This window comes from Anabrus simplex, chromosome 2 (assembly GCF_040414725.1).
Source record: "Anabrus simplex isolate iqAnaSimp1 chromosome 2, ASM4041472v1, whole genome shotgun sequence".
Taxonomy (NCBI): domain Eukaryota; kingdom Metazoa; phylum Arthropoda; class Insecta; order Orthoptera; family Tettigoniidae; genus Anabrus; species Anabrus simplex.
In genome coordinates this window covers 813,778,035-814,305,928 of record NC_090266.1, presented here as the reverse complement: position 1 = coordinate 814,305,928, position 527,894 = coordinate 813,778,035, and the positions used below count along the sequence as shown (strand labels likewise).

At 40.2% G+C, this 527,894-nt stretch overlaps 1 protein-coding gene across 1 annotated transcript; it reads right to left on the bottom strand.

Annotated features, from left to right (window-relative positions):
• Positions 1-52,829: 52,829 nt before the first annotated feature.
• LOC136863695 (uncharacterized) lies at positions 52,830-467,885 on the bottom strand. The gene is made up of 24 exons (XM_068226041.1): positions 467,757-467,885; positions 452,738-452,905; positions 441,907-442,126; positions 390,122-390,241; positions 329,479-329,683; positions 309,726-309,866; positions 303,538-303,812; positions 283,415-283,774; positions 281,485-281,617; positions 258,963-259,123; positions 255,951-256,064; positions 235,481-235,594; positions 230,081-230,194; positions 227,877-228,014; positions 225,253-225,363; positions 221,313-221,722; positions 207,788-207,925; positions 207,385-207,705; positions 189,906-190,185; positions 179,823-180,042; positions 140,871-141,139; positions 76,859-77,106; positions 57,240-58,070; positions 52,830-57,140 (listed from the first exon to the last, which is right to left on the bottom strand). Exons 1-24 carry the CDS (start codon positions 467,883-467,885, stop codon positions 56,508-56,510), a joined length of 5,853 nt encoding a protein of 1,950 aa, XP_068082142.1. The 3' UTR covers positions 52,830-56,507.
• Between the last annotated feature and the right edge of the window lie 60,009 nt (positions 467,886-527,894).

The following is a 527,894-nucleotide window of genomic DNA, read 5'->3' as shown; positions in this document are numbered from 1 at the left end:
TTAGAGGAGAGATCCTCACTTGGACTATGTACAAGTAGGGTAGCATCCTGCTTCAGGAATTTACCGAGCTCAGAACATTTTAAGCAAGCCTCGGACCTATGGGAGTAACGGAGTCCCACTCCCATTTGACAGGCAAGGGACTCCTTGGAAACAACTTGGCGAACGAAATGGAATTCGATGGGGAGCTATCAATATTAATGGGGCGTATGGAAGAAAGAAGGTAGAACTGGCTGAGTCAGCAAAGAGGATGCATCTGGATGTGCTAGGAGTAAGTGATATTCGGGTAAGGGGAGATAATGAGGAAGAGATAGGAGATTATAAAGTGTACTTGACGGGTGTTAGAAAGGGAAGGGCAGAGTCTGGGGTAGGGCTCTTTATCAGTAATACCATTGCACGCAACATAGTTTCTGTTAGGCATGTAAATGAACGAATGATGTGGGTAGATTTGTCAGTTGGAGGAATTAGGACAAGAATTGTGTCCGTGTATTCACCATGTGAGGGTGCAGATGAGGATGAAGTTGACAAGTTTTATGAAGCATCGAGTGACATCGTGGTCAAGGTCAACAGCAAGGATAGAATAGTGCTAATGGGCGATTTCAATGCGAGAGTTGGGAATAGAACTGAAGGATACGAAAGGGTGATTGGTAAATGTGGGGAAGCTAATGGGAATGGGGAAGCGTTTGCTGGACTTCTGTGCTAGTATGGGTTTAGCTGTTACGAATACATTCTTCAAGCATAAGGCTATTCACCGCTACACATGGGAGGCTAGGGGTACCAGATCCATAATAGACTATATCTTAACAGACATTGAATTTAGGAAATCTGTTAGGAATGTACGAGTTTTTCGCGGATTTTTCGATGATACAGACCACTATCTGATCTGTAGTGAACTAAGTATCTCTAGGGCTAGGGTATAGAAAGTGAAATCTGTCTGCAAACGAATATGGGTAGAAAATCTCCAGGACGAGGAAATTAGACAGAAGTACATGGATATGATTAGTGAGAAGTTTCGAGCAGTAGACAGTAAGGAGGTTCAGGATATGATATAAGACATGTTTGCAAAATTAATAACTGGTTTGATAGAAGGCAGTTTGGGTTTAAGAAAGGTTATTCCACTGAAGCTCAACTTGTAGGATTTCAACAAGATATAGCAGATATCCTGGATTCAGGAGGTCAATTGGACTGTATTGTGATTGACCTATCTAAGGCATGGGAGACTACTGGCAAAAAATGAGTGCAATTGGACTTGACAAAAGAATGACTGAATGGGTGGCTCTGTTTCTAGAAAATAGAACTCAGAGAATTAGAGTAGGCGAAGCTTTATCTGTCCCTGTAATAATGAAGAGTGGAATTCCTCAAGACAGTTATAAAACAGCTCCAATATTCTATAATTTCTCAGTTCTTCAGACAAAAATATCAAGTTCACAGTAAGTTTACAGTAAGATACAAAAGTTGAAAACTACAAAAGCGGCTGGAATTGATAAGGTTTCGGGGGATATGCTAAAGACAATGGGTTGGGATATAGTACCATATCTGAAGTACTCATTTGATTATTGTTTGCATGAAGGAGCTATACCAAATGAATCAAGAGTTGTTATAGTAGCCCCTGTGTGTAAAGGAAAGGGTGATAGACATAAAGCTGAAAATTATAGGCCAGTCAGAATGACATGCATTGCATGTTAGCTTTGGGAAAGCATATATATATGTTTTCTTATATATATATCAATTATATGTGTAAAGAAGTGGAATCAGAGATAAGGCTTTTTGTAGATGATGCTATTCTGTACAAAGTAATAAATATGTTACAAGATTGTGAGCAGCTGCAAAATAACCTTGATAATGTTATGAGATGGACAGTAGGCAATGGTATGATGATAAACGGGGTTAAAAGTCAGGTTGTGTGTTTCATAAATAGGAAAAGTCCTCTCAATTTTAATTACTGTGTTGATGGGGTAAATGTTCCCTTTGGGGATCATTGTAAATACCTAGATCTTAATATAAGGAAAGATCTTCATTGGGGTAATCATATAAATATGATTGTAAATAAAGGGTATACATCTCTGCACATGGTTATGAGGGTATTTTGGGGTCGTAGTAAGGATGTAAAGGAGAGGGCATATAAGTTTCTGGTAAGACCTCAAGTAGAGTAAGGTTCCAGTGTATGGGACCCTCACCAGGATTACTTGACTCAAGAACTGGAAAAAGTCCAAAGAAAAGCAGCTCGATTTGCTCTGGGTTATTTCCGACAAAAGAGTAGTGTTACAAATATGTTGCAAAGTTTGGGCTGGGGAGACTTGAGAGAAAGGAGACAAGCTGCTCGACTAAGTGGTATGTACAGAGACTTATAACATTAAAAATCTTCCACCTTTTTGATACTTATATTTGCATTTTAGCAAATTAATTTATTACATACAGTAGGCTTACATGTGTTGTTCTTTTTTAGAACATTTTCAGCTGTTACATAGCTTAGGTGAATCACTAAATTTTTTTATCTTTTTAAGTACATTATAATCAAGTACCTTGTTCTTCTTAAATACTATTTAAATATAAATTGAATTAAAATGAAATTAAAAACAATGTGGTGGTTAAATGGGTTAGTGAAATTAGACAGAATGGATATACTTATAGTTAGCCTATTTTAAAAAACTATTTGAATAGTTGTTGTTAAAAAGTTTTCAGCACTGTTTCACTAAAATATTTTACTTGTCTTCCAGTAAAAAGTTTTTGATAAAATGTATAACTCTTTGACACTGTTCTAAATATTGTTGAGTGTTCACTTCTTTCATTCCCTCCAAGGTGGCTGCTATTTGTTTTTGAACTTGCTTAATATATCTTAAATTAGGTTAATTGCGGAACCTTGAAGCTGATTGCCGTTTCCTAATAATAAAGGAGTTTCCCCATATTCTGAAATGAAATAAAAATAACTTAAATGGGGAATTTGCTTTTTGATGCAAAATATGTCTGTACAAGAAACTTAGTATATAAAAATGGTTTCATATCTTGCTGTTGTCAAAATCCATTCCTAGTGTGACCTTGGAGGAGCTACGTTTGAAGCAGCCTTCCGTCTTGTGTAATAATGATGTCTGTGTTCTAATGCTTGCTCCACCTTTGGGGGAGGCAAGGCTGTGTAGAGGTGAGGAGGCGTGTCGCTTACAGTCACGGTTTTGGCTTTAGAAGGGGTGGGGGAGTGGATGTACAAGATGGCGGAAGCTCGTTCATTTTCTTCCTTTCTTTGTCTGTGTTGTTTATTTTGCCTACTGTTTCAAGATTTGATAATATCCATTCGAATAAAGGGTTCCTGTTGTCAATTATATCATTCAGGTTATTGTCCTGATTACCTTTTTGTTCCAAATGAAAAATGAAAACTTACAACCTGTTTTCCAGTCATTGACGGGGGCAGGGATGTAAGGAAAAAAAAATGAAATGTATGGCTTTTAATGCCGGGATATCCCAGGTCGGGTTCGGCTCGCCAGGTGCAGGTCTTTCTATTTGACTCCCGTAGGCGACCTGCGCGTCGTGATGAGGATGAAATGTTGATGAAGACAACACATAAACCCAGCCCCCGTGCCAGTGGAATTAACCAATTAAGGTTAAAATCCCCGACCCGGCCGGGAATCGAACCCGGGACCCTCTGAACCGAAGGCCAGTACGCTGACCGTTCAGCCAACGAGTCGGACAGGAATGTAATGAATGAATCAGATATAGGCTGTTAGTAACATGAGGTCGCTACTCCCAGAGTGATTTATTAATGACTGATAGATGCTATCAAATGAGAATGGAGAGTGTTGCTGGAATGAAAGATGACGGTGAAAACCGGAGTACCCGGAGAAAAACCTGTCCCGCCTCCGCTTTGTCCAGCACAAATCTCACATGGAGAGACCGGGATTTGAACCACAGTATCCAGCGGTGAGAGGCTGACGCGCTGCCGTCTGAGCCACGGAGGCTTTTTTGTTCCAAATAAGTATATGAATTTTCTAATTTTCTCCTTTGTTTATTTTGCATAATATTGTCAAATCCTGCTCTATAGTTGTGAAATGATGTCCGGTTGTAGTCATATGCTGGCCCATCGCGGAAATTTTTTTGTCTTTCAGCATTGACATGTTCTAAGTATCTTACCGTAAAACTGCGGCCTGTTTGCCTAACATAAGTTTTTCCACATTGATGACATTTCAATTTGTAAACTCCTGATTCTGAATGTTTGTTTTTCCTAGGGAAATTAACACTATTGTAATTAACGAATTTTTGCTTTGTATTATTACTGGTTGAATACGCGATCTTATAGTTATGTTTTCTGAACAAATTCGTTACTGTACAGGGTTATTCTAAATGATTGTCGGGGTTTTGTGAAATTTTTTGAAAACGTGGAAAACGTACCATTTTTAATGTTGCAGTAATGGTTAGACAAACTCTCAAAGGTTTGTTTAGCATCAACTGTAGTACATAAGTTACCACCAGATGGCAGTATTAGCAGTGTTTAACAAAATGGCGGTTAGCGATAAGGAGAAAGTTTTTGTACTCTTGAATTTCATCAACACCGATCCGTTACCAGAATCCAGCGCCATTTTCGGACAAAATACGGGAAGGAGCCTCCTTCCGACAACTCTATTCGCAGATGGTACGCACATTTTGTGGATACAGGTTGTTTGTGCAAAGGGAAAAGCAGTGGACATCCGGCTGTGTCAGAAGCGGATGTGAATCGGATTAGGGACATCTATCTCCGTAGTCCTAAGAAATCAACTACGAGATGTAGCAGGGAACTGCAAGTTCCTCACACCACAGTATGGCGTGTGTAACCAAGGTGCCTAAAGGTAAAGCCATATCGCCTATAATTGCGTCAAGCTCTAACAGCAAAAAGCCCTATGTTTCAACTTTTGCATGGCATTGCAGGAACGGATTGAAGAAGATGATGGTTTTCTTGACAGAATAGTTTTCAGTGACGAAGCTACTTTTCATGTAAGTGGAAAGGTAAACAAACGAAACGTTCGCATTTGGGGTGCAACGAACCCCCATAGTTATGTGGAACATGTGCGAGACTCTCCTAAGGTGAATCTGTTCTGTGCCGTTTCAAGCACGAAGAAGGTCTATGGCCCGTTCTTCAATGAACAGACAATAACAGGGCTGACTTACCTGTACATGCTCATAGAATGGCTGTTACCCCAGCTGAGTGACGACAGGGATGATTACGTGCTGCAACAGGATGGTGCACCACCTCATTTCCACAGGGAGGTTAGAGCATTTTTAAACCAAGAACTTCTACAACAATGGATGGGACGCGGAACGAAAGGTGATCTAATGCTCTTACCCTTTCCACCACGTTCACCGGATCTTACACCATGCGATTTCTTCCTGTGGTGATATGTTAAAGATCAGGTATTTGTTTCTCCTCTACCGGTAGATATTTAGGAAGTGAAGCAGCGCATCCAAGCCGCCTTCGAATGCATCACCGCTGCCATGTTGACCCGTGTGTGGGAAGAGATGTACTATCGAGTAGATGTGTGCAGAGTGACACAAGGCGCACATATCGACCATTTGTAATGTATGTCAAAATAACTTTATGAGGTACAGTACACAATAAAACAAGATTCATATTTCTACGTCAATTGCACTGTGAGTTATGAATTTTTGTAACCCCGACAATCATTTAGAATAACCCTGTATATAAATAGGATTGTTGAACGTAAACCTGGCGTATTTATCTTTCTCCTTTATTTTGGGTGTTAGGTTAGCGTGAAACTTCTGTTTGAATTTTCTGATTATTTTCTTTACCATATTTAGTCCGAAACCATTGTATTGATCTTGTTTACGGATAAAGAGCAGTTCTTTTTCTCGTTCCGTGTGGGAGAGGGGTATATTAAATGCTCTATATACGTAACTGTAGTAAGCCGATCTTTTTTGTGATTCCTATGCATTGAGTAATTCTTTATTGTGATAGGAGTAAAAGTGGGTTTTCTGTGTATCTTGAAAACGAATTCTTCCTTATCCCGTCTTATATTTATGTCTAAACAATTGATGGAACCTTATTTTTCTTCTCCTACTGTAAACTTTACTCTAGAATCTAATGAATTAAATTTATTGAGCATATTATCACTGTTGTGCACTCTATGATCTATTACTACGAAAGTGTCGTCTACAAAGCGTATCCATAAATTGAGACCCCCTGTTTGTTATATTATTTTGGTATGTTCGAGATAATCTAGATAAATATTGGCTGAAATGCTAGAAGCGGGAGCTCCCATAGGGAGGCCTTCCTGTCTGTATATCATCTTATTGAACGTGAAATAATTGTGTTTCGTAACGAATTTGTGTATATTAATGAAATCTTCTATTTCTGGTAGGCTGAGTTGCTTATGTTCTTATGTTCTTCCTCACCCTCCAGACATAGTCGGTTTAGCTGCGTAGTCAGGGGGTCGACCCGGAACTCACTGATGATATAAATGTCTATGAACTCAATGTAGAGAATGTCCCAGCATGGAAATTTTTCCGAATTAGAAACGAGTCCGCGCTGAACTTCCTGGTTTGCGTCTTCCTCCATACCACAGCAGACTTGAATAGCTTGTTTAATACAGGAGTCTCAATTTTTAAACAACATTATCGAGTGGAGCCATCCAAGGACCCTACCCTAACTCATAAGTTGTGAACGCTGTCTTACAGTCAACACAGCACCGGTCAATGATGAGCCCAGTGACCGGTCTGTGGGCACTGCATTCAACCTCAACCTACCAACCAGTGTTCCAACACCCAGGCTCCAACTTCCTGTACAACCTGCGGTAAGCTTCATCCCACCTACTCACGCCTATGTAAATCTAGCCCTCTGTGCTGAAAACAGTCCCGAACTTGTTGCTTCCATCAGTACCACTGATCCCCAGCCCTCCGCCCTTCTTCCGGTTTGTTTCTCCCGACCATATACGATATTGTCCGCGTCTTTACCCTATCTCTCCTCAATATCATTCCTTACCTCCAATCCTTCCCTCCTTCAAGCTGCATCCAACCTAGCCTCAAACCTCCATTTTTACACAGTGCACTCTGGTTTGAACTGCCATTTTCAATTCTTCCGTCTCGAAACCCGTGTCTGATGGCCAATAAAACCCAAAGTAGGAAATCCTCCCCTCCCATCTCCATTGTCTTCCTCAACATTCAGTCCTTTAAGAGGCCCGATGATCTAGCTGTTAGGCCCTTTTAGGCAACAAACATCAACACAACAATCCTTTAAGAAGAAAGATCTTCACCTCCAAGCCTATCTTCACCAAAACCCTGCCCATGCAGGTATTACTTAATGAAACCATGTTCCATCACTCCCAGTCCGCTCTCTTACCTCGCTGTATCCTCCTCAGAGCGGACCAACCAGATGGGATCACTTGTGGGGGTGCAGATATCGCCGTCCACCCCTCTGTCCCAGCAACGTATCCATCTCCACCCTTATCACTATTCTTGCCCCGAATCCCTTATGGCAACCATTTATTTCAGACCCAGAATCCTTCATCTAGCCACAATATACAATCACAGCCACAGCCCTCTTCCGACAGATTTTCTCACCCATCTCCACCGACACTTCATCATCCTCGCAGATCTGTACCTACATGTTTGACAGCCACCGAAATTAATGACATTGACACCTTCCTACACAGCGTAGATTCATCATTTATTCCCCACAAATGCCCACCATGTCCTTCCTCACAACCACCTCTGACGCCGGGATCACTCATAATTCCCTTATAAACCTCTTACAATTCTCTTTCCTCCCTAGTACTGGCAGTGACCACCTCCCTATCCTACTCCAAATCCCAACACATGGCCTCTGCACCAACCCCCCTCCCCCACACATCATCATTAATTTCCCAAAGCCAACTGATCCGGATTCGGTGCCCATATTCGCCGATCCCTCAACCTACCACCCTCCTTTTCCACTAACTCCCAATTCGTAGAAACCGTACAACAGTTCACCCATACTACAACAAACTCAGCCTCTGACGTCCATATTCCCACCTCCCTTCACACACTCCATCAAATGTGACTCGCACCTAAATTCCGCCATTTACAGAAACTATCTCAATACTACATATCCGATTTCTCCAGAAGCAGTCGAGTGCGAGCAATGAAGGGAGGTGGACGTACAGAGCAGAAGTGAGAGAGATGGGGGATCTCCTTAGCGCAATATAGAGCAGTTATTGGAGGATGGCAGAGATGCAGGAGTATGAAATAGGTAGGAAGAACGATGACCAAAGGATTTCTGGAGAAGTGGATGGTTGTGGCATCGGTGGCAGTTATGGTGGCAATTTCACTAATTATTGGTGGCGTGGAATTAAACCCAGGCCCCGGTCCTGGTGGAAACATCGGTTGAATGAAATTGAGACTATTAAAGATATTTTGGAGGAGGCTTGTCCACTAAAAGTAAAAGAGCTAATAAAGGAGCTAATGAAGGAGCAGTCGACGGAAATTAAGGATGTGAGGAGGTCACTGGAGGAGAAAATGGAGAAGTTGAGACTGAAGGTGGAAGATAATGCCGAGGAAGTACTGGTTTTAAGAAGAAAGGTGAAATATTTGGAAGAGGAGCTGGAGAAGGTGAAGAGAGATGAGGCAATAAGCTACCAGGAACGCACGAGGAAAAATATCTTCATCTACAGTATACAGGGGGGAGTGAAGGAAAATAAAGTGGATACAGTGTACAAGGTGGTGGATGTGATACAGAACAAAATGAAAATTAATTTTAGTGAAGTGGATATATGTAGATGACATGGGAGTAGGAACAGTGAAAGGGCATAGGCCAATTAAAGTGTAGTTATTATCCACCTTGATGGCGGATATTGTCGTTAGAAATGCTGGAAACCTGCAGGCTGAGAAAGTGTGGGTGAGACAAGACATGGGGAGTGACGGAAGGAGAATCATTGGAATTTTATATAACCACCTTATGAGAACTAGGAACCAAGGGCTGAGAGCTTTCAATAGGAGACAGCACTTGGTGGCAGGGAATGGACGTTGGTTTAGATCGTGTTCTGTGAACAAGTTGCAGGAAATGCATATTATTCATAAACAGCAAGGGTGTTTGGTGTCAAACCAAGATGAAGAAGTTGCAGGAAGGTTGAATTGCGATGATCAAGCAGGCAGCAGCAGCGTAAGCGAGTCCAAGGTACGTGAAGGCGTTAGCGGAAGGAGCAGAGATCACGAGGCCCAGGTGGAATGGGGAAATGATGATGAAAAGAACGGAGTCGGCGGTGAGGAGTACCGTGAAAGAAGAGAGGTGAAACGAGGTGAAAAAAGAAGTGAACTTCAGAGGAGGGGAAGATCCTTGAGTTTGAAAGACCCGTGGGGGAAGAATAAGAGAGGTCAAGATGAGAAAGTAAATAGTGTTCAAAAATGAGTATGTATGATAATTTGGACGCGGGAAGAGAATGTGCGATATTAACAAGAAGTAGGACATGTAACGTGTGCGAAGGGGATAAGAACAAGGAAGGAAGAGGGTCGGTAGGGGATGGAAATGCATAACTAGAATGGAAAATAAGTTTTGTAAATATAGAAGGTTTGTTAGGCAGGATGGGGAACGAGGAAGTGATTAAGTTAGTAGAGAGGTTTGATATTGTAGCCTTGTTACGTGAAGAAGAGGTGTTTACACGGGGAGGGTTTGTGGTTAAGAATAAAACACACAGAAAGGAGAAGGTAATGGAGAGGAACCCAGGAGGTATTGTGGTCTTGATAAAAGAAGAGATTTGTGAGTGAACGGGGAACGTCGAAAATGAGATAGAGGAGACGATCTGGATAAGATTTAATATAGGAAACGGGGGGAGAAGAGAAGAACGTATGCTTGGCCTTTAAGTACAATCATCCTAGAAATTCGCCCTACGCGAATTAATATTTTTTTAGAGGATCTTTTATTGGAGATAAACGTGATTGGGGAGAATTACGAAGAGGATGGACTGATTTTTTTTGTGGGGATTCGAATGCAAGTGTAGGGACTCAAGCACTGCCTATAGTAAAGATGGAAGTGGGGAGATGAAGGGACCGATATGTAGTGAAGATAAACAGTGCAATATTTACGGTTTAAAATTGCTTGAATTATGTGGGGCAGGTAATATATATATATATAGGTGAGTAATATATATATCTTAAACGGTTGGTGGAATGGAGATAGGGAAGGGATAATTACATAATATTACACAACATGGGGAAGTGTGATAGATGTGGTAGTCAGCACGTTCGATATGCTTGATAGAATTAAGACTCTTGTGGTAGGTGATTGGATTAAGTCTCATCATAGTCTGGTATACATCAGATTAAGAAGTGATGACGGGGAGGTAAAGAGAAGTGATAGTAATAGAGGCTCAGGTAAGAGTTTGATGTATCCTAAATATATACTGTATATGGTCGGATGAAGTAAAAATGGGGCTAAATAAGTTGCTAGAAAGTGACATGCAGTTGGTTAAAATAGGATAAGAAGTGGCGTTAAGGGAAGGTAACGTCGATAGGGCAGTTGAGTTAATCGAGTACCCGATAAAAATGGTAGCTAGGATTGCAAGGGTTAGTAATAATAAAAGGGAATGGGGAGGAGGTTTGTATAATGATGAATGCAAGGAACTGAGGGTAGTAATTATGAAAGCGCTTAAATGAGTTCAGAAAATATGGAGGGAGCGAAAGAAGAAAGCAGTTTTTGAATTAAGGAAATAATATAAGGCAAAAATTGTTGAGAGAAAGAAATCATGGCAGAGAGAGCAGATGGAGGCGATAAATAGAGAATGCGAAGTGAATCAACGCGATAAAGTTTAAGCAAGAGTGAATAAAATTAACAATGCGGAGGGGGTTTGTAAAACTATGATAGACTGCGAAGATTGGGTAGATTACTTTCGTAAATTATTAGCTGGAGGAGACAGATGGAGAGAAACAAGAGAAAAATTGGTCACACAGAGGGTATTAGTGGTGGAGATCTATCAGCTGGATAAAGAGATAACAGGAGATTAGATATGTAAATGGCAGGTAAAATGAAGAACAGGTCAGCAGGAGGTAGAATTGGGATAAATAACGTATTCTGGAAATAAATGGTGAAAAATAGATGTGGTAGGGTATACTAAAGTTATTTAATAAAGTATTTGAGAATGGAAGGTTTCCAGGAGAATGGCAAAAAGGAATTCTATGCCCAATATGTAAGGAGAACGGAGATAGAAATCTTCCGAGCAACTATAGAGGAATAACTCTGCTTGATTCGTTGAGTAAGATTTATACAGGCATTTTGGCTAATAGATAGAGAGATTGGGTTGAGGAACTTGGGATATTGTCGATTATCAGGGTAGAAGGATGACTAACAATATAATGTTGGTTGGGATGATTCTTGAGGAATATTTGAGGAAAGAAAGAGAGAAAGTCTTCATAGCAGCTATTGATTTTGAAAAATCGTTTGATACAGTGAGTCGAAGTGCTATGGTTAAAAAATTACGAATGGTACAGGAAAAATGATACGTGCGATAGAGGCTATATATGGGTCTGTTTACTGTTGTATATGGGTCGAGAAAGGAGTGGTAAATGAGCTGATTGAATGTGACATGGATTTGAAGAAGGGTTGCAAATAATCCCCTATTTTATTTTTAATATTTATAAATGATATTTTGCTGGGGCATGGAAGGGGTGAATGGGCCTGTCCTGTCCTAGGAGAGCTAGAGATTCCAGGTCTGATTTTTTTCAGACGATGTTATATTATTGATGTTATCAGGGGGAGGTTTGCAAGAAAGGCTAAATGCTGTCTCGGAATATGCTAATAACTGGGCGTTGAAAATAAATTTTAACAAGACTAAGGTGTTGGTAGGCCGGAAAAATAGAACGAGAAAGAGCAAAAGGAAGTGGATAGTGCGAGGCGAGATAATGGAAGAGGTGGATACGTTGGAATATCTGGGGGTCTTTAATAATAAAAGGGGGTTGGGAGGATCAGATCAAAAGGGTAAATGGAAGGGAGTAGCAGCTATGTCAGTTATACAAATCTCGGAAAGCAAATTCCCGGGAATAAGAAACACAAAGGATGGTTTATAAAACGGTGGTCCTAAGCAGAGTTCTTTATGGTGCTGAGATGTGGGGGGTTGAAAAAGATCGAGATAAGCTAAATCAGATAGCCAGTAAATTCAGACAAACGGTGATGAGTGTTCCGCTTTGCACTGCCAGTTCTGGGGCGTTAGTAATTTCCGGTGAGCATATGGAAGTAGAAATTGTGAAGATGGTACTGAGATATTGGTGGCGTTTAAGGAGAGGGGAAGGTGGCTTACTGTTGCAAGCAGCTTTCCAATATCAGATTGCAAGTAGGTATAATGAATGCTGGGCTAATAAAGTAAAAAGGATTGTGGAAGGTCTGGGATTACGGTACTTGTGGGATGAAGACTGGAGTACAAGATGTAAAGGCTTATGGAAGATTATTACAAGGAGGGTTAAGGACATACAACTGCAAACTTGGAGAAAGGAATGTAGGAAAAGACACACTATACATATTTAATAGAATTAGTTTTTGCCATTTGCTTTACGTCGCACCGACACAGATATGTCTTATGGCGACGATGGAATAGGAAAGGCCTAGGAAGTGGAAGGAAGTGGCCGTGGCCTTAATGAAGGTACAGTCCCGGCATTTGCCTGGTGTGAAAATGGGAAACCACTGAAAACCATCTTCAGGGCTGCCGACAGTGGGGCTCGAACCCACTATCTCCCGATTACTGGATACTGGCCGCACTTAAGCGACTGCAGCTATCGAGCTCGGTTTTAATAGAATTAATTTAGTTAGTAAGATAAGAATTAGTAGTATAGACAGATCGGCGAGAAGTGGTTTCTTATGGTGGTTGATGGGTTTGTATAAGAATAAGGGATGGATGAGAAATACAGATACAATGGTATGTATTTTATGTGGTGAAGTGTGGGCCTATTACCATCTGATATTTGAGTGTAACAAAACTAAAAGATTAAGAGAAGTTATTGAGTGAGAACAGATAAACAAGACAGACTGGTAATGGGCAAAAAATTAATTGGTGGCTTGTGAAAGAATGGACATGTGCGGGCAGTGTGTGTAAATATTGAAGTGCTGTGAGGATATTGATTATTAAGAAATTAAGCGTATACAATATTTTAGGAGGGAATGGTTTAACAGGGGTCACGAATGATGTTCTTTATGCCTGATTATTATTGTTAGGTTAGGTAACGGTTATCACTTGGTAGCTTGTGATGATATCTGAATATATAAAATAATTTCTCCAGAACCTGTGGAACTTACTTTCTCCGCTTCCATCGCCAAATCAGCCGTACATTTACCAACTACCTCCATGCCCACCATCGCCGATCTTGATCTGACACCTGCACTTCCCTAATCGCTCAACATGCGTCCCCTTCCAAATTCTGGCGTAAGCTCTCTTCCTTTCTCCGCATACACTGCACCGCACCCCTCGAATAAACACCAAGGGAAAACTGGAGATTTTCTCCTCTCCCTTTCACAAACTCTTTTCCCCAACAATCCAGCATTCCCTAACCGACCCCTCCTTTTATCAAAACCTTCTATCTTCGCACTAACTACCGCCATCCTCAAATCGCTCCCTCACACACCATGCCCTAAACACCCCGATAAAAATAATCGAAATCACAGATACCTTATCAAAAATCTGACACACCGCACCAGGCCCTGATCCTATTTACTGCCGACACATCCGCTAAGCCCCACCTGAACTCCTCTCACGACTTGTCACCTTATATACATTCATCCTCACCTCCAGTTCTTATCCCCCAGTTGGAAAAGATCCAACATGCTCTTCTTCCCAAAACCTAGAAAAAATCTCATACCGCTCATTTGTCTTATAACCATCCTCGCCAAAATCCTAGATAAGATGCTAACTCGCCGTATTCACCATAACCTTAAGTCCCTCCACCTCATACCAACCTCCCAATGGTTTTCGTCTCGAACTTTCCACTTCACACCAGTTCCTCCGCCTCATTCAGTTTATAGCTGATAATTTAATCTTAGCCCGCCCCAGCCTTCGCCTTACATTTATTTTCTTGAAGCATTCGATCCGTTTGGCAACTAGCCCTAATTTATAAGCTTTATCGCTTCACCCTCCTTCACTACCTCATCCTATTCCATGCCTTCACAACAGATCCACCTGCATATCCATGAAAGGCCAGCTTTCTCAACCCTTCCCGGTGTCTCTTGGAGTTCTTTAAGTCTCACCGCTCTTTCCATAGCTCTTCATTCTCTTTGTTGCCAATATCCCCCAACCACCTTCCCCACTACAGCTCCTCCAATTCGCCGACGATACAGCAGTCCTAGCCCTTTCTGTCACTCCAAGCCATGAACTGAATCCTTCAGCCCTACCAGAACTCCTTTACCTTACGGTGTATATGCTGGCATCTGCATATAAACACCTCCAAAACCCAATTTATCTTACTCCGACCCCGACATCCGAAATCCTGAACACCTCCGACTCAAAATCCATAAGAACCCACTTCGTCCCCTGTCTACTTTGCAATACCTAGGCATCACCGTCGAACAACACATGACCTTTCGTCCTCACTATCTTAATGTCAAATCCAAAGTCGCTTGCAAATTCCATTTGCATCGCCGACTGTCCAGCACGACCTGGATCTCGAAACCAAACTCCTCCTTCTTACCTATAAAACCTTTATCAGACCCGCCGTCACGTATGGTCACGCTGCTTGGGCAGCCGTCGCCCATTTTCATCCCATACTCTACCGCCCTATTCTATCTATGGCACGCCGCCTGGTTCGCATTGCTCTCCATCTCCCACATCTCTATTATACCAAAGACCTCTATGGAACATCCCTCTCCCTAAAGTAGACACTACCGGGCGAGTTGGCCGTGCGCGTAGAGGCGCGCGGCTGTGAGCTTGCGTCCGGGAGATAGTAGGTTCGAATCCCACTATCGACAGCCCTGAAGATGGTTTTCCGTGGTTTCCCATTTTCACACCAGGCGAATGCTGGGGCTGTACCTTAATTAAGGCCACGGCCGCTTCCTTCCAACTCCTAGGCCTTTCCTATCCCATCGTCGCCATAAGACCTATCTGTGTCGGTGCGACGTAAAGCCCCTAGCAAAGAAAAAAAGTAGACACTCACGTCTCCCTCCGCTTCCAAAGATTTCTAGATAAAGGCTTGACCTCCAACAACCCCCATGGCACCCGCAGTTTGGCTATTACCTTTTAAGGACCATTCATATCTTATCCACGCTCCACTATTCTCCACTATTACCACATCCTCACCGAACCCACACACCGGCCACCCCCGTACAGATGACTGTGTCTGGGTACCCTACACACACTCTCCACCTACCATCAACAGCCTAGTCCATATCATAGGTAACTATTACATTTCGATATTCAGGTCTCTCAGACACTACATCAACCACCTCACCACTGACCATAAAATATCACTCACCGTTAGCAAACACTAGCAAGCATTAGAACCGTCATTCTATTCCAGCCATTGAGATCGATCCAACTTATTGCTAAAACATGGCATCTTGTACATCATTATATAGATCTATGATTGTGTTATATACCGTGTGATTCAGCCGCCCCTTCCAATATAGTTTTATGCAACCCGCATTATGGATTCCGTCCTGAAAACATCTGCCCGGCCGGTATGCTCAGACAACACAACCGGATATTTTGGTATTTACCGCCTCGCCATGAGGGGACACCGTAATATTATACTCCTATTAAACACTGGAAGACATGCGTATGCCCTCTAGATCATATGAACCGGACTTCTTCTTCTCCTTCTTAATCTGTTTACACTCCAGGGTCGGTCTTTCCCTCGTTCTCAGCTTCTGACTCTGGGTCGGGGATACAACTGAAGACGATGACCAGTACCTCGCCCAGGCGTCCTCACCTGCTATGCTGAACAGGGGCCTTGTGGGGGGATGGGAAGATTGGAAGGGATAGACAAGGAAGTGGGAAGGAAGAGGCCGTGGCCTAAAGTTAGGTACCATCCGGGCATTTGCCTGGAGAAGTGGGAAACCACGGAAAACCACTTCGAGGATGGCTGAGGTGGGAATTGAACCCACCTCTACTCAATTGACCTCCCGAGGCTGAGTGGACCCCGTTCCAGCCCTCGTACCACTTTTCAAATTTCGTGGCAGAGCCGGGAATCAAACCCGGGCCTCCGGTGGTGGCAGCTAATCACGCTAACCAGTACACCACAGAGGCGGACATGAACCTGACACGCCAGCGAAACACTAAATTGATATTGTGACCGCAGTAAACCTAATACATACTATAAACTGCACAGGCTGTCGTCCGGAACCGTAGCGTAATTGGTAAAGGTGCAGCGGAGAGGGCTAATGTGAGGTGGGAGGTTCGAGTCCGGGGCGAAGATTACATATTTTTGAAATATTTGTTTAATACGTACCGCACGTAATATACGTTCAGGACCCACTTTCATGCAAATTGTGTGTCAATGTGTTTGTAGCCCTAAGAAGGGCCGATTAGTTAGCAGGCCGGACACACACGAACCGAAAATAACAGGAACACAACTGCTCTGACAATGTTTTATTTCAGCAAATGCTCGATGTGATGGCCGTTTTGGTTTATGCACATTCGGGCCCGGTGTCCAATAGATCGTCCTGCGCTCTAAAGCATTCCATGGTAATTGCTCGGCAGATATCCGTGATGAGTTGCCGCAACTGGTCGGAGTTTTCCGGCACTTGAGTGTAAACGACGTTCTTCAAATGCCCCCACGAAAAGAAGTCAAACGGTGCTAAATCCGGTGATCCGGCGGGCCAAGAACAGGGCTCGCTCGTCCTGTCCATTTCCCTAGCAGTTCCTCGTTCAGATGTTTACGAATGGGTAAAGTCGAATGTAGCGGAACTGCGTTCTGTTGCAACCACATCATCAAACGATCGTGCCAGGCCACATCCTCCATCAGGAGTGGGAGTTCCTGACGGAGATAGTGCAGGTAGCCGTGGCCCGTCCAATGACCCTCAAATAAATAATGTCCAATCAGGCGATTCCCCAAGATTCCACACCACACATTCACTCCCCGTCGTACGCCTGTCGCACCCAGTGATGATTATCCGGTCTCCAATAGTGCATATTGTGGAAGCGCGATTCATCCGAGAACTATATGTGCGATACGTATGCTACATCATTTTCCAGCCTGCTTAAGATCCACCGAAAAAATTCCATTCGAGCTTCGAAATCCCGCGCATGGATCTCTTGGTGCAGCTCAAGATAGTATGGGTGAAATGTACGTTCATGCAGTGTTCGCCAGACGGACGGCTGGCAGCTTTCACCTGTTATGCATTCGCCTTTGTACTGATGTATGGTTTATTACGAGCTGCCTCCAGAACGGCCTCTTCTGTTTCGCGCGATATAATGGAACTATCGCGGACTGGTGGCTGCTTGGAAGTGACACCTGTTGTCCTTAGGCGTCTTTCAACACGGCGGAATGTCGTAGCAGCCGGATGTCACCTGTCGGGATGCTGTTCCTTGTACAGACGTAGTGTCTCGCACGCATTTCCTCTTGCTCCCCCATATATGAGGAGCATATCAACGTAATACGCTGTGGAAAACTTGCCGGCGAATGACAGCAGAGATTACTTTCAAGCCCTAACCAGCGGAGTATGTGCAGGGCATAATATGACCAGCAGAATCGTCCTATACTGTTTGAATGTGGCAAACGTGAGGCTGTGTTTACGTATTCAAACATCATATCGATGCAGAAATATTTGAACGATGCAGGATTCCAACCGCCAATGGCACATTCCGTCGATTGCTAGGCTAACGCTTAACCACATCAGCTACGCTACCCTGCTTGCAACATGCTGGTAGTATGACGAGGGTAGATTACATACTCCACCCGGTTCGGTGTTTAAGACATTACTTACTGCACTGTTACCTACTTTTATGGATTAATTCACCTCTTCGTTACACTCGTCACGAGGCACGACATATTCAGTTAGTTTTATGGTCACAGGACGTCGCTACATGATTTCAAGGCGTGATGTTTTGCGAGCGGACATTATAACCTGTCGGTAGGGTTTAGAATCGTGTGCAAAAAGTGTTCACTAGGCATTAGTGCCGTAGAGTACGCCTGCAGGGGAATAGCCACCTTATAACCACGTCGTACTTTCGTTGGGTTGCATAAAAGTACATTGGAAAGGGCGGCCGAATCACATGGTATAATTATTATAGATCAAAGTTTTATTTCAGTACTACTTTCTTTACTCAGCCATTACATTCTTAGCACGTTGTGGATTTAATTTCAGTTAGTATACGTTTCAACAATCTTTACATATATTGAACATTACGTAGCAGAAAGCTGCCTAGGTCTATTCATTTAGTTACTCTAACAATCCGGAAAAAATAGCTAAGCTACTATTGGTTATGTTGTCAAGAAACAAGCCATGTTTTGAATAAGTTTGTTCCACGATATGTGGGAAGGCTACTCATCCTTCTGTTCTAATGTCAGTGTCAGGATAAAAAAGAAGAAAGAAAATACCAAAGCTCTTTGTACACACAATAATCTTGCTAAATTCACCACTCACTACTCTCAATTTAATATAAATGGCCGGAAACAGAAATTATCTATATTGTGCAACTCTAACCTTAAGCGAGATCCATTAGATATATTAATTCAAAGGAAGAAGATGCACGTTTTACTTCCGTTTTTGTTATCAAGCTGTCAACAAGCACGTTCATTTCTTGCGTGTATTTATATATTGTAAACAACAAGTACTCATTTTAATCCAAAGTAAACTGATATAATAAAGCCATTGGAAAAAATAAGAGTAAATAAAAAAACCACCCACACATCCCTTCTCCTTCTCCTTATTTCTTCACATTCTTTACGCTAAGCTTAGTCATTCACTTCTACCTCAACTTGCCCACATCTCTTGGCCAGAGAGAGGGCGTAACCCTCTGGGTGGCCTGACCCTTCCCTTTAGAGTGGGGAATGAATACATTGATAGATAAATAGTGGGGGCAAAACACATCCTTCGCTGCCCAAAATTTTTCTACGCTGTTAACTTACGGCATTCCCTATTAAGAAAGCGAGCTGATTAGGTGGACTGAAGAAAGTCCGTGGGGTTTCACCTCTGGACGAGCCCATCGCTTACTACTTCCACATTTCTGTCCGACTCCATGGCTAAATGATTAGCGTGCTGGCCTATGGTCACAGGAGTCGCGGGCTCGATTCCCGGTTTTTTAACCACAATTGGTTAATTCTGCTGGCACACGGCTGGGTGTATGTGTGGTCTTGATCATCATTTCATCCTCATCACGACGCGCAGGTCGCCTACGGACGTCAAATCCAAAGACCTGCATCTGGCGAGCCAAACATGTCCTCGGACACTCCCGGCACTAAAAGGACATACGCCATTTCATTTTATTTCCACATTTCTGGCGGCGAATCTGCAGTGAACTTCAGGAACATCATTAGTTACCAGGTTCTCCACCTGCAGTCGTCCACCACTCGGCTATAATGTGCAGTCACGCTGCTCCAAATTATCAAGCCGGATTAATTCCCACGACACCAGCTCCACCATTGGATAATTAATGAATTTGGCTCCACGATCTTATCCAGAACAAGAACAAGCTTCACGACGCCTGGACTCGCAACCGGTACATCCCCCAGGCACGTCATATGACCAGCCGCTACCCATGGATGTCAACACTCAGAATGACCTTCAACCTGCTACCCCCCTCCTCTGCCCCCACCTCCACTCCTTCCCAGATCTCCTTCTTCACTCTCTTCACTCTATACGGATTCAGACGACCAACTGGTCACTCCCGTTTCCTTCAAGGCACACATACTTTTTACTTATATCAATAAATAAATAAGTAAATAAATAAATAAATAAATAAATAAATAAATAAATAAATAAATAAATAAATAAATAAATAAATAAATAAATAAATAAATAAATAAATCAATCCTAATCTACATTTAGGACAGTCGCCCAGGTGGCAGATTCCCTATCTGTTGTTTACCTAGACTTTTCTTAAATGATTTCAAAGAATTTGGATATTTATTGAACATCTCCCCTTATAACTTATTCCAATCCCAAACTCCCCGTCCTATAAACGAATATTTGCAACAGTTTGTCCTCTTGAATTCCGACATTATCTCCATATTGTGATCTTTCTTACTTTTAAAGACACACTCAAACTTATTGGTCTACTAATATCATTCCACGCCGTCTCTCCGTTAACAGCTCGGAACTTAGCACTTAGTCGAGCAGCTCGTCTTCTTTCTCCCAAGTCTTCCAAGCCCAAATTTTGCAACATTTTTGTTACCCTACTCTTTTTTCAATACTCACCCAGAAAAAGATCGGGCTGCATTTCTTTGGATTTTTTCCAGGTTTTGAATCAAGTAATCCTGGCGAGGGTCCCAAACACGGGAACCATACTCTATTTGGGGTCTTACCAGAGACTTATATGCCCTCTCCTTTACATCCTTACTACAACCCCTAAACACCCTCATAACCGGGCGAGTTGGCCGTGCGGTTAGAGTCGCGCAGCTGTGAGTTTGCATCCGTGAGATAGTGGGTTCAAATTCCACTGTCGGCAGCCCTGAAGATGGCAGTAGTTATTTTTCACGGGTTCTGGAACCGCCTCCTCCTCCGACTCTCGGGAGAGGCCTCCTCCTCATTGACCTCTAGCAAGGTTATTGACTATGCTAGGCTAAGACTGCATGCTTAACCTCACATCCGCCAACTTGGAGGGGCTTAACCTTACTTTTTACGCGTAAGAGAGCAAGCCTAACCTCATGGAGGCGCCTAAACTCAGTTTTACGATGAGATGCCCTTCCTGACGCCTAAGAGAGCGAGCTTAACCTGACAGACGCTACCCGGAGGGGCTTAACCTTACCTTTTACGCGCAAGAGAGCATACCTAACCACACAGCCGCTATCTTGGAGGGGCCTAACCTCAGTTTTACGGCCAGATGATCTTCCAGACGCTATTTGAATAGTAGGGCAATGGTGATTCTCGCGACGCTATCTCAAGTAATAGGGCAATGGAGATTAGCATAAGAGAGCACACCTAACCACATGGAAGAGCCTAACCTCAGTTTTACGGCCAGATGCCCTTCCCGACGCCAATTGCACAGGATGGCGGATATACACAGCTCCTTATGAGACGGCTTAAGGTCGCTTGCGCAAGATGGCCGCTGCTCTAAGGAGACGGCCAAGGGCGCTTGCACAAGATGGCAGCTATATAATTGCACAAGATGGCTGCTATACATAAGCTCTTATGAGACTGCTTAAGGGCGCTTGCTCAAGATGGCTGCTGCTCTTCTGAGACGGCCAAGGGCGATTGCGCAAGATGGCGACCATCTAAATCTACGAGATGGCAGCTATACATAGGCTCTTATGAGACGGCTCAAGGGCGCTTGAGCAAGATGGTGGCTATCCAACTGCACAAGATGGCTGCTATACATAGTTTAATATGAGACTGCCAAGGGCGCTTGCGCAAGATGCCGACTATGGGTGATTGCACAAGATGGCGGCTATACATGGGCTCTTATGGAGAAAGATGTCGGGTATGAGCGATTGCGCAAGATGGCTGTTATACATATGCTCTTATAGAGAAAGATGCCGGCCATGGGCGATTGCACAAGATGGTAGGTCTACATGGGCCCTTATGGAAAAAGATGGCGACCAAGGCCGCGTGCGCAAGATGGCGGCTGTAGAGTAAGTCGGGGAGAAATGGCGCACATTTTGTAATGATCGTGCAGCAAGTCTTCGCCAACATTTCGCTTAGCTTATATCTCTTCTCACTGCATTTTGAAGGAAATGGTCTTAATGTAAGTAGATTACAGAGAGGGATCGTTTATTTGAAAGTGTGTCACCTGCGCCATCTCTCCCGTAGTGTCCGGGTGAGATGGTGTTATGTACTTCATATGCTAATGAGCGAAGAAATTAAGAAGTAAACTATGATTGCAGGTTTAGTACATTTATTTACCTTATTTAGATTCACTTGTCTACTATTCTTTGGTCATTAATGAATCAATTAATTATTTAAACTTCTCAAAGTTTATCCCTCAGTCCTTTTAGGATATGTTTTTCCTTTCTCTCGTCCACAATCATTACACAAGTTCTTATACACTGAACAGAATTCATGCAGCCACTTGTTGCAGACGGTGCTCTTAATCCAATCGTCCTTTTTTTTGTGTCAAATAATAGTTCTCCCAGCACTCCACACACTTGTTGCAATCATCAGATATTGCATTATTTTGCCCATCTTGAATCATTTTGGCTGCTTGATTGGATTGAGGTTTTTCTTCATTCCTACTCTTTCCCGTTGTGGCAGTGGTTGCAATTTTTCTTTGCACTTTGTTCCTTTGGTTCACTGAGATTTCTCTTTTGTTGGAGATATTACGCTTTAAAGTTGCATTAAAGGCATGTACTACAAGCTTCGATCAGGCTGTAGCCGCTTCATCTTCTCCACAATTAGTATAATTTGACACAGAATTAAACAAAATACATATAGGCAATATAATATATTTTATATTTTATTACCATACTGATCGGAGAATGGAAACACATTTTACACCTAAATGGAAATTCAAAGAATGTCGCGCCATCTCTCCCGGAAATATAGCGCGCCATCTCACCCGACATTTGGGGAGAGATGGCGCACCCCTGCCCCAGAGACTGCGTTGGCACAACATAGCGTATATCACACCAGCATAGTCGTTGACTAACCTAGTCACCTGCCTGTGCCAATGCAAAGTTAATTTAGCTTGAACAACCCAGTCAGTGGTCTTTTATATCATGCCGTAGAAAAACTTTGAAGGTAGAGAATATGTACTTGCCAGAAATATCCATGATTTCAGGGGAAATCACTCGCACCATGTGACATCCAACAGATAGCTTTTGTTCTCACGTACACGCTGTACACACGGGAAGCAGTGGTCGAGCGATCTAGCGGGCGATTGTCGCGCTGGCCTACCCTGCGCCATCTCACCCGGTGCGCCATCTCTCCCGGAATCACAATACACAAGCACATATGGAGAAAGTTAAATTAGAGGCTACTGCGCAAGATGGCTGCTGCTTTATGAGGCGGCTTAAGGGCGTTTGTGCAAGATGGTGGTTATACATAGGCACTTATGAGACGGCCAAAGGCGCTTGCGCAAGGTGCCGGCTATGGGTGATTGCAAAAGATGGCGACTATACATGGGCTCTTATGGAGAAAGACGATGGCCATGGATGCTTGCGCAAGATGCAGGCTATACATGGGCTGTTATAGAGAAAGATGACGGCTACGAGCGATTGCGCAAGATGGCGGCTATACATAGGCTCTTATGGAGAAAGATGCCGGCCATGGGCGATTGCACAAGATGGCGACTATACATGGGCTCTTATGGAGAAAGATGATGGCCATGGATGCTTGCGCAAGATGGCGGCTATACACAGGCTTAGATGGAGAAAGATAGCTAAGAGGCTACTGTGCAAAGTGGCGGCTATACACAGGCTCTTATGAGGCTAACTCCTAGAACGTGGTTCTGCGGTTACTGTGCAAGATGGCGGCTGCTATTCGGAGACGGCTTAAGGGCGCTACTGCAAGATCGCGGCTATACACAGGCTCTTATGGAGAAAGCTAGCCCAGGGCGCTACTGCGCAAGATGGCAGCTATACATATGTTCTTGTGGCCTCTTCCTCCTCCGAAGGAACACTGTCGCCCTCCTCCTCAACTTTAGGGCAAAAGGGCAACTCTTCCTGGCAAATGGCAAAAGGGCTCCTTGGCAAAAGGGCACCTCCTCCTAGCAAAAGGCCAAAAGGGCACCTCCTTATAGCAATAGGGCAAATAGGCAAAAAGATCACCTACTCATCTGTAGGGCAAAATGGTAAAAGGGCACCTCCTCCTAGAAAAAGGGCAAAAGGGTAAAAATGCACCTTCTTTTAGCGAAAGGGCAAATGGGCAAAAAGAACACTTCCTCCTTATCTGTAGGGCAAAAGGGCTACTCTTCCTGGCAAAAGGGTAAAAGGGCACCTCCTCCTAGCAAAAGTGCAAAAGGCCAACTCCTCTTAGCAAAAGGGAAAATGGGCAGAACACTTCCTCCTTATCTGTACGGCAAAAGGGCTACACTTCCTGACAAAGGGGCTCCTCCTCCTAGCAAAAGGGAAAAGGGCTCTTCCTTATCTGTATGGCAAAAGAGCTCTTCCTCGTGGCAAAAAGGCAAATGGGCAGAAAAGCACACTTCCTCGCAGAAGGGCTCCTCCTCCTGGCAAAATGGCAAAAGGACTCCTCCTTACAGTTACTGCAGTTAGCTCTATCCCTCCTTTTACAGACAGATGCTTTTCTGAATTGAATGTCACATTACAACACATATACTTACGTTATGTAGCGATGTCCTCGTCGCATAAGTTTTTCGATTGAGGAGAAAGCGGTGGGAGGAGGAGGCGGTAAGGAGAAGGTAATACATTTTTCAGCATGAAAAAATATTGTAGGATAAGAAAATGCTGTATCCGTTAAGACAAAACAGGTTCAATCTAGTTACAGAATGCAATTGTAAAAATATATGTATGTCTTTATCCGACAAGACAAAACATGTTGACTATTAAAGAGAAAACTTTTGTCGCTACTGTGCTATATGTTTCTATTCGTCAAGACAAGTTACAATTAGCACACATTAGAATTGATTGTAGAACAAGACGAAACATGTTGGCTATCAGTGCTCAGAACAGAAAATCTTATAACGCAAAACATTATAAGATTAATCTCTCTGTTGATACATTCGCACTCTTATGCAATCAGCGCACACACATAGAATTGCAAATGTTGTATATCTCCATCCGACATACTTCTTAATCACTGCAGATAAAATGATTTTACTACTTTGCAGGGGATACCTTTGTCCTAAGGAGATAAATTTTGTGGTATTCGAACACGTGCAACAGAAAAAATCTGTATAGATTTCGAACTCTGATTTCGTTACAATAGAAAAAAAACATTGATTCAAACCATGTTCTCTTATCGCAAACACGGAAAGTGAAATTGAACAGAACACTAGGGCTATAAGAAATACACTGCTTGCATTTAAGTCCCTAGCAGTCGAACAAGTTATCGCATAAACAAGTAACGTGAAATATTAGTTTGGAAACATATTGTTTCAATTTGTTATCATGGGTTGTAAGCATGTAGCTCATGCGGAAAATGCAATTAAACAGAACGCTAGCGTTATAAGAAAATACACTGCTTACATTTAAGTCCCTAGCAGTCGAGCAAATTATCGGATAAACATGTAACTAGAAATTTCAGTTCGGAAACTCATTATTTCAATCTGTTGGCATGGGTTACAAGCATGTAGCGTGTGCAGGAGAGGGCTACTATGCAAGATGATTGCAAAATACTGAACCGAAAAATAATCGTGCTACACACTAGATAGGGAATGGAACGCAGGGGTTACGTCTTATCAGAAGGGCAAAATGATGAAAGGACTCTTCCTCCTCCTCCCCCTCCTGACCGCGTCCTCTTCCTAGGGATAAAGGGCTAATGGGCTAAAGGGCTCCCCCTCTTCTTATCGCGCCCTCCTCCTAGGGATAAGTAGCTAAAGGGCTAATGGGCTAAAGGGCTGAAGGGCAAAAGTGCTCCTCCTCTACCTTACAGCGATCTCCTCCTCCCAGGAGGAGTTAGCTGAAATTGGTACATTTTTGACAGTTGCAACACTCTCATCGATTGTTATCTGCAAGAACGCTTGTACTTTGTTAGATGTAGCAAATTAATCTCTATTTGTAAATGGTTTATCTCTTCTAACTTCTTACTCGCGACGATGTGTAACTTCTATTGTTAATGAATAATGACTGTTTACAATGTATCGTACAGTAATGTAATCTATTCGTGTTTATATCTGTGGTTATTCACTAAACAACTGCATTGAATGATCTACGAGACTTATGGTTTTTTATAGTCCTTCTACTGTGAGTAGTTACAACCTACACTGCCTAACACTTGTATTATTCTCACTAACATTACGCGGAGAACTGATAACTGATAACTGTCTCGTCCTAGAAACGAAAAGGTTACCGTGCTAATGATCACGAGTTAAACCTTTGTGTTCAGAACCGAAGAAATTCATGCCACACATAACAGGGAATGGAACCTACGGGTCACGACTTATTAGAATTATCTAATAAGAATAAAATCCCCGACCTATTAGTGGTGCACTGAGTTGCGTTTTTCTAACATAAATCAGTATCTGCTTGATAGTTTTTCAGTGTTTGGAACACTGACCTTTTTCAAGATGGCAGCAATGAGGTTAGCGATGTTCTATTGTTGGATTTTAAATTCCGCGCCACGACGTGCATATGAGGTTTAGCGCCGTGAAGATTGCAGCAGTGAGGTTAGTGATCCTTTATTGTCCGTAAAAGTGAGGTTAGGGTTCGTCTGGATGACAGCTGTCAAAAAAGCACGTGGCTTTGTTTAGAAACAAGAGCACCTGGTCGTGACGTCACGGTCACGTGGCATACTGCGTCAGCACGCGAAGTTCAAAATCCACGCCCACGTGGTTAGATCTTGTCAAGAGCCTGTCGATTTTAAATTCCGCGCTCTACACCATTAAGAGGAGCACTAAGAATAGTCATGATTAAAAATCTTGTGAACAAATCAGCAGTAAGAATAGGGATGTTTAGAAATCTCGCGGGCATAGCAGTAGTAAGAATAGCTATGTTTAAAAGCGTGTACACATCACCTATCGATTGTGTATGAATCGACTATCGTACTAAACTTCTTCCGCTGGAGTGTACAACGATCGCATGTGTGTGTGGTACTATCTTAGCATGACCTATATGCACTATCTTAACGACGTAGGCGCGAAATTGAAAATCGACGTGCTTTTTGACGAGTTCTAAGCACGTGGTAATGGATTTTGAACTTTGCGTGCTGACTTATCACACCACGTGACCCTGACGTCACGACCACGTGCTCTTGTTTGTAAACAAAGCCACGTGCTTTTATGACAGCTGTCAGCTTGACGAACCCCAACCTCACTTTAGAAGACAATAGAGCATCGCGAACCTCACTGCTGCCATCTTCACTACGCTAAACCTCATATGCACGTCGTGGCGCGGAATTTAAAATCCAACAACAGAACATCGCTAACCTCACTGCTGCCATCTTGAAAAGGTCAGTGTTCCAAACCCTAAAAACTACCAAGCAGATACTAATTTCTGTTAGAAAAACGCAACTCAGTGCACCACTAATAGGTCGGGGATTTTATTCTTACTAGGTAATTCTAATAAGACGTGACCCGTAGGTTCCATTCCCTGTTATATGTGGCATGAATTTCTTCGGTTCTGAACACAAAGTTTTAACTCATGATCATTAGCACGGTAACCTTTTCGTTTTTAGGACGAGGCTGTTATCAGTTTTTACGCGTAGTTGTAGTAAGAATAATAAAAATGTTAAGCAGTTTAGGTTGTAACTACTCATAGTAGAAGGACTATAACAAAACCATAAGTCTGGTAGATTATTCAATGTAGTTGTTTAGTGAAGAATAACCGCAGATATACACAATACGAATATATCGCATTACTGTAAGATACATTGTAAACAGTCATTGTTCATGAACAATAGATGGTACACATCCTCGCGAGTATGAAGTTAGAAGAGATAAACCATTTACCAATAGAGATTTATTTGCTACATCTAACAAAGTAGAAGCGTTCTTGCAGATAACAATCGATGAGTGTGTTGCTGCTGTCAAAAATGTACCAACTTCAGCTAACTCCTTCTGGGAGGAGAAGATCGCGGTAAGGTAGAGGAGGAGGAGCCCTTTTGCCATACAGCCCTTTAGCCCATTAGCCCTTCAGCTACTTAGCCTTAGGATGATTAGGAATAGGAGGGAGCGGTAAGAAGAGGAGGAGCCCTTTAGCCCATTAGTCCTTTTGCTCTTTAGCCAATTAGCCCTTTTGCCCATTAGCCCATTAGCCCTTTAGCCCATTAGCCCTTTAGTCCATTACCCATTTATCCCTAGGAGGAGGACGCGTTCAGGAGGAGGAGGAGGAGGAGGAGGATGAAGAGCCTATCATCCTTCCGCCCTTCTGATAAGGCGTGACCCCTGGGTTCCATTCCCTATCGTGTGTGTAGCACGATTATTTTTCGGTTAAGCATTTTGCTATCATCTTGCATAGTAGCCCTCTCCTGCATAAGCTACATGCTTGTAACCCATGCCAACAGATTGAAATAATGTGTTTCCGAACTGAAATTTCAAGTTACATGTTTATCCGATAATTTGTTCGACTGCTAGGGACTTAAAATATAAGCAGTGTATTTCCTTATAGCACTAGCGTTCTGTTTAATTTCATTTTCCGCATGAGCTACATGCTTATAACCCATGCCAACAGATTGAAACAATATGTTTCCGAATCGATATTTCATGTTACATGTTTATGCGATAACTTGTTCGACTGCTAGGGACTTAAATGTAAGCAGTGTATTTCCTATAACACCAGCGTTCTGTTTAATTTCACTTTCCGTGTTTGCGATAAGAGAACAAGGTTTGAATCTATGTTTTTCTATTGTAACTATATCAGATTCCGATATCTATACAGATTTTTCTGTTGCAAGTGTTCGAATCTCGCAACATTTATCTCCTTAGGACAAAGGTATCCCTTGCAAAGTAGTAAAATAATTTTATCTGCAGTGATTAAGAAGAAGTATGTCGGATGGAGATATACAACATTTGCAATTCTATGTGTGCGCGCTGATTGCATAAGAGTGCGATTGTATCAATAGAGAGATTAATCTTATAATGTTTTGCGTTATAAGATTTTCTGTTCTGAACACTGATAGCCAACATATTTCGTCTTGTTCTACAATCAATTCTAGTGTGTGCTAATTGTAACTTGTCTTGACGAATAGAAACATATAGCACAGTAGCGATGAAAGTTTTCTGTTTAATGGTCAACATGTTTTGTCTTGTCGGATAAAGACATACAGCATGTCAATTCTATATTTTTACAATTGCATTCTGTAACTACATTGAACCTGTTTTGTCTTAACGGATACAGCATTTTCTTATCCTACAATATTTTAGCATGCTGAAAAAAGTATTACCTTCTCCTTACCGCCTCCTCCTCCTACCGCTTTCTCTCAATCGAAAAACTTATGCGACGAGGACATCGCTACATAACGTAAGTTATTTGTTTGTAATGTAACGTTCAATACAGGAAGGCATCTGTGTGTAAGAGGAGGGATAGAGCTAACTTCAGTAACTGTAAGGAGGAGTCCTTTTGCCCTTTTTCCAGGAGGAGGAGCTCTTTCGCGAGGAAGTGTGCTTTTAGCCCATTTGCCCTTTCTTTTTGCCCATTTGCCCTATTGCTGTAAGGAGGTGCCCTTTTGCCCTTTTGCTAGGAGGAGGTGCCCTTTTGCCAAGGAGCCCTTTTGCCATTTGCCAGGAGGAGTTGCCCTTTTGCCCTACAGATGAGGAGGAGGTGTTCTTTTTGCCCGTTTGCCGTTTCGCTAGGGTGAAGTGCCCCGTTACCCTTTTGCTATAGGGATGAGGAGGAGGGGGAGGGCGGCAGTGTCCCTTCGGAGGAGGAAGAGGCCACAAGAACATATGTATAGCTGCCATCTTGCGCAGTAGCCCCCTTGGCTAGATTTCTCCATAAGAGTCTGTATATAGCCGCCATCTTTAGCAAGCGCCCTTAAGCCGTCTCCGAAGAGCAGCCGCCATCTTGCACAGTAACCTCAGATCCACGTTCTATGAGTTAGCTTCAAAAGAGCCTGTGTATAGCCGCCATCTTGCGCAGTAGCCTCTAAGCTAGCTGGCTCCATATAAGCTTGTGTATATCCGCCATCTTGCGCAAGCGCCCTAGTCATCTTTTTGCATGAGGGCCCATGTATAGCTGCCATTTTGTGCAATCGCCCATGGCCAGCATCTTTCTCCATAAGAGCATCTGTATAGAAGGCATCTTGCGCAATCGCTCATAGCCGTCATCTTTCTCCATAGGAGCCCATGTATAGCCGCCATCTTGTGGAATCACCCACAGCTGGCATCCAGCTCAAGCGCCCTTTGCCGTCTCATATGATCCTATGTATAGCAGCCATCTTGTGCAATTAGATAGCCGTCATCTTGCGCAAACGCCCTTAAGCCATACCATAAGAGCCTACGCATAGCCGCCATCTTGTAGAATTAGATAGCCGCCATCTTGCACAAGCGCCCTTGGCCGTTTCATAAGAGCAGCAGTCATCTTACGGAAGCGCCCTTAAACCGTCTCGTAAGAGCCTATGTATAGCAGCCATCTTGTGCAATTAGGTAGCCGCGCCCTTGGCCGTCTCCTAAGTGCAGCAGCCATCTTGCGTAAGCGCCCTTAAGCCGTCTTATAAGGAGTTGTGTGTGGGCGCCATCTTGTGTAATTGGCGTCGGGAAGGGCATCTGGCCGTGAAACTGAGGTTAGGCCCCTGCAAGATAGCGGCTCTTATGTTAGGTATGCTCTCTTGTGCGTAAAAAGGTAAGGTTAAGCCCCTCCGAGAGCCTCTGTGAGGTTAAGCTCGCTCTCTTAGGCGGCAGGAAGGGCATCTCGTCATAAAACTGAGGTTAGGCCCCTTCATGGGGTTATGCCTGCTTTCGTACGCGTAAAAAGTAAGGATTAGCCCCTCCAAGATGGCGGATTCGAGGTTAAGCATGCAGTTTTAGCTAGCATAGTCAGTAACCTTGCTAGAGTTCAATGTGGAGGAGGCCTCTCCCGAGAGCCGGAGAAGGAGGCGGTTCCAGAACCCGTGAAAATAGCTCCTAATGGCTTTCCGTGGTTTAATTTTTTCACACCAGGCTAATGCTGTGTCTGTACCTTAATTAAGGCCACGGCCGCTTACTTCCCTATCCCATCCTGGGCATAATACCTATCTGTGTCGAGGCGACGTAAAGCAAATAGCAAAAAACCCCCTCATAACTATTTGCAGAGATCCGTACTCTTTATTTACAATCCCATTTATGCGATTACCCCAATGACGATCTTTTCTTATGTTAACACCTAGGTATTTACAGTTAAACAAAACCAACCAACGAAAGATTGCCACTTCTCCCATTTGCATCTCTCCGACTACTTTATGAGCTTAGAGAGGACTTTTCCACTGATCCTCCCTCTCTTTCCTCTAACTCCGCCTCTTTTTTCACTCAGTATTTTTATTTTAGGAATGAATAGAGATTCGATCCAGATAAGTGCAAGCCCTGACAATTCTATGAATAAAAATCCTAAACATACCAACACCTAGCCGCTTGAGCTACCACGGCAGGCAAAGATTGGTATTTCCCGCCCCTGTCCTAACTTTAAATCATTCTACATCACATGTTCTACTGTGCTTGGATTCAACATGCGGCGCGGAGAGAACATCGACGATATCCGCAAAACTACTGCCTGAATCATCATCCAGGTCAATGGGGACGCTACAGCCAATCTGTTCGCCACTAAAGTTGGCTCTCAACTCCTAGAATTAAGCTCCTCCTTCAACCCACCCCCTCTCAGCCAAATCATTAAAGCTCTGCCTTCCCTTCCAAGCTGCAAACTCCTCAGTTGTGTAATACGAAGTGTAGACCCGTCTATTACTTATCTCTCCGAACTTAAAACGCAGAAGGAACCCCTGCAAAAAAGCGTACCATGTTAAGAATTCAACAGGTCCCACCTACATGGTTCGGATTCTTCTGCCGGCACCCGAAGACGTGGACCGAGTGTTTTCCATCTACAGACACCATCACAAAGTGGAGCCATTTCAAGCCCCGCCGCCGCAATCCATCAGCTGTGAGCGATGTCTCAGATATAACAATCACCCACCATTAAGTGCACCGCGGAAACTCCGGTCTGTGGGCATTGCAGTCAACATCATTTTACGTCCTGATGCCCCAACACCCACCAGTGCCACCTGTATCACACCTGTGGAGGTAATCATCCAGTATACTTACGCCGATGCAATTGCCACAATTCATCTCCCCAAAACGGACCCGTGCTCATTGCCCCTATTCGAATCGTAGACATGCGCACATCACCCAACCATTAACTCTTTCGTTCGCCCACAGTTGACGATTTCATCCGTTTCTTAACCATTTCCTAAGTCAGTATCCATCCATACAACAGATAATCTGTTCTTAACCAATTACAAGCTGTGGCAAACCAAACCTTTAATCTTCATTTCTCAACAACCCACTCAGAACTAAATTCACAATACAGTTTCACCCTTCTCGAAACCCTAGTCTAAACTCACTCACAGTCCTCTCAGTCCATCAAATAAGCTTCATCTTTCACTAACATATAGAAACATAAATATAACAATTCAGCTTATTGTAATGGTGATATTTATACACATACAATATTCGTAGTACGCAAGGCTGGCTGATGTTCAGCTGCTGTGCAATAGCCCGTGTACTCGTGTGTCGGTTATTGCGAGCTGTCCTGAGCAACCTCCTAATTTTCACCAGACGTTACGGTCTTCTCTCGGACAGGTGGTACGGTATCGTCTGAAGTACCCGTGTTTACAAACGTCTTTCAACATTGGGCGCAGTCGGATGTCAGCTGTCCGAATACCTCTTCTGATACAGATGTAGTGGCTGCAAAAGTACTTTCTTGCTTTCCTGTGGATAGGGAGCATGTCAACCTATTCGTCCGTGACATATGTGGTGACTGACTGAAACGATGTACTCGTAATTCCGAGAGTACAATATAGTAGTGCAGTTTGCGTAGTGCATAAAAACAATAATAGCGACGTTTTACTGGTTACATTGGTGCACGCTAGCCTGTATTTAAGCACTGGTCACTTGGTACGACATCTTAACGGCATGGTCGACTTACGCACGATAAATGATTGAAAGGAGGTCTTTTTTTCGAACGGTCTGCAGTGACATGGCAGTAACGATGATAGTGTTCAGATTGATTGCAGGTTGTGCTTACAGAACATTAGTACTATACTAGATACTAGCAGAGAAATATCGAACTCACGACGATCTCACGTGTTTGATGGGCTACAGAATACAATGTTGGCAAGGGCAGCTGATTCAGCTGGTGCAGTATAATATCTACTACCCTGAATTGCCACTAAATTATTATATTATTGTGAGTTCTTAAGTCGAAGTAATTAGCTTACCTTCTCATTTCAGTACACATAAAATCCTAGTCGGCTAAATACTCCAAGCAGACGTTAATATTGTGGGTCATATGTTTTTTAAAGACCTTCCTGAGAACTTCATACAACCACTGTTTCCGTGAAAGTACCCTGCGTAAGAAACTGGGGGGTGTAAATGTGGTTGGTATGATTGTGGCATTGAAACGCGGCAGTAGTCAGACATTGGTGTTTTTATGGTTTCCTTGGGTAATTATTTAAGAAAGAAATATAATTTTACATCAGATATTTATCTGTTAATGTAAATACATGTTTTTTATGATATTTGAAAGCACACCTTTCAGTTTCGACTCAGCTAATTTATAACTGTTGAGTTCTTCAATATGGCAAACTTTAAAAATAGTTTATAAATGTATTTATTCAATATTTGTTTCAGCAAAACACTTGATGTCGATATAGAGCCGTGTTTGTTTACACACATGATTATGATCGTTGTTTTAAGCGACCTAATATCAAGGCCATGGGCATATAATGTACAATTATTGTTCCTTGCTCATCAGTATTTGGAATTAGGTGATAGCAAAAGGCGTTACTGTGAAGAAAGTTTGTCTCGTAGACAGTGCCGTTTCAAGAACTTTTTATGGTGTGCCCGTATGTTTAAACACTCTTCTTCAGGTATATGCCATAGTTCCTACACGTGCACAGATATTGCAGAGAGAAATGAAAATTAGTGAAACTCTTATGGATCAGAGGGGAAAACATTTCAGTCATTCTTACCATATCATGGATTAAACTATTGGTATAATTCAATGTACGGAGTCATTACCAAAGCAGGAAAGTCATTGTAGCAGAACATAGAGTAACTGTAGTTACTTTCCAGCGGACTTAATTGCAGTTTGTAGAAAATGTACGGCATGTTCGATGGTAAGAACCAGAAAGTTTGGATCTCTTTTCACCAATATAGAGAAGTTTTCGGTCGAGGTTCAATCCAAGATTCGAGCTGCCACGCTCAGACACTTCTCACACATGTGGCAGATATTTCGTTCGAGTTTATAATGCCGAATATCCAGAAGAAATGAGGAAAAATCGAGGTTAGAAGAGTTATTCATCATGGGAAGGCAGAAGGCTCGACCGTGCACTTAAGAAAGATATATATATTGAACCCATGACCTTTGTGCCTTACGAACATTATGCATAATGTAACAATTAAACTAAAAGTTGGATTCTTGATAGCATGGATTTGACACGTGACGAGGGGGTGGTTACCTTCGGTCCCACGCTCTGGGGTACGTGACGTCAACCACACGTGTCGACGGCGGAAGAATCTCAAGTCATTTTTATGAACTATTTCAAAGCGCGTGTACATGGCGTGACCACGCCAAGTCAAAAAAATATAGTGCCTATCAAAGGGGGTCAATCATCTCACAAATCGAACCCGTAAAAATTTTAAATGTCCGTGAACACTACCGCCAGAAATGTAGCAAGCATGTAGTCACTTTCAAAACTCTTGAAATTGCAGTTTAGGTAAGTCAGAAAATTTATAGAAATTTTCTTGGCGGCAAAGGGAGAGATCCGAAGAGAGGGGGTAACTGCTATAAATATGAAGGGACGCCATGACGAAGTCTCCTTTTCCGGCATTTGTGATACAAAGCGGACGAAAAATTGTTGAGCTGCTCTGCGAAATCAAACCAACGAAAGTAGACTGAGTTCAACTGCAGATTTTAGCCATTGCGGCTAAGTCTTGACTCCGTGAGGAGATAGTTTTCTTGAGTGAAATAATTGTACCAGATAGGACGGTCAAAGTACTGAAATATTCTAATGTGATTATGTAATTCGTGTGTGGGAATAATTATAGTCCATCGTGTGCGTTCAGCAAACAAGTGAAGGGTATTTTCTTTTTTTTAATGCTTTATTCCAGGAAACCTGAAGAAACACAATGATATGTACAGCCATGAATGTAAAAATGGCTAAATAAAATGCCAGGGTCACAGGTGAGCCCTATGACGAATACTGGCGTGACGACATGAGGTAGGTGACTTTCCATCTTACTACCTCTTATATCTTGTCTCGTGGTTTCTAAAAGTGTATTTGAATGGGGATATACGACGCAGTGGTCACCCCTTCTAAGTTTTGTAAATGTGAGAGTACGACTAAAAGAGTCATTTGTTTTATTTTCCACTTGGATAAAAGTTTGAAGTCTTGCGAGTGCCGTATAATGTTGTAAAAAGTTATTGAATAGGGTTCCGAAGTGATATCACGTCCAATGTAGATCGTCATCCGTGTGAGTGTACTGCCTATATTTTGTAATGTCAAATTAAGATGTTCATTCGACATAAAATTCTTCTGTCTGCTATTTGACGTTAATAATAATAATAATCCATGGTCACTCATTTTCAATCGAGTGGAAGCGCGCTGTCGGGTGAGAACCTAGGGTGATGAATTTTGTCACGGAGAGAAACGTTTTTTTTAAATGCCCATTTTAAACTGTGTCTGACTGACAATAAAAGATCCAGTAGAATGTTTCAGTCATTTCTCGTAAAAATCAAGTTATTAAATACGATATCATTTATGCGAAGTTTTTCATGATTAATGCATTGTGCGATATTAGACGTCGGGATTTCTAGTGAGGATTTTATTCCAGTTCTTTGTCAAGGATAATTGTGGAGCTGGGAAACAGAGGTTAGTTTTGTGAATCAGGTTGGACCTGTCATTGAAGCCGGGACACGGAAGCCCGAGGAATGTGTTATATGAGTTGAGATGAGATGTGCGAATCAGGTTAGAGTCCTGTCATTGAAGCCGGGACATGATAGCCCGAGGAATATTTTATAATGTTGAGAATGGAAAGAAATTCATAGAAATCCATAGCGGTATAAATTGGCGACGCGTATAATTAGTGTGGGCATCTTGAAGCATAATCTGTGCATTTTGTTGGTTAGAATATCGTATTTGTTTAATTATGTCGGCAGAGTTTAAAAGGTGAGCATTTTGAGAAGCCAGTCAACTGGAACAAACAGGTGTTTCATGTAACTGCCAAGCGAGCTGGGGGTGAGAGGCCTCGGCTGAGCGGGGATGTAACGGGACAGGCGCGGAATTGAGATTGTGCTGTATTTCTCGGCCAGGGAAACGTTAAAATGCTGGATTTAGTTGAAATTCATAGCCGGTAATGATCTAAGTATTGAGAAATACTGTATTTGGGGACGTAATGAACATTTGAAATCACGAACTTTGAGTATAAGGAACAGAGTAACCCAATTTCAGGGTTGTCCAAAATATAGAGCGATGGTCGTGATAATCGGTTTGTCTGTGAGGGGTGTGCAAAATTCATATTGGAAATGACGAGATATGACATCGTAATTATATGGCGAGTTGTTTGGTTTGTGCGTAGATTATTAGGATATCCAAGTGTTAATAACGGTTAGGACTAGATTAGATTTTTAAGCGTGATATCACGAGACAAGATATATAACTGGACGTGAATTATGTAACAATTCGTTTCCAGCCAGATAAACATCGCAATATTGAATTTACATCACAGCTGCGTAGGAATTTGTGAAGAAACCAGAGTCCGCGGAGATAAAATTTACTGATCTTTAACATTTCGTTAAATCATTTAAATTTATTTAATTAGTAAATTCAGTGAAACCGCATTTGAAATAACTTTAATCAAGCGAATAACTTGGAGATGCATTCTGGAAATTTTAGTTTGTTTTCTGGGGAATATTAACATGTAAAGTAACGATTAAGGGGCCATATCCGAAGGAAATGGATTTTACTGCCACAAGGTTGGTGAGCATTGCTACTGTTGTAATTATTGAACTTTGATTGATTGTGCAGTGAATGTGCTGGGGATAGTAAAGTGGAACTTTGGTCATCAACCGATGTAACTTAATTGTGTTTAGCCTTCAGCCTAGAAACTTGGATGGTCAAGGGGTCATCAACCTCAGTGACTTAGATTAGGGCCATATGCCATTGTAGCATCATTTCCTTGCGGTCATCATCCACAATGACTTTAAAGTAACTTAGAAGTGTAGATGTCGGTCCATGACATAGACGCAGGTCACATCGATTCAATTAAGGGTCCATGCCGTAGAACCACTGTGTGGCACACACCGATTGGACTGCCTTAATTACACTCAGAGTCCAGCGTTCGTGTTACGAGGGCTGGACCATAACGAATCACTATGATGGTACATGTGGTCTCACATGGAAGCCGAATTTAAGGATTTCCAGACTTTCCTTTCTTAAATGATTAATAATTGAGACAATGGTTTCTAGTATGAATGCCCGTCAGGCAGTTACGTTAAAGTCTCACACCAGTGTTCTGACGTTTATGTAAAAGTGATTGTGGTGTCCAGTGGACACAATGGACTTCTCTGATACTGTTGACATACCATGATGCTTCAGAATTTTCCTGAATAAATAGGAATCTTTTAAATAGACCTTTCATTCCAGTAGATAGATTAGAATTACTGAACCATACCTTTACCTCAGCAAGTGACGAAGAACCCGAAACGACCCAAGAGACAGATCTCATGAACTTTGCTGATAGGTAAGAAAGGTAGGTATCCCTCAATATGGACCAAAGGGTTTAGTAAATATAGCAAGAAAAGTAGTTTTGTATACTGACATGGAACAAGTCTGGTTTTTCCCATGTTAGCTCCCTATAATGTCTTTTATCAGTGACAGTAATCCACGTACCGGTACAATTACTGTGTTAGTGAAGTTGTCTCTGATAATGTAATAATGTAAAACACGACGAGGGGCTTCTGGCTTGGCTTCTTGCTTGTTTACCTACACCATACGAAGATTCAAGACTTTATCGGACAAGGTCTCTAATAGTTTGGTCTAATAGGTGTGTCACACAGGACATCAACCATATAATACTTACGTTTCTGAGACATCTCGGTCACTGGGATTATTTTTCTTCTTTATAACATACATTATCAGTAAAGAGCAGAGTTTCGTACCATACGATAGGCATTGCATACCGAAAAAAAAGGAGATTTCAAGTTACTGTACCGTTTCAGTGGGCTAAAATAATAGTGGCTGCTAGACCAAGCAATCCATTTCATGTTACTTATTTTCAGTCGATAAGAGTTCATATGCAGGTTGTCTGAACCCACTTTCATTAGGTACAGTTTATTTGTGTCCTCATAGTATGGACTGCGATCACATTTAATGACTAAGAGCTTCTCGTCCTCTGAATTATATACTGTTTTATTTCCAGAGACTACAAGGATTACATGAGAAGGTGATCTTTCAAGATGAAAGGTAGAAATAAAAGAGTCCAAATGTTAAACATATAAACTACTTTATTTCACCCTTTACTACTGCTCGCTCATGTTGTACATTCAAGCACTGACAGACATTTCATACAGAACTAGCTACAAGGACCGGCACGCACTTTCACATATATAAAAACTATGGACATGAAATGGAAGTCACAATATATACAACTGATCTCCATCAACTGTAGAAGCCTTAACAAAATCCCTGTTAGAGATAAACCGAATAGGCATTAAAATAATAAACGAACAGTCAGTTTGACTAACATGACATCATATATATAGTTAAACACTTTTAAATCTTTCCTCTATTCATCATTAAATGAAGGAGTGTTGAAGACAAGAGGAGAAGGGTTTTTCAAGCAATGTACAGAGAGCAACAGGAACATTCTCTTTTATATGAACAGAGGAGAATCACATTACACTGAATAATTACGTAACACTTACGACTTCCAATAAATTTACAGATAATTTACCATTCGAAATGATTTCATCGCTTACACCCCAACAGCTTTACCTTTGTGTTATGCTTCCGTTGTACCTCAACATTTCAGACAATAATCAGTTTATTAAATTTTTTATTTAATTTATTGAAAACCACCTATTCAATATTTTAAAGTCTCTAAGACTATGGTATAATCATTATATTAGGGTTGTAATGGTACATGTTTCACCTGTCATCGCAGGCATCATCAGCCATAAATTCTATACTCTAAGTCAGAGCTTTAAAATGGATATTATATTAAGACTATTCATAAAACTAATTGTTTACAATAATTTACATTGATGTATAAGATCATTATGTTCTATTTGGATTGAATTGGTTAATCCTGTTTAAATATCTAATGGGATATTATACTTGTGTTCCCATCTAATGGATATAATATAAAATTATATTAACACTCATAATGTTGATACTGGGTTGCCAATTGAAGTCAAAAGGAAATCAAAATATTTACACAGATTTTTAAGTATAAACAAGAAATCAATACGTTCAGCTTAAAATGATTTGTGGATTAGTTAAAATATTCCATAGATTAAAATATTTTCTTTATTGAAGCGAGAGTCTTTATTAGTGTAATATTCGAAGTGAAGATGCTTGTTAGATGGCAAGATAGCTAGTAGAGGATATTTTATCAAGTCTCATTCATATAACAGATTATAACAGATAATTCCATCGTAAATATGCAGTAAAGAGAAGATGGAATAATCTGTTATATGAATGAGACTTGATCAAACATCCTCTACTAGCTATCTTGCTATCTAACCAGCATCTTCACTTCGAATATTATTAATAAAGACCCTCGTTTCAATAAAGAAAAGATTTTAATCTATAGAAGACTTTTACTAATCCACAAATCATTTTACACGAACGTATTGATTTCTTGTATATAATGAAAAATCTATGTAAATATTTTGATTTCGTTTTGACTTCAATTGCCAACCCAGTATCAACATTATGAGTGTTAATGTTATTTTATATTATCTCCATTAGATGGGAACACAAATATAATATCCCATTAGACCTTTAAAACAGGACTAACCAATTCAATCCAAATAGACCCTAATGTTCTTATACATCAATGTAAATTATTGTAAACAATTAGTTTTTAAGAATAGTCTTAATATAATATTCACTTCAAAGCTCTGACTTAGAGTATAGAATGTACGGCTGATGATGCCTGCGATGACAGGTGAAACATCTACCATTACAACCCTAATAGAATGATTATATCATAGACTTAAAGACTTTAAAATATTGAATAGGTGGTTTTAAATAAATTAAGTAAAAATAATTATATATATTGAATTTCAATAGGTCAATAATTAGATTAATCACTTGTAATAATTAGTTTACCATTGTTTGCACTTTAATTTGTTGTTGAGAAGTCTTTTGTATCTACACCCCATAGTGCCTCTATGTTATTAGAAATATCAACGGAATATATTTTCTAAACTTCATTTCCCCCACATAAAACAACAGTTTTTTTAACGTTATACATTAATATCGTGTGCTGAATTCCTTGTTGAACATATTGACTTTAGTTTTTACAATTGAGTTATTAGAGGGACATTTATAATAGACTACATAGGCACTTTTAATTATTCTTTCCCGCAATACCGATGCGAAAAGTTAATTTATTTTGTAACTATATAAAAGGCGAATAAATTCTTCAATCTCTGTATTTTGGTCAGGCTAGGTTCAAGATCATAAACGCTGGGCACAGTTTAACAAAATGACCGTACTCAAATAGCATCATTTTATTTCAAATCAAAGTAGACTGAAATAATTGTTAGAGTGTTCATAGTATTCTAAGATACCTTGAGTCTGAGCGCTGGGATGAGGATATAAACGTATATGAAAATAATTACAATATTTTTCTCGAACACTATTCTTTTTTGGGAAGAGTTTATAAGTAAAAGGCCTAAATGAAACCGTTTATCGACCAGAATTAAAATGAAAAATGGATCAACGTCAAGTAAGGCGAGAAGGAGATTTGTGCAAATGAGACTTGAACTAGTAGATGGTGCTGAACTAAATGTGCTGGCTGAGGTTTCATAGCGTAATCTGATAAGACTGTGTGTCTCCCTAGCATACATGAATGCGTTCGTGTAGTGTGTTACAGTTTATCCACAGTTTTAAGTGTCTGTCTAACATATTCAGCTCCAGTTGATCAAGACACTAATATAATAGTAATAGAAAAACTACGAAGGAGAAGTCTTAAGAGATATACAGCGGTCGTCAATGCAGACACTATGAAGTATAAGAATAGGACAATATGCTGGTTGTGCGTCAGCGGGAATCGAGAGTTATTGCGGAACACTGAAAATTCAGGCAAATTTTGTGTTGAATGTACCAACAAGGTGCAGGGAATGTAGACGCATCATATAACGTGTGAACACGGAAAATTCAGGCAAATTCGGTGTTGAATGTAACAACAAGATGCAGGAAATGTAGACGCATCATATCACATGTAGACAGAGTTGCAAGCCACTATGTTATCCATGTTCAAGGTGGTAAGTTCAGAAGTTCAGTCCAACATGTGACTAACTAATTTTTTTGATAGTGGCTTTACGTCGCACCGACACAGATAGATCTTATGGCGACGATGGGATAGGAAAGGCCCAGGAGTTGGAAGGAAGCGGCCGTGGCCTTAATTAATGTTCATGCAGTCGCTAAGTGTGGCCAGTATCCAGTAATCGGGAGATAGTGGGTTCGAACCCCACTGTCGGCAGCCCTGAAAATGGTTTTCCGTGGTTTCCCATTTTCACACCAGGCAAATGCTGGGGCTGTACCTTAATTAAGGCCACGGCCGCTTCCTTGCCACTCCTAGGCCTTTCCCATCCAATCGTTGCCATAAGACCTATCTGTGTCGGTGCGACGTAAAGCAAATAGCAAAAAAAAAAAAAAAATAATGTTCAGCCACAGCATTTGTCTGGTGTGAAAATGGGAAACCACAGAAAACCATCTTCAGAGCTGCCGACAGTGGGATTCGAATCCGCTATCTCCCGGATGCAAGCTCACAACCGCGCGCCCCTAACCTCACGACCAACTCGCCCGGTAACTAACTAATTAGAAAGGAAAATAGGATGATACTTCCTTTAACTGCTGAAAGATAACAAAGGTTAAACACACAATAACATTCCTTTAGTGGGTCTCCTAAATGCTGCATGAAATAGCTCGTCTTCTACACACGTTAAATTTTGATATAGGGTGAAACTATTTCAAAAAATACGTATTTGTTGTGTTTCCTGACAAAATATGTTGACTTACCTGAAATAAGTGGGGCGGAATCCTGATCTAGTGGAACAAGAATTTGAAGGAGGTATTATAAATACCCTGCAGAAATACTGTCACCAGTAGTGACAAGGGATGCTAATTTCAGTTTTGTCAAATATGATGGTAAATCATTCAACAAATACGATCATGCTTACAATGTGTGACGCAAGATAAGAATGCGTGTTACTCTATCCAATCACCGATTACAAACGAGGAAGGCAGTTTTTTAACATTTAGAGACTTTCTATAATATGAGAAATGTTATAATCATTAGACTTAACCTAATCAGACTAGAAATGTTGATCAACTGTAAGTTGAAACATTGTATAAAGAAAATTATTGAAGGATGAAAGCCACAACTGAAGTATACGTGAATTTATATGGCAATGTATCACCGAAATAAAAAACAGTGGTTTTCAGTCTATCGAGATACGATTTCAGTACAGAAGAGAAGGGGTATATGAGAAAAAGTCCTACTTATAACTGGAAGAATGAATTATTAACACAATGTATGGCATCAAGAGCAAAATAAATGTGAATCGCTGACTACAACAAATATTCGGTAGCTTCCGAACAGCTGTGTACTTAGCAAAATGTAATACACGTTCTGTAGGCAATGCAGAGGTGTAAGGATGGCCTACTTGATAAAAATGAAAAATGTACAATCGTTATACTTCTCTTACACTCCACCCGGACTTAGGACTGGCAGAATCAAGCGTTAAGGCGGGTGAAACGTATATTTTTTATTATAAGAATTGCGAGGGTTAATCACGGCGCGCAGGTCGCCTACGGGAGTCAAATCTAAAGACCTTCACCTGGCAAGCCGAACATGTCCTCGGACATTCCCGGTACTAAAAGCCACACGCCATTTCATTTACAGAAAAAAATCTTCTTTTTCAAGCTGCTTTACGTCGCACCGACACAGATATGAAATAACGATGAAGACGGCACATACACCCAGCCCCAGCGAAATTAACCAAGGATGGTTAAATTTCTGACCTTGCCGGGAATCTAACCCGGGACCCTTGTGACCAAAGGCCAGCACGCTAACCATTTAGCCATGGAGCAGGTTGTAATAGTGATGGTGCTGATTTTATCTGCAGAGCCAGTCCCGATTTTCAGCAAGGTCTCGTTTGCATAAATATTCCTTCTCGTGAATTAATACGATACCGTAGCAAAGTGAAGAATGTGGGGGAATTACAAATTTGTAATAAAGTGGTGCTTTGCAAAATTTGAGCTCGAATACTTGTTGTTTGTTGTCAAGATGGAATCATTTTATTTTACCCCCATGGCACTACAGCCCCTGAAGGGCCTTGGTCTACCAAGGGACCGCTGCTCAGCCCGAAGTTCTGCAGATTGCGAGGTGCCGTGTGTTCACACTGCGAAGAAACCTCTCGGCCGTTTTCCTTGGCTTTCGAGACCGGGGCCGCTATCTCACCGTCAGGTAGCTCCTCAGTTCTAATCACGTAGGCTGTGTGGATCTCGAGGCAGCCCTCAGGTCCAGGTAAAAATCCCTGACCTGGCCGGGAATCGAACCCGGGGCCTCCGGGTAAGAGGCTGGCACGCTACCCCTACACCACGGGGCCGGCTTAATCATTTTATTAATCCGAAATTTTATTTATTAAACCTCGCAATTCTTAAAAGTAAAACTATACGATTGACACGCCATAACGTTTGATTCTACCTGTCCTAAGTCTGGCTTGAGTATGAGAGAAGTATGACGACTGCACATGTTTCATTATTTCGCTAGTAGGTCATCCTTACACCTTTGCATTGCCTACAGAACAGGGATTACATTTTACTAAGCACACAAGGGTTCGGAAGCTACCGAATGCTTGTACACTTCATCAATGAAATAAACTGAGAAACAATGCCTCCCGACTTAAATTCTCAGCTCTGTGACCGATTCACAGCGCGACATATACATATGCAGATTAGTCGAAAGACCATTTTGTAGTGTAGTAGATCCAAAGTTCCCTTAATCATTTTTGGTGGCAATTTAGAACTGGCTGGACTAGAAGATAAATACGTAGATGAATGGAATGGAGAATCCTATGTCACAAGAAACAGAATATCAGAACTGGAATCGGGCAAGCCGTATTGGAAATATGTGCAATCCATTCCATATTATGTATGCGTGTGAAGGAATGTGGCAGTGGTTGTAATAGTGATGGTGGTGGTTTTATCCTCAGAGCCAGTCCCGATTTTCAGCGAAGTCCCATTTGCATAAATGTTCCTTCTCGTGAATTAATACGATAGCATAGCAAAGTGAAGAATGTGGAGGAAATTTTTACAAATTTGTAATAAAGTGGTGCGTTGCAAAATTTTGAGCCCGAATACTTGTATGGATAGTTGTTTTATAAAAATACTGCCGCTCTGTTTATGATGTTATGTTCCCATGCAGGAGAGAGATATTAATTATGCTGATAACTACTGCCGCTGAGAACCAGGTTGTTGCAAAACAATGTCATTCTTCAGTCTGCCCCCTAAACTATAATGCGTAACAGTTATATTATATTGAAAAGTTTAAGCACAAAGAGGAGTTACACGGTTTTCTCCCAACTTGAACATCACATTTGTTGTACTTTTTTAAGAGTGTAAAATTAATTTTAAACAGTCATATCGATGTACAACACTTCATTAAAAACACCTATCTTAAACAAGTTACACCTCTTCTTCATAAAAATAAACTATCTATTAACTTTACAACTAATACTCATAACATTCATTACCTACTAATGTGGATCATAGTTTACAAAACAGGGTGAAAAGAAACAGCATTCCATACCGAGCCGTGCAGTGGGCCTATGTAACTTATATTGGAATATCAAGTGTGATGCATTCGACCTACCCTTAAGATAGGTATATCTCAATGTATTAATGACACCCATAATCCTAAGGTCGGATGGAAATTTTAATTCGGAAACCTTTATATATTCTTGTATTTGAACAAATCTTCAATATTTCGCAGAGAAGACTGTGTTCTCTCGACAGGGATTTAGTATAAACATGTTCTGTGTTTGCTGTTTCTAGCAAGAAAACAGGGAGTACATGACTCGGGTATCTGCTCACGATAGGGGAAACGAAACCAGATGTTCACGGCAAAAATGTTAAGATACAATATTTTAGACAAAGAAACGATCTTGTGCCAGAGAGATTCTGATGTTGCCTCCTCTCACAGTCGATCTCCACCAATAGAAATATTCCGGTATTCGTTTGTTATGTCGTTTACTGGAAAGACATTGATTTATTTTTGACACGTGTCCAGAGGTATCAGATACTGCAAGTCCTTGTGAACTGTCTCTAATTTAATGAATTTTCAGGCTACTAAGGATTACTACTGGCAAAACTGCCGTTGGGAACAAGAAAGATCACGTGGCATGGTTGCTCGGTCAATGGGATGTTTCTACGCTAAAAATGTATAACCTACTGACGCCTAACGTTTAATAAATATTAACTGAGTGCATCCGAAGAATATAATTTATCTTAGTGAATTTCCGGACATTCGTGGAATATAAACCATGTGAAGAACTGTGAACTCAGGATTAGTTTATATTAAAATCGCGGAGTGATGTATTCTTGGATATTAAAATGACGCATTCTGGGTGGCGTGGTAAAGAATATCAGATGTTGGATGCGTGGCTTTGGATTTTTAATAAAACACGTGTGAGTGTCACTTCGAAGACCACTCTCCACCGTTCGGGTCGTGTCAGTTTATACCTCTGTGGCATCCAGAGACAAAGCAAGCAATAGGTATGAAATTAAACAGTGCTAAGTAATTCATTTAACCAACGTGTGAGCTCTTAGAACAATTTGTATTATACTGGAGTTCGAAGCAATAGCTGTGCTGGTTGACTCATATTATAACAATGTGACGAGACGTAAATGATTGAATGATTGAGGTGAGCTGTGTACAACCAGTATTTAACAAAGGTAGCCACATAAGGGAATTAGGGAGATGATCGACTAATTGATCCGTTTAGAACTTTGCGGAGAACGCGTGAAATAAAAAGCCCTGTAATAAGTGTCCGTAACTATCCAGCGGAGGAAGGAATGTACTTTCGCAAACATTAGTAGGAGCCGCAAACAGCTGAGGGCTGTAAAGGAACCTTGTGAGCCATTAAAAAGGAATCTGTATCAAGTAGTCGCGGGATCTCATTCGCTTCAGGTAGACTGTGAAAGACAGCTGTTATACTTCGCACTCATACACGTAATTTTTGGCGAAAGTAGCGTTATGGTGAAATAATTAATTGTGGTGTGCTCATCAACGTATAATTTGAGAATTAATAATATTGTTTCAATGTTATGTTATAATTATAAGTGTGTTGTGCAATAATGAGGAAGAATATGTGTATACTGATGTTCAGTGTCTTTAACTCTGTTGGATTAGCAGGCTGTTGTTATGAATTAAAACACTATCATCTATGGGTATTGAAGCAGTTACTGGAGGCGATGATTCATCTCCCTAGGTAAGTGGAAAAAATTTGAAGTGCCTACCATGTAAATTTTATTCTTTGTAATTATGGCCCACATCAGTAGTCAATTATACAAAAGTATTTTATGTGTGGAGGGTTACAGGGTTTCCGCAAAAATGGAGGTCCTTAGGCGTCATATTTTCATTCTGATTTATTTTGACGAGTTTATGATGGAACAGATCTGATCAACTAAAATTATGATCATTATTAATTAATTCGTTAATTCATTCCGAGTGTACAGTTTAAGGATCGAATTGGTTGTTTAGTATACGATTTTAAACCACGATATTGGTAGAACATCGCTGAGTTATATTTTCGGCATAGTAAAAATAATAAATGTTTTACATGCCAAAATCATACGGTAATAATAAGAGCTCCGTCGACTTAAAGAAAGTTAACAAGTTGCAGTAACAATTTGGTTTCACTCATTAAACTGCAATTAATTAAATGGGATCCAAGTTTTGAACAAATAATATGAAAGATCGTAATAGTTGACATAATATTTTCAGATGAGAGATGTGAATTTTGAGGAAATGATATAATGGATGAAATATTCCAAGCATAGAAAATTGAACTGTGATAAATAGTGAAAAGTACGCCCCGAAATTATAGAAGTTTCTGACGAAAGGTCTATAGTTGATGACTTCAAACCTGAGCATATCCCGCCGTTGGAGCGTTGGATAAATTGGTGATAGTATTTCTAATGAATTCCTGCGTAAGGCGGAGAATTAAGAGGGAAGTATGGATATTTGCGCTTCCCCATGAGAGAGGAAGTTGAGAGATTACATATCTCCCATAAGCGGTGTAGTAAAGATGACAAACATGGATATGACGTTGTAAAGAAACCCGTATTACAGAAAGAAGTCCGGCTCCATGGCTAAATGGTTAACGTGCTGGCCTTTGGTCACAAGAGTCCCGGGTTAGATTCCCGGCAGTGTCGGGAATTTTAACCATCATTGGTTAATTTCGCTGGGGCAGGGTGTATGTGTCGTCTTCATCATTATTTCTTCCTCGTCACGGCGCGCAGGTCGCCTACGGGAGTCAAATCAAGAGATCTGCATCTGGCAGCCGAACATGTGCTCGGACACTCCAGGCACTAAAAGCCACACGCCATTTCATTTACAGAAATATCTTTTTTAAATTCACAAGGTGCTTTACGTCGCAGTGAAACAGATAGGTTTTCTGGCCACGATGGGATAGGAGTGCTAAGGAAGCGGCCATGGCCTTAATTAAGGTGTCCCATTTTCACACCAGGCAAATGCTGGGGCTGTACCTTAATTAAGGCCACGGCCGCTTCCTTCCCACTCCTAGCCCTTTCCTGTCCCATCGTCGCCGTAAGACCTATCTGTGTCGGTGCGACGTAAAACAACTAGCAAAAAAAATTAAGGTGTCATACGTTGTTTTACCTGCGCAAACTAATTGTATCATAAAGTAGACATGTTTCTAGTTCAGGTATTAAATTGTTTTTCGTTACATCTGCTAATATGCAATTAACTTATATGCTCATTTTTCAACGTCAATGGAAACATATTCTGATGTTTTGAGCTTCAGATGCTACGAAAAAGGAGCGTCTTACTGCATGTTTAAGAAGAGTACAGTAATATACTACCTATATGCACTATAATATTGCCCACTGTATTTACATGTTGTAGTTTCAGGCATTGAATGAGACAAGCAACAAAATCCATTCTAGAAGTTATGAAGAGTTGTTAGCACACGGTAGTTAAGAGACTAGCATAATCGACTGTCAAGTTCCTCGGTGTATAATTAACTTTTCGGAATTTTAACTTTAGAGGTCAATCAATACCCTCTATTGCCAAGTTAATCTATATCATAGTAATATTGAAAACAAGATACTGTAGAAACGAATCGTTAGATTCATTTATTAAAATAATAGCAGCCTCTCAGACCTTATAGAATACTATTGAGAAGAAAAGTGGATTAAAAATCAAATTTTGGCCATCCAAGAAGTTGTTTTCCCTAGTTTCCAACATCAGGTTCTGGTGAATATCTGGATGGTACATAAACATCCAGCCAAGATGCTTCCTTCCGTTATGACAGACGACTGCACGTTATTCCCCTTAATGCAGTAATAATAATAATAATAATAATAATAATAATAATAATAATAATAATAATAATAATAATAATAATAATAATAATAATAATCAGCAGCAGCATCGCTGTCTTCCCGATTCTAAACACAGTTAAAAATATACAAAGGGTAGACAGCACAGCCACGTAGATTATCAGTCAAACTCAAAACCCTCTGCGAACGACTACGATGTTCCAAGCAGTTCACGTGAAGCAAAAAGAACAACAGCAGGTCTTTGCTGAAGCCTGTCACTGCTTGTCTCTTTTTACAGTCGAGTAAGGATTTATATTCATGAGGACAGAACGGTGTCCTTTGTTTTTGGCTATGTGGTCTATTCAATAATATATTACGGTATTTCCCGTTTCATAGCGTATTCGTATGAAAAGTTGCCTTGGTTGCTACATGTAAGGTGGTCAGAAAATGTTTTACAGGGCCCGCCAGTACTTTTGTAAAACAACGAAATAACCTTTTTTACATCTCCAAAATGAGTAGCTAGCCCCTATTTCCTCAATGAATATGCTGTATAATGTTATGATGTAGTGATTGTATTAGAACATAAAGTGAAGTGGTTTGGTTTTCTACACACATATAATTCATTACAAGTGATTTTATGGTAGGTGTTATTGTCGTCGGGATATCTTCGGCCAACAGGCCTGTGTAATATGCAAACGCAATCTATGATGGTCAGTGTTGTTATGATGTCCGTTTAGTGCAGGTAACTGTATCTATTTGGGCTTAGGGGTTGATGGAATGGAAATTGTAGTGGGGTACCATATCATCACTTTCTTGGAGTGAGCATTGGCAAAATGTGGGGAAAACTGCACTCAGTGCAGCTGCCAAACATATGCATGGTTAGGAAAAGAACTACTAGTACTCAACTTGGGCTTCCTATTTCTACCACTAAGCATGTCCTGTATTATTCACTTGTGACTACGCCAGCTCTTATTATTACTTTAACAGTGCTTTCATTATGAACGGAAGGATATCTATCCCTCGTAGTTCGCATATCTATCCTTTGTAGTTCGCATATCTCCATTATCTTAAGAAGATATTAAATTTGACACGGGAAAGGTGTCCTTTACTAACCGATGTGGCCATAATTTTAAGTGAGGTACGGCGATCCAGTTTGATTTTTATATACATCCCTTTCTATTGTTCTGCGGAGGTTCGGACCTGCCTTCGGGCAGAATACAACCTTACCTTACCTCTGCTGTTCTTTTCACCCTATGGTGCAGTATGACTATCAACGTTTAGCTATATATTTTCTTTATAATAAATTCTAACGTATATGTTTTAACGAATTTTAGTATTATATGTTTTATTACCGTAATGTATGATGATGAACCTTCTTAATTAGATATTTGCATAATAATAATAATAATAATAATAATAATAATAATAATAATAATAATAATAATAATAATAATAATAATAATAATAATAATAATAATAATAATAATAATAATAATAATAATAATAATAGTACAACTGTTGTGAAAGCATTTAGGTTTAAAATATTACGCCGACTGAGCAGTTGTGCAAGCTTACTCATTCAGTCTTTTTTATCTTATGATATCTATGTGTTATTGTTCTTTCTTCGATTTTGTTTATCATGGTGCAAATATACAGTGTGGTAGGAAACGAAGTGAATCGGGTAAATACTCGTTAGAAGGTTGGTCATACTGATAAATAATCTGAAACAAATAATTCGATATCTCGCGCCGTATTCATTTTATGAGTTGGTCAAGTTAGCCAATCAGATCGCTCAGCGTGCGAATTCAAATGGGCTCTGCGAGGCAGTGTTGCTAAATTTGCAAGTGGCTTAGACCGGCTTGATAGCCATACCAAGATATCAGCATCAAACACAACACACCGTGGATTTCCGCCGGTGTCAACGTAGAGTACTTGCTATGGTGCGATCCTGTCAGCTTGGAGGTCCGTGTTCACATCACTCCCTTGGTGAAATTATTTTTCTTCGATGGGCGCTCTAAAGCCGATCTTAGGGCACCTGAATATTTAGCAACTCCGCCTCGCAAACCCCATTTGAATTCCCTCGCGGAGCGATCTGGTTAGCTAACTTCAGGAACTGATAAAATGACAATGCTGCGAGATATCGAATTACTTTTTTCAAATTATTTATCAGTATGACCAACAATCTAACGCTCACACACATGGTTCACGTTGTTTCCAACAATCCTGTGTACAGGTTTCACAGGTAATTGTTTTAAAAGATTATACTTTGATATTTCGAAATCCTAACTTAGTTGGATCCAAATCTTGTCCTTGATGACCGTTTATGTATGTCATGAAGGGACATAAAAGTGAACTAAATTGAACTTCATTAGAATTCACGTCTGGAATTTTCAGTCTCAATTTATATACCTTTTTCAGATGCATACAGCTCAGTATGTTGGGCTGCCTGAGGGGATAGGTGTTAGGGAGAAAGTGGATTTTTATTCCAAATTCCCGATGTGTCGGTAAACTCTCTACTGTACCTGTGCAGCGCGACGGTCTGCTCTTAGTAAACACGAATGTTGCGGGTTCATATTGGAAGCAAAAATTAGTCTTTCTACGACTCACTAGATGGAAGTTGAAGCATTGGGCATGGGATGAGGGGTTATTTGTTGATGTTATGACTTCGCTCCCAGTGGAGCATTAGTAAATGATCCGGTTGAATATTGTTTGTTACTGACTGTAGCAGAGACGTTATGGTAACGATGAATTGATGGATACACGACTAGTGGATGAGGAAGTCAAACAAATGGATTTCTATTTGTGGGGCTACATGTATGACATGACTTAGAAAACGTTACCTGATAACAGGGATGATTATGTGGGAAGGATTTGGACGGCATGGTAAAGTGTCACACACTTGATGCTAACGAGCGTGTAAAAAAGCGTTATGAGATATACGGTGTTTTGCGTAAAACTAGAGGATGGGTAATTTGAACACATTTTGTCAATAAAATGGTACTCTGCAGTAACGAAATTGCTACAGTGCACTGCGTCTTCTAGTAAGGGCTAGAGTACATTTGTAACTCTCATTAACGTGTTTCAGTGTCATCCTTGGCTTTGACAATATGAAAATGGCTGAGGTATCAGCGTTGCTAGTAACACCATTCCTTATACGACTAGTCCGGGTTATGAATGGTGTGAAAAGGTCACTCATAGGGTCAGGCTTGGCAGACTGATGAATTAAATCAATGTCTGGCTCGATGAGGAAAGTAACGAGAAACTACCTCACTAATCGTTTCTGTCGTACGCCTCTTCGGTGATGCCTAGGGCATCTATGACAGCTGATGGCAGAGCTGATCAGGATTCAACCAGCCTACGGGCTGAATACTCAACATATATTATCCGAGGCTTTCACCTTTAGAGTAGATCGTCCCGCAGGACAGGTAAAGCGGAGAGGTTGCCGGAACATCGGAATTTTGGACTGAAAATCTACTTGCTCCGAAGCTCCTGTTACTTCAGGCCACTGAACTTCCTGAGCTTTATGCAGCTGAAGAACGTGCAACATACATATATACATACATACATACATACATACATACATACATACATACATACATACATGCATACATGCATACATACATACATACATACATACATACATACATACTGAATGATTAACTTTATCTCCCTAAAGCTTTCATCTAAACATTACCACTCCCTTTTAAGATGAATACATTCCGTTTATATGTTTGAATTAGATTAAAATGTGATAAATTTCATTAAGAATAATGCGATAGAAAGGTAAAATAGAACACGTGGGCTGGAAATCTTCGATGAAATCGAAGCAGAGTGCTGTCAAAAAAGTCTCATACTCTTTTCCGTAAAACATAAAGAAGTGCTACCAGTTGCTATTCTTTCATAACAGTCATACTGTACGATACTTATTAGTTTTCTTGGAAGAGTTAACATCTGCGGACATGAAATAATAGTAGATTGATATGGGGTATCTTCGGTGAAAATGTTAACATTGTTCAATACATAAACATTGCACGACTTTTAAAATAAATTATTTGTACACAGTTCTGATATGGGTATGATTTCATAAAGTACTTGATAGACACATAAATAAAAAAAGCATAACTCTTTTCACAAATTGCACATTTCACATTGATACAACTATTTGAACATATTATGTATTTTGTCAACTAAACAGTAACATACATATATGCAATTTTCATTTACAATTTATAATATTCTCCATTAGCATATATTTGAGTCACTTATTTTCCGCTTTCTATCTGAACTTTCCAAAAGTATTAGATACAGATGGTGACCGAGTGGGAGTACAGTATATCGCAGCATGAGTAACAGTGTTATTCTAGGAATATTTTGGAATCCATTTGATACTGACATACTGTTCTTTTCCAAGGCTCCAGTTTAGTAAACTGATATAACTTAAGTTAACCGACCACCTATGTTCTTTTCGTGACCATAATCACTTTTCACGAAGGCAGAATCTGCAGAAAATACAGGTTACAGTGACTTCTGAAATTTGGATAAATACTGTAAATCTCAACGACGATTCATCATAATCTTCACGATTTAATTACTTTTAAATTTATATAAAAGGATACGTATTGAAAATTTAATAAACAGGGATATACAAATATCAAAGCATATTGAGAGACATTTCCTATTATAACGTTTGTGACCCGTGGAAACCTTTATTCACATTGAAAAGATTACTAATAAAATATAAACGATAAAAGTTTCCAGTTGTCAATAATAATGTAATTAGTATATAAGTTGAATTACAGAATGTATGTCTTATAATGTTATATGTCATTTGGTAACTTATTGTAACTTAATATTTGAGAATGTCAATTGTCAATAAAAATGTAATTAGTATATAAGGTGAATTACAGAATGTATGTCTTATAATGTTATATGCCATTCGGTAACTTATTGTTACTTAATATTTGAGATGTGCATGAAACTCTGCTTTCGTTACGTGACATATCTGTCTGTTCCTTTTTACAGTTCTCACATTGGATCTTATTTTGACAGTTTCTCACAGCTACTTAAGGATAGCTTATTCTGTATACTGTAGGACGAACGTATAATAATAAATACAACAATAATAATGATAATAATAACCACCATCATCAACTATGTGCAATCAGTTGTCCACTAATGGTGGGACAACGAGCACACAGGAATAACATTTTCCGCTGAACACCTCAACAATGTCATACCTCTTGATTTTATATTAAACCGCCAAAATATAGCTGACTTTTGACTGAGATGTGTTACTCCGTCCATATAATTCATCTGAAGTTTCCCTTCAGGTTTTTTATTACTTGCAGAATGTTCTTAATAACAAATGCTTGATTTAAATGGAAAATTGCAGAATCAGGATGGAAAAGTTTACGCAAGAGAATTGAATCGTGGAATCTTTGACTTCTAAAGCGAATGACAATACAATCGTTGTTAATAATCAAATTTGATTGCAAATGACTAATTGTTTTGAACAACGCTGTGGGTAACAATTTTATGTCAGTTGACATTATTCATGTCTGCCCTGTAGTTTTCAGACAGTTTTCTGACATCTGTTTGGTGGAAGTGCACGTACACAAATGAGACCGAAAGAATTTATGTTTCAGTTCATTAATTGAAACTTATTATTGAGCGAGCTATTAAGAATACGTAGCTCGTCATAAACTATCAATACCCAGAATAAAATTAAACTAACACACTTTTATAGTTCGATGAAAATCCAGAAGTTATTCTAAGGTAATTAAGTGAATGTGTAAATATTTTAATTTACTTCATGAGTAAAAGGAATTGTATTCGTATAAAGAAGTAATGAATGTGAAGTGATATGCATGTGTAAAGTTGTTCTGTGTCACACTGTAGTGTTTGTAATATATTTGTTGACAAATGCTACCTCCTTCGAAAGATACTTTGGATTGAAATTTTCTTTCAGAAACTTATTTTCAAACGAAATGGAAAGGAATGTGTGGTTAGATTCTGAGAAAATTCTCTTAATTTTCAATTTAATTTTAAGCCTTAATTAGACCATGTGTTAAAACGAGATTTGACTTTTATGTCTCATTTTGAAATTAAAATCTCACTTCTCACATCTGTATCACGACATCAATAAATTAAGTAAAACAAATAAGACAGGATGTTATAGTATGCAGCCAGTTTTCAGTACAAATTCCAGAGAATACATTGCCTATATTGAATGTACAATGTTTGGTCACCGTCATTCACGCAGCATAATAATTAAAGTTCATATCATCATCATAAATGATCTTAAGTCTCCTCGAAGGTCATTAAGTAGTTGCACAATATTCAGTGAAGGTCATCAATTTGGCATGATACAGAATCCATGTTAACTATTCAGATAAATAATTGCTCATTTACATTAAAATTCTTATCCTAAAAGATTTTATAGGTTCATCATCTAAAAAATACCGAGGTTTCAAAAATAGAACACAATATAATATTTTGATTTACAGTATGTGCCTACCACATTTTACCATAAATATGTATTCAGTACTAAGATATACATACAAAACATGGTTATAAAAAGCTCTTTACATTTAATATTAGATAATGGACACTTGTTTAATAATGTATTGATACATTTTGATTCCATGTTTATGCTGAACACCCAGATATTTTTCATCTATGGGAGGTATGTACAATATGTAGTACCATACAAAGTTAAAATATAATGCTGTGAAACGTTTGGTAATGTTTAAATTTGCACCTCTGTGATATAGACATAAATCCAAGCTGTGACACATTGAACATGAGAGAAATTTGATTAGTTATATCAATATTTCAAGGAGTATTTCTTACGTTTTTAAACAATGAATACTTTTGGGATATTTAGTGCTGCTCTTCCACACGAGTAATGAACAGAGCCATGTATGTCATTTAATTATTACGCAGACTTATATTAAAAAATCTGGAGATAGAATAAAGAGCTCATCATACCTGGCAACAAAAATAGAATAATGTATTAGTTACTTGTCTTGACATAAATCTCTTCAAGCAATTTCTTTCCTTCTTTAGTTAAGAGTTCCTTTAATTTATACATATTAAACATCGTGTTGCTCTTAGTAACTGATTACAAATCAATGTCTTACTTTCTCTGCTTTAAAAATCAGTACGAAATGCCTATTTGCTGCCAAGTGAAGTATAGGAATTAGTCATACGTGGTATAGAGAAGGCAACGACTCCCTCCCGCTAACACAGTCCTCATTAAAAGTTAGAACTGAAGTACAAAATATCGTTTTATTATAAAAAAGGGCATTATATATTGGTCATTGTATTAAAAATATCAAGTTCACATGTGCTTTTAATTACAGCCCAGAATTTCTGACTAGAGAGCTGGCATTATTTCGCTATTCAGTTAAAACTTTTCGCTCGGTTATTTACGAAATGGGTTTTCTCCTCACTAAAGTACCTAGAATACTGTCCGAGAGACTTACGCGAATTCATTATTCATTTATAATTTGTGCGATATAAAATGCACGGAAGTTTTAATAATTCATTGGGTTTGTACGATGCAACAGTTTTTTCATATCTTGTTAACGGTTGTTAAGAATTCAACATCCGAAAATGTGGCTGGCATATCATTTCTCTGGAATATTTTCTGCACTTTGGCAGGATCTCATAGAGGGATAATTTATCGTCACATAAAACCACAAGAAAAGTGTTTGCAATTATCTCCAGTTTACACATTTAAATATTCTGCTTTTCCAATTTTCATAGAACGTGTTATATGATTAGCACGTTCTCTTTGATACAGAACGTTTGGCACCCTAGACTAATATTTTTTGGGAGGGCAAGCCCAAACAACTGGTCCCCCAATTCCATGGTTTCTTTTTATACCTTACACAATAGGCTTCATGACTGTTTGAGGTTTGGAACTTCGATATTTATCCCAGACATTTTCGTCATATTGTGGTGAATCACCTGTTTCTATCGAGCAAGAATCATCACCCTGAGACCCACTACTTTCATTCGAACTTTCGATATTGTCTTCGGATGATGTACTTTTACTACTACTAGAAATAGGAAGGTCCTCATTTTGATCAATTTCATAGACCTTAGCTTTTGCTGCTTGGGTGTTTGGGAGATCATTTATGTTTGGTGAGCGCTGTGTTAACTGTTCCATACACTGGATATCAATCTTAGCCAAAGGATTACCCAACATTTCCTCCAAATTTATCCGAACGGAGGGATTGTTTGTGTATATCTTTTTGCCATTTATGACAACGAATGTATGAGATAATAGAGGCACATCTTTAGATTCAATCTCTTCTTTCTCCTTAATATTATTCCTGCTTTCAGAACCAGTTACTTTCTCTTCAGCAGTGGGAGAATGACCAGTTAACGAAGAATTCATATTCCCGAACGAGGCCTCGAATGTTGGAATTTGGCGGGCTTTCTGCCTCGGACTTTCAGGTGATTGTTCAGCAGTACAAGCACCAGACATATATCCCTGGTCAGAATGAGAAACAATCTTTGAGTTTGATTGATTAGGTTCAGTGTCAGAGCTATTCTTTGCCGAAAATTTAACTTGAGGCTCAGAAAAATTATTACCCTGACCAAATTGCATTACATATTTCTTTGTGGTTAATGTTTTATTTTGTTGTGCCATGCTGTTCTGTGGTGTTCTTAGAAATTGCCAAGATGTGTCTTCTCCTTCTTTTGGGCTTAAAGATTCTTGACTATCCGACCGGTGAGCGTGAACGGGTTTTGTTGACTGCAAATTATCCTTAGCACTATTTACTCTCTTAAAATCTTGCATTTCATTCGAAAAACTATCATTTTTTTCACGCATGCTTTGTGTTCGTAAAATTACCGGTCGCTGGATCACTGTTTTCTCGAGATCTAGTTTCAAACTTGTGGATATTGGCATGGGGTCAGGTAGAAGTTGTCCAGTACAAACTTGAGACAATGCTTCATTGTTCCGTAGAGAGTTCTTTTCTTTGTTACTGCTTCGTCTTCTCGAAGGACCAAACATGCTTCGGAAACTCCATTCGGTGTGTGTATGAGTTCTTGGTTTCTGCTGACTGTCATGAGAACGAAATCGATTCCATATTGATGTATTGGTACTACCATGAGAACTACTGTTGGCATCCAAGCTGACTTTTCTATTGCACTGAGAGTGTGTACTTGATGTTACTGTATGCCTGGACTGAGAATTATTGATAGATGATGAAGGTAAGGTACCACGATGCTTCTTAAGTGTCCCAGTTCTAAATAAGGTCATCCATGCAGTGCGAGCTTCTGGATACTGAACACATCGTACAAGAAATATGATAAACCCTTGCAATGAGTTCGAAATGCAAAATAAATATTGGAATACTACTTTAGCTTCACGGATTGCAAGGGCACCAAATACCCAGGTGACTCCTAGTAACGTCATGACGGTGAATGCTCCTCGCACCTGGAAAGAAGAACAGAAATAATATGAACAATTATGATATTTCCCCCAATCAAATTTATTTTGTCGAACCATGCACATTAAATGAACACCCGTTTTAAGAAGGGGATAATTCCACTTTTTCCGTAACGTATTTTTTTCAGTTGGATTACAAAGTAAAAACAATCCTCATATCTTGTACAAGAATGGAATGCCTCCTGCATTGTTTCTCGCCTCAGTGAGTTTCAGAATCTCATCTCCGTGTAAAACCCGATGCAATGTTAGAGGGTAAAATGAAGCTTGCATCGCCGTATGTTCCGAAAAGTGACATGTGATACTTTGAATCCTTGAACTAGGCTTCATGTAATGGATACAATTACGAGAATAATGAAAATGTTACTATATGTCGTTTTTCCTTATAACCTAAGCAGATTTCCCCATAATATTTTAGTAAATGTTATTGTTTGGGTTATCAGTCAAGAGAATGGTTTGATGCAGTTCTCCATCACATCCTATCCTGTGCTAAACTTTTCACTTCTGTTTAACTACTACATCCTACATCTGCTCTGATATACATGTCATATTCATACCTTGATTTATCATTGCCGTTTTTACCGCCTACACTTCCCTTAAAAACTAACTGAACAAGTCCTGGCTGTCTTACGATGTATCTGAACTTCTGTCTCTTCTTATGGTAAAATTTTGCCAAATCGTTCTCCTTTCACCAATTTCATGCAGTATTTATTCATTCGTGATTCGATCTACCCATCTCACCTTCAGCATTCTTCTGTAACACCACATTTCATAAGCTTCTATTCTCTTTCTTTCCGAGCTAGTTATCGTCAATGTTTCACCTCCGTACAGTGCCACGCTCCAGACAATAGTCATCAAAAACTTCTTTCTAAGCCCTATATCAATGTTCGAAGTGAGAAATTTTCTTTTCTTAAGAAAGGTTTCCTTACTTGTGGTAGTCTGCATTTTATGTCCTCCTTCTGCCAACATTAGTTATTCACTATCCAAGTAACAATATTTATCTACTTCCTTAAGACTTAATTTCCTTACCTAATATATACTGCACCACTTGAACTCGCCCGACTGCATTCCATTACTTTTGTTTTGGACTTATTTATTTTCGTCTTTGTACTTATTCTCCAAGACTGTGTCCATACAATTCTGCAATTACTTCACATTTTCTGAAGAATCAGATAAAATAACATCATCGGCAAATCTCAGAGTTTTGATCTCCTCTCCTCGGATTGTGATTCCTTTTCAAAACTCCTTTTGGATTTCCTTTACTGCCCGTTCCATATAAACATTAAAATGGAGAAGGGATAAACTGCAGCCTTGGTTCGCTCCTTTCTAGATTGCTGCTTCTTTTTCATAGCCTTCGTTCTTTATTACTGCAGACTTATTTTTGTACAGATTGTGGACAATATTTCTGCCTTGGTAACTGATCTCCATCAACTTCATAATCTCAAAAGTCCAATGAACATTATCGAATGCCTTCTCTGGATCTACGAATGTCATGTACGCTGGCTTGTCTTTCTTAATTCGATCTTCTAAGATCAGACGCAAAGTCAGGATTGCTTCACATGTTCCTTCATTTCTTCTGAAGCCAAGATAATTTTCTCCCAACTCAGCTTCAACATTTTCTCAATTCTTCCGTAAATGCCAGGTATAAAACTTTTGCAAGCGTGAGATAATAAACTAATAGTGCAGTAGTTCGCACACTTGTCGGCACATGATTTTTTTGCTATTTGCTTTACGTCGCACCGACACAGATATGTTTTATGGCGACGATGGGGTAGGGAAGGCCTAGGAATTGGAAAGAAGCGGCCGTGGCCTTAATTAAGGTACAGCCCCGGCATTTGCCTGGTGTGAAAATGGGAAAGCACGGAAAACCATCTTCAGGGCTGCCGACAGTGGGGCTCGAACCCACTACTGGATACTGGCCGCACTTAAGCGACTGCAGCTATCGAGCTCGGTACATGATTTGTTTGGAACAGGTATAGCACTATTGTGTTTAAAATAGAACGGCACTCTTCTTGTATCAAGCATCTTACATAGTGAATTAAAAATAATATTGTACTAATTTAAAGTCAATTGGAGTAAAATGGGATAACCTCATATAGCATATTACATTTTTACTTCAGAGTCAGTGAATATATTTGTTATTGGTTTGGCTGCATAGTAAGAAACTTTATATTCCCAACCAACTTATATAAACACTAAAGCATTATATAATATCCAGAATTTTTAAAGTAAATTTTTTTCCACCTGAAAGATTTGAAATGTGTATTATCCCCTTCTTGTACCAAAGTTTTCCTTTATGGATACAACTGACATGCCACCACATTGCACTGTCTTAATTTCACCAGGATACTGCTGTAATTCAATATCAATGTTAATAAGCACTGTCATCAGCGGCAGTACAGATGAGTACTGACTAGGAGACGTAAAGTCATCGGGTATTCAAAAATAACAAAAAATCATCGTTTCCTGATAAAGAAATGAGCACATGGACCTTTATTTTAGGATTTAATTAAAACTTCATTCTTGCAATATTTAGTGCAGTGGTTCCCACACTGGGTTACAAGGGGGTGCGCAGAACAACTTGGAAGAAGAAAAGAAACTTGTATCGTGATGAATATAAATACATAAATTAATATACAAGGTTATTCGAAAAGAAAGAACAGCTTTCATATATGCGTTTCTACCAAACTGCAAAAGATCGAGGAAGGTTGAAATTTTTATGGTTCTTGACCTTTCATGTAAAAAAACCAAGAACCCAGAGCGGCGTGCGGGTGCAGCGAACTGCGCGGCAGAAAATTCGCACATGTTTCCGAGCACTTTATATTCATTCTTAGGCGCCATCGAAAGTGATATGGTCCCGGACTGTGCATCGAGTGGAACTCCTAGAGAGCTTTCAGAACATGCCAATAAAATTTTAATTAACAGTCTGTGTTGCTACTTTAGCGCCTAATTCTGGGGCATTTTATGCTTTTATACAGTAGTAGCCTAGCTAGGACTTGCATTCTGTGCTGAGAGCAACGTTTAGTATTTTATTTGCCCTTTTAGTTTGTGTAAAAATGTCTGCTAAAAGATGATTGTATAATGAAAACTAATGTTAGTATGGATTCGCGTTTGTTGAACGAGACGGCATCCAACTGCCACAATGTGTTGTGTATCACAACGTTCTCAGTAAAGGCGCTCTGCGACCCGCACGTCTGGAACGACATATAACAGCACACTACCTGTAGTGCTAAAGAACAAACCTAAAAAGTATTGTATTGGAAACAGAAACTCATTAAATAGTATGAAACTGGACGCTACTGGGGATTTCCAGCAGGTGAATGAAGAGGTTACAGAAGCATTGTTTTTAAGTTTTTCTCTTAATAGAAAAATACAAGAAACTCCATACTATTGGTGAGATGATAAACTAATCTTCCATTCTTCTAGCAATCTGAATTATCCTTGGAGAGGAAATCCAGAGAAAAATGGATAAAGGATATCTTTCAGATAACAATGTGAAACACAGGTTTGAAGAAATGGCTCTAAATGTGAAAGAACAGCTAGTTAAAAACTGGACGAAATTAAAACCTCATTTACGCCTTCCATTTCCCACGTAATATTGGTTAAAACCACACCACGCAAGCGAAAGATTGCAGCTGGAGGATTACACGTTGCTTAGATCCGACAGATTAAATAAGCCCTCCGGTGGAACCTCTGCGTTTGTTATGACCAGTCTTCGCTCTAAAATAACTTGCAGGTCTCCAAGTCCGTTCCAGCGGAAACTTGAACTCATGTTCTCGTATAACCGGGAGTGAAGAAAAATGTCTTCTGGATGTAATGTATAAACCAGCGAATGCGGAGATTTTATGCGACCTAGAGACTCAAATACAAAATTTAGTATCTGATTATTCAAATACAGTTATAACGGACGACTTCGACATAAAACTCATCGAACCTAACTCTCTTTAGACAACCCAACTTTTGACTTCTTTTAATTTTTGCAACTTAACTTTTCTTCCTCTCAATGGTACACATCACACAGAAACGTGGCCACTAATCAACCTGAATTAGTTCGTCACACGGTCAAATTAGTGTCCGGGGCATATCGCAGCATGATGCTATATTTATGGAATATTCTGTTGTAAGTCGCAAGTTCAAACCCAAACTAATTTCATATCGAGGTCTACGACCAATTGACAAGAATAAACTTTTACAAGACGCAGGCATTGTCATGGAAGGACATATTTAAACTTTAAGATATGTATGATAAAGTGACTCTTTTCAACCAACAAATAACTGAGTTGTACGATAGACATGCCCCTGAAAAGAAGGCTTGAGTATCGCGGAAGCCAGCTCCCTGGCTCTCAGATGAGATGGCTGAACGCGGCGCTGCTCATAGACGACTTAGACAAAACTGCACTCCTGACAATCTACATAACTGTAAGGGACTAAGAAACGCTACGGCCCAAAATATTAGAAACGCTAAATTGTGACACGCTCACAGTTTAATTCAAACAAACGTTTCAACAGCTGCGTTGTGGAAATCCATAAAGTGCTTTGGCATTAGCAAAGGATGAGAGGACGACGAAATAAATATACCCTTGGAAAAATTGGACAACTACTATGCATCACACTGCACAAAATTAAATGCAGCAGTTAATGAGGAAGCTCTAGACGGGAATTACGACGAACTGGCAGAAAAAAACTTCTACTTCCGACCTGCAACAACGCACTTGCAGGCTAGGTTTGCTATAAATCGTATAAAATCAACGGCGAAGGGAAATGACAGTATAGGAATATAAATGATAAAACTTATTCTGTACGTGATATTACCTGCACTAATTAACATATTTAACTCTTCCCTTGAGGGACAGTACATTTCCAGAAACATAGAAAGCAGGCATTATACGTCCTCTAAGAAAAGTAGCTTCTCCTTTAAACCATCTGACTACAGAGCCACTTGCATATATTTTGCTTTATACAAAACGCTATGGTTCATCGTTTATAAACAAATAATAGAGTACATGACGACTTACTCGACCCACTACAATCTAGTTTTCTTCACCGAGCTCGATAGCTGCAGTCGCTTAAGTGCGGCCAGTATCCAGTATTCGGGAGATAGTAGGTTCGAACCCCACTGTCGGCAGCCCTGAAGATGGTTTTCCGTGGTTTCCCATTTTCACAGCAGGCAAAGGAGTTTTCTTCAAGCACACAGTACACTAGCGGTAATACTGAAGGTCAAGGAAGACATTCGAGAAGCAATGGACAGTAAGGAAGTAATAGTTTTAATACTTGTAGACCTGAGTAAAGTTTCTGACTATTGACAATGTCATTTTGTTATCTAAATTGTATTCTCTCATTTCTCGAACAGTGCCCACTTTTGGTTGCATTCCTACCTGTATGGCCGTCGGTGGTTTGTTTCAGATGGGATAAACAAATCAACTTGTCGGTCCGTGAGGTATGGTGTGCCGTGTGCCCCAATGTTCGGTGTTAGGACCTCTTCTTGTTCTATTTACCTTATTGACCCAAAAATCTAACGCACCGCAAATACCACATTTACGCTGATGATTTACAAATTTTCCTCCACACATCTTCAGATCAAATATTTTCGGCCATAGAAAAAACAATCAGGATCTAATATCGTTTTCTTTCTGGTCTTTGAGATGTGGTTTTACGTTAAACCCAGCAAAAACGCAAGCAATCATCCCTAGATATCTCAAGTTATTTGCGAAGTTCAATCGACCTGATTTTGTATTTGTGATGTTATATGAGGAGTGGAAACCTTAAGAAAGTTTTGGAAAAAGCACATGGAACGTGGTCATGATCGTGTTTATTACAGATTATAAGGAATTACATTTTTCTGGCGTGGATTGTTCTTGGCAATCGATAATATTCAACTACTGTAATGCATGTGGACGAAATGCTGATTTATTTTTTAAAAAGTGGGAATAGCACCTTTTGAACAGACACTCCTCAATAATACCAACATGCCATTCATGCCATCAGTAAAAGTCCTAGGCTTTATGTTCGATGATAACATGATATGATCATCGCCCAGAAAACATTCTCCGCATTGCACATGCTGCGCGGGTACAAATAGTTTCTCTCATTTCGACTGCTGTGATGCGAATTATTCAGTTCTGCTTGGACCAGCGCGCGTGCAAGTCAGGGCAGCTAGAGAGTTCGTGAACTGAGTGTACGGTCTAACGAGTCTGTTATTACTTGTGTGTGACTACCTGATAAACGCTTGACAGTGGAGACAGATAGGGTTGTTCAAGATATCTATGTGGTTATAGTTAAAGATCATCATGATAGTGGAAAGGAAGAACACGATTGTGATCAACTTCACCGAAAGAGACACGCCCCGACCAGCCCCATACGAAGTGCATGACTGAATTTTTGACACCTTGAAGCTAGAAGAAAGTGACGTCGAGAGGATCCAGCTTAATGGAATATCGCGGCAAGTGTACATAGAATGCAAGAAACAGGAAACAACTGAAAAACTGCTACAGGATTATGCAGGTGAGCACTCCTTCTTACACAGTAATGGGTTCCGTAGCAAAGTGACTATTGATTCTGCGGGTCTTGGTACAAAGTTGGTGCGAACTTTTAATCTTCCGATGGAGGTACCACACAGAATAATTGTGGAACATATTAGTAAATATGGGACCATTTTTTCGATTCAGGATGAAACATGGAGCTCAGGTTTCCGGTACAAGGTTCATAATGGTGTACGAGCAATTCGATTAATGTTACAGCAACATATACCGTCTTACTTAGATATTGGTGGGCATAAAGCCCTGATCAGTTACGAAAATCAGCCTACTACGTGTTAGTCTTGTAATGCAGTGGGGCACTGGTGTCGTAAAACTTGCGCCGAGTAAAAGTTGCGCCGTGTTGAAATCAGTAAAATTTGCGCCGTGGTCATTAATCATTCTAGGATCTCATTAGCGAGAGGCCTTGTTTGTGAATTCCACAGGGAAGTTTCGTGTTTCAGAATGTGACAGTGTTCACTGCCTACTTACCCCTTATCAGGGTTTTCAAAATATTATTTCTCATTTCTTCATCTTTATATCAGCATCATGTTTGAAACAATTTCATTTGTCATTTATTAATCTTTTATACCCAGGGGAATGCGACAGGCCTCGCCAGGGCACTCAATTTCCTTTCCTTGGCAGTAGCCATGGTTCATTCTTGACCCCTATCACTTCATAAGAGGTGCATGTCAGGGGAAACGTAGGGTGAGACAGTTTTTTCTGTTTTCACCGGTCATGTTTTATTCGACAACTTCGCTATCATTTCATTTGCCATCCATTAATCTTTGTCCGGAAAAGCACGCCAGACGTCGAATTCGGCAGCATTTTGTTCCTTAAGTGGTATTTCATCCTTCATTCATTCTATTCCTGACACTGTCAGTTATCTACAAACAGGTTGTGGATATTCTTCATGAGACTGAAAAGCTGATTCCATGTTTCCACACTTGGTTTGTAAATAAAGTCAAACTACGTAGTTATAGGCCTACACATTTCACCCACTGATATAAATACAATGCAGCTCTTTTAAATGTGCAAGAAACCAACATTGATAGAGTGAATAACATTTTATATATATTAACTAGCAATTACCCGCAGCTTTGCTCCCGTGGATTTTGTAATTTGAACGAAGTAATCGTTCCTCGGCATTGTACTAAGACATTACCGCTATCTGAAAATTCATAAAGTAAAAAAACTAACCCAAAAATTGAGTTTCATTTACCCCAGAAATTCTTTGTAAACCATGTTTGTGGTATTACCTTTCGGGGCTAATACGACCGTACGACATACAACTGTACAGGCGAGAAACAGTCCTCTCTTAAGTCGAAAAAATAAATAAATACATGTTTCTTTATGTTTAAAGGAGATTCCAAATACCTATTCCCACATCTGTAACATCTTAATTTTTTGAGATATACGAAAGTATCCCCATAGAAATAATTCAACCCCTTGATCAGTCCTTCCCCCACTCTCACCCCCATCTAAGTGCATTTTTCGAAAATTAAATTCGTGTTTCTTTATTTTTAAAGGAGGTTCCAAATACCAATTTTTCACGTCTTTAACATCTTCAGTTTTTAAGACGTAAGTATCCTCATAAAAATAATTGAACTATTTTTCACTCCTTTTCACTCCCAGTTAAGTGGACTCTCCGAAATCAAAAAGGTGCATGTTCCTGTATTTTTAAGGACTCTCAAAATACCAAGTTTCTCGTCTCTAACATGTTAATTTTTTGACACATAATGTAAATATACCGGTACTCATTTAAAAATTTTACCCGCTTTTCCAATTCTTTTCAGCCCCTTAACTGAATTATCCGAAAACCAAAAAGTACGTGTTTCATTATTTTTAAGGAGATTCCAAATACCAGTTTTCACGTCTGTACGTCTGTAATACCTTCAGTTTTTAAGATAAATGTATACGCAGAAAAATAATTCAACTTCTTCTTCTTCTTCTTCTTCTTCACTTCTTTCCACCCCTCTCCGCCTTAAGTGGACTTCCCGAAAACAAAAAAAATCGTGCTTATTTTGAAAGGAAATTGAAGATACCAACTTTCACGTCTGTAACAGCTTCAGTTTTTAGGATAAAGCACCCTCATAAATTTATTCCAACTCCTTATTTACTAATTTTCAAATCCACACCCCTTACGTCGATTTTCCAAAAGAGCGCATGCGTGTTTCTTTATTTTTAAAGGAAATTCCAAATACTAATTTTCACGTCTCTAACATCTCAGTTTTTAGATATAAGAATCCTCATAAAAGTAATTCAACTCCTTTTTCAGCCCCCCTTCCTACACGTTGATTCCCCCCTCCGAAAAAGTGCGTGTTTATTTTTAAAGGAAATTCCAAATACCAATTTTCACGTATTTTGCATCTTTAGTTTTTGAGATATAAGTATCCTCATACAAATAATTGAACTGATTTTTCAATTCATTCACCCTCCTTAAGTGGATTTTACGAAGACACAAGAACACGTGTTTTTTACTTCGAAAGAAGATTCCAAACACAGTACAAATGTTCATGCCTCTAACATCTTCGGTTTTTGAGATATAAGTGATTCTCATAAAAATAATTCAACTCTTTTTTTTCACCCCAGCCCTTTAGGTTTATTCCCCCCATCCCTCCAAAAATGCGTGTTTCTTTATTTTTCAAGGAGATTCGAATTCTTCCCCCCACCCCGTCAAGGTTTTTTCCCGAAAACCAAAGAATACGTGTTTCCTTATTTTTAAAGGAGATTCCAAATACCAATGTTCAGGTCTGCAACATCTTACATTATTCAGATATACTGTAGATATGCTAATTTTAAAACTCCACTCCCTTTTTTCACTTCGTCTTAAGTGGATTTTCCGAAAAAAATTGTTTTTTTTACTTTTACAGGAAATTCCAAATACCAGTTTTCAAATCTGTAATATGTTACGTATCTGAAATAATTTGCAGATGTAGTCTTTTTAAGAATTCACCGTGTTTGTCACTCCTGTTCAATCCCTATTCGTCGGATTATCCCAAAACATAAAAATACGTGTTTCTTTATTTTCAAAGGAGATTCCAAATGCCAATTTTCACGCCTGAAACATCCTAACTTTTTAAGATATAAGTCTCCTCATAGAAGGTGACCAACTCCTTTTCCCCCTTTTTCCACCCGCCCCCTTAATGGGATTTTCTGAAAAAAAAATACGCGTTTCTTTATTTTCAAGGGAGATTCCAAATACCAATGTTTACGTCTGTAAACTTTCAAGTTTTTGAGATATAGATATCCTCATTTTAAAATTCTCCCCCTTTCCGCCCCCTCAGCGAAGGAATATCCAAAAATCCTCTCTTAGTGAGCACCTGCACCCTAATATAAATGTATCCTAAAAATTCCACATCTTTATGTCCAGAAGTTTTGGCTCGGCGATGATGAATCAGTCAGTCAGTACGTGTTATTTTATATAGGGAGATTTCAAAATCTCAGCTGTACAGATATTCACACCATTCGTTGAACCTGGAAATAAGTCCCTGCGGTGCAGCGCAGGTAGCAGTTGCTTAAGACAGCTGTCAAACCACTTCTACTCCCGGAGGGGAATCTTCACGGTGCAACTTTTACTCGGCGCAACTTTAACAGAACCGGGACACTTACGGGGTCAATGCCCACGACGTAAACAACCCGTCCAGCTAACCGAACAGCCTGCTCGTTCCATCTGGGCGACCTTGGCCAGTGGGAAACTGCCGACACAGCGCTTTCCGCTGCAAGCTATGCAGTTGAGTCCTGAAGAAAACTCACACAGTTCGTCCCTTCGTGACTTACATGAAGCCACACAGGCAACACAAAATGAACACCAGAACACTATGCCGGCCACTTCTGTGACGCACAGGGAGACAGAGTTATTAGGTCAACAGGTGGGGGATCAGATAACTGAGAACGACAATTCTAATATTAATAACCAACTACCGCAACCGGAAAGGCTACCTACGACTAAGTCGGATGCATTGCTGCCAGCACAGCTACCCCAAGAAATAAATCATAATCTGTTATAGCCTCCACTAAGTCAGGATATGAAAACGGAGGGCGGAAGTGTATTGACACCACCAATATCCCTCAAAGACGGTAACATGCAAAGTAGGGAAGAGCATAATAATATCACCAACAGTCGAAAACGAGAGTCCTCCGTCGGTAGAAGAAATGGAAATTACCGAAACAAAACTACCTCAAGTTAGCCACAGGGATCCTAGGTTAAAGCGGCCGGTAGATGACAATGGTAAAAAGAAAGGCACTAAAATTATCAAACATGTTCCAAATAAATAACTTCAGCACTCGCCTCCATCTCCAAACTCATCATTATGATTGGCGCTATGTTATTTTCCTTTACCATTCTACTTCTTCATTCTGTAGCATCACTTAATGTTAATTGCCTGAGAAGTCGCAGCAAACAGGTTCTATTACAAGAATTTATTAGAGATTATGACTTCGATATCCTTTTCCTGCAAGGAAGTTAATGTCTATACTTTGCCTTACCTTGGGAACAATTACCAATATATTGCCAATCCTGGGGAAGACTCGAGAGGTACTGCAATTATATACAGTTCTGGTTTAAACATTACAATTTGAGAAACACACCCTAGTGGAAGGATTACATCAATATTACCTGAAGGTAACACTCTGTACATAAACGTTTACCTGCACTCTGGAACACATCGTCGCCACGAGCGAGAGGAATTTCTGACCACACAACTACCGTTCTATTTGCGACATAACTGCAAAGACGTAATTTTCGGTGAGGATTTTAATTGTGTTTTACACGCAAAAGACCTGAGAGGAGAATTCAACCCTTCTCCAGCGCTTGAAAGGCTATGTCAGGCCTTAGAGCTTCGCGATGGATGGGAAAGTAAACATGGCAACATCGTACAATTTACATTTTTCCGAGGAGCATCTGCATCTAGAATTGGTAGATTTTACGTAAACAGAGATCTAGCACCCAATGTACATGACATCAGTGTTAAAATCCCTTCAGTGATCATCACGCTGTCCTACTGAATATTCGTAATACTAGAAGAATTCCTGTTATCGGGAAGGGATATTGGAAACTAAATAATGCGTTGCTAGATGACGAGCAAGTGAAAGAGAACTTTCAACAGATGTGGTCAGATATGCTCAGTCGTCTCACCAAACAGGGACCTTCAACTGTACACAAATGGCTGCATGAGGTTAAACCGGCGATTCAAACCTTCTTTAAGAAACCTGGAGCAGAAAAAGCAAGTAACAGACGGAAAACTCTACACTCTTACTACACTATACTAACTGACCTTCTGGTGCGTCAACAGGCAGGTTACAACGTAAACAGTCACATAGCCGCAGTTAAACGAAGAATAACAGTCATTCAGGAAAACATCCTACAGGGTTCCTTCGTTCGTTCATGTTCTCATTCACCCTTAGCAGAAGAAAAAGCACAGCTTTATCACGTAGCCAGTGAAAAAAGAAACGGGAAGAGCAAAATCATATCTACTCTTCTTACCGACGACAACAGACGACTTTTCTCTACTAAAGACTGTCTAAATGAAACTGAAAAATACTTTAGGGAAACGTTCCGGGACTGTGAGAATTCCCTACTAGATCACACGACCATTCTGACTTTCGTCGAACAACAACTCATTGATAATGACAAGCAGCAGTTCCTCCGTCCGATTGAAGAAAGTAAACTATTCGAGGCCCTACGAACGTCCAGTAACAGATCAGCTCCAGGCCCTGATGGTTTGACTTATTTTTTCTACAAACGTACTGGAACATCATGAAATCAACCCTTTTAACACTGATGCAAATATTGTTCGCTAATCTACAAGATTTCACAGGCGTTAATAAAGGAATTATAATCCTTTTACCCAAAGTCCCCACACCACGAACTGTATCAGATTTCCGCCGGACAACACTCCTCAACACCGATTACAAACTGTTCATGGAAATACTGGCGAAAAGAATACGACCCTACCTTACTAACATCATCAAAGTGGGGTAAACATGTGCTATTCCAGAAAGGAAAATAACCCACATCCTACAGGTAGTAAGAAATGCAGTGCTACACTTTGAAGCAGAACCAACTGAAATGGGCGAGATTCTAAACCTGGACTTCCGAAAAGCTATCGACAGAGTGCATCATTGGTACTTGTTAGCAGTGCTGAAACGCATGGGTCTCCCAACCGCAATATGCAATCTTATTCGCACCCTTTATAGTTCGGCGCATTCTCGAATACTTCTTAATGGACACTTTTCCAAACCAATTCCAAGTAAAACATCGGTTCGACAAGGATGTCCCCTATCCGTGCCGGTAAAAATCAGCCAGCGAGTTGAACTATGTATTATTTATGATTTATGGCGAGGATATATGTTTCGTGTAGCAAGATCGCAAGTGCGGAAATCAGTCGAGAAAGGAGGACTGGGTCTCATAGCAGTCGGTGAAAAATGCCAAGCGCTTCTAATGCGAGAGTTAATGATTGCCAAGACAGGAGTATGAGCTGCTCATCAGAATTATTTTTGGAATACAAGTCAGCAAAATCCAAAGTATTCAGTGCCGACACGATGTTTTAGAAGAGCGCTGCATGAGATAGATACGATACGAGTGACAGGACAAAACGTACCTCCTACAAGAGTAATATACAATCATCTAGTAGAGAAGAACGAAGCACAACCCCAGATCACGGAGAAGTACCCAAATAGGAAATGGAAAGAGATCTGGAGAAATTTCAAAGATCCTCATATAGCAACTGACTGGAAAGTTGCAGCATATACAGCTATAAACGAAATTATTCCAACAGAAGATAAAAAAGTCCGTGATAACTTCACCCAGTCCCCACTCTGTAAAAAAATGTCTGGAGGTGGACACACAGAAGCATAAACTTACGACCAGTGGAAGTGTCAAAGTTGTCTGGAAATGGTTTTGTTCTGTGCTAAGACAGATGACAGGATCAGCTAATCCTAATGCAGCTTACGGAGCAGCTTTAGAGCTAGAGTTCGGTACGAAGCACTTGAAATTTGCGCAAACTTCGCTGGCCATGGGGTATCCATATTAAGTCCAGAAAAACGAACAGTGCTCCTGAACACATTCATCCGTCTTCTAAAAGATGCCAAACAACAATTATTGGAATTTGTACCACCGACAGAGAAACATCAAGTTAAGGAACTCGAGAGTGTTTCATTATAACAGTCGAATGGTCGTGCAGTGAATAGTGCAGTGTTTTTCACGCAATGTGTTTTGTGCCAATGTTTTTTTGAAATGACAGTGTTCTAGAACAATCGGATACGAGAGGAAATGGGACAAATTGTTTGTTTTGTTTTTCAAGGACAGAAGGACGTGTGACAAGTGAACGTTATACTGTATTAAGAGATGGAGTGATTTACTTGTTGTGTTACTCTTGTATGTTACTACTGTATCTTGCCATTTGAGAGAAATAAAATTATAACTTAAAAAATAAATTATAGAGACGCTGGGCGCAAGTTATTGAGCAGATTGCAACGTGTTCAAATTGCATGTGTAAAATACGTCTGTAACCTCCGGTACTATGACCATGTAACTCCTTCATACAACCATGTATCTTGGCCCCGATTAGAAATCCGTCGCACTGTGCATACCCTATGCCATCTCCATAAATTCCTTCATTCTTCACATCCGTATTGCCTTACTTCATATTTCATATACCTAGCATCCTTTCAATGTCTTAACACTAGATCTACTAATAATTCAATAGTTGCTTTACGTATCCATAGAACTGCCATTTACGATAATGCATTCACAATACTTGCCTGCCTTGGGTGGAACCTTCTTTCTGAAATTATCACAAGGATAAATACTATTCGCACCTTCAAAGAGGTTCTCTTTGGGGACATTTTATGCACCAATAAGTATCCTACGTAAACGTAATTCTGATACAACCATTCTATTGTCCCCAATGTAATGTAAATACATTCCCTGAAATATCTATTTTTTTACAAATAGGACATTACGCGCAGTTTTAAGCAATTTCCTCTTTCAAGGCTGTTTTTATTATCCATATATTAATACTCAGTAATCATATTGGAGTTGGGACTCAGATGTACGATGGCCAGCGATCCATTCTTAATTCTTCCCCAGCATTGCACTCTTTATCGTCTCCTTACTTTTGCCAGGTAAAATAATGCAATACTTAATAACAGGGCGTGCCAATCTACTACTATGTTAGGTCTTACGTCTCACTAACTACTTTCAAGACGTCCAGAGATGCTGAGGTGGTGGAATCCTTTAACGTGCCGTTAAATCCATCAAGATGAGGCTGGCGTAATTGAGCACCTTGAAATACTACAGGACTGAGCCAGGACGGAACCTATCAACTTGGTATAAGAAGTCCAGTACTCCACCACACGAACCGCTCAGACCGGATGTCAAACCAATTTACTGCCGCAGTATTCCTTAAACCTTCTTCTAGCAGCCATTTATGTTTTAACGTTCGTATGGAAACGATCCTTGAGGTGACGACTGTCATCCTGTGTAATTTAAGTCTATGCGGATTTCATCCAGTGGTGCAGTTGAGCAAGGTTTGTCGCCGGTACCGAAGACCGGGCAAGGAGTCTTGCTCAATGTTCAAGAGGGGACAGGTCTGATAATCGTACGAGGCATGTGATTCGAAAGCACGTGCGGTATGTAGGTGGGCATGTGAACAGCATGTTTTAGTGTTGCTGCACGGATGGGGGCGGAACGGATGAGACGACTTTCTGGTTGTATCGTTCACTGTTCATGTTTCGAATAACATAGTCGAACGCACACTAGGCGATAAGAATACAAAGACTATAACTTGAGACGTTGATCCTATGTATTACTGTTGTCTACACTGTCGCTCACTTGGTCAACACTGCACATGCAAACGACCATCTTCATGTCATTCTCGGTCCCCTTTCTTGATTCATTCGAGGTGGTATGCAGGTGATGAGATGGAATGGAAGTCACCATATCACATTCATGGTCGTAGCCCAGCTTCAAGCAAACAGTTGAGGACGTTTCTAGCTTACACTTTAGGTGCGTCACAACTTCTAATCTATACTACGCTAGAAGGTTTCGTATCTGCCTGTTGCATCTGATCGGAACGAGGGGCACGTGCGTGTACAATGCCATCATCATCGAAACATTGCTGACACTTCTAGTCCAGCGTAGTGCACAATTCTCCAGCATAATCTATTGGCTTTTCAGAGACTCCTTGTTAACTGCAGAAACAGTCGTATACGGCACCCTGGCATGCCGACAACATTCTGCTCAACCTCGGAGCACAATACGACAGGCTTCTTTCCCTGGTGGTGTGCACCTGCAGTTGGGACTCAGATATACGGTTGTGAGTGAACGATTCATGATTCCTCCACAGCACCGCACTCTTAATAATCTCATTAGCTGCCTTCTTTTAGTGACTTAAATAAGCACAGTAATTCTGTTATTATAAACCGTCCTTCAAACAGAAGGAGGCTTTATTGTAGTATACTTAGTTTCGGAACCATTATCTCAGGAATTTTAATGCAGAATACTATGACCTTTATTTGTGTTCCAATTCATATTAGGTAGAAGGGATGTTAAAATGTTAAAATAGCAGGGTATATATTCACAAAATACATTATAGTGGTGTGAATAGAAATTGTACCCCCAATCTTCTGTGGAAGGGAGAGCATACAGGCTCTTAATTAAATGAAGCGTCCTAGTACAAATAAGAATGAATTTTCCGGTATTGTTTATCTTCCGTTTTGTACACGATGTACTCATTTTCATCATACTTACATGTAGTCAATTACACTGTACTGCATAGGGTCAGGTAGGAATTAGCTGTAGACCCTATTTTGAAGCAGGGTTATGACAATTCAAACAATCTCTTCTGCAAAATATTTGTATTAATTAGTGAAAATCCGTTGCGCTCTCTGTGTTCACTTTGCTTGTTGCATGAACATGAGAATTCCAAATTTTCATCTAAATGTACTTGTACTGCTTAAGAGCACGAAATGAAAATACGTAATGTTAATGTCCTGTAACTTACAAAAGATATGGTTGAGACCATTGGTTTCATTTTATGCCCGATCAAATTCCCAGCGAGTGGCTTAACCTGGATGTCCCGCATTCCATTGATCACTGCCTTTGTTTACCTTCCCCCCCCCCCTTCCTCTCCTGCGCTCCCACTGCCGATAAATTTGCTCACACTCACACAAGGACGAACGTGTTGTGGACTTAGTGTCAACTTAGCCAGCGTACAGATATGATCTAAAGCAAACACGGAGCTACTGAAAGTGAGTTTTATGTCTGTTTTTCTATATTTTCACCTACATGGTTTTCCTTTCCCTACATTTTGCTTCTCTCGTTTTAATATTCATCTTAGTAATTTTTCGTTTTCCTTCTAGATTTCATATCGCGCAACATGACCTGACGGCAGTTGATTTCCACTCAGTGGTCTGGCTAGATGCATTTGCTGACGGTACCTAGTGTCTACAGTGTACTATGCTTTCTGGTATAGGCTAGAGCAATTTGGTTACATTCATTGATCTGTCTCAGTCTTATTTTTGGCTTTGACAAAATGAAAGTGACTGAGGTATGAACAATGCTAGTAATGCCATTCCTTATGCAGCCAGTCCCTGCTATGAATGGTGTGAAAATGTTGCTCATAGGGTTCGTTGGTGCATGCATTTCAGTGGGCTTGGCAGACTGATATGTAATAGTAACCTCTGGCTCGGTGAGGAAGGTAACGGCAAACTACCTCACTCCTCATTTCCCTAGTACGCCTTTTCAGTAATGCCTAGGCCATCTATGACTGCCGATGGCGGAGCTGTTGAAGATCCAACCAGCCTTCGGGCTGAAGACGAAACATACATACGGTCTGGTTGGCATTAAATGAATTTAATCTACATTCGTAAATTCGTAATATTTTAGAAGTTTTGATATGAAGTGGAACAACAATTTTAATGAATCTACTGTCAATATTTTTACGTGAAACTTATTTTAAGGAACTGAAGAAACTTTCAATTGCATCATCGTCATTTATTACACTGTACTGCATAGGGTCAGGTAGGAATTAGCTGTAGACCCTAATTCCTTTATCACACTACATCAAGCGAATTTTTCATCTGATGATGTTTCAACATGCACGTATTTTAATTTATCAATATATCATATGAATGTTAATTTTATTTATATTATGTGACTTTTAATATATTAATTTTAAGTTACTTCTAGACAGCTGAATGTGGTCTAATGCGGCCTAAACATGTCCCGTTGTTCTAATATGATGATTTTAAAACTTGGAATTGTAAATAAACTTATCGGTATTGACCAGGTGGAACCGATATACTATTATCAGAAAGGAAAGTGAAATTATAAAATAGTTGTACATTTTCTATCCCATTAAGGAAACGGTGAAGATGTTAAAGATGACCATTTCTACGAGATAGTTCCACTCTATCTATCTCATATACTGCTACGTTAAGCGAACGATTTCGTTACGAATGCTGAGTACCATATTATCTTCTTATGGGTAATTATTTTTTGCTAAGTTGCTAATTCTCTATATTAGTTTCTTGTATTTCAAATATTATTTTTAAATGTTTGCCTTGTTTGCTTAACCATTTCACTGCATTTCGGAATGAGCTATGTCCATTACTTAATAAATTTTTTCTTTGCTCCATGAGATCGTACATTTCCGGCAGAGCGTTTTTGAAAGTTGAATGTAACTAACAAAACTGAAGTAGGAAACATATTAGATGGAAGTGCTTCCATGTAAATCATATGAATGTAAGTTCTTTTTATGTATGTAACTTTTAATATATTCATTTTAAGTAGATAATTTGCATCCTGTGCTTTATTGTTCCCTGTAGATTCTTACTTCTTTCCATGATTGCGGATCAACTTGAACGCTTATCTTTTTCTGAACATTTGCAAAGTGAAAGTAGTGGTCTGTTATATATACGCTCCATGAAAATGTTTTCGCAGTGTTGGCGTATAGCTGAGATATGTTCTGAGTTATAACCAGATTGAAAAAAAATTGGGAATATAGTTGTAGAAAATTATGACTTTTTTCCAGATCAGTAAAATGTTGATAGTTTACCAAACCTTAGAATATTTCTAATCAAGTAATTGAGATATTTATACAACAGTTGTTTTAAATATGAGCTAGGTATCTAGATTCATGTAATGTATTTTGCCAAATGAAACGATTAATGTCATGAGATTTTCCTGTGAAAGTGGCATAATAAAGTTTTATATAAATTGTCAATGCTATAAATATTCAAATGCGTTGTTGAAATTCTTACCTGCGCTAGTGTAATACCAGCACCTCCATGAGATCGTACATTCCCGGCAGAGCGTTTTTGAAACAACACTCGAGCGACCAGTACAAATACTATACAGTTTATAAATAACATTGTACAACATGGGGCTAGGTAGCTGATGTAGTAGGTGTAAGTGTTGGTTGGAGACAGGAGGCAGTAGTCTGAGTCCACTGACTGATAAGCTTCAATGTTAGAAGCTACCGTTGCAGCAACAATCGCCAGAGGAATACCTGAAACATTACGTTACATCATATATGTACTGTACAATTCAGAAAAAAAACGTGTTTGATAAAGAAAGGCATGGAAGTAATAGCTCAAGTGGCAATCAATTCGACATTAGTCCACACTGTATAACGCTCAGTTTAGAACACAATATGGCAACTGCAATATAGAACACATCCTCCCCAGTCAAGATCGAAAATATCCATTAAATAGAACAGTTTAATGCATAAGGTTGAAAACAAAATATTTCCGCACTCAATAACAACCAAACTGTAGTATTACCTAGGAATGAGAAGTTGTCAATATCATTTCTGAACTGAAAATGTTAGCTACTCCAAGAAACACACGTGATCCCCTGGCCAGAGCACAACACGGCATGTGTTCCTTCAGCTCAGGATATTACGAATATGCGGATCCTCTAATATGTTTCTTACCAACGAGTAAATATTGTAGATCAAAGCTTCAGGTTTTTTAATTACATTTATCAAACTATAGAGCTTGTCGAAAAAATCGCTAGAGGAATACCTAGAATAACGAAACAACAGCATTGTATCATTTTGCATATGGAATTGAATGTCAAAACAGAGTATGCTATATATATATATATATATATCTATCTATATATATAAAATAACTTGTCCTGACTGACTGACTGACTGACTGACTGATTCATCATCGCCGAGCCAAAACTACTGGACATAAAGAAATGAAATTTTGGGGATATATTCATATTAAGATGTAGGTGCTCGCTAAGAGAGGATTTTTGGATATTCCGTTGCTAAGGGGGTGAAAAGGGGGGTGAAATTTTAAAATGAGTGTAGCCATATCTCAAAACTTTAAAAGTTTACAGATGTAAAAATTGGTATTTAGAATCTTCTTTAAAATTAAAGAAACACGTATTTTTTTGTTTTCAGAAAATCCCAATAGGAGGGGTGAAAAAGGGTGAAAATGGGGGAAAATGGGTTGAATACCTTTAATCAGGATACCGGTACTTATATCTCAGAAACTGAAGATATTACAGACCTGAAAATTGGTACTTTTGATCTCTTTTAAAAATAAAGAAACACGTATTTTTTTGTTTTTGGAAAATCCAGTTAATGGGAGGGTGAAAATGGGGGTGATTTTTAAAATGAGTGATTCTATATCTCCAAACTTTTAAAGTTTGGAGATGTAAAAATTGGTATTTAGAATCTTCATTAAAAATAAAGAAACACGTATTTTTTTGTTTTCGGAAAATCGCAATAGGAGGAGTGAAAAGGGGTGAAAAATGGGTTGAATGCCTTTAATGAGGCTACTTATATCTCAGAAACTGAAGATATTACAGACCTGAAAATTGGTGTTTGGGATCTCCTTTAAAAATAAAGAAACACGTATTTTTTTAGTTTTTGGAAAATCCAATTAATGGCGATTAAACAGGAGTGACAAATTGGGGTGAATTTTTTGAAGGAATATATCTACAGAATATCTTGGAAACGTAAAATGTTACAGATGTAAAAAGTGGGTGTTTGGAATCTCCTGTAAATGTAAAGAAACATAGGTGATTTGTTTTAGGAAACTCCGCTTAAGGGGAACTCAAAAAGGGTGAAATTTTAAAATGAGAATTTTTACAGTATATCTAAAAAAACTTAACATGTTACAGAAGTGAAAAATGGTATTTTTATCTCTATTAAACATAAAGAAACGTGTATTTTTAGTTTTCGGAAATACCACTCGGGTGGAAGGGGGGTGGGGGTGAAAGTGACTGAAAATGGTGTTGAATTCTTTTAATTAGGCTACTGAAATCTCAAACATGAAGATGTTACAGACGTGAAATTTGATATTTGCAATCTGCTTTAAAAGTAAAGAAACAAGTATTCTCTGAAAATCCCTTGAAGGCGTGGGGGGGGGGGGAGGTGAAAGAATTGAAAAATTAATTGACTTAATTCTATGAGAATACATACATCTAATAAATATAAAGTTGTTACAGACGTGAAAATTCGTATTTTGATCTCCTTTAAAAACAAAGAAAAACGCATTTGGTGGGGAAACCATCTTGGAGGGCGGGAGTGTAAAGGAGTTGAATTCCTTTCATGAGGACACATAAATCAAAAACTCTGAAGAAGTTAGAGTCGTGATAATTGGTATTTAGAAGATCCTTTACTATTAAAGAAACAAGTATTTTTGAGGGGAAAATTCACTTCGGGGGGGGGGGGGGAGTATTGTGAAATGAAGTGAAAAAAGTAAATTATTTTTATGTGATACTTATATTTCAAAGCTGAAGGTAATAGACGTGAACATTGGTGTTTGGAATCTCCTTTAAACATAAAGAAACAAGCATTATTTTAATATTTTTAGGGGGGGTGGCGGTAAATAAACTTAACGGCGTTGGGGTGTAGAAGGAGGTGTATCCAATTGATATTACTGTTATTAATGTACTTATAAGTATCCTCCGTTGCTCAGGCGGCAGCGCGCCGGCCTCTCACAGCTGGGTGCCGTGGTTCAAATCCCGGTCACTCCATGTGACATTCGTGCTGGACAAAACGGAGGCGGGACAGGTTTTTCTCCGGATACTCCGGTTTTCCCTGTCATCAGCCATTCCAGCAACACATAATAATAATAATAATAATAATAATAATAATAATAATAATAATAATAATAATAATAAAATTCCGGACCGTCGTCAAATGTGCGGACCGCGCTGGTAACGGCTCCTGGACAAATGACTAAGAATGCAGCCCGGCCGCGGGTTCAGTGCCGCCAAGGCACCCAATATGACACCACGCTGGATCTCCTGAAGGATTTTATCCATATTAAAAATGATTATAGGAAAAGATGGCAAAGATTTACGGACCCAACTGACCGGGAGGAATATCTGAGCCTAGCCCGGGAAGTACGAAATCGATTGCTGGAAAGGAAGATTGAAAAATGGGAGGAAACGTGCCGTGAAATAATAGAAAACCAGTAAGATCGGGAATTTTGGTGGATTCTCGCAGAAAACGAGTCAGTTCGCGAATTTCGGGGGATTATATATCTAAAACAATAAGCATTCAATTATAAATTTCAGTATAATACCGTAGCGAAGCACGGGTATCTTGCTAGTATATATATAAAATAACTTGTCCTGACTGACTGACTGACTGACTGACTGACTCATCATCACCGAGCCGAAACTACTGGACATAAAGAAATGAAATTTTGGGGATATATTCATATTAAGATGTAAGTGCTCGCTAAGAGAGAATTTTTGGATATTCTGTCGCTAAGGGGGTGAAAAGGGGGATAAAATTTTAAAATAAGTGTATCTATATCTCAAAATTTTAAAAGTTTGCAGATGTAAAAATTGGTATTTAGAATCTTCTTTAAAAATAAGGAAACACGTATTTTTTGGTTTTCAGAAAATCCCAATAGGAGAGGTCAAAAAGAGTGAAAAAGTGGTTGAATGCCTTTAATCAGGATACCGATACTTATATCTCAGAAGCTGAAGATATTACAGACCTGAAAATTGGTACTTTTGATCTCTTTTAAAAATAAAGAAACACGTAATTTTTTGTAAAATCCAATTAATGGGTGGGTGAAAAGCGGGGTGAATTTGTAAAATGAGTGCACCTATATCTCAAAACTTTTAAAGTTTACAGATGTAAAAATAGGTATTTAGAACCTTCATTAAATAAAGAAACACGTATTTTTTTGCTTTCGGAAAATCCCAATAGGTGGGCTGAAAAGGGGTGAAAAATGGGTTGAATGCCTTTAATGAGGATACTTATATCTCAGAAACTGAAGATATTACAGACCTGAAAATTGGTGTTTGGGATCTTCCTTAAAAATAAACACGTATTTTTGTTTTTGGAAAATCCAATTAATTGGGGGGGGGGGGGTGAAAAGGGGTGAATTTCTAAAATGTGTGTAACTTATATCTCAAAATTTTTAAAGTTTATAGATGTAAAAATTGGTATTTAAAATCTCGTTTAAAAATAAAGAAACATGTATTTTTTGTTTTCGGAAAATCCCAATAGGAAGGGTGGAAAAGGATGAAGAATGGGTTGAATGCCTTTAATGAGGATACTTATATCTCAGAAACTCAGGACATTACGGACCTGAAAATTGGTATTTGGGATCTCCTTTAAAAATAAAGAAACATGTATTTTTTGTTTTTGGAAAATCCAATTAAAGAGGGTGTTCAAAAGGGGGGGGGGTGAATTTTTAAAATAGTGTGTGTATATATCTCAAAACTTTTAAAGTGTACAGATGTAAAAATTGGTATTTAGAAACCCCTTTAAAAAGAAACACATATTCTTTTGTTTTCGGAAAATCCCAATAAGAGGGGTGAAAAAGGTGAAAAAAGGGTGGAATGCCTTAAATGAGGATACTTATATCTCAGAAACAGAAGATATTACAGAACTGAAAATTGGTATTTGGGATCTCCTTTGAAAATAAAAAAACACATATTTTTTGTTTTTGGAAAATCTAATTAATGGGTGTTAAACAGGAGTGACAATTTGGGGTGAATTATTAGAAAGACTATATCTACAGTATATCTCAGGAACGTAAAATGTTACAGACGTAAAAATTGGTATTTGGAATCTCCTGTAAAAGTAAAGAAACATAAGTGATTTGTTTTTGGAAACTCCACTTAAGGGGAACTAAAAAGGGGGTGAAATTTTAAAATGTGCATTTCTACAGTATATCTCAAAAACTTAACACGTTACCGAAGTGAAAAATTGTATTTTTATCTCTATTGAGGAAACATGTACTTTTGTTTCCTGAAAAAACAATTGGGTGGAGGGGTAAAGTGACTGAAAATGGGGTTGAATTCTTTTAATTAGGATACTGATATCTCAAAAGCTGAAGATGTTACAGACGTGACATTTGGTATTTGGAATTTCCTTTAAATATAAAGGAATGTGTCCTTTTTGTTTTCTGAAATCCACCTAAAGGGAGGAGGGAAATTGAAAAATTAATTTAAATATTTGTATGGGGATACTATTATCTCAAAAACGAAAGATTTTGCAGACGTGTGAAAATTGGTATTTGGAATCTGCTTTAAAATTAAACAAACACGTATTCTCAGAAAATCGAATGAAGGGGTGGAGGTTAAAAATTGAAAAATTAATTGAATTAATTTTATGAGGATACTTACATCTAATAAAAACTGAAGTTGTTACAGACGTAAAAATTGATATTTGGATCTCCTTTAAAAGCAAAAAAAGCGCTCTTGGGCGAAATCATTTTGGGGGCGGGGGTGAAAAAAGTTGTATTCCTTTCATGTTGACACATATCTCAAAAATGAAGATGTTAGAGTAGTGATAATTGGTATTTAGAAGATCTTTACTATTAAAGGGACAATTATTTTAACGGGAGATTCACTTAATGGGGAGAGGAGTGTGAAAGGAAATGAAAAAAGTGAATTCTTCTTATGGGGATACTTATATCTCAGAAGTGAAGGTAACAGACGTGAACATTGGTATTTGGAATCTCCTTTAAAAATAAGGAAACGCCTTCTTTTTTTTGGGGGGGGGGTAAATCATAATGTACTTATTCTGAACATAAACTGATCATTTTTAATCTTTCGTGGGTTCGTTTTCAAGAACCATATATTCCTTTGGGATACATAAAGTTAGATAACAGTAGATTCTCCTGGCATATAAATAAAAATTTAAACACATTTGAAATGAACGATATGAATGATATTGACCGTGCAATTGTGCACCTCTATAATAAGGTCAATAATTCGCAGATGTATATCATTCGTGTCGCCAGAAATCTCGCGCACTTGCTTACGCGCGACGATGGTGCTTGTCACATTGTCAGCAATGACAATGATAAAGGATGTACTTTACCGCCAAGTAGCCAAGTAGCGGTCTTGCATCTTGCTGTGGGTTCCAGACCATCAATAATAATAATAATAATAATAATAATAATAATAATAATAATAATAATAATAATAATAATAATAATAATAATAACGATGTTCTGGACCGTCTTCAAAATATGCGGACCGCGCTGGAAACGTGTCCTGGCCGGGTAATAATTATGATTGCAGTCCGGCTGCGGGTTCAGTACCGCCAAGGCACCCAAAACGACACCACGCCGGATCTCCTCAAGGATTTGATCCATATTAAAATGCTTATAGGAAAAGATGGCAAAGATTTAGGGACCCAACTGGCCGGGTGGAATACCTGGACCTAGCCCGGAAGTATGAAATCGATTGCTGGAAAGAAAGATTGAAAAATGGGAGGAACTTTGCCAGTAATCTCTCAGAAAACGAGTCACATCACGAACTTTGGCGGATTCTCTCAGAAAACGAGTTAGATCGCGAATTTCGGCGGATTATATGTATGTAAAACATTAAGCATTCAATTATAAATTTCATTATAGTACCGTAGCGAAGCACGGGTATCTTGCTAGTACTGTATATAATAAGAGGTTGGTTTATACATTTCTCAGAATGAAAAACGAATGGTATTTCTGTATCGGTCGCGTCCACGGTAAGAAGGAAATGCAATTTTCAACTTTCCGTATTCTCTGTTTGTCTGTCTGTCTGTCTATCTATCTGTCTGTCTGTCTGTCTGTCTGTCTGTCTGTATGTATGTATGTATGTATGTATGTATGTATGTATGTATGTATGTATGTATGTATGTATGTATGTATGCGCTTCAGGAGAGAATGGATCAACAGAATTTAATAAAAAACGGTATGCAGAATTGGGGAAGAAGCTACTACAGTCTAGGCTATAAATTATTTTATTCGTGCTGGATGACAGATAGTTTAGGGAAACACCCAAAATTTAATCCTCAAATATCTATGCTATTATTGGTCCTATCGATTAACACAATATAACAAGAGTTATAGAGCATACAATTTACGATCACTTAGGTCTTATACACTTTTACCGTACCAGCTACGATAACAGATACATTCACGAATTTATACTTTTGTTGCTTTGTCCATGTCAACGCCCAGCATCGTAACATGGAAATATTGTTCAATTATGTTAACTGGCGGTGGTGGTGTTATTGCTTTGATTGTCTTAAAATTAAAAACCGCGTGCTCACCAGCCCATGTCGGCAAGGATTGTCGAAATGTGAAAAAGTCTCGAAGGAACGTCATGAATGGAGGAAGAAGGACTCCCTTTACATTGGATGTCCTAATATTACAGTCAGAATAAAACTAGGTGCGAAGGTCTACAATATCGAAAGTCCATACAATTGATCAACAATAACAGTACATTGACTATTTTTGCCATTGATGCTTTCACGGCCCGTACTTATAGACATGATACTGTATAGGCTTTTGGGATTATGGCGTGTCAAGAAAATAAGGTGAAATTCTTTACGTTTCGCAGAGAAGAAGATCTCGACTGTCCACGAGAAAGGCTTCTTAAACAATGACTTTTTACATTTAGACGTTATAATAGAAGTGAAAGTGGTACGTTCATTCGCCACTAGATGGCTCCCTGGACGTGGCACAGCGCCAGCGTTCGAAGCGGAAGCTGACCGAACCATCCGAATCAGTCTATTTCGTCTCAGTGTTTTTCAAATTCGTACATTTCAGGCTTGTGTCAATGTCATACACCTGTCATTGTCATATGTTACGTACACATGTTATGTGAATCTCTTAGACTGATTCTGATAGTTCGGTCAATCTCCGCTCCGAGCGCTAGCTCTTTGCCACGTCCGGAGAGCCATCTGGTGCCGAATGAACGTATCATTTCCACTTCTATTATAGCATCTAAATTTCAAATGCCATTGTTTAAGAAGCCTTTCTCGTGGACAGTCGAGATTTTCTTCTGATGGTGCAACGCACAGTTCTCTGCGAAACGTAAGGAATTTCACCTTATTTTCTTGACACTGCATAAGCCCGAAAGCCTATACAGTATCATGTCTACATTGACTATTGTTTATTGAAATCTGCTTTGTCTCCTCGGCTGCCACTGTTCTCCGATAGATGGTATTACTATTGCGTGCCAAGTAGAACAGCTGACAGAGAGAGGCAGCTCACATGTGTGCCCCAGAATATGGAGAACAATATGAGGGTGGAGAAAAATATATTCATGCACATGATAAGTAATAGTCCCGTCAACGACGGGTACTTCAGCTGGTTTAGATATGTGGGGCAAAGTTCCGACACCTCAGCGTTTCTGAAAACAGTAAAAGTAGTTGGCTGGACGTAAAACCAATAATATTACTATTAACAAGCAAGCTTGGAGATTTTACGTGACTGTCGATATCGTAATCAGGACCAACGGGACCTCCAGATTACGTTGAAGCAGACTCTCACAGACGTAACTTTCCGTTTTAAAAAGCAAACATACCCACATTGGCTGAGATCCGAAGTGAGAAGCCAGTGGCGATATCACTTGGCTATCACGCCTCTTTCCAACAACAGACAATAAAAAGGGACTGGAGAGGAAGAAGCTGTGTTCTTGTTGCACTGGATGTAGACAAGCCTCGCGATGCGACAGAGAGTTTGTATGCATGCTTTCAACTCACTTGTCCAAATTTTGGAGAAGAATATTTTTAATCCTACAAGAAATATACGTCTTCAATGATGAGGGCCTTCATGCAGTGAGTTCTAACGAATTATGCTGTCTTTTCTCGGTGAAATGAATTACCTACTTGGAACGCTTTCTACCGTTCTGGGAACGATCGTCTTCAGCAGTGACCCTCACGATAGGACGACTTAACTTGCGGTGTCCGTTACCAACAACTCACTTTTATATAGTGTGTACAACAGTGTGTCGGCCCCACGGTGTAGGGGTAGTGTGCCTGCCTCTTACCCGGGGGCCCCGGGATGGATTCCCGATCAGGTCAGAGATTTTACCTGCATCTGTTAGCTGGTTCGAGATCCACTCAGCCTACGTGATTACAATTGGGGAGCTATCTGACGGTGAGGTGGCGGTCCTGGTCTCGAAAGCAAAGAATAACGGCCGAGAGGATCCGTTTTGCTGACCACACGACACCTCGTAATCTGCAGGCCTTCGGGATGAAAAGCGGTCGCTTGGTAGATCATGGCTCATCGGGGCTGTTGCACCATGCGGTTTGGTTTGTTTCGGTTTGGTTTGTACAACAGGTGCTGTTCGTAACAATCAGTGCCTGTATTTCAGTACTCCTCTCCTTTAATTGATGTTCACGTTCAGAATTGACATATACCGGGCGAGTTGGCCGTGCGCGTAGAGGCGCGCGGCTGTGAGCTTGCATCCGGGAGATAGTAGGTTCGAATCCCACTATCGGCAGCCCTGAAGATGGTTTTCCGTGGTTTCCCATTTTCATACCAGGCAGATGCTGGGGCTGTACCTTAACAAAGGCCACGGCCGCTTCCTTCCAACTCCTAGGCCTTTCCTATCCCATCGTCGCCATAAGACCTGTCTGTGTCGGTGCGACGTAAAGCCCCTAGCAAAAAAAAAAAAAAAGAATTGACATAAGCACTAAATTGCTAAACAGAAATGTTGCCCATTCCATGAATTGTAAGTGTAATTAAGTTAGTTGATAGGTAGTTTTAAAGGATCCAACGGTGAGTAACAAATGTAATACAGTTTAATTTGGTGTCATTCTCTTGAGTTGAAGTGACTTAAACTAAGGTTAATGCCAATTAATTGGGTTATACATTTGATATAAAGTAAAAGACGTATATGATAATAGTGTCTATTGCAAAAATATTGTATTATATTTGAAAAGCATATTACCAATTAGAAGTGTAGGTACGCTTCAATTGGAACACATAATACGACCGACCGACCATAACAAACTCCAAATAATTGAATTCGATATAATTGGCCGGTTTCTCGGCGGAATGGTCAGCGGGGTGCTTTTCAGTCCAGAAATTCCCAGTTGGGCTGGGGATTTTGGCCGCGCCTAGTTAATTCCTTTGGTACGTCTGTCTTGACCGTCATGTACACGTGATACAACACACTACCAACGAAACACTGAACACATCCTTCCACAAATGGGTGGCGTCAGAATGAACATTCGGCCGTAAACTGAGCTGAATCCACATGTGATGCCGACGCCAAGTAATCGAAGATAAATAAATAAATAAATAAATAAATAAATAAATAAATAAATAAATAAATAAATAAATAAATAAATAAATAAATAAATAAATAAATAAAGGAATAGAAATTAAAGTCGACTTAATTCGTTGTAGAAGCTATATACGCTTTATAAATTTACAGAAATTCTGGTATGGCCCATCTCATAATGAACGATTAGAAGGTAAGGTTATAAGTTATATGAATATCATACAATTTTATGTATTTTCTGATTTAACTTATCACTTCTAATGTTACTTGTTTGACAGAATAGAGGGTTTTAACGTCGCACCGACTCAGTTAGGTCCTTTGGTGACGATGGGATAGAAATGAGCTGACTGGAAAGGGAGTGGCCTTAATTAAGTTTCAGCCCCAGCATTTGTAACTCGCTCGGTAGAACTGAGTTTATTTAATAACAATATTTGGTATTTAAACCCGGAGTGTCTGTAGATAACATGAACGTTAACTACTGAAACGTTATTCTGGAGTTGTTGTTTGTTAAAGAATGTATGGTGGAAAGATTTTAGCTCATCCGATTACCTTAATATATTCCAAGTTTAATCTCAATTAGATCATGAGGACAGCGGATTAGTATTTTACGGAGTTTTAATACTTACATACTAGCCAATGTTTAAGTAAATAAAATTGAAGCTAAGTACTAGGATTCCATTTGAGACTAGACGTAAGATTCGGTTATGAGTAAAAGAGAGGATATATTATGTTATATTTTTCCTAAAATTCGAGAAGCTATGTCTGTCGGGTTTTTACGTATACAATCCCTCCGTCCGCTCGATCATTAACATTGTTCTGTAGAAGCACATAATAAATACACCAGTGTTCATATTTAATCGGTTAGGCCAAAAGTAGAGGATTCGCTTCATACACAAATATTCTTTAGAAGTAATTCTCACTAGATGATTTCGAATTTTCAGATTAATTTTAATTCCGTAAAGCTTTTTCCTGTTATTACGTAACTGACTGTAAAGTTCGTAAAAGTTAGCCCTACGAAAGTTATAACTCTCAACTCTTTGAGGTTTAACTGTTGCTTTCATTATTTGAGCTACTTTTGAATAATTCTACTTCTTATATACTTTTTAACTCTTTTTCACTTCTTAAGGCACAGCACAACGAAGCCATATATGATAGGCAAGGAGCGTAGTCGTATGTAAATTTTACGAACGGCCTCGAGGTTGCTTTCAACCATCATCGCAGAATCGTCTGTAAAGCGCAGCTGAGTTATTATTCATTCTGGCTTATTAATTCCTTCAGTTACCTTTAGGTTATTACTTACATTTACGAAGGCAGCCTGTACGCGTTAAAGAAGTTTGGGGACACTAAGCTTCATTACGGTACTCCTGGTCTAGTATGTCCTTCCGTACAAAATGAATACTCTGCTTCATCCTCACAAGTCCATGTTACTCATCGGTTTGCGTACTCGACACTTGCTTCTTTAACATGGTAATGAGTTTCTCCGATTCAGTCTTACTGAATGCCTTCTCCAGATCTTCGGTATAAGAGAGATACATGCACCTAGATTATTTGCCTCATTCTGTTTTCTACAATCATTCTTAATACTAAGTTTCTTTAATCCCCCTCTGCCCTCCTCTAACCAAAAATGTTCTTCCGTTGGCATCACCCCCGGTTTTCTTTCCTTCCCTTCAGGTATGGCGAAATTTATACTTGTTAACAAATGATGTGTGGCACTTATTACATTTTCATGATTGTTGGTACCCCGATGTTAAATACGGGACTTTGAGTTTTAAAAGGAATTCGTTTCAAAACTACCACATGCATCGGGCAGGATTTAAACCGCGGCCACCTTAGAGAGAAGCCAGTGACTGTGCCACTTGGCAATCACGCTCCTAACTTCCCGTATTAACAGTACTCATATTAGAGTGATCCGATAAATCTATACGAATCTGCTGAAGCTTCTTAACTGGTTGAAAGAAGGTGATGAACATGCTTCGTACAAAGGCGACGGGCTAATAAGTTATTCCGCAGGACGTCTGGTAAAGAGACAACTTAGTTTTAATGCCAAACAACATTTAAAATTTATTTTTATTGCTTGTGTAATATGACACAATAGGCCGTTTTACAGGAAAGTTTTGTAATATCGTCACTAGTAAACATGTTCCTTATGAGTAGTTTTTACACACAAGTCAATAGATATACCACAATGCACGTTTCTGTTTTCGGACGGGGTTTAATTTTGCTTTCATCTACCCTATAAGCCAACGGCCGTAGCCGTGTTGAAACACCGGATCCCGTGAGAACTCCGAAGTTAAGTAACATTGGGCGTGGTCAGGAGTTGGATGGGTTGCCACGCGCTGTTGATGGGGGGTAAGGGAATGGAGGAGCGGAAAGGAACTGGCCACCCTACCGCACGTAAACTCCGGCTCAGGAATACCTCTGCGGAGGTTCGGACCTGCCTTCGGGCAGAATAACCCTTACCTACCTACCCTATAATAAGTTGTGGAGAAGTCAGTTTCTAGTCATCAACGTGATAAAACCTCTGCGTATATTATATTTCCTTCGTAAGGAAGGGAGAGGGCACAGTCTATTATCTACGTAACGCAGTCCATGGAATATCATAGAACTTCGACTCTTGTGAAGGTTTCAGTAGACCGGATCTTACAGTATCTACAGCTTCCTACCTTCTTTTTATATCTCGCTCTGGCACTGCATTGTCCTGTCTCTCATTTTACACGTCTATACTATTAAACAGAAAATTAAATTTATTAATTCAAAATGTATTTGTTAAGTTTTAGAATTGTGCAGTGCAATTCCGTCTGGTCAGATAATATGTCTGTATATGACTATGGAAGAGGAGCAGGGATATAGGAATACTAAAACATTTTATGCCGGGCTGAGTGGCTCAGACGGTTAAGGCGCTGGCCTTCTAGCCCCAACTTGGCAGGTTCGATCCTGGCTCAGTCCGGTGGTATTTGAAGGTGCTCAAATACGACAGCCCCGTGTCGGTAGATTTACTGGCACGTAAAAGAACTCCTGCGGAACTAAATTCCGGCACCTCGGCGTCTCCGAAGACCGTAAAAGTAGTTAGTGGGACGTAAAGCAAATAGCATTATTAAAACATTTTATAAAATACATTCTAAACTGCATATAAAGTATAAGCATATTTATAGGCTCAGAGCAAATTGGGATGAGTCTTGTAAATCTGCCATGTTATTAGCCAAATGACAAATTGACACTTTTCCAAATACTTTATGAGCTAGTTAATAGTTGGTAGCATTAATCTAACAAACAAAAACACACTCGCAGCTCTTAGAGGTCATGCTTTCAATAACGCCTTCTTTATTTTGTAGTATAAGCACAGTAGTGGCATAATAAATTATGTTCCCCACGCTCTAGAGAGAAGATGGCCTCGTCAGACTTAGTTTTCAACATGGGCTTTGATATATTCCTTTATAAAAATATGTACCGGGTGAGTTGGCCGTGCTGTTAGGAGCGCGGCTGTGAGCTTGCATCCGGTGGATAGTGGGTTCAAACCCCACTGTTGGCAGCCCTGAATATGTTTTTCCGTGGTTTCCCATTTTCACACCAGGAAAATGCTGGACTGTACCTTAATTAAAGCCACGGCCGCTTCCTTCCCATTCCTATGCCTTTCCTATCCCATCGTCGCCATAAGACCTATCTGTGTCAGTGCGACGTAAAACAAATAGTTTATAAAATACTCAAAACAGGCAGAGACTGCTAACACACAACTCAACACGTAAAATAAATACAGCGATGATATTGCAGCCCTCTACGATTTCAGTCATCAAGTAGGGAGGTCGGCAGATTTGAAACAGTCTTTCTTGCCGTTTTACAAGTCTGGCCGAATTACAAGACTTGACTCTATTGTACCCGCACGAGACGGACTGTGTATCATGATTAGAGACATATTTGAGTAGTAGGGCAAAGTATGTTCTAAAACAATGGTTGCTGAGTCAGCATTTTCCCACGAGGTCATTGACCCCTAGTTGAGTAGTAACGATCCTGCAACGAGGTCATTGATCCCTAGTTGAGTAGCAAAGCTTTGCAGGTTCTAAACCATTGAACGTGGAACTATGCGTTCGAGAGCAAGCCTAACCTTACATATTCCATTGGAGGGGCCTAATTGGTCAGGGAATAGTCCAGGGTGCTTTTTAACCACCCTAGGTGAGGTTATAACGCCATACGCATACGTACGAGGGCAATGCAAACCTCACTGGTCAACTTGGACTGCTTTTGACGGGCGACTTTGGAGGAGCTGAATCGCACGGGCCCCACTTGGAGGAGCCGAGTTGGTGAGGTCACGGACCCTTACGTACGAGGGCAATGCTAACCTCACGGACTCCTTTCGAGGAGCAGAATCGATCGGGCGCCCATGGAGGAGCCACAATTGGTTAGGTGACCTGCAGATGAGGTAAAGGAGGCATTATGACGTGTTAACCTAACCCTGCGCGCAAACGCTAACCTAACCTCACACACAGGCTCCCCTTGGAGGAGTCAAAACGGTAGTTGAGGTTATGACATGTTAACCTATACTCGCTACCAGTAACAGTAACCTAACCCCAGACGGGTTCCCCTTGGAGGAGCCGAACTAGTGAGCAGCTGTAGCTGTGGTTAACACGTGTGTTAGCCTAACCTTGTCCACGAACGGTAACCGAAACTCGCACAGGCTCTTTGTCGTCTCCCCCTTGGAGAAGTTACAGAGCTGTGACGTAATAAGTGCGGGCGATTTAAAAATGCATGCTTATCTTTACATAACCGAACGCGCATGCCTTCTCCTGAAAAAGCTGTGACGTCACAGCGTGACAAATGACTATCAGATCCCACTGCACACATATCAGTGCGCTCTCGTGGCGACTTTGTGGGATACCGGGCGATTTATAAATGCATGCTTATCTTTACACAACCGAACGCGCAAGCCTTCTCCTGACAAAGCTGTGACGTCACAGCGTCTGTGATTTGAAATGCGGACTGCTGGCTAAGGGTGCATAATGTTATGACCTAACGTGTGTCCATTCCTTGTCCCGTTTCCCTACGGTTTGGATTTGTAGAGAGACGAGTCTGTTAAGATGGATTCTTATAGAGATGTGACGTCACAGCGTGGGTGATTTGAAATGCAGATTGCTTGCTATGGGTGCATGGCATTATAACCTAACTTGTGTCCATTCCATGTCCCGTTTCTCCACGGTGTTGTGTTTGTGGTGAGATGAATCTGTTAAGATGGATTTTTTATAACCGCATGCCCTTCCTGACGTCAATCTCATCATGGAAGATAATAAGATGAAATGAATGACATGATATATGATAGTAGGAAGGGAGAGGTTAAAACCCGGTAGTGGCACATAGCCTTCTCCTGTCGAATAGCATCGAGAGGTCTGCTCAATGCTTTACCTCTCCACCCGACGGATAAATAACTATCAACAGTGTTATATGCTCCCCACACCATACGAGCACTTCGGAGAGGATTGTACTTGAATCAAGGCTTTTATGAGCATACAATTTAGTAATTAAATATTGTATACCACCACCTAACTTACTATGCCAGGCTGAATGGCTCAGACGGTTGAGAAACTGGCCTTCCGTCGCAAACTTTTCAGGTTCGCCTCACCTCATACACGACAATGTAGAGAAACTGGACAAGGTTTGGTCCTGTCAAGATTGATTTTTTATAACCGATGCTCTTCCTGACGTCAACCTCATCAGGGAAGATCACAATATGAAATAAATGACATGATACATGATAGTAGAAAGGGAGATGACAAAACCCGGTAGTGGCTCATAGGTTTCTCTTGTCGAACAGCATCGAAATATCTGCTCAATGCTTTACGTCTCCATCCGACGGACAAATAACTATCGACACTCCTCCTCTTCCTCCTCCTCTTCACCCTCCTCCTTCTAAAACGCATTTCTACTTAGTTGTGTACCTGTGCCAGAGTTGACTCCGTTTCAGGCCTTGTACCACTTTTCAAATTTCATAACAGGGCAGCGAATCAAACACATTACACATACTTTATATGTAGTTCTATAATAGCGGGACTGAGCATGTGCCATACTAAGGTAACACTGTTTTAGCATGCAACGATTACGTCGACATGGTTATGCATGTTTAGACTTGTCCGTTATCAAGGTCACTCTCTAGTAATCTCAAGCCTTTATATATGCTATAATTGAGAATATTTTCTTTAGTCTCTAAGATACTGTGATAGAGAGTAGAGCGCTTTATTCCATCATGACAAGAACATTAGTAGTTGATGTACAAGGCTTTAAAGTGAACGGCAACAAATTTGTGTTCAAAGAGGTGGCTGTGTTGGATTTTACTGTATTGTGGGCGCCAAAACTCGTCAGTTTAGTATTTAGCCCACCTTTCCCTTACTGTCTGCAAACTAATGAAAACAAAAACAGACACAATGGATAGAAAAAAGTAGTTCTGCAGTGGGAAGAAAAAGCAATACCTTATCGCTTTCTAGCTATGATCATGAACGCTTATTTGTCAAGAGCTGATCTTGTTTTTAAAGGGTTGTGAAAAGAGGGAATGGTTGCGTGAGTATCTACCGTCAACATGGGAAATTATCGACATGCATGAATTAGGATGTCTATCATTTAAAACTCTTCGCAAGGAGAATAGCGGAGAAACAATTAAACTGTCTTCACGCCATGTGCGCATGCTCTTTGGTTGTGTCGCAGTGCATGCCGGGAGGTGACCAACATATGTAAATTATAGTGTCGAAATGACAACAGTGTGAAAGAAACATTTTTATAGACATCATGTCAGTTCAATCTGATAATAAGTGTAACGCAGTTGAAAAGGCAATCGTAAAGTTTTATGCTTCCAAAAAGAAATTAAACACTTTTACTGAAGAAGACCTGAATACATTACGAAAGCCATTTTTGGTGAATATATCTGCGAATACAGTAAAGATGATCTGGGATAAAGTGCCTCGTGAGTGGACTCAAGATCATAATTTTTCAGAGCTTCAAAGTTAGTTTAGCTAAGAGACCTTCAGTGAGACTGTGCCGTATATGTCAACTCATTAACCTGTATCACGGACCTAAAACTAACGAGTTGTCTTCGCTTATAAACACCTATCATGGCTACGAAAAGAGTAAGCAAGCTCTTGCACAGAAAGGTGAAGAAACGTGCTGGGAGGAAGGCAAGGAGGCATGCTGGGCATGGACTCATCAATAAGGTGATTGATCTTCTTCCTTTTAAATTCATCTTCCTAGTTACCAGTACTGTTTCCCTGAAACTCGACTTGACGTCCGCTTGGCACGTGGTCATCCTGGTATTAAAATGTTAGATGCTGCCTACAAGGAGCATGACATTGCTCGTCGTCAAACAAACCTGAACTAAGACGTGTAACAGATGAAAATCTGCTTCGTAAAGCTATGCAGCGTGATACGTCATCTAATGCTACAGTTGCCGAGAAGATAGCGGCACTTGTCATTGCCGGTGAAATAAAAGGCAAAGTGTTAATGGGTGGTGGCATTAAAAGGCGAAGAGAGTAGAAATAATCTATGTAAGAAAGGACAGAACAGATTTACTTGAAGAAAGAAGAATGTATATATATTAAAATAAATACGACTCATGAAACATAATGCAGGTGTTGTTTGATTTTTTAATATTAATCCTACCCTACGCCATGTCCTAAATTAACTGGTAGTAATAATGTTGACTTGCAAGTTTGAACTTGTCTTATGCAGTAGAAGAAAGGAGAGGTAAAGGTTCCAGAATTTAAAAAATCAAGTTGTAGAGTACATCCTATTTATTAATCCGTGAACTGAAAATGTTATTAAAACCAAGCCTATTCACATACAGTTTATTTCCACGACGACGGATAACATATTCGATTAAATAGTGATGAAGATATTTTGTTTTCTGCAGTTCTTCGCCATAGAATTCTCCTTCAATAGGCTGTCCTGAAGGATCGCGAAGTAAATACGTAACTGGATCAGTAAGCTTAACACTCCTGATTTGAAACGTTTCTTTGCTCCAGTTAGGTGTGTATCCTTTTGCAAAGATAGACTTGTATTTGCTGATGTGAAGGGAATCACCTTTTTAAAGCGATGGTAGCGCGGATCAGCCGTTTTGATGAATAGCGTGTAAGCATGGTGTATTCTTAGTATCAAGACGTGGCTTTGTGCCGATAGTGCTATCAGGTGTTTCGTTGTAGGTAGACACGAGTCTAGGTAGCAGTTCAATCCAACGATAAGAACCTTGAGCTGTAAATTCTCGCCACATCATTGTCTTGAGTGTCCGATTAAACGTTCTACAACACTTGTCTTGAGATTGCTGTACGTAGAGTGGTGATGAATGTCAAGTAACTTGAGGTAAGAAGAAAAATCCTTGTTGTAAAACTCTTTACGTTGATTATTTTGAAGTAGCTTTGGGCAGCGATTTTGATTGTTCATCAATGTGTTTAAATGCGTCTTTGAATTCAGCTGCTGTCTTAGAACGCACAGGTTATGCAAAAGCAAACTTAGAGTACAGATCGATGACAGTAAGTAGATACTTATACCCCTTATTGCTAGAGGCATATGGAATCATTTCTACTAAGTCTGCTTGCCAGAGATCACCTTTTACTCGTGTTATAACGCGTCTGCGATAGTAGGTGCGACGAGCTGATTTATTTAACTTCTGTGCGATCTTATCTTTACGGGTGAGGTCTTATCTTGACGAGCCATTACTGAACAATATCCGCATGACATAATTCTGTCTCTATTTCTAGAACTTCTGATTCGTGACCCTTGTGACCAGCATCTTGCAAAGCCCTTAGAATTTAAAATCGTTCTACGAGTAAGTTATGGTCATTCAAGTATCTTACATCTACATACGGCAATAAAGGCTTGTAGATAACATTAAGACCACGTGCAGTCGGTTGATGTGACGGAAACAGCTTAGAAATAAACTCTCGATACTTGCAACTCTTATTTGCATTTACAACATCTCTCCTCTTGTAATTACGTCGTGTTGCGTCAGTGGCAAAAAATATTGCTTTATATTTTTTAAAATCATTTTGTGAAATTATATCCTTGCAGGGTATTCATGAGAAAAGAAGTTCTAAAGGAACTTTGGTAGGTTTAGGGGGAACACCTTTTACGATGAGACTGTTGCCAATAAACTTAACATTTACATTACCTATCCAGAAACAGTCGTCTTCAAAGCGAATATCGGAGGTTGTGTCAGTTTGTCCTGTAAAGTGTTGTTCTATGTAAAGAGCAAAGAGAGATCCATAGGTATTTTGAATAAAAGTCTTAAACAGATTACGATACTCTGATATTGTGTTCATAGCCTCAGACAAAGAAGGCAGATCTTGTGTTGATGTAGTAGATCTTCCAGCAATAACATCTGTAGTTAAAAACTTAACTCGCTTAGATTGTGAAGTAGAGTTAAGTTGTTCTTCCTTATCCTCTTCTTCATACCTATCCTGCTTCTCCTCTTCCTCATCCTGCTTCTCTTTTCCTTGCTCTTCAGCCTTTTCTTGTTCTTGATATTTTCTCAAAAGTACAGAGCAATATTTTGTAAACGTGACGAATTATTCATGTAACAAAATGAGGAGGATTTCTTTCTGCGCTGTTTGCTGGACTAGCAGCTTTACGATCTTTGCTGGGTGGTGCTAGTGCTATAGCAAGAATTGTTAACGCTATAGAAGAAACGAAGCAACAGTTGAAAGAGCGTGAACGTCACAACAAGACAATGGATGCAATTGCACTACGAGGCAAAGGAGTACACATGAAGCTTGCGCCATACAAGAAAGGATTTGGCATCTAAATATCACCAAAAATTTCTACTTAATGCACTGCCACAACGAGCTCTAACCCACGAAGTTTTTACGTTTGCTAAACAACTAGGAATTCATTAGTTTCGCGGTGTGTTTATGCGCAAAGAACTACCAGCATGCCCACGTGAACGTGAGAGTACTGTAATTAACTTAGACAACAGTCGCGGACCTGGAAATCTTTACGTTGCCTACGTAAAACGTAAATATAAAGTATGGTGTTTTGATAGCTATGGAGACTTAATTCCTCCATTTGAGCACATACCTTATTTCGGAAGCGGTGCAGACATTGCGTACAATAAAAACCGTGTGAAGGAATTCAATACACGCATGTGCGGGCGATTATGTCTTATGTTGTTATATCAAACCCAGACAGTAGACAAAGAGCGTCAGTGTGCACGTGATGACCAAGGGTGTAAGAAATTTAGCTGTACGCAGAGAAGGACCTGAAACATCCGTCTACTTTAATCCACCGATCTAACTAGGTCATCAGCCACATATTCTTGGACTTGTCTCGTTTGCAAGCTACAATAAAATCTATAATGTGCGTGATCGCGTAAACAAGTTCTATTACGATGAGTATGTGCTAACGAAAGCGTCAGGCAGTTATTCTGTAGACGGTATTCATGACTACATTGAAGGTACGTTAATTGAACCGTTTAGTGATGAGAATTTTAGTAATAATAATTACAAGTTCTCAATTACTGTGAGCAACATCACAGATATATGTGTTATTGAATCTTCATTCAAGATTGACTTCAAATCTAACCTGATTTGATTGGACCATTGCTTGGATTTTCACCAAGGGAGCTCATACCGAACGTACGTTATGAGTCTGACTAACCTATAACACTCATCGATGAGCATCACGTAAACATCACTTCTAGTATTATTACAGACTTGTACAGTAATCAACAACCTTCACACGTCGTGCACGACTTTATTATTGCAGAGGAAAGTGGTTATTCGTGAGAAACAGACAGTAGTTCTTTATCATCCTGAATCTGTAAAACAAATTAGTAACATCACTCTTAGGCTTGTGAATAAACATAATCAGCCTACTAATTTAGATCGGCACACGTACGTATCTTACAAACTTCATCTTAAACCAGTATAAAATTGTATAAAACACGGTGGGCATTCAGGAGACATACTACGTGTTTGCGAAGACTCAACTAGTAAACAGATGACCATAAGCAGATTCTCCTAGATTTAGGTTATACGCTACTACAACAATATGTAAGAAATGCTAGACGTTATGAGCTAGTAGAAACTCCTGAATGTGTAGTACGAAGTGAGCTTCATTCTTATCAGTCTTTTACGTTTGGACTCAATAACAATGATGAAATTCGCTTTATCATTAATCAGCAAGCTGTATACACCCTACCACACGAAAACTACCTCTATATTGAAAGACGTCTAGATAAGGCAGATGGAAGTGGACCAAGCACATCTCAACTAAACAACCATGGTCTAGCTTTTCTCTTTTCTGAAGCGCGTTATGAAGTAAATAATGTGGAAACAGATAGATCGAAGTATGTTGGTATTACAAGTGCAATGAAACTCTACCCTTCTTATACTGTAGTGATGAAGAAAGTAATATTTTACGGATGGCAGGATGGTGCCCGAAAGCTAATAACAACTGGATGATTAATCGGGACGGTACTTCTTCTGGTATGTTACCATTAAAACATAATCTCGGCTTTGCTGATGATTTTAGACGTATTATAATCAATGCAAACAAGAGCTAATTCTGATCGATGATTGAAGTGATTAAAATTCACTTAAAACAGCAGAATCACCAGTAGACACGAAAATTACTCTTCATCATATATTGTGGTAGATTACACATGTAACATTATATGATCGAGAAGAGCTTCGATTGCTCAAGATTGTAGAAAATGACGCATACAATTTCGGACATGGGAGCTGCATGAGTATCCTGTGTTACCACGTACAAACAAGAACAGCTGGGCTGTTAAATCGTCACGCTTTACTGAAAAGCCTTTGTATATTATTTGTGGATTTCAAAACCATCGTAAATTCAACCATGAAAATATATCTCACAGTTTGTTCACTGTAAATTGAGAAATATTAGACAATATCTCTACGAAAACATGGACATTGATTTTGAGGAAAATAAATTTGTGTTGCTCTATGACGTGTTTAGTAAATTCCAATTATCGTATTATCAGAAAGAAGATCGTCCGCTAATTTCGCCTGAAGAATTTAGAAATACGCACCGATTGTAGTTATAGACTTGTTTTATCAGTAAAAATCTATAAAGGTATCTCCTGTTGATATTCGTTTAGAATTTGAAACATCTGAAAATATTCCTGCTTACACAACAGTCTATTGTCTTATTATTCATGCAAGTGATGTCATTTACCATCCATAAACGAATATTATTACAAGACTATACATAATGATAGCCCTTCATCATGATCACTAGCGTGTGCTTCTACACCGTATACTATGGAACGGAAAGAAAGGCAATCATCTTGATAACAAAGAAAACTGTGAGTGCACATTCTGTTCGCCTACCAGTGAAACTAAAATGCAACATCTTATTTACCTCACTCAGGTGTTGTTGTTTGAGTTATCAGCCCATAGATTGGTTCGATGCAGCTTTCCATGTCACTCTATCCCGTGCTAATCTTCTCATTTCAATGTAGCTATTGCATCCTACACCTGCTCTAATCTGCTTGACATATTCACACCTTGGTCTTCCACTACTGCTGTTACCACCTACACTTCCTTCCAAAACTAACTTAGGGCCGATGACCTTAGATGTTAGGCCCCTTTAAACAACAAGCATCTGGGTGTCGCAAGGTGGTCCTATCATTCTATCTCTTCTCGTCAAATTTAGCCAAATCGAACTTCTCTCACCAATTCGATTCAGTATTTCTTCATTCGTGATTTGATCTATCCATCTCACCTTCAGCATTCTTCTGTAACACCACATTTCAAAAGCTTCTATTCTCTTTCTTTCTGAGCGACTTATCGCCCACGTTTCACTTCCATACAAAACCACACTCCAAATGAAAGTCTTCAGAAACATATTTCTAATTTCTATATCAATGTTTGAAGTGAGCAAATTTATTTTCTTAATAATGCCCTTCCTTGCTTGTACTAGTCTGCATTTTATGTCCTCCTTACTTCTGCCACTACCCAAGTAACAATATTCATCTATTTCCTTTAAGACTTCATTTCCAAATCTAATATTTCCAGCACCACCTGCCTTGTTTCGACTACACTCCATTATTTTTGTTTTGGACGTATATATTTTCTTCTTGTACTCCTTACCCAAGACTTCGTCCGTACCATTCAGCAACTTCTCGAAATCTTATGCAGTCTCAGATAAAATAACAATATCATCGGCAAATCTCAAGGTTTTGATTTCCTCTCCTTGGATTGTGATTCTCTTTCCAAATTCTTCTTTGATTTCATTTAGTGCCTGCTCTACGTAAATATTGAAAAGGAGGGGGTACAAACTGCAACCTTGCCTCACTCGTTTCTGGATTGCTGCTACTTTTTCAAAGCCCTCGATTCTTATCACTTTAGACTGATTTTTATACAGATTGTAGATAGTTGTTCGTCCTCGGTATCTGATCCCAATCACCTTCAAAATCTTAAATAGCTTGGTCCAATTAACATTATTGAATGCCAGTTCTAGGTCTACGAATGCCATGTACGTGGGCTTGTCCTTCTTAATTCAATCGTCTAAGATCGGACGTAAAGTCAGGATTGCTTCACGTGTTCCTACGAGTATATTTCTTCTGAAGCCAAATTGATCTTCTCCCAACTCGGCTTCAACATGTCTTTCCATTCTTCTCTAAATAATACGTGTTAGGATTTTGTAGGCATGAAATACTAAACTAATGGCGTGGTAATTTTCACACTTGTCAGCACCGGCTTTCTTGGGAATAAGGATAACAACATTCTGCCGAAAATCGGATGGCACTTCTCCTGTCTCGTATATCTTACACACTAAATGGAATAACCTTGCCATGGTGGTTTCTAAGGCAGTCAGTAATCCAGAGTGAATATCATCAAATCACGGCGTCTTGTTCTTATCTAGGTCTCTCACAGCTCTGTAAAACTCTGATCTCAAAATTGGGTCTCCCATTTCATCAGCATCAACAGCCTCTTCTTGTTCCAGAACCAAATCATCTACATCATTACATTGATACAACTGTTGGACATGTTCTTGCCATCTTTCTGCTTTGTCTTCTTTCCGTAGAAGTGGCTTTCATTCTGAGCTCTTAATATTCATACACCTAGATTTCCTTTCTGCAAAGATTTCCTCGATTTCCTTGTATGCAGCATTTACCTTTCCTAGGACCATACAATCTTCGACATACTTGCACTTCTCCTTCAGCCATTCTTCCTTAGCTACCTTGCACTTTCCATCCACTTCATTCTTTAATCATCTGTATTCTTTTCTGTACTCTTCAATTCTAGAATTATTGTATTTTCGCCGTTCATCAATCAGGTCTAGTATCTCCTGTGTTATCCACTGATTCTTAGTTGATCTTTTCTTCCTTCATATAATTTCTTCAGCAGCCCTACTGGCTTCATTTTTCATGACTATCCACTATTCCTCTATTGTGTTTCTTTCAGCCTTTTCATTTAGTCCTTGTGCAACACGTTCCTTGAAAGTATTCCTCACACTCTTTTCGTTTAACCTATCTAGATCCCATATTCTTACAATCCTTCCTTTCTTCAATTTCTTCAACTTCAGATGGCATTTCATGACTAACAAATTGTGGTCAGAGTCCACGTCTGCTCCTGGGAATGTTTTGCAATCCAACACCTGGTTTCTGAATCTCTGCCCCATCATAATGGAGCATATTTGATACCATCCAGTGTCTCCAGGTCTCGTCCACGTATACAGCCATCGTTTGTGTTGTTTATACCATGTATTGGCAAGGACTAAATTATGATCAGTGCAGAATTCAACCAGCCGATTTCCTCTTTCGTTCCTTTGTCCCAATCCCAATTCTCCTACTATATTACTTTCTCTTCCTTGTCCTACCACTGCATTCCAGTCTCCCATCACAATTATATTCTCGTCACCTTTTATATATTGTATAAAATCTTCTATCTCTTTATATATTCTTTCGATTTCCTCATCATCCGCTGAACTAGTAGGCATATAGACCTGCACTATTGTGGTGGATATTGGTTTGGTGTCTATCTTGACGACAATAATTCTTTTACTATGCTGGTCGTAGTAGGTAATCCGCTGTCCTCATTTCTTACTAATTATTAAACTGTTTTCCATGTTTGATTTTGTGTTGATAATTCTATAGTCACCTGACCAAAAATCCTCTTCTTCCTGCCAACATACTTCACTTATACCAACCACATCTAACTTTAGTCTATCCATCTCCCTTTTCAGATTCTCTAACCTACCACAACGATTCAAACTTCTAACATTCCACGCTTCGACTCGCAGAATGCCAGTACCCATCTTCGACCCCTCTCGTGTAGTTCCCAACCGGAGACTCGAATCGGGGACTAGTTTACCTACGTAATATTTTACCCGGGAGGAAGTGATCATTAGTACATAATTCATAAAAAGAGAACTGCATGTCCTTGGGAGTTAGGTGCGGTTGTATTTTCCCGTTGCTTTCAGCCATCTAACAGTATCAACACAGATAAGCCATGTTGAGTATTATTACAAGGCCATATCAGTCAATCATGTAGACTGCCGCCCTGGCAGTTTCCGAAAGGCTACCCTCCTTTCGATGAACCATTCCTTAGACTGTTCTCTCAACAGATACACATCCGATATGGTTGCACCAGCTGCTCGGCTTTCTGCTTCAATTGGACGCGCAATCCTCTGACCACGGCAAGGTCACATGGTTCGCAGGGGAGACTCACTCAAGTAAGTGAGGCTATTAAGATGTTCTATAAACATAGAAACTTATATCAGATGCCGAAAAATCTGATTCAATGTTTACCACCAGGATTTTTATTTACGTGCGCTGCTCCTTTCGTAGATGATTTTTGGGACATCCTGCCTCTCCACAGTAGGATGTCAATCGATGTAGCTTCATGCAGACGCTGTCCACGACATTACAAGCATCGAAGTGAATACCACATCGAATGCTATTGGGATGGACCTAATCCTAAGGTTGTAAACTGTACACAGGGTATGGATGAACCTTTCCCCTTCTTTACAGTACCTGATAATGATTCAGAAAGGAACTAAACACATAGATGGCATCAAGGTAAGAACTGCATCATCTTCTTCGTTAAGCATAACATGCATAGTATAATATATTTGAAAACTTAATTTCATAAACAATAAATATTTTGTGTTATTTGAATGTTGCAGGGTGCATTACAATTTTGAAAGCATGCTACCTCTTCACAGTAAGATGATAAGGACTACAGCAAATTTGTGGGCAGCATAACAAAGGCTGAAGTATAACCGGCAGTAGTTTGTTTAATTTTGTATATAATTACACAATAAATATTTCATTAACATTAAAATGTCATTCTTATTGCATTCCCTTTGCCTACTCATACCTATCAAATATTTTGCTCAACTAAGTAGAGCTGCGTTTTAGGAGGAGGACGAGGAGGAAGAAGATGTGAAGGAGTGTTGATAGTTACTTGTCCGTCGGATGGAGACGTAAAGACTTGAGCAGACCTCTCGATGCTATTCGACAAGGGTCGGCTATGTGCCACTACCGAGTTTTACCCTCTCCCTTCCTACTATCATGTATCATGTCATTTATTTCATATTATTATGTTCCCTGATGAGGTTCATGTCAGGAAGGGCATCCGGTTAAAAAAATCAATCTTGACAGGTCCAAACCTCGTCCAATTTCTCTACAGTGTTGTGTATGAGGTGAGGCGAACCTGAAAAGTTTGCGACGGAAGGCCAGCGTCTCAACCGTCTGAGCCATTCAGCCTGGCAGCGTAAATTATGTGATGGTATACAATTTCTAATTACTAGATTGTGTGCTCAACAAAGCCTTGATTAAATTCCAATCCTCTCCGCAGTGCTCATACTGAGTGGGGGCATAACAAGCTGTTTGTGAGTTATTTCTCCGTCGGGTAGAGAGGTAAAGCATTGAGCAGACCTCTCCGTGCTATTCAACAAGAGAAGGCTATGTAGCACTACCGGGTTTTACCCTCTCCCTTCCTACTATCATATATCATGTCATTAATTTTATCTTATTATCTTCTCTGATGTGGTTGATGTCAGGAAGGGCATGCGGTTATAAAACAAATCCATCTTAAGAGATTCATCTCACCACAAACCCAACACGGAAGGGAAACGGGACAAGGAATGGACACACGTTAGGTTATATCGTCATGCACCCTTAGCCAGCAGTCCGCATTTAAAATCACCCACGCTGTGACGCCACAGGTCTGTCGGGAGAAGGCCTGCGCGTTCGGTTGTGTAAAGATAAGCATGCATTTTTAAATCGCGCGCGCTTATTTAGTCACAGCTCTGTCACTACTCCAAGTGTGAGACGACCCAGGGCCTGTGCGAGGTTAGGTTAACGTTCGTGGCCAGGTTAGGTTAACACACGTGTTAACCGCACCTACAAGCGACCTCACTAGATCGGCTCCTTCAAGAGGAACCCGTCTGAGGTTAGGTTAGCGTTCCTCCTAGGAAGGATACCGTCTTAACCTAAAATACCGATTGAACTCCTTCATGGTGAGCCTGTGTGTGAGGTTATATTAGCGTACGTGAGCAAGGTTAGGTAACCTCATCTGCAGGTCACCTAACCGATTTGTTGCTCCTCCTTGGGCGCCCGATCGATTCGGCTCCTCCAAAGAGGTCCGTGGAGTTATTATTGCACTCGTACGTAAGGGGTCCATGACCTTTCCGATTCGGCTCCTTCAAGGGGAGCCTGTCTGATTCGGCTCATCCAACTCTCTCGTGAGGTTAGCATTGCGCTCGTACGTAAGGGATTTTTGACCTTTACGACTCGGCTCCTCCAAGGGGGTCCGTCCGTTTCGGCTCCTCCAAAGTGGCCCGTGAGTTTAGCATTGCCCTCGTACGTATGCGTAGTCTAAAACCACGCCAGACTATTCCCTGACCAATTAGGACCCTCCAATGGAATCTGTGAAGTTAGGCTTGCTCTTACACGCAAGGTTCCGCTTTCAATGTTTTAGAGACTGCATTGCCTTACTACTCAACTATGGGTCAATGAGCTCGTTCCAGGATCGGCATAGCCTTATTACTCAGCTAGGGGCTAATGACCTCGTGGGAAAATGGTAACTCAACACCCATTGTTTTAAAACATACGTTGCTCTACTACTTATTTGATATCATATATTATCATACGTTTCTGGGGATGCGAGCTGCTCACTTGGTAAATATTCACCACACCTGTAAGACACGAGCAGAACCCTGTAGCAAGACTGATTACCAATAAGCAATAGAGTAATGGACATTTCCATTGCTAAAAGCCTTGTTGGTTAAGCTACGTAGATGACCATATGAGAGGAAAAGGTCGGTGCACTAATTGCCAAGTGGAAGGGGGAGACGAAATTTCTGCTTCATGCGAGTAGGCACGTACACCAGATATTCGTGGAAATTGGGAAACCAAAACGTTTCAGCCTGAGGCCGAATAGTTGCAAGGGTTGGCTACTGCTTGGAAGAAGGAATATTTAAAATCCCGCCTAACCTCCGAAACCAATCACAAAATATCAATTACAGTGTTAGGGAAACACAGAAATGCCAGCCTTGATCCTGGAAATACCTGATCCGGCTAACTTTCCCATTGTTAATAAATACATTATTCTGATCACGGAACTTTCACTGTGAAAATTTTAGAAAGTCATCACATAAAATATTGCGAATAAATTGAATATTCTAAGGTGTCAATTTCCCAGAATCAATCCAAGCTAGCCTGGTTGGTTAGAAGCATTGGCGCCGATGATGAAGCCATAAGGCTCGCGTATTCGGGAGAAAAGAAAATTAACCATAGTTTTGATTCAACGATCAATTTGTATTTGTAACCAGGGAGTTAAGATTACCATCCCGTTCAGTGGTGCAAATTTAAAGATTCAGTTCGGCCTACAAATGCCAGTTCAAGAAACTATCGCTCTCGCTCACAAATGACCTCAAATGAACCAGGAAAGGATGCCCGAACATAACCACACTTCTTGACAGTCAGCCGTGAGGTGAACGTATGCCCGTCAGCAAATAGTTATCCGCGCCGCACTTAAATAAATAAATAATTCTGATCACGGAACTTCCACTGTGAAAATTTTAGGTCATCACCATAAAATATTGCAAATAAATTGAATATTCTAAGGTGTCAATTTCCAAGAATCAATCCAAGCTAGCCTGGTTGGTTAGAAGCAACGCTACTCATCCCGAGAATTTGTTACAGTATTATTTGGAGTGACTTTGAACAATGTACGGTAGTGTGGAAGTTTGTAATATCATCACACAGGGAGTAATTAAAATCAAGCATACATTATTGGCATAAGCCAGAAGCACTCGTTATAAAGACAGAATTGTTCAGCCTGTATTCGGGTATAAATGGGCAGTAATAAGTATGCGCAGGGACGTTCCTAGCATTTTTTTTGGGAAGAGAATGGTTGCGATCCCAGTGATGGCGGTCTAGACATCGTACTTAGAAAACCCCTGAACTATTCACACATAAATCAGCCTGGAAACCTACCCAAGAAATGCTATCGTTAACCAGAGGGGACACGACGGAGGGATCTTGGCCTAACCATTCTGATGCCAGGTCATCGTTAGAGGAACCGCTGGTCAGCGCAATGGACACGAATTCCGGCAGAAACACTAACACATTGTCGGGAGTGACGTGTTCGACTTGTAGAGTGCGTGTCGCTCCGTATATGCGATAATTCGACGCATATTATTGCTAGTTCTTTGTGTGCGAAGGGACGAAGAGTACTCATTGAATAAGTTTTGTGCTTTAGGCACCAGAATATCAGAAAATCTTTTAAAATACCGGTATGTAATTAGTTGTGTAAGGTGTACGGCAAATGTGGTTCTTGGATTAATTCATCACTCTGTTATGGATATCAGCACCATGTGTTCTAAATAATGACATACAATTTATGGTTAAATTGTGATCTCGGACCATGAGGTAATAATCAGTATTCATCATCTTTAAAGTATATGGAAATATAAAATCACACCATGAGGTCAATCGTGGAAAATTAACTTAGGAAAACAAGCCAAGAGTTAAGGGGTCAGTTGGATAACGCAGACGATAAGGATGTGGATCGTACTGTGTCACTGAGAGAATATATTCAGTCTTGAACATATGAATAGTAATTGAGGAAATTATGTTTGGTGTCAAGAGGGAAGAAGGGTTCACGCACCACGAATATTTATAAAGAATCTACGGCGAGATTAATCAATCGACGAGATAAATAAAGAAAATAATATAAATAAGCGTCCGGGTGACTGAAAGATGAAATTCGCGGCCCGTGGGATGCACGCAAATGAAGACTGAATCGCGGATGGTCCATGGATCGCACCCCATGATAAGCTGCATGTATGGTTATTCAAAGTGCTATGATCCGAAGGCTGAAACCGGCTAAAAGTCCGATGAGTGACAACATGGTGGAATCTTAACCAGGATAGATTAAACAGATACAAATAATAATAATAATAATAATAATAATAATAATAATAATAATAATAATAATAATAATAATAATAATAATAAAATTCCAATGACCGTGAAATAATAATCACATGAGGATACTTTCTAAATGGTCGTAAGCTATGCAGGCTATTAAGAACAATACCGATATTTGACTACTCTAAAATAATAATAATAATAATAATAATAATAATAATAATAATAATAATAATAATAATAATAATAATAATAATGGTTGCAACAACGAGGACTGTATTAGGTGGTAGGCACCTTCGAAGGATTTCCTGTGTGGAAACTAACTGTCTAAATAATAAAATAAGGCTCATTCAGGCGAGCTGGTTCTGGCATGGTCGTACATCAGAATGATCGTACATCAGAAAGATTTTGCAATAGTATATCGTGATCCAGTTTATCAAAGGATTTTTAAAAATCAGTGTAAATCACATCTTTTTGATTCGTATTGAAACATACTGTTCATGATGAGAAAGGCGATATTAACGCAATTATTTATGTTGCACAGTAGGGCACAATGATTATTGGCGCGGAAGCTTAGCTGCAGTCCGCTAGAACGGGCGTGGCAGCGTGTGTGTGAGACAGCTGAAGTGTCAGAGTAGGACAGGAATATGTGGATTTTGTTTGGGGAACTACCATGCCACCTTAACGAAACTTGAAGCGGCAAGGAACAGGCTTGTCAATTCGCAGGATTTGCGTGATATCTACTCTCCCTGAAGACTCCTAGATAAGATAAAAGGAAAATAGTTATCCTCACAATTTTAGGAACATTATGCTGTGTCTAATGCCATTAAAAGTAACGAATTCTATAATTGAGCATTAGCGCGCACACCGTGGGAAATAGTCAAGTAGCTACATACCAATCTCAAGAGTGTTTCTTGGTAAGTCCCCTAGCGTGGCTTGGCTTGATGCTCCCTATAAGAACTGGGTGATCTGGAGGGAGGTATCTCATTCTGCAGCAAGATTTACTTCTGTGCGTGTCGTGAGTATGTCCGTCTGTTTCAGTAATTGATCAACAAACTTTGCTTAGGATAAAGACTTAGCTTAACTTTGTACAGTTACGTTGTTTATTCAGCGGATAAGTGATCTATAAACTTATTAGTAACAGTTCAATCGAACGATTACATTCAGATACTTTACAGTGCGGATGCGAGTGCATAATTATCCGACCAGAGACAATGCCGTACCCATAGACTCCATCGTAGATGCGGTACAGGCAACAGTGTAAATATAGAACAATATGCGGTATAGCCGGATGTGCAGACAAAAGTAGTTGATATTGATACCACTAAATTAACGTGTGCGAATAGTTGAGCAATATGTAATAACAATTTTTTTCGACAGATTAGGCTATTGGTTTCAGCTCACCGTTAAAGTTAGCCTACACACACATTCGTGTGCGGTTAAGCAGTCGACAGAGAACAATGAAGTTTAGCATTGCAAATCGCCAGTAACTGATTTATGCCTGTGAAATTGAGTAGAAGTGCCGGTAGTGCTCTGCTGTCAAATAATTGGGCATTTAATTGTAGTGAAGACCTGCATCGAGTTCAAGAGCTGTTAAGCACGAGACCTTCTGACCTTAACCTCAAGAAGACGACATCACGATGGAGCCATCCATGGAGACGGGACCAAGAGGATCAACCCAGGACGAGAGCTTCAACATGATGGGCTAAAATGGAGTAACCATGTCCAGCAGGAGGAAGTGGAGGGGTCATCAGCAATGAACTAAGTGAACAGGTGTTTTGGCATGTGTCAGGGGTTGGAATGATTTCGCAGATAACTGTTTGTTTAATTATGTAGGTAAGAGTTTAGCTAAGCCCTTCTGGAAAGCTCGTAATATAGTTAAGATGCTAGTTAAGCCCTTCTGGCAGCTGTGTAATATAGTAAAGATGTTAAATAAGCCCCTCAGGTGAAATGATAATATAATCAAGAGATTGAGTAAGCCCTTATGGCGACCAGTTAACATCCACAGGACTATTGCATGTGGGAATTGTATAGTTAGTTATGATTTACGGGAAATGTGGGAGCTAGGTGTAACATAGGATTGTCTCTAGGGAAATATTCCAGTTTATTCTTTGTGCATGTTAACGTAATCAGTTGTAACGTAAAGGTCCTCGAAAGGGAAAGTTCTGCTACTTTTGATGACGTATGGGAAGGCAGTAAAATGTTAGTTAAATTTATGTCGGGATTTGCACGATTTTGCATGCATGATTTTCAGTGATTTGGGCTATGCTGTATGTAAGCTATTGCAACGTCGGAGCAGAAAGGTTATCTAAATTTCCGACAGAGATTTTCACCACTATGCACTCGACGTGAACTCAAGGATGAGATGTTGCACCGTGTGAAAGACGCGCCATGGCGTTTATGATTAATTAGTATATGAGAGTACTTTTATTTAATGAAGTAGACCCGAGATGAGGTCAGGCGCTTGAGCCTTTGTATTTATGGAAGAGAATGATCCCTTGTTGTGTCAGGGAATGGCTTTGCGGGCCCACGCATACCTGCTCTTGTAGGATAGGAAGATTTAGAGTCCTTGTCTTGTCGAGACAGCATTAGCTGAGTTGAAACTAGGTCGAGTCCCTCACTCCACTCCTCCAGTCAATGACATAGCCAACACCCAGGCAGGGGAGACCTTTCGTTTTAAAAGTCTGGATGTGAAACATTTCTTTTCCCTTTTTATGTGCTTTTATTACAGGTGACAGATTTGGATGTCTGCTTGTGGGTATCATTGTATGTGCTTATTTGTGCTGTTCGTGTGTGTCATATTGTTCTATGTTCGTCGTTTAGAAAGTGATGTAATACGGAAGTTACTAGGGGTCCAGTATTCATACTCCTCTGCGGTCGTGTGGGGCGCGCCCACAGTGATCTCTGTGCATTTGGTGGGAGTAATTAAGTCCTGTGTTTGTATACATCTGTATATACATCCGGTATGTAAGGGGACTTTGTAGTGTTAATTATAGATCTGCGAAGCGTTACTAGTCCTAACACTACAACTCATTTATTTTATGTCACGGTGTTGTACACCGAGGGCCTGTTCATATTTAGCTTGGATTTCAAAGTGTAGAGCAACATCCCGAAGACTCAATGTGTTGTTTATTTAATTGCCACCTCTTGGCATTTACCGCACTTGCTTTTAGTGTATTGTATTATGTAAATACTGGGATTATAATATTTTTCTTACCTTGTGCTTTCATTTATTAAATTGGTTTACCACAGGTTGTTCCTCTTTTACGTAAATACAACGCAAATTCCTGACCATTTAGATCTTTAAAATCCTTTTGGTTATTTATTTTGGCCACCGAACCGAATACGTGTTCTCCGGCTGCTGGGCGGTGCATTCTGGACAGGAATAACAGGTAAGTTATCGAACCCTCCGTACTCACTTGACTTACCCGTTCACTTATGCCCTTATAGGGTATAGTATTATCCATTCCATCAAACACATCTTCAGTAGAGCTGATGACCTTAGATGTTAGGCCTCTTTAAAAAACAAACATCATCATCTTCAGTAAAATTTGCAGGGTTAGTAACTGTGGACGTACTCGGGAAAAGAACCATGCTGGAAGGGAATAATAAAACTGTACCATGAGCAAGGCCTCTCCATAAGCTTAAATTGCCACCTGATCTCTATCTGATATCTATTCTGACTGACTGGCACAGGGACTTCATAAAATATAAGTACGAACGTGTGTATACCTTCGTTTCCCTGCTTCATATTTCTATTTTGATCGAATTTATCTATTTTTCTTAATTCGTCTGCTTCTCTTAGGCCTTTTAAAAGTAATTTTCCTTTGTACTTAGTAGAATGACTTGGCCGCTGCGTCATCGGGCCTCATGCCCTGTTAGTTTAAATTTGGAGTGCTTACGTATTTCATCCTCCATTATTCACTTTGTGTTTATCGGCCTTTTCAGTGCTACCTTTCTCTTTTTCATGGCCGTGCTTTGTGGTTTTCGGCCTCTGTTCACTTCTGGATATTTCGATCCTTTTTCGATTGCGGCTCCCCCGTAAGATACGGGTAGCGAAGATATTATCTTATTAATTTTGAAAGCAATTTGCTTTTCCTGCTTCAAGAGTCTGTGGTGTTAGACGTTTGACATTAATGTAGTCTACTGACCCAATAAAGGGCGTTTGTATATGTAACTGCAAACTGTACTCCAGGGTTCGAGACCCGTCCGATGTAAATATGTTCTAAAAGTTACAACTTCTTTCTCAAATCTGTATCAACTGTATTTTTCCCAGGTATGTACAGGGTAGTCTATCTTTACAAAATGTAAATTTATGATACCTACGGGTGGAAAGTCTTTGACTGACTATTTCGAGATGGCAGTTCTCCTCCCTAATATTATGAATTTTCTGAGCCTACAAGCTCATCTATTGTAAATTTTCTGAGCTTACGAGCTCCTCTGTTGTAAATTTCCGAACTTCTAAGGTCTTTTGGTAAAAGGTTCCTCCTGTTATACTCTTCTTGTTGTTGTTGTTATTCAATAATAAGAAAAGAAAGTAAAACAATTCAGTAGGTAGAGTTCACAAATTGTAAACTCTGGTTTATGCTTTGTACAGCCATTCATCCCTCACATTTCCTTTCCTCTCTGGACCACGGAAATATCCGTAACAGTAACATTTTACATGAACAAAAATTTGGCAATAAATTATTTGTTCAGGTACCTTCGGTGGAACACACAGTATTGATACAGGTCTATTACTTTCTAGCTTTGATATACTTCCATAAATCCGAAAATATTGAGTATTTGTAATTAAATTATATTTTACAAAAATGTTTCATCAGTATTTCCGAACATCCATACGTACACATGTCCATTTGACTTACTCGATCTAATACGTTTAATTGTCTACCGATACTCATACTCGCTAATACTACCAATATATTGGCAAGGCGTGATATACAGTACTTTCAATTTATCTGACTCAGTAATAACGTAAGAAGATGCTTGGTCTGAGAGAACCCGTTTCAAAAACTCAGCAAACTTGTCTGAAATCTCCTTACTTATTAAAGAAGTTCTATTAAATGTCATTTAATTTGGAGGCATGTTGCTCTTAATTCTGCATTTAATGAAATTCCAAAAAACTTCAGGATTACTTTTAATATTTTTCTTAGATTCGGTAATGTAAGCTCTATATGCATATCTGATCAGAGATTTAGATTTTCTTCCGATGGATTTGTATGTCTTAAAATGATGCTCTGAAAATTTAGATAGCTTTCTGTGATATTCATTTAGCTTTAATGAAGAAATAATTTATTTGTTATATCAAAATTGATAAGTTCTTGCTTATAAAACCTTTTCTTAGGTACAGTATCTTCCATCACCGAATTAACTGTTCTGTAGAAGTAATTAAGTGACTCATTTGGCTCCCTGAGTTTGTCTAATTCCTTCCAAGATTTCCCTCGTAGTTTAACATAAAGTTCATAAAAATTGGACTTATGAAAATTGTAAGTTTCAACTACTTGAGGTTTAATGGAAGGAATGGTTCGTTTAATAGACAATTCAATTGACGGAGCAGAATGGTAAGAGTCTTCAGGTACAAAAGGAAGAGATTCTCTGGTTACATTTGTGATACCGGCCATATTTCTGCTCGGAATTAACATATTCTATTTTATGCAATTGTAAAAACATTAAAATCAGTTTTTAACTAGGCCCCCCCCCCCTTAGCAACAGATCAAAATTTGCATCGTTTATTAACGGAAGATTAAAATCACCTAAAATCAATGAGTTTCCGTAACAACAATTTGTCCATATTATCCAATATAACGTCCGACTCGTTGGCTGAATTGTCAGCGTACTGACCTTCGGTTCAGAGGGTCCCGGGTTCGATTCCCGGCCGGGTCGGGGATTTTACCCTTCATTGGTTAATTCCAATGGTCCGGGGGCTGGGTGTTTGTGCTGTCCCCAACATCCCTGCAACTCACATACCACACACAACACTATCCTCCACCACAACAACACGCAGTTGCCTACACATGGCAGTTGCCGCCCACCCTCATCGGAGGGTCTGCCTTACAAGGGCTGCACTCGGCTAGAAATAGCCACACGAAAAAAAAATCCAATATAACATAACATAACATAACATAACATAACATAACATAACATAACATAACATAACATTATCATTATAGATTGTTATGCCTTTCAGCGTTCAGTCTGCAAGCCTCTGAGAATTTACTAAACGTCGCCACAATCCTCGATTTGCAACTAGTGTTGTGGCCTCATTTAGTTCATTACCTCTCATCTTTAAATCGTTAGAAACCGAGTCTAACCATCGTCGTCTTGGTCTCCCTCTACTTCTCTTACCCTCCATAGCAGAGTCCATTATTCTCCTAGGTAACCTATCCTCCTCCATTCGCCTCACATGACACCACCACCGAAGCCGGTTTATACGTACAGCTTCATCCATCGAGTTCATTCCTAAATTAGCCTTTATCTCCTCATTCCGAGTACCCTCCTGCCATTGTTCCCACCTATTTGTACCAGCAATCATTCTCGCTACTTTCATGTCTGTTACTTCTAACTTATGAATAAGATATCCTGAGTCCACCCAGCTTTCGCTCCCGTAAAGTAAAGTTGGTCTGAAAACAGACCGATGTAAAGATAGTTTCGTCTGGGAGCTGACTTCCTTCTTACAGAATACTGCTCATCGCAACTGGGAGCTCACTGCATTAGCTTTACTACACCTTGATTCAATCTCACTTACTATATTACCATCCTGGGAGAACACACAACCTAAATACGTGAAATTATCGACCTGTTCTAGCTTTGTATCACCAATCTGACATTCAATTCTGTTGAATTTCTTACCTACTGACATCAATTTAGTCTTCGAAAGGCTAATTTTCATACCATATTCATTGCTCCTATTTTCAAGTTCCAAGATATTAGACTGCAGGCTTTCGGCACAATCTGTCATTAAGACCAAGTCGTCAGCATAGGCCAAACTGCTTGTCCGCACAGTACAGGATGGTGCGTGGATTGTTGATTTATTGTGTAGATACCACTGCGTGTGGTATAGTAATTTTTACATGCTCAGTGTAGTGAAGGACTTTAGGAACTTCTACCTGAATCACTTTAGCAAATAGGTTACCATGTACATGGTACTGAATAATCTAGATAGTTTACTTCAGGGTTGTACTAGTTATAAGGGGCCGTATTTTAATAGGTACTTAAATATCAGCCAAGGAGAAAATAAGTGGTCTTATCAGTGCTTGAGAGTAAAGAGCTTTCAAAAGCTATAGCATTAAATCTCCTAGTTCTAGCAAACCGTCACACAGTTCATATTATCCAATCGATATCACAAAACGAGTAGAATAAATATACTGTGTTACTATGCCACCCATAGTGTAATATTGAAAAAGTTTCCTGTTAATGTTTTGTGGTCGCCTCTTGCCTTTTGCGTCGTAGGCTACGTCTCGTTCGGAGCCAGTAGCAGAGTTCGGTAACTGCGATCAATTGATCTGTTATGACTTTTGTTGTGATGAATTTGTCCTGAGACGTATTGGGCGTAATGAATTGGTGGTATACCTAAAAGTGTGGCTGTAACACAATGCGGAATCAATAGAGCCGTAGGCTAATAATAAATTTTAGCAGAATATTTAGCTTACACAATGATATATGAACATATCAAAATAAATAAATGCAGAATGGAAGGAACTGAATGCAGTGGAAGAGTCAGGTGATGTAGATTCGATTAATTAAGTCTCAAAGGAAGTAGATGAATATCGTAACTTGGGAAGGACTTGGAACAACTAGGATGGACATGTAATGTAGACAAACTCAGCTAGAAAGGTTGCAAGAAATGAAATTTTCTCACATTAAACATAGTTATTCACAGTAGAAATATGATTTTGAAGACTTTTATATGGAGTGTGACATTGTGTGGAAGAGAAGCACAATAACAGCTCATAAAGAAGAAGAGAACTGTTTAAAATGTGGTGCTGCCGAATAATGCAAGGTGAGATTGGTAGATTGTATATCAAATGAAGGGATACTAAAGAGAATTGGAGAGAAGAGAATGATTTGGGGGGCGTTATTATCTTAGTGGCTTAGCTGCTCGCTTCCCACACGGAAGGCTGAGGTTGGAATCCCGGTCGATACTGGGTTGAGATTTTTGTCTCATAAAAAGTGAAATGGCGTATGACTTTTAGTGCCGGGAGTGTCCAAGGACAAGTTCGGCTCGCCAGATGCAGGTCTTTTGATTTGACTGTGGGCGACCTGCGCGTCGTGATGATGATGAAATGATGATGAAGACGACACACACACCCAGCCCGCGAAATTAACCAATCATGGTTAAAATTCCCGACCCTGCCGGGAATTGAACCCTGGACCCCCGTGACCAAAGGCCAGAACGCTAACCACTTAGCCATGGAGCTGAACATTGGTATTATACTACAATTATCTTTAGTTCAACTTGGAACGGGGCTTGAACTGATACGCTAATGGTCGCTTGCAATGATCGATTTTTAAAACAAAACAGTCAGACGTAGTCTGATGTTCTTCTCAGCTTTGCACCGATATATTATGCAACCTTCTCATAATCTGTGATATTTGTGACAACAAAATGATGCTTCCATCACCAAGGCGGTTGTGGTTCCAATCCCGGCCAATGCATGTGGAATTTTTGAAGTGAAAACAAACGTCCCTGTACCCCAATGGCTATGATCACGATATCAACAGTCACATAACACTGAAAGCTTGCTTCCTTACTTTTTCTTCTTTATCTGTTTACCTTCCAGGGTCGGTTTTTCCTTCGGACTCAGCGAGGGATCCCACCTCTACCGCCTCAAGGGCAGTGTCCTGGAGCTTCAGACTCTGGGTCGGGGGATACAACTGAGGAGGATGACCAGTACCTCTCCCATGAGGCCTCACCTGCTATGCTGAACTGGGGCCTTGCGGGGGATGGGAAGTTTGGAAGGGATACACAAGGAAAAGGGAAGGAAGCAGTCCTGACCTTAAATTGGGTACCATCTCGGCATATGCCTGGAGAAGAAGTGGAAACCACGGAAAACCACTTCCACGATGGCTGAGATGGGAACGGAACCTACCTCTACTCAGCTGACCTCCCGAGGCTGAGTGGACCCCGTTCCAGCCATCGTACCACTTTTCAAATTTCGTGGCATAGACGGGAATCGAGTAGCCTCCGTGGCTCAGACGGCAGCGCGTCGGCCTCTCACCGCTGAATACCGTGGTTCAAATCTCGGTGACACCATGTGGGATTTGTGCTGGACAAAGCGGAGGCGGGACAGGTTTTTCTCCGGGTTTTCCCTGTCATATTTCATTCCAATAACACTCCCCATTATCATTTCATCGCATTTATCACTCATTTATAAAAATCACCTTGGGAGTGGCGACTCCATTGTAATAACAGATGGTTAATTGAGGGCCTAGTGTCCATGTGTAGGATGCTGCGCCCTGGAAAGGGCTAAATCTTTGATTGTCATTGCCGTGAGGTCGCTGAGGACAGTACGGCGGCATCTAGTCTCTGTTGCTCGCTTAGCACCACCCGGGGGTCACGTGTAGGGCAATGTGAGGTTAAACCTACGGACGTGAGCAACTTCAACCCGCGTAGACATACCGAAGTCACATAGAAAAAAACAGCCGCCAAACTTAAGACTCGGAATAACCTGCTGAGCAAGTTAGCTGGAACTTCATGGGGAGCTGACGCCAATACTTTGCGAACTACCGCCTTGGCCATGGTGTATTCTACAGCTGAGTATTGTGCCAGAATATGGTTAAATAGCTCTCACTGCAATCTAATTGATATCCAACTTCGCCAGGCTATGCGTATTGTATCCGGCACGATGTACTCAACTTCAGTGCAATGGTTACCTGTCCTTTGCAACATCTCTCCCCCTCATATAAGGAGACAACAAGCACTTAATAGCTTATGGTGCAGAATAGTGAAGAATGAGGCCCTTCCTATACACCAGGATATAAAGCAGCACACTACAACTAGGTTGAAATCAAGAAAACCAGCGTGGAAGACAGCTTTGGACCTCTCATGTCTTCGGTTCAATCCCAGGAATGCCTGGAGAGAAGAGTGGAGGATGTCATCACCCAGTGGCTTATGTGATATCTCCGACCCCAGCATGAAACTGGCTGGCTTTAGTCTGCCGCGTGCTGTTAGGTCAACCCTGAACAGGATCCGATGTTGTGTCGGTAGGACTAGCGCAGCCTTACATCTGTGGGGATGGGTAGATTCTCCCTGCTGTGACTGTGGTGCTCAAGTGCAGTCTATCAAGCACATAGTTCAAGAGTGCCCCCTACGTGCATTTCCTGGCTCTGTGGAGGAATTTTTTGAAGTAACACCAGAAGTGATTACATGGATAAAAATGTTGGACATTAAAATATAAAAGTGAAGTCCTGATGCTGTCACCAACTTGTATATTTGTATATTTTGTATTATATTTGTATATTTTGATTGTCATGTACTCATCACACGCTAATAATAATAATAATAATAATAATAATAATAATTGTAATAACAGCCTATATATGTTTCATTCATTACATCCCTGACCCGGTCAATGACTGGAAAACAGGTTGTAGGTTTTCATTTTCAACCGGGAATCGAACCTGGGCCTCCGGGGGTGGCAGCTAATCACACTAACCACTACACCACAGAGGCGGACTTGATTGCTTACTAACTGTGAGATTTATTCCTTTCTGAACTGAGAAACTTATCCTTACGCTTAGGATATTAACTCGAAATAATTTCCACAACAGTATGGAAACATTTTTCATGGAATGATTAATTTTTCAGTACACCAGGAGATACTGATGATACGGCTATGTATCAGTGATTTATACTAAAATTAGAATCTTATATGTATATGCACCTCGTAGGAGCGGAAGACCAAATCGTTTTAAATCGTGAGATGTTGCGCAGCGCAATGTCTTTTGATCACAGCACGGTGGATATGGCATGGATTCCTTCCATTAATTGCGCAGAATTATATTAGGTTTCTGGAATTAGTCATTAAGTAATCCGGTGTTGATACTGATTGCTGTTGACAAAGCTTCACTTGATGTAAACAGAGTATTAGGAAATAGAACCTTGCTGAAAACTTCCTGGCCAGCTGGCCGCACGTGGATCAATGGAGCTCCGGCGTTAGCGCTAAAAGCATTACACGGTAGCTTTAAGGGAACTATGGATAGTAATTGGCTAACGCCTCGTTGGCCGACATTGTTTTCAAACCCGCAGCACCGTGAGCTCGCCCACTGCAGTATCCTCGGATACCTTTATTTGTTCAACCGCAATGGTAATGAATGAACAACACTGTTGAAAATAGCTGTCGTAACACAGTCATATTTGAGTGTTACGGATTAACAACGGCTGTCCGTAATTTAAACGGAACACAGACGCTGATGTCTCAAATGGCTAATAATCTTGTTTTATGTGTTAAAGGGAAAGCAAAACAACACAGGTTACGACAGACAAGCACAAACTGCCGATAATATTGCCCTCAAAGTCTGAATGATGAGACAACACTAACAGCAATATTAATATGAAAATTCCGAACCCACCTACGGACATAATATGTCAGACATTTTAAGACTTATTCCAGTTGTAATAATAACATTTACCGGGCGAGTTGGCCGTGCGCGTAGAGGCGCGCGGCTGTGAGCTTGCATCCGGGAGATAGTAGGTTCGAATCCCACTATCGGCAGCCCTGAAAATGGTTTTCCGTGGTTTCCCATTTTCACACCAGGCAAATGCTGGGGCTGTACCTTAATTAAGGCCACGGCCGCTTCCTTCCAACTCCTAGGCCTTTCCTATCCCATCGTCGCCATAAGACCTATCTGTGTCGGTGCGACGTAAAGCCCATAGCAAAAAAAAATAATAACATTTAATTACTAATAGCAAAAAACGGAAGAAAATTATTATATGGTCAATGAACGTTGGTATTAAATGACGAAGATAGTGAAAAATCGCCATCGTAAATTAAATGTATATTCCGTAGGACGTTGCTGAGATCTATGAATCTGAGACGTGGATGAGGAGGGGCTTAAATTTCATTATCTTTGGATCCACGTTCAAAAATGGGAAGTGGAGTATGCCATACAACTAGTGCCTCTTGTACCCGCCGTTAGATAAAACATCACTTCCCATACTAACCCAATTCGTAAAATAAGGATAGTCGTATTGGCAAAATGAACAGGCCAATGAACAATCCGTGGTAATAAAAAGTCGCAGTGGGATACACCTTTCATCAACGTCAGTAACAAATCCTTAACTTGATTGAGTGGAGAGTATGATTACCTTTAACAAGAAATTCAGCTGAACTGTGAACAGGTGATGGCAAATTTCTAGTATCACTCATCAAATTAGCATCTTTTTTTACAATTTTGCCTTACGTCGCACCGACACAGACAGCAGATTTGTCTTATGGCGGCGATGGGAAAGAAAAGGGCTAGGAGTGGGAAGGAAGCGGTCATAGCCCTGATTAAGGTACAGCTCCAGCATTTGCCTGGGGTGAAAATGGGAAAGCACGGAAAATCATATTCAGGTCTACCGAGAGTGGGATTCGAACCCACCATCTTCCGAATGCAAACCCACAGCCACAGGATCCTAGCCACCCGGCCAACTAGCTCGGTTCATAAAACTTGAATGGTCCAGAGGAGATGGCATATTGTTGGAATAGAAGACAATAATTACGCCAAGAATTGTATTTTCCAGGAGCATCATGAGTAGGAGAAAGGGTAAGCCCAAGCTAAGAAGGTTGGATGATAGATTTGAAGATAATCGGAGTGGGTGGGAACGGAAAGCGTTGATCAAGGAATAATGGTTAAGAGGAGGACAAGGTTTGAAACGGGCTATAAAGCCAGAGAAGTAGAAGAATATTTAGGATGAAGATTTACAATAGAAGCAATGAGTTATCTTGTGTGAACTTTTCACAATATATTTTGTTAACACAAAGCATAGCAGGAAAATGCCGGAAATTGTGTGCGTCTTCCCACGAGATTAACACTGATCTAAGGTATAGGAAGGGTCTTTCATCCTCGGAAGGTAAGCGATAATTTGGGCTTTTCAGATGGTCTATACATGCAGTGACAAAGTTAAATACCGTTAGTTGGTTAGAAATAAAGCAAATATACCCCACCCCCCAAATTAAACCATGGCACAACAGCCCCGAAGCGACCGTTGCTCAGCCCGAAGGCCTGCTGATTTTGAGGTGTCGTGTGGTCGGCACGGCGAATCCTCTCAGCCGTTATTATTGCCTTTTTAGACCGGGGCCGCAATCTCAATGTCATATAGCTCCTCAGTTGCAATCACGAAGGCTGAATGGACCTTGAACTAGCCCTCAGATCACGGTAAAAATCCCTTGCATAGCCGGTAGTCGAACTCAGGGCCTTCAGATAAGAGGCATGTGCGCTACCCCTACACCGTGGGGTCGGCAAACAGCAAATATGTACCATTATATTAGCATTTGTGTAAGAAACTATCACGAAACAGAAACAAAAGACCCAAAATCAACACGAAAAAATAAAATACTGTAGCTCCAAAATAAACGCATGAAAGAGGAATAAAGAGCTAGCGATCTGGCCCGACTTCGCACGGGAGCAATTTTGAATTTATGGTCATAGGTTTTATACGATTTCCTTACAGATGACATTAGTTGTTTTCCTCCTGAAGTATGTGCAACGTTTTCCAAGACCGTTTGGCCGCCCGTCTGTTAGCTCACCCGTTGTTTCCATTTACAAAACAGTATACATTACTGTCTGAGCCTCTCACTATTGCTAGCTCTAATTTACACTTTATGAGATTTGAGCTCAAGATGCTATGATTAAAAGGTGGCCGCTAATCGCGTGAACCATGCAAGGTTCCTGTTTTCAGTATTCTGTACGTATCAAATTAATGTGTACAGGACGTGCAGTGATCTCCACGTTTCCAAGCCGCACTTGAGTACTACTTCTGACGAAGTCTCCTGTTGTTGTTGTTGATTTATTAATCAGCCTGATAAACTGAGTCTCTGTGGTGTCGAGTTCAAATCAATCACTACTGATCTGCATTTAGGGCAGTCGCCCAGGTGGCGGATTCCCTATCTGTTTTCCTAGCCTTTTCTTAAATGATTGCAAAGAAATGGGAAATTTATTGAACACCCCCTTGGTAAGTTATTCCAATCCCTAACTCCCCTTCCTATAAACGAATATTTGCCCCAATTTGTCCTCTTGAATTCCAACTTTATCTTCATGTTGTGATCTTTCCTACTTTCAAAGACACCACTCAAACTGTGTCTTAATTACCACACTGTGTCGTAATTACTGGAAAAGGGACTGAGAAGAATGTTTCCGTGACCTGTATCTGACATACTGTCTTGTAATTGAGAAAAAAGTTGCCATGATCTATATCATGTTTCCTATCCGTGACCTATATCTCAGAAACAGTTCTGGAACTGAGGTGAAAACTGCCATAACCTGGCTTATATCTCTGATACTGTCCCGAAATTGAGAATAAATCTGTTATGACGTTGTATTAGATACTGTCGCGAAATTGAGATGAAATCTTCCATGTCTTAGATGTTCATGTCTTCCATGTCTTCCATGTCTTAGATACTCTCTCGGAATTCAGAATAAATCTGCCATAACATGTATCTTCGGAACTGTCCCGGAATTGAGAAGAAATCTGCCATGATCTGTATCTTAGATCCTGTCTCGGAATTAAGAAGAAAACTGCCTTTACCTATATCTCAGATATTGTTCTGGAATTAAGCAGTAACCTGCCATGACTTATAACTCAGATACTGTCATGGAATTGAACAGAGAGCTGCCATGACTTATATCTCAAATACTGTCCTGGAAGTGAGCAGAAAGCTGCCATGACTTATATCTCAGATACTGTCCTGGAATTGAGCTCCCATGACTTATATCTCAGATACTGTCCTGTGATTGAGCAGAAAGCTGCCGTGCATATCTCAAATACTGTCCTGAAATTGAACAGAAAGTGGCTATGACATATCCCAGGTACTGTCCTGGAATTGAGCAGAAAGCTGCCATGACTTATAACTCAGATACTGTTCTGGAATTGAACAGAAAACTGCCATGACTTATATCTCAGATACTGTCCTGGAAGTGAGCAGAAAGCTGCCATGACTTATATCTCAGATACTGTCCTAGAATTGAGCTCCCATGACTTATATCTCAGACACTGTCCTGGGATTGAGCAGAAAGCTGCCGTGCATATCTCAAATATTGTCCTCGAATTGAACAGAAAGCGGCTATGACATATCTTAGGTACTGTCGTGGAAATGACATATCTTAGGTACTGTCGTGGAGCTGAGCAGAAAGCTGCTATGACTTATATCTCAGATACTGTCCTGGAATTGGGGAGAAAGTTACCATGACCTATATCTCAGATAGTGTCCTGGAATTGAGCACAAAGCTGCCATGACTTATATTTCAGATACTGTCCTGGAATTGAGCAGAAAAGTGCCATGATTTATCTCTCAGAAACTGTCCTGGAATTGAGCAGAAAAGTGCCATGACTTATATCTCAGATACTGTCCTGGAATTGAGCAGAAAAGTGCCATGACTTATATCTCAGATACTGTCCTGGAATTGAGCAGAAAAGTGCCATGACTTGTATCTCAGATACTGTCCTGAAATCATAAAGTCTGTCCCGGAATTGAGGTGAAAGATGCCATGGCCTACAACGTGAACACACTCCCAGATTGGGATGAAAGCTGTATGACCTATGTAATAGAGTCTGTCCAGGAATTCCCATGGAGTCAAAGTAGGAAGATCACGGAAAACACTTCTAGAATGATGAAAAGTGAGATTCATGCCTACTTATTTTTTCAGTTGCCTCATGTGTCTGAGCATGCAATTTCAAAGCCTTACACCAGGAATTAATTCATCCTCGATAGAGCTGAGAATGGTACACAGGCTGGGGAAGTAGCCTATATTTCACTGCAACAGCTTTGATGAGTAATCAATCGCATGGGAAAAATTGTGGTGCATCCTCTTCCAACTTTATCTCCATTACACATTGAAACTTATACACTACAGTTTTTGATAACTTATCACCTACAGGGTGGTGCACGAAATGTCATACATCGGAAATGTTTTATAAAATGTATAAACCTGGGCTCACAACCATGTCCTTTCGTGAACAGAAACCTTATTTCATGCGTGATCCGACAGGCAGCACCACATCTCGCGCATGCGTACCGGCTGCCAGTTATACAGCATGGCGGACAAAGGGAGATTGACACGCGTACAGAAGGTGAAGATAGTGTTGTTTAATGCTGAAGGAAGAGCGTAGCTCGGACCCAGGAAGGTTTTCGTGTTCATTTCCGTACTCGGTGGGCTCTTTGCCGGCAGACGGTATACAAACTGGCCAGGCAATTTGAAACAGAAGGCAACATACTAGAGAGAAAACGGCCCCGCCTCAAGCCGGTCCGCTCACCGGAGAATGTTGCTGCTGTGAGTGCGGCTGTGGCTCGGAGCCCCTCCAAATCCACCAGAACTGCATGTGTTCAGCTGGGCATCTCTCGTCGGTCAATTCAGAGAATACTGCAGTCCGACCTTGACGTGTTTCCATACAAAATGACAAATGTTCTGGACTTCCTGAATGAACATTTCGAGCCCCGTGTGATGTCCCATCGATATCCCGAGCGTTTTCAGAGCGGCTCAACCTGGCCACCGCATAGCCCCGATCTCAATCCCCGCGACTTCTTCCCGTGGGGATATTTGAAGAAGACAATCTACCGCCATAAACCAGAAAATGTACAGCAATTGCAAGCGGCCATTGTGACTTTCTTCCGAGGGTTGAGAGAGGACTTGTGTCGTAGAGTGATCGCGAACATGCAGGTTCGTCTCGAAGCTGTTGTAACACCGAGAAGGTGGACATATTGAACATGTCCTACACACAGACTCACCATGCACATGGCAGTGAATGTTGTAACGCCATTTTGTATTCTGTATGTTGTATATTACAGTTTCTATAAACAATTTCCAGTGTATGACATTTCGTACGCCACCCTGTACGTTCAACATGTCATGAGGCTTATTCATGGCCATATCATATCATATCATATCATATCATATCATATCATATCATATCATATCATATCATATCATATCATATCATATCATATCATATCATATCATATCATATCATATCATATCATATCATATCATATCATATCATATCATATCATATCATATCATATCATATCATATCATATCATATCATATCATATCATATCATATCATATCATATCATATCATATCATATCATATCATATCATGTCCGACTCGTTGTCTGAATGGTCAGAGTACTGGCCTTCGGTTCAGAGGGTCCCGGGTTCTATTCCCGGCCGGGTCGGGGATTTAAACCTTAATTGGTTAATTCCAGTGGCCCGGGGGCTGGGTGTTTGTGCTGTCCCCAACATCCCTGCAACTCACACACCACACATAACACTATCCTCCACCACAAGAACACGCAGTTACCTACAAATTGCAGATGCCGCCCACCCTCATCCGAGGGTCTGCCTTACAAGGGCTACACTCGGCTAGAAATAGCCACACGAAATTATTATCATATCATATCATATCATATCATATCATATCATAATCATATCATATCATATCATATCATATCATATCATATCATATCATATCATATCATATCATATCATATCATATCATATCATATCATATCATATCATAATCATATCATATCATATCATATCATATCATATCATATCATATCATATCATATCATATCATATCATATCACATCATATCTACGAGCTACCAAATATAGAATACGAGTACATATAAAGACAGGAATCCTCGTGCAGATTAGTCCAAACGCGGCTGAATATTGTAGAAGGGCGAGCAAATGCATTCAGTAACGTTTAAATACTGGAAGTAAAATACTTTATGCACCCATGGCAGTTCAAGTGCCATAGACATGAACGTCGTTAAGTAATCCGTGGTCTAGACATCTTTCACACTGAGCACATCGAATGAAGGCAAGCTGAACACAGTCATCTTTGAAACATTCTTCTTCCAAACCACTCTCGAAACTGTACTCGGAAGGTGTCTGAAATGATCCTGGATGTTCATCGGTGTAACCACATTTGAAGAAAGCAAATCGGATCATTTGCTTGAATCTATTTGCCAAAAATTGGAAGTTCACAAACGATTGAATGCGAGGAAATTGTTCTCTTTGACATATTTTAACTGTGAAAAATAACACTACCATATCTGTGATGAACCGTGCCATACTTTTCAATAGCCGGAAAAGAAAACATCCCATGGTTGTACCAATCCAGTACAGTGTGCACGGATCAGCTTCTTGTGAAATTCAACATCTTCTGGAACTGTTTCATTGTATAGAGCATCATCTTCATTTACTGTCCAAGAATCAACCAAAAGAAGATTCCGTCCTCTGCCGTGCAAACCCGGCCATAACACCCGTTCGAGAAACACTTTCAAATCCCGTTTTCACACTTTTGGTGATTTTCTAGCATCTGCTCTCACATTGGGTAATTGAAGTGTCATGCTTGCTGGAAATTTTCTTCTGGGTTCCGAACATGCATGTCTGGAAGAAGGGTGCCATCCATTACAAGAACAGGCATTATTTTATATGAATGGGTGTTTTGCCGCAACTGAACCCACGGTACCACAAATCGTCTGTCTTTCCTTAACGGCAATAGTTCTCCCAGAACGTAACTATTTACAAAATATTGACTGATCTGCATTAATTATCTGCTCGGGTGTAAAATTATGCTCTTCAGTGACCGAGCTTGATAGCTGCAGTCGCTTAAGTGCGGCCAGTATCCAATATTCGGGAGATCGTGGGTTCGAACCCCACTGTCGGCAGCCCTGAAGATGATTTTCCGTGGTTTCCCATTTTCACACCAGGCAAATGCTGATGCTGTACCTTAATTAAGGCCACGGCCGCTTCCTTCCCACTCCTAGCCCCTTCCTGCCCCATCGTCGCCATAAGACCTATCTGTGTCGGTGCGACGTAAAGCAAATAACAAAAAAAAAAAATACTCTTCAGTGAAACGCCTTACTTCCGCAACAAATTAAATTTCTCATCTATATCAGCGGCATCACCAACAAATTTGCTGCCAACTTTATGCGTGATCTTGCGAGAAACAATCTTGTCTTTCTCTTGAACAGCTGCAGCCATGATTTGAAAGTTTTGAATGTTAAGGTGTTGTTTGGATCAAATTGTGCTTTAAAAATATCGCCCAGATTCCTAGCGTTCTGTCGTGTATAATTCCATGTTGTTTTTGCATTGCAATGAACCGATCACGTATCTCGTTATTTATTCTTTCTTGTAACACCTTCCTATTCCTTCCATTTCTTTGTTCCATTACGTCAGCGAATATGACTGTAGGGGACATGTCTGGAGCTACTTCCGGAGGGAACCATTGTGGAGGATTATTTCCTCTTGGCTGCCTCGTCCACATTTTGTAAGCATCAGCCAAGAAACCTTCAGGAAATTTCGTTGTATTCTTCTTTGGTGGTGATTGATAATACGAGGAACCACTGCTCTCATCACTGCCAAATAAAGCTGGACCGCTTTATAAAGTCGTCTCATTTTCTAGCTGTATCCCATGATCATTCCCAAAATCACTTTCAATATCGTCTTCATAGGTGACTTCTTCATTTACCGTAAGAGTTCTATACTCTTTAACAAGAACATCTTAATCAAGCAGCTGTTTTCTAACCTGTTCGAAAACTATGCGATGTGCCATAGTTGGCTTTACCTCCGAAATACCGAAGAAATCCACTAACAACTTAACGGCAACAGCTGGTGTCATTTTGTAACAGCCTATGCATACAACACATCACATTCACCATTAACACGTAACTAGCAAACCGGTTTCGCGTCTACTCCTTTCTTTGCGCTCCATACCCCTCTCCCTCTCCTTCCTCTTCCAGCGGTCCATAGCACGTCAAATTGCACCAAATGTTGTTTCTGATATTCTGACACATAAATAAACTGGTCTCGTTCAAAGGTCAGCGACAACAGTTGGGTACCTTTCCTTGTTATTCTATGAGTAAAATCGGTTTGTTATCTTGTCTTATTGTGGCGTCACTACTGATGTTTACATTAATATTAGGATGAAGGAAGTTACCCGTAGATCTGAAATATATTACTAGCGCAACATTTACGTGGACTGAGCATGATAAAACGCATGCAGGGCAGTCATCGACAGTAGATGTGCGTCGGGTGAAGCAACTCAATTCATGGTCACTAACTTGCACAGCACAACCATGGAGAAAGATAACCGCTTAAGAAATCAATGTGAAACAATTTTAACTGCGTAAGGATGGTTGTTCAAAGACAATTTCTTTAAAACTACTCGCCATTCTCCACACACGTGCCTCACTTAGGCCTAATAGATAGACAGGAAGGTCCGTGGCAAATATAAGTAACTTAATTGAGCTGATTTTGAATTGCTGAACATCTTCATTAGACATACCAGAGTGTGTGAATGAAACCAAAACTCTTGTTTTTCATGTAGAAAGAAAGTATCGTTCTTATTTGAATTCTTTGCCGAGAGTTCTTCTAAAGATCAAGTGATGCTTGAGAAGTAATTCCAGAGTTAGGATATGGTAGCTCTGAATTTGGTCTTGATATCAAATTTGAGGTGTAGACTTCAGCAATCATACGTATTTACCAACGGTGGGTATTTTTTCAACAATCTTACGACGAAGATGGGATAGGAAAAGGCTAGGAGTGGGAAGGAAGCGACCGTGGTTTTAATTAAGGTACAGCCCCGGCATTTGCCTGGGGTAAAATGGGAAATCACGGAATACCATCTTCAGATAAACAGCGTTAACACGAGAGAAAGATAAAAAAGAAGAAAACCACCAATCAAAGGAGGAAAGTAAGACGGTTCTAAACCTTCTGATAAGATGAAAAATGTTCGCTGTAGGAGGGAGACTGGCTCTATATTGAAATTTAACGCTTTGTAAAGGATGTCTCTTCAACTATTGATAGTTCTGTGTAGACGCAAGAGGTTTTTGCTGAAGGCAGATGTGTAACTTGTTAGTAGTTCTATTAACATGAAGCTCTCATATTTGAGCACTCTTAAATATCAATAGAGCGTGCAAGAATTCGATTTCACAACGTTGAGCACTGAAGGAAGATCAATTAATCAACTGCGCTACGCAACCGGTCGCTCTACAGTGGGCGGGGTAGGTGCCAAACCGATGAGCAGCGATGTCTATGGAAAGAGAATGGGGATTCTGAATAATAGAATTGAGTTTATTACTGCTCTAAATGCCATAGAGGGCCGATGACCACAGCTGTTAGGCCCCTTTAAACAGCAAGCATCATCATCATCAAATGCCATAGAGGATGAAGATCCCCTTAATATAGCGGATTCAGGAGAGAGGATATTATTCGTATTCTATACATTTATTAAGTTAATACCAATTTCATGAAAATTTTAACACACAATATACCTAGAATAGCCTTGTATTATAGTAGAATCAAACTAAAATTACTGTATATAAGGGCATATGTGCTTGAAATTAAAACATTACGACTTTTACGTTTTTGGTACATCATTGCAAATAGAATCAGCTGTACATACATACATACATACATACATACATACATACATACATACATACATACATACATTATCATTATAGACTGTTATGCCTTTCAGCGTTCAGTCTGCAAGCCTCTGTGAATTTACTAAACGTCGCCATAATCCTCTACTTGCGACTAGTGCTGTGGCCTCATTTAGTTCTGTACCTCTTATGTCTAAATCGTTAGAAAATGAGTCTAACCATCGTCGTCTTGGTCTCCCTCTACTTATCTTACCCTACATAACAGAGTCCATTATTCTCCTAGGTAACTTACCCTCCTCCATTCGCCTCACATGACCCCGCCACCGAAGCCGGTTTATGCGTACAGATTCATCCATCGAGTTCATTCATAAATTAGCCTTTATCTCCTCATTCCGAGTACCCTCCTGCCATTGTTCCCACCTGTTTGTACCAGCAATCATTCTCGCTACTTTCATGTCTGTTACTTCTAACTTATGAATAAAATACCCTGATTCCACCCAGCTTTCGCTCCCGTAAAGCAAAGTTGGTCTGAAAACAGACCGATGTAAAGATAGTTTCATCTGGGAGCTGACTTCCTTCTTACAGAATACTTTTGATCGCAACTGCGAGCTCACTGCATTAGCTTTACTACACCTTGATTCAATCTCACTTACTATATTACCGTCCTGGGAGAACACACAACCTACATACTTGAAATTTTAGACCTGTTCTAGCTTTTTATCACCAATTTGATATTTAATTCGGTTGAATTTCTTACCTACTGACATCAATTTAGTCTTCGAAAGGCTAATTTTTTATACCATACTCATTGCTCCTATTTTCAAGTTCCAAGATATTAGACTGCAGGCTTTCGGCACAATCTGCCAATAAGACCAAGTCGTCAGCATAGGCCAGACTGCTTACTAAATTTCCACCTAACTGAATCCCTCCCTGCCATTTTATACCTTTCAGCAGATGATTCATGTGAACTACGAACAGCAAAGGTGAAAGATTACAGCCTTGTCTGACAACTGTAAGCACCCTGCACTAAGAACTCATTCTGCCATCAATTCTCACTGAAGCCCAATTGTCAACATAAATGCCGTTGATTAATTTTAATAATCTACATTTAGTTCCATAGTCCTCCAGTATGGCGAACACCTTTTCCCTCGGTACCCTGTCATAGGCTTTCTGTAGATCTACGAAACGTAAACACAACTCCCTATTCCTATCGTAGCATTTTCAATTACCTGGCGCATACTGAAAATCTGATCCTGACAGCCTCTCTGTGGTCTGAAACCACACTGGTTTTCATCCAACTTCCTCTCAACTACAGATCGCACCCTCCCTTCCAAGATGCCAGTGAATACTTTGCCTGGTATACTAATCAATGAAATACCTCGATAGTTTTTGCAATCCTCCCTGTTCCATTGCTTATAGATAGGTGCAATTACCGCTTTTGTCCAATCCGAAGGTACCTTACCAATACTTCATGTTAATCTTACTACTCTATGAAGCCATTTCATCCCTGCCTTCCCACTATACTTCACCATTTCAGGTCTAATTTCATCCATTCCTGCTGCTTTATGACAATGGATTTTATTTACCATCCTTTCCACTTCCTCAAGCGTAATTTCACCATCATCATTTTCCTCCTCCCCATGAGCTTGGCTATTCGCAATACCACCAGGAAGATTTCCTTTTACATTGAGAAGATGTTCAAAATATTCCCTCCACCTCTCCAGTGATTCGCTGGGATATATTATGAGTTCACCTGAATTACTCAAAACACTGTTCACTTCCTTTTTCCCTCCCTTCCTATGATTCTTTATTACTGTCCGGAAAGGTTTCCCTGCTGCTTGACCTAGCCTTTCCAGGTTATTACCAAATTCTTCCCACGACTTCTTTTTGGATTCAACAGCTATTTTTTTCTCTCTACTTCCCTGTCTGCCTCAGCCCTTGTTTGGGACCATTTCTGATAAGCCTTCTTTTTACGTTTACAAGCTGCTCTCACTTCGTCATTCCACCAAGATGTTCGCCTTTTCCCATCTTTACAAACAGTTGTTCCTAGGCATTCCCTTGTTGTTTCTACTACAGCATCCCTGTATGCCACCCATTCTCTTTCTATATCCTGAACCTGCTTACTGTTTACTGTTCGAAACTTCTCACTAATCATATCCATGTACTTCTGTCTAATTTCCTCGTCCTGGAGATTTTCTACCCTTATTCGTTTGCAGACAGATTTCACTTTCTCTACTCTAGGTCTAGATATACTTAGTTCACTACAGATCAGATAGTGGTCTGTATCATCGAAAAATCCACGGAAAATATCATTCAAATTTTTGGTTGTACACAAGTTTGTGTTCTGTTAACAGCACTTGTCCATTGTAATCTCCGTGTGCTCCTCCATGAAGAAGAATGTTACGGACTTTTCTACAAGAGAACGGTTTTTAGTATCATTGATCTGGAACAGAAGGAATTCCTCCCCCGCGAATCATGTGACCTTGATCCGGTGAGGAGGCCTGCGCGTCCCAAAGAAGCGGATAGCCAAGCTACAGGTGCAACCATATTGGACTAGTATCTGTCGAGAGACCAGACTAACGAATGTTTCATCGAAAGGGGGGTAGCAGCCTTTCGAATGTTGCAAGGGTGGCAGTCTAGATGATTTACTGATATGGCCGTGTAATAATACTCAATATGACTTAGCTGTGGTGATACTGCTACACGGCTGAAAGCATCGGGAATCTACAGGCGTAAGTGAATCACGAGGACAGGCATATCTTTCTCTATGAATGATGTACTGATGCTGGCTTCTTCCTGGGTAAAATATTCCGGAGGTAAAATAGTCACCCATACGGATCTCTGCTTGCGGACTACACGCGAAGGAAGATGGATAGACAAAAGCTAGATATAGTTGGTATAAGTGAAGTTCTTTGGCAGGAAGAGCATCAGTTTCGGTCAGGCGGCTACAGACTTATCAACACAAAATCAAACAGGGGAAATACAGGAGTTGTTTTAATAACGAATAACAAAATAGGGCAGCGAGTAAGCTACTATGACCAGCGTAGTGAAAGGATTATTGTTATCATGATAGATACCATGCCAATGGCCACCACAGCAGTTCAGTGGATGATGAAGTCGAAAGTATATATGAAGAGGTAGAGGATTTAATATAATACGTAAAATGTGACGAGGAGTATCTAATTGTGATGGGAGACTGGAATGCAGTGGTAGGCCAAGGAAGATTAGGTAATATAATACGAATTGGCTGCTTGAGCACTGCACCGATCATATAGTCCTTGTTAATACTTGGTTCAAACTTTTGGAGAAAGGAACATTTGGTGTATGAATATTAAGAGCTCAGATGAAAAATCACTGCTGGGGAAAGAAGACAAGGCAGAAAGATGGCAGGAACATATCCAATATTTGTATCAAGGTAAAGACGTAGAAGATATGGTTCTGGAACAAGAAGAGGCTGTTGATGCTTATGAATTGGGGGACCGCATTTTGAGATCAGAATTTGACAGAGTATTGAACGAAGCATCTGGAATTGATGACATACCTTCAGAATTACTGACTGCGTTAGGGGAAACCAGCATGCCGAGGTTATTCCCTTTAGTGTGTAAGATGCATGGTACAGCAAAAGTGCCATCTGATTTTTAGCAGAATGTTGTTTTACCTATTTCCAAGAAAGCCTGTGCCTGAAAAGTGTGAAAACTACCGCACCGTTAGTTTAGTATCTCAGCCTGTATATTTACAGAAGAATGGAAAGACAAATTGAAAGTGAGTTGGGAGAATATCAATTTGGCTTCCGAAGAAATGTAGGAACACGTGAAGCTACTCTGACTTTACGTCTGATCTTAGAGAATCGAATTAAGAAGAACAAGCCCACGTACATGGCAATGGTAGATATAGAAATGACATTTGATAATGTTGATTGGTTCAAGCTATTTCATATTCCAAAGGTGATCGGGATCAGATAGCGAGAAAGAAGGATTATCTGCAATCTGTATAAAATCAGCCTGCAGTGATAAGAACTGACTCAGCAATCCAGAAAGGAGTGAGGTAAGGCTGCAGTTTGTCCCCACCCCTTTCAATGTTTATATAGAACAGGCGGTAAAAGAAATCAAAGAGGATGGTGCAAAGGGAATCACAATCTGAGGAGAGGAAATTAAAACCCTGAGATTTTACGAAGATATTATTATTTTATATGAGACTGCAGAAGATCTGTAGATATTGCTGAATAGTATGGACAGAGTCTTGGGGAAGGAGTACAAGATGAAAATAAAAACGTCCAAAACATTTAATGGATTGTAGTCGAACGAAGTCAAGCGATGCAGGAAATAGTAAATTAAAAAATGAAGTCTTAAAGTAAGTAGATGAATATTGTTAGTTGGGTACTAAAATAACTAATGATGGCAGAAGTAAGGAGGACATAAAATGTAGACTAGCAAACGCAAGGGAGGCCTTTCTTAAAAGAAATTTACTCACTTCGAGCACTGATATAGGAGACAGCAATATGTTTTTGAAGACTTTCATCTCGCGTGTGGCGTTGTATGGAAATGAAACATGGACGATAAATGGCTCAGAAAGAAAGAGAACAGAGGCTTTTGGAATGTGGTGTTAGAGAAGAATGTTGAAGGTGAGATGGAGTGATCGAATCACAAATGAAGAGACGGTGAATTGAATCGCTGAAAGGAGATCGACTTGGTTAAATTTGACGAGAAGAAGAGATGATGATGTCGTATGGCTTTGAGTGCCGGGATATCCCAGGACGGGTTCGGCTCGCCAGGTGCAGGTCTTTCTATTTGACTCCCGTAGGCGGCCTGCGCGTCGTAATGAGGATGAAAATGATGATGACAACACATACACCCAGCCCCCGTGCCATTGGAATCAACCAATTAAGGGTAAAATCCCCGACCCGGCCGGGAATCGAACCCGGGACCCTCTGAACCGAATTCCAGTACGCTGACCGTTCAGCCAACGAGTCGGACAGAAGAAGAGATAGAATGATAGTACCCACGTTATGACACCCAAGACTTGTTCAGTTGTTTTTTTGAGGGAAGTATAGGCGGTAGGAACGGTAACGGTAGACCAAGGTATGAATATGACAACCAGATTAGAGCAGATGTAGATACCGTATTTATGTAGAAATTAAAAGATTAGCACAGAATGGGTGACATGGAGAGCTGTATCGAACCAGTCTATAGACCAATGGCTTGAATACAGAGGACGAAACTCCTTAACGTTGTCCGTTGCTCCGTGGCTAAATGGTTAGCGTGCTGTCCTTTTGTCACAGGGGTCCCGGGTTTGATTCCCGGGAGGGTCGGGAATTTTAAGCATAATTGATTAACTTCGCTGGCACGGGGGCTGGGTGTATGTGTCGTCTTCATCAGCATTTCATCCTCATCACGACGTGCAGGTGGCCTACGGGAGTCAAATCAAAAGACTTGCATCTGACGAGCGGAACTTGTCCTCAGACACTCCCGGTACTAAAAACCATACGCCATTTCATTTTTTCTTGAACGTTATCTTATTCCATACCTACCACGAGGAGGTTGTTGTATGTGGTGAAACAGTGGACGGGGATTTATAGTGTGTTCTTTCTAAACCTGGTACAGTAAATGTGTTGCGAACAGATTAGGAAAGGTATAGGATTGTGAAGGGTGCGGATTTGACCCGAATTAGGGTTCAGCCCTGGCATTTCCCTAATGTAAAACCATGCTAAACCATGTTCAAGGCTGCCTGCAGTGCGACTTGAACCCGCCATCTCGTATTATTTTTCAAGAAGGAATAAAATGATTGCAGCAACTATCGAAGTATTTCTTTGATCAGTATACCTGGCAGGTTGTCACAGGCATTCGAAGGGAGAGTGGATGGTCAATAGTGAGGAGTAAGTTGGATGAAAACAGTGCGGTTTCAGAAAACAGAGGGACCGTCCGGGTCTGTCCCCGTGGGCATAATTCGGGGGTGGCAAGGGGTGGCATTTGTCAGCCCACTATTTTGAAGAAAATTGCAGATTTAGAAATACATATTTTACACGTAGGCTATGTTTTTCGTTACTCTGTTTAATTTAGCTCAATGGAACAAAATGATCGTTGCAAAATTGTATAGGTTTCCTATATAATATTGACAGAAATAATTTATAATATCGTTCTATTTTACCTATCCCGCATCATTATCATTAAATTGTTACTAATAATTTCCGAAAAATTGCTGACGTGTTGGCGTCGAACACCATGGACTGGCTGTGGCTCTATACGTCTGTCTCGATTATCAGAAGTTCAGATGTTCTCCTGTAGTTATATTTATTAGCTATTCTGTTTTTCTGAATTTTTCAATATTTTTAATAGCTAAATTGTAAACATTTTATATTAAGTTCGAAATAAATAATTGTGCATTTATTTTCAATTTTAATAATAATAATAATAATAATAATAATAATAATAATCATAATAATAATAATTGTCGATCACTATATGTCAAGATATGTCTTCGTTGTACACTTTCCTCTGCAAAATCGTATGATGAACATTCTAATTTCAGTCCATCACACAGTAAGGCAAAAATTTTGCTGTCAACATGCATTGCAAATGTCAGTCAGTCGTACATGAAGTAAGTAAATTCGTGTCCTCGTCCGATAGGTAGGCAGTCAGTCATAAAACGAGGTTAGTCTGTCACACAGAACGTTTCGATCATAACTCTACTACTAACTGTGCTTCAGAAAGTGTTTCACTTTTAAACCGAAAATTAATACTTCCTTTTCACACAATATTTTGGAAAACATTAGTAGAAATGAAATTTCAGAAAATCTGAACTCTTTTCAATCCCACCCCCAATAGAGTTGAGCACCATGTACTTTTTAACCACATACCAGCACTCCTCTCACTCTAAAATTTCTGGCAGTACCGGGAATCGAATTTGGACTCCAAGGATGAGAGCCAATGGCGCTAAACTTTACACTACGGAAGTGGACATACATGGAATTACTCTATATTCTTGTATTATCCATTTGACGCTTCGGGGTTGTGAGTGCACTCCCGAGACATCACTCTCGCTCCTAGATGATAGGCAATCCTTCTGGGGTGTTGTGCCCTGTTTCGTGAGTGACCAGCGCTGGTGGGGATAAAAGTGGAAAACATGACGTAGTGTTACGCCACTTTTCTTGATGACAGTTTTGTTTACAATAAATTCTTATAATAAGGCATGTTCTTATTGCCAATAGTCTGTAGCTTACAGGGTGTATGCCGATGTTAACTAGTTTCAATACCAAGAATAAGGTGCGTATTTCATTTGACCTTTGATTGATTCTAAGTCACAATATGCCGATATACCAGGTGGCTCCCGGACGCGGTACTTTCTACTTATAAATGTCCCGCATGCATAAGTGATGTGTGGGGTGTCTACCACCTACTTTTAACAGGGGAACGACTGCCAGCGGGCAGGTTACGTCAGAATATAAAGAGGAGTCACACTCGCAGCATGTTACTCAGCGTTCCCGGTCGAATGCACCCCTTGCATTAGTAAACATCGTTTTCGACCGCATACTTCTAGGCTGGTGTATGGTACAGCCGCACTATATTTACTGTCTGCTTATCGACAATAGCTAGTGTGTTCAGCAGCGATGAATACACATACATTACTTTAAACTGGACTGCCAGGTCGGAATGCAACCGAAGCTCCAAACAGACATATGCCGTCTACACAAGTATTTCACCGAACAGTACCGTGTTTGTTTCATACAAGCAACTCTTTTATCGCGTGGAATATCTACAAGTGTATAAATTAACACGTTATTAAATTTCCTTTTCTGCATCTTTGGCGTGTTACCAAACAGTTGCGGCGATTAGGGGGTGGGGCGAGAAGGGAACGTCGCCACCGCCCCTCGCCACTTTGTGGAGTAAACATTACATATTCACTTTAGCCACCTGGAACTAGGAAATTTTTTTCTTGCTAATTGCTTTACGTCGCACCGACACAGATAGGGCTTATGGCGACGATGGGATAGGAAGAGCCTAGGAGTTGGAAGGAAGCGGCCGTGCTCTTAATTAAGGTACAGCACCAGCATTTGCGCGGTGTGATAATGGGAAACCACGGAAAACCATCTTCAGGGCTGCCCACAGTGGGATTCGAACCCACCATCTCCCGGATGCAAGCTCACAGCCAATTAGTTTTAAAAGAAACGTTATCTGTACAAGCCTTTGTGTCTTATCTGCTAATTCTTTCCTTTATTTTCTTTAATTTTATTAACATAATGTTTGGCGGAAATAAGCACCAAATGCCGTTCGTCGCGGCTAACCGATTTGTATAGCGCTACGGCAAGTAGTGGAGACTTTGCATATTCTGTGGGGAAGGGTAGTAGGCGTATAATGTTTTTGCCAAGGTCGTGGACACTGAGTTATAATTCACCCGTATGACGCACGCATTCGTCAGTCTGGCAGCCTCTTCAGTGTCTGTTAGTTCCTCAGTGTGTACTAAAATACTGAATAACTTTTAATTGCATGATCATGCCGTACTTCTATTTAATTGTACCGGCTGAGCTAGCCGTGGAGTTAGGGCCGCGCAGCTGCGAGCTCGCACCCGTGTGATAGTGGTTTCGAATCCCACTGCCGGCAGCCCTGAAGACGGTTTTCTGTGGTTTCCCATTTTCACACCAGGCAAATGCTGGGGCTGCACCTTAATTAAGGCCACGGCCGCTTCCATCTCATTACTAGACCATTCCCGTCCCATCGTCGCCATAAGACCTATCTGTGTCGGTGCGGCGTAAAGCAAAATAGTAGAATATATTTTTACAATTGGTTTTACGTCGCAACGACACAGATAGGAATTATGGCTACGATGAGACAGGGAAGGGCTACGAGTGGAAAGGAAACGGCCATGGCCTTAAATAAGGTACAGCCCCAGCATTTGCCTGGTGTGAAAATGGGGAACCACGGAAAACCGTCTTCAGGGCTGCCGGCAGTGGGATTTGAAACCACTATCACACGGGTGCGAGCTCGCAGCTGCGCGGCCCTAACTTCACGGCTAGCTCAGCCGGTACAATTAAATACAAGTACGGCATGATCATGCAATTAAAAGTTATTCAGTATTTTAGTACACACTGAGGAACTAACAGACACTGAAGAGACTGCCAGACTGACGAATGCGTGCGTCATACGGGTGAATTATAACTCAGTGTCCACGACCTTGGCAAAAACATTATACCCCTACTACCCTTCCCCACAGCACATGCAAAGTCTCCACTACTTGCCGTAGCGCTATACAAATCGGTTAGCCGCGACGAACGGCATTTGGTGCTTATTTCCGCCAAACATTATGTTAATAAAATTAAAGAAAATAAAGGAAAGAATTAGCAGATAAGACACAAAGGCTTGTACAGATAACGTTTCTTTTAAAACTAATTGGCTGTGAGCTTGCATCCGGGAGATGGTGGGTTCGAATCCCACTGTGGGCAGCCCTGAAGATGGTTTTCCGTGGTTTCCCATTATCACACCGCGCAAATGCTGGTGCTGTACCTTAATTAAGAGCACGGCCGCTTCCTTCCAACTCCTAGGCTCTTCCTATCCCATCGTCGCCATAAGCCCTATCTGTGTCGGTGCGACGTAAAGCAATTAGCAAGAAAAAAATTTCCTAGTTCCAGGTGGCTAAAGTGAATATGTAATGTTTACTCCACAAAGTGGCGAGGGGCGGTGGCGACGTTCCCTTCTCGCCCCACCCCCTAATCGCCGCAACTGTTTGGTAACACGCCAAAGATGCAGAAAAGGAAATTTAATAACGTGTTAATTTATACACTTGTAGATATTCCACGCGATAAAAGAGTTGCTTGTATGAAACAAACACGGTACTGTTCGGTGAAATACTTGTGTAGACGGCATATGTCTGTTTGGAGCTTCGGTTGCATTCCGACCTGGCAGTCCAGTTTAAAGTAATGTATGTGTATTCATCGCTGCTGAACACACTAGCCATTGTCGATAAGCAGACAGTAAATACAGTGCGGCTGTACCATACACCAGCCTAGAAGTATGCGGTCGAAAACGATGTTTACTAATGCAAGGGGTGCATTCGACCGGGAACGCTGAGTAACATGCTGTGAGTGTGACTCCTCTTTATATTCTGACGTAACCTGCCCGCTGGCAGTCGTTTCCCTGTTAAAATTAGGTGGTAGACACCCCACACATCACTTATGCATGCGGGACATTTATAAGTAAAAAGTACGGCGTCCGGGAGCCACCTGGTATATATTCTCTTTACATACTGACATTCTTTTACTTCGAAACCAAGAAACAAGAACGTGAATCATAGCGAAGGAGTGAGAAAGAAATGTACTTATTTGCAACATCATAGCTGTATACATTTTTCTTCTTCAAATGGATTGTTGATGAATTTTACAGAATTTTAAAAACGAAGATTGATGATTAGCTACTCCCTTCCTATTCTGAAGATTGAAAAGTCGAATCCCGGCAGAGATGGTTAACAGTTAAGAATCGTCAAATGCGCGGGATCTATGTCAGGAGATTTACCAGCATTCTTAACAACTCTTTTCCAAGCCAAGTTTAGCACTTCACTGTCTATCAAAATAGTACCAGAAAAGAATGATAACGACCAACAGGGATTGAAAGAGATTTGAAAACATGCAATGCAATAATAATAATAATAATAATAATAATAATAATAATAATAATAATAATAATAATAATAATAATAATATATTTTACCAGATTCAAACCCATTATTGGGTCATGGGCAGGAAGACTTATCCAGCGTGGACCATAAACAAGTTGGTCAATGAAGAAGATATATCAGAAATGGAAAGGGAGAGTTAGGAAACATGGAGTATTTCTGACTCCTTCAAACACACAGCTCACATATACCAACGGATACAAGAGTGTTGATGTCCAGAGGGCCATTTCTAAGGTATTCTGATTTACATCATCAATCGAATTGATATGTTTGTACTTAGAGGAGTGGAAACACTGAGAGATGAAAAATTTTTATGGTGTTTTTAGAAGCACATCCAGAAGGAATTATTTGGGGCTAGGCTCTGTTTAGGTGGTTCTAAATCTCAACTAGACTGTTATGAAGACATTCTATGAAAGTGCGTGTAGAAAATAGTGCAGTAAACCGCACACAGGAAAGCGGTTAAAAGTTCCTACGACCTGAGAAAGACCTGAGACTGATCCACGTATAGCCCATACTGCTCCCCAGTCCTATTGAAGTGCGCGTTTTAGCAGCTTTTATTTGCAGATTTTATAAGAGGCAACAAACTGAATGGCAGTTATCCTTTCTAATTTAGATTATTTCCAAATGATATGCCAGGATGCTAACTAGTCTATGGGAGAGCAGAATGAATAATATCAGTATATACATGGAGTTCGCATTTACTAACACCACAGATGAAAACAGAAATGTTTATTAACAGCTATTCTCATTGCGGTGACAATTTTAAATAGAGTTAAAACAACATATATGGTAATATTTGACTGTAGGTGTCAAGTGAATCGAATGATATTTGTTTGTAAAATATTAATATCTTCAGCGAATCTTGTCAAATATTATATGGGTTTCCTTACTCTTTCTGTGATCTTTAATGAAGAAATATTTATATTTTTAAGGATGATTCTAATGGTAAATTTATTTAAGGTATATTAGCTTAGTAAGTTCACTTATATTAACTTAATAGTAAAAAGTTTCCTAGGTTACACAATTTTCATTTTTGAATTCCAGAACTTTTGTTTTACTCATTCTTTTGAAAACCTCGCTTTGTGCTGTTAGTTTCTTATAATTAAAGGAAAGATTAAATAATATTTGTAGTGCCTTACCCCAGGCGAAGAGCATCCGCTTCAACATGAAATTAGTTTCAGCTGTAGCGAATACGGTTATTAGTAGATGGTACATGTTGGCTGCTTCCACTAACATCCAGGTAAATGAAGTGATGACGAAGTAGTGCGTCAAGATAGCCACTACTACGCACAAATTGACCAGGTACACGAAGTTCTTTACTGATACCAGAAGAAATGACACGTTCATCAAGAGAAGTGACACACACAGGTTCAGAAGTATTTTGCCTGACAGGTCTCTATTAAGGCATCTGTAGAAAGACCAATAACACAAGGCATTATGCTTTCCAGCAAAATAGATATGTTTGCTACTCAGGGTTATTTGCGAAGAGGTGAGGCAGGAAATACAGTACTACTGTTAGCAAGCAATTTCAAACACTATCCAAAACATCAAACATATCACTAAACTCTTTAATGGTATCAAGAGTTAAATATACCTCATTATAGAGAACACATTATGATGCACTTTTGTTTTACAGGGCAAGTGATTTGTAACATTTGTTATACCCACTATTTCCGGTTGTACTGAACACATATCAAGTAACATCATCGATATTATCGACGTGTTTTTATTATTTGTTTCCATTACTCCCTCTGTGGTTCAGATGGTACGTGCTGGCATCCCAGTATTAGCAAAATGTCGACTTAGGCTGAAGAAGTTAAGGAAACCAAGAAGGAAGAAATGGAATCTAGAAAAGTTAAATGATCCATTAACACAAGCAGCATTCGAAGAAAAGACAGACACGATCATGTACAACAACAAAACAGATTGGGATGCTGTCAAAGCTTCATTTACAATGGCAGCAGATGAAGTGCTAGGAAAAAAGAAGCTTGAACCCAGGAAGAACTGAATGACCTGAAGAAATACTAAATCTCATTCCGGAAAGAAATAAAGAACACCGAAAAAATACTTCAGAAGGAATGATAAACTATTAGAAACTGAAAAACTTAGTTACACAGAAGTGCCGAGAGGCGAAAGAAAGATGGATGGATGACATTTGTAAAAGCATAGAACATGATATGAAAATCGGAAATGCTGCTAGAGCATACAATCAAGTATAAAGAACGCAGTTCAAGGCTAAAATGAAATCCAGTGTTATAAAATATAAGGAAGGAAATCTGTTAATAGAAGATGAGGAGGTAATGAAGACATGGAAAGAGTATTTGGAGGATCTATATAATGGAGAAGAAATTGACAATGTAGATGAGTACATCATAAAACAAGAGCAGGTTTCACAAGATGAACTAGGTCCTCCCATAATGAGAAGTGAATTCGAAACAGTACTGCAACAGCTGAAAAATAAAAAGGCTCCTGGACCAGACAAACTGCCTGCTGAACTGTGGAAAAATTCTAGAAAAAAGCTGAAGGATGAACTCTTCAAAATCACCCAGTACTGCTATGAAAATGGAGATATGCCAGAGGATTTTGTAGAAAGCAAAGCAATACTTCTGCACAAAAAAGGAGATTCAACAGAATGCTCCAATTACAGAATACTAAGCCTTGTTTCACATGCAGCAAAAATATTCACATGCATATTAAAAAACAGGATCAAAATGAAAAAATGAGCAGAATCTAGATGATGATCACTTTGGGTCCAGGAAAGTAGTAGGAACGAGAGAAGCTATTATAGCACTTAAAACCATCTTGGAGAGAAGACTAGAGCTTAACAGAAATACATATATAGCTTTTGTAGACCTGGAAAAAGCTTTTGACAATGATCAGTGGAAAATACTGTTCAAAATGATGAAGGATATTCATTCGGACTGGAAAGACAGAAAAGCAATACTAAAACTCTACCTCAATCAAAGAATAAACATCGAAAGTAATGAAAAAGTATGCAAGGTGAGGATCGGGAAAGGAGTAAGGCAGGGGTGTTCCTTATCGCCATTTCTATTTAATTTGTACATTGAAGAGGCCATGAAAATGTTTAAATCAGACACCTGGCATTAAAATAAATGGAACAACTGTACACTGTATTAGATTTTCCGACGATATTGCACTTCTGGCTGACAATGAGAAAAACATGCAGATCATGCTCAACAAATTAACATCCATCTTAAAAGATTTCCAACTTAACATTAATGTAATAAAACTAATGTTATGGTTGTAAGCAAATCTAAAATGAAGCCAGAGGCACATCCTCAGAATTGGAAATATTTTAATAAAACAGGTTCACAAGTTCTGCTACTTAAGATCAGTTATTACCGATGACAACACATGCACTGTGGAAATAAAAAGAAGAATTTCCCTGTGTAAGAAAGCCTTTGAGGAGAAGAAGCAGCTCTTAATTAATAAATCTTTAGATAATGAACAAAAGAAATTGTTTATCAAAACATTCATTTGGAGTGTGCTGCTATATGGCTGTGAAGGACGGACTCTCTTGAAGGAGGAAGTGAAACGACTAGAGGCAGTGGAAATGTGGCTATGGAGGAAGATGACAAGAACTAGCTGGATTGAGAAGAAAACTAATGAAGCAATGCTTAGAGAAATAAACACCCAGAGAAATTTAATAACAGCGATAAAAAGGAGAAAAGCGTCAGTTTTTGGTCACATTTTCCGGCATAATGATTTCATAAAGAACTTGTTCGAAGGCAAGGTGATGGGAAAGAAAGGCAGAGGGAAACCACCGAAGAAGATCATTGAAGAGGTAGTTGAGATGATGGGATGCCAAGGTTATGAAGAGATGAAGAGGATCGCAGAGAGAAGAGATCAATGGTTGCAGCGACTAGGCAAAGCCTTTAGATAATGATGATGATGACGATGATCTTTTTAGAGTATTTTTGACTGAAATGATCTGGCAGAAATACCAGAAATTCTCCTGCCTTTCCTTGTAATTTAACATTTATGCGTTTTCCAAATTTAGTTTGAATGTCCTTAAATTCTTTTATAGGATATATATCACCGACTTTTAAGTCTTTCAGTTTACTTGTTGGTATGTTTGACATTGACCTACTTCTTAAATCCTTTTCAAAGGTGTCATTTATTAGAGAATTAATAACCATAGGAAACCTATCAAAATTTATAACTCTTTTATCATATTGAAATGAAAAGTTTTTTAGCACTTTTATTAATTAAATTTTTTGTTCTTGTACATCTCGTGGTTTGATTATATTATAACTGTATTTTATTATTCTGATAGTGTTCTATCATATTAATCATTGCTTTTCCATTTAATTTCTGTATGTTTTTATAATTCAAAGTAAATCCTTTTATTTTTGTTACGTGATGGCCATCGTTTGTTTCAAAATAATAACTTTTGGGACCTGTTGATGCCCATTCCTTAATCTATTTACCACCTAATTTGTCAGTCTATTCTCCAAACATACAGTCTGTTTTAATATTGTTTGTACCATTATCTTTATATACTATTGAGTCGGTGTCGAAATACACTGACTGACAGAGCAAATGCAACACCAAGAAGGAGTGGTTCGAAAGGGATGAAAGTTGGGGAAAAAACAGAGACGGCACGGACGAATAATTCATGTTTATTTCAAACCGATATGCAGGTTACACAATGCGCACGGCATCGACTCAGTAGGATGTAGGACCACCGCGAGCGGCGATGCACGCAGAAACACGTCGAGGTACAGAGTCAATAAGAGTGCGGATGGTGTCCTGAGGGATGGTTCTCCATTCTCTGTCAACCATTTGCCACAGTTGGTCGTCCGTACGAGGCTGGGGCGGAGTTTGCAAACGGCGTCCAATGAGATCCCACACGTGTTCGATTGGTGAGAGATCCGGAGAGTACGCTGGCCACGGAAGCATCTGTACACCTCGTAGAGCCTGTTGGGAGATACGAGCAGTGTGTGGGCGGGCATTATCCTGCTGAAACAGAGCATTGGGCAGCCCCTGAAGGTACGGGAGTGCCACCGGCCGCAGCACATGCTGCACGTAGCGGTGGGCATTTAACGTGCCTTGAATACGCACTAGAGGTGACGAGGAATCATACGCAATAGCGCCCCAAACCATGATGCCGCGTTGTCTAGCGGTCGGGCGCTCCACAGTTACTGCCGGATTTGACCTTTCTCCACGCCGACGCCACACTCGTCTGCGGTGACTATCACTGACAGAACAGAAGCGTGACTCATCGGAGAACACGACGTTCCGCCATTCCCTCATCCAAGTCGCTCTAGCCCGGCACCATGCCAGGCGTGCACGTCTATGCTGTGGAGTCAATGGTAGTCTTCTGAGCGGACGCCGGGAGTGCAGGCCTCCTTCAACCAATCGACGGGAAATTGTTCTGGTCGATATTGGAACAGCCAGGGTGTCTTGCACATGCTGAAGAATGGCGGTTGACGTGGCGTGCGGGGCTGCCACCGCTTGGCGGCGGATGCGCCGATCTTCGCGTGCTGACGTCACTCGGGCTGCGCCTGGACCCCTCGCACGTGCCACATGTCCCTGCGCCAACCATCTTCGCCACAGGCGCTGCACCGTGGACACATCCCTATGGGTATCGGCTGCGATTTGACGAAGCGACCAACCTGCCCTTCTCAGCCCGATCACCATACCCCTCGTAAAGTCGTCTGTCTGCTGGAAATGCCTCCGTTGACGGCGGCCTGGCATTCTTAGCTATACACGTGTCCTGTGGCACACGACAACACGTTCTACAATGACTGTCGGCTGAGAAATCACGGTACGAAGTGGGCCATTCGCCAACGCCGTGTCCCATTTATCGTTCGCTACGTGCGCAGCACAGCGGCGCATTTCACATCATGATTATACCTCAGTGACGTCAGTCTACCCTGCAATTGGCATAAAGTTCTGACCTTCCTACTTGGTGTTGCATTTGCTCTGTCAGTCAGTGTATATTACATTTTCACCTAACTTATCTAGGATATCGTATAATCTTACTCTCGCATTAGATGTAGTAAAAGCTGCTGTGAAGACGTTTGTATTCATATTATTTTCAATGTAATAATCATTAAAGTTATACGTTATTTGAACAATTTCTGCGTTGATAAAGTTTATATTTATGTTACTTAAGCTATAATCTAACAATATGTCGGACTCGTTGGCTGAATGGTCAGCGTACTGGCCTTCGGTTCAGAAGGTCCCGGGTTCGATTCCCGGCCGGGTCGGGGACTTTAACCTTCATTGGTTAATTCCAATGGCTCGGGGCCGGGGTATTTGTGCTGTCCCCAACATCACTGCAATTCTCACACGACACATAACACTGTCCTCTACTACAGTAACACGCAGTTACCTATACATGGCAGATGCCGCCCACCCTCATCGGAGGGCTGCACTCGGCTAGAAATAGCCACACAAAATTATTGTTATATCTAACAATATTTTATAAAACCGTTGTAAATTTGTTACATATTCAGTTTTACTCATGTGTTGTTTTTGCCAAATTTACTGCATAAACTGTTTAAACATATTTTTTCTTTATCCAATAGAATACCTAATTTTCTTCGACTCTTTTTATGTATTCATCTTTGCTTTTTAAATCGTGTTTCCAAGGACTAGTTTCTAATTTTATTTTCATAAAATCTCTTATATAATCTTTTTAATAATTCATTACTCTGTTCTTCAAAATGCCAAAGCTCAAAATAATAACTCTTGGGACCTGTTGATGCCCATTCCAGCTTTATTACCTTCATTAGTCGTCTATGTACCTACAAAACTTCTTTCCTTTTCAGAGTGTCGGCATTATTCTTGTATTTGTTCCTCTGAACATTTTAAACACAAAGGGAATAATACACTGACTGACAGAGCAAATGCAATACCAAGAAGGAGTGGTCAGAACTTTATGCCAATTGCAGGGTAGACTGACGTCACTGAGGTATGCTCATGATATGAAATGCGCCGCTGTGCTGCGCACGTAGCGAACGATAAATGGGACATGGCCCACTTCGTACCGTGATTTCTCAGCCGACAGTCATTGTAGAACGTGTTGTCGTGTGCCACAGGACACGTGTATAGCTAAGAATGCCAGGCCGCCGTCAACGGAGGCATTTCCAGCAGACAGACGACTTTACGAGGGGTATGGTGATCGGGCTGAGAAGGGCAGGTTGGTCGCTTCGTCAAATCGCAGCCGATACCCATAGGGATGTGTCCACGGTGCAGCGCCTGTGGCGAAGATGGTTGGCGCAGGGACATGTGGCACGTGCGAGGGGTCCAGGCGCAGCCCGAGTGACGTCAGCACGCGAGGATCGGCGCATCCGCCGCCAAGCGGTGGCAGCCCCGCACGCCACGTCAACCGCCATTCTTCAGCATGTGCAAGACACCCTGGCTGTTCCAATATCGACCAGAACAATTTCCCGTCGATTGGTTGAAGGAGGCCTGCACTCCCGGCGTCCGCTCAGAAGACTACCATTGACTCCACAGCATAGACGTGCACGCCTGGCATGGTGCCGGGCTAGAGCGACATGGATGAGGGAATGGCGGAACGTCGTGTTCTCCGATGAGTCACGCTTCTGTTCTGTCAGTGATAGTCACCGCAGACGAGTGTGGCGTCGGCGTGGAGAAAGGTCAAATCCGGCAGTAATTGTGGAGCGCCCTACCGCTAGACAACGCGGCATCATGGTTTGGGGCGCTATTGCGTATGATTTCACGTCACTTCTAGTGCGTATTCAAGGCACGTTAAATGCCCACCGCTACGTGCAGCATGTGCTGCGGCCAGTGGCACTCCCGTACCTTCAGGGGCTGCCCAATGCTCTGTTTCAGCAGGATAACGCCCGCCCACACACTGCTCGCATCTCCCAACAGGCTCTACGAGGTGTACAGATGCTTCCGTGGCCAGCGTACTCTCCGGATCTCTCACCAATCGAACACGTGTGGGATCTCATTGGACATCGTTTGCAAACTCTGCCCCAGCCTCGTACGGACGACCAACTGTGGCAAATGGTTGACAGAGAATGGAGAACCATCCCTCAGGACACCATCCGCACTCTTATTGACTCTGTACCTCGACGTGTTTCTGCGTGCATCGCCGCTCGCGGTGGTCCTACATCCTACTGAGTCGATGCCGTGCGCATTGTGTAACCTGCATATCGGTTTGAAATAAACATCAGTTATTCGTCCGTGCCGCCTCTGTTTTTCCCCAACTTTCATCCCTTTCGAACCACTCCTTCTTGGTGTTGCATTTGCTCTGTCAGTCAGTGTAATTTTTGGTTCTTTTATATCTTCATTTTTACGGGTAATACAGGATGATGTAATTTTCTAGGAGCTGTAATTTTATACTTTATAAGACCGTACCATGATGTTTTATATTGTTTTAGTTTATAATTTTTTTAGGTTGACCAATAGGATAATAATAATAATAATAAAATCGGGCAGTAGGATCTAAACTACAAACATCAATGTAGAGTTGATTTAGCTCTGAGGTTTGTTGCAGTTGTTATTCAACCAAAAAACGCTTCTCTAGGATTTAATGGTTCTATTATTTCTGCTAACTATTTTTGCTTTTTTATTTTTCTTTATTCTTCTGATTTTATCCAATCACATTCCCATATTTCTGTCAAATTATAACCTGTTTCCTTTATTTTCTTACTTCTCTCCAGTGTTTTGGATATAAATCCTCCATGCTATTTTTATTTTTATTTTTATTGTTTATAGATTCTGATTTAAAGCATTTCTTAATAATTAATAATGTTATTTGCTTTACGTCCCACTAACTACTTTTACGGTCTTCGGAGACGCCGAGGTGCCGGAATTTAGTCCCGCAGGAGTTCTTTTACGTGCCAGTAAATCTACCGACACGAGGCTGTCGTATTTGAGCACCTTCAAATACCACCGGACTGAGCAAAGCATTTCTTACAACCATGCCAGAAACATCCGTGACGTTGGCAAACAGTACTTGTTTTTTCATCGAATCCATCGACTTTTTCTCCACAAATCCTTACTTTACCACCATTTAAAGCATGTTGAACATTAGGATTGTTAAAATGGTTCAAGCACGATATAGATTCTCTGCTGTACTTTTCTTTCTGTTTTTTGTCTAATACAGAAATCCTTACTTTACCACCATTTAAAGCATGTTGAACATTAGGATTGTTAAAATGGTTCAACCACGATATAGATTCTCTGCTGTACTTTTCTTTCTGTTTTTTGTCTAATACCGAAATACTCTAGTGTTTTCTCTTAAGTATTTAGATCTGTATATAGCCATAGAAACACCAGCGATAGTTAAATAACAGGAAGGATCTACAGTATATTTGCAATGTCGAGAAATGGTTTTCACTATTCTAAACAACCTCTTCTTAGTATATCTACGTCAAAATTACAGTATTCGTTAATTTCTTTCTTCATATTAAAAATATAATTTTCGTTTCTTCTTTCTTCATGCCATTTCAAGAAAGCTTATCTTTTACTTTCATCGTATTGGCACAATGGTAATACGGAGATGGAATAGGACCGATATAATTTTCATTAGCTTTTGTTAAATAAGTGAGGAAAATATCCTTTTTTCCACTCTTTTAATCCAAATGTTTTCGGAAAAGAGCTTAGAGATCTTTGTACGAAATTACTGCTGTCAATAATTTTTAAACATATAGGCTCGATCTCAAGCAAAATCAGTTTTGTTTTGGTATAGATGATGGTTAATAGTGTTTTCACTACAATATTTCAAAGTAAATTTGGAATCGTAACCTTTTGCATAATGAGCTATTTATGTGTAATCTATATTTTCTCTTGATATTAACCACGTACAGAAAACCTCGTTATTTGTAAATCGATATACGTCACCTTGAAAATTATGGACGATTATGAGGTTCAGTACGTGGATTCCAGATTCTTGCTGAGCTTCGTTTTGCTGAGGTTTCCTGAGGTTATGCATCTTTACAGCATTTAAACTCCTTTCTTTTTATAATTTTATAACATTCACAACATTCAAAGTAATAATAAGGACCAAGTTTTACATCTACCTCACAACCGTCTTTATTGCAAATTGGACAACTTCTAATAGTTATTCCTTCATTATTTGCAGTAAATATTCTTTCATTTATACCACCTTTCTGTTCTCGAGTTTGCATATAACATTTATGAGTTTTGATTTCCACAACCACTTTACAACTGAAACACAACTCATACCCACAGAGATGTTTGTCACTTCTCTTACGAATTTTATTACATGATTTACATTTTTAAACATTCTAGAAAACGTGTTGATGTTTGTCTAAACATTGTTTATTATAACAATAACTATTACATTTATTACAGTATATCATATTCTCATCCGTTTGATGTTCTTCATCAGCGCACATTGTACAAACTTTGTTCGAACTTAGAAATATTTCAGCGATTCACAAGTGATAGTCTTATTTCGTCGAGTCTGAGACTTAAACTTTGTAACACTGTGTGTGGACTTGTAAATTTTCCGTGATACACGAGTGATAGCAAATTTAATGTGCCATAGATTTTCAAGTGATTTATTTGAACGAATGTTTCAAACTTATATTTCTTTTCAAGTGCTTATAACTCAAGGTTGATGTAACAATTCGAACAGTGATGGATTGTGAACGATATTCGCATTGCCAAATAACTGAAATAATTTCGAGGAATTTTTCCAAACGTAGAATTTCTCAGACTGTGACTAGTGATTGATTAATGGAGTAATCACAATTTGTGACTGTGTCACCAGACTTATAGAAATCATGTGATTTTCCAATATCTTGCAAACATTCGTAGTAGACATTGGACTGTAAATTAATTTCAATTTATGAACTACGTATTTGAACTGTGTGTTAATGATAGACTGTGAAACACTTATTTGAACTGTGCGTTCATAGTAGTGCGTTCTGTGTTAATGAGAGGGGTGTGGAATGCGTATTTGAATCGTGCGTTCGTTGTAGACATTGAACTGTGTGTTAATGGCAGACCTTGAATTTCTCATTGGAACTGTTTATTCCTGGTAGACATTGAACTCTGTTTAAGATATGCATTTATAATTAATGAACCGTGATATTAGACTGTGTATTCACGACAAGAAGTGAACTGTACATTTGAATTGTGTGTTTACAGTAGACAGTGTATTTTCGTATAATCAAACCACGGACTGTGAAGGAATAGAATCCGTTTTATTTAATTTCAAGTTTACGTTAATGAACCAAATCGGTTTATGAATCAAAAACTTTTCTTTTCAAGTGTTTAAGTTCCACAGAAACTTAACAAATATTTCGTGTGTGATAATTTCAAACTGTTCAAGTGTTACATTTCTTTAAAAGTAAATTTTATTGACATTGAACGACACTAAATTTCGAGTGATTCTTTAGTTCAACATTCAAATCTATTAATTTATATTCAAGAAAATCTTTCCGTGTCTCAGGTGCAGATGTGTACAGTCAGATGTCATTCCCCGTGCAACCAAATCTCAACGCCCACATTACTACGTTATCTCGATCTTCTAGACGTCGTATGGATATTCGAGAACTTCTAGAATGTCCATCGTGGGAGGAATCATGGTTCAATGGTGTAGAGAGGAGACTGGTGGCAGTACGAGGAGAGCAGCCGGATTTTGAGTGCATCGCCATCACGGATGAGGAAAGAACATTTACCTGTATTTCTGCTGTATGAAAGTGATATAACTTTGAACTTCGTTAAAAATTCAGAACTTTAACAAACTAAAGAATCATTTCAAGAAACCCTCTCTTCCTCTGTAAGCACTTCAATCAGAAACAGTACACGCCCCGCGTATAGTTTCATGCTCGTCAAAGTACTGTATTTACTGTTACAGTATTATGATTATACAGAAAAAAGTGACACAAAAATATATAGAGAATTAAGCGTGAGTCAGTGACTCACGCTTAAAAATTTGCAGGATTATAAAGAGTTCGTTTCTAATAAATGGAAGGAATTGTGGATCTAATTAATAACAAGATTTCATGCAACAGAAAACACGTATGTATAATTTAGGATAAGAAAAATAAACCTTGGTTTCAAGGAACCGATATAGCTAGAATTTTACAATATAAAAACTCAAGTGATATGATAACATAGTAAAAATGACACAAAAGTATATATAGAGAATTAGGCGTCGGTCAGCGACCGACCCCCTATAATATACAACCGAACGCTATTTTTAATAATTAATCACCTATTGATAATCTTAAATTTACAGACTGAATTGATGGTAGAATGAGTTCTTGGTTCGGGGTACTTACAGGGGTTAGACAAGGCCGTAACCTTTCACCTTTGCTGTTCGTAGTTTACATTAATCATCTCATGAAAGGTATAAAATGGCAGGGAGGGATTCAGTTAGGTGGAAATGTAGTAAGCAGCCTGGCCTATGCTGACGACTTGGTCTTAATGGCAGATTGTGCCGAAAGCCTGCAGTCTAATATCTTGGAACTTGAAAATAGGTGCTATGAGTATGGAATGAAAATTAGCCTCTCGAAGTTTAAATTGATGTCAGTAGGTAAGAAATTCAAAAGCACTGAATGTCAGATTGGTGATACAAAGCTAGAACAGGTCGATAATTTCAAGTATTTAGGTTGTGTGTTCTCCCAGGACGGTGATATAGTAAGTGAGATTGAATCAAGGTGTAGTATAGCTAATGTAGTGATCAACAGTATTCTGTAAGAAGGCAGTCGGCTTCCAGACGAAACTATCTTTACATCGGTCTGTTTTCAGACCAACTTTGCTTTACGGGAGCGAAAGCTGGGTGGACTCAGGATATCTTATGCATAAGTTAGAAGTAGCAGACATGAAAGTAGCGAGAATTATTGCTGGTACAAACAGGGGGGAACAATGGCAGATGGATACTGGGAATGAGGAGATAAAGGCTAATTTAGGAATGAACTCACTGGATGAAGCTGTACGCATAAACCGGCTTTGGTGGTGGGGTCAAGTGAGGCGAATGGAGGAGGACAGGTTACCTAGGAGAATAATGGACTCTGTTATGGAGGGTAAGAGAAGTAGAGGTAGATCAAGACTACGATGGTTAGACTCAGTTTCTAACGATTTATAGATAACAGGTACAGAACTAAATGAGGCCACAGCACTAGTTGCAAGTCGAGGATTGTGGCGACGTTTAGTAAATTCACAGAGGCTTGCAGACTGAACGCTGAAAGGCATAACAGTCTATAATGATAATTATAATGTATGTATGTATGTATGTATGTATGTATGTATGTAATAAGATTCGTTTGTAAAACCTCTTTTATTTAGAATAATTTTGTACACCAATTTGCAGTACATCCTCGTTTAAATATTTTTTCCTTTTACTAATTCAAACTTTATCACTAATTTTATATGTTGGCTTATTCTTCAAAGCTGTCTGTTCATTAAACTATTTTCTAACATTTGTTTCTTATTAGTTTTATTAACTTCTTTTTGTTTCATTTTTATTGTACTATGTTTCATATCAGTATACGTCTATTATTTTAGACAAAATATCAACCCATTTATCAACCTTGAATATCAAACTGTTTCCACATGTTTTCCTTTTAAAGTTCTATTAAATTTTTCAACAACAGAAGCTTTGATTTCTGAACAGGTTGAATAATGATTAATGATTAATATTATATTCCTTCATTCATTCAGAAAACCCTTTATTAAAAATTCTTTACCATTATCAGTTTACATATTTTTTGGAATGCTGTCTTTAAAAATAGTTCTGAAAGCTTTAACAATATTATTACCAATTTTATCTTCAACATGAATAGTCCAAGAATATTAAAAACATCTATAAATGTCAATAAATATTTATATCCTTTATTAATTTTGATGTACCTTTAAAATTTCCAGAATCTATTTCTACTAAATCGGTTTGCCAATGATCACCGATAGCATGTTATAACCATTTGTCTTTGAAAAGTTTTACTCATACAGTAGGTTGATGGAGTTCATTTGTTATTTCTTCTGGCCCCACAATTTTTTAAAAAATCTTGCCTTTTTCTCCCACATTCTGAACATATACCTTCAATTCTAGTTCGTCCATTTTTAGAACCAATTCTATGAGGATGAGATGTTTCAGTATTTTTTTTGCATTTCAAACACCAAATTATTTATTATGATCCATTAAGAGACAAATATAATATAATTATTTAAACAGTACCTTCATCAGGATCAGGTTCCTTCACTATAGGATAAAGCATTATTTATCCAAACATTATTTTCACTTTGGCAGGTAAGATCTTAAGACTATCACCAATTTTAAAGATTATTTTGTTGTAAGTACAGTATTAATATTAACTGGCTTGCTTAAATTTAAATGAGTGTTAGGTTCCGATATTGGATTATCTAGGAGATATACAGGGCAGAATTAATTAATATCGTTTCCAGTATATATGCCTGGTGCAGTATATATAATTTGGCCTCCAGTGTGTGTATCTGGCACAGTATATATAATATTATAAGCTAAAACAAATATTTTTCTTATATATACTTCTTACAAAACATATGACTTATTTCAGTATTTTAAGCAGTTTCAAAATTCTTTTTATTTCATTTTTATCAAACACTTTCATGTTTGTTCTATTTACATTTTGTGTTAGATTATGAATCTTCTTTGTTATGGGGGTAGTTTCTGATTTTGTAGGATAGTCTAACATATTTTTCAATTTCTTCTTTTGTATAATATTTTTAACTCATCTTTTAAACTGGTGACTTTCTCTATTGCTTTATTAAATTGTTTGAAATTAACCACATCACCATCCTCAACAGCATCACCAGTATCTGTTAATATCTTTTTTCCTAAATACAAAATAGTCAACAGTATACCATATTTTACTTTTGAATTCATCATCAATATTATCTTTAGATATCAAATCTTGAATTTTATCATCTACATCTTTATTTTTATAAAAATTCTTTATTAAATTTAATACTCCAAAGAAATATCTATTACATTTAGATGACAAATCGTTAACTTTATTAACTATATCCTTCTTTTTATTAACATTTTTATTAGTATTATTTATTATTTCTAATATTTTTTGGATTCTTTATCAAAATTTTCTTTTGTTAACTTAATTTTATCATCTATATCTCGTGTTATAATATTATCACCTTCTTTAGTTTTATTTCCGAATATATCCATTTATTTCATTTAAAATTTAATTGAGACTTACGGATGGTGAATTACTACCTCTATCTGAAAACAGTCTTAGAATCAAAACACAAAATGGCCACATTTATATTCATAAAATGATTTTTTGTGGATTATAAAACAAATTATTTGAACCTAGATAATTAACTAATTATTTAGGTATATTACCTCCAAATGAATCAAAAACAAAATTTTCATTATTTATTTTAAAATAAGAAGTCCAGTGAGTACCTACGTGATCAGATGTATATAAATTGACAATTTCTGATGCATTTGTATGATGATTTTGAGGTAATTCATCAAAAATAAAACATTTATAAAATATTTTATTTTGAATTCTTTAACTAATTATTCTAAATCGAAAATACTCAGTGGTTTATTATATATTTTAATTATTTTTTCAATTTTTTTATAAGTTTGTTTTCTGACGCCACTACTTTCCTTGTCCATCTCCAAATTATGTTTTTTTCAGCTATTTCAGCATCTTCTTTTGCTTTTTATGAACTGCACTTGTCGTTGCTGCTGCACCACCAATTTATGAGCCATTAGCACCTAATGCTGCCAGTAATATCGGTAAAAATCCTCCTTCATGTTTTGTCAATACAGACCTTCTTTTTGGTTTTTAGATATTTATACATGTTTGGTACAATTAGAATAGCTAATGTTAATAATAAACTTCCGCATTTTAAATTTTTGTTGATTTCTGATTCTTTTATATATTAATTAAGTAGTTATCTAAAAAGGTATTAGTTTTCAATTCTTCATTTGATGATTTAAATTTAATTGCTTTGTGTTTTGCATTCCTTTTTGGGGATACATTATAATCAATACTAAATCTTTTCATTTATTAAAGGAAAAATATTAAATATATTATTAAAGACACCAACCATTTTCATTTGTTTCAATACCCATCCCTAATTTTCTTCTTCAAAACCTAATTCCAGTGACAGCTGTTGCTGCTAATCTTTCCTTAAAATCTACATCTTTACTAAATATTCTTTCTTTTGCAGCTTGCTGTAATTGTTCATCATCTTCATGTCTATGTTCTAAATCTTTGTGATCTCTATAAGCAGAATCATGTTGTTTACAAGCTTCATGTAATGGATTTGAACCTTTAACACCTTCTGCTAATTGTTTATCTGATGGATTACCAGGACCAAGAAATTTAAAACCAGGTAGTGTTGAATCAATATTATTTTCACCTATTTTATTAATCATCCAATATATTTTTTGCATTCCCATAATTTTATGATTTCCAGAATATATGAGGAATGATATTTAAAAATCGAATTAGTTATGGAATTTCTTTAGGATTGTTAATACAATAATTAAATTTACTCGTAAGCATAATTGTTATTCCGACGTTTTCGTTGTGATGAGCCTTATTTCCAGCATTTCCTTCACCGCGAATAACCATTAATCTACCTATTAAATCCTTTAACATCATTCAGCCAAACATATTCAATTGGTGTTTCCGAATATTTTTTAACAAAACCAAATTGAGATTTAGGAGGTGTGGATAGAGATGCAGATCTTTGTATTCTATTTGGTTTAACATAATGCCATATATTACTAATCAACATATTATACTACTTTTAGGTTTTGGATTATTTGGATCATCACCTCTATGAATTGCATTGGTAATTTTAAAAATGGTTTCATAAATAGTTTTGTCTTCATCAGTATAATCATTATCGTTAGGTAAATCTTTTGATATTAACAGTAAAATTAAGCCTTCTGTAGCTCTAAAATGAATAGCTTTGATTATAAAGTCATCATTATGAAATTCAACTTTTGAATCACCTCTAAAGTAATTATTGAATTTCTCATCATACCTTAATCCAAAGTTAGGATCATTCATTTTAGGTAAATATTTTGAAATTACTAGTCCTAAGTGCGTTGTAGTTATTTCTTTTGAAGTTCTGATTTAATTTTTTTTCTGATTTTTCTTGCTGATTTTTAAGCTTCTTTTTTTCTCGTGACTAACATCAAATTCATGTATAATGACATAATCTTCAGAACTAGAAGGAAAATAGTCTTTATACTCATTTTTATAAGGAATTAATTGTTTTTTAACCTGTGTATTTTCTCCTACAGCTTTAATAACATTTTCACCAATATTATCCAACTTATATCCTAAAACACTAACAGCATCTATAGCAGGTTGATTTTTTAATATTTATCATGTTCTGTTATAGGCTGCGTCTTCCATTTTAAAATTATTCTTTCATTTCTACAAATTTCTTCCTATATTATTTCGCATTCTTAACAACCTTAGCATCATAATGAGCAAACATTATTTATTAACAAAAAATTATGTTGACGTTTATGTTTATTTTAACTTTTTTATATTTGTACAAATTTTTAAATTTTATTTCCTTATCGGGCATCATTAGTTTTGCGTTTCATATCAATAGTAATAAATCAAATTCTTCATGCCAACATTTGCTACAGATAGCCTTAAAACCTTCAAACTTCATATCTGCACCCACTAATTCTTAATAAATATGATTTAAATTCGTATCATCCTGTCTGAATATGTTTGAGAAGTTTAAGATATCTCTAACCAACTGTTTTGGTATTTTCAGATATGTTTGAGCTAAATAAAAACAATCAGTACCTTTATATCTTCCTCGAGTAAAATGTTCATGAACCATATCGTGGTTTTCTAACATAAAATCCTCGAAACTTACAACTGAATTTTCTTCACATTCATCTAAATGGACTATACTTTCCTCATCACCAATAAAATGAACAATTGATTTTCCTAATTTTTCCTAATTTTTTTACATTCCTTCATAAACTGCTGATACTTTGGTTGATCTAAATTTTGGAATAAATATAAAGTTTATTTATTTTGCTCCAGTTTCACCACCCATGATTTGAAATATAATTATCAATCACTAAAGTTGTTTTTCCGCAGCCACTAGGGCCAATGATTCCACAACAAATGGAATTTGGTGAAAAATCTCCATGTCTATGCTTTATTTTTTCTCAGGAATTATTACTGTTGGATCCCAATCTACTTTTTAATTTTTACTCAAATAAATGAGTAGAATTTCTTGAATTAATTGGTACATTATCTCTTTTAAGAAAATGATTAAATGTTCCATTGCGAGATGAATTTTAAAAATTTGGATAAATAGGATTTAATTCAACTTTCTTAACTTCAAATATCACAGCAAAAATAATAAACTACACCATGACAAAGTGTCGGGTACGATAACTGAAATACTTATTCTATCAGGACAATATAATGTTAAAAATTACAAAAAGCTATTCAAAGTCAAGAACCTAAGATAAGTATTGAACAAAATAAAATTCAAAACAGAGTGGAAATAATTAGTGATTATAAAATATATTTTGATAAAGAAAAAGTATTGGCTCAATTGTGGGTTTTAATAACGAAATTATAGAACCAAAAACCAAAACACTTGCTCACAACTTACCAAAAATTATTCCTTTCGAAATGATTAAAATCCATTTTAGCTATGCTGATGGAATGCTTATAAAAGATTCTGAGCATTTTCACTGTGAAACAAACATCATTGCTTCTTTTAAACCTGATTTAATATTTGGTACCCCAATAATTTATGAACCAAAATATCTAGTATTTTATTCAGTTTTCGATATAATTCAAAACTTAAAAATAAATATAACCAATGAACATGATAAATTAATAGATTTTAATGGTTCAGAAGTAACAGTAATTTTAGAGATGAAATAAGAATATTCTAAAACATTTGAAAATTTGTAAATGATTTTTTGTAATAAATTGATAAAGTAGAAGGTTGTCATTTGCAGTCATTTCCTATCAATGAAAGAACTAAAAAGAATTAAGATGTACCTAGCAAGGATATAGAAATAGGTATTAAAGATGGAGATGGTTGGATTTTTAACAATGCCTATTTGTAACTTACTATCAATGCAACTCATGCTGATTGAACTGATTATACTAATTATGAAGGAAAATCAAATGTGAAAGTTATTTTAATTTTCCCACTCAATTATGGCAAACAGTAACTATAAAAAGCGACGATATACTATCTGTCGAATCGATCATCCAAATATTTCCTCAACAGCTCTTAATCATCTAACCTCCACTCAAAAGCTTAATATAATGTATGAAGGCAATTTTATTAATAATAGTAAACTGCAGAAAAATCAAATGGGGTCTTATATTCCTTAAGACTCTTAGGTGGATTTTTAAAGATGATAAAGAACAAATGTAGGAAAGAGATTTAACTGTTATTTTTACTTGGAGAGAAAATGCAAAAGATGCTTTTTATAGAAGGTTCACTAAAATGCTGTAGGAGCTGATATCGCTGGATCTCGACCTGACGAAGGAAAAGTTACTGTAAATTCGATGGAAATAAGAATACCAGTTGTTAAATACGAAGCAGCTTATGAGTAAGAAAAAAGGCAGCAATCTTAAAAGAACCAAAAATACCTATATCATTCTATGACCTACAAACTAAAGAAATTTCTGGTATTAGTGGAAAAAGAACTTCGAAATAGACATTACAAATTACTGCAATTCAATTCAATTTTGATGTGCCGTATTTTATTTTTGTTGTGTTTCAAACTAGTAGAAAATATAACCAAGATCTAGATTCTTCTAAGCTTGACCACGTTCAACTTCAAAATATTTTCGAGAAAAATGGAAGAAACGAGACATTTCCAGAAAAAATGTGGAACATATATCCTCAAAATACTTATCTCAAGACCCATAATGAATTTTTAGAATTTAAGTGTGTTACTGCTTTAAATCGGTTTCTTCTTTTAATCCTCAAGAGTTCATTAACGTTTTATCCCATATATGTTATCAATATGATTAGACGACGAAATGTGGTAACCACTCAGAAAAATACTATGAAACTTTGTGCGATATTTAATGCTAATATTCCCGATAACACTGTTGCTTATATAATTATGGGGTGTGAAAATTATTTAACCTATGATATTAAACAAGGAATAGTAACTGAAAATTTTTAATAACAAGTTAATAAATGGTTAAAATAATTTCTTGAGTTTATATTTTAAATAATTTGTCTAGATATCAGAATAATAATTTAATATGATATAATAATTGTATTGTTTAATATGATTCGCTTATTTATATACAGTTCGACAAAGTTCGTTTTATTAAAATCGGTCCATGAATGGTTGAGTTATAGACATTAAAATTTTCACTTGCTTTAGATTCGCACCGATGTTCTGCGGATATTAGAATATACATGAGTGATAATAAATAATCATTTCTGGGGTGACAGTTCGCGAGCCACGAACTTCCTCGTTTGTAATCAGCTAACATGCAAGCGGAGCATGTATGTGTTTGACCGGGAAAATAAGAAATAACAACGAGCATAAGGAGAAAACGGCAAAATCCGATTCTACAGAGAAACCTCTTGGGTATTTTCGAAGCCAGCGCTAGTTTTCTATTGCTCTTCGGACCCAAAGGTTTTTATACTTCACATTCATGGACTTACAAAATTTTATATCTACGCCAGAGGTTGTCACACATTCACACTTTATTCTTTTCTTTTCTCGAAGTGGCCACTTCTCCGAAGTTATTTCGCCAAGGTAGGTTTGCAAGCTTCTTCGGTAATTTAGACCTATCTACTAACGATCTACAGGACCCAATGGAGAAATTGACCTCTTTCATCTAACTCCACATCTTTTCCCACTTATTTTTTTATTGAGGGAATGAATAGAGATTCGAACCAGAGAAGCGTGGGCCCTGATATTTCTAACAATAAGAATCCTAAACATGCCAACACCTAGCCGCTTGAGCTACCACGGCAGGTTAAGATTGGCGTTTAATTTGAGGGTGTGTATACTTAGTTAATGTTGAATAAAATTCAAAACTTTCTGGGATAAGGTAGATTTGAGCCCCGAATGTGGGGCGTACTAATTTGGTATTATAACCACTCGGCTATCAGTGACATACCGCAAACTGAGCCTAATAGGTGATATGAATTGAGATAACTATGGAATACTAATAGTTCCGATATAATCCAATAGATGGCTTACTTCTTATAGTTTCTACTTAACGTAACAGATGGCGTATTTCTGTTTATTAGTATTTCCATCAGATGCCAGTAGCTATCGGGTTGCCGGCAGGTTGTTATCTGTTATCTGCGAGTCATTTCCTGCTTCAAAATAGCTCCTACTCCTTGGTTAAATGGAAAGTGGAGGATGCATACAAGCTAATTCAATGCCTTTTAATTGAATTTAAACCCGTTTGGAAATAAAAATATATTATAATTATAAAAAACATTAGCGATAGCAATAGTGATAGCAACTAATCTTCATTTTAAATAGATTTATGAGATTTTTGTTGTAAATTGGTACGTTTGGCGTATTTTCCATTTTTCTATGAAATTCACATTTGGAAGTTTTACCTGAAATGGATAATGTTTGGCGGAAAACAGGCAATTTTTGGGAGGCTGCTGGGTGTGGAATTTCGGAAAATGGAGAATATCCTGAACGTACCCACTTACTACTCTTATTTATTTCTTTTGGAAGGGCTGAAATATTGGCAGCCGTGGAGGACATTCTCCTTCTAAAGCTTTCAGATGATGATCGAGATCTTCAACCTGAATTCCGCGAGGACGAGGACGGAGACGAGGATGGCGATCACCGACACGTAGCCTTGGTGGAGGAAGAAGAGGACAGTGATTCGGATAAGTCAGTAGATTCGGGTTCAAGTGAACCTGACAGCGGCGGAGAGAAATTCAGGTTTTATACTAGAAATGAAATTTATGCGTTTATAAAATTCTTTGATTTTTATATCATTGACAGTATCGTTTGATGAACTAATATTTTTATTGACAAATTGCTCGCCACCACCGAATTTGTGTGTGTGTGAGAGAGAGAGACTGCAGTGATAAAACGAGAATAGAATTAATGGCTCTTTATTGAGCTTTATTCCTGATCGGAGTGAAAAAGAAAGATGCATTTACGCTGAAGCACTATGGAGAGTAGACGGCACTGGTATGCCTATCCTAATTGCTGCATTCAGTCTCAAACCGTTTCTTTTTTGATGCGAGCAATTCTATTTGAAAATGTGCACATTCGTCAAGAACAACAACAATGTGATAAGTTGGCAGCTATTAGGGAATAGCATCTAAATTTCCTAAACGATTGTCAATTGAATTATTCGCATAGTGATTTCTCCACAGTAGACGAAATGTTCGTAGGATTTCGAGGGCGCTGGGGTTTCGTGCAGTATATGCCAAACAAACCGGCCAAATATGACATAAAATATACGCCCTGTGTGACAGCAGATGATATTAGTACCTGATTCTCTATGGCGTTAGTACAAATACACCGTTTATATAATGCTCGCGAATATGGTAGAAATCATTAGCGGCAGTGTTATTTCTATTACTTAAACTATAATGAACGTGTAAGACGATCACAGCTGCGAATAACATTTTATTACGTTTGGACAGGAAGTGTCTATACAACTAACACCACGGCTCGCGTAGCTAAGGTGGCAAAATCACACATCACTATTATTGTAACAGCCAAGCTGACTGATAGTAGGTTGTTTTCATAGGCTGGTACACGTTTTTTCGATTAACGCCGTTTGCAGTGACTGTAAAATGGCCACATGTCATTGTGTTCCTAAGAGAGAATTTTTTATTTGGTACTGAAAATGACCGTTTTTATCCGATGTTACGTAGCCAGGTTGGACTATGACATGAAGGTCCGCAGGTAGGAAGTAGGGTTCTCTACATATTCAGTGTAACAAGTGTTTGAAATGTTGACCACCTTAGTTTCTGCAGATTTTAGCAAAGTCGTTCTAAAGACATTGTTGCACATTGTAACATGTCAAGTGTAACAGCTTGGAATGTCTCGGTGATCAGTTGCCGAAGGCGACCAGTATCTTCAGGCTTCTGTGCATACACTACCTGCTTTATGTGACCCCACAGGAAGAAGTCAAATGGCGTTAGATCGGGTGATCTGGCGGGCCATTGAACGGGCCCACCCCTTCATAACCATTTATTTAGTTCTAAAGCATGAAGATGGTTCCGTACGGCCACTGATCGGTGGGTGGAGCTCCATCCTGTTGAAACCGCACTCGTAATCACTCGCGCAGTGGCACGTTCTCCAGCAACCGTGGGAGTTCATTTTGAAGAAAATGACGGTAGCGTCCTCCCGTTAGATGTCCGTCGAAGAAATATGTTCCGATGAGATAGTCACCCAAGATTCCACACCATATATTTACTCCCCACTGCACTTGAAACGGGCCCTGTCTTACCTAATGGGGATTCTGCGCGCTCGAGTAGTGAATATTGTGCCTATTCACAACGCCATTGTTATGAAATTGTGATTCGTCTGAAGACAGGACTGTTGACGAAAAGGCTGTGTTATTGGTCACCCTGTGAAATGCCCATTGACAAAATGTTACTCTAGCTGCTGGTGTAACTGCAGATGGTATGGGTGAAGTTTATTGTAATGCAGAATACGCATGACTGATGACCGGGTGATGTTGGTATGTTGTGCAAGTATCCGTGTACTAATATGCGTGTTGTTATGGACAACGTCTAAAGCAGCCTCTTTATTTGGACCGGAAGTAATAGGAGAAACCCTAACGGAAGTTACCCTTCGAAACGTCCCGTTTGACACAATCTTCGTTCAAGGTTTCGGAACGCTTTGTAGTCTATAGCCTTCTCTCAGAAAAACGCTCGTGATAGAAACGTTGCGACTGGACTGCGTTTTGCCTAGTTTGCCCATAAATGAGCAACATATCAACGTACTCGTCACTGGAATACATCGTGAGTGAATGAGTACGTGTTCTGATGTGACATGGTAAGTGTGCATAATCGTTGTGTGTCCTTTAAAAAGGGGCACGCTCCGTCCGTCAAAAATAAAAAAAGCATAAGGTCGGAATCGAACCACTCCATTACCGGTATTCAGACATCTTGTGTCACCGGTCCTGAACCGACTCAGCCACAAATGCAAAACGTACAAGACGCTCGCTAAAGTATTATAACATAAGTATAGTCGTTCGACATCCAAAGTTAATATCCATGTCAAAGTCTTCATTAATGCTTTACAGTGTTCATTTAATATTTTTCCATTACGAAGCACGTAGCATACACATTAATTCGACCGTACTTTCTCCCTAAATTAGCAACAACTCAACGTACTCTTCATAGGAATACATCGTGAAGATGTGATCTGCCCTCGTAGGTTTGGATCATTATCTGTGTGGGTTGGACTCGGGAGGATGTGGATTCAAATCGCATGCTGGTCGTCTTGAAAGGGGTTTTCCTCGCTTTCCCACTTTCACTACCAGGCAAATGCCGGGACGGTACCTTAGTAAAAGACCAAGGCCAATTTCCTTTCCAATCCTTTCCCCACCCATCTTTAAGGGAAAGACGCCAAATCAAAGCGCATTTCTTAAATCCAATATGAAGAATAATATTGATCATTATTGTATCCCTGCTAAAACGGAGCACTTCTGTCGTTCATTAAATTTGCCTTATTCTGGATTCGAACTGCTATGCTCCCGATATTTACACACCTCGTGCTCCAGCACTTAACAGATTCGGCCACGAATTCAACATACACGACGCCTGCTAGAGATTTAGTATTTAAGTATGGCCGCTCCACCTCGAAAGATAATATCCATGACAAAGTCTTCAGTGATGTTTTAAAGTGTTCATTTAACTTCTTATCATTACAGAACACATGGCACAACCTAATCATTCGATCATATTACGGGTACCTGTTTTATTTCAAGGCGAAATAAGTCAAATGTTTGCAGAATGGCCCTTAGTATTTGACGCGGAATTGTGCATAATAGTTTTTCCTTTGCTAGGTCCATAGATCAATTTACAGTGAAGACACACAGGTAGCGCAGAGCCTTAGCGACCATAAAGAGACATTTCAAATTACTTGGTGTTCATAAAACTAAATGATAAGGATCTTATCTTATTTGCGTTATTGGGGTTGCCTATCTCTGAAAAAATGATGGGCTGGTGAACCACCCGCTATATACCTTCGGCATTATTTAGCTAGGCACTAGCCTTTACAAAATTATGTCGCCTAGCAGACGGAGTATAGAATTTCATCTGTTCCAAAAAAAATAAGCCACAGCTACTAGAATAAAGTTATCCTCAATATTAAGTTACATCATATCAGAATGGTTCGAACCCTGAGCCACGATTTACAGTTCAAATGTCCCAAAGGGCCTATAATTTTTATCAGATAAACGAATATGCAAAAAATTACTTTACATCAAGCACCTGTAGTTTCATTCAGTAGAATAGAGTGAAGACACACAGGTAGCGGAGAGCCCTAGCGACCATAAGGAGACATTTCAAATTACTTGGTGTTCATAAAATGAATTATACGGATCTTGAGGTCATGTGCTTTATTTGCGTTTCCTATCCCCGAAAAAATAAGGGGTTGGTGAACCACCCGCTATATACCTGCTCTTAAATTGCTTGAACAGCTTTCAAACTCACTACACTTATTTCGCTGGGGAGCCACACCAGGAAAGTGGATTGAAAGATCCAGATATACAGGAGCAGAAGCCCAAACTACACAGGCAAGGGAGACGAAAGCAAAGGTTGAATGAAAAGGCCGAAAACAGAAGGGAAATGGATGCTGAATCTACTCAAGCACTCCTAATACAAGACTTATGAAAACACCTAAGAGGGCGTAAAGCCCGATGACACAGAGGATAAGACCATACTACTTGGTGATTAAGGAAGAAAAGTTCAAGCCCAATACAGTGAAGATAAACCTATAAATAGTAAACTTAGTCACAAGAAAACTAAGTGAATAAGGGAAAGGAGGGTACACACTCGTGTGTCATATCATTTCAGGTAAGTCCCCAAGATGGGTGATTAAATTAAGTCCGTGCAATTTCTAGAAAACCTATATTTTACGTCCTAACACATTAATGTTAGGAAACGCAGATTGACTTAACAGTTACATATTAATTTGTTTTTGCTAGTGACTTTACGTCGCCTCGACACGGATAGGTCTTATGGTGACGATGAGATAGAGTTGGAAGGAAGCGGCCGTGGCTTTAAGTAAGGTACAGCCCCAGAATTTGCCTGGTGTGAAAATGGGAAACCATGGAAAACCATCTTCAGGCCTGCCGACTGTGGGATTCGAACCCACTATCTCCCGGATGCAACCTCACAGCTGCGCGCTCCTAACCGCATGGCTAACTCGCCCGGTGTTACATTTTAAAGAGGAACGCTGGAATCTTCCCTTTGCCACACATAGTTAAAGTTCACATAGTTAGATTAAGTTCTGCTTTACTTATGTTGCCATCTCTTTACACCAGAGCCAGACCCAACCTCATCTGGCCTCCGGAAGGAGACCTCCGTACCCCTCTTAAGTCGCGATGAAGATTGACCCCTTGGGCACAAAACTCAAGGCTATATGTAGAGGTCAGGCTGACTCTTCTAGGACAATGTTGTCACGTACTGCCTGATTGGTGAAGCCTTACGTCATTAGGCAGAAATCTGATTGGTAGATCAGAATGAGGCTGAATCCACTCAAGCTTTCCTTGGACAAGACTTATGATAACACCTAAAAGGGCGTAAAGCCAGATGACACAGAAGATAAGCCCATACTACTTGGTGATTAAAGACAAGTTCACGTCCGACCGCGGGAATCATCCCTTTACCACACATAGTTAAAGTTCCCATAGTTAGATGAAGTTCTAGTTTAACTTGCGTTGCCATATCTTTACACCAGGGCCAGCCCAAATCACATCTGACCTCCGTAGCCCTCTCTTAAGACCCGATGAAGATTGACACCTAGGCACAAAATTCACAGCTATATGTAGGGGTCAGGTTGATTGTTCTAGAACAATGATGTCACATACTGTCTGATTGCTTGCAACTTCAGAATAAGTCAAAAACAACTGAATGGTGATCAGGTTATCAAACCTTAAAATATGAACATTGTCAGTCAAGTTAATTACACATTGGTACACTAGGTGGCACTTAGAATCACCAGTAGGGACATCTAGTTAAGTTACACTGAAGTTCTTGGATATGGTAGGGTTTGTTAGGTATCTGTTAGATTTCTCTGTTTTCACTCGTTACTGTGGGAGTTCAAATTCAAACTCAGTTCAACGATTTTCACAATTATTATTATCGTTGTTACTGTACCGATTAATGGACGATGAGGGACCGTCTAAAACTCATCAGTTTTTTGTTATGCCGTCATTGCTCACACATATCGAGACGATAAATTGGGTCCTCATGCAGCAGGTCCAGAGTTCATACCCAGGAACCATAATGTACCTCCATATACTTCAAAAAAGGTTTGACATGTTTATGCGGAATTCTTTCTCTTCTGTCAGAAGAAACATTGCTTGTCTGATGTATACGATACTGTTACGTACTGAAGCGACCCTCAGGCTTGTCGCAGCCCATTCGGTATTACCTGAAATAGGATGAGTAAGCCAGCTCGGGGAACTTCCCAGCCCGCCCGAGGACAATCCACGGCCCTTCCTCTATTGTTCTCTTTATCTGAATGTTCTAGTGGCCCAACATCGAGGTATAAGTACAAGTCCCCTGCGAGAATGCTCTGGTTGCGGTTTCGGAGAATCCAGTGAGTAGGTGGATGGAGACGACGGACGGAAGACATGTACTACCTGAGAGTACTGTGTGCTTGTGTATTTCTGTGGACTAAGGATCGTCGTGAGTCAGCGAGGAAATCCGGTATCGTGATGAGCGTATACATGGACCTGTGTTCATGTTCGCTGTTGTGAGTATCGTCCTGCGGTTGAATACTGTTGAGCTGTTCAGTTTTGCGCTCCATGTGACTGTGTGAATTACTGGACTGTCTGTGGAGTCGAACCAACAAACAGTCGTCATGTGTCGAGTGGTCCGTAGCCCTATGTTCAGTTCCAGCGGTCAGCACACAGCTGCTGTAGGAGGTGACTGGACTTGGGGAAATTAAAGTAAAGATTAAGCGTCCCTAGGTAGAGCAACAAGCTGGACCGCGTGCTGCGCCATAAGGAAGAGTAATTTGTAAATAAACAGTAATTAGTAAGTTTGGCCATTCATAGCTTATTATAATTGTGTGGGTATACTGTATATGTGTGTGTACATTTACTGGGTCATCCTGAAATAAATTGGAGTAATGAAACAGACGGAGTTTTACTTTGTAACAGAGTGGTGTCAGAAGTTAGAACCGACCCCATGTGTGGTACATCATTGTACTCAGCGTGAATCGGATACTACAGGTTTCTACCGTCATGGGGAACATTCCAGAACGTCGGTATATAGTGAATGCACACTCATATAAATAATATTTTTCAGCTTGTGTTAATTACTGCATGCGAGTTGAGACCAGAGGCCACTCGGAAATGGAGGCTCAGTTAAATGCGCTTTTCGATATTATGATGAAGATGAATGAGAAGATGGGGGAAAATCAAAAGAAGATGGAGGAGAATATGGAAGCAATATCAAAAGAAGGTGGAGGAGAAGATGGAAGAAAAACGAAAGGAGGTGAAAGACGGGTAAAAGAAGACATTAGAAGGCCAGAAAAAACGATGGAGAAGATGGAAGAAGGCCAGAAGGAGGTAGAAAACGTGCAGGGGCAGATCGAGCAGTGACAACACGGGATAATAAGATTTCCTCTAATAGCTGGTTAAGCAGACCTTCGTAGATGGATTACGCTACCCAGGAACCCAATAGGCCCTTCGCCTCGCCCGCCACAAACCCTAGGAGACGCTATTAGCCACGCGTTTGATTTCGAGACCATATAAGGCAGAATTGTGAAGACCGCCGAAGACGAGAGCCTCCATATGACATCACGACGGCCGAGAAATACACCAGTCAGGGAAACGACTATTAGCCAGTCTTAGGGGGCGAAGGCTGACGCAGGAAATTCGTCAAGCCCCAGCAGCCCACGCTCGCGTAACGAGACTCCGATCAGATAGTAGCAGCCTAATGGTAGACGGAGTCGTCGACGGGATAGCGTGGAGCATGCTGCTTGACACTGGAGCAACGAAGACCATCGAGAAGCCAACAATTGCGAAGCGGTGGAGAATTCGACCCCTGCCAGTGAACTTCAGTCTGGCTACTGCCAAAGGAGAGACAACGCATGTCCACGGCGAGACAGTGATGGAATTCTCCGTAGGGCGCGGACAGTGAAGCACCGCGTTCATTCTCGTTGTGAACATCGTGTACAAGGTAATCATTGGACTCGACTTTCTGGACGAACGTAAAATCATCCTGGATATGAGCGCCAACACGCTTCGTTAGGGGAATAATGAAATTGCTATGCGATCAGCGGGGGAAGGCACTATTCTACGTCAGGTTAATCTGCGATAGGTCCTGACCATCCCAGCAAGGACCAAGGTGGATGCGGCTCTGGACGTGGATGGAGCTGTGGATGGAGCCATTGTGGAGCCGGAATATCAGAACGAAACACAAGGATTACTGATCGCCAAACCTTGATCAGCACCTCTCATCAGCCTTACATTCGACTGTCCTACTTGAATGTCTATAAAATCGCCATCCACCAAGGCACAACACTTCGAGATTGTGAGCTTGTTGTACGGATTGCTCGCTGCGAAGCCATCGAGCCGGTTCGGTCAAACACAGGAGCGAGAGCAGGACGGAACTTACCAGAGGCCTTGAGGAAGGTGCATGAAAAATCCACCGACAACCTACAACGCGGGCAACAGGAGAAGCTGGAGGACCTACTGCTGGAGTATAAAGACGTCTTCTCCCTGGACAGAAACGATTTGACGTTATTTTAGAAACAATATATATCATTCTCAACCTGACTATTCGAGGAGCCGTATAGTTAAATTACGTGTCTATATGGCACGGCTAATCTTAAATGCTAAGGCGCATGGAACATTTGTCTACGTTTTCTCCTGCTCATTTCATATGAGACTAATGTGGCATATCGTTATCGAGTTATTCTGTGTTGTCTGTATGTGTTGCGTATGTGACGGCAAAGCGAACTCTGACGACATCTATCCGTGAACTTGTAAAACTAGTCTTGTGTACGGACTCTTATTTCCAGAGCGCACAACGATCGCAAGACATTACCGTTCTCACGCGGGCTACTTAGGAAAGAGACTGTCCGGTGTTGGAACTGGTCGCGTGTGGACGTTTGAAGCCATGTCTCCACTTTACTCTGCTAGAATGAAAGATTACCCGACTGGCGTCGGATAAGATTTAGTATAACATACCGTTTAGGGATTAAATGATTTTATTTCTGAAAATTTAAATGTAATCTTAGTATGTACGATTTTAAAACTTTGGTTAAACGTTTCCTTGTGGCTGTTTACAAGTGCTTGGGTCGATACCGGTAATATAAGTAGCTAATTTAAAAACAATTCTTTTGGTAATGTAATATTACTTTTCGTCGTTTATTTTATTTTGAGTGGTAATTGCGGTGAGATTTCTGGGTCGGTATTCTCTTTCCTGTTCGCCGTTAGAATGACATGTTTGTACCATTTAAATGATATGCCTATTGTTGACCGGTAACTGTGAATGTTTTTTGGCTTCTCAAAATTTATTTTTCCCCTCTGATATATTTTTTCTGCTCGTTTGGTGTGTGCTTGCTTGTATTATTTCCTTGGTGCATGTGTTATTGATATTTAAATTTATTGCGACTTATTGCTTGGTTGTTGGTGCTAGTTTTCTTTTTGTCATTCAGATTTTGGATTAATTGATATTAATTTGCAGGTTTCGACCCCATAATGACCGTGTGTTGACGTATGCCCTGCATAATCACCATTTGTCATCCTTAATATTCTCTTCTTCTTCTTAGATAATATACTATTTATTATTATTATTATTATTAGTAATTAATTTTAGCCAAGTAACGTTTATGTCTCCCTTTTATATTAATAGCTTTCATTTAATTAAAACTTCATATTGAGTACCAGCTTTCTGTTCCTGTACATTAAGAAGTAAATTCTGGGGCGTACAAAATTTTAATTTTTTTTTTTTCAAGTTTGTAATTTTAAAATGTAATATTCTCAAGAAATTGTTCATTTAACATGTATTATTTTGTGGAGTTTTAGGCAATTCCTCGGTGGAGGGTTTTCTAACGTTTGCTTTCCTTATCTTTACTTCACATTGTTGTTCTTATCTATGGGATTCTTCTTTGGTTCTTGCGTGGCATCGCTAGTGATATATTCATTGTTTTGGTCTTGACGGGAGATCGCGTTTGACTCTCCGTGTGTGTTGACACCTTGGGTTTCTGGACCTGCCTTGTTCTCTAGCTTATTGACTATGGAATTTAAATTTTTGATTTTTTATCCGTTGGATTTTATTTGGAATTTGAAGTTAATTTATTTGTGTCGAAATTTTTCTAATTTTGGGCTGGCTATTGTGTTGGATACTTTTCATCGGGATATATTTATGTTTTATTTCACGTGATCAATTATGGATATGCGTCTCTGTCCATGTTTTAGGTGTATGATTCCTCCACTAGCGATTGTCCTAAGCCACTCACGGTTACTCAGTCTAACCATTCGTCCCACAGTTTATGATTTAATGTTACAAAAAGAAGGACTTGTACCGGTAAAAATTTAAGTTTGTTTATTAAACTGAATATATTTATTTTAAACCTGCTATATTTATTTTAATTTCATCGTTTTATTAATTTAGTTGGCAAAGATTTTATTATATTATTACAGATCTGTTTACTTATATTTACTTTTTTTTACCTTACAAAGCAATTGAAAACTTTCAAACTTCCTTTCATTTACCAAAATACTAATTCATTAGGGGCTACCTGACTGAGACGATAAAGGCGTGCTGAGTTCGCCCGGAAGGACGTGGGTTCGAATCCCCGTCATGAAGTCGTAACATTTAAGAAACGGGATTTCAACTTCCGGAGGTGCATATGGCTCTTGGGTTCACTCAGCCTACACCAAAAATGAGTACCAGGTTCATTCCTGGGGATAAAGGCGGCCGGGCGTAGAGATAACCACTCTACCCCATCACGTGCCGAGGTTAACAATGGTGGAAGCCTTTACCTTCAACTCCTCCAAGGGTCTTCATGGCCTGTACGGAGGTGACTTTGCTTTGCTATTCATTCATTAAGATTTATCTGTATGTTATTTATTCCATAAAGTTTAATTGTAGTTTTTTAAGAAAACTGGCGTTATTTTTTGAAGCTTGGCTCAGTAGTTCCTTAAGATCTCAGACCTTCTTTTATGTGGGGTGGGTTTTCAGCGCAGTTTCTTGCTTCCACTTGTTTCCTGGTAAGTTTATTTATCTGAGTCGCTGTATATTATTATTGTTTGGTCCTTCCATCCTTGTTGTGTACGTTATCCTATGGCGTTTGTTGAATATGACGTCATTCTTTGTCATCTCAGGGTGGCGTTGCAACGATTTCGGCCGAACGAAAACTCGTACAACATCGGATTGATGTGGGTGGCAGCGCGCCGATCAAGGCTTCGTTTCGACGAGTTCCGCTCGCGAAGAAACACGAAGTAGATCGGATTATTGAAGAAATGAAAGGCCGAAAAGTAATTGAACACTCGGAAAGTACTTGGAGCTCCACGGTAGTATTGGCAAAGGAGAAAGTCAGCTCAACTCGATTCTGTGTCAACTACAGAAGAATAAATGACGTCAAGATGGAAGACAATTGCGCGCTACCCCGGATTGATGCCACTCTGGATACGATATCAGGGTCGAAATGTTTCTCCACGATGGATCTGAAGTAGAGATTCATCCTGAAGACCGAGAGAAGACTGCATTTTCAGTTGGACATAGTCTCTGGCAGTTCAAGGTAATGACATTCGGGTTGTGCAAGCCCCGGCAACGTCTGATTGTCTGATGGAGACTGTACTGAGAGGGCTGCACTAGAAGATGTACCTGATTTACCTGGATGGCGTCATCGTTCTTGGAAGCATATTCGACAAGCAGCTGAAGGATTTGAGGGAGATTCTGCGAAAATTGAGACCAACCCAGCTGAAGGTGAGCCCTAAGAAATGCCAGCTCTTCAGGAAAGAAGTACCAAAATCCTCTCGAAGGAAGGAGTCCGAAGGGATCCTGAGAAAACCATGACGGTGAGGGAGTGGCCAGTACCTAAGGACAAGTCTCAGCTTCAAAACTTCCTGGGCCTCTGCACCTACTAACGTCGATTCGTGAGGTGATTTGCGAACATTGCCAAGCCGTTGCATCTTCTTACTGAGAATGGCCAACGGTTCACGTGTACAGAGGAATGCCAAAAAGGTTTTAACCAACTGAAGCACGTACTATGCACAGCACCGGTATAGGTACATCCCAGAGCTGGGGTGAGATTTTTCTTGACACGGACGTCAGCGAATTTTGTATTGGGGGTGTCCTGTTATCAAGTCGTGGTTAGCGAAGTGCGGGTAGTGGCATATTTCAGTAAGGCTCTCTCCAAACCGGAAACAAATTACAGGTTTACTGACCATTGCGAGGACCATCCAGCATTTCCATAAGTTCCACCATGGCCAAGGATTCCTCATCAGAACTGACCATGCATGACTCCGGTGGCTTCAAAATTTCAAGAACGCGGAAGGACACCTCGCACGATGGCTGGAGAGACTGCAGCAGTACAACTATGTGATCGAACACCGCAAGGGTCACCTAAATTCCAAGGTCGACGCTCTGTCTCGAAGGCCATGTCCCGAAAACTGCAAATTCTGCACCAAGAAGGAAAGTGAAGATGGCATTCCCTGCCAAATGTCATTGTAAAGTTCGAGGAATGCTGAAGTCGCGAAGCCTAGATTAATGCGCTGAGGGTTGACGAGGACATCGGACTTCTGGATGAGAGGAACATCGCCTGCGTACTGAGGCCTGGATGGATAGACGTCAGTGACCTCAGCTCCAAAACTAAGTAGTACTGCTCGCAATGGGACTCGCTGGTGACCAGGGATGGATTGTTAAATCGTGTATGGGAAAGCAGCGACGGGGAGTATCTCCGGAAGCAGGCGGTTTTCCCACGCAGTACGGTAGCGGAAGTCCTGAAATAAGCTCATGGTGGAACTTCTGATGGGCACCTCGGAATCAAGAACATCTTGGAAAAGGTCCGAGAGAGGTTCTACTGGGTAGGGTGCTCATCGGAGCAGGAACACTTCTGCAGTATATGCAACGAATGTGCTGCCAGCAAGGGACGAAGCCGGAGGCTTAAAGGCCGAATGAAGGCTCACAACGTGGGTGCGCCCCTTGAGAGAGTGGCAATTGATGTGGCTGGACCATTCCCTGCTAGTGACGCGGGAAATCGGTATATACTCGTCATCCCTGACTATTTTTTTTGCTAATTGCTTTACGTCGCACCGACACAGATAGGTCTTATGGCGACGATGGGACAGGGAAGGACTAGGAGTTGGAAGGAAGCGGCCGTGGCCTTAATTAAGGTACAGCCCCAGCATTTGCCTGGTGTGAAAATGGGAAACCACGGAAAACCATTTTCAGGGCTGCCGACAGTGGGGTTCGAACCTACTATCTCCCGAATACTGGACACTGGCCGCACTTAAGCGACTGCAGCTATCGAGCTCGGTGCTGACTATTTCATGAAGTGGTTGGAGGCGTATGCCCTTCCGAACCAGGAGGCAACTACGGTGGTGGAAACCCTCGTGAACGAGTTCGCCAGTAGATACGGCGTACCATTGGATCTGCATTCAGACATGGGATGGAACTTCGAGTCACCGGTCTTCGAAAATCTGTGCTGTTTGTCGGAAGACCAGGACCACGCCTCTACATCCTCAATCGGACGGAATTTTGGTACGATTCAATAGGACCATTGAGAATCACCTGAGTATAGTCTTCAGTGAACATCAGAGAGACTGGGATCGTCCTTCCCCTGTTCCTCTTAGCGTACCGGTCTACAGTGCACGAGGCCACTGGATGCACACCAGCAAGGACGTTGTTTGGGAGTGAACTGCGCCTCCCGGTGGATTTAGTGTTCGACCGACCTGACGATCATCCTGTTCCTACCGACCAGTACTGCCTTGATCAAACGAGTAAACTAGAGGATATACGCCCCGGTGTTCGGAAGAAATTGAGAAAAGGGACAATGTTATCGGATATCAGGAACAAGACCTGGTATGGCTGTATAACCAATAAGGAATAGAGGTTTGTCCCCCAAACTCCAGTCAGAATGGGAAGGCCCTCACTGTGTTGTCAAGAGAAAAATGACGTCATCTATCACATACAATGGATATCGAGAAGCAGGTTGAAGGTGGTACATCTGGACCGATTGGCGCTTTACAGGGGAGCAGCTGAAGATGGTAACTGATCGGGACGATCAACTCTCGAACGGGGGCGATGTTACATGCTCAAGCTACCGTCAGTCGTGTTGCAGCCCCTTCGGAATGACCTGAAAGGGGATGAATAAACCAGCTCGGGGAACTTCCCATCCCACCCGAGGACATGCCACGGCCCTTCCTCCATTGTTCCCTTTATCTAGTTTCACCATGCGATTTCCGGAAGATACGACAGGAAAGTTCGATCTCCAGCCAAACCCTGAATGGCCCAACATCGAGGTATACATACAAGTCCCCTGCGAGAGTGCTCTGGTTGCGGTTTCGGAAAATCCGGTGAGTAGGTGGATGGAGACGACGGAACGGAAGACGTGTACTACCTGAGAGTACTGTGTGCTTGTGTACTTCTGTGGATCGCCGTGAATCAGCGAGGAAATCCAGTATCGTGATGCGAGGATAAATTGACCTGTGTTTATGTTCGCTGTTGTGAGTATCGTCCTGCAGCTGAATACTGTTGAGCTGTTCAGTTGTTTGCTCCATGTTACTGTGTGAATTACTGAACTGTCTGTGGAGTCGAACCAACGAACAATTGTCATGGGTCAAGTGGTCCGTAGCCCTGTGTTCAGATCCAGTCGTCTGCACACAGCTGCTGTAGGAGGTGACTGGACTTGGCGAAGTGAAATTAAAGATTAAGCGTCCCCAGGTAGAGCAACGGGCTGGACCGCCTGCTGCGCCATAAGGAAGAGCAATTTGCAAGTAGACAGTAATTAGTGTGGCCATTAATAGCTGATTATAATTTTGTGTTTATATGTGTGTATGTATGTGTGCATTTATTGGGTCATCTTGGAATAAATTTGTTTAATGAAACTGATGGAGTTTTACTTTGTAACAATACGTTAATCCATGGTGGATATATAACTAGAAAAGTTGCAGTCAAATTTTTGCAACAAGCTTTCCGTTTTCAAGCTCTGGTACTACATACGGCCCGCTCAAATATCGTACTTACTCGCCTATAACTCTCCTTTAACTGTTCCCCGCCTGATTTTCAAGTTCAAAAGTAGGGGACGATATAATATTTGAAAATTGTACATAATACAGGGTTGGTTGTCGTAGGTTAGAAGCAGAAGGAGGAAAATCTTACGTCAATATACAACATAGTTATTTAAATATGTACTTTATTTGCGCAAAAATTGATAAGACCTTTAGACAGTTTTGTATGGGCCCTCTCCTTCATTACACAGAGGACTGGTCACACCAGTAAACACAGCACTCACGTCACAACCGCATAGCACCGCGCGGAGTTCAAGTTTGCGCAGCGTTGCATTGTCGAATTCCGGCGACAAAGCGGTGAAATTCGATCCCACTGTCGGTAGAAGCCGATAGAAGCCGCTGGAACAGTGATGTCCTCTTCCGCAAACTTAGTCCATTCCGGAGGATAAAGCGTTCTGACCAACATCTACTTGCTTTAAACTCTTTCCGCGCAATACCAAGACTTTGTACAATTCCACTCGATTTAAACATATCATTTTATGATTTACAGCGTTGCTTCCTTAACCCACTCCAGATGTTTTATGTCCTGATCTTCATATTTGCCTATGTTCACGCTGCGGAAGGAAGGGGGTACGACGACTCATTGCATCACCTCAGTTCATCCTGCAGACAATGAATGTATATGTCTCCTGGAGTTCTTCATTATTTAAAGCAAAAGAGGTATGATGGCGCCACACGTTACGCCATACGCTTTGCTAATTACGACGGGTAGCTGCCCTATGACGTAGAGCCTTACCCTAAATAACATCGTCGAGATTGTCGACAAACAGATGATCAGCTCATATTCACCCGAAATACTATAGCTTGTGAATTACAGTTCAAGGCAGCAAGTACTGAATGTATACCATCATCGAATTTGATAAGAATATATTCTCTGTTCCCGCCTACACAGCTTATCTACAATGCAGTAAATATGAAACATCTGCTTTTGTGTACACATGGTGTTCTTTGACTCAGTAGTTCATTTTTATATTTATAAGCACTTTGTATCACCTGTGTACTCTTCGTTCTACACGTTCTGGGAGTTTGTAATCGGAATTTGGAAACACTTTGTAGGCTATGTGGAGGAAATTTTTAAACAATCAAAATACACGTGGAAAGAAGGAACAAACTACAACTTATGGAAGATCATTTGAAGGGTACAGTGCATCCCCATACAATGATGGTGAACATTTCCTGGAATCCACTAGAATCTTAAGTTGAGGATTTTCTTCCACATGACGGCGTACGAATATGAGCAGTAACAATGTGTAAATCATTTAGTTTTGACTAACTTACAACAATCCCTTTTCTTTATCAACGACTTTGTATTCATAGGCAAATTAACGTTTCACGAAGAATTCGTTTTAGACTCAACGCACATGGTCAGTGAATCTCTTAATAAACAAATATTACTGTAAATTGTAACCTTATTACTTAATACGTAATTACCAACTACGGAGCTGCGGGTATTCAGCTGGTGAAAAATAAATTGTAACCTTATTACTTAATACGTAATTACCAACTACGGAGCTGCGGGTATTCAGCTGGTGAAAAATATTTTTTGATTCCGCAAGTGCTGAATACGCCAGAAACGATGAAACTACAGTATATGGTAAAGAAGGCTCTCAACACGGCCCAGCGTTCACCGTAATTCTTTCAGTGACACACAGGTAAACGATTTTCTGCTTATGAGATACGCTTTGACTCCATCAAATTATACGAAATTATCGAACTCCGAAGAATTACGTACTGAACTCAATAAATGAAAAACCATTCGAAATTGGAGTGTTTCATGGAGGTAGTCCCTAGCGCACTGACATTACAAATTGATGTTTCCGAGTTCGAATCCGACATTGATATATTTTTATTTATTTGTAAACAATATATGTTTTTTGAGTGAAGTAATGAGGTCGAAGTGTTATTCGTGCTCTGCACCTGCATTTATTAAATGTTTTCGTTGCCGTGAAATGCTTTCTTTTTAATGCATAAATGAAAAATACCACCCAAATTAGAGAATTAAATAAGTAAAATTCAGGAGATTCATTATCAGACGAACAAATGTGACAAATATTTTAAGTAATGTAACAAATATTTTAACATTTATTAATACTTTAAACAGAAAAACAACAACAAATAATACGGTATTTTTGTAATTTTTCTTTCTTTCATTCTTAATTCGTTTACCCTCCAGGGTTGGTTTTTCCCTCGGACTCAGCGAGGGATCCCACCTCTACCGCCTCAAGGGCAGTGTCCTGGAGCCTGAGACATTGGGTTGGGGGAATAAAACTCGGGAGGAGGACCAGTGTACCTCGCCTAGGTGGCCTCACCTGCTTTGGGGGTTGGGGAGCGGTGAGAGCAGGATGGGAATTTCGAAAGGGATAGACAAGGAAGAGGGAAGGAAGTGGCCGTGGATTTATGTTACGTACCATACCAGCATTTGTCTGGAGGGAAACCACGGAAAACTATTTCGAGGATGTCTGTGGTGAGAACCTAATTCCCTCTACTCAGTTGAACTCCCGAGGCTGAGTGGACCCCGTTCGAGCCCTCGTATCACTTTTCAAATTTCGTGGTAGAGCCGAGAATCGAACTCAGGCCTCCGGGGGTTGGTGGGCAATCACACTAACGACTACGCCACAGAGGCGGACTTAATGTAATCTTTCTTTCTTTCTTAATCTGTTTTTCGTCCAGGGTTGCTTTTTCCCTCGCAATCATTTCTTAGTCATAAAGCAATATAGGCCTATCCAGTCCTCATTTTGTGCGATGTCGCTGGGATTCCAACTTGGACACTGCCATGATTCACACACCAAAATCGATCTTTAAATGAACACATTTATTTCTGCAGTGAACTCTCTCGGATGTGCCTCAAGGGCAGTGTCCTCGAGCGTGAGACTTTGAGTCGTGGGAATACAACTGGAGAGGAAGGCCAGTAGCTAGCCCAGGTAGCCTCACCTGCTATGATGAACAAAGGCGTTATGGGCGGATGGAAAGATCGGAAGGGATAGACAAGGAAGAGGGAAGGAAGCGGCCGTGGTGAGAGGGCGGGAACGGGGTCAACTCAGCCTCGGGAGGTCAACTGAGTATGGAGGGGAGGGGGTTCGATTCCCCCCTCAGCCATCCTCGAAGGGTTTTTCCGTGGTTTCCTACGTCTCCTCCAGTTAAATGCTGTGATGGTACCTAACTAAGGCCGAGGCCGCTTCCTTCCTTCTTCCTTGTCTATCCCTTCCGATCTTCCCATCCCCCACAAGGCCCCTGTTCACCATAGCAGGTGAGGCCACCTGGGCGAGGTATTGGTCCTCCTACCCAGTTTCATCCCTTGACCAAACGTCTTACGCTCGAGGACACTGCCCATGAGGCGGTAGAGTTGTGACCCCTCGCTGAGTCTGACGGAAAAACCAACCCTGGACGGTAAACGTATTAAGTGGAATTTTCGAATGAAAATTTACGTTGTGTCAGGAAGGAAATCCAACCCCGAATGCACGGAAAAATCCACATCCGACTGAGTTCACTGCAGAAAGAACTGTGTTCATTTAAAGATCGATTTTGGTGTGTAAACCATGGCAGTGTCCAAGTTTGAATCCCAGCGACATCGCACAAAATGAGGACTGAATAGGCCTATATAGTTTTATGACTAAGACATTTTACGTTAAATACTAAGGTTAAATGAATTTTGAGTATGTACATTAATTAGCAATATTTTAGAAAATACATTACCTGAACAATGAATATGTCATTATGGTGAACAAAAGGCCAACGACACTCAAGGCAGAGCCAATGTAGCTGATAATGCTCATAATCTGCTTGTCGCTCTCAGAAATTGAAGCTCCGAAGTCGGGGTCGAGGAGAACAGAGAAGGCTGTCATATGCGTGGATTCGCAGTGGATGAAGAATTCCGTCTGGTTGGTTGTCAGCCCGTCGTTAAGCCACTGCATAGCTAAATGAACAGAAATAAGCACTTTAAGATCGTATATAATATGCCCTATTACAGTACCTAAATCTATCTGAAGTCATAGGCTACAACATTAACTCCAATAACAAGGTTAACTGCCTCAATTTCATAGTAAAAAGGGTGTTCAGAAGCACCTCCCATACAATACCCACTTCCTATGGCACGGATAATACTTTTATATATCAACAACAAGCCAAAACAACGTTACAACCACACGGGTTATCAGTCAGAATTCAGCTTACGAGGATTTTGACCAAGATATTCTGTACACGAAACAGCAGTAATTGTAATGAGTGAGGTAATTTAAATCTCTCAGAGATGGAAAGAAGGCTACATGATGTGTATTACTGCTCTAGAGATACTACAACTACCACCACTACTACTACTGCTGCTTCTGCAGCATTTCTCGAAAAGGAACGCTACGTGCCTCTCGTTCAATTTCATGGTAATGTGTCTTCTGATCACAAGATTACCAGCCACTCAGACCTTAAGGTCGTGCTACTGGTGATCACAAGATTAACAGCCACTCAGAACTGTAGGTCTTGTGACTGGTGATCACAAGATTAACAGCGACTCATAACTGTAGGTCCTGTGACTGATGATGTAAAGATTAACAGCCACTCAGAACTTCATGTCTTGTTACAGATGATCACAAGATTAACAGCCACTTAGCACTGTACAGCCCACGACTGGTGATCAAACGATTAACAGCCCCTCAGAACTGCAGATACCACGATTGGTGATCACAGGATTAACAGCCTCTATGAACTGTAGTCCCTATAGTTTATAATTATAGGGCTCGTGGGTTGTGAACACATTATTACTAGCCACTCGAACCTGTAGATGATGTGGCTAATGATCACAGGATTAACAGAAGCAGAAGAATGAAGAAACATTCTAAATCTGAAGGTTTACTTTCATATAAGACTGTTAAGTTTCTTTAAATGTGTCTGCAGTGCTAGAAAATGAAGCCAGTACTTACCGACTCTACACTCTAAATGCGATCAACAGAACAGGGAGAAAAGTATTCACGGAGGTCAAGGGAACTCTCTGGAATAAAGTATTACGATAGTTGTGATTTAGTATCGTAGCTCACACGAACGTTGGAGTGAGGTGCTGTAGAGTTTAGAACTCCTAGTTTAGTATTTCGATAAAATAGTCGTTATTGTGAGCTTCTTTTACCAAAATTTTGCACTGACATTTCATGAAATACTACAAATTTACACTTCCTAACTCAAAAAATGATCAGCTTAAAATAAGCAAGGCCCCAAGTACAAACATAAACGAAATGCTATTTTTGCTTTACGTCGCACCGACACAGATAGGTCTTATGGCGACGATGGGATAGGAAAGGGCTAGGAATGGGAAGGTGTGAAAATGGAAAACCACGGAAAACCATCTTCAGCGCTGCCGACAGTGGAATTCGAACCCACTATCTCCCGGATGCAATAAACGAAATGGAGGAGCACTTTATCAATTGGACTTCTTGGCCAGTATACACTGCACTTTGCCAACAAAATTGGTTGGGCACTGTCATGCTTTTAGAATGAGTGTAAATGGTACCATTCGCTACGAATGGCCTTAAAAAATACTTGTTACTTTCCTAACGTAATAGAACTACACATGTTTACTGGACAGATGTGCATTAAAACGTAAGACAATATTTCATTATGGAGGACCATAGGACGGGACGAGGTATACAAACCTTGATAGTGATTTTTGGGTTCAAATTTTGTGTCAAGAAAGTACGCTATGTCATGTCCTAGAGCACAGATAACAATCATATATCTGTATAATTACATGCACACATTTACTAGGAAAACATGAAAATAAAAATATCTCAAACGTTAATGCAATTTATGCCAGGGGCTTTACGTCGCACCGACACAGATAGGTCTTATGGCGACGATGGGATAGGAAAGGCCTAGGAGTTGGAAGGAAGCGGCCGTGGCCTTAATTAAGGTACAGTCCCAGCATTTGCCTGGCGTGAAAATGGGAAACCACGGAAAACCATCTTCAGGGCTGCCGATAGTGGGATTCGAACCTACTATCTCCCGGATGCAAGCTCACAGCCGCGCGCCTCTACGCGCACGGCCAACTCGCCCGGTGTGCAATTTATGACACTAATGACCAACACTTCGTCGCACCTAAATGAAGTCAAATAAAAAATAAGCAATAATGTGTCATGTGTTCAGTAATGTGGGCGTTATGTTGGAAACGAACTGTGAACTGTTACTAATTTCCACTGTTTAATACAGTTTCCATTAAGGAGAATCATTTCTCCTTTAGTAGTTAGCAATCTTAATTTTCTAACTAGGCGGAACTGTGTAGACGGTCTGCACTGCTGAACAGTGTCTTGAAAAGGTGTGCCAGTCCATCTGATGAGCCCAATGGCAAGTTTCGGGTGAAAACCCACACACACACCAGAGATGTTCTTGTTGCTATGATTTTTGGATGTGTGGCGCAGTTAATGTTGCCCAATAATATTTTACGACTTGAGAAGATATCTAGATAGATAGATAATGCCTTTATTAGTGGCGAAGTTTCGGCTCAAGACACTCTCATATACTTAGCCAACTTAAAATGACAGATTAAGATTACAAATACAAATAACACAAATAATACTAAAAGCAACAACACTAGTAGTAATGTTAATAATAAAAGAATATTCAATATTAAAATGTTCATTTGAATGACGTAACTACAACAATTATCCAGCAAGACAGCGAGATCCACTCAGCAAGTGCTCACGGCAAGCCACTTTAAACTTACGATGAGACAGGAAGAGAATTCCATGACCTGGACTTATAGATGATGAACCCCCCTCCCTCCCACGGCACTTAACGCCCTTGAAAGGGCTTTGACCTGCCCAGCGACCGCTGTTCAGCCCGAAGGCCTGCAGGTTACGAGGAGCCGTGTGGTCAGCACGACGCATCCTCTCGGCCGTTATTCTGGGCTTTCGAGACCGGGGCCGCCATCTCACCGTCAGATAGCTCCTCAATTCTAATCACGTAGGCTGAGTGGACCTCGAAGCAGCCCTCAGGTCGAGAGAAAAATCCCTGATCAGGCCGGGAATCGAACCCGGGGCCTCCGGGCGAGAGGCAGGCACGCTACCCCTACACCGCGGGGCCGGCTGGAGATTATGAAGGAGCGGTTGTAAACAGTAGCATAGTTTACAGGTATGGCAGGAGAGGAGCCAGATCTTGTATTGTGGTCATGACACGACGAGAGGTACGAAAAAGGTAATGCATGATATTTGGGAGTATTAGTGGAAAGTATTTTGTGTGAAGTTCAAGGCGCTGCACAGAGCGCCATTTTCCCGATCTAGCTGGACAAAAATCATTTTTCGACTTCAGGCCGAAATGTGTACTGACTTATGTTTTTGACTCTACAAGGAATGTTTATATGCATGGCTTTCAAGTCCTCGTCAGCTATTTGTCATGTATGACTAAATGGCATAAACAAACCCCAACTGCTTCGCTCGCTCGCTGCCGTTCTTCAGTTGCTGTGAAGTTGGCTATGTTAACAGACCTATAAGTGGTACTAAATGAGTTATCTTTGTATGTGAAAGGCATAAAAATAATTCATACAAGTTATGTAGTTTTCATGAGGTGGAAATCAATGTTGTCAACTGGGACTGCCATAAAGATTACATTGTAAGATGTTAACGTAAAGCTGTTCTTTTCGTAACGCTAATTTCAAATATAGTAAAATAGGTTTACTACATTTAACCCTATTAAAACCAAATACACCTAGCGAGTTGGCCGTGCTGTTGGGGGTGCGCAGCTGTGAGCTTGCATGCGGGGGGGGGGGGGGGTAATGGGTTCGAACCCCACTGTCGGCAACACTGAAGATGGTTTTCCGTGTTTTCACATTTTCAAACCAGGCAAATGCTGGGGACGTACCTCAATTAAGGCCACGTCTTTTTCCTTCCGCTCCTAGCCCTATCCTATCCCATCATTGCTACAAAACCTGTCTGTGCCAATGCGACGTGAAGCCAATTGCAATAAAAGGAACTTACGACTATAAGCGTAAATTTCTAAACTTTTAAAATATGCATTCATTTTGTACTTTGTTTGCGCTAATAAGAGAAATCAATTTATTTCAATGGTGACCCATAGGCTATCCAGGATGCATCTCTTTCATGTATGATACCGGAGCAGCGCAAAATCAAGGAAAGATGAAATTTTCAGATCTATAGTGCAATATTTAAGAATACAAGATATATCAAGTGTCTGGAGCAGAAACGTAAAGATCATTTAGGGTATTTTCGAGGAGAATTCTCTTGCGATGGACAAAATATCTCAAGTACAATGGCAGATTCTCAGACAGAAATTCTGAACGGCTGGATAGACATTTAATTTCGCTGGAAGAAATACGTAACATTGAGGCTACAGTTTCGAGGGGAGTTGTACCTGAGCCATGTATTGGTTGAAGGTGACTTCCTAGGAAATTATTTAGTGATTACAGTACTAAAAGTGAAAGAAGGTAGGTGCAAAACACCACTGCGGTTGAAATTGATTTACTGCACTGTAATTGTTTCTGTCGACGGATAACACAACTTGTTTTGAGTTTTGTATTTTGTGTTAAGGTGGATAAATATTTGGAGTTTGTAATGTTGCCCTGAAACGTAACAAGTTTATAGTGGTATACAGACAGCCTGGCATCGAGGAAAAATGCCAGTGCCTCTTCATCGCTATGCTAGACATTATTTGATACAGAACACCCTCAATTCTTTAATTTCTTATTTTCAGTTCCCTCAACTTGTTAATTTTTTTTGGTTCCCTATGGATAAACTGGTAAAGGTCTTAAAAATTCCTGCGGCTCGTAAATTAGTAGATACAGCAAAAGAAATATTCATCTGCACTGGTGTTCTGTAGCAATGGTTACACATACCTTCTTTTCCTTTTAACACTGTTGTAACTAAACAACTTCCTATGAGATCGTCCCCTTCTACCCATACCTGGCCCAGGTATAATTATCCTTGAAACTGGAGCCTCAGAGTTGTGTATTTCTTTCGGTGAAATTAAATTTCCACCCATCCATTCAGAATTCCTTTCCAAGAATTTGTCATTGTGCCTGTGACATTTTGTCCATCGCAGGAGAACTTTCCCCGAAAACACCCCAACAGTTTTGTTTTAGTTTCTGCTCCAAATCACCTGATATACCTTGCATTCTTAAATATTGTACTATATATTTGAAAATTTCATTTTTCCTTGACTCCCCGCTGCTCCGGTACAATACTTGAAAGAGGTACATCCTGGTTAACTTGTGATGCGCCACTGATATAAATGTATTTCTGTCATTAGTACAAATAAGCGCAAAAAATGAATTCATATTTCAAAAGTCTGGAAAATCACGGATACAATCATATATTGTTTTAAGGTAGAATTTTGTTACTTCTTTATAACTCTATTTCAAGTTAGCGCTACGAAAATAATAACCTTATATTCACATCTGCAGTAACAATGTAATCTTCTTTACCGAGATCAAACCATCGTCGAAAACATTCAATTTCACCTCATGCAAAAGCAAATTCCTATATTATTTATTTACATGCCTTCTACATACAAGGATCACTCATATAGTATCGCAAGTCTGTTAATAAGGATAACTTCACTGCGACTGAAGAATGACAGGAAGCGAGCGAAGCAGTTGGGGTTTGTTTATGCTATATAGTCACCAAAAAGAGCTGGCGAAGACTTAAAAGTTATGCCTCCAACATTATTTGTACAGTCAAAAACGTAAGTCAGTACACATGTCTGTCCAAGTCAAGAAGTTGAAAAATGACTTTTGTGCAGCTAGATCAGGAATATTGCCCACTGTGCGCTGGTATACTCGAAGCCGCGTCAGCTCCTTACAATAAGGTGTTATATGAGCCTTATATCGCAGAATGAAGATATATCTTACGCAGCTGTTCAGAATCCGCTCCAGTTTCTTGTTACTCTCGTAGGTTATTTTAGTCAACACAATGTTACAATATACCGAGCAAGTGGCCGCGCGGTTTGGGCACGTCACTGTCAGCTTGCAGTCGGAAGACAGTAGGTTCGAATCCCACTGTCGGCAGCTCTGAAGATGGTATTCCGTGGTTTCCCATTTTCACACGAGGAAAATGTTGTGGCCGTACTTTCCCGTTTCGTTTCCGCTCGTAGCCCTTTCCTATCCTATCGTCTCCATAATACTTATGTGTGTCGGTGTGACGTAAATAAAAATTTAAAAAAGAGTGATATATATGTTGTATCAAAGAGTGAATTAGTTGTACATTACAGAACTATTTCAATGGGTATAAGCATTAATGTACACTGACTGACAGAGCAAATGCAACACCAAGAAGGAGTGGTCAGAACTTTATGCCAATTGCAGGGTAGACTGACGTCACTGAGGTATGCTCATGATGTGAAATGCGCCGCTGTGCTGCGCACGTAGCGAACGATAAATGGGACACGGCGTTGGCGAATGGCCCACTTCGTACCGTGATTTCTCAGCCGACAGTCATCGTAGAACGTGTTGTCGTGTGCCACAGGACACGTGTATAGCTAAGAATGCCAGGCCGCCGTCAACGGAGGCATTTCCAGCAGACAGACGACTTTACGAGGGGTATGGTGATCGGGCTGAGAAGGGCAGTTTGGTCGCAGCCGATACCCATAGGGATGTGTCCACGGTGCAGCGCCTGTGGCGAAGATGGTTGGTGCAGGGACATGTGGCACGTGCGAGGGGTCCAGGCGCAGCCCGAGTGACGTCAGCACGCGAGGATCAGCGCATCCGCCGCCAAGCGGTGGCAGCCCCGCACGCCACGTCAACCGCCATTCTTCAGCATGTGCAAGACACCCTGGCTGTTCCAATATCGACCAGAACAATTTCCCGTCGATTGGTTGAAGGAGGCCTGCACTCCCGGCGTCCGCTCAGAAGACTACCATTGACTCCACAGCATAGACGTGCACGCCTGGCATGGTGCCGGGCTAGAGCGACTTGGATGAGGGAATGGCGGAACGTCGTGTTCTCCGATGAGTCACGCTTCTGTTCTGTCAGTGATAGTCACCGCAGACGAGTGTGGCATCGGCGTGGAGAAAGGTCAAATCCGGCAGTAACTGTGGAGCGCTCTACCGCTAGACAACGCGGCATCATGGTTTGGGGCGCTATTGCGTATGATTCCACGTCACCTCTAGTGCGTATTGAAGGCACGTTAAATGCCCACCGCTACGTGCAGCATGTGCTGCGGCCGGTGGCACTCCCGTACCTTCAGGGGCTGCCCAATGCTCTGTTTCAGCAGGATAATGCCCGCCCACACACTGCTCGCATCTCCCAACAGGCTCTACGAGGTGTACAGATGCTTCCGTGGCCAGCGTACTCTCCGGATCTCTCACCAATCGAACACGTGTGGGATCTCATTGGACGCCGTTTGCAAACTCTGCCCCAGCCTCGTACGGACGACCAACTGTGGCAAATGGTTGACAGAGAATGGAGAACCATCCCTCAGGACACCATCCGCACGCTTATTGACTCTGTACCTCGACGTGTTTCTGCGTGCATAGCCGCTCGCGGTGGTCCTACATCCTACTGAGTCGATGCCGTGCGCATCGTGTAACCTGCATATCGGTTTGAAATAAACATCAATTATTCGTCCGTGCCGTCTCTGTTTTTTCCCCAACTTTCATCCCTTTCGAACCACTCCTCCTTGGTGTGTCATTGTCACTGTCAGTCAGTGTACTTTATTACAAATGATAATCGCCTGTTGCGTCAAATTTATGGTCTCAGTCGTAATAATTCGTAATAATTGTTTAAAATATTATTGGGCGGAAGCTCCTTTTCTTGACAGAATATAGGTTTGTACCGGTACCGCTTGAGTTTTATTCGTGTTTATTAATAAGCTGTTTTTATTTGCATGGCCAATTATATTAATTGCAGTATCATTATCAGTATCATTATCACTCGGTTTTGAATGATAGTATATCTGTACACCTTCGCGTACACTTTGCAGAGTTTTCAGAATTTTTATAAACTACGATCTTTCGATATGTCATTAATTTGGATGATAAACAACAGTGGTCAGAGGACCGACTCCTGAGGGACACTGAGGGTATTACTTTGCATTCCTGACTTTACATTTCCCACTGTGACACTGCAAACGAATTTCAAGATAAGAGAAAAAAAATCGAAGCAACACATTATTAAAATTTAGTTCTCGAAGTTTCTGCAGTAGTACGGTAACTAAGGATTGTCTGTGTCGAAGGCACTACTGAGATCTAATAATGCCAATACAGTCACGTTCCGTTGGTCCATTGCACGTCTGATATCATCCTTCAGTCGTAGTAAATCTGTCGCAGTGCTGTGCCGTTTTCTGAAACCGGATTGAAAGGGGTTGAGAAGATATTTGTTTGTGATCTTGACGTTCAAGCGCCTTGGATAAGGATGGTAGACTGGATTGTCGACAATAATATGAAAGAGAATCTAAGTTAGAGCTCTTCGGGACGGGTTTAATTAGTGCATGTTTCCAAACATCTGGGAGTACACCATTTGTCAGACAGTAGTTAAATATATGAGTTAGTATTGGCAGAACAACTCTCAAGATATCCTTAATGAGCGATATAGGAATGTCATCATTGCCTGTGGCATTAGGTGTATTAGAGTATATCGCACGTTAAATTTCATTCGAGCTGATATTTCCAAAAGAGAATTCTTCATGCACAGAATGCTGTTGAAACAAGGGTGGTGAATTTTCTTTTGCAAGTTACGTCGCACTGACACAGATAGGTCTTATGGCGACGATGGGACAGGAAGGGGCTAGGAGTGGTGGGAAGGAAGCGGCCGTGGCCTTAATTAAGGTACAGCCCCAGCATTTGCCTGGTGTGAAAATGGGAAACCACGGAAAACCATCTTCAGGGCTGCCGACAGTGGGGTTCGAACCCACTATCTTCCGAATACTGGACACTGGCCGCACTTAAGTGACTGCAGCTATCGAGCTCGGTAGGTGAATTTTAAGGGAAGGGGGCAGGGGCTATTCTTGGCCGTGTGAAATGATCATTTAAATCCTCTAGCGATATTGCTTTATGCACGTTTCTCTACGGCTTTACCTATAGTCTACCTATCCTACAAAATTTGCTGCATTTTTACTGGGACTGTTATTTTTCATCAGTTCCTGAAAGTATGTGTATCTAGAATTCCTAATTAACTGCTTATTTCTGTTTCTCAGAATCCTGTACCACCCGAAATCATTCGTGTCAACGCCTATCCGTAATGTCTGTACAGTTTGTCACGACTGGCCGTAGAAGATCTTGCATCGGCCGTTAGCCACGCAGAAGAATGTCGGGTGATTCTTACCTGCTTCCTTGAGGTGTGCTTGTCAAATATTTCCAGTGCCAGTGAATTGAACTAGTTTACTTTAGTGTTTATGTCCTGAACATTATGTACACTATCCCAGGGAAAGTTGTTTGCGTCGTGGCATAGATTTTTCCGGTCCATATGTCTTAAGTCTCTTATTGTAATGTAGCCTGGTTTGTATTTAGGTATTTGTGAAGAATAACTCAGGTATTTGTTGTTTGTTGTTTAAAGAGGCCTAAGATCTAAGGTACTGTGGTGTGTTGTGTGTACATGAGGGGAAGTGTATTAAAAAAATTCAGTCCTGGAGTTACAGGAGATAACCATATTGAGTTAAAATCCTTGGCCAAGCCGGGAATCGAACCAGGGGCCCTGTATAACAAAAGCCAGTACGCTGACCAGTTAGCCAAGGAGCCGGACACCATAATACCCAGAGTATACAGAGATAATAAAAAATATCACAAAGCGCTGATATGAATGAAGCAATCACAAATATATTCTATGTGGTCGTTAGAAAACATGGAAGTACTTACTTTTAGGTTCCCAGTAGCCACAGAACTGTTTCTGCTTGCCGTAGACATTGGGCACTCTGTATACCAGCGGCACTGTCAAGTTCTCGATGGTTAGATTGGAGATGGAGGCTGAAATTACTCTGTAGTTCATGTCGTTTGGACTCCTCTTAACCGTGTCATTGGTTGTTAGCGGTAGGAAGAACTTGCTGTTGGTGTAGGACACAAACTGAACTCGGATGCTGTGAGAACTTCTGTCTTGTAACAGTGCTTCAGAAGGTATATTTATTGAAATGTCCTTTATCTGAAAGAATACATCGTGAACTGAATGCATTTGAAGATCTATGAAAAGCAGCACTGAATATATCTTGATACAGTAAGTTATTTTAAATTAATGTTGGGAAACAAAGAATTTCTGCATGTGTAACGTAAGCACTATCACACATGAAATAGGTACGGTCAGATTTTTCTCCTGGAGCGAGTGAGAAACAACACAGAAAAATGTCGAGACTGCCAGCAAGAGAGTTCATTTCTCAGATCTTCAAACTGAGCAACTTCGTATTTCTACCTTCTTCACATCGTTATTCCCGTGGAAATAATTTAACTGCTCGGTTGTAAAGATGTACCGCGACATACATACATACATACATACATACATACATACATACATACATACATACATACATACATACATACAGTACCAGAAAGAGATAGCTCGTACTAACTTGTTATTTGAAAAGAGCATGAATTAAAGTTCTGAAGGCCCTTCCTAGGGAAAAGTAGCTAGGGTTTGGTACAGGAGGATAGATTCTATCTACAATCAGTGAAGATGTACTTTGAACTCTTGGTTTATTCAAAATTTTGCCAAGATTGAAATTCATATCACCTTGGTACAGTGAACCGCCATTTCCCGGATCGCCTTCCACAATGGTTCTCCAGGTAACTCGTACTCCAGTATCCTCTCGTTACCATGGGGTTGTACTCATACTCCAGGATACTCTCGCTACCATGGAATTGGATTCGTGCTCCCAAGTCCGCTCGCCACCATGGAATCGAACCCGTACCTCGTACCTGAAGGTCTCAAATTTCTCGGAGGTCTACGGCGATCTTGATGCGGGGTAATTACTCGTGGTTTAGATTCATATGAGTGCCCACAGTCGTACAGCCCCCCGACACGTTCACAATCACTTGTCACAAAATTTAGGAAAGTAATACCTTTATAAGCAGACAACACATTGTTTGGAATATGCCAATAAACTTCACTTGACACTTGCAGATAGAAACTAATGAATTCCACTTCAAAATGTTAAAGTTGAAAATGCGGATAGCATTCATTTAAGAAACGAAAATGTTGCCAAAAATGAAATAATTATGGAACACAATTTATGGTTATTTACCACTGAAAAACGATGAAACTAAACACAGTTCACTTGCTTTATATACACTGTCTGTGGTTACTTTTCCACAACGTAACAATAATACTCTCGCACTTGACACACAAAACAGAGCTATTAAAGAGTTTATCTGTACTATCTGCGCACTTTTTAGCGATAGATTTGTGTACTGGTTTGAGGAGTAAGGAGGGAGCACTTCCGGTTCCGTTAGTACCGCCAACTGAATGGAAGTGAAATCTGAATTGAATCGATAATATGATCGATCGACATGAATTTTCTAAACCTTTGTTATTTTAAGCCAGCAACTGTGTCACAAACACATTATATAACATTTCTCTACGCGAATCTTATTCCTAGAGTGAATTCTATAGTTTGGCTTTGCAGTGTAAATAACAACAGTACTAGTACGTAAAGTGTACGCCAGACGTCGCACAGCGATGCATAAGCGATTCATAATTTTTGTTTCAAAGATTGCCAGTACGAATCTCGAAGATTGCCGAGGTCGACCGCTTCAGCACTAGGGTGTAAATCTATCGCTAAAAAGTGCGCAGATGGTACGTCATTGCTAATAGCAATGAAATAAATAATGACTAGTCATTCACTCTTAGCACAGCGAGTCTCATAAAATAACAGAGTCACTGAGGAGTATTTACAATTATGTGCAGAAATAAGTTCGAATCCAGTTAATATTAACACCGTAATGGATTATCAGTTTAAGTCACTCGTATTTAATAGTACGGTTGGCACAGTCCATCGTACTCAAAGTTTATTACTAGTTATGTAGCACTTAAGTGTTGAATGGCAAGAAATAAGCAAACACTTGTGTTATAACGATGAGATATCTCAAACACTTTCAAATATCACAGTTACTGAAATATTAAATAATATTCTAACATTTGCAAAGCAACGAAATAAGTTAAACACTTCACTTGGTTTTTGATCGAAGAAACATTAAGTTCCACAGTTCGAGAATTACACTAAATTCAATTGTTGGCGTGAGAGTTTACAAGCCGCGTTTTACAATTACCACGTCGTCACTTGACTTTACTTTCCGATGTACGGAACAACACAGGGTCTAACCAAGCAGAGCCTTGGCCGAAGAATGTCTGTCTATCGCTGAGTAGCCCCACCTTTTTTACTGTCAAGGCCTAAACGTAATATGATAACGTGATTATTTCAAAGTGCATGTATTCAAACATCCCTCGATGTATTTCCTTGAGATTTGACAACAGAGATTTTCTTGTGATTGGCTACAGAGTAGCGCATCTCCCAAGACGATACGACCATTATTAAAAAAAGTTTCGTAAATTTCTGAATCGAAAATTCTCGAATGCATGACTCATGGATTCCAGATGCATCCAGTTCTCGCCACGAGGTAGGCGGGCTAGTCTGCTTTGTTCCTGCCTCTACGTCACGCACAGCTGTTCGCTCGCTCGCTGCCTCGTCCTGGCAGATGTAAACACAGCGAGCTTGGATTTCTCGGCTCGCGTGATTATTACTCGACATTGCTCTTAATAAATACGGCATGTACCGTGTGTTCCTTTTTTACAATTGGTTTTACGTCGCACCGACGCAGATAGGTCTTATGACGACGATCCATGCGTTCCTGGTACAATACATACACACATACCAGGAACTGAACACATTATCTAAGTTCGCTCGAAGGAGTGCGCCGCATTCTTATCTTTTTGAACATTACAACTTTCTCCAAGTGTTAATGTCCTTCCTAGAGCAGTTAGCAATTAATACCTTTTCAATGCCCATTTGTCTAAATTCTTGTGTGAGAGAGAAAGCATGATTTTGTTCTCCTTCGATATATACGATTATTCCTATATGTCATTTTCCGTGTACGAGATACGACCAATGAGAACTTTTACTGTCCGCGGTTTTATGCTAGACAGGAAATACTTTTGAGGAAAACAAGGCGATTTTGGCATATTTAGAGCCATAATTTTTGTGCATTTGTTGATAGTTATAATTTTGTTTTTTTCTTTTACTTCCATGTACTTTATTAAACTTCATTAACCTTTTGTTTCTACAATTTAACTATTTAAATAAATATGAGTCAGAACAATTCGAGTTTTGTTATTGACATATCTCTTCGTATCCTGACGTTTATAGGACGAAGTGACTGGAAGAACCGAAAAAACACTCTGAGATATACCAGAGTCAGTAAGTATTTGCGCCTCCATTTACGTCGCGCCAAGTAAACATGTTGAGTCAAAGGGTACAATGCAGACATAAGTACCTGTCATTATAAGGAACCAAACATGGCTGATGGTATCATGATTTATATAGGTAACACAAACAGGAAAGGAGTAATATTGCACAGCGATTAGTTGTATCATGACAATAGCCCGCAATTTGCCAAGGTATTACTCAACTGCTGGTTTAAATTTAAGAGATTTTGACAACGTATTTATTTAAGAGCCGCCTCTGTGGTGTAGTGGTTAGCGTGATTAGCTGCCACCCCCGGAGGTCCGGGTTCGATTCCCGGCTCTGCCACGAAATTTGAAAAGTGGTACGAGGGCTGGAACGGGGTCCACTCAGCCTCGGGAGGTCAACTGAGTAGAGGTGGGTTCGATTCCCACCTCAGCCATCCTCGAAGTGGTTTTCCATGGTTTCCCACTTCTCCTCCAGGCGAATGCCGGGATGGTACCTAACTTAAGGCCACGGCCGCTTCCTTCCCTCTTCCTTGCCTATCCCTTCCAATCTTCCCATCCCTCCACAAGGCCCCTGTTCAGCATAGCAGGTGAGGCCGCCTGGGCGAGGTACTGGTCATACTCCCCAGTTGTATCCCCCGACCAAGAGTCTGAAGCTCCAGGACACTGCCCTTGAGGCGGTAGAGGTGGGATCCCTCGCTAAGTCCGAGGGAAAAACCGAACCTGGAGGGTAAACAGATGATGATGATGATGATGATTTATTTAAGAAATGAATAAAGGAATTACATGTCTCATATTTAAATATATGAATTTTAAGGGCTTACAAATCTAATCAGTATTATCTAGGATGATAAACGTCGTGCATAAATGTTGAAAATGACTCCTATTATACATATCGTGACCGGAAGTAAAAGTTAACGACATGTGTGACATACCAAGAAGAATGCCAATTGCATTTCCGAAAATAAGAAATTTAAATTTATAAAAAACTTTACTTTCGAAAGTTGGAGTTTAAATTATGAAAGGACTTTGGAGAAACAGTATTCATTATTCAATGATCAGTAACACTTGTTTTTAACCGTGTAAAGGTGTACATTGTTGTTTAGGCGCCAGGAGCCCATGTAAAAGGACCACATGCCAGCTTTATTTTCCTTACTAGTACTATTAATAATAGTACTATAATTGCTGATACTCAGTTGTTTATTGGCTTTCAGTCTCTTCAGTTTGCGAGATTGTATGGGAGGATCCTATTGGCGTGGTGCCGCTACTATCATGGAGTTATTTGAACGAGCTTTAATTGTGTACAGCGCCAGTGAAGCGTGTGACGAATACTACTTTCTTCTGTTGTGGAATAGTGATTCCAGTTGTGTGAAATCCGTTAAATGAAATCTGAGTATTACGTGAACGCATATGACCATGGTCGATCGAGCGACATAAAAGTGAGTGTAAATTGATTGTGATGTGTATTATGTGTCCGTGCCAGAATTGACGTTGGGTGGACGTGATTCCTATCATAACAGAAAGCATTAATGACACCATCCATGAATCCACTGGCCAAACTCCATCAGTGTTTCATTTTAACATTTTTCCAAAGAGACCATGGCATGAGGTGCTGAAATGTCTGCAAGATCTCAAGCTGTCGATCGAGCTGTGTATCCAGGAAACAGCGAAACATTTGATGGCTCAAACAGAGTGGAGATTACGGCTTCTCCATAATAAGAGGTACCATCGACCGCTCCGTGTAGGGGAACCTGTTCTTGTGAAGCGACCAACAGTCCCCGATTCGCCTAACAAGTTCTACCACAAATTTGCTGAATTGTATATTGGCCCTAATCGAGTAATACAAAATCTGGATAATAATGCATACAAGGTGCAAAGTATGGATGGCACAACCGAAACCATCTACAATGTAGGAAATTTGAAGTTGTACCATACGTCCGGAGGCAGTTTGGGTGATGAGGATAATGCAGGAGAACTAGGGGAAACGGATGAAGAAAAGGCTGAAGAAGACGGAGAAGAAGATCGTCACCAAATGAGGAAGATGAAGAAGTAAATTATTTGGGCCAATTGTTTTCAGCTGAAGTGTGGGGGATGTAGATGTCCAGAATGCCAGTACCTGAAGAACTGGGGAGAGGCACTGAAACAGATGGCATATTATTTGGAAAGAGAGAACCAGGAACTTCGCCAGAGAGCCAGGAGTTTGAAAGAGTCGTAACAAGTTATAATCAGCTGAGCATTTGGTGACGAAATGTGTCCAGTGTCTGTACCCATTTCTTTTCGGGGAGAAGGGAATATGCACCCGACAGGGGCATGATCCAAGGACCTCTGGTCAAGACTGGCCATCCAAATTTCAGACGTAACGCTATTATGAGGAGAGAAATTGTTGCGAACGACGAAACAATATATCGGCCGCACATAACAAAGTTCAGTTCCGTGGGGGCACAAATACAATTTTAAAACAAGTCAGATCAGATGGAGGACCAGACTGCCCCAAACGAGCAGACACAAACACATCACTCACAAGGTGATTCAAACATTTATTACACATGAATAAAACACTGCATATTTACACATTATGTACAACAAATTCGGAGGTACACCAAAATACGTGTACTGCTGCCGGTCGCCATGTTCAGTGTCTGTGTATAAAACAAAAACGCAGCAGCACATTGCCAACTGTGACAAAATGATATGCAGCAGGCGAGTACCAACACAGAGGCCGCAACATACTCCCCCCTTTGACGGATCTCAACACTCAAAATCAAAGTCAAGTGTTCATGCTCATCAAGAGAAATGAATAAAAAAGAGAAAACTCAGATACAACATATACAAATATACAACTATACAACATCCTTGGGCAATGGACACAATTTCACTATGGCACGGCGCAAAAGACCAGTTTTAGTCTTTACACTGACCACACGAGTAATATTGCCACAACCAGGATGGAGCTCCTGGATTATACCAGTCTTCCAAACCAGAGGAGGAAGGTTATCCTCCCTTACAAGCACTAAATCTCCCACAGTTGGAGTCCACTTCCCTACGGACGACCATTTACGTCTTTGTTGAAGTGATTGTATGTATTCCTTTGACTACCTCTGCCAAAAATCGTGATACAGCTGTTGCACCAAATTCCATTTAGTTAGACAGGAGCGGGAGCTGTTGGATATGTCTGGAGATGGGATAGAGGTCAATCGTCTCCCTCCTAGAAAATGTCCAGGTGTCAAATAGCATTGATCATTGGGGTCGTCAGTCATTGAGCAGAAAGGTCTCGAGTTCAACACAGACTCAATTTGATACAAGCTCTTCAAAATTAAGAATGCATTTTCCTAGGGTCCGCTTTAAAAGTGATTTTGTGGACTTTATTCCAGCTTCCCAAAGCCCACCGAAATGAGGACTGGAGGGTGGAATAAACTTCCAATTCACATTCAAATTAGATGAATATTCTTCTATTTCAGTAGAGCTATCCTTAATAAATCTTAATAACTCATTGTTGGCTCCAACAAAATTTGTGCCATTATCACTCAAGATGAGATTTGGAAATCCTCTACGCGCCATGAATCTTCTAAATGCGGCGAGGAAGTCCCGAGTCGTTAGACTCTTCACCGTTTCAAGATGTATTGCCTTAGTGATAAGACAAACAAAGAGAGCAATGTACGCTTTAAACTTTACCTTACTCCTCGGGTTATCACCTTTTATGATGACTGGGCCACCATAATCAAGAGAAAACATTTGTAAGGGTAAAACACCTCGAGACAAGTGGTCAGCTGGATTGCTGTGGGTAGGTACGTGTCTCCAATCCGAGACTGAAGTGAGGGATTGAATTTCAGCAACTCTATTAGCACAAAGGTTTTCCAACAATTGGCGGGTTTCTGTAACCAACACAGAACTATCGTGCTGTCAGTCCAGCAGTATGTGGAGAAAGGAATGTGCAATTTCAGCGATTCAGTGACCTTACTCATAAGGCGAGAAAGCAATAGAGCAGCACAAAGCTCTAAACAGGCAATAGATTGCTGTTTTAATGGAGCAACTCTCGATTTAGAAGTCAACAGGATCACTGATACCTCATCATTGTCAGATACTGTCCTAACATACACACAAGCACCATAGGCAGCTTCTGAAGCGTCAGAAAAGCCATGGATTTCAATAACCTTGTTCTTAGCGAAAGGTATTACATTTCTTTGCACTCCGAGTTCGTTGAGCAAGGGGAGCTCACTGTAGATAGCATTCCAGATTTCAATAATTTCAGATGAAGGTTCTAACACATCATCGCAATCAATTTTCAACTGCCAAAGAGACTGCAGGATAAGCTTACACTTAACTACGGCACATCCAAACAATCCAAGGGGATCAAATATGGAAGCAATGATAGTGAGAGTGCTCCTCTTAGTGACTTCCTTAGGTGCTTTCTTCAAATTTATTTGAAACTGAAACTCATCACATTTAGGATACCACACGATAACTAATGTTTTAATAGCTTCATCCTTAGTGAGGTGACAAGGTGACAACATTTCTCTATCCTCTACAGGGACATTGGCAAGAGCTTCTGGACAATTTGACGTCCACTTTCTAAGATGAAAATGTGCACTATCAAGCACAGAAGAAATTTCTGATTGAAGCTCCTTAACTTCTTCAACTGAACTAGTACCTGTCAGCAGGTCGTCAACATAAAAACAAGAGCGAATGATCTCTGAGGAAGTGGGGTGAGATTTCTTGTGTTCATCAGCAAGTTGAACTAGACATCTCGCAGCAAGAAAAGGGGCGGAACTTGTACCGTATGTGAGAGTAGTAAGACGGTAGTCCTTGATTTCTTCATCGGTAGATTCACGCCAGACAATTTTCTGAAGGTTTCTGTGGTCAGGATGAATTAGCACACATCTATATACCTTAGCAATGTCAGCCGTAAGAGCAACAAAATAGGTTCTGAACCTTAAGACAATGGACAGCAAGTCGGGCCGACTGCAGAACATCTTAAGGCCCAAGCCGAGCGACGACTGCAAGGAACGAGAAACAAATGTTTCCATCGCCCCTGAAGAATCGGGAAACTTGTTCTTGTGTAGAGTTCTACTAGGTCAGATCCTCTTGCTCGTTTCTACCATAAGTTTGCGGAGTTGTATATTGGCCCATATCAAACTGTTCATGTGTATGAGAACAATTCATACAAAATGAGGAGCATGGATGTTACAGTGGGGAAGACATTTAATGCAGCGAACTTGAAGGTGTATTACCAAACAGCGCAAATCGGAATTGAAGAGATGCACAACGGTGAAGCATTGGAAGAAGAGGAAGAAGATGAGTGAAACATGGGGGATGAAGACACGGAAGACGAGGTTATTTTTCCAGGAAATAAATAGAATGAAGAAGAAGTCGAACGTGAGACTTCGCCCAAACCTAAGGACAAAGACTGTACGAAATGCAGTGGCAACCAGAGAAAATTCATGGCATTGTTGGACATACAATATCAAGGAAGGTAGGAGCAAGAAGAACTCCTGGAAATAAACAAGAAACTTATTCAAGGGAAAGGGCGCTCGAAGGAGGAAACGGGCGTAATATCGAATGGCAACATTTTGGCTACTCAAATCTTAGAGAAACCATTTCTTTTTCATCGGAGTACGGGAGGAATTTGCCGTATCACCAGATCACGGTCTAAATAGAATCATTTTATATAATCAGAATGTTCGAATATAGCACAGTGTTCTCCCAAGGACATTCTTAATGGCGCAGCGCCCTGTGTTTTTACAGACCGCCCGGCTAACATAACCAAGATATGTGCTAGTTACATAATATTAATAAATATTTTAGTCGTTGGGTGCTCCAATTTAAAACTAGAATACAAAAAACGGTTTAATTAAATGGTAAATCTTCATTATTATCAGGATAATTGCATCAGTTGAATCGGAGTTTAAATGTTTAGCTTGATTATCACGTAGTGTCGTGAGCGAGCAGGTCTGGAATCACATCCGAGCACTCGATCCCTCACGACGTCACAACCCTGCATGGCATTTCACAGCAACCGAGTGGGAAGCCCCAGTTTTACATTATTATGAACGAGCAGTAGGGAACTAAAAGTTCGTGATTATAACACTAAAATAATTCACTTTTGCAGTGAATATTTACCTGTCTGGTATTGTTAACGCCCTCTTTGGATTAGTGATAGGATGTTGGCCTCGAGATCCCAAGATAGCAGGTTCAAACACGCCAGAGGTGTTCAGATTTTTGAGTGGCGGAGCAAATTCCATTCGACACACCATGTTGTACGATGTCAGCATGTAAACTATCTCTGGTAACAAAATTTGGTGTTTACCTCACCAAATTTATTAAATGTCATTTATAGACGTTCAAGAGAGACTCGGTTTACCCTGCCATCTAGTAGGCTTAGAGTAAAATAGAACGTTGAAATTGACGAGCCAGGTGGCGTCAAATGAAAATGCTTGCACACGCTAGGTGTGGCCATACGATGATGATAATTATGATAGTTATTATTATTATTATTATTATTATTATTATTATTATTATTATTATTATTATTATTATTATTATTATTATTATATCGGGAGTACACACCCTCCGTCCCGTTCACCTGCGCGTCTTATAGGAGGCCATCTCTGCTGTGAATCCTAAACTATGCACCACTAGATACTTGGACCTTGAACCTTTAGATATCGAGCTCGATAGCTGCAGTCGCTTAAGTGCGGCTAGTATCCAGTAATCGGGAGATAGTGGGTTCAAGCCCCATTGTCGGCAGCCCTGAAGATGGTTTTCCGTGGTTTCCCATTTTCACACCAGGCAAATGCCGGGGCTGTACCTTAATTAAGGCCACGGACGCTTCCTTCCAATTCCTAGGCCTTTCCTCTCCCATCGTCGCCATAAGACATATCTGTGTCAGTGTGACGTAAAGCAAATTGCAAGAAGAAGAACCTTTAGATGCCTCTACTATCGGCCTATGTGCCCCCTCTGGCGGGATTATGGACGATTACCTTTTAAGTGAACTTTCAATTGTCAATGTTTGTAAGCCGTAAGTGTTTGTACATTATTGCTTTTATGTGCTAAGGTTATCAGCAATTCTGCGACTTCCTTCTTCCTTAGTTACTAACCAATCAGAATTTTGTTGTATATTTTTTTAGCCAATTAAAATTGCGGGTGTGTACAAGCATTCTGCCTAGCTCAAGAGAGAAAAGGAACTTCTCCTCTAAGATACTATAAAAGCTGAGCCATAGTCGGAAGGCCCAACAACTCAATGTAATGGCAGAAATCTCTTAACATGTGATAGATCCAGGCAGAGAACTTGAGGGGAAGGTTTTAAGCTGTTTTTCTTAATGTAAAGTTCTAAAACAACTGTTCAGATGTAAATTTTCGGCAAGTCCGAGAACTTTGTTTAAATCCCTGCGGGAAAACAGTTAATTTACGGAAACAAAGAGTGTTCACCCTCTGTTAATTCCCATTCAACTTGGCATGGAGGTGACTACGATTTTCTAAACCTCTTAATTCTTCACACTACAGTACTTTGGTACTTAATATTTCGCATCTAGTCACCCCTCTGTAGTATAGGCTTAGCCTCTCCAAACTTCGGGCCATAAGCCCATTTGGGATTTTAAGTGTCTTTCAAATTGGAGTGCAAGTGTTTTGCCTCCTAGCCTTTTGTTCAAGTCCGATCACCTTAAACCTTTCATTTTGTACATTAAGGCGTTCTACCCCATAGCAAAATGGTTAGCGTACTGACCTTTGGTCACACGGGTCCCGGTTTCAGTTCCCGGCAGTGTCGGGAAATTTAACCATAATTGGTTAATTTCGCTGACATGGGGGCTGGGTGTATGTGTCGTCTTCATTATCGCTTCATCCTCATCCCGACACGCAGGTCGCCTATGGGAATCAATTTAAAAGACCTGTATCTGGTGAGCCGAACTTGTCCTCGGACACTCCCGGTACTAAAAGTCATACACCATTTCTATTGTACATTAAGGCAATTTCAAATGGGCACGCATTTCCCCTGTTTACATTGTCATTATTTATAGACGAGTGTGTAGCAGACTTGAGCAGAAATGACAGTAAATTCATAAGGTGTTATTTCGTTAGAAACTGGTGCCTCTGAGGGGTGGACTGTGATAACTTTTGGAGCGCAGTCTCGTAGAATGCAAAAGAGTGGAGCCAACATGCTCTCGTAAAAGTGTACCTGTTTTGAGCTAGATTCCTCAACCCCTGCAAGTTATTGTTATTTTCTCTATTGTACATGATTTTTAACTTTAATTCATTGTTATTGTGGGAGGTAACGAGCTCATTGTCAACTGTTACTTGTTGTTGGTCATTCAGAGTACCTATCAAATTTTAAACTAAAAAAGGAAAGAAATGCAATTTCAAAATTTTGTGCTTTAACTTATACTCTGATCATTTCACTGTCCACCCATTCACCCCAGCACCTTCTGTAAACCGTGGAAACCCCGGAACAATATTATTATTATTATTATTATTATTATTATTATTATTATTATTATTATTATTATTATTATTGCCCTGGGGGGAATAAATTGAAATTTTCTGGCATTCACTTTTTTACTTAGTATTCTCCACCTGGCTTCTCATTCCTGCCACCTGCGTGACGAACATTTCTGGGGAGAACACTCTAAGCACCATACAGAGCCAGAACTCCGGGCTTTAGAAGGAAGTGACCCCGTAGCGCAAGCTCCAATACTTGCAAATACTTGTAGAGAGCCCAAACGGGAAGGAAACCTTATTTCAAATTTACTCGTGAAGACCTCGTAGACTGCGTTACCACGCCAGGGTGAGTAAGGGAAAGGAGATCGCGAGACAGTGACAGGGAGGTTTGAATTTGTCACGTGAAGCGAGTGGTGACAAGTATACGTAGCCAAATATGAACACTTCAGGCCTGGCAGCAAGCTATTAGAGCAAGTTATTTCCATACGAGTCACAGTTCCATCATTGGTTGAACACCAAAATATAGTGATTTAATATATGGAGAACTATTTGCACCATTGCGGTGACAAGCAAGCAACTTAATGGTTTCCTCTTTCAAATTCATACGGCCGTCGACAGCACGCGGCCGGTACACAAAGATAGGCTTGTAGGAAGAGCAGGGATGCACCGACCCTAAGGGACACGGGCTTTTACTATAAAGGGGAACCAGCCGTGGAAGCTTGAAGGTAGTGACTGAAGGACCGGCACGGCGTAGGTGTCGCTCGTATCGAACCTCGAGACTCTGTGCATATATGATAGTGCCTTATACAAAGCAATTACAAAGTTTTACATTGGAAATAGACTAGCTCGCCCGAGCGTGTACTGTGCGTAAATGATATGTGAACTAGATCAAGTTCGTCATTTTATTGCGGTTCATGGAAAGTTAGCTGCCTAATAGACTTGTTGTGACCGGGTTTTCATATCCTTAAGAGGCTTTACTCCTGATCAAACACATATCTAGTAGGAGATTTATCTTAACAATCTCGCCTAGGCTGAGACATTGTGCGCCTATACATACAAATCAGTGAAGAAGAGTATTTGATTGCAGCATCCAGTTTCCAGGACTTGCAGTGAACAAGAAAGAACAAGACGGCAACAAAGATGGCGTTCCTAGTAGTAGAGTGCCAGGCTTCCAGATTCAACGTCCGCAGCTGTATGACGTGCTAACTCCACAATGTAGACGCGGATGGTATGCTGAGGCAATGGCGGAGGATATCAGATTAGTTAAACTGCAATTTAAGCATGATTTATAGTTGGAGACTCGACTCAAGGCATTTTTCAATAATGTATATTTAAGTATATAAGTTTCGATGATGATGATGCTTGTTGTTTAAAGGGGCCTCACATCGATGTCATCGGCCCCTATATACGTTTCAATGCCTTAAGCATGTTTATTTCAAGTGCAGATTATTTAATTTAAGTTGGGGCAAACGGTACGCGCCAGGCATGTTTTTTATTAGTTTTGCTTAAGATGGTATGAGGATAGTGATAGTTTAAGAGTTATTCGTGTTTTATATGTAGTTTTCTTAAGCGCCATTTTGGACGCTCAGGTTGTGTTGATGTCATTGTCTTCAGACAGATTTGGAGTTTTGAACGGGAAACACGGTATCGAATACCAGATAGTTAATACTGTCAGGATGTTCATGATTTGCATGGAGCCTCTTTTTTCGCCTTGGAGCGAGACCAGTGAGATATTTCCACCGTTGTAAACGAGCGAGAATATTTTAGAATCATATGCAAGAGACTGACCCGTAGCCGAGTGAGATTAGAACCCAGAGAGGGTGGGTACGAGGCCAGAAAGATTCCGGATATATGTGTATATTACCACCATGAGATATTTGTGGAATTAGCGGTGAGAAGGCTGAGATAATAGGCCAAGAGCGAGCCAATACTCCAACCTGTATATTCTAGATGCGAGGCGCGAGGAACGCTAATGAGTGTAGCTCATCCTCCAGAGAGAGGCGAGATATGTGTGAAGTACGGATTAATGTGAGCCCTGATGTGGCGTATTATGTGACGCAATTAATGGAATACAAATCGGGCTTATTTGTGCCGCATTCTTTGTTAGTGTGATGGTAGTTGAATCTCGTTCCGCAAGACATATAGAATAAGGTCTAGTAAGGAACGCAGGTACTTGGAGACTTTCTATGCCGGTCGCACGAGCCGTTGCGAGTGAATAGGCATGTACACATAATCCCGTTATCTCGGACCGAGCTAAAGGGGGTCTGTTCGCATTTAAAGTTATTTTCGCTGGTTACTTTCTCCCCAGCTCAGCTGATTTTTCCTATTCTAACCGGCAAATACCTGCAACGTGCGCGGAATACAGCTGGTGATATCCAGAGCCATGGAGGTTTTGTGTTCGAGACCAGGATCTCAGACGACGACATCAATTGTATTTATTTGTTTTTCGTTTTCAGGATGTGTCTTATTGCACCTTGTATACTTGTTTTGTATATTTATTGTCCTTTGTTGTTGTGTGCAGCTTTATATAAAAATGGGTTAAACTGCGAGCAGGATTTTTGGTTGTGAGCTTCAACCCTCTTCATCTTATCCGGGCGGATCCCCTGATATTAAATTCTGTGTTCTTTTGGCGGTATATGTGTCAGTCCCAAGTCATTGTTTTATAATTTGTTTACAGACTAGAGCGGATTTGTTTAACGAGGTCGAGATGTGCGAGTCTATAATTATATGTAAAGCGCAGAGACGGTCCAGTTCGAGGCATCGTGCCACCCGTAGATTTAACTAATGTGTACACTCCGTAAAAACAATGATACCACCGTATTTATACATACATGTTTATAATATGGGTTCGAGACCCGTGTTCAGCACGAACTGAGTCCCTCCACGATTCTTTATTTTCAGTGTTCTCTCTTGAATCTTGACCCCACATTCTTAAATCATTACATCTACAATCTAGTAGAGTAGTATCCTTGGTACTTTCTCTTTATGGATGTGTATCACATCTGAGTCCAACCGTTCACTCAGTTTAATCCGAGTTCATTCCTAACAAGACTTACGGTATATCCCTTTATCAGGAGTTTTTCCTAAATGCCTCAATCAGCAGTTGTTCTAAATATCTTCATATTTATTACATCCATCATTTCCAAATCAAGAGGAATGATTTTGATTCTCTCGAATGATTCGGTGTACCAAGCGAACACAGAAGACCAATAGAAAGGGCATGGAGCGTAAAGTAAAGCTAGCCAGTGAGTGACAGTTAAACCAAGATGGCGACAGCCACTGATGAGTCGCCCTACTAGCGAGCGCTTCCTGTCTTCAAAGAGTGAGAGATCTGAAGCCAATGACAAACCCTGCCAACAATTCCAGTTGAGTATATTGCAGAGTATTCAATTATATCTTTCAAAAACACTCAGTGATGCCTTACACAACCCAAAGTCGGAAATCACCTAAAGAAAACAGTAAATTTTATGGGACAGTAATTAGTAACATAATGTCAGCCACATTTGACCATTTATGCATATATTGTCATGTTTTCTGATGACTTGGATACATTTTGTTATTTTATCTTACGCTGCATTCTGTAGGGAAGATTTTTCTCTGTTTGCGCCCTGAAATGTATATTTTGTTAGAACAGTTAAAATAATTTAACTGACGTATGTTACACAATGCAAATATTTTACATACGGCAATAAAGAATATATTAGAGTTCTTTTAGAAATTTTCTATTCTATACTATTGTAATCTTCTGTGAAAATTGTAACTAGCAGTGTAGTGATTGACTGCGCAAAAAGAAGCGAAGCAGCGCGGAACGTCAAGCAACCTAAGTTAAACTCCATTGTCTAAAATTTTCGATAAAAATGGAATTAATGAAAAGGTATCTAATTACTATTATCATCAACTTTATCTAATCATCTATACATACAAGTATTACTCCAGAGATTTTCAACAGTTTAGATGATTTTCTTTCACTGAACATTTTTATTAATGAACTCAACCATGTAAGAAACTATGCTAGAGGCTAACTTCTTAATTAAATAGTTACTGATACTATGGCAGTCGCAGCTACTGCTTTTTTAAAATTTACTGGTGATAGTTAATATTCCTGACTTAATAGTAGGATGAAAAAAAGGGAATCACGCGGTCCATTCCGTAATTGCAAGACTTTCCACGTTGGTTTTTAACCAAAAAAATGTGATCAACACTTGTAAAGTAATCGTTAAACATCATACAGATAACTTCCAGAATTCTGATAATTTTACTGTGTGTCCTTAGGTTTGTTTCATTACTACAACGACGGTTGTCAGTGGTGAACATTTAGTTAACTATTTTACAAAGGTATTCTTTAATGGATTAACGAGATAATTCTGTAGTTATCTTTTATCCATTTAGTAACATTTTTACAAATAAGTTTATACTCATATATTTTTTCTTATGAATATTAGCCACATGCAATTTTTGTCAGAGTTCTTGACTTTTGATTTTAGCAAAAATTTTATTCTTTTATTTAACTACGTTCAAAAATCTATGCGTCATACATGGGAAACTCGATCTATCACAATCTATGTTGCCTTGTCGATTAACAATCTCAGTACAACATTCTACCACAAAGTTAGTCAATCAAACAATCAATCATTCATGCTACTTTAATAATGCGTTGGAAAAGCTTATCGCCTTGCATTTATTCAGCCAAATATTATATACAGTTTCAATGTTTCAGGATTTTTCTCCTTTACGAATTTTTAAAATCTTTTACTTCCAAACTACTGCCCAGGATTCGCAAGCATACAGTACGATGATATTCACAAAACATTTAATTAATTTTTTCTTAATTTCAAGGCTGATGATTTTTGTGGTGAGTAAGGCTTTATTTTTATGGAAGGTTACTTTTCCTGATGGATCTTACTTACAGTTTCTTATGTGCTCTTTCCATATTTTTCTATTGGACTTCCCAAATACGTAAATTCTTCTCTCACTTCAGTCAATTCGACGTTTGTTCATGAAGTTAGCTGTCTACTACACACCAAGATTTTATTTTTTAATTAATTTTTTTATTGTAATCCTCTCCCGTGATATCATCCATATTTTGAAACGAATTTGTGACGTCGTACTCATTTTCCCTAAAATAACTATATAATTTAATACTGGAAGTTGTTTACGTTCTTCTCAAGATCTTGGATCTATTTTGTGTAGGAGCCATAACTATCAGTGCTTCCCAGTTAGAATGTAAATAATAACTTGCGCTATTACGCCTGTCAGCACTTGATTAAGTTACAAATTAATGATCAAACTCAAGCATAGTAAATACAGTGTTTGTTTAGATAGAATTAAACAGAAAATAAATGTGATTGCTTAACTAATTGCCAAGGAACTAAAGGAGCTAAAAGGAAGGAGACACGACAAATTAACGAAGACTAACATTACTAAAACATGATGAAGTGATTTTAACTTAACCGTGCCAGACATCCTAACCGTATCTTCCGTCATTGAGAAAACTATTAAGTGAAGAAATATACTCACCATATTAGATTTCTCAGTTTCACCACTTTCCTCGTTTTCTGGCAATTCGTTGCTGTGGTTCGCCTTCGTTGGATGAAGTGGTACAAATGATATTCCATTGCTAGCATTTACTTCTTCAGAACCAACTGCAATGACTTCTAGGGCAATATTCTCCGATTTCATAGACATATTACCGTAAGTTCCAAGTTCAACATTGTACGTGTAATAATTCACTAAACTGATCAAGTTTTGCGATGTCTCTCCCTCAGGATCCGCCTCCTCAATGACGCTGTCGTTAACATCCATCATATTGCTGATGACAGATATCATACTCTGAGCTATCTGGAAGACCAAATTTAAGCATTATCACAAATCAAGGACTTAAACTCACTGCCCAGTGGAACAATGTCTCTGTAATTCTTACCTTTTGGTCATTCAGAGCATACGACTTGATGCTATTCAGTGCTATGGATGCATTTATGAAGATTTCACTGTCGATCTGTGACGGGTTTTTTGTCAGCTGTTCAAGATGATGACTCAACCTCTCAGCAAGGGTATGACCCTAGAAAAGAGATTCGAAAAGAATTACTAAACGTGTAATGAATTTTGTTCAGTATAGCCAAGGAATTTCTACACTTCTTATTCCCTTTCGTTCGGATGTTTACTGTGGAGAATAAACCAATTACAACTTCTTTCTCTGCAGTTTTAATATATTAAACAAAAGTATAAATCCCTTTATTTTGAGGGTAATTTTTACATAAAGTTAGAGTCATTTTAAATAATTGTAAACTACCAGTACAGAATGAGGACACTGAGAAATCGCGGTGTATTTCTTGATATAGTCGGGCTCGAACCTTTAACATGAGAAGTGTCTTCAAATACACGGGGCTTGACAATAGCTCTACTGCCCGGTTGTTAGACACTGTAAGCCAGCCATCAGAATGAAACGTTTGTGTTAAGATAAAAATAACGCGTTTCCAGGTATATGGAAGTGTAAATTACACTTCTGCTCTAAGTATGTGTAATTTTATTGTTTAAAAATAATGTATCGCCACCGCAGTGGCCTTCAGTTAATAGGGACCCAGGTTCGATTCCTGACCGGATCGGGTATTTTAATCTTAAATGGTTGATTCCCTTTGCTTGGGGACTGGGCGTTTGTGCAGTTTCCAACATCCCTACAACTCATATAGCACACAAAACACTATCCTCTTCCAAAATAACATGCTTTTTCCCCATGCACGGCAGATGCGGACTGCCTTCGCGGGAGGACCTGCCTTTTAAGGGCTGCACCAGACTAGCATTAGTTGGCCGTGCGGGTAGCTGTGAGCTTGCATTCGGTAGATAGTGAGTTCGAACCCCACTGTCTACAGCCTGAAGAAGATTTTCCGTGGTTTCCCATTTTCACACCGGGTAAATGCCGGGGCTGTACCTTAATTAATTTCATGACCGCTTTTTCTCACTTCGAGCTCTTTCCTATCCCATCGTTGCCATGAGGACTATCTGTGTCAGTACAACGAAAAGCAAATTGAAAAATAAAAGACTGTTATTATTATTATTATTATTATTATTATTATTATTATTAATATTGTTATTATTATTATTTAGTATTGATTCTTATTCTTCAACAGTTTTCCACGCTCTGATGGGGTTGCGGATGCGAACTATGTCGCATATGTTAACTTAACCCTGTTTTACACCTGGATACTCTTTCTGACGCCAACCATATATGGAGGGTTATATTAACTATTGCGCTTTTGTGTGGTGTGTTGTGTGTGTATATGAAGAGATGTGTATTGAGATAAACAAAAATGCATACTTCCCGAGCCAAAAGAAATAACTAAATGCAGCTAAAATCCCTGATACGGCCGGTAATAAAATCCGAGACCCTTTGAATCGAACGACGCTAAGCTGACCATTCAGTCAAGAAGCGAACAACAACAATAACAACAACAATAATAGTAATAATAATTGTACCGGGCGGTACACCTCTACGCGACGCAAGTTCAAATCTTGCGCCAATTGAAACTCCTCTACTGGAGAAACCCGGAACTTTACCACCGAACTAACTCTACTAGTTATCAGAAGAGGTCACTGGGTGTTTTTTATTTGCTTTTGTTTTTCATGGATCAAGAAGTGTGGACATTCTCTAACAGATGTCTCTACCAAAAACTATGGTAATACACTCTGGTGTAATGGAATGTACTCTCCTGAAGAAATTTAGTATTCATATGTTTTGTTTTTGCTATATTTTGTTCTGTTATCTTTGGGTTGGCAACATTAATCCTTTCTATCCGCCTGTTTTGAATTTAGCCAATCCCAAATTTCTTTAATTTATTTCCAACCAATCATGTATATCTTCTTCGACATCGATATGTTGCTCTAAGCTATCCAATAAAAGCGAGAGGGTGTGTCTACTCATTCCTGAAAGGTCTAGAATTTTCCACGAGGGTATAAAACTGCTGTTTTTCCTTGTCTCGGGGCCACTAGTATAACATCTATGTAACTAAGTGTGTGGATATGTAGCAGGGCGCGGGAAGCGCTTCTTTCTTCAAGCAGCAGCTCTTCAACAAGGTAATGGCCGTTGAACATCTTCATTTCTTGCTAGCTCAGCAGTTTAACTCTCGGGGAGGGTTCGAAACCTTTAGTATGTAACCTACCTTTTAAAATGTAAATTCCTTTTCAGTCTATGTAAAATCTACAAATCTCTTTTACTGTAAAGCGGGGATAAAGAGTACTTTACCCTCTCGAACTCCCCTTCATTTTGAAATTGAGGTGACTACGTTTTTATAACCGTTTCTTCTCTTCCTTAATATATTAAAGTTTTCTCACACGGGTCACCTCCTTAGCTTGGGATTAGCCCCTGTGTTTCGGCCTCGCGCCACATAGGTTTTAAAATAAATAGCTTTAGTGTAGGAGTGCAAGTAATCGCATCCATTCAAGTTTGTATTTTGGGTCATTTATATAACTCGTTTTGTTTTCCTTTCTGAGAAGGCCCAGTAGATTGGGTACGAGGTACCCCTGTACCATTACATATGTGCCTTGAGGGCAGTTATGAGTGAAGTTTGTTGTGGCCTTTGATAAGCTTGTAAAATTGAGAGCGGGTCTGCTCTTTCCTAAACTCGATCTCTGCGTGCCTCTAGGAGGCTTAGCATTGTAATTAGAGGCAAGTGCTCCTTGGCATGATGGGGTTTTCTGCCCCTTCGCTCAATTTTGTACCTTGGTAAAATTGGTCTAATAGCTCAAGGATTGTAATTGTGGGGCTCGAAGCCCAGATCTTGCAATTATCCCCTAACACTTGTAATGTCTTTGTATCTGTTTTTGGCTTGTTGTTGACTTGTTAAGTTTTCAAATTCTATGTCACCATTGTTAAGTTTTGAAAATATAACCTTTGTTGAAATTTTAATTCATCTTTCGAACTTGTAGTTAGACCCATTCCAGCCCGCACCTTCTTTCACCTCTGCCTTCCACGGATAACTCCGTAACAATAATAATAATAATAATAATAATAATAATAATAATAATAATAATAATAATAATAATAATAATAATAATAATAATAATAATAAAAATCGGTAATGGTTTCCTTAAACAACATTATAGCACTTTATTAGATATAGGTCATTGTTAGATCGACATAATTTCAACGGGATACAGTGCGTATTGATCAGTTATATGGAGAGTTATGCCAGGTTTACGTGGATAAATAGCGATTTATTTTCTGCCACTGGGTCATACGATAGTTTTTAGCGACTGGATATTTAGTTTCAATCAAAGGTACCGTGTGACACGTACTTCTTCTCTGACTGATATTGCCTCGGTCAGTTCAGAGAGCAACCCTGAGTCAAAACTTAACCAAGTTGTCATCATCGGAAAAGAAACTAGCGACCTATCGTATGTATGACTGGCAACAAGGTTGGAAAAAAATTCCATAGATCACATCTTTCAGTCATTTCACTGTGAAAAATAATGTGCCCGGGGATATCACCTGTCAACAAAATCGTATGCTCCAACTGTAACTGTGAAGACTTGCGAGGCAGATAATCTTCCCCAAAACCTACCCAAGAAGTTGGAAGTAAAAGGCATGACTGCAGAAATGACGAAATATCTGTTCGACAACATTTGAGAGTACTGCACAGCAGAAACTTGGGATTCGTTGTGCCAACGGCCAACAGTCAAATAATTGTTAGAGGATAATGTAATGCATTTATCGAATTTAATGAATTGTAATAAACGAATGCTCTCTCCCCAGTTCATGTGATCCTCAAGTAGGGGATGGCAGTATCCTATTCTATTCTACTTTTTGGAATATTTTATAAGTTGATGACAATATTAGTTAAAGAGATAGTCCCTTCAGTTTGAAACTTGTTGCTATTTCTTTGAAGTATTTTGAGCCTGTCGAGGATGTGCTCAAATTACTATTGAAGAATATTGAACTAATCGTTGATTAGCATTATTGTGAGCAAACAGCAATATTCGAACCATATAGTGAACAATTGTGATCTTTCCCATACATAAGAATATTGCCAACTTTCGTTCTAACACGGAAATATACTTCGAGCGTACAAGCCGTGAACAACAATCACACGCGATGCTCTGGTGATTTGGAAGCAATTTTTTTTGCTATTTGCTTTACGTCGCACCGACACAGATATGTCTTACGGCGACGATGGGATAGGAAAGGCCTAGGAAGTGGAAGGAAGCGGCCGTGGCCTTAATTAAGGTACAGCCCCGGTGTGAAAATGGTAAACCAAGGAAAACCATCTTCAGGGCTGCCGACAGTGGGGTTCGAACCCACTATCTCCCGATTACTGGATACTGGCCGCACTTAAGCGACTGCAGCTATCGAGCTCGGTAGGAAGCAAATCGAGAATATGCGAACACTCCTTATGTTCATCATGGTGCAACCCAGGGAACTGATGAGTGTAAAGAAATACCAACGTTCTGAAGGACCATACAAAATTTGGTTCGAAGTGACCCTGTAAAAAATTCCTGAGGGCAGGGGAGTTAGATATACATATTCATATACATAATGTTTTACACTACAGTAGTTAGTTTAGAGGAAGATAAGAACTATAACTCCTGTGTATCTATGTATGGTGATGCTTAATTTGTTTTCGATTCATTGTCAAATGCTCTTCAACTCTAAGTCTCAAGAATCGCCTGTTTTTGTGAGCACACCTGGCTACTTCCCGGTTTCACGACATACACGAGATGGGTAAAATTGAGGAGGCTGACGCATGGGCTAATCAGCAAGTTGGCGGTCGCGCGCAACTACCTAGTGCTAGGACTCCCGAGGCAAGATGACTGCTGTACATTGGATATATGAGACTAACTTTAAGGAGCTAGGCTACGGGCTAATGGCGATACATTGGCCTTATAGGCCTAACTCTGGAGAACTAACTTAGTGGCTCACAACAGGTAACTTGCCAACTATTAATCTTATTGGATTGATTTTCGGGAAATGAGGCAAGAGCTGCTGGCTAAGATAGATGCTATACTGTATTCAGATAGACCTAACGAGAGAGCTACCTCAGGGGTCCACAACTTGTAATTTGTGACCTATTAGTTTTATCAGCCTAACTTTCGGGAAAGAGGCAAGGGCTGCTAGACAAAATAGCTGCTATACTCTAATCGTATAGAACTAACTTGAGAGCTACCTCAGGGGCTGACAACTTGTAACTTATGACCTATTATTTTTATCAGCCTAACTTTCGGTGAACTGACGCAGGGGCTACTAGGCAAGATGGCTGTTACAGGTTGGTATTATGGAGCTAAATCTGCGGGAGATGAACTAGGGCTCTTTGAGGCAAGATGGTTGCCACACATTAGTTCTATAACACTAATGGTGACAGTTCGGCTGGTACATCCTCCTAACGGGCTGCCTTTCTGTACACCAGCCTGTTACGATTAACGCTCCTTATTTCGTAAACAGTGCATCCTAAAGCAAAACGGACAATTCTTGTGCCCTGCAAGTACACAAAACGCTACCAGCTACTTCCTAGCTGGAGCCTATGGCAAAAGAAAAATGTTAAAAGTTAAAAATGAAAAAGAGAAAGGATGAAATTAAAAAACCGTGTCAGTTCTGCCATAAAAATACGTAGGATACATTTAAGCCCCTGGCAGCGAAACAAATTTTCGGATAAACATGAAAATTGATCATTTGAATCGGAGACATACCACTTGAAACTGTTTATATAAGTTCTATGCTTGTAGCTCATGCAGAAAAGAAAGAAATGTGTGTCAGTTCTGCCATAACAAACAGAAACGATACATTTCGGTCCCTAGCAACGAAACAAATTATCAGACAAACATGAGAGTTGATAAATTGGATCCGAAACGTACCACTTGTATCTGTTCGCATAAGTTCTAATCTCGTAGCTCTTGCAGAAGAGGAAGGAAAGCAATGTTAGTTCTGCCAGTTCCTCAACCAATAGTTCTAGAAAACTGATTTTGACTTAAAATTGATCAAACATTATTCTATTACAGGTGATAAATAACAACTCAACCCGGACTGTTTCTTTTCTAAGTTTCAGGCTGACTTCTAACGTTAAAAATGTCTCGAATGATGCTTTAAATTACTTGTAAACTAAAAAATAGGTTGGGGGTGAAACGTGCCTTAAATTAAAAATTCAATTTCTCTTCAACTGACGGTTCCAGGAAACTGATAATTAGCTTAAAATTTATCAAAAAATATCTTCTAACCTGTTTCTTTAAAAAATTTGGGGTAAAATGACTTCTAACGCTAAAAAAGATTTGGCCGAGCCGAGTTGCTCAGACTAAATAGCACTAAATTGCAGTAAAGTATTAAAGAAAGCTAAAGTCAGGAATACACAAGAACTTCGTTTATCAGGCCCTCATTAATCCGGATCTCCGGTTTATCCTGATCGAATATAATAAAAAATATATTTTTTCTTGCACAGTACTTTTTTACGGTGTCAGCTCTTCGGGAATATCTTTTCCGCCAAGGATATTTAAGGACAGGAATTGGAAGTAATTCGGCCACGGTCTATCAAAGGTACTGTCCCGGCGTTCGTCTGGAATTGAGAATGGGAAACCATGGAAAACCATTACCAGGACGGCCGAGGTGGAATTCAAACCCACGCTCTTCTGAATGAAACGCATTATTAATTCACTAATGGTGAATTCGAAAATGAAACCGGCGCTTCATCAGAAGAAACAATGACTCATGGAGAGGCAACAATGCAGCTGGACAAACTGATGGCCTTTTTAGAATCCTTAACTGAAACCACACCGGCAGAACTGTTGTTAGTAAAACGTCTTCGTGATCGTGCTGCCCACAAACGCTATACAAATGTAAAACAGAAAAAAACTCATATATTAATTTAGTGCATAAAACCGAGTCGCAAATGTACGAAAAGAGTTCTGATATTTTTTATACAATTGAAAAAAGGTATTACTGTACAACTTAACTTAATAGATTCTGTAACATTTACTGTATTTATTTTGTTAGTTTTTCCGGATTATCCGCATTTTCGATAATCCGGATCAGTTCTGGTCCCACTTAATCCGGATAAACGAGGTTCTTGTGTACTTAATTTCCGATTTTAACTTTAGAGTTTATAGATTGGAGCTCTAGAGATTTAAAATAGCCAACATTATTTTACATCACTTAGAGATTAAAACATTTTGGTCAGAATTGAAGGAAGTTCGCGCTACTTGCCTAATGAAAGAGGTTAATTTTGACCTGATATTCTAACAACATTTCCGAAACATGTAACTAAGAAATTATACTTACCTGTAGCACAGTTCAAAAATACTTGGATAACTGTTGCATTGCTCTTATGGAACTAGAGAGGTAGCGCAAGGACTAATACGTATACATAGCTATCTCAGGGACCCACAAATTGCAACTTTAGGACCTATTTGTCTAATCGGAATAAAACTAGGGAGCTGACGCAGGGGAATTGCGTTTACATTTCTCTAGTGTTTAGGGTACTTCTCCTCCATTGTCCGGACTTGTGATCGGTTTTTCAGCTAGAGGCAAAGTTAACTCGCTAAGGAGGGAGATGTTACGAAACAGTTTCTAACAATGTAGCTACTTGATCCACTGTATGAAACAGCGTGTCCAACCTCTAGGCTGATAACTTTACAGACTGATGACTGGAGATTAATAATGGCGTTTGACCTCCGGAGAGACTCTTGTGCAGATTATTCGACTTCCTGCTCATGAACAATCTGCACGTCTGTGAGAGTGGAGCTTTAACTAGGAAGAAATCTAATGTTGAAGATGGTACAGAAATCAAGTCCCAGATTCTGAGGAAGTATACAATGAAGGTTGAAATCTTTGACCCGGACTCCCGCATGCAAACAGCTATGTACTGATAGAGCATCAGGCTTGAGACGTCGATTCAACGCTAAGTTCCATGTCGTATCCTTCTTCCTCAAACTCAACTTCTACCACCTCCACATCTATCACCCTCCACCTCCTTCTCCTCCTCAGCTACTGCTTCCTCCTCCGCTTCCTCCTGCTCAGCCTTTACCTCCACCTCCTCAGCTTCTGCCTCCTCCACCTCCTCTTTTTCCCAGCATTTTTCTTTTCATTGCACAGGCTGTTTCTTGGAAGTTTAAAACCCACAGCTTCACAGTATTGCGGGTAATCACACAATCACTCAATCACTACTGATCTGCATTTAGGGCAGTCGCCCAGGTGGCAGATTCCCTATCTGTTGTTTGACCTGACCTTTTCTTAAATGATCGCAAAGAAATTGGAAAATTATTAAACATTTCCTTTGGTAAGTTATTCCAATCCATAACTCCCCTTCCTATAAACGAATATTTGCCCCAATTTGTCCTCTTGAATTCCAACTTTATCTTCATACTGTGATCTTTCATACTTTTAAAGACACCACTCAAAATTATTCGTCTACTGATGTACTCCCACGCCATCTCTCCACTGACAGCTCGGAACATACCACTTAATCGAGCAGCTCGTCTCCTTTCTCCCAAGTCTTCCCAGCCCAAACTTTGCAACATTTTTGCAACGCTACTCTTTTGTCGGAAATCACCCAGAAAAAATCGAGCTGCTTTTCTCTGGATTTTTTTTCCAGTTCTTGAATCAAGTAATTCTGGTGAGGGTCCCATACACTGGAACCATACTCTAGATGGGGTCTTACCAGAGACTTATATGCCCTCTCCTTTACATCCTTGCTACAACCCCTAAATACCCTCATAACCATGTGACCGGGCGAGTTGGCCGTGCGCGTAGAGGCGCGCGGCTGTGAGCTTGCATCCGGGAGATAGTAGGTTCGAATCCCACTATCGGCAGCCCTGAAAATGGTTTTCCGTGGTTTCCCATTTTCACACCAGGCAAATGATGGGGCTGTACCTTAATTAAGGCCACGGCCGCTTCCTTCTAACTCCTAGGCCTTTCCTATCCCATCGTCGCCATAAGACCTATCTGTGTCGGTGCGACGTAAAACCCCTAGCATAACCATGTGCAGAGATCTGTACCTTTTATTAACAATAATATTTATGTGATTACCCCAATGAAGGTATTTTCTTATATTAACACCTAGGTACTTACAATGATTCCCAAAACGAACTTTCACTCCATCAAAACAGTAATTAAAACTGAGAGGACTTTTCCTATTTGTGAAACTCACAACCTGACTTTTAGCCCCGTTTATCATCATACCATTGCCCACCGTCCATCTCACAACACTATTGAGGTCACCCTGCAGCCGCTCACAATCTTGTAACTTATTTATTACTCTGTACATAATAACATCATCTGCAAACAGCCTTGTCTCTGATTCCACTTCTTTACACATATCATTGATATATATATATATATATATATAAGAAAACATAAAGGTCCAATAATACTGCCTTGAGGAATGCCCCTCTTAATTATTACAGGGTCAGATAAAGCTTCGCCTACTCTAATTCTCTGAATTCTATTTTCTAGAAATATAGCCACCCATTCAATCACTCCTTTTTCTAGTCCAATAGCATTCATTTTTGCCAGTAGTCTTCCATGATCTACCCTATCAAATGCCTTAGATAGGTCAATCGCAATACAGTCCATTTGGCCTCCTGAATCCAGGATATCTGCTATATCTTGCTGAAATCCTACAAGCTGAGCTTCAGTGGAATAACCTTTCCTAAACCCAAACTGCCTTCTGTCAAACCAGTTATTAATTTCACAAACCCTTCTAATATAAGCAGAAAGAATGCTTTCCCGAAGCTTACATGCAATGCATGCCAAATTGACTGGCCTGTAATTTTCAGCTTTATGTCTATCACCCTTTCCTTTATATACAGGGGCTACTATAGCAACTCTCCATTCATTTGGTATAGCTCCTTCAACCAAACAATAATCAAATAAGTATTTCAGATATGGTACTATATATAATTTTAATACCTTCCTTTCTTTCACATTAATTTTTAACTACGACGAAAACAGATTCGTGATCACTAATACCATCTATCACTTCGGTTTCTCTATAGAGCTCATCTGGTTTATCAGTATATCCCCAGAACTCTTATCAATTCCAGCTGCTTTTCTAGTTTTCAACTTTTGTATCTTACTGTAAATGTCATTGTAATCACAGGTAAATTTTAATACTTCTTTAGTATTACTCACCTCCCCTATCTGGAAATTATCCTCGTAACCAACAATCTTTACATACTACTGACTAAATACTTCTGCCTTTTGAAGATCCTCGCATACACACCCCCCTTGTTCATTAATGATTCCTGGAAAGTCCTTTGAACCTGTTTCTGCCCTAAAGTACCTATACATACCATGCAATTTTCCACTAAAAAAAGGTATGACCACCAATTATGCTTGTCATCATGTTATCCTTAGCTGACTTCTTTGCTAGATTCAATTTCCTAGTAAGTTCCTTCAATTTCACCTTACTTCAATAACCATTTCTAACTCTATTTCGTTCCAACCTGCACCTCCTTCTTAGTCTCTTTACTTCTCTGTTAAAGTATAGTGGATCTTTACCATTCCTTACGTTCGACTCGTTGGCTGAATGGTCAGCGTACTGGCCTTCGGTTCAGAGAGTCCCGGGTTCGATTCACGGCCGGGTCGGGGATTTTAACCTACATTGGTTAATTCCAATGGCTCGGGGGCTGGGTGTCTGTGCCGTCCCCAACATCCCTGCAACTCACACACCACACATAACACTATCCTCCACCACAACAACACGCAGTTACCTACACACGGCAGATGCCGCCCACCCTCATCGGAAGGTCTGCCTTACAAGGGCTGCACTCGGCTAGAAATAGCCACACGAAATTCATTCAACCATTCCTTACCACCTTTAAAGGTACAAACCTATTTTCACATTCCTCAACAATTGCTTTAAACCCATCCCAGAGTCTATTTACATTTTTATTTACCATTTTCCAGCGATCATAGTTACTTTTTTAAACTCCCTCATGCCTGTTTTATAAGCCATATGGTACTGCCTAATAGTCCTAATTTTAATACCTTCCTTTCTTTCACATTAATTTTTAACTACGACAAAAACAGATTCATGATCACTAATACCATCTATTATTTCGGTTTCTCTATAGAGCTCATCTGGTTTATCAGCTGCACATCCAAACTATTCTTCCCTCTAGTTGGTTCCATCACTTTCTGAATCAGGTGCCCTTCCCATATTAACTTATTTGCCATTTGTTGATCATGCTTCCTGTCGTTCGCATTACCTTTCGAATTGACATTTGGTAAATTGAGATCACCCGCTACAATCACGTTCCTTTCCTTATCGTTTCCGACGTAGCTGATTATCTTATCAAATAATTTTGAATCAGCGTCAGCGCTACCCTTTCCCGGTCTGTATACTCCAAGGACATCAAGTTGCCTATTATCTTTAGAGATGAACCTTACACCCAGAAATTCATGTTTTTCATCCTTAACTTTTTCGTAGCATACAAATTCGTCTTTCACCAGAATGAATACTCCCCCTCCTACCATCCCTATCCTATCTCTACGATACACACTGCAGTTCCGTGAGAATATTTCTGCATCCATTATATCATTTCTCAGCCATGATTCAGCTCCTATTACAATATCTGGTAAGTACATATCTATTAAATTACTTAATTCGATTTCTTTGTTTACAATGCTTCTACAATTGAGCACTAACATTTTTATGTCATCCCTACTTGATTTCCAGTTCTCTGTTCGCTTAACACCGCTCCCTAGGCCACCCTGTTTCCCTGAATGTACCTGCCTCTAACGCTTCTAAACAAGTTTCCTAACTTATATGTACCACTGCGGTTTAAGTGAAGGCCATCTGAGCGCAGATCCCTGTCTCCTACCCACCCATTAGGATCTAGAAATCTCACTCCCAGTTTCCCACATACCCTCTCCATAGTCTCATCCCCAATCACCTTCCAGTCAGTATCCCTCCTACACAGTATTCTACTGATAACAATCTCCGCTTCCTTAAACTATATCCGTGCTGCATTTAGCAGATTCCACACATCCCCAACTATGTTGGTACTTATACCTGCTTGCCTTACGCTGTTAGTACCAACGTGAAACACTACCACCTTCTCCTTTCCCTCTTCCTTCTCTTCTACTTTCCTCAACATCTGCCTCAACCTGATTCCTGGATAACACTCTACCCTGGTTCCCTTTCCTCCACACACTTTCCCCACATGTCTAACGATGGAATTCCCCATGACCAGCGCCTCAACCCTACCCACCTCATTTGAACCCCGCCCCTCCTGGTCAGCCCTGTCTTCTCTCACTGCTGCAGAAGCTACTTCCTCCCCCCCCTTTCTCCCTCCCATGACCCTGTTTCACCATTCTTTTCCTTTCCACTACACTACATTTCCCTTTCCTACCTTTTCCCTTCCTCTTACTTCCACACATATCAGCAACAGTTCCCTGTTCCTCATCTTCCCTCGGTTGTTCTACCTGCAGTGACTCGTACCGATTTCTCACAGACACCTGTCCTGAATTCTGATCCTGAACAGAGCCCTTAGCCTGCAATCTCCTTCCCCTTAAAACATTAGACCACCTGTCTTCTACAATTCCCCCATTTCCTTCCCATCCCTCCTTTACACCTACTGTATCCCGTACATTATTCGAGGGGGCCTACTTTTCTTCCTGTCCTCTGAGAGAATCCTAATTATCTCCCTCAAACTCTCCAACTCCTTCCTCAAACTCCTTAATGCCTGGCCACACCCACAGCTTCTACACTTGCACTGCGTAGCCATTCTTACGGAATAATGGGAAGAACTTAACACTGTAATTGAATTTCTGAAGTCCCCAAAACTATTCGTCGAGTCAGAACAAAGTTGATTTTTTCTGAATGTAAGTCCCCTCAACAAAGACGTAGGGCTTTGGACCAGCTAAGTCATTGTCAAAGAACGGTTTTGAGCCTGGAGATATGTGCGTTCAAGATCAGTATTCCAAGCCCAACGGGTTATCTTACAGCGTCTTTGCAAAATCGTCTGACATTTCAGCCGGACTCGGTATGTGATGGAATATTAGTTAATCGCCAAGAAATATTCTGTACGGTAATGGCATGGGGCAAGCACAATGTCAGAACACGTTCAGATATTTCAACGTATGTTTGCCTTTGGACACATAAAGCGTAAAATATCCCGCAAAAATCTATACATTTTTGTTAGTGTTCAACGTCGCACTAACACATCGAAGGTTTTTGGTGGATGAGAAAGTTCTAGAATCGGGAAAGCAGACGCCGAGGCCTTGATTAGGGTGTGAAAATGGGAAACCACGGGAAACCATCTTCAAGGATTCCGATGGTGGGATTCGAACCTCCCATCTTCGGAATGCATGACCACAACTACGTGACCCTAACCGCCACAATATTCTTGAAGGAAATAATATAGTTATTTTTAAATATTGATTAATGTTCAAATTTTCCAACAGCTATATTTATATTTATTAATTTTACAACATTACAAGAACAGAGTAATCGACTGTGAATACATACCTCATCACGACAGACATCATCCAACATCGTGCTCCATTTGATGCTACCATCAGCCATTTGCATACAGGCACGTACAGCATATGCCATACCGTTGTCGTCTACTTGTCTAGTTCTCATCAAAGGAATGAGTTGATCACCGCTAGTTCTGTGTTCTACGTCAGTCATCTCTGCAAGTAATTTAGTGGAGTGGCCTTTACGTTTATCTGGGAATCGCGTTCCCCAGAATGGTGTTAACAAATTGGAGACTGGTTCTGGCGGTAACAGGGATTTCTGACGAATTCCACGTGCCCTTGATGTGTAGTTTTCTTGTCCACCGAATGGACATACGACTCTGGCAATGACTCCATGTTCCACGGGTACCCATTCGTAGGTGCCTCTGTTGGTCTTCACTATGTCATGTGGGCACTGCACTGCAGACAAAGAAAGAAAATAAATGACAAACAGTGAACGTGACAAAATTTGTAATCTGATCGGACCGTAATTTTACAGATTGTATCTAACAGTCTTGAGAGGTAACTCGTATGGTGTACATTACAAAGTAACAACAGGAAAACTACAAAACAAGAGGATGGTTATTTAGTTACTGCAACCTTTCCTACTGCATTATAAATAACGCTGAAAAAAGGAAATTCTTCAATCTTAGGCTATGATGCCCTTAGCTCGTAATTAAAGTAGCGTAGCTGAAGACTCTTGTTCTTTTCCGACCCGGACACTATTAGAACATTCGAGAGCTAGGGAGTGTTTCATTTTCACGCCCTTCGTGGCCCTTCCCTTTCTTTGGCCGATATTCTCCTTTTACAAAATGTCGGATTCCTTCCATTTATCTCTCTGATTAGTGTTATATAGAGGAAGGTTGCCTATTTGTACTTCCTGTTAAAACAATAACCACCACCACCACCACCACGACATTTCTTGTACTTAATTTGTTTACAATTTTCCTTCCGTCACACCGACACAGATAGGTCTTGCGGCGACGATGGGATAGGAAATGGCTAGAAGTTGGAAGGAAGTGATGCTTGTTGTTTAAAGGCGCCTAATATCTAAGTAATCGGCCTGGGAAACAAGTAACCGGGACCTTAATTAAGCTACAGCCCCAGCATTTGCCTGGTGTAAAAATGGCAAACCAAGGTAAACCATCCTCAGGACTGCCGACAGTGGAGTTCGAACACACTATCTCCCAAATTACAAGGTGATAGCCACGTGACCCAAAGCACGCAGCCACTTGCTCGGTGCATTCCTTGTATAATTACCTTTTGGCATTGCTGAAACTTCAAATATCGCTCTCTTGACATTTAACTGGCTATGGCTGAAAAATGGTTGAGGGAAATAGAGACCTTCACTTCGCTTGAGGTTTGTTGATCGTGAACGAAATGCCAAACGAATTTAAAATTGATGTCTCTTGAATGAAAATGGAGGTGTTTTAACGGAAGTTGTTAAGTCAATTCGATGAATTATAGCTCTCTACCCAGCTTTGTATCCATTTATTATTTCGAAATCTAAACAATTTTCGTACATAGTTCTTACAATTACGCACTAATTTGGTTACGTTTATGAGTCGTTCGGAAACGTTCCTTTTTTTAAGGAGCATAACTATGGCTCTAATTTTTAACATACGAATAAGTGTAGACAAACCATTAATTTCAAGGAATTATGTAGGAAACTGAAGTAGCTAGCTTTCATCTTCAGTATTAATCCGTTGACGCTAGTGAATGGTTTTAAACTACCGGGTATAAGTCCAATGACCTTCAAATTAATTATGAATGGCAATTTTCGAGAAAATGATGACATATTTCCCAGAAGTAAACGTTTGGCTATACATTTCAATCACGATATCATCCTGTAGTAACATTCTGGCTGGCAGTTCAATCATTTGTGGCTGGTAGTTCTATATTTCAGCCCTCACTCTCTACAGAGGGTTAGTCGCCATTACCGATTTCTTGCAAAAAATCTAGGAATTCCATTTTTTTGTGGTTTTGCCCGCAAATATTTATGTCAGCGATCTGTTTTGAAGAAGGGTCGGAGAGGAGCGTATTTAATACAATTATAAACAAATAATTGTTTGGCGATAAGCATGTGGCAAAACATGCAAAACTTTAATGAAACCGTCCGCGAGAATGTCGTTGCCTGTGTATATTTCAGAAGACGATTCACACACATTAATGAGTGACTATTTTGCCATTGGGGCTTTATATCATATTGAGCCGAGTTAATCGAATATTGTCATCAGCTTTGAAATTTAATTTTGAATGAAATGTGCACTGTCCAAGAAAGACGTCTGACTGACCCCCTTCCACATCCCCTATCGTGCTTCTTGCCCAGCGCTCTTACGGATCAGGCGGCCTTGGAAGTACTGGCGAGCGTTTTAACGAATCAGAATGCTGCATTATTCTTTATTTAAAAATGTATGGCTAGAAATGTTTATGCTCTTAAAGACGTTGTGCAAATCTACAGCTTTCGTCAGAGTGCTTTGCGATGTCAATCGGTTCAGCCGTTCTCTCAAAATCGCGATTACAAACATCAGCCCAGTGTTGTAAATGAATCAGTTACTTTTAGAAACCCTTAAGTCTCTCATTTCGTCATTATCATGTTATGAGAGAAAATGAAAGCTGCAACATAAGTGCTTCATTCTGTGTAGAAAACCGGTAATTTGATTAATCAAATAGATCCGGGAACACTCGGAACTTTTGGTACGGTTTTGAAACTTTGAAAATCACTGATTTGGGAGGTTTTCAACGTAACTATTGTTGGCTACAACTGCTGGATACCTCCACTGTTCAAGAAGTCTGTCCTGTCCATTTCATCCCATGGAAAGGGAGTGCTTCGATAAAAAAAAAATGTCAGGTGTCACAGTGAAACTATTTTTTGTATTTCAGGGACCACTTCGGTACAGTTCACTACCCAGTACGTTGAAAGTCTTATCAGGTAAAACCTCAGGCTTCTCAATAGTATTCTTAGTGGCAATGTGATGCCAGAAAAGAGAGCTTTCAAACAGAATCTTCCAATTAATATGCAGAAAATGGACGATTTTGAAAAATCAGAAGGATACGTACCGAATGAAGGGGAAATTCAAATATTCTGTAAAACCATGTATGACAGGGATATCACTAACAGGGAGATTGGTTAAAAATTTTGTTCAGTTCAAAACCATGTATACGGTGTGCACTTTCATAAAACGTAATTTTCTTACATTTCTAGCGATTTTTTATTAACTGACATGGACATTATTTTCTAGATGAATATTGTAATTCAACATATTATTGTAAGAAACATGTGCCATGTTATGATAAATTTTTCATTAGATTTTGAAATTCCGTAAGTCATGAACATTCAAACAAATCTTACAATAACTGGAATATTTATACAACAAAATTACATACCTCCATGACATGCTGAATCAAGGTTTAAATTTCAGAATCAATAAAAGCACATTAGTCATCTCTACGTAATTAATTATTCAGTTTTCTTATTATCCCACACATGTATAATTCTTGACATATGGGGTTATAAAAATAACCGATTCAAATATATACATAGTAATTTACGTGCCAATAATTACTTTTACAGTTTTCGGAGACGCCGAAGTGCTGGAAATTTGTCCAGCAGGAGTTCTTTTACGTTTCGATGAATCTACCGACACAGGGCTGGTTTATTTGAGCACGTTCAAATACCACCGGACAGAGCTAGTATCGAACCTGCCAACATGGGCTCAGAAAGCCAGTACCTTAACCGTCTGAGCCACTCATTCCAGCTCTCACAACTTCCTCTATTTATAGTATTAGCATAGATATGGAGAATCTAAGCTGTAGATCTGTAATAATCTTAATTGTATACTGTAGTTCTTTGGCAGTTAGTCATTGAATATGTGTAGTATACTGCATCATAACCAAAATACTATATATTCTCAAGTAACACATAATACACACGGTAAGGGGGAACTTACCTTTATGTTCACAGAGCTTTCCGCGATACCCTTCAGAGCAGTTACAGTAGAAATGGTCAATGAAATCGTAGCATGGGGCACCATTTTGACAAGGACTAGACTCACAAAGATCTGAAATTAAAAGAAAAAACATAATCCCTCTCACATTCACAGTCCTACACTTGGAACAAAATTGAACGAATATTTTAGTAGCCACAAACATTTCAATGAATATCCCAAAGTCTGTTTATTTCACTTGAGCAGAGGATGGCATTTTCAGGTTGCTAAGTACAAAATCATACTCAGTTTGATTACGGATGTTGATTTCAGAGGCGTAACAGGCTACTTGTCCCAGAAATATTCTTGATGATTTTGATTCATTTTCAATGTTAGGAACTCACGTATTACATCTAAGTGGACTTCAGCTATCGTGGACATATTCGTGTTTAAAATACAGTAATACATGATACGCTCATCTGCCTCCATAATACGACTCACTAACGGCTAGAGAATTGAATACTTCGACATAATTTATCTATTTCTCCATTAGGATATGGGAAGTAATATCGCATTTAAACACTATTTTATTTACGTTTAAATTACAGTCATGTAATCAAGAAAATTAAAGTGACCTATCCAAAATTAAATGCTCTGTTACTTTATCAAGTCTAAGAGACAAGATAGTTAAAAATATACATGTCTGTGCTGTTTCATTACTGTAGTATTAAAGACACAAATCCTTTGTTTACTCCTCTGCTCCTTAACTTATAGACCAAAGTGTTCGAAAGTTAATTACTTGCGGATAAGTCATTAAAATATACTTCCAAGATGAGATTTCCACTCACAAGTATATATCATTTAAAATATTTTGAGATTTACGGAGATGCAGACTTCCATTTAACATTCCATCACCACTTTCACAAACATGTTCCTTATCAATAAGGGAAACTCACTGCCCTTTACTTAACTCATTCCGACATACGAATATACAATATATCCGAGATAGTGAAACATTTCCAGCTTACTAACTGCTTTTTTGCAAACCATATTCAATATTGCCCTACAAAGGGCACTAGGAAAGTTTTACAATACGCAAAACCGGTTGGCTGGACACCCCTGTTATGATGAGGGATAAAAAGAGGGGTGGAAACCGGTCTAGAAGACAGCAAGGCGCGACTTTCACACCAGTTGTTAACAAGCAGTAGGATTGAAAGCAAGTTAAGATGTCAGTGTGGTCTAAAGGTGAATATCGCGCAATTATCCGCTACAATTTTGCTCGTGGATTTACTGTTGACCAGTGCCTGGAGGAAATGTATCCTGTGCTGGGGAAAGACTGTCCACATGGGACAACAATTTTTCGCCGGTACAAAGAGTTCCAGAGGGGAAATTTTGGGGTTGAAGACGATCCTCGTTCTGGGCGACCGTCTGAATCAGTGACAGAGGAAAACGTTGAAGCTGTGAGGAAAATGTTGCAGCAAGAGAGGCGGTCGACATATCGGCACGTAGAAGAGACCCTGCACATCCCTTCACCAGCTATTCATTCAATTCTACACGACCATCTCCATGTTAGAAAGGTTTGTTCCCTCTGGGTGCCCCATTCACTTTCGGAGGAACAAGGGGCACATCGAGTGAAATGGTGGCGAAAAATGCTAAAACAGTTTGAAAATGGGACTTCGCGTAACGTCAATAGCATCGTTACAGATGACGAAACTTGGATTTATTATTACGATGTCCCAACAAAATCGCAGAACGAGGTGTGGCTGTTTGAAGATGAGTGTACTCCTGTGACTGTGCGAAAGTCACGGTCAGTGAAGAAAAGGATGATTGCAGTATTCTTCACTAAACGGGGCATCCTGACTCGGGTTGTGCTAGAAACACAAAGAACAGTAACTGCGAAGTAGTACAGTGAGACTTGTCTGCCTCAGGTCATCCAGGCACTCAAGCAGCTCCGTCCAAGGTCACGGCTCAACACTTGGCTCTTGCATCACGACAATGTTCCAGCACATCGTGCTAATGTAACAATGAATGTTCTTGCCAGATCGGGGTTGACTGTGCTTGATCACCCTCCATAGAGTCCTGATCTTGCCCCATGTGACTTCGCACTCTTCCCAAAAGTGCAGATGAAGCTGAAAGTGCGGCGTTTTGCATCCGGCGAGGAGCTTCTGGCAGCATGGCATCAAGAGTGTGAAAATGTAACCGAAGAAAAATGGCAGAGTTGGTTCAGTGACTGGTCTCGACGCATGGAGAAGTGTATTGAGTGTGGTGCAAATTATTTTGAAAAAGTCTAAAGCGTTCGCTCACATTGCAAAACTTTTCTAGTGCCCTTTGTACAATTCCAGTTGAATGTTGTAATCACTTCAATTTTAGAAGAGGTGCAGAACCGAATCTAAGGAATAATTACCGCAATACACACCTTATTAATGTTCGTAGATGTTCTCGCAAAGAAAGTATAAACTGTACTGTATTCCGTAATACAGATTCGGAATACTGTATGTTCACCTATTTTGACGTGTTCTTGACGTATCTATTCATTCATGTTTACACAATAGTACTGAACAAAATAAAAATAGCCGAATCAACTCACACAAAATATCCGCATTCTTGATTATTAACTTACGAAACAAAACATTACTACAGTAACTCACCTATGTCAAATTCGCATGTCTTTCCATAATATCCCGTAGGACAAATGCACACGAAGTCATTGAACGCATCTCGGCAGCTTCCTCCGTTAACACAGGGTCGATACATACATTCGTCTATCTCCTCTTCACAGTAATCTCCTGAAAATAGAAAGAGCAATATATTGGTTCAGTAAAGTGACTGAAATAAGTGAGAAATTTTACTTCAATTAAGAGTAAGTTTTGTTCCTGGAGAAGCAAGTGCAATGCGATTGTTTCTAATGTGTTCAAACTAAGGAAGTTACACCTTCACTTTCATCTGATTTTATTACGCTAAAATAAGTTTATTAGCCCATTCTTTAAATATGGGTTACAGGATGTGGTACTTTTGAAGAAATGAGGTGTGAAGTTTAGCAGATAAAGGTGATTTATTATTAAGAAGGTAGGTGGATAGACCGTGCCGTATTAAAGTGTTTGGAACATAATTTTAACAACAAATTTTATTCGAAATTCAAATTGGCATTGCAACTAGCAAATACACTGTAGGTCGTGAACATTGTAACACAGTTAAATTAGGGCTTGAGGCTTTGTGGACATTTTAGTGTGCCAGAAAGAGTATTAATGTTCTCTCAGTCACGATTAGCAAGCATTTCGATCAAATGTTTCACGTGATTACTGGTAATTGAAATACATACATCTACTGACCAGGATTTGCTTTCCGGCAATACCACATATTCAAGATTGCATTTGCATTGGAGCCCGGAACGGGATGCTCTCAATATCAGCTGACATGGCTGAGTGGAGAAGTGGCTTAAAATCCCTCTCTCGGCCATCCTAGAGGTTTTTTCCCCGCTTCTGTTTCAGCGGTGAATACATAAATGGTACGTGACACACTGACCGCCGCGGTAAATTATAAGTAAACACCCACTAGTTACCAGAAATTAAATCCACAGGATCGGTGATAAAAACGTCCCTAGTCCTTCACATGAAGCAAGAAGAACAGTAACTATACTATTCACTTATCAATTGTCCGGCTCCATGGCTAAATGGTCAGCGTGCTGGCCTTTTGGTTCAAGAGGTCCCGGGTTCGATTCTTGGTCAGCTCGGACATTTTAACTCTCATTAGTTAATTCCTATGACGCAGTAGCTGGGGTTTGAGGTGTCTTCAGCATTAGATTACATCTTAGATAGGGTCCCATCCTAACAGGGGCGCAGGTCGCCTATACGCTGTCAGATGGAAAGATCTGCACCAGGCCTTACCGGTGGCCACACGCCATTATTGTTATTATTTATCAATTACTGAGTAAGTTTTTAGGGACACAAACTTACGTTTTCCGATGCCAGCTGGATCATGGTGTTTGTTAACATTCTATAGTATTTAATGGCCCCTGACAACTGCGTGTAGTTCTGTCACAAAGAATGTTAAATTTAAGCTGTTTAATACTGATGTGGGTAAATATTCATCTTAAGCTGAGGTTGGAACCACGGAAAATTTCTTTGTAGGAAGCTGTTACTGGGAACTGATACTACTGTACCTGTCTTCCAAGTCCAGGGATGCTTGTTTATTGACTAGTGATCATTACGTTGTATATTCAGCTTGGTAATTATTATTCAACTGAAATGTATTAGTTTCACTTAAGTTTTGCGAGATCTAAACCGTTATTGTGTATTGGTGGTCATTTTCTTCCGCATTAGGTTTTAAGGGAATCATTTATGTCAGTCTATCAGCGTTTAAATCTTCGGAAGTTTCCCCTCTACAGGAGCAGTGTGTTTATTTCTTCTACTGAAAACTGACGCCTATAAACTGAATTAATGTTCTGAAATCGTTATTTCCTTCTCAACAAGTAAAGAAGACCTGAATCATCCCTCTCCTTAAGCAAGAAATTCGTACGTAAGACACTATACAGCATTTCGTAAAAACAAAATTGATTTAACAATTGTTCACTTATGATAGTAGGCCCTATATAAACTGCATTTTACGGAGTGAATTGAATTCGCGGTTCGGGTCACGTAACTGTGAGCTTGCATTCTGGAGATAGTAGGTTCGATCCTTAGTGTCGGCAGCCCTGAAGACGAATTTTGGTGGTTTTTCATTTTTACTCCTTAATTAACACAAAGTCGCTTCCTTCCCAGTCCTAGCCCTGTCCTGTGCCTTCGTCACCATAAGACCTGTCTGAGTCGGTACGATGTACAGCAAATAGAAAAATAATCACATTTTGACAACCTACCTTCAAAACCTGCTTCACAATCGCAGGTAAAATCATTTAATCCATCCACGCACGTACCATTATTTTCACATGGGCTTGACATGCATTCATCAACGTTGAATTCGCATTCTGAACCTAGAAGCAGAAAGTATCACATGAGATTCAGTACGAAATGAAAGACCAGTACAAAGTGAACGATTTGGGTTTAAAATAGCTAGATTAATATAAACACATTTTTCTTCAAGATATTAAAGGAAAAACATGTTTTATCCTAAATTATTTTCATTACTCTAGATAGGATATTAATAAACCTGTCAATATATAAATTATTGTACTTTATGACAATAATAATAATAATAATAATAATAATAATAATAATAATAATAATAATAATAATAATAATAATAATAATAGCTGCAGTCGCTTAAGTGCGGCCAGTATCCAGTATTCGGGAGATAGTAGGTTCGAAGCCCACTGTCGGCAGCCCTGAAAATGTTTTTCCGTGGTTTCCCATTTTCACACCAGGCAAATGCTGGGGCTGTACCTTAATTAAGGCCACGGCCGCTTCCTTCCCACTCCTAGCCCTTCCCTGTCCCATAGTCGCCATAAGACCTATCTGTGTCGGTGCGACGTAAAGCAACTAGCAAAAAAAAAAAAATAATAACAACAACAACAATAATCTTTGCCGTTTTCCTATTAAGGTAGATTGTGAGACGAGTCTAAAAAACAACACCAGGGAACAGAACTAGATAAGTGAGATCTGGACCGTGTGTCGCGATGCGTCCCTTTCGTATCTCAGTGACGAGCGAACGGACTCGAGTGAGTCTAGAATCCACGATCTCCGAGAAAGGATATTGGGAGTATCAGTCTAAAGCTTAAATGAATGTATAACAGTGGCTTCGAATGTTTGAGTGATAATTTAATTTAGTGAAAATTCGAAGTATTCAAAGCATAAGTTTTCATACCAGTTTAACACAAAGCAAGTTGGTGGAAAGCAACCCAGTGCATGTGTAATCTTATGAAATAGCTTACAATACGGCGTCAGTGTAAATACAGAAACGTAATAGGAGCCCTGACGGTATTTCGAGAAGCCATTGGAAAGAAATATTACGTAGACCAACGTAGCGATTTTGACGTATTAGAAAATATTTTGTTCTAGGATGTTCTATGGCACTTCCCAGCACTTAGTGGGGGGGGGGGGGGACACGTGAGCCAATCAGACTTGGACACAACAGATCTCTGGGAGAATAGAAGGGTGATGTTCTAGAAACGTCGAACTGGGAATATAGGCGGAGGTCTCGAGAGACCTGGGAGAATCTCTCCAACTACCGTGCAAGTAGTGTGTGTGTGGCTGTGAGACATAGCGAGGAGAAGCAGTGCAGAATCTGTGAGAGACGCGTGTGCCAGTGAGCCGCGGAGCAAGTCGTATGTGGCCGGGCGCCACTGAAGAGAATCGTTCCAGATATTGGAAAGGAGAAGTGTGGCAGTAAACCATTGTGGAGAGAATCAGTGAAAGACGTAGATGATAGGTAGCAGGTTGCCTCAGAAAGACTTAGAGCCGCAACGACTAAGTTATTTATCGTAGTTGTGAGCCTAGAGACTGGAGACGATTACTGATCCAATTGTTAGGAAGGCCTGAGTAATGTAGTGTGCCTTTCCTCTCGATAACTTAACCTTGCAACCAGTACTTTAGGGAGATTGGTCAAGCTGACTGACGACGGAGTTTGAAGGTGCCGAGTTCGAGTTGTGGATTTCCACATCACCTTCAACTAACCATCGTGACGCTCAAGGCGACTACAGCGTCTCGGAGAGAGAGACATCAAGAGAGAAGTCGGAAGCAGGAGAAGAAAGAGCGTTCAAACGCGAGCTAAGTATTCACCAAGTTTCCCAAAGCTTAGCATTACTTAACTGAAGAGTGTAGGGAGAAGGCGGGCAGACTACGACTTGAAAGAGTCAACCTCAAGACAAGAATTGTACATAATTGTAATAAGATCAAGTCTTTTGTAGAATTTGTGTGTTTGTATTATATGTTAAATTTTAAAATAATGGAGGTGAAGGGAGTTGTGTGTATTGGAAAGTTAGCCTTGTCATTGCCTACAGTAAGCTCTCGAAAAATTCCGAACCCTATTCCTCGGCCTGTCCAGTCCTTAGGATCACGACATAATAATAATAATAATAATAATAATAATAATAATAATAATAATAATAATAATACTAACAATCCTTTTTTCTTATTATTTTTACGTCCCACTAACTACTTTTACGGTTTTCGGAGACGCTGATGTGCCGAAATGTTTCCAGCACGATTTTTTGTTACTTGTCAGTACATGTACCGACACGAGACTGACGTATTTGAGCACCTTCAAATAACACCAGAATGAGCCGGGATCAAACCCCCAACTTGAGCCCAGATGGCCAGCGTTTTACCGCATGTTCTACACAGTCCGGCATCATCATCATCATCATCATCATCATCATCATCATCATCATCATCATCATCGTAAGAAACTTCTTTGTGTTTAAATCATATTTTACACTAACAAATTACTTAGACTTGTCGATATCTATACTTCTCTCTTTAATGAAAGATGCCTGTTACAGTACGCGGTTTTCGCTTGTACTTTTTTCTCCTTTGAACAAAAATTCAAGTTTATGGTTCTGTTATTCTCTACAAGGAATGGGTTTAATATTTGACGGAGTGAGTAAACAACTTGTGGAATGAATCTTGACTTGTTCGGCTTTTCAGGACTTAGCCCCTACTAGATGTTGAGACTGAACCATCTCGGTTACTTGAAGACAAAATGTGTCTACAATCAAATCTGACTTCACGTGACCTCCAGATGTTTCCCTGATATTTGATAAATGTATTTATCATCAATAATATAGAACTAATTACACATGATTTTAGATTAATTCAGTTTTAAACTTCCTTAAACTTGTACGAAACAATAATTTAAATACAGCATAACAGACATGCGATTCTAGTTCGAATTACCTTATCTGTTAAAGTGAGTGCTTACCTGAGGAATGCTTGCGGTTGTACAAAACAGTGTTTGCAATAACCAGGGGTTATGGATTTCTGTCTTTTTTTTTTGGTTTGAGGCACTTACCCAGCTCCATGAATGACAGCAGTCTGCTATAAAGCTCTATCGACACAATGCATGTACTTGGAAACTTGCTGGTGTACTATTCCAGTGCCTTTGAAAGCGCCGATAATATGCTCACTGGTCGGTAGTCGGTTACGTCTTCAGGTGGTGATTTTTTGGCTTGCGGGACGACAACGGCAGCTTGCCATAAGGAGGGTTACGCGCCAGTCATTAATGAATGATTAAAAATGCGAGTCATAGTAGTTAAAGTTATGTCAGTCATGTTCTTGATTATTTCTATTTCTATGCTGCCTATCCCTTTGGACTTTGATATTATTCTAAATATGGCTTCTTTAACCTTCGAGGGTGCCATATGAGAAAAGTAGAATTTTTCTCTCTCAGGTGCAGGGGAGTTTTAATTGCTATGTAGTGTTGTATGTTTCTTCTCTCTATCAGTTTGACTCCCAGGAGTGGTAAAATACGTACTGAGTGAGTCCGGGGGTACAGTACATCAATAGGATGGTACTCTCTTTGTTTACATATTCAAATGTTTCTTAGTTCTTTCCACACCATAGCAGGTCTAGTATTTTGTTTTAACAGAGTATATGGATGTCTGATTCTAGCGTTGAGTAAGCGTACTGTTTGCAAAGTTTTATTTCGCAGCAGTTTAAATGCGTCAAATTTTCTTGTGTCGGTTTTTGCGTAAACTTCGGCATCTCGTCTTGACATTAGCTCCGTTAGCTCCAGGTTCAGCCACGGTGCTGGAACTCGTGTTGCCCGTACTGTTTTCAGCAGGGCATATCGGTCAGATATTCGTTAAATTTGTTTACTTTAATGTCGATGTCGTCAACTGTCAGTAAGTGGTGCCATGGAATATCTAGTGTGCCTTCAGTAAACATACTGTAGTCAATTTTCGAGAGATCTCTGAATGTGGAAGTTCTTGGTTTAGTCTTTCGGGTCTTTAGGGATTAAAACATGTATATTTAGTCATGAGCTGAAATTTCTGGTACAGATGTCTGTCTTTGTTGTAGTATTTTGACCGCACGCTTCACAATCATCAAGTCGATTATGTGATTATGTGATTATGTTCTCCTTCTCTTATGCCTATTTTTCTCACATCCTAGTGAGGTCGCGGCTATGAAGTGTATCATGCACGTAGACTTGCCCTGTTTTGCGGCCGGATGCCCTTTCTGACGCCAACCCTATATGAAGGGATATATTGCGTGTTTCAGTGGTGGTTGGTAGTATGTTGAGTTAGGTGCATATGAAGAGATGTGTATTAAGAAAAATACAAACACCCAATCTTCGAGCCAGAAGAATTAACGAGACGCAACTAAAATCCCCGATTCGGCAGGGAAACGAACTCTGATCCTCTGAATCGAAAGCCGCTACGTTGATGATATAAACTCCAGGAGGTCACACTTAGTTCTGTCTCCCATGACTTTAAAACATTTCAAGTATAATGTACGTAGGTGACACTGAATTCAACATAGAACTTGCTCGGGAGTACTTCAAGACGTACAGTACTGAACTTGGTAGAGTCTCTAATTTCTTTGAATCTCGTCTTTATACCGGTCAAGGGTTACTTGGAACTTACTTTGTATTAGTCGAATGTGCGATCATTTTATGTGCATGTTTTCCTCTAGTGACTTTAAATGTAGTTTCGATTAATCGTTTCCTGCAGAATCTTGTATTCTTTCTCAAATTTGTTGGACTCCGTATAGTCTCTCTACTGGGAAGATACTTCGAATTTTTGGCTGGACTTTTCCATTTAACTTCTCTACAAACTTATGTCATACCAGATAGCGAATTTGTGGGACTCTGAAATTAAGGATAGTCCAAGTTGATTTTAATTAAAACATTGAGAATAAGGTAGAAGTTCCGAACAGTGTTTCTCACAGAAATACACCGGCCAATTAGATTACATAAAGGACAGCAGGATACTTTTTAAAGCATAAGACGCCTTGGAAAAGCCGCGTTATTACACACGAGTACTAAAATCAGCCTCGCTATTTTGAATCTCCTTCTGCGAGTGATCACGTGGTCTGGGGTGAAGAAGTTTGTGGATAACATCTTGCTTGATGTTTTAAGGGGCCTAACGTCGAAGGTCATCGGCCCTGGAGAATATCGTATTAGACTTCTCAAAGTATACTCAACACACCATACGATGGTACGAATGACAATTTAATTCCTTGTAAAACAGCAGTGTCGTATTAGCCTCAATATTCACGTGCGTCTTTCACCAGGCAGCACATCATTCGTAGAGAAAGAAAAGTTTAAGTCAGATGTTAGCAAGTATGTGAGAGAAAAGATAGATAACTATACAGTATATTACCTGTGTATCCTGATATACACTGACAAGTGTATGCGCCCAACACATTGTGGCATGTTGCTCCGTTTTGGCATGGATTTGAAGTACATTCATCGATGTCCATTTCACACATTTGACCTGAAACAGTAGGAGCCGTAAAATGATTAACAAGGAACCCTGTCTTGTAAGCTACCAGGCTATTGATGTCGTATAGCTTTGCAAGCATTGATTTTTCTCATTTAAAAAAAAAAGTTAATTCATGGAAATAAAAATTTTCTGTACTACTTCTAATTCATCCATGCTATACCATGGCCAGCCCACATGAGCCATCAAAGCTTCAGGAATTTATCAATTTGAGCAACTCTGGACAGTTGGTAGAACTGACAATTTTTTGGTGCCAGCTACCCCTGTCATCTAGATTTTAAGCAATATATTGTGCTGAAAGAAAACATATTTTTATTAACATCCAGATCTCTGCTTTTAATATTGATGCTTGTATTATTAAGTTTTTATACTCTACTACTTTAGTGCATCGGAACAGAAGTTTCGATTTCATGTACTTCATGGCATTTGTAATCGAGCTAGCGAAGCGAGAGGTAGTATTGTTATGAGCGTGTTGAGTGAGAAGAATAAGTATTGGTGTCCAACAGTATCGCCTGGCCATAGGCCGATGACACGGTCCAGTGAAGTGTGTATGTTCGGCAAGCGAGAAAGTGCTCCTACAACAAACCGGACTGCAGGCAACTCTGATGGTAGCAGCAGCAGTTGCAGTTCTTCTGGTAATGGGAGGTGTAGAAGAGAATGGTGGACCAGCTGGAGCAGTGAGTTGGGAAGGTATGGAAAATATTAAGGAAATAGTCAGAGAAGCCGGTCAGGTTGAACAAATGAGGGAGCTAGATTCCTGAGCAAAAAATGAGATGAGAGAAATCAAAGACTCTAAAATAAGAGCTAAGAATTATAACAGAAGAGGTGGTGGGGAATTCTGGTGAAGTGGAAGTACTGAAGGCTAAAATGGAGGAGCTGGAAGGAGAATTAGAACAAGTCAAGTGGAAACAGAAAATGATCATGCAAGAATTTAAGGGAAAACATATATTTTCATCTACGGTATAGTGGAGAGTGAAAAGGAACATTGTAATGATATAATGAGCAAGATGTTGGACATTACAAATGACCATATAAAGGTAAATTATAAAGAAGAGGTCACCGATGAAGCATACAGAATTCGGAGAGTTCAAAGGGTAAAGAACGATTAAAGTTTATTTGATCTCGGCTCTAAAGGCAAACAAAGTCCTCCTAAACACTAGGCACTTAAAAGGAGAAAGGATCTGGGTGAGAAAATATATGGATAAAGAGACCATCACGGAAAAGAGATTCTTGCGATTTTATTGAGTAAAATCTAGGAATTACGTACTCAATGCATACATAAGAGGTAAATGCCTTACATTAGGTAATCGAAAGTGGTCGCGAACTTGGACTATCCCACAGCTAAAAGAAATGGATAAGCACTAGAGTTCATCGCCGTTGGATGTGCGGATGCAGCCAGATGAACAAGGAATGTGCAAGTCAGCGACTAGCGTGCATGCTGCCAAAATAGAATCTGATGCCAATAGCGACATTCATACTGCATGTCAGACGCACGGAAGAGGGCAGACAGATGAACAGGCATAGGAGGGGGACGTACAACCAGCTGACCGGCGAGTAGAGCCGACTCCAAGGCATAGTGGGTCGCCGGAGGACAGAAGTATGATATTGGACGTTAGAGGTAAATCCTTGAGTTTAATGGACTTCTGGGCTAAGAAGGGCGCAGGACAGAAAAACAATGTAGACCAGAGGTGCTCACGCTGGGCATTCCGTCCCGCGGGCGCCCTGCACTGTAAGTGGGCGGGCTGGCAGGCGATGAGCGTATGCTATTCAACTACAGTGACGTTCTCGTTACGTCACAGACCGTGAAGTTTGGGAAAAGTTCTCCCAGTCACTCTCGATCAGTGATGCAATACCCGAGTTTGCAGTCGAGGTAGAAGATAATGAAAGACAGAGGACAGAAATCCACATCATTTTCAATTTACGTTGTAAGCAAGAAGTTATTTATGTTCATGGCAGTTTATGTATTTTGACCGGATACAATAAAGAGTTAGACCTACAACCTCAAATGTTTTTACAATGTACGTAATGGATTTCAATTTTCACTATTACATTTTAAGAAGTGCTTTAGGAACAGTTCTAACATAATACGGAGTTAAGGTGGATAACCTGTGGTTTGTGGTTGTTTGGGTTTAAATTATTTGATGAAGTCACCAACAATCCAATAATGTTTACCGGGAATAAAATCAGTGAGGTTATTTATTTGCAGGCATACTGTACATCTATCTGGTAGATACATTTACACTGTTATTACACTTTAATCTTGGATACTAAATATCGATGTCCTGACTAGTGATCAAACTCCCTCTCCCCATTTAAATTTAAAATACTATTTTCAGAAATTCAGTGAACAGGGAAAGTCACACAACGCTACAACACTGTGCAAAGTCATTGTTGCATTAAATAATTGTATTACTGTTTGCTTAATGAATAACAGGAATTTTACTTTTTAAATTGGATATACTGTCATTTCCATCTAGGGAATTGTAAATCACAGCTTTGTGAGCTTATGCCCTGTACCTTTGTAGATTATAACACAAAAATTATAACGTGCCAGTTTTCTATGAATGAATAAATAAAAGAAAATAAAACTGACTAAGGGTATTTTAGGCCATAAGACCTATCTGTGTCGGTGCGACGTATTTTAGAATTGGTGAAAACGAGAGTGACTTGAAGTAAGACAAGTAACTTAACAGAGGGTAAAAGTAAGAAATAACTAGAATGGAATATTAGTTCGGTTAATATAGAGGCTTTGTTGAATAAGGGAGGGAATGGACAGGTAAAATTATTAATTGCAGAAATGCACTTTCTTTGTGCATATTAAGTACATATTGAAGGTTTTAAAACGTATAGCAAGACAAGGAGTAAGGACGCTCGTTTGGGTAGATATCCTGGAGTATTCTAAGTAATGAGAGGGAAGAAATGAAAGAGAAAATTGGAATAATAGATACAGATATAGATGAAATACAGTACTTTGTGTCAAAACAAGGATGAAACAAGAGGAGGAAGTTAACCTGTGTTTCGGTTTTGTCTACAATCCTCCCGAGGAATGGACATTTGCAAACAAAGATTTTTGCCACTTAGTTTGCATTAGAAATAAAGAATGTACATGAGGGCGTAGGTACTATGATTATGGGGCACTTCAATGCGAAGACTGCAGAACAAAAACCAGTATATAGTAAGAAGGCAGAGGAGATAAAAAATAAAAAAAGGAATTAATCGAATAATAATTGCGGCGGAAAACTATTAGAAACATATAGCACAGTAGAACTCTATGTTTTAAATGGGTGGTGGCCAGGAGATGAAGAGGGTAATTTAGTAATATGTTCAAGGAGGCCTAGCCACCATTAAGTGGATAAATGTTAAAGGATGGGGAGAATCTCAGCAATTACCCGTATTTATAAATCTGAGGAAGAATAGCGGTGTGTCTTATCAACTGAATTGTAGAGAGAGATATGTGCCAGGTTTGTATGGAAAGAAGACCTTATCACTGAGTTCAAGGAATATTTTGAAGGGAGATCTTTGAAAATTATTAAGACAGGAATAAGGCTCGTGATTTTATATAACCAACGCAATAAAGCTAATAGAAAACGCAGTATTGATAGCAGGACATAAGATGCGTGTAAAGAGGAGAAGAATACTGAGAAATAGTGGGTGGTACAATGATGAATGCAGAATAAAAGACCGAATTATTGAAAGCGCTAGAAATATTTCGATCAGTAGGAGGGCATGAATGAAGAATTGCAGTCTATAGCGAAATAGAAGCACGCAAACATTTATTGTTAATTTTTTTTTTTTTTTTTGCTAGGGGCTTTACGTCGCACCGACACAGATAGGTCTTATGGCGACGATGGGATAGGAAAGGCCTAGGAGTTGGAAGGAAGCGGCCGTGGCCTTAATTAAGGTACAGCCCCAGCATTTGCCTGGTGTGAAAATGGGAAACCACGGAAAACCATTTTCAGGGCTGCCGATAGTGGGATTCGAACCTACTATCTCCCGGATGCAAGCTCACAGCCACGCGCCTCTACGCGCACGGCCTTTATTGTTAAGAACAAAATATTTGTGGCAGAAGAAACAAACTGATAACATAACTTAAATAGAGATGCTAAGAATAAATCAAACTGTAGAGATTGAAAAAATGTAGCGCAGGTAAATACAAGCCATGGAGAAGGGACCGAATATTTAAAAAAAAATTGTTAAGCGGCGAGGATCGTCGGAAACTGGACGAGAAGTTGAGGGGTCTCGTGACGACTGGGGTACACCCTGCATAATTTAGATCAATCAATCAATCAATCAATCAATCAATCAATCAATCAATCAATCAATCAATCAATCAATCAATCAATCAATCAATCAATCAATCAATCAATCAATCAATCAATCAATCAATCAATCAATCAATCAATCAATCAATCAATCAATCAATCAATCAATCAATCAATCAATCAATCAATCAATCAATCAATCAATCAATCAATCAATCAATCAATCAATCAATCAATCAATCAATCAATCAATCAATCAATCAATCAATCAATCAATCAATCAATCAATCAATCAATCAATCAATCAATCAATCAATCAATCAATCAATCAATCAATCAATCAATCAATCAATCAATCAATCAATCAATCAATCGCCACTGATCTGCGTTTAGGGCCGTCGCCCAGGTGGCAGATTCCCTATCTGTTGTTGACTTAGTCCTTTCTTAAATACTTGCAAGGAATTTGGAAATTTATTGAACATCTCCCTTAGTAAATTTTTCCAAGCCCCAACTACTCTTCCTATAAACGAATTATTTGCCCCAATTTGTCCTCTTGAATTCCAACTTTATTTTGTCATTGTAATCTTTTCTACTTTTAAAAACGACACTCAAACAGATTCGTCTACTAATGTCATTCCACGCCATCTCTCCTCTGACAGCTTGGAACATACCATTTACACGAGCAGTTCGTCCCCCTTTTCCCAAGTCTTCCCAGCCCAATCTCAGCAACATTTGCGTAACTCAAATCTTTTGTGGGAAATCACATAGAATAAATCGAAATCTTTTAATTTTCAGTTGATGAAGTAAAATAATTATTAGAGAAAGGACGGAAGGGCAAATCAGGATCAATTTCAGATACCAACAATGAATTCTGGAAGGAAGTAGGCAAGAATAGCTTTTTACTAGAAATTACATACATACATACATACATACATACATACATACATACATACATACATACATACATACATGATGTAAGCGTTCAATACCACGCTAATAGACATGTCATGATGCCCATCAGTACATATGTACCGTTTTGCCGCGTCATTTCTCGACATATTATTTTGGTTGTAACAAGCATTTTATGCCCGGTCCGGGATATGAGCGGCCCTGCACTAGTTCGAAGGGGGAAGCTCTAATTGCGCGTACGGGGAGAGAGAGCTCTCAATACAGCGAGTTCTTGGAATTACGCTCCCTATCGTGCAAGCGAGAAGGAAGAAGGATGTCGCGCTCAACGACTGCCTACGTCAGGAGGCGGAGTTAAGTTTACAGGGTTCTAACTTTAGAACTGGATATTCTCACCGATTTCCGTGCATATTCTTGGATATCAACTCACAAATTTCACGCGTCAAGTAATAATAATAAAATTCGTCACAAGGTTAGGGAATGTACAAGTAATTACTCAATGAATACAATATTTGATAATGTAAGAAAGTTAATTACTTAACGAGCGTATTATTAATGACGCACATTAGGCATATGTGCGTGATCGAAACCATCTGTTCCTAGTACATATCTTGAGAGAGACACGGGAGTCCCCACCTACCACCTCTTCGCGCTCTAAAACACAAGACGAATCTTGAGAGATTACCAGAAAACCTGCGATGTGATTTAAACGAAAGTAGATCAGTAAGTACAGGACGTCAGGATCTACAAAACGAATATTTATATGACTCTTTGAGACAATTATCAGCGGAGCAATCCTTCCCTCGGAGAAGGGGGGGGGGGAGGAGAGTCTACACACTCCAAAGCTGAAAGTTGGCAGAAGCCGATGTTCTCAGAGAGGGGTGAGATCCAGGCCCTAATGTGGGTCCCAATAAAGTCTTTCAACCGCCCGTGAAAACCACATAAGAAAGTCTCCCAGTTTTCACAGTGTACTGAATACTCACGTGCCAATAATTTGTTACCATCAGTGCTGTATGTTTTCATGATCCGATAGGTGAAGAAATACTCTAATTTTGATATTTAAGTAAGAGCGTAGTAGGGATTTTCTGATAGCACCTCGAAGTCAAGCTAGCGTGGTTCGATACCCGATTGGTATCCGGGGTTCAGGAGCCAGCGGGCCAGCCTCTCACCGCTGGGTTCCGTGGCTAAAATCCCGGTCACTCCATGTTAGATTTGTGCTGGACAAAGCGGAGGCGGGACAGGTTTTTCTGCGGGTACTCCAGTTTTCCCTGTCATCTTTCATACCAGCAACACTATCCAATATCATTTCATCTGTCAGTCATTAATCGTTGCCTGAGACGGGTGCGACAGGCTTCGGCAGCCGGCACAATTCCTATCCTCGCCACTATATGGGGGCTTCATTACTTACATTCCTGACCCGGTCAAATGACTGGAAACAGGCTGTGGATTTTCATTTTTCAGTAATAATAATAATAATAATAATAATAATAATAATAATAATAATAATAATAATAATACAGTCGACTCTCGATAATTTGAAACTCAAGGGACCAGAGGAAAGGTTCAATTTACCGTGAGTTCAAATTAATAGGAGTTCAATTAACCAAGAGGGAGGGAGGGAAAACTTCAAATAAACAAAGGTTTCACTTATACTTACTTATTTCTTTCACAGCATTTCCACAATTATGAAATGTTCATAGAGAAATGTTCATTTGAATGTTCATACAGAAATGTTCATTTTGAAAAAAGTCCGTAATTTTCTTTTGAGTGAGCGACGTCCATCTATCATTGTCCAATGAATTTTCGATAGTGGTGAGAGCTGAGAAGAAATCGTCACTTGTGTCCGTTCTGAGGACGTAGGAGCCTAGGTAGTAGTAAGAGATGTTCTTGCCTCGCTCGATGTGACTGGAATTGGCGGTTCTTCTTATTCTTATTCTTATTCTTCTTATTCTTCTTCGATTTCTTCCTCGTACTCATCCAGAGAGGCTAAATCCAACAGTTCATCATCGGTTAGGGCACCGTGGACACCGATGTCATCGCCAATTTCAACGTAATCCTCAAACGTTAACTCTCCACAGTTAGGTAGAAGTCACCATCCTGAGTCAAAATTCGTAAATTTTGGCGGCTTTGATGACTGTTCCAAGTTTTCGGTTTGCTTAAGCCCACACCTCTTGAAGCAGTTATAAATGGTGGTAGGGTTGACATTTTTCCAGACCTTATCAATCATGATTATAGCGGTCAAAACGGTTATGTTCGCCTTCTCACCTTTTTCGATGCTATCCAGCACAAGAGAAACAATTTCTCTGCGGCAGAGAGTTTTAAATTTTCAATAATGCCTTGGTCTAATGGTTGCAATCTTGAGGTCGTGTTGGGTGGAAAAGAAATCAATTTTACGTGGTCTAATGGTGGAGGGTTATTATGCACGGTGCAGTGGTCCAAAAACAGTATAATTTTGCGTTTTCCCTTTTTCATGTCACTGTTAACCGAGGTCAGCCGTTCATTAAACAACTCTGTCGTCATCCATACTTCTTTGTTTGACCGATAAGCTGTGGGCAGCGATTTTATTCCTTTGAAGCAGCGTGGTTTCACAGATTATTGAGTGGTTTCAACTTTTGAGATCCGTCCGTGTTACATGCTAGAAGGACAGTTAGTTATTCTTTCCTTGCTCAGTTTTCCTCCATGACACTTCTTGTCTTTGAACGTCAGGGTGCGATTAGGAAGACATTTATAAAATAAGCCCGGCTTCGTCTGTGTTGAATATGTTCCTTGGGTCATAGCCATTCAAAAGTTCATTTAGTTCGTCAATCCATTCGGTACAAATGGAATTATCCACGCTGGCGCTCTCTCCGCAGATATATTTAAATGTGATGGCGTGTCGGTTTTTGAAATTTGAAAGCCACTCCTCTCTTGCTGCAAATCCTTTAATCCCGAGAGACTGCACAAAAGGCTTGGCTTTTTCCTTCAACATGATACCGCCAGGGGAACGTTTTGTCCTCTGCACTGACGAATCCATTTAAGCAAGCACTCTTCAAGACGGGGAAATTCACCCTGACGTGACCTTTTTCCACTCTCACTTAAGGCACTTTCGGTGACGCGATCTTTATTTTTCAAAATCATCGACAATGTCGATGGTAAAATACCGAACTGTTTGTCGACATGTTTTTTAATTGTCCATCCTCCACAGCTTGAGGCACACGCTTTTCTTCACTTATGGAAAGATACTTGTTCTTTCTTGAACTCATTTTGATACTTGAAAATTACACAAATCGAACGTTAACGTACTGTAACATATTTTAACGTTTGAAAGAAGACTCAAGACTGCGAACTCACTCATACATCTCATTATTGATGTAAACAAGCGACAGGTCTGTGCACGATAACAATGCATACTGTCATAATCGATTTCAAATTATAGAGAGTTGGGAAGCCCGACTTCAAATTATAGAATGTCGGCGAGCAAGATGCCATTCCTACAACTTCAAATTACCGAGGGCACCAAATAACATTGATTTCTTCAATTTATCGAGTATTTTTAAGGGACAACGAAAAAACTTCAAACTATCGAGAGATTCAGATTAACGAGTGTCAAATTATCGAGAGTCGACTGCAATAATAATAATAATAATAATAATAATAATAATAATAATAATAATAATAATAATAATAATAATAATAATAATAATAATAATAATAATAATAATAATAATAATAATAATAATAATAATAATAATAACTGCCTCTGTTGAATAGTCGTTAGTGTGATTAGCTTCAACCCCTGGAGGTCCGGATTCGATTCTCTGCTCTGCCACGAAATTTGAAAAGTTGTATGAGGGTGGAACTAGGTCCACTCAGCCTCCGGAGTTCAACTGAGTAGAGGGGGTTCGATTCCCTCCTCTGCCATCCTTGAAGACGTTTTGCTTGGTTTCCCACTTCTCCTCCAGGTAAATGCCGGGACGGTACCTAACTTAAGGCCTCGGCCGCTTCCTTCCCTCTTCCTTGTCTATCCCTTCCAATCTCCTCATCCCCCAGAAGGACCCTGTTCAGGCTGCCTGGGAGAGGTACTGGTCCTCCTCCACAGTTTCATCCCCCGACCCAAAGTCTCACGCTCCAGGACACTGCCCTCGAGGCGGTAGAGGTGGAATCCCTCGCTGAGTCCGAGGGAAAAAACAACCGTGGGAGGTAAATGGATTAAGAAATAAATAATTAAATATATAATAATAATAATAATAATAATAATAATAATAATAATAATAATAATAATAATAATAATAATAATAATAATAATAATAATAATAATAATAATAATAATAATAATAATAATAATAATGTGTTTAACGTCCATTCGAAAACTATTGGTCCTGAGCACTCCTAGTCGTCCACCTAATGTGCTGAAATTCGATCCTGCGCCTTTGAGTATAGGTGAGTACCTAACAACTACACTAAGCAGCTGATCAAACAATATATAAAATACGTTTAATATCTCCGTTTTCACCCTTAATTAAGCAAGCTTGTAGTTTAATGAGAATATTGATATTGAGATCATAGCCAGAGGACGCCCAGTTTCACGGGGAATATGAACGAGAGGGACATTATACTTTCATATAAGAAATGCAAGAGGCACTGACTGGAATGCAAACCACGGTCATCTTGGCGAGAATCAAGTATTGAAGTCACGTTTTCACGTTCCCAGTAAACATTGGAGCAAAACATAATTCCTTGAATATACTCGCGGGGAGTGAAAAGAGATAGGTACTTGAATGGTCCTTTTAATGCAAGAGCGAGTGTGATGCCGATTATACCAATGAATACTTTATTGGAATGATAACTACATTACAACGGCGGCTCATGCCTGTTGGCCTGGTGTGCTCCTTTCTACAGTGCGCACTGAGGACCAAGTAGTGCTTTGTTAACGCTAATGCGCAGGCTAACAACACACCTGACAAGCAATACATCACGCTCCTTTGAAATTTAGTGGATTAGCCAACATGTCATTAGATGTTGCCTTCAATGTATGACGGTGTTGTTGGCTTACTACAGCCTTAAAAGGAATACCCACCAAAATGACACATTCAAGTAAGCAGCCGCATAAAACATCACTGGCAGTTCAGAGAATATACAGATATGATTTTCCGTGAACTGTCCTGGACCACCTGTTTCAAGTTATTTTAGCCATTTAAATTTGGTAATTTACAGCACTAGGGCGAGCTCTAAAGGGATGCTCACAAGATTTGTTATTTTGATAGTGCTGGTTAATTGTCGTTTTCGGTTATAAGGTTCAAATTGAAGGACGGGATTCACTGCATGGGCTTTGTAATAGGGAGAATGGAATTACCCCATGTCCGCCTCCTTGGCTGAATGATCAGTGTAGTGGTCTTCGTTTGTAGGAACCCGGGTCCGATTCCGGCCAGATCAAGTATTTAAATCTTAAATGGTTAATTCCCTGAATTTCGGGGCTGGATGCTTATGCCGTAACAAACACCCTGGAAAGTCATACATCACACTACAGCATTCTCCGAAACAAAAATATGCAGTTTCCCATACAGGGCAGAAGCCGCCCACGTCGGAGAGTCTACCGAGCAAGGGTTAAACCAGACTACCAACAGCGACACGGGAATGGTATTTCCTTTAGAGGAGTTCATCATGTAAACAACGTACAAAATGTACTCCTTCATCTTTTCGCTCCAACTACTTCCCCAACCAAGTTGCTCTATGAACTGTCAAAACTCGCATTCGCTCTCGCTTACCTCTGCCAGCGAAAGGCATAGTTTGAGAAATAGTCTATTATTTAGATAAGATATACGAACACCACCACGAAAATTACACGTTAATAACTTTCTCATCGCTCGTTAAAGGATTCCCTTTGCAATGTTTAACACATTCCACGTGTTCAGTCATGACGCTTTATTAACCGGTCCACCTTCCCGGTTCAGGAACTCAAAAATAAGAAGGTGACATGCGCATGCTGTTCGCTTATTTTATGATTAAGTAAAATTTATTGATTTATTTTGTTGGCTCATTTTGCAGAAGTTCTACGTTAAGCACAATTCTTCAATAATACAGATGGGAACTAGTAGTTTTTTGATAATGCGACAGCGAACTGCTTTGCGAACTTCGTGCCGTTATGTACTCGATGTATATTCGCGCTTACTTCCTTGTTTACTTCAGAACATATTCTGAAAGGGAAATCTGTATATAAGTATTACAATTCATTGAATATCTATCTACATTACTCTTCTATTTAAATAATATATATCGTCGCCATAAGACCTATCTGTGTCGGTGCGACGTAAAGCCCTTAGCAAAAAAATATATAGACATATATCAACAATCTACGCTAGTATATTGAATATATTCCTCCAAAAATATGGTTTCTTAATCATTATCCTTCATATTCATTTTTCACATTTTTACTTTACGCCTATTATTTACTTGATGAAAGTTAAATAATTTGTGTTTAATTAAAGAGAGTAGAGTATGTTGATTCTATACATAAAATTCCCTACCATTCAAAAATTTAATGCAAATATCCACAAGAGTATTTGGATTATGATGGAAATAATGTGTAAAAATTAATGTTACAGAAAATGAGCAACAGAGGAAGGATAGAGTGGGACGTAGAAAGTGACATTTACAGACGTATCTTTTGAAGGTATGGAAATAAATATTTCTTTTTACCCGATTAATGGAACAAGTGCATTCCACAAAGAATTGAATTGAAAACGGTGTTTTTATTTATTTGCTCCCCTTTAATGTCACCACCACAGCAACGTTCCGATGGCAAAATGGGAATTTAGAGCTTGGGATTGGGAGTGGTGAGTACCACTACTGCTGCTACCACTGCTACTACTACCACTACTACTACTGCTGCTGCTGCTATAGAAAGGCTCATGCCACACCCCATCACTATTATGAGGATGATGATGCTTGTTGTTTAAAGGGGCCTAACATCTAAGGTCATCGGCCCCAGTATCACTATTGTACGACATTGAACGATTACTTTATTAGAAACACCTGGGGCCTGACAGTTCCTGACCAATCACGTGATACCACGAGCGGCTCACGGATAACGTTCTGATATCTCCTCTGCACGCTAGACGGTAATATTTGACAGTGATGGGTGAAGGTAGTACTTTGATCGCGGGCAGTTAATTGGGACTCGAAGGTGTGGTGCGAGTATATCGACAGTAGTCACTGGTGTTCGTTGCTCGCGTTCCACGATATGGAGGACGTACCAAGAGTGGAAGAATAGTGGGCAGACATGGAGCAGATGATCAAACTGGGGCCGGCCATTAGTGACTGATCAGCGAGGTGAGCGCCGAGTGTCTCGACTGATATCACAGCAGCGACTCTCCACAAAGGAACGTTTCACCCATCAGTACAACAGCACTCGGGTATGTCAGGTTTCCGCAGTGACCAAGCGACGTACCTTGCGTCGACTCTGGTTCGGGTGCTGTAGACCAGCAAGTGTACCCCGGTTGACCCCATGTCATCGCTAGATGATATGGACGATTTGCCATTAATTATTATCACTGCTTAAAACACTTCAGTACCTATATCTTGATACTGATGATAATGATGCTTGTTGTTTTAAGGGGCCTAACATCGAAGGTCATCGGCCCGCCCTACATCTTAAGATCGTCTGCATAGTGCACTTTGTTTATGTGTTCACTTTTTAAGTTCAAGAATCGAATCCCTTTGCAATGGTTTGCTATTTCTAAGATTACTTAAATGTGGGGGACTCGTGTCGATAGATTTATTGATTTAAAGAACCATGTCTCAGGCTAAAATACTTCACTTCTTGTGAAGATGCGTTCAATACGCCCACGATATCCGCTGCCTGTTATAAGAGTTGACTAAAAGGGGACCTAGCGGCTCTCAACTCGAGAGCGTGGTTTGGTGATAACATGTTTCATAGCTAAACCTGACATTCCTTCCATATAGTTGTAACCAGCTCTTCGATTTCGTCTTTCCTGCCAAACATCCCTTGTTCAACTTTTATTCTCTTTCAGTCCTCGCGGTGTTAGATCTGTGAGGCCAAGGTTGTCCTTCATTTAGACGTCTTTCGTAACCCTTCTCTATCCTGCCGATTCCTCAATTCTTCGGAGATTCGGAAGTCGTCAATATTTTCCCTATTGTTAGAATTAAGCTTGGACGGTTGTCTAGTTAAATTCAACCCTAAAATAATCATTTTCATCAGCCCCCCCCAACCACCACCTAACGTCACAGGAAAATCGACGCCAATTCAAAGGAAATTAAGCACTTCATAAATCAGGAAAGCTTGTAGATGTAGTGAGGACATGTAAACTCCAGTTTTACGTGGAATTCGAACCTCAAGGATGTGAATTTTCATTTAAGAAATCTCACATATATTGACCAGGATTCGAATCGCAGCCATTTTATTGAGAAGCCAGTGCCTAATGGCACTCGACTTTCAAACATCTTAAACACATATTTTTGTTCTTACATGTGAAGCTTCCACGGTTTGTTGAATTATTTGGTTCTTCTTCCGGGTTAAACCGTGTTGTTGTTTTGTGTCATCTGCAGACAGAATTTACTTTCTCTACCCTAGACCTAGAGATACTTAGTTCCCTACAGATAAGATAGTGGTCTGTGTCATAAACAAGTCCCGAGAATACCCGCAATTTCCTGACAGATTCCCTGAATTCAAAGTCGGTTAGGGTATAGTATATTATGGATCTAGTGCCCCTACCCTCCCACGTGAGCGGCGAAAAGCTTTGTGCTTGAAATATGTATTCGTAACTGCTAATCCCATGCTAGCATGTGAACCGTTTCACCTGTTCACGGTCCAGTAATCGCCATGCTTATTAATGACATAATGATTCTTCATCATATAAGTAATGGCATGGTAATTTTTCATAATTTATTTAGCCTCCATATTTTAAATACAGCGCCAACTGGAGCCCGAACTCCGTGTTTTAGGAGGTGTCATCCACCAGAGCCAGTACAGGACCCTGGGAGTATTCAAGTATACCCCGGCCCCAAGAGAACGTTTAGTTCAAATTTATTGTGGGAGTGAAATAGAAAAAAGTTGAATCTGTCACGTGGAACTGAGTATGCCAACTCCACGCAGACAACTACGAGCACTCCAGGTTGGGCAGGTCGTCATTTGTGATAGATAATTCTGCGTAAGCGTCAATCATAGGAGACATTGGAACACATTAGGTGTCTGCTTAATTTATGGGAAGGTTGTCATATCATTACGGCAAGATCCAGACAGATTTGACTTTTATGTGTTCAATTTCAAATGACCGTTGAAGAACAACTGCCGCCTCACAAAGAGCAACTACAGATGGTTCTGGGATTCACCGACCGTAACGGACAATACCTACCGCTATAAAGCAAAGGCGACCGGTGAGCTCACTCTCATTCATTCGTAATGTTTTCTTGAGTGCCGTTGTCCATCCGTGATTGACAGTGCGCCATGCAACGCTTGCTTTTAACTGTAAGACTGCATACCTTTGTCTAACTGGTAGAACTATGTTAACTTCAAAGTGATACCGAAAGTAACTAACTCATACGAATTTTGAATGTGATTATAAACAGTATATTCAGATGTTTCAGACGTAAATAGATCATCCGAGATCAGACTGTGTATTTGAATAATATGGACATAATCGTGTACGAGGATAATTTGAGTGAGGGTCACGCTAATATGTGTGCCTTGTGAACTTGTCTGTGACTGGTTTTTCAACCGTAATAGGCGCTGCTTTTAACAATCTAAATTGAGAGTAGTGATGTTTGCCCATTGGTCTCGCCTAAGTCAGAGTACAGCGCGTGATCATTACAAGGCAAATAACAAGAAGAGTATTCTGTCTGCAGGAACCAGTTCCAGAAAACAATTAGCTCAAGCAAGAAGCAGATGATTACGCAGATAGCAGTCCAGGGGATCGATTGCCGGTGTTCTAGGATCAACGTCCAAGCCAATATGAAGGCTTAAGCCAAGAACATGTTGAAACTGGGAGCTGGAGGCGATGACGGTTGAAAATCAGATGATTTAATCTATATTTTTAAGCTTGATATACAATAGAGACATGCGATTTCCTGTTCTTTTCATTTAATTAATCTAGTACATATTTTCATTTAGTTATATGCCTTAAGCATGGTGATGTTTTAATTTTATTTAAAGTAATTCGACTTGGGACTGACGACACGCGTGTGTTTTATATTTAGATTGATCAGAAAGTTTGTGGAAATTGTAGTTTAATGATTATGTGTTTGATTTATCTTAGTTTCGGAAACACCTTTTTTTAGTGCAAGTTATGATGCCATTGTCTTTATATAATTACGAGGTAAAGTCACTTCTATTGTTAGTGCGGGAATTTGGGACAGGTATTCAGTAGTTAAGGCTACGTTGTGCACGAAGCATGCTATTTTCAGCTTGGAGACAATCATGCAATTATATAAAAAATTCCAGCTTTGTGAACTAGGTTCTTTTAAATTAATAAAGCAACGGACAGAGCCGTAGTCGTGATGAGATGATAATTTAAACGGGTCAAAACATGAGGCCGGATTGCCCCTATAAATTCAATTATGATCGCTGATATAGATGTGATTTAGTCGCGAGACGACTGTATTGAGCGGCTGAGAATAAGCCGAGATATGAACCTGCGTTACTCTAGATATGATAAGCCATTATGCCTATGTATGGATTTGTGTAATATACGGCTTGCTATTTCGCTCTTGGATGGCGATGTTATTTACGCAGATATTGAATTGCAAGGGATGCTAATTTGCGTTTCGTTTTCCTGCCTGTTGTGCGGTTGAAACTTATTTGTGCGAGCCACTGGGGGAAATGTATTGGTCAAGAGCAGGTACTCGAAGTGTCGAAGTGTTGGCGAACAGAAGGATCCCTGGGGTGCGTACGGAATTTCCCCTTCTTATAGTAAGCTAGATTTGGTCGGGCTGTCTGCAGTGAAAGTTTATGTCCGTTGCTAATTCATTGCATTCTCCGCTCAGCTGTAACATTCGCCATGGACGACCCAGGACTCACCCATTTTCGGGGCGGACACAAGTGGTGATATCTTGTGAGTGCATACAGGACATCATGATGTGATATCAAGGGTATTTACATGCTTTTATTTTACAGAGGGTGTTCTCAGTGTGTTATATTTGTTGGTGTATATTATTGTCTTGTTTATTTGGTTGTCTTACTTTTGCATATATGTATATGACTTCGTTTAAGTGTGTCACAGCACGCGCAGCATTATGGCCGCAGAGATAGTAGAATCAGTGCATTTTGGGGGATAGTATGTCAGTTCCAAGACTGTATGTGTTTTTTATTATGTATGTGTTAACGACCAGTTCGGGATTAATTTGTAAATATTGGGCGAGAGGCGAGTTGTTTTATTGTGTATCAATGCAATGTATAGATAACTCATGGATGTATGCCACTCACAGATAGCTCATCTGATTAAGTTCGCGAGAATGCGTATTCACCTTCGTTACTCACCACTTACGACTTTGTTTGGACAGGTTTCATGACCTTCATGACGACTCTCTCCTGTGAATTCGAGTTTTGTATTTGGCTTTGTAAATGTGTAAACTTGTTTTATAGTTTTGTTTTGTTATCGTATTTACTCATGAGTTTTATAAGGTAAATTTTGTTCCAACCCTTATTTCAGTAACTTATAATTTACTAAAATATGTAGTCTTGCAACTGTCCTATTTCGTTTTAAGTTCTTTTTCGATAGATTTTTAATCCTCTTTTATTCGGACGATGCACGCAGCTTCTCAGCTGAGCTAGGCCAAAGGCATAAGGACAGGGTAAGGTACACATGGAAGGTCAGTAAACGCTTTCCATTCCTATTAGCTTCCGTATATTCCCCACGTATTCCCATCAGTTTTTCGTATTCTTGAATTATATTTCCAACTCTCGCATTCAAATCGCCCATTAGCACTCTCGCATCCTATTGCTAACCCTCACTACGATGTCACCCAGTGCTTCATAAAAATTGTCAACATGGTGAACAGACTGATCCGTCCTAATTCCTCCAGCAGCTAAATCTGCCCACAGCATTCGCCCATTTACGCGCTTAACAGAAACTACGTTGCGTGCAATATTATTCCTGATGAACAGTCCTATCACACACTCTGTCCTTCCCTTTTTAACACCTGTTAAGAATACTTTATAAACTCCTATCCCTTACTCGTTACCTCATCTTACCCGAATATCATTACCTCCTTACACATCCAGACGCATCCTCTTTGCTGACTGAGCCAAATCTACTTTCTCTATTTCATATGCACCATTAATATTGATAGCTCCCCATCCTTTTTCGTTTCGTTCGCCAAGTTCTTTCCAAGGAGTCCCTTGCTTGTCAAATTGAAGTGGGACTCCGTTACTCCCATAGGTCAGAGGCTTGCTTAAAACGTTCCGAGCGTGCTCAGTGAATATTCTGTGAAGCAGGATGCTATCCTGCTTACACATAGTCCCAGAGCGAATTTTCCTATAAACGGGTTGGGGCCCACGGTGGGTTGTATATTCCTAGCTGTTGCAGCACAAGGACGGCCATGACTCGGACTATGTCCGAGATGCTCAGTCCCATTCCATAGCATCTGGTATCCCGACTCTCACGGCCACTTAGCCGTTGCCCAGGGTCCAAGAATTAGGACGTGGCTACAGTAATTATCATAATAAATTTGTTAAGTTACTCCTGTATTGTCGTTAACAACTTCTATTACTTCTTGGGAACACTTCTTTTCACAGAGCTTCGTGTTTCTACGTCCCTAATAGGGAGAATACAATTCCATGTAGGTAGGAGCAGGTATGTGTCTTGGGTGACGATTACTGATCAGAGGAAAAGCAGTGAAGGTGTTTTGTGTGTAATGGGAAGAAAACATTGAAATGTCCATTCTGCTTCAGTCTACCTGAAATGCCCTAATTCGAATTCTATTTTTTTTGATGAACATGCGTGAATCAGAGTTACAAAAATTAGTGTATATATTACTATGCTACATAAGCTATACCGTTCTTGACAGTTCCTGAAATTTTACAGTTCTGGACTTGACCGTTTTTTGGAATGAAACCTTCAATTATAGTAAATTCTTAATAACAAATTGCGGACTGAGTTACAACACAAAGACTGACTGACTACTGTCGTGCAGCCATCAGCCAGTACAGGCTGTCCTCAACTGTGGGCGAAGACCAAAAAATACCTTCTTAATAGCTGTATATTCATAAAAAGCCCAGGCAACTAGAAAGCAAATGTTTAATAACATTCTCGTGAATCTCGACGACTGGACTAGCTACCAAACCATAAATACCGAGGGAGTTGGTAGCGCGGGTCGAGCCGTGTAGCTGTTAGGTCGCATTCAGAAGATGGTAGTCTTAACCACACTAAGATGGTTTTGGTGAATTCTCATTCTAATATCAGGCAATAAAGCAAAGGCCAGTATGCCAATAATCCTCAGAAAATTGATTTTGGAAAAACAAGAATGAATGTTAAATATCGCTTGTAATCGTAATAACAAGAATCAGAATTGTCATATTTCTCTGCCTCAATATTTTCTTCTTCACCTGGATCTTGAAAAGTGGATGCCAGGTTCGCCGGTAACACGCATAGAACTGGTGATGTGCCGCGGAGTCAAGGTACTATATAAGCTTTAGCAAGTCTCTTTTCTTATCAGGGTCCAGGAGGTTTCTAGTGGAGTTTTGGCAGGTCAAGTTTGTCAATGTCACTTCAGTAGGTCTTGTTTCTCACAGTATGTCTTTGCCACGCACGATAGAATAACTACTTCAAGTTCACGTATCGATCGTCTTTTACTGAGCATCGTCCGTACTTGTAGTTTCAAGGGAAGTTTAGGGTTTTCTGAAACAAAGGCTTCACAGAATTCGCAATGTCCAAGAAATAAATGTGAGTCACTATGTTTTGATCAAATGGGAAGAATGGTTCCTTGTTTTCTGGTTGTTAGTGAAGCAGTACACGGTTTGTCTTATTTTTGTAGGAACATCCAACTTTCACTGCAATATCGAAAAAGTATCTGTTATTTCCGTGAGTTGAAAGTTTTAATGCTTTTTATTTGAAATCTCCTTGTGCCTTAAGTACTTACTTAATTTCATTAATATAACCGCATTGCATGTTTAACAAATAAAACTTGGTAGCCACTGGGAAGCCGTTGTAGAGCCTTTATTGAATTTATACAACAAAATACGATGTCATCTGTGTTTTATTACAAATTTGTTGTTAAGTACTGTACATTTTTGTTTACTGTGTGCAAACGTATACTGTATCTTGAAATGCTTCAAATTAGTTTGTTTGAATTAATTAATTAATTAATTAATTAAAGAGCAGTTACGATAATTCGTAACTATTAACAGTCCTTATTTTGTGAATAAATGATTTCTGATCATTAATTTAGTTCTTCATTCTGTTTGATTTCTTGTCCTGTATGAACTCTCCTCTATAGACATTTGTTGACAGGCTTTAGAAATACTATATCTATCTACCTATCTAGGTGCTGTCGTTCAGAAGTTATGTGAAAAACAAATAGGCCATGATTTTCTATACTTCGATCTAGATAAAAGAAAAGTGGAAAACGCTCGGACGTTTCCAAAAAAACTGTCAAGGGCATTTCATTCTTACTCATTCAAAGTACCATATGTCATTTATAAATACAACTTGTTTTTGTCGCACCGACACAAATAGGTCTTATGGTGACGATGGGATAGGAAAGACGTTCGACTGGGAAGGAAGTGGCCGTGGCCTTAATTATGGTACAGCTCCAGCATTTGCCTGGTCTGAAAATGGGAAACCCTGGAAAAATACCTTCAGGGCTGCCGACAGTGGGATTCTAAGTACCAGATGTCAGAAACAATCCAACACAATATGGAAATATCACTACAGTTAGTTTTCTGTTATTTTACGTTTTGTTGTTAAAAAGGTCACTTTTTTGTTTGCCTACAAAATTGTAATTTCTTCTAGATGAAGTAACCATCATCATAGAAATATGTAGCTTGCACCAAAACAACACACATTTCCCAGAGTTAATTAATTGCTAGAAATATTGTTATGTCCCGTAAAATTATAGGGACAGGGTTGCATATCTTTAAATCACAGGATGTCCCTTAATTTTCTGGCAACACTGTATTTATCAATCTGTCTATGATCCCCATTCATGCAGTAATTTTACTACAGATTAAAATCACAAGATTATGCTTGTACCTGTGATTCCTGAGGGACACCAGCATGTGTAGTTTCCTAGACCATCTATGCAAGTTCCACCATTTTGGCAAGGTGTAGAAGAACATTCATCGAAATTTGTCTCACAGTTGTTACCTGAAAGAAAGAACACTTGTAATTCAATCAGGACATAAAGAACACAGTCGAGGAACTATTTAAGATGAATAATATTTACCGTTGAACTTGAAGCAAAATATCTATGGAGATACACTTCTAACTCGTATTAAGGAAATGAAGCGGTCCTTGAAAAATTATATAAGAGTGGTTTACATATAAAACCGTCAACTAAAACATCATTGTCACTTAGATTGCATATGCATTATCATGTAATATAAGATAATAATAACAATAATGCACTCCTGTAAGGACTGTTGCTGTTTTCGGTGGCACCGGGGAGCTGACGTGTCGTCCAGCAGAACGCTGCCGGTAAATCTACCGACACCATCTGTTGCTATTCCTTGATGGATGCAGTATATTTTCACCTGTCTCTTAGCATTGGCCAGAGCAAATTGTAGCCTCTATTGGAGTTTCAGTCTCATTCATGACTATGAGAAGATGGACGTTGCTGAAAAATGGGCAGTGCTGAGTAATGAGATTAAGAGCACAACTAGTGCGCCTGAGTGTTATAGAAGGTGGTAATCGTAGGGTCAATCATGTTGCAATAACACCTTCTGGCGTAGTGCGGAAAGCAATGGCAAACTATCTCACTCCTCATCTGGCCCAGTTCGTTCCATTTTTGTGCCACTATCGGTTTTTGCGTTTTCCATACAACCACGTAAGTTTCAAGTATGCTCTTTCAGGATCTGATCAACCTCCGGGTTGACATAATAGAAGTCTACCGACACGAGAGTGACCACCAGAGTAAGCCTGGATCGGAACCACCAACCTAGGCTGCACTGTGCTGTCTGAGCTACCAGCTTGGCTCCCCTATTGTGTCTGGGGTGATATGGGACATTTCAGTGATTGATCAACGATACCCGAAAATGACTGGTAGGTTAACAAGTAGGTCGTAACTCAACTTTGAGTCTTTGCAGGCGTTAACGTTCCTTTAATACGAATGTTTCTTGCACAGAAATTGCCCATTGTACGAGACGCAGTTTTACTGCCATGGAAAGGACGTTCAGAGATTGGTACATAAAAGGACACACCAGCATTTTTGACGCAGTACCTGAAGACTGAAACGAGTCGCGGAAGCTGAAACAGCTTGTCGGTATTTGTCAACGTTCGGGGCTGCCATTCCATCTGCTTCTTCTGAGATTTCTATTGACGTACCATGTCAAGTTTCAATAATATATCAAATAGCGTGCGTGAAGTGGCGATTGACACAATATTTCCTCTTGGACTAATCTAGTTTCATTTAAATATATAAGAGAGAGAGTTCATCAATGAGTGACAACACGAAAAATGTGTTGTCACTTGAAGCTTGACATGAACGCCTAATAGTAAGACCTCAGTTGTTGTCGGATATGAAAGAGTTCATCCCGTATTATTCAAGTGCGTACAACCATTACTAATCAACATTATATTAATGTCATTCCAACACATTGAATGTAAACATTCTTTAACGTGCTAGCTTTAGACCATGGCTGTTTATCTAACTCTTTCATCCTTGCTTCCTTCAATAATGAGAAATTCTCTTCCCTTCTGTTATCAGGGCACCTTGGACATCTGTGAACACATAATCTAGTTTGTCGTAAGGTGACGAGACGGACACAAACACTCACGACTTAAGAGTAGTTGTATTCAGGCTGTAAGCAGCAACTCCACTGTTGTAACTTATGAGTCCCTTGCTGGAAGGAGTCTCTTTGCTGGAAGAGGAGCGAGTCTGTCAGACAGACTGACGCTTCTTTGTGCAAGACATCACTCTTTGAAGAGCTTCTTCAGTGACCAAACAAGCAGAAATTCTAAGGCGTCATGTACCGATTACAGGATCAGAATTTGCTCAGAAGTGGGATTACACTATGAGAAACGTGGGGCTTAGAATTACAATATTCAGAGCGAGTTGGGCGTGTGGTTGGGGTCGCGCAGCTGTGAGCTTATATTCGTAAGATAGTAGGTTCGAACCCCACTCCCTGCAGCCCTGAAGATGGTTTTCCGTGTTTTCCCAAATTCACACCAGGCAAATGCTGGGGATGTACCTTAATTAATGTCACGGCCGCTTATTTCACACTCCTAGCCCTTTCCTATCCCATCGTCGCCATAAAACGTATCTGTGTCGGTGCGACGTAAAGCAAATTATAAAGAGAAATATAAAATTTTCGTGTAACAACACCTGGCCTAAGTATTGCTGTCTTTTGGTCTATACGTCAGTCGTTGTAGAGTACAATAGTGCGTCGCATTGTTTTTGGTAGCATTTTGCTGGAGGAATTCGAAGAGAACTGATTCTCTTTCATCGATGAAAACCTTCTGTCCCATAGTGCAACTTTGTTTGTCTTCCACCACATGTAATGCTTATGCTATTTCTCGTTCGAAAAATTTATATACAGCTTCCTCTTCTGTCACTGTTGTGAAGAAAGAAGGCTTGTCACAGTAAATGCGCAACAAATACTGAAGTGAAATGCCTGTGTGAAGACTTTTGATAACGACCTTGGCACACACTTTCCTGTAACCTAACCTCTCAATTATTACTTTGTTCACATGGTACCGAACCTGACAAGGATCTCCCGTTCCCGGAACGTATTGTAACTCCATGGCATTCCTCCATGTGCCCGGTTGTTATAACAATGTGTGACTGCCCGCATTCCATTGTTCTACGTTGTTCATGAACACGTCCGCATCGCGTGTGGGCAGTTTTTCTCCTCACACACACTGGTCTCACATTTGCGATAAATATATTCAGGTATATTTTCTTATGGAGATCACAACACATTATTTTTTTCTGTATGAAAAATTCTGTAGTCAAAATATCATTTTCACGTTACACGAAATCTACAAAACAACTGAATGGACGACGTCAACATCACAAAATTCATGCATGTAAAATGACAACGTTACCTGTGTATCCAAAGGTACATTCACATTTGTAGGATGTGTTGCTTATATTTGAACACTTAGAGCCATGTTGACAGGGTGACTGGGAGCATGGGTTGAAGTTTTCGCAGTCTCTCCCGTAGTAACCTGGCAGGCACTCGCACTCGTAAACGTTACTTCCATTGCTGTAAAGGAACACATCAACGAACTTAGGCGACCACAGTTCCGTGATACAGTACCAAACAACAGTAGACAAGTACAGTACAACAGATTGACATGGCAGAAAATGTTACGCTCTCATTCTTCACACCATGGGCACACTACTTCTGTTTGCTGTTGCATTTTATGGTCATGGACTTGAACCACAAGACTAAGATTTAAAGAGCCTATTCATAAATTTCAGGTTCTTTATAGTACAGTGAAATAATAATAATAATAATAATAATAATAATAATAATAATAATAATAATAATAATAATAATAATAATAATAATAATAATAATAATAGTACCTTATTTTAGACTGTTATGATCTTCAGCGTTCAGTCTGTAAGCCTCTGTGAATTAAATACGGAACTCCACAACGTGTTTCGCTCTTAACGTGACTAACTAACACGCTGCATTCAAACAAAGTCATAGCCCAATTTGCAGGATTCTATCAAGGTATAAGTGATATTTTAGATTCAGGAGGTCAAATGGGCTGTATCGTTATTAACCTATCCAAGGCTTTCGATAGGTACATTATGGGAGACTATCGACGAAAGTGAGGGCTAATTGACTAGACAAACGAATGATTGAATGGAAGGCTACATTTCTAGAAAATAGTATTCAAAAATTTAGTGTAGGATAAGTTTTATCTGATCATGTAGTGAGTAAGAGGGAGTTCTTCAAGGAAGTATTGTACCGGTTACGACCTGTAAATGCATATTTTCTGAGAGTTAATTGTATTTAATCATCACGCGTATTACTCCGTGCAAGCCTGGTTTGTTTACATTCAGCGGGACGAGCGAGCGAACTGAGGACAGCTGTATGTGTGACGTAGCTGCAGGGGCTAGTTAGATCACCCGCCTGTCATGCCACGTGCAGCTGACCTGAACTCGTATGTTCTAGATTCAAGCGTCACATCTTCCCGAACATTCGACGGAGAAAAAATTTAAAACTCCTATAATAATTATGGTAGCGACTTGAGCAACACGTCATTTTAAAGGGAATCACATAAACGTCGCAATGCTTGAATTTCAAGAAAATCCATCGAGGGATTCAGGAGATAACCAGCTTCACGGCATATGTGACGTAGATGTTCCCAAACCGAATATAAGGAGGGCTCAATATAGCCTGATATCTCAGTCAGTCAGTCACAGTCGAGTAGTCAGCGTGGCTCTACTCGCTGCCATAATCGTCGGAGGCTATCTTCGTGTGGTTATAGTCTCACTGAGGAACTCTGAATTTCCTCGAAGTCTTTATTTACGAGTGTTGAGGAACTCTGAATTCTACTAAGTCTTTATAAATGGGACTTGTAATACTTACGAGTGTTGAGGAACGAATTCTTCTGAGTCTTTATAACTGGGACTTGTAATATTTACGAGTGTTGAGGAACGAATTCTTCTAAGTCTTTATAAATGGGACTTGTAATATTTACCAGTGATGGACTCTAAATTTTCTCCAGTGACTTTTCAAAGACTTGTAATATTTACCAGTGATGGACTCTAAAATTTCACCAGTGATTTTTCAAAGACTTGTGATATTTACCAGTGATGAACTCTAACACTATTCAAAATTTTCATGAGCATAGACTTGTGATTTTCACCAGTGATTTTTCAAAGACTTGTACTATTTACCAGTGATGAACTTCAAATTTTCGCTAGTAATTATTCAAAGACTTGTAATATTTACCAGTGATGGACTCTAAATTTTCACCAGTGATTTTTCAAAGACTTGTAATATTTATCAGTGTTGGACTCTAACTTTTCGCCAGTGATTATTCAAAGACTTGTAATATTCACGAGTGATGAACTCTAAATTTATTCGAAGTTTCCATGAGCATATACTTGTGATTTTTGCCATTGTTGAACTATAACATTATTGAAAGTCTTCATGAACATAGACTTGTCATTTCCATGAGTGTTAAAGAGTGAATTCTTGAAAGTCTTTATGAACACAGACTAGTGATTTTACTAGTGGTGTGAAAACTAATTATTCAAGGTTTTCATGAACTTTGACTTATAAATTCTGCGAGTGACGAAGAACACATTTTCGGAGTTTTGTGGGCATTGATTCTATCAACCTCACTGTACTTGGGTAATGTGATTACCTGCAACATCGCCAGGAACCATCGGAGGTCATCCCGAGCATCGGGAATTTGAGGCGTATTCCATGCAACCAACCTGGATGGTCCGTCCGCATCTTGACGGAGTACTTGGGCATCTTGTGGAACGTGTTCCAGCCGGTGCGGCCTGGTGAGCCGGAGACCCGGCCCATTTAAAGGACAATGTGGAAGACAACCCCTATCTACCATGAGGTAATGTGCAATTTAATATTCATTACACGAATAGACTCTTATCAAATCAGATTCAAACTTTTCTTGTAGATAGGATCCTGACTCCTGTACCAAGCCCTAGCTAATATTCATCCAGTTTAGCCCTGAGAACTATTCCATGCTTACGTTGAAAATAAATCTTAAAGTCGGGCTCTTTTACTGGTACAGTATTATTGGACTTTTAAGTTTCCTTATGCACATACATGATATGAGCAAAGAACTGAAATCATAGATAAGGTTCTTTGCGGATGATTTTTTCTATACGTGGTGATAATAATTTCGTGTGGCTATTTCTAGCCGAGTGCAGCCCTTGTAAAGCAGACCTCCGATGAGGGTGGGCGGCATCTTCCATGTGTACGTAACTGCGTGTTATTGTGGAGGAGGATAGTGTTGTGTGTGGTGTGTGAGATGCAGAGATGTTGGGAACAGCACAAACACCGAGCCCCCGGGCCAATGGAATTAACCAATGAAGGTTAAAATCTCCGACCCGGCCGGGAATCGAATCCGGGATCTTCTGAACCGTAGGCCAGTACGCTGACCATTCAGCTAATGAGTCGGACATACGTAGTAATAAATAACCTACAGGATTTTGAGTTACTGCACAAAGACCTCGACAATCTTGTGAGAAGGACAGCAGACAATGTTATGATAGAAAACTGTGTGGAAAGTCAGGCTTTCACCTTCACCAAGAAGAGAAGTCCTGTCAGTTTTAATTACTGTGTTCATGGGGTGAATGTACTGTACCTGAGGATCACTGTAAGTACCCAGGTGGGGTGTTTAGGGGTTGTAGTAAGGATGTAAAGGAAAGGGCGTATATGTTGCTGGCATGACCCAATTATAGTATGGTTCCAATGTATGGGACCTTTACCGAAATTGCCTGATTCGAGGACTGGAAAAGATCCAGAAGAAACCAGCACGATTTGTTCTGAGTGATTTCCAACAAAAGAGTAGTGTTACGAAAATGTTGCAAATTGTGGTCTTGGAAGACCTGGGAGTGAGGAAACAAGCTAATCGACTAAGCGTTGTGTTTCGACCTGTCTATGGAGGGGTAGCGTGGAATAACATTAGTAGACGGATAAGCTTGAATGGTGTTTTTAAAAGTGGGAAGGATCCTAATAAATGAAGATAAATTTGGAATTCAAGAGGAAAAATTGGGGTAAATACTCGTCTATAGGAATTAGGGATTGAAATAATTTGTCAACGGAGATGTTCAATAAATTTCCAAGTTTTTTGAAATAATTTAAGAAAAGATCACGTACACAATTGATAGGGAATTTGCCAACTGGGCGACAACCCTAAATGCAGATCTGTGGTGACTGAGTGATTGATGAATCGACTAGTTTTGTTTAACTGTTCGTTATACTTTTAGCTTAGTTATAGGCTATAATTATAAATCATTTAGTTCATTATTTATTTTGGTGCTGTACATCATGCATGGACATTTAACGTTTCACGAACCAGAACAGATTCTTGACCTTCGCTCAAATTACAAGAGATTGCTCTGTGGGAGTTCAGTGTTCTTTCGTCCATCGCTCTTTCGTATCGTGCACCTACACCAGAATTGTCATTAAGAGCAAAGTCTTGTAATTTATTATTTCTTTGTGGTTACTGTAGTCACGTCCTAGTTCGTTAACCATGGGCAACGGCTGAGTGGCCTAGTAAGTGGTCCTGAGAGTCGGGATACCAGTTGCTATGGAATGGGAGTGGGCATCTCGGACATATTCTGAGTCGTGGCCCTCTTTGTGCTCAAGCGGCTAGGACTATACAATTCACCGGTGGTCCATAACCCGTTAGAGGAGAGATCCTCACTTGGACTATGTGCAAGTAGGGCAGCATCCTGCTTCATGAATTAACCGAGCTCAGAACACTTTAAGCAAGCCTCGGACCTATGGGAGTAATGGAGTCCCACTCCCATTTGACAGGCGAGGGACTCCTTGAAAACAACTTGGCGAACGAAATGGAATTCGATGGGGAGCTATCAATATTAATGGGGCTTATGGAAGAAAGAAGGTAGAACTGGCTGAGTCAGCAAAGAGGATGCATCTGGATGTGCTAGGAGTAAGTGATATTCGGGTAAGGGGAGATAATGAGGAAGAGATAGGAGATTATAAAGTGTACTTGACGGGTGTTAGAAAGGGAAGGGCAGAGTCTGGGGTAGGGCTCTTTATCAGGAATACCATTGCACGCAACATAGTTTCTGTTAGGTACGTAAATGAGCGAATGATGTGGGTAGATTTGTCAGTGGGAGGAATTAGGACAAGAATTGTGACCGTGTATTCACCATGTGAGGGTGCAGATGAGGATGAAGTTGACAAGTTTTATGAAGCATTGAGTGACATCGAGGTCAGGGTGAACAGCAAGGATAGAATAGTGCTAATGGGCGATTTCAATGCGAGAGTTGGGAATAGAACTCAAGGATACGAAAAGGTGATTGGTAAATGTGGGGAAGATATGGAAGCTAATGGGAATGGGAAGCGTTTGCTGGACTTCTGTGCTAGTATGGGTTTAGCTGTTACGAATACATTCTTCAAGCATAAGGCTATTCACCGCTACACATGGGAGGCTAGGGGTACCAGATCCATAATAGACTATATCTTAACGGACTTTGAATTCAGGAAATCTGTTAGGAATGTACGAGTTTTTCGCGGATTTTTCGATGATACAGACCACTACCTGATCTGTAGTGAACTAAGTATCTCTAGGCCTAGGGTAGAGAAAGTGAAATCTGTCTGCAAACGAATAAGAGTAGAAAATCTCCAGGACGAGGAAATTAGACAGAAGTACATGGATATGATTAGTGAGAAGTTTCGAACAGTAGACAGTAAGCAGGTTCAGGATATAGAAAGTGAATGGGTGGCATACAGGGATGCTGTAGTAGAAACAGCAAGGGAATGCCTAGGAACAACTGTGTGTAAAGATGGAAAAAGTCGAACATCTTGGTGGAATGATGGAGTGAGAGCAGCCTGTAAACGTAAAAAGAAGGCTTATCAGAAATGGCTCCAAACAAGGGCCGAGGCAGACAGGGATTTGTACGTAGATGAAAGAAACAGAGCGAAACAAATAGTTGTTGAATCCAAAAAGAAGTCATGGGAAGATTTTGGTAATAACCTGGAAAGGCTAGGTCAAGCAGCAGGGAAACCTTTCTGGACAGTAATAAAGAATCTTATGAAGGGACGGAAAAAGGAAATGAACAGTGTTTTGAGTAATTCAGGTGAACTCATAATAGATCCTAGGGAGTCACTGGAGAGGTGGAGGGAATATTTTGAACATCTTCTCAATGTAAAAGGAAATCATCCTGGTGGTGTTGCAAACAGTCAAGCTCATGGGGAGGAGGAAAATGATGTTGGTGAAATTATGCTTGAGAAAGTGGAAAGGATAGGAAATAAACTCCATTGTCATAAGGCAGCGGGAATAGATGAAATTAGACCTGAAATGGTTAAGTATAGTGGTAAGGCAGGGATGAAATGGCTTCATAGAGTAGTAAAATTAGCGTGGAGTGTTGGTAAGGTACCTTCAGATTGGACAAAAGCAGTAATTGCACCTATCTATAAGCAAGGGAACAGGAAGGATTGCAACAACTATCGAGGTATCTCATTGATTAGTATACCAGGCAAAGTATTCACTGGCATCTTGGAAGGGAGGGTGCGATCAGTCGTTGAGAGGAAGTTGGATGAAAACCAGTGTGGCTTCAGACCACAGAGAGGCTGTCAGGATCAGATTTTCAGTATGCGCCAGGTAATTGAAAAATGCTACGAGAGGAATAGGAAGTTGTGTTTATGTTTCGTAGATCTAGAGAAAGCATATGACAGGGTACCGAGGGAAAAGATGTTCGCCATACTGGGGGACTATGGAATTAAAGGTAGATTATTAAAATCAATCAAAGGCATTTATGTTGACAATTGGGCTTCAGTGAGAATTGATGGTAGAATGAGTTCTTGGTTCAGGGTACTTACAGGAGTTAGACAAGGTTGTAATCTTTCACCTTTGCTGTTCGTAGTTTACATGGATCATCTGCTGAAAGGTATAAAATGGCAGGGAGGGATTCAGTTAGGTGGAAATGTAGTAAGCAGTTTGGCCTATGCTGACGACTTGGTCTTAATGACAGACTGTGCCGAAAGCCTGCAATCTAATATCTTGGAACTTGAAAATAGGTGCAATGAGTATGGTATGAAAATTAGCCTCTCGAAGACTAAATTGATGTCAGTAGGTAAGAAATTAAACAGAATTGAATGTCAGATTCTTGATACGAAGCTAGAACAGGTCGATAATTTCAAGTATTTAGGTTGTGTGTTCTCCCAGGATGGTAATATAGTAAGTGAGATTGAATCAAGGTGTAGTAAAGCTAATGCAGTGAGCTCGCAGTTGCGATCAGCAGTATTCTGTAAGAAGGAAGTCAGCTCCCAGACGAAACTATCTTTACATCGGTCTGTTTTCAGACCAACTTTGCTTTACGGGAGCGAAAGCTGGGTGGACTCAGGATATCTTATTCATAAGTTAGAATTAACAGACATGAAAGTAGCAAGAATGATTGTTGGTATGAACAGGTGGGAACAATGGCAGGAGGGTACTCGGAATGAGGGGATAAAGGCTAATTTAGGAATGAACTCGATGGATGAAGCTGTACGTATAAACCGGCTTCGGTGGTGGTGTCATGTGAGGCGAATGGAGGAGGATAGGTTACCTAGGAGAATAATGGACTCTGCTATGGAGGGTAAGAGAAGTAGAGGGAGACCAAGACGACGATGGTTAGACTCGGTTTCTAACGATTTAAAGATAAGAGGTATAGAACTAAATGAAGCCACAACACTAGTTGCAAATCGAGGATTGTGGCGACGTTTAGTGAATTCTCAGAGGGTTGCAGACTGAACGCTGAAAGGCATAACAGTCTATAATGATAATGTATGTATGTATGTATGTATTATATTCTAGAGTAAATGAGACCTTTATCAGTATTTGCGTAAGACCAATTTCAGTATAGACAATACACAACACTTTCGGATTTAGCCTTGTTAAAATGGGAGACAATTCGCAAGTGGCGCTCTTAGTGGCGTGACCTGAAAATTCGCGCTAAATTCAAATATCAACGGAAAGTCATATTCGGAAATGGATAAATAAATTACGTCTACAATGAAAGGGTTATTAAGATATTAACTTCAATGTTGCTAAAGCAATTCTGGATAAATTAAAGAAGAATTTTTAACAGGCTGTTAATTAAAGACTAAAATTAAACACATAATCAGGATGTGAAATGCTATGCTGTGAAAGGGCTTGATGTTTCATTTGTGTATTACCGTTTTTGCTTTAGCATTCCTGCCTGAACGTTTCAGGTTAGATTTGTCAGAAGTTTAGGAAGTACTATAAAAAATCTTTGTCACTGGAAGAGTATATATGCAAACACAATATTTACTTACATTTTCTTACCACAAGTGAAACGGAAGAAAGACTGCGAATCCTTCTGAACTTCATAGTTATTGCACCCAAAGACAGCACTTATCTTTCCCGTCATATTGAAAGGAGATATAAAGGAATGACACACGCTACTATTTACTTACTGCAAACGCATAAATAACACCAAAATACTTCTCAAACAAACTTCTCTCTTATGAGAGAATCAGTAACTCCATGTTACTCCGCTGTCCCTCGATATCTCGCAGACTGTTATGTATTATCTCTACTGTACGAGTATTTGCTAAGAGTATTCATCAACTCATTGTTCGTTTGTGCCTCCATCTACCAGTTAGTCCCAAACTACGTGGTGTTTTACTCACTTTGTGAGTATTTTAACTGGTGTTTCGGGGTTTGCCCATATATGACTTGCAGAATCTTTTAAATATCAGGATACTTAAAACTAAAATTACTGCACAGAGGGTTTTTACAGATTTACTCATAATTGTAACATACACTAGCGCCGAACGGAGTAGGCTTTGGCTTAACAACGGCTAGTTTTCTCTAGCCTTGCAGATGTACGTTCGAGAGGCGAAGGGGCTGGTCCTCATCGTCGGTTGTCCTGAGAACGGTTTCCCGTGATTTCCCATTCTCCTGCACTAAGACGAATGCCGGGACAGTTCGTCATATAGGCCTCGGATGCACCCACCTTACCTTATCTTCCCTGCAAATCATATCACAAATTAAAATCTCCTTAGCCTGAGAACGGCGTTACCGTCTAGGATGCCTGCTGTACCCTGTTCGGGTACAGAATGAAAGTTCTTACCCCCACCCCCACCCCGACACACACACACACACACACACACACACACACACACACACACACACACACACACGCACACACACACGCGCGCGCGCGCGCGCGCAACAACAACAACACACACTAATTACCGAACAGGTCGCTATACTGAAACTCCGCATTCGAGAGGCGAGCGGGTTCATCTTCCACCGTCGGCTGTCCTAAGATTGGTTTTCCGCGGTTTCCCATGCTTACTCCAGGCAAATGCTGGGACAGTTCCTATTTATAGCCCACGGCCGATCCCTTCTCACTGCACCGCAAATCTTCTGGACTGATAGGGGGCGTCACACTCCAAGAGACCTGCCGCACTCCTTCAGGGTGCGAAATGAAAGCTGAAAATATAAACAACCTCGGGTTATTACACAGCACTCCAGCACATCAAACTCCTGCCCCGAATAGGCCACTAGCAATACAGTCATGTTCTAGAACAGTTCACTTCCCACCTCGTCATACGCCACCTAATCAAAACCGTCTTGATTCACTACAGTATTCGCTGACGCACAAGGCTCGCGACCGTCTCGTGACACACTTGCGACTGATGCAACACTGACTCATTCAAGACTGGCTCCACGTTCCCACTGTGCGCTCTTTATTAAGGCCCGCGGAAGATTCTCGTTGTTTTCATTTCCAGATCATTTTCGTCCGCTCCTTCATTGTTAGTCAGTCTCTGGCTTCCTCTGGATCTGGATGATCCCTTATCCCTTCACCGGCGCTAGTGCGTCACTCGCTGCTGGCCCGTCCACACGCCCTACTTTCGTCTTTGTCACAAAACAAGACCAATGGTTCGGATGATCTCAGTTCAATCTTCCTAAAGTATACAACAGTAGCTCCTTCCTGTCCTATTAGAGTGCTACTCAAACGTTGCTTCTCAGTCGCCTTCTTTCTGAGCTCCTTGAAAATTGCAAATATCACACCAGTAATTAAACGTGGAAGGAGTTCGGATATCACATCGACCGGTCTTTACCAATTATTTTCGAAAGAATTCTTCACCAGCGTTTGCTTTCTTTTACCACTCAATACATATCCATCCTCAGGAAGTTCATGGCAATCCTCATCCATCATGCTACGTCTCCCACACACGTGGGATCTCAGCTTGATGTACGCTATATGGATGTCGCGAAGGTCTCCGATACCGTGAATCACACGTTTTTCTCACGTTAATATTCTGAACGTTTCAACGTGTGTTGGGGACTCCCAGCTCTCATTCAGAGCTTCTGAATTATACAATACGGCGCGTGGCTCTTGGTGAATACAGTTCTTCTCCCACCACCATTTTTTCTGGTGCTGCGCAGGGCAGTATACCAGGCCCCCTTCTTTTTGCCCTATTTATCCATTATTTTACCGATATTGTTTCCCAGAATTCATGCGAAACATTTCTCCTTGCAGATGATCATAAAATCTTGAAACAGATCGATTCTCTCACAGATACAATCTACATGCAAAATGTACTCGATTCACTGTCACAATGGTGCGTTACATCATCCCTCATCCCTCCAAGTTTTCCACCATTTCGTTCACACTTCGTAAACACTCATATTTCACGAATATAGCCTACTGAACCTATCGATTTCAATTGTTGATGATCAGGAGGACTTGGGAGTGTATTTTGATAGTAAGTTGTTGTTAGTTTTCCACATAAACAGGATCACATTATGTGGTATGCCACTCCTTGCTTTACAGGTTTTCTGGCAACACGGTTATAAATGTCCTCAAGACATTCGACGTTTCTCGTGTTTTACTGGTTGTTGAATACGCCTCTCCAGTCTAGTAAAATTCTTCTTCTTCTCCTTTTTTTTCTTCCGAAATCGGCCACCTTGACCGTGCACAATGTTTCTTCTCTGACTGTCGCAACTTGTACAATATTCTAGTACTTGGAAAATTAAATCTCAGAACGCCTGCAGCTCGGGGGAAAGCAGCTGCTCTAAAGCTACTATACAAAGCAGTTAATGATTTCTTGGGGTCACCTGAATTAGTTTCAGTTTTCACCCTCTACGTACTTAACCGCAGTACCAGAATGAAGATCCTCTTCCACATTCCCTACCCTAATAAAAATCTCTGATCGTATATAATAACTTATCTCTCAATAGGAAGTTGAAGTTATATATTTTAATAATATACCCTTTCTTCCGCCATAATATTTCCTATATAACGTATCTTCATTTTTCGTTACGGTTCTCTTCCCTGATATTTTATTCTCTGTCTCTTCTGTTGTATTTAAGTAAATTTTCCTTCCTTTATTTCATTGTTTATCCCCTTCGGCCCTGGTGTACTAAAACAGTACATCATATTTTATATTTATTATCTCTGCATGAAAGATACTGATATGCCTGAGCCCTGGTGTTCTGAATATAGTATCATTTCCTCTTCACATGCCGAGTTAGTCATCAGCTGCCATCTAGCGCTTATCCTGAAAACTCCATTTGAAAACAAGATGGCAGAAAACCGATGCTGTTCCTGGTAAGCTTACATTATTTATTTTACTTCTCAGCAAATGTACATTTTAGTGACATTCTTGTTGTGTATAACTTAACTACAGATAACTTGTAATATAAGTGGTGCAATAACTATTTCAGAAAAGCACTGTAGATACATCTATATGCGCAACAAACTTGATGTACTAAAAGTAGTACAACAGGTCTCCAGCGTTATAGTTAGTGTATGTGTACTCATTTTGTATTCATTTTGTATAGGACTGTATTTGAAGTTAATGTATATATATATATCGATATTTAGCCTGATATTTGTTAAGTTAAATATCTATACATCATTTTACACGGTTATATCAAAGGAAAATAATGGAAGGCATGTTTTGTTTCCAAGTGGAAGCCACCAAAGGGATTATTGCTCTACCATCATTTCCCAAGTATTATGGGAACTAGTGCCTACACTTTCATATTCCTTATTGTGCCTTCTTTTGTGTAGGCTGTTCGGGAGATCCCTTCCTGATAAGAATACGCCGTTATCGGAAGGTGAACTGGAAGACCTACTAGAGCGAATGCAGAATGGTGAGATATCTGACCTGGATTGTATCTCTGACGGAGAAGAAGAAGATGAAGAAAGACAGTTTGAATCGACAAGATCTGTCATTAGTGAAGGTGTTGGGGATGATGGTAATACTGTTCATGGAACTACCCCTGATCCAATAGAAAATGCTAGGAGTGACAGTGACAGTTCTGATGACGAATTTTCACAACCGAGTAAACAGACGAAGCGTGTACCTGTTTCTGAGAAGTGGAAAGTAAAGGAATTCGAAAACCCAGAAGATAATACGTGGCGTGGAACACCATTCCGAGATGATGGGAAGATGTACGTACACCGTATGATCCTAGAAGATCTATATGAAACCATAGCTATCCACACCAACAACTACTATATTAGAAACACGGGCAGCAGCAACTTTTCCACTGACCCTACAGAGATTCGCAAGCACATTGTGATAGGTGTTCTGAATTTACCCAGGCTGAGATTGTTTTGGAACCCATTGACACGTACTCCTTTGATTGTTGTACTCGCTTCGGTGGTACGTATGATCTGATGTCGCGCAACCGTTTTGAAAACTTACGGAACAATTTACATTCAGGTACTGACAAACCAGACAGTAGTAATGACAGACTATAAAAGGTTAGACAAATCATTGCCAGTGTAAGATCAAGATGCCATAATCTCTATCTTGAAGAGAATATATATATTGATGAGCAAATTATTCCTTTCAGAGGATCTTTGAATATCAAGCAGTACATAAAAGTTAAACCATATCCTTGAGGGGGGGGGGTGTGTGTGTGAAAGCTTACCTTCTGTGTGGTGAGAGTGGATTGGTTTATGATTACATTGTATACCAAGCAAAGTAACACCTCTTAAACCTGAACTGACTGAAGAGTTTGGTATAACTGGAGCAGGAGTGGCACAGTTGTGTGAACGAATACCACCTAATGAAAACTATAAAGTGTACGCCGATAATTACTTTACTTCCATCTAAATTATCAGAAATCTTATGGGAAATGGTATCCTTTACTCCTGAACAATTCGAAAAAATTGAATGAAAAATGTCCAGTTGCTCCAAAAATTATTGAAGGTGGTATCATACATGAAACTGTAAGTGGCGATGACAGAATAGTCATTACTCAGTGGAATGACAACAAGACAATTATGGCATCGGGTTTAGTGGGAAAGGGGTAGCCAGACAGTGTTCAATGACGGTGCAAAACTGAGAAGGTATAAAAACAAGAGATCCGATCTCAAGTGATAAGATGCTACAACTTCTCAATGGGTGGTGTAGATAAAACTGACTTCTTGGTTCAACTCTACAAGATCTTCATTCGGTCACGCAAATGGACTTTAAGAATTATATTCCATTTTATACATCTTGCAATCACTAACATTTGGCTAGAATGTAAGCGAGATGAAGAGGTGAAATTTGTCTCCAAAAGGGAACAGAAGGATCTGGTAGAATTTTCCTTTGATATCGCCGAAGCATTAGCTAAAGCTGATGTTCCTGCTTTGGATCCCAAGACGGGAAGACCGAGCAGTGAGTCCCCTGTCATTGTTTCTTACAGTAAGGAACTGAAGGAGGAGGTAAGACCGGTGGATGACATTAGATATGACAATGTGAGTCACTGGCCAAAAACAGCCGACAATAAAGGAAGATGCAAGAAACAATGTGTACTAAACGGTGAAAAACAAAGTGTAAAAAATGTGATGTTCACTTATGTTTGACAAAACATAGCAACTGTTTCAAGGCTTTCCACAATCGTTAGTTACCTAACCGATTAATAAAACTAGTTTGCAAGGTAATTAAATTTACAACAAAGAGTTTCTTCTGTATAAACTGTGAGAAAAAGAACAGGAGATAAAAGGGAAATTGTGTTTACGTATGTGAATGTATACTATGTTTGAAACCTGATGTACTATTTATAGTACATCCTCTAATTGTAAAACTATGCGTGTAAATTAATTTCTTTTGTATTTCCCTGATTAAATAAAAGCTTTTAGATAGACAGTACCAAGTTTTAATTTCTTTTGTGTGAAAAATAATAAATTAGGACCGAAAGTGTTATGTAAGTATATAAAAGGTAGTGTTGTAGTTGCATTAATCTTGTGCAGTTTATTTTGTTCATATTGGTATAATTTGTGAAATGTATGCAATTTTCCATTTTAGAATAATTGTTTTAAGTATTTTACGTATGTTTAAGTCGGGTCTTCGAAGTTCGGTGCTATGTAATTTCTGGTTCTAAATAAATAAAATAAATAAATAAATTGCCGCCACTCCGCTGGGATTGTTGCCTTTCGCCAGCATTGTACAGTGCGTTGCAAAACCGTCTTCTCAGTGAGATGGGTACACTAATACACTCAGCTACACTCATTTGCGTTGGCAACGGATCTCGCTGAACTCAGCATCTTATATATAGCATTCGGAATTGCGATGTGCTAAATTTAATTTAATTATATTAAATTCAGTGGAATTAATTTCGACTGCCCCAGAAGATGCTGGAAACATCCTCACTGCTGAAGGCAGACTTAGACTCTTTTGCACTTTTTTCGAACACTTTAGGTAGGGTTTCCATTTTATGTAATTGGTGATTTCTTCTGTAATTTCATCAATTGTTTTGGTGTTATTCTTATATCTCTAGGATATTTGCGGCACCCAAGAGGAAATAATCAGGGGACGCAAAGTCTGGGGAGAGAGGTGCTGAATGAACAGAGACATTTGTCTCTCGTGCTAATTTCAGCATTGATTTAGTAAGGCTCCTCAACTTTGCAAACGAAATTTAGTCCAGTTCTGTCTCGGTTAAAATTTTAGGCCTACTGCTTCTCGGAGCATCGTGTACAGATTCGGCTTCACGAAATGTACTAATTAATTATCTCAGTTGATCACAATTACGACATGCCGAATTTGGTAAACATCACGAAATTTAAGTTTTACGCTTTCACGGAAGACATACTCCACTAAAACGCTCATTTCAATCGTTGACATATTGACTTCAGAAGCACACGTTTCACGCAAACTGGAATGCTTATCAGTTCAAGGATAGCGCCTGCTCGAGGTGTAAGTTGCCCCGTTGTTGCTAATAGTAATATAAGCACATCCATCGCGCCTCTGAGTTCACTGCGGAGAGAGTTTTGCCAAGCACTGTAGCTTCAACCGACCCCTCGCGCTCTCGGCCTTCACTGTCACAGTATTACCACGTCTTATAGCTGCAGTAAGCTATAATATTCATTGACTGTTCGTTCAGCATGTACATATTTGTTTTAATAGTTCACTACTATGTCTTATACAATATCATCTGAATTATCAAATATTTAGATACGTCAATCAATCAATCAATCAATCAATCAATCAATCAATCAATCAATCAATCAATCAATCAATCAATCAATCAATCAATCAATCAATCAATCAATCAATCAATCAATCAATCAATCAATCAATCAATCAATCAATCAATCAATCAATCAATCAATCAATCAATCAATCAATCAATCAATCAATCAATCAATCAATCAATCAATCAATCAATCAATCAATCAATCAATCAATCAATCAATCAATCAATCAATCAATCAATCAATCAATCAATCAATCAATCAATCAATCAATCAATCAATCAATCAATCAATCAATCAATCAATCAATCAATCAATCAATCAATCAATCAATCAATCAATCAATCAATCAATCAATCAATCAATCAATCAATCAATCAATCAATCAATCAATCAATCAATCAATCAATCAATCAATCAATCAATCAATCAATCAATCAATCAATCAATCAATAAATCAATCAATCAATCAATCAATCAATCAATCAATCAATCAATCAATCCAGGAGATCCCTACCTACATGTTCTGAAAAGAATAAACGTTTCACCAGGTGAATGAACTTGATAAAGAAAAGTGTATGGTTAACTATTCTTTAGAGGATTACCATTTTTATTTCGCTGCTGCTAACGCGTACTGTCTGTCACGGATATCAGCAGGCACATCAACTGAGTGCAGTACAACCACGTTATTATCTTTTGAATGGATTTCAGAGCTCTGGTAAATACATACTGTAACTTCATGGAGCTCTGGCTGAGCTAATCACACATCACTCAGTCTGATAGACAAGTGTAACATCTCACTTGACGTATGTGACATGTAGTATATGATCATAATAATGCATGACTTGGTCACAAATTATAGCAACAGGCACAGACCAAAACTAAGTCAGAAACATACGTTCTCACAGCTACATATTTCTTGATACTAATGATATATGTCCATGGAAGAAACGTGTACAAGGCTAAAAACTGACACTATTCCATCTCCGATTACTGACAGAACACTTTTAACTTCCCCTCAGGAACGAATAACAGTTAACGGGTAATTATGCAGTTCCGAAAATTTCACAATTGTCAATGGAAGGTGTATATTATTCAAATATTTGCAATTTTTTTGATATATAATTAGCTATTGCTCCCTTGGTCAAATTTTCTCTTCTGAGGTTTCGCATACAGTATAGTGCTTGTAAAAATGACTTAATTAAGGTCATCTGGACGATATGATAACAAAGTAGTAGCGATGAATGAAGCTCATGAGAAGTATTTCTTAGGGATTTCTAAGGATACAACAGTTGGTTGAACGGTGAGGTAATTATTCATACTATTCAAGCGTCGTAAGTAGTATACTTTTGGACAGTTCTGCGGACCTCCACCTCCGGCCCCTGGGAGAGGCCTGATCCGGTGGGTGACCTTACAGCGTGGTGGGGGTGGTTAGCTAAGAGCGCGCTCTTAACCTTACATGACCTTACGCTGGCTACGGGTCCAGGCTTAACCTTAGAGATCTCGGGTTCGACCGCAATCCTAAAGGCGTTAACCGTACAGATCCTAGTTCGAAACCTAAGAGTGCAAGCTTAACCTACGAGACTCACGCTAACTTCCGTTACTTACTCTAACGCTCTTTCCCAAAGCTTGATCTTTCATCAGCATATCGCACATAAGCTATTTGCATCTCGGAGTCGGAGACAGCATGCTTTTCTTTTTTTATAGAGAGCGAGTTAGCTACATACATTTTGAATACTATTGGCCGTGAACTTGTACACAAGAGACAGCAATTGCGAATCCCCACTCTGAGGATAGTTTACGTGGTGTCTCATTTACACATCGAGTCGACATATCTATGTCGCTCTAGCGTGAAAACTACATTCTGTTCAAAATTCCGGGTTCGATTCCCAGTCGGGATGGGGATTTTTTAATTTCTCTCAACTCAAACGTTAGATGCTAAGTGATATAAACATTACAGCAGGCAATTACAAATCTCCAGGGTTCAAATCTACAGCTCAGAGCTGAATGCGGAAACAATGAAACTTGTATTCCCTGTCTCGGCAAATAATTTACTTCCATGTCTAGTCGACTTGCTCGCATCATCAATTTATTTTTTGCTGAGATGTGCATGCTAGGCTAAATGCAAAAACAATGAACTTGGTATATCATGTCTCAGCAAATACTTCCAAGTCTAATCAACTTCCTCGTGCAGTCAAATTTTTTGCTGAGATGCACATACTGTCATGACCTCACTTTAAACTAAGTTAGTTGTACTCTCACTCCGTATTCAGCTAACGTACTTTGAACTAACAGTTCACACTTAGTCTTCAGTGAAAGAAAAGCTCGCCACCGATTATAGGTCGGGTTGAGGAATTTTTCTTCTTATACACTTAAGCTTTTTAGTTCTGAGTCCAAGTGAGCTGCAAGTTCAAAAACCCGAGCCAGCGATTTTTATTCTTTGTTCAGAGTTAGATGTTTGAATTTTCGGAGTTAGATATTTGAATAGCACTTCAATTTTGAGTCTAAGCGAGCTCCATGTTCGAATCCTAGTCCGAGGTGGGGATTGTTAATTTCCCACAGCTCAAACGTTAGGTGTTTTGAATTAATCAATAGCACTTCAACTTTGTGTCCTAGTGAGCGCTAGGTTCTAATCCCAATTCGGGCGGTAATTTTTTATTTCTTGTAGCGCTAAAGCCAGGCGATTCAATGAAACGCTCAAGCTTTTATCGTACAGTCATATTTGTTTACTGCTAGTAGAGGAACCATGGGATCGATTCCTAGTCGGATCGGCGATTTTAAAATTTATTGTAGCTGGAACGTTGGGTGTTTTGAATTTAACGCACCCTTTCAATGCGCAGTCATTTACTTAGCATGTTACTCAGCAGTCCACAGGGAAGAGCCCTGGCTTCCATTCCCTGTCATGTCTAGCCCAAACTTTTTTCGGCTCTGAACGAAAATGTTTAATCTCTAAGTGACGTCAACAATTTTGTGAGCAATAATAAGTCTCTAAAGTTCAAATCTATAAGCACGAAATGTTACAATAAAAAATTCAGTGTTCCTAACACCAAAAACCAATAGCGCGTTACGCATCAGCTCACACGACAGCATCTTTGACTCTACAGCCACTCAGCTTCAAGACCTTGAAGTAGCTTTCTAAAGTCATGTCCCTATGAATAAAGCACATTCATTAAGCCTTACACAATCTCCCTAGTCCCGTACCATAATCGCGTTGTAAGTTCCGCTTTGAGCCGTAGACCATAGCTCATTGTCTTTAGCCCTTTTGCCTTTCTAACTATTTACCCGTTAGCCATTTAACCCTTTTGACATTTTGCCCTTTAGCGCTTCAGCCTTTTAGCCCTTTTGCTCTTTTGCCATTTAGCCCTTTTACCATTTAGCACTTTTGCCCTTGTGCGCTTTAGACCTTTGCCCTTTAGCCATTTAGCATTTTTGCACTTTTTGCGGTCGCTCAGCTCCAAGACATGAAGTCGCCTTTCAGCGTTACGCCCCTATGAATAAAGCATATGTATTAAGTCTTATACCATCTTCCTAGTCCCGTGTGTAGCCGCCATCTTGTTCTGAGTTCAGCTTGCAACGTTACGGCCCCTATGAATAAAGCACATGTATTAAGCCTTACACTATATCCCTAGTTCAATGCGTATCCGCCATCTTGTTCCGAGTTCAGCTTCCAGCGTTACAACCCCCTATGAATAAAGCACGTGTATTAAGCCATACGCCATCTCTCTAGTACCATGTGTAGCCGCCATCTTGTTCCAAGTTCTGAGTCCGGGGAGATTAAGTTCGGTTAATTTGTGGTCAGCGGAAGTTTAAGCCTGCACTTTTAACCAGGGTGCGGAGAAAGGCAACCGTTTAGGTTTACGCCTTGTCATCGTAAGGTTAAACCTGCACTTTTATGCGGTTAGGCTGGGTACAGTAACTTAAATTCTGTTAACTTAAGCTTACACTCTTTTGCGGTTAGCCTGAGAGGTTAGGTTCAGCTTCGAGCCCCAATGATGCTTCCTAAATGTTACGCCTCCTATGAATAATGTGCAAGTATTAAGGCTTAAACCATCCCCCTAGTCCCATGTGCAGCCGCTATCTTGTTCCTAGTTCAGCTCTGAGCGCCGAAGTCAACTTCCGATTTTACGCCCCTATGAATAAAGCATACGTATTGAGACTTCTAGCCACCACCTTGTTCCAAGTGCAGCTCCAAGCTCCCTTAAGCCTCTTTTCCATGTTACGCCCCTAGGAATAAAGCATACGTTTTAAGCCTTATAGCCGCCATATTGTCCCACGTTCAGCTCCAAGTCCCGGGAGGTTAAGCTAGGTTAGCGCGTGGTCAGTGGAAAATTAAGCCTGCACTTTTAGCCCGGGTGTAGGGAATGGCATTTCAGCTGGATCGGGGAATTTATTCTTCATTGGGTAATTCTAATAATACGCGAACTCCTACGGCACTAAGTTCCGGCTCCAGATTTTTTCTTATTGGGTACGAATGTTGAGCATTCAGTACGAAGGTAGGCTGGATCTTCTAAATTATTATTATTAGAGTGTGTGATTGTGCACGATAAGTCATGAACTCTAGCTGGACTAAATTTCGGCAGCAGATTATTTTTCTTATTGTATGCATTTTGAGTATTTGGTACGAAGGTGGGTTGGATCCTCTAAATTAATATTAGGGTGCGTTATTGTGCGTGATAAGTCATGAACTTTTGCGGGACTGAATTCCGGCACCAGCTTATTTTTTCTTATTGTGCTTGTATATTGAGTAATCACTACGAAGGTGAGTTGGATCCTCTAAATTATTATTAGGGTGCGTGATTGTGCATGATAAGTCACCAACTTGTGGAAACAATGAACTTTGTAATCCGTGTCTCAACAAATAAGTTACTTCCAAGTCTAGTCAACTTGCTCGTGCAGTCATTTTTTTGCTGACATGTGCATACTAAGCTAAATGCAAAAACAATGAACTTGGTATTTCATGTCTCAGCAAATACTTTCTAGTCTAATCAACTTGCTCGTGCAGTCAATTTTTTGTTGATATTCGAATGTCAAAGATGCATCACAATATTACACCCCTATGAATAAAAAACCTTACACCATCTCCCTAGTCCCATTAATACAATGTGTGAAGCCGCCATATTGTTCCAAGTTTAGCTACAAAAGCCCCTAGAACATCTATCGTCTTGTCTAGTTAGGTTAAGCCTGGGATCGAATCTCTAGGCAGAGTGTAAGGAAGGGCAACCGGTTAGGTTAACGCTTGGTTAGCGTAAGGTTTAACCTACACTTTAACTAGGGATGGAAGGGCAACCAGTTATATTAACGCCTGGTCAGCGTAAGGTTAAGCCTACAGTTTTTCTCAGGGTGTGAGTTAGGTTAGGTTAAGCGTTGTCAGCTTAACGTAAGACGTGCACTTTTAGCCAGGGTGCAGCTAAGGGCAACCGGTTAGGTTAACGCCGGTTCAGCGTCAGAATACGCCTACACTCTAAGCCATTAACATAATGTAAGGTTAAGCCTACACTCTTATGCGGTTAGCCTCGGTATCGAACTTAGTTCTGTAAGGTTAACACCCTTAGTCCTGGGGTCGAACCCGGGATCAGCGAGGTTAAGTCTAGACACGTCATGCCTGTTAGGTTAAGTTTGCCCTCTTAGCTATAATCGCGTTGGCAGTTGTGCCCAGCTTGCACTTTTTGGCATCGAACTTGGGTCTGTAAAGTTAACGCTCTTAAGCCTTGGGTGGAACCCGAGGTCTGTAAAGTTAAGCCTGAACACGCAGCCAGCGTAAGATCATGTGAAATTAGAAGCGCGCTCTTAGCTAGCAGCCTGCACCACGCCGTATCGTCATCCACCGGATCAGGCCTCTCTCAGGGGTCGGAGGTGGAGGTGGTCGCTGAACCATCCAAAAGGGAGCATTATGATACTCGTAAATTGACATTATTTTCCTATAATAAACGAACATCAGTCAATATTCTTTAAAACACTGGAATTCATCATTACCAATGATAAAAAGGATCTCAGTGAATTAAGTAAAAACCCACACACAAACCATTTCATCTTTGGGAAGACATGTTCTTTTCACCATTGGACACACACACACACATCTATCATTTGAGCAAGATATTTCGGTGAACCTGGATTTTCATGAAGCCCGTCTGTACTAGTGTCAGTCCTCCCCCTCTTAATCACCATCCCCTGACGACTCACTTGAAGAATGTTGGGGATGTACTTACCTTAAGGTTCGTGCTAGAAAAACATTTTCTGGTCATTGTTGGAAGCTCTGTATGGACTATATTTGCGAGCCCCTGTCATTACATTCATTCTGTACCTCAATTGCATACCTCGCAGAAATGTTTCTGGCGGAAATGTCAATTGACTAACTCGGCACTTGTCTTTATCTCACAAGTACTTACAAGTAGTTTAACGTACTTTACTTGTTCTCTTTAGTTTCCTGGTATCTTCACTTCTTCCTTCCTCTGATTACCTATACATTCTATTATTATATTTTTATATTCGCGTGTAACGAGTGTATTACTACTGTACAGTGTAATAACCTTCTCAAAGTAATAACAATTTTAAAAAGCGTTTTTCGACTGAACTGTGCAGGTTATTAAGTGAAAAACAAAATATGGTCCAAATGCTACTTATTAAGCACTTAGATCTACAGACTTACCCAAGTGGTAACATAAACAACAAAAAACAATGTGAGTTAAACTCATCCAAAGCCGAATTTAGAAATGAAAACATCCTAGGATTTTAGGAAGGAGCGTGAATTACTGACACGGTATTGAACCATGGTTATTCTTCATTAATTGCTACACCAGTTTCTACAAAGAAATAAGATACGTTCCCCATCTAACAGGTGCTAAATAGCAACAATGATGTCAGTTCATGTTGAAGCGCGCAATTCATTGGGAACATCTGGGGAAGAACAGTTTAGAAAAGGAACTAACTGCCATTGATTTACACGTCAGGTTGAGGGTGCGCATTACAAAAATAATTAAAACTGTTCAAAATTGAACTAGAGCTGGTTTATAACATACACGTGACTCACAAAATCTTGATGCTAGGAAGCTCCTTGTTCTCAGACGAGTTGCACTCAATAAAGGTCACATTGTGATTTATATTACACAATACATTTATACTGGTAATATTTAATAAAGTTGTAATGTCCTGTGTAATGTCTTCTAGAATGTATTTACTTCTGTAATAAACATGAACATGGAATTGAGCGAACGCAGACCTGTTGGTATGACAGGTTCGATTACCTCATTTCAAAAGTATTACCTAAGATTATGTAATTCACTGCTTTACTCCGACGAGTACACACAAACACATCCTTTATTAAAATTTTTATATTAACCAAACGAACACTAAATATATTTTATGTTTCGAAAACAATACTCGTGGTTCTATTTATATTATTAATAACCTTAAAGTTTAAATGATAGAATATTACTACACTGGAATTACCTTCTACAGACAGCGTCATTTTGACACGGTACTTCACTACTCAAACAAGGATTGTAGAGACTACAGTCATCTCCATAGTATCCAGGTAGGCACGTACAAACGTAATTGGAATTATCATTGCTGTTACAGGTTCCTGAAAAAACGTCGTAAACATATATTACAAAATGTTCACCTAATCAGAATCTAAAGGAAACTAGAAGAGACTGATGTTGATTTTAACAACAAAGTAAATAAAATGAGTACGCTTTTATATGTGTTTCAATTCATAACTAAGGTACATTAAATGGATAAATAAATATAAGACTTCAAAACGTGCATATATTTTAAAGTACAGTACAGTGTTCATGACAGCCTTTTCTAGCATGAAAACGATTATATACGTAATCAATGAGGCTGGAATGCAAGATTCATTTATGGTTCTGAGCTTATTGTAAAGTATTTGGGCACTACACAGGATACCCATACATGGATATTAAGGTGTAGAAAAGTAACACATCCATGAAAGTGAGATTCTTTTAGTGTCAAACGTAAATGAATCTTGGGACCTAAGAATGACAAGGAAAAAGCGTTATAGAAAAATTATGTTTCAGCAAGGATTTTTTGATAGAAAGGGAGAGAAGTGAAACAGTTATGAACTAGAGGTTTTTGTCATCGATAAAAATAGGTTAAAAACATGAGTTAGTGTAAACACTATTTCTGTAGGTTGAATAGTCTATGAGAAGAACACCGAAAACTGTTAAAAAATAGTTCAGAATTACCAGAGATTCAAACCTAAATCAATGAGTGTGAGTAGTAATATTAATACTACTACTAATAATAATAATCTTAATAAATTATTTATTTTTACTCCAAATTTAAATCACAGCTAAGGCTATACTGTATATAATAGTGAATAGGTTACAGTATTGTGAGTAACTACAAAAAGACCTCGACAATGTTGGAAGATTGACAGTAGTAATTGGGATAAAAAGACATTTGGTAAGTTACACCAAGAGGAACAGTCCCCTCAGTTTTTATTACTGTGTTGATAGGGTGATAGTACCTCATGGGGATCACAGTAAGTACCAAGGTGTTAATATAAAAACGTTATCTTCATAGGCGTGATCACATTAGCGAGGTTGTGAAGGAAGGATACACATGTCTTTACATGGTTATGAGAGTAATTAAAGTTTGTAGTAGGGATATAAAGGAGAGGGCGCTTAAGTCTCTGGTAAGACACCAATTAGTGCATGGTTCCATTGTGTAGGACCCACACCAGGACTACTTGGTACGAGAACTGGAAAAGATCCAAAGGAAAGCAGCACGATTTGTTCGTAGTGATTTCCGACAAAAGAGTAATGTTTCGAAAATGTTGCAAATTTTTGGCTGGGAAGACGAGCTGCTGGGCTAAGCAGTATGTTCTGTGCTGTCAGTGGAGAGGTGGCGTGGAATGATATTAGTAGATAAATAAGCTTATGTGGACTTTTAAAAGCGGGGAAGATCAAACTATGAAGACAAATCTAGAACTGAAGAGGAAATAATTTAGCAAATGTTAGCTTATAGGACGAGGAATAAGGTATTGGAATGATTTATCAAAGTAAATGCTCGATATATTTCCAAGGTTCTTTGAAAACATTTAAGAAATGTCTAGGGAAACAACGGACAGGGAATCTGCCACCTACGAGACATTCCTAAATGCAGATCATTGATTATTTATTATTATTAAAGTACAGAAAATAAATAAATAAATAAATAAATAAATAAATAAATAAATAAATAAATAAATAAATAAATAAATAAATAAATAAATAAATAAATATACCATAACACAATTATGCGGGAATTAAACTTTTCCACATTTTAACAGTACGAACGTTAAAATATCAGTAATGGTGAACATCCTCTTGCGAAGAGGACATGAAATTAAGTTCCACTTAAGTGCAATACTTACGGTTTACATTTGTGTCTGCAGTCACCGGTTTGCTTCTCTTCCCGATCTCTATACGGTTCCATGCAGATACTTGAATATTGATACTACTCCGTGGCTGCAAGTCAGTCAGTGAGGTGCAGAATTTATCTTGTCTTCTCCCTATAGCCATTGAACTTACATTTCTAGATGTTAGTCTGTGTCTTGATAATATTGTATTTCTGGATATTACTTCACTGAATAATCTATTAGTCTTGTTAGAGGAAGAATCCAGTGTTGAGTTCAGGTATACAACATAACCATCAGGGTGGCCACTCTTAGGAGGCCTCCAACAAATCATTGCCCATTTGTTACCAGTCTGAATTACTTCAAGATCTTCCGGGGCTGGAAGGAAATGAATCAGAGTATACATTTACATGCCACAATCAAAAGAATAAGAGTTAGAGGATAAAAGTTTAAAGCTAAACATCAAAAAGCAGCTCATGCAAATAGACGAAACGGGAGGGGAAGGGCGATGCGGTGGATCTGGGTAAGCGTTGTAGTAGGGAGCGTTATTTATAACGAGATCAGTAAGAGGTTGTAAATAAGGTACAGTATTAGTCTCTCCCTGAGGCAATTTTCATAATTTGTGAAGCCAATGTAATTGTGATAACCCCCTGTTTTTTTTGGCCAGATTGAAATTCTGTACAAAACCGCCAGCATGAATTATAATAATTCAGTTTTCTTTCGAACCAGGTTTTAATAGGCCCTGCAGTGAATTGTCTTGTCATCCGTATGGTGTCTTGCGAGAAATGTTATGTAAGTCTCGACAATATAGACAATTGGACAAGACCCATACCCGTTCACCTATTCGTGTGGCCCTGATACTGCTTTATTCCTGGAGTGTTTTTAATTTATTATTTACCTTCTTCCATATAAATCCTAGACAGCGAATACATTTTTATAGTATTAATACTTCCTTTGAAATTTATTGATCTATAATTTTGAATGAATTTAAAGTGGGTATTCTTTTATCTGTAATGTAGAAGTTAATCACCACCCGACGAACGACTTGCTCATTAAATGGTTTGAAATGGCTTTCGAAGATCTTCTGGGTATTTCCTAGTGAGGTTTTGAAAATGACGAGGATTCACCTGCCTTGACAGTTTTGAGTTCATTCTTAATTCGCCGGACGGAAGTAAAGGATACACCAGTTGCTTCGGCCAATGTTTCAGTGTGGATTTGAGTTAGAATGGAGCAGTAAGCACAGCTTATTTCTTCAGAAATTGGTAGGCATTAATAACCACTTCACGGGATTGAGTATGAAGAAATTTTTCTTGCAACTTGATTTGGGCTGGTGGCATCTTCAACTTCGAATGAGACCGTCCGCTGCTGGCGACCGACTGAGTGGGGAATAAAGACCTGCATGTCAGGCCGTCTGCGCATCTTGTTTACAGTGTTCTCCTCTGTTTGCATGAGTCGTGTATATCTGAGATTGGCTTAACTAATGAGTAATTTGGGACTATGAGCCTCAGTGGTGACAACGAACTGTCTGATAGATATTAGATTTGGAAGTGTGTCTCATGATATTGCATCTCTACATACATTTTCTTCTTCTTCTACTACCACTTTCCCTAACCAGTGGGGTCGTGGGTGCTAACTGTGTCGCACATGTGGATTTGGCTATGACTTGACGCCAACCCTATGTGGAGGGATATAATCACTATTGCGTGTTTCTGTGGCGGTTGGTAGTGTGGTGTATTTTGTGAATATGAAGAGTAGAATGTTGGGAGAGACACATATCCCAGTCCCCAAGCCAGAAGAATTAATCGGATGCGATTAAAATCACGGACCCACTTGGGGATCGAACTCAGGACCCCTCGAGCCGAAAGCCTCAACGCTGACAATTCAGCTAAGGAGTCGGGCGTTGCATGTCTACATGAATTAGGAGGAGGGTAGCGTTACAAGGTCACTCCTACTTTCGGCGTTTATCAACGATCTGCCGAACGAAATTCGGAGTGAAAGTCTTCTGTTTGTGGACGACTGAATAAAATACAGAAATATACAGAATGCTAGCGAAAATAGGTTATTACAAGCCGATCTAAATATAGTCCACAAGTTGGCACTCAGTAACAAACTGAAAATTAATTTTTGAATACGCAGGCTCACAAAAATGGGAAAGAAACATAGGCAAGGGGACTTTTCATATTGTCTTGGATCGGACGCTCTTGTAGACAGTGACTCATGCAAGTACCTAGGAATGGGACACCACCGTAGAAAGTGTAATTTATAAAGAGTACAAGTCCTTACACTTCGTGAAGAGGGTGCTAAAGGGCAGTGGTTTCGAGGCGAAGGAGCAGGGCTGTATATCACTCATTAGGCCAGTCTTAGAATATGGAGCACCCGTATGTGATCCATAACAAACAGGACTCATTAAGGAACTTGAGATGGTACAGCGAAAGGCTGCAGGATTCATGCTTCACCATTTCAACCCTAGAAGTAGTGTGGCAAGTATGCAGTGGCGACGCGTGATGTTTTGAAAAGACGTGTTACCACACTCATTCTGGGAGTACATTATCGCTCGCACCGCATTTTCATCATATCGGCAACAGCGTTGATGTGTGCTTGAGACACCTCACGGCGTCTATTTAAAACTCTGAAACTATCTAAATTGTCCACACCGTCTTTATTCCAAGCATTATTTTCTGAGGAAAATAGAATACATGGCAAACAGTATAGTTTATTCTTTTTCGCACAACCACATAACCAGTCCAGATTTAAGTACCACGAGTCATGAAAGTATCGTACTGTTCTTTTACATTCCTTGACTAAATTTTTAAGAGAAGGCGTGGTTCTACTTTTTTCAATTATGTTTTTCTTTTCTTCAAAATTTCTTAATGGAAATGGCGTGTTCATTAAGCTTTCTATTATACGAGGACATTCTGGTCCCGCCAACTCACTTATTTTCGAGGTGGAAGTGACAGCACTCATTTTAATGTTTAATACGTTGTGTAGTCCTATAGGCTATCCTTACCTAACGTAAATTAAATATAAATTCCACTTGAACAAGAAAAGTCACATCGTATTATAGTAGAACATAATAATACAATAATGTAACAATGCACTGTTGAGCGCGGCAGACAGAAAGGACGGAACAGCTCAGCTTCTACGTTATGAGTTTTTGTTTCCACATTCCACTGTGGTAACACGACCGGAGAACGTTGCAGGATACATCTCAGTGTCGAGGGGAGAGGGGCTTTGCTTGGCGCAGGCGCAGTAATACTCGCCTAGCTGTTGGAAGAGCTCCAAAGCGTAACGACTGCATGGAGTGGTAACAGCCTCTCGCTCAGCTTTGACGGTGGCAATCTGATGCAATAGAGATCTCGCGACACGTCCAAGCGAAGAAAAACAAATTAAATATTAATATTAAAGAATATTCGATTTGTATATTTTCAAACTGAGACCAGTGGTAACAGTGGATACTAGCACGCTTCGCCACTGGAAGTATTATAGAAAAACTTGGGTGGGAGATGGTGAAGACTAGAAGGAAAGGAACACGGTTATGAGCCATGTATAATACCTACACGAATAAGCAGGCTTGAGGAGAGTTAAACAGTCGACTAGAAATGCCCTGTTACTTGAGTAGGACAGATCATCCGGATAAAGTAAAAGGCAGAACCCAGAAAACTATCTATTGTAAATATTCGTTTGTAAATCGGGGAATTGATGATTGGAATTCATTGCTTGGAGCTGTCTTAGAGCCTTTTACCAAAAACTGCTTCAAGAATAGACTCAGCTTTCTGTAAATTGTGTGTACATTTCTATGTGATGGTGCCTTATTTTAATGGAACGGTCAACCCACTGTAAATTGTAGTATTATGGCACCGAACTCGATAGCTGCAGTCGCTTAAGTGCGGCCAGTATCCAGTATTCGGGAGATAGTGCGTTCAAATCCCACTGTCGGCAGCCCTGAAGATGGTTTTCCGTGACTTCCCATTTTCACACCAGGAAAATGCTGGGGCTGCACCTTAATTAAGGCCACGACTGCTTCCTTCCCACTCCTAGCCCTTTTATGTCCAATCGTCTCCATAAGACCCATCTGTGTTGGTGCGATGTAAAGCAACTTGTAAAAGAAGTATTACGGCATCTAAATATTAGTTAAGGCGTGTGCGTATTTTTATATGAGCATGCTGTACTTACAATGCAAAAATAATAGTAATTGGATCGCTCAATCTGCTGTAAGTCATAAAAGTTTGAAATACTTATTTTACGTGTCAATTTGCATATGACTGTGTTGTAAGGTTAAGCTAGTAGTAGGTTCAACCTATAATATTTTAAGCCGTGATGTTAAGAACTGGAAATAATTAAGTTGTGCGTGAATTTGTATATGATAATACTTGGAAGTCAAGAATAACGGCCGAGAGGACTCATCGTGCTGACCACACGACACCTCGTAATCTGCAGGCCTTCGGGCTGAGCAGTGGTCGCTTGGAAGGCCAAGGCCCTTAAGGGCTGTAGTGCCATGGGGTTAGGTTAGGTTACTTAATGCTGGATTTAGAATGTTAAACTACCCGTAGTATACCTTGTAATACAGTATATTCTTTCCATGAAATTGCTTGTTGTACTCTTGTTGTTGTTGGGTGATTATGTTTCAACTTTAATTCATTATCACACTACTGTTAGTGATCATTGCCACCGTGATATTTCCAAATGTTGTTAATAATAACAATCTTCTTCCTCTTTTATCTTCGGCGATCGTCCCTCTTGCTGGCGGGGTCCGCTACATGGATTCGTTGCCTCAATTTATTTCTTGTTTTGTCGTTCTTTTGGTCTCCTACCGACGACTTCTAACACGTAACCCGTCTCCACAATAGCGGCGGCGTCAGCCCTTATTACATGTCCAAACCATCGTAGACGAATGTCGTGCATTTTTTCATGAATCGGTGCAACGCCATATCTCTCCCTGATGGATTCATTGAAGTTGCGATCCAGTTTAATGACTCCAACTATCCGTATCAGCATCTTAGTCTCCATGAAACCCAGTCGACGCTCTGTCGCAGACATAATCGGGCAACATCCGCAACCATACAGTGCAACAGGTCGGATGACAGTACGGCAAATTTTTGATTTGAGATTATCTTTCACCCTGCTGTCGCAAGTGACGCTGGGTTTGGTTCTCCATTTTATGCAGTGTGCAGATATCCTTGCATTGACCTCTTCGACATGTTGGCCATCATCAGTTATCGTGGAACCAAAATACTTGAATCTTGTCACTCCCGGCAGATCCTCACCGTCTACCTGAATTACATGTCAGTTTGCGTATGACTGTCCTTGTGGATCTGACGACATATACTGTCTTCATTTTGTTTAGATGCAGGCCCTATTGTGCCGGCCGATCGCTCCATTATTGGGCTTGGCATTGCAGATCAACCTGGTTGAGCCCTTAATTCTACATTGCTGAAAGAACCGCCGTACGGCAATGTAGGACCGACTGCGAGAGGAAAATAAATCCGCATCCATCTTTGTAAAGTAGCTAGCCTGATGTCTGTGGCTTGTTACCAACAACAGGAGCGAGATTGGAACATTTCGGAAGACCGCGGGAAATTAATAATACAGTTCTGGTTAATAACCCCTATTGTGCGAGATTTTGGCACTGTCAGTAGCGAGGAAGTAATTAATGAAGAATTTTGTAATCCTTTGATGAAGATCACTTCACAGAGAAAAATATATTTAATTATGCCCATAAAGAAGTTTGCCTGTATATCGGCAGGAATTGACACGTGTCGAGGCCATCCAATCAAAATACGCGGAAATATCATCCACGGAATTCATTAATTACGTCCGTGGAAGAAGCAGGAGAAATCACCGAATAACACCATTGTGATCGGGAAAATAGGTGAAATCTCTGGCGTAAGTCTCAGATAAATCGGTCAATGTTTAACGGTTGGAATGATTGCGCAATAATACATAACGCGTTGTACTGCGACCCTAGAGTCCGTATAAATACCCATTCTCAAAACGAGAGACTCACTCACTTTTCATCAGTCCGAGAGGAAGAACCAGCGACGCTTGACACCAAGAGGACTTACCGAAATTAACGTGTTAAAAGCTAGACCTGGAAATCTCGAAACTCAGTTGGCTTGAGAGATAGGAAATTTGTAAGGATTTAATGAGAAATAGAGACGACTCTGATTTTAAAACATTTTAGTTACGACAATTCATTCTGGTAGGTGGAAATATAGTGGCTATATGTAGGATTTATGAAATTCTGCGAAGAAGACAATGAAGTCCTAGATAGCTCTTTGAAATTATTATTAATACGGTTATTCTGACAATCAGTAAGGGAAAACAGTTGGTTTCTTGTGAGAGATAGCATCATTGTCACACGTCATTCACGTTTGGTGAACACCTCGGAAAAAGGAGGTAGGAGCTTTCCACGATTTTCTCAGTTGTCTGGCCGATAACAGAGCGGTATAATCCATTTTGTGTTATGTGCATAATTAAACCTGTCATTCTATTAGTTCAAAAATTAATTTGTGTTGCGTCAAGACCAGGGCAGAGTCACTGTAATTGTTAAGGTAGTATTTAAGTGAAGAATGCCACCTATCATTATGAGGGTCTAAGTCGGAGGTTGCTGGCTTGTTAAATGCAACCAAAATGTCACCACATCAATCAGCACAATTACAGGTCTGTCTAATTTCAATATTGTGTCTTTGTAGTTTGTAAATGCTTGCCCCTTTAAATTAGTTGGTAAATCATGACACTGTGTTATATATGTGGCGTGTGTGGAAGTAAGTGTTTATCAAAGGCGTGATGTGTCATGTCGGTATTTCAGGAAACACTGCAGGTGCTATTGTCTCTTATTCTTCTCACGAGGCGTTAAACTGCGTTAAATCTCTTAAAATGTGAAGTTAAATATTACAAGAAAAATCATTTAAATATGTTCGTGTCGGTAAAAGTTATAATGATATAAAGTAAAGATAATAATTATACTTGTAAAACAGTCTAATAATAACAATGATAATATTCGCGTTAGGAGTAAATTGAGATCTTAGTAAAAATAATGCGTTTAGCAGTTGTGTGAGCGATGCTCACAGTTTTATATCCAAATCCAGTGAAGTAAGAACATTTTGGCAAGTTGAAATTTAATTTTGTGGCACCGTGTATTGGAGAGATAGAATCACAGCATGCTACTTTGCTTCTGAGGTCTGGAAAAATCTTGAGAAGCTACTTTGAGATCATTATGAAGTTGTTTGGTTGTGGGATAGCTTGTACTTAACATTTGATCAAGCAAGAAGAAATGGATCGTAATTAGAAAGGAAATATTTATGGGAATAGTTAGGAAGAAAGTATGAGGCAGAGTAAGACCTGCATTTTATGAGTGGGAAGAAAAGGCCCTGTTGTTTGATGGAGAGGACTTTTTGTGACAGGGTATATATGCTGTTGAGTGTTATTTCCGAGACAGGCTGTATAAGAGGAGTGACATCCTGTAGCGATCCAGACCGACTGAAAAGTGTGAGTGTCATCAAATCCATGTGTGTGCGTTGTAACGCATATTTTAAGTACAAGTGAAGTCTCCCACGATTATTATTTTACGTGCGACTGTAGATAACGTCGGTTAAATCAAGTTGATGACGATTTGATACCAGCGAATTGGATTTTGTTATAGCCGACCTCACGAACAAAATACATTCTCGCACACGGTAGAGATAATATTTGCTTATTGGAAATTTAATTTTATTCTGCATCTTTACGAGGCAAAAACTCGCGAATTAGAAACATTGCGGGTGAGAGAATGAATTTATCAGATTGAGAGTTTACCCTGCGTTTGTTGATGAGAGGTTACTTCACTGGATAGTTCACAAAGATATATGTTTGGACTGTTGACATTGCAGGTTATTTGGAGCCTCACACTCTAAGCTATGTTGCGAATATCTTGGTAGTTGTCAATATTGTTTTCAGTAATTTCACGTTATATTATACGAGATTTGAGTTTACTTTCATTTAGCGAACTTCACTGCATGTGTTTAAATTTAAAAAAAAATGAAAGAATTAACTATTCAAACCCGTTATTTAATTTCGATTTCACACTTTATTGTAGGAAATGGACATGCTAATATTATTCCAGATTCGAGTTCATTTCTGTAACGGATTGTACTTCATGTGCTTGAATTTCAATGAGAATTATACTGAAATATGCGGACATTGTTTCAGATTTTCGATTTCGCCCGACAGTATAAGTGATGTGTAGATCCCATTGCGTTGGCTCAACGATAGGTTCGGGGTACTGCATGCACATTATTATTGTTAGTGGTGTGTAGACACTATAGCGTTGGCACAACGATAGGATCAGGACGCCATTTGTACATAGAAAAGTCATATGTTAGGCATTTTTATGAATCGACTGGAACAATGATAGTGTCTGCAGTAGTGAATGCAGGTTCGGAATATATCAGCAGGTACTACATATACCACGTTTCGGCATAACCTTTACTAGCTAGAAAGTGCTCCCATAATAGCGTTGCATCAGTAGTGGCCTAAATGTAAGGGTATTCCCACGTGGAAAACTCGCTAATGGACACTTGTCTCTACTATTTACGGCGTGCGTTCAAGTTCGATGAACTTTCGTTTCTACCTGACTGTTTTTCTTTCACTTCGAGATATATTTTTCGCGTGTACTGTATGTTACGATAGTGCAGTGTGTTGACACTCAGTTGAATTTTGTATTGAGGAATTTACATTACAAATGTGGTTTCGATTCGTCAGCTGTTATAATATTTTTATTTTTCTTTTACGTTATTTGCATTACTTAGGTGAGACGTTGGTCTACCGATCACTTGTAGTTTAGTTTAAGGGGACAAGTGTAGGTAGACAGATTTGTAATTGTAGTTGTATTTATGTAGAATTGGAAAGAGTTCATGTTGTTGTTTTATATTGTGGACTTTACTTTAACTAATTTAATGACGTAACTGTTTCAAAACCTGAAAGTTGGTTTAATAAGAAGACTTTTCGAGTGTTTTATCACTTTTATTTAACTTCGGTGTTTGGAGTTTAGAAGAAACGCATAGTGAATTAATGTTTCCCTGCGTTTCGCAATTTTGTTCCTCCAGAACGATGTAACGTAAGATCCCCTCGGATCAAGTGTTGTTGGTTCATTCTGAACATCTGTTTGGGATGATGCTTGGTTCAAGCATCAGCATCCATATAACTTAAGGGTGTCAAGAGATGACAACACATAGTGGAAATTTATTTCAGATTGTGATAATTACTGTTTACCCGTAATTAACACCATGTTTTCAAATAATATTTCGTAACCTATCCAGAGCAACTGATAGTTAATTTGGTTCGATTAAGGACCCATTCTGGGGACGTTCTTGTATCCGAGAGGATAGTCGACTGGTGGATAACCTTAATTAAATGTAAATCTGAAATTCTACTTGTTGAAGGTCAGATTTTCCACGGATCATGTGGGTTAACTCTCAGTCATCGTTAGGGTCAATGTCGCTTGGTTTTCAGGTTATCTGTTCCTTTTATGGTTTTTCTGTCCAAAAATTTTACGTTATATTTTTACACTTTAGAAGACACTAATGTAAATAATTTCAGAATACCTTCACCATTCGCATTATGCAATGTGAGTGCATTTTAACATCTTGTGACAAATTTAATTGTTTTTCTTGGGTTATTCAATAAATATGATTATCGTGATTTTGTTGAACACATTTTTAGTAAGCACACATTTGCGCCTCATTTGAAGTAGTTATGCTCTCCTATGAACCCTGTCGATCGGTCAATGATGTGACTGAAAAGAATCCGACCGACGATGGAACGGTAAGTTCCAAGGTTCAGGGTCTCAGAGGCCGACATAACATCGTCTGCGTAGAGAACCACCATAGCAGAGAACGGTGCAGTTCTGCTGTTACAGTGTCCATCACCATAATGAAGAAGAGCGGTGACAGCACTGAACCTGATGATGATGATGATGCTTGCTGTTTAAAGGGGCCTGACATCTAAGGTCATCGGCCCCAGCATTGAAACTTGGTGAACACCGACGGTGATGGGAAAGTCACTGGATGCCCCTGCGGTGGCCTTGACATAGCTCCGTGGATCTACATAAAGCAGCTGATCCCAGATGACAAGGTATTCTGGTATACCATGCTCTCGCAGTACTAGCCATATTAGTTTATGCGGTACTCGATCAAAGGCCTTCTCAAGGTCCAGGCAAGCTAGATGGACCAGTTTATTCTTCTCAAGATGCTTTTCAACCAAGAACCGAACTGCATGGATTGCATCGTTTGTGCCACAGTTCATAAAGAATCCAGCTTGGTTACTGGAAAGCTCAACGATCTCAGGTATCCTTTTATCAAGAACCCGTTCGAATACCTTCATCGCGTGACAAAAAAGTCGGATCGGTCGGTAATCAGCACTTTCAGCTGGGCTACCCTTCTTTTTGAAGATAGGTACGGTGATGCTCCGTTGCCAACCGCTCGGTGTTCGATCCTCTTTAAGGATCTGCTTGAAAAGTTGTGCTAACCATTCTGCCTTATCCCACTGTTCAGATTACCAGGGTTCTGCTGGAAGATCGTCTGGCCCAGTAGCATTCCCCGGCTTCATTTCTTTTAAAGCAGCCTTGACCTCTTCGATATCGATGTCTCTGACAGGTCTTTATACAGCAGCATTGACAGGGATTGGTGGATGGCGAGATTCCTCAGTTGAGATATCCACGAAGTTAATAATAATAATAATAATAATAATAATAATAATAATAATAATAATAATAATAATAATAATAATAATAATAATAGGCTAATAATAATAATAATAATAAATCTGTAATTTAATCTTCTTCGGTGGTGGTCTCATGTAAGGCGAATGGAGGAGAATTGCTTATAAAATTCATTACTTTCGTTGTTAAAATGTAATTTTCAAAACTTGGATTGAAATCTGTGCTTTATTTACGGAATTTCATGGGCACCATTCAATGTCTCTATACCCCTTAGACCCGTTTCCTGATACGGGGTCGGCGAAGAGGTAAGATTTAATTATATGGCATTTTTAAAGGTCGGATATTCTTTTTGACACACATGGCCATCATTCCCTAGTTCTCTGAAGTAGGATGATTCATTACCGACATAAAAATTCATAAAACATATATTGCTATTTGATTATACTCATGTGTAAGGATATCGCAACAATAACACACCGTCTGTTTTAGCAGACAATATTTTGAAGCATCTAAATGAAAACTGTAACAAGACTATACAACACTATCTGTGTTGGACACGTCTATTCTGTTAATCTATGTGTGGAAAAGATGGTCATTCTACAGTGCTGAATGAAAGTCTTGGATATACAGGTTTAGTGCATGTTTTATATTGTTATGTGTATGTACGTACATTACATATTACAAAGGGTACATGTAGGGCAGATAGCCTTAGATGTTAGGCCTCTTTAAACAGCAAGCAAACAACAAAGGGTATATACAAATAAAAATAACATGCAGTCATCTATGCATAAGCAACAGAAAAGCAACAAAAAACACGAGGTTTGTAATGTGGGATTTTGAACATAAAATTATTATTCATTGTATGTAATATCAGTACCGAACATTAGCCATCCTGGGCCCTGAGTCATTCTTTAACACGATTAGGCATACTCGAACCTCTTTCGGGCATCTATTGCTGATTTTTTAATGAATTTTATAAGGTAAACACGAAATGTGTCACCAGAGATCTTTTACATGCAGATATCGTAAGACAAGGAGTGTCGAATGGACCTTTTTCGCCCTTCGAAAATCCCACTGCCTCTGCTGAGTTTGAACCCGTTGTCATGGAAACCGTAAAACGACCCTCTACCACTGATTCGCAGAGGCAGCTAGTATTTCACTGTAGATACTTGGGGTCACCTGTAATATTAGATAGTTTAATGAAAACCGTTTTGTGAGGAACGTGCTTGGAGTCCTATATAATTATTTTAATATACAAGGTGGCCTGTAAGTCCGTTGGCAAATTTTCAAATAGAACTTTTATTTCAGAGGTGTAGCAAGGACACAGATAGCTATAGCATAGTTCTCATGATGTAGAAATTTATGAATTAGCCTTCATCCTTTTCTTTGATATCATCGAAGCACTGAAGCACAAATTATATAAGAAATTTCAGGGACTGTAGGTGTTCAAATTTATATTGAATGCGTTCCTTCAATTGTTCCAAGTCACGAATCTTCACACAGTACACTACAGTACACCGTAGACCAAGAATTCCATCAGGGTAAGGCCAGGAGAACGTGAGGCCATTCAACATGACCCCATATGCCAATCCATTTATAGAACGTTGCATTCAAAATGTATCTCCCAATGAGTACATTGTGGGGAGTTACCGTATTCATTTTTCTCGAATTGGCCTCAGGTGTTCCAAAAGTGGACAGTTTTCTAGTTTCATCGACACTTTGTGAAGCATTTGTCAGTAACTTTCAGAATTCACTGCGGCATGAAAAAAGGTGAGGTCTGATGAACCCACCGGCAAAGATCCCTGCCCAAACAATAACGCTTGGAGCCCTGAACACTGTCTGTTTCACCACATATGGATTCACAGTACCCCAGTAAATACAGTTGTGCCTATTCACTGTACCATTCAGCTTAAAATATCCTCCTCACTCCAAAGAAAGGTTTTGTGAAAATGTGGTTCGGATTCTCGTCGTATTGCGTATTATTCGCAGAACTCTGTGCGCCTATCTCGATCATCTTCATTTAGGTCTAAGAGTAAAGTGGGCTTTTATTCTTTCAACTTCAATGCTTCCTGCATTCCTTGCGGGCTTGTTCGGGGTATTCCATACTCACTGGACGCTTTCTGTGTTGATTTATTTGTTGACTGCACGATACATTAAGCAACGATATATACGTTGTCTTCTGTTGTAACATTTTGGCCTACCTGTTCGGAGAAATTCCGCTACCGTTCCAGAATGTTCGAAATTCTTACTCAGTTTACGAATGCATCCTCTAGATGGAGTTGCGATATTTGAAAAACTTTCCTCAAACAACACAACAACATCACTGTAATTATAGTCTTGTTTCCACCGCGTAGCAGTACAAAAACATGCTGTTTAGTAATGGTTTGTATACAGGTTCATCGGACAGAAACGGTGTTCATATTTCTGAAATTGAAGTATTCGAGACAATGTATTTTCGTAAATGCTGTTTTTAATGAAATTACAATCAAATTTCAGACAATTCAGAGCTTGATGACATTATCTACTTTTAGTCTGAGTATACAATAAGCAAGCGCTAACAACAGCATACACATCAACATCAACCTAACCTCTTAACCTGTCCATCGCTGTAGCGTAATCGTCAGCACTATTATATCCCATCCTCGGGGGCCCGGGTTCGATTCTAGGAACTGCCAGAAGTTTAAGAATGGCAGGAGGGCAGGTATGTGTTGAAATGGTACATGCAGCTCGCCTCCATTAGGGGTATGACTGAAAAGTGCTGCGCCACGTCGGGACGAGGACACGAATTTACTTACCTCATAACCTCAATTATCAACTGCTCTAGTCAAATTAAGTAACTACTATGCTAGACAACAGAGCGTCTATATACTGTCAGTGCACCGACTAGCTTATGGCTCTCCGTATTAAAATAAGTTTCCCCATGTGGGTTGAAACTTTCACTTCAATTTCACCCATTGAGATCCTTGCAATGTCAGTTGGGAAGCACTGTTGCAACTACTTGATAATGTTGTTTTGCAGAGTCTCCTTTCTTGGTTAGCTTATTTAATTTATTTTTTCTTCGAATCGTTCAATTCAGGGACATCAGTAAACTCCCTGTTAGCCCCTTTCAAGGGAACGACAGTAATATTAATCATCATTAGTAAATACTATGTCAGGTTGTGTTATTAATAAGCCACATAAGTGTTGCAAACTGTAAACCCTTGAGACTTTTCAGGGGATGCAACCCTGAAAGGTGTAGTATATTACGCCTGCAGGTAGTCCACTCTGTGTTTTTCAGGAATCGATAGCCGGTAATAGAAAATATTGGTTTTCAGCTAGGTTTACGCTCTTTATCCAGACAATGGAATATCTTCTTAATTTCTTTCCCTCCATTTACGTGCCTGGGTGAATGGTCATCAAAGGAAAGCAAGTTCCTCATTTTACCAAAGTAAAATGTATTTTTGCTGATGGTTGATAAGCATGAAGTTTCCTTCTGTGTATCATCTAGTTGAGCCATAATCACCGTTATCATTACAATGACCTCCACCACGGTGATGGTGATGGTGGTTGTGAATATTTTAATCATACCACGTGTATGCATAAGTCTTTTTCCGGTTTGACTAAGAGATGACATCAGCGAACAGTACGCAGCGTATGAATTTGACATATACGTCAGTTTGTTCGTCTGACATTAACATACGAACACACGTAAGTTGAGTCCGCCAAACACTAGCGTCTGTGTTGTATCGTTCAGTGATCACTTCGACGATTGTATCTGAAAAAGAATATTTGGAGTACGCATTGCTTTTCTTATTTAATCAAAAGAAAGAGGCTGTGGAAAGTCATCGTTTGTTGGTAGAGACATGTGGTGAACCCCGCTCCATCGATTAGAACATGTGAGACAAGGTTCCGACAATTTAAACGTGGTGATTTCAATGTGAAAGTCATTGCGCGTTCTGGTAGACCACAAAACTGCGGAGACGAGCAATTGCAGGTGTTACTGTATGATGACACAACTCTAACACAACAGTAATTGGCACAAAGATTCGAAGTGTCACAAGAAACAGTCAGCAGACGTTTACGAGCAACGGGGAAGATCAGTACAATCGATAAATGGGTTCCACACAATTTGAATGAACGGCAAATGAAGCCGACGAAACCGTTAATGCACAACGCTATCTCCAACAGATGATTAATGTAAATCACGCATTGATAGAAAGACGACCGGAATGGGCCAGAAGACGTGGAATTTTTTTTTACACGACAATGTGCTGTCTCATACAGCAAAACCACTGGAAGACTCCTCGAAATCGCTTGGATGGGGCATCCTTCCGCACGCGCCGTGCTCGCCCGACCTGGCGCCATCTGACTATCACCTCTTACCATCAATGGGGCAGGCGCTCGCAAAGGAGCACTTCAGTAATGGCGAAGAAGTTGGAAAATGGCTCGATGAATGGTTTGCCGCAAAAGACAAGCAGTATTTCTGGCATGGTATTCATAACTTACCTGAAAGATGGGTGAAGTGCGTGGAAGACGATGGTCAAGATTTTGAGTGAACAAGAAAAATGAATTTCCCTTGAAAATTACGTGTTTTCTTTAGCACAAAAACTGGCACAAACTTATGCATACACATGGTAGTCACGTTCATTTCTTCGTTGTAAGGAGTTCTTCATCCAATGAATCCAGGAATATGAAAATAATTATCGTCATTCTGGAACATGTCAGTATTTTAGCATTTTGAGAAATTTAGTTTTACCATAATGAATTGTTCTTGATTTAACACAAGACATCTGATGGCGATTACGGACACTGCTATGGTGTATTAGTACTTCATCGAATAAATAATTAAGGTGATATCACTGTCCATTGAATTTGTAATTTTCATAGAGATGTTTCTTTTGATTTTTTTCATGTGTACATTATTTGTATCTCTGTTTGATCAGATTTTGCATGTTTATTACGTAACTATTATTCACGATGAATTGTTACTGACCCATTTTAGAAATAATATCCAGTAAAAGCATATTTCAAATGCGTAAAAATAAACACAGTATTTTTGTCCGAAAACATTTATAGGCATCATCTTCATAAATGCCTGTTGTTACTGTTATTTTATCCATTGCGCATCATTAAAATCAAATTTAAGATAATTCAGGACTTGGTGATATCATCTATTTTTATTTTGGAAACTTTTTAATAGTATTTAGTTGAACAGAAAAGTGAGGAGATGTTGATTTCGAATTGGTTTCTGGACTTAGCTTATTGATACCTTTGTGTTGTCCTTCAATAATAGCAGATTGCTTTTTGTGTTGTTCACATTCATTCTGCGAGTGTTTCGTCTTCAGTTCTGTTGAAAACGTTCTGATCATGGCTTGTGAAGCGAAGTACTCGTGTTTTAGTGGGTTTTTCTGTTGTTTCCTTAGCTAGTTTGACCACCATTACCATTGGTCCACTAAGTAATGTTTTTAATGAAGATGATACTTCGTGATTACAACTTAAATAAAATACATGAACCCGTTTTAATTTTGTACATGTGAGTTTCTGCCATTCGGCTACATTCACAATTATCAAGTTTTGATGTGCCATACTCGTTAAATCTATATTCTTATAACGAATATATAAATAAATTATCCTTTCACAGAGGTAACGTTTTAAATTGCATTAGAACTCCAGTCCTGAGGTACAGCCCATACCATCAAGCGAAGAATATAATTGAAAGAAGGCACGGTTCACCACCAATATTGTAAACGATCTTGGAACGAATATTCTGCAGTAAAATGGGCTGAATATGATACAAGACGACGAAGAATTTCATCAGAGGGCTTTGGCACTAATATTTGGCTTCTGATATCGGGGCTCCACTTTCAAAGAATGCCAACAAAAATCGTCTACAGTAAAATGACCGCAGCATCATTTTACTACGGAGAATCTTCTAGAAGTCACTGAAAATTCACCTCATTTATATCTCAGTAAAGTACGCTTAATTTGATAACGCGAGGAAATTAAAAATGTCCTCAGGACTAAATGAGGGTAACTCACTTCACTATCTGATTTCACACCTAGAAATCTGAGTAACTATATTGAGAAACAGGTAACGACGAAATGTATCCTAGTACAGTAGACTAATTTAAAATATATTTGTATTCCGTAGAAACCAGTTGCTCTGCCAAGACGAAGAAATATAAAACTGTAAACACGCCACAAAAAATTGCGGTGAACTGATGTAGAAAAATGTTTTGTACTAGGGGTTTTAGTACTATATTTGGACAAATTTAGATATATTCGTAGGCATTCAGCATTTTATCACGCTTTGAAATATGATAAATTCAATATTCATTGATGATAAGATACTCCAAACAGAAGATACATACCCAGAAGTATATGTGAATGTTCTTAAAATGCCACATGTGAAAAAAACGAGTACTTCAAACAATACTCCAGGGTTGTTTGAATTTATTCTGCAGAATGTAAACGTGATTAATGGTTTGAAGATTGCACCCGAAAGTAATAGTGAATCAAAGGTTGACATATTGAGGAAACGCTCTCCAGGAATGTTATGAAGGAAGCTCCACAACAATCTTATAAGTTCTGGAAGGGTTCGTATGTGAGACCGGGTCTTGGAGGTCACTTCCAGCGGTAAATGTTTGAGCAACATATTTACTGCCAAAGAATCAACAAGGAGCAAAACTTCCGTTAAATTCCTCTCTGCCAGACTACTCCAGAAAGCGTTGGTATGAAACTGCCAAATCTCTCCAACGCACGACAATTGCCTCAGTGATTGCGAAAGCAGTCAACGATTTTTCGTACTCCCGGCAATATGTTTTTGCAACCAAAACGTATATTGGTGACAAGTGATCTGCGTCATAACGACCTAGATGTAGTAGAAATTGGTCCAGCAAATTCTTAAATGTATTTAGGAATTTTGTGCCTAACACATGATGAGGTTGCATATTCTATATTGATCAGCGTTGGATTTTTGAAATTACGTAGAGACGACGTACAATAGTTGCCAAGAATTGTTTAGATCTTGGCCTAGACGAAGTCCACCTCGGCGCTTTAGTCACTTAGTTCCTGCCGGTTTTATCCATGATCATCCCTTCACCATATAGTAACGTTCCTTGAATTATTGGACCATAGATAACGAAGTTTTAAGCTTGAGTTTCTTCCGACGTTCCACTTCTTCATTGAAGCAGAGAACACATTCTCGTAATGTTCCCTTCTGTATCCAGGTAGCAGATTTTTCTTGGTCGTTGAACTAAACGCAGAATTCCAGGTATTGCGTCAGGTAATAACATTTTAATCCTTGTATGATTGATGCTACGACTGCCATGAATGGCAGGTTTCGAAGTCCTACGCCTTTTGCTTTATACAACATTAGAATACCTAATCAATTTCCTCCTTATCGGCTAAATGCCTCAATTTACTGGTTATTGGACCTGAAACATTCAGTGAAGGTCGTTGAAAGAGAACTAAACTCGAACTATGTGAGTGGAGGTGCTTGGTTTCGATTCAGGTATCGCAGATACATCAGTCTCCTATCCGAAGTTGTCATCTGACTCACTGAATATTATAGTGCCAAGACAAACACGGAATTGAGTCTTGCCAAGGACATAATCTGCGAGGGGTTCGTCTTCAGTTCTGTTGAAAACGTCCCAATCATCCACACCTAGGATATTACCAAAAGAAAGAGGGTGATTATATTTAAGTATTCAAGAATATTAGTAACAATATGAACAATGCTTTGGTTTAATATATAGGATAATTGGCATCTACCATAGTTATGATCACTCCAGTTAACATCAATCCATTTAGTGCACGAATTAATGTGATATGTAAGTTCTTATGTTTTGTTTCTGCCCACTTTCTCTTCCAGTCACGTCCCTCAGCCCTATTCTTATTGACTGGTACAGGGCAACTCAGATTTTGTTAATGAGATAGTCATACCAGGTAAGAGAATTGGAGATCGGTGCTGACCTTAACTGTGGAATGACATTTTGAACTTTTCCCCTGTAGCTAATTCACTGCGTTGAAATACCACTTGCCCAATCTCAGTTATAGAGAAACTCCACCATCTCCATCACTCCACTTAAAATTAAGTAAACATTCTAAGGTGTGGATTGCCCCAGGAGTATACTTCTGAATGAGAAAGTGTTGTTGAACTTTTGATATGGGTCATATGATGCTTCTTAATGAACGAAAGGCTAGGATGTTAGAAATTAGGAAAAACATCATCATTCAAGTTCGAGAGACAAATATAAATTGAATACTTTGTTAAGGAGACTCTGTAGTTAAACAGAAGGATTTGAGATCAGGAAATCCTTGAATAAAATAACTATCGAGGGAAATAACATATTTTACTTCGCAAATTAAGGAGGAAAGTTAAATCTCAAGCTATTGGAAAGAAGGTAATGTATAAATTTGTGTTATTTATAGAGCCTAGCTTGCCGCAGGTAGTAAATTAATGCGATAGTGTATGGGTACTTAAATGTGAATAATATGTGCGTGATGGTTAAATCGATTAAGCAGAGCTCTGTTGGGATTGCAATATTTTAGACGAATACACGCGAAATACCAACATATCGTTTTTCCTTTTAAGACTTAACTCATGTATTAACATTTCCTTGATTTTGCAGCATGCTGTCGAGACCTTAGTCACAGATTCTCTTATTAAATACGGTATTATACAGTACACGTGCTGCACTGCATTTGTACTGAGATCGCCAAAATGAATACCAGGACCCCTATTTACAGCTATATCAAGGTTTTCTACAATGTTACCAGTTCGTCATCTCGTTTAACAACTCCACATTTCAAACCTTATCTGTTTGACTGTTGTCCCTTACTGTCATATTACGTTTATATGAATTCACCAGCATTTTTTCGTTGATCATAATTATCTTATACTTTGTAGAGTACGATTGGAATTTGAATAAAAATTTATAGATATTGAGGTTCTTGAAAGATCAGATTTAACGCACCTCTTTATTCATATTGTATATCACGTCATTTCTTTGCGATTGGTTGCATCGGTCTGGATAATACTACCATTGATAAAATCATAGTATATTGGGGTCACGATTTTCAGTTGCCAAACGATTTTGAAAAACATTTCCGTCAGTAACTGGAAGGGAAGTTCCTATTTTTAATATCTGGTGACATAAATTTGAAGACCTGGCCGTTTCTATTTCTCTTTTCGATAGCAGTTTAACGTCGCATTATGATCTACAGGGTGTCAGAGACTGCAGGCTGGGAAAGGGATAGGGATAGGAGGTAGTAGGCTGCACCTTAAGTGAATTATACGCTCCAGCCTTACGTTTCTTTTTATAGAAACTGCTCAAGGAGCGAACAGGTTTGTGGAACACTTAGTGGAATGGAAACAAGCATTTTTAAAATGCACGTTTGTATTTGTGAATGTGTTAGTTCAGGAATAATAACAAATACAATATATAACCTAACAATTTCTGACCTGAGACAATCTTCACATTTATGAGAAGTTTCGCTGTACTGAAACGTCGTGGTGAGCCCCCATCAAAAGCAATCATAGTGGCAGATACTGTCAAAATGTTTGTTATCAATTTTCGCTGTAAATACACCTCTCCGGTGTACTGATTAACAGCAATGAAATCGTTCTGTTTTTGTATACTGTAGTAGACCTCAGCATTGTATGGTTGGGGGTCATTATCAGTTGCTCGAAGAGTGATGAATGGTTTTCCAACAGGTGTCATCGTATCCACTTCAATCCTGCAAGAAATTCATCATCAATATAGAATTGAAATTTAGACAAAATAAGTCTATACATTGAGCCTAGCCTGCAGCAATTTGAGGAATGGATGTTATTTTCAGGGCTCATAAATTTTTCTGTTTTTCAGAACGCCATATGATAAACTAATTATATTTCTGTGACTCTTGATTTGTAATAGCTCTGTTTAAAATAAACTGTTTCAGAAACTAGCAAGTCAATTTAGAACGCAAATGGATTTGGAGATCGCTTTAATTGTATAGCATATTTTAAGATATTTTCAGTCGGAACCAGATTTCTTACCTCGTTTCAAAATACTTCTCTACACAGAAGGAACTGAAAAATGTACAAATGTGGAAACAGTTTACGTTACGTTTAAGTTGACGCCCTTTCTGAAAATAGTTGAGAAATGCTTTAGAACCGGAAAGCATGTAACATTTCATGACATATATTGCTATTTTTATTAGTGATTACTGAAGCAGGTAATATTTGTGAGCAGTAGCATTTAATGAACCACTTAGCAATACTACAAAGGGATTAAAATTTTATGTATATCAAAATGAGATAAAACACTTCGAACCTCAAACAAATATGTTTTAGGAGTTAGCTCACATCATCTGTGTTATCCCCACTTACAATGAAACATGATTTAATCCTTTAATTATAAAAATAAAAATTATAGTAATGATCGTACTGATACGAGCATGTTACTAAGCAAATAAGCTTCTCTTTGATCGTTTTATGTATTTAAGCCTTTTAATAAATGCCACAGTTTCCAACTCTACAATGCGTGTACCATCCAGGCTGGAAATAATACACCTGCTTGATAGTAGAAGCACTTCAGTTCACGGAATTCCTATTTATTGATTCAGGAACATTCAGACAGAAGGGTATGAAGTGGACAAATAAGATGTTACTTTGGGCTTACTAGACTAGAGAAGGAGCATGGTAATATGTATTATATTACCTTTATAGAAAGTGTGCAACGAATTTAACAGGAAAAATGTTAAACTCCAGTAATAATAATTATGAACATTTATGCCCATGAAAATTCCATTCCCCAAAGCTGTCAATGTGTTACTAAATTTTATTTCACAAGCTTAATGTTTGAGAAAATTCCATCTCAGGGACTAAACTTAATAATAAAAGTGACTATGATTTAAGGTGGCAGACATAAGGGAGAAGAGACGATTACACAAATGCCTTTCCATTCGTCATATGATAAATTTCCCACCTTAAAATATTTAAAGAAAAATATTCTGAATCATTCCACACGTTTGTACTCGACAAGCCTATACTCGCATTCGAGTCATACATAATTTGCTATATTCTCCAAATCCATTTTGAAACTGATAATTAGTATGCGTATACTTCGAAAGCGCAGAATTATGGTTTAGAGGGTGATGTTCTCAGACGTCGCTATTTCATTGTTTTACTTCATATTACCTTTGAAGTGGATGGGAAATTTCACTGTACTTTGTTGCAAAAGCTCTCAAATCCTCCACCTGAAGAAGAGATCCATAACATACTGTACATTGATATTTTATTGACATATCTCAGTATTTTCTGGCAAATACCAAAAAATAATTTCGAAAACGATATTTACAACGTGGCATGAGAGTAATGTTGCACCATGTCAGCTCAGAAATAAATGATCTCGGCAGTCTTAAAACATCTAGAAATCTAGCACAGAACATCATTTTCATTTTCAATCAACTTTCTGTCGGATAATTCAGGATATATTGTTCTTATTATAATATTCCTCTTCACTCCGTGGAGCAATAGAGAAACAGACATTCACAATCGTTACTCCAACAATCTCTTCACTGGTGTTTTTACGATAGGCTGTGGAAATCTTTCCTGTTAGAACTGATACGTATACGTACGTCTTGATACCTTTTGAACCATCTTATTCTCTTTTCATATCCAAAAATACATTTTGAAGTACGAAAAGGGTGAGAGGAATACGAGTACGTACGTATAACGTATGGACTTCTCGGTTTACACATTTTTAAGGATATTAGTTGCCTCTCCCTATTGTAGCTACTGTTCTTGAACATGTACCGTATATCGATTGTAGGTGCAACAGGCTGTCGAAAGTAGAACACGATGATGCGATTGATCCTTGCTGAGGTTGGCTCCTTCTCGTCACGATCATCTTTTATTCTTCAAACATGTTTAGCTTTGTTTAGCTTTGAACACTTGGACATTCATCGCGTCTGACATGTTGATGTCGTCAACATAACAAGAAGTATATGTCGTTTCACATTTACGTCTTGTGTGGAAAGTATGTCGAGTGTAAACGTGCAGCACTGACGTTGCCAATAAATCCTTAATTAAAACTGAAGTACCCTCTATAGCCTTCATATTGCGCCAAAATTCAGTTCAGTACCATTAATTTATTCTTATCAGGACTAGAACAATTATTATTAATACATTCAAGGAGCGCCTTAAAAGAGGCTTGCATGGCTCAGAGTTCACGAGCGATAAGAGGAGTGCCGTATTGAAGACACATCAATAAATACTCAAACGAGTCTTTTACACATCGCAGCTGGACTGTTAGTCTGATATAACATGGCGTTTGAGAAGGTCATTATTATCTTCCACCTCCGTGGAATGAGCATTCTCCCTCTGGGAGGGGGAGGAGGAGGAACAAACCACGTATTTGTCATCAGTCCTTTTATTAGAAGATGAAGGAATTTGCTTGAATTGGGCAGTCGAGTATATACTGGTTGCGCACTGTAAGTTCACTCAAGCTTACATAGAAAAAGTATTTCAATACAATCTGACGTGAATTCCAACTCTGTAATATCGCAATTAGACAAAGAAACCACATTAAAATATTATAACGGAATCGCTTTGACGTGAAAAATGTTATGTTAAATTTTGGAAATCCTCTGAAAATTCAAAAGAACCTTTTACTCAAACGATGGACAAAATTTTAAACTTCAATATAATAAGAGAAATGATAATGTAATGTAACATATTTGGGCACTTTGTAGGAGAGTTATCCTTAGATATAGGTTACATACTGATGTATGAAATATATATTTAAATTACTGGGCTCCTTTCATCTCATTATTTTGAAAATCAAAATGCTACTCTTTTTTCTAGGTTTTTATACAACCAATACAAGATTATAGTAGCAATAAATTATTGTTACGATTCCTTTTCACTTCGCTCAACACAGAATAAACAGAACATTTTAAACGAATTAATACAATAACCATATGTTATTATATCTAAAATTAAGTGTTTTTTCACTTCACTGAACACAGAAAAATAATAATGAATAAAGATAGAGGAAGGTACCGAGTTACTTGGTTCCATTCTTCCCATTCCTCTTCACATCATGTTTATTTACTGTATGAACTCGCACTGATGAGACTTGTATCTGTCGTACAATGAAGCTTCAGACACATTAACAGAGATAACATGGTCAATGTTGACTTAGCCCCACGACAGACGACCTTACCTTACCCCTCCAGTGCTCTCGCGAGTCCATAAGTCAGCTCTTTCGTTCGTACACGAGCGCTGCTGTAAAATAATTTATGCTTATCCACCAAGAATGATTTGTGTAATCAATACTGCCATACTTTCAAAGATCATGGCTCTGACTCTCTTCGATGAATTTTCATGAGAAGTTCGAACGATATATTTCCTTTCATGTAAGAAGTGATTCGATATACAACAACTGTTTTCTTCGCCACATTTTTTCTAACATTTCACCGTTCACCATCAAAGTGATTATTTTGTTGCGATGATGTATTCTTCCTTGCGGTGATGAATGTTTGTTCATTTAACTCCAATTTGTATTAATAAAAGGGCCTTAATCATTTGAAAACATTTAATACCTGACGTTCTAGTTGAATTCAACTATCGTACAGAAAAATATTTCGTTCTGAGTCAGCAGTCACTCTTTATATTAGATCGGGGTTTAAAACAGCTGTATTGTTGAAGAATGGAGAAAACAGAATACGTTAGACATAAATATGCTTTCCTTACATTTTTCGACACTCGGCGCTGTAGTTTTCATTCCAGGATCTATGCTCACGCCCTCTAAAGCAGAAAGTTCTCGTAATTATGTGAGTAAGACTTTCCCACTCCCTCCTTTTTAATTGTTCTAGGATGTACGTCACATCCAGTCCTTGCTATTTAATTATACCTGTCCCTTGTGACGAGTATGCTCTTAGTACGATTACAGACTTGATGGAAACTGAAGTGTTAGCTTGGTTAATTTTCATTATTTTCTTTATTATCTTGAGTTCAGTTATAGTGCCAATGTAAGTCTACCTCACTATTTCAAATAAAATTTGTGCCTCACAATTTATAATTCCATTCAGTGTTGTTACCAATGTGATAAACTAAAGCTCGTTCCATATTGGCAAAGTAGCGAAATCCCTGGATATAATTTAGTTTGCTTTAGCATGCTAATTAAAAGAGTACTTCGAAGAAATATAAAAATTTGCACTAAAAGTTTATTAAAAGTGAAATGAAGATAATTCCTGTCCTTCAATGTTAAATTTGTGTGTTATAACATTTATTTGAGCACCAGGACGAGTACGTAAAGAGCCAAAATGGATCACTCTAGCTGTGAAAAAGGACATTCTTATCTTCTCGAAGCATTCTTTTATTTTCCTGGATGTCAATTAGCTTCTTTTGAAATGTTATGTCATACTTACGCTGAAGTATTTTGATAATTTAATGCGTCAGTTTAACTACTGGCTGAGAAAAGGAAAGAGGCCTGAAATATTTTTCACGCGTTGGGATTAATAACCCATTCCAGAGGGCAATGGTCTAGGTTCTTTCACAGTAAACACGTGAATCCAATTGAGCAAAAATGTACATCCAGACATTTGTGTAAGAACTGGTGACTGCGGACTGAGTTTTATAAGCTTTGAAATGGGTCCCATGCAACCAAAGCAATCCAATAATCTTATTTTATTGGTCGTAAACTTGCACGACTAAATCACCAATCGTGACGTAGGTGTCTGATTCTTCTTGGATATTTCGATAGCAGTCGACAGCAATTCTTCCATCTACAATAGAAAGTCTTCTTGAATATCTTTTGAAGCGATGAGCGATCGTTGGTTACGAAGAACGTAATCGAGGCACTTTCTACTGGCTGAAGAAATAAGATGTATTACCATTATGTGTAGAGGAGTAGCTGCAGCATGAAAAATATGTGTCTCCTTTTGCGAGATTACTGAGCTATGTTTTGAAACTGATAGTTTCTGCTCTGATTAGAGATTTATAGTTTGCTACGCAGAAGTGAACCCATAACATAAGGTAGACTTTTCCGTAATTAAATATACTCCTAAATCAAATTCAATAATGCAAGTACTGTAGAACTAGGGGCAGTGATTGCTAAAGTTGCGCAAAACATTGTGAAAACATAACGGTCTTCATATATCCGGAGAAATTAATTATATATATTTGATTTTCTTGGGATGCAGTTTTGTTTGTAATAAAATATATTTACACCGGTGCTTAGAGAAAAGAAACAGATTTGACACGAAGTCAGAATTCTCTAGCATTCTGGACACAGGTTTAGTTTCGTTGGATTTGCGAGTTTCAGTATTTATCTTGTTTAAATGTATGCAAAGCCTGAAGTCATAGATTTTGTAAATTTACTAAAGTATGTGATATTGCATTTCAAGATAACGACATTTCATGGTTCATTACGTCTCAGTCACATGCTGTAATATAAAGGTCTAGATATTTCATAAATGCGAACTATAAGTGGATGTTTCGAATAGTCAGCTATGTAATGTTTTCATTATAAATCGGAGTGTAAAATATAATTGAACTTAGACATACCCAGTAATATAGCCACCATTCCACATATACTAATAAATTAATAATCTACAGAAAGTTATCTGGTAGGTCAATAGCACTAGCCACTATGTACTTGCCTGTATTCGGAAAATTCGAATACTGGTCGGAAGCGATTGTAGTCCGTGACAGTAATCGTGAGTCTCTTTAGTTCACTGCTGTGGTCATTGCTTGCTACCACGAGGAACTCGTACTTGAAACCTGAAGGTCGGTCTATGTACCTGAAATATAAAGCAAATAATTATGATAAAGAGAATTAAGGTAATGTACGACTGGTATTTCCAAAACAACAAATTAATTAATTAATCGATTTATTCACTAAACACTGAATGGAAAATAAGGACGAAAATGTGCCAAGTATTTCAATCTTTGACAAGATAATTATGAGTTGAACGTAAGAAAGATTTTTACTTTCCACTGACTATTTTAAGGTTTTCGGAGACGCCGAAGTGCATACATTTTGTCCCACAGGGGTCTCTTTAGTTGCCAGTATATCTACAGACTCGAGGCGAATATGTTCGAGCACCTTCAAATACCATCGGACTGAAACGAACCGAACCTGCCAAGTTGGGCTCAAAACGACAGCGCTCTACGTTAATAGCTTTAGCCCGGCTGTAAGAAGGAGCAAACGGGTGTATGTAACGGGCAGTAAAGCGGTTCTGTCTGACATCTGCAAAACAACATGTGTTCGTATTGTTCTCTAGTAACTGCTTGAATAGAAATGAGTCCATGCTCAGAACTGCGGTTAATAAGGGCCAATACTGTGTATATATAACTGTGACGGGATATATTCTCGTTAAATATAAATTCATATAGTTATGAACTAAGTGAATATTAGTCGGGTGGTTTGGTTGGTTGCTGATTCTCGTACCGGGAATCGCACACCTTGCATTATTATCAGGCTTTAGTCTTAGTACTATACAAATAGACGACTGTTAACAAACATAAAGCATGCACCAATTTAATGGAAAGTTCAATAATACTAGGCACCGGCCCTGCAGTGTAGGGTTAGCGTGCCTGCCTCTTACCCGGAGGCCTGGTTTCGATTCCCGGCCAGATCAGGAATTTTTACCTGGATCTGAGGGCTGGTTCGAGGTCCACTCAGCTTACATGATTAAAATTGAGGAGCTATCTGGCGTTGAGATAGGGGGCCCGGTCTAGAGAACCAACAAAAACGGGTCGAGAGGATTTGTCGTGCTGACCATATTATATCTTATAATCTTCAGGCCTTCGGGCTGAGCAGGGGTCGCTTGGTAGTCCGTCGCTCTTCGGAGCTCTTGCGCCATGGAGTTTTGTTTGCTTGAGTATTCCTAGCAAGATAAGCTTAACTCGTACTAGCATCTAGAATTGATGTCAATAATTTACCATTACACTGTAGTTCACCGTTGTCCGCCTACATGGCTAAATGGTTAGCGTGTTGGCCTTTGGTCACAGGGGACCCGGGTTCGATTCCCGGCAGGGTAGGGTATTTTAATCTAATTGGTTAATTCCGCTTGCACAGGGGCTGGGTGTATGTGTCGTCTTCATCATCATTTCATCCTCATCACGACGCGCAGGTCGCCTACGGGAGTCAATTCAAAATACCTGCATCTGGCAAGCCGAACTTGTCCTCGGACACTCCCGGCACTAAAAGCCATACGCCATTTCCATTTCGTTTCACCGTTCAACTGAATGAGTGATGTGTATCGATTCCAAAGTAGAAATTTCCAACTGGAATATATTGCCTTTTAAGGAAATCTTAAAATGTACTGTTTCATTTGAAGGATAATCAATGCAATGTCAATACGGTGCTGGTCCTTAAAATTACAAAACCTGGAAGAACACATCCGATCGACAGATCAGGTACAGAATGTGTACGCAGATTATGGGAGCAAATTGTGCAGAGTATTAAGTCCCCGAGAATAAGTATAAGTAGGGCGGACAGAGAACCGCTGTTATGTATAGTACTGTATTGTATATCTGTTTAATCACTGATAGTGTGCACAGACGATTTGAGTACGTCATATCGAAGTATCTTGGCAGCCATATAAGCAGCTTTCTCACGAGAGAATTGTGGCAACAAGGGATTGTGGATCATCCTTCAGAGCCTATGGTGCTCATGTTAGATAGAATACTGTTACAGTAATTCGAATATGGAATCTTCGGTTCGAGAAAGAACGAGATCACCGACGTCTCACGATAAGAAGGATACGAACGTCCACATCACCGAACAAGAGAACATGTGATATCTTGTGCGCATGACTACTACGGATCGAACAGCCTCATCGCATGAATTCGGGTATTTAGCACAACTATTAGTAACCGTTCGCACAGTTCAACATTTTCTAAAAAATCTGGTTTTTGTTTAGCCTCCATTGTTTTAGACTTCATTGTCAGCAATGGTGCTTGGAGAGTCATGTGTGAAATGAAGATTAGCACGACATAATATCTCCTGAAAAATCCTTCTTTCTGCAGCATCATAGTGGACGTATATGTGCCGCGCACGGTATCGGAGTGCGAGACCGAGAGCAATTATATTGTGCATCGCTATATGGATTACATAATGATAGCAGCAAGCAAGATGGCGGCAACTGTAACGCACGCGTGGGAGTGCTCTGCCTGTATCTCGCAGAAACCGCATAACAGGTAGCATATTTAAATTTAAAGTGTGTGCTAAGTGAACTTGTACAACTGTGGTTCGAGTTTGGACACAAATATCAACAGATATGTCCGTCCAGAAGGTGAATAAGCGTATTAATGCTTTGAAGCAACGATGAAGGACTTTGAGGCGCGCCTTCAGTTGTTAACCAGCTCTCTCAACCACAGAGAAGAGTCCCTAGACTCGCTGAGTTAGGATTTTCCGAGAATTCCGAGGCACCATCTCCTCCGAACTTGCCGTGCTGAGAGAAGAGCTGTGCAAGTTAGCACGGTAGCTCGACGATCAAGAAGAGCTCATTTATGAACCAGAGCAGTACAACCGTAGAAATTGCCTCCTGATCGATGGAGTCTCCCAGGAACCGCGGGAGGATATTTATGAGAAAGTCAGGGAGACTTTCCGAACCAAGTTGAACGTGGACTCTACAATGGAGAGCTTCGAACTGTGCCACAGGATTAGGTGACCTCGGCGCTCAGTAGCTGAAGTGGTAACTACAGGCAGGCGCCCTATAATAGTTACATTTACCCACTACCACGAACGTGACCGCATGAGGAAGGCGAAGTGGCTCCCGAACGGCCCAAAGATACACATTATCGAGTCCATCACCAAAATATATAAGTCTATATTAAACTTGGCGAGGGATCACTGCGGGCCGTCCCGCGTCCGGACCCAAGACTGATGCATCGTGATCCACCTTCCTAATGGGACAAACAGATCCATCACCACTGTCGCATGAAAAATCTGTGGGATAACAGTGACAATTGATATGAAACAATACAGCTCGATATTGTATTTTTTTGTTATTCACAAGTGTTTCTCTAAGTGTATTATGTGTATGTCTGTGTGTTTGTGTGTGTTAGTGTTTGTTGTGATGGGTTCTAGACTTTGGAATTCCTTGCCTGTCAGAAGCTAAAAAAGAGACTTAAAAGACGTTTTTATCTTATTGGAGGAGAAATTGTTTGAACAATATTTTAGTTAACAAAAAGTTATTAATCACTTTTTCAGCCTTCTCCCCCCCTCCAAACCCCTCTACTACCCGCATCCTCCACCAATAGGCAAACATTTTAAGTTTCCCATGAGAACTTATCAAGGCCAATACGAGAAGGTATATGGTGCATACCTTCAATTTACTTACACCTAAGCTTATGTGAATGTAGTTGATGATGACTACGAAGCAGTCGAAACATGTACTATTAATAATTTTATAAAATTGCCAAATGCAAATAGAGGTATCGATTAGGCGGCTGAATATTTCTTTGATTCTTAGATTGACGTATCGATACGGACACGAAGTGGATAGTTTTTAATGTAAATCTTGGAGTGACAATGAACGGAGCTTTAAATTGGTCTGAATATATTAAAAGTGAGTAGTATAATTGGACAGTTCTGCCGCCGCCACCGCCACCGGTCTCCCAGAGGCCACTTCCACCACCACCACAGCCAGAGGCCTCCCAGATGCCTCCTCCACCACCACCAAAGCCAGAGGCCTCCCAGAGGCCTCCTCCACCACCCGCGGAAAATTTGAATTTGTAAACAAAGCCACGTGCTTTTTGACAGCTGTCATCGACAACAACGCATCGCTAACCTCAGTACTGCCATCTTGACGGGCCTAAACCTCAGTGGTACCAACTTAACCTAACTAGCGCGAGGTAAAAAAAGCCACGTGTTTTTTGACAGCCACGTGCTTTTTGACAGACAACAACGCATCGCTATCCTCAGTACTGCCATCTTGACGGGCCTAAACCTCAGTAGTACCAACTTAACCTAACTAGCGCGTGGTAAACAAAGCCACGTGCTTTTTGACAGCCACGTGCTTTTTTGACAGCTGTCATCCGCCATCTTTAAACCACAGAGCACTGTGCTGCCCTCTTTATCGCAGTAGCTGCAAATTCGTCACCTGTCATCCGCAATGCTGCCATCTTGGCGGGCCTAAACCTTAGTGCTACAAACTTAATCTCACTAGCGCGAGATAATCAAATCCACGTGCTTTTTTGACAGCTGTCATCCGCCATCTTTAATCCATAGAGCACAGTGCTGCCCTCTTTAGCTACTTACCTTTGAAATGTGGTGGCGGATAATTTGAAAAATGCTTTTTGACAGCAGCCATCTTTGAGCACAGTGCTACCCTCTTTGTGGTGGCGGGAAATTCCACGTGCTCTTGTTTGGAAACAAACTCACGTGCTTTTTTCTGACAGCTGTCATCCGCCATCTTGCATCACAAACCTCAGTGCTGCACTCTTTAGCTAGATGCCTTTGAAATGTGGTGGCGGCAATTTGAAAAATTCTATGTGCTCTTGTTTGGAAACAAAGCCACGTGCTTTTTGACTGCTGTCATCCACCATCTTTAATCAATAGAGCACTGTGCTGCTATCATGCGGGCAATTTCGTCAGCTGTCATCGGCCATCTTTAATCCACAGAGCACCGTGCTGCCCTCTTTATGACATGTAGTAGCGGGCAATTTGAAAAGTTCTGTTAGCTATCATCCGCCATCTTTAATCAAGAGAGCACCGTGCTGCCATCTTTAGCTAGATACCTTTGAAATGTGGTGGCGGCAATTTGAAAAATTCTATGTGCTCTTGTTTAGTAAACAAAGCCACGTGCTTTTTTGACAGCTGTCATCCACCATCTTTAATCAATAGAGCACTGTGCTGCTATCATGCGGACAATTTCGTCAGCTGTCATCCGCCATCTTTAATCTACAGTGCACCGTGCTGCCCTCTTTATGACATGTAGTAGTGGGCAATTTGAAAAGTTCTGTTAGCTGTCATCCGCCATCTTTAATCAAGAGAGCACCGTGCTGCCATCTTTAGCTAGATACCTTTGAAATGTGGTGGCGGCGAATTGAAAAATTCCACGTGCTCTTGTTTAGTAAACAAACTCACGCGCTTTTTTGTCAGCTGACATCCGCCATCTTACATCGCAAACCTCAGTGCTACACTCTTTAGGTACATACCTTTGAAATATGGTGGCGGATAATTTAAAAAGAAAAATTCTACAGCAGCCATCTCTCGGTGCTAATTGCACAAGATGGTGGCTATACATGACTCTTTAAAGGTGCTTATGCAAGATGGCCGCTATACATAGGTTCTTATGAGACGCCCTTGGGATGCTTGCGCAAGATGGCGGTTATACATGGCTCCTTATGAGATGCCCTAGGGATGCTTGCGCAAGATGGCGGTTGCTCTTATGAGGCGGCTTAAGGGTCCTTGCACAAGATGGCTAGAGACGCCCTAAGGATGCTTGCGCAAGATGGCGGACGCAAGATGGCGGCTATACACGACTCCTTATGAGACGCCTTAAGGGTGCTTGCGCAAGATGGCTGCTGCTCTTATGAAGAAAGCTAGCTTAGAGGCTAACGCGTCGTGCTAGTTCGATTCATTAAATTTGGGGCTTAAATGCAAAATGTTAAATATCTCGAAAGCGGTGCATCGTAGAGCAAAACGGACAAAAAATTTTCTGCCCAGTACCTCGGTTCGCAGTACGAGGGACAAGAAAAACATAGTCTAATGATGAGATCAACGGTTCGGTTCCTAATTAGGCCCTTTGGCATTCGATCTGTTTTAGCTTGTATTGAAGCAAGTCTTCGTAACATGATCAGGTTTAGCTATGGTAGAGAGTATAACGTGCCGTGCAGGTTCGATTCATTAAATTTAGGGCTTAAATGCAAAATGTTAAATATCTCGAAAACGGTGCATCGTAGAGCAAAACCTGATACCTAGGTTTGCAGTATCAGGAACATGATAGCATAAGAAAAACATAGTCTAATGATGAGATCGACGGTTCGACCCCTACTTAGGCCCTTTGGCATTTGCAGCTATCTAATTCTACAAGATGGCGGCTATACATAGCTTCTTATGTGACAGCTTAAGAGCGCTTGCACAAGATGGCTGCTGCTCTTATGAGACGCCCTAGGGGTGCTTGCGCAAGGTAGCAGCGACAAGACGGTGACTATACACAGCTCCTCATGATACGGCCTAGAGGTGCTCACACAAGATGGTGGCTGCTCTGATGAAGAAAGCTAGCTTTGCATCGTGCAGGTATCTTTACAGCACTAAACCTCATACCTTTGAAATGTGGTGGCGGGTAATTTGAAAAATTCTACGTGCTTTTTCATAACAGCAGCTATCTTTAAACAATAGCAGCTATACATAAGCTGTTAAGGCCTCCTCTTATGTCAAGGCATAGCTCTATCGAACAAGTTTAAACCTGCATCGGGATAGCTAGAGTAAGCACGTGCTGCAGTGATGACGTCATTATGCATGTTTAGATTTGCAAATCACTAAAGAAACATAACAAGACTAGAATCGAACACTGCACTCTATGCCGTTAAGTTTATCATGTGATCGGAACATTGATTGAAGTGTTTAGAACGCTAAATAAGTAGAACCGAACACTGTACTCGATACAACATGTGTTTAGAACATGTCAGGGGATACCTTTGTTCTAAGAAGATTAGGTTACTGCACATTCCTTGTAGGGCTAATAGGCTAAAGGGCTAATGGGCAAAAGGGCAAAAGGGCTAAAGGGCTAATGGGCTAAAGGGCTAATGGGCTAAAGCGCTAAAGGTCTAGGGTGCCTCTCCTCTCTTTATCCGGGCTTGAGACCGGCTCTACAACTAGAGGCGGAGTTAACACCCTAAGGAAGGAAGAATGTTGGGAAATAATCTATACGAATATAGCTACTCGATCGACTATATACTACAGATGGATGACTTAGGTGAGGGTAAGCGCTTACTGAATAATACCTACACGACGTAATTCATGCTCTATTTCAAAAATATCTTCTTTGTACTGTGTGTAACCAGCATCATGATAGGCTCTTAGCAGTTGTAAACGTTTTACGAGTACGTTGGGGTCTTTACCGTACCTTATACTGTATCTACACAGTGTAACAGAGGCTTGTTGTGTACTTGGAGTCTATATGCAGACAGTTGATGTGTAGGGACTTGTTTTGATGTAATACGTGCTTCAGCAGTAGCGTTTCTAGGTACAAACTTAACTTGTTTCGATAGCGATGAAGCGTTGAAATTTCCTCCTTCTTTACCTTGCATCTCTTCTTGAGATGTTTGCACTGCGACAGAACGTGTAGTAGGCTTAGGAAATGAAGTAAAATCATCAAGCTGTAATGGCAATGAATTTTCTTCTTCTTCTTCTACTTTCCCTTTACTACTGTTTTGATCAACATCATTATCCTTATTATCATAATCATGATCTTGCCTCTCTTTATCTTGAAGTTTGTGCTTAGTAACAGAACTCGCAGCAGGTCTAGACAACAAGGGAGAATTATAAAATCTCTCGCAGAGGTGTACTTTTTAAACATAAATCAGTGTTCCCTTGAATATGGTTGAGCTCTTTGTATTTTGTTCCCGATGAAGCTACATTACACGCGGCTTCATGACGTTGAGCGTTGTATGCGTTCTTGAACTCTCTTCTACAATGTTTGCATTGAAAAATTGTCCTACATGATATCTCATGACGTCTCCTGTGATAACTTCGGGAAAATGCTTTTCCACACTCTTCGCAAATATACCTAGAAGTGGGTTTTTCCATGACGGACTTTTATCTTCTACTAACAGATTCTTCTTTAAATCTACTTGACATTTGTTACTCTCTACTTCGATGATGCGAACAGCTTAGCGATTAACAGTAAACTAACACAAAAGCGTATAACCAAGGTAGCAACTGTAAGGTTTAAGCCCATCAAGATGGCAAGAGTGAGGTTAGCGACGTTCTGTTGTTGGATTTTAAATTCCGCGCTATAACATGCATAAGGTGGTAGCCTTGAGGTTTACCGCCGTAAAGATGGCAGCAGTGAGGTTAGCGACGCTCTATTGTCCTTCAATGTGAGGTTAGGGTCCGTCAAGAAGACAGCTGTCAAAAAAAGCACGTGGGTTGGTTTACTAAACAAGAGCACGTGGCAGTGACGTCACGGTCACGCAATCAATCCTCAGCTCTACGTCTTTAAGTTTAGCATTAGGATTCGCTATGTTTAGAAATCTTGGGAACAGAGCAGCAGTATGAATTGCCATGTTTCAAAGCGTGTACACATTACCTATCGATTTTGCATGCATCGACTCTCGTACTAAACTTCTTCCGCTAGATTGTGCTGCTATCTTAGCATAACCTATACGCATGACCTTAAAGTACAAAGAATAGTCATGTTTCAAAGCGTGTACATATCACCTATCGATTTTACATGCATCGACCCTCGTACTAAACTTCTTCCGCTAGATCGTGCTGCTATCTTAGCATAACCTATACGCATGACCTTAAAGTACAAAGAATAGTCATGTTTCAAAGCGTGTACACATCACCTATCGATTTTACATGCATCGACCCTCGTACTAAACTTCTTCCGCTAGGTCGTGCTGCTATCTTAGCATAACCTATACGCATGACCTTAAAGTACAAAGAATAGCAATGTTTCAAAGCGTGTACACATTACCTATCAATTTTGCATGCATCGACTCTCGTACTAAACATTTTCCGCTAGATTGTACTGCTATCTTAGCATAATTTTATACACATGAACTTACAGTACAAAGAATATCCATGTTTCGAAGCGTGTACACATTACCTATCGATTTCACATGCATCAAATATCGCACTAAACTTCATCCGCTAGATTCTGCTGCTATCTTAGCATAACTTATACGCATGAACTTAAAGTACAAAGAATAGCCATGTTTCAAAGCGTGTACACATTACTTATTGATTTTGCATGCATCGAATCTCGTACTAAACTTCTTCCGCTAGATTGTGCTGCTATCTTAGCATAACCTATACCCATAAATTTAAAGTGCAAAGAATAGCCATGTTTCAAAGCGCGTACACATCACCTATCGATTTCGAATGCATCAACTCTCGTACTAAAACTTCTTCCGCTAGATTATGCTGCTATCTTAGCATAACCTATGTGCATGAACTTAAAATGCAAAGAATAACCATGTTTCAAAGCGTGTACACATCACCCTGAACTTCTTCCGCTAGATTGCACTGCTATGTTAGCATAACCTATACGCCCGAACTTAAAGCATAACAAATAACGATGTTTAACAGCGTGTACACATCACCTATTGATTTTGCATGCATCGACTATTTTTTACCGCCAGAGTGTACAACGATCGCATATGTGTATTGCTAACGTATGTGCATAAAGCTAAAGCACAAAGGATAGCTATATTACAAAGCGCGTACACATCACCTATCGGTTTTTCATACATCGACTATCGTACTAAACTTCTGCCGCTGGAGTGTACAACGTTCGCAATTCTGTGCTGCTACCTATGTGTGTGAATTTAAAGAATAAAGAATAGCGTGTACACATCACGTATTGATGATGCATGCGTCGACTATCGTACTAGGCTTCTTCCGCTAGAGCATGTAGCAATCGCTTTTGTGTATCCCAAACCCATGTGCACGAACATAAAGCACAAGGAAGAGCTATGTTCCAAAGCGTGTACACATCACCTATCGATGATGTATGCATCGACTATCGTACTAAACTTCTTCCACAACAGCGTGCGATCATCACTTGTGTGTGCTGCAATCTTAACATAACCTATGTGCATGAAGTTAAAGCACAAAGAATACCCAAGTTCAAAGCGTGTACTCATCACCTATCGATTTTGCATGCATCGACTTTCGTATTAAACTTCTTCCACTAGAGTGTGCGACAACCTTATAAGTATGCTGCTAACTTAGTATAACTTATACACATGAACTTAAAGCATAACGAATACTGATGTATAAAAATCTTGTGAACATAGCAGCAGCAGTAAGAATAGCAATGTTTTAAAAGCGTGTACGCATTGCCTATCGATTATACATGCATCAACTAGAGTACAAAACTTCTCCCGCTAGAGTGTGCTGCTATCTTAGCATAACCTATGTGCACGGATTTAAAGCACGAAGAATAGTTAAGTTTCAAAGTGTGTACACAACACCTATCGATTTTGCATGCACCAACTATCGTACTAAACACTTCCTGCTAGAATGTACAAGGTTCACATGTGTTTGCGCTGCTATTTTAGCATGACCTATGCGAATGAACTTAAAACGTAAAGAATAGCGATCTTTGAAAATCTTGCGAACATAGTAGCAGTAAGAATAGCAAGGTTTAAAAGCGTGTACATATCACCTTCTGATAATGCATACATCAACTATCGTACTAAACAACTTCTACGCGAGCGTGCGACCATCGCTTGTACATTTGCTGCTATATTAACATAACCTATGTGCACGAACTCAAAGCATAAAGAATAACTATGTGAAAAAAATCTTGTGAACATAGCAGAGTGTTAACTACGTAGGTGTAGACATTGAACTTTGCATTCTGAAGCAGCATACTACGTGACCGTGGCGTCACTGCCACGTGCTCTTGTTTAGTAAACCAAGCCACGTGCTTTTTTTTGACAGCTGTCTTCTTGACGGACCCTAACCTCACATTGAAGGACAATAGAGCGTCGCTAACCTCACTGCTGCCATCTTTACGGCGGTAAACCTCAAGGCTACCACCTTATGCATGTTATAGCGCGGAATTTAAAATCCAACAACAGAACGTCGCTAACCTCACTCTTGCCATCTTGATGGGCTTAAACCTTACTGTTGCTACCTTGGTTATACGCTTTTGTGTTAGTTTACTGTTAATCGCTAAGCTGTTCGCATCATCGAAGTAGAGAGTAACAAATGTCAAGTAGATTTAAAGAAGAATCTGTTAGTAGAAGATAAAAGTCCGTCATAGAAAAACCCACTTCTAGGTATATTTGCGAAGAGTGTGGAAAAGCATTTTCCCGAAGCTATCACAGGAGACGTCATGGGATATCATGTAGGACAATTTTTCAATGCAAACATTGTAGAAGAGAGTTCAAGAACGCATACAACGCTCAACGTCATGAAGCCGCGTGTAATGTAGCTTCATCGGGAACAAAATACAAAGAGCTCAACCATATTCAAGGGAACACTGATTTATGTTTAAAAAGTACACCTCTGCGAGAGATTTTATAATTCTCCCTTGTTGTCTAGACCTGCTGCGAGTTCTGTTACTAAGCACAAACTTCAAGATAAAGAGAGGCAAGATCATGATTATGATAATAAGGATAATGATGTTGATCAAAACAGTAGTAAAGGGAAAGTAGAAGAAGAAGAAGAAAATTCATTGCCATTACAGCTTGATGATTTTACTTCATTTCCTAAGCCTACTACACGTTCTGTCGCAGTGCAAACATCTCAAGAAGAGATGCAAGGTAAAGAAGGAGGAAATTTCAACGCTTCATCGCTATCGAAACAAGTTAAGTTTGTACCTAGAAACGCTACTGCTGAAGCACGTATTACATCAAAACAAGTCCCTACACATCAACTGTCTGCATATAGACTCCAAGTACACAACAAGCCTCTGTTACCCTGTGTAGATACAGTATAAGGTACGGTAAAGACCCCAACGTACTCGTAAAACGTTTACAACTGCTAAGAGCCTATCATGATGCTGGTTACACACAGTACAAAGAAGATATTTTTGAAATAGAGCATGAATTACGTCGTGTAGGTATTATTAAGTAAGCGCTTACCCTCACCTAAGTCATCCATCTGTAGTATATAGTCGATCGAGTAGATATATTCGTATAGATTATTTCCCAACATTCTTCCTTCCTTAGGGTGTTAACTCCGCCTCTAGTTGTAGAGCCGGTCTCAAGCCCGGATAAAGAGAGGAGAGGCATCCTAGACCTTTAGCCCTTTAGCCCATTAGCCCTTTAGCCCTTCAGCCCTTTTGCCCTTTTGCCCATTAGCCCTTTAGCCTATTAGCCCTACAAGGAATGTGCAGTAACCTAATCTTCTTAGAACAAAGGTATCCCCTGACATGTTCTAAACACATGTTGTATCGAGTACAGTGTTCGGTTCTACTTATTTAGCGTTCTAAACACTTCAATCAATGTTTCGATCACATGATAAACTTAACGGCATAGAGTGCAGTGTTCGATTCTAGTCTTGTTATGTTTCTTTAGTGATTTGCAAATCTAAACATGCATAATGACGTCATCACTGCAGCACGTGCTTACTCTAGCTATCCCGATGCAGGTTTAAACTTGTTCGATAGAGCTATGCCTTGACATAAGAGGAGGCCTTAACAGCTTATGTATAGCTGCTATTGTTTAAAGATAGCTGCTGTTAAGGAAAAGCACGTAGAATTTTTCAAATTACCCGCCACCACATTTCAAAGGTATGAGGTTTAATGCTGTAAAGATACCTGCACGATGCAAAGCTAGCTTTCTTCATCAGAGCAGCCACCATCTTGTGTGAGCACCTCTAGGCCGTATCATAAGGAGCTGTGTATAGTCACCGTCTTGTCGCTGCTACCTTGCGCAAGCACCCCTAGGGCGTCTCATAAGAGCAGCAGCCATCTTGTGCAAGCGCTCTTAAGCTGTCACATAAGAAGCTATGTATAGCCGCCATCTTGTAGAATTAGATAGCTGCAAATGCCAAAGGGCCTAAGTAGGGATCGAACCGTCGATCTCATCATTAGACTATGTTTTTCTTATGCTATCATGTTCCTGATACTGCAAACCTAGGTATCAGGTTTTGCTCTACGATGCACCGTTTTCGAGATATTTAACATTTTGCATTTAAGCCCTAAATTTAATGAATGGAACCTGCACGGCACGTTATACTCTCTACCATAGCTAAACCTGATCATATTACGAAGACTTGCTTCAATACAAGCTAAAACAGATCGAATGCCAAAGGGCCTAAGTAGGAACCGAACCGTTGATCTCATCATTAGACTATGTTTTTCTTGTTCCTCGTACTGCGAACCGAGGTACTGGGCAGAAACATTTTTGTCCGTTTTGCTCTACGATGCACCGCTTTCGAGATATTTAACATTTTGCACTTAAGCCCCAAATTTAATGAATCGAACTAGCACGACGCGTTAGCCTCTAAGCTAGCTTTCTTCATAAGAGCAGCAGCCATCTCGCGCAAGCACCCTTAAGGCGTCTCATAAGGAGTCGTGTATAGCCGCCATCTTGCGTCCGCCATCTTGCGCAAGCATCCTTAGGGGTCTCTAGCCATCTTGTGCAAGGACCCTTAAGCCGCCTCATAAGAGCAACCGCCATCTTGCGCAAGCATCCCTAGGGCATCTCATAAGGAGCCATGTATAACCGCCATCTTGCGCAAGCATCCCAAGGGAGTCTCATAAGAACCTATGTATAGCGGCCATCTTGCATAAGCACCTTTAAAGAGTCATGTATAGCCACCATCTTGTGCAATTAGCACCGAGAGATGGCTGCTGTAGAATTTTTCTTTTTAAATTATCCGCCACCATATTTCAAAGGTATGTACCTAAAGAGTGTAGCACTGATGTTTGCGATGTAAGATGGCGGATGTCAGTTGACAAAAAAGCGCGTGAGTTTGTTTACTAAACAAGAGCACGTGGAATTTTTCAATTCGCCGCCACCACATTTCAAAGGTATCTAGCTAAAGATGGCAGCACGGTGCTCTCTTGATTAAAGATGGCGGATGACAGCTAACAGAACTTTTCAAATTGCCCGCTACTACATGTCATAAAGAGGGCAGCACGGTGCACTGTAGATTAAAGATGGCGGATGACAGCTGACGAAATTGTCCGCATAATAGCAGCACCGTGCTCTATTGATTAAAGATGGTGGATGACAGCTGTCAAAAAAGCACGTGGCTTTGTTTACTAAACAAGAGCACATAGAATTTTTCAAATTGCCGCCACCACATTTCAAAGGTATCTAGCTAAAGATGGCAGCACGGTGCTCTCTTGATTAAAGATGGCGGATGATAGCTAACAGAACTTTTCAAATTGCCCGCTACTACATGTCATAAAGAGGGCAGCACGGTGCTCTGTGGATTAAAGATGGCCGATGACAGCTGACGAAATTGCCCGCATGATAGCAGCACAGTGCTCTATTGATTAAAGATGGTGGATGACAGCTGTCAAAAAGCACGTGGCTTTGTTTCCAAACAAGAGCACATAGAATTTTTCAAATTGCCGCCACCACATTTCAAAGGCATCTAGCTAAAGAGTGCAGCACTGAGGTTTGTGATGCAAGATGGCGGATGACAGCTGTCAGAAAAAAGCACGTGAGTTTGTTTCCAAACAAGAGCACGTGGAATTTCCCGCCACCACAAAGAGGGTAGCACTGTGCTCAAAGATGGCTGCTGTCAAAAAGCATTTTTCAAATTATCCGCCACCACATTTCAAAGGTAAGTAGCTAAAGAGGGCAGCAATGTGCTCTATGGATTAAAGATGGCGGATGACAGCTGTCAAAAAAGCACGTGGATTTGTTTATCTCGCGCTAGTGAGGTTAAGTTGGTAGCACTAAGGTTTAGGCCTGCCAAGATGGCAGCACTGCGGATGACAGGTGACGAATTGCAGCTACTGCGATAAAGAGGGCAGCACAGTGCTCTGTGGTTTAAAGATGGCGGATGACAGCTGTCAAAAAGCACGTGGCTGTCAAAAAGCACGTGGCTTTGTTTACCACGCGCTAGTTAGGTTAAGTTGGTACTACTGAGGTTTAGGCCCGTCAAGATGGCAGTACTGAGGTTAGCGATGCGTTGTTGTCTGTCAAAAAGCAGGTGGCTGTCAAAAAGCACGTGGCTTTGTTTATCTCGCGCTAGTTAGGTTAAGTTGGCACTACTGAGGTTTAGGCCCGTCAAGATGGCAGTACTGAGGTTAGCGATGCGTTGTTGTCGATGACAGCTGTCAAAACGCACGTGGCTTTGTTTACAAATTCAAATTTCCCGCGGGTTGTGGAGGAGGCCTCTGGGAGGCCTCTGGCTGTGGTGGTGGTGGAGGAGGCATCTGGGAGGCCTCTGGCTGTGGTGGTGGTGGAGGTGGCCTCTGGGAGCCCGGTGGCGGTGGCGTCGGCTGAACTGTCCTATTATACTACTAAAGTGCTTGTAAAAATATATTCGATACTTCATTCTGTTAAAAGCAACAACAATATTTTGCCTTGTAATGCGAGATTCGTCCGCCTCTGTGGTGTAGTGGTTAGCATGATTAGCTGCCACCCCCCGGAAGCCCGGGTTCGATTCCCGGCTCTGCCACAAAAATTTGAAAAGTGGTACGAGGGCTGGAACGGGGTTCACTCAACCCCGGTAGGTCAAATGCGTAGAGGTGGGTTCGATTCCCACCTCACCCATCCTGGAAGTGGTTTTTCGTGATTTCCCACTTCTCCTCCAGGCAAATGCCGGGATTGTACCTCACTAAATGCCACGGACGCTTCCTTCCCTCTTCCTTGCCCATCCCTTCCAATCTTCCCGACCCCCCCCCCAAAGGCCCCTGTTCAGCATAGCAGGTGAGGCAGCCAGGGCGATGTACTGGTCATCCTCCCCAGTTTCATACCCGACCAAATGTCTCACACTCCGGGACATTGCCCTTGAGGCGGTAGAGGTGGGATCCCTCGCTCAATCCGAGGGAAAAGTCAAGCCTGGAGGGTACTCAGATTAAGAAAGAAACAAAGAAAGAAGAATGTGAGTTTCAAACTCATACAAAGACTAGTGTTCCCCATCCTTGAATACTTTTTTTTTCTAGTTGCTTTACGTCGCACCGACACAGATAGGTCTTATGGCGACGATGGGACAGGAGAGGGCTAGGAGTGGAAAGGAAGCGTCCGTGGCCTTAATTAAGGTACAGCCCCAGCATTTGCCTGGTGTGAAAATGGGAAGCCACGGAAAACCACTTCCAGGATGGCTGAGGTGGAAATCGAACCACCTCTAATCAGTTGACCTCCCGATGATGAATGGACCCTGTTCCAGCCCTCGAACCACTTTTCAAATTTCGTGACAGAGCCTGGAATCGAACCCGGGCGCCGAGTGTGGCAGATAAACATACTAACCACTACACCACAGAAGAGCTTCTCCTTTCTAATTTAAATATGTCATTTCTGCGGTTCTTCGTGTGCTAAACCATCCCAGAAAACAAAGGAGCTTGCATTGTTTTAAAAGCACGTTGTACGAATGGGCATGTTTTTCCTTGCGCATCTACAGGTGATAAGTCTTGTGTTGAAGGCTATATCTCTGTTGCATCGGGTATGTATTTGCGCGGGTTGAATCTCAACTTAATGAGAGGTTTTCATGTGTCTTGAAGTGGTAACTTTTCCCGAGTTATACTTTTGTAAAGTTGTGCAATTGTTCCTTTACCCAACGGTATACCGTTCTATGCTTGCTGAGAGACAATTAAATGATGAGGCTACTCTGAAAGAAGATAATTTGTCTATGCCAGGTGATAGTTGGAACTAAATAGTTGGAACATTACCCATATAGTTATTTTTGTTGGATCGGCATACAGGAAAACAAATTTCAAAAGCATAATTCATGAATTTGACATTTGGCACGTAGCGAAAGATTTCCTTAAGAAAATCAATAACAGCAGTGGTGAATGTCCTGCAAGATGGAAACGTTCATTGTGAGGGAGATAGTAAAGTAAACGAGAAAGCGATTTTGATTCTTCAACATATATGCAATGTCCACTCCCGGGAAAAGGTGAAAACTTCATCCTTTGTGACCATGCTACAATGAGTAGTGCAAAAATAAAAAGTACCGGCATGGATTAAAAGTAATTCTCAGAAATATAGTATACTGTCAGATATAATACAGAACATAAGCGTCTTGAGTGAACTGTAACATGTTAATCATATTCATCAAACAAGCAGCCTTGAATCTTACCACTATGAAAGAATTACATACGAAGGGCGTACTATATTGGTTTGCACTTAATTTTTTTCCTACATGAATGGGGTACATTACGCATCAGTTGTTACGTCCACCTTCTCAACATAATCTCCTTGTAACTCTATGCACATTTGCCATCGATGTGTCAGTATCTCCAGACCTTCTTGACAGCTGTGTCCAGTTCTGCAAAATCCGCAAAATGGCGACCACGCAGAGGTTTCGTCATGTTACCGAACAGGTGATAATCACTTGATGCCAAGTCGGGATAGTATGATGGGTGTGGCAGCACCGTGAATGCGTGAATCTGTGAATCCGTGAATCATGCTTATGGAGCAATGTTTCATCACCAGTCACAAGCCTAGCCATGAAATCGGCTGGATCTTAGTCATGGCGTTGCAAAAGTTCCCTGCACATGTCCACACGTCTCTGTTTTTCGTCTGCAGATAAGAGTCTAGGCATCCACGTGGATGACACCTTCACTAACTGTAAGTTGCCGTGCACAATCCGCTGCAGGGTGTTTTGGGTAATTCTTGTGGCTGTCTCCATTTCCGTAAATGTGATGCATTTGTTTCCTTGGATGGCCCGTTCGACCCATAGAATGTTAGATGGTGTTGACACTGTCACATTCCTTCCAGAACTGGTTCCCTTGTCCATCGATGTGCACCCTGTTTTCCGACCTTCCGCCCAGTCGTAAACTGTTTTCTGTGACGGCGCATGATCTCCACAGACTGCCACCAAGCGGTGATGAATTTCTGCTGTGGTCACGCGTTCTTTCCATAGGAACCATGTGGTATAGCTCTGTCCCTGATGGTTGCTTTCCATGTTGTCTGCTCCTACGCTGACAGAATGAAATGGCTATGACGAGTGCATTTGTTGGGCCCTTTGCGTGTGCTACTACCAAAGGGTCGAACAAGACACTAGTTACACATTACCACTTTCAAAAGTGAAATGTGAACCGTTTTTTAAAAATTGATACTTGTTCGTTGCGTCGACCCCTGTGGATCATTTGCCACTACTTGCACCATATGATATGAACCTGCGGGTAATTGGAATTGCGGAAGTGTAGAGTGGTGAATGTGAAGAAAGGGACAGTAAGGACGACACAAACAGCCCGTCCCCAGGCCAGGGATATTAATCATTTACAATTAAAAACCCCTGAATCGGCCGGGAATCGAACACGGGGCCGCTGGGTGACAGGCGGAGGCGTTGCCCACTACACGCGGGGCCGAACTATGTGAACCATACGATGGTGTACAAAAGGTAAAGTGTAAAACGAAATAGTACGCCCCTCGTATGTTCCTCTTTTCAATGACTGCCCATTAGGTCAATAAAAGCTGTACTCGAGCACAACCCCCATTGTGACAACAGAGAAGTTGTAGGCTGTAGTGTAGAATTTTCAAAGGCGTCTAACGAATGGATTTACGAACAGAAGTACACGAGAAAGTCTATGTTCTGGCGGCACTCATTGCTTCATAATATTATATCCGACATATATCAAAAATAAATCCACGTCATTTATGATTCCAGAAATAACAGACATAAGTGACTTTCCAAGAAATACAGGGTTCTGAAAAATCCCAGTACAAGTGAATTTAAAAGAGAACACTAACCTCGAGTAGGACTTACAGTGGAGTAACAGGTAGGTGGTTGCTTAGTGGAAGAAAACAGGATAAATTTAAAGAATTATGGCTATTGTTAAGGAGGGTTTCTCTATAATATTAATGACTTTTTAAATTTTAAGATATGCAAATTAAACGTAAAAGCAAAGAGTGATCAAATGCCATCTTATGTTGACCTTGCAGTGTTCGAATGATGGCATCGTGTTCGCTTACACAGCTGCGCTGCCGAGTTCTTGTTCGGGCAACGTGACGTCATGCAGAGTGAGAGACCATGCGAAGAAAGGTTTATTAAGTCCGATCTATCTGTATATCTAGCATATCTACCTACCTATCTATCTATCTATTGTAAATAGTTCCAGTTTTTTCTAGTCTTCTTCTAATTTTCTGCTCTACTAATTACAATGTTTATTAGATATTGTTGTATGTTTAGTTCAGTTCTCCTTTAAGGAAAGTTTGTTTTGAATTGGAAAAAGGAATCATGCTGAATATGACGGAGAAGCACTTATTATTTGCTTAGTGATATGGAAATGACCAAATATGCATTTCCGGAGCAATTTAATTAATTACATTTAATTTATTTCTTTACATTAAAAAATCCGTAGCCTATATTTAAAGAATATGTCGTCTTTACCAAAATGATGAATATCCTGCCCTAGTAATTATCAGTCACCAAGGACCAAATGAATGTTCCTAATTTGGACTAGCTGAGACTAGTATACAGTTTACATTTTTTGGCTCATATCATGACCTGTAGCATCAAAGACGAGTGGCGAAGCTACGCATCTAACAAGATGACCATGAATATGGACAATTATGGTAATATACACCGAGGTTCTTCACTTACTCTTATTTATACAGACGAGATCGTGGAATATTCCCCCTCACCTGCTAGTGGTGATGTTACCAGCTTCAGGGTCAATTTGAAAATAATCGCTGTCCCCGTCTCGAGCTCCTGCGCCCAGCAGACGATACCCCAGTCGTGTTGTCGGGTGCAGTACATCCACCGCCTGGACCTGAGTCACTTGCACTCCGGAAGGAGCAGCTACGTAGATTCTGGCTTCATGGAGTGGTTCTAAGAACTCAATATGTCCTGAAAGGAGATAAAACAAACTTTAACAATAATTTTATCTAATATTTTCAATTACGTCACTCAAAACAACTGCACTTTTTATACAGAGTGGGAAAAATAAAACTGGCCCGGAAAATGTTTATAATAGGACTGACGCGGGATTGACTCTTGTTAATGAACATCTCAGAAGATGCAGGAAATGGCCTCATATTAAGAAAATAAGAACTGAGGTTCCAGAAGTCCTGAGTCCACTTCACTCAGAAACCATCGGTAAAACTCACCACGCGAGGATTCGTCTGGACGCTTTGACGTACGCACAGCAGTAAATTTTTAAGGATACAGATGCATGTCCTTTCTGAAAAAGTTTAAACACGACGATCTCCCCAATTGCAAAGGTAAACGGCGTTCATATTTTGTCGGACTTCGTTCCAGACTATCCTTCACTCGAGCAATGTTTCATGGTGTTGGAACCCTTTTCTGACAGTTACGGTTTTTATTCCCTACAGAGTTCGTTTCACCCGTTTTGCCACTAGTTTTTGCATTGCAGACTTTGCTGGAGATTTTGCCAAAACACTTCCAGTCCCATACTCTTACGCAAACAGTTCCGTACAGGTTTCGCACGAATCGTGCTACCACATAACATTCGACGAAAAACATGCGCTGTTTTATTCTTAGCACCATTTATGTGTTGCATTCAACTGGTTACTAAACACGCCTGCTGCACTCACTCACTTACACGTAATGACACAGTGACGTACTCGGTAGATGCGGGAGATGCGCACGTGCATACATGTGACAGCAATATACTGGTGTGACGTGCTGGGTCACCTTAATTTTAATATAAATAGATACTCGCTCATTTCCCTCTCCATTAACAATGCCCCTTGGGCGCCAACCTTCAAATTTATGACTTAAAGACGAAAGTTGCTAATTGATAGTAATAAGTAACGAGACTTTAGATACTCCCAGAGGTGGGGTGACAGGACACCATTAAGTACACACTCACTAGGAAACTAAGGATCATTAATAAGAGTTTATGAAAGTACCAATTAAAATAACTATTTATTAGGATGATAAACGTGACGGCAGATTTACGAAAACTGAACTTAACGGAAACAAAATAGAAATGGAATGAAATACAATTTAATAAAATGAAAGGTTACGCGGAGACTTGCAGTAATTTAAGCCATTAGCTCACCATTTTTAGATTCTGGTATCTGGAGATGTTCGATGTAGGAGATGTTCTTTTTTTGCTAGGGGCTTTACGTCGCACCGACACAGATAGGTCTTATGGCGACGATGGGATAGGAAAGACCTAGGAGTTGGAAGGAAGCGGCCGTGGCCTTTTGCCTGGTGTGAAAATGGGAAACCACGGAAAACCATCTTCAGGGCTGCCGATAGTGGGATTCGAACCTACTATCTCCCGGATGCAAGTTCACAGCCGCGCGCCTCTACGCGCACGGCCAACTCGCCCGGTAGGAGATGTTGTTTGATCATCCTCTCGTACTGCCGTTGTGATCTCCCGTAGTAAGTACCAGTCCTATTTACGATTCTTGCATTGCCCACTTATTGGATAACGACTTTCCTGACCTTAATAATTCCTAAAATACTCATTACATCATCATCATCATCATCTGCTTACCCTCCAGGTTCGGTTTTTCCCTCGGACTTAGCGAGGGATCCCACCTCTACCGCCTCAAGGGCAGTGTCCTGGAGCTTCAGACTCTTGGTCGGGGATACAACTGGGGAGTATGACCAGTACCTCGCCCAGGCGGCCTCACCTGCTATGCTGAACAGGGGCCTTGTGGAGGGATGGGAAGATTGGAAGGGATAGGCAAGGAAGAGGGAAGGAAGCGGCCGTGGCCTTAAGTTAGGTACCATCCCGGCATTCGCCTGGAGGAGAAGTGGGAAACCACGGAAAACCACTTCCAGGATGGCTGAGGTGGGAATCGAACCCACCTCTACTCAGTTGACCTCCCGAGGCTGAGTGGACCCCGTTCCAGCCCTCGTACCACTTTTCAAATTTCGTGGCAGAGCCGGGAATCGAACCCGGGCCTCCGGGGGTGGCAGCTAATCACGCTAACCACTACACCACAGAGGCGGACATTACATAATGTGGTAATTTCAATATCAAAACCACCTTGGGTTGTATTCATGGAGAGAATACACTTGTATTCTTCCGTATTTCAGAAAGGTAGCGTACCTATTTTTTTTGCTAGTTGCTTTGCGTCGCACCGACACAGATAGGTCTTATGGCGACGATGGGACAGGAAAGGGCTAGGAGTGAGAAGGAAGCGGCCGTGGCCTTAATTAAGGTACAGCCCCAGCATTTGCCTGGTGTGAAAATGGGAAACCACGGAAAACCATTTTCAGGGCTGCCGACAGTGGGGTTCGAACCTACTATCTCCCGAATACTGGATACTGGCCCCACTTAAACGACTGCAGCTATCGAGGTCGGTGGTAGCGTAACTAAAGATATAACAAAATTCTCTCCTTTTCCAGACAAGTAAAAAAACCGGTCTCTCGCTAACTTTATCTCTCGTCATTGAGATAGCCAGTTACAGTATCAATGAGAGTAAAATTTAGTGGTGCTCTACTGAGATGCGAAGTGTAATTGTAAACTAAATGGAGAACCTCCTCTTGTTATCTGCCCTGTCATCTCTCGTATAAAAAGAACAATGACAAGACCTTCTTCCTCTATCATCATGACCATTAGATGATAAGACGTTCAGACGCTGAGATGTTAAGATGTTCTCATATCAAGACGTTAAGATATTATGACTTTCCGACGATAAGACCTGAAGCTATTCAGCTATGAAGACTTTCAAGAGCTCTTGTCGTTGATGTATATAGGTTACAAAATCTCCCTCCATCTACCATATCGCATGGTTGTCCGGTTCCATGGCTAAATGGATAGCGTGCTGGCCTTTGGTCCCAGGAGTCCCGGGTTCGATTCCCGGCGAGGTCAGAAATTTTAAACATAATTGGTTAATTTCGCTGACACGGGGGCTGGGTGTATGTGTCGTTTTCATCATCATTTCATCCTCATCACGACGCGCAGGTTGCCTATGGGAGTCTAATCAAAAGACCTGCATCTGGCGAGCCGAACATGTCCTCGGACATTCCCGGCACTAAAAGCCATACGTCATTTCATCACATGGTCCAGTAAGATCTGCTAGTTGCTTTTACGTCGCACCGACACAGATAGTTCTTATGGCGACGATGGGACAGGAAAGGGCTAGGAGTGGGAAGGAAGCGGCCGTGGCCTTAATTAAGGTACATCCCCAGCATTTGCCTGGTGTGAAAATGGGAAACCACGGAAAACCATTTTCAGGGCTGCCGACAGTGGGGTTCGAACCTACTATCTCCCGATTACTGGATACTGGCCGCACTTAAGCGACTGCAGCTATCGAGCTCGGTCCAGTAATATCTGATGTTCTATCCCTTCTTCTTTCCATCGCTGTATATCATCATCTTGTTTCATAACATTTATTCACATAGGTTGAAAATTCGCGCGCCTCGTAAGCGTCCTGTAGCGAAGTTCGAAAAGTAAGAGTTAACAATTTCTAACTGTCTCTTCAGAATGTGGAGGTGCAGGGTAATTCTGCAATTTCGATTATCTCCTTTTTCTGGTGAAAGACTAAAATTAACATGGCGTGTCCGGTCGCTTGACCTATGGCTACTCTAAATTCACTGCAAAACTATTAATACGGGTGACTTAACTCGTTCATTTCTCGTTATTGCCGTGATACAAAGAAATGAGATGGTAATGTGAAATAGATGTCTAAAAACCCAATATATAAGCATAATAATTTAGAATAGGTAAGGTAAGGGTTATTCTGCCCGAAGGCAGGTCCGAACTTCCGCAGAGGTGTCCTGAGCCGGAGTTTACTTGCGGTAGGGTGGCCAGTTCCTTTCCGCTCCTCCATTCCGCTCCCACCAACAGCGTGTGGCAACCCATCCAACACCTGACCACGCCCAATGTTGCTTAACTTCGGAGATCTCACCGGATCCGGTATTTTACCACGGCTACGGCCGTTGGCAATTTAGAATGGCGTACCATAAATTAAATATGTACATCTAACAAATTAATAGTAATGTTTGATAATTTTATATACATTCTGTGAAGTTCGAAACATCACATTCGCCCCCCTGAGCTTGAAACAAGTGACACTTCAGTTGACGGCTCACACCTACCCTCTGCCACTTACATTTCTCTTATGCCTACACTTGTGTGTATAGAAATTCTAAATTCCCTCATTGTACAACATTATACACATGAACAAAATATGTTACAACTGTGCTTCTTGGTCTCCTCTACGACTGAGTGTTTGTCATCTTGCTGATTCCACACACAACTTCATTACAATAGTTAGTATATAACACTTTAAAACCTCCTAAAATATACACAATATTTTACTTCGCGAGCTTTTGGTATCTCACTCTCCCAAACGTTCATCATATCTTGCTGATTTCATGAATCTGGCGTTTGAAACACTTGACAATTCAATTTACACCGGCACAAAAATAACACAAACATTATATATCACTTAATCATCCTGCGGTTTCAGTCTTTCAAGTGTTTCTCAGTTCTAGCTGTATAACCACACCTTCACACTCGCTAACACATTCACGTGGTTTTAGCCTACGGTTAAATTATTGCAAGTCTTTAGGATGACTTCATATTGTCTACGGGGAATCTGCAAATCTTAATCTCCAATATTAATCATCCTTGTTAAAGCAAATCAAATTCTAGGTAACAATATAAGTGGCATTGCATAAAGAAAACAAACGTAACCTTAGTTAATGATCTCGTAACTACTGTATACCTCACACACCCACATCGTCTTGACAACAAAAAGAATCTCGGAAAATCAACCCTACAGAGAGAGCGGTCCGAACTCTCCGGGACAGGTACGTCCTATTGACATCACATACATACGGAAAATCCAGACTTCTAATGCTGTACGACCCGAGCAGAATGCTCTCACCGTCAGCTAATTTATACGCACAAGGTCCTACTTTCCTATGTATGCGGTAAGGTCCTTGACATAAAAGGAAATACTTATTCGTGACTTTTTCTTCACTGTTGAACAGCATGCGAACCCTTAAAAGAACAAGGTCATATTCCTCAAATTCAGCCAGTACCTTACGTTTTAGCTGCTTCTTTCGAAGGTTGCCAGATTTTACTAGATTTTTTTCCAATCTTATATAAAATTCAGCATCACGCTCTGGTTCCTCGTTGATCCCCAATACTCTCCACCAATTCATTCTGTGGCTTCCTACCAAAATGAACTTGCAATAATGTTAATCTAGTGTTCTCGTGCTGTACAACATAGATCCATGTCTCACTAAGGGGTACATGTGCTACCCAAACGGAATGCTTCTGATGCACTAGTGACCTGAACATACGCGAAACTTCCTTCATCACCCGTTCACACATGTTACTCTGAGGATTTCTGGTTGATGAATGAGCATGAGTAACACCTAATTCACTTATTGCACCTTTCCATTGCTTCGATGCAAATTGAGGTCCACTCTCCGATAATATTTTCTGAGGAGTACCTAATTCAGGGACATACTTCTCCCGGATTATACGACTATAGGATTTTCCTCATAGGGTATAATCTAACCAATTTGGAAAAAAGCGTCTATCAAAACAGAAATATACAGTAACCCGTGAAATGAAATGGCGTATGGCTCTTAGTGTCGGGAGTGTCCGGGAAGGTCGGCTCGCCAGGTGCAGGTCTTCTGATTTGACTCCCGTAGGCGACCTTAGCGTCTTGATGAGGATGGAATGATAATGAAGACTACACATACACCCAGCTCCCGTGCCAGCGAATTTAACCAATGATGGTTAAAATTCCCGACCCTGCCGGGAATCGAACCCAGGGCCCCTGTGACCAAAGGCCAGCACGCCAACCATTCAGCCATGAAGCCGGACACTGCAACCGGTATTGCCCTTTAGCTATAGGTCCGATGAGGTCCATACACACCAAGTCACCAGTTTTTTTTTTTTTGGGTTGCAATTACTGCCTGACGAGATCCCTCTATTCGGAATTTTGCTTCGTATCTTGTCCCAGAAAAATTCTGTTGGATCTCATAGAGAACTTTATCAGCACCATAATGCTCTAATCCCATGTGGATGAACCAAATTAACTCCACTGGTAGCGATTTGGGCACATACATAGCCAACTTATGTTCGCTATATTTTCTGGCTAAAAACCCGTCTAACAATTTCTAAACGTGTCTACCGCAAATCACAGGAAACTGCTCACCTCCCTAAAGTACAGACAAACGTTCCCTACATTGTTCGTCTATAGACTGTTCCACTAACAAGTTGCGTAATCTGTTTAGAGCAGTTTTATTGTCCTTACTAACGTAGCACAAATTAAAATGCCTTCCTGTGATTTCAGGAGACTTCCTTCATCATACAGTTTCTGATCTCTAGATAACACATCAGCAAGGACATTGTCATTTTCTATTATGTGCACCACAGAAAAATCGTATTCCCGTAAGGCCAATATAAACCTACTAACCCTATTGAATGATAGCTTACATGCATGCATAAATGAAAGTGCATGATGATCAGTCCCAATCTTAAATTTTACGCCTAAGACGTACATCCTAAATTTACTTAAAGAATACACAATAGCTAGGAATTAAAGCTCCGTAATAGAACACCGTTTCTCCGGTGCACTTAAACCTATTGACCCTAATAATACAATTATTCCTAAGTCTCCATTGTTATCCTGTTGACATAATACTCCAGCCAGACCATAGCGAGATGCGTCTGTGAATAACACATAATTCTTATTTGCCACGGGGTACTTGACAACAACCCCTTGCGTGAGACCTTTCAAACAATGAAAGCTTTTTGATGACATTCTGTCCATCTCCACTTACTGCCGGCTTTTAACAGATCTCTAAACGGCTCAAGTTAGTTCACAAATCTTAGTACAGTACAGAGTGTCTGAAAAAATTGCATACCCCAATATCATCATCATCATCATCTGTTTACCCTCCAGGTTCGGCCTTTCCCTCGGACTCAGCGAGGGATCCCACCTCTACCGCCTCAAGGGCAGTGTCCTGGAGCTTCAGACTCCTGGTCGGGGGATACAACTGGGGAGAATGACCAGTACCTCGCCCAGGCGGCCTCACCTGCTATGCTGAACAGAGGCCTAGTGGAGGGATGGGAAGATTGGAAGGGATAGGCAAGGAAGAGGGAAGGAAGCGGCCGTGGCCTTAAGTTAGGTACCATCCCGGCAGTCGCCTGGAGGAGAAGTGGGAAACCACGGAAAACCACTTCCAGGATAGCTGAGGTGGGAATCGAACCCACCTCTACTCAGTTGACCTCCCAAGGCTGAGTGGACCCCGTTCCAGCCCTCGTACCACTTTTCAAATTTTCGTGGCAGAGCCGGGAATCGAACCCGGACCTCCGGGGGTGGCAGCTAATCACGCTAACCACTACACCACAGAGGCGGCTTATACCCCAATATACGACCTTAATTTCTTGATATTTCTTGGTGTACTGGTATTCAATATCTTCTCAATCATTGTACTCTCAGGCGTAACCCCTATCGCAGATACACGGTGTCCCAAAAATACCACCCCTGTGTGCCATAAACACACTTGTCTAGCTTCAAAGTGAAACCAGCACGCTCTAACAAAATTAAAACTTCTCTAAGTGATTCAAGTACTCCTTCAAGGTCCTATAAAATATGGCCAGATCACCAATATAAACCGTAGCGAAATCCCCTGTATCATTGCCTAATGCTGTATTTAATGCTCTAATTAAAGCAGCTGAACTCGTTGTATACTAATCGGCACCGCGACTTGCTTGTAGATTTGTTTCGACCTTTTACCAACAGCTGTAACAATGAATGCTGATTTAACAGGCATCTCTTCCATCTTAATATCCTGTTTAAATAAAGAATCATACCATTCTGAGCTAATACATAATTTCTGTCTTCCTGTATCAATTAACATATTAAAATACGCCCCCTCCCCATAATTGTAAATTAACGACAGGGTTAACGACTTCATCCCCCGAATGTAAATGATTATGATCCGGTTCTTACATAAAATATTCCTTAACATCTAGGTCATCTGGCAATAGTTTCATAACACAGTTTCTAACTACTTGCGGATAAGGCTGGAATTCTGACACGTCATTACAGCCTGCATTTAGTTTAAAGGTTCTGCTCGTACCTATACTTGGCTCATTAGTATCTTGTCCTCTATTTCGTTGGATATTTCCTATTCTATGTCAGGTGCTCCAACCCTACTGTTACTCCGTGGTTGAAACTGATTACGACTCTCGTAGTTTTGCTGTATCCTATTGTCCCTCTGTTCACTGTGGGGAACAAAATTCTGTGGGTTTCCTTATCTATGCCTAATGTTTCCTAATCTGTCAAAACTGCCTAATAACTGGCCTATTTCATGGATAGTTTGAATTCTTTGCATGCACGCTGCTTCGCGTACCCTGTCCGCAAATTATCGGAACAGTAATTTTACCTCATTTGAATCATTAGTAATACCTTCTAAATTCCGGTAAATCATAACATGTGCTAAAAAGTACTCAGTCACAGAGACCCCTTCATATGTTTGAACTTCCCAAATACTACCCTTTCGCTTTCACGGCTTTGAATGTGTTCATTCCAATATTTGTCTATGAACTTCGTCTTAAATTCCTTCAGACTTTTCATGTTGTTTTATATACTCAAAACCAGGAACGCGCCTATCCCGCAAAAGCATGATCAACAAAGTCGATCACCTCTCCCCTAACCATGATTTCCTCCTCAATAAGTTTCTCAAACCGTTTTCCTACTATATTAAGTAATTCTAGCGGATTTGTTTGTTTCCCATTGAACCTCGGTAATTCCATTTCCTTATTGTAAATCCCTCCATGATTTTTCCTCTCATTGTTACCTTGTCTTTCCGTCACTTCTCGCCTTATGCATGTTTCTGCTATCGCTATGCGGTTATCTACATTTTTCTCTCTCCTTTCAGTTTCATACACTAAAGTATTCTGTTTTTCTTTCAACGTCGTAATTCCCACTGTATTGCCTTCTACAATCGCGAATTTTTCTCTTTGTTCCCTAGTGTTATCTTCTAACATACACTTAACCGTATCGATATACCTGTTCCTTAAATTCCCTTATTTCCTCCTTTTGGGTTTCGGCTTTATTATTAATACTTGCCACCTGTTCCTTTAATTTATCTCTGATGTTGCTTTCTTTTTTCGTTAATTCCAAAAACCAACTGATCTGCTCTACAACTTACTTTTCTACACCTTGTTTGTTTAGCTTAGTTTTCAGCTTGTGTTGTTCTCTCTGCTTGTTAAATCTTTCATTTTGTTTAAATAATTCATTTAACTGTTTGCTGTGTTTGTCAATCATTTGATTAGCTTCGACCTTGTGTTCATTAAATTCCCTACTTAATTCACATTTAGTTTGTTCAATTATTTTTTATTTCAGATTTACTATCCTGTTTATTCCTTAACATTAACCGCATCATTTCTAGTAACTGATTATTATTACTTTCATTGTTAGGGATAACCTCCGCCTTCCGCCTTCCACCCTCCCCCCTCCCCCAATCGTACCATCGTCTGAAGCTATACTAACTTCGTCATTCCTACTGTTATTTCCTTCGCTATGTTCGCTCCTATTATCTGCTTCGTCCTCTATACAATTATTTACCCCTTCCTTAGAATTACTTAAAGCACTACCCTTTAGCACGTGTCCACAACGCAGTGTCATGTCCTTCTCCTCTTGCTCAGCCATGCTACCTCCAACAACAAACACACAAAAAATGCATTGTGGATACACAACAGTTACCCCCCAAACACTCATTCTATCTTCCTTAAAGCCGTACTCCACAAGTACTTAATGGTTTTCATGCTGCAAGCTTGCGGTGCCAATATAAGACGTGCTGGTTCACCTTAAATTTAATATAAATTCTCGCCCATTTGCCTCTCCATAAACAATATCCCTTGGTCACCAGCCTTCAAACTTTTGGCTTGAAGACGATAGTTAATAGTATTTTGATTCATTTGTGGAGTTACGGGCTAACCAATGTTGTAATGTACGCGTTGTAAATATTAGTATTATGTCTATCACCCTAGATAGACCTGTATATTCGGTAGTGTGGTAATGTTTAATTTAAAATAGTAGGAACTATTAGCGATAGGCGACGATGTGATTTTCATGACTAGGTAATTAATTGGAGTACATGGGACGTACTTATCAGATGCGTCAGTACCACGACGCCCGACTCGTTGGCTGAATGGTCAGCGTACTGGCCTTCGGTTCAGAGGGTCCCGGGTTCGATTCCCGGCCGGGTCGGGGATTTTAACCTTCATTGGTTAATTCCAATGGTCCGCGGACTGGGTGTTTGTCCTGTCCCCAACATTCCTGCAACTCACACACCACACATAACACTATCCCCCACCACAATAACACGCAGTTACCAACACATGGCAGATGCCGCCCATCCTCATCGGAGGGTCTAACTTACAAGGGCTGCACTCGCCTAGAAATAGCCACACGAAATTATTATTATAGTACCACAATTATGTAAAAATTATTCACAAGGGATGCCACCGTCTTCATGTAATGTACGTTGTTGTCACCATATAGTGGATATCCAAATTATATCAGTATTAAGTTAAAGGGACAGGTCCCTACTTATTTGTAGTAAATTGTAATATATGCGGTGTTGAGTGATTTTGGCTTGGGAATGCCAGAATGATTTTCAGGAGTGAATAACGAACTGACAAAGGCATTAAATGGCATTTCCCATGCGGTAAGTGTAAGTGTATTATATCTTAAAAATGGTCACGCAAATCATTATGTGGCACCTCTCGTGTGTATAAAGCTTTTTTAACCAATGTTTTCTCTCAGTAATTAAAACTGTGTTGTGAATTCGGTAAAAATCCATTCTTATTATTTATTAGATTAGGGTATTCCTCTCACGATAGTGCCCCACTTTCAAGATATTGATATCGCATGCCCATTTTATTTTATCGAACAGAACCATGACCTGTATGCTCTCGAGTGTAGCCGTTGTGATGAATGAAAGTAGGGAGGATGGGACTTCGATACCGGGGCTTCATTTTCCGAAGTTCTTCATCCATGAGATTTCCATCCGTGACATGTTTGTGAGGCATGATTTTATACTTAGTACTCTGTCGATGCCCGGGACAGGTACAATATGTGGTACATTTTTAGATAGCTCTTGTTTCAGTCTCCTAGAAGATGCCTGAAACTCGGAAGAGAGTTTCAAATTCCCAGGTACTACCGAGTTCTATACCTCAGTTCTTCTGGTTTAAAAATTACACCTCACCCATATAACTGATTAGATTCATTGTCATTTTCATTATCGTACAGTGTTGTAAGTGAAACTGATCTCATCGTCCATATTTGTAGTTCCCAATCAAAGGATAATACTCTTACTGGACCTATACAGTGTTTGGTAGCTCTTGTTCGAAGCACCTTCAGTACATCTCGTGACTAGCTAAATGTCACATGGGTAACCGGAAATTAAAATGGTACATCAGGAGGTGGGACTCATCAGAAAAGTGACCTGTTGCTTTTAATCTGTGCAGAGTTCCGACATTGGCTTGCTCATTATTGATAGAGGGTGGTGTGTTAAGGTGTGATAGTTCTCTCGGACTTCCATTGGACGAACTAGATCAAATGGATTCTCTTTACTGTTTTGATTCGTTTTTGTTCAGAACCCCCTTGTGGGAAACTCGTACTTTTTCTCTTATCAGTCCCCTTTTGACATGAATATCACACGTTACTACGAGTTTCCCAAGAATATCCTCCGATTTAGGCGTTAGGTCATAACGATTTTGTAAGTCTCAATTCAATTAGATATTGACCGACAGAAAAAATCAAGGACGCCCATCGTGTTATATTATGAACGACGGTGCAATTGGACTGGCGGAAACATTTTTTCCAGAAAATGAGGTTACTTTGTGACTTCCGGTAGCGCGATTCAGTTTGACGAACTAGCCCTATTTGCTATGTCAGAGCATAAGCCGCTGCTGTCGGAGGGAGGGGATGTGGGGTGTATGATGGAGACAGAGAAAATGCTCCGCGCGAATGTACAAGTTTCCTCGTTCGACTCGCACAGGATTGTACTTGTCTCTTACAGGCAATATCCACAGTTCGTTTATTAAACAGCCGTAACTGCACACACAGTACAAAACACAATGTAATTATGACACACTTGTCAGTTAAGGAATGCAGCAGATGGTTTCTCTTCTCATCTGTTGGTCGCAGTGATGTTCTTTATTATTTAACATGCTCGAAGGTGCGACGCTACCACCCCATGATTGTGTGTTCCTTCACACACAACATTGTAAATGGAATGAAATACTGAACGAATGAAGCAATACGCCCAATAATTTGATTACAGTAGATGTTTAATACCCCCCCCCCCCGTCCTACTGCGATGCACAGTTCACAATGGTGTAGTAGTGACCTTCGGACTCTGTTCAGTATGTGTGGTGTGTCGAGAAAGGCCTGGAGAGCTACCTGTATTCTTGGTACAGTTTCATATTATCTTTCTACGGGATTCGCGTAGTAGTCTCTTCGTTCAGAACACACTGTATACTGTCTCCTGGGGCTGGGAAGCGACTTTGTGAAACGATACAGAAACTTGTGCCTTAGCACCGAGTAATACTTCTGTCTCCCACTTCTCACATTCCACTTCCCTTCCCTTCCCTTCCTTTCCCTTCCCTTCCCTTCCCTTCCCTTCCCTTCCCTTCCCTTCCCTTCCCTTCCCAGCAAGAGGTAGCGACTGCTGCTCTGGCATAGCAAATACGGCACGTTCTTCAATTTGAATCGCGTGCTCGGAATTAACACAGTAACCTCATTTTATGGAATAGAAACATTTTCTCCGCTAATCCGATTGCACCGTCGTTCTTTATATAACACGAAGAGCATCCCTGTTCTTTTTGTCGGTATAGTTCTGATATACCCTGTATTTTCAATGTTCTAGATGTTCGATCAGGTGTAAAGGACGCCAACATAACAGCTAATGAAATACTAGTCAACTTGCAGGCATACCATTAACAGTGAGTTTGTGAACACCTGGAGATAAGTTTGGCCGCTGGATCTCTGACTATGCTACGGCGTTTTGCATTTACGAGCTATAAATTTATTGCACTGTGTGCATATACTGTATATATATATATATAAAATAACTTGTCCTGACTGACTGACTGACTGACTGATTCATCATCGCCGAGCCAAAACTACTGAACATAAATAAATGAAATTTTGGGCATAGATTCATATTAAGATGTAGGTGCTCGGTAAGAGAGGATTTTTGGATATTCCTTTGCTAGGGGGTGAAACGGGGGTTGAAATTTTAAAATGAGTGTATCTATATCTCAAAACTTTGAAAGTTTACAGATGTAAAAATTGGTATTTAGAATCTCCTTTAAAAATAAGGAAACATGTATTGTTTTGTTTTCAGAAAATCCCAATAGGAGGGGTGAAAAACGGTGAAAAAGCGGTTGAATGCCCTTAATCAGAATACCGGTACTTATATCTCAGAAACTGAAGATATTACAGACTTGAAAATTGGTACTTTTGATCTCTTTTAAAAATAAAGAAACACGCTTTTTTTTGTTTTTGGAAAATCCAATTAATGGGAGGGTGAAAAGGGGGGCGAATTTTTAAAAACAGTGCATCTATATCTCAAAACTTTTAAAGATTACAGATGTAAAAATAGGTATTTAGAATCTTCATTAAAAATAAAGAAACACGAATTTTTTGTTTTCGGAAAATCCCAATAGGAGGGGTGAAAAGGGGTGAAAAATGGATTGAATGCCTTTAATGAGGATACTTATATCTCAGAAACTAAAGATATTACAGACCTGAAAATTGGTACTTTTGATCTCTTTTAAAAATAAAGAAACACATATTTTTTGTTTTTGGAAAATCCAATTAATGGGGGTGAAAAGGGGGTGAATTTAGAAAATGAGTGCATTTATATCTCATAAGTTTTAAAGTTTACAGATGTAAAAATTGGTATTTAAAATCTTCATTAAAGATAAAGAAACACGTATTCTTTTGTTTTCGGAAAATCCCAATAGGAGGGGTGAAAAGGGGTGAAAAATGGGTTGAATGCTTTTAATGAGGATACTTATATCTCAGAAACTGACGATATTACAGACCTGAAAACTGGTGTTTGGAATCTCCTTTAAAAATAAAAAAGCACGTTTTTTTTGTTTTTGGAAAATCCAATTGATGGGGGATGAGAAGAGGGTGAATTTTTAAAATGAGTATATCTATATCTCAAAACTTTTAAAGTTTATAGATGTAAAAATTGGTATTTAGAATCTCCTTGAAAATAAAGAAACGCTTATTTTTTGTTTTCGGATAATTCCAATAGGAAGGGTGGAAAAGGGTGAAAATGGGTTGAATGACTTTAATGAGGCTACTTATATTTCAGAACCTGAAAATTGGTGTTTGGGATCTCCCCTAAAAATAAAGAAACACGTATTTTTTGTTTTTGGAAAATCCAATTAATGGGGGGTGAAAAATGGATGAAATTTTAAAATGAGTGTATCTATATTTCAAAACTTTGAATGTTTATAGATGTAAAAATGTGTATTTAGAATCTCCTTTAAAAATAAAGGAGCACGTATTTTTTTGTTTTCAGAAAATCCCAATGGGAGGGGTGGAAAAGGGGGAAAAAGGGGTTGAATGCCTTTAATGAGGCTTCTTACATTTCAGAAGCTGAACATAATACAGACCTGAAAATTGGTATTTGGGATCTACTTTAAAAATAAAGAAGCAGGTATTTTTTCGTTTTTGGAAAATCCAAATAATGGGGGTTGAAAAGGGGGGTGAATTTTTAAAATGAGTGTGTCTACATCTTAAAACTTTAAAAATTTAAACATGTAAAAATTGGTATTTAGAATCTCCTTTAAAAATAAAGGAACACGTATTTTTTTGTTTTCTGTAAATCCCAATAGGAGGGGTGTAAAAGGGTTGAATCCCTTTATGAGGATACATATATCTCAGAAACTGAAGATATTACAGAACTGAAAAAACTTTAAAAATAAACACGTATTTTTTGTTTTCGGAAAATCCAATTAATGGCGGTTAAACTGGAGTGACAAATTGGGGTGAATTTTTTGAAAGACTATATCTACAGAATATCTGAGAAAGGTAAAATGTTACAGACGTAAAAAGTGGGTATTTGTAATTTCCTGTAAATGTAAAGAAACATAGATGATTTGTTTTTGGAAACTACCCTTAAGGGGAAATAAAAAGGGGTGAAATTTTAAAATGAGAATTTCTACAGTATATATCAAAACTTAACATGTTACAGAAGTGAAAATGGTATTTTTATCTCTATTAAAAACAAAGAAACGTGTATTTTTAGTTTTCGGAAATACCATTTGGGTGGAAGGGCGGGGGTGAGTAAAAGTGACTGAAAATGGTGTCGATTTATTTTAATTAGGCTACTGATATCTCAAAAATGAAGATGTTACAGACGTGAAATTTGATATTTGGAATCTGCTTTAAAAGTAAAGAAACACGTATTTTCGGAAAATCCGATGAAGTGGAGGGGTGTTTGTGAAAGAATTGAAAAATTAATTGACATAATTGTATGAGAATACATACATCTAATAAAAACTAAAGTTGTTGCAGACGTGAAAATTGGTATTTGGCTCTCCTTTAAAAACAAAGAAAAACGCGTTTTGAAGGGGAAACCATCTTGGGCGGCGGGAGTGAAAATGAGTTGAATTCCTTTCATGAGGACACACAAATCAAAAACTGAAGAAGTTAAGAGTCGTGGTGATTGGTATTTAGAAGATAATTTACTATTAAAGAAACAAGTATTTTTTGCCGGTAAATTCACCTGCGGGTGGGGTGGGGGTTGAAAGGAAGTGAAAAAGGTGAATTAGGTTTATTGGAATACTTATATCTCAAAACTGAAGGTAATAGTCGTGAACATTGGTGTTTGGAATCTCCTTTAAACATAAAGAAACACGCCTTCTTTTAATTTTTCTTTGGAGGGGGGGGGGGGGTGGGCGGTAAATAAACTTAACGGCGGTGGTGTGTGAAAGGAGGTGAGACCAATTGATTTTACTGTTCATAATGTACTTACAAGGAGCCTCCGTTGCTCACTCGGCACCGCGCCGGCCTCTCACAGCTGGGTTCCGTGATTCAAATCCCGATCACTCCATGTGATATTCGTGCTGGACAAATCGGAGGCGGGACAGGTTTTCTCCGGATACTCCGGTTTTCCCTGTCATCATTCATTCCAGCAACACTGTCCAATATTTAATTTCATTTGTCATTTATCGCTCATTGCCCCAGAGGAGTGCTTCGGCAGTCGGCACAATTCCTATTGTCGCCGCTAGATGGGGCTCTATTCATTCCATTCCTGACCCTGTCGAATGACTGGAAACAGGCTGTAGATTTTCGATGTACTTATTCTGATCATAAACCGATCATTTTTAATCTTTCCTGGGTTCGATTTTAACAGCCATCTTTTCCTTCGGAGAACATTCTTAGAGTACAGTAGACTCTCCTGGCATATAAATAAAAATTTTAACACACTTGAAATAAACGATAGGAATGAGATTTACCGTCAAATTATTCACCTTTATAATAAGGTCAATAATGCACGGACGTATGTCATTCGTATCGCCAGAAATCCCGCACACTTGCCTACGCGCGACAATGGTACTGGTCACATTGTCAACAATGACAATGGTAGCAAATGTAATTTACCGCCAATTAGCGGTCTTGCATCTTGCTGTGGGGTCCAGAACATCTAATAATAATAATAATAATAATAATAATAATAATAATAATAATAATAATAATAATAATAATAATAATAATAATAATAATAATAATAATAATCATAATGTTCTGGACCGTCGTCAAATTGTGCGGACCGCGCTGGAAACGGGTCCTGGCCTGGTAATGACTACGAATACAGTCAAGCCGCGGGTTCAGTATCGCCAAGGCACCCAAGACGACACCACGCCGGATCTCCTTCAGGATTTGATCCATACTAAAAATGCTTATAGGAAAAGATGGTAAATATTTAGGGACCGCGAGGAATACCTGGACCTACCTCGGGAAGTACGAAATAGATTGCTGGAAAGAAAGATTGAAAAATGTGAGGAACTTTGCCGTAATCTCTCAGAAAACGAGTCAGATCGCGAATTTTGGCGGATTCTCTCAGGAAACCAGTCAGGTCGCGAATTTCGGAGGATTATATAATAAAACGTTAAGCATTTAATTATAAATTTCAGTATAATACCGTGGCGAAGCACGGGTATCTTGCTAGTATATATATATATGTGTGTGTGATATTCTCGTTTATACATAAAGGTTTCATTTATTGGCTACTCACCAGAATGCCTCAGCTTTGATTCTCAACCTACAAAGAAGGCGAAGACCTCACAGTTTTTTCTACATGGCAAGGACATGACACTAATGATCAATACTTCTTCTAAAGAAAGATGATGGCGGCCGTCACACGAACTTCTTCATAAACTGGAGCTTCCACAATTTATTCATATCTCCCGATGTACCCTGTTCTTCTCTTGATCGCTGTTTGCTGTTTGTTTCCAAAGCAGAATGTCATCCTTGCAGCAGACACGGATCAAGATATCTGTCCGGTTTAAAATTGGTGAGAGGAGGTCCAACTACGTTTATAAACATGAGTGCAGAGGTTTTTTGGTATTCATAAAGATGACCTGGATGGTGTCAGTATCAGCTTCCTGGGCGAAAATACTCTTTTGCATTCACTGTAAATACAGCAATGGTAGTCAATGTGTCTGAGAGTGGAAGCAGTCCATCTGGCTGTTTATATTCTTCATGATCCCCACGCAAACCAAGAAAAACCGCTCTTTCATTCACTCGAAGCTTTTGTGCCAGCTTTCTAATATTTCTTCTCCAAAGGTGACTTGTTTTTCTGTCTTTATTGGCCAGTAATGAGAGTCTGAAACTTCAGCATAATCAAGCAAATCAGCATCTTCCCCCTCCAGGAGTCTTCTTTCTAAGGATTATTTTAGGCTCTAATAAAAGGTGCATGGATAAACTGAATATTTGGGCTTCTTGTTTGTTTTGTATTGAAGTTTATGAACATCATGTTCATTTCGCATTGGAGAAGGACGCTATAATATGGGCCAGCATGAGCAATTCTTTCTTAATTCTTATCATGCGCCTGAACATCTTGTCAGTTTTGTACAAGTTTATATTTCTTTCCTGGAATTCTAAACTTAAATCACTGAGCTCTTGAAGAGCATCACACATTCGTCTCACATCCAAAATAAAATGACAAGATGTAACTTTTTTCAACAAGCCTTGATAAAGGCACAGCTCTGAACCCTGATAAAGGCACAGCTCTGTCTTGTTCCTTGCAGCATCCTTCTGTGCTTATTGGAAATAAAACAAACGGTGATGGGTAATGTTGCCACACTGCACGGAGAGTACGGAAGCTTGATGCTAACATCTGGTACTCAAGAATCTCTCCATTTTCAGGAACTGTAAATCTAAAGTTATTGCACACTCCTACAGTCGCCTTGATTTTTTAAAAGTATGGTATATTACATATTGTTTGTCCATAAAACTCTTAAATCTGTTCACCGTAGCCATATTCTACTAATTGTATCATTAAAGGATCATTCCAAGCGATGGTTGGCACAGTGCCGCACAATAAAATTTGGGTATCAGACTTGTAGTAAGTTTCTGAAATCACTACGCGCACTAAACATAACTGCAGCTCCATCACAATTTACTGACAGAAGTCGAAACTTTAAATAGTCTTCTGACATTTTAAGGATTTCAAGTGGACTCAATAACGAACAGAAAATCCCTTTTCAGTTACATCATTAAGTTCAAACAAATCAAGGGAAACTTTTTCTTTGCTACCTGTTTATCGTCACACTAACACATCGAAGGTTTCCGGCGACGGAAGGAAGGGAAAGAGCATGATTTGGGAAGGTAGGGGTCTTGGTATTCATTTAAGTACAGTCCCATTATTTGCCTGGTGTGATAATTGGAAACCATGGAGACTACCTTCAGGGCTGCCGACGGTGGAATTCGAACCCACTATCTCCCGAATGCAAGCTCACAGCTACATGACGCTAACAGCACAGCCAACTAGCTCAGTACCACCATTGGTAAATATAGGATTTCATGGGCGTATGGAATGTTTAGTCAGCTGTTCAATGTTAAATGGGCTAATTGTTGAAGTTAAACTGTCAGCAGCACAATGCTAGCAGCGGTAGTTGGAACAGAACGGAAGATGTTGCATACCTGCAAGACGCTTGGGAGAATTTGGAACAACCATATAAATATAGTAACTGGGAACAGATGATAGTTTAATAAATGAGTATTGATACTAAATAATACAAACTGTGATCCATAAGATGATCTTCCATTATATAATATTTAAGCAAGCATAGCATTTCCACACAGGCCATGAAGGTCCATGGAGGTGTAGAAGGAAAAGTTTCCCAGTATTAGTAACCTCCACAGCAAGTGGGGTAGGTCCACGCTTGAACGTCATTGCACCCAGGAATTAGCCGAGCACTCATTTCTGTAGAAGGCTAAGTGAACCCCGGGGCAAAGTGCTTCTCCAGAATTGAAGACCATTACATAGTGTTAGCGAATATGAACATATACGAAATAATTCATTACGATTATTAACTTGCTGAATGTTGGCAGCAAGGATATTATCGTAGTCGAAAAGATACATATTCATATGTCTGTAAAGTAGTCCATTCTGATTATCAAATTCAAACTAAGCAAAACAACGTATAGGAGTAGGCACAGAGCTCTAATTCAAGAACGATACAGATAAGATTATATACATTTTGTTATCTAGTATTTACGGTCTTCAATACTGACTCCTGGAAAACAGGATGATGATACGAATCTTCTTTTAGGCAGTGTTATCAAACTGATTCTACGCACGTCTGAACTTGCCACATTTTTATTATTGAAGTCTCTTCCCCAATATCTGACAAGTAGCCTAATGCGCAAATACAATTCCGTAAGGATTATAAATTAAACCAGTGGTGGGATCATTAGTACGGCCAATTGCAGATAATAAAATATAATGTGTGGCCTCCGGGGGGCCTTGATGCATGTCTTTCGAGTTGAGGCCTTATAGGCGACCTGCGATTCTGCGAGGATGGGGCTCTATCTATGATAAATTCTAATGCTGGAGACTGCACACACACCCCCTTCCGAGCCATCAGAATTAACCTATGAAGGTTAAAGTCCGCGCCCGGGGTGAAAATCTAACCCTGAACCCCTTGGACGAAAAGTCAGCACGTTAACGACTTAGCTACGGAGCCGGACACTGCAGATTCAAGAAATTTTTCATTTCATTGCAAGTAGACTTAAAATTCATGTAAAGATTGGAAAGACTGAATATAAATGCCGAGTTTTTGAGATCGTGAATTTCATTTTCGTCGTACTAATTTTACTAAATTTCCACACTTCAACAAAGTTTAAATATTTGATTTTGTTTTGTTAAATTTCATCGGTTAAGTATCATTAGATTTCATGAAAATTTTCATGAATTTTTTAAAGTGTTGTTTCTTTTTCAAGTATGTTACTGCTATTATATGCTTTTCTCTATCAGATAATTTATAAATTTATTACTCAAAATTAGTTTCGGCAGACTTAAGAACCTAAGAGTTAAAATTAATCATAAACTATATCATACAATTTCCATGATTGACAATAATGATGACTCGTATAAACAGATTTTTAATAAACTTCCTCAGTATAGTTTGGTCAGTTGGTAAAATTTCAGTTAACTAGTTCCAGTGCAATAGTTCATTCATCAACAACATCCTCTAAGATGGCTGCTTTATCTTCGACAAAAAATTGTGTTATGGAAAATATTATAATGGACTTGCAGCACGTCTACATTAAGCTCGTGTCACTCGTCAACCGTGAATTCAAAACTACATAATGTAAACTCTGCTCACATGCAAGCACTCCAACAACTGGGGTAGTTTCGATTAAAGTGTCTCTGAGGGAAGTAAAGTTGTTACGTAAGACACACCCAGTTACAGTTACTAGCTACTAAAAGTCTGCTGGGCTTCGGGTGAGTCCCGCGGGCTCAAGATCGACCAAGCTGCGACAAGTCAGATGGTGTCTTTTAAGTTTTGGTAGTGATTTAAATTCGCATTCGCTCGTTGGAGGATTTCGGCGACCCAAAAAAGGGAGAGGATTGGGGATGGAGAGGTAGCGGCCGTGGGGTTAACTAAGGTACTACCCCAGCATGAGTCTGGTGTGAACATGGAAAAGCACGAAAAACCATCTTCCGGGCTGCCGACAGTGTGATTCGAACCCACCATTTCCGTATGTGTACATATCAACCCATTTCTTTTACAACTGGCTTTACGTCGCACCTACACACATAGGTCTTATGGCGACGATGGGACAGAAAAGGGCTAGGAGTGGTAAGGAAGCGGCCGTGGCCTTAATTAACGTACAGCCCCAACATTTTCCTGGTGTGAAAATAGGAAACCGTGGGAAGACCATGTTTATGGCTGCCTACAGTGGGGATCGAACTCACTATCTCACGAATGCAAGCTCACAGCTGCGCGCCCCTAGCAGCACGGCCAACTCGCTCGGTATATCAACCTATGTTCAAAGCCCACGTACTGTTACTAAAGTGATTGCTATGATTGTACCTGCAATTTGATAAGCGAATGTTGTGATTGTATCTTTAATATGCTGAAAGTTTATTTCGAGTGATAATATTCGTATAGTCTCAGATAACGTGTGCAGTTCACTAAGGGAATGCTTCGATTCTCACTATTTATAATCATATAGACCCAGCTAGGGTGTGCAATGAGATAAAAGTTCTTTTTTTCCAATAATCACATGGCATCAGCTAACATGTGCGGTAATCACCTGATAAAATGCTAAGGCTGTATCTTAAACCAGTGACTCTCATTTTCATGTTAAGTAAATGCACGAGTTGTTGCAACAGTTCTTAATGCAGTTTCTCAATTTTCACATGAAGCAAATGCTGGATATGTACACGTTACGCTTAACCCTACTGCGAAAGGATGAGCCCAGAAGGTATTGCATGCTGTTTGCCTTTGCTATCTACGAATCTCCTTAATGATAAGGTCGGAGATGCGCTTAACTTCACCTCAAAGAGATGAGGCCGGAGACCTGGGGTGTGCTTAACTTCAACTTAAAGAGGTGAGGCCGAAGACCTGGTGCTCTCAGCTGAGTCTGCTACATAATACTATATTTTTATATAGTTGTACAGGAAAATATTGTTCGCAAGCAAATGCAGTTAGTTTCTTGCATCTCAACAGGTATTTACTATCGAACAGATCAAACAGTCTTTGATCACTTTTCCTAACACTGTATCAGTCTCTTCACTCAATCATTTCTTCTTTTATCAGCCGCTCTCAATTCGAGAGCATGGTCTGATGCCCACAGTCCCCTAGCTGAGTCTGAATCTTTACGTTGATCTTTACTGTCTGACCTCTGTTGATTAACTCTTGTTTCCTTCTGTCTTTAACCTTGTGATCTAACATGTCAACTTTGCGACTATTATTATTCTTCTGACCAGTAGAGATGTCTTTCTTTCAAAGCGAATGCCCATACTTTTTAACTACCGATCAAAGGTTCTTTAGCTGTGTTCAATAATAAACACGGTTCATCAACCTCAAGCCATGAATTATGGCAAAATCTATGTAGTTTACCATGTTTTTTTTCTCACGGAATCACGAGATATCGTAGAAACTATGTCAAAAAGAAACTAGTGTGACTACAATCTCAGATTTTTCTAAAATCTTCGTTATGTTAAGTGTACTATACCTTAGATGATTAGGAACGTGCCATGTAATTTACAGTGTTCTACGTTTCATATACTCTCAATATATCGTAGTATTTTTTGTAAATAAGAAACTTTTGTAATTATATTTTCAGATTAATAAAATCTTTGTTATGTCAAGCGTATTATACCTTAGATTATCAAATGATAATGGATAGATGAGCAAAGCTATGTTGTTTTATTTTTCTGTTACAATAACCCTCTCTTTTAATCGCTACTCCTAATACATCTATCAAGCGCAGATAATTTTCTGCCTCTTTCACACTGTGATGATAAGCTGATGAATATGTTTTAATCGTGTCACAAGTAAGTATTGATTCACGCATACGTCCTACATGATTCAAAATAGTTGCAAGTATATTAGGTAAGTATACAATTCATGAATATCGCAGTGACTGCTTTTCCCATTCTACCTATTTGGATAGAGACGAGAAGCACACACAGTAACTTCTCGTTAGGTATTGGTTTCGACTTGTCTATACAGTAAGCAGCGATCTTGGTCGACCTAGCTCTATAACCATGCATGAGAGTTCAGATATCGAAATCAGCCAGTAGTTATGCAAATAAATTTCACTCACTACTCGTTAGGTATAGGGTTCGATTCTTACACAAGGTTCCGACTCCTCCTCTTCCTCCTTCTAATGTGTTACGAACGCCACAGATCGATCCCTCTGTGCTGTAAAAAGTACTGTAGTGCGCCCGTTCACTCCTGAGCCCCAGACTAGCATTTATCTCAGGGTTGTTCGGGTGCATCATGGCGCCCAACTGAAGGGGACTTACCCAAGCAGCCATCATGAGGTTGCCCAATTGTGCGGATTTATTTGAATGCGTAGGGGCAGTATCAAATAATACGCGTGTTATGGCACACTCTCGTGTGTCCTTGTCTAATGGAAGGCAGATCTTGGCGATCAATGTCGTGTGAGTTTAGTTCAAATTCGGGGCTTGATCTTAGATGTGGTGGTATCATTTAGTATATTTGATGATTCCATCATCGTTACACTTCAAACTGTAAGGCTCGTTATTTTCTCTTTATCATTTTAGATGATTTTAAGACCCTCATTAACATATTTTAGATTATCATTATTTCCGAATGGGGCTAAGACACTTGGGTCACTGTTAGCCTCTTCTAGACTAGCAACGATACCAAACTTACAAAGGGCATACAATTTTAGTAGTTTCCCTTCATAACGATAGTATTTGTTATTTGTGATTTCATTAGGCTCCACATTAAAGCGTCTTTATTGTGGCGAAGTTAGGGCTCCCGGCCCTTTCTTACACTTAACCACTTCATGTATATACAATGTATATTTTACATAAAATTTAAACATATGAAATCTTTACAACCTAAAGTATAACTAAAGCAACTTAAGTATCACTAACTAAACTAAGGTGAGTAAAGTATAACTAAATTATATACAGGAACACATTGCAATAAACAACCATATTCACTCTCATTCATGCATCCCATTCACACTCAAGAAAGACTGGAAGTGCTTAAAAGATGACGCTGGCAAAGGATTTTAAATTTTGTCTTAGATTTAGCTTCCCTGATGTCATTGGGGAGTTCATTCCACCAGCTCGTGGCGGTGATAGTGAACGATCTATTGTAGGTTGCGGTTCGATGCACAGGAATTTCTAGCGTACAGCCTGACCGGGTATTGAACAGGTGCAGGGAACTAAGGTAGCGAAATCTGGTGGATAGGTAACGAGGAGTGTTTTCAGAAAGCACTTGATACACCAAAGTAGTTGCGTGGAGTCTACGTCTGTCATTCAGTCGTAACCAAGATAATTGTGTATAGAATGGGGATACATGGGCGTATGGTTGTATGTCGAATGCATACCTGATGCATGCATTTTGGGCACGTTGCAGTCTCATGCTTTGCTCGTTATTGATATCAATAAAAACTGTATCACAGTATTCGAGAATTGGAAACAAGAGTGATTGAATGAGCTTTATTTTCAAGGACCGAGGAAATATATTTTTAAACCGCTTCAGAGGATGCAGGCTTTGATATACCTTTTGGCACACTTTCATCACATGTTGCGACCAGTTCAATGTTTCGCTTATAGCCACACCAAGATTCATAACTGTTTCACAAAATGGAATAATGGTATTGTTTAGTGCTACAGGAGGAATTTCGTATTGTTTTAAGACGTGTAAGTTTTTTGAAGTACCAATGATTATTGCTTGCGTTTTAAGAGGATTAATTTTGAGATTGTTACTCAATGCAAAATTACTTATGAGACTTAAATCAGCATTAACTTTTTCTACAGCACTCTGAATTTTATCAGTTCTTGAGTGGTAGTAGATCTGCAGATCATCAGCATAAAGATGATACTTGCAATGTGTAATCGATTTGGCAACATCGTGTAAGTAAATTGCAAACAGCAATGGTCCAAGTACAGACCCTTGGGGGACACCGAGGGGTTTGTTAAGCCACTCAGATCTGCTATTATTTACTTTGACACACTGACGGCGATTTTTGAGGTACGAACTGAAAAAGTTTATTGCCGTCTTGCTGAAATTTAATGAATCCAATTTTGAAAGTAGCAGTTGAGGAACAACAGTATCAAAAGCACTAGAAAAATCAAGTAGAACCAGTACAGTCACTTGTCGAGTGTCCATTGCCTGTCGGATATCATCAGTTACTTTCAGTAGGGCAGTCGTTGTGCTGTGTCCTTTCTTGAAACCAGATTGGTAAGGGTCAAGCAGTGAGAAGTTAGTCAAGTAAGTGAGGACTTGTTCGTGTACCAAGCGTTCTAGTACTTTGGAAAGGGGTGGGAGAATGGATATAGGGCGATAATCTGATGGTAAACTAGGAGAATTCTTCTTAGGAATAGGAATGACGATACCGTGCTTCCACACAGTTGGGAATACTCCCTGTACAAGGCAATGATTAAATATATGCGTCAGAATAGGTAATATGGCACCAATAATATTTTTTATGAAAGATAATGGTATGTCGTCATTACCGGGAGCATCAGACTTGAGGGAGTAAATTACACGCTTCACATCGTTCGACCCAACTTTTTTGAAAGTGAATTTTACTTGATTTACTCGGGAATGAGCATTTATGGCGTTAATATCATCATTAGTTAGGTCATCAACTGGTTGATTATTATTATTATTATTATTATCATTATTAGGATAGTTAGCATCATAGTCATTATTGTCAGTAATATCATTATTAGTGTATGCTGCTTTCGTAAAATGAGAATTTAGATCATCAAGTGGTATACTGGGTGTCTGCATGGTCAGGCTGCGACCTATACCCATCTGAAGCAAATGTTTCCATATTAGTGCTGAATTTCGTCTGTTTGTTATCTCTTGAATATATTTATACTTGCTGTTACGAATTAATTTCTTAACTTGATTTCGGAGAATACGGTAATTTTCGAAATCACTAGTGCTTTCAGTTCGCCTAAATCGCCTATACCAAGCATCACGATTTGCCATGACCGACTTAATTTCATTTGTTAGCCAAGGAGACGAAGGGTGAGAAACTCGAATTTGCTTCTTCGGAGCGTGTTTGTCATACAGTCCTAATATTAAAGAGTTCAGTCTGTCAACCTTATCATCAATGTCATTAGTCAGTAGAATGTCATTCCACGGCAATTGATATGCTTCATTTCGTATTATCTCAGTATTAAAATGCTTGAAGTCTCTTCGCATTATGTACCTGGTTTTGTACTTTGGTGCCTTGAGAGAGTAACATAAGTATATGAGATCGTGGGTCGAAATACCTGGTACAGCAAGCTGTCCATGTTTTACCACTTTCTGCGGATTGTTTGTTATAATAAGGTCAATCAGTGTGTGAGACGTGTGGTTTATTCTGTGAACATGGTTAGTCGCGTCTAGTGTCAGTATATTGTAATCCATGCCATGGAATAAGTTTTGTAAGTATGTTGATTCGTTACTTGTAACTAGGAGATTAATATTGAAGTCACCAAGAATGATTATGTTTTCGTACAGCGGAGTTAACTTCGATAATGCCACTTCTAGGTCAGATATATGTTGTATGTCCGGCGCCTTGTATACCACTCCGATCAGTAGTTTTTGATTATTAACCAAGAGTTCAACAAACATGAATTCAGGTCGAAATGGAGTCTTAGGATCTGAGGTCATAATTATTTTACTTTTTAAGTCGCTACGGCAATATATAGCGCAACCGCCCCCTACACGATTTAAACGATCTAGGCGATGTAACGTCATGTTATTCAGCTTTACGAGATCAGATTTGAGTGACTGCTGTAACCATGTCTCTGTTACACAAATACAATGCAAGTTACTGTTACTAAATAGAGCCTGTATTTCGTCAAAGTGACAAAGAAGCGATTGTGCATTGATATGACAACACTGAAAATATTGTTGGTGGGGAGCTAACATTTCCTTAAGAATGTCTCCTGCCACAGCTGGTGAAGGGGAAGGTAAGGGTGAAGGCGGACGACAATGAAGAGGGATAGTGTCAATGACATCACGGACATGCTGTTCGGTATAAATAATTGACTCATTTACGTTAGCCATTGTCAACAGAAAAATTCAAACTACTCACCCTAGTTGTTTCATAAGCACCTCCAGAAATATTTACACAATCACTCTCACACACACTATCACATTCACATACACAAACATTATACGCTATTATATCACTCATTGTTTTTCCTAGTCAATCTCGTCGCTCACATAAGGCTTATTAATTGTGCCATGCTGCTAACAAACATTTTCTGTCCATTGTCTTTCAAAACAACAATGCGGCCGTCCTGTGTCCACACCCGTCGGAGTCCGAAGTGATCACGTGCCCTGTTTAGAATAGTTTTTCTGATACCTGTCAGGGATTCAGTCAGTAGAAGGCCAGTTCCTTTTAACACCCGCTTGGCCCTCCAAACTCTGTCCCGGTCATGGTAACGCACGAACTTTATAATTATAGGGCGCTTACCCGTAGCAACAACCTGAGCTGTGGTTCGTTTTAGCACTCCTAAACGATGGCAACGATCTATATCAGACATAGTTATATCTACATTTAACTTGCCCTTCATCGTGTTGATAACTTTATCATAAACGTTCTCTGCCGGCTCCTCTGGAATACCATGCAGCACTAAGCAGTTCCGCCGGCTGTACTGTTCAGCTTCATCAAGCAGCTCGGCCTGTTGTTCGAGGCGCTGTTCAGTAAATTCCAGTTTTTTTGTTATGTCTTTCAACTCACTAGACACCTTTTCTTGGAACTGGGAGAACTCAGCCTTTAGCCGCTGCAGCTCATCCGCGCGGCGAACCATCCATTGGCTAATTATAGGCAGAATTTAGTAGGAATTGGTAAACACTTTACTGAGCATCAAATTCGATTAAGTTACTACGAAGAGAAATGGAACTGTGTAATTTAATTATTTTTCAGGCTGGGAGACTTTGAATTCCTTTTGTTGTTGTTGTAGTAGTTGTTGCCTTCTTCTGTAGTGATTTGTGAATTTTACATGAGATTTTCAGGCGTAACGTGAATCTGAGGTCAGTAAACATGCAAGGTTTACTTTCGTTGCTGTTTAGCTCGCTGAATGGAGCGAGTGTTTTGTTTGTTTTAAATTATGTAAAATGGTAATTCCTGTAAGAAGTGAACAGCTGTATGATAGGTCCTAGATCGACCATTAAAAAAATCTTCGTGCTATAGGATGAGTGGCTCATTAGTGCCCTGTTCACGTTATTAGTGATGATGTCAAAGAAGATGGGGAACAATCCCAGCATGGATATGTAGAAGGTACTGGAGAGAAGAGGTCTCCCGCTTTGGAGGACTTAATGCGTGCTTAACTTTTAGTAGCGTTCAAATGAATGAGAAGTTCGACAGAACGCAGGCTGCGTATGATAGTAGTAAAGATGAGAACGAGAAGCTGGACCATTTTCGCATTTAACTGGGACAAAGGGTAGACAGGGTACAGATTGCTTGCGATGTAATGATAAACGTGAGTTAAAGCAGAGGCTAGACCAAGTAAAGGAAGCATGCCATAGAACCAATTGTAAACCGAGTACGTCTTCAACTCTTTGGATAGGAGCCCCCGACATTCTTCACAGCAAACTACTTGCAACTCAATAAAATCAGCTTTAAATATATTTACTTCCCATTTCCAGTTCAGACATCTGACATGCTGCTGTCGGTAACAACATTTCTGAATATAACGCCTAGCATCGTTGCCGCAAACATAGCTTTTCATGCCATCAATAGCATGTATTATATTTTCTTCATCCCATAAGTCTATAACTTACAGCCAAGTCAAAAATGCATCCTTGTCTAGAGTAACAAAATTACAACAGCAGTCAAAGACCGTTCGGCTCTCTTGGGCATTACCGCATCCATTCGAAGTCTATGATGTAATAGGAGTCAAAAATGCTGCAGCACAATAAACAAAATGTAGTTTTACAGGTAGAATATAACCGTGTAACAAAAACATTTTCATCAACAGGTTATACACAACATTGCATGGGAAATACTTAACGTTATGACTTTCAGCAAGTCCGAGTACACTGCGAAGAGTTTCACAGCTACCGGGGACACAAGCGCAACAGGATTCTAGATGGTTTTAAATTCCATTAAACGATATTCTTGTACAATTATTTAAACGTGAGCTTACACTCCACACAGCCTAAGTACAAAGTGATCTATTAGTCATAGCGTGTAAATTACAGATATAGTTATTTTTACATCATTCGTATTATAAATAAATGAACAAACAATGCAGTCAATTTATACTGAAGGCAAATTTTATATCTGTGATGACCACCGACTTTCATTTACTAACAGGTACAAAAAAAAGAAAGAAACCCATGGCGCGGGCCATGGCCTCTAAAGCAACCATTACTCAGTCCGAAGCCCTGAAGATTACAAGGTGTCATGTGGTCAGCACGATACTACTGGGCACAAACTGATCATATCACTCAGAAGCCCACTGTTACGAATATTTTCTTTTTGGCCTTTACGTTTTACTCAGGAGTTATATTATTTCCAGTTGATGAGTTCGGTTATCTGGCGCTGTTCTCCACTTCAAGGAGTAAAGTGATGAGAATACAGTGGAAGAGCTGGTCCTGTCCGCTCGTACAAGGATTCCACAGATACAAGGAAAAGAGAACGAAAGAGAGACGGGAGAAGAATTTGTGCTGGTCGTGCCAGAGGCGATCGAACATCTTACATTTTCTAGTAACTAAGTGGAGTGGTGGAAAGTCTACACAATTAGTTCTTACCAAACTTCCTAAAGCTTGCTTGAGGGAGGGACGTCTAATACCCGTTCCGTGAGCAGAGTACAACACGGACCACTGACAGTTCAAATACCCTCATAGAAATGTCTTAAAACGCCATCTATAACTACTGAACATTCTCTCATACAATTTCTCTAGAAGACCGCCTATGGAACGCAGTTCGTTGAGGCATTCAACTTGTCAGAAAATGGAGGAAACCAGGGTGAAAAACAAAACTACGTTATGTTATTAGAGTAATGTGGGAAGAGAAATCTAACGAAGCTGAAGACAGAGAATATACATAAAACTAGTACTTAGTGGTAAGGATATATAAGAAGAGGTGTCTCCATAACTTACTTATTTCTAGGGAATGTATGAAAAGTGTCAGTTTTTATAATCAAAATTACCTCCAGGAAAGATTTATAGGATAAATAAGCATATGTATATTATTTTTAAGTATACTTTTGTAACATTTTCTCACAAAGTTGGAATATCTTCAGTATTTTATATTATAAATTGAAGGAATGAATACTCGCCCGGCCAGTTTCTTGTGATAGTTGATTACTCATTCATTTGCCTTATCTGCTAATTATTGCAGTGTCAAATCCCAGCGCAGTCAGCTAAAATAACCGAACCAGTACATCTAGTGCCACGTTAGAGAACTTCTTCTTAGGCAAAAGGGCAGAACTCAAGTGTCTCTTAAAAATCATTCTGATGTGTAAATTCCTTAGTATGATCTACGCTGAGAGTCCAGAGCTGCTCAACACATGAGTTGATAGCAATGGTTAGGCCCTTCAGAAATGGATTTCTCGCGTCTCACATCTATAGAGACACTTGATATTTCTAGTCCTGCCACTTTCTAATGTTGACATTTGTACACTCACTGATCAGTTTAGAAATGTACGTAGCTCAACCTCTCAAACTGGAGAACACTCTGGGGAACACACATGATATTCTACATCATTACACCTCCAAGTAGAACTTAAAAATAATGATTATGTGTATAAGGTCGCTTAATATTATATTGAGATTTGATGGTGTAAGTCAAATGAGCAGTTGATGACCTCGAGAATTCACTGGGCGCAAACATGACGGTACTAGAGATAACGATAATAGAGATTTGACAATTGGGTAAGGATGTGTTCCAAGTAGCATGAAGGGTATTAAAAGATAACAAAGCCGCCACACCAGAAGAACTTACTAACAACTCCCATAGAAAATGGAGAATAATTTTTAAGACAGTTTTGGAACAAGCGAGGATACACATTCATATTAGGATCAGGATACACTTGGTGTGAAATTAGAATACTACCAAACATATAGTCATACGGATGGGAAATACAACTGTGATGGAAACCATTATATCACTTTCAACTTCGTATAGGGTACCGTAGTCTATGGTTGCGAAAGTAATGCGGATGTACACTAGTAAGAGCAGAGGTTATGGCTTGCAAGCTAATTACGGTAATAACTAGAGTCTGACACTGGCTTTTAAAAAGATAAATGGTAGTAATACTTGAAGGAGGTAAAGTTCTAGCCTAACAAAGTTACATATTATTCCGCTAGATTTCGCGTACATGACAAGTTATTTTGGATGTAACAGAAAGGAATAAAGTAAGAACACCAATTTACTTCAATATTTCAAAACAGTTTTGAGAGAAAGGTAAGGTAATACCTTATTCCATGATCGACGATACAGATTCGAGATTACTGTTTAAATGTATTGAGGAAATAAAACCAAACTTACTGTAAGACAATACTCCGTTATTGACATATCTGACCGTCGAAGAGAAGCCGGAAATGATTTCGGAGACTCCTGACTCCTGATCAATTCATTCATAAACACAACAACATTTCAGTCAATCAGTTTTAATCACTTGGAGATAACATATTAAGAACTGCAGATCGTTTTGATGTTTTAGCAGCCGTGAAGGGATGTCCATAACAAATATTCCGGGCTGAGTTGCTCAGACGGTTGAGGCGCTGGCCTTCTGAACCCAACCTGGCAGATTCGGTCCTGGCTCTGTCCGGTGGTATTTGAAGGTGCTCAAATACATCAGCCTCGTGTCGGTAGATTTACTGGCACGTAAATGTACCCCTGCGGGACTAAATTTCGGCAACTCGCCGTCTCCGAAAATCGAAAATATAGTTAGTGGGCCGTAAAGCCAATAACATTATTATTTAATAAGAAATATGTTGTGCAATTAACAGAAGAAAGACACTGGACCATACGAAGAAAGCGAAGACTATCATAGGAAAGGAGGACACTGCATGCTATATGCTTCTCGGAGAGTACATATCATATAAACTGAAAGGGAAAATAATACTAGCGAAGAATACCTTTTATATCAATAAGAACTTTTTCACAATCAGTAATTTAAATGTAACACTTGAATGCATGGTGTGGCATGTCTTCTACAAGTTTGAAAATGATGTGGTGACTCTTCAGGGAATTTCGTGAACTCGTGCTTGCTTTGCATGAGCTCCATGATGTTAACATAATGCCTTCGACATTGATTGCTCAGTGTCTGTCTGGAATGTGGATTTATGATTATGTCTACAGATGAATGGGAACAGTTTATATCATGCAGCAGTAAGTTGAATTTTGGAATTCATTTTGATAAACAAAGGGCTATTTTTGAAGATTCATGCTTCACCTGATCACTGACCAAGCTAAATACCAACGAATTTGATTCAAGCTTCCTGAATGCAGTGGGTTCACATACGATTGTTTGCTCAACATCTGAACGGATTCTTCGTTTCAACTAAGAACTGCTGCACAGGTTTCTTCCACTAGACTAGAAGGATCACTGATCACTCTGGTATTTTTTGACCATGATGATAAAGTGATTTTAAGGTTGAGAAACACTGAGGAAATTTGAAACCAAGAAAGTAGGCTGAATCACCTGTTCTTGTACACATTTATGAGCGATTAAACACACACCATTTATGCAAATCATTTTCAGCGAAGAAGTGGAAAGAGAAGGGAAAGTACCCTTGTTTATTAAGATAGTAACATGTAGATTATAAAAGGAATGTTTTTCTATGAGGTAGCATGCGGAAACATCTGTTCGTTTCTTAAACTATATAACCTAAACCCATGGCACTACAGCCCTGAAGGGCCTTGGCCTGCCAAGCGATCGCTGCTCAGCCCGAAGGCCTGCAGATTACGAGGTGTCATGTGGTTAGCACGACCAATCCTCTCAGCCGTTATTCTTAGCTTTCCAGACCAGGGCCGCTATCTCACCGTCCGATAGCTCCTCAATTCTAAACACGTAGGCTGAGTGGACCTCGAACTAGCCCTCAGATCCAGGTAAAAATCCCTGACCTGGCCGGGAATCGAACCCGGGGCTTCCGGGTAAGAGGCAGGCAAGCTACCCCTACAACACAGGGCCGGCCGTTCTTTAAACTACCGACAAGGAATTTAAAAACAACATTTTCTCGTGTTATAAACCTTCCAGGGAATTTAGAAATAAGGTTTAAATATCAAAATAAAATAAAAACATGCTTTTAATTGTTAGGATGCATGCGGTACCTTGAAGAGCTATTCATTCAAAGAGACGCTGTTATTTGGAAGTAAAGGATGGACTCTAGAAATGTAAGACAAGAAACATGTTGATGATGTAGAATTGTAGTTCTGGAAAAATATGTTCCACGTTGAACAACTGGACGAAGGATTTATGAAGCGCTGGGTTAAAACTGTTAAATAGCAAATTCTTAACTGTCACATTAATGCAACAAATCCTTGAAAATTGCACGAAGAAATTATCTATGACAAGATCAGTTTGAAGATCTGAGTAAAAGTTGTGGAAAAATCTGAATAAGATGAACATTTTCACGTGTATTGATAAGAGGAATGACGACCCAGGTAAGGCTCCAATGCGAATCAATCGTGAGACATGGGTGCTACGTGCTGTACCATCCTATTTTAGTATAAGCTTGACGAATAGTGGTCAGGCAATTCTATCGAGCTACGTTTTGTTATTTAATTTTAGTGGGCGCGAATTACTTTCTAATATTGGAATTCCTCAATTTTCAAATGACGTGAAGATAGAATTTCTCTGGAGTCGGCATGGAAGAAATACGAGTAAAGTTGTACTTAGGATGACTGCAGAAGGGTTAAGAGTGTCAAAATATCCTCGGTTATGAAAGTAGACTAAAGCATTAGCAGCAGTGGGTGCTAGTGGAGGCCTTGTTGTGTAGGAGGATAATGCAGTAAATGGAGAAAGAATTGCATATTTCCCGAAAAAGTCCTGCTTCATGAAATCCTGTCACTGGTCTTGGAAGGTTCGAGTCAAAGAGTTTATTTTAATTAAAGCGCTGTATTGCGCCTTACCGTTTTACAGTAATTCCTCTCGAAAGTGCTCTTTTCATAAGTTAATTGGACTCATTTCCACGACAAAGACAAATAGCTCATGCGAAAGTTTTAGTAAGGAGTTCATTTCCACCAGTGCATACCTATTCCCTTTAATATGAAGTTTTGACTTTTTATTTGTATAGCATTCTCTAAGGATATAGAAGAGGCGAAGTTAAACACCGACTTTCAGCTTGCCATGTGCTAGCAAATGTACTGACAATTTAACTTCTTCCTTTCTTTTTACATGCTTCTCGTCTGTCTTTCCGCCACGTTCATAGCCTTATTGTCCCACCGGTGAGGCACAAGATAATGATGTAGAAGAATATATTCTAATTAGGAACACTGACAGTACATCCCATTATTCTGCTCTTCTTCTCTTTTAGTCTTCCTCCTTTCGTACTTCATGATCACAGTGAATAGATTCTATTGGTCAAAGAAAGGTTTTCCAGTCCAGAACTGTAGTTATTAAGGTTAAAATTCCAGCATTGAAAGCGGTATAAAGCTTTCAACAGAGTTCTATTTCACTAGTTGCTTACATCGCACCGATACATATAGGTCTTATGGCGACGATGGGATAGAAAAGGGCTAGGCGTAAGAAGAAAGCGGCCGTGACCTTAATTAAGGATCAGCCCCAGCATTTTCCAGGGGTGAACATGGTAAAATACGGAATACCAACTTCAGGGCTGCCGACAGTGGGGTTCGAACCCATTATCTACTGAATGCAAGATCACAGCTGCGTGCTCTTTGCAACATTGTATCTGAAACCTACAATTCCAACGCGATTTCACAGGGATCAGCTTCATTTCAGCCGGAGAAGCAAAGTAACTCCACAGAGGTCCTTGGAGGAATGGAAAGTAGAGGTTTCCACTATTTGTAACGTTGCTGCTTCCTTGGTTCCGTATCATAATATTTTCTTCCAGGGAGGAGTACGTCTTACGTGAAATAAAAAGCAGTAGGTTGAAATGTCTTCGGTACGTGGGGGAGATGCCAAGCAGGGCTGTGAAGAAAGTATTTGAAGGAAGGAAAACAAGGAGGATGGCGTTTGAGTGAAAAACCAAGGACCTATTTGCTGGTGATGTGGAAGGCGATGTAAGGAGGATGGAGTATTACAGCAACTAACAGAGAGGTTTAGCAGGGATTGTTCCATAGCTGAAAGCTCTTAGTGGGCTGTAATGCCAAGGAGTAAGTAGTGTATTCGTAACCTTGGCACTAATGAGAAAGAGTTCCATGTCGGGCTGCCTTCACCTTCAGGAATTAACCCAGAATTCATTTTTTGGTGTTAGTTCAATTAAATCCAAGGCCTGTGATTTTCGAGATGTTGAAGTCTCTTCCTAAAATTTTTGAATTATTGATGGGGAATAGAACTCATATCTTTGTGGGTGAACAGAGCACGCCTTTACCGGAGGCTTCTACTTATGTTGTGTTGTGTTGTGTTATGTGATAAACGTCAAGCTAATTCGGACAGTGATTTTCGGTGTTGACAGTAAAGGGAAAGGCTAGGAGTGGTGTGAAAGCGGAAAACCGCAGAAATCGCCTCCAGGGTTCTCGGTGGTGGGGTTGGAACTAGGGTTCCACTTTAAAAAATAAAAAAGGAAGATTTTTCATTGACATATTTTTAATAACTCATGCCTTCATAATTTTTTATTAAATATTATTTTCGATTGAAACTCACACACATTTATGTCTTAAACACTATTGCTTCGTAAAACTTCGGTATTTTGAAACTGATTTAACTTTATGTAGCAATATTCTATTATTCTTTAGTAGGTTAAAAACCTCTTTGCAGGTCATGCCAAAATTTATTCATCATCATCATCATCATCATCATCATCATCATCTGTTTACCCTCCAGGTTCGGTTTTTCCCTCGGACTTAGCGAGGGATCCCACCTCTACCGCCTCAAGGGCAGTGTCCTGGAGCTTCAGACTCCTGGTCGGGGGATACAACTGGGGAGTATGACCAGTACCTCGCCCAGGCGGCCTCACCTGCTATGCTGAACAGGGGCCTTGGGGAGGGATGGGAAGATTGGATGGGATAGGCAAGGAAGAGGGAAGGAAGCGGCCGTGGCCTTAAGTTAGGTACCATCCCGGCATTCGCCTGGAGGAGAAGTGGGAAACCACGGAAAACCACTTCCAGGTTGGCTGAGGTGGGAATCGAACCCACCTCTACTCACTTGACCTCCCGAGGCTGAGTGGACCCCGTTCCAGCCCTCGTACCACTTTTCAAATTTCGTGGCAGAGCCGGGAATCGAACCCGGGCCTCCGGGGGTGGCAGCTAATCACGCTAACCACTACACCACAGAGGCGGCTGCCAAAATTTATTACAGTTCAGAATTCTGATTTTATGAGTTCAGTTTAATACCTGAACATCAGTCCGCTTGACACTTTCAGGTGATTTCAGGTTATTAACAAAATCACTGACACTTTTAGATGATAATACATTTTCAATATTTCTACCTTCGTCTTGCCACAGGAAAGTTTTACAGTTGTTTCTGAAAGTGAGAATATACACATCAATTTATTGCCGCAATCCAAACTTGCATTACTGAGGAATAATAACCAAAATAATGACTAAAACGATGTGTATTTTTGTTATATTAAAAAGAAGAATTTTTGTGGGTTCTACTGTAAGCCAGCGCCAAATATTAAGAAAGGCAAGAAGTTCTGTAGTGGGAAATAAACACGTAAGGCTAAATTAACAGTAAAACGTACAACCTGGCAACCCTAGTTCGAACTCACAGCAATTACATGACGCATGCCTCTTACCCATCGCACTCAGTCTCTTGTAGTTTGATGAGGATGACCTACTGTCACTCACCTTAGAACATCATAACAATAGTAGTGTGCGATAGCAGAATGGTATCGTCACAAGGCGGTCATCATTCGCATTTTGGCCAATACATGTGGGATATTTGAAATTGAAGTCAAGTCTCTGTGGCTTGCATGCCATGCTAAACGGGAAGTAGCTATGATCACGTATAAACAGTTACGGTACGTAAAACTTCAAGCTTTATTGCTTTGACAGGACAATATCAGATCACAGAGTAAAATTTAGCATGTGGCACGAGATCACTGTGAGTGGACATTATCCAGTCCTTGAGTATAGGTCCGACAATTTGAAGTTCTATTGACACTTACAATTTTTCCTATAGTACCGCATAAGTTGTTTGTTCAAACGATGATACAATTTGTTGTTGGTTTATATAAAGGACTTGAGACATTGCGATCAAAAACTCCATGTACGTGATTTGTGTTGTAGGAGTGGTGTCTGCGCTAGGGCCTGTTCCAATATTCGCTTAGAGTTGAAACTAGAAACTACGTTATAATAATTTTTGTGTCTCAACAATAGTACTAAACTCAGGTGTCACCTTAATTATGTTACCTAAAGCTGAGTGCTGTCCTTCAAATCAAACTTTAATTCGAGTTCGAGACCGGGACTGAGTCCAGGCCAACCTAGGTTGAAGCCATTGCTGTAACAAACTGAACACGAGGGCAGACGTACATGTTACTTATGAAAATAGTTTTAATTAATCTTAGCAGATCTTAAATCACGATATTTGGTATTGATGTTTTAAACATCTTGAAACTGACAGAAGTCAGTTAGTGGTCTCGTTCTTCGACTTATTCAGCGTTACAAGCTTGTGTGTGTTTAGGCCTTTCTCACAATTGTACCCTACACTTCTCTCTTTCTTACTTTCTCCAATAATATTTGTATCTTCATTCTTTTAAGACGTTGTTCCACAATCCTCTAACCACTCTTTCCTTGGTTTCCTATCTTTCTTATTCCAATGATTCTTTCATACAGCTCTTTTTCTTTTTGCCATTATTCCTCTCTCCATCCAGTCCACACGTCTCAACCAAGATTTTATGAATTTTACAGTATCTTATCCTGTTATGATTAGTGTTGTGTGAGTGAAAAGCGTTACACATAGTTATCCAGTTTAACAACCAATAGGGATGCTAGTACCCTGGGTTATTAATTCATTGATCGACAGCTATACGGCTTGACTAAAGTAAACATTACTTAAGTTTGAATCACAACACTGATTAAATAATAATAATAATAATAATAATAATAATAATAATAATAATAATAATAATAATAATAATAATAATAATAATAATAATAATAATAATAATACCGAGCTCGATAGCTGCAGTCGTTTAAGTGCGGCCAGTATCCAGTAATCGGGAGATAGTGGGTTCGAACCCCACTGTCGGCAGCCCTGAAGATGGTTTTCCGTGGTTTCCCGTTTTCACACCAGGCAAATGCCGGGGCTGTACCTTAATTAAGGCCACGGCCGCTTCCTTCCTACTCTTAGCCCTTCCCTGTCCCATCGTCGCCATAAGACCTATCTGTGTCGGTGCGACGTAAAGCAACTAGCATAATAATAATAATAATAATAATAATAATAATAATAATAATAATAATAATAATTTTACGCCCCATTAACTACTTTTATATTTTTACGGAGACACCGAGGTGCCAGAATTTTGTTCGCAGGAGTTCTTTCACATGCCGATAAATCTACTGATATGACGCTGATGTATTAGGGCACCTTCAAACACCACCGCACGACCCCGAACCGAACCAGCAACTTGGACTCAGAAAGCCAGCACTCCAGTCTAAGCCACCCAGTCTGCCGCAAGCTTCATTGATTCTGAATATCTCGAAACTGATAGCAACAATGTGATGGAGGGAAGAATTATCTGACTCGTTAGAGCAGTGATAGTGTGTCCGAACCTTGATCCCTAGTTCGTGGGCTCGAGTCCGATTGAGGTAATTGATGTTTAAAGGACGGTGAAACACCTTCGCTCTCCATGTCGTTGTTGACATGCAAGATCACTAGTGGCGCACTCAGCATCACCCGACACAATTAAGAGTAAGTCAATACTATGGCTGAGTTATTTCAGCAGATTTGTGCTTCCGTTCCTAGATAGCAGCACAATCAAAATATCAAATTTGGCAGGCTGGCCACCAAGTCCAAGTTGGTATCACTTCAGAAGAACTACAACTTAGTAGAAGTCATAAATAATACGTGTAATAATAGCAAGCAAAGCAAAGTCATCTCCACTTCAGGGCATGAAGGCCCTTGGAGGGGTGAAAGGTAGAGGCTTCCACTATCCGTAACCTCGGCACTTAGTGGGGTAGGGTTGTTAGCTCAACGCCCGGCCGTCTTTGTCCCCATGAACTAACCTGGTACTCATTTTTGGCGTGGGCTAAGTGAACCTCAGGGCAATATGCACCTCTGGCTTCCTAACGGGGAATCGAACCCACGTCCTTCCGGGTGAACTGAGCAAGCCTTTACCGCCTCGACCAGGCAGCCCCAACGCGTAATAATAATAATAACAATAATAATAATGCATACACATACATACAAACCAATTATTTGGCACTCTTCAACAGTATATATCACGAGAGTTATCGACTTTATCTTAGATCATAAAATGACCGAGCTCGATAGCTGCAGTCGCTTAAGTGCGGCCAGTATCCAGTATTCGGGAGACAGTGGGTTCGAACCCCACTCTCGGCAGCCCTGAAAAGGGTTTTTCCGTGGTTTCCCATTTCACACCAGGCAAATGCTGGGGCTGTACCTTAATTAAGGCCACGGACGCTTCCTTGCCACTCCTAGCCCTCTCCTGTCCCATCGTCGCCATAAGACCTATCTGTGTTGTTGCGATGTAAAGCAACTAGCAAAAAAGGTCACAAATGGAAAACAACATGTTTGTCGCCACCTTCATTCTTTTTCCCACTGCATAGTTGTACTTGTTTTCATGTCCGGCTCCTTGGCTAAATGGCCAGTATAATTGCTTTGGATTCCCGGCCGGGCCACAGACTAACCTGAGTGCATGGTTAACATCTCTAGTTCGGGGACTGGGTGTTTGTGTTTACGTCAGACTGGTGATTGAACCGGTTGTGCTGCCATTCATTCACAGTATTCAAACGGGTATGCAACAGGATAATGCTCGTCCTCATACCACTCCTGTCACGCAACGTGTCGACCACTTGGCTTGGCTTACGAGATCACCGGACCTTTCGCCCATTGAGCTCGTATGGGACGTTACGGGACTTCAGATCTAGCGTTATCCAATACCAGCATTAACCATTGCTGATTTGACTGATCTTGTTCCACGGGTGTGGAACTCCATCTCACAAAATGGCAAACCGTACCTGTACGACATAAAGCATGCACGGTTGCATGCTTGTATTCAAACTGTGGTGAATACGTCGGTTGTTAATGTACCAACATGTCACAGGTGTTTACGCGTATACTTGAACCTATCACCTGGAAAATTTAATCAAATAAATATGTTATCTAGGCAATTGCTTATCCTAAATTGCATTCCTATCAACTACTATATTCTTGGTGTTGGGATTTAATTTTCCGCCAGTCTACTTAATAACAACTCAATAAGAACCATGTCTAGAAACTCAACTCACCATGCCAAAGTGAAACAAAATCAAAGCAATTGCTAATAAAGATGCAATGTTCTACTTTTGCTGCGTCAGTAAGCGGTCGTACGGTATCTGTGTACATAACAGAGATGCTTCAAGTTTGCCTGTGTGGTAGACAGTCTGACCGACAAAAGCCGAAACTGATATAAAATAATGGCTATCACTTGAAGAACAAGTCACTAGAAAACTGATTTTTCTGAGTAATAGTTTGCGAACGAAAGGTGCCCAGATATTTCATATAACATGAACTATTATTCATTTGACAATTGTGATGATGATCCCCAACATCAAACGCCGCGTAAATTAGTTTACGGATGCATGGCAATTATTTCTGCGTCATTAAAATTGTTATCATGGCCATTGGTTATTATATGATCCGCGAAGGCTCATTAATTCATTCGGTTTGTTAGATCTGACATGCCTGTTATGCTCTTTTAGGAGACTCGGCTGGTCTGTCCAATGTAAACTCTCCTGTATGAGATTGGAGAGGTCAATCTGGTCCACGAATAATAACTTATTTTGTCCTGTAAACTTCATACTGTTCGTCTCCCCTTTCGATATGCTTATTCCTCACTGTGATGATGAAATTTATAACTTGTACAGTATTGTAAAAATATAGACTCAACCATTAATAGTCAGAAATTAGTACTTGAATGGTTTGATAAACATAGCGGTTGCTTATAATAACTTTTGTTAGTAATAAAGGGAATGTTATTTAACCTTTATTCATAATGAAGTAGTGTAACATCTCAGATTTTTAGTCTATCGAAGCACGAAATACGAAATTTATAACGCTATAACATACTGGTATTGTAATGAATGTTTTAATAAGAGAATGCCATATTTCATTCTATAAAAACATCCTCAGATCTATCGAATATACGTATCTACAATACTGTTTATGTTCCGTGAACCTGTCAATTATTATGAATGGGTGATATTATGAATAAGGGTGACAAAGTATATGAATACTTCAAGTCTGTTATTGACGTTTTAATCGATTTGAAATGACGTTTTCAAAAACTTAACTTTTATAACTCTGGTATGTTGCCTCCAGTGTCTGTGTACGGACTGAGTTCAGGTCGTTGGCCGTGCTTGCTTCGCTGTTAGATTGTCAACATGAACCTGTTGGTAGGGAAGCTTAGGTAAACGCAGAGAGCGGACACTGTTCAGCTGAGAGACAGCGAGAGACATGGTGATAAGTGGTTATAGTATGTCTGTCTTTATGTGTGATAGAAACTGAATGTATGATAATGATTTCGGAATAAGTTAATGTGCAGTGATGAATTAAAGAGTTACTTATCTATATATATATAAAATAGCTTGTCCTGACTGACTGACTGATTCATCATCGCCGAGCCAAAACTACTGGATATAATGAAATGAAATTTTGGGGATACATTCATATGAAGATGTAGGTGCTCGCTAAGAGAGGATTTTTGGATATTCCGTTGCTAAGGGGGTGAAAAGGGGGGGGTGAAATTTTAAAATGAGTGCACCTATATCTCAAAACTTTAAAAGTTTACAAATGTAAAAATGGGTATTTAGAATCTTCTTTGAAAATAAGGAAACACGTATTTTTTTGTTTTCAGAAAATCCCAATAGGAGGGGTGAAAAAGGGTGAAAATGGGGGAAAACGTGTTGAATGCCTTTAATCAGGATACCGGTACTTATATCTCAGAAACTGAAGATATTACAGACCTGAAAATTGGTACTTTTGATCTCTTTTAAAAATAAAGAAACACGTATTTTTTTGTTTTTGGAAAATCTAATTAATGGGAGGGTGAAAAGGGGGTGAATTTTTAAAATTAATGAATCTATATCTCCAAACTTTTAAAGTTTGCAGATGTAAAAATTGGTATTTAGAATCTTCATTAAAAATAAAGAAACACGTATTTTTTTGTTTTCGGAAAATCGCAATAGGAGGTGTGAAAAGGGGTAAAAAAGGGGTTGAATGCCTTTAATGAGGCTACTTATATCTCAGAAACTGAAGATATTATAGACCTGAAAATTGGTGTTTGGGATCTCCTTTAAAAATAAAGAAACACGTATTTTTTTGTTTCTGGAAAACCCAATTAAGGGGGGTAAAAAGGGGTACTATTTTAAAATGAGTGTATCTATATCTCAAAACTTTTAAAGGTTATAGGTGTAAAAATAGGTATTTAGAATCTCCATTAAAGATAAAGGAACACGTATATTTTGTTTTCGGAAAATCCTAATAGGAAGGGTGGAAAAGGTTGAAAAAGGGGTCGAATGCATTTCATGAGTCTACTTATATTTCAGAACCTGAAGATATTACAGACCTGAAAATTGGTGTTTGGGATCTCCTTTAAAAATAAATAAACACGTATTTTTTGTTTGTGGAAAATACAATTAATGGGGGGGTGTAAAGGGGGTGATTTTTTAAAATGAGTGTATCTATATCTCAAAACTTTTTAAGTTTATAGATGTAAAAATTGGTATTTAGAATCTCCTTTAAAAATAAAGAAACATGTATTCTTTTGTTTTAGGAAAATCCCAATAGGAAGGGTGTAAAAGGGTGAATAATGGGTTGAATGCCTTTCATGAGGATACTTATATTTCAGAACCTGAAGATATTACAGACCTGAAAATTGGTATTTTGGATCTACTTTAAAAGTAAAGAAACAGGTATTTTTTCGTTTTTGGAAAATCCAAATATTGGGGGGTGAAATCGGGGGTGAATTTTTTAAAATGAGTGTGTCTACATCTTAAAACTTTAAAATTTACAGATGTAAAAATTGGTGGTTAGAATCTCCTCTAAAAACAAAGGAACACGTATTTTTTTTGTTTCCAGTAAGTCCTAATAGGAGGGGTGTAAAAGGGTGAAAAATGGGTTGAATGCCTTTAATGAGGATACACATATCTCAGAAACGAAAGATATTACAGAACTGATAATTCGCATATGTGATCTCCTTTAAAAATAAAGAAACACGTATTTTTTAGTTTTTGGAAAAGCCAATTAATGGCGGTTAAACAGGAGTGACAAATTGGGGTGAATTTTTTGAAAGACTATATCTACAGAATATCTTGGAATCGTAAAATGTTACAGACGTAAAAAGTGGGTGTAAATCTCCTGTAAATGTAAAGAAATATAGGTTATTTGTTTTTGGAAACTCTACTTAAGGGGAACCCAAAAGGGGTGAAATTTTAAAATGAGAATTTTTACGGATATCTAAAAAACTTAACATGTTACAGAAGTGAAAAATGGTATTTTTATCTCTATTAAACATAAAGAAAAGTGTATTTTTAGTTTTCGGAAATACCACTTGGGCGGAGGGCGGGGGGGGGGGGGGGGGTAAAAGTGACTGAAAATGGTGATGAATTCTTTTAATTAGGCTACTGATATCTCAAAAATGAAGATGTTACAGATGTGAAATTTGATATTTGCAATCTGCTTTAAAAGTAAAGAAACACGTATTCTCGGAAAATCCAATGAAGGGGGCGGGGTGAAAGAATTGAAACATTAGTTGACTTAATTGTATGAGAATACATACATCTAATACTAAAGTTGTTACAGACGTGAAAATTCGTATTTGGATCTCCTTTAAAAACAAAGAAAAAGGCGTTTTGGTGGGGAAACTATCTTGGAGGGCGGGAGTGTAAAGGAGTTGAATTCCTTTCATGAGGACACATAAATCAAAAACTGAAGAAGTTAGAGTCGTGATAATTGGTATTTAGAAAATCCTTTACTATTAAAGAAAGAAGTATTTTTTTTGCGGGAAAATTCATTTAGGGGGAGGAGAGATTATTGTGAAATGAAGTGAAAAAAAGTAAATTATTTTTATGTGGATACTTATATCTCAAAACTGAAGTTAATAGACGTGAACATTGGTGTTTGGAATCTCCCTTAAACATAAAGAAACAAGCATCCTTTTAATTCTTCTTCGGGGGTGGGGGGGGGGGCGCTGTAAATAAACTTAACGGCGGTGGGGTGTAGAAGGAGGTGAGACCAATTGATTTTACTGTTATTAATGTACTTATAAGGATCCTCCGTTGCTCAGGCGGCAGCGCGCCGGCCTCTCACAGCTGGGTTCCGTGGTTCAAATCCCGGTCACTCCATGTGGCATTCGTGCTGGACAAAACGGAGGCGGGACAGGTTTTTCTCCGGATACTCCGGTTTTCCCTGTCATCAGCCATTCCAGCAACACATAATAGTAATAATAATAATAATAATAATAATAATAATAATAATAATAATAATAATAATAATAATAATCCGGACCGTCGTCAAATTGCGGACCGCGATGGAAACGGCTCCTGGACGGGTAATGACTAAGAATGCAGTCCGGTCGCGGGTTCAGTGCCGCCAAGGCACCCAGTATGACAGCACGCCGGATCTCCTGAAGGATTATATCCGTATTAAAAATATCATAGGAAAAGATGGCAAAGATTTACGGACCCAACTGACCTGGAGGAATACCTGAGCCTAACTCGGGAAGTACGAAATCGATTGCTGGAAAGGAAGATTTAAAAATGGGAGGAAACGTGCCGTAAAATAATAGATCGGGAATTTTGGTGGATTCTCGCAGAGAACGAGTCAGATCGCGAATTTCGGCGGATTATATATCTAAAACAATAAGCATTCAATTATAAATTTCAGTATAATACCGTAGCGAAGCACGGGTATCTTGCTAGTATATCTATATGTTTAATAATAGCCTTACCGAGCTCGAGAGCTGCAGTCGCTTAAGTGCGGCCAGTATCCAGTAATCGGGAGATAGTGGGTTCGAGCCCCACTGTCGGCAGCACTGAAGATGGTTTTCCGTGGTTTCCCATTTTCACACCAGGCAAATGCCGGGGCTGTACCTTAATTAAGGCCACGGCCGCTTCCTTCCAATTCCTAGGCCTTCCCTACCCCATCGTCGCCATAAGACATATCTGTGTCGGTGCGACGTAAAGCAAATAGCAAAAAAAAAAAAAAAAAAAAAAAAAAAAAACTAAAAATAAAATAATAGCCTTAAACACGGTGCTGAGTGGCAGGCCGTTGCCTAAATTCAAGGACGGACAGTTACAATCTAATCCACATTCCAGGTGTACTTGGCATCAGAGTAAACTCTAGTGACGATTAGTTAAGAGCTAAAGATAAAAGAAGTGTGAAATGCTTTTTAAAGAAATTTGAATAAATTTAGTAGCGCCAAGAGGGGGAAATTTTCAGATGTGTATGATTATTCAAGTTAATTTGATCGGCTTCCTTTACTAAGCGAATTTCTATTGCCTCATTTATGTTTAATGATTTGCTTTTATTTTCGATGTGTAAAATGTTTGAAATCTCTGTGGATGTGATTGATATGGTGGGAGTTGTCGTCTACGTGTTCTCTTAAGGCGGGATGTCGATTGTATCTGACAGAATTATTGTGTTCTTTGTATCTGGTGTGAAAAATGCGCTTTGTCTGGTGGAGGTAGCCTATACGGCATTGCAGTCCGGTTTTTGGCATTTAAGTTAATATACTATTGATCTAGAGAAAATGTCAGGTTGCATTTGATAATGTGCCCTTGTATTGTATTGCTCGTTATGAGGGCTACTTTTAAACCTTGTTGAAAACGTTAGCTATCTTCTACATGTTTCTTTTTACTTTTACGCAATTGTGAGCTATGTATTTATTGTATTCGGGTGGGGATTTCCTTGCGTTTCGTCGTTGATTCCTTACTAATCGATCTGATATGTCAGGCGGGTGGTTGTTTTCCTTCACAATCTGATCTATTGTTCGTTTCATTGTTGATAACTGCTGTGCTCACTAGTATAGATATTGCTATGTGTGTTATTGTGTGAAGTTCTTCTAATTTGTGGGCGTTCAAGTGGTTGAATTCATTGACTGTTGTTTGTGAAGTTTGAGTATATTGTCTGTGTAATTGTATAAAAGGTTGTCGTTATTTCTACTGATAAAGATGTCTAAAACACATGAAATTTTGATAAAGAAGTATCAAATTCCGTAGTAGAAGGCTACAGAAATCTATTATAACATTTACTCAACTATTATATTCCTTGTTGGGTTCTCTGTGGGCAAAATATTCGTTAAAAACTTCCAGCAGTCATACAATCAACATGTGGCCCCTACGTTCACGAAATGAAAAGCTATCAAGCCAGTCAGAAAACACTGTCGTATATGACAACGGATCAAATACGAGTACTGCATATTGTCATTTTACAATACAATGTTAATTTATTTCATGGATCGTGATGTGGGTTACTGTAGTTGAGTCCTTGATCGTGTACAGTGGGCAACGGCTGTCACCTAGTAAGTGGTTCTGAGAGTTCGGATGCCAGCTGCATACAATAGGAGTGTGCATCTCGGTCATATTGTGAGTAATGGCACTCCTTGTGCTCAGGCGGCTAGGACTATACAGTCCAACGTGATCCCTAACCCGTCAAAGGAGACATTCTCACTGGGAATATGTGTAAGTAGGATAGCACACTGATTCACAGAATTTTTACCAAGCGCGCTCAGAACGCTTTAAGCGAGCCTCAGACCTATGGGGGTAACAAGAGTCCCACTTCCATGTAACAGGCGTGGGACTATTTGGAAACAACTTGGAAACAACTAGGCATACAAAATGGAACTCTGTGGGGAGCTGTAAATATTAATGGGCTTATTGATGAGAGAAATAAATAAATAAATAAATAAATAAATAAATAAATAAATAAATAAATAAATAAATAAATAAATAAATAAAGTAGGGCTGGCTGAGTCAGCAAAGAGGATGCATCTGAATGTGTTAGGAGTTAATGATATTCAGGCAAGGGAGGTATCAACGAAGAGATTGTAAAGTGTTCTAAACGGCTGTGGCAAAGTGTGGGTATGACAGTTCATCAGGAATACTATTGCAAGCAACATAGTTTCTGTTAGGCACGTAAATGAGCGAATGATGTGGGTAGATATCCTTGTTGGAGGAAATAGGATGACATTTGTCTCAGTGTATTTATCATGTCAGAATGCAGATGGGGATGAAGTTGAAAATTCATATAATATGAGAGACATTGTAGTCAGGGTCAAAAACGAGAATAAGATAGCTGTAATATGCGATTTCAATGCGAGAGTTTAAAGTTGAACTGAAGGTAATGGGTAAATGTAGGAATGTGGGTAAGATATGGAAGCTGACAGGAATGGAAAAGTTTCTGGTCTTCTGGGCTAATATGGGATTAGTAGTTATGAATACATGCTTAAAGAATAAGTCTATTCACCACTACACACACGAGGGTAGGGGCACCAGATCCATAATGTGCTAAATCATAACCTTCGTTGAATTCATGAAGTCTTTAGGAATGTGTGGGTATTCTGGGGATTTCTTGGTGATAGAGACCACTATCTGATTTGCATTGAACTAAGTATCTCTAGGCCTAGGATAGATAAAGTGAAATCGGTCTGCAGACGAATCTTCTTCTTCTTCTTCTTCTTCTTCTTCTTCTTATTCTACCGCTTTTCCCGCATCTCATGATCGCAACTGTGTAACACATGTTGTTTGGCCCTGTTTTACGACCGGATGCCCTTCCTGACGCCAAACGTATATGGAGAGATGTAATCATTATTACGCGTTTCTGTGTCTCTTGGTGGTTGGTAGTGTGCTGTCTGAATGTGAAGAGGAAAGTGTTGGTACAAACACAAACATCAGTCTCCGACCCAGAAGAATTAAACGGACGCGATGAAAACCCACGACCTGGCCCGGAATCGAACCCGGGACCCTCTGAACCGAAGGCCTCAACGCTGACAATTCAACCAATGAGCCGGACTGTCTGCAGACGAACAATGGTAGAAAATCTCCAGGACGGGGAAATTAGACAGAAGTTCATGGGTATGATTAGTGAAAAGTTCCAAAGGAGAAATACAGTGGGAAGGCAGGGATGAAATGGCTTCACGAAGTAATAAGATCAGCATGGAATGTTAGTAAGGTACCTTTTAACTCAACGAAAGCAGTAATTGCACCTATCTATAAGCAGGGGAACAAGAAGAATTGCAATAACTATCGTGATATTTCATTGATCAGTATACCAGGCAGGGTGTTCGCTGCCATTTTGGAAGGGTGGGTACGATCGTTTCTTGAGAGTAAGCTGGGTGAAAACCTGTGTGGGTTCATACCACAGAGGGGCTCTCAGGATCAGATTTTCAGTATGCACCTGGGGACAAAAATGCTACGAGAAGCGTAGACAGCTATATTTATGTTTCGTAGATCTAGAGAAGGCATATGGCAGAGTACCGATGATAAATATGTTAGCCGTACTGTAGGACTGTGTGATGATGGGTTGATTATAAAACATTAACAAAGGCATTTATGTTGACAATTGGGCTGTGGTGGGAATTGATGGTAATCTGGAACGTTTTTATTTTTCTCGTTCATAATTCACATGGATCAAAAATAGAAATGTACTATAAAGTGGTAGGGAGGGGTACAGTTAGGTGAAAATGTAGTACGCAGTTTGGCTTATACTGACGACTCGGTCTTAATAGTAGACTGTGCTGAAAGCCTGCAATCTTATATTTTAGAACTTGGAAAATAGGTGCAGTGAGTAAAGGACTAAAACCTAAAGTGATATCGGTTAGGGAGTAACCTAAGAGAAATAAATGCCTGGTTGGGAATACACAATTGGAGCAGGAAGATCATTTCAAGTATTTAGGTTGTGTATTATCCCAGGATGGTAGTATAGGAAGTGCGATTGGGTCAAGGTGCAGCAAAGCTAATGCAGTGAGCCCGCAGCTGCAATCAACAGTCAGCTACCGTACGAAACTATATATACACCGGGCTGTCATCAGCCCAACTTTGCTATACGGGAGTGAAAGCTTGGATAGACTCGGGATATCTTATTCATAAGTTAGAAGTAACGGACATGAAAGTAGCGAGAATGATCGCTGGTGCAAACGGGTAGGATCAATGGGGGTAATGTATTCGGAATAGGGAGGTAATGGCTAAATTATGAATGAAGTCGATTGATGAAGCTTTACACATAAATCGGTTTCGGTGGTGGGGTCATGTGAGACGAATGTAGGAGGATAGGTTACCTAAGAGAGTACTGGAGTTGACCAATGAGGGTAAGAGAGTTGATGGAGGTCAAGACGACGATGGCTAGACTAAGTTTCTAAGGTATAGAAATAAACGATGCTACAGAGCTTGTCACAAATAGAAGATTTTGGAAGCGTTTAGTAAATTCACACAGATTTGAAGACTGAACAATGAAAGTCACGGAAGTTGATAAGGAAGATGTATGTGTGTATGTATGTTTGCATCTACTTCGTATGTATGTGTTGTACAGGGATGCCTATGGCCTGGCACATCATCACATCATATTTGTAATTAATACTTTCTTAAAGAATTGCTAAGCTCCAACATTTGGAGACAGCGCGCCGAACGAATATTCTCGACTCAGCTGCTCGCTATAGGTGTGAGGGAGACAGCACGACGTCACAGGGCAAGGAACCGGCTGGGTGACGTAATCGCCACGTGCTGCAGACCCACCCGTCTGGAATGATCTGGAAACTTTTTAATATCTGCTTAACGACTTAAGCTACAAAAATATGAGGTTCACCAGCACGAAGCCAGCATTTAATAAGGAATGTATCAAACATTTGAAATAAATCCATCTGCTAGTTTCAGAGATATCGAGGTGGAAACAAAACCACATTTTCTCTCATTTCAAGCAGCGAGCCAGCCAGATGCAGGTATAAAAGGTCATGGCCTCGCCGAGTATAGCCAGTTGAAATATGCAACTCGACCATGTGAGATGGTGATACCGTCGTGTCGCGCTACGCGAAGAGTTCCGTCGGAGTAATGAAAGTCGTGCCGTACGGAAAGACTTAGAAAAATTCGGCGAATAAAAACGCGAGACTTATAGATTACAGCCGTGATATGGACTTGTACAATTTTTCAAGGTGCATTTAATTTGAACTCTGTACAATACGAGACTTATAATTTTCGGTCGTGTTGTGGACTTGTCGATTTTCAATGTGCATTTAATTCGAACTCTGTCATTCTCAGATACTGCATTACGGACATTGAAAAGACTGCGTGTGACGTTCTGAACTTTGTTATTATTGATGCATTTCCAAACTTAATGACCTTCCTAGTTGTGTTCTCATATTGAACTGTGAATGTGCATTATTTAGAGTGTTGTGATAGTCAGAAACTCTATAATTATTAGAGTCGAATGTGGACAATTATCACAGATTTAACGAGTGTTTTAACAGTGCTATTAGGCGATTGAGTGAACCTAAAGGACATTTTATGTCGTTTATAGGAAGTACGGACTTAATTAAAGTTAATTAACACTGAAAACTCACTTAAGACTGGTGTTTGTGATTTCTAGAGACTGTTAAACGCGTAGTGTGTGGACTGGATTAATACTCGATATTTCCGTGAACTGTGAACTTGACATTTCATTCCGAACTTAATACAACGAGTTCTACGTCATGAACTGTGTTCAGTGTAAATACCTTGCATTACATGAACTGTGCCGTTAAAAATTCTTGCTATTTAAGAAGTGGAAATACTTCGAACTGTGACAGGTGAACATTTCAGACTGTGCTATAAACCATTACTATTTTGAGTATTACGTTGAAGTGAGACAAGAACTGTGTCACAGAGTGCAAATTGTGAACTGTGATTTAAGGCTCACATAATTCTAAGTGCAATGATATTTGTTTCTGACTTGCAAATATCCAATTAATAGACAGTGGTACGTTATCACAATCATGCTTCGGTGTCAATTGAACTTTTTCGTGTATCAACTATATCATACGACACCGGGAATCTTGACTAACTGTTAAGCCTCATATTCACTCGAACATCAACTTCAACGTGGGACATATTACGACGTTGGAGGAGATACGTGGTACATCGAGGGATATTGAACGTGGTACGACGTTGGTGGACTTGGTTCGACCTCGTGCTGATAACATCGTTGGAGTTCCAGTCGCCGACCTGTGGAGCCGCATTTCATCAGTTCCAGTCTACAAAACTCAGGTGATATGAGTGCACTTAGCATTTTACTCTGGTAAAGCAAGTGAATAATTTAAAACTCTTGACTCATTGAACAGGCACTTTTTCAATAATAATTTTGTTGAGTGCTACGTTAAAGAATTGTAAGTGCCAAATTAAGGAAAGTTTATTTCGTGTAAATTTCAATTCAACAAGTTAAACAAACTGCAGAAATTAATTTAGACAGACTGTAGGTGTCCATTTATGAAAACAAGTGTTTTTGAAATCACATTCAATTGAATAATGAATTTAGAAAGATTATAGGGTTCATGAAACCAGTGTTTAATTTTCTCAAATCATATTCAATTTATGAATTTCCAGTCAATAATGTATTTAGAGAGACTTTAGCGTTTCATATGAGTGATTCATGAAACGTTTTATTTATGAATTTCAATTCAATATTTTAAAGAGACTTTAGGTATCAATCTAGATGGACTGTAGGTTTCTTATAAGTGTGATTATTGAGAACAAGTGCTGATTTTGAACATTTTATAGACCCATGCAAACACATTCGACGTACGAAATTTATGAAGGATAAATTTATGTTCACCTTTATTTGCATCAGAGAGTTTCTGAATTCCAATTTTGAGTTGATCATGTCAATGAAAGGATATATTTTCAAGATAATTTCAAGAGCTTAAACGCAAGATATGAAAGGGGTTATTTTTCATCAAGATTTTGAATAAATTCATCAGGAAAAGTAACATCTATTATTTCGCCTTGCGAAGTCTCTTCTCGGTACCGGAACCTAAGTACCGCACACTACCTGAGACCTTTCCCATGCTCAAGAGCCCAACAACTTTTATTGGTACAGTATTGATTTACGTATGTACGTATGTATTTCTTCCTTTCTTTGTTCGTTTCATTGTCGATTTCAATTATTTTCATAGTATCCGTTGGTATTAGTTTTTTCTAGCATGATGAAGCTCTGTATAAATCGGTTTCGGCGGTGGGGCCATGTGAGACGAATGTAGGAGGATAGGTTACGTAAGAGAGTACTGGAGTTGGCTATGGAGAGTAAGAGAGTTGATGAAGGGCGAGACGACGATGGCTAGACTTAAAATTAATTAGTAAATTAATTAGAATTAAAATTAACCTGCAGACCGGTCCGGCCCCGCAATGTAGGGGTAAATGCGTCCGCCTGTCACCCAGCGGCGCCGGGTTCGATTCCCGACCGGGTCAGGGATTTTTAATTGTAAATGATTAATATCCCTGGCCTGGGGACTGGGTATTTGTGTCATCCTTAACGTTTCTTTCCTAACATTCAACACTTTACACTTCCGCAATTTTCAAATATACGCAGGTTCATAAACATATGGTCCAAGTAGGGGCAAAAAGAGCTTTGTAGGTCGACGCCCCGAACAAATAGCATTTAAAAAAAACCTACAGACCGAATAATGTTTAAACCACCGGCGTATTATTAGATCCAAGTTTGTAATATCTGTGCTGTATATGATATAAGAAAATTGTCTTTTGTCAGTTAATTTATTACAAAGTATATGTTTTGAATATTGCTAAATTTAAAGTTCATAAGCTAAACTTTTTAGATATTAAAATGCTTTAATCACGATCTCTAGTGGTATTTCATTTACCCGTTCTTTGCAAATAACAAAAGCAAAATCATTTTCGTACAGGCTAGGAAAGTACAGGCTTCAGCTATCCATAACCTGAGCACTAAGTGATATTGAGTAGTTAGCTATATGTCCGACCGCCTTTACCTCTAGGTATTAATGCTACTCATTTGCTGACTGAACTTCAAAAGTGGAAATCTCATATTTAAATTCAAACAACGTCCCTTCGGGTGAATTAAACACGCTTTTACCGTATCGGCTTGACAGTCCCTTCTTTGTGAGTCATTCATCAATACTGCAAATTTGATACTTCCTGGGTAATCACCTTCCCTCCTCTCCTTTCAACTTTCGAACAATCGATTTTACTCGATTTCATTCTTATTTGGAATTTTGAGGATGTATTGTCTTCCTGGCACCGTGTTATGTCGCAAGCTTCGGGCTCAGTACGCAACATGAAATCTCTTAATAACTTGTTAAATCAAATTGCATGCATCTAAATTGGTCTTCTGCCTTTGCTGGCGAGATCTGCAATAGTGCTCACAGTGTACTTTGTCTTTTGATATGTGGTAGAAGAAATCTTTACTTTCATTGATCTCTTTCAGTCTCATCTTTGGCTTTGATGAAATGACAGTGACTGAGGAATGAATGATGCTAGTAATATCATTCTTTACGCAATCAGTCCTGTGATGAATGGTGTGAAATGTTATTCATAGGGCCGTTTGGTGCGTACACTTCAGTGAGATTGGCCGACTGATATGTAATAGGAAATTCTTGTCCAGTGAGAATACAGCGGGAATCTATATTACTCCTCATTTTCCTAGTATGCATCTTCAGTGACACCTAGATCATCTATGACAGCTGATGACGAAGCTGTTGACTATCAAAGCAGTCCTCGGCCTGAATACTCAACATATAATCTGGTCTGATTAAAGGACAAAAGTTGGGAAAATTGGACATCCGTTTTGTGTGATCATTACATTAGGTTATGCTCTGCACCCTCTCGTCCAGTGAGGAGAACTTTGTAATACGCATCATATTGCCAATATGATGATGTAGTTCATAACCACCTCTACCGCTCCATCGCACCTGTGCTGGCTTCGTTCCAATTTCCACACCCTTTCTCTGTTTTGTCGTCCGCTGTTTATGTAAGCACATATTTAGGTATAACAAGTATTTCCAGTCCAACTAACTAATGAAGTTCTCAACCGCAAACGGTGGCTTTCATGCATAGGCCTATCGGAGATTATAACGAAACAATCCTTGATTCAAAATAACTGTAAACTCCAGGTTCTAGATATCAAATAGTTATAACACAGAGACTAATAACCTAGTGGTCAAATCAAGCATATTCCGTTTTGGAATGAGATACGGAGGTCTGCTTCCTCAGCGAGAAAAATGCGGTCGTCCCATTTTATGAAGCCAGTAACTTCCACAGTTACCCTTTCATGTTGTTATTATTTTATTAGTATTGTAGCTTCATGTAAGTAATGTGGGTCATCCGGATCAATAGCTTCCCACACTTAATGCCAATATTCGACTACTGTGACGTAGTATACAGTAACCTGAATGCCTCACTTTCCATCAAGCTCCAAAAGGCACATAACGCATGCGTTCGATTTATTTCAGATATACCAAAGTTTAGCCATATTTCTCCCGCATTTGGTAGGCTTTCATGGCTACGCTTAAGAGAGCGACGAAATTTACACACTCTTTCCCTGTTACATCGTATACTGAACCTTAACACACCTGAATACCTTGCCACACAATTCCATTACCTAGCATCACCTTCTAGTATTCCTACCAGATCATCATCCACCGCAGTACTAAGCATTCCCATTCACCGCTCAACTGGCTACAGTAGATCATTTATAGTCGCCGCCAGCCGAATTTGGAATTCCCTACCTGCTGAAATTAGGAGCGTGTCAAACCACCTCCGCTTTAAGAAACTCTGTCAAACCTGGTTAATAAATAATAATGATTTCTTATAACATAGTAGGATTAGATCATAGTTAAGTTTTAGATTAATTAAAACATTTAATTGCTACCTTAAGATATTAAACTGTAGATAATTTAGTGTATATTTAACTCTTCATGTAGGTGTATGTATGGTCGGACAGAATAGCAGGCTTCATAGCCTGAGTCCCGCCATATAAAACAAGACAATAAATAAATAAATAAAATAAAATAAATAAACTCGTGTGAAGTCTATCTTAAAAAGCGACCTAGCTGAGGTGGTAAAGACGCGTTCAGTTCACCCGAAAGGCTGGCGTTTAGATTCCCCGTCAATAAGTCGGAAAATTTAGAAACGGGATTTTCACTTCTTTTTTTACAATTGGCTTTAAGTCGCACCAACACAGGTAGGTCTCATCGCGACGATGTGATAGGAAAGGGCTAGGAATGGGAAAGAATCGGCCGTGGCCCTATTTAAGATACAGCCAAAGAATTTCCCTGGTGTGAAAATGTGAATCGACGGAAAACCATTTTTAGGGCTGCCGACAGTGGGTTTCGAACCCACTATTTCCCGAATGCAAGCTCACAGCTGCGTGCCCATAACAGTATGGCCAACTCGCTCGTTTTCTTATTTCCACTTCTGAAGAGGAGCATGGCCCTGAGGTTCATTCACCCTACACCAAATATGAGCATGAGGGTAATTAATGGCGGCCGAGTATAGACCTAAGAGTAGTGGAAGTCTTTACCTTCCACTCCTCCAAGGTCCTCCATGATCTATGCGGAGATCATTTTGTTTTATTTCGAAGTGCATTTGATAACCAGTAGCATTGTCCGTATTGGTGTGTAGATTTGATATAATTATGGCTAGGATTAGAAAGCCTCCTCTATTGCCTATGTGTTATATATCATCCGGCATTCACTGGAGTCGAAGGGAGAAACCACAAATAAAATCACTTCTAGACAAGAATGTTCGCCACATATCTCCTCATTTGCACCGTCTGAATACCTCCAATTTGTCCTAAATACATAGCAGAGCAGGAAATCGAATTTGGTGCAAAAGTTAATAAAAGTAATACTTCAGGTTTGTCTCTTAGTCGCGTTTCGTGATACGGGGTCAGGGTTGACGTGGGATTAAATTATATAGTATGATTTTACGGCCGCATGCCCTTCCTGTCGCCAACGTCATTTGGCGAGCTAATGAAGATAAAGTTGGGTAAGGTGGTGGTTCTGACACTTATGTGCTATTATGTCGCTTCCCGTTTTCAGGTTCGGATCTTGGAAATGATGATCGGTATTTAAGAGTACTCAAGTGTCAGAAACTACTATCAGCCAACATTAACTTATGTGTCTTTAAACAATCTGGGCTCACTTCTAACTCCGGAGTATCCCAAGAGGATCAGGGGCCTTTAAGGGAGGTTAATCATACAATATTATCACCCAGCTCTTTGGCTAAATGGTTCGCGTAGTGGTCTTCGGTTCCAACGGCCGCGGGCTCGATTCCCAGCCGGGTAGAGTTCTTTTATTATTATTATTATTATTATTATTATTATTATTATTATTATTATTATTATTATTATTATTATTAGCAAATACGAAATACATCGCAACTGGAAAATATGCCGGTGGTAATGATCAATTATAGCAGTGTGATAATGAAGTAAAGTTAAAACATAATTACCCAACAACGACAACAACAACAACAGCTACAACGACAAGAGTAGAAGCAATTCCTTGGGAGGAAAGTATGACAAGAAAGAATACTAGTTTACTTTCTAAATCCAGCATCGTCATATACAATTCACACAAAAACTTAAGTATTTTAACTTTGTCTGGTCAATTCCTCTAACTCGGGGACTGGGTATTTGCGTTCATCTTAAAACACTTCTTCGCTTACATACAACACATCACACTACAAATAACCGGACAAACACGCAATAGTAAATACATCCCGCAAATGGTTGCAATCAGGAAAGACATTCAACCGTAAAACTGGGCTAAATCCATAAAAGATGTCGATATCTGGTAATTAGTAAATGGTCAGGAAGAACTAAGTTATTAATTAATTAATTAATTAATTAATTTATTTATTTATTTATTTATTTATTTATTTATTCAAAAAGCACAAGTTACAGCTACACTGAACGCATTTCACTTGTACTCACAACACACTAATTAATAAACGTAAACTTTAATAATAATAATAAACATAACAAATGAGAAACAAGACGAGGTGCACCGTCCAATAATAGCACCTGGCCAAATCGAAAACCGTGAGAATGTCCATTTTCATAGCCAAGTCGTCGTGGGTCAAGATAGCAGTATAACCACTACACATCAACTCATGCTTAAGATATTGTTTACACCTCTCTGGAACATACTTTTACTTGATGCTATATCAAGCTCTTATCCCCTATTTATAATGTTAAAGGGAGTTGGGAGGCCGAATAGAATAGAGCGTTGAAGTATTAAGTGCCGAGTGTGGGGAATGTGGAAGTTCTTTGACTGATGGAGCGGGAAGGAACGTGGAGAGAGAGAAGTGAGGCAAGATGTTCCGAATGATAACGTTCATTTAAGATATCCGTGGAGGAAACTCAGGTCAGCTGCCTGCCGCTTGATGTGCAGCGGTGACACATTTTTTGCCCTTAATACCTGCTGCGTAGACATATTTCTGAGCTTGGGGTTTCTGTTCCTTACAATTGCAGCAAAGAAGGATACTTCTCTGCCTAATTGGTTAATATCGGAGAGGGAGGCTACTGTACAAATCGGAGCGAAGTAGTTCCAGGGAGGTTGAATGATCGCGAGGAAGAAGTGGCGAAGAGCAATTGGATCAGAAATTTCTGTGAAACGGTAGAGAATACCTAGTAATTTTACAGCCTTGGCCGTATATATCTGTATGTGGTTCTTGAATGTAATTGAAGACATGGATGGAGGAAGGGTTTAAGTCAGGTTGTGTCGTTATTCGGTTTAGTGCATATATACGTTCCTTGGAGGCTGTTCTAGATACTACCTAAATGGCTTCTCGGTAGTGTCAATAGATGGCGTGCGAAGTGCTATATTGAGTTGCGCCGTTCTTCCAAATATTGCTCGTGCCTGACTTAAAATACACTTCAATGCTGACTTATGGCGAGCCAGCACTAATCACTCATTAGAAGCGAAATGGCTCACGCAGGAGTAGTCTCGGGAGGAGAAACATCTGATGACAGTGAATATATACCAAGTGAATCCTCAGATGATTCGGATACCAAATCCTTACTATCCGAATGGTCGGACGTTCTCAGCCCAGTGTCATTTGCAACACCACAAACAAAAGGATTTAAAGTTTTCAATTCAAAAGTATGTCATATGATGTTACTCTCCTGAAGGAACTGTATCAGGAAGCCAGACTTCTAATATTACGTTTCATGGCAAGTTTCAGTTATTGCAGGATATAAGGTCTGTAGATACTTTGGGTAGTATCCCAGTAGCTCATGTAGGTATTAAAGCCGGGAAATTAAAAGATGTTAAAGATTTAGTAAGCTTTGTATGTACAGATGCACGTGCATGGTTTGAAAATATTTTCTGGGAAGCTGATTCTGTGGGAGTAGGAAATTCTCGATATAGTGACTCCCCTAATGGCATGCTGTGACCTGTCAAATGTTCTAACGTGTAAGATTTGTCTACATGCTTCCAACAATGTAAATAACATTAACTTTCAATGAAAATGTTTCTTGAAAGTGGAAAAAGGGCGTAACTCCAAAATGAAAACTGACAACAAACCCAAAAATATAAGTATTTTTGATGTACATATTTTGAAATAATCAAGAATGTAGTTAAGTATAATATTCCGAAATTCTGTATTTATGAGAAAAGTGTTTGATATTATAATTCTTTAAACTCATCTCAAAAGTGTGTTTTTTGACTTCCATCCATGTCTTCAATTTCGTATCGAATATTACAGTACACCTAAGACACGCTGTTACGCAACTGCGGTGATGGGCTTGTCAAGCAGGTGATATGATGTCCGTAGGGGAGACTTACGTAGGGTTATGGTCATGTGGCTACATTTTTGTGGATTGTGGATAAGTTTCCAAGTACGGCACCAGTTCGAGAGGACATTAAGTGAGGCTACAGAAGAGCTGAATCTGCTAGATTCCTGATCTCCCTAAATATCAGGTAGGCGTCAACAAAGCGTAGGGTAGTTGCGGTTTCGTTGAGTTTGGGAGGTGTATCTTCCATAAAGAAGCAAAACAGCAAAGAGGAAAGGGTAATGCCTTGTGGGACACCGGAGATGCTGGTAAGCATGGGGATGACGTGCCTGACATTACCATTTTCTGCCAATTCATTCGGAGAGTTTATGGAGCAGCAATGTGTGGGCTACTGAATCTAAAGCGTTGGAAATGTCTACGTAACAGATATCCAGCTTTGATATGGCTGCGATGGCATGTGATGTAAAACTATGCAGAGTGGCCAGGAAACCATGCCGACTGGTTGATAAACAGGGCGAGGTGAATGGCGTGGGGACGCTGATGTGAATTTTTTCAAAGATAATGAATAGTGTGGGGAGAATAGAAATATCGAATATTATATTTTCTTACTTCACTGGAGTATGTTTATCAGTCCGCCTAGTGTCCATGATCGGGGTTGCCCATATTGGGGTTCGAGCCCACCATCCCACGAATTCAATCCAACAGCTACGTGACGCAAACAGCACAGCGAACTCGCTCGGTACTACTACTGCGCCTACTATAAGGTTTAACGTATTTTGTCAAAGCCTCTACCACCAAGTGAAGTTGGAGACGGCTGTGTCCGGATCATCCTCTGGACAAAGAAGTAATCCTATGATTACTTTGGCTTTCTGACATGGTTTGTTGGCCGGTTATAGAACAGACTGTTTGCACATCTAAGGGACTTAAAGATGCCTTTGCAGGTTATTGGGAGGTCGTTTGTAAATTAGCATTAGCCTCAAAAGTCGACATCTGCATGAATCAAACCCTGGTCCTTCTAGGACACTAGGTGGGTGTGCTGACATTTCATCAAGACGGTAATTAATTAATTAATTCTACATTTCTACTTACTCTCTTTGGTGGTAGATGCAGTCATCATTATTGTGGCATCTGGAACAACACTGGGCGTCGTTGCAGTAGTCAATGACATGTTGGCAAGGGCTGCTGTGATTGGAGAATCTGGCACGGGTTCTGCAAAGAAGAAAAAAACCATGAAACTTCAGGGTGTGTCTTGTACAAATTGACTAAGTAGACATAGACCGTTCGTTGGAAGCCATCAAATGAAGTGAAATGAAATTATTAAGGGGAAATTGTTAGAAGGGCTATAGTCGCTGTATGTGTGTGTGTGATCAGTGAAACAATAGGGCCGTGGTTAAATTCCTGCTAACGATCCACATGGCCTTAATGCAGGTATATTAAGCTATTTTATTTTGAACTGAAGTACTATCATGACACGTATAGTTTCATTCGATGTTTGTCATCATCACTAAGTATTGACGTACTTTTGAATCGATTAGTTATATTGCGTTTAAAACAGACTTTTAGAATTTAGACTTTTATTTCCTCTATCTTTCTGTATGTGACGCTTTCGTTTCAAAGCAGACAATCCCATCCCACTTCTGACACCTTCCTATCTATCAATCAATCAATCAATCAATCAATCAATCAATCAATCAATCAATCAATCAATCAATCAATCAATCAATCAATCAATCAATCAATCAATCAATCAATCAATCAATCAATCAATCAATCAATCAATCAATCAATCAATCAATCAATCAATCAATCAATCAATCAATCAATCAATCAATCAATCAATCAATCAATGATCTGCATTTAGAGCTGTCGCCCGGGAGGCAGAATCCCTGTCAATTGTTTACCTACCTCTTCCTTAAACATTTTCAAAGAACCTGGAAATTTGTTGAACATTTCCCTTGATAACTTATACCAATCCCTTACTCCTCGTCCTATAAATTAATATTTGCCCGAATTTGTCCTCTTGAATTTCAACTTCATCTTTGTATTATGATCTTTCTTACTTTTAAAACCGAGCTCGACAGCTGCAGTCGCTTAAGTGCGGCCAGTATCCAGTAATCGGGAGATATTGGGTTCGAACCCCACTGTCGTCAGCCCTGAAGATGGTTTTCCGTGGATTCCAATTTTCACACCAGGCAAATGCTGGGGATGTACCTTAATTAAGGTGACGGCCGCTTCCTTCCCATGCCTAGGCCTTTCCTATCCCATCGTCGCCATAAGACATCTGTGTCGGTGCGACGTAAATCAAATAGCTTACTTTTAAAAGATTCGATCAAGCTTATTCAATTACTGTCATTCCACACCATTTATCGACTGAGAGATCGAAACATACCACATAGACGAGCATCTCATCTCCTTACTCCCAAGTCTTTCCAGACCAAAGTTTGCAACATTTTAGTAGCAATACTTCTTTGTCGCAAATCATCCAGTAAAAATCAGCCTGTTTTCCTTTGGATCTTTTACAGTTCTCGTGTCACGCAGCCCTAGTGTGCGTCCCATACACTGGAACCATACTCTAATTGAGGTCTTGCGCGAGACCTGTACGCCCTCTCCGTTACATCTTTACTTCTTCTCGTTCTTAATCTGTTTACCCTCCGGGGTTGGTTTTTCCCTCGGACTCAGCGAGGGATCCCACCTCTACCACCTCAAGGGTAGTGTCCTGGAGCTTCAGACTTTGGGTCTGGGGGGTACAACTGGCCAGGCGGCCAGGCGGCCTCACCTGCTATGCTGAACATAGAGTTAGTATATAATACACTAGAGGTAGCATTGGCGCTGCAGTCGCGTGCGAAGTTGAACGAGCACGCTGTTTGGCAAAAGATGCATTGTTTGGCACTGTCACTACTGGAGCTTCCCGATAAATTGAAGTATATACTTCTTTGAAGGAAAATGTTAGTCTCCTGTGCAGCTTAGGGCTGCGTAGAGAGGTTCACAAAGGGCCATAGCATATCATTTCACAGGTATTTTCCTTGAAATATATTTCCGTACGTATACAATAATACTTTGTATGACACTCATTGTCATGTGAATTGGCTTACTTGGGCTGATTTCGCGACTGGTTTCCCTGTCGGCGTGAATGAGATTCTTTGGATCTTACCTTGAAGACTGAAATTAATGTTTTACGAAATATAAGGGATGACATTTTCCTTTCACTGAATGGCCATGTGCATGATACCGAGCGAGTGGCTGCAGGCTTTAGGTCACGTAGCTGTCAGTTTACATTCAGGACATGGGTTTGAACCCCACTGTCGGCAGCCCTGAAGATAGTTTCTAATTCTCACACCAGGCAAATGCTGGAGCTGTACCTTAATTAAGGCCACAGTCGTTTTCTTCCCACTCCTAGCCCTTTCCTGTCCTATAGTCATCGTAAGACCTATGTGTGTCGGTGCGACGTAAAGCAAATTGGTACAAAAAAGAAAATAAGGAAAGATGTGAATGATAGCCTAGAATTGTGGTCAGTTTTCCACATTTTGTGTGTATTTATAGTAGGCCTATTGAAAGCTATTGAATGTATTTTCAGTATATACAGTTTGTTGCTTTCCCTTCATACAATACTTGTAGCAGTCCCCATTCGTACCTTATCACATTTTACAATTTAGAGACTAGATGTGCCACACCGTGTGAACATCTGAGTCCTTTACTTTCGTCAGTATTATTATTCCTTTAAATGCCACATAGGACTATATACAAGTATAATGTATTATTGACTGAACGAGTTGGCGGTGTGGTTAGGGCCACGCAGCTGTAAGCATGCTTTAGGGAAGTGGTGGGTTCAAACCCCACTGTCGGCAGCCCCGAAGATGGTTTTCCCTGGTTTCCCATTTTCACACCAGGCAAATGCTGGGGCTGTACCTTAATTAAGCCCACGGGCGCTTCCTTCCCTTTCCTAACCCATCATCGCCGTAAGGCCTATCTGTGTCGGTGCGATGTAAATCAAATTGTAAAAAAAAAAACATTGTAAGTATTCTTCTCAATTCTCTTCAATCATATAATTTACCACTCTCCCTTTCCATTAACGGAAATCATTTTACAAGTTAAAATCTTAAAGCAAATCATACATTTCAGTAAAAGTTAAATAAAAACTCCATAATAGGCCGAAACCACAACCGAGTGTCATATTTTCAATTTTAATCACGTTTAGGAAACATCAACATTAATAATAATAATAATAATAATAATAATAATAATAATAATAATAATAATAATAATAATAATAATAATAATAATAATAATAATAATAATAATAATAATAATAATAATAATAATAATGGTGGTGATGGTGATGATAATAATAATAAAATGGCTTTACGTCCCACTACGTACTTGCACGGTTTTCGGAGACGCTGAGGTGTCAGAATTTTTTCCTAGGGGAGTTCCTTCATGTGCCGCTAAAACTATGTATTTACAAGAGGCCGACTTATTTGAGCACCTTCAAGTATCACCGGACTGAGCCGGGCTCGAACCTGACAACCTGGGCTCGGAAAGCTAGGGTCTAAACCGGCGATGATAATATTTTGTCTACCTAACCCCAACATCCCGCAACGATTTTAGGCCTAAAATCTCGCTCATCCGCTTCGTACGAGAGAGGGCATTTTCGGTCGTTGGGCAGAATTATACCAAATTTCTGGTCATTTACACAAAAAATAGCGAAATATACGAGCCCTCCTTCTAAACGTATGTTGTTACAAGTCTTAATATGATCAGTAAATTGATTTTTGTTAGTTAACTTGCACCTGAACACCGTCCTCTTTTATTACACATTTAATCCTGTATTCATGCTTTTTGGGCTTTCTTTTTTACTGGAGAAAAGCATCACGAATATTCTGTAGTATCTGAGAATATTTATATGTAAGAATTTAACCCTTACGTATATCCACACAATTTTAAAAGGCCCCGATTTACATTGATGAGTATAGCGGAATGAGCTTTTTGCCAAACAGCTGCGATTTCAACATGCTCCGCTCGCTACACTGTTTCTCTCGTAGACGGTGGCGCCAATGCTACCTCTAGTGAATCATTTACTAACTCTATGATGCTGAATAGGGGCCTTGTGGAGGGATGGGAAGATTGGATGGGACAGGCAAGGAAGAGGGAAAGAAGTGGTCGTGGACTTAAGTTGGGTACCATCCCGGCATTTGCCTGGAGGAGAATTGGGAAACCACGGAAAACCACTTCGAGGATGGCTGAACCCACCTCTACTTAGTTGACCTCCCGAGGCTGAGTGGACCCCGTTCCAGACCTCGCACCACTTTTAAAATTTCGTGGCAGAGCCGGGAATCGAACCCGGACCTCCGGGGGTAGCAGCTAATCACGCTAACCACTACACCATAGACGCGGACTACATCTTTACTACAGCTCCTAAATTCTCTGATAACGATGTGAAGAGATCTGTAACATTTACTAACAACCTCGTTAATACGACTAATCCAATGAAGATCATTCCTTATATTAACACCGAGGTACCTGCTCACCTGATGAGTAAAACTGAGCACTGTCCCTGCTTTGCAGAAGGTCATAGCCCTTAGGGGATTTGCAAGGTTATTTATTTCTTTATTTATTTACTTACAGTATTCCCCATTAGGTACTAACACCCCTATCAGTACAGTAATTAAAACTGAGAGGAATTTTCGTCTTGGTGAAACAACTTGACTTTTCATACGATTTACCACCATCCTGCACAATCCTGCAACTCATGAAACCTCTGTACTCTATAACATCATCCGCAAATAGCCTTATCTGTGATTCCAGTTCTTTACTCATATATATATAGTAAAACATAAAGTAACCCCCCCTCTGAATGTTTACAGATTCAGATAACGCTTCGTCCTACTCACATATACCGGGTGATTCTCTTGCGCCTACTAATTTTGTTTCTTGCAGCCCAACAAATGTGTGAAAACGTCGTAAGTTCGATATTTCTATACTGGCAACCTGTGTGATACTAATGCCCCGCATGCTAGTGATTATGGCCGCACCCGACAGTTGCTGAACTCGGTTCGAAAACATTACATCATTTACTTAATTTACATACGTCAGTCTGCATGTTACTATGTTAATACGCCGTGCCTAGTGACCGGGTGTAGCATAGCGTAAAACTAATGCTTTAAGAGAGGCTACATTGACGTCTAGAGCGGACGAAATAGTGAACTGACGGAGTAATGCACTCTGATCTGTTCTTAATACAATCGCACGCTCACTATTCCATTGTTGCGCATGTGGTTAGTTGCTAACCTGAAAATTAACGGGGCATGTCATTGATGATTCAAATCCTACATCTTTAAACGTTTTTCATCGAAATTATGTTTTAACACTTAGGCACAGACCAGTGTGTGCCACATTCAAACAGCAGAACGCCGCTGTTACTGATATTGTGCGCTGCACTGCTATACGGTTTGAATGAGTCACTTCATGAGCTAGGAAAAATGCGCGCAAGGCACTACGTCTGTACCAGGAAAGGTACCCAGACAGGCGAGATCCGATTTGAAAGACTTGCAGCAGTGTTGAAAGACGTTACGAATATCAGGCATGAGTCACCTCTCCGAGAGAAAAGGGAGAATGTGGAGGCAGTCCTGGACACAGATCGCAATAATACATACAAACGAACACGAACAATTGCACAACAGATAAACATCAGCCAGCCGTCCGTATGGACATGCATGCACATAAATATCACACCTACCATATACTGCTACACCAATAGCTGCACGGGCGAGATCTCAAAGCTCGAATGAATTTCTGTCAGTGGCTGTTACGAAATGTGGAAACTGATGTAGCGTTCCTGTCAAAAACATTGTTCTCGAATGAATTGTGATTCCACAATAATGGAACCGTCAACCACTAAAACATGCATTTTTTTTTGCTATTGGCTTTACGTCGCACCGACACAGATAGGTCTTATGGCGACAATGGGACAGGAAAGAGCTAGGAGTGGGAAGGAAACGGCCGTGGCCTTAATTAAGGTACAGCCCCAGCATTTGCCTGGTGTGAAAATGGGAAACCACGGAAAACCATTTTCAGTGCTGCCGACAGTGGGGTTCGAACCCACTATCTCCCGAATACTGGATACTGGCAGCACTTAAGCGACTGCAGCTATCGAGCTCGGTGCATGCATTATTAGAGTGGTGACAATTCTCACTGCGTGCGACAGGCAGCCTATCAAGTAAAATGGGGAGTGAAATTATGGTGTGGAATCTTGGGTAATCGCCTGACCGGATCCTATTTATTTGAGGGCCATTGGACGGGCAAACGCTATCAGCACTTTCTGCGTCAGGATCTCCCATTTCTGCCGGAGGATGTACCACTTCGAGATCCTTTATCGATGTGGTTTCAACAGGATGTAGCTCCACCACATTCGAAGTTATCCGTCCGTCGCCATCTGAATGGGACTCATCCAGCAACATGGATATGAAGAGGAGGATTTGATCCTTGGCCCGCCAGGTCACCGGATTGAACGCCATTGGACTTCTTCATGTGGGGGTATTTTAAACAAAATGTTTACACTGAGGCGCCAGAAAATCCCGAGTACCTTCTGCGACTCATCACCGAATCTTGCAGATCAATAACATCGGCCATGCTTCGGCGTGCTAGAAGATCTATTCAGCAGCGGGACCATACATGCATATATGCATAAACCAAGCAAGTCACATTGTCAGTATAGTTTGGTTCCCCTACTTCCTATTCTGTATTTATCTGGCCGTGATGTCAAATCGGTACTTCGCAGGGCCAAATACAATGATATTCACTGAAGATATGCATAAAAGAGGATATTTCATGTACCTTGAGGTAAAAATTACAAAAACAGAAATTAAAGTGTCCTCGGCCCAGATTAGAACCCCTCACACCGGGCGGGTTGGCCATGCAGTTAGGGGCGCGCGGCTGTGAGCTTGCATTCGGTAGTTAGTGGGTTCGAATCCCATTGTCGGCAGCCCTGGAGATGGTTTTCCGTGGTTTGCCATTTTCACACCAGGCAAATGCTGGAGCTTTACCTAAATTAAGGCCACGTCCGCTTCCCTCCAAATCCTAGGCCATTCCTATTCCATCGTCGCCATAAGACCTATCTGTGTTGGTGCGACGTAAAGCCACTAGAAAAAAGGAAAAAGGAACCTCTCACATCACAGGCAACACCTGCCTGCTGTCCTTGCCCTTAGCAACTATGCTATAGTCCTCTGCTACACAACATCTGCAGAATACACCTCACGTAATGTTTTCAACGCGGTCACGATTCACACTTTATGTTTCGCAGACGTCTAATTTTCATATACTGTAATTTAATGACCGCTCTCTTAATTGCCATCGTTTAATAATATTACAGCATAACGTATTCATATTACGGTTAGGCGGTAAAAACAAAGTTACCTGTTTGTTTTTGCCGTGCGTAGCAGAAGGGCAGATGTTTTCATGATATATATGAACCCGCCGGGAAGATTGGCTGCATTATACAAAATGAGTAGGTGCAAGAGATTCACGATCCGCCTCTGTGATGTAGGGGTTAGTGTGATTAGCTGCCATCTCTGGAGGCCCGGATTCGATTCCCGGCTCTGCCACGAAATTTGAAAAGTGGTACGAGGGCTGGAACGTGGTCCACTCATCCTCGGGTGGTCAACTGAGTAAAGGGGGATCCGATTCCCCTCTCACCCATCATCGAAGTGGTTTTTCGTGGTTTTCCAGTTCTCCTCCAGGCAAATGCCGGGATTGTACCTAACTTAAAGCCACGGCCGCATCCTTTCCTCTTCCTTGTCTATGCCTTCCAGTCTTCCCATGCCCCGACAAGGCCCCTGTTCAGCATAGCAGGTGAGGTCGCCTGGGCTTGGCACTGGCCATTCTTCCCAGTTGTATCCCCGACCCAAAGTTTCACGCCCCAGGACACTGCCCTTGAGGCGGTAGAGGTGGGATCCCTCGCTGAGTCCGAGCGGAAAACCAACCCTGGAGGGTAAGCAGATTAAGAAAGAAGAAAGAGAATCACTCTGTATAATCAGGACATGGCATAAAACCAGTAAGGAACCGATAACTTTCATTAACATCTGCCTGTAATCTTATTTGATGTTTACATCAGCCGCGCAGGAGCGCCCTCCCTGCGAAGCATTAACAGAAAGTAATATGGCATTACTGAGCGAAAACCTTACGTGATACGATATAATTGGAAAAGAAGTTTCGAATTCAGCGCACAAAAACGTGTAAAGATTTCATTGTTTTAAGTTTTGGCATTTTGTTTTTGTTGTACAGTGTAATCGTCACTTCTGCAATAGTTTCTATCCCAGAGATACACCCTTCACTGTTGCTAGAGGACTGCACAGGATATAATGAAATGGTTATTCAACACTCCTTACAGCCTCTATACACTCTGATATGGAGCCATGCAGATGATTATGTGTTGTACAAGCATGCACAGAAATGGTGCCCCGACATAGACCACGGTGGTCCTTCGGCAGAGAACTTCGTGTTCACCCTCACCGTTGAAGCTGAACTTACAATCTTCTGAACAAGGCCTTCAGGATAGATCGTCGGCGTTGGAATTAGGCGACCCTTGTGGTGTTCGATCACATAGTTTTACTGCCACAGTCTCTCCAGCCATCGTGAGAGCTGTCCTTCCGTGTTCAGAAGCTCATACGCGCAAGCCACTTAATGAAATAGCAGGAATATAGCCACTTCACGTGTCACTGGTATGCAATGGTCCAGCCACAATTGGGCCACTCTCTCTGAATTAAATTGGCTCCGCCTGACGTGAACTAGATGATGGTTCTAATTTTGTGACAACCTGGATGAGAAATTTTGCGATTGAGTCACTATATGTAGCGTTCCGGCTGTGGCATGAATCCAGTGACAAAAGAAAGAGAACAAACGTGAAAAGTTGAGGACGATTTGCCAACTGATCTTTGTTCTCCTCGAGAGTAAAATTTCCCAAATTCAAGGTTGCCATCGTTTTTTAAGTGTAAAAATTGATGACTTTAATGCACCAGTCAGAGTGCTGAAGTGGAATTTTCAGTTGTTTCACTACTTTCAAAACCCTATGGATAATCAGTCCCTATTTCAACGAATGAGAGTTGAACCGAATTTCTTTTTGAAGTTTATCTTCGTCGAAATTCAGTATTCCGACTCATTATTTCTCCTTTATTCGCTAAAATAATTGTGCTATAGCGGAATTAGCATGATAATTTATGCCGTAAGTGAAATTAAGACCTTTCATTGATTTTCATAAGTGAGCATCAGAAGGCATAGGCAGCCACCTGAGTGATGCATGGCCAGTCCTGATGAGGAATTCATGGCCGTACAGGTACTTACGGAAATGCTCGACTGTCTTCACAATAGTCAACGGCTCTTTCCGTGTGACGTAGTAATTTCTTTCCGGATTAGAAAGGACCTTACTGAAGTATGCCACTACCCTCCCTTCCATGTCCATTACCTGAGACAAGACGCCCCCGATACGAAATTCGCTGGCATCCGTGTCGAGTACAAATTTCGCCCCAGCACTGGGATATACCAATACCGGGGCTGTACACAGTTCGTGCTTCGGGTGGTCAAATGCTTCTTGGCATTGCTCCGTCCAGATGAACGGTTGGTCATTCTCCGTCAGGCGATGCAATGGTTTGGCAATGTTGGCAAATCCCCTGATAAATCGATGATAGTAAGTACAGAGGCCCAGGAAGGTTCGAAGTTGGGACTTGTCCTTAGGTACTGTCCACTCCCTAACTCATGGTTTTCTCTGGATCCGTTCGGATTCGTTCCTGAGAGACGATATGGCCGAGGTACTGTACTTCATTCGGACTATACTTCAGCTGGGCTGCACTCAATTTTCTAAAAATCTTCATCAAGTTCTTCAGGTGTTCATCGAAGGTGCTTCTCAGAACGATGACGTCATCCACTCAAATATTTTCGTATCAGTTTAAAAGATATGGAGGTAAAATTTTGTATGTGAGCTTGATATACTCCAAGGAATATAAACAAGTGACTTGCATTTCAAAAACAAAATGTTGTTGAATACTGTCCACAAAAATATTATTTTTTATTTACAGTAAAAAGGAAAAAAAACATAATTTGAAATTAATTAGATCATTTTACACTAAATCTAAAGTGACTAAGTGAAGATATTTAGTCTTAACTTTTATCTGGGATCATATATACCAATTTATATTGTTAATGTTCCAATTTATAAACTAATTTCCAAAATCATTGAACATGTGGAAAGACACCAACAGCGTAACCTGTTAACGATTGGATATTTTATGAATTTTGGGAGAGTAATAGTAATCATTTGAAGGAACTGTGTCTAGTAGCAGTATTTGTTACTACAGAACATTTTAGAAGATCAAAACAACATACAGAATCAACTAATAGTGTCACGAATGTAAGTGTAAAGAACAGATTGAAATATTCTATGGGTGGAGCATCAGGTTGAGGTAGGCCTACATGTTTCGGCCCTGGGATTTCATAAAAATATTGGGGATGGACAACATTACTTTCAGGGAATATGCATAAGTCCACGACTCATCTAATTCACTGTCACTGTCATTTTCTTTAGTACTGTCACTGTCATTTTCATTAGCACTGTCACTATAACTCTTTGGCATTGCACGAAATGGTGTAAGTCCATCAGCCAATGGCACGGCTCTATCATTCTCTGGTGCGCTATGTAAAGACCTAAAAACGTCATAATTATCACATTCCTTAAATTAGAGTCGCTTACATCTTCAAAGCAACCCAAAGTTCCTCAATTTCTTCTCCAGAATTAGGCTTACGTGACGACATGCCTTGTGATAAATGTACTATTTACAACTTTACTACGACCTAAATAGGTAAGTAACAATAACTACAGTAGAAATAATTATAAACTTAATATGTTACGATATATAAATCAAATGCGTCAATTGGAACGTAAAATTATTGAAAAAAATTAGAACACGCGGACATAAGCAAACAAGGAGCTTGCCATATTGGATCATAGACGTCAAGCTCTCACAGATCATACACACCCAATTGACGAGTAAAATAGCGAAAATGAAGCTATGTCAGTGCCAACTAATGACATAAGAAGGAATTACAAACATTCTACCTCCTTTCTACTTGATTTGTGGTGCAATCTAGCGCCTTACTGCATAACTACACCACTTATAAGAGGGTGCCGATTGAATCGGCATCCTAGCATTTTTCGTACAGAATGTAAGTGCCGATGCATCGGCATCTTGGCCCTGTAAGAGTTCACTATACACCGATGTTCTGGAATGCTCCCGATGATGGTGGAAACCTGCAGTATCTGGTCACCTGATTCGCGCTGATTACAATGGCGTCTATTCTCACATCAATTTGTTACGTATAATACACCATTTGTTTTGTAACACTAATTTATTTTAGGGTGACCCAATTAATGTACACACATATATACACACACAATTCCAATCAACCATGAATGGCCACCGTCACTAATTGCTGTCTATTTACAAGTCTCTCTTCCTTATGGTACAGCAGGCGGTCCGGCCCGTTGCTATTACCTGGGGACGGCTAATCCTTACTTTCACTTCCCCAAGTCCAGTCTCCTCATAGAGCAGCTGGGTGCAGACCGCTGAATTTGAACCTAGGGCTACGGGCTACACATCAGAAGATGACTGTTCCTTGGTTAGACTCCAGAGACAGTTCAGTAATTCACACAGTCACACGCATTGAACAACTGAACAACAAAACCTCGACAATATTCTAGAGCAGGTCGATAATCACAACAGCGAAATTTAACACAGGTCAATTTACCCCCAGACTCACGATAGCGGCTTCACTAGCTGACTCACAGCGATCGTCAGTCCACAGAAATACACAAACACACTGTACTATCAGGTAGTACATAATCCTCCGTTCCGTACGCCGTCTCCAGTCCAGCCACTCTCTGGACACTCCGATACCAACAACAACCTCGCTCGCAACGACCTTGTATTTATACATCGATTATGGGCTGGTGGAATATTTAGAGTTCGGCCAAAGCCGGAACATTCCCGTTGTACCTTCTAGAAATTGCATGGAGAAACTAGACGTTGGGAACAATAGAGGGTGGCCTGGGAGGTTTCCCAAGCCGGCTTAGTCACCCTTTCTATAATACTGATGGGGCTTCAACAGGCTGACGTTCACTTGAAAACTTAACAACAGTTTTCCTCGTTGCTCTCTTCTTATACAATGCATTGTAAACATAACGATCGAGTTAGTTGGCCGTGTAGTCAGTGGCGCGCATCTGTGAGCTTGCATTCGGGAGATAGTGGGTTCCAACCCCACTGTCTTCAGCCCTGAAATGGTTTTCCGTTTTTTCGCATTTTCACAGCAGGTAAATGCTGCGGCTGAACCTTAATTGAGGCCACGGCCGCTTCTTTCCCACTACTTTCCCATCGTCACCATAAGACCTATCTGTGTCGTCGCAACGTAAAGCCAATTTTAAAAATAAAACCACAACGTTCACTAACTAATTAAGAAATAAGGTGACAATAAAACTTCCTAGAGGGTTTTTATATTGAAGATAGACAGCAACAAAACAATAAGCGATTGTTATGAAAACTTTAGATAACCGTGACCACGCGCTCAAGAATTTTTCGACGTCACTCTGATGTCTCTCGTTAATTCAGAATCTCTTATTCTGTAACTCTCTCTTATAAAATTAGGATACGGACGATTATAGGAGTAATTCTAGGTGCAATAATGTCCATGAAAGGGAGCCTAGCTGATAATGGTAAGCACTTATATTATTTGACTGATATTAAGTGTCGAAAGAAGCGGGCACATTCAAAGGTAAGTGATGGAAACGCTTCACCGTACAGGAAACTGAGTTGAACATTGAGAAAGGTAACTAAACAAAGTTTAGGTGAGAAGCCCGACCAAATGCTGCTAGCTGCTGGTGAGAGTTTAACCCACTGCCCTCCTGACAGCTCTGACTTACCTCATGGCGGACGTTAAGCCGGCTACAATTTACGACATTCCTGGAACTCAAGCGCCTTTAATTTAAAACGCACCCTTGCGGACACTGGACTCTTGGCTCGTATTTCTCGCTGTCTAGTACTCTAGAAAAATGAAATGACCCTCTTGTGATAGCTTTAACATACAGCATATGAGGGGTTGGAAATACCCATGCTACATTGCCTACCTTATTTAAGAAGATTAATTAAGTTGGTATAGATTCCTGATAAATACCGGCTGGAAAGACCAGATTAAAAAATTGTACCATATTTAAACGGTTCATCACGGAGGAGAGATCTGAGATTCGAGATAAGATTGGGAAGCGTGTGATGCTGTGGACAGAGAACATGTGCGTCATAGGATCCAAGCCAGCGACCTCCAAAAGGCACTTTGGTGGCATGTCGCGCAATGTATTCAGTCTTACATTCCTAGTCAAGTCTAAAATAGAGACATTCCCCATTACAGAGACCTGAAGTGAGACCCACCGTACAGCACTCGCAAGCCCACGGACTTCGGCAGTCCAGCCTGTGCAGTGACGGCCTCTTCTGACGCGGCCGCCCAGTGGCCCACAGAACTGGTCTCATACAGCCCATCGCTGTCCACCGCACTCGCCGGGCTGAGTAGGCTAACCCTGACTACTTCCCCGCAATAACGGATGCGCCCAGTGCAATTAAATGTTCACTTCACATTTCTATTCGGATCGCTCGCTATACGAATGCCGTACACTAATGACAATTTTCAAAGTACGCTAATCGCAATTTCAAATGAAACGATAGAGATCTCTACTGCATTGCAGTAATAATAATAATAATAATAATAATAATAATAATAATAGAACACAAACAGAAACTTTAAGAGATGTATAGTATTTATTGAAGAACAACACAGGCTTTCGGCCTAAATACTGTACCCGTCTAAATGGTACCTCAGTTAATTTGAGAAAGCTGGGAATATTTATTACGGAGCATTGCTTACGAGTGCGCGTGTACCAGCTGTGACACAGTTGTGCGAGAGCGAGCCGGCCGAAACTAGGTCAACAGCTGATCGAGGGCGACCAGAGCGCAGTTACGTCATGACACCGGCAGACGACAAAGGGGAGGAGAAATGTTCTCATAAAATCCACTCGTAGCGGTCAAGGACGAGCTATGGCGCAGGTCGATTACCAGCCAATAGAAATTGAGGAAAGTGCTGGAAATATTAGGATTGTTCTGGAACTAAGTCGAAGGAAGTTCTTGGGTAAGAACGTCAGAACAGTTCAAGAGAAATTTTACGAGACGACGGCCAGAACAGTTTTTCAAGAGCACGTCGGACAGTTGTTTCTTACGAGAAGTCGAACCGTGTATTCTCTACGGGAAAGAAGAATATGTTCAGACGACGTGAATACTAGTGTAATCCTTGTAGGGCACGATCATTACATTACTTGAATGCCAGTGTAATTCATTGTTAGCTCAACGCAGTATCCAGCGAGCTTATTACAGTCGTGCATTCTCCCGGGTGGAAAATGTTAAACCGCAGACAGTCAGCGTGCTCATTAAAGCCGATTCTTGCCATAGAAGCTTTAGGAATGTTCCATTGGACATTATGAAAGGGAATCACGATCTCAAGTGGATAGGCGAGAGGAAATCTAACCTTTATTTAATCATCATAATAGTCAGCCCTATTATTTGTCAGCCTAAGGCGTATCGTAACTTAATGAATGTGTTCAGAAGACGAAGCTTATAGTAATAATGGACCTAAAGTACATCGTTGCGCCAAGTTAAGTGTTGTACATAACTTAGTGAGTTATAGCTAGTGTGGATCCCTGTGCTAATAGAATATTTTAGTTTCAGCTATCTCCGAGGAAACCAAGTTGTCGACATGCGGCGATCAAGAGGGAAATCGAGAGATTTTCTGGGACTTTGCTGGAGTAAAAAGAAGACGCTGAATATAGCTACAGTCATGAGGAACTAAATTCCAGAGTACACGCCAACGCGATGACTTTGTACATCCGTAAACCACCATAGATGAGGCAAGAGACGTTGTCGCCTGAAGCAGCATCCCGACGCCAAGGATTTTCACCGGAAATATGAGTACCCTTGTAAAATTTCTTCTCTTTTAGTAGATGACTAGATTGTATTCTTGCGTAGAGTAAAGTAGTTTCCTTAGTAATTTTGTATGTAATGGTGATGGGAGAGCATTCCTTACTTCGTTGATTTGTAATTTCAATATTGTTCTATCTTTGCATTTTCTCGGAATAATGATAATTTTATTTTTGGACGTGATGATGAATAATCCCAGTTGTTCTCGAGTTGACAAGAGTGAATGATTATGATCTTCGAAAGTGATTTAAGGGAGTAAGGTCTACTAACAATCATAATAATAATAATAATAATAATAATAATAATAAGAGTAAATTAAACTCATAAAAATAGTAAATGAAGATATGATTAAATGTAGGAGTAAACTATAATTAAATCGTAGTTTTAAAACCCTGTTAGTCATGTGTAGTGATTGATGGTAGAAGGGAAAGTGAACGACGAATGTTAGAAATATTCTTCGAGAGAACGATCTAGGAGCCATTATAGGATAATAGTAATAATAATAATGATCAAAATAGTAAAGGTCGGATAATGTAAAAGTTGTTGAGATTCAACTTGTATGGTCATTGTGATAATGGAGTTCGCCATTAATGGACGACATGGGACTACTAGGGTGCATGTCGGGCCTAAACGGTATTATGAGTCACAATGATTGTAATGAATGATTATGGCGATAATGATTTATGAGGATGTACGGATTTAGGGACTATAATAGGTCTATTTCTGGCTCAACCACTGATATGAATAATACACGACTTAATCGTTATTAGATGTTTTCGAGGCTCTTGAGCTCTTATCACTGACGATGGTGATGGTTATTCTTCGAGAGAGAAATTTGGCTTTCTGTATCATCATAACTACAGTCATGAGCGAGTTTTATTCTGGTCAGATGATTATAAGGATCTTCAATAAAACCCAAGAGGAAGACGAGATAAATGACTGGATAATAATAATAATAATAAATATTACAGATTCATTGTGTGATAAAAATGTACTTATAACCAGTTGGTAGAATTGGGTTATTTGGTGTCATTTACTTTTATCATTCCAAGGAAACTTATCTTGTATATTTTTTTTGTGACTGTGATGCATTGTTGTTGTTGTTGTTGATTCCGTGTAGGATCACATGATGCTCTATCCATCCATGAAATGCTAGGTAATTTAGAAAGGTTAAATAGAGTAAGGAAAGAATACAGTCAAGCGTAGTCTACGAGAGAGAGGGAGTTATGCCAAAGAAATTGTAAAAATATTTCCAAACGCTAAAGTGAAGAATTTGTAAAAATATTTCCCAACACTAAAATGAAATTGTAAAGGAATTTTATGATGACAAAATGAGTTAGAGGATTTTTCACAGGTAGAGTGAAATGAATGTTCAAGAAATTTTCTTGAACAAGTAAATGCTGAGTTAATAGTAATTGTTCTTCAAAATGTATGAAATTATTTTACCTGTAAATGACTAAACATGAGTTATAACGGGAAATGACAGCTTTGCTAATTTAGTGATTCATTCGATGTTACAGAGTAAAATCTTAGGTGGAGTTTCATTGGAGAAGCAATGGAATCTAACTCCAGAAGCATGCGAGGACTTACAGTCGTATTCATTTATTCACAAGCCATTAAAGATTGAGATATTCCTTTTATTGCAAAAATCACATTGTATTTAATAAAATTTTTTTTTCTTTCATGCATTTGTCCAGACTGAGTTTCCATTATGTTTTTAATAAACGTTGTTGTTATTTTGCCCTGATTTTCATTTATATTGTGTCACCTATCCAGTCACCAAGGGTCCTGAAAATATAAATTCTATGAAGTTGTCCCTTAATAGCATAATCGGCCCTGCGAACGGTCCACCCTTTTGGGACTCTCGCTCCGCCGACTGAGCGACCCCGGAGAAGGGGACATATTTCTGTGGCGCCCAACGTGGGGCCAACCCAAACCCTCATTGCTTAGGCATTGATCGTTTTGGTGAGTTATTTCCAGGGCATATTTTTGTTGTTGTTATATTTACGATCTTGTTGTTTCGGCGAACACTATTGTGGCGCAAAAGCAAGGAGATGGTAATTTTTATTCAGTTAAATGGTGACAATTAAATGGATAGAGATACCAAGGTTGGTAATGACATAATACAGCTGGACATTGCTTCGGTATAGGTCTATTTGTTACAGTACGGAGAGCATGCTTGTGGAGTTCATACTTTGTATTTTACAAATTCTTTGGCAATTTCCGGTGAAATTTAGGCAAATGGGGCAAAGATGTACAGGTTCATCGTTGTTGGCGAGCACAATGCTTATGAATTGTAATGGATTTGGATACTTTAGCTCGGATGATAGCGGAGATGAGAGCCAGCGCTGAGAAATTGGGAGCTGAGAATAAGGCTAGTATTGAAAGACTTGAACTTGCGCAATCTCAAATGTCGGCCGAGTGTAGGGCTAGTGCTGATTCTATGAAAGCCGAAACTAAAGCTAGTATTGAAAGACTTGAACGTAATCAATCAGAAATGAGAGCGGAAACTAAGGCTAGTGTTGATTCTATTAGGACTGAGTTTAAGGAGAGTCAAGCACAGATGTCACGTGAGTTCAAAGACAACCAGACTAGGTTAACCCAAGAAATTAAAGTGATGTCGCGTGATTTTAAAGATAGTCAGGCGAAGTTGAAACAAGAGATTGAACGAACAGTTACAAACTCGATAGCTAGCGTAGCGCAGGAGTTTACTGAGAGGCTAGGCACGCTCAAGAAATCAATTATGGATAATATGATCACACATAAGACTGAGGTGGAAAGGAAAATTTCTGAACTTAGCAACCAAATACAATCGCATAAAGAAAATACGACCGATGCGCAATTGAGGTGGACTAAACGATTTAAGGAAGTATGTGATAGTATAATTCAGGTCGACAAGGGGGTCAGACAGGAAATTCAGATGAGCAAAGAACTCATTACTGATGAAGTAGAAGGTCTGAAAACAGCTGTAAATGACAATAAGAAAGCTATCGGAGAAGTTGTATCCAAGGTGGAACACGAACTTCTTGCGTCCCGTGGGTTAGTAGGACAAATGGAGGATAAAATAAAGGGGATGTCAGACGAAATATCAAATATGACAACGGAACTACAAACGTTGCGATTGCATAGTGACAGCACACGAGTTGTGACTGCGTCCGTAATTGAAAGGCAATCACAAATGGAGCAACAGTTTAAAGCAGGATTCATTTGTTCGACTCCTAATGCAGCACAGGAGATAAAAACTTCCGGTCGAGCTAAGAATAATACCGCATCTTTAAATCAAATGGACGATAAAGGGAACAGGCCGCAGATTGTGAATATTATACGTCTACAGGACAATCAACCCCGAAAGTTCAACAATCAAAACGGACCTACACCTAAAACCTTTATTAAGGACCTACAAGAATATTTTAAAGATAATGACATTCCTCCTGAACGACAATTACGAGTGACGGAAAAATACCTAGATTCGTCAGCTCACACGTGGTTTATGGCATTCCGGTACAGTTTCGATGATTTCGAAGGATTTAAAGTCGCATTTTTCGACAAATTTTGGAACACAGATATTCAGCACAATTTAAGGACGGAATGGTATGCTCGTCGATATGCTTCGACGCTGCCTACGAAATTTTCCGAGTTCGCCGCAAATCAGATCCGGAAAATTCGAGAATTGGACGACCCACTTCCAGAGGAAGAATTATGCCGAGTCATCATTCGACAGTTACCGCCGGACGTACAAAGAATATTAATAGCATCGAACATCCGAACAGCTATGGAGCTGGAAAGAGTATTAAGACAGCTAGATATGACGTCTAGGGATCATACCCGTAATACTCGAGCCTTGAGTCAGGAAATCAATTCGACTTATGTTGAGAAAGAAAGGACGGTGGTTCCACAGAAAAATAAAGAGGTACAAACTAAAGAGAGGTCCGAACGGAGTGAAACAAGGGATGAGCAGAGATTACAGAGGGGCTTCCATGGATTTCGACCGTATTCGATGGGATCAAGAGGAAGAGATCGATATTTTGGCCGAACTTCTCGAGGAGTAAAATATGCCGCCGAGAAAAGAAGAAATTATCATCGGTTTTATCAACCAAGGGGGACAGTTGATGAAAACAAAGAACATGTCCGGGAACTCAAGGAGAAAACAGACGGAGGTGAAATATGGAGAAGAGCTATTTTGAATCAAAATACAGATCCCGACGTAACAGGCGCAGAATCCCTCGCATTTCAGGAAGAGAAAAAAAGACGGAAAGGAGAGGAGGAGACCGTCTGCCAACCCGGAAGGAGTCAAGGGGTGAAAAAAAAACGTCAATTTTTGAATGAAGAAATACCCGAAATATTGGCGAATGGTCAAGGGGACTGCTTTGAGATAATTCAGGTGGATTCATGGCTCACACGACCGCATGATTTATTGGAAGAAAGACGCCAGGGCAACAACCCGAATAAAGGTAAATTACCTGTCATTACAGCACGAGTGTTCGACAGGAAGGTATCCTGTTTAGTTGACACTGGAGCTACCATTAGCGTTATATCCAACAATTTTTTACAGGAACTGCAGGGAAAAGGAGATATACCATCAATTCCGGTATCCAATATGAAGATTAAGGGTATCATACCGGATAAATCCGTAGAATGCAAAGTGCAGGTTTTCCTCACACTTCAGATAGGAAATTCAGAATTTCCTCACATTTTTGTAGTAATGTCGCGGATCCAATACAATATGATTTTGGGAGTCGACTTCTTAGAGTACTATCAAGCTCAAATTAAATTCAAAACTAATCAAGTTTTATTAAGGAAAAACGATTTTTCAGAGATCGTATCCCTGGAAGATGGGGGAAAAATCTCATATCAAGAATTGGTCACCAACCAATTGTCGTCGCGGGACCATCTTTGGAATCAAGAACAGAATGAAAATCCTGGCCGAATTCAGCACAACATAGTGGATCCTGAAGAAGAAGTTTCCCTAAAAGAGATAGAGATGAAAGCTCAAGAGATTGAAGGGACGGCTGAACAAAAATTGATAGTTACATCAGTACTGTTAAAACATAAGGTAGTATTTTCGGACAAACCTGGGGTAATTCCAGACTTTAAATACACACTGTTAATCAACGATTGGTCTCCATATAAGAGGAAAGTATACCCTATCCCAGATAAATATTATGATAGAGTGGGAAAGGTGATTGAGAGGATGGAGAAAGATGGTATTATTGAGAAAGCCCGAACTCCGTATTTAAATGCTATTGTTATCGTTCCTAAGCCTGACGGTTCCCTCAGATTGTGTTTGGACGCACGGGCTGTCAACGAAAGGCTAATTCCGGAGAATGATAGGATGCCTAATGTGAAGGATATACTCCGAAGATTTTCCGGCATGAATTTGTTGTCAATCATGGACGTAACGTCTTCATATTATCACATCGTGCTGGAAGAAAAGTCTAGGCTGTTTACAGGTTTCCTGTATGGACAACACACCTATGTGTTCGTTCGTCTCCCCTTCGGAATCAAAAATGCAGGGGCAGCTTTATTGAGGGCCTTAGATCGATGCCTGACGCCGGAGGTAAAGGAGTTCACCACTCGTTTTGTAGACGATATCGTCATCGCTTCTAAAACGTTTGAAGAGCACGTGATGAAGCTAGAAAAGCTACTCACAAATCTAGAAGAAGCAGGGTTGAGAATTAATTTAGGGAAATCCAAGTTTCTTCAGAAAGAAATCCAGTTTGTAGGCCATGTGATAGACGGAGGAAACATTAAGCCCAACCCCGTCAAGGTGACCGCTATTTGTGATTTTCCACGTCCACGAAGGATAAAACACGTACGTCAATTCCTAGGCATGTGTCAGTTTTACGCGAATTTTTGCCCGGGTTATACGAGAACGATCTCGCCATTGCAGGAATTATTGAAAAAGAACCAGAAGTGGAAATGGTCGGAAGTTGAAGAACAAGCTTTCATCCAGACCAAGGAAATGCTAAGGAATAATGTTAATCTTAGCTACCCCGACTTCGAACGACCGTTCATTATTCAGACGGACGCCTCAAAGGTTGGAGTGGGAGCAGTCCTATTTCAAGAAAATCCAGAGAAACCGGACGTGAAAGACTTTATTTCGTTTGCAAGCAGGAAATTACGACCTAATGAGAAAGGATACACTATAACGGAATTAGAAATGTTAGCAATTGTTTACGCTTTGACGCAATGGAAAAAAATAATTTATGGGTTCCCCATACTGATCCGAACAGATCACCATGCCTTGACGTTTATGACGCGCGCCACAATGAGTAGCGAAAGGGTAATGAGATGGACACTCTTTGTCCAGCAGTTTGATATCCAAGTCGAGCATTGCCCGGGAAAACAGAATGTGTTAGCAGACTATTTAAGCCGTAATCCGGAGGAAGATGTCGAGGATTATCGGATCGAGCTAATTCCGGATGACCTGGAGCTCCTACGAAAATTACGATATTTTCCACAGATGCAGAAAAGAGATGCTACTTTAAGGCCTTTGATTGATTATTTGTCTGGAAAGATCGAACCAGGTGATCCCAGGTACAAAATGCTGAGGAGAAAGGCTAAACGATATCTCAACCAAGGGGGCATGTTATGTCAATTCGTGGACCCCATGAGGGTCAATTTAAAGGCCGTGGTGCCCATGAAAATTCGAGAAGACTTAGTATGGCATGTGCACAGAATTACGGGTCATGCAGGACTCGATAAAACTGTAGCAACTATCAAAGAAACCTTCACTTGGGATAAACTCCGCCAGAATGTACGTGAAATTATACGCACCTGTGATACGTGTCAGAGAACGAAAGCCAGCTCACACTTTGCTAAGCAAAAACCTATTCCTATTATTCCAGAGAGACCACTAAGCTTATTCGCAATGGACATATTTGGCCCGATTCCAGCCAGTAGATTTAAGCATAAATTCGTAATTGTGACCATAGATGTGTTTTCGAAATTTCTAACCTTTTTTCCAATTCAGAAGGCGAACACAAAATCGATCCTATGGAGATTAAAGAAAAGCATAATTCCTATGATGGGGAAACCCAAGGTCTTGCTGACTGACCACGGATCGCAATTCACGGCTGAAGAGTTCAGACGAGGCTTATCTGAAATGGGGATCAAGCACACCATGAGTTCGATCCGGAATCCAGCCAGTAATCCCGCTGAGCGGGTGATGCAAGAGATTTCAAAATTTTGCAGAATTTATTGTAAAAACAGACACGATAGGTGGATCGCAGTGTTACCAATAATGATGGACGTGGTAAATAACACAGTGCATGAGGCGACGAAATTAATTCCCTCAGTCATTCATTTCAATCAATATCCCGTCCGAACTTGGGACAACGTAATTCCACACCTGGATCAAAGACGTCATACTCATGCGGAAGTAATTCTCCAAGCGAGAGAAAACCTTGTAGATCATGCCAACAGAAGACGGAGGAGAGTACGTAAGAAACGATTTCATCGTCCCTTAAATGTTGGAGAGTATGTATTACTCCGTAAACCCGCTATTTCAAGTCCTGTTGAAAAATTCTACGCGAAGTTCGCACCTTTATATGTTGGACCTTATAGAGTAATTAAAGATTTGGGGAACAATGCATACCAGGTAGAGAGCTTTGATGGACACTTTAGAGCTATTTATAATGCTGGGAATTTACGCGTCTATCACCAGTTCCGGAGAAATCCTAGAAATTAATCTTGAAAAGGAGCTGTAATGGTGCACATTTTCCGTGTACATTTAGAAAGTAAACTGAGCTGTTATGATTTAATCTGCTAATTAAATCCTAAATCAACCAAGGGGGATTATGTACCCGTCTAAATGGTACCTCAGTTAATTTGAGAAAGCTGGGAATATTTATTACGGAGCATTGCTTACGAGTGCGCGTGTACCAGCTGTGACACAGTTGTGCGAGAGCGAGCCGGCCGAAACTAGGTCAACAGCTGATCGAGGGCGACCAGAGCGCAGTTACGTCATGACACCGGCAGACGACAAAGGGGAGGAGAAATGTTCTCATAAAATCCACTCGTAGCGGTCAAGGACGAGCTATGGCGCAGGTCGATTACCAGCCAATAGAAATTGAGGAAAGTGCTGGAAATATTAGGATTGTTCTGGAACTAAGTCGAAGGAAGTTCTTGGGTAAGAACGTCAGAACAGTTCAAGAGAAATTTTACGAGACGACGGCCAGAACAGTTTTTCAAGAGCACGTCGGACAGTTGTTTCTTACGAGAAGTCGAACCGTGTATTCTCTACGGGAAAGAAGAATATGTTCAGACGACGTGAATACTAGTGTAATCCTTGTAGGGCACGATCATTACATTACTTGAATGCCAGTGTAATTCATTGTTAGCTCAACGCAGTATCCAGCGAGCTTATTACAGTCGTGCATTCTCCCGGGTGGAAAATGTTAAACCGCAGACAGTCAGCGTGCTCATTAAAGCCGATTCTTGCCATAGAAGCTTTAGGAATGTTCCATTGGACATTATGAAAGGGAATCACGATCTCAAGTGGATAGGCGAGAGGAAATCTAACCTTTATTTAATCATCATAATAGTCAGCCCTATTATTTGTCAGCCTAAGGCGTATCGTAACTTAATGAATGTGTTCAGAAGACGAAGCTTATAGTAATAATGGACCTAAAGTACATCGTTGCGCCAAGTTAAGTGTTGTACATAACTTAGTGAGTTATAGCTAGTGTGGATCCCTGTGCTAATAGAATATTTTAGTTTCAGCTATCTCCGAGGAAACCAAGTTGTCGACATGCGGCGATCAAGAGGGAAATCGAGAGATTTTCTGGGACTTTGCTGGAGTAAAAAGAAGACGCTGAATATAGCTACAGTCATGAGGAACTAAATTCCAGAGTACACGCCAACGCGATGACTTTGTACATCCGTAAACCACCATAGATGAGGCAAGAGACGTTGTCGCCTGAAGCAGCATCCCGACGCCAAGGATTTTCACCGGAAATATGAGTACCCTTGTAAAATTTCTTCTCTTTTAGTAGATGACTAGATTGTATTCTTGCGTAGAGTAAAGTAGTTTCCTTAGTAATTTTGTATGTAATGGTGATGGGAGAGCATTCCTTACTTCGTTGATTTGTAATTTCAATATTGTTCTATCTTTGCATTTTCTCGGAATAATGATAATTTTATTTTTGGACGTGATGATGAATAATCCCAGTTGTTCTCGAGTTGACAAGAGTGAATGATTATGATCTTCGAAAGTGATTTAAGGGAGTAAGGTCTACTAACAATCATAATAATAATAATAATAATAATAATAATAATAAGAGTAAATTAAACTCATAAAAATAGTAAATGAAGATATGATTAAATGTAGGAGTAAACTATAATTAAATCGTAGTTTTAAAACCCTGTTAGTCATGTGTAGTGATTGATGGTAGAAGGGAAAGTGAACGACGAATGTTAGAAATATTCTTCGAGAGAACGATCTAGGAGCCATTATAGGATAATAGTAATAATAATAATGATCAAAATAGTAAAGGTCGGATAATGTAAAAGTTGTTGAGATTCAACTTGTATGGTCATTGTGATAATGGAGTTCGCCATTAATGGACGACATGGGACTACTAGGGTGCATGTCGGGCCTAAACGGTATTATGAGTCACAATGATTGTAATGAATGATTATGGCGATAATGATTTATGAGGATGTACGGATTTAGGGACTATAATAGGTCTATTTCTGGCTCAACCACTGATATGAATAATACACGACTTAATCGTTATTAGATGTTTTCGAGGCTCTTGAGCTCTTATCACTGACGATGGTGATGGTTATTCTTCGAGAGAGAAATTTGGCTTTCTGTATCATCATAACTACAGTCATGAGCGAGTTTTATTCTGGTCAGATGATTATAAGGATCTTCAATAAAACCCAAGAGGAAGACGAGATAAATGACTGGATAATAATAATAATAATAAATATTACAGATTCATTGTGTGATAAAAATGTACTTATAACCAGTTGGTAGAATTGGGTTATTTGGTGTCATTTACTTTTATCATTCCAAGGAAACTTATCTTGTATATTTTTTTTGTGACTGTGATGCATTGTTGTTGTTGTTGTTGATTCCGTGTAGGATCACATGATGCTCTATCCATCCATGAAATGCTAGGTAATTTAGAAAGGTTAAATAGAGTAAGGAAAGAATACAGTCAAGCGTAGTCTACGAGAGAGAGGGAGTTATGCCAAAGAAATTGTAAAAATATTTCCAAACGCTAAAGTGAAGAATTTGTAAAAATATTTCCCAACACTAAAATGAAATTGTAAAGGAATTTTATGATGACAAAATGAGTTAGAGGATTTTTCACAGGTAGAGTGAAATGAATGTTCAAGAAATTTTCTTGAACAAGTAAATGCTGAGTTAATAGTAATTGTTCTTCAAAATGTATGAAATTATTTTACCTGTAAATGACTAAACATGAGTTATAACGGGAAATGACAGCTTTGCTAATTTAGTGATTCATTCGATGTTACAGAGTAAAATCTTAGGTGGAGTTTCATTGGAGAAGCAATGGAATCTAACTCCAGAAGCATGCGAGGACTTACAGTCGTATTCATTTATTCACAAGCCATTAAAGATTGAGATATTCCTTTTATTGCAAAAATCACATTGTATTTAATAAAAAATTTTTTTCTTTCATGCATTTGTCCAGACTGAGTTTCCATTATGTTTTTAATAAACGTTGTTGTTATTTTGCCCTGATTTTCATTTATATTGTGTCACCTATCCAGTCACCAAGGGTCCTGAAAATATAAATTCTATGAAGTTGTCCCTTAATAGCATAATCGGCCCTGCGAACGGTCCACCCTTTTGGGACTCTCGCTCCGCCGACTGAGCGACCCCGGAGAAGGGGACAATACATGTTCCCGTTACAAAGAGAAAAACATAAAAAATATGAACTAAATCTACCATGTGGACGCAACACAAAAAATAAAAATAAAATAAGTCTAAAATGTGGACGCTCACATGGGCGGATAGCCGGGCCACAAGCAAGTGCTACCCTTAAAACATAAAAATAAACTAAATCTACTATGTGGACGCTCATATGGGCGGGAAACCTATTCACATATGAGCGCCACCCTTATAACTACCTTACTGACCGGCCGTGCCGTCTTCCCCTGGTGAAGCGCCCTTCATGGAACGGCACGTCCGGCCTTCTACACAGTTGGCAAAGCTATATCCTCACCATTCCGTTTGATTAAAGGCACCCGCTCGCGGTACCTTTCTCCACAACCTTTGGGATAGGCCCGCCCTATACCTCCCTCTTGTGCCATTCCCTCCTTCCCCCTTCCCCTCAAATAAATAAATAAATAAATAAATAAATAAATAAATAAATAAATAAATAAATAAATAAATAAATAAATAAATAAATAAATAAATAAATAAATAAATAAATAAATAAATATGGAAATATGCCCCAGAGGAATCACTTGATATCTAGCAAAAGCAAATAGAAGAAATTTGGAACAAGGAGACCCTACCCGAAGATTGGAAAGTAGCTTTGATCCATCCATTACACAAAAAAGGCAGCATGAAGAACATCAACAACTACAGAGGAATATCTTTGCTACCCGTGACTTACAAAATTCTATCACTTGCCATCCTGGAGCGTTTGGAAGCACAAGTCGAACATCAAATAGGTGAATGCCAAGGAGGGTTCAGAAAAGGTCGCTCAACAGCTGAACAGATCCAAAATCTCAAAACGATCATCAGATATTGTACGCTAAGGTCCAAGCAGTATGTATCTGTCTTTGTGGACTTTAAGAAAGCGTACGACTCCATTGACCGGGAAGTCCTGCTAAACATCTTAAATGAATTTGGAGTTGATTTGAAACTGCTGGCATTAATTAGAGCCATTCTGACCGATACAAAATCCAAGTTGAAGTTCCACGGATGTCTCTCGCATTCCTTTGACATCAAAACAGGAGTCCGACAAGGTGATGGGCTATCCCCGATACTCTTCAACTGTGTTCTTGAAAATATCATCAGAACCTGGCGGGTGAGATTACAGGAAACCAACTACAGTCCATTGAGAATAGGAACCAAATCCAAGGGGATCGCAACAGACTGTTTAGCATTTGCCGATGATATTGCTGTTCTCTCAAACGACATAGAAACCGCTAGAGCTCAAGTTGAAATTTTAAAGGAAATTGCCGAACAAACTGGTTTGCAGATATCGTTTGAGAAACAGAAGTAATGACTAACATCAAAGGGGCTCCACCAAAACTCCATACAAAATACGGGGACATCACCCGAGTAGACAAATTCAAATACCTGGTTGAGATCATCATGAAAAATGGACTGGACAAAGAAGCACTTCAGGAGCGAGTACGCAAACTGGAAATAGCCTACCAAACATCCCGCACAATCTACAACAAAAAATGCCTTTCCCAAAACACCAAGATACGTCACTATGAAACAGTTCTGAAGCCAGTAGTTCTATATGGAGCCGAAACCCTGTCTCTAAATGCCAACAAAGGACTCCTTGAAGAACTGGAGAAAAGAGAACGCAAAATTGTGAGAGGAATCTTGGGATCAAAGTACAGAAATGGAATCCATCAAAAGAGATCCAACAAGGAAGTCTACAGCAAAATAGAGAAAATTACCGACACAATCAGAAAAAGACGGGCACGATTTTACGGTCATCTGAAAAGAATGGACGGAAGAAAGTTAACTAAATAAATCTTTCACTTTTTTGATTCAAACCCCAAAACCACAATTCCCTGGTTTAGAAATACCAAAGAAGACATGCAAATGCTACATATCTCAGCTGAAGACGCCCTTAACAGAGATCTCTTCCTCAAGAAAATATTGACGAACGGGCTAACCCGAGACGAGCAGCCGAAGAGAAGACACGGTGCCCCTTGGACAGAGGAGCGTAAGCAGGCCCACTCACAAAGAATGAGGGAAATTTGGGCTCTAAAGAAGGCCAAGTTCAGTGTCAAATGCAACAAGACTTAACGTGGTCCTTGATGGCCCCAGCGAATTATATATATATAAATAAATCAATAAATAAATAAATAAATAAAAATATATACAAAGTGTACTATGTGAACGCTCACATGGGCGGAGACCAATCCTCATGTGAGCGCCACCCCTATACAAAGTCTACTATGTGGACGCTCACATGGGCGGAAACCAATCCTCACGTGAGCGCTCACCCCCGTATGACTAACTTATTCTAAACTCCTCTACCTTAATTCTTACATACACTTATTTACTCGTGACCTTCAGACCTGCCCTATATTATTCAGACCTCTTAAAATCAACATTTCATCCTCAGCATAACACCGCTTTCCAGCTCCGCTTATTTAGCAATCTGTTAACCGCAGCGCATGTGCCTTCATTCTTGTTACCTAATCGCTGTATTCACCTACTGACTTAGCAATCTTAATATTACTTATGCACAACCTACTTCCAAGTACATTCCAGATCACTTGTGAGTCAATAGTTGAGTCATGTTTTGCTACTACTTCTTCAATAATACGTCTGTCCTCCTCCGTAGCGTAACGGTTAGTGTTATTAGCTGCCGTCCTCGGGGGCCTGGGTTCGATTCCCGGTACTGCCAGAAATTTAAGATTGGCAGGGGGGCTGGTGTGTGGTTGAAATGGTACATGCAGCTCACCTCCACTGGGGGTGTGCCTGAAAAGAGCTGCGCCACCTCGGGATGAGGACACGAGTTTGCAATAATACGTCTATGTCTTGCCATATCATTATAAGCACGACCTGCCTTTTTCACTTGCACCTTCCAAATTACAATATCTTGCTACTTCCCTACTCATATTTACATTTCACACACCTTTCACATTCACCCTGCAGTTCCACGAGAAACTATATTAGAAACTGTAACGTTCGTCTGCAATTGACATCAAGTTAACCGTGAATCTAAATAACAAGAAACGTATTCGAGGGGCCTCGCTCGTGTTTAACTCAAAATAAAATAAAATAAAATAAAATAAAATAAAATAAAATAAAATAAAATAAAAACTGAAACGACGTGGAAGAACCTGAACACGGCTTTTGCTTAACAAATGTGCGTAGTTTGTTGGTCACTGATGAATGATGGTGGAATTACTGTGAATAAGAGGAGCATCATGCGTTGAGAGTGAAGCCAATTTTTATTTTTTAATTTTAAGTTATGATGAAAATAATAAAAATAACATAAATAAATAAGATAGTTACGCACTTTTTTGCATTCCAGAGCCAGAACGTTAACATAAGTTTCAGAGAATTACAAAAGACAGATTAAAACAACAAATATTTTTCTTAATTATTCATATTGTTTTCAGTGTAGTAGTCTTCCATTATTGAGTAAATAACGGACTATATTCTCCAACATATTTAGCTTTTGGTGATGATAGAATTTGTCCGATACCATCTTGGATATCTGGACACAAACTGTGGTGTCTAGAGGTTGAAGTTCCATGGGTTTTTAACACCTTATGCACGTACACTGCAAGCACTAACACGAGCACAGATGTAAAGTGAGCTGAAGTTGTCCCAAAGGTGGGGCATACAATCCATTTCGGTGGTACTTGAAAATGTCGGGATCAAGCAGCCTGTTCGATGATGTACGTCACGAATCGCCAAGCTTGCGTAACACGAGTACAACCATGCAGACGGTGGAGAAGAGTGTCTTCTCCTCTGCGACACACGGTACATAGAGAACTTTCTACCATACGAATATTATACAGTTTACTATTTGTCGACACAATATCATGAAGAACTATATACCACTTTGTTTGAAGTCCAAGAGGAAGAACCCTATGTGTAATATTCCTCCAGATACGGTTCCAGTTCCATACCAGAATAGACCGCTGAATCCAGGGAGATACATATTGGCTCCGCTGCAGAAACATATAGATTGCTTTCGATGTCACGTTATTGTTCATAAAAGTTTGTGGTAGATAGCTCATTTCATATTTCAAATATCGTGCATGAGGGGCGAATTTATTCACATCATAGAAAGGGGGAGGGTTTAGCATATGCTGTAAAATGCACCACCGTTGGAGATGATTTTGAGAATACGGACGACCTTCACCAATAAGGAATTTGATGTGTCGATTTAGGAATAAGACTGCCACATGATTCTGGATACCCTTGAGTTCTAATCCACCAGTAGGTCTTGAGAGAGTTGAAGTGTCACGTTACACACTTAGGACTGAACCTTGCCAAATGTACCATCCTATAGCAGACATTATCTTAATACCCGATACCCGGGGCAGAGGTAGGATTTGACACATGCCAGTTTACAGATTATGTACGTTTTGATATACGGAATTTTCTGTATTAACGATAGATTCCTGCATGTTTCTCGCTGCAACACTCCGCGTATCTCATTCACTGTTTTGCCACAGTTATGCTGGATCATTTTGTGAATACTGTTAAAACAACTAAGTCCTACGATTTTTAACTCTTTCGGCACCGTTGCCCAGTTTAACAAAGGTTTATCACGTAGGCTACATGGCTTGCTCATAATTTTAACAAACACGATTTATTAACATTTAGCTTTGCACCAGATATATTGCAGTAGTCACAGACAGTTCTTTTTTTGCTATTTGCTTTACATAGTATCGATACAGATAGGTCTTATGGCGATGATTGGAGAGGAAAAGCCTCGGAATGGGAAGGAAGCAGCCGTGACCTTAATTAAGGTAAAACCCCAACATTTACCTGGTGTGAAAATGGGAAACCACCGCAAAACCATCTTCAGGGCTGCCGACAATGGGGTTCGAACCCACTATCTACCGGATGCGAGCTCACAGCTGCGCGTCCCTAACAGCACGGGCAACTCGCCCGGTCACTGATAGTTTGTTGAGGATCTTGTGTGTTTTTTCTGCGGTCCGCAATGATGGTGACATCAGCAGCAAAGTCAAGGATTTCCACCATATCTCTGTCGCGTAAACATGCTAAATTACTCAATAGTGGTTCATGAGATAGCACAAATAATGTTCGACTCGTTGGCTGAATGGTCAGCGTACTGGTCTTCGGTTCAGAGGGTCCCGGGTTCGATTCCAGGCCGGGTCGGGGATTTAATAGTTTCTGATTAATTCTTCTGGCTCGGGGACTGGGTGTTTGTGTCCGTCCCAACACATTCCTGTTCATATTCAGACAACATACCACACTACCAACCACCACAGAAACACGCAATAGTGATTACACCCCACCATATAGGGTAGGCGTCAGGAAGGGCATCCGGCCGAAAAACAGGGCCAAATCTACATGTGCTACGTAGTTAGCACCCGCGACCTCACAGGTGTGGGAAAATCGGTAGTAAAGGAAGAAGAAGAAGAAGAAGGATAGATAGCACAAATAATAAAATCAATAACGTACATCCTTGTTGTACTCCTGTTTTTATGCTAATTGCCTTATTGGGGAGACCATTAAATTGGACTTTCGTAGATTTTCCCTGAAGAACAAGTTGTAGTTTGTTAATGAATCGGGGCCGATGACCTTAGACGCTAGGCCCCTTCAAACAACAAGCAAGCATCGTTAATGTATCGGTTGTCTAGTCTCATTGCACGTAAAATATCAGTTACAAAGGTATGATTCACTCTGTCAAACGCGTGATCGAAATCTAAAGATATGAGTTGTTTACACTACTTCTTACCCTGCAATCACTGATAATGTCTCTTATTGCACCTACTGTGTGTATAATGCTTCTACCGGGAACCCCACACGATTAGTGTGCACCTAAATCATCGCACATAAGGAGGATCCTTCGCTTTTTAAGACTTTTTTACAAATTGTTTTACGTCGCACCGACACAGATAGGTCTGATGGCGACGATGGGACAGGAAAGGGCCAGGAATGGGAAAGAAGTGGCCATGCCTTAATTAAGGTACAGCCCCAGCATTTGCCTGGTGTGAAAATGGGAAACAACTGGAAACCATCTTCAGGGCTGCTGACAGTGGGATTCGAACCCACAATCTCCCGAATACTGGATACTGGCCGCACTTAAGCGACTGCAGCTACCGAGCTCGATGCATTTTGAGACATCGGGTGAGTGACTTGTAATCGAAGTTCAGCAAAGTAATTGGTCTGTAATCTTCTATATATTTAGGATTGGGCGTTTTTGGTACCATTACAATTAATCCCTATTTTAGGCGACTTATAGTTGGTCTTGAATATAACACATCATTTAAGGCTATCGTAAGGTCTTCCTTGATAACTGGACAAAATGTCAGGTAGAATTCTCGTCCAAGGCCATCTAATCCAGGGGATTTGTTAGGCAGACTGCGCTGTATGGCTTCATAAATGTCTTCCTCCCGCAATTCTTCAATAAGATAGCCTTGTTGCACATGTGTCGGTCTTCCTTGAACAGAATCAAAAAAGGCACTGTTGCTGTCAATAAGAACATCATTCGTTTGTTCATACAATTTTGTAAAGTAATGCTCAATTGTATTCTATATGATACTAGCAAGATACCCGTGCTTCGCTACGGTATTATACTGAAATGTATAATTGAATGCTTATTGTTTTAGATATATAATCCGCCGAAATTCGCGATCTGACTCGTTTTCTGCGAGAATCCACCAAAATTCCGGATCTGACTCGTTTTCTATTAGATTACGGCACGTTTCCTCCCATTTATCAATCTTTCTTTCCAGCAATCGATTTCGTACTTCCCGGGCTAGGCTCAGGTATTCCTCCCGGTCAGTTGGGTCCGTAAATCTTTGCCATCTTTTCCTATAATAATTTTTAATATGGATAAAATCCTTCAGGAGATCAGGCGTGGTGTCATATTGGGCGCCTTGGAGGCACTGAACCCGCGGCCGGACTGCATTCTTAGTCATTACCCGTCCAGGACCCGTTTCCAGCGCGGTCCGCACATTTGACGACGGTCCGGAACATTATTATTATTATTATTATTATTATTATTATTATTATTATGTGTTGCTGGAGTGGCTCATGACAGGGAAACCGGAGTATCCGGAGAAAAACCTGTCCCGCCTCCGTATTGTCCAGCACGAATGTCACATGGAGTGACCGGGATTCGAACCACGGAACCCAGCTGTGAGAGGCCGGCGCTCTGCCGCCTGAGCAACGGAGGATCCTTATAAGTACATTATGAACAGTAATATCAATTGGTCTCACCTCCTCCTACACCGCACGGCCGTTAAGTTTATTTACCGCCACCCTCCCCCACCCAAAAAAAATTAAAAGAAGGCTTGTTTCTTTATGTTTAAGGGAGATTCCAAACACCAATGTTCACGTCTATTACCTTCAGTTTTGAGATATAAGTATCCCCATAAAAATAATTTACTTTTTTCACTTCAGGTCACACTATCCCCCCCCCCCCACCTAAGTGAATTTTCCCGCAAAAATACTTGTTTCGTTAATAGTAAAGGATAATCTAAATACCAATTATCACGACTCTAACTTCTTCAGTTTTTGATTTATGTGTCCTCATGAAAGGAATTCAACTCCTTTACACTCCCACCCTCCAAGATGCCCACCCCTCCAAACGCGTTTTTCTTTGTTTTTAAAATAGATCCAAATACGAATTTTCACGTCTGTAACAACTTTAGTTTTTATTAGATGTATGTATTCTCATACAATTAAGTCAATTAATTTTTCAATTCTTTCACCACCCCTCCCTTCATTGGATTTTCCGAGAATACGTGTTTCTTTACTTTTAAAGCAGATTGCAAATATCGATTTTCACGTCTGTAACATCTTCATTTTTGAGATATCAGTAGCCTAATTAAAAGAATTCAACACCATTTTCAGTCACTTTTACCCCCCCCCCTCCACTCAAGTGGTATTTCCGAAAACTAAAAATACACGTTTCTTTATGTTTAATATAGATAAAAATACCATTTTTCACTTCTGTAACATGTTAAGTTTTTGTAGATATACTGTAAAAATTCTCATTTTAAAATTTCACCCCTTTTGAGTTCCCCTTAAGTGGAGTTTCCAAAAAAAAAAAAATCACCTGTGTTTCTTTACATTTACAGGAGATTCCAAACACCCACTTTTTACGTCTGTAACATTTTACGTTTCCAAGAGATTCTGTAGATATAGTCTTTCAAAAAATTCACCCCCTTTTGTCACTCATGTTTAACCGCCATTAATGGATTTTCCAAAAACTAAAAAATACGTGTTTCTTTATTTTTAAAGGAGATCCCATATACAAATTTTCAGTTCTGTAATATATTTCGTTTCTGAGATATATGTATCCTCATTAAAGGCATTCAACCAATTTTTCACCCTTTTACACCCCTCCTATTGGGATTTACAGGAAACAAAAAATACGTGTTCCTTTATTTTTAGAGGAGATTCTAACTACCGTACCAATTTTTACATCTGTAAACTTTAAACTTTTAAGATGTAGACGCACTCATTTTAAAAAATTCAGCCCCCCCCCTTTTCACTCCCCAATATTTGGATTTTCCAAAAACGAAAAAATACGTGTTTCTTTACTTTTAAAGTAGATCCCAAATACCAATTTTCAGGTCTGTAATATCTTCAGGTTCTGAAATATAAGTAGACTCATGAAAGGCAATCGACCCCTTTTTCAACCTCTTCCACCCTTCCTATTAGGATTTTCCGAAAAAAATATACGTGTTTCTTTATTTTTAAAGGAGATTCTAAATACCAATTTTCACATCTATAACTTTTAAAAGTTTTGAGATATAGATACACTCATTTTAAAATTTTGCCCCCTTTTCACCCCCCCCCCCTTATTTGGATTTTCCAGAAATAAAAAAATACGTGCTTCTTTATTTTTAAAGGAGATCCCAAACACCAATTTTTAAGTCTGTAATATCTTCAGTTTCTGAGATATAAGTAGCCTCATTAAAGGCATTCAACCCCTTTTTCACCCCTTTCCACTCCTCCTATTGCGATTTTCCGAAAACAAAAAAATTCGTGTTTCCTTATTTTTAAAGAAGATTCTAAATACCAATTTTTACATCTGCAAACTTTAAAAGTTTGGCGATATAGATTCACTCATTTTAAAAATTCACCCACTTTTCACCCTCCCATTATTTGATTTTTCCAAAAACAAAAAAATACGTGTTTCTTTATTTTTCACAGCGATCAAAAGTACCAATTTTGAGGTCTGTAATATCTTCAGTTTCTGAGATATACGTAGCGCATCCGGATTAAAGGCATTCAACCCCTTTTTCACCCTTTTTCACCCCTCCTATTGGGATTGTCTGAAAACAAAAAAATACGTGTTTCCTTATTTTTAAAGAAGATTCTAAATACCAATTTTTACATCTGTAAACTTTTAAAGTTTTGAGATATAGACACACTCATTTTAAAATTTCACCCCCCTTTTCACCCCCTTAGCGACGGAATATCAAAAAATCCTCTCTTAGCGAGCACCTACATCTTAATATGAATCTATGCCCAAAATTTCATTTCTTTATGTCCAGTACTTTTGGCTCGGCGATGATGAATCAGTCAGTCAGTCAGGACAAGCTACTTTATATATATATAGATTTACATCACCGGAAGACTCCCCACTTGAAGATATCAGTTTCGAAATATATTTTTGTTAGCCTCGTTTACTCCCGCGAATGAGATGGTACAATGATGACATTTCGTCAGTATTATTTCGATGATCACTTGCTCGTATTTTAAGTCCGTTATTCATCTCTCTGTATAATCTGAGGAAAAATGCACTTGTTTCTTTTAGATCCGGAGATATGTTGATGAGTTCCTGGGATCTTCCCTATACAGCTGACGTAAACACTTGTAAAAGAATTCGGATTTTTTATTTATCTGTCGAGTATACTGAGCACTAAACCGTTTCATGAATTTGATTACATTGGGCTTTGCATAAATGAACCACCACTCAAGTCTCGTTGTATAACGTGAAGTATGTTGCCTCCATAGTTGCTACTACAGAGAAAACTGTTCCTTCAGTTCTTCACTGTTGAGAATATTCGTACTGAGTTTCCATGCAGCCTTCCCTGAACTACTCCCAGCTCTGATTGCTTTCTTTTACATATATATGCTGCATGGTCCGAAAATTCGACGGGGCACTCATCAGCATTCCCAGCATACTCTTGCAGACATTGATTGACATATATTCGGTCTAATCTCGATTCTCCTGTAGCGAAAAAATATGTATAGCCTAGGTCGGATGATGCTTGTAATTCCCAGGTGTCTATCTAACAGTTTCACTAGAGTTTCTAAGGCTATACAGTTCTGAAAATTCCCGCTCTGTTCTCTGGCGTTGATAATTGCATTAAAATCCCCGCCAATAACCATTCGATCTCCATGATATTTAATTAGATGTATGATGTCATTGGTATAGAAGTCATTTCGTTCGGCTCTCGCCTGGGAACCACAAGGCGCATAAATATTTACAATTAGAATTCCTTTCATGTTGAAACTTCTACCACGGGAACTAGGAAAAAAATGCGGGATCTGTATAGGGAATTGTATCTTTTATGTATATAGCAGTACATCTTCTGGTCTCGTTAATATTTACTATTCGTTCATATCCAAATAAATTAATTAAATCATCTCTAGCAACCTCCAGTAATAATGCTATATCAACATCTTGGTCACGAAACAATTTCTTAAGAAGCTGCTGTCCGATTCTGTGGTGTAGTGCTTAGTGTGATTAGTTGCCACATCCGGAGGCCCGGGTTCGATTCCCGGCTCTGCTACGAAATTTGAAAAGTGGTACGAGGGCTCGAACAGGATCCACTCAGATTCGGGTGGTTAACTGAGTAGAGGTGGGTTTGATTCCCACCTCAGCCATCCTGGAAGTGGTTTTCCGTGGTTTTCCACTTCTCTTCCAGGCAAATGCCGGGATGGTATCTAATTCAAGGCCACAACCGCTTCCTTCCCTCTTCCTTGTCTACCCATTCCAACATTCCCATCCCCTCAAGATCCCTGTTCAGCATAGCAGGTGAGGCCGCCTGGGCGGGGTACTGGTCATCCTCCGCAGTTGTATCCCGACCCGGAATCTGAAGCTCCAGGAAACTGCCTTTGGGGCGGTAGAGGTGGGATCCCTCGCTGAGTCCGAGGGAAAAACCGACCTTGGAGGCTTAACAAATAAAGAATAAGAAGAGGAAGCTGCTTTTTGCTGGCTCTCTGTGTACAGTTAATGTTTAAGGTCATTGTACTGTACGTCAATAGCATGAGGAATGTAACATTCAACTTGATACTAAACTTAACTGTCGAGCCCTTTGACCTGATAGACATTGCCATACTACCGTCTCTCACCTATCCTCCCGCCTTGTCTTCGAGTATCCTTTGGGCAGATATAAGGTTGTACTGACTTATGGACGCCATCTTTTGTGGACCGTTTTTCTAAAATCTTTTTAACGTTTTTCTCTAACGAAACAATCTCACTGGAGGGAGGTTCACTAGCGTCGTTAAGCAGTGTATGAGGCGAGGGTTCAAAGTCATCGGACCACAGCTGTTTAGGAGCCTGACTGACTATGACCTGTCAGCATTTCGGTGGTGTTACTATTATCGGTATCTAGCTTCATATCTTCCTTCGGAGGACTGCTAGTGTTGGGGTTACTAAAACTATTCAACTTGTCTGCCAACAACTGGTTACGTCAAAGACTGTTTCCTGTTGTAAGTTCAGTGACACTTGTTTTAAGATGGGATGAGTGTTCTTCAACTTGAATGTGATCCGTAGATTGCTCCAGTCCTACAGTTTCGGAATGAGCTGGTTGTGGATCTATTCCTGGTCCGTTCAAATCGACTGAGTTCCCTTGGTCATGTACAAGGTTATTCGGCAGGGGATGTATCTCCGCTTGCGTTGTGATAACCTGAACTTCGTTTAGTGTACCTTGTTTATGATCCGGGCTGGTTTGTTCATGTTGCGACTCAAGACCTATAAGCTGTTGTGATTCCGGCTTGTCGCTCCTGCCTGTGTTTACAGCTGTGTTGCTCGCGAGACATGGGGCGGTACAGTTCCCTGCAACTACTTGACTCATCAGCCTACATTTAGGTTCTGTTTCACCGGACGAAGTTGTTCCTCCCCTTATCGGGCAGTCTTTTGGGAGATGGTCATTACCAATACAATAACAGCATGTTTTTGGTTCTCCTTCATAAATTACCTGAGCTCTATATCCGTCAATTGTCACTGTTGTCGGGATATCACTTTGTAATTAGATACGGATAGCTCTAATTCCACTAAATACATTAAATGTGTTTGTAGAAGACCATTTTTCATTACGAATTTACCTAACTTTCCCATACTTACCAAAATAACTTGCCACGCGTTCATTGGCAATTTCTATGGGAATATTCATTATATACGTACTAGTTTCGTGTCCACATCAGCACATATTATAATTAATTCCGAAAATAAATCATTGAATGTCTTTATCTGGGAATGTCCTGCTGTTGAAGTCAGAATTCACTCAATCGGAAGTTTACTGGTTAGTTTTTATGTACACCGCTGCTTCCAAATTTCCCAACTGTTTTGCTTGCACTTGATCCACTTAGATGAGAAGTATCTATGTCGGTGCGACGTAAAGACACTAGCAATCCACTTACGAATCTCTGCCGGTCCGGGTAGTCTAGTTTATCAGGAAATGCACATTTTACTGTGTTTTTTCTAATGTTGAAGCTTGCCATTTTCTGTCAATTTGTACTAATACCACTCGAAACACTCTACATCACAACACACAACAAAACAGCGCCTTCGATGTTTACTCTTGCACGTCTCACAGAGAACTGGCTGAACTGAAATTTCTCCCTGAAGCTGAAATTGTCGCTTGCATACACAGTAATTTCTTGGCGATCTGGTGAAGGTTTGGATCGTTTTGGTCCACTTTTCCTCCAATAAGATGGTATATATTCTTCCATTACATAATTTGGTTTAAATATATTTTCCAGCTCATCTGTTGGAGTGTGACCATCTTCAACGTCAGGCGACGAAGCATATTTCATTACGTTTGCAGATCATGGCATAGTAGTGGAGTTTGGTGATCCGGAATGATTGGAATGTTCGTCATTCACGCACGCCTCATTCATCATTTTTGTACATAACCAGAAAATTAAAAATATCAAATACCTCGCTATGTATGTCGGCGTCAAAGTGCGTCGCGTAAGGCAAAAGTAATACCCAAACAGTGGCTGCTAACAGGAAATGTAGACGTAGGAACTGGTGCATATTTTATCGTCATTTACGCTATTTTCACACAATAAAATTGGAATCAGTTAGGAACAAACCGAGTAATAAGACATCTGATTCCTGGATACACAAGTGTCCTGAAGAACATATAAGTTAATACTGAAATTACCTCTGCTGTTACATCACATCTTTCAATGTCGGATATCATTTTCAGATGGCGAAATAATGCCAAGAATAATGTTGCCAACTTATGGTACTTATGACTGTTGAATTTTTATGCCATATACAATTTAATGTAATTGCAAGAGTTCTATTTCAGAGACCTCCACGCTATGAGGTTCATAAGTCAGATGGTGTAGGAGCGTCAATTTCCATGGTAAGGCAAGGTGAAGTGAGGGTAAGTTCTCGCATTCTAATTCTTTTGTTGCTTCCTTCAGGGGCTATAAAATAGGCTTACTTAAATTGTTTATCAAGATACCACATGGAACGAATTTAAATTGCCCGGTATTTCAAATGGCAAAGCATAAGAATGTAGTAGGCTACATTCATAACACAAAGAAGATACATCCTTTAAGGAGTGCGATCAGTTCGTTCATCAGTCTGATAACGATTCTAGCCACATGACTTGCTTCTCCTTTCTCAGCAAGTATTTTTCACAAACGAGTGTTCCAGCAAGTGTCGATGGATTGTTGCAATGACTTTTCAAGGGTGTTTTCTAGGCCACTTTTTGGGACGTAGTAACAAGTCCTTTCGTCACAGACATAAGAGCATCAATTTGATGGCAACGACCTGACATAAACATTTCTCAGAATCGTATTGGGCATATGACAGGTACAATTCAGTCTCGTATAAACACGCAGTGTGGCGGTTATGTTGGCACTGTGATCAGTTGTAAAATGCATGTCCTTAAGTATGGTCAAGGTGACACCAAGAACAATACATCTGTTTTGGGCTCGTTTGGAAACCTGGTCGTGAACAAGACACGAGACATGAGTTCCCATTCAATAAAATTAAAAACCGTGCATATTTCGAATTGTTTTTTTTTTGCGCTAAGTGCCCACATATCTGTGGTGGCTGCGCATTCCCTTCTACCCATACGGTATTGTACCTGCGGCATAACTGAATCTAGTAGACGTTTAGTGCTTTCTCCAATGTGCAGGGACACGGTTGTTGGATGATCTATAATATCTGTTGGCGGATATTTTCCCATACATAGCTCCAGTGTCAACCAATGTCAAAGCGAGATCGAGAAGGCCATCAACTCCAACTGTCTCACATGACCTCAAGTCTCGAGCACACATACAAACAAATTCAGCAACAATCAAGTCCTGAGCAGATTTAGGAGGACGGTTTTATTTTACGGGAGATGATTTGTTGTTAGATACGCACGGATAACGGGAAATGTGCGACGTGCCGGTCAACCCTTTAGGTGTGATAAAATTCTCCGCAGGTCGTACAGCACACAAAATAAACATCTTTCCCATCACCGTCGGCTACAAGCTTGAATATCGACTGTAACGGTTCAAATCCCGTTACAAGATGATATCTGTATTTTTATTATTGTATGATTTTATCTGTATTATTATTATTATTATTATTATTATTATTATTATTATTATTATTATTATTATTAAGATGTCAGTATTATTATTATGTTATCTGTGATATTGTACTATTATTGTAATTATCCGTTTTATTCAATTTTGCAATTGCCTGTTGCTTGCAAGATTGCACTTAGATGTATACATATATACGTATGTGTAGTATAACACTCAATACCTGTACAGTGAGAATTGTTGTATATATCAGAGATTGGAAGTGACGTTGTTATATTGCGACACCACTGGCGATTCTGCCAAGTCATCGCCGCGCCTTGGCTATGTCATCGTATTTATTTAGATATGCGCGCATCGACTCAATCGCCGCGGGGCTATTTCACCACTGTATGTAATATCTGTCGCGTAGGTGGGAGTATGTCATTGTTATTTCTGGAGATTACGTAGCTGTGTCAACCAAAGTCTATATAAGGTGGGTGCACATTGTAGCGTCAGTCATTACTTATACGGATGCAGTACAGTGAAGTAGTCTACTAGATCAAGAGGCCTTAAGTGGTCAGCCAACCAGTGTGAACGAGAGATGGTGAAGACTCAGTGAGCCATTATTGGTCATTGAGAGAGTGAGACCAAATGGTTGGTCCGTCACTTAGTGGAAGACGCGGACGCAAGGCTTACCAAGGAGTCAGAGAGGGCAACCCTGGACCTACCAAGAGGTCATACCATATTGACTTACAAAGAAGTCAGATGATATGGAGAAGAAGCAGTCGCAAGGATGTATCACCACGTTAGGCGTGACACATCTACAGTAAACACCAGAGCAATGGATTACGTCGTAATTACACTAAAAGTGTTGAAGGTACAGTCAAGTGAATCAGTGAGGGAAATATTTCGTATAAATTGTTAAATGTCCGGTCAAGAAGAATTCAAATTCATGCCTAGTTTCTTTGAGTTGCAATGTCATAATTTCATATTCTCATCTGTTTTATCGCAACAAGACTCACTAATTTTGATATATTTTTTAAAGAATATATATTGTTCTATCAAACGAATTCATAGTTTCATTTCATTGACAGTAAAATATCTTAACCTCAAAATTAATGGGGAAACCGAACGCCAATCTCCTTTTCCCAGAACGTATATGGTATGTTGTCAAAAGTAAGCTTGTTACCCCACACCTTAGAGATAGTCAAGAGTCTCATTCTATTATTGCTGTACTGAGTGACAGCTGGCGCCCTTCAAATAACGTATGTGTAAGTAAGCAGGTAACAAGTAAGTGTGAGTACAAGGTTCGACGAGTGTGTATTTTATTTAATGAATGTTAATTTTCAGATTTTCCATTTTAAATGCAGCTATTCATAATTTCAATTAAATGCAGTTTTATATATGTTTGTGAAGTTAGTCAGCGACTTAGGAATGTTCTCAATGTGTCGACGCAACGTGGGACTCGAATAAATTCAGAATTTGTCCTGAATGACAGCATATCATAGGTTCATTTTGGGAGGAGTATGCGCATTTAAGCCAACGGAAATCATTACCGGTAAATTTCAGGACTGTAATTTTGTGATATATATTTGTATTTTGGGGATATGTCAAGGGATTTGAAGAGGGAAATTAATTTGAGATCGCGTACTATCACTAGTGAACCAAAGATTGACAAGGAAGACAATAACAAGTCATGTGAGGACGAGGTCATTGCTTCTGCGGACATCCAAGGTGAAATTCAGAGTAGGGAACAGGTGAATACGATGGAAGCTTCTGAATTAATTCAGGAAAGTGCAGAAATTGAGAAGCACACTGAAACTCAAAAGGAAATCGCGGGGGGAATGAACCAAGATTTTTTTAATTTGCTGATGGCCAGACTTACCGAGCTCAGTAATGAAAATAAGAAGCTCAGTGAAAAGATTGATACTAGTAGTGAAAAGAGTCAAAAAAGAATGGAGGAAAAGATTGATACTAATAGTGAAAATAATAAGAAAGAGATGAAAGAATTTTTTAGTAGTAGTAGTAGTGAAAATAATAAAGAGATGAAAGAATTAATTAATAATAGTAATGAAAATTTTAATAAACATATTAACTCTGTGAGTAGCAAAATGGATCAATTAATTAGCAGCAATAACCAAAATTGTAATGTGATCATTAGTAATATAGATACTAAGATATTAGAGATAAATAATCAAACATCTAAGTTAGAAAGTAAGTCAAATGAAAAGTGTGTTGACCTTAGGGAAGAAATGGAGTCGAGTCGGAGCGAGCTTCATACTCAAATTGAGCATGTCAAAGAAACTTGTACAGAGAATATCGTAGAATTAAGTAATAACATTTCTAGTAATCGGGGTGTAATTCATGAGGTAGTCAAGATAAGATTGGACAGGATTTGCAATACAGTTGGGGAAAATACGGGGCAACAGGTTAGTAGAAATGAGCAAGTTGAAAGCAAACTTGTGAAGGTCACTGAACTAAGGAACGAACAGGAAACGCTATCACAGCAGGTAAGAGAAAGAGAGGAAGAATTGAAGGAAGAAGTGAGAATAGAGGAAGAGAATGCTGAGAGAGTAGCGGTAGAAGAAATTTTGAGTTGCCAGGAAGTGATACGGCAGGAATTTGAATTTGCAGGTGAGTCGGCTGGTGAGGTGATAGTAGCGAGTGGTTTGTTCAGTAGGGATCGTGATTTAACCAAGTTTTCTGGAGAAAAGTTCAGTACTATAGAATTGGTAAAAGTAGTTGAGAAAAGATTTTCTAGTAAGTTGAGGAATAATAATACTGAATGGGAATACGTACTGGAAATCTTGTCTAATGTTTTTATCGGTGAAAGTAAAATATGTTTTCGAGTGTACTGGGATAATATGTCTAATTTGGGAGAATTTAGAGAAAATTTCATTGACAGGCTTTGGAAGGAATGTGTGGAAGGGCGCGCGCGAGAGAGAGAGCGCATGATGTCTAGGGAAAGTAGTATAGTAGAGAGAGAGGAGAAAATGTTAGCCGTGTATCAGAGGAGAGGGGGTGATCATGATCCGCAGAGGATTAATAGTTGTGTTGATGGTGATAGTGGTCAGATGAGTAACCAGAGAGAATCGGAAGATGGGAGGCGTATGTATTTGAGTTATGAGAGAGAAGGTCAGAAGAGTAATCAGAGAGAATCGGAAGATGGGAGGCGTACGGATTTGAGTTATCAGAGGAATAATGATAAGCCGAATATGAATGTTATCCAGGTGTCGTTATCGAGTCAGAGTATTTCAGATTCCCAGGGAATCGGGTAAGTTACCGGTAAGTGGAAAGGCTGAAGGTAGAAAATGAACAGGTATTTAGTATAAGTAGTTATATAGTGGAAAGTAGATTTAAGAGTACAGTGTGATTGTGACCTAAGTAGTTTTAAGTTAGATATTTAAGTAATGACGTAGTCGTAGATAATGAAGTAATTAATGGTAGTAGTAAGGTAGATGTAAGAAGTGTTCTGATAAGTGATGGAAGTACTTGTAATGCCGAGAATGTGATGTAAGTAGTGAGGGAATAACTCCGATGATGGAAATTGTGATATGAAGAAGGTAAGTGAAGGTACTATCAGATCTTATAAGAGCCGTTGGGTAAGTCACAGTGAGTAAATAAGATGATAGCGGTACCAATCATAAGTAAAGATAATTGTAAGTTTCAACTATGTCTTGTTGTACCCGAACTTGTGTATTCAGTTGTTTAAGGAGCTGACTTGGTTGCAAATCATGGAAGTAGAATAGACTTTAATTTAGGTAGTGTGTGTTTGTTCTATGAGGAAACTAGCAAAGAAGTACGTGTTAATTATGATGGTCTGAGGTAAGTGTGTTGGTGACGTGTGTTCTTTGAAATATATGAGAGGTAAGTGAAGTTGTTCCTAGTGAGAGGAAATTTGTTGAAGTGTGTCACGTGTCTATAACGACCAGTATCCGCGGGATAGTCGGTATGAGGCAGTGACGTGAGGTAATTTGAGTGAATTACAGGAGGAGTAATTGTGCTCGATGTTAGGTAAGCATCGAGATGTATTTAGTGGTAAGTGAGGAAGAACACGTATTTGAACATAAATTTGTAGTACATGACCATTCATCGTTTGTGGGAGGTAAGTACCCCATTCAACTTAAAAATGCTAGTGACGTCTAAGAACAAATAAATATTATGCTGGATTACGGAATAATTGAACCATCTTGTAGTCATAGTATTGAACCTTTAATTATTGTTGCCAAGAAGGATGTGATTTATTGAGATATGTAAGTTTACAAGGGAAAAATTGATTCAGTTTGAGTGACAGAGTGCTACTCAGAGTTCCATTTCATCATCTGCAGAGGCGGGAAATAAGTTGAAGTTATTCTTTTGTATCAGGGGTATTTCACTATTGTGAACCGTATCGGGAAGTGTGCATATTCTTATAAAGATCAGGAAGGGGATATTGTCGGTATTTATAGTATTATGAATGTAAAGAAGTACTTCACGTGAGATTTGTTGAGGTAATAATAAGATGATTAATTTTGTGAGAAACTGGCAAAATAAAACTAACATCTGCGATTTGCGTGTGAACCAAGTGTCGTATTGGTGTATTGGAAGAATAAGTGCTACATTGTCATGTACTGTGTGACAAATAAACGGAGAACAGGACATTGGACAGTTATCTGCGATAACAATATGCGAGAACAGTTCTCATATAAGTGATATTTCACAAAAAATTTTGATATGTAAAAAAAAAGGAGAAGAATGTTGTATATTGATTGAAATTATTTGTGTGTGTTAAATTAAGGGCTATGCTCTTGTGAATTGTATGAGAATGGGACACTGGACAGTTATCTACGATGACAATGTGCGAGAAGAATTCTCATATATGTGATGTATTATAAAATGTATGGATGCTGAAAAAGAAAATTATTGTTGTATACTCATTTAAAGTGTTTATCTGTGTCAGTGTTATATATATAATTTTGTTCATAAATCAATCGATTCTTTGTTCTTCGATTTATTTATGAGGGAGGCGAATTGTAACGGTTCAAATCCCGTTACAAGATGATATCTGTATTTTTATTATTGTATGATTTTATCTGTATTATTATTATTATTATTATTATTATTATTATTATTATGTCAGTATTATTATTATGTTATCTGTGATATTGTACTATTATTGTAATTATCCGTTTTATTCAATTTTGCAATTGCCTGTTGCTTGCAAGATTGCACTTAGATGTATACATATATACGTATGTGTAGTATAACACTCAATACCTGTACAGTGAGAATTGTTGTATATATCAGAGATTGGAAGTGACGTTGTTATATTGCGACACCACTGGCGATTCTGCCAAGTCATCGCCGCGCCTTGGCTATGTCATCGTATTTATTTAGATATGCGCGCATCGACTCAATCGCCGCGGGGCTATTTCACCACTGTATGTAATATCTGTCGCGTAGGTGGGAGTATGTCATTGTTATTTCTGGAGATTACGTAGCTGTGTCAACCAAAGTCTATATAAGGTGGGTGCACATTGTAGCGTCAGTCATTACTTATACGGATGCAGTACAGTGAAGTAGTCTACTAGATCAAGAGGCCTTAAGTGGTCAGCCAACCAGTGTGAACGAGAGATGGTGAAGACTCAGTGAGCCATTATTGGTCATTGAGAGAGTGAGACCAAATGGTTGGTCCGTCACTTAGTGGAAGACGCGGACGCAAGGCTTACCAAGGAGTCAGAGAGGGCAACCCTGGACCTACCAAGAGGTCATACCATATTGACTTACAAAGAAGTCAGATGATATGGAGAAGAAGCAGTCGCAAGGATGTATCACCACGTTAGGCGTGACACATCTACAGTAAACACCAGAGCAATGGATTACGTCGTAATTACACTAAAAGTGTTGAAGGTACAGTCAAGTGAATCAGTGAGGGAAATATTTCGTATAAATTGTTAAATGTCCGGTCAAGAAGAATTCAAATTCATGCCTAGTTTCTTTGAGTTGCAATGTCATAATTTCATATTCTCATCTGTTTTATCGCAACAAGACTCACTAATTTTGATATATTTTTTAAAGAATATATATTGTTCTATCAAACGAATTCATAGTTTCATTTCATTGACAGTAAAATATCTTAACCTCAAAATTAATGGGGAAACCGAACGCCAATCTCCTTTTCCCAGAACGTATATGGTATGTTGTCAAAAGTAAGCTTATTACCCCACACCTTAGAGATAGTCAAGAGTCTCATTCTATTATTGCTGTACTGAGTGACAGCTGGCGCCCTTCAAATAACGTATGTGTAAGTAAGCAGGTAACAAGTAAGTGTGAGTACAAGGTTCGACGAGTGTGTATTTTATTTAATGAATGTTAATTTTCAGATTTTCCATTTTAAATGCAGCTATTCATAATTTCAATTAAATGCAGTTTTATATATGTTTGTGAAGTTAGTCAGCGACTTAGGAACATTCTCACGACCAAATACGACTTTTAAATTCGGATCGGGTTCGAAAGACATATATTATCCGGTTTCTAGTTTTTATTTTACATTATATTCTCTTGCCATGGTTTCTGTTCTTTTGGAAATTGAGTTCGCATTCATTTCCGAAACAGGATGGACGGGCGGGGGAAGTCAAAGCGAAAACTACAGCAAAACGGATCGTCTCCATTCAACCGTAATGCAACTCACTCCACCGACACGCAGTACAGCAGTCAGCCCATAGCACTACCTCAGAGCTGCCATTGGTACACAACGTAATAACGGCACGGCGATGCCCACCGTGGCCCGTGCGATGACGTCACGGCTTCTAATGTACCAGCCTTTTACAGTACATTGCCACACAGCTAAACTGAGTGTTCCAGCCACCAGCCACAGCCTCCCAGAGGCCACTCAGCTCACTCACCCGAGGAGAAGAAGAAGAACCAAGCAATCTCGCCTGCCCCTGCCTGACGCAGCTCGCGCCGCCAGCCCACCGCAACTGTACTACGGGTGGCCTGACTCAGCGGGCCCTCTCAGCGACATCCTACACTTGGGGACGGTCCGCCTGCGCAGACTACTCTTTGTACACGCGGTCAACAACAATGCAGAGGCGGACGCAACCGACTTACGTCACTGTCACCCTTCCCGAGGGTGCCCGGGGACTGTGAAACTCCATCCAGCTGCCAGGCCCAGCGCAGCGCACCAGTAGCGTTCACAAAAGAGCAATACTGAATTGAGAAACTAGAATTTGTCACATAGCTACTTGGTCCACCTTCCGCTGGTCTAGATGGCCTTACATTCTCCCACCGCTTGATGTCGCAGCCTGACTGGCAGATAGATTCTAGTCTAGCGCCAGGCAGCGGCCCTAGGGCTGACAGTAGTCTTCCGCCCTTTCAGAGTCGATTAGCGGCCATCATAGATTCGTTCGTTATCCGGCCCCACTTCGAGACTCGTAGAAACCTAACGGTGAAAACATAACCTTGGCTCACAGTGGTAAGCCGTAGGGCGGTTCCTCTGGTCCACCTTCGGGTGTTAGACTTGACCCCTCCCACCAATCCACACTACATTTTTCGCACATTAGCGACGGGATGCTTGCATTGATTACTAACATCTAACAGGCAACGCTCCACACCAACACTCAGGATACTGGCCTCGGCAGGGGACCTCGTTAAGTTACGTAACTCTTTTCTAAATTACGTGCGCTTTGATTGCACCTCACCATGACTATAATAGGCCTGTTTTAGCTGCAACACCTCGCGCCTATAAGACGCTCAATATCGCATAAGAGGGCCAGTTTAAACCATTTCAGCCATGCGAAGACGATGCCGCCCAATCACCGGTCCAAGCCGTCCCCTTAGCACCGCCGCCACTGTCTCTCCAGCGACTTCTCCGTCGAGCTCAGAAACTACAGAGTCTCCAGCCAGTCGCAGCCCCAGGAGCTCACCAACCACTGCCAGCCTCCAGGACGCCGGCGCCATGACTACCTTCACAGGACCTGACGACTTAAAAAATTGTCGGGTACAAATTTCGGGCCGCACACCCTCTCCTCCGTCCTCCCCAGACCACCCCGACCCCACACCGACTAATCACACTAATCACACCAATTTACCCACTAACTACTTTTACGGTCTTCGGAGACGCCGAGGTGCCGGAATTTAGTCCCGCAGGAGTTCTTTTACGTGCCAGTAAATCTACCGACGCGAGGCTGACGTATTTGAGCACCTTCAAATACCACCGGACTGAGCCAGGATCGAACCTGCCAAGTTGCGGTCAGAAGGCCAGCGCCTCAACCGTCTGAGCCACTCAGCCCGGCACACCGCCATTTACAGGGGGTGCGAATTTTATCTTCATATCCTAGAAGGGAGAAATCTCCAAGAAAGGAAAAATCGCCCCCACCCCCATTAGAAACCCGGCCTCAGAAAGGACGGGACTACGCTCGCCCAAGCCATAGTATCGAACCACGAACATTCCATCCCCAGCGCCTCCTCTGTCCCCCACCCCAATTCAAACTCCTCACTGCTGCTGATTTACCTTCCCTCCCCACCCCTCCCCCTTCAAACCACCACCCCCTCCCCCACTGCAGACCTGTTTGAACTCCTAAAGTTCCTAACCTAACTTAACCTCATGGCACTACAGCCCTGAAGGGCCTTCGCCTACCACCGACCGCTGCTCAGCCCGAAGGCCTGATGATTACGAGATGGCATGTGGTCAGTACGACGAATCCTATCGGCCGTTATATTTGGCTTTCTAGATCGGGGCCGCTATCTCGCTGTCAGATAGCTCCTCAATTCTAATCACGTAGGCTGAGTGGACCTCGTACCAGCCCTCAGATCTAGGTAAAAATGCCTGACCTGGCTGGAAATTGAACCCGGGGCCTCCAGGTGAGAGGCAGGCCCGCTACCCCTACACCACGGGGTCGGCCATAAAGTTCCTACAGGACGCTAATCATAGGGAAGTACTGTCCCTGTTCCGTCGTCTCCGCTCAGCCTGCTCCAAGGCGGAGAAAATGGACATATTATTTAGTGCAGCCCTCTAATGTACAAGTGATGGAAACTAGGCCCTACGCACGACCATAACACTTAAGAATTCTCTTCTGGAACGCCGACTCTATCCTCCACAAGACATCAGAACTTGGTGAGCGAGCCCGCACACATCACGTAGACCTTATCTTAGTTGGGGAAACTCAACTTAAATCTCATCTAAATGTGCACTTACAAAACTACATTCTGTACAGAAATGACCTTCTCGGAGATCGGTCCGGGGGAAGAACGTGCATTTTCGTTATATATACACTTAAAACACTCTCTTTCCAACCCCAGGTGTCCTTACAGCCCTTGAGGTCACAATAGTGTTTGCAGAAACCAGTAGAGGACCATTAGCTGTTGCATCGTGCTGCCTACCGCCTCACGCTGTGTTTAACACGGATGAATTCGACACCATACTACGAATCAAACCAACTCCAAGAATACCAGATGGAAGAGCCGTCTCACCACGCAACGAGGCCGTATTCTCGCCACGTACTGTGATAATAACAACGTAGGCTACTAGCTCACTTCACCGATAAACCTACTTATTACTCCTATAACCCGAACCTTTTCCCTAACCACCTCGATATAGCCTTCTATCGCAACCATAACACATTCCCATGACTTCCTAGACTCTGACTATAAACCCGCCCTACTCACACTAGACACCGCCCCTCAGCACGACTCTGATACGATCCCGCTAACAGTGCACTGAGCGAGCCTATCACCGGCAATCCTAGCATTCGCTCAGCCCTGGATATTGACTTCGAAGCAGGCATAATTACGTCGGCCATTAGGAATTCAGCTGGAACTTCCGTCGTGGGACCTTGCACCAGGACGCCTAAGAATGCCTCGCTGCCCACGGAGATGTTTCATGTCATTAAACTGAAGAACCGGGTTCGTGCCTTGTGGATGAACACCAGGGATCTTCGAATGAAGGCGCTCTAGAACAGGCACAAGCGCAACCTGCGAATTCTCCTAGAACATCACCGTAGAGCTGCATTTCATTTGAAATTATCCGAATTAAGTTCAGCTGACGGCTCCGTATATGGCATGGCTCGTAAATTTACGGGTGAAAGGACAGGTCTACACGCGTTACACAGACAGAGAGGGTTAGCCTACACTGATGAGAAAAAGGCAGAAGAACTGGCGGACACGTTGGGAACAACATGTTCTCGTGCAGAACCTGCGGATGAGCATTTCATAGACGAGGTGGAGGAAGATCTACTTGTAATAGATGACCCCCACCCGCCTCTGGAATTCACATTCGTCTCCATCGCTGATTTCATGTCCCATGTTAAGAGGCTAGAAAACAATAAAAACCTATGTCTGGACGGGATTTCAGCGGTATTTCCTAAGAACTTCCCCAAGAAGGCTGTCACTTTTCTAACTAAATTATTTAACGCCATATTTCGCTTCGTTCACTTTCCCATAGAATTACAGACTCATTTATCTCCTATCTATCATCTCAAAATTATTCGAAATGATCCTCCTATCCCGTCTACAAACGACTATAGACAACCACAATCTGGAGCTAAATGAACAGTTTTGCTTCCAGAAAGTGCACTTCACGACTCATCAAGTAATCAGACTGATGAAGCCATAACCAAGAATTTTTACGGCTACAGATATAAAGGAGCTTGTTTTCTTGATATCTCTAGAGCCCTCGATAAGATCTGGCATGAAGGATTAATCAATAAAATGAAACATATCGGCATTCTACCTCATTTGACCGCTCTAATTAGGAGCCACCTCTCAGAGGGGAAATTCCTAATTTCTGTAAAAAAGGCTGTATCATCTGCCAGTACTATTACGGCTGGTGTGCCACAAGGCAGCGTGATTGCCCCCTGCCACTTCAAACTATTTATCTCCGAAATGCTTAAACCTCCGAAGGCTAAAGTCTACTGACGACACGGCAATCTCCGCGGTCTCATTGCAGGCCCCCAGAGTAGTACGCTACCTTCAGGACAGCCTCTCCACTCTTGAACTCCGGTTCGAGCGGTGGAGAATCAAAATCAACGTAAACAAGGGTCACGCAACTCTCTTCACCAAGCGTACTTCGAGACTTGAGAGAGGTCTGAACTTCTTTGGTGAAGTCATGAGATGGTCCCCAACCTCCAATTACTTCGGGGTAACCCTGGACCGAGGACTAACGTTTCGCCGGCACATATCTCAAATTTCGGCCATAGCCCACAGAAGGTTATTTCAATTATTCCCATTACCTAACGCTAACAATCGCTTTTTTCCACAGAAAACAAGCTCCTGCTGTTTGTCACTATGATTAGGCCGCAACTCGAGTGTGCCTGTCCTATATGGGGCATTGCCACCAACAGCCACATCTATAAGGTGCAAGCCGTCCAAAACCAGGTACTTCGCGTCATTACGGGGACTGATTGGTTCACTAGAAATACCGACGTACACGACGAATGTCACGTTATCACCCTGAAGGAAACACGGAGGCTGATGGCTGTCCAGCTCTACATGCGACTGCCTAACGTAGACAATCCGCTTGTCAGCCAGCTAGGCTATTAAGAGACCGATGGCCTCAAACACAAGAGGCCAAAGGTCATCCTGATTTAACACCTGCGCTTAGCGCCAGGCCACACACTGGCTAGCCATGACCTCACGTCAACATTGAACCCATGTTCCACACGCAATTAATGCAAGCAGGGGAAAGGACTACTAAGATAGGGCTCTCAAAACCGGTATTTGTTGACAGGCCACAAAATTCGCGACTTTGTGACTTCTGTCACAAAATCGACGAAAGGACTGGGTGGGTGGTGGTGGGAGCACATTGCCGTCTATTGCCGAAGCAGCCCATGGGCTGGGTTGCTGTGCATGACTCTGGCCCATAATCTCACATGGTGAAAGGAACAGTGTTATAAGAAGAAGAAGAAGAAAGAGAAGAATGAATTGACGGAAAGCTCGTATGCGAACAGTAATACTGTATGATTTCCTCCAACTCACGTGATGAAGCTACAACTAGCTATAACAGAGTTTTCGGCCAGGAACTCGCCGTTAATGAGCAACAATTAAACACCTGAACCATGAAGAATTATGTTTAATATATTTTCAGTGACCAGAATAGCTTAGAGCGTTTAGCCCCTGGCTAATTATCGTATCGTTTGAAGAGACATGTGTACTGAAATCCCTTTGGCTGCCATATTCGAAATGATTTCAACATGAGACCAGTGATTGTGCGGTGGAAAATCTATATATGGACCTCACGTTGCGTCACTTTAAAATTTACTGAGCGAGTCGGCTGCACGTTTCGGGCCATGTAGCTGTTAGTTTGCTCTCGGTAGATGGTGAGTTCGAACCTCACAATCGGAGCCACTGGAGGCGGTATTCCGTGGTTTCGCATTTTCATACTAGGCAAATTCTGGACATGGTCACTTCTTTCCCAGACCTAGCCGTTACTTACCAAATCGTAGCCAAAAACTTGTCTGAGTGCGATGTGTAACCACTTTAGAATTTGCCAGTGCTGGCTAATATCTGAAGAGCTGATCGGATACCATAAGATATCAAATCAACTTGTTCCGAAAAGTAATCCGTGGGTTCCTTCTACCTCTAAGAAAAAAGCAACAAAAACAATCGTACACATGGAGATGTGGAACTACACTACTTCGTACTGTATAATCTTTCGATTACAGGCGATAGTTAAAATTTTACTTGACTTAAGATGAATCCGCCGCTTAAAAGCCATTGCAAGGGTGGATTCTTGGGTTATGTAACGCGATACTCTGCAGAGAAATCAAGAATTAAAATGATTTATGTGGTGAGGGAGCGTATCCGAAGACAGCAAAAATCACGCTACACCTTTGTTCTTATTAACCAAGATATATTTTAATAAAACTCTTTGCTACCGAGCGAGTGGCGGCACATAGCTGTCAGACAGATGATTGAACCAGTTGTGCTGCCATTCATTCGCAGTATTCAAGGGGTGTTTACCAACAGGATAACGCTCGTCCTCATACCGCTGTTGTCATCCAGAGTACTCTGCAGAGCATCCACCAGTTGCTTTGGGCTGCGAGATCACGAGACGTTTCACCCACTGAGCATGTATTGGGCATTATGAGATGATATATCCAGTGTCATCCAATACCTGAATTAACCGTTGCTTATTTGACTGACCAAGTTCAACGGGCGTGAAACTCCATCTCACAAAACGTCACACGCCACCTGTACGACATAATGCATGATTGCATTCAAAATCGTGGTGAATACGGTGGTTATTAATGTATTGACATGTCACGGGTTTTTCCGTGTATACTTGAAACTGTCACCCGAAAACTTTAACCAAATAAATATGTTACCTAGACAATTGCTTAGACTAACTCGCATTCCTTTAAACTAAAGTCTTCTTCGTGTTGTTATATCATTATCCGCCAATACAATAATAATAGTAGGCCTAATAATCATATGACCTCAGCTACCGCATCCAGGCATTTTGCCATCTAGGCTACCTACGCACCACATTGGACGTTTCGTTTTAGTCTACCATATGACAGAGTAAACCATATCTCTCTTGCGCAATCTATGATTGAGTTTGATTAATTTTGTGCAGTAAGAACGGAATAATGCCGGCCCCGTGGTGTAGGGGTAGCGTGCCTGCCTCTTACCCGGAGACCCCGGGTTCGATTCCCGGCAAGGTCAGGGATTTTTACCTGGACCTGAGGGCTGGTTCGAGGTCCACTCAGCATACGTGATTAGAATTGACGAGCTATCTGACGGTGAGATAGCGGCCCCGGTCTAGAAAACAAAGAATAACGACCGAGAGGATTCATCGTGCTGACCACACGACACCTCGTGATCTGCAGCCTCCGGGATGAGCAGCGGTCGCTTGGTAGGCCAAGGCCATTCAAGGGCTGTAGTGCCATGGGGTTTGGTTTGGTTAAGAACGGAATATGCCTCCAGAGATCTTTTACATGCTGACATCTTATAACATGGAGTGCCGAATGGACTTTCTTCCACCTTTCAAAACTCTGACATTTTTTTTGCTATTTGCTTTACGTTGCACCGACACATATAGGTGTTATGGCGACGATGGGACAGGAAAGACCTAGGAATGGGAAGGAAGCGGCCGTGGCCTTAATTAAGGTACAGCCCCAGCATTTAAGAACTCTGACAACCTCTGTCGAGTTTGAACACGTGATCTCGGTATTCGGAGGCTGACACTTTACACTGACCCACGGCACAAACAAGTCTTCGAACCACCACAGTAGCACACAGTAGTATAGAAACCCCTCCATATGGGATAGGCATGAACAAGGATATCCAGCCATAAAACAGGGCCAATTCCGAATGTGTGACGCAGATATTGCCCGCGACCCCGCCACTGTGTGGAAAGAGTGACGGAAGAAGACGGAGAAAGAGAAGAAGGTGGAGAAGAAGAAGAAGGCATTATCAGTGTAGGCTGCCTATTTTTCTGGTAAGCAGAACAAAATGATTTTCTAACTAAACTGCGAGCTTGTTAGAAGTTCCTGAACATCTGCTACGATTTTCAGTAAATTCCATCACTGTTGCCTAGTGATTGGAATTTTCGCCACGACAGGCTCGTCAGAATTTCAGAGGCTACAATGAATTACATTTGTGCCTAGGCAAAGCAACCGAGAGGATTCATCCTCGCATCTTAGAAGTGGTTTCCTCCAATTTAAAATCCACGTGAGTGCAAGGAATGTTCCTAAGTTCATAAGAGTCAAGGCTAACCTCTTTTCCAAAGCTAACCACAATTGATAACAAATACAAACATTATAGTAATGGAAATTATGATATAATCACCACATACACTTTTCACACTCTGAGTACACTGAACTAACCACCGCGATGGAGCAACAACATCAATTATTATTATTATTATTATTATTATTATTATTATTATTATTATTATTATTATTATTATTATTATTATTATTATTATTATTAATAATAACATCGTACGGTCTCTCCCTAGTGGCAGGTAACATCTTTAGGGCCTGAAGGCAAGGCAGTCTCACCAAGGCAGGCAGAACTGGGTGAAGAATCCTTGATTTTCGAGTTTATTAACGTATGTCACAACCTTTGATTCTGGAGTGCCACCTAAGTGCTCGGATTGTGTACGACTTAGTAGAGAATTCTATCTGTTCAGGGGTTGGTATAAGAAATTTTACATCTTTTGTTTCTAAGTTGCCACTACTCTCCGTTGAAATTAAACCAACCTATCATCGCTCAGCTCTCTCCTATAAATACTTGTAATCTTGGACATTATGTGTCTATCTGGATCTTGTTGAAGTAAGGCGACGAGTGAGTTTCTCCTCACGGGAGGCTACGGACGGGCTGGGACAGCATGTAAGGTAGGCAGCAATATTTTATCTAACATACGAACTTATTTGCGTGTGGTGACGGGAAGATACCAGCGTTCCCGTGTAGCATGCAACTGTTAGGGTTTGCCGCGTTGACCTTGACTTTACACGTAGGATTTCATTTCTGTAATATGTTGGTATCCAGGCTGTATGCGGACGGAGGTAATCACCCTAGTGGTTATTATGTTATATCCTATGACAGTACGAGTGTGGACCCTCGTTTTCCTTGTTCGCATTGCTTTTGGTGTTTAAGATTCCCTATTTCTTACACATTTTTCTTCTTATTTTGCTGCAATTAACTTCCTTCCTGTCTTAGTCATCACGTAGTATGGCTTACCCACTGTGTAATCAGGCCTTCTGCCCCGTTAGGTTTCACGAAGAATCATGTTTCAGGATTGTTTGAGGTCTTCAGCACACCAAGGATATCCTGTCTTGGAGTTTTCTAATTTTACTTTTATTTATTTATTTATTTATTTCCATTTCTTGACCGAGTAGTATGATCTCTTCTTGCAGCGTTATAGATGTTCCTGATCTCTATCCTTTGTTGTTACTTCCCCTTGTAGTAAAGGCAGGGCATGAAAGTTGGGTAAAGCTAATAAGCTTGTACGAGTAAAGGTTCCTGGATTGAGAAATTTAGACCTTGGGGGCGTTGGTAAAAGTAAGTTCCGATATCCCTCCCAAGAAGAATAATTGTTATTAGAAGCACTAGCTTCTTGTTCTCCGATAAAACCAAAGTATTTTGTCATACCTGGATTGTGAAATTTAGACCTTGGGGCCTTGGTAAAAGTAAGTTCCGATATCCCTCCCAAGGAGAATAATAATTATTAGAAGCACTAGCTTCTTGTTCTCCGATAAAACCAAAGTATTTTGTCATACAAAAGATATATTTAAGACTGTTAAGTGTTTTCTGATGGGAGATCGTTATCACTTGTTTATGATTAAACACTAAAGCTTAGCATATTCATGCAGCTTATACATATTTATTGTTTTTTCTTGTTAAAATTGTTAAATTGTTGTTGCTTTGGAATATTGAAACTTTAAAACAAAGAAAAGATCATTTAGTATATACATTCTATGTAATTTTTAATACTAATACTAATACTAATACTAATACTAATACTAATACTAATACTAATACTAATACTAATACTTTTTTTTTGTTTTTTTTTTTTTTTTGCTAGGGGCTTTACGTCGCACCGACACAGATAGGTCTTATGGCGACGAAATACTAATACTAATACTAATACTAATACTAATACTAATAATAATAATAATAATAATAATAATAATAATAATAATAATAATAATAATAATATTAACGTGCCGGTTTCGGTGGTGGAGTCATGTGAGGTAAATGGAGGAGATTAGGTTACCTAGGAGTATAATGGACTCGGCCATGAAGGGTAAGAGAAGCAGAGGGAAGACACGATGACGATGGTTAGACTCAGTTTTTAATGATTTGAAGATAAGAGGTGTAGAACTAAACAAGGCCAAAGCACAAGTTACAAATAGGGGATTTTGGAGGGACAAAGTTGAAACTCCTGGGTTTACAGGCTGAATGCTGAAAGGTCTAACTGCCTATAATGAGGAGACACCAATGCGTTGGAATTTGTTCCGGCACTATTTTTAACGTGTTGGAAGCCAACGACACAATTTGTCAGATTAGGCATCTTCAAATACCACAGCCTTCAGTAGAGATCCTACTCACTGCCTTGGGAACAGGAAGAGAACGATTTAGAGGAGATCTTTGTTCGTCAATTGCTGTGTTTTTAACATTCTTTTAGCTCTCAGGAGACTCCGAAAAACCGGAATTTTCCCCCGATAAAGCTGTTCCTTAACGTACGATTAATTCCTACAACTCAACTGTCTCACACTTAGGCAATTTTAAAAGCCAGTTGACTATGGCGGGAATTGCCCCCAAACCTTGAGCAAGGGAAATGAGTAACTAGCCAACTACATTATGAGAAGAATGTTTTTTATCTCGCAATTTTTCAGCAGAGCTGTTACAGCCGAGTTTCTCCGCTGTGATGTTGTGCAAACAGGCAGAAGCAGATAAGGCGTGCTGACGGCCTCACTACCCATCTTCATGTCTCACGTTGTCCCACCTGTCTCCAGTATAATATAATATGATATTAAAATATATTTTGCATACACCAACAGTGAGGTACTTATGAGATTTACAGTGTGACAAATTTGAATGTTCCTCGTAGTATTTATTGCTGAAGCTGACGCAGTTATATTCATCAGAAATAAAATCTATGGTAATTCAGTGTTTGTGAGATAGTGAATAGATTTGAAGAACATCGAACTTTGCCGAGAGTGAGAGCAGTAAGGGAATCATGTTAGACTAGATTCAAATGACGTAACTTCGGCTCTTTGAACATCCTTCCGGTCACTTGATGCACAACTTAAGATCCTTCTATGTATCAGTGGTATAATGTAGGTCTTCTCGATCGCAGGTTCATACCCAGCAAATATTGTCGGAGTTTGAAAGGCGAAAGTAGACAATTCGGCGCACCTTGTCGTACGATGTGGGCATGTAAACGACCTTTTGTGACATATTTTCGGTGTTCACCAGACAAAATTTTTTAAAACTCAGCCCGATAGCGATCCGTCATCTGATAATGCCAAACGGAACGTTGAACCTGACATACAGGCTACCTAAATTGTGTCAAATAGAAATGCCTGCACGTAGTAAATGAGACCGCCTAAATATAATCAAAGTACATGTGCCTTATTTATAGACTGTTCTCCATTTAAGCGTTCAATCTGTAAGCCTTTGTGAAATAACTAAATGCCTCCACAATCCTCCATTTCTAACTACTATAGGCTGTGGCCTCGTTTATTTCCATACATCTTGACATTAAATCATTAGAAACCGAGTCTAAACGCAGTCTTGGTCTCTCTCTATTTTTATTACCCACCATGCCCGGGACCACTATTCTCCTAAGTAACTTATACTCCTTCATTCGCCTCATATGAACCCAGCACCGAAGCCGGTTTATGCGTACCGCTCCTTCCATCCAGTTTATTCCAAACTTAGCCATTATCTCCTCATTCCGTGTACATTCCTGCCATTGTTCCCAACGTGTTTGTGACAGCGAACATTCTCCTTACTTTCATGTCTGTTAGTTCTAACTTATGAATAAGATATTCTGAGTCTGCCCAGACTTCACTCACGTACAGTAACGTCTGTCTGAAAACCCCTTTGTCACAAGCCCTGAATATGTTTTTCTATGGTTTCAAATTTTCACGCCAAACAAATGCTGGGGCTGTACCTTAATTAAGGCCATGGTCGCTTCTTTCTCACTCCTAGCTCTTTCCTATCGTATCGTCGGCATAAAATCTATCTGTGTCATAAAACAAACGTAAAACAAACTGTAAAATAAAAAATGAGACGAAATATCTTTACGTGAAGCCCTGTTATATGATTCTAATATGAAAATTACATGGGCCTAAAAAAGATTACTCTACCGTCAATATTCAAAAATGGAAATGCTCTTTCATTGTCTATAGGTATCCAGAGTTCTCTTGTCACTACAGCTCATATTACATTTCGTGCTTTTTACTGCAGATTCCGATATATCTTCTTACATTAGATTTTCCAGGTAGCGGCTATGGTCCTTCAGAACGGACGGACACATCTTGAGTTACGGTGAAATGTTCGTACATCAACCGATATTACTGGCAGATGGCAGTTATACTTGGAATGGTGGGATCTTTGACCTAAAGAAGGGAACAGACTGAACATTTTCCTGGATGTGAAATAAAAAATAATAGGAACCAACACACGTACCACTTACAGGTTTACTAGAGCAAAACTTTAAGATATAAAGTGTAATCGGAGAATGTGAAGCAGAGTTCCCTTTAAAATGTAAAAAAAAAAAATAAAAAAAAAAAGAAATCCGGTGAAAAATTAGCAACTCAGAATTTATACACGACATGCTATGAGCTGATAGTTTTGGTAGGTGTGCAAGAAATGATTTTAATGGTGATCCATTCGTAAGCAGGCTGTTCTTAAATTGTATAGGGCTTCACTTATTCACTAGGAAGTATACTTGTGACTAAGCCTATATCTATGACATTGCCTTTACGTGTGATCGTTGCTAACATTAAACTGTTCAGTCTCTAAATTTCAGACTCAAGTACATAATCTTTTTGTTCCACGAGAGTAATAATCAATCTGCGAATACGTATGTTTCAGAGAATTAATCCGACTTGGCTGCACATCTCACAGATTTACAATGAATTCTCACATGCGATTGCACCTATCACTGTCCGGGTTTATTGTTCTCTCGTAAATCTTACTTTGAAAATCAACTTCCGTCAGTTATTCGTTTCAAATTTAGGTTCCGACTTCTCTTTAACTTTCGCACATGGAGAGCTGGCAAATATTTATGCTCAAAATATCTTTATCGGTGGTATCTGAAGCTGGGTGTTGTGTCAAAGTTTTCAATGCCGCATTTTTTATATGAGAAGCTTACAGAAATAAGAAACACTATATTATAGTTAAGCAATGAACTATATTCCCATTATAACAGAGATATATCCGACAATTAAAACACAGGAAATAAGAGGAAAATTAAATAGTATAACTACAATTATTCTTACCTCCTGGTTTTCATCGATGGAAACGTGCCAGTTATCCGTTGATTAAATTCTCCAATCCCCATCACTAGATCTCTTTCAATCGAAAGCATCTTCAAGGCCGGCAATCTTTCCTTGTTGACAGAGTTCCACAAGAATGATTTTATTCTTTTAGAGTAGAAAAACATTTCTGCTTCGACATAAGTTATAGGAATTGTAAGAATTAACTTCAACAGTTTCAAGCACTCAGTGAACGTATTCCTTAGGTTTTTGGTTATTATATTGTTTATTATAAAGTCCGCTAGACTAACAGCACCCGGCAATGATTTGAATTATTGCGTTAAATAGGCCGAGATAATTCATGGCGTAGTTCCATCTTGTCTAAGGACGTACAGTATATTCTGAACACATGGTATTTAGGGAACTTCTACGGAAGAAACTATGATGAAGGAACAAGATGATCCGAAATTATCACATCGCAAACTTCCTTTGCTTCTCGTTTCCACTCAGTCTTGTCCATTTTTCTTCCCTTCAGTGAGCAGTTAGTAAGTTCATTTTCGGTAAGGTCAATTTATTTTCGGATATTGGCGGTATTTACTTCAAATGCTGAAATGGCCTTATGTGCAGCACACGCATCAGTGTCTCCGTACTGTAGTTGACCGAAGATAACTTCGACTAGTGGCATAACTTTATGGAATTTTGCGGAATAATTCCAACCAATAACTAAAACTACAACTGGAACGAACCTTTTAGTTGCAAATAGTCTGAAAAATTGCAATTTCACTCAATGCAAAGTCACCTTCTAATATCTGGTTCATGAACTGCAGTCATAAAATGTGTATACGCATCATGATTGAAAATTCCACCTAGTAGTATAAGATCGTACTACACGCTTCTTCACCACCTCATTAATTATCTCTGTACGCTTTGGGCTTTTGGAGAAGAATGTACATATTCATTGCAAATTAAAAAAATTCACATTGCAGTTGATTGCTGTCACCTTGCTCATTACAAGATTGACTTAATGGGCATAGCCGAACAGTGTGTACATGATAAGTTTAAACGCTGTGTAATGCTCCGTTGTAACTTTACTACTACTTTTGGAATGATGTAATGATCATATTGGGAACAATAATTTGACCACCTCTGTACTGGAAGAAGAAGAGCTACATATTTACAAGCAGTTTATTTTTTCGTAGTACTTACAGCAAATTTCCAATGTTCCTTCAATGCAAATTATATATTGTGTTCTTTATTACACGAATGTGTTTAATAAGCTGTTAATGACAACAGATCATCTTTAAATTAATAAATGAATCGTTACTGAATGTACCATTTCCCCATCTCACAACGAAATCCAAGTTCGTTGGAAATTCATTAAAAAAGACATCTTTATACTTTCGCTTTGATCTTCAGCATAAGAAAACTAGAAAAAGAACACGTTTATAAAATACTCAACATTCATAGTCTACAAAAAAGATGCAAAACTTCAGTCCACAGTGTGCTGTTTCTATACGACATCGCTGGGCCCCACACTGCTGTTAAGAAGGCTTAAATGGAATAAATACACTGAACATCTCGAGATCACCCCCGTTATAGTCCAGATGCGTTACAATGTTACGACCTGAAAAAAAGATTTGGGTGGAAAGAAGTTTTACAATGACGAAATCATACAAGACTTCGTGCGCAAGCGACTACAAACCCATACAACACTTTTTATGAAGAAAGAATGAAGAATCTGCCGTGCGATGAAATGAATTTGTTAGACATTTTTGGAGGCTATATATATTTTTATTGACAACATCTTTCTTCTCGCAATATCTTTATTTTCATATCAATTTCAGGAAAGTTATAAAACATGTAGGCCTACACTGTAAATGCACTTTATCACAAACTAATCTACAAATTACTGAAATAAATACCGCAGTTGACAAAAATATATTTCATGCAGGGTTCGGTATCGCAGTAATAAGTTGAGAGTAAGCAGTTACAATTTTAACCTGTTCCAATCGTCTTCTCACAATAATTACTTCTTTTTCACCATGATTTCACTAATTATCATGCAAACGTCTCTCTTGTCCTTCCATTTTAAAACCATTACTTTCTTTCGATAAGCAGCTGTTACCTCTCCTTTCTTCAGCTGTTTACTCGTAACATCCTTAGGGAGATTTTCCCTGTCATTTAGCAGGCCGTACAATTCAGGGTTGCTATAACAGTTGTCCATTCCTATCAGGTGTCCTTGTTTCAGTAGATTATCTGCCAGAGTACACACAATTCTCATCGGCTTGGAAGACTGTAATACATCAATGCCATGGAATTCAATTTTGAGTTCTGTTGATTTTACAGTGTACTACAACATATTGTAACTGTTCAATACCATGCTAAGAGACAGGTAATGATGCCCAGCAAGACAAATATGTCGTTTCCGCATCATTCTACGAAATATTTGGTTGTAACAAGAATTCTTTGCCCGGTCCGAGACACGAGCGGCGCTGCGCGAGCTCGAAGGTTGAAGCTCTAATTGCGGGTACCGAAAGAGACCTCAGTAAAGCGAGACCTTAGAAATGTGCTCTCTATCGTGCAAGCGAGCGAGAAGTAGGACGCCGCGCTCAACTACTGCCTATGTTAGGAGGCGGAGTTAAATTTACAGAGCTCAAACTTGAGAACTGGATATTCTCACTGATTTCCCTGCATATTCTTGGATACCAACCTACAAATTTCGCGCGTCAAGTAATGATAAAAATTCGTCACAAGCCTAAGAAAAAGTAAGGACTCAATGAACTCAGCATAATTTGCAATATTTGATCATGTAAGAAAGTGAATAAATTATTGCGCGCATTCTTAATGACGTACTTTAGACATACGTACGGTGAGGGTAACCATCTGTGTCTAGCACTTATCTTGACACAGAGAGGAGACGCTTGAGAGATTACCAGAAAACCTGCGATGTGATTTAAACGAAAGTAGATCGGTGAATAGAGGACATCAAGATCTACAAAATGTATATATATATATACGTCTCTGAGAGGCAATTATTAGCGTAGCGATTTTTCCCATGGAGGCGGATTATACTCTCTCCATAGCGGACGACTCGTGTCTTCTATATAAGGACAACGAGGACAACCCTCAGTTAATCAGTATATTAGGATTCATGTTAGCCAGAGTTTGCTCCACGTCAGTCTGATACACAGACAGAGTGAAGTTATATTTTCTTTGTGGGAAATGATAGTTGTGGTGTGTGGGCGTATAAAATACTAATCCCAGTATTCAATAAGGAAGTGCATACAAGTTGTTCTATTGTGGCCTAGAATTAATAGATTTATCGAGAACGGGTATCATTTCTAAAAATCACTATGACGTAGTGAGTTGCAGAAGATAGAAACCAGTAGTTATGGTACTGTGATTAATGTATGTGCAGTATTCAGAGGCAACCAATATAACGAATAAACGTTGTAATTTTAGACAGAAAAGTGTGCCATAAGCAGATAGTGAAGCTCACGCAGGAACAAATCAATCTGTGAATATTTATCTCTATCATGAACGGGAATCTAGTAACTACGCGTGGAAAGGAAGCGGCCGTGGCCTTAATGAAAGTAAATTCCCAGAATTTGCCTGGTATGAAAATGGGAAACCACTGAAAACCATCTTCAGGGCTGCCGACGGTGGGATTCGAAACCACTATCACCCGGGTGCAAGCTCACAGCTGCGCGCCCCTAACCCCACAGCCAGCTCGCCCGGTACAATTAAATAGATGTATGGCATGATTATGCACTTAAAATCATTTAGTATTTGAATACACACTAAGAAACTCACAGAGACTAAAGAGAATGCCAGGCTGACGAATGCGCGCTACAAGCGGGTGAGTTATAACTCAGTGTCCACGACCTTGGCAAAAAAATATGTACCCTACCACCCTTCCTCACAGCACATGCAAAGTCCCCAATACTTGCCTTAGCGCGATACAAATCGGTTAGCCGCGACGAACGGCATTTTGTGCATATTTCCGCCAATAATTATGTTAATAATTAAATGAAATAAAGGAAAGAACTAGCAAAGAAGACAACAAGTCTTGTACAAATAGCTTTCTTTAAATAATTCTCAGTTCCAGCTGACTAAAGTGGAATAAAAATGTAATGTTTAATCCACAAAGGGTGGGGGGGGGGGGGGAGACGACTGTCCCACCTTGCCCCACCCCTACCCGCCGCTACTGTTTGTAAACACGACAAAGGTACAGAAAGGGAAATTAAAAAAAAAATATACACGTGTAGACATTCCATTTCGATAAAAGAGTTGCTTGTATGAAACAAAAACTAATACTGTTTGGCGAAATACGTGTGTTGAAGGCATACGTCTGTTTGGAGCTCCGGCTGCATTCCGACCAGGTTGTCTAGATTAAAATAATGTCTGTGTATTCGTCGCTGCTGAACACACTAGCCATTGCCGATATGCAGAAAGCAAATATAGTGTGACTGTACCATACACCAGCCTAGAACTATGCAGTGGAAAACGAGGTTTACTAGCGCAAGGGGTGCATTAGACCGGTAGCGCTGAGTAACATGCTGCGAGCGACCGTCCGGTTGTTTACCTCTTCATATTCTGACGTAACCTGCCCGCTGGCAGTAGTGCGCCTGTGAAAATCAGTTGATAGACATACCATACATACATCATTAGTGCATACGGGACATTTATATGTAGAATGTACGGCGTTCGGTAGCCAGCTGGTATAGCTCTGTCTGATCTGTTTCTATCAAGCGGAAGTATTTATTAAAAATACCACTTGATGACAGAAGCATGCAGGTAAAGGGGGAATATAACAAGCAGCGTACGACTGAAATCGCTCTCCCCACCTGGCAGGTTATTTCATCCTGCGAATTAAATCGCGCTCTCCAGTATACGGGTTAAAGTGAAGTGTACTTTAATATCAAAAAGACCATGGGTACCAATCTGAGGGGCACGTGTTTAAGTCAGCACTAAGTGTAATTCGGGAGTAAAATGTATTTACATAATTAACTGTAGTACCCGACAGTGCTGGTGAGAGGGGAACAATTCTGTCTCCAGCTAGAGGCTAACACTGATATGCAGTATTTGCTTAGAAATTACAAAATGCTCGTGTGACTCATTCTCCGAGCAGGAAAGTGTTAATACTAGTTTCAATACGTTTATCTTTCTGCTATTTGTTTTACGTCGCACCGAACTTGACAGGTCTTATGGTGACGATAGGGTATGACAACGATAGGACATGGACTTATTTAACCTACAGTCCAGCATTTGCCTGGTGTGAAGATGGGAAACCGCGGAAAACAATCTTCGGGGCTGCCGATAGTACGGTTCGAACCCACCATCTCCCGAATGCAAGCTCATAGTTCGTTTGTTAACAGGCCGGATGAATAATGAGTGCGCAATTTTGCGAAAAAGCGTTCGGAGGCTACCTACAGTTGCATTGTTGACAGCGTTAAGATTGCTTACATACGTTTGAGAACTGCTCAGAACTTATTCAGCCATTTTCGTTATCAACGTCATTGTATTATAAGTTACTTATATTCCATGTTTCTAATCTTTTAATATTGTGTAGGCTTAGAATTCGTTTTTCATTTTGCGTAGTCTTGGAATGCACTTTTGTTCTATTATTATTATTATTATTATTATCATTATTATTATTATTGCCGGGTTGAGTGGGTCAGACGGCAGAGGGATGGCTATTTATGATTATTATTAGCTGGTGAATTAAGAGTCTTCTTCTTAAGTTTTGTCTTAGAATCTCTTCTGGGAGCTGCGTTTAGAGTATGCACTCTATTTTCAGTTCGGTGTGAGAGATAAGTCAGTACTGTAGTAGAAAGCAGCCTATCAGGAGGAGTGGAAGAGTATTGGACGTGAGTCATTGTGATGAGCGCACAGGACACATTGTTATGTCGGAACGTACAGACTTCGAAGAAGAATACTGCGTTGCATGACTTAATTTATTTACGGTATGTTTACTAGAGTTGTTATCGCAGAGCTTCTCCGGTGTGATGCTGTGCAAACAGGCAGAAGCAGATAAGGCCGGCGCTGGCAGCCTTGCCAACAGAGCACCCAGCTCAAGTTCACAACGACGAAATAATCAAGTGATAATTGAGTAAGTACACCATGTAAAATACATAAAAATACCACTCTGGCTGAGCGTGTATCGAGTATCTCGAAAAAGTACTTCTCACTGAATCAGCAGACCATCGAATATGCCACAGTACAGAAATATCTTTATAAATGATGCTTGGAGCACCTCTCGAAAACTCTCGTTTACATCCATGAATTCTTTTCATTTCAGATTCCTTTAAGTATAATGCATCTATATACAGTATTTAAAACACTGGGCTGTTTTTTTGTGACCGCGAGTTTGAGAGAACGACTAAACCGATTGACATCGTAAAGCATTATCACGAAAGCTCTTGGGCTTTAGATTTGCGGAGTACCTTTACAACCATGAATATTTCTTGCCGTATATTTCTTAATTACCGTATTAAAGTAAAGTGTAGCATTCTGATTGGCCAAAGCGCTTGCCAGTACTTCAAGGTTGCCTGAACCGTGAGAGCGCTGAGGCATGTGGCACGATAGAAGAGGTGGAAAGGGGTAAGGACGCGTGAGCAGTCAGACGTATTCCTGGTCAGCTGTACTTCGAGGGCAGGAATAGCCGTTGCTGTGCTCCCCAGCGATTGAACTGTGCACATTGAATTAAAATTCCTCTAAATTTACAGTAAATGAGAGTTCGATGTCTGGATTAAAATTAAATTCCAAAGCAGCTAAAGGTATTATATTAGCACGGCTCAGTATGGAATGAAACCCCAAATGGCAAAGAGTCAATAATTAATGTATGTGAACCGTCTTCTAAAATATATCAATTCCTTCTGGTGGGAAAGTTATTGTTCTTGGGCGGAGGTTTCATAAAGGTTTTGCCTGTTTTGACGCATACTTATTGCCAACAATTATTTATAATTGTAATAAATACTCTCCTCTTTGACCCTTCTTTAAAATACGCCTCTTATAAAAAAGTGTGTCTGCCAAACCATAAAAGAAGTGGAAATCGATGATTTTTTGCAAACGTTTTTGGTAAACCGCAACTGCCCATCTATAGATGGTGGCAGAACAAATGTTGTTGAACTATCAGCCAAAAGTTTAGCACATGATGATATCGTGATTGAGATTTTTTAGCTAAACGTCCACTTCTGCGACAGATGTCATCATTTTCATGAAAGCTGCCATTCTTGATTAATTTGAAAGTCATTGGGCTTATATCCGGTAGTTATAAAACATACACTGGCGTCAACAGATTAATACTGAAGACGAAAGCTAGCTACTTCAATACATACATCTTCATGATAGACTGTTACGTCATTCCTACATAATTCTTGAATCCCTTGGAACTAATGGTTTGCCTCCACATATTCTTATTCTAAACATTGAAGCCATAGTTGTGCTCCTTAGAAAGCAGAACATTTCCCAACTGCTCCTAAACGGAAACAGATTAGAACCTAATTCTACAAAGGATGTTTGAAAGTTGTTTAGATTTGAAAATAATAAGTGGAGATAAAGCTGGATAGAAAGAGCTCTAATTCCTCGAATTGACTTAACAACATCCAATAAAACACTTCCATTTTCTTTCAAGAGGCATCGATTTCCAATTCGCTTGGCAGTTTGTATCACAGTCAATAAACGTCAAGGGACTTGAAGGTCTCTATTTACCTCAGCAAGTTAAATGTTGCAATGTCAAGAGAGGGATATTTGAAAGCTGCAATTGTGCCAAAAGGTAACTGTACAAGAAATGCACCGAGCAACAGCCTGCGCGGTCTGGGTCACGTAATTATCACCTTGCATTGGCAGATAGTTGGTTTGAAATCCACTGTCGGCAGCCCTAAAGAGTTTTTCGTGGTTTTCTACTTTCACACCAGACAAATGCTGGAGCTGTACCTTAATTAAGGCCACGGTCGCTTCTTTCCCACTTCTAGCAATTTACTACCCCATCGTCGTCATAAGACATACCAGTATCAGTGCGACGTTCGTATATAAGGAAATCCGTCAATAAATATTTACCCTATGGACCGCCATCCCTTGACGGGTTTCAGCTAATATACATTAAAACATTTAAAAGGACTGTATGCATTCTGAACTTCCCGCGTCGTTGGCTGAATGGTCAGCATAGCGGGTTGGATTCCGGCCGATTCGGGGATATTCGCCGAGTATGGTTAATTCCCCTGGTTTGGGGACTGGATGTTTGTGTTTGTCGCAATATAATATAAAATAATAATACAAATAATAATACATGGCTGAAAATGAAGTCCCAACACCAAGACGAATTTGTGTTAGATAAATGAAATTTAGGAGGCGTGTTTGCACATCTGAAGGATGGTGCTTATAGAAATTTTCTCACTGGTCGCCGAAGAGTGGTGGTAGCAGCGCAACTACGCCCTTGCAAAGCAAGTTTGCTTCAAGTACGCGCCATACACTTCGTGAGCATCAGTAATTGTCCGTTTTTTTACTATTGACTTTATGTCGCACCGACACAGATAGGTCTTACGGCGACGATGGGACAGGAAAGGGCTAGGACTGGGAAGGAAGTGGTCGTGGCCTTAGTTAAGGTACATCTCCATCATTTGCCTGGTGTGAAAATAGGAAACCACGGAAAACCATTTTAAGGGCTGCCGAATACTGGATAATGGCCGCCCTTAAGCGCCTGAAGCTATCAAGCTCGGTTGTCCGGTTTTAAAATGGGTGTGAGTCAAGCATGCCTTTAAGGTGATGAGAAATGCAGTATCAGCAGCTAACTGAGTTTGAACGAGCCCGTCTAATAGGGGTACGAGGAGGTGGATGTTCTTTCCGCAAGGTTGCAGAAACACTTGGCAGAGATGTATACACAGTGCATCGCTGTTGGCAACAATGGTCACGGAAAAGCACTGTGTCACGAAGACCGCGGTCTGGTGCACACGGGCCACTACGGTGAGGGAAGATCACCGCATTCGTCGCACGGCTGGGGTGGATCGTACTGGATCTGCAACAGCCATTAGAGCTTCCAATGGCACCAGAGTGACACAGCAAGCTGCAACAAATTGATTAATTCAGGGACAGTCGTGAGCCAGCGTTCATACCACAAACTCCGAATCACTGCCAACTGCGACTTCAGTGGTGTGAAGCTCGAGCTCATTGGAGGGCGGAGTGGAAGTCTATTGTGTTCTCAAGTGACAGCCGTTTCTGTTTTGGTGCCAGTAACAATAATAATGGTGTGTGGCCTCCGGAGAGGCCCGGTGCAGGTCTTTTGATTTGACGGCCGTAGGCAACCTGCGCGTCTTGATGAGGATGAAAGGAAGATAAAGACGGCACATAAGCCCAGTCCCCATACCAGGTTGATAAGAAGGTTTCCAGGTGAGCACTTGGAACGAAGCTGTCTGAAGCATCGATGCACTGGACCTTCATCAGGAATTATAATGTAAGGTGCGATTTACATTGACAGCGGGAGCACGCTTTCGTTATCCTAAGAAATTTGACGTTATCCTAAGAAATTTGACAGCGAATTTACACGTCAGACAGGTGACTGGACGGGTTGTGCAACCATTCATTCGCAGTATTCAAGGTTATTTTTTTTCCAAGAGGGTAATGCTCGTCCTCACACCACTGCTGTCACTCAATGTGCTCTACATAGCTTTGGCCTGCGAGATCACCAGACCTTTCGCCAATTGAGCACGTATGGGAAATTATGGGACGACATATCCAGCGTCATCCAATACCGGCTTTAACAATTTATGACTTGAATGCAACAAGCGTGGAACTTCATCCTGCAAAATCCCACACGCCACCTGTTCGACACAATGCATGCATGCTTGCATTCTTGTGTTCTAAATCGCTGCGAATACGGCGGTCATTAATGTACCAACTTGTCAGATGTCTTCTCGCGTATACTTGAGGCTGTCACCTGTTAAACTTAAATAAATAAATATGTTTTCTAGACCAGTAGCGTAGCCAGGGTTGACCGATGTTGGGGGTGGGTTGATAAAGGGGCGTGGTTATGGTTATAAAATGGTGATAGAACATAATGAAGGTGCTTGTGCGTGTGTGGTGCGCGAATGCAAGAGTGTCGTAAGGATACTGATACAAGTGAATTATATTCAGATTGCGGTAAGGATACACTACAAAGTCTTATATTAAAATACAGAGCAAGAGCAATATGACCAATGTGAATAGTTTTACAACGAATGGTACGTTCAGATTACAATCTAAAATCCAACATCAGAAGCTTCATAGAAAATAGATTCAAGAGATTTATAGGTTTTGCAATTATGTCTCTCTCAATGTTCAAAAGAGCCAAACAATTGAGTCGACTTTTGCGTGTTTATTATCAATTTCTGCTTATCTTCTTTTGTTAAAAATCGGGATGAGTGGCTCAGACGGTTGAAACGCTGGCCTTCTAGCCCAAATTGGCAGGTTGGATTCTGGCGCAGTCCGGCGGTGTTTGAATGTGCACAAATAAGTCAGCCTAGTGTCGGTAGATTTCCAGGAAAGTAAAAGTACACCTCCGGGACAAAATGTCGGCACCTCGGCGTCTCCAAAACAGCCAAAACGTAGTTAGTAGGACGTAAAACTGTAACATTATTATTATTATTATTATTATTATTATTATTATTATTATTATTATTATTATTATTATTATTATTATTATTATTATTATTATTGTAACAATTCCATGGGGGGTTGTGCTGACACCCAGTAACCCCTGTTTGGCTACACCCCTGTTCTAGGCAATTGCTTAGCCTAAATCTTATTACTCTGAACTAATGTATTCTAGCTGTTGCGATATCATTGTCCTCCAGTAAGGTAATGAGAGTAAATCTAATAAAAATCTATGGCCTCAGCTACCGCGTGCAGGCATTCCATCTGACGACATCTAGGCTACATACGTATCAGTTTCGACGTTTCGTTTTAGTCTACCGCATGCCAGAGTAAACCATATTCCTTTTGGGCAAACTATTATTGAGTTTAAATTAATTTTGTGGTGTAAACACGAAATGTGCGTGATTTCCTATTTTCACACCAGGCAAACGCTGGGGTTTACCATTTTTAAGGCCACGCCTGCTTCCTTCCCACTCCTAGACGTTTACTATTTCATCGATGTCATAAAACGTATCTATGTCGGTGCAACGTTAATCCAATTGAAAAGAAAAAAAAAAGAAAAATGCATCCACAGATCTTCAACATGTCGACATCGTCCGACATCGACTGTCGAATCGACTTTTCACCATTCTTCGAAACTCTGACTACATCCGTCGGGTTTGAATCAGCGATCTCTGGATTCGGAGGCCAACACTCTACCACAGACCCACGACACAAATCAGCGTTGCAACCGTCACAGTAACACGCAGTAGTGTACAAATCTCTCCCTATGGGATAGGCATCAGCAAGGGTATACGGCTGTAAAACCGGGCCAAGTCCGCATATGTGACGCCGTTAGTACCCGCGGCACCACCAGTGTGTCAGAAAAGTGACGGAAGAGGAAGAAGGGGCAGTCTGTACTTCGGATAAGCGAACAAAATGATTTTATAACTTAACTTCGAGCTTGTTAGAAGTTTCTAAACGTCTGCTAGGATTTTCAGTAAATTCTATAGCTGTTGCCTTGTGATCAGAAGTTTGATGAACGTTGGCTCGTTCGGAATTTCAAGGGCTACACTGAATTGCATTTGTGCCTAGGCAAGACAACTGAGTGGATACATCCTTACATCTTAGAAGAGCTTTCCACCAATTTAAAATCCATGCGAATGTAGGGACGGTTCCTGAGATCATAAGAGAGAAGGCTCACCTCTTTCCCAAAGCTAGTCACAATTGATTACAAATACACTATAGTAACAAACATTATAATTATGATATAATCATCAGAATCACTTTGCACACTCTGAATGGTCACTGAACTAACTATGAGGCAACAACATCAAACACAAACATTAATAATAATCGTAATTGTAACATCAGTACGACCTCTCCCTAGTGGTAGGCAACACCTTTAACGCCGGGCAGAATTGAATAAAAAGTACTTGATTTTCGAGTTTATTAACAGATCTCACTACATTTGATTTTGGAATGCCACCGAAGAGCTTGGATTGTGTACGACTTAGAAGATAAAACGTAACTGGTTAGGGATTGGCACAAGGAAGTTACGTCTTTTTTTTGTAAGTTACCACTACTGCGCGTTCAAATTAAACCAACCAATCATCGCCCAGCTCACCTCTATAAATACATGTATTATTGGACCTTATGGATCTATCTGGATCTTGTTGAAGTGCAACGACGTGTGAGGGTCCCCTCACAGGAGGGAACGGACGAGCTGAGGCGGCATGTATGGTAGACGGCAACATTCTACCTAACATGCGAATTTATTTGCGTGTGGTGACGGCAAGATACCAGCGTTCAACTCTATCATGCAACAGGTAAGGTGCGCCTATTGACCTTGACTTTAAATGTAGGCCTTCTTTAATAGAGGTAATTCTGTAGTTTGTCTACGGGCCGAGTGCAACCACCCTAGTGGTTATCATGTTATATCATAAGAAAGTACGAGTGTGGAGCCTTCTTTCCCTTGTTCACATTGCTTTTGGTGTCTAAGCTTACGTAATTCTTATAAAATTTCCTTTTTACTTTACGGTAATTAATTTCCTTCCTCTCTTATCACGACGTAGTATGGCTTATCCTCTGAGTCACCTAGAATTCTGCCTCATTATGTTTTAGGGCAAGTCATGTCTCGGGATGGCTTGAGGTGTTTAGTTACCCACCCTGTTCTGTTTTCGGCCTTTTATAACTTTTCTCTTATTTATTGTCATTTTTTGACTTGTAGCATGAGCATTTTTTCCCTGCGTTCTAAATCATTGGGATATCTGTCTTTTGCGGCTGCTACCCCTTGAAGTAAAGGCAGTGAGTGTCAAGTTGGATAAAGCTATTAAGCTTATATATGAAAAGGTTCTTGGATTGTAATATTTAGACCCGTGTGGTCTTGGTAAATCTAAGTTAAAGGCTCGATATCCGTCCCAACGGAAATAATTGTTGTTAGAATAACTAGCTTCTGGTTCTGTGATAAAACCCAAATATTATGTCATATCAAAGATATATTTAACTCTATCAAGCCTTGTTTAATGGGAACTCATTATCACCTCTTTATGATCAAACACTAAGGCGTAGCTTGTTCACTCATTTTATAAATATTTATTGTTATCTCTTGTTAATTTTTTTTAAATTGTTGTTGAAGAGAATATTGAAGGATTAAAACAAAGGAAAGAAATGATCGCTTAGGAAGTATATCCAAAATTCAAAAGTTTCATGTGGTCCTTTTGGCCTGCTGCCTAGGTCCTTCCTCTTCTTTCCCTCCCCTGCCCTTCTTGGCTTAATAATAATAATAATAATAATAATAATAATAATAAAATAATAATAATAATAATAATAATAATAATAATAATAATAATAATAATAATAAAGGTATTAATACTATTGTTACCATGCGTATAAATCGGCGTGGATGGAGTCAAGTGAGGTTATCTAGGGGTATAAAGGCCTCGGCCATGGAGGGTAAGAGAAGCAGAGGGAGATCACGATGATGATGATGGTTAGACCAAGTCTTTAATGATTTGAAGATAAGAGGTGTAGAAATGAACGAGGCCACATAGCTAGGTACAAATAAAGGATTGTGGAGGTGCAGAGTTAAATCACAGCGTAAAAGGATGGATGGTCTGAGTGGCTCAGACGTTTGAGGCGCTGGCCTTCTGACCCCAATTTGGCAAGTTCAATCCTGGCTCTATCCGGCGGTGTTTGAATTTGCACAAGTACGCCAGCCAGCCTAGTGTCGCTGAAAGGTGTAACTGCCTATAATTAGGAGACACCTCGACGTTGGAATTTAACGCAGCACTGTGTTTAACGTACGGTACTGGAAGCCAGTCAATCTGTCACATTAATCATCCTCAAATGGTCAAACTTCAGTCGAGATCGTAGTCACTATCTTAGGAACAGGAAGAAAAACGATTTAGAGCAGATTTGAATTCGGCAATTTCTAAATATTTAACATTCTTTTAGCTCTCAGGTGACTCCCGATAACCGGAATTTTGCCCCGATAAAGCTGTTCCTTAACATACCATTAAATATCACACTTAGGCAATTTTAAAATCCATTTAACTTTGACGGGATTTGCCCCAAAACCTTGGCAAGGGAAATGAGTAACTAACCAACTGCATTATGGGAAAAAGAAAAATGTTTTGTATCATGTAATTTTTCAGCAGAGCTGTTACAGCCGAGTTTATCCGGTGTGATTTTGTGCAAACAGGCAGAAGCAGATAAGGCGTGCTGACGGCCTCACTACTCATCTTCATGTCTGACGTTGTCCCACCTGTCTCCAGTATAATATAATATTAAAATATATTTTACATATACCAACAGTCAGGTACTTAAGAGACGGCCACATTTACAGTATGACAAATTTCAATGCTACTCATTGTATTTATTGCTGAGGCTGACGTAGTTATGTTTATCAGAAATAAAATCTATGGTAATTTAGTGTTTGTGAGGTAGTGAATACATTTGCAGAACATCGAATATTACCAAGAGTGACAGCAGTAAGGTAATCATGTTAGACTGGATTCAAATTTCGTAACTTCGGCTGTCCAGTTTTCGAAACTGTCCAGTTTTCCGGTCGGTTTATGCACAACTTAAGATCCCTCTATATATCAGTGGTACAATGTCGGTCCTCGCATCCCTCGATTGCAGGTTCATACCCAGCAAAGTTTGTCGGAGTTTGAAAGGCGAAAGTAGACCATTCGGCGCACCGTGTCATACGATGTTGGCATGTAAACGATCACTTGTGGCATATTTTCGGTGTTCACCAGACAAAATTTATTAAACCTCATCTCGACGGCGATCCCCTACCTGGTAATGCAAAATGAAACGTGGAAACTGACATATAGGCGGCCCAAATTGCTTCAAATCAAAATGCCTGCGCATAGTAACTGAGACCGCCTAAATATAATCAAAGTACATATGCCTTATTTATAGACTGTTATCCATTTAAGCGTTCAATCTGGAAGCCTTTGTGATATAACTAAATGCTTCCACAATCCTCAATTTCTAAATAGCTCCGTGGCCTTGTTTAGTTATGTACATCTTGTCTTTAAATAATTGGAAACTGAGTCTAAAAATCGTCTTCTTGTTCTCTCTCCACTTTTATTACCCACCATGACCGAGTCCATTATTTTCCTAGGTAACCTAGACTCCTCCACTCGTCTCACATGAACCCAACACCAAATTCGGTTTATACGTATCGATTCATCCATCCAGTTCATTTCAAACATAGCGTTTATCTCTTCATTCCGTATACACACATGCCATTGTTCCCAACCTGTTTGTGACAGCGAACATTCTTCTTAATTTCATGTCTGTTTCTTCAAACTTGTGAGTAATATATATTTTCAGTCCGCCCAGGATTGACTTCCGTACACCAAAGTTAATATAAAAAGTGACCGGTGTAAATGTATTTTCGGTCGGGAGCTGACTTCCTTCTTACGGAATACTGTTGTTTACAACTGCGAGCTTACTGCATTTGCTTTCGTGCACCTTATTTAAAAATTACTAAAATACCATCCTGAGAGGATACTTGAAATCATCTAATATGAGATATGTGTGTTCTAAAACAATGGGTTCAGAGTTATCATTTTCCCACGTGGTCATTGGCCCCTAGATGAGTAGTAAGGCTATGAGGAGCCTAGACCATTGAAACTGAATAACGTCATAACCTTGCATAAGATAGAAAGCCTAAACTCACAGACTCCGTTGGAGGGGCCTAATTGGTCAGGGAAGGATCTGGGGTTTTTTTTGACACCCGTAGGTGAAGTTATGACGTCATACGCATACATACGAGATCAATGCTAACCTCAGTGGACAACCTGGAGTTTTTGTTAGCTAGGTGAGGTTACGACGTCATACGCGTACGTACTAGTGTAATGCTAACCTCACGGGCCACTTTGGAGGAGCCGAGTTGGAAAGGTCACGGACCTCTTTGGGGGAGCCAAATCGATCGGACGTCCATAGAGGAGCCACAAATCGGTTAGGTGAACTGCAGATGAGGTTAAGACGTCATTATGACGTGTTAACCTAAACTTGCGCACGAACGCTGACCTAATACACACATTCTCCCCTGGGAGGAGTCCAATCGGTTGGGTGATTGGTAGTTGAGGTTATGTGTTAACCTAACCTCACTACGAGAAACGCCAACCTAACCGCAGACGGGTTCCCCTTGGAGGAGCCGAATTAGTGATGTGACTTATAGGTGTGGTTAACACGTAGGTTAACCTAACCTCGGCCACGAACGTTAAACTAACCTCACACAGGCCCTTTGTCGTCCCCCCTTGGAGTAGTGACGGAGCTGTGACGTAATAAGCGCGGGCGATTTAAAAATGCATGATTATCTTTACACAACCGAACGCGCAGGCCTTCTCCTGACAGAGCTGTGACGTCGCAGCGTGACAAATGGTTATCAGATCCCGCTACAGACGTATCAGTGCGCTCTCGCGGCGACTTCGTGAGTTACTGTAATCAAAAGACTATCATATCCCGCTAGAGACATAACAGTGCACACTCGCCGCGACTTCGTGAGTTACTGTAAACAAATTACAATTAGATCCCGCTAGAGACATAAACAGGGGGGAGGGGGAATAGCTAGTGCGCATATGCGCACGTACATCATATTGATGTACACTCTGACGGCGAGTTTGCAAGTTACTGAAAAACGGATTACTCACGCACTCACAGGCTCTTTGCCGGTGTCCCCCTTGGTGTAGTGATGGAGCTGTGACGTAATAAGTGCGGGCGATTTTAACATGCATGCTTATCTTTACATATCCAACCGTGCAGGCCTCCTCCTAACAGAGCTGAGACGTCACCGCATTCGATGTGATTTTCACTTCGATGCTTGTAATGTTGTAGACAGCGTCTGCATGAAGCTACATCGATTCATATCTTACTGTGGAAAGGTAGGATGTCCCAAAACGTTCTACGAAAGTAGCATCGTACGTAGATAAAAATCATGGTGGTAAACACTGAATCAGATATTTTGGCATCTGATATAAGGTTCTATGTTAATAGAACATCTTAATAGCCTCACTTACTTGAGTTAGGTAAATGAGATGTAGCGTATTAGTTTCATTGGTAGGCGAACGGGATGCATATTCATAGTTTTCTTTGTTATCAAGACGATTGTCTGTAACCGTGTAGCCTTTATCTTCATTTCGTTTCATAGTGTACGATGTAGAAGCACACACTAATGATCATGATGAAGAGCTATTCTTATTTATAGTCTTGTAACAATATTTGTTAGTGGGTGGTAAGTGACATCACTCATAGGAATAATAAGACAATACGCTGTTGAGTTAGGAGGAATATTTTCAGATGTTTCAAATTCTAAACGAATATCGACAGGAGATTCTTTTATAGATTCTTCATGATAAGAGCAGTCTATAACTACAATCGGTGCTTTATCTTAGAGGTGAAGCTTCCACGGTGTGTAGAATTTTTTAGTTTATTTTCCGGGTTGAACCGTGTTGTTGTTTTCTGTAAATTACGTACTGTTTGCCGGCGTTTCGAATACATTGCAGTATTCTTTGTTAAGGCGACTGAAATACTCCTACTCGATCCGAGGTAATCGGTCTCCCAGGCAGCAATCACACTACAAGGGTGGTTCCTGACCTTGGTCTTTTATATGCTAGCCTTTCTGGCTGACGTAAGCCCCTGGCTGTCTCGTGAGAATTCTGGAAGGTATGTGTCACAGCCAGGCTGTTATGTAATTGGAGCTTAGGCCTGCGTGTTAATGTTGTGGTCTGTATGTCTTAAACTATGAATGATGAATGATCCAAGAATTGCTGATTTTATATCCTTCTTCTAAATTCATATTTTTCGGATGTTTCTTGATTTCGATAGCCTCACGGATTTTCCTTTCCAGATTCCAGGGGATAGCTGCTAGGATCTTGGTCTTGTCAAATGATATTTCGTGCCTTGTTTCGTAGGAATGCTTCGCTACCGCTGAAATATCTCTGTTTTGGTTCTTGGCGTGACGGATATGTTCTTTCAGGCGGGTGGAGATCAGACTTTTTTTCACCAAAGTAACACGTTCCGCAGCTACATTCAGTGTGGTATACTCCAGGCGCCTGTAGTTCTATTGTGTCTTTTACTGGTGGTAGATAACGGGATAGCTTTCGGTGTGGTTTATAGATGGTGTTTATGCTGTGTTTGTCCAGTATCTTGCCGATCCTCTCTGTAGGGTTTTTAATGTATGGAACTATCGCTGTTTTCGGGCGGGTCAGTTCTTCTTTCCGGTTGTTTTCTCCTACAGCGGCCTTTTTTTGTTCTCTTCTGATTTTCTAAAGACTTGTCGAATGTTATTGAGCGAGTAGCCATTTCCCCTGAGGGTTCTCGTGAGGTGTTCTTTCTTTTCTTCGAGGTGTTCTGCGTCTGTTAACCAGTGATGTTAGGACAGCCTGCTTTTGTGATGGGTAGTGATGAGAAGAGCCGTATAGGTACCTGTCTGTGTGTGTGGGTTTCCTGTTTACTGCGTGACTCAGTGTCCAATTGGTGTTGCGTTTTACTAGGACATCCAAGAACGGTAGTTTTTCGTAAACGGAAACGGAACCTAGGTCGTCAGGGCTGGTTCTACTACTGGGTTTGCTTTTATAAGCGGAAAACTGTGCGAGCTGCATCTCAGATGTCATTGATATCAACATCTAGAGCGAAGTTTTAGCAGCCGTCCAGAGGTTGTTTCAGATAACACGAGCCCGTGGAGTAGAATCGAAATTCAAAGATGACACGATGTGTTCCGACGAGAGTTTAATTCAAGCAAATGCCAGTAGCTCCTTTTACATTTTTATTTCATGTTCTTTTAAATTTTAATTCGTTTGTAGCGATAAATCCCACATTTTCTCATTTTAATTCTAGTAATATTTTGTTATAAAATGCATTCAATTAATTATTTCAAGTAGATCAGCCTAAAGTAATCCCAAATCAATGTAGATATATACCACTATATCCTCCTCCAAAATATATAAAGTGGTATGCTGTCGAGTAAGGCATTACCCCCCAGCATAATCAATACTATCATGCTCTACCAAATTGTCACGTTCATTAGTGACTGTCTCGCAATAATTTATTAAGTATTTAAGGATCTGCTTTATATGTAACAATTAACTTAAGAGGGGACCGGCAATTTTGACCGAACAAAAAGTGATTTTTCTATTTATATTTTTTCCTTTATAATTGAACTTTTATGACAGTGCAAGTGTATTGTTATTATCTCCAATACTTTTTGAGTTATGACCAGAAACGTGAAGCTCTGACACCCAAGAAAGCCCTTTATCTGTACCTTTATTGCTCGTTTCCTGTAACTTTTGTTTTTTCAGAACTATTTCCCTGATATGTCTGAAAGTTTTTAAGATATTAAGATGAAATTTTGCACGCCTGTATATTTCTTAGAGAGAAATAAGATATACCAGAATTATTTAACTATCTCTATCGGTTAAATTTGAAAAAAAGAGGTAAAAATTTATAAGAAATTTGACAACTTGCAAATAACTTCGTTAAAAATATTTTTACTTGATAGACTTCACAGATTCTAGTAGGCCTATATTGAAAATATAACATATCTTATCATAATAAAAAGGAATCATAGAAAAACATTCATGTGTTTGGGTTCGAACTTACTATCTTCCGAATGCAAGCTGATAGGTACGTGACAGAAACCGTTCTGCCACTCACTCAGTACCGTCCCTTTATAAAATCTGTTAAGTCTCTTTATAATTTCCTATCTCTTCCTCGTTATCTCCCGTTATCCGAATATCATTAACTGTTGCGCAGGTCGCCTACAGGCCTCAAATAGAAAGACCTGCACCTGTCGAGCCGAACCCGTCCTGGGATATCCTGGCACTAAAAGCCATACGACATTTCATTTCATTAACTCTTAACACGTCCATATACATACTCTTTCCTGAATCAGCTAGCTCTTTCTTTCTTTCTTTCTTTCTTTCTTTCTTTCTTTCTTTCATTTTTTTCCATGACCCCCATAAATACTGACCACTCCCCATCGAAATACATTTCGTTCGCAAAGTTGTTTCCTATTAGTCCCTCGCCTGTCCAATGGAAGTGGGAATCCGTGTCTCCCAATATGCCCGAGGCTTGCTTAATATATTCTGAGGTTGGTAGTTCTGTGGATCAGGACTATACCACACTTACACACAGTCCCAGTGCTCTAACGGGTTAAGGACCACTGATTGTATAGTACTAGCCTCCGGAACCCGGAACACAAGGAGGGCTATGACTCGGATTATATCAGAGATGCGCACTCATGTTTCAGAGTAACTGGTATTCTGTCTCTCAAGACCACTTACTAGGTCATTCAGCGATTGCCCATGTTTCACGAACTAAGACGTGACTATAGTAACCACGACCACGAATTATTATTATTATTATTATTATTATTATTATTATTATTATTATTATTATTATTATTATTATTATTATTATTAAGACACAAAACTGAACAGAAATCATTAAATATGAAATAGCATATTTGGTTCCATCAAGTCTCTTTAGTTTCCTGAAATCACATCAATAAAGGAAAGTTACATTGGAAATATTCACATATGCTTTAGATAGGAATATTCATAACACTAACTTATCACTGTGTTGGAGAATAAAAAGCGACCTATAAGTCACAAGATTGTACTAGGTATTAATGTGGAGTGCGAGTTGTCACAATACTTGGCTTACATTACCTTCTCTACTGTATGTCTTCTCGCTGTGCTCCACACACAGCTCGCTTATACTGAGGGACTCGACTAAGTCTTCTGTAAAGCCTGTTAAGTGGCCTTGAATACTTGATACTACCGGAGTACAGAAAACCTCACTATCAACTGCTGAAACATTCTCTTGTACTTTTTGGGATTTCGTCAGGAATCCCTCAAGATGTCCTTCCTGAATCCAAATTAATTTTCAAGTGAAAAGTTCTCCCTAGGATCTAATGGGCCGCTTGCATAGAAAGAGAGCAACTAAGCAATTATGCTAAGCATACCTCGAAACATATTCCCTTCTGGCACTTTTTCCACAACTTGGTCGATTTACACGTGTGAGTAGTGTGCAATATATGGGCATGACCCAGTTTTGTGGATGGATACCCTTTCTGACCTTCCGTTACGTGGCTCAGAAGGCCAGAGCTGCTATCGTGTGAGCCTCTCAGACCGACAGTTCTCAAAGCTATTACATACACCAAAATAATGCAGATTGTAGGTCCGATGACCACAACGGTGCGAGCTAAGGCAATTCAGTAATAATAATGACAATAACACAAACTGAGTTTTACATATGGACTTCATACTGTTTTAATGTCGGATGCCCTTGCTGACGCCAATACAATGTGAAGGAATTTATTTATTATTGCGTGTTTCTGTGATGGTTAGTAGTGTTGAGAAAACACAAACACCCAGTCCCTGAGTAGTAGGAATTAAGTAGATTCGAATAAAATCCCAGTCCCAGTCAGGAATAGAACCCAGGACTCTCTGAATCCAAGATTCGTTTGCTAAACATTCAAAACATTAAAAAAATGAAACGGACAATATTAATAATAATAATAATAATAATATTAATAGTGTAATAACATCACCCTCCGTTATCAACATTTGACGAGAGCAATGTATTGAGTGTACTGACCTTTTTTGTAACATAAGCTAACATATATTTTCAAGTAATCCATTACACAAACACAAACTAAAACATCAGATGAAGGCAATTTATAGTGATTTGTTGGTCTTATACTATTTTATACTATTTTATCTAACCGCAAGACACGACAGAGTAAATAAGTGTTATAATTAAGAAATCTAGAAATCAAGCAAACTTTCAGTTTTAATAAAATAATAATAATAATAATAATAATAATAATAATAATAATAATAATAATAATAATAATAATAGTTTTACGTCCTATTATCTACTTTTAGAAGGTGTTGGAATTTTGTCCCACAGGAGATCTTATGCGTGCCACTATATCTACCGAAACTAGGCCGGCTTACCGTATTTGAGCACTTTCAAGTACCACTGGACTTAGCCAGGATCGAACCCACCAAGTTTGTTTCATAAGGCAGCATCGTTACTCAGTTACAGTTACTGAGTTACTCAGCCTGGTAAACTTGCCTTTTAATGCGACTCTCAATATCAAGATCATACGCACGGGACGTCCTGTTTTACGTGGTATCCGAATCTCGCTAACGTGAGTTCTCAATTCAAAAATCCCACATAAATTGGCCAGGATTCGAACCACGGCCGACTCGGTAAAAATGTCTATGCCACTCAGCTATCATGTCGATTTATGAGATGATCAGTAAAGATAATTGCAGATCCACTTATCTCATAACACGGATAGTCTGGCATGATGTGTTGTGCTGAAAGATATTTACAAACAACTGGCTTAGGAGAGTAAAATATCTCTTACAGAGCTGAGAAGGAATCAAAATAAGACAAGTTTCAAGTCTTCTCCTGAACATCCCTTCAAGTTTATAATGACTTCCAATTTTAAGTTCCCTAAGTTAAAATATTATATTCGTTCTCTGCGATACTTTCCTTATCATTCATAAATTATATGTCCCAATTATGCGAAAGGGCTTTTCCAAACGTTTGTTCAGCTCTCCCCATGTTGTTTGGCTTGTTCAGTCATTATACATGGCACGTACTGTAATCAGGATACTTTCTTCCTCACGTCCAGCGATTACTATGCAAGCTTCTCTGTCATCACAGATAACGAGCTTTTAGTGGAGAATTTGCATTTCATTTCATTTCAATATTATTTTAGCTTGAAACAGTGAGTAGGCGCTATAGATTTAAATCTACATGTAGGTGCCCATTCGTGCTTGCTATTTTATTTCTGCTGTAATGCGTCTTAACCGCAGCTATACACCTTTATTTAATGTCACACAATGTCAGTGCTCTCATATCCTCTCAAATTTCGGATGATCTTCTGATATCTAATACTATTCCAGAAAATGTGGAATTAGATGGTAATATTCCTTTTTGCCTTCCATCCTCACTTCATAGATACAACATAATATACATTGAAACATCATATACGGTAGCGCAACATTGCAAACTCTTCTTTTTCTTGACCTTCTACCAACTACGTGTGGATAAAACAAAGTATTACGGCAGGATGCCTCTCTTGACACCAATCCTATGCGCAGGAGTATATTCATTAATGCGTGCTTCAGTAGTGGTTGGTAGTGTGCTGTATTGTATGTAGATTTATATTAAGAAGATCATAAACACCCAACCCTCGAGCTAGAGAAATTAAAAAATGCGGCTAAACCCCCGTCCCAGCCGGGTATTTAAACAGAGGCCCCATCAACAGAACGCCACTACTGTGACCATTCAGTCAAGGAGCTGGACGAATCATTGCACAACATGTATTAATTATTATTGGCCTCATGTACTACTTTTACAGCATTCGGGATCTCAGAGGAGAGATGGAACATCAATACACGACCTATGGGGTCATTCCTAGGAGCTACTGAAGATGAATTCTGATAGGATTTCATAGTTCATGCAGAGTTTCCACCTCTGATGAAGAACGATGTCTACAAGAGTAGGTAGGAAATATGAGAAGCCTAGATGAATTTAGTGAAAGTGATGTAAATCTCTCTCTAAATGTTTACTACAGTATAATACAACTTAATTTTCGGTGAAATCGACAAAATAATGATATATTCCTGAACATCCGATTTTTAGAATCTGTGGGTCTCACTTTTCAAATGACAATTTATGTAACTGGCAACATTGCATCAAGTGTTCACTATGTAGCATTGCAAGAATGAACGTAAGGATACGTTGTTAAAGCACACACCATTTACATTTCCCTGGTACCCATTGTCTAGAGCTGCAGGTAATCCATCCAGTTACTCACTGTCTCATGGAAATGGAAGTGGGATCAAAGTAATTAAAAACTGCGAGAGGTGTATTACTGGTAAATGAACTTGATTCCTCCATAAACATTGAAGTATTACTGAAAGGAAGAATAACTCAATCATTTATTTAATCTACCCATTATTGAAACCGTGGAATAAAATGCGTTAAAATATTAATCGATTTGAAGGCTCCAAGTACTTATTTCAGTCTTCTTCAATAGCATCTGTAGTTCATTGCTAAGCCCAGTTTGTATCGTGGTTCTGCTTGCGAAAGCCACTATGCGATAATGTTGTGGGAGAAATACTGACCTGAAGCACATATATCATAAGAGCGAGAATTCCTTGATATTGCTCATACAAAATTTAGCCTAACTTGACAGAACTTCACCGGCTAAAGTTTTAAGTTGAAATATTTCACATAGCGGTGTTTGCAGGCGCAGAGACGAATATTTCCTACCGTTGTACATCTAATAGTAATTGTCGTCACAGAGCTACGTAGACTGTGAGGAATAACGTCACATGATTGACAACATGTCCATTCTCTTCCACATTGACATACGTAAAATGACAGGTCGAGTAAAACAGAGCTGATTTTAAAGGATTATCCACCATTATTAAATGTGATATAAATAAATACACTGCTAAAATATTTTTCATGTATAAACTCAATGGTTACAAAGTACTTTTAATGATATATTTGTTAATAATGTTCCCATCTTTGAGAATGTTGAAAATTTGAATAAAGTGGGAATATTGTTATTTTCTAAATCACAGTTATAATGAGAAAGGTTAAATTATATCGTTCATTAACGCTAAAGTTTGAATGATACTGCAACATCTGTCAAATGAATACCCTTTGTCTGAAATAGAACAGTTTGAGGAATTCCTTCTTTATGTTCCTCTGATCACTACCGCAGGTTACGAAGTAGCCTACCTTCATGTTCTTACAAGGTAATTAAATTGTTCCTTGCTTGCCCAGAAATCTATCAGCTCTTAATAGGAGAATTATATCTAGCAGCCCATCACTGATGACATCAGTTCTCATTGCCAGTGAAACCTCGATATTCTTCAACATTTACTCCAGGGGTAGCAGCATACACTGTTTCCTTATGTACGTTTCCCATTCGGAACCCCTTATTCATATTCCTTTACATCCCATTACTATACAGTTTCAGACAGTATCCATATCCAGTCACGATGTTAATGGCCAATTATGTCCCAAGCCCCGAATACGAATAAATAATCATATAATGTAGCTTTGCCTATATTGTGTCCTAAGCCCGAAAGTTGTTCGAACCCACAACAGATCCACCATAAATTAGCATTCACGTCCTAAGTGTCGATGAAGGAGCGTACAAACCCGTGCGAATTAATCGGAAAGCAACAATAAAGTACACATTTTCATTTTTCATTTATTTACACAATGCATAACTTGAATACTTTTAATAGCTAATATGTCCTCCTTTGTACTTTATAAGTTCTTTCACGCGATTTGGCGTTGATTACACAAGTTTTGTGCACATATTTTCAGTTCATCATCATGAAACCACACTTTAATTAGAGACTCTATCATGCGTACTTTGGTGGAAGAGTGAAGTTTTGAAAATAGTCCACAAGTTTTCTATGGGATTTATGTCAGGAGAGTCTCCTGGCCACTTTGAACATACGAATATTGTTCTCATTGAATATTGTTTTCACTTTCTTTGAAGTATGGAAAGGAAACAGATGTTGCTGAAAAATTCCGTCACCCTCTGGAAACCTCCTTTGCAGCTCAGAGCAACTATTCTTTGCAGTATTTGGTTGTACTGGTCAGATTTAAATCGCCCCTTCAGTTGGTCTAGGGGTCCCAATCCTTCACATCTCCTGCACGGAGTGTTTTATAGTCTGTTGCAAATTATGTGAAGTTGTTGCCTCATTATTCGCTCGGCGCACATATTGAACCCTCTGCCTCTGCACTTGAAAATAACTCTCATCAGAGAAAAGAAAAGTCTTACAGTGTTCCATTGCCCAGTCCTGATGACTACGTGCCCACAAAAGACGTTTCTTGCACATTTCTCCTCTAATGAAATGGCGTATGGCTTTTAGTGGCGGGATGTGTTCGAGGACTTCGGCTCGGCAGGTGCAGCTCTTTTGATTTGACGCCCGTAGGCGACCTCCATGTCGTGACGAGGATGAAATTGTGATGAAGACGACACATTCACTCAGTCCCCGTGTCAGGAGAATTAACCAATTATGGTTAAAATTCCCGACCCTGCCGGGAATCGAACCCGAGTCCCCTGTGGCCAAAAGTCAGCACGCTAACCATTTAGCCATGAGCTGGACATTTCTGCTGTTAGAAGGTGTTTCTTTTCAGGTTTGCAAGCTTTCCTTCCATTTAACCGAAGTCTACGGCGCACATTAGAAACGTACAGATTCACTCACCTTTCCCCCAACCCACGTGCCAAGTTCACAGCAGTTAGCCTAGGGCTTAATTTACTTCCCCTAATGAGAAGACGGTCATCAGTGGCGTCTTTTCCTTTTTACTGCCATAGTTCCCAGTTTTCTTCGGTGAAATTGATCCAGGTCCTTTGTAACGTTAAATAATTCTATCTAGAGTGCCTACACCGACACCAAATTTAGTAGCAAACTCTCTTTGTGTCAGTGAAGTATTTTGAGATAATGCTATAATCGCAATACGCTTTCTGGGAGTCTTATCCTTTGGAGAAATATGTATTACTACCTCCTCAAAAATCCTCCAACGTGACTCGCTTCGAAATAAATACCGCTTTTATCCACAACAATCGCCACACAATTTAAACAACACTGCATAACAGTGCAAATAACGTGTAGAGCGCTGGAATTAAGAGTAAGTCATACGTAGCACACTGTGGTTAACCATTGGGAAAATAATGAAAAAGTTCCATTATTCCTTTTAATTTGCACGGGACTGGAGCACCTCCCGAGTCTGAGTGGACCCCGTTCTAGTCTTCCTACCACTTTTCAAATTTAATTACAGAACCGCGAATTGAACCCGGGCCTCTGGGGGAGACAGCTAATCACACTAAGCACTACACCACAGAAGCGGACTACCATAAGGAATGTGTGCAAACATTTCACTTGTCATTCATATAACGTTGAACAATAACCTCAACGATTAAGTTCATTACACTCTCGCAGAGCAATTAGTGAACATTACGACGCCAGTTGTACAATACTAAAGCAGTGATCGAATGTTCTACAATTTACTCAGTAAAATATATAAATCATACATTAAAGTCAACTTACAAGGAAACATCGGCAATGGTTAAATCGTCGATCGCGATGAAACTTGGAAAACACATGGAGGTACACGTAAAAACGATGTCGGCATCAATTTTGGGTGCCAACATTCATTAGGGCGTTAACTACGGGGCCTAAAAGTTGCGAAATTTCAAATTCCGCGCGATCAGTGATGAATACCTGCTGGCCAATGCTAAGCCTGCACACTGCGTGCTTGGAGACACGCCTCTGCACATCCTTCCCTCCATGCTCCAATTGGTTCGCCACCGCACGTTTCCCTTCACCCCTCGGCAGCCCGTTTTCCTAGCTGTCGAAGAGAACCGGTGCTACACTTTGGGTAATCTATCAGCCTTCCTCATATCTCTCCTTTGTAATTTCCACATTGTATTAATCAGTTTACGTTTTCTGAAATGTTTATGAAAACGTTTGCACCTGGCGAGTTGGCAGTGCGGTTAGAGGCGCACGACTGTGAGATTGCATCCGGGAGATTGTGGGTTCGAATCCCACTGTCGGCAGACCAGAAGATGGTTTTGCGTGGTTTCCCATTTTCACACCAGGTACAGGGGTTGTACCTTAATTAAGGCCACGGCCTCTTCCTTCCGACTCCTAGGCCATTCCTATCCCATTGCCACCATAAAATCTATCTGTGTCGGTGCGACGTAAAGCAGTTATTAAAAAAAAAGGCGCCTGTTGTAAATTGTGTTTTGTTTCGGTTTTCTTTTCACTATTTTTTAATGTTTCGAATAGACCAAAGATTGTTTTTGTTTACTATCAGTTACTGGCGGGGAGTTTGTCCGATGTAGGCCTAATGTAGGCCTATACGGAGTAATTTATTGTGTTGCCTAGTAATTGTTTGTTGTTGTACCAGTTCGTACAATAGCCATTTAACTTTTTGCGTATATAACTGCCATTATACGCAGAAGACTGTAGTGTGATACTTTAATATCGGTACTTGTTGAATACATAGACCTTCGTCAGCTATAACGCAAAAGTACCGGTACAGTAAGACTACAGGCCTGCCTGTGATTACTATATATATACTGCATCAGCGCCTCCTAGAGAACAAGGCCTGGCAATACGATTCGTGACGTCACGCGACTGGGCTCAGCCGTGACCACCACGGCTCAGTGCGAGTGGATAGTAGATGAAGCTAATTCCTTACGAAAATTGAAAAATACGTTGGTTAAAGTGCATTCTACGAATATTCTTTCTCGTAGACGCGCATATCGGAAGCGAAATGAGTTATATACCGTAATAATTAGAAAGAACAATTAAAAATGCAAAGAAGAATTTTTTAAGAGTCTTAATACTGAACAACTTTAATAATATGTTTATATGACACTTTCTTACGTATATTTAAGAGTCAAAAATGATCAGTTCCTTTTACAAAACTCGCCATTAGACCTCTCTCTGTCGGTGCGACGCAAAAAAAGAAAAAGCAAGCTTTTACAGAACTGAACTTGCTGATGAAAGATAAAAAACAACATGTAAGTACAGAAAAAGCTATTAAATAAAAATAATAACGTATAAACTACCTTACTTACAGTATATTAGTAGCAGTCCAGGAGCATGCAAGCTGTAATGCTCAGTGTTGTCGGTCATGAAAACAGGTAAACATTTTTTTTACAATAGAAGCCTCACATAAATTAAGGGCGTGAAGAGCCCACACAATTTGGCTGTTATGCAAAGAGAATGATTATAGTACATGCCAACAATAGTTTGTTCATCAAGTCATCAAAATTATATTCGCATTCCCTAGTGTAAATAAATGTACTTATATGATTTTGGACCCTGATTCAAATAACCAGAACAGGAAAAAAAATGAAATTCTTAAATTTGAAAAGTAGCATGCCAATTCTTATTACATTTGAACTGACCTTCAGCCAGACATTTTCTGAAATTGTTTTCAATTTAACTTCACCAGGTTGCTTAAAATTGAAATGGACGTAAGGTGAACATTATATAAGAAAATATAAAAGGAAATCTCTATGAACAGTAATTGTTAAAATCCTAAGAAACCATATTAAGAACTTGCATCCCTGCCATTACATTAATAAAAAAGTAGCAGAACACACACTGAACTACTCATTTCACGCTTTATGAACCAGCTGCATTATATAGATATGACACACATGAGATCAATTAAGTAATTAATCCCCAATTTTTCACAGATGCATGTTAGATTCATTACATAACAAAAGCTGGAAGGAGTACTTTCTCCAAGAGGAAATTCATAACCAGAGTGTGAATAGGCTATAATGCTGGAAGAGGAAATTCATAATTGAATTCACAATTACTCAAACAGGAATGTTTACTACTGAAGGAACTTACAGTGATTAGCCCTGAATTCAGAGTTTACACATTCCCTTTGAATGGAATTCATAGAGGTTCATCAACTCAGTGATTAATAATAGTAATGTACTAAAAAAAACTAGAAAGCCTCAGCTTACCACAGACAAAAGGAAAGGATGGTTAATGATTTTGTAGGATGTGTGCCACCAAGGTAATGAACCGTATTTGTTAAATGACAAAATACCTGTTTAACATAAAAGGTGCCCTCTTTTTTTTTTTTTTGCTAGTTGTTTTACGTCGCACCGACACAGATAGGTCTTACGGCGACAATGGAAGAGGAAAGGGCTGGGAGTGGGAAGGAAGCGGCCGTGGCCTTAATTAAGGTACAGCCCCAGCATTTGCCTGGTGTGAAAATGGGAAACCACGGAAAACCATTTTCAGGGCTGCCGACAGTGGGGTTCGAACCTACTATCTCCCGAATACTGGATACTGGACGCACTTAAGCGACTGCAGCTATCGAGCTCGGTAAAGGTGCCCTCTCAAATGTAATATCACTCCCTGAAAACGTAACACCTGGCAATAAATATGATAAAATAAAAGTGCTCTTGTGTTATTACTGTATTCTCTTCTAAAGAAACTACTATGGAAAATAGAGCTACTAAATTTGTTCCTTTTCAGAGCAGTTCCAGTCTTGTTTTACAGATATTGAACTTAATTTTTCTTCAAATTCCTGGAAGTTCTTGAAAGAAACAGTACTGACATGAGCTTCATAGGTCTCTAAACTTTGAGCAAGAGCCTTGGCCAAACTTTCATTGTCTACTCGACAACGCCTATCGTCTGGAGCTTCTCGGTGGGCAAATGTGGTATCAGACAAGTACTCTGGGCAGTTTGGAAACTGAGAAGGAACAGCTCCTGAAACGTTTAGACCAAGTTAGAATGCATTCACCTAGATATAAATGCGCTCGTATATTAATTCATGGCACCACTTACTTCACAGGACCATGTCATGTCTTAGATATATCTGGTTGATTTTAATATAAAATGAATAGCACACAAGGAGACAGAGAAAAATCATTGAACTTATAATATAATAATTATACAGAACCTAACATAGTTGCAATAAACACAATAACATTGCTGTCTAGCCTGAACTAAAAATATTAACCCACACTAAGTGGTATTTTCCCTCATGCGATATAATAAACAGAACTGGCTCACTTGCAGTTAAGGGTCCAGCACAGAAGGAATACTTGAAAGCCAATACCTTACATACCTTCATAATTTAGGCCCTATAAGTTTTCCCAGAATATCACTATACCCACAACAGTAGTCCTATGAAGTAATGTGAATACTCAGTACATTCCAAACTAAATGTAATAACTGGTCAATTCAATACAGCAAATGCTTAAATCAGTAAGATATAAATCACCCTAAAAATCTACTATTTCATTCATCAATAGCAAAGATATAAGAGACCTTTCACAAGCCTTGGATGAAATAAAGGTGCAGTCAATAATTTCCCATTTCTCTCATCATACCTCAGTTTTGAAATGGAGCTCGCACACCTACAACACAGGGCTCCATTTCAAGGACCATTCCACAACTTAAGTGATTGAATGATTGAAATCATATATAATACGCTAATAACTAAGACTTACCTCTGCAGTTTTGGAAGGAACGAAATCATCCCGGCGAATAGCTCGTAACCACTTAGCTCTCTCCGAGTCGTCAGTTGGAAACGAGAAAACACTCACTTTAGGGCCAGTGCGATAATTGCCCTTACAGTTTGGAACACTGCATTTTTGAGGCATCGTTATTCATAATTTGAAAAATAGTGATCGCAATTCACAACACACCATTAAAAATAACCTCAGTTCTAACCTCACGTGGTGGCCATGCCGGCACTTTTAAACACAATTTATCAATTATCACCTTTAACTGAACTTACACTAATAGGAATATTAAGCGAGTGTTAACACACACGACTCGATTAACATTAATATAATCGATGAAAAACGCACATAATAGGGAAACGTGTCCTCGTACACCAAGCAGCAACAAGCTAACTGAGTTACTGGCATGGGCCAACTTCAACATACGTCATCAGCTACTCTCATTCGTATTACCAGGCCTTGTTCTCTAGGAGGCGCTGATACTGCATATATAAATGCACATATTTTTTATTTTTCAAGGCTTTTCTTATTACGTCAAACTTTACTACATTCCATGTCATACTCATATCAAAGTTGCCTATGCATTAAATGTATTTATATTCGACAACCATTGCTGCAATTGAAATGTGTTGTACCTTCTCACTGCAAAACATAAATAAATCGTTCAGTACAAGCACAAATAAAAACATTCTACCTATAGGCCTATTCCTTATACCAGAGTACGCAATACGGAAAATACCAGTAGTTTCAAACTCGGAGTTTATAACTGTTGTTGTTGTCGTCCGCGATATCGTTTCGTTATGACACAACTGATAGCGTACACAAAATGGGTGTTGGGGGGGGGGGGGGGCAAGGGGACATAAAAGATCTGGACCCATAACCATGTTTTGTTATCCCGAGGTACCGAATCTCATTACATTCAGTAAGATCCTCTACCCGGGCACGTAATTTCTTTACATAAAATGGTATTTAACGTTGTTTAAAGGCGGGAGATTTATTTAGTGGTGGACGATTTAATTTAATTAATTCCATATGTATGTCAAATCTAAAGGACACTACTGACAGCTTTAAGGCGTTTTAGAAGTAAATAATAATTTAAGCGTAGGTAGGACGCAGTTCCCCATCCCACGTTTGACTACGCCCGGTGGTACTTAACTCGGAGTTATACCCACGAATGTGACAACTCACCGGAATTAGCAGGAATGAAAATGTGACATTTGAATAAAATACGGCTATATTAGTGTAGGTTATTTATTATCATTATGTGTGAAACGGAACGTTATTTAAAGGATTTCAATAATTATAGTACGAAAAGGAGCAAAGTATAGAGCCGGTCCCGCTGAACAGCTAAGCAGGCGGCAAGCGCGCCGAAAAGGGAAACGTGCGGTGGCGAACCAATTGGAGCATGGAGGGAAGGATGTGCAGAGGCGTGTCTCCAAGCACGCAGTTTGGAGGCTTAGCATTGGGCAGCAGGTATTCATCGCTGATCGCGCGGAATTTGAAATGTCGCAACTTTTAGGCCCCGTAGTTAACGCCCTAATGAATGTTGGCACCCAAAATTGATGCCGACATCGTTTTTACGTGTACCTCAATGTTTTTCCAAGTTTCTTTGTGATCGGCGACTTGATCATTGTCGATGTTCCCTTGTTAGACATATTTAAAGAACACATTAATGAGATAGATGTTCGAATAAGATCAGTGACAGTGGGGCTACATTATAATTGACTTTACTTTGTTCTATCTCTCAATCCAGAATTAAGTTCCTTGAAAGTACCAAGGAACGAACCGGGGGATTTCGAGGGTAGATGCGTTACGTCTATATTATTGTACAGGAATGGTCTATTAGTACACTATGAACAATTAGATAACATTACAAAATAAACTAAAAATCCCGTGGCACTACCGCGTTCATTGGCCTTGGCCTAGCCAGTGACCGCTGCTCAGCCCCATGATTTGCAGATTACGAGACCGGGGCTACTATCTCACTTCAATAGTTCTCACGTAGGCTGAGAAGGCACTGAATCAGCCGTCAGGTCCGGGTAAAAGACCCTGACCTGGCCGTGAATCGATCCCCAGGCCTTCTGCTAGGAGGCAAGATCACTACACTTAGACCGTGTGGCCGGCAGATAACATTACGTTTTGGAAAGATGTAGGTAAAATATATTTCCCGAATCACCTAATAATAATTTTCTAGTTTAGAAACCCCCTCAATTCCCAGTTAATTTTACTATTAAAGCACACCTAGAGTCAATTTTATCGTTAATTCTGGAGAAGTATTTGAGTTTTTAAAATGTGAAATCTCGGTCACGAAAGCAATTCTTCAAAAAAATCTGGCGATTTTCCTTTCATCTTCAGGGACAAGGAACATATAATTATGAAGTTCACATTTACGTCATATTGGTATTATTTGGTGCAAATGTAAATCGGTAGTTTTATATCCAGAATTCATATTTCGGTCGTTTTTCACGCACACGTATTACTCATACCTTCAGTTGGTTTGTTTGACGTGGAAGAGGTTAATCCTCTCATAATAATTACAATATCACGAGTTCCTTCCCAACGCTCTTTATACTCAGTTAATGCCAAAGGAAATGCTGCTGGAGATCAGTAAATCTCATACAATAAACCTTTTTCCGTCAAATGGTGGTTTATGTGATAAGAAGGAGAATGGGAGGGCTGTGGAGGTCTACAATGAAATAATTACTCTGAGCATATTCATTGGTGATGACAGCTAGAGTGCTCCTGACCAGCTACTTCCATATGCATATGTGTGTTGGTGTCAAACATCGTAATGTATTGTCCGTGATTTGGACAGTCAGTACATCTCCACCTCAGGGAGAGCCATAATCATCAGGAGCACATCTGACAGTGTGTTTTGTTCGTATAACATCCATTATTCAGAAAAGATGTACACTTCTCGAATTACTAGTATGATATTTTATAAACGGGATTATCAATGGTTAGGATTTTCGGCCCACCTCATGAACTTGAATTACAGTGAATTGTTAGAGATATATTTCCCCCTTGTGATCTTCATAATTATTGCGAAGCTAGGAGAGGATTCGGAATGTGAAATTTGGCGGTTTGATTTCGAATCATGATGCTGTTCGGCGGTTGTTCTAAATAAAGTGCTTCGCTGCATTCGTTCGTCAGTAAATTCGTTTCAGGAAATTCCTCAGATAGTTCTTTAGGTGATGTGTCAGAACACTAGGCCCAATTTGTTACTAATATAGATATTGGCTAATTGAGTAACTCATACCATTGCACAAGTACATGAGTCTGATGAACAAGGAGCTCCTGAAATGAAGAAGCAACAACCAATTTGGAAATAAGGTCAGACATTTAAATTACCAGCCAATAGCTACTTTCATGTTTGCTTTCCTCTTCCAATTACACTGTTAGTATTGTGTAAATAGTCATGTCTGTTCTATAAATTAAAATATTAGAAAGCTACCATGTGAGGGGAGCAGTAATAGCATTCGATGTTACATTCTTAATGTTTTCAATACTTTTGTGCCGTTTGAAATGTAAGCCTAATAACCCTAACCTGATGTATGTATGTATGTATGTATGTATGTATGTATGTATGTATGTATGTATGTATGTATGTATGTATGTATGTATGTGTTTGTGTATACAGCCATTCATATGGCTGGATCATTTGCAATAAACTTTGCGTGGTAAAGCATGCATATGGTAATGCTACATTTTTATGGCTCGTAGCAGGGATTAGTTTGGAATTTTTGGATAGACCAGGGTTCCAACGTAGTCGCTTTTGCGTTGGAATGAAATTGGTACAGAAACTCTTTCCATTTCTCTAAATATGGTTTTAATATAGATGATAAACGTTAAGTCATCCCAGTAGATTTAAACGATTCAAAACAGCAAAGGTATAAAAAATGTAGGGACAGAATATCGATCGGGAAGGTGGTGAGGCTTCTCGGAGCATATTTTACGCTTCCCATATCTCCCCTCGATAGAGAACAGTAATTTCCGTTATCTCAAAAGTCATTCATCCTAGGAAGCCATTCACTGATGCCTACTAAATGTTCTTCCTAACGGCAAAGTATTTGATGGTTTATTTCTATCTCGATAAGTAACTTGGAGGGCTTTAGTATTGAACTGCTTCACTGATGACAGTTTTAATAATAATAATAATAATAATAATAATAATAATAATAATAATAATAATAATAATAATAATAATAATAATAATAATAATACTCCTGCCGGTCTGAGTAGCTCCGACAGTTGAAAGCTGGCTTTCTGAGCTCAACTTGGCAGCTTCGATCTTAGCTCAGTGCGTTGGTATTTGAAGGTGCTCAGATACGTCATACGCGTGTCGATAGACTTACTGGCACATAAAAGAACTCCTGCAGGACAAACTTTCTGTACTTCGGCGTCTCCGTAAACCATACAAATGTATGTAGTGGGACGTAAAATAAATAATATTATCAGTAGTACTTCTTCGCACTCTCTGTGGTGACTCATTAGCGAAACCTTAATTAATTTTGCAGATTATAAATTATTGCTTATCAGAAACATGCGAAATTGTTGGCTTTCCCTCTCTCCTAGACTGAATAATAATAACAATGATAATAATAATCTTGTCTCAAGTATCAAGACATTTTCTCCAAATGTAGGCATGCAGTTTGGACTGGACAAATGCAGAACCCAAACTGTTATCAGAGGATCATACTCAGCACAAGGGGTACCTTATAATTCAAGTGACGAACCCGTACAACAACTGGAGAAAGAGGAAATGTAAAAATATCTCGGATTTCATCACCGCGCTCTTTTGAAACATCCCGACATCAAGAGAAATGTCACACATCAGTTCATAGCATGACTCACCGAAGTACTATCATCAAAACTGACAGCTAAACACTTTAGCAGAGCAGTCAATACGTACGCGATACCACAACGCACATACTCCTGTTGCGTCATAAAATGGATCCAAACAGAACTTCAGCAGGTACAAACGAAAACAAAAGTCTCATTCACCCAGTACCACATGCATCATTCTTTATCTGCAACCGAACGCTTTACACTTCCGAGATCTTATCCATTGTAAATTTACAAAACAATAAGTTATCACATCTACGAGAATATTTCCACTCTAGAGCTGAAACGTCGTGTTTTCATCAAGCTGTTCGCAGAGCTGATATAATCTATACCCCTCTCTATCTAACGTCGCCGGAAATGCCTGTATCTACCCCACCTACAAAGGAGATGAATATGGCCGCATGGAACCCGAAACCTCTTCACGGGAAATACCTTCAAGAACAGGATCAGTTTCAGCGTCGCACACTTGGCTGACCCAATATGGTCTTTCCGGAGAATACCGGGCGAGCTGGCCGTGCGGTTAGAGGTGCGCGGCTGTGAGCTTGCATCCGGAAGATAGTGGGTTCGTATCCTGCGGTCGGCAGACCTGAATACGGTTTTCCGTGGTTTCCAATTTTCACACCAGGAAAATACTGGGGCTGTACCTTAATTAAGGCCAGGGTCACTTCTTTCCCACTCCTAGGTCTTTCCTATCCCACCGTCGCCATAAGACCTATCTGTATCTTTGCGGCGTAAAGCCACTAGCTTTTCGCAGAAAGGGAAGAATTTGTTTTGGCCACCCAAATTAAGTAATTGCTACATGAAACTACCGTGGAATGACCCAACAAATGTCACAGACAACTGCCGCTGCTGTTCTAGGAATACAGAGAGCATACAGCACGTCACCTCTGGCACGTCACACTTGGCCAACACTGGTTATAAGTACCGACATGATCAGGTAGCCAAAATCATTCACCAGAAACTTTCCGTAAAATTTGGGTTTCTTCAGTCATCAACTACATATTGGAAGTACACATCTCCACCCGTCCTCGAAAAAACTGTTCTTACAAGCTTCTATGAGACTGAGATGTCATAACCGATGTCGCGCTCAGCAACAATAGGCCATATATTACTCTAATCGATAAATAAAAAAGATCCGCATCTCTCATCACCACATGTACGTTGAACTGCAGAAAGCCAACCTCCTGACAACCTGCCACATTATGAGAAAGTTTCGAAGAACGACTTCTCCTCTGAGTTACGCCAGAAATACCGAAGATCCAAGCCGCAGTTCCGGTGACATTGGAGGACAGTTTTCCAAAAATGTGTAGATGAGAAAATTGTTTAGGGACATCATTTGTGCAAATTTGTTGTATATATGTATGTTGTAAATTTTTACAACTACTTTACGTCTCACCGACACTGGTTTATGGCGATGATGAGATAGGAAAGAGCTAGGAGTGGTTTGGAAGCGGCCGGGTCTTAATTAAGGTACAGCCCCAGTCTTTTGATGGTGTGAAAATGGGAAAATTTTCGGCGGTGTAATAAATGTAATTAGGCAAAGTAATCATAATTATAATTCCATGTGTCAGTTTTAAATTACCATCCATATTTTTAAACACTAGTGCCATTTATTGTTATCAAATATAAAAGTGATGCAATACAGTAATAACTACATTAATAAATTTTGTTCACGTTCCTTACGAGACCGCATATAAGCGGCTACGATATCTGCTCCCATTCTCGTATTAGTTACTCGATATTCATCAACAATGGTCTGCGCTCTTAAGTGTAGGTACATGTGTCTACACGTGCAAAGTGGGTACCTAGTAAATTCACTGTCCTAGTTTCAGATTACTTTGGAGGAATTCTACCTCAACAAGAAGAACGAGACTTCTACGAACCTCCGCCGATTTATGGACGTTATTATGGACGAATAGTAGACTTGGACATCGCCTATCTCAATATGGAGCATCAAAATGCTAGAGCTGAACCAGTAGGCGTAGGATTTCAAGACATCAACATCGCAAGTCATCCCCATTGCGGCCACGTCCGGATGTCCGTTTAAGTCGAACATTTACATTTATTATCTTTTGTAAACGATTATATCTTTGGTAATATCTGTTTCTGTAATGTAAATGTAGAATATCATGTGGTACAATTTACTACTTCCAATCACTCCATCTCCCTGTACCTCCATTGATGTTTCTAAGCCCGTGCTTATAACTGAGTAGCCATGCTGTTAGTTATTCTCAACCTTCTTACGTAGAGTGCGTAAAATGTGTATCATCCAATAATTATTATCTTGTGTTTAACTATAATTGAGTGTTAACGGTAATGTGATCTAAAAATATCAAGTCCATCTGTCTGAAATTAGTGTCAAAATAACAAAGTGACAGTTATATTCATTTTAATGCCAAATGTGCTTTTCGTGGCTAGACTTCCAAAAATCCCGTTACCTCGTGATGTACAATAACTTTGACTTTGAAAACGTCGCATTAAACATAATTATGTTACGTTCAAGAACTCGCATTGATGAGGATAATTAATAATCAAAGAAATAAACGGGTGCCCATCTTGATACAGATGAACTTGTGAGGTGATTAATGTAATAGCCTATGTGTCGATGTTTATGCATCCCATTATGTTTTGTTGACTGAGGATTTGTAATGTTTGTAATACAGTTTCATTTGACTGTCGAGTCAAATATTTCGAGCAGCATTTATATTTAGCAAGCATATTATGTATTTGTCGAAGAGGGTGCGATTACCTCACTGAATTAGCTGCTGACATCCCTCCCGGAAGGCTGAGGTTCGTATCCCGGTAGATACTGGGTTGAGATTTTTCTTCAGGAAAATCACGTAACGTTAGTAAGGGCATCCGGCCTTACATCCTCTTCCAAAATTAGCCTAGGTGGCTCCAGCGGCCCCAAAATAACTGGAATAATCTGAAGAAAATTTTATAAATGGGGCTAAAGGGTAGATACAGTGTGTAATTCTCGATATTTGAACACTTCATGTACCATGAATTCACCATGCACTCTTATGACTGATTGTTGACTACGATGCGATAGATAGAATATTGCCTTCTCAAGTGAGCTAGATTTATTTAAGAATGATTGATATATGAGGTATTCCATTGAGCTTTATCATATTTATCATGTTGTGTTTCAACTGTTTTCTCGATATTATCTTATCGATTGTAATTTATTTCATCTATCATATTTTATAACCATGTGAGTCAGGTTGACAGTCCAATGCAACTAACCATATTTCATACAGTCTCCATCCACTGTTAATTGAAGTAGGCCATAACGTGTGGACTTAAGATTCAGAGCTTGATATTTCACTACTGCTATATTTCGCCTTGGCTGGTGACATTAATGTTACAGAACGTGGAACCCAGTGCGTGTTATCACTGATTGGATTGTGTGTGTTATATTTTTATGATATAAGTATGATATGCCTTTTCCTTGCATCTTGTGTATTATATCTTGTCATCTATGGTTGTGAAAATAATAATTTGTTATACTTTTCTTGGTCTGCATTGTATGTGATGTTGGTTCCACGTCGCTTTTCTCGGTCCGACATAGAGAGAGTATTATTTTTATTTATATTCAAGGGTGACTTTTATGTCCTTATTAGAAGTCAACTGATATTTCATTCCAGTAAATGAAAGAAAGTGTGTGATTAAATATTATTATTGAAAGTAAAAATGTAATATTCATGATTTTCTATTGTCGTAATGGAGATATTTTTGCATCATTCTTTAAGTGTAAATTCGGTGATGTTTAACATAAGTTTATTTGAGAATTCCTTTTAATTAAGCGCTTCAAAAATGAAACAATTAACAATAACTTTAAAAACCAAATTTCTAATTGACCAAATACATGTGCCATTTTGCCTTTTCTGACTTGATATCCTGTATAAATTCCAGAGAGGATTTAACGTACCAATCGTTCCCACTATCCTAAGTAGATAGAATAGTGTTTATTTGATAAAATGATTTATTTATGTCCCTAACTGCAACACGACTTATCATTGCTCGCCTTATCTCTGAATCTTCTGATGCATTTTGCGTATCGTATCAACATGTCAGTGTACTGAGCACGACTGAGATGTCTCACTGTTCGCCGATTGAGCTGTAAACGTGTAGAGTATGTATCTTATGTGTGTATTGTACAGACGCTGGTACATATATTTCAAATACACTTTCGTTAGAGGACAAGATATACACATATACTGTAAGTACTCTATTTTTTGAATAAAATTTTACGGCAGTGCTGTCAATTGCAATCTGCACTGGTATTATGGCTGAGAGATCAAGTACAAAGTACTCTGTACCCGGGAAAACTGGACTTCTATTCTTGTTAGGGATAACTGAAGGATCTATGATAAACAAAATGTTCATGAGGGAGATTCTCATTTAGCCATGACTTCAGAAGACATTAATGTAGGTAGTAATGGAAATAACGGAACTTAACTTTAATACCATGTTATGTCAATTTGAAATGCAAAACTACAAAATGCGCTTTACATCAAAATGTAATGTTTGAGGAAAATATAATTTTAATATTGAGCCATATCGTGGTATGCGTCAAATTGTTTATTAGAACACTGTGGCACAATTTTATTTAGCGCCTCATAGAGTCGCAGTGAGTGAAGGCAGGAACCCTGGATGGCCGTGCTATAAGCCATGAGAACCCTCTTTTTTCGGAAGGAACGAATTCCTCGAGTTGGAATTGAGCAGTAAGCCGTGATTTCATTCAGGCAGACCCTTACTCTATTACCAAGCCCAACCGCTGCAACCTGGAGGGGGTGAGATTTAAACGAGGGGATCTACAGGATAATTGTCATAGGTTGACTAACCTCTCGGTCCCAGGGCTGGAGTCAGCCGAATTTAAGTCAATAAATCCACCACTAAGCTAAATCCCACATACCTGACTCTACACATAATTAAGAACAGCATTATAGAATGCCAGGACTCGATAATATTATTTACTTCTTCTCACTTGAGATAAGTACGTATTTGCAGGAGGGCCGTTAACATCTGGTAGGCCGTCACAAAGGAAAACTCTCTGTTAGGCGGGGAATCACCTCGAGCTCGAAGTCTTCTTAAGGTTATAAAAGCTTGCTTCAAGGGGGAATCACTCTCATTCTCTCAGTGTTATTAGCTCAGTATACTTGAATCTCATTCGCTAATTGGTGTTAAGGAAATCCATTGATTGTCAGCGCTCTGTAACTCTCAGTGGTCAGTGATAGTCAGTTCTCACTTGATATTCATTCGCTGTTCCGAAACGCCAAGTGCAGCATGGCGTATTTCGTGAACTTATTAGATACATTTATTTGTGAATCTGTTGTATGACTATTATTCAATCACAAGAGCTGGTGATGACATTAAGCATCGTAAACATTTATACCGCGTACGCGGACCGCGGTAGTAACGTGTGCGAGACGAGTAAAGTATAACCGCTGTGAAGGACTAATTTCAATCGGGCTAGATCCCGTAATTAGTGACGCACAAATCGGGACTAAAATTTGCGCAGAGGCTACAAGTAGTATGAGCAATATATGTTCTAAAACAAAGGGCGCTAAGTCAGCATTTTCTCATGAGGTCATTGATCTCTAGTTGTGTAGTAAGGCTATTGTACCCGTAAAAATTGTTCATATCTTTAAGGCGCTTGATATTAAATTAACGAGCATGGTTCTTAACCTAGGGAGTGGCTGTATCATTGGAGTTGGTACAGAGAGGGGTATAGTTATCAATTTTAGAGATTATTTTGATAAATTTAGTTTATTGATCATCAAAAGCAAGTTCATATCACCTTCGTACAGCAGCATGGAAGTGTCGTGGCTGGTCGGTACCTCCGAGTCCTGGGATGACGCTGGACATCGCCCGGGCAGGGAACACGCCTGCTCGGATGAGGAGTTCTGGAATGTCTCGAGGTTCTGGAATGTCTCGACGATTTGCACACGTTCCAGGGTTCGATTTGAGACGTAATTCACACTTGAGTTTTTTGCACGGCACTCCACACATTCATGGCACTGCCTGAACAGATATAATCTTTTAATGATTGTTACTGCACTCTGGATATTAAATCAAAACTTTCTGGAATAATCATTCGAAGAACAAGATGATTTTGACTTTGTACAGGTAGAAATGCAAGTTCATAACACAAGCTTACTGTAAGTCAGAATGTTCTAGAGGATTACTGTCGCTACAGTTCTAAATGCATAGTTCTGAAGATTTAAAACACATTGGCAATGAACTGAATAAATAGCACTCGGAAACTGTTTTGTTCCGTCGATAGGCGAAGTGAATAGCCATTAAAGAAAATAATATTTGAAAGAAAAAGTCTGATTTCATAAATTATGGATTCACTCAAAATACTGGAAAGTTCTAGGCTTTCTGGGAACGCGACATGCATATTCTGAATTGTCACAGTCTTTAATGAGGATAAGAATCAAAACACAAGTCCCCGTGCAGCACTTGGGAAATATTGCACATTTCACAATTAAACGTAATATTGAACGTCCCCTAAGTTCCACAGTTTTTACAAGACGTAAGTTCAATGAGGCACTTGGGAAAACAAGTCATATCGTTCACACGAAAGTTTATGTCGGTAGGGCACAAGTTCATCCTACACGCTCGGAAAATTTCAATGTTCCAGAAATTGATTCACAAAATACAAGTTCGAATAAGTTCGAAACGTAAGTTTCAATGTGGTACACAACACTCGTGAAAATTCAAAGTCCTTTCAATCGTCGTAGAATAACTAAGTCCCTATGTGGTACTTCCAAAAAATAACAAAGTTCCAATGTGTAGAAATAACAAAGTTCCGATGTGTCAAAATATTAAAGTCCCAACACGACACTCGAAGAAAATAAAGTTCCGATGACAATGTTCCAGTATGTCACATTAAGAAAATAATAAAGTCTTACCGCGACACTTGGCGAAAATAACTAAGTTCCAATGAAACGCTTCAAAAAAATAACAAAGTTCCTATATAGCACTGTAAGAAAATATCAAAGTCCAATCACGACACACGAAAAAAATAACAAAGTTCCAATGTGTCAATATGACAAAGTTCCAACACGATGCTCGCAGAAAATAACAAAGTCCCGATCAGGCACTTCAAGAATATGATAAAGTCCCGACATAACACTTAGAGAAAAACCTGAAGTTCCAATACTTGGATTTCGAAGACTGTCAACTAGAAGTTCTACACACACAATACTCCTCCTGTCACCCGTGTCACAGAGACGGCGGAGTGACAGATACTGAATTCGTAGGTCGGGTGGTCCTCCTTTTATACACGTTCGCATGGAAGTGTCTAGAACCCGGGTATTATCTACCCTTATAACTCCTATAATACTCGGTGGATTTTCTTGAAATCTTGACAGGTTACGTCCATTGTAAAGGTTTTTAAGATGGCAGTGTCGAAATAACGATAAAGTAGCGCAAAATGTACTTTTGAGGGTAAGCTGGAACATTACCGTATATGGTTGTGGATAGCTGGCTTACGGCGGCCACGTCACTCGCTGGGTACGTCACTGCGTTCGGCGGGCTGCCTACCTTCCACCTCGCGCGAAGTTCAACAAACATACTTCGGACTTCTCTCGTAGCGGCGTTCCCGGTACACTATGTCGATTCTAATGCGAGGTCATTGACATCTAGTTGTGTAGTGAGGCTATGTACAGTAGGTTCTAGAACACTGAACTCGGAATAACGTCATAACCCTGCTTACGAGAGCAAGCCTAACCTCACAGGCTCCATTCGAGGGGTCTAATTGGTTAGGGAATGATCTGGGGTGCTTTTTGAGCCCCTAGATGAGGTTATGACGTCCTACGCATAAATACGAGAGCAATGCTAACCTCACTGGCAAACCTGGAGTGTTTTTTGACCAATAGGTGAGATTATGACGCCATACCCTTACGTACGAGGGCAATGCTAACCTCACGGGCCATTTTAGAGGAGCCGAATCGGACGGACCACTTGGAGGAGCCCAGTCGGAAAGGTCACGGACCCCTTTGGAGGAGCAGAATCGACTGGGCGCCCATGGAGGAACCACACATCAGTTAGCTGACTTGCAGATAAGGTTAAGATGTCATTATGACGTTTAAACCTAACCTTGCGCACGAACGATAACCTAAAACCCCTTGGAGGAGTCTAATCTGTTAGGTGTCTGGTAGTTGAGGTTATGACGTGTTAACCTAACCTCGCTACGAGTAACACTAACCTAACCTCAGACGGGTTCCTCTTGGAGGAGCCGAACTAGTGAGGTGACTTGTCGGTGTGGTTAACACGTTGTTAATCTAATCTTGGCCACGAACGGTAACCTAAACTCACACGGGATGTTTGTCGTCTCGCCCTTGAAGTACTGACGGAGCTGTGACGTAACAAGCGCGGGCGATTTAAACATGTATGCTTATCTTTACAAAACCGAACGCCCAGGCCTTATCCTACCAGAGCTGTGACGTCACAGTGTGGGTGATTTCAAATGCGGATTACTGGCTAAGGGTGCTTGACGTTATAACCCAACTTGCGTCCATTCCTTGTCCAGTTTCTCTACTCTGTTTGGTTTGTTGTGAGATGAATCTTTTAAGATGGATTTCTTATAACCGGATGCCCTTCCTGACGTCAACCTCATAAGGGAAGATAATAAGATGAAATGAATGAAATGATATATGATATTAGGAAGGGAGAGGTTAAAACCCGGTAGTGGCACATACCTTTCTCCTCTCGAATAGCATCGAGAGGTCTGCTCAAGTCTTTAGGTTCCATCCGACGGACAAATAATGACCATCAACAGTGTTATATGCCCTCACTCCATATGAGCACTGCGGAGAGGATTGGGATTTAATAAAGGCTTTATGGCGCACATAATCTAGAAATTAGGCCAGGCCAGGCTGAATGGCTCAGACGGTTGAGACGCTGGCCTTCCGTCGCAAACTTTGCAGGTTCGATCCTGGCTCAGCTGTGTGGTAGGGCTAGATCCCGTAATTAGTGACGCAGAGATCGGAACTAAAATTTGTGCGGAGGCTATAGTCAATTGTAGTCTAAAACTAAGGTTGGAATCTTGTGTACGATCACGCTAAGCGTTGAAGTAGATGTTTTGAAGTAAATCACCATTCCAGACGATTCCAGGATCAAGCAGAGGGCAATCATGATGTATCCAGGACTCGAGCCAGGAACATCAACCACGTTCTGAGTGCTATTACCATGGGCTAGGCATCGCATGACATAGCGGTCATGTGATTCGTCGCTGATGGAGTGATGGCTGCGACGTTAAGTCCTTATGTTCTATAAGCATGTGAAGTAATATTCATAAGCTATTAAAGGCTTTTCTCAAGTCAGTTAATTAATTGTTAAATGTAAGCCAGTGCGGCTGTTGTGTTGCTCTGTTCTAGAAAAATTAAATAATTTCAGGGCTGAATGCATGTAGAAGCCCCGAGCCAAGTGTGTATGTTTCAATTAGATGGGAACAACGGATATAATAGGTTAGATATAGGTGTGTGATTTTTGTGTTAATAGTATTTATTCAGATATGAGTTGATTTTTGATAGAGACGTTGGACAGATTCTTCTTAATACCAAATGGGCTGCGCGCCGGAAGCGTTGCGATAATGTACGGAGCAGATTAGAGACAGCATAAGATCAGGATGTTTTCTATGCTTGAAGCATTATTTTCAGCTGCAAGGAGTTGTACGGTAGTGTTATATGCACCGTTGAACATAGAAGAGGGCCTTTAACTTAGGGTGGCAGGCAAGTTCATGAATGTAACGGTTATAGAACCAAGGTTACTTTTTGTGTGAGTCTAGAATTGCCGTGAGATGCTGACGGGGCTATAATGACATGAGAAAGGCTATTAAGCCATAACGTTTTACTGGGAGCCCTGATTTATATGTGTACTGATAAACCAGCCTGTGATTATACACGCGAATGTGTGGGCTATGTGTTGTTTTGTCAGAGAGAATTTTGTGTAGAAACGAGGAAGTCGGCGAAGCCCCTACCAGTTATTATCTCCCGGGTAGGGTAAACCCCGAGACAGCTCAACACCTGTGCGTCTAGTAAGAGGGAAAGTGTTTACATAGATACCGTTATTTCCACGAATTGCCATCTACTAGCCCCAGTTATTTAAAAGTTTGTTACCTACCAGCTGATGTCCCTTGCCCTGTCGAGATACGGTAGTACTGTGTCTTGTTGAGCCATGCAATCCTCGGAGCCTGAGTATGTCGGAATCGAGTCTCGGCACCTCTAACAACGTCAGTGCATATTTGATGTATATGTATCTTGTGCTGTTCATTGTTGTCCAGTGAATTTATTATTTTTGTATTGTGATATTGTCCTTCGTTGAGTAATAGGGTTACCTTATCCCGTCGACTAATTTTAGGGACCGAGCTCGATAGTTGCGATCGCTTAAGTGCGGCCAGTATCCAGTATTCGGGAGATAGAGGGTTCGAACCCCACTGTCGGCAGCCCTGAAGATGGTTTTCCGTGATTTCCCATTTTTACATCAGGCCACGGTCGCTAGGGGGAAAGGACTAGTAGTGGGAAGGAAGCGGCCGTGGCCTTCATTAGGGCACAGCCACAGTATTCGCCTGGTGTGAAAATGGGAAATCACGGGAAACCATCTTCAGGGCTGCCGACAGTGGGATTCGAACCAACTATCTCCCGAATACTGGATACTGGTCGCAATTATGCGACTGCAGCTATCGACCTCGGTGAGGGGCTTCTTGAGATATAGCTAGTGCTCCTCATGAAGATGCTAAGTGACATTAAATATTTGTCAGAATCGCGGCTATACGATCTCAGTTACCCATGCAATCGTCAGTTTACGGCCCTCAATGCATCACATTATATTTCCCGTATTAGTAGATCCAATTAAATGCTTACCAGCTGGCAAGCTATATCCTAACATCTTTTCTTGATAGTCCTAACGTATGGCGATCATGACACCAACGCTATTGGAGGGATGTATTCACTATTGCGTGTTTCTGTGGTGTAACTAGTCTAGTAGTGTGGTGTGTTGCGAGTATACGAAGAAGTGTGTATTAAGACGAGCACAAATACCCAGTCTACGAGACGGCAATTAACCCGACCTGGCCGTGAATCGAATCCGCGGTCCTTTGTACTGAACGCTGTGACACTGACAATTCAGTCAGGAAGCCGGGGATAGCAAATAAATATAATATCATTGAATAAGACTTGTAATATAGTTAGGCTGTGCATGATATGAACATTCTGGAGGTATTTGGGAGTTACAGAACATGAGATGCTCGAAGGTGAACTAGGGACATAGGTAAAGCTTGCTCACATACCCTACGTGCAAATCTCGTTATTTCTGTCCTTTTCCCCAATTTCTTGGTGTCGCCAATTGATGTGGATTTGGCCCAGTTTTACGGTGGGATGCCCTTACTAATGCCGACTCAATGTGGAGGTATTTATTCACTGCTGGGCGTTTCTATGGTGCTTTGTAGAGTGTTGCATGTAGATGAAGAGACGAACACAAACACCCAGTCCTCGATCCCGAGGAATTAACTACAGGCAATTAAAATCCACGGTCCATCTGCGAATCGAAACTGAGGCTAATTGAATCGTAAGCCACTACGCTGACCATTCAGCTAAGGAGACGGACAATTCCTACGCATAACGGTTCTTGTAAAAAAATGTGTACACAATTTCGCCTTACATTCCAGGTGGCATGCGGTACATTCTTCACGGGTGAGAGAATGGAAGGAGAGGAGGAGGAGTGATCGCAACTTGTTTCACTCAGAAGGTAGCGTAATTTTTCAATAAAGAATAATGTTGTTCTTCTGTTATTCCCACCACGTTCTTATTACCAACCCATTTGAGAGGAGACTTGGCCCAATTGTAGTCTCAGGAGGAATTTATTACCGTGATCTTCACATTAGCCATTTCTCATCCCTCCATTACTCTTCCTATTCAAGTAAGGTAACATATTTGTTCTTTTGAAAGGACACTTTGGACTGGTGCTGATAAAGCAATGAAGTGGCAATAGGCATCTCTTCTCTTTTCTAATATGTATCTAGACTTAAGGAACTCCCTAAAAACAACGAAGAATGTTTCGCCTTCTCTGTTTTCGTCCTGGTAACACATCAGTTGTGACGGCATGTAATTCCATCAGATATTGCAGAAGTAGCCAAATCATTGCATTGTTGTGAGTAGAAACTAAAGAAAGTGTTACGATAAGTTCAATATTTGAAACGTATTTATATGGCATTATCAATTCTGAAATAAACTGTGTGTGCAATATGTGAGGATCATTTCATGAAGTGTCAGATGGTCTGAATTGTGATTTTTTTTCGTAGCAGTGACTGGAATCGCTTGGCTCCTTGGCTGAATGGTCAGCGTAATAGTATTTGATCCATGGTCAGGCCGGCCTTTTCGCCGTTAATTACTCTGGTGATAGTGATAGGTGATAGTGTTCGTCTTAATACACACATTCACTTACAACACACCACACTACCATTCATCACAGAAACACGCAATAGTGACTGCATCCCTCCACATGGGGTTGTTATATGGAAAAGTTATGGCCGTAAAGTTGGGTTTAACCCACACGTAGTGCCGATACCACTAGGGAAAAAGAGTCAAAAAGAAGAAGGAACCAAGCGAGCTGGCCGTGCGGTAAGGGTTGTGCAGCGGTGAGCCTGCATTCGTGAAATAATGGGTTGGAACTCCACTGTCGGCACCTATCGGCGAATGTAGACAACAGTAACTGATTATGTTCTGTTCAACTCCATCAGATTAGGTACAATATCACACTACAACATTTACTGATAGCTGAGTAAGTTGAGACGATCAGGCCAAGATATCGCAGACTTTCATTTCCGTGACATCCATGCTACTGTGAAACATACATTACATATCTGCTTAGCATTTTAAAATACAGTATTGTGTTAACCTGGACATATTTGTAATATTTTCACTGTTCGACTATAAATTTTCATGATTTGTACAGAAGGGGCACCAGCCCAGTGCCGCAGGAAAGTTGAGAGCTTACAATAATCAATAACAGTAACTGTAAATCATCTGATTAGCATGTTAAAATATATGATTGTGTTGATCTTGAAATTTGTTTCAATATTTTCATTATTTGCCTATAAATATTTAATAAATAAATAAATTTAATAAATAAATATTTATACAGAAGGGGCCTACGTCCAGTGGATGTTACAACCTCTAAATGACTCCTCGTATACTATCATGAAGCCAGACTGAAGCCACTTCAGCATGAATAGATGCATTCAGGAGTGTACAACATGCTGATATGAAACTGTCAGTTTCGTAAAAAGAAGTAATAATATTAAAAAGAGTGGACCGAGGCCAGCCCTGAAGACGGTTTTCCTTATTACCCCACTTTCACACCAGGCAAATGCTGGGGCTGTACCTTAATTAAAGCCACGGCAGCTTCCTTCCCACTTCTGACCCTTTCCTATCCCATCGTCGTCGTAAAATCTGTGCGGCGTAATATAAATAGTAAAAATACGAGAAGCAGGAAGAGAAGAAGTGACTGGATTAATATAGCAATAAACAATAATATCTGCAGCTACTGTACCCATCCTTGAGGAAAGATCACTTGGCGTATATATGATTACACTTTCGCTGACATTTTAGTGTGTGTCTTACACCGCGGTGGAACTTCAGGATATTCCGGTAATGGTTTCATGTCTCGAACATTCCGGACGATTTCAATAAGAAATAACACTCAGAAACGCAAAAATAAGAACTTGAGCAGGCTAGCTGAGCTGATGTGGCGAACTCGAAGATCGATATGACTCAAGTAGGAAGTAGGGCCAAAAAGAAGGCAAGTCTGCTGACTTTCGCGTCCTCCATCTCCTTCCTAGCACGTCTTACCCAGTACTAAGACACGTTGTTTCCGTAACCGTCCTCTGAAGAACATGCACGGGAAATAGATGCCTCGAACTAATGCCCACCATAGGTCCTAATAATTCACATTGTTTTGGTTAGACAATTTTTTAAAAAATAGTGAATTTTGGTTTTATGTGCCTCAAATTTCCTTCCAAAGCCCCCACCCACATGAACCGCAACATGAGTAGCTAATCACCTGATTGCCCTTACTCTTAAAAGCAGACTAACAAACAAAATTTTAACCGAATCCGATATTGGCCATTCATTTCCCTATCTGATATAGAAACCAAGTATCAAGGTGAAATTATAGAAGTACAGAGAGAATTACGATCTTATACATGTTTAAAAGTACTTATGTAAGTTGTTCTAAACTAAAGTAAATTAAACATTCACTCAGTGTCATTGTAACATTCTTCAATGCTTACGTGCATTGTGCAGTGATGACAAGATTAACATTGAAATATAACGGCAACATTCCTTATGAAAAGGAATTAACTCGATTGTAAAACTGTCAACGGACTATATTCATTCCCAAGTATCAGAAATAATTCAGGTCACATTTATTCTACGACTTCATGCCCTTCTAACCATGACGTTGGCAACGTTCATATGACATCACGTATTTCTGTCCCAGGAGACAGTTGCTGGATACGACTGAATATAGTCGGATGAAAGTAACGTGACGAAAAATGTAGTGATATCATTACTTTTAATTGTAAATTCTAAATATTTAATAATTCTGGAATCAAATTATATGATACCAGCAGTTGTGTCCGTTGTTGACGAGTAAGTTTTTGCGCAGTTGCAATAGGCTTATTTAGCGGAGATGAGCAGCAGCAGAGGAGACAAAACACACCTCAACTGACAACTGTCAGTCGCTGATATGTTATTGCTGATCAGTTCAAGGGGCTTCAGATATTGTAGCGATCACATTTTGTTTTCCTTCAGCTCGGTGATTCTAGAGCAGAGCAGGGAGTCCACTCTCCACTACTTTATGATTCTTTCTCCACTCATTGTACTCATTCCCTCACATGCTTCTTCTCAATTCGATATACATATTCACTAGCTTCCTCATTGAAAGAACCAGATGATCTCATTACTCTGTTAAGCCATTTTATTCCTCCTTCACCACTATACACGATTTAATTTCGTACATCCGGCAGCTTTCACTACATTTCTGTAAAACATCGGTTCCTCTCCCTAAACCTGGGTAATGTAGGGAGATGTGTGTTCAAAGGCTAGAAGACAGCAGGAATCGTCAGCGCTATTATTAATCCATTTTAGGCACTACGAATGAACCAGTAAAAGGAGCACAGATTCGGAGAACAAGTACCTTACAACTGGAGTTGCACACACTGACCAGGTGCTTGCAGATTCGCGTCCTACGCAAGTACCTTTTTGTATTGCCGCCAATTGCCTTGGGTATGGTAAGGTTGCATACATGATAGCTCCACAGACTTATTTGTTTACTTGACCGTGCAATAGGCCGTATGTATCGTGGCAAAGGGTATTGAGCTGAGTTGGACGAGGATGGGAAGGTGATGGTCTGTGGCTAGGACACATGCAACGTCGTATATGTTCCAGGCTTTGTAGACCACAGGTAGGGCAAAATGTGCCCCATTGGAACGACAACAACATGCGACGCCAGGTAGGTATGCAGCTGCGTGAACTCCTTCCCTTCGAAGCAAGTCACAACTAAACAGAAAGCTCATTCACTGCCTAGTGATGTATTCCAGCGATGAGAATGTGGATATGTTACTCATCTGTGGAGAAACTAGACAGAATGCATACCAGGCATAACACCTGTATCAAGTTGGCTATCCGGATAGACGACAACCGACAGGCATGACATTTCGGATTGTGGAATGACGTCTGTGGGCTACTGCGTCTCTGGGAAGAACACGGTGTGTTCGATATCATCCCGTGACATCTGCTCACAATGAATAGGTTGTGTTGGTCGTTGTCCGGCATAACTCTCACACTAGCATACGAGCCATTGCACATTGCTGGGCGTCTATTACGTGAATATTGCATAGCTTACCTACTGGTTTCAGCCGTACCGCACGCACTTACACCAGGAGGGCTATGGTCATGATTTTGAAACACGGGTGGCATTCTGTCAATGGACCATACAGCATGAGAACACTGATCCTGCCTCTTTAGCGATCATATAATTTATGGACGAAGCGCAGTTCCACAACAATTGAGCCGTTAATCGATATAATACGCATTACTGGAGTGTGAATTACTCCCACTGGAAATGACGGGAAGTTTTCCTCGTACAGTGGGGCGTGAACATATGGTCTGGCATCGTGGGCGATCACCTCATTGGCCTCTATTTCTTTGAAGGCCATCGGACCGGAGAACGCTATCTGTGTTTTCTCCAAGATGACTTACCACCGTTCTTGGGACATGTGCCACTCCATAACCGCTACAGGATGTGGTCTGAACATTACGGAGCTCCACTGCATGTGACGGTGTTCGTCCGGAACCATCTCCAAGTGACGTGTCCTGAAAAGTGGATCGGAAGTTGAGGACATACCCCGGCCCGACGCCCCAGGATTTTTTCTGGGACCACGTAAAACAATTGGTGTATGCACTGGAGCCGAGAAAGCCTGGACACCATAGACAGCTCATTACCGAGGTATGCCGATCCATTACGCCGGAGGTGTTGTAATGTGCAAGATAGTCCTTACAACATCGTGTGTAACTCAGTATCGACCACGGAGACTTTCAGCCCAAGCAGGCGCTGCGTAAAAAGACATAGGTAACTGAAATCCTGGCCTCTTCCAACCTAGCTCCATACCATACGCCACCATACCAATGGCCCTTTTCAGGACCAAATAAACAAATAGATCTGTGTAAGCTACCAAGTATGCAACCTTGTCACATGTCAGTCAACTGGTTGTAAAAAAAATAGCGCGTGGGATTCGATCATTCAAGCACCGTCCACTGCCACAACTTCCACCGCTCCAATCCCACGTGAGCTATTGCGAGGCTTGACATGCAGCGCGCATGTTTCCAACCTATAACATACCTAATCTCGGTATGTGTCTGCACCTCCTGTTGTAAGATACATATTCTTCGTATCTGTGCTAGTTTTACAGGTTTATTCGGGGTACTCACAATGAATTAATTGTGGCGGTCCAGATTCCTGCTGGTTTTTAGTCCATAGCCACACATCTCGTCATATAACCATGGTTTAGGGAGAGGGATCGATGTATTTCAAAATTGTAGTAAACGCGGCGGGATGCATTAACCTACATCGCAAGGGCCTGGTGAACCACCCGGTATTTTACCATTTTAGATCTAAATTCATCTGTTCCTGCTGGTATGTGACAATGGGGTTTAGTGTTATACTTTCCATTTCCTCAAGCGCAATTTCACTAACTTGTCGTCCTTCCCATGAGTCGGTTGTTCACAACGTCAACGGGAAAATTCCCTTTTACACTCACAAGATTTTCAAATCATTTCATCCAAATGTGTAGTGATTCCCAGAGATCTAGTATGAGTTCAACGGATTTACATAAAATACTATTCATTTCCTTTACCCTGTATTTATAAGTTTCCTTATTACTGTCCAGAAAAGTTTCTCTCTCGTTTGACCAATTCTTTCCAGTTTATTACCAGAATCTTCCCTTGATTCCTTCTTGGTTTCTAGAATGATGCATTTCGCTCTCTTTCTTTCATATTGATGTAATTCCTTATCTGCATCAATCCTTGTTTGGAGCCATTTCTGATACGCCTTCCTATTATGATTACAAGCTGCCCTCACTTCACCATTCCACCAAGGTATTCGCTTTCTTGTTCCATCTTTACACACAGTTGTTCCTAGGCATTTATTTCCTCTTTCCAATAGAGTATCTTTCTATGCCACCTATTTTATTTGTATACCCTGATTCTGTTTACAGTTTATTAATTGGAACTTTCTACTAATCACATTCACGCACTTCAACCTAATTTTTTCGTCCCGGAGATTCTCTTCCCTTATTCGTCAGCAGACAGATTTCACTATCCCTATCCAAGCTCTAGCGATACTTTGTTCACTACAGATCAGACAGTGGTCTGTCTCATTGAAAAGTATTCAGAATACCCGCACATTCCTAACAGATTTCCTAAATTTAAACTCGGTTATGGTATCATCTAATATGAATCAGGTGCCTCTACTCTTCCGTGTGTAGTCATGTACAGCCTTATGCTTACAAATCTACCCCACATTAATTAATTAATGTTATTTGTTTTACGTCCCACTAACTACTTTTTAAGGTCTTCGGAGACGCCGAGGTGCCGGAATTTAGTCCCGCAGGAGTTCTTTTACGTGCCAGTAAATCTACCGACACGGGGCTGTCGTATTTGAGCACCTTCAAATACCACCGGACTGAGCCAGGATCGAACCTGCCAAGTTGGGGTTAGAAGGCCAGCGCCTTAACCGTCTGAGCCACTCAGCCCGGCTACCCCACATTTACCCATTACCTTCTCATATACTTAAGTTCTATTGCCGATTTTCACATTAAAATCACCTATTAGCGCTTTACTAACCTTTCTGTTGAACGTGAATACGATACCTCTCATTGCTCCATAGAACTTCTTAATACTCATCTGCATCCTCATACGGCAAATGTATTGAGACAATAGTCGGATAATTTTTGATAAACAGTCCTACACCACACTTTTCCCTTCCATTTTATTGATTGCTACCCTCTGGATTCAATTCTGTTCGCCAAGTTGTTTCCAAGGAGTCCTCGTCTGTACAATGGATGCGGGATTCCGTTACTCTCATAGGCCCGAGACTTGCTTAAAATAATATGAGCTTGGCAAATTATGCGACGCAGGATGCTACCCAACTTACACAGACTCCCATTGAGAATATCTCTTTTAACGGGTCAGGAACCACCGGTGGATTGCTGGATTGCATAGTCCTAACTTCCTGAGCACTAGGAGGACCACGACTCAGATTATGTCCGAAACGCCTACTTCTATTCCATTGCAACTGGTATCTTCTGTCTCAGGGCCACTTACAAGGGTATTCAGCCGTTGTCCATACCTCACCCACACTGCGAACTGTTATTAATTCTATTATTATTACTCTTATTATTATTATTATTATTATTATTATTATTATTATTATTATTATTATTATTCTCTAATATGCTAGTTCTTAATGCAATGATCTTTAGCAAAATAATTTGACTTGAAAGCTGCTTACACTTATTCGTTGAATACGAAGAATTCGCCGTTTCTTTGTATCATTACTTGCAACCACGTTATGCCGCCGATTCTAGTGTCATATTCATTAGAATTCAAGCCTGGAAGTCATTTGTAATTCACTCATTATACTAATAAAATAATTAACTGAAATGTGTGTAATTTGGTCACCAGAGTTCACTAGAATGGCTCCCTCGAATTTAGATAGTGCACGATAATTATCTCTTCTCTCGCTGGGTGTGTACATGAAGCTGCGTATTGGCATATCCACGACGAGAATTACCCAACCCTTTGATTAAATCAAACATGTGGGAACTGTACCTACGTATTCCAGTAATCTCTCCACTCGTTTATAATAACAAGCTATAATTATTTTTTTTTTTTGCTAGGGGCTTTACGTCGCACCGACACAGATAGGTCTTATGGCGACGATGGGATAGGAAAGGCCTAAGAGTTGGAAGGAAGCGGCCGTGGCCTTAATTAAGGTACAGCCCCAGCATTTGCCTGGTGTGAAAATGGGAAACCACGGAAAACCATTTTCGGGGCTGCCGATAGTGGGATTCGAACCTACTATCTCCCGGATGCAAGCTCACAGCCGCGCGCCTCTACGCGCACGGCCAACTCGCCCGGTATAATTATTATTAAGCACTTCGTCAACTTGCAATAAATGTAAAATATTCACATTGAAACAATAGATGCTGGAAGATTTTTCATATACGCAATGAAAATGATCCTGTAACAAAAGCAGTTGGAAAATATTTCGAGAAATGTACTACTATTTCTATCTATCCTGATGATATGAAACGAATACACATGCTTTTTAGGAGGAGGAAGAGGAGGAGTAGTGTTGATGGTCGCATGGAGACGTAAAGCCTTGAGCAGACCTCTCGATGCTATTCGAGAGGAGAAGGCTATGTGCCACTACCGGGCTTTACCCTCTCCCTTCCTTCTGTCATGTATCATGTCATTTATTTCAAATTATTATCTTCCCTGATGAGGTTGAAGTCCGGAAGGGCATCCGGTTATAAAATCGATCTTGACAGGTCCAACCCTTATCCCAGAGCTGTGACGTACCGTTTCTCTACGGTGTCGTGTATAAGGTGAGCTGAACCTGCGAAGTTTGCAACGGAAGGCCAACGTCTTAACCGTTTGAGTCATTCAGCCAAGCAGGGTAAGGTAGTGGTGGTATACAATTTGTAATCACTAGATTGTGTGCCAAAAAAGCCTTGAATAAATTCCAGTCCTCTGCGCAGTGGTCATAGAGAGTGAGGGCATATAACGCTTGCCAGCTGGTAAGCACTTAATTGGATCTACTAACACGGGAAATACCGGGTGGTACAGCTGCCCCTATTTTTTCCCGAATATATGCAACCAGCTAGGACGTAAATGCCTCTTAGTCCCATCTTGCGCAACACCTTACAGCAATGTTATGTGCAGTTAACCCGATGTAGACTTCACCGCACAATGGAAAAATGGTACACGAGGCAGTAAGTGAGGTCCATCTCAAAAACACTGTACCATTTTATGTAGAGCGGTGTCCAATACTCTACTAATTTTTACGAAATGTTACTATACTGTACAAACCATAAACACGCCTATAGCTGTCGGTAGAGAATTGCGCACCTGATTGGTCCAAGAGGCCATTTTCTTTTGATAGAAAGGGCGGTCGTGGTATCATAGAAAACGTGATAGGGTAAGACCAATTACAGACATGTCAATGCACCACCATTTTGTACAGTCTCATCACATCGAAATTGATAGAAACGTGTTTTGCACTGTAGTTTATAATCTGTGGCACGCAAATGCTGTACAGCAGATGTGATAGCTTACGCCATGTAATTACTACCGTTATAGCGATCAAAAAAGGCATAAAACGGGACCATAAGGCTGTAACTCATCAGTAACTTGTCGAAGTGGGAACTTCCGCTCTCCTCGTGAATGCAGAGTTACAAGGAGGGCGCTTGTACGTTGCAAATAGCTGCGCGGAATTACGTATGGAAGGCGTACCTCGATAGGTTACTTGAAGCAGGAAGGATTCCAACTATTCTTGAGTCATGCATTTTTTAATGTCATTTCGTATTCGCCTAGGCATCGTTTATGAAGACCTTTCTGAAGTCTCCGATATTCTTCTATGGAAGTTATAATAAACAGGTATCATAAATATCGCCACATACGCACCGATTGTGAATACCACCTGAAACATAACGCTGGACTCATTCAACCAAGTAACGCGTAGAAAATGGTTGCAACTATCTAGGCGTAAGAGAGACGCGATTCTTTAGTTCACTGTGGTGTTTGCACATTCGAGTTCAGAACTTTTAACATCAACGATCAGTGTCGAAGCGATAGCCTAGGTAATTCCATTAGTACAGAGCTACGAGACCAATTCTTTGTCGCCTGCAGTGGCTACATGGCACCAATCGCAGCGAGCATCCGATATGTTAGCAGGCATTTCGAGTTCGAGTCTAGTTACGAGGTCTTCAATTTTATTTTTATATTATACTTGTAAGGCCATTCGTAATAAATATTTAACGTTCTTAAGTCTCAAAAGTAATTTGCCACCTTTACAAAGAAAGCATACATACGAAAGGAATAATAACATGCGACTTCCATATGGCAAACGACTACAGGGAATGAAGCGCAGTGCACGTGTTGTCAACATTCTGACCCACCCATTCAACAAAGTAACTGCGCACGTTCGACTCGAAGACCAACTAACAGCGGTCTACACTTCATACGTAGGGCACATGAAACAGCATATCGTAATCCTAGCAGCAACGTGTGAGCACGTACTGTACGGTTAGCACGAAAGCAAACATTATGTATTCACGGGATGATTATGTGAATATGGTACTACTTTATGGAGAAGCAAGGCAAAATGCACGGGAAGCCAGACGCTTGTATCAAGAACGATTTCCTGGACGAAGGCTGCCAACTGCAGATACATTTCGACGTGTTGAAAGACGGTTGCGTGCAACGGGGTCATTTCATACATTACCCCCCGGTTCGGGATGCTCCAGTGACGTCTGGTAATAACGACGAAGCTGTTCAAAATGCAATTGCATACAACCCGCACACAAGCTCACGGGCCATAGGAGATGAACTGAACATCAGTCATGTATCTGTACTGCGAATATTGCACCGCCATAAATTCCACCCTTTCCATCAACAGCTGCACCAGGAACTTCACGGAGATGACTTTCCAAAACGGATAGAATTTTCGCAATGGATATTACAAAGAGTTGCAGCTGATGCGAATTTCTTAATGGACATTCTCTTTAGTGATGAATCCATATTTCACAACAGCGGAACTGTTAATCGTCACAACTTCCATTACTGGAGCGTTGAAAATCCTCACTGGATCAGGGGAGCTCGATTTCAGGTACAATGGGGCGTCAACGTGTGGTGCGGGATACTAGGTGACAAGATAATTGGACCATATTTCTTCGAAGGAAACCTCACGGGACGACGCTATCTAGAGTTTCTTCGTGAGTACCTCCCACTCTTATTGGAGGATGTGCCCCTTATGACACGGTTACGGATGTGGTTCCAGAAGGATGGAGCTCCCCCACACTGTCGTTGGCAGTACGGAACCACTTGCATAGGACATATCTTGGACGATGGATTGGACGAGGGGGCCCGGTCACATGGCCGGCTAGATCACCTGACCTTACTCCACTCGACTTTTTCCTCTGGTGTTATTTAAAGGAAAGAGTCTATGAGCAGGAGCCTGAGAGCCCGAATCATTTACGGCGGCTCAACACGGAAGCCTGCAAGTAAATTCCACCACATATGTCGCAGCAAGCAAGAATGTCTCTCCTCCACCGTGCTCAGATGTGCATTAACGAAGCAGGTGGTCATTTTGAACATTTGCTTCATTAATCGAATGGCCATGCATAAGCCCATCGCACCGCTGTCGGTACAATCTCACTTTATTGCAAATAGCTCTTTTAAGAGCTCCTTAAAAAACAAACATAGCTGAGTACCTGCAATATGAGAACTGATCATGATTTAGATTTGTCGTCAACAACACGACTACCGGGCGAGTTGGCCGTGCGCGTAGAGGCGCGCGGCTGTAAGCTTGCATCCGGGAGATAGTAGGTTCGAATCACACTATCGGCAGCCCTGAAAATGGTTTTCCGTGGTTTCCCATTTTCCCACCAGGCAAATGCTGGGGCTGTACCTTAATTAAGGCCACGGCCGCTTCCTTCCAACTCCTAGGCCTTTCCTATCCCATCGTCGGCATAAGACCTATCTGTGTCGGTGCGACGTAAAGCAAATAGCAAAAAAAAAAAAAAAAAAAAAAAAAAACACGACTCTCACGAACATCAACAACGCAATAAAAATATTCGTCGTACACAGGACTCGAACCGCCTACTAGCGAACACCGGTACTCTCCTCTAACTTTTAGCAAGCTCGGCTATCACTGGTTGCTGTTTAGCGCTGTTGTGTTGCTGCTACTTCTAGTCGTTCGCCAATAATATTCTCTGTACAGGACGTTTCTGCGACACATAATTTTCACGATTCTTTACCATCAATCGGTATTTTATCATTAATGCTGATTTGCTTGACACGAATAAACGAATTATGGAAAGCGTTGTAAGAGCAGACATTGTAGTGAGTAGTCAAGGTCAATATTTTTATGTTCGACAATAATCTGCGGGTTGCATAAAACTGCGTGAATAGGGGCAGCTGTACCACCCGGTATAATGTGATGCCTTGAGGGCCGTAAACTGACGCTCGCATGGGTAACTGAGATCGTATAGCCGCGATACTGACAAAAATTTAATGTCACTTAGCACCTTCATAAGGAGAACTAGCTATATCTTAAAAAGCCCCTTGCATTTCCCCACCGCCACTCAGTGCATCACGAAGTCCCTCTCAGTTTCAAAAGGCTTGTTTTCGACACCGACAATAAGCATACTTGCTGGTACTGAGCTGCAACCACTTATGCAACATGGTTATCCACTTTATATTTAGTAATAAAGAGCTTTCACACTAATATCACGATCAATGTTCTCAGAAACTGACGTGAAGTCAGTCTCTACTTAACGATAATGAAACTCATGTTTATACATGAAACCTGTGAAAGGCATCATACCAATCATGAACATTAATTTTGAGAAAAATAAATTTGGGTTGCTCTATGCCAGGTTTCGTAAATTCCAGTCATCGTATTATCAGAAAGAAGATCGTCCGCTATTTTCGTCTGAAGAACGTAAAAGTAAGGCACCGATTGTAGTTATAGACTGTTCTTATCATGAAGAATCTCCTGTCGATATTCGTTTAGAATTTGAAACAGCAGAAAATATTCCTGCTAACACAACAGTCTATTGTCTTTTTATTCATATGAGTGATGTAACTTACCAACCACTAACGAATATGTTACAAGACTATAAATAAAGATAGCCTTTCATCATGATTATTAGTGTATGCTTCCACACCGTACACTGTGGAACGGAAAGAATAAAAAGACTACACGGTTACAGACAATCGTCTTGATAACAAACAAAACTGTGAATGTGCATCATGTTCGCCTACCAGCGAAACTAATACACTGCATCTTATTTACCTCACTCAAGTAAGTGAGGCTATTAAGATGTTCTATATACATAGAACCTTATATCAGGTACCAAAATATCCGATTCAGTGTTTACCATCAGGATTTTTATCTACGTACGCTGCTCCTTTCCTATATGCTTTTTGGGATACCGGACCTCTCCACACTAAGATGTCAATCGATGTAGCTTCACGCAGACGCTGTCGACGACATTACAAACAGCGAAGTGAAAATCACATCGAATGTGGTTGCGATGGATATAATCCGAAGATTGTATGTTGTGGAAGGTGTAAAGATGAAGTTTTTCCCTTCCTTACAGTACGTGATATTGATTCAGAAAGGAACTAAGCACATGGATGACATTAAGGTAAGAACTGCAACAACTACTTTGCGAAGCATAACATGCGTAGTATAATATATTTTGAAAATTTAATTTCATAAACAATAAATGTTTTGTTAAATTTGCATGCTGCAGGGGGCATTACAATTTTGGAAGTATGCTACCTCTTCACAGTAAGATGTTAAGGAGTAGAGCAACCTTGCCGACAGCATAACCAAGACTGTAGTATAACCGGTAGTAGTTTATTTCATTTTGTATATAATTACACAATAAATATTGCATTAAATGTAAAATGCTCTACTTTCCCTCCTCACACTAATGAAAATTTTTCCTAGTTGTCACCATTTTATTTTTATGACAATGTAGGCTGAAGAACTTCTAGTTACGAGAATATAAAGAACGCTGAATTATTCAGTCAGCATTATGTAAATATGACCGAACCTGCAAAGTTTGCGACGGAAGGTCAGCGTCTCAACTGCCTGAGCCATTCAGTCTGGCAGGGTAAAATAAGTGGTGGTACACAATTTCTAATTACTAGATCGTGTGTCAAAGGAAGCCTTGATTAAATTCCAATCCCCTCCGGTGTGCTCATGTGGAGTGAGGGCATATAACGATCTTGATGGTTATTTGTCCGTCAGATGGAGACCTAAAGCTTTGAGCAGACCTGTCGATGCTGCTCGACAGGAGAAGACTATGTGCCACTGACGGCTCTTACCCTCTCCCTTCCTACTATCATATAACATGTCATTCATTTCATCTTATTATCTTCCCTGAGGCTGACGTCAGGAAGAGCATCCAGATATAAGAAATCCATCTTAAAAGATTCATCTCACCACAATCCCGACACCGTAGAGGAACGGGACAACGAATGGACACACGCTCGGTTGTAACGTCTTGCATCCTTAGCCAGCAGTCCGCATTTCAAATCACTCATGCTGTGACGTCGCAGCTCTGTCAGGAGAAGGCCTGTGTGGTCGGTTATGAAGAGATAAACATGTATTTTTAAATCGCCCGCGCTTATTACGTCACAGCTCCGTCACTACACCAAGGGAGAGACGGGCAAAGAGCCCGTGAGTGCGTGAGTAATATGTTTTACAGTAACTTGCCAACTCGCTGTCAGAATGTACCTCAAGCTGATGTACATGTACACATGCGCACTAACTATTCCCCCTGCTTATGCCACTAGCGGGATCTAATAGTCATTTGTTTACAGTAACGCACGAAGTCGCGGCGAGAGGGCCCTGTTATGTCTCTAGCGGGATCTGATAACCTGTTGATTAGAGTAACTCACGAAGTCGCCGCGAGAGCGCACTGATATGTCTGTAGCGGGATCTGATAGTCATTTGTCACGCTGTGACGTCACAGCTCTGCCAGCAGGAAGCCTGCGCGTTCGGTTATGCAAAGATAAGCATGCATTTTTAAATCGCCCTCGCTTATTACGTCACAGCTCCATCACTACTCCAATGGGGTACGACAAATAGCGTGTGTGAGGTAAGGTTGCCGTTCGTGGCTAAGTTTATGTTAATGCTCGTGTTAACCAAACCTACAAGTCACCTCACTAGTTCGTCTCCTCCAAGGGGAAGCCGCTTGAGGTTAGGTTGGCGTTCCTCGCAGCGAGGTTAGGTTACCACGTCATAACCTCAACTACCCGTCACTTATCCGGTTGGACTCCTCAAAGGGGAGCTTGTGTGTGAGGTTATGTTAGCGTTCGAGCGCAAGGTTAGGTTAACACGTCATAATGACGTCTTATCCTTACCTGCAGGTCACCTAACCGGTTTGTGGCTCCTCCATGGGCGCCCAATCGATTCGGCTCCTCCAATAGGTTTCGTGACCTTTCGGACTCGGCTCCTCCAAGGGGGGCCCGTCCGATTTGGCTTCTCCAATGTGACCCGTGAGGTTAACATTGTCCTCGTACGTAAGGGTGTGACGTCATAACCTCAGCTAGCGGTCAGAAACACTCCAGGTTGGCCAGTGAGTTTAGCATTGCCTTCGTACGTATGCGTTTGCCGTCATAACCTCACCTAGGGAGGTGAAACACCCCATATCATTCCCTGACCAATTAGGCCCTCCAGTGGAGTCTGTGTGATTAGGCTTGCTCTCATACGGAAGGTTATGACTTTATTCCACGTTCAATGATCTAGAACCTACATAGCCTTATTACTCAACTAGGTGTCAATGACCTCGTTCTCGTACCTACATAGCCTTATTACTCAACTAGGGGTCAAAAACCTCGTGGGAAAATGCTGACTCAGCACCCATTGTTTAAGAACATACATAGCTCATCTACTTACAGAGTATAACAATAAAGTATGGCCAAACGTTCAGGACACTTTCATTACAAGTAGAATAATAGAATATGTTATATGGACATGGGTTCGTAATCGCTTTATTTCCATGTTAGAGCTCATTGTCTATAACTCTACATAGTAAATTAATCACGGGAAACACACGGGAAACATACAGGAACAGAACGTAACTTTCTCCCCACTCCAGATCTTCATGGTGTACCTCACTTGTGCTGAAGTTTGTCAAATCAAGAGGGAGAGATTTCACGCACTTATTTGCCAACGTAGACGTTCCGCTGACACACCGTTAACAATAAATTTTTGGTCCGAAGCTACCATGTTGTTGTCAACATTCTTGTAGAGTTGTCGACGCATACGTGTCTCATAAAGTTTCCCAGGATATATTTCCCACTCTGAACATAGCTCTGTATTTCCCAACTACTGTACAAAATAATTTACCATGATCCAATATGGGGACCTTTCACCATCTAATCTAACAACAGAAACAATAAATAAATAAATAAATAAATAAATAAATAAATAAATAAATAAATAAATAAATAAATAAATAAATAAATAAATAAATAAATAAATAAATAAATAAATAAATAAATAAATAAATAAATAAATATGCGGTTTAATAAATGCAGTGCAGGGGTGTGATGTATGTAGAATACTATCACAACTTTCGTTCGTCTTCAAGGAAATAGAAGTCACTAACGAAACGAACAATAAAAAGCATTACACTGAGTAAATAGGTACGATGTGAAACTAACGTGGTATCACCCTGGAGGTATAATACTACCGTTTATTTGGACGAAATATGCGCGGAACTTTATTTTACAAATACAGTATAGTTGTTTCGGAATGAGTATACCTACAGCTGTACACGACGATGTATAAACTTGCTAAAGCTATTTAACCCGATAACCGCCAACGTCCGATTGAAAGCCAATTGCAGGTCTTTTGCCTTGACGACCGTAGGCGACCTGCGCGTCGTGATCAGTTTGAAATGATGATGAAGACGACACATACACCCAGCCCCCTTGCCCGTGAAATTAACCAATGATGGTGAAAATTCCCGACCCTGCCGGGAATCGAACCCGGGACTCCTGTGACCAAAGGCCAGCACGCTAACCATTTAGCCATGGAGCCGGACATCTACATTGTTTATAATAACGGATGCGTGTCCACATTCGTCATTAATACTTGTCTTTAATAATTCTCCTGCCTTCCCTCTGGTAAATGTACGCACATCACCTTCCTTCCAAATCTTACGTTGTATCACGCAAACAGAAAGAGCCCGTGAGTTCCAAGTTGAGTACTTAACTTTGATAGGAGCATACTGTTATAATGCTACATTCCAAGCTCCAAGCCTGTCACAATTATTAATCCAAAGAATTCGTGTTATAATATATTAGTATTGACTTCACACGAGAATACAGGAGTTTCCTCATAGTAAACTTCGCACAACGTTCATGCTTCATAATTCTTGGCCCATAAATGTAACAATTATTAAAACAGTTATTTACACACAGTGATTTCTTTTGTTGTTAGAACATATACCACGTCGTTCTTTTAAGCAATAGCTTGACAGCGAGTGTTTTATTACAAATCATCATTACAGTGCTATGATTAGAAATATTTACTAAGCGTGAAGGCAATCCACAGCCGGCCCTGTGGTGTAGGGGTAGCGTGCCTGCCTCTTACCCGGAGACGCCGGGTTCGATTCCCGGCCAGGTCAGGGATTTTTACCTGGACCTGAGGGTTGGTTGAAGGTCCACTCAGCCTACGTGATTAGAATTGAGGAGCTATCTGACGGTGAGATAGCGGACCCGGTCTAGAAAGCCAAGAATAACGGCCGAGAGGATTCGTCGTGCTGACCACACGACACCTCGTAACCTGCAGGCCTTCGGGCTGAGCAGCGGTCGCTTGGTAGGCCAAGGCCCTTCAAGGGCTGTAGTGTCATGTGGTTTGGTTTGGAAGGCAATCCACAACTGAACGTTGGGACTAGAGCCGTCAGAAGTATTTTATCTTGATGTGTATTTGGTTTCGTTTAGCCCTTTAGCAGACGAGACATGAATAAAAACTATCCACTTGTATTCTTGTACGCTTCACTTTGCTTGAAGCCTTCCCCTTTTTTCTTTGTATTAAAATAAAACAGCTTTAGGGCGTCCTTCTTTTTGCCCATTCTTTCTTCTCTCTATTCTTCCAACTGCTACATTACAAAATCTTAGCCCACGGGGGTTGAAAAATTGTTTCGGATACAACCATTCTATAGTCGAAGTGAAGAAGAAATAAATCAGCGATATCCGGTCCTCAGCAGACACACATCTCAAATATTTTTATCTTGTAAGTTCATGACTTAGGTACACGGAATAAAGTATCTTCCATAAGCGTGAGAAGAGGAACTGGCGCAAAAGGGGTCTGAAGACCTAAAAACTACATTCTACTCAAAAGCGACGGAGAAATGCAAAACCAGAAAGGCTCACAAATGTTATCCGTGGTCCTAAATGGCCGAAATGATGAAATAATAATAATAATAATAATAATAATAATAATAATAATAATAATAATAATAATAATAATAATAATAATAATAATTCTTAGCCAACATTTATTTAAATAACATTGAGAAAACCATCTTGGACATACATCAGAAGGAAAAACAATTATGGGTCCGTTATACTGACGACAAGATAGTATTTTTAAATCGAGACTTCATTACTCCAGAAACACTCCTGGGTTGTTTAAATTTGCTTGACAACAACAACAATTCACTGTGGAAAAAAGAAAACGATAACCGGTTAAATTTCTTTGACCACACATTAACAAAAATCAACAATGGGGTAGATTTCAATAATTTTTCGAAACCCACACAGTCCATCACCTCCATCAACCAAAACTCCAACCACCCAGGAACTCACAAACAAGCAGCTTACAACAGCTATATTAATAGATTATTTAAAATTCCCATGAGTAATGAAACTGAAAGAAAATAATAAACCAAATTGCTAAAGCAAGTGGCTACAACCCAGAAATGACAGACAAAATTATACGTAAAAAAATGGAGGAAAAAAAGGAAAACTATGAGGGAAGAAAGGAAATCTCTGAACGCAGTCAATTTATAACATTAACATATTTTGAAAATCAAGTTTTTAAAATCGCTGATATATTCCAGAAATTTCAACTGGAAACAGCATTTAGAACCAGAACGTATATAGTATATTCATCTTATATGCACATAGTATCAACAAGAAAGATGTCTGCACCAATTCGGGAGTAGCCTATATAGGCTCACTTGTTACGACTGCAAAATGTTTTACATAGGAAGGATATCAAGAACATTTCAAGGCAATAAAGTACAATACATATTCAGTTTATACGGAATACATTTATAACAATAATCATAACTTTTAGGGACCGAAAAGGACATGAAATTGATTGTTAAAGGTAATTATGGAGTTGAACTAAATACCCGTGAAAACATTGAAATATTCCTGGCACAGATAACGAAACCTGATAAAATTTTAAATGAAACCGTCGCAAGTAACATATTGTTCACAACGTTGAGGTGACGAGTTATCATGCCCTTCCAGCGTGCCCCGTACTTAAAGCTGAACGCTTGTCTAATACTAGATCACGAGGATAATTTGGCCCTTCCTATGGTATGTCATATATATTGTTTACATCATCGTTAAGTTTTATATGTATTTTGTGCATAATTTTAAAATTTTCCTTTTACTTATTTTACAGTTGATCTCAACAGGGCTCCATTTTAACTGTTTTAAAACTCAGTGACAGTACACTCATGTAAAATGAAATGTTTTTAAAATAATTTCAACACTGATGATGGACCATAGAGTCCGAAAAACGGCCCTGAAATAAAATTTAGTGTGCTGATACGACTCTATATGACTAATTATAATAATAAGTACCACTATCAGCACTGTTAATAAGATGGCTTTGATATTTTATAATGACTATAATTTGAAAGGTCAGGCAAGGAAAAAAAGAATCAAGCGGCCTACTTGATGTAGTCTTAGGCCCGTATTCACCAACGCGAATAAAAGCTTTATCTTGGTTTAAAGTTAAGAAAACCGAGATAACAGTTGAGTTTGTAATCAGCAACAACATTATATCGGATGTGCGGCTCCATGGCTAAATGGTTAGCGTTCTGGCCTTTGGTCACAGGGGTCCCGGGTTCGATTCCCGGCGGGTTCCGGAATTTTCACCGTAATTGGTTAATTACTCTGGCACGGGGATCATCACGACGAGCAGGTCGCCTACGGGAATCAGATCTAAAGAACTACACTTGGCGAGCCGAACATGTCTTCGGACACTCCCGGCACTAAAAGCCATACGCAATTTCATTTCATTATCTCGGATAACGAGTATTATCTCGGTTTAAAATTTTACCGGAGAAAGGTTAGCCGGTAAAATCGTAAATCTAAGGTAATAATCTTTCAAGATGGAATATTTAACTGAAAGAGAAAATTGCAGCAACGAGCGAAATGACCAAGCTTATGCAATAAAATGTCTTGGGCGGATAAAACAAACACGCTACATATTTTGAGGACTACGATAACACTGATACTGAAGCACATTTTTGATTATCTGAAGGTTCAACACTGTAAGTCTTATCCATGATCGAACACGACCTGAAATTACCAACACACAATTAGAAATAAGGAGCATTGCCTTATTCTGAGTGAAATATAAAATGTGTAGGCTATAATTTATTTTCTTATTTTCTATAATGCTCATTTCTTCATTTGTGACCAATAGCGGGCATAGTTTATAATACATTACTTGGATGTCCGACTCTTGGGCTGAATGGTCAGCGTACTGGCCTTCGGTTCATAGGCCGATTTCCAGCCGGGTCGGGGATTTCAACCTCATTGGTTAATTCCAGTGGCTCTGGAACTGGGAGTCTGTGCTGTCCCCAACATCCCTGCAACTCACATACCACACATAACACCATCCTCCACCAAATTAATACGCAGTTACTTACACATAGCAGATGCTGCCCACCCTCATCGGAGGGTCTGCCTTACAAGGGCCGTACTCGGATAGAAATAGCCCCACGAAATTATTATTACTTGCAAATCCCGATTGTAATTAAAAACTTGTTTACAATTCGATAATTGCGGCAGCACGGAGTCGTTTGTTGTCTGTGCGTCTGTATGAAAACATTAAGATTCAAATTCAGATTGAAACCATAACTTAATTTTGGTTAACTGAGACATTAAATTCTGCGGTGAATACAGAAGATGCATTATCCGAGATAATCACATAATCGGAGTTTTGGAATGAACTGGCGTTGGTGAATACAAGCCTTAATGTGAAGTGTGAACAACGTGATCAGCGAGGGCACACTAAACAATATTTATCATTTTAACTCCGCGAAATTTTGAGAGTTCTAGCAGCTTCCAATTAACCAGAAATTTCATTAAAAAGGAATGAATTTCAGAAGGAACCACTGAGGAGAACTTATGATGATAATGTAGTTTTTGGGGAAGATCAGACCCAGGATTGTTGTAACGTTCAATAATTTACTGTTGGGGGTTGGGTAAAAGTCTTCATTCCGTATCCGGACAGTGTACGGCGGGAATCCTGGACGGTTACGCCGTCTCTCAGGGCAAGGATATTTCTGCTGGTGATGTGATTTACGGACAAATGAGCTGGGTGCGGCCGTGGCTATAAAGAAACTGTCCAGGCGTTCACCTTAGTGCAGGGGAATGGAAAACACGAAAAACTATTCTTAGGACATCTGACGGTTGGGACCAGCCCACCCCTGCTGCCTCCCCAATGTAGAACCGCAAGGCTAGCCACAACTAGGCGTTGTGTCGAAGCCTACTATACTTGGTGTTGTACTGTTGTGGTCCCTGTACTAGTATACACCTGAGTAAGCTAAATATTACGAGTGTTAAGAGTGTTAACAAGGAGTCCATGAATGTTGGGGCGGTTATTGGCACTTGGTCTGAACGGGGATGTGTCCAGATATAAAGCCTTATCCCCCTTAGTTCTAAGCACCGGAAGTTTCTTTACAGGAGTTTAAAGAGGTAATTGACATTCTTACTTAACATGGTTTCATTCTTGTAAATAAAGTACAGGGTGTCCCATATTTGTGTATATGATTTTAAAGTGATTTTACACAACTACAACACTATTACAGAATTGATTACATGTAACTATACAGCAGAATAAATCGCAAAAATTGTGTTAGTGCTTAATTTCCTGGTCTACCATTCGTCTGTAGACGTCTATACACGCTTCTGGATGCAACTTCCGATTATCACACTCTTTTGATATACTGTATGTCCACAGGAGTATTGTTGAACACCTCGATTACTACGATACGAAGTTCTGCAATGCTGTCGGTCCTACGGTGGCAGACCTTATCTTTCAGATATCCATATAAAAGTAAATCTGAAGCTTAAATAATGGGATCGAGCCAGCCATTGCACAGGTCCTCGTCTGCCGATCCACTGATCCGGATCACTGAACTGTGCAAGCATAGTGGGGTGGTGCACCATCCTGTTCCCACCACATTGTGTCCAAATCATATCCCTGAAGCAGCTGATGATTGACATTGCCCGTTAGTTACTGCGAATAATTCTCTCCTGTGATCGTGTTGTTAGAAAAAAAAGGTCGATCCCTTCTAATAGAAACCAACCCATGCACGACCCCAGGGCTCTGGTTGTCTATCTCAATGTCCATATGTAGGTTAGTGTGACGCCACTACAGGCAATTGACACGGTTCAATCTACATGATACGTGAAACTTTGCTTCATCAGTCCGTATCACGTAGCGTGCCATCTCAGAATTATCTTCAAGCATCGCGAGATACTTTCTCGGCAATTGCACGCACATTTCATGATCATCCTCAATCAGCGCGTTGATAAGATGCGCATAGTATTGTGATGTTTAGGACATCACTGCATGTTTTTAATTATTGAACTATGTAATTAATTGATAAGATGTGTATATTTAATCACTGACAGGTCATGTTTAAATTAATATGTATATATATATATATATATATATATATATATATATATATATATATATAGGGTTTTTATCATCCATTTCAATCATCATTTCATTTCTTTGTATCGCGGCTATAACGTATTCTGAACGAACAAATTATTCGGTAAAGTATTTCAACAACATGCATATTTATAACTTGCAGTAAATTTTCCAATAGCCGTTGTGAGGTGACCAGAGTCAGCAGGCTAATTTCAGCCCAATTCCAGGAAAAGTACGTCATCTAGGTTACGAGAGACCTTACCCTCTCTACCTCATGAAGAGACAGTTGATACATTATTAACACCTACTTTTCAAACTCCGCTTCGGGACGCTTTATTTCAGCGGGAAAGTTCAGCCTATGTGAATGAACGTAATGAAGCAACGGGATGGATTCACAGCAATACATCGGAGAAGGGATGAGACCGCGAATCTTACTGGACCATGTGATATGGCTGATTGAAGGAGACTTTTGAACCGATATACAGGGTGTTAGGTGTATACCTGCAGATATTTCTTCTAGCAATAGAGAACGATGTGACGAACCACTATATATCAAACTTTCAGTAATTCTCGAAAGTTATTTTCGAGAGCAAAGACATACGATGTTTTTAGAATAAGTAGTATGCCTTGTTCTTGTGAATGAATAGCTTCCCTTTGAGAACAGGCGAGTCACGCGACATGCGTGCCAAACTGGTTTCTGTTTATGTTTACGTACAACAGCTGAACGCTACCTATGCAATGCACGAAATGTTACGTAACATACTTGTCAAACTGGTTTTATGTTTAAGAGCAACTGAGCTACGATAACAGCTGAAGGTGGCTACTACAGTAGCGTATGCCTTGTTACGTTACATTCTCGCCAGACTGGTTTCGTAGTTGTCAGTATTCAGTTTCCGTCTTATGGCCTTCAGACAACCCTGGTCATCGGTTTCGGACCCTGGAGGTGTACCGAATTCTCAGCGTTAATACTGGTTCATTTGCTGTTGTGTCCTTTAATGGATTGGGATATGTGTGGTCATCAGCCCCGTGGTCTAGTGAGTATGGAAATGACCTGAAAAGCAGAATCGGTGCGGGACCTGTACGAGCGTGTGATATAATTATTGGTTGGAATAGGCGCGCCGGGACGTGAAATACAGTAGATCCCCGTTGTGCATTGCGTAAAGGTAGAAGAAAGATGGCAGGTCCTTACGCCAACGAAAGCAGTCATGGGATGCCCAAATGAGTAGCATCGGAATTGAATTATCGAAACACATCGAACGTTTAGTTTCAAAGGAATATTGGACATGTTATACAACTAAATAAATTAAACGTACCTACATTTCGTGCCTCCTTCCGGGCTGAGTTGCTTAGACGGTTGAGGTGCAGGCCTTTTGACTCCAACTTTACAGGTTCGAACATGGCCCAGTCCGGTGGTATTTGAAGGTACTCAAATACTGTAGGTCAGCCTCGTGTCGGCAGATTTTCTGGTACATAAAAATAACTCGTGCGGGACTAAATTCGGGCACCTCAGCGTCTCAGAAAACCGTAGAAGTAGTTAGTGGGACGTAAAGCATTTAACGTTATTATTATTAATATTATTATTATTGTTGTTATTATTATTAGGTCATTAAATGCTGAAATACGTGGAAGAAAATAGTAAAATATACGTGGTTTAAGAGGAAACAAGATGAAATGTATGTCACGTGAGTTAGCATCGGTCGCAGTAGTTACCTACAGATTACTATGCGTAAAACGAGAACCAGGTCAAGCTCGTGGGGATGAGTCAGCTGTAATCTCGTATTGTGTATAAACATCAAACATACACATCAACAAATATAAGAAACATAAACAAGGTTACACGTTAGAGACATGTAGCTATTAACCTGAACGCCAGGCCGACGGTCGCTTTCATGAGTACAGATGAGTTATCAAATTATACACAATCCACAGATGTCGAACATATCTAAGAAGATTCCGCCACAACTATATTACATTTTAGTATGATGGTGCTAATAACAAATCGCAGCAGCTATTGGCTTTACGTCGCACCTACACAGATAGGCCTTATGGCGACGATGGGACTGGAACGGGCTAGGACAGGGAAGGAAGCAGCCGTGGCCTTAATTAAGGTACTGCACCAGCATTTGCCTGATGTGAGAATGGGAAACCACGGAAAACCATCTTCTGGGCTGCCGAGAGTGGGGTTCGAACACACTACCTCCCGAATAATGGATACTGGCCACACTGAAATGAAATGTCGTATGGCTTTTAGTGCCGGGAATGTCCGAGGATAACTTCGGCTCACCAGATGCAGGTCTTTTGATTTGACTCCCGTAGGCGACCTGCGCGTCGTGATGAGGATGAAATGATGATGAAGATGACACATACACCCAATTCCCGTGCCAGCAAATTTAACCAATTAAGGTTAAATTTCCGACCTTCCCGGGAATCGAACACGGTACCCCTGTGACCAAAGGCCAGCACGCTAACCATTTAGCCATGGAGCCGGACTTAAGCGACTGCAGCTATCGAGTTCGGTAAATCGCAGCAGATTACGCTACTGCGTGTTGAGATGATGTCGGTAGAATACAGTATACCTGTTAAGACATAAGGCTGCTGTAGAAGAAGAGGAAGAAGAAGGTAACGAGAGCCACATAGTCAAGCAGCACACAGCTGAACAAAGTGCACATTAGTGACACAGACATAAGAGTGGCGTGGTCGCGGGAACTACAGTCGCATTCGTAACACTCTGTTGTAGAAAAATAATGAACTAATATACAGTACGGGCTCCGTAATTCCAGGTGGACGGTAACAAGACTAGCTCGAATAGAAACGTACGGATTTACGAACGTACACGAAAACGCCTGTGAACAACATAATGTACCTATGTTAAACATTACAGTACAACAGTTTAGAAAACAAAAACATACAGATCGCATTAAAAGAAATGTTAAACTTTCTTTTGTAAATTAACAAAACACTCTAGGCAATCTTCTTAAGTTGAATGTTAACTTATAGTTCCTATTTCAGTAATGACGAATATAAAACGATTATTTTATTGAATATTTATACGTGACGACGACGACGACGACGACGACAACGATGATGATGATGATGATGATGATGATGATGATGATGATGACGATGACGATGATTGCTGTCTTAATGTCATCGGCCCTTAAAACGCAAAGTATCCTCTGTTTTAATTCGTAGGGAATAAGAAACATAATATAAATTACTGGAAGCCTTTCCCGATAGATTCATGAAGGGCGACCCGTGTTCTGTTCTGCCACACGATACACTAGCAGCATATAATGGCATTCGTGGCATTCATACACTGGCATTATTCAAATACTACTACTGATGCTACTACTACGAAGTAACTCGCGTACTAGTACGGACGATAATTCGCATGTCTGACAGCTGTTATTCAGGTCAAGGTCAGACAGACCGGTTTCTTGTAGGGGTGGGGAACCCGTCCAGCGACATCCCCGTCGCTAAGAACAGCAGACAACCGGCATGTGACAGGTCTAGTGCTTTTGTCGAACTGCTTACGTGGAATATTCTCCCACAGTGCGATTTCAATATCATGGTCTTTTGGGAGTCCAATTCGCCGTATGCAGAAACAACCCGTGTTGACGTGTACGTAAATAAAGTTTATTACGTCAACGACAAGAATGCATGGGATAGAATTTCAAAGTGAGTAGTATCGGAATTGAAATGTCATAACACATCGAACGTTTTACTTCATACCAGTAAGGGACATGTTATAAACATAAATTAATTAAACGTACCTTCCTTTCGTGCTTCCAACCGAACATGTTTAAATTTAAATGAGAACCTTCTAGCTTACTGCTGATTTTGCAGTGCCTATTCAACGTATCAAAATAAACGTTGCCAGGCTGAGTGGCTCAGACTGGTTTCATGAACTTAGCAGGCTCGATCCTAGCTCAGTCCGCTGTAATTTGAAGGTGCTCAAATACGACCGCTTCTGATCGGTAGATTTACGGGCACGTTAAAGAATACCAGTGGGCAAAATTCCGACACCGTGCGTCTCCATTGGCACGTGAAGATTTATTATTATTATTATTATTATTATTATTATTATTATTATTATTATTATTATTATTGGGTGAGTTGGCCGTGCGATTAGCTTGCATCCGTCAAAAAGCCACTAACAATATTATTATAAAAACTGTGTTAGTCTATTATTACTGACTATTATGAAAATAAAAGTTAATCGCCCCACTCAAACTTCGTAGCTCGTAATCTGTCAGCAAACACTAAAGAAAATAGTGAACTTTTAACAGGTCCGAATTATTATTAATATTATAATTGCAGACATGTCTCCGAAATTACCGAAGCATGTACTTACCAATTGTTTTACGTCGCACCGACACAAATAGGTCTTACGGCGACAATGGGAGAGAAAAGGGATACAAGTGGGAAGGAAGCGTTCGAAGACTAATAAAGGTACAGTTCCAGCATTTCCCTGATGTGAAAATTGGAAACTACGGAAAACCATCTTCCCGGCTACCGACAGTGGAGTTCGAACCCACTATCACCAGAATACAAGCTCACAGCTGCGCACCCCTAACCGCACGATCAACTTACTCTAAGCCCCAATGCCGGTCTGCGTAGCTCGGACGATAGAGCGCTGGTCTACTGATCCCACCTTGGCAGGTTCGATGGCGGCTCAGTTCGGTGGTATTTGAAGGTGCTGAAATACGCCAGTCTCGTGTCTGTGGATTTACTTGCATTTAAAATAGTACTGCTTTACAAAATTCTGGCACTTCAGCGTCTCCGAAAACCGTGAAAATTAGTTAGTAGAACGTAAAGATATTCGTAGTAGTAGTAACATTATTATTACGGACGTTTTAATTAAACGGGTCCGTTACATTACCTATCGGCACTTACTGTCCAGTAATTAGCCTTCTGTCCACCTCTGTGGTATAGTGGTTAGTGTGATTAGCTGCCAACCCCCGGAGGCCCGTGTTCCATTCCCAGCTCCGCTACGAAATTTGAAAAGTGGTACGAGGGCTGGAACGGGGTCCACTAAGCCTCGGGAGGTCAAATGGGTAGAGGTGGTTCGATTCCCACCTCAGCTATCCTGAAAGTGGTTTCCCGTAGTTTCGCACTTCTCCAGGCAAATGCCGGGATGGTACCTAACTTAAGGCCACGGCCGCTTCCTTCCCTCTTCCTTGTCTTTCCCTTCCAATCTCCCCATTCCCCCGCAAGGCCTACACAAGACCCCTGTTCAGCATAGAAGGTGAGGCCGCCTGGGCGAGGTACTGGATATTCTCCCCAGTTGTATCCCCCGACCCAATGTCTCACGCTCCAGGACACTGCCCTTCAGGCGGTAGAGGTGGGATCCCTGGCTGAGTCCGAGGGAAAACCAACCCTGGAAGGTAAACAGATTAGGAAAAAGAAGAATAAGCCTTCTATTAGAAATGCCCGGCGGCAATTCCATAGTAGACCGAGCTCGATAGCTGCAGTCGCTTAACTGCGGCCAGTATCCAGTATTCGGGAGATAGCAGGTTCGAACCCCAGTGTCGGCGGCCCTGTAGATGATTTTCCGTGGTTTCCCATTTTCACACCAGGCAAATGCTGGGGCTGTACCTTAATTAAGGCCACGGCCGCTTCCTTCCCACTCCTAGCCCTTTCCTGTCCCATCGTCACCGTAAGACCTATTTGTGTCGGTGCGACGTAAAGCATCTAGCAAAAGAAATCCACAGTAGCTATTTTTCCTTCGAGCAATGTTCACGCATGGTTGCAACTACGGTTTTTGAAATCTGTCTCATTAATAACAATATGACTGAATACTTACAGCCTTTTCTTTCAGTGTCCACCGTCCTTTCATTGACCTGAAATGTTTATGAATAAGCATAGACAACTCGCATTGTCTATTGTCAGAAATTCATTGTAGACTGTCGCAATAACAGCACAGAAATGTTGCGCTCATTTTTCATTTACTTATTAACTATTTCCTTTCATTTTCTCAGCTTGGATTACTGAGTAATGCCATTGACGTCTTATAAATCACACACAACTACACAATACTTTATTCGCACGTATGTGCTGGTGCGTATCTTCGAGGTCACTGTAAGGATCCTGTGTACATTTCACACAGAGTATCCTAGACCGGTTTTCGAGTACAGCAAGTGGCCTGCCACCTGAGTCATCCTCTCCTACTTGCCAAGCCTTTAGGGGAAGTGCACAACAATATGTGTTGGCCTGCGATAAGAAACAGGTTCAACAAGCCCTAGACTCTGCTACTGTACTTCCACTACGCGTGGACACAATGACGTAACCGGCATATCCTGCTACGGCCGTTCAAAACACATTAGGTCCTGAAATATTTGGCTCAGTTATGGGCAAACTAATAGGACAAGATAAAAAGTACATAGCATATATTGTGAGATGTCTTTTTCTTTGCCGACTAGCTTAATATCTGCACGTATACACCTAACATCCTGTATACCACCGACAAGAGCTGGAGAGGACATTAGCATTCTTATGCAGATTGAGATTCACATTCACATTCTTATTGGACATTGTGATTCTCACTCTTGGAAGAGACCCTTAGTACGATTCTACGTCTGCACGTCGGAGAAGATTTTAACTTAGTTCACTTCGCATCTGAGTATATTCTACTCAAAAGTTACTCTCATTGGGACTTGTTATCTCAATGACGAGAGATAGTCAACGGGAGACCGGTTTTGACTAGTTAGGGGAGGAGAGCTTTTATTATGAATTTAGCTACGCTACTGTTCCGTAATACGGAAGAATACGAGTGTATTCTCTCCATGAACATAACCCATGGTGGTTTTGCATTTAAAATTAGGACTCATTACGACTTTATGTAAGGAGTACAGTAGGGTGTGTTAAAGACAGGAAGTAGGACTGGAATCCAACAACAAATGACGCAGCCGGCACGAGAGATCCTCATATCATCAGCTTCAAGACAAAA

What these genes read in the sequence shown, in the direction of transcription:
- LOC136863695 (XM_068226041.1), bottom strand. Translation starts at nt 467,885, where the DNA reads ATGAAACGAAATGAAGATAAAGGCTACACGGTTACAGACAATCGTCTT. An exon ending in TGCATCTACCACCAAAGAGA is followed by an intron (nt 329,684 to 390,121) that starts GTAAGTAGAAAT and finishes ATCTCCTTTCAG; the next exon opens with GACATATTGAGTTCTTAGAA. An exon ending in TTCGAATTTTCCGAATACAG is followed by an intron (nt 303,813 to 309,725) that starts GCAAGTACATAG and finishes AATTTCTTGCAG; the next exon opens with GATTGAAGTGGATACGATGA.